Source organism: Heterodontus francisci, chromosome 4, assembly GCF_036365525.1.
Source record: "Heterodontus francisci isolate sHetFra1 chromosome 4, sHetFra1.hap1, whole genome shotgun sequence".
NCBI lineage: Eukaryota > Metazoa > Chordata > Chondrichthyes > Heterodontiformes > Heterodontidae > Heterodontus > Heterodontus francisci.
This window is the reverse complement of record NC_090374.1, coordinates 134279172-134766758: the sequence shown is the minus strand read 5'-3', so window position 1 is coordinate 134766758 and position 487587 is coordinate 134279172. Positions and strand designations below refer to the sequence as shown.

Genomic DNA, 487587 nt, shown 5'->3' with positions numbered 1-487587 from the left:
GAAAGTGTATCCTCCTCCTTCCTCTCTAAGCTGGCCTACTGCAGGGAGTCGGGTTTCACTGAGAGCAGCAACATTGCTGTTATATCTTACAAATTCCTGAGAAACTATGGCTATTCTCCTTTCAGGGCATTCATTGTTTTGATTGTCCATTAGGGTGTGCACATTCCAGGTGCAGAAATGTATGTTTTTTTGCTTGTGTGTATTTTCGACCGCAAGAATGGTGGTCCCACTGGGTGCCGTTCCCCGATCAGGACAGTTTGGGACAACCTATGTCTGAGGCACCTTTTCTAGCCCCTTCCTCAAGTGATGTGAGCAGAGGGGACTCTCAAAAGGTCTGCTCAGTCATGGATGCTGCTACTGGGGAGCTACTTCTGTCCTAAATCCAAAAGCTCAGGGAATATGAGGCATGGGCTCTGCCAAGTAATACCTTTCCACTGGTACTTTTAATTATACATACAATATAAATCTTTTAGAATCCAAATAAAAATATTCATCATTCAGGACTGAACAAAACACCTTAAATATCATGCCAAAAAAGAAGTACAATGTCTAACTACTGTTCGTTATCAAGTCTTCATGTGTCTTTTAGTTATCTTAATGTGATGTCCGTTGTTAAACAAAATTAAAGCGCACTGCGCAAGAACTTTAGAAGCATTAGCATTTATCAATGTTACCAGCATTTGACAAATATTTATTTGTATGGTTGGAAATTTCTGTACATAAGATAACATTATAGTAATATACAACAGATGAGGACTCAAGGCAGTTTGCGAAGATGCCTGTATTTATAACATCACTAATAATGTGTCCAGAATCATATTTTGGAATTTGGATGTACCAGGCGAGAAAATCAAGATTACATGCTTTTACAACTCGTCACAGTCATCTGTGAACAGACCAGCTTTTATAGAAAGTGGTGATCTTATTCAAATTATAAGAGAATAGAGAAAGCATACCTTCCAGGATGTGACAAGTGAGGAATTAACTTTATCTACACAGTATTTAAAATGCAATCAATGCATCATTTTCTGATCATGACATAGTACATAATCACATCCTGATATGAAGTGTTTGGTTATCCTTATTACCATTAACCTCTTCATCAGAATCGATTGTGTGTGCTGGGATGTATGGCGTTTTATATTCTAAGATCACAAACAGATAGCATTTTAGTGAATGTTTGAAACAATTCTTGTAAAATTCTTCATTAAGTCATACGAGTTTTAGATAATAGAATGCCACAGAGCTGGTTGCTCAGAAATTAAAACAGCATTGCAAATCAAAAATATAGGTTGTCATTCTGGACATATTGTGCCTCAAATTTACATAATATGTAAATTCACACCAGTCAGATTGCACTGAGCTTAATAACAGAGGTATATGAGTTGCAGAACACATTATTGACATCTGACAGTATACTGAAGGAATCTCTGACTGATTCAAAGCAAAATGTTACATTTAAACAATAGAATTCGATCAATAGATGCATAAAAAAGGCTATACCTTGTTTAAAATTAAATGACAGTCACAGAAAAAGGTGATAGGCTATACACAGAAGCAGCAGAGAGAAACTGTAATATGACAAACTAGCTGCACTTTAGACTGGAGGATGCAATGCTAGTTCATGTAAACATTATAACATAGGTCTATTAATCGGTTAGGAAGGTAATGGAATGACAAGATAATAAAACCTCATAGGTGGTTTTATCATGTAGAATGCAGGAGTAACAGGGCATCAGCACCACTTTTGCGAGTTGAATTAACAAACAACAGCTTAAAATGGTGCTTGGCAGCTTCATCTACATGTGAAATTTATGATATCAATATCCATCCATGGTTACTTTATAAAAAGTGCTTCACTTTTGAAAAAGATAAATCAAGTGCAGTTTTCATACTTCTAATTCATTTGCCTTGATACCTCTTAGAGCTCGATTATATTGCCCTTGGTGCAAATGAACAATAAAAACCAGATCCTAGTGTCTCACATAGATTGAGATTCCATCAGCTGTTCTGTGGGTTTGAAGATGATGTCTCATACTTCCTAAAACTTGATCTTTTAAAGGATTCCCTTCTGGTTGAAAAAAGTAAAAGTTATTGGGTTACTAATAATGCATGAGGGAACATTAAAACAGTAGTACCACATCTATTATTCTTATGGTTGAAATACTGCTCATTAGTCATTCAACAAAACGTTTTCCTTTTCTCTCTTGAATGCATTGGTTTAGCCTGAGATACATTTCTTTGGCTTTGGTACTTTATCCAAGTGACCATCAACACATGCAGACCCAGGGAGTGGGTGTCAATCAGATATTTTACGATCTTACCTTCCAGCAGGGGTCACTGGATAGCAATCAGGAACTGTTATTTTCCTCTCAACCCAAATCCAGAGACCAGAGGCTGGATTTTACCAGCCCTCCGCAGACAGGCTGGGATGCTGGAGAGGTCATAAAATGGGAGCAAAAGCATTGTGGGGTGGGGGGGTGCCCGCCATCTTCCTGCCACCATGGGATAGTATCAACAGTGGGAATGGTAGCGAAATGGCTGTCTGCTGGCTGAAGGCATGTGGCCAATTAAACCAATTAATAGGCCAATTAGTGGCCTCTTTCCAGACCAGCGAGCATTTTAAAGGCAGCGGGATGACTACCAGATAAACTGTGCAGGCCTCCCACAGGGTTCCCTGGGGGGGTTCGGGGAGGGAGCTTTCCATTAATGGCTGCACCATTCCCCCCCCTGCAGCTTCGTGCCTGTGTCCTTCGATTGCTGGGGCCTGCCTGCCTGGCCCCAGCACAGTGAAAAGAAAACTTACCTGGCCTTTGAAGGTGCCTCAAGATGGAGGTGTCCTCTTCTTCTTCCTGCAGCCTCAGCTGCTGACACCTCTATTAGTGGTGTTGCCGAGGCTGCCGAGTTGCCGCCCTTCTGATTGGGCTGGCAGCTCGGAGAGGAAGACCGCTGTCCTCAATTGGATGGCAACCTCTTAATTGGCTGCTGACAGTAAACCACCACCTAGGTTCCCACCGTCTGTCCGTGCCGGCTCAGGATCCGCTTTTGGTCCTGGTGGGTTGACAACCTGCTGTGGAACCCTTCCAGTCACCCTGGCTGAGAGCAGCTAAATCAGCAGAGTCTGGAATCAAAAGCAGGATGTTCATGGTCTGTATCGGTCAGAATCATACCATACAGTGAGCTTCCAAACTCAACCATCTGGGGTCCTCATTCAAAACAGAGGCACTGAGAGGTCTTCAAGAGTAACAGGTCAGATCTGAGAGATTCTGGGCCTGTTGTCACATAGTAGATACACTTTGAGATTTGGACAAAAAAAAATCCCTGGAGTTCGTAAAGGCTGCATGGACCCAGATGGCACCATGGGGACAATGGATGGCTTGCAGACTCTGGGAAGTCAAGCTGTTCTGTCGAATAATGTTATCCTCTCACACTGCTGCTGCAGTTCAATGGGGAAAGTGATTAACTTATTGGGCCTGCTGAATAATGCACCAATGGCCTCCCTGATACATTTGCGGTAGGCAAACAGGCTACCACTGCAGCTGTCCCCAGCACTAGTTGTGAGGGGGCCCACTGTATAAAAAAATTGAGGTTCACATTAACTTTGACGACTGGTAGTACTTTACAGCTGTTGCATGTTGTACAGCGAATTCTGAAAAAAAAAGTAGCAGATGGCAGAAATACCTAACTGGTCGCTCAGCTTCTGAAAGAAATCGATTGACTAACATTTTGTGTGTAACGCAAAATCCAAGGACTACATCTGAAATATTAAACTCTTTTATAAATTATAATCTCTCTTTTTACCCTTAACTACAATAGGGGTAATGTTGCATTTGTGCATCTTACTTGGTCTCCTGGTGGATTTTTATTACTGGTTTATACAGATCTGGGATCTTTCTTCCAAGCATTGGTCTCAGGTTCTCTTTTAACTTGTTGTAATTCTTTTTCAGTTCTTGCTGATATTCCTTTTGGTCAGAGGTGATCAGGTGTTTGTTTTTCTCCACAGCATCTCCACATCTGGAGAGGAAATACAACATTAGCAAAGACTCATTCAGTGAAGAGCAGTAAAGCATCAGTGGCACTAGAAGTATTACTTTAATTACTTCTACAATCAGGTCATTTACTATTTTGTATTCTCCAGGTTCACCCTGTATTTAGTATATTGATGTTGTCTAATATCCCTTTTCGATTTCAAGTGTAACATTGGTAGATATTTATTTTCCCCTCTCTTGCTCATGAAAAACTTTTGGGCTTGGAAGATGAGGAGATGAATTTCTCAATGCACCAATTCCATTTTATAATCATCCACTAGGTGGTGTGCAGAGAGACCTGGGGTGAATCTCTCTGACTTCCACTTGCTCTGTTCTCACCTTTGTAACATCTCCCACCATCAGACACTGGCACAGCTGCTATCAACAACACACCATATAGTGAACTGTGACCATGATGAAGCATCCTATTAACATTTTTTCAACTTATCCTCATTTGAAAAATGTGAATTATTTATTAATTAGATTAAAATTAAAACAAAAGTAACATCTGCATTTTTATTCTGATTTGTGGTCAGGGCAAGCAAATGATCAGATGTGCTTTGAAGATGAATCTAATCAGTAAGGCACTGCGGACCAAGCAGGCAGAGAATACAAAAGTTTACATTTCTATTTTTAATGCACTGCTAATGTATTCCTAATAAATTCATGCCTGTGCTATCTTAGTACTTTAGTTAACTCACTTAATGAGTAAAGTCTGCATTACAATAGGCAAAGAAAAATGCACAGACCAATGCACTAAAAATAACACAGAGGAAATGAAACCCGAAGTTGTGAACAAGACAATTCTCTCAGATATACCTGCAGGCTGTGTAGACAGGCTTTGATTTACAGCCACCAGAGCAACTCCATGTCAAAGAAAACACGCATATTTGTTTTGTGCCTTCATTTTATTCCTCTTTTTCTTGCCAATTTTCTCACTCCACTTCTTTTCCTGAAGGTGTGGACTTCTTGCAAGGATATAGTTTCAAGGGCACCACTTGCCCTCCACCCAAATGGACATTATTCAGGTGAGAGCTTTGGCAGTGTAGCAACTATTCTGCCCTGTCCTTGCCTGCTATGTGCACTTCTAGCAGGAGTCACTAGATAGCAATCATGCATTGTGACCCTGGCCAGTTTTCTCTCTGTAATCAGGCAGTGGGGTCAATTATGGCACTTCAGTCGCCTACCCAGTCAATGAACACAGTACAGACTGAAGATCATACATGGCATCTCTCTGATCTATTTGCTGTGCCATTGAAAGTCTGCACATTAAATTTGCAGATTCAACAAATAACTCATCTTCCATTTTATTTAACTCACCGCATGATAAATTCTTTGAAGCATAATCTCAATTTATTGTGATGTCTGAAGAGCTTTGAATTTTCTGGAATTTCAGCCAGAAACACTTGAGCTACTTCTAATGGACCCTGTAACAAGCAGAAAAAACTGGTATGAGATAGAGACATTCGGAAACAAGGATGGTACTTTGCTTAGTTTGTAAATATAGCTTACTAAGACTGCCTATTTCCATCTTCATAACATCATATGACTCCGCCCCTGCCACAGCTCATCTGCTCCTGAAACCCTCATCCATGCCTTTGTTGCCTCTAGACTTGACTATTCCAATGCAGTCCTGGCCAGTTTCCCACGTTCTACCCTCTGTAAACTTGACGTCATCCAAAGCCCGTATCCTTACCCATCACTCCTATGCTCGCTGACCTACATTGACTCCCGGTCAAGCAACACCTCAGTTTTAAAATTCTCATCCTTGTTTTCAAGTCCCTCCATGGCCTCACCCCTCCCTATCTCTAATCTCCACGAGCCGCCACCACCCTCTGAGACATGTAAAGCAAGTGGCAAAACTGTTGCCACATATCCCAAATAAATCAAACAGTTAATAATGTGGAAAATGGCAGCTCCATTAATTCTTTGCAATATTTGAGGAAGGCTTATGTAGAGCATTATTTCTTACTTTTCCAAAAAGGTATTATTTAGCTATCTAAATATGAACTGATAGCTCAATTCATTTTCACTGTTAACCTGATTTTTGCTCATTTCTGGAGTTCACTGTACACTGAGCAGCTTTCCTGTATGATTTGTAAAGCTTTATGAGTTGGGTATATTGCTAATAGAGTTCTTTTTTTTTTTTTGCAGAGTCCCTGACATCTTAATCAGAAGCAATAAAAAGTTTTTCTATGCAAATCTCATTCTGCATCATCTCCCACAAAAAAGGCACTTTCATATTCTGAATGTAGGAAGCACTAATCAAAGACTCGGCCACTAAATCATCAAGTCTTAGATCATTAAGCACAGAGTCACCATGCTGACATGTACAAATCAACAGTCAGCTAACTCTTTGGGGTGGTACCTGGTTTACAGTCGCTCCCACAGAGCCTTGTAGCACCATCTGAAGCAATTTGGGATCTGGAGGTTCCTGATGAGTTGCAATTGCTAGCTCGAGCGTTTTCTTCTGCATATCCTCAATAGCTACTTCAATAGGTGTCAGGATAAACTACAAAACGAACCAGATAAAATTACTTCTTTCCAGCCTGCTATAATTGAGAACAGATTTTAATTCTATTCTCAATAGAAGTACTCTTGTTCAATATTAATGACACTGGATGGCATCAGATAACAGCAGTCAAAACCCTAAATACACTGGGACTCGCCATTCACTGCTGTTTCTACTAGAACATTTTACACTATGAAAACCTTTCAGTTGTATCTTGTGAAATTATACCTGGTAAAGTCACACCCCATCTTAATTGTAACTCAGCCCCTGGGAATGAGCAACCAAGCTTTTGTGTGCATTTCAATAAGATATAGTGTTCAACAAGTGGTCTGTAACTTAAAATTAAATGTACCAAGACAAGATATCAGCTAAGGTCAAAAGAGAATAAATAGGGAGCTGTGAAAGAAAGGCATTTGGCAGAGCAATTTTGTAGTTGAACTGTCTTTTATTTATTAAATCGCCCCATGCTGCTTATCAGGTTTTATCTTCTTTCCTGTTGCAACCATATTTCTACATTACAAATGCCTTGGGGCAGCAGTCATTTAAATTCAACCAGAAAAGGATATTGGGTTACACATACATAATTTATTGACTAGTTACTATTTGCATTTCAAGGATGGTAGTTGTTATTCTGATTGATTTTTCTTTTATTTTTCAAAGTATTTCCCTATTTTCCATCACAAAATCTAACCTTTAGTTATTCCTTCTGCACAACAATTGAAAATGTTGTATCCAGCTTCTGACATACAAAAGAAAAGCAAACAAAGAAATTTTGATTAAAAAGCTCTCAGCCTCTTATTTTTCCCATTAAACTAGAATGCTTTCTGGTCCAACCAGTGGACCCAGTAAGTACCACATACTATTGCTACAGTTTTTGATGTTCATGATGTTTGTTGAAGTGACTTTCATGAAGTGAATCAGACAGGTTGCTCTTGCCCATTAAGTGTATTTTCTAGTAATTTCAATTTTCAAAATCTTTGTTTCTTTCAAATAGTTTTTAGACATTTTTTTCAAAAAAAGTATGTTTTTGTTACCTCTTCTTTCTGAATGACATTAATTCTAGTTTTAATGTAAGGAAAAGCATGTAGAGTTGTCAGGATGGTCTTTCTCTTGTACTGCTCTTTGAGGTCTCCTCGGGGGCGTCCATCCTTAGTAAATGGAGTGGTGTACATGAAACGCCGAAGGTTGAAATTCTTTTCAAAATAGGTTATTCTGTCTTTCATTTCATAATCATCAAAGAATGGCTCAACAAACGTTATTTGTATATATGCCTGAAAATACAACAAAGTTTAAAATGTAAAAACACAAAAGTAATTTTTATTTGATAATATGTACCTATTGTGAGGGCATGCTGCCTCTTTCCACTTAGTGGGATGTGCATTTTTGTGTCCAAAGTAGCAGGGTTGGAAATTGGATCCTAGCCAACTGCCAGTGTTACTCCCAAACAATTGCTAGGACCCATGCAAAAGCATTCCACTGGATACTGACCAATACACTTTTACTCCACCTTGCAGGATTTTACTCTGCCTTGCAGGAAGATAGTAAGCCTCCGTTCAGAGCCTGCTTGTTGAAGTGCTGCTGAGATTGTCTCTAATGCAGCGTTACTGTATTGCAGAATACAAAATCAGAAAAAAATATAGAGGGCCAATTTTTTTTTTGAAGATTATGAACCCAACATCAAAAGCACAATTGTAGAGAAAGGTGCAGCAACAGGGACACTCAAGTGCAAATGTAAATTTTTTATGAGGAACTGATCTACTATCAGTAATTTTCAACTGACCTTGTTGGGATCCAACTTGCTCTTTTCCACAGGACTAGAATCCTTAATAACCTCCACAGCACCCTCACCAAAACACTGTCCATAAAATGCCTATTTGAAAAATAATATAGGATCCATGGTTTTAATGGAGTTCTTTAAATACCATTAGTATTATCAAGATGAGCAGAGTTTGGTTCGTTACTAAGCAGATTTTAATAATTGACGAAGTTCCATTTTTGAAGAACATCGAAACCTTAGGTTGTAATGCTTTTCAGTGTCACCTGCAATTTGAATACTGGGTGAGGAATTACATACCAGAGCAATGCCTTTGGGAGAGAAGGGAGGAAAAACAGTGAAAAGAAATTGTCAAAAAAATGTGATGTAATAGAAAATATGGCAGAGCCCAAAATGGGGTTATTTTACATGTAACCATTTAGGATTATTAAAAACATTCCAAACAAATTGACAGAATTAATTACAAATGCAGAGAGATGGTAAGACTAAGTGGTTACAAGCCATGCATAAATATCAACCCAACATCAAAAGCACAATTGTAGAGAAAGGTGCAGCAACAGGGACACTCAAGTGCAAAAATCATTGCAGTCGAATGTTCATGCAAACTTGATCCACTCCAAAACAACAAGGGGCGTTAAACTCACCTGGCTACCACAATTCTATCCTTTGTATCAATGGAATAGAAAAATTAAGAGTCAAGCCTAGTACCCAGATTTCTCCCAGAAAAGGAAAAGGAAATTTCCCATGATTGGACACTGTGGAGGTCAGGCTGATTTGGCAGATTCATTTCTGAATAGACAATTTTGAGATACTTTTGTATCCCTTACTCAATGATAGATTCTGCTGTATTGAGGAACAGCAAAAATGCATTTACAGCAGTAGCTCAGTCAGAAGATCTTTCCTCAACATTTTTTAACCTTCCATTTTTGTTCATTATTTTTCTAGTCTTCCTTCATACATCATGCACCATTCCTGACCTAGAAGGCAGCCCAGTATCCTGCTCCTAGTTCTCCATAAAGGATGTTCCAAAACTAGATGCTAAGGGTGTGAGTGGCTCAGGATGAATTGCCCCCACAATTCTCTTCCCCTTTTCTGTGGTGGCCTGACTGAGATTGGGAATTCATTATCGCATAGAAATAACTTAATAGCAGAGGAATAACATGCTCAATGACATCCCTTTGCCAACTATTTTACTATACATTAATCTGTTTTCTTTAAATGGGTCAAAATTTCTGCCAAAATAGTAGGCGGAGGACAGTTCCTTGACTGTGTTAAATGATCCATCCTCTGATACTGGAAATTGTAATTTCTAGGATTCTCCTCTACTAATTGAGCATCTTTCATAATTCTTCTTCCCAATGGGTTATTCACTGTCTCAATTGGAATTGAACATTATATGCCAAGAAGATTTGAGGTTGATCCTACTCTGGACTGATTTAACTAACTTAGCTGGGGTAGCAATGGGAATGGGATAAAACAAGTTGCCTCAACATCTTCAGGATAAAGAAAAACAAAATCAACCAGGCTTTTCACTCTTGATTACTGCTGAGTGTTTCTTGATGGAACGTCCAAATTTGTCTGTCAGTTGAGGGCTAGAATGGACTCAATTATCATTTGTCATTTCTCTTTAGTTAACTACTGGCATTCTGGTCTAGAAATTGGATTGTGCTGCACCTGTTTTAATGTGAGGAATGTGTGCCTTGTGTTTTATAACCAAAATGGCACACATATCTGCCATGGAATGAGAACATTAGGCCATGTTGGTTAGGGCACTCTGAAGTTGTCCAGGGCCTGCCTGAAACAGGCCTTAGGCCCATTGCTTATGCAATATGGGGTCGTAATGCCATTTTTAGCCGCATTCCTGAAATTGGTTAGCACCTGACTGCAGCATGCACCATGCAGGTTATTGCCTGTATTTTTAGACATATAGCAGTAAAACCAGTGAGTTTGAAAAGGATAATTGCAGATGGCAACCAAAAGGGTAGGTACATATTTTACTTAGCTAAATGTTAAAACTGTAGGCCACTGCTGGTCACTGCTCAAGCCCCCGTGGATCTCTTCCTTCCCCCTGGACTCCCAGTTTACATCCCTGCAGGCCAATCTTCTTCATATTCGTGACCAGTGCACTGCTCTTGGGGTGCGACTGGCATGCAGGTCCTGTTCTGATGATGCAAGAGGACCAATTTTGCATGGCCCTTTTGTTCATCAGTTTTAGTGCGATGGTTCACATTTACTGCTGGATTTGTGCCTTAAGTCAGGCATGAACCAGTTTCTAGGCCTCATTATCTAAGCTCTCATATAAAGAATGGTCACTTCATTATAGGACAAGAAAATTAAATGCCTGCGAAACTTCACCCCAGAAAAGTGAAACAATTGGGAAAAAATAACTACTGAAGCCTTGGTAATGCAACTGCACAGCTTAGTAACAAAACGTGATCTGATCATCACATCTGAACCATATAGGAAGGAGACTTGCACTTATATCGTGCCTTTCACAACCTCAGGCATCCCAATGCACTTTACAGGCAATGAAGTACTTTTGAAGTGTAGTCACTTCTGTAATGTAGGAAGTGTGGCAGCCAATTTGCTCACAGCAAACTCCCACAAACAGCAATGTGATACTGACCAAATAATCTGTTTAATGATAAATATTGGCCAGGACACAGAGGTGAACACTCCTGCCCTGCTTCAAAATAGTGACATTGGATCTTTTATATTGACCTGAGATGGCCTTTGTTTAATGTTTAATCCAAAAGACAGCACCTCCAACAGTAAAACGCTCCCTCAGTGCTGCACTAGAACATCAGCCTAGATTATGTGCTCAACACAGATGCAAGTGTATGAGTTTGTGCTCCTAGTGAAAAATACCTCTGATGTGTATAATCTGGTTTCCAGATGCCAATTTCATTGCCATTAAAAACTGACTAATATCAACAACTATATGGACAAATGATAGCTTCTGTTTACCTCCAGTCGATAAGAAATTTCTGGCAGCTTGGTGATGGCAGGCTCCTTGTAGATATATTCATGTTCATCCAAATCACCAAATTTAGCTCCATAGAATGCAACACGGAAATATGTACCGAACATTCGTTTTAAACCCTTGCAAAAAAAAAAATAGCCATACCTTTAATTTAGATAATCACAGGTGGGCTGTAATAGCATAGCCACAGCTGGTATGATAGGATTAGTGCAACAACCCTTCACTGTGCTGTTCTATTTATTGTGGGATGGGGAGATGGTGGCCGATAGTAATGTCACTGAACTAGTAATCTAGAAGCCCAGGCTAATGCCCTGGGGACACAGGTTCAAATCCCACCATGGTAGCTGGTAGAATTTAAATTCAATTAGCTAATAAAGATCTGGAATTGAAAGTTAGTCTCAGTAATGGTGCCATGAAACTATCATTGATTGTCATAAAAACCTATCTGGTTCACTAATGTCCTTCAGGGGAGGAAATCTACCATCCTTACCTGGTCTGGCCGACATGTGACTGCAGACCCACAGCAATGTGGTTGACTCTTAATTAACTGCCCTCTATAATGGCCTAGCAAACCACTCAGTTCAAGGGCAATTAGGGATGGAAAACAAATGCTGGCCTTGCCAGTGACATCCCATGAAAGAACAAAAAAAAGAAATTGCTTTGTTGTATGAACTTATTCATCAGAAAATCATAAGAAGGTGCAATATATGAGAAAATGTTAGACCTGTGGCTGTGATGGTAAAAAGGACGACGTTTTGGACTGATTAAACTCAGTCAAGAACATGCTTCTCTTTTGTATAAAGCATAATTGTAGAAGAGGATGCTGTACAATGAGGAGACGGGAATATCTTTATTGACTGACCACTTTCCCTACCAACTATTGTTGTTCACATTTTAATGATGTGTATGTGGTGGTGGCGTATGTGGGGGGGGGGGGGGGGGGGGTGGGGAAGAGGGGGCTTTTTGTGCCATTAATATCAACAGATTGGTTCTGAGTCCCTGACCTGTCATGTGTCATTTATCCCAATCAGTTAGATGCAAATTAGCAAAATAAAAACAGTTAACAAAACCAAATGTTAGGTGTGCAACAATGCCCTCCTTGCTCACAGAAAACTGTGAAGCTACCATCATATATGCTGTAAATGGTTCTTTCCCTGTATGATAAATAATACTGAAGAAAATGCTACAACACTGAGAAAATCTTGCCTACTGAGATAAATTGAGTTACCTTTGCTGTTATGCTTTCAAATGCCTTTTTGAGCTTCTCGTGTATATAGGCCAATTTGTTGACATCTCTATGGGCTTCTTGGATTGGTATGACAACTTTGTAAACTTCATTCACACTTTCAAACATACAGGCCTGAAGGAAGGAAGAGTTTATTTTAACAACATAATCAATTGTGGCATAACAATTAACTGAGTTAACCACTTTCATCCCTTGACTCTAAAGTTAGATCTTTTCTCCTTTTTGTGAACTATAAAATATATTTACTTCCATGGACCAATTATTTAGAAAAGCAGATTGATTTTCATCTACTAATTTGCATATTTCTCAAAGTTTGCTCTCCTAATCTGATTAGGAACAATACAAATCCCACTGAATCAATACGCAATATTTTGGGATAAAAATTAATTGAAAAAATATCAGTTAAATTAAACTAAGTGCTCTTATATTGAAAAATGCCACTGGCTCCCAATGCCACTCTCTCGCAACAGTCCCACTGAAAGCATGATATGCTGTGGATGAGGTTCTTCTGAGGAAACATCCAAATATTTTGTTCAGTCAAGCGTTTGCATATGTCTCCATCCCTTTAAACTTCACATTTGCAGTTTTCAATTCCTACAACTAATATGCCATCTAGACCCATCTGCATCTGCACACCATGGAAAATTAAATGCAACTAGCAGAGTTGTCTAAAAGCTATCAAGAGCAATTCTGATGTAAACACTAAAAAACAGAGAATCCTTTATACTCTGTCTACATTTTGCAGCTATTTTGTATCGAGACAAGTTAGACCATTTTCTGTTGATGATCCCGACTTTTAACGGTGCCTGGAAGAAAGATACCAGTATCATGATATATAACAGATGAAAATATTGAATTTTTGTCAGAATCCCACAGCACAGAACTTAGCTGGAATTTAAAAAAAAAATCTCAATTGGGATGGTGATAAGGATGGCTAATGTGGGAAGTGGAAAAGGTCATGCTGATGCAGTAGAGGGATGCTGGTGATAAGGTAGAGTGTTGGAATAGAATAGAGAGCACTTTACTTTTAATCTGGACTGTGCTATACCTGATCGGAGAGTAGTTGAGATGGCAACGTATTCCATTCTCCAACACGGACAATGAGGACAAAAATGCATTTAAAAGAAAAATCACCAAAATTTCAGAGATTTAAACTTGTACATTTTGGACTGAATCATCAGGGATTAACAGAACATGGGACCATTTTCAATTTATTTCAATGGAGACTAAAACATTGGACTATATTTTAATGTGCAGATGCATTGGGAGCATGGGGGATAGATAGTGCATGAGAAACATGCAACTATGTCAACTGCATCAGTCAGTAGCTTTTTAATGCAGCCATTTCATTAGCATTTTACTTCCAAGTTCCCCACCCAATCAGCAGGAGTGGGCATGATGACGTCTCAGCTCCAGTACATATATAAACAATCCAAACATGCAAATTGATGGAGTTCGAGTTGACTGTCAGAGAATTGGAAGGGTTGCAATGGATTCCAGATGCACAATGGTTGCACATCAAAGGATTTGGTTGAGGTCGCTGCTCCACTGCTGACTCCTCAGAAAAGCTCAATCCCTCTGAAGGTGCAATGTCACAAGACTAATGTAGACAAAGCACCAGCTAAGATACTTGCACTTCAGTGGCTCCAGTAAAAGAGATAGTTGGGTTTTCATCTGGTCTTCTTCTTTGGCTTCCTTGTCTCGAAAGACAATGGATGAGCGCCTGGAGGTGGTCAATGGTTTGTGAAACAGCACCTAGAGTGGCTATAAAGGCCAATCCTAGAGTGACAGACTCTTCCACAGGCGCTGCAGATAAAATTGGTTGTTGGGGCTGTTACACAGTTGGCTCTCCCCTTGTGTTTCTGTTTCTTTTCCTGCCAATAGCTAAGTCTCTTCGACTCGCCACACTTTAGTCCCGCTTTTATGGCTGTCCGCCAGCTCTGGCGATCACTGGCAACTGACTCCCACGACTTGTGGTCAATGTCACAGGACTTCATGTTGCGTTTGCAGACATCTGTAAAGCGGAGACATGGATGGCTGGTGGGTCTGATACCAGTGATGAGCTCGCTGTACAATGTGTCTTTGGGGATCCTGCCATCTTCCATGCGGCACACATGGCCAAGCCATCTCAAGCACCGCTGGCTCAGTAGTGTGTATATGCTGGGGATGTTGGCCACCTCGAGGACTTCTGCGTTGGAGATACGGTCCTGCCACCTGATGCCAAGGATTCTCCGGAGGCAGCGAAGATGGAATGAATTGAGACGTCGCTCTTGGCTGACATACGTTGTCCAGGCCTCGCTGCCATAGAGCAAGGTACTGAGGACAGAGGCTTTTGTGTTCCGTGTCAGTGCGCCATTTTCCCACACCCTCTTCTCCAGTCTGGACATAGCCTTTCCCATGAGCTTGTTGATTTATGCATTGAGAGACAGGTTACTGGTGATAGTTGAGTCTAGATAGGTGAACTCTTGAACCACTTCCAGAGCGAGGTCGCCGATATTGATGGATGGAGCATTTCTGACGTCCTGTCCCATGATGTCCGCTTTCTTGAGACTGATGGTTAGGCCAAATTCGTTGCAGGCAGCCGCAATCCTGTCAATAAGTCTCTGCAGACACTCTTCTGTGTGGGATGTTAATGCATCATCGTCAGCAAAGAGGAGTTCCATGATGAGGACCTTCTGTACTTTGGTCTTCGCTCTTAGACAGGCAAGGTTGAACAACCTGCCATCTGACCTTGTGTGGAGTAAAATTCCTTCTTCTGAAGACTTGAACGTATGTGAAAGCAGCAGGGAGAAGATCCCGAACATTGTAGGTGCGAGAACACAGCCCTGTTTCACGCCACTCAGGATAGGAAAGGGGTCTGATGAAGCGTCGCTATGCTGAATTGTGCCTTTCATATTGTCATGGAATGAGGTGATGATACTTAGTAGCTTTGGTGGACACCCGATCTTTGCTAGTAGTCTGAAGAGACCACGTCTGCTGATGAAGTCAAAGGCTTTGGTGAGATCTATGAAAGTAACGTAGAGGGGCATCTGTTACTCACACTTTACCAGTGAGCAAGAGCAGATGGTAGCGTCAGGGACGGCAGTGGAGAGGCCGAATTGGAGGGCACAGGTATCTTCGAGCTCTGTTCAGCTGGACGTAGATGCTGTACCCAGGCGCCATTGATGAAAAAGATGCTTACTGAGCAGCAGAGATTGTGCAATGCACTGACAGACTTTCCAAGCACATTGCCCACAACTACAGAGAGATTGGAAGATTCCATCTCAATCATGAGTGGGTTGATGTTGCAGGCCATTACAATGATGTTTTCTTCTATGGATAGACTCTTGCAGACTTTGAATACCAGCTTAAATAGAAAGAACAATACCCTAGCCTTGGCTTTACAAGATTCCACTGATCTGCGGCAGAGTGGTAGCAGGAAAGTCACACAGTCATTTACGATACAGGAGGCGGCCTTTCGGCCCATCAAGTCTATGCTGGCTCGCCACAGAGCAATCCAGTCAGTACCACTCCCCAGTTCGATCCCTGTAGCCCGGTAAGTTTATTTCCATCAAGTGGCTATCCAATGTCCTTTTAAAATCATTGACTGTCTCCGCTTCCACTACCTTTGTGGGCAGTGAGTTCCAGGTTATTACCACCCGCTGTATAAAAAAGTTCTTTCTCACATTCCCCCTGCATCTCTTGCCCAAAGCCTTCAATCTGTGTCCCTTAGTTCTTGCACCATTTGTTAATGAAAACAGTGGGTTGAATTTCACCAGCTCTTCGATGCCGTGGGTCGTGGCGGGGGGGGCCCGTAAAATTCAGCAGGGAGAGGCCCGCCTTGACCCCCGATGTCGAAAAGGGCCTGCCGCATATTACTGTCGGTGGGGGGGGGGGGCTGTATCGAGGTCCCCTCCCACTTGGCAATGGGGCCTTCATCTAAATATTTAAATGAACAGTAATAAGATGTAAATTAACTTACCTGCAGGCGGCCGTCCCACGGCAATTGTACGGCCGCCGAACGCAACTCGTGCAGCATCGGAACTCCATATGGAGTTCTGAGGCGAGACATTGGTGGGGAGGGGAGGAATAAAATTTTTAGTGCGGGAGGGGTGGGGGAACAGGGAAATCACTTTTTATTGGCTGTGGGGATGGTGGGAAGGGGTTGAAGGGCAAAAGTTAGAAGGTTGTGGGGGGAGGAGTTCAGGTAGGGAATAAGGTAAGTTTTGTTAATAATGGGCAATGACATGACCATTGGGGAGGTTGGGGTAAGGCCTCCATCTCCTAATTATTTATCTTTTAAAAAATTACACATACTGTACCTTTAATAACTTAAATCTGTTGCACCAGACGCTGTTGGTGGAATGCGGCGGCTGCCCCCTCTACGTCATCGGGGCAGCCGCTCCGTCCGCCCTCCTGTTTAAATCAGCCCCTGCACAAAATATCGCAGGGGCTGTGCAGCGGCCCTTCCATGTCGGAGCACGGAGCGCAGATAAAATTCAGCCCAGCTTTTCCTTGTCTACCTTATCGAAGCCTGTCATACACTTCCATCAAATCTCCCCTCAATCTTTTCCAACCTAACCTTGTAACTAAAATCCCCCATCCCTGAAACTCTTCTGGTAAATCTCCTCTGCATCCTCACATCCTTCCTAAAGTATGGTGACCAGAACTGGACGCAATACTTCAGCATAACTTCCCTGGTTTTCTAATCAACGGGCTGGATTTTAAGAGCCTGCTACCAAGATCGGTGGTGAAGTCAAAAACTGGCGGCCCACACATGCCAGCTGCACGCCAAAGAACCTCTGCGATCTCCTGCACGGCGGCTCATTTAAATAGCCAGGGCGGCCTGTCCCCCTCAATCGCATGGAGGGGGAGGTCTGTCCGTCATTGGCATTGGCGTCAGCTGCCTGTGCACAGGCACTGGCGCCGTTTTTAAAGGGCAGCCAGCCCTGCCAGCATATTTAAATTTTTTTAAGTTATACCGCTCCGAAAGTTATGAAATAAATTTTTAATGCCCCTTTCCCATCCCCCAATAACAATTACATTAACTATCTGTCCTTGCACCCCCCCAACAAACCACATCTTTTAAATCTCACTGCACCCCCAAGACTGCACAAAGCTTAAAGTTCACACTTTCCCACCATCCCCTACACCCATTACGTTTATCCTGCCTGCTCACCATATCACTTGATTCCATGAAACACCAAAAATCTGTCTATCCCAGCATTAAATGTATTGGATGATGGAGAATCCACAACCCTCTGGGGTAAAGAATTCCAAAGATTAGCAATGCTTTGAGTGAAGTAATTTCTCCTCATCTTAGTCCTAAATGATCATCCCCTCCAGCACCTGGATCCCTGTCCCTGTAAAGACAGGGATCCCACCTTCAAGAGCTGCTGGCCAATCAGAGACAGCACAGTAGTATCAGCAGCAGCACCACCGGGAATGATGGCCACTGCCAGTACTACAGAAGGCCTTGGAACCATGTCCAGCACTGGAGACCCGGACCTCAGGTAAATGAAACGGGGTCGCTAGGGCAAGTCCGGCAGACCCCAGTGAGAGGGGGAGGGAGGGTGGACATTGGGTGTGGGGGAGTGGTGGAGGTGTTCAGTGAGGTGGGTTGTATACTGCCAGGGGCCCTCCATGGGCCATCTAAGGTCCACCCTAGCCCACAGGGCAGTCGATGCCGACCAACAACCACCCGTTTATACTTATCCTACATTAATCCCATATTCCCTACCACATCCCCACCATTCTCCTACCACCTACCTACACTAGGGGCAATTTACAATGGCCAATTTACCTATCAACCTGCAAGTCTTTGGTTTGCAAAGACACCAAAAGGAGTGTTCTAAACAGAATAATTCTTGGGCTGTGAGATTATGGTTTCTTGGCCAGTGAGATTATGATTTATTTAAGTCACAGCATTTTAACTCTCACGGGTTTTGTGTTCAGCTTCAATTGTAAGAATGCAAATCATAGATCACAGACTTTTTTTTGAGCATTTACACTTACATGTGGGAACATAAACTATACAGTAAATTTTTTTGTGACACATTCTACAGTAAGCAGCACATTAATTCTTTTTAGATGCAACAATAATTGCTCTGGAAAACTGGCACCCTCTTAATGGTGTTAAGTGCATTTCAAAAGAGCCTGTTGATACATTTTCAACTTGTTCACTTAGCTATATTTCTACTTCTGGTATAAACACAGCACACAGTTGGGAACAGCAACATTTCTAGTTTATTCCAGGCACATATAAGACCGTCCTAGCTGTCAATTGTGATAAATGTTGCTCCTATTATATATCCTCCATGCAGACTTCCCTGCTATGATATTTTGGAACAAAAATAACTAGTTGTTGCTTACAAATCCCAAATATGTGCAACATCAGCATAACGGTCAAAGGTGTATTATGGAGTCAATTTAATTCAGAGTGGGTTTCAGGCAGGGTTGTGGGGAGGTGGTGGTTGTGTGTGAATAATGTGAATTCACTGGCCTAAATGTCAAGCTCAGGATTATTTCAACAGCTTCAAGTCCACTTCCTGCCAGGAATGAGCATGACAAGAGTGCAGAGTGGTTGCAGGTAGATGAAAATCAGCAGCCCTTGGCTTCCAGGTAACTACTGGGGAGGGGATTCTGAGGAGGTCTCATCAGAGAAAGAGTGGCAGGAGGGGAATAGAGGGCAGGGGAGCCTGGATAGACAATTCCGTTAAAATATATTAGATCCTATTGACCCGATTTGAATAGATTTGGGAGGCTTCCATCTGCGTTTGGCAGGCATCATCACCTGCAAAACCGACAGGTTAAAAATGGAAATGGTCAGGATCTGAGCGACCATTGTTGTCTCTATCTGCTCACTGGCTCAATTTCCGCTGGGCAGATAGGGTTAAAATCGACCTGTACATTCCTGTTTTGAATTTAAAGTCATCCAATTGAAAACTACCGTTCTTTAAACAGTTGTGTTGTCCTGGCAGTAAATTTGTCCTCTAATGAACTGTGCTGTAAAGTACTAATCACTGATCCATGTCTTTTGTTCCTCACATGGTGAGGTTCTGATCTCTGCTTTGCCAAGTGTCTAGGCCACTCTTACATCTCCAAATGGCAAGCTGGAGAAGGACCCAGTAGAAGTCTGCAACATGTTGCCTATCTATGCTGGTAGCAATAGTATGTGAGGTAAGAGGACCTAAAAGAGGAAAGAAAAATAAACTAAGAGTACCAGAAGATAAAGGACACTTACTGTGTTGAAGAGTTCAGCAGCTTGTTCGAGCAAACCCACAAGACCATTTTCACTGAAATATCTTCCACTGCATATTCCATCTTCATCTGGCGACAAAATGTCATCTGAAACAGCGGATTCTTCTAGCACATTGGGTGATATATTCTGGAAACAATGACAAAAAAAAGGGTTTTAATAAAGTTCCTTGCGTATCGTGATACCCAAAGTGTTAAATGAATGTTTTCCAAACTGACATACCTGAAAGCTAACACTGCCCACAGGAAGGTACTTGTGATCTTCCAACATGCTGAGGTATTCTGCTACCAGTGCTGCAGCATGAACCAAACACAATGCAGCCTCTGTGTAACATTGGCGTTTTGCATGTTTCTCTGCCATATTTTGGAGCCAGGTCAAACGTAGATCAGGTGAAGTCTGATATCCTTTGGCTAATCTGAATTTAAAATTAAAAAATAGAAAGTAGTAAATAATATATAAAACTAAACAGTAATAGGAACAAGAGTAGGACACTTAGCCCCTCGAGCCTGTCCCGCCATTCAATGAGATCATGGCTGATCTGTGACCTAACTCCATATGCCCCATATCCCTCAATACCTTTGGTTAACAAAGGTATCAATATAAAGATTTAAAATTAACAATTGATCTAGTATCAATGACCATTTGGATAAGAGAGTTCCAAACTTCTCGAACCCTTTGTGTGTAGAAGTTTCCTAATTTCACTCCTGAAAGGCCTGACTCTAATTTTAGACTATGTCCCTAGATCTAGATTTCTCAACCAGCGAAAATAGTTCCTCTCTAACTACCCTATCTGTTCCCCTTTAATATTTTAAAAACTTTGATTAAATTACCCTGTAACCTTCTAGATTCCAAGTGTACAGTCCTAGTTTGTGTAATCTCACCCCTTAAATTAACCCTTGGAATCCAGGTAGCATTCTGGTAAACATATGCTGCACTTCCTCCAAGACCAATATATCCTTCCTAATATTTGGTGCCCAGAACTGCGCGTAGTACTCCAGGTGTGGTCTTTGAATATCTGCAGCATGACTTCTACCCCATTGCATCCTTATCCTCTAGATATAAAAGCCAGCATTCTGTCACGCCAACGTGCTTTGTTGAATGATAATTTTCTTTAATTCACTGACTGAAGACCTGAATTTATATTTTTTTCAAGAAATTTTAACAAGAACAGATAAAAATGACTTTGCTAGCAGCGTAAAATGGCCACCTAATTAGCAATACTGTATCCTACATTGCAAGATCTGAGAGGTGGAGATGAAATGTCTGTTCATTCCAGCAAGAACCGTGACCCAGGAAGTTTAAGGGAACTGCCTGTTCTCTTTAGCAAGAAGAAATACACTGCTAACTACCATGCTTGAATCACTGAGTGACTGTCATGTGACAAGCCCCCTCCCATCTGTGGTTTTAAGTTGGTGTTTCTCTGCAGCAGGTTGAGAAACATCTGGACTCTGACATGTGCAGACCCATTCTCTCTCCATTCCCGCTTGCAAGCTTCAAACCCTGCCTGCTGACTGACCACCTCTGCATACTCCAGCTACAGTCAGAAACCCCTTTGGAGGAAATCATCTGCCTCACTGTTTCCAAGAAACCCGAGTCAGTCATCTATCTCTTCAAACTAAAAGCCTCAGGACCACCAAATTCAGCTAGAAGCTAGATGAATCACCAATCTCCACAGACTGTATACCTTTTTCCTATGGACTCTAAATTGACTAATCTCCTCTCGCCCATCTGTAACTTATTTGTGCGCGCGCGTGTGTGTGTGTGCGTGTGCGCGTGTGCATGCGCGCGTATAAGTTGGGGTGTCGTTTTTTAAATATTTCTTAGCTCGGTTTAAGTGCAATAAAGTTCAGCTCTTTCTTTGTTTAACTCAAGAAAATCTGTCCAATTGATTACTTACTTGCTATAATCATAGCAAGAACCAAACACCTACTGAATTGGCCAGTACATCGACTTTAAAAAAATAATTAAACCTGTTGTGGTCAAACAAACAGGGAAAAGAGGGACACCCTTCGACCTCTCCTCACCTGACTGTAATAGTTCCATTAGCGTTTTTGATTAATTTTTGTTCCTGTTCATGACATTTTAATGATGTGCCTGGATGCCCAGGCTTCTTTGGACCTTCACTGTTTCTATCCCTTTTAGGTCCAAAGTGGATGACTTCACATTTGCCTACATTGAAATCTATTTGTCACGGTTTTGCCCATTCACTTAATTTATCAATGTCTCTTTGTAATTTTATGCTTCCATCTTTGTATCATTGGCAAACTTAGATATGTGGCTTTCTATTTCACCATCTAAGTAGTTAGTAAATATGGTGAATAGTTGAGACCCCAACACAGATCTTTGAGGGATGCCATTAGTCACATCCTTCCAATTACAGTATATATCTATTATCCTTACTCTCTGTACCTGATTTTAACTCTGCAAGTGGATGAGTTTTGAATGAATTAAAATCTCGCTCTTCTGCCTCCTGTCGTTCAGCTAATCACAGAATCACAGAATTGTTACAGTGCAGAAGGAGGCCAGACAGCCCATCGTATCTGCACCGACTCTCTGAACAAGCAATTCACTTAGTGCCATTCCCCTGCCTTCTCACCACAATCCTGCACATTCTTCCGTTTCATATAACAGTCTAATTCCCTTTTAAATGCTTCAATTGAATCTGCCTCCACCGCACTCACCAGGTTAATAAGTTGCCTTCAGTTCCAAGAGCTTCAACTTTAGCTAGCGGTTTCTTATGAGGGACTTTATCAAATGCCTTCTAGAAGTCCATATAAATAACATCCATAGACATTTCCCTGTCCACCATTTCTTCAAGAAATTTAATCAGGTTCATAAGGCAGAGTCTACTCTTTACAAATCCATGCTGGCTATTTCTGATAAGCTGATGACAATGTTCAGTCACCTTATCCTTACTCATAGACTCTAGCAATTTCCTGACAACAGATGTTAGGCAAACGGGTCTATAATTCCCAGGTTTTCCTCTCTCATCTTCCAAAAATAGTCTAGTGACATTTGCAATTTTCCAATCTAAAGGAATGGTTCCGAAAACAAGAGAATGTTAGAAGATGATAGTTGGGGCAGCTGTAATATTCTCACCTACTTCCTTTAAAACATTAATATTTAATATTCTTCTCCCAGTGTCCAGAACAAAATTGTCTCTTTGGCGATGCCCGAGGGGAAGCCTTGGCTATAATTGGTTCTTGTATATCATATTGATGGGAAATGATGAGGCAACTGAAGGTAGCCATCAATAATTTCAGAAAATACTGAACATACAGGTCACCAGCCACCTATCTAAACTACCTTTTCTCTTTTCAAATACCATTTAAATGTCTTCTGTATGTCTACATTTTCTGCTTTTGTTTCTGATTTACAGTATATTTACTTTTACAGCAACAATTTCATTTCAGTCATATATCTTCCCAGACCATTTTTAGGTTTGTTCAAATTCAAATGTATTTATAAAATAAAAACTCCACTTTGATGCCTTATCATTTCATTGAGAAATGCTTCCTTCATGGCTGGTGAAATGAAGAGATCACTAGGATGCTGAAGACTTGTTTGTGCCTTTAATATCAAAACACTTTTTTTTAAAAATCAAAGAATAGCTACCTAGGTGTTTTATGGCTTTTCCGAGAAGAATATTGTCCCAGTGAAACCAATGTAGTAATATTAACAGAAAAACTGCAACAATAGCCCCTCATAGAAAGCTAACAACTTTGATGCTGCCTTTGAAAAAGCTACGATGACCACTTTTCAGTGAAACTCTTTAATGGAAATTCCTGTAGCTGCACAGTCAAAGGGAAAAGAAGGAAATAGACAGTTCTTAACCAACAAATTATTTTTAGACAGGGGCTGGGTCCATTCTGAGACTCAGTGATCCAAAAGGTAGGGAACTTCACTGTATCATTAATTGCTTTGTTGCTCACTTTGATAATATCAATGAGAGTTGCAGCTTAAGCAAGCTAAAGACATTCAAATGAGTCACTGATGGGCTCAGCCGCACAGCTAGCATGCTACTCCAGACTGTCCTGGATTTCCAGCTCTAAATTTTTAACTGTAGAGGGCTGATTTTACACCCTTGAAGAAGTGGAGCTGGAAATGGCTAACTCGTGCAAAGCGAGACAAGAGTCTGACTCCCTGCAATTTTCCATGGTCAACTCATTTGAATAGTTAACATGAGCTCACAGTGCAGCTTTGGCTGATCCTGGGAGGTTGCCTAATGGAGGATATGGAAAATCTGGTGAAAGGGCTAATTCCATTTAAAGGTAAATAGCCATAGAAAGGGACAAATATTGTTTCTACCTTTCTGAATGCTCAAAATAAATCTTACATATTTGTCAAACTTTTCCGAGGCTGAAGGGGAGGGAAAATATCAGACATAAATATCAGACAGGAGACCCAATGTGTAGGTATGAGATGAAGATATGAAATGTGGACAAGTGACAGAACATTGTAGTACCCAACTTCCTGTTTGATGGTAGGTAAAGTGGATGTCAGGAGATTTGCTCTGTTTGATGCTAGGGCAATCTCCTCACAGGACAGCAGTGTACCATACCTGTCAGAATGAGGTGGCCAGTCTCAAATGTCTGTACAATACTTACAGGACTTGGCAGCAGACACTGGAGAGGATCGGACACTTTAAGAAATGTTACAAGCTAATTACCCAAAAGTATCCTTTCCCAGGCCTAGAGGCCTAAGATTGCACCATAAAATGTTGCCGAGCAACTTATTCCACATTTACTCTCACCATAAAACCTTACAGCTCTTCATTGCATCTCATGCATATCCATACTTCACCAAGGTATACATTCAAGATGTAACACAGCCTTGTTATAATGATAGCCTTGTGTTACGACCAGGTGAGAAAGGGTTCTAGGGGTTTCCTCTCAGCCTTTTCCAGGTTTGACCATAACAGGGGATTTAGTTTTTTTTTAAAAAAACACTTGTGTTTTAGCTTCCCCTCAGTGAATCCTTGTTCATTGCTCTCCAATTGTAATGGCAAAGAAATCAACCAGACAGGTTTTCTTAGATTTAAACGAGAAAGGTGTAAGGTTATTAACCTTAAAACTCTAATTCGGTTAAAACTACTAAAAATACGTGATGCGACCACGCTAGCATGCATACGCGATAAACACACATGCAGATAGAGATGGAAGAAGAGAAAGAATAAAGGGAAAAAGTCTGAAGCAATAGCTGGAGCTCATTTAATATCTTTTGAGTTCGATGCAGAGTCTTTGATTGCAGTTAAATCTTGCCGTTTTGTTGGGGCCCAGTGCATGCTTTCAAACTGTTTTTATGTAGGAGTCTTCTCTCTTGAGGTTTAAGGCTTCAGTGGATCTGGAAATTCGAGAGAGAGCCATGGAGAGACCTTCCTTCTCTTTTGTCTTCAAATTGCAGTCTCTGTCTTCAAACTGTTCTGTGAACACAATTCAAAAACCCTGGGCCGGCAGGTCAGTCATGTGAATAGGTTTTTTCAACAAACTCTCCTGCATTTATTGTGGATTCTCCATCTTAGCAGACACCCTCAGTTGGGGGGGGAAAGGGGTGGGGGAAGAGATGGAATGCTGGCTTGTTACACATTCAATGTCTGGTGATCAAAATCCATTTGGGTTAATTGGATCAGGAAGCAGTTCCATTGTCTCCTCCAGGCAACTGTCTCTTAGAATGTAAATGTTTCTAGCCACTGCTGTGATCTTTTTAAACAAGTTATCTTTTCAGTCCAGCAACAGTTTAAAATTAATATTTCATATGACAAAATTAATATGCCTCATTCGTGGCAGGTGGGGTCTTCATGACACTTGGCATACTCAAATATTCCAAGGGCTTCACACACAAAATCACTGCAGCATAACATAGCTGCATGATATATGATCACTTCCTGGCATACAGGTTGACCCACAGGTCGGGCACATATTTGTCACTATGCTTGTGCTCTTGCAACTTATATTTCAAGAATACCTTTCCATCTGTGATGACACAAATTTCAAGATTTCAACTGAATAAAGCCTAACAACTCACAGACCCATAACTCCCTTGGAACAGGCCACCATGGATGTGTGCCCTAAAACCATGGAGGCATTTGGGAAAGGCAAATTGTCAGATCTCCCCTAAGCTCAGATCAAGTACCATCCTGCTCTTAGTACATGTCGCCATCTCACTAAGTCCCACACATATACACAACCACTAAAACACCACCCACATTATTGTGCAATGCAAGCTCAGATTGAAGATGGTCAGAGAGCTAACAATCTAATATTTATCACTTTTCTGCCAATGTAAGCATAGTAGAGCAGCCTGGCAATGGCTTAGAGAGAGTCAATAACACACAGTATCCTGCATGCCTCTCACTGAAGCAGCACCACAGTAACACACATCCCGGAAGCAGCAGGAATGATAACTATGGATCAGTTGTTGGCTTTTACTAACCTGCCTAAAAGAGAAAGAGTAGCAGTGATGGGACACCTGGGAAACATAACCATGTGATTGTATTTTTGTGTGTGTTTATGTACCTGTACATCAGGTCCATGAGCATCTCGGGATCCTTCTGGAACTCTCTCATTTTTACTGTGTCAGACAAGATGCTGTTGAGGTTAAGCAGTAGTTCCTCCACCTGGAAAGAAATTAAAAGCACAGGCAATGCTTCAACTTGAATGACTGGTGTATATGGTCATGCAAAGGGTCATCAAATCAATTTAAATGTTATTTACATGGAATTTATTAACCACATTTTATACAATTGTGGCATCTTTTTTTTTTAAGAAAGACTTTTCTCCTCACCTGAAGCCGCTCACTCCTTGCTAACATATGGTTCCACGGGCATTCACCAGCACTTTGGCATACATGAATTATTACAATGAGTAACAGAAGACTATTAATCTCTGAGGGACATCACAGCTGAACCCAATACAATCCCCACCTGATATCCATACACAGGCATTTCCAGTAAGGCTGGAGATCAGAAATGAGAATTCTGGCTAATTTTCCCCTTTTTAACTTGAGGTGCTGATGTCAATCCCTGGCTGTAATCAACTCAGCAAAGACCAAGAATCAAACTGGGCTACTTCCTGGTCTGTATGGCAATGTTACTTACTGTATAAATTTGCTAATTATTGGTCAAATATTGACAGGGAATAGCAAGTCTGATTCACTGCCCTGCCACTGGTGAAATCCCGTTGCAGCTCTGACTGTGGCACCGCAGTAATTTTTGATTACATTCATTTGATGGGATGCCAGTTAATATAAATACAATGGGGAGGGTACAGCATGGATGTGCCTGTCTGGGATCTCTGCTGCTGATCCAGTCAAAGTTTATGCATGGGGGTTGGTGGTTCCCTTAATTAACATGTGGATTAATATATGTCACATGGGTCAGCTGTGTCCCTAACATGCTGAAAAGTTAAGCAAACGCTGCTGTGTCTGAAGGTGGTGTAGGATTTGTCCCCAGAAAGGATAAAGTGATGCCCTTTTGATCTACTTTGTAAGGGAACCATAATGTAAAATGAAAGACTTGCATTTATATAGTGCCTTTCATGACCACAGGATGTTGAAAAGTGCTTTACAGCCAAAAGTACTTTTGAAGTGTAGTCACTGTTATAATGTAGGAAACATGGCAGACAATTTGTGAACAGAAAGCTCCCACAACAGCAATATGACAATGAGCAGATGATATGCTTTTGTTATGTTGATTGAGAGATAAACATTAGCCAGGCCACCACGGATAACTCGCCTGTTCTTCGAAATAGTGCCATAGAATCATTTACGTCCACCTGAGAGGGCAGACAGGACCTTGGTTTAACATCTCATCCAAAAGACGGCACCCCCCGCAGTGCCGCAGTCCATCAGTACCACACTGGAGTGTCAGCCTTGATTTTTGTGCTCAAGTCCTTCTGACTCAGAGGTGAGAGTGCCAACAGCTGACCTAATGTAAAATAAATTTGATTCCTCTTTGGGAGTCCAGGCCATGATCCAAGGCTGAACTCTGTAATATCTGTGTTTCAGTGTAATAACTCTGGCAAGAGCGTACCAGAAAAGATATCGATTTTCAGCCTGCATATTAGTTTCCTATTGATAAGGACAGACTTAACCTTCTTTTGCATTGGGTTGAGTGGGGTGCTAGCTCTCGATGTGTGGGTGTGGCACAGCTGACTGAAATTCCAAAGTAAACATATTGGAAAGTCACTGAACCCCAGTATAAAAGTAGCTTAGAGAGGTTCCAAATCCAAAGAAATTTCCTGGAGATCATAGAAACATAGAAAATAGGCCATCTTATGTACAAACAGAACTACATTAAACCTCTGACAGAAATCTCTGGAAAGACAAGAGAGAACATTTGTATGACCCCTTTGTACTGTAGGTACTAATTTGGAGACCAGCACTTGTTTTAGAGCAGTTATACTTCAGCACCACTTTGTAATCAGGCTGAGCGGAACTTGGCACTCATGTACTTTATTCCAGTGGAAAGTGTACTATGTGCATATAGGATGAGGTCGGAATTGATCCAAATTGTGATGCCCCCTCCACCCCCCCTCCCACACCACATTGATTCCCTCCCCATGGTTGGATAAACCAGGAGTACTAGCCTCACACATGAAAAATAGCAGCTTGGGAAAGGTACTAGAAACCTGCCAGTGCATGTGGAACTGCCATCAAAATATACAAAATTTAATTATTTCAGTGTTACAATGGGGTACTACACTTAGTGCAAAATCACCCTACCTGAATTGGAAACATTGTCGGCTGCATGTCTTCATCGTCCTCTGCATAAGCTAGAACAGTTCGTAAAGATCGCCTCAAATATTCTTCATTAAAATCAGCTGATTTACCCACTAGTGATGCCAAAGACATGGTGACCTGCATTTTAACTCTGGCAAAATTCTGAAAGTGTAAAACACCAAATTCAAGCGGTAGCAACACTAACACACACTCATTTTACACCCTGTACCTCTGGTGATCGACCATGAAAAATACAGAATGTACAAGTGATATAATTCATGACTCCAAACAGTTGAGATGACTGATTGATTTATGTTTTGAACTGGTATGACTTTGGGCTTGATTTTACAATTACATTTAGACATTATAAGATTGGGATATTTATAATGATCTGCATACAGCAACTGTTGCAGAGGCTGCCAGTTTGGTAGCCAGAAGATGTCATACCCATGTGACAGCCTTGCTTGTGAAGTTAAATGTGGAAAACAGCTCTCCTGTAACGTGCCCAGGAAGGATTGTCTCGAGTCAGTAAACACACATCCTGGAGTAAGGATGAGTGTGTACATAAAAAATTGCTCAGGATGTGAATTCCTTTCAGGGTGCCAATTGTGGTAATCGATCAGGTAATGAAGATCACTTTATGAGGGTATAATAAATTACAATGCAAGCATCATTCTTCTGCACATCAGATGAAAATTCGATTAATCAGTGCTCATAAAGGATAATGGAGTCATACATTTTGTATAAAATCAATGGTTTCTCTTTAAAAAGAGTTACATTCCAATGCTTGTATAGTTTAGATTCCTGCGTTGCAATACTAAATCCAGATCCCTCATTCTGGTGGCCGAGTTACAGACCCAGAATGTTTACCTCCCCTTTGTCTGATGGAAGCATTGGTGCTTTGCTGATAGGTGCAAATCACAGCCATCTCACCACAATTTACACCATTGTGTTCATGTGAGGTATGTGAAGAAGAAAAAAATGCATTTTCCTGTTGCCAACAGCCTTCCATTGCTGCCAGCACTGTAAGGTAAATGTGGTGCTGCTACTATCTCGAGAGGTAATTTTCCCTGTCAATTTCAAAGGCGATGTGAAATGGTTATCCACTGATGGCACTGACCATCATTATTTATTTGTGATGCTTTCTACACAGAATAACAATGTGGTTTTCCCAAGCCTGCATGTAACTTGCTGTTACGACCAACTCTACAGCAGTTACTGCACTTTCTGGATAAAAGTAATGAAGGCTTACGCTGATTGTGCTAAAGCTGTGCCTCATGATGAGGTAGAGTGTGGCACACGCATGGGTACGGGTGCTGTCCATACTGCTGCTGCAATGGTGTAAGACTCTCTGACACATGTCAGAACACTGTTCTGCCTCCTCCTCAAACAGCAGGTCTGCATACTAATGAAACAAAAGAACAATATCAAAGTGTCAGCATTCCAAGGAAAGAACATTTCATGCCAATTAACAACAACTTGAATTTATATACTGCCTTGAATGTAAAACAAAATGTTCAAGGCCACTTCACAAATGTTGAATCAAATGAGGTAGACCTAAAATATCCAGTGTGTTTCATCATAGCACTGTGCAGTCTAGTTCACTCTGTTCATCACATGGACTGTCATTCAGGTGTTTAACAACTCTTATTATTCAAAAAATGCATAATAGGGCTGCTTAAGCAGTTCATGATGCCTGAAGAGCTTTTGCACATCAGATGCAATTGCTTAGGAATATCAGTTGCTGAGGCCTGGGGTCTGTTCAGTGTCCAATATGCATACTGTCCCATAGTGTGTGACTTAACTATAGGCAGTGCTCTACATCACTACACTGACCAATTTTATTTAAGTTGAGAAAACATGCCACAAGGTGATGAGTGCTTGACCAATCCTCTAGGTAACAGTGCTTCAGGGGAGACCAGGTAGAAAATAGAAGGTCTGCATTCCTGGTTAATGCTCTCCTCTGCATGTTGCAGAACTTTCTGCATTATGGTCTCCAATGTTCAACTGGTGAAACAGGTCTGTTTTCAGAGACAGATTTTCAATACAAAAATGTCACCTTTTTAAGGCCAGTCAGCATCCGTTTAATTACTGGTTCTTGATGCTCTGCCTGTGTGATCTTGGCATTCTCCCAAAATGTCCTTTAGTGTACACTGGGTAAGCTACCTCAATATTTACATTTGTTGGGAGCCCTACACCACCCAATGCATAACTTGGTTATATAAACTGTATCAAAATGAATTACTAGATCAGTTATGCATGAAATCAGCAAATCAAAGTGACATATGGTTCTTCCCTCTGCCCAAATAGCCCTAGGGTCAAGGCCCTAATTTCTCTTTCTCTTTCACATATATGCAACATAGAACAAAGCAAGTTGATCCCATTTTAAAAAAAATTATCTTACCTTCCTTAAATTCCACCTCCCTCTACAACCTCCGTGCCCCCCGCCCCACCAAACCCCCAACCACTGTGGATGTTCTGGAGGTTGGTATGTCTCATCTCATTTGCTGTGACAGCCTTCTGTCTTACACCACTTCCTTTATGGACCAGGAAAATGAGAACATCCAATGTACTGAGTCCTTACACCCTGACCCCCTCCCAGAACCGAGCTGCACCCCTTCTGGCATGGCTGGCCTTGTAAGGGGTGGACAGAGGCTCTACACTTACAAATCTAACGGGGATTTCCCAAATGAGGTTGGTACCTGGTGTATCTGTGTCTCCATGTGGAAATTCGTTTCACCCTGTTCTTAAGGCTGAAATTGATGGTGTGCTGGCAGCACGTACCAGGTGCCAAGGGTTTGAGGCTTACCTGAAATTGGACCTCGGGCCTCATCAGTATTTTGCTGGTGAGCTGTGGAAGGGAGCTTCAAATGGGCATTAGGTCCCCTGTTTGCATTTGCTGAGGACCTGTTTCATATGTTTCAGGCATGGGCCCTGGACGCCAATACTGGAACATTTACCAATATGGTGGCATACTTCTGGCACAGAATGTGCACACGCAAGGCACCCACTATGTTGGAAGCTTAGACTTTCATTTTGTCCCTCTAAAACAGGCATGCCATCAATGAATTGCAAATTTCCCATCTTTATTCCAAGTGTTTTCATCAGATTTCCACTGGAGTTACAGCCCAGTGGAACTACCAAGGAAATTCAGCACAAAAATGCTTTAGCATTAACCTTAGAGCTACTCTTATACATTTCCATTTCTGATACACCAGCCAACCCTGTGGACTCTGATATTGCCAATTGGTGTTGAATTAGTTTTGTGCAGACTGCCCTGTGCCAAGTGGGAACTTGTTTAAAACTGCCCAAATGTATTTCAAAGTAACCTTCAACTTCTTAGACTTGTTCATTTGAAATTAGAAACCATATATGAAAGTGCAGTGTTCCAACTCATAAAACAGTCAGCAAATCTTAAATTATTTGAAACGATTTTATTATCCAGCTCTTATTCTATACACTGTCCTTAAAGTAGATACACAATGTTTTGGTTTTACCTTGGCCATGAGGGCTCTCAATGTGCTGAAGCAATGTGTCATGAAGTAGGAGCTCTGATTACAGCCCAGGCTGTGAAGAAGAACCCTGAGAACACTTCCTAAGACACTGTCCTTACAATCGGACACTGAAATTACCTACAACAGGAAAGAATGAACATATTTGAAGGCATTTTAGATTACTTAATCCATAAGTCACCATACACAACATTTTATAATGCAAACATTGAACATTTCAATTGAGTGAATATCTGAAAAAGTTACTGGTTCAACAGTAATTTCCTGATGGTAATTCCTCAATGACATTTTCCATACTCACGATTAAAAAACCCCAAAAGATAACAGAAATAGATAGAAAAAAGTATGCTTCTTTTCAACTTCCTTTATAAAGGATGTTACAATCATTCTTGATTGCTATCTTGCGTCCTAGAAACATAGGAAATGTGTTACAAGTGTGCATATGTGTGGGTTCAGTTAAGAGTAACCTGCCAACACTCACCACTGAGGCTGAAACATAAATAATGGTGAGATTGGTCACATGGTGACTGACAACCATTGAGCAGTACCCCAGGAAAGGGGTCAACAACTTTGGAAGTGAAGGGGAAGAAAACCTGTGAAAGAAAAGCTCCTTACTATTAAGTCCACTAACACAATTAGCAGGTGCAATATGAAGTGGTTAAATTGATGATTTTTAGCATATCAGTCCTATAAAAGTTGCCAAATTCAAGCTTAGCCACAGCGCTCATGCAGTATAGAATAAAATGGGTGAAATTAGTATTTGGTAAAAGCCTCAAATCGGTGATAATCAATCAGCAGCCAATATTGTACTTAGCATCAGCCGGGCCTTGACATCAATGGGTTGGGCCAAGGTTTCAGACACAGATCGGCGGCCGTGATTCAAATTTTTCCCCTAATGCACTGGATGGAGCCAGTGATCCTCCCTTTAGCTACGATATCATTTGTAATTTTCAAAATATGAACAAAGTGGATAATAAATGTGCTTATAAGTCAGCTTAGAAATATTTCTGTTTTTTTACCCTCACTACTCCTTCATGTCAAAAATATTTCCACCTTTTTTTAATCCTCCTTAGCACAATCCTATCCCTCAGATGGCAGGGAAGTTCAGAAACACATTGCCAATCCTCCATCAATGTTGCTTTGTAGCCACCTAACAGGAAGTGGGAAAAAGACTCTCTCACCAACTATCTTTCCCTCGCTCCCCGAAAACATCTAGGTGTGTATTGAGTGTATGTACTGTAGCTGGTGACAAATGAAACTAAGAAGGCCTCTTCTTTGAAGCACTGGTGCCAAAACAGCCGTATAACTAGAGTGGCAAGTTCTATATATACATTGATGCTGCTTTGGCGCAGCACCAAAGCTAAACAATAACTACAGCAAAATAATTATTAAACCATGGTGATAAATATATCCAAGTTTGAGGCACTAATATATAATTGAAAAAAAAAACTGCCCAGCTAGGTGGATGACCTGATATTGTGGGGGGGGGGGGGTGGAATTTGTTGACAGCATATACAGGCGGGTGGTGGGACTTTCTCAATGATTTTATGAGGAAGAGCCAATTAAGGACCAGCAGGCGGGGAAGCTGGCAAATTAATGGTGGCGGGTGGATCATAGTGCCGGCACTTCATGTTAGGCACCATTTTTAAAGGCAAACCAACAGCATTCAGGGAGGCTGCAGACACAGGCTACAAAACACAGGGTTTAGAGTAGCTTCAACACGAGGGAGGGTTGCTCCAAGAATCATTGACGCCTCCATGGAGGTGCTCCTGCAGGCAGCAAGGCAAAGTAGAGGTGTCCTGTTCCCAGCAGACAGGAGGAGGCGGCCAGCAAGCCTAACAAAGAAGGCACGGCCGGAGGTGGCTGAGGAGCAGAACGTGGATCCAGTGCAGGAAGAGATTTAATGACGTGGTGGGGTCTGGAAAGGTGAGTGGCGTTTACAATGCCAAATTGGAAACACAGCATGAATTAAATGTGCGAGTGAACTATGAGGCCATGTGGTAGACCCATACATGGGGCAACATCAGGCACCAAAATCCACAATGAGGCACCCAGTTCACATACACCTGAAGCCTACGGTCAATGATGGGTGAACGCTACATTGAGGTGGCTGAATAGCCGCATCACAACACCATCCCAGTAGCATGGTGCTGCATATTTAGGGCTGAATTTTATGGAACCCCCCCAGGGATGGGAACTGAGGCGGGGGGCCCATAGAATAGTGTGGGGACTGGAGTGACTGTCAGTTTTCCGACACCATGGAATTTAGTCCAGGGAAGTTTAAGGATGGCCTTCCCACCTAGAGGCCAATTGAGGCTCTTAAGTGGCCAATTAATGGCAATTTGTGGCTTATGGAGGGCCCCTGGCAGCAAAGGCCAGCCCTCTGCTAACAACCCACACCCCCAACCCCCCACGCCCTCAAAGCCTATCCTAAAAAAGAGATGGGGACCCTGGCACCAGACAGTTAATTGCCTAAGCACCGTTAAGTAGAGCCAGCGGGGTGGGTTGTCTCCAAAGGGCCAAGGCAGGGTTCCCTCACCTTTTGGGTCTGGCGTCGGGACCCCCGCCGGCTCCATAAAATCTAGCCCTTACGGTCTGGCAGTGGCCAGATGTGGAATCAAAAATATGGAAAGTGTGAAAATGAGGGCCTCATGAGCATCTGTGCTAACGGAAGGCATTGGCATAAGGTGCTGACGGCTACAGAGATATGGTAAGGGCCTCTTAGGAGAGGTCAGCAAGGCTGCCTCAGCTCGCTCAGTGTCTTCCTCTGGCTCCACTGCTACTCCCCTCTAGACAGCCTGGTTGTGCAATGTGTAGCAGATGACAACGATGCAGGATACCGTTGAGGGCTCTCTCAGATCTATTGAGCCATCTAAACCTCATCAGAAGGCCAATGCTCGAAGTGGCCCTTGTAGTCATATGGCAGCAGTTGTATGTGTCCTTAGTCTGTGTGATGGGGTTGCATACAGGGGTCAGAAGCCCTGATGTCATTGAGTCATGAAGGCTTTTGGGAGGCCTGAACAGTTGAGGCTCTTGGGACTGTATAAGGATGGAGAAGTTGTGGCCGCTTCCTGGAAACCTCACACGCATCTGCAGTATCCACCTATGGTGGTTGCAGACAACTTGAAAATTCAGGGAGTGGAACCCCTTCCTGTTCACAAAGGCACCTGGTTTCTCTGAGGGTGCCTTGAGAGCCATGAGTACAAAGACCTCCTGCAGCCGGGGGAATCCAGCCATAGCTCTGAAGCAGACAGCCCTCTCGGCCTGACTGGCCTGATCGGTGGTGAACTTGATATATAGGCCAGCCGAATGATACACTGCATCTATGACCTGCTTTATGCAGCGATGGGCCATTGATGGACCACATAGATATCCACACCGTCCCTGGAAGGGTCACAGGTGATAAATGTTGGGTACCAACGTCACCCTTAACACTACAGGCATTGGGTGTCCACCACTTCCTAATGGCTTGAACTCCTGCTCTAGAATCCCACACAGCTCCATCACCACCTGCCTGGAGAGACGCAGATTTCATAGACATTGGTACTCAGACATCTCCATGAAGCTGAGCCTCAGATGGTACACCCTTTGAGCTGGGTAGCTCCTTCTGCAACCATGAGGCTGCTCGCTTACCTCCACCCACGTCGCATGGCTTCCTCAATCTGCTGGGGCTCCCCTGGCAACTGCACAGCTACCCCATTTTTCTTCCACTCTTTTCCTCACTGCAGGATTCAAACTCTGAAAGCATAGTCTGCAATGAGCCTCTCAAGAACCTTGTCCCACCTCCAGTGGCTGCTGTGGACTTGAAAGGAGCTCTTCCACTGACTACACTTAAGTTTGGACTCACCCTCTGCAGTGCCACCAAACTTGATAGCCCTCACACCTTCAACACCGGTGTCAGCTGAAAGCTGCAAACAATGTCTGCCACTTCGTTCCAACACTGAGCTGCTGCACAAATCTTGTCTCCTTTGAAGAGGCGAGAAGCTGAGCTTCTGTAAAACCCGTGCCCCCTTCACAAAATTGCAAAACGTTCGCAATATTCCAGACTTGCCTGCCGCTGATCTGTCTGCCATTGACCTGTTGCTCCACCTGCATCTCGTAAAATTGGTCAGTGACAGCATGATGCTGGGGAGCCATCCTGACAAGGTCCCGCGCCATTTTACCGGCACCCCTCCACACCTCCTACCGCCACCACGGGTCCAGTAAATTTCAAAGCAATGTCCTTGTACAAATGTTACCTGTATAATTATTTCCAGTGTATCTAAAATAATCAGATTAGCCTCTGTAACCAGATTTCCAGAGACCAGAGCTTCCTGATCCAGGTCTGCCTTGGTTCTGAAAAAAAAAGACAAAAGAAACATCAATGTCTACTGTATGATATATGTTATAAATGATGATTTTAACTCTAAATATATAACTTTGCTTTTAAAATTTGGCCACAAGAACAAGCACCAGACTATGTGATGCAGTGATGGGATGTTAAATCAATGTTGTTATGAACTACTACCAAAAAATAACTTCCATTTACATACTTAGGAACAGAGGAACATAGGAAATAGGAGCAGGAGCAGGCCATTCAAACAGATCATGGCTGATAATCTACCTCCACGTCATTTTTCCCACGCTATTCCCATATCCCGTGATGTCAATAGTATCCAGAAATCTATCGATTTCTGTCTTGAACATGCTCAATGATTGAGTTTCCACAGCCCTCTGGGGTAGAGAATTCCACAGATTCCCCACCCTCTCAGTAAAGAAATTCCTCCTCATCCCAGTCTTAAATGGCCTACCCCTTATTCTGAGACTGTGTCATCTGGTTCTAGACTCACCAGCCAGAGGAAACAGGTTATCCACATCTACCCTGTAATGTCCTGTAAGAATTTTGTAAGTTTCAATGAGATCACCTCTCATTCTTTGAAACTCTAGAGAATACAGTCCCAGTTTCTGCAATCGCGCCTTATAAGACAATCCCGCCATCCCAGGGATCAGTCTGGTGAACCTCCATTGCACTCCCTCTATGGCAAGTATATCCTTCCTTAGATAAGGAGACCAAAACTGAACACAATACTCTAGGTGTGGTCTCACCAAAGCTCTATACAATTGCAGCAAGACATCTTTACTCCTGTAGTCAAATCCCCTTGCAATGAAAGCCAACATACAATTTGCCTTCCTAATTGCTTGCTGCAACTAAATACTAACTTTTAGTGACCAATGAACAATGACACCCTGGTGCTTTTGGACATCAACACTTCCCAACCTCTCACCATTTAAGAAATACTCTGCCTTTCTGTTTCTTTCTACCAAAGTGGATCACTTCACATTTAATCACATTATATTCCAACTGCCTTTAATATAAAGAAAAATGTTCCAAGCCAGTTCAAGCCACTAATATATCCAAATTTGCTGATAATACAAAAGTAGGTGGGAGGGCATGTTGTGATGAGGACATAAGGAATCTGCAAGGGGATATAGATAGGTTGAGTGAGTGGGCAAAAACTTGGCAGATGGAGTTTAATGTAGGAAAGTGTGAGGTCATGCACTTTGGTAGGAAGAATCAAAAGGCAGACTATTATTTAAATTGAGAAAGACTCCAAAAAAGTGCAGCACAGAGGGATCTGGGTGTTCTTGTGCATGAAACACAAAAAGATAGCATGCAGGTGCAGCAAGTAATTAAGAAGGCAAATTGAATTTTGGCCTTTATTGCTAGGGGGTTGGAGTTTAAAAATAGGGAAGTCTTGTTACAACTGTACAGGGTGTTGCTGAGCTGCACATGGAGTACTGTGTACAGTTTTGGCCCCTGTATTTAAGAAAGGATATACTGGCATTGGAGGCAGTTCAAAAGAGATTCCTGGGATGAAGGGGTTGACTTATCAAGAACGGCTTAACAGTTTAGACCTTTATTCATTAGAGTTTAGAAGAATGAGGGGTGATCTTATTGAAACGTACAAGATTCTGAGGGGACTTGACAGGGTAGATGTTGAGAAGATGGTCCCACTAGTGGGGGAATCTCAAACTAGGGGACATAGTTACAGAATAAAGGGACACTCATTTAAAACTGAGATGTGAAGCAATTTCTTCTCTCAGAAGTTAATGAATGTCTGGAATTCTCTACCCCAGAGAGTTGTGGAGGCTAGATCACTGAAAGTATTTAAAGAGGCAGACAAATTTTTGAAATATCAGGGTGTTGAGGGCTATGAGGAGCTGGCACGAAAGAGGAGTTGAGGTCTAAGGCAGATCAGCCATGATTTTATTGAATTGCAGGGCATGCTTGAGGGGCTGAATGGCCTACTCCTGCTCCTATTTCTTACATTCTTAAGTTCACAGAGTAGACATGGAAAATGGATGAAGAAGCTGAGAAGAGTGATCAAAAGCATGGTTGATGAGTTGGATTTTGAGGAAAATTGTACTGGAAGAGAGATATGAAGAGACCACAGGGGTTTAGAGAAGGAATTCCACAGAGTAGGTTCCAGGCAGCTGAAGGCCCTGCCTTCTCCCAGGGAGCGGGAGATGCACGAGGTCAGAGTCAGAGGAACCAAGTGTTTGGGGAAGGGCTGGAAGTTGTTTCAGAGGTATAGTGGGAGTGAGGACATGAAAGAATTTGAAGATCAGCATTAATTTTAAATTAAGGCAGTGGAGAACAAGGGGCCAATGTAGGTCAGCAAGGACAGGAATGAATTTTCAAGCTAGGCTTATTGCAAGACAAGGTACATACAGACAAACTTTGCATGAATGGAGTTTATGGGAGACCAAGAAGGTAAGTGTTGGCACAGTCTAGTCTAGAGGTGATGAAAGCATGAATGAGGGTTTGAGTGGCAAAGAGGCTGAAGTGGAGGCAAACATGCAGAAGTGGAAGTAGCCAGTCTTAATAATTGAGAGGACCTGAAATTCAGCTCAGGACCAAACAAGATCCAAGGTTGGAAACCTTGGAAATCTAGTTAGGTTTGACATGATGGTTGGGGGAATGTGGGGTGGGTGGGGGTCACGTTGTAGGGGAGGGGGTGTGTTTTGGCAGTGGTGTAGAGTTTGTTGTGGAGGCCAAAGATGCTGGCTTTAGTCTGTCAAATGTCGAGTTGGTTGAAATTTTGACTCATCCATCCATGTTGGACAAGCAGTCTGACAGCACAGAGGCAGTTTAGAAGTCAAGAGAGGTGATGAAGAGGTAGAGTTTGGTTCCATTGGTACACATGTGGGATGATGCCAAGATCTTGCATCTACACTGATACTGGGCTCTCATTTCCCAAATGGATAAAACTTGGACTTTCTGGCAAGGGCAAAAGATGAAGGAAAATGAAATGCAGCAGCACATTAATGTTTGGAAGATTGTGGTTTAGACCAGTTAAAAAAATAAGCCAAAAACTTCCCCTGAGGTGTAGTGATTAGAGACACAGTACACAGTAGCAGTAAGTCAACCTGATTAGAAGGCCAGAGGTTTAATTCCTGCACTGTATTGTGTTTGCTGATCTCAACTAAGGTAGTAGTTGAGGAACTACAATTGTCGTAAGAATCTCTGGGCTAAGAAAAGGCAGCAAAAATCAGGCAAGATTTCCACTGAGCACTTTCTAGTGACTCCTGCTGGGAAGCACATGTGTATGGACATTGGATGAGGTCAGGATCCTTCATGGTCAAATGGCTGTTGGACACTCATTTTGGGTTCACATGCAAAAAGTGTGCAGTGCACCAGAAGCTGACTAGTTTTGTGGAATGGAGTGGAGAAAAGAGGTGCAAGTTGGAACCAGAAACTGCTTAGGGAAAAAAAAACAAAAATGAGTTTATTCATCAATACTGTGTACAATGAATCAAATTCCAAATATGCAAACTGGCTGGAAAATTGCACTCACCAGCTAGCTGGGGTGCTTTACTCATCAACTTGGAAGTCACATCAACAGGCATCTCCCTCTACTCCAATACTTCACTGCAACATGCCTGTGAAACGGAGCTCTTTTGTGCTGTTGTTGTCCTAGCCCAGTAACCAGCTCTTTCTTGTTTCTACCAATGGTCTAGATTTTCCTTTACAAAATTTATTTCATCTGATTAAAGCCTTACCCCCCCTAATTTCTTTTCTGTAATGATACAGTCTGGATAACGACTCTAGTTCCCATGTGGCATTTATTGTTGACCAGTTATATTTGCAGTTTGGTGATGCTGCACTTCTAAAGTTTTGATGGGACCAGGAAAGGCACAGATTCAATACATAGTCCAAATTGAGTTAGTTGATCTCAGCCAGGGTGGCAGTGGGGACACTACCATTGGCTTCAGTGCCCTTTGGTTAGAAACAGGGAACAAACTCAGCTTGGGATTCCAATGTTGCTGCTGGCCAATTATATCTGCTGGAAATCATAAGAACTGGGTGAAAAACAGCACAAATGCGATGTCCATCAAGATAAAATAGCCAATTGATGCTCAATATTGTGACTCTGTTGTGAAAAACAAAGTTGGCAAGGTACTAAAAAGCTGCCACTGACTATCGAATTGGAACCTAACATGAGTTACCATCTACAGAAAAGGAAGGCAGAATGGGGAGAAATCTGGATAATGCAAACAAATTGTTATGGGGCAGTGCATTATTGTGTGGATGCTGTGCCATGGAGTCATACAACATAGGATATGTCCCATTAGTTCCTCTCTGAATGAGTTTCAAATATAGTATAATGCAGCACCATCTAAACAAGAGGTAGGCTTTTTTTCCCCTCACAAAATGAACAAAAGTCAAGAAGCTATCCAACCCACATTATTCTTGTACACCTCACATCAGTTACTAAGCAAAATTAGCCAAGGTGTGATGAGGTTAGCTATCTGGGAATATATGACGTGGAGTATGTAACATTCATATCTAATTATTCTAACTATTTATTGAAGAGATAACATTAAATTCAATAAATCAGGAGATACCAATATTAAAGGGATCTGAATTGCATTGAATAAAAATCTGGTGTGCATAAATAATTAAATACTAAATAGGAGTAAGGTGAGACTAAATGAAAAACGTTTATAAGTAGATAGAATTTTAAGCAAAATGATGGGACAGCTGAGATCCATTGCCTGCAATTCCTATGCCATGTGGGAACTCCAGGATGCTTTGCGTGTTCTGAACGGCCACGTGTGCAGGAAGTATCTCCAACTGTTTCAACTTTAGCTCAGATTACTGAGCTGGATATATAAAAACATAAATAGCAAAAAGGTAGTCAATGGAAGGGTAGGGCTGATTAAGGACCAAAAAGGAGATACTCTTGTGGAGGCAGAGACATGGCTAAGGTTCTAAATGAATATGTTGCATCTGTCTTTACTGGAAAAAAAGAGGATGCTGTAAATGTCACATTAATTGGCTAGGATAAAAATAGACGAAGAGGAGGTATTTAAAAGGTTGGCAGTTCTCAAAGTAAAAAAGTCACCCAGTTCAGGTGGGTTGAATCCTAGGTTACCGAGGAAAGTAAGGACTTAAATTGCAGAGGTTCTGGCCACAATCGTCTAATCCTCCTTGGGTATGTAGGTGGTGCCAGAGGACTGGAGGACTGCAAATGTTACAATTATTTGAAAAAGGAGAGACAGCTAAACCCAGCAACTGCAGACCAGTCACCGTAACGTGGGTGCTGGGAAAACTTTGAGACAATAATACGGAACAAAATGAATCGGCATTTAGGAAAGTATGGGCTAATAAATGAAAATCAACATAAATTTGTTAAAGGTAAATTGTGTTTTACTACCTTCATTGACTTCTCTGATGATGTAATGAAAAGGGTTGATGAGGGTAATGTTTTAATGTTGCGTATATAGATTCTCAAAAGGCATTTGACAAAGTACCACATGATACACTTGTTGGCAAAACCAAAGCCCATGGATTAAAGGGTCTGTGGCAGCATAGATACAAAATTGGCTAACAGACAGAAAGTAGAGAGAAGTGATGAGCTTTTGAGAGTGGAGGAAGTGTAATGTGTTCAAGTTTGCTGATGATACAAAGCTAGGTGAGAAAGTAAGCTATGAAGAGGATGCAAAGAGGCTGCAAAGGGAGAGAAACAGGTTAAGTGCGTGCGCAGAAACATGGCAGATGGAATATAATGTGCAGAAATGTCAAGTTAACCACTTTGGTAGGAAAATTGGAAGGGTAAAATATTTTTTAAAAAGTGAGAGATTGGGAAATTGGTATTCAGAGGCACCTGGGTGTCCTTGCACAAGAATCACAGGAAAAGTCAACATGCAGGTATTTTTATTCATTCATGGGATGTGGGCATCGCTGGCTAGGCCAGCATTTATTGCCCATCCCTAACTGCCAATGAGAAGGTGGTGGTGAGCTGCCTTCTTGAACCGCTGCAGTCCATGTGGGGTAGGTACACCCACAGTGCTGTTAGGGAGTTCCAGGATTTTGACCCAGGGACAGTGAAGGAACGGCGATATAGTTCCAAGTCAGGATGATGTGTGACTTGGAGGGGAACTTGTAGATGGTGGTGTTCCCATGCATTTGCTGCCCCTGTCCTTCTAGGTAGTAGAGGTCACAGGTTTGGAAGGTGCTGTTTAAGGAGCCTTGGTCCGTTGCTACAGTGTATCTTGTGGATGATGCACACTGCTGCCACTGTGCATTGGTGGTGGAGGGAGTGAATGTTTGTAGATGGGGTGCCAATCAAGTGGGCTGCTTTGTTCTGGATGGTGTCGAGCTTTTTGAGTGTTGTTGGAGCTGCACCCATCCAGGCAAGTGGAGAGTATTCCATCACACTCCTGACTTGTGCCTTGTAGATGGCGGACAGGCTCTGGGGAGTCAGGAGGTGAGTTACTCACTGCAGGATTCCGAGCCTCTGACCTGCTCTTGTAGCCACGGTATTTATGTGGCTACTCCAGTTCAGTTTCTGGTCAATGGTAACCCCTAGGATGTTGATAGTGGGGGATTCAGCAAGTAGGTACAGCAAGCAATTAGGAAAGCAGATAGTGTGTTAGCCTTTATTACAAATGGATTGAAGTATGAGAGTCAAGAAGTCTCACTGTAATTATATAGGGCCTTGGTAAGAGCACACTCTGTACCTATGTTCCACTCCAAAAGTAGTGTACACAGTTTTGGTCTCCTACCCAAGGAAGGATATGCTTGCCTTAGAGGGAGTACAATAAAGGTTGATTCCTGGAATGAAGGGATAGTTTTAGGAGAAGAAATTGAGTAGACAAGGCCCTTAATTTCCTAGAATTTAGAAGAATGACTATGATCGTATTGAAATACATAACTTTCTTAAGGGGCTTGACAGGGTAGATGATGGGACGATGTTTCCCCTGACTGGGAAGTCTAGAACTAGTTTCAGACTAAGGAGTAAGTTATTTAGGATTGAGATAAGGAAACTTTTATAAAACGCTGGTTAGGCCTCAGCTGGAGTAATTTGTTCAATTCTGGACACCATAGTTTAGGAAAGATGTCAACGTGTAGTGAGGGTATAGAAGAGATTTCTTTGAATGGTATCGGGAATGTGGGCCTTCAGCTAATTTGAGAGACCGGAGAAGCCAGGGTTGTTCTCCTTAAAACAGAGAAGGTTGAAATGAGATTTGATAGAAGTATTTAAAAACATGAAGGGTTTTGATAAAGTAAATAAGGAGAAATTCTTTCCAGAGGCAGAAGGGTAGGTAACTAGAGGACAGAGATTTCAGGTGATTGGAAAAAGGAACCAGAGGCGACATGAGGAAACATTTTTTTACGCAGCAAGTTCTGATCTGGAATGCACTGCCTGCAAGGGTGGTGGAATCAGATTCAATTTAGAAGAGAATTGGATAAATACTTGAAGGGAAAAAATGCAGGGCTACGGAGAAAAAGCAGGGGAGTAGAACTGATTGGATAGTTCACCTAAGGACCAGCATAGGCATGATGGGCTGAATGGCTTCCTTCTGTGCTGTACCAATCTATGATTCTATATTGACAAAACTTTCAATGTCACATACTTTTCATGTCTCTCATTGCCTTGTCGCCACTGTGTTTGATCTTTTCTCCATCGCAGGTTTTCATTTAGTCCAAAGTTTCTTTCATTTCCTGCAACAAATATGAATAAATAACCAAAGACTTAGAAACAAGTCACTGCTAACTTTACTGAACGTGTGGTATGAAGCACAGAAACTGTGAAAAAAGTTAACTCAAATTGGGACTAAATTTTAGGCAGTAATTTAAGGGACGATTTTGTGGTCCTGTGTTGCTAATGGCAAGCTTCTCATGCATAGACGTTGGGCCAGAAACTCATTGTAGTTCAACCTTGACCTCTGCTCCCTGCTCAGGTCACAGAATCACTCCTTTAGTCTCAGGATTCAAATGACAGTTATAAGTTACTCAATATTCATTCTTCTGGTTTGTGTTGTCATCTGAATCTTGAAATTGGATGAATGCTTTCACATAAGGTGATGAAACTCCAGTGGTACTTCTGCCAGCAGCAGCCCTAACTTTGCAGTTCTGCCGCAAAGTAGATGCTGCCTTTAGAATCTCAGAGACCCACTGAGGAGGTGGTTTTCCCTGGAGCCTCCAGAAGCAGTAGTGTTGGACTATAAGTGTTGCCCCCAGCAGCATCAACCACAGTTTTCTTGGGCGTTGGTGAGCTTAGTGATCAAGCTGTTCATACAGGCCAGCAATGTGGACTTTCAATCATTGGTCTGTACTGACCTTCCCTCGCCAGGGAAAGTCTGGAAGATAGAAATTAAGGTAATAACTAAGATTTTGAAGCAAATGTTCTTGTGCAGGCTTACGCATATACCATTGCTTGCCCTTTGCCACAATATATATCAGGCTAACTGCACAGCTCCATAAGTTAAGACTGCTACAGAACTGCTTCTACCTAAAGGGTTCTGGAATATGCACATAACATCATTCTTACATGTGATACTGTTGATAAACAAGCAAAAGATATAGGACCAGTTACACAGTGGTAATTTCTTCATTAGGGCAAAAGACTGTATAAAGCATCACTTAAAAATAATGGCTGTTCAAAAAAGAATATTAAAAGGTATTTAATTATCATGCATGCAAACAATTTTCAATTGATGAACTAAATTCAAGTATTAAAGATGGAATTTGCAAAGAAATTATCTGTGCCACCTTTATTTCACTAAGATTGGCAGTATTTTGCTTCTAATTGTGTAAGTGATTGTCCTAAAGCAAAGGAATTTTTTTGACTTGGGAGCAACAAAAGGAGGTGAATGTCCTACCAGGGCCACGGCACCGCTTCATCATTTCTCCTCGGGCTCCTGCATTTCCCAGAAGCACTTCTTCTAGACGTGCCTTAGTATGTTTGCTTTTTTGGAGTGCTTGAGTACTGACTTTATCTGAAGTTACTTTGCCCTGAAATGCAGAATAGCAAAATTACTGGTTTCTTCTAAAACAATAGCTCAATGCTGTAGTTTCTCTCTGTGCCAAGATTTATAGTACTTTTTAACTTTTTCTGAAGTTGGAAGTGAACTTACATTGCAAATAGATAGGCTATACCATACTGGCGTGTGGTAACTGGCCGTCCAGTCATTAAAATAATCTGGGGAATTGTTAATGCAATTTCACCATAATGCCTGTAAATATTTTATGCGTGTGGTTCTTACTGGGAAGATAAATAATAAGGGGCTGAAAAGCCATGGATTCTCCAGCATACTTCCACCTTAATGTTGGTGGGAATATGTCAGATGGGTCAGATACTAAGTCTGGTTCTGGATATGCCGGGCTCTGGCCTAACAGTGACGTATCGGTGAAGGTGTCTTGAAGGCTTGGCCTCCACCCACCCCAAACATGGAAATTGATGTACAAGTTGGGAGTGGGTAATTCATGTGTCAGGGGTTCCCATAACTCTAGTCCTTAAGATACCCAGTCTCATGTCAGCACGAATATGCCTTGTTTATTAGGTGACTCAAGTGCAGATCTGAGCATTGGTGAAGACCCCTGAAATGGGTATGCAAGAGACTGGACACAGTGTAGGCAAGGTGTACATGTCAAGTCAGGGTAGATGTGTTTTCTGCAAGTAGTAGGTGACATGATGGATGTAGTTTATTTCTAAAAGTGTTGATATGGCATACTAACACTTATCTCAGTAGAGGTAAAAAGAAATAAATGCAAGAAATCTGAATTAATGATGGAAAATGCTGCAAATACACAGCAGGGCATTGGTAAAGGATCTCAACTGAAAACATTAATTTGTCTTTTCTCTATTTAGCTGCCGACAGAACTGCTGGATACTTCTGGATTTATTATTTTTTATTTATACATCCCAGTACACAGCTTTCTATTTTGAGCCCTCATTTAAACACAGGTGTATTGTTAAATGTATGATGGTACATTCTATAATTCACACAGCAAAGTAGCTGGCATCCTTACCCTGTACTCAAAGCAGGAAACACAGAGGTACAGCAGGTCTAAGATCTTGTTGAGCTGGGGCACAGGAAGATCTATAGCCCATTTTCTGATAACAGTTTGATCAGCATTCTTCAGGATCCACAAAAAAGAAATCAACAAATCCCGACTAGCATCAGCAGCCAGTGGACTGAACTGTTTGCTTGGCTGCAGGGAAGAGAAATGAAACATTCAATAATCATACAAAATCCTAACTCGAGTACTGAAGATGAATCTAGTGTAGACAGGTCCTCCTGATCTCCTACCATAACTTTGGTGGAAGAACAGCAGAAATCCAGAGAATTGGCAGAAATGGCCATTTTTACCCAATTACACCATTTCTCCTGCAGAAGAATGCCTGCAGAAATTCCAGGCGTAGAAGTCTGAACAAATACAGAAAATACACAACACAGTTTAATCGATACAGATCAATGTTTTGATTAGGTTACTGCATCAGAATCAATTGCTTAATTTATCTTTCAATTCCAGGAAGTGACTGATCTCTTGTATATTTCCATGCTTTACAATGTACTCCAGTTACCCATGTATTACTGCAGGGAAGATACATAACCTTTTAAGTACTAGGGTTGGGAAATCCAGATCCGTAGTGCCTGTTTTTTGGACACTATGATTGTCCTACGAGGTCCTAAATGGTGCTGGCGGCATGCGCATGTGCACACTTCTGGTGCGAGTCACGCTTGATGCTGTAACGGAGAGGGCATTAGCTCACACGCAATGAACGTTCACCAGAAGTGTGCAGAGTAGGCAGATCATGATGTCAATTAGTGTATAATGCTGATTTGATGTCAGTACTGCCATTTTTGTGTTCAACACTCCAGTTCACACTGTCTCTTATCATGCATGGCTGAAGATGCGTTTAGCACCAGAAATGATCCCCCCACCGACACTATTTAAAGGGATCATCAACTACATGCTGATTGATTTTTACCAGCCGTTGCAATGATTACACAAGTGTTGGTGCTTTCTAGAGTTCTTCGAAGTTGAAGTGTACAGTGAGTAGTGTGGCAGGTGCTGAAGGACTTTATCCTGACTGCAAGTCTTTTGTCTCAAACCAGCTGCTCCCAGACATGGGCAGGGTTTTATCCTGCCCTTGGAGACAGGAACAGAGGTGGGAGGGGCACAAAAAAATGGCACGGGGTGGGGTCACATGGCATGCCTGACATTGTCCTGGCCCCATGCTATTTTGTCCAGAGCAGTGAAGGCTGAGGACAGCCTTCCCTGCTCCAGGCCAATTGAGGTCCTTAAATGGAAGTAGGAGATACACCACCAAGTGAGACCTGGCCCTGGCAGCTTCCGAGCAGGCTGATTGGGGGGGTGGGGAGTGTGGTCACTTCTCTGGGGGCAATCTATGGCCCCAGGAGGCCTTGCATTCCGGTGGCAATGGCTGCCCATGCGGCCACACCCCCACACCTCACCACCCTCTCGCAGGGGCCTGCCTGACAGCCCCTGGCAACTCCAACCCCACAACTGTGCCCTGGGATCTCTGACATCTTGTCCACAGCAGGCCTCCTGCAATGCCAGCAGTGGTCACTGCTTCTGGTGACATTGTTGGTACTGCAGAGATGCCCGACCCTTCAATTAGCTGGCAACTCTGGAGGCAGCTCGTCTCTTAAAAAGTTAATTGGCTGCATGCCATGAAATTCCATAAGGGGTCCGACAGAGGGCTGAGGTGGGGTAGCCACCCACCCACTACCCCGCCTTTTGGCCCGCTGCTGGGACTCCAGTCGCAGGATAAAATTACGGCCATGGATGCAGTAGTAGGCATTTCCCTTGGAATGCAGCAAGGCTAGGAGAATGAGCAGAGCACATGCAGAGAAGGGAAAGTTGCTGGAAGACGGAGGAGGAAGAGGGGAAAAGAGCTCTCAGCAGGAGACCATATCCACCCAGGGTGCTTGGCAAGCAATTCTCCAACCTGAAACTTAGCAGGGAACAATTTGTCAGATGTCTGCTCTTCACTAAGGATGTTCTTATTGAAATCTGCCACCTGCTGCAGCTACAATTGCAACTTCAGAGCAAAGCAAAGACCGCATGCCAGTGGCTGTAAAGGTGGCCATGGCAATGAACTTTATGTGTCAGCCTCTTGCCAGGAGTTGAAGATATTTGCAACATCTTGCAGTTTTCTGTCCTCTGCTGCATAAGGGAGGTCACTGACACTATTCAAAGCACTGAGTACATTTCATTCTCTCTTACCAGAGAGAAGCAGGCGGAGCAAGCACGTGGCTTTGCTAGGGTTTCAGGCTTCTCCATGGTGCAAGATGCTGCTGACTGCACACATCACTTTGCGGGCAGCGCATGCCAATTCTGAGATGTACTGCAACCAAAGGGGATTCCACTCCCTCAATGTCCAGCTGGTGTGTGACCATATGCAGAGAACCATGCAGGTCAATGCCTGGTATCCAGATAGCAGTCATGATGCCTTCATTCTGCGGCAGTGCTCCCTACCATTTTGAGTCATTACAGCAAACCAGAAAATGGCTACTGGGCAACAAAGGCTATCCGCTGATGACATGGCCCGTGACTCTGGTGCGCAACCTACGTATATGTAGGCACCATGCATACAATGAAAGTCAAGCTGTCACACCAAATGTGATAGAGTAAACCATTTGCACGCTGAAATGAAGCTTCTGCTGTTTGGACTGCTCCAAAGCAGCCCTGCAATACATGGCAGAGCGGGTGTCAAGGTCTGTGGTGGTCTGCTGCATGCTGCATAACTTTGCCATCATGTAGGCACAGCCCTTGCCATCAGCTATACAGCAAGGAGCTGAGGAACAGGAGGAGGATGAAGAGGAAGGGAGGAGGCAATCTAGATAGCCGCTTGCTGGTCAGGCTGTGAACAACTCATCCAGCTGCGGTACCAGTAAAACGTAACCCCAATTCCCCATTCACCAACAGTGCCACACCTTCCCTTCCCTCTGTCACTGACCATCACAGCATGAGATCGACATGATGCAAAATTAAAAGCCAACACAAAATTTATAGATCAAATCGTGCCGTATTGCATATGAACATAAATTAATCATGCATCTGCATTCCCTTATTGGTCATCTTCCATGTGTCTTTGCGTGGCCTAGTGCTCCTGCCAGTGCTATCCCAGTGACAGCAGCATGGCTGGGGGAAGGCTCTGACTTTCAGTGGGGGCGACTGCAGATAGCCTTGGAGGATGACTCAAGCAGCTCTGGGCCAAGAGCCAGGCTTTAGACGACACCATTTTGGCACGTGCGGCAGCAGTCTGGGCTGGCTGGCTGGCAGGCAACAGCAAGGGCACTGGCAGTGGTGGGAGCACAAATACAGTCATCCTAAGAGAGAACAGCAACGTCATGCTCCATGAAGCCACTGTCATTCCTGTAGTGCGGCACCTTAGCAATCCTAGTAATCTGTTGGGGAACAGATTGCTGGACTGTTGTGACACTGTGCAAGCCCCTTTAAATATTGAAATCTGCAGCCATGATGACAGCAGTCGGAGCGTGCATGAGGGGAAGTGCGATATGAGAAGGTGGATTAGGTATGAGCATACCATCATCTTCTATTGTTTCAGTCCTACCGCTGGCAACGGACTGTGTGTTGGTCACTCAAATGACGGTGAGCACTGTTTCCTCCATGGGGTTAAGGATATGCAGGCATGCCTGTCCCCCGTCAGATAGCTCCTGCTGCCTCTGGTTGTGCGCCATCTTGTCCTACAAAAGAGAGGGAATGTGTCAGTGGGCATGATGCAATCTGTTTGGGTGATGTGGCTGTCATGGTTGAATAGCTGGGAAGTTATGCAAGCTGTGAGATGTGGGTTTGAGGTTTGCAGCAGTGCTAAGTGTATGAGGGTGAGATGCAGTTATGTATGTTAGGCAAGAGTCCTGATTGATAGAGATTGTTGGTAGGTGATTGAAGAGGGTGTAGTTCATTGAGCATAGTGGTGCAGTTGGGAAGATTAATTCACTTACCTTGACGACTTGTGCGAGGTCATTGAGCTTTTTGCGGCACTGTTTCCAGGTCCTCGAAGCTTGACTCCTGGCATTGACTGCCATAGCTATCTGGTCCCACTGCCTTCTGAGTGTTTGCCCGGACAGCCATCTGGCCCCCTATGGATACAGTGCTTTTCTCCTCCTCCACCACCAAGGATTCCAGTGCAGCACCCCAGAACCTTGGAGCATGCTCTCTCCCATGTTGTGCCATTATTCAGTTTTGTTCTACGTGACAGCAACTTGTGACTTCCACCATGCTCTACAGTCACAATGCACCTAACCTTTAGGAGCTACAGGCTAGCTTTAATTCATAAAAGCAAAATACTGCAGATGCTTGAAATCTGAAATAAAGACAGCAAATGCTGGAAATACATTTCCAGTACTTCCTAGCTTTAATCCATGTTAGCCTCTAATGATTTTGGGCCCCCTGCTCAGGCGTGCAGCCTCTCAACAGTGCAGTTAACTCTGGCTGCAAGCTACGATCATGATAATGAGCATGCAGCATTGCAGTTGACGTGCTACCTACATCACGTTGAATATGTATGGGGCAATCGTGCATTGCGAGATCTGGGCTCGTTTTCAGGGATTATCCTATTTAGACCCCAGATTTTCTTTGCAGTTTACACACTTGGCTGATATTCTGCTTTAATTTGTTATGAATATAGGGGAAATTCATACAACAGCTTAAAAGGAAAGACTTGCTGTACTATCTCTACTATGTTGTCAAGCTGCAAGTTTCATAACAGTTCTGTGATTTGTTGCTGAATAAAACTGTATTTGGAACTGAGGTACTCAATGAATTTCATACATTATCCCTGTACTAGGGCAGGGGCCATTAAACTAGTGGCTGGTGAATTCCAGAAAGAGATAAGAGGTTGTTCAAATTCCTCTGTATGCTATTTTTATCACACTATTTAAAATGCAACAAATTCTTGTGCGTGTTATTTTAATCCAGTTAATCAGTGCCTTAAAAATAGCGCACAGAGGAATGCCAATCTAATTGGGAGTACTAAAGAAACACAGTGCTTATCAGTTACTGTTAATAGATCTATAAATTAAGTTGAAAGGAAGGAAAGCACAATTGAATGGTAGGGTGAATGTTCTGCTGTGATTTTCCACATGGTTAATTAATGATCTCAGCCATGGTATCATTAGAAATTGCCAAGCAGAGATATGGCATGCCCCTCGGGAGAATCTCTGCATGTGGGCATTGCCAGCAAGGCCAACGTTTATTGTACGTCCTTATTTGACTTTGAGAAGGTGCTGGTGAGCTGCCTTCGTAAACCACTGCAGTCCATGTTGTGAAGGTACTTACACAGAGAGGTAGGACATTCCTCAATTTTGACCCAGTGACGATGAAGGAATGGCGATATATGTCCAAGTTAGGACGGTGTGTGAGTTGGAGAGGAACTTGGAGGCAATGATGTCCCCATTCACCTGCTGTTCTCGTCCTGCTAGGTGGTAGAGGTTGTGGTTTTGGGAGGTGCTGTTGAAGAAGCCTAGGCAGTTTGCTGCAGTGCATCCTATAGATAGTACACACTATAGCCACAGTGCACCAGTGGTGGAGGGAGTGGATGTTTAAGCTGGTGGATAGGCTGCTGATCAAGTGGACTACTTTGTATTGGATGGTGTTGAGCATCTTGAGTGTTGTTGCAGATGCAGGCAATTGGAGTGTGTTCCATTGCATACCTGACATATAGATGGTAGAGGCGCTTTGGAGAGTCAGCAGGTGAGCTGCTTGCAGAGAATTCCCAGCCTCTGACCTGCTCCTGTTGCCATGACATTTATCTGGCTGGTCCAGTTGAGTTTCTGGTTAATGGTGACTCCCAGGATGTTTATGGTGGGGGATTCAGCGATGATAATTCCATTCAATGTCAAAGGGAGATGTTTAGACTCTCTACTGTTGGCGATGGTCATTGCCTGGCACTTATGTGGACAAAATGTTACTTGCCACTTAGCAGCCCAAGCCTTGTTGCCCGTGGGCAGGAACTGCTTCATTATCTGAAGAATTGTGAATGGAGCTAAACACTGTGCCATCATCAATGAATAGTTCCACCTGCATGAAGGGAGAGTCAACCAGCCTGACAGCTGAGCAACTCATGAGTGTGTTCTAAGAGACACATTGGTAGAGGCTTATAGGGAGGTTAGCTCCCAACCAAAAGTGGTGCATTGCCTTGGAGAGAGGTGAGCGGTGGGGGTGGGGGGGGGGGGCGGGAAAGGAGGAAGCACGGAAGAGAAAAAAACCTGACAAAAATGTGCAACATTTTGGTTCACAACACATCAATACCCTCTTTCCTAACTGCTGTCAGATATTATAAGCACAACATAATACAGCACAGCAAGCAACTCACCAGGTTAGACAGTTACAGCCCAACAAAGGAAGAAGATTCTAAATACTATAATACATAATACAACTCAATGGACAGATCATCACACTTTGATGGGTACCGAATTTATCAAGTGTTTGACAAACCTTTAAGATGCAACTAGGTGAAATCAAATTACATGAAGTTGCACACAAACATTTTAACAGGTTTACATGAAACACATTTTGGTACTCAAAGATTACAGAGCACAATTTCATCCCATATATCACAATTTGCACCAAAATATGCCACTACAACACAAAAATGTCATTGTGTTGTTTGTGAACAACATGCTCATGATGAAACTAGCATATTTTCAACTACTTCCTTTCTCTAGCTTAAGAAAAGGGCTGGATTTTCAGATTCCGCCAACATTGGGAATGGAGGCGGACGAGACCCAAAAATAACGAGGCCTGCCAGTATGCTGGCTTTCTGAACCCATTCCTGACATTGGCCATTTTTGCCAATGCATATTCGGGGTCCGGGAAGGCCACCCACCCCCATGAGGTGGGCAAGCAATTAGGCTCATTAAGAGCCTTATTAAAAGGTAGGTAATGGAGGCCCACTGGGATTTTCCAGTCAGCCTCCAGTTTCCTAACATGATGGGGGGGGGAAACAGATCAACTGTCAGGAGGCGGACACACAATGACAGGCTGGGGTGCCAGCGCTGCTGGCAGGCCTACAGGCCCTCCCTGCTTGCCTGGGTCGGGGTAAGCCAAAGACCCCCCTGTAGAGGGGTTATTCCCGCTTCCCGACCATCTCTCCCCCCCCACCACCACCTCCAACACAGTGGTGGCTTGGCTGCTTTTTGTATTTTTTTATTAAAGTTTTTCAGAATTGGCTGAGAAGGCATCTTCTTGTTGAATTGCACTCCCAGTTACTTACCTTATACTGCAGCCAGGTGCTTTTCTGAAGCTAGAAGGCCTCTGATTGGCTCTCCAGCTTCGAGAACTGGCCCACTGCCCTTAATTTGACAGGGAACTTGCCTCTATGCCAATTATGATTAGATTAGAGATACAGCACTGAAACAGGCCCTTCAGCCCACCGAGTCTGTGCCGAACATCAACCACCCATTTATACTAATCCTACACTAATCCCATATTCCCAACAAACATCCCCACCTGTCCCTATATTTCCCTACCACCTACCTACCTATACTGGTGACAATTTATAATGGCCAATTTACCTGTCAACCTGCAAGTCTTTTGGCTTGTGGGAGGAAACCAGAGCACCCGGAGAAAACCCCACGCAGACACAGGGAGAACTTGCAAACTCCACACAGGCAGTACCCAGAATCGAACCCGGGTCCCTGGAGCTGTGAGGCTGCGGTGCTAACCACTGCGCCACCGTGCCGCCCTGACACCGGGCTCATCCACTTGAAAATCTTGATTTTAATCAGTCTCCTACCGGAGGCCGGTTCAGGACCAGAGAACAACTCCCGTTTCCTGTCTCCATGGGGAAAATGCAGCCCATGGTACCTATTAGAATTTCAATCAAAACAAAATCCTTCAGAGGAGGATCTCAGCATACCAGTGATGAAACAGCAATTGCAGTGCTCCTCAGCATTGTGTTTACAGGATTTCCAGCTATCATCAAGGCAACAGAATGATTGATGGGGCTGATATCTGTGTCACCATCTGAACTACCTGGACGAACCTTCCTAGCCCGGGCATCTGAAATAACAAACACACATTAAAAAAACCTTTGAAGGTGAAGTATAACCTGCAGGTACGACTGATGACGTTCAGTTCCCAAACTTAACCTACTGTTCGATGGTATTGCAAGACAAATGATGCTATGAAAGTGTAAACAGACAGTAATGATCTTTATTTGCAAATGAACAATTCCTTTCCTCAGACTGTTTCTGCATGGACCTGTCCTGGAACCAGGTTCCACTCTCTCTGGTGGAGGGATCTCAGCAAAAATGATGATTAACGCTCCAGTTGCATTACAGACCTTCTTCATTGGAAATGGTTTTGCACCATAACCTTGTTCGCTTGTTACTGACTCTGCCCCATTAATGAGATGCCGCAGATTCAGCAACAATTGATAACTGCGCGTGTGCAAGATTCACACTGGTGACCTAGCCAGTCTGGTTGGGCTCTTTTCCAATTTTACAGGAAGGTCTGAATAGGCTGGCAATGTGGATAACACTTGAAGACAGACTTGCATTTGGCTCTGATTATCTTCAATATCCACTGCAATCATTGTCAAGGCTCACACATGAAGGATAACTGCTTAGAAAAGACGGCATTTTTCTAGCACCTTTCACAACCACTTTACAGCCAATGAAGTACTTCTGAAGTCACTGCTGTAATGTAGGAAATATGGCTGCTAATTTGCACACAGCAAGCTCCCATAACAGCAATGTGATAATGACCAGATAATCTGTTCTTGTGATGTTGATTGAGGGATAACTATTGGCCAGGACACCAGGGATAACTCCCCTGCTCTCCTTCGAAATAGTGCCATGGAATCTTTTAGGTCCACCTGACAGGGCAGACAGGGCCTAAGTTTAATGTCTCAACTGAAAGACTTAGGTACTGGAGGGCTGTTAACATCCATGAAACCTTACCTCATTATCAATCACTGCCTTTTGGACAGAAATATTAAGGGGAGACACTGGAGGGAAACAATGTTGAAACAATCTCACGTATGGGACTCTTCTGTGTACCCTGCTCTTTATTTTGTATTTTCATAAGTGTTTTTTTGTTAACTCTCAGTAACACATACGTTGAAATGTAAGATTAAATTCATGAATTCCACACACCATTGGGAGGCCATGCTCAAAGGCACTATAGGTCATAGACAGGCTTACAATAAGGTAGCCTCACTTCCCCAATCCATGCCCCTTTGAGTGTACCTCCTGTTGGGAGCAAAGGGTCCATGAATTTCCTCTGATGAATAATTATCTAGTAGTAATTGCTAAATTTTATCATAGTTATGCCTGATACCAGTAGACTCTTGCTCTAACAGGTATGAAACATATGAAAAGCTTGTACCTGTGAAGTCGTAGAGCTGTGGCAATGTATCCATAATAATCCCTATCAAAGGGAGGTATAATGCAGCTATTTTTGTTTTAATCTCTGGTTTTGAATAGCGAGAGTCCAGATCGTGTGAACACAGTAGACTGAGTACAGCACTGACAGCCTTCTTCTGTACCTTTGCTATCCTGCAGGAGTAAGCAGATACCAGATGTTCAACCCTTTCTACAATTAACTCACCTACAAAGAACTATTAAAAATCTCCCTTCTTTGCGTTTTACTTGACTGGATAAATACTTCATCTGATATTAGATGTATTATAAACTTTTGACAGTGGTACATACTAAAATAAAAGAACATGAACAAAAGAAAATGTTCTGTCAAATTTTGGACAGAGAGGTATTCCTCTTCAGCCTTATGAGTACGAGGTCACCTCAATTCCATAAACCTATTACAAATTCATGAAAAGCTGCTAACAGGGTTTATAGATGATAGATAATAAATAGTCCTTTGGATAATAAATAGTCCTTTCAACTAACCATATCTTTAAGTATGTTGTCCATTGGCAGTCTAGTGCCCAGCCAAGAATGGACCAGTGGGATTGATATCATTAATAACTGATCATATCTGAAGATATCTAAGCCTGATTTGGTTAGGACCAGCTGTTCTTTTCAGGTTTATATTGGACTTTTCTGTCTAAATATAGTTCTTAATAAACACTCAAATATAAAAAAAACTACATGTATCTACACTCAAGGTGGTTTCTCCTTTGATGAGCCTTGCCTCAACTTAGACTCTTACAGTTGTTGTACCAGACTTGTCCACTGATCCCAAATACATTCTAACATGTATTCAACTGACATTTTGCTTCCTAAGCTAGATTTCTGTGACCATAACACTTTTCACTTCATATTCCAAGGAGGAAATCATTGGAATAAACTCAATAATGTTGTTCTTAGCAAATCACCCAACAGGCAAACAAGAGGTATAGCTATGATTAAACGATTGAGTACCTTAACACCTATATTGGCAGACTAGCAATTCTGATTCGTAATTAGTTATTGATAAGGGAAGGTTTTATGGCAATATATTTAAGAGCAATTTTATAGAAACTCAGCTGTGTATTTGACATTGTCAGGTGTTATTTGTCAAGAATAGCACCACATGGGTGCAACAATGAAAGGTAACTGGAGGAAAGAAACTTTGTAACGTTCACTGAAATCTAGTTCGATTGATTCACTGAAAAACATTACAGTACATCAAAGAGAATAAACGAAGAGTTGAAACTTTGCTCTAAATGTGATAGCTTCAGAACCTGTTCATCTCCCTTCATACAGATTGCTGGCCAGTGGCAAGCTTTGTTCAACTAATCTGCTCTATGAATCAGCTGTTTGAGAATTTTTAGTGAAACTGTGCTCTGACACCCAGCAATACTTGGTCATATAATTTTTCTGTCTCCTTCCCCCAACAATATAGTTTAAATAATCTTCTGCTTTCTTTAAGTCTCCCTTTGCCATTCATCGTTCACCACCTGCTCCCAGGTCTCTGTCAATGTCGATCTTCAGCTGATCACTTGGAAGGGTGCAAGACTGTCAGTATGACTCCCTCCATTCCCCTCCCCTGCTGCAGAGAAAAACCTAACCTTTAATTTGTACCCTGATTGAGGACTCATTGTAGGAATGAACTGGAGTTCTATCATTCCACGGCAATCTGTGGGTTGAATTTTGTTTTCCATGGTGGCCCACATGCATGGGCCGTGGGACACCACGATCTTGAGCGTGGCAGCTCATTAAAATACGCAGGGCCGCCCCACAATCACATGGCAAGGGCAGCCTCGGTCATGCCGCGAATGGAGTCAGCTGCCTCTGCGCAGATGCTGGTGCCATTTTTAAAGGGCTGCTAGACCTGCCCAGAGACTGCAGAGTAGCACCTTGTATCCGCAGCACCACCACCCCCCTCACCACTACACCGAAAATAACTGTTTTCCCCGTTCCCCCCGCCAATACACCAAAATCGTAGAGTTGACCCCTTCTCCCCTGAACTGCACAAAGTGCAGAGGTCACCCCTCTCGCCCCCACCACAACTGCACAAAGGGCATCGGTCACCCCTCTCCCCACCCACCTAGGCTAAAAGGACAGCATTGCCCACCCCCACCACTACACTAAAAATCCTGAGCTCCCCCCTTCCCCACCTTGGTGGCACTGGCTTTCCCTGGACAGGAAAGTGAAGGCGTGAGTGCCGCCCGTCGCACGGAAGATCCAGATCTGACAGTAAGATCGCAGTAATTCAATTTAAATGTATCCACGAAGTTTATTTAAATAGTTAAAGTTGGGTCCCATCGCTGAGCGGCAGAGGGGCCGCCATGGAGCCTTGCTGTCGCTGGGAAGACCAGGCCCAACAAGTCTGGCGTCAGGCTCTGTGGCGGGCCACTGCTGCTCCGATCTTCCAGTACCAACCCCTCCACCCACCCCACCCCACACCACGGAGCTCGACGTTGGGAGCTGAACGCCTGTGTTGGAGCACCAAGATCTTCTGCCCATCCCTCTTGGGTGTCATGTGAGTCTGTAATATAGAACTCATTTGTTTCACAGAAATGCAGCAATCCCCACTACAAAATGCAAATGGAGGTTACAACCCGTACCCTTCTACTTCAGCATCCAGGGCCGCTGCAAGTTCTGTGAAGAGAAGCCCAGTCAGGAAGTGCTGTTGACGGTAGTCAGCTGAAAGCTCAAACATGTTGGCAATTTTTTGGTCTTGAACGCTTGAGCACGAACTAGAATTCTGGTGAAATAAAAAAAAATCAAAGAAATTTACATACAAATTGTGAAAAACAATCTCATCTAAAATCTAGGTTTAGTTTACTTTCCCAGCCTGAAGCACAATGATTATCCATCGGTAAAAGACCACTAATGTCGTGTATAACAATCATACAAACAGTACACTATATAAAAATGACCTGCACAGCTTATATTTACAGCAGGATATACTAAGTTCAGTCAACTAGACAGAAGCATTTTAGCCACATTTCACATATTGTTCAGTTAATAAATGATAGGAAAACAAAACTGATACCACTATAAATTTATCAGGAAGTCAGTGAGGTGGATTTTATCTTTTGAATAGCTACCTGGCAGAATGTACCTGCAGACCACCGTTGCCTAGGGCAAAGGGGCCAGAACCATTTTGAGGCATAGGCATCACTTAAATGGAACAAGTGAGCTGCCAGTCCTAAGCAGGCATCTTGATGCAGCTCACAGGATTCAGGCCTGTGGAATATCAGACTGCCTGCAAGGTAAAACCTTGTGGGGGACGGGGGGGACGGGGGTCGCAGAATCACAGAATCTTTACAGTGCAGAAGGAGGCCATTCAGCCCATTGAGTCCATACTGGCTCTCTGAAAGAGCAATTCCCTCAGTTCCATGCCCCTGCCTTCTCCCCATAACGCTGCACATTCTTCCTTTTCATCTAACTGTCTAATTCGTTTTGAATGCTTCAATTGAACCTGCCTCCAGCACATTCTCAGGCAGCGTATTCCAGACCTTAACCACTCGCTGCATGAAGAAGTTTTTCCTCATCTCACTTTTGCTTCTCTTACCAAATACTTTAAAATCTGTGCCCTCTCGTTCTCAGTCCTTTCACGAGTGGGAATAGTTTTTCTCTATCTACTCTGTCCAGATCCCTCATGATTTTGAATACCTCTATCAAATCACCTCTTGGCCTTCTCTTCTTCAAAGAAAACAGTCTTAATTTCTCCAATCTATCTTCATAACTGAAATTGCTCATCCCTGGAACCATTCTCGTGAATCTTTTCTGCACTCTCTCCAATAAACATGGTGGGGATATTCTGGTGTTTGTAGCAGATTATTTTTTATGGGGCTATATCTGTATCCTCCTCCAGCCGTACAACTCATTGTAGAACTCTCTCTGTTCCTCTGACTTTGCCGTCTAGTGCATCTCCTCTGCATTCGCCCCTTCATTAGCAGATGTCCTTTCAGCCATGTTAGCCTCACCTTTTAAATTCCTTCACTAAACCCATCCAACTCCATCTCCTCCTTTAAGGTTCTCATTGAAAATTTCATCAAGCTTTTGATCTCACCTCTGAATATTTCTTCTTTAGTTTGGGATCCATTTTATCTGATTATGCCTCTGTGCAGCACCTTGGAATGTTTTTCTACATAAAAGGCACTATTTAGCCTTTATCGCAAGAGGATTTGAGTACAGGAGTAGCAAAGTCTTACTTCAATTGTATGGAACCTTGGTTAGACTGCACCTGGAGTACTGTGTGCAGTTTCTGTCCCCTTACTTTAGGAAGGATATTACTGCCATAGAGGGAGTGCAATGAAGATTCACCAGACTTGTTCCTGAGATGGTGGGACTGTCCTATGAAGAGAGATTGGGGAAATTGGGCTTGTATTCTCTAGAGTTTTGAAGAATGAGAGGTGATCTCATAGAAACCTACAATGAGGGGGGTAGACAGAGTAGATGCAGGTAAGATGTTTCCCCTGGTTGGGGAGTCTAGAACCAGGGGATTGAGATGAGGATAAATTTCTTGACTCAGAAGGTTGTGAATCGTTGGAATTATCTACCCCATAGGGCTCTGGAAGCTCAGTCATTGAGTATGTTTAAAGCAGAGATTTCTAAATACCAATGACATAAAGGGATTTGGGGATAGTGTTGGAAAAAGGCATTGAAGTGGATCACATTGATCGCATTGAATGGCGGAAGAGGCTCAACGAGCTGAATGGCCTATTCCCGCTCCTATGTCCAATATAAAAGCATGTTGGTGCTGGTGAAGTAGACCAGGATTCATGAACATTACCTGCTAGCGCTACTCTTAGCTTTTATCATGCTGACTAGACTCTTTTGACTTCTTTGCTAGTTAGGCAGCTCATTTAGCTGCTTGAGAAGTGTTAAACTAGAATTGTGATAAGTGCTTGCTTTCTGCCAGCTGGAGGAAACCCAATAGCAAAATATACCTCCAATATTGGCCATCAACCACACCCAAATTTTGGGTTTCTGTAAAAGAGAAAAATATCTACTTTGTCTCAAAGCTACATCTGATGTCTAAATGCACAAGATCAGAATTTTCCCATCTGTGCAAATGGAACATATTACGTGGAATTGCACAAGGCTCTTCCCATACACTATGCAGTCCAAGCAAAATGCACAATAAGGTTCGCAAAACAAAATAGTCTGAATTTGCTGCATGCTGGTCTTTACCTGTGATGATATTGAGAGACATGGAGAAGCTGGTGCAGACAGATTAGTGATGAAAAAAAGATTCAGGCTGAGATAGTGTTCATGGCTGCAGAGGATCCTCAGAAACTCCAGTCGCATAGAAATGAGGGTAGGCATTGATTGCAGTTTGACTGACAGCTACAGTGGAGTGGGTTCAAAAGAATGTTAATGAAACCAACATCATATTCTGTTAATACAGATGGTTAGTTGTATTAGTTATTCTTTCCAATTTTGTCTGCTTTCTTTCCTTTAGCAGCTGCCCAGTAATTCACCCAAGTGACCATTCATGTGTGAAACTAGACAGTGATGTTGTCATGCTATTCATCTATGGGGGAATCACAGTTAAGTCACACACATGAACATATTTGTCAGCATGAATTACTGGATAGTGAACAGCAGCTGGAATTCTGTCTGTGTCTCCATTCCAAGGATGATGTAGCTAATTGTTGAAACCCAAGAACACCATAGCAGAAATTAGCTAGCTCAATATTGATCAGAATTGGGCCAAAGGTTGAGGGGTGGACTCTCCTTGGTTCTCCTACCCAAAACAGGGCAGCATAGCAGCAGAAAATGAAGAGAATTAGGGTTGGGAGACCCACTGTGCACCCGCCATTGGAAGCGCAGCAAGGAATCTTCTTTCCCTTTCCTCAGCAGGGAAGTTGTCTGACTGCCTCATGATCATCTGCCACATATAAATGATGGGGGAGTTAGGGGGGAGATGGGGCCTGAAAACTTGATCGATTTCCCGCTGCAGTGCTGTCTCATTTTCTGAGAGCCCACCCTGCATAATTAATAAGCCCCAAACTTCAGAAAGTAAGATTGGGGTCATGCGGAAGTCAAAGCGGTGGTCAAAAGTCTTGGCCTGACCTTCATCTGGCAGTACAATTTGCCCCGGAGGTAATTTTAGCCCCAGAATTCACCAGCACATGTTATTTATATTGTGTTTTAATAGGCAGTGAATTGTGCTCTTAGGTTTTTTTTTAATGGAGTACAATGAGGTGGCAACCATGTCACAAAGTAAGAGGATGGGCGGTATTTAGTGGAGATGATGGGGGGGGCTCGGCCACCAGCTGAAGAGCCGATGAGAGCCCCGCGTCGCCTCTTTTCAGGAAGGCCCGCTGCATTACGTGCCAGTCAGGCACTTAATTGGGCACCAGTGGGCCTTTTCCAGGATTATGAAATCAGGAGACGGAAGTCCAGCCTGCCAAGAGCTGCTGGCCAATCAGAGACAGGCAGCTCTTTTACTGAGCAGCGCCACTGTGGAGGCTGTGACTGCTGCCGGTAATGCACCTACCCGAGGCCCAGGATCGTTGATGAACCCAGGCCACAGGTGAATGATGGTCCACGGGTTTCCCACCACAGATTTAATTGGGGTGGAAGAAGGTAGTGAGGCCCCACCCACCACCATCCCGCCTGATTAAACGCCCTCTCTGCCTTCAAACTCGCCACAGGAGAGAACATAAAATCCAGCCCAATGTGACTACACTGTCATAATCTATAAACAGCTAAAGTCCCAAACATCTCCAGGTCATCATGGAAAGGATCCCTGCAGAAATGGAAAGAAATCAGGCAATTCTGGTGCAACTCCTAAGAGTCAATTACAGAGCTAGTTTTGGCAGGGCCACTGGGAGTAGGTTATTTGTCTGCTCCCAGTTCGCCCATGAGAAACTAAAAGAAAACAAACCTTTTTTTTAATTGAATGATGGAGTAAAATATATGAAAAAGGCAAAAATCAATGGTAGAAATGACCAAGTCCCTGAAATTACACCACGCGATAATAATGGTCTGTCTAAAATTTCTCTCCTCACTGTTTTAGCAGAAGCATTAAAGTAGCAGAGACAATGTAATTTCAGATCAATGTGTTAGGCATATGTATATCAGTATTCCATTGGGTCAGTTCATGATACATGCAATTAAGGCATTTGATCATTTGTAACCCAGTTTCTCTAAATATTCACTGTAAAGAATATTACTAGGTGCTTGAATTACTGCAAAGTTGTTTTGGGAAGAATATATTTTATCTTCTCAGTTGTCTTAAGATTTATACACCAGAAATGCAGCAAGAAAACATTTTTTTTTTACCTGGCAGCAGTAATTTCTAATGAGATTAAATACAAAGCCACGGTCCATGAGGGAAAGGAGGTCATACAGGAAAAATGCCAAGCTTATGTTGATTTTTTCTGCTTGTTCTGCTTCCTAAGAGTAAGAAAATGTAAAATCAACATTTCACCACCTGACAAAATGCCTCCAAGGATATAAAATGTTTTGTAACATTTTTGATTTATTTCTAAAGCAATTCCTTCAAGCACTAACAACTCTATTAGTGGGGAGTCAAGGAGGGTATGGGGGAGCAGAGTAGTGGGCAAAGAACTGAGCATGGTTGGGGATGTGCAGGTCCTGCCCATCTCAATGGAAGGCCTCATTTGAATAATTTTGGGCAGACTCCTGGCTGACCAGATTGATTGCCTTGCTGGTCAGCAAAAAGATAAGTATCGGCAGGAGGCCGCAACTGCGGAATCGTGGCATTGGTCCCCAACAGTCAGCAGGAGGAGATGGCTCCAGGCTATGACTGGGTCTGGTGTCCTCCTATCAAGTGACATGATGTGGGTACACCAAATAAACCATGCTGTAAACGACGCAAACAAAATTCTAGGATTTCTGAAGAGAAATCTAACCAAATGCGACAAAACAGTCAAGACTGCTGCATACAAACTGGAGTATGCAGCAACGGTCTGGGACCCCTACCAAGCCTATCTTGTAAACAAACTGGAAGTGGTTCAAAGAAGTGCAGTGCGGTTCATCTTCAATGATTACGCTAGAACGCCCATTGCTACGTCAATGCTGAACTCCCTGGAGTGGCCTCCACTACAACAATGAAGACAGCTGAGTAGGCTTACACTGTTCTACAAAGCAGTTCACCATGAGGTTGCTATTGATATTCCACCAGATATTAAACAAGCAGTCCACTGCAGGAGGGAAAATACTGACAGATTTGTGCCTCGCCAATGCTGCTCGCAAGTGTAGCTGAACAGCTTCATACCAAATACCATAAGAGACTGGAATAACCTCCGCCCAGAAATAACTAACCAAATCACTTCACAGGCACTTAAAGTATACATGGAAAAGGGGAAACAAGAATAGATAGTGTAAGGCAAGCGTGCAGCATGGAAGACACACCATCTCTGGATGATGATGCCACACAGCAATGTCCAGATACTATTCTGAGAGATTCAGAGAAAGACATGAAGGCTCCTTGTGAGGCCTGGGGGAGCACTCTTGCTTTTCCTGGCCCACAAGGAGGTTAAAAGATGCTGAACTTCAGTACTTGCTTTAGGCAGTAAGCGCCTCCCACCTTGGATCTGCTGCCAGGAAGCTGACAGCTCAGGCCTCCCCCTCACTTACAGTTAACTTTAAGCCCCAATACTGATGATGTCATCGAGCCTCAACTTTTGAATGTCAATTAGGTGCAGAGGTGCTTTTTGCAGAAGCCTCGTTGATGGCCTGATTTGGGTTTGTAAACATTTAAACTGACAGGAATAGAGTCGGATTGCTAGATCCTGATATTCTATTCCGCACCCACCACCCTGCCACCGACCCGTTCCCGCACACCAGGGGGTGGGGGTGAAAATAGCAGATATAATTGACAATGCTAATTGTCTGACAAGATTTATCTTGGTGACAGTCTCTTTAAGCATTTCTACATAAAGTACAGATATTTTTAAGAAAAAAACTACCTTTTGCTGTTTCACAAGAATTGTGGCAATCTCCGCAGTAACAACATTGACAATAGTGGCGATGTCATCCTTAAAGCGATCTGAAAAGCGCAGTTTTCGGGAAGAGCCCTGCTTGTCCATCTGGCAAAAGTACTGGGCCATGCTTTTAACCTTTCATTCATAATAAAAATGTTTTCTAGAATCATTATAAGAACATTTGTGAAATCACAAATCACTAAAAGTGCCAAGAAAAACGGAAGAACTTGCATTTATATAATCCCTTTTACTGCCTCAGGATGTCCCAAAGCACTTTACAGTCCATTAAATATAGCAACTGATTTAATGTAGGAAACTTAGCAACCAATTTGTGGACAGTAAGATCCAACAAATAACAATGAGATAATGACCAGTTTTTCTTTTTAAGTGATGTTGCTTGAGGAATAAATATTGGCCAGTACACCGGAGATAACTCCCCTGCTCTTCTTCAAAATGGTGCAATGGGACCTTTTACATCCACCTGAGAGAGTAAATAGGGCTTTGCTTTAATGTCACATCTGTAGGATGGTCCCATCAACATTACAACATTCCCTCAGTAATTGGAGTTTTTTTTTTTAATTCCTTCATGGGGATGAGGCTAGCATTTATTGACCACCCCCAATTGCCCATGAGGAGGTGGTGGTGAGCCACCTTCTTGAACCACTGCAGTTTATGTAGTGTAGGTACACTCACAGTGCTGTTAGGGAGGGAGTTCCAGGATTTTGACTCAGTGACAATAAAGGGATGGCGATATATTTCCAAGTCAGGACTTGAAGGGGAACTTGCAGGTAGTGGTGGTTCCATGTGCCTGTTGTCCTTGTTCTTCTGGGCAGTAGAAGTCATGGATTTGGAAGGTGCTGTCAAATGAGCCTTGGCGAGTTGCTGCAGTGCATCTTATCGATGGTACAAACTGCAGCTATGGCGCTCCTGTGATGGAGGGAGTGAAGGTTTAAGGTGGTGGATTGGGTGTCAATCAATTGGGCTGCTTTGTCAACCTAAATTTTGTGTTCAAGTCTCTAGAGTGGAACTTGAACCCACAACCTTCTGCCTCAGGGACAAAAGTGCTACCCCTGAGCTATGACTGTACCCATAAGGCAGGTACAAGTATGACTTTATCAAATTTTCCTCTAACAAGTAGGCTGCTCTACATTATAGGAAAATATATTTTCTACATCTGCAGCCATGTGCTACTCGATATGTCAAACAATTCCCTGATAAAATTTAAGAAAAGGGCACACTTCATTTAGACGGATTCAGATGAAACAGAAAAACTACAGCAAACAGAATATGGGGATGGAACTTAAAGTACAAGTTGAATCCAATTAAAATTCAAAAAGAAAAGTTGGAAATTGACAAAGTGGAAAAGGATTATGGGAAGAAAAAGAGCAGGAAAGAAAAAAAAAAGAAAACAATTGGTGTAAACCAAAATGCAAGGGAAAGAGAATGCCTTGAGATCTGAGAGGGAAAACAAAAAAAGAGCTACAGGTTTGGAAGGAGGAAGTGGGTTTAACAAGACAGCCTGTGACATGGCCTAGCATTTTCAAAATAGGTCTGTGTGAAATAGTTTATAATGACACCAATTGGTTTCTGATAAAGTGCAAGCGGACCTACCAAAAGTTCAAAGAAGAACCAGGCATACTTGAAGACATTTTCTCTCACCATTCCCGTACTGACGACCATCTGCAGTGCTAACTCTTCATGAAATTGCTGGAAAATAATTAAAATCAAGATATTACAAAAGGTGCAGAAAAAGGGATGGCCTTTCTTAAAAATCTTTTCTAGATTTGTCATTTCCCAGCCCTTGCCCTGTACTTGAACATAGCAACGGCTGAACGTTGTGACAGCAGTGTAGGATTTTTCTAATTTTCCTGATTAAATACTACAATAGTTATGTAAAGTATCACCTGTTCAGAAAAAAAAGATTTGAACTATGTTTCTATCAGTGATTACCTAAATCCATTTTTTTAATTTAAATAAGACAGTAACTGACAAACAGTTTTGTGCATGCATAATACATTCTTTATATGATTGTGCCTCGAGCTCACAGTGAAGAATATTCATGCTATCCAATAAATCAGCATTTGCTTATATGTGAACAACGTGTAGACCTACAGCAATATTGAGAGTTATATGGGGCTGGATTTCTCTTATTGCAGTAGCACAAGGCATCCGTTCACCCCTTCAACCCATTTTTCTGGCTACAGGGTCATTATAGATGCAAGGCAGATTTCCAGTGAAAATCCCACCAGTAAGTGGGAGCCCTCCATGGCAAGGCCAAGAAATACTGGCGGTGTAGCTGGGGACTGCCATTGCATTATCTAGCTAGGCAGAGGTCAAGTTAAAAGGGGCCAAATGCTGGAAGTTGTTTTCTGGGCCTCGGCCCACTCCCTCTCCATTTGTGCACCTTAGGCCCACTACCACCTTGGGCTTACTGCTACTCGCTGCCAGGCAGTTCCAGAGGTAACAGGGGTGGGCAATCAGGTTTCTGGAACATATGAACTCAGAAAGAGGCCGATATTCTAGTTTGACGGACTGGCCAGAAAATCAATTCTGAACTCAGTAAGCCTCATCCAACAGTTAATCTTATGTCCAACTGCTGGTTCCACTGCTTCTTTGGAAGAGACAGCTGTGACCCAGCAACCACAGATAATACTGTCTGGTCTAAAATAATATACAAGCCCACCTTAGAACAGAAGTTATACATCCAATAAGAATTTTGATTAACTACCAAACTACTGTGACATTAACTTACCATAGAAGAAATGAGGGGACATGTCCAAACTGAAATGCAGGGGCTATTTGTTTTGACTGCTCTTTTGATAATAAAGACTTAGCATGACAGTAAATGCAGTACGACTGACAACTGGCCCTTTTCTTTTATATTACTGAAGAAAATGAGTTCAGCAAAGTGATTACAGTTATGAATCCTAGTCCTTAAGCAACATGAACCGACTGTTAAGATTCAACATGTGCCTTCAGCAAGGGATACACTTACAGAGAAGGAAAGAAAATTTATCTGTGGGGAAAGAGATTATTATTAGGGAAAGAGATTATTATTAAGGCAAAACAAAACCATTTGGAGTGTGTTCAAAAGGAAGACTGCCACACAAACAGCAAAGGAGTGTAAGCATCAGTCACTTGTGAATTAGTGTTTTTAATACATGTACACAGACAGGACTGCAGCATACTTGTTTGATCTCTCAATAGGGTGTAAAGGTGTTATCAGACAGCAAATATTAAAAATGTACTCTCTCATCTTCTGTTAGACTGTGAGTATAAGGAGCAATCAAATCTGTACCCGTTGAGTACTAATAGAGGAGCCCAATGGCAAATTAGTCAAATATCACTACATCATTATCAAAATAGAAAATTGGTTGATTGGGACTGAATCACAGAAATTTTCCTGAGCTGGTTTCAGGATGGAGCATGTTCAAGTGTCACAATAATCCTAAAACCAATGGGGAAACACATGTCATTCATTCCAAACCTCTAGTCATTTCATACAACAAGCCATCTCTCTCTCCTTTGTGGAGGCTGAACACCAACTCTGTGACACCTCCTCCTTCCTCCTCTGGACCATGACCCCACCACTGAACAACAAGCTATTATTTCCAAGACTACCAATGACTTCATATCCTCTGGACGTCTTCCCTCCATGGCCTTCAACCTCACAGTTCCCCAACCCTGAACAGCCCGCTTCTACCTTTTTCCCAAGATCCACACAGAGACCCCCATTGTTGCACACGTTCTAGCCCCACAGAACTGACTTCTTCCTATCACAACCCTATTTTTTTCTCCCTTTGTCCAGACTCTTCCCACCAACATCTGTGACTCTTCTGATGCGTTCCGTCACTTCAGCAGTTTCCAGTTTCTTGACTCCAACTGTCTCCTTTTTACCATGGATGTCCAATACTTCTACACCTCCATCCCCACTAGGATGGTCTGAGGGCTCTCCACTGGAGGCCTGCTTTAGGTCGGGAAAAAGAACCCGAACCGGCCCGAGTCCCTCCGATTTTGCCCCGAGCCCCACCTGACCCGAATCCGCCACAACTCGACCCGACCTGATCCCAACCATCCGTTTACTTACCTTCCTGACACCGAACCTGCAAGCTGCAGCAGCGCATGCGCGATGATGTCATAGTGACATCACTTGCTCACTGCGCAGACTCAGTCTCGTCCCGGACTCCCAGCTCAGGTAAGTTTTTTTAATTTCAATACTTACCGGCAAAGGACTTACCGTGTGTGTCCGGCCTGACCCGACCCGACTCGACCTGACCTGGACTTGGCCCGACCCGACCTGAGCCCGAAAGCCGGCCCCAGAAGATGGGCCCGACCTGAACCAAACCCGACACGTCTTCAGGTCCCATCGGGTTCGGGTCGGGATAGCAGGCCTCTACTCTCCACTCTTCCTTGAATGGAGGCCCAGCCAGTTTCCATCTATCACCGTGTTCATCCCCCTGGCTGAACTTGTTCTCACACTGAACAACTTCTCCTTTGACGCCTCCCTTCCTCCAAATAAAAGGTGTTGCTATGGGAACGCGTATGGGTCCTAATTATGGCTGCCTTTTCATGAGATATGTGGAACATTCTTTGTTCCAGTCCAACTCAGGTCCCCTCCCTCCATCTTCCTCCTGTACTTTGGTGACTGTATCAGAGCCATTCCCAGCTCTTGCCTCAAACTGGAAAGTTTCATCAACTTTGCTTCCAGTTTCTGCACTTCCCTTGCCTTCACATGGTCCATCTCTGACTCTTCCCTTCCCTTTCTCATTTCGCTGTCTCCATTTCTGGGGATAGGCTTTCAACCAATATCCTCTATAAGCTGATGAAAGGTCACTGACCTGAAACGTTAACTTTGCTTCTCTCTCCACAGATGCTGCCAGACCTGCTGAGTATTTCCAGCATTTCTTGTTTTTAATCCACTATAAGCCCCCTAACTTCAACTGCTACCTTGACAGCACTGCTTCACGCCCACTTCCTGAAAGGACTTCATTCCCTTCTCCCAGTTTATCCATCTCCGTCCCATCTGTTCTGACGTTACCACCTTCCATACCAGTGCTTCCGATACGTCTTCCTTTTTCCTCAGCTGACTTCCCCCCACTATGGTTGACAAGGCCCTCAATGGTGTCTGTTCTATTTCCCACACTTCTGCTCTCACTCTTGCCCCTTCATCCCAAAACCACCATAACATTCCCCGTCTTCTCACCTCCCATTCCAACATCCTCCACATTCAAGGGATCAACCTCTGCCATTCCGCTACCTCCAGTATGATCCCACCACCAAAGACATCTTCCCCTCCCCTCCCATCAGCATTCCGAAGGGACAGTTCTTTCTGGTCAACTCCTCAATCATCCCAGTACCTGCTCCACTTCTCACTGGACCTTCTCATGCAAGCACAGGAGATACAGCACGTGCCCTTTTATCTCCTCCCTTCCCACCGTCAAGGGCTCCAAACACTACTTCCAGGTGAAACAGTGATTTACTTGTACTTCTTTCAATTTAGTATACTGTATTCATTGCTCATACTGCAGTCTGCTCTACATTGGGGAGGCCAAACTCAGATTGGGTGACCGCTTTGCAGAACACCTATGTTCAGTTCACATAAGATTACTGAAATGAATATGTGGCTCAAAGACCAGTGTGGGAGAAGTCGGTTTCGGTTTGTGGGGCACTGGCACCAGTACTGAGGGAAGTGGGGGCTATACCGTTGGGACGGCCTGCACCGGAACTGTGCTGGGACCAGTCTTCTAGCAAACCGCATAACTAGGGAAGTAGAGAGGGCTTTAAACTAAACAAGGGGCCGGGGGGGGGGGGGTGAAGGATCAAACCTGGTTAGATGTAGCAAACCAAGGGGTGGAGTCAAGGCAGGAGAGCAGAATAGTAATATGGGAAATGAAGGTAAGAGAATGGCAGGAAGGGACAGAAAGAAAAAATCTAATGACACACCAACAGTCAAGACTAGATGTTACAAAGATAAAACTAAAGGCTTTGTATCTGAATGCATGTAGCATTCATAACAAAGTAGACAAACTGATAGCGCACATTGAAGTAAACAAATATGATCTGATAGCCATTACAGAGACGTGGCTGCAGGATGACAAGGATTGGGTCCTGAAGATTGAAGGGGTTATGATGTTCAAGAAGAATAGGAAGCGAGGAAAAGGTGGAGGGGTGGCACTGTTAATCAAGGATGGTATTGGTGCAATAGTTAGAGATGACCATGGTTCAGGAGATTAGGATGTAGAATTGGTTTGGGTGGAGATGAGGAATAGTAGGGGAAAGAAGTCACCAGTGGAAGTGATCTACAGGTCCCCTAATAGTAACCACAATGTAGGACGAAGTATACAAGAAGAAATATTGGGTGCTTGTGATAAAGGGATGGCAATAATCATGGGTGATTTTAATCTACATATAAACTGGAAAAATCAGATTGGCAATAGTGGCCTGGATGAGGAGTTCATAGAATGCTTTCAAGATAGTTTCTTGGAGCAGTACATTGTGGAACCAACCAGAGAGCAGGTTATATTAGACTTGGTGTTGTGTAATGTGACAGGATCAATTAATGACCTCAGAGTAAAGGCACTTCGAGGTAGCAGCAACCACAATATGATTGAATTTTACATCCAGTTTGAAAGAGAGAGGAGTGGGGCTAAGACTAGTACTTTAAACTTAAATAAGGGCAACTATGTGGGCATGAAAACTGAGATAGCTGAAGTGAACTGGGTTACTAGGCTAGGAGATAGATCAATAGAAAGGCAGTGGCAGACATTTAAGGGGATATTCCAGAATACTCAGAATAAGTATATTCCTAGTATAAAGAAAAATTTGAAGGGGAGGATCCATCATCTGCGGTTAATAAAGTTGTTAAGGAAAGCATCAAACTTAAGGAAAAAGCATAAAATTGTGCAAATATGAGAGGCAGGTCAGATGATTGGTCAGAATATCAAGAAAGGCAGAGAATGACCAAAAGGTTAATCAGGAGAAAGAAATTAGAGTATGAGAGGAAGTTAGCTACAAATGTAAAAATGGATAGCAAGAGTTTCTAAGGTATTTAAAAAGGAAAAAAGTAAAGTGAGTGTTGGTCCTCTAGAGAGCGAGAATGGGGAGTTAATAGTAGATAATAAGGAAATGGTGGATGAAATGAACAAATATTTTGCTTCTGTCGTCACTAAAGAGGATACAAAAAACATTCCAGTAATAGCCGTAAATCAGGAGGTGGAAGGAAGAGGGGAACTTGGTGAAATTACAATCACCAGGGAAGCGGTACTGAACAAACTGATGGAGCTGTGGGCTGACAAGTCCTAGGGACCTGATAGGCTTCATCCTAGGGTCTTAAAAGAGGTGGCTAATGAGGTAGTAGATGCGTTGGTGTCAATTTTTCAAAATTCACTAGATTCTGGAAAGGTTCCATCAGACTGGAAAGTAGCAAATATAACCCCTCTATTCAAGAAGGGGGGGGGGGGGTGGGGGAGGCAGAAAACAGGTAACTATAGGTCAGTTAGCTTGCCGTCTGTTGTGGGCATGGTGTTAGAATCGATTATTAAGGAGGCTACAGCTGGGCACTGAGAAAAACTCAAGGTAATTGGGAATAGTCAGCATGGTTTTAACCAATTTATTGGAATTCTTTGAAAGAGTAACATGTGCTGTGGATAAAGGGGAGCCCGTTGAGATACTGTACTTCGATTTCCAGAAGGCATTTGACAAGGTGATTGTGCAAAGTAGGAACTCATGGTCTAGGGGGTAACATATTAACATGGATAGCAGATTGGCTGGCTGGCAGAGAACAGAGAGTATGCATAAATGGATCATTTTCTGATTGGCAGAATGTGATGAGTGGGGTACTGCAGGGGTCTGTGCTGGGGCCTCAACTTTTTACAATTTATATCAATGACTTAGATGAGGGGAGCGATGGCATGGTAGCTAAATTTGCTGATGACACAAAGATAGGTAGGAAAGTATGTTGTGAAGAGGACATAGGAGCTTGCAGACTGATATAGATAGGTTGAGTGAGTGGGCAAAAATCTGGCAGATGGAGTATAATGTGGAAAAATGTGAAGTTGTTCACTTTGGCAGGAAGAATAAAAAAAGCAGAGTATTTTTTAAATCGGGGAACTACTGCAGAATTCCAAGATGCAGAGGGATCTAGGCGTTCTAGAACATGAGTCACAAAAAGTTAGCGTGCGGGTACAGCAAGTAATTAAGAAGGCTAATGGAATGCTTTTCCTTTATTACGAGAGGAATTGAAAACAAAAGTAAGGATGTTATGCTTCAGTTATACAGGGCATTGGAGAGAGCACATCTCGAATACTGTGTGCAGTTTTGGTCTCCTTATTTAAGGAAGGATGTGAATGCGTTGGAGGCAGTTCAGAGGAGATTTACTAGATTGATACATGGAATGAGCGGGTTGTCTTGAGGAAAGGTTGGACAGACTGGGCTTGTTTTCACTGGAGTTTAGAAGAGTGAGGGCAGACTTGATTGAAGTATATAAGATCCTGAAAGGTCTTGACAAGGTGGATGTGGAAAGGATGTTTCCTCTTTTGGGTGAGTCCAGAATTAGGGGGCATTGTTTTAAAATTAGGGGTCGCCCTTTTAGGACAGAGATGAGGAGAAATATTTTCTCAGAGGGTTGTGCGACTTTGGAATTCTCTGCCTCAGAAGGTGGTGGAGGCAGGGTCATTGAATATTTTTAAGGTGGAGGCAGATAGATTCTTGTTAGGCAAGGGAATCAAGGGGTATCGGGGGTAAATGGGAGTGTGGAATTAGAGACAGAAACAAATCAGCCATGATCTTATTGAATGGCAGAGCAGGCTCGACGGGCCAAATGGCTTACTTTTGCTCCTAACTCGTATGGTAGTATAGTCTGCAAATGTGACCCTGAGCTTCTGGTTGCCTGTCATTTTAATTCTCTGCTGCACTTCAACTCTGACCCCCCGTCCTCAGCCTTCTGTGTTATTTTAATAAAGCTCGATGTAAATTTGAGAAACAGCACTTCGTCTTTTGATCAGGCACTTTACAGGTTTCTGGACACAACACTGCGTTCAACAATTTTAGATCATAACTTCTGCCCCTATTTTTTCAGACAGCAGCCCTTGGTGATGATTCTGCTATTCCCACTTACACTTCCTCTAGACCCTTCTTTTGTTTCATTACTTGTCCTGGTACCATCTCTTTTGCCTTGCACCATAATCCCTTTGGTCAGTTAATCTCTCCTGCCTTCCCCTCTATCACAGACCTTCCCTTTTGTTCTTTCTCCCTCCCACTTTCCCTCACTTGGTACTTGCTTAAAACCTGCAATATCTCTAACTACTTCCAGTTCTGACAAAAGCTAATCAATCTGAAATGTTAACTCTGTTTCTCTCTCCACAGATGCTGCTATACCGGTTGAGTATTTCCAGCATTTTCAATTATTATATCAGCTATTTTCTATATTTGTCTCCCTTTAATAAATGTTGCTATACTTGGCATCAGTGAGAGTTTGTAACAAAAGGCGGCATTCAAGATGCACAAAATAGTGGTACAAATTTATAGGAAACCTTTTGTTATAGCTTGGCATTAGTGTGTGGGTGATAGAATCATGGCACCTATAGAATTGCTACAGCACAGAAGGAGACCAGTTGGCCTGCCATGTCCATGCTGGCTCTCTGCAAGAGCTAGTCCCACTCTTTTGCCTTTTCCCCATAGCCCTGCAAATCTTCAGATAATTATCCAATTCCATTTTGAAAGCCAAGTTTGATTATACACTCATGCAGTGGATTCCAGATCCTAACTACTTGCTGTGTAAAAAGGTTTTTCCTCATATCATAGAACCATAGAGAAGATATGGCACAGAAAGAGATCATCATGTCTGTGCTGGCTGAAAAAACTAGCCGCCCATTCTTACCCCACCTTCCAGCACCTGGTCACAGTACCTTTTAAATGAGTCGCCTCTGGTACTTTTGCCAATCACTTTAAATTAGTGTCCTCTGGCTCTTGATCCTTTGACCAATGAGAACAGTTTTTCCCTATCTACTCGGTTCAGTCCCCTCATGATTTTGAAAACCTCTATCAAATTTCCTCTCTGTCGTCTCTTCTTCAAGAACAGCCCCAGCTTCGCCGATTTATCCACATAGCTGAAGTCTCTCATCCGCAGAACCATTCTCGTAAATCTTTACTGTACCCTCTCTAATGCATTCACATCCTTCCTAAAGTGTGGTGCCCAAAATTGGACACAACACGCCAGTTAAGGTTGAACCAGTGTTTTATAAATGTTCATCATAACTGCCTTGCTTTTGTACTCTATGCCTCTATTTACAAAGATCAGCATCCCATATGCCATATTAACTACTTTCTCAACCTGCCCTGCCATCTTTAACGATTTGAGCACATATAAACCCCAGGTCCCTCTGCTCTTGCACTCTCTTTAGAATTGTATCCTTTATTTAAGATTGCCTCTCCTCATTCTTCCTACCAAATTGTATCACTACACACTTCTTTGCATTAAATTTCATCTGCCAAGTGTCCGCCCATTCCATTCCATAGTCAGCCTGTCTATGTCCTTTTGAAGTCCATCACTGTCGTCTTCACAGTTCACAATACTTCCTAGTTTTGTGTCATCTACAAATTTTGAAATTGTGCCCTGCACACTAATCTAGATCATTAATATAGATCAAGAAAAGCAGTGGTCTTAAGACCGCCCCTTTGGAGACCCCACTATATACTATCCTCCACTCTGGAAAAACAACCATTCACCACTACTCTCTGTTTCCAGCCAACTTCATATCCATGCTGCTACTGTCCCTTTTATTCCATGGGCTTCAACTTTGCTGACAAGCCTTTTGTGTGACATTTTATCAAATGCCTTTTGGAAGTCCATGTACACCACATCAACTGCATGACCCTCATCAATCCTCTCTGTTACTTCATCAAAAAAAAACTCAATCAAATTAGTGAAACACAATTTGCTTCAAACAAATCCATGCTGGCTTTCCTTAGTTAATCCCCATTTGTCCAAGTGACTATTAATATTGCCAAGATTATTGTTTCTAAAAACTTTCCCACCACCAAGGTTAAGCTGCAGTTGCTGGGCTTATCCTTACACCTTGTTTCGAACATGGGTGTAACATTTGCAATTCTCCAGTCCTCCAGCACCACCCCTGTATCAGAAGGAGTACTGGAAGATTATAGCTGTTGTCTGTGCAATTTCCACCCTTACTTTCCTCAGTATTCTCATGCATCTGATCCAGTCCTGATGATCTATCAACTTTAAGTACAGCCATTTTTCGCCCATCCAGCATCCCAGCTACCTCCTCTTTCACTACAACTTTGGCAACATCTTCTTCATTGGTAAAGACAGATGCAAAGTACTCATTTAGTACCTCAACCATGCCCTCTGCTTCCATTTAGGTCCCAATTGGCCCCACTTGTCTTTTTACCACTCTTTTACTATTTATATGCCTATAGAAGATAAGGATAGAATATTCAAAATACACTGGAATAAACTGGTGGGTACCTGCGATAATGCTTTTCATTTATTCTACCAATATCCTGAATTTAGGGATGTTTCATTGATCTATTTATCTTCATAATTCTACTTCTTTTCAGCCCTGTTAATTTAACAATTTGTGCAGATACTGAATGAACAGCATACAGCAATATGTCCTTCAGTGTAACTATTAGTACTCAAAGGGTAAGTAGCCTGACCTTTCAAAATTGTGAAAAAGTATGATGTAATTAGCATGGTTAAAAAGCAAAAGAAATCTAATTAGTGCACACAATATTCATTTTATTTGGAAAATAAAATCTATTATGCATCATGGGAAGTTTTTTGTACAAAAATAACATGAAAAAACAAAGTAACTTCCAAGTCTGTTATGTGTTGACTATTTTGTGAGAGAAGGTTCAATTAAGATCTGATGACGGGAAATAACTGAAGAATTGTACCTATACAGAGACTTTGTTAGTACGAAAACATAAACAAACTGTTATGGAAAGTATTACAAAGGATAGTATGTTGACTCTGCATGTTGAAGCACATGTGCAGTGGCACTTGAGTTAGTGCCTTCAATGCCCACAGTGCTGCATTGTCAATCTCAACCACATGGCAACGTGGAAGTGTCAAGTTCGGGCTGGGCACTTTCACATGGAATGGAAGGAAGTCAAGAGCAGGATTACTGCTTTGTTGCTCTTGTGCACCTCCAAGTGGCTGCCTCAGAACAGTATCCAAATTTTTCTATTTTATTGATGATAGTCCTGGGCCAAAATGAGGGAAGGGAAGAAAATAAAATTTGTGTTCTCACATATACTCAAATTAAAATGATAACTAATCGATCATGTACAGTTTTGTCCAATAATTTAAACAGATTATTCTGTAGAAATCAATTCCTAGAATAAAAGTGGCAGTCATATTCAAGAGTATTTTTATCATAAATCAGCTGAGTAATAAATATATAACTCTAACAGTGTTTACATTTTATGTTATTTGGAACTACCATGTGATGATTTCATTAAACATTTCTCTCATTCATTTTCTTTAGGGAATGAAACTGGTTTTGTTCAATTACGTACAATCAATAACTAAAAATGAATTGTTTTATATTGGTGGAAAATGTAACCTATTTGTGCATCAGTAATCTATGCTGACATGTATTTTGTGTCAAGAATCATAACTCAAAAAGCTATGAAAGGCCTAATCAAAAAAGATATAATGTTCAAAGATGCCTGAAAGTGTGGAATGAATTGACATTATACATTGCTCATTGAGTAACTAAAGCTGCAGTATGACATACATGGGATGACTATTTGCATTTGGTTTTAAAGTGCTGTGCTGCCAGCTGCAACAAACATCTCCTTCTGCTATGTGGCAGTCTACCTTTCTAGTTGATGATCGTCCAACAGAACCAGCGTTGTGGAAGTAGCTACTGACTTCACCGTAGGAAGACATCCGAGCTCCACTTCGTTCCATTCCCTGGAGTAAAGGGCCAAGGACAAAGTAATTGAACAGACAGGGAAAAGGTTATGTGGTGAATACACGGAGCTGTCATCAACCTATAGAATTCTTAATAATGTTAGAAGAGGTTAATAGCATACTAATCCCATGCCTGGAACTATTAACAACAGTTTGCATTTATATAGCACCTTTAACAGAGAAAAACATCCCAAGGCATTTTAGAGACATAAGAAAAAAAATAAAAGAAAGCTGTGGCAAAGGAGGAGATATTAGGAAGGGTTTTATGGAGGGCCTAAAGGAGAAGAGGAAAGTGGACAGGCAAAGGTTTAATAAAGGAATCCCAGAGCATGGGGCCTAGACAGCTGAAGGGAGAAACGCACAAGAGGGCAGACTCAATCGAAACAGAGGGTTCGGGGTGAGCCTGGATGGGTATGAACAAGTGAAGCCAAGGAGAAATATAAAACACAAGAATGAGAATTTTGAATTTGAGACATTGCAGACTGGGAGCCAATGTAGGTCAGCAAGGACAGAGATGTCCATCAAGCTGGGCTTGGTACATGATAGGATCTGGATATCAGAGTTTTGGATGATTTCAGGTTTATGGAGGGTGGAAGACATATTCTGTGTCTCTGTCCCCAGGGGCTGATACACTGTCTGTCCCGTGCTGCCTCTGTGTCCCTGGGCCTGCTTCATTCAGTTCTTCCACAAAGGGTTCAATAATTCATCACCAATGGCCCTCGTTTGCTCTGCCCTCTTGATCGGCAGCTCAGATCCACAATCTTGGCCAAACAACTGCCCCTCCTCATACATAATTGGAAGATTCACACTGCCAGTCAATTATCATCTTTTTAAAATGGGCAACAATAGCATCCCACTCGAACCACAATCGTCCTAGTGCCAGAAGCTGATCTGTCCACAAGAATCGATTGGAGCCCGAAATTCAGCGTGAGCAGGGGCATAAAAGCTGGTTGCATGCTTCAAAAAACAGTTTATAACTACATCCTTTATGTGCAGTTCAGTTCTGTTCTTATAACTTATGAAATATTAAGTGTGGCTGCAGTATAAGTTGTGACAAATTCATATCCCACTGCATTCCATAGTAATGATATCTTTATGTATGTAATGTGATTCAAAAACACTGATCAACATCCTCAGCTCGTATATAATATAAAAGGATTTTAACTTGGAAGATAGGCTATTCTTCATGATTGGTTTTTAGTTGCTTCTTTTTTTAAGTTGTCAGCTTTTTTGAAATTATTTGTCAGCTTTTCTGAGCTTTCTAAGTTGCCATCTCTGGAAGTGTGATTGTAGGATGAGCATGGGCTCAGGCCTCTGCAGTTAATGGCCACTGACACTCATTTTTGCGGCTCACACATGGAAAATAGGCAGGTCAGCAAAGTACCAGAAGGATGTCTGTCACCTCTGAAACCATAATCCAAGAAGGGAAGGGGGGAGATTTGCAGAAAAGGGAGAGCTCTGGCTCTGAATCAGACTAGCCGAGAGAAGGGAAACCACTTAAGCCATGTTTGTTATACAAATGTGCACAAAAGATTTCTACCAGCCAGAGGGAGTGATTCAGTAGACCTTTCTGTGCATATATCTGGAAAAGAAAGCCCAAAGGGAGTCAACCATGTTTTTATAGGCCATATCTATTTGTCTACATATTCTTTTTTTTACTCATTCATGGGATGCGGGCGTCGCTGGCCAGGCCAGCATTTATTGCACACCCCTAATTGCCCTTGAGAAGGTGCTGGTGAGCTGTCTTCTTGAACTGCTGCAGTCCACATGGGGTAGGTACACCCACAGTACTGTTAGGAAGCGAGTTCCAGGATTTTGACCCAGCGACAGCGAAGGAACAGCGATATAGTTCCAAGTCAGGATGGTGTGTGACTTGCAGGGGAACTTGCAGCTGGTGGTGTTCCCGTGCATTTGCTGCCTTGTCCTTCTGGTTGGTAGAGGTCGAGGGTTTGGAAGGTGCTGTTTAAGGAGCCTTGGTGTTGCTGCAGTGCATCTTGTAGATGGTACACACTGCTGCCACTGTGCGTCGCTGCTGGAGGGAGTGAATATTTGTAGATGAGGTGCCAATCAAGCGGGCTGCTTTGTCCTGGATGGTGTCCAGCTTCTTGAGTGTTGTTGGAGCTGCACCCATCCAGGCAAGTGGAGTGTATTCCATCACACTCCTGACTTGTGCCTTGTAGATGGTGGACAGGCTTTGGGGAGTCAGGAGGTGAGTTACTCACCATAGGATTCCTAGCCTCTCACCTGCTGTTGTAGCCATGGTATTTATATGGCTACTCCACTTCAGTTTCTGGTCAATGGTAGCCCCTTGGATGTTGATAGTGGGGGCTTCAGTGATGGTAATGCCATTGAATGTCAAGGGGAGATGGTTAGATTCTCTCTTGTTGGAGATGGTCATTGCCTGGCACTTGTGTGGCGCGAATGTTACTTGTTGCCACTTATCAGCCCAAGCCTAGATATTGTCCAAGTCTTGCTGCATTACTACACGGAATGCTTCAGTATCTGAGGGGTCACAAATGGTGCTGAACATTGTGCAATCATCAGCAAACATCCCCACTTCTGACCTTATGATTGAAGGAAAGTCATTGATGAAGCAGCTGAAGATGGCTGGGCCTAGGACACTACCCTGAGGAACTCCTGCAGTGATGTCCTGAAGCTCAGATGATTGACCTCCAACAACCACAATCCTTTGTGCTAGGTATGACTCCAACCATCGGAGGGTTTCCCCCCTGATTCCCATTGACCTTAGTTTTGCTAGGGCTCCTTGATGCCATACTCAGTCAAATGCTGCCTTGATGTCAAGGGCAGCCACTCTCACCTCGAGTTCAGCTCTTTTGTCCATGTTTGTACCAAGGCTGTAATGAGGCCAGCAGCTGAGTGGCCCTGGCTGAACCCAAACTGAGCGTCACTGAGCAGGTTACTGTTAAGCAAGTGCCATTTGATGGCACTGTTGATGACACCTTCCATCACTTTACTGATGATTGAGTGTAGGCTGATGGGGTGATAATTGGCCAGGTTGGACTTGTCCTGCTTTTTGTGTACAGGACATACCTGGGCAATTTTCCACATTGCAGGGTAGATGCCAGTGTTGTAGCTGTACTGGAACAGCTTGGCTAGGGGCACAGCAAGTTCTGAAGCACAGGTCTACAGTACTATTGCTGGAATATTGTCAGGGCCCATGGCCTTTGCAGTATCCAGTGCCTTCAGTTGTTTCTTGATATCACGCGGAGTGAATCGAATTGGCTGAAGTCTGGCATCTGCGATGCTGGGGACTTCAGGAGGAGACCGAGATGGATCATCTTGGCACTTCTGGCTGAAGATTGTTGCAAATGCTTCAGCCTTATCTTTCGCACTGATGTGCTGGGCTCCCCCATCATTGAGGATGGGGATATTTGTGGAGCCACCTCCTCCAGTTAGTTGTTTAATTGTCCACCACCATTTACGGCTGGAGGTGGCAGTACTGCAGAGCTTAGATATGATCCGTTGGTTATGGGATCGCTGAGCTCTGTCTATCGAATGTTGCTTACGCAGTTTGGCATGCAAGTAGTCCTGGGTTGTAGCTTCACCAGGTTGACACCTCATTTTGAGGTATGCCTGGTGCTGCTCCTGGCATGCTCTCTTGCACTCTTCATTGAACCAGGGTTGGTCTCCTGGTTTGATGGTAATGGTAGAGTGGGGGATATGCCGGGCCATGAGGTTACAGATTGTGGTTGAGTACAATTCTGCTGCTGCTGCTGCTGATGACCCACAGCGCCTCATGGATGCCCAGTTTTGCATTGCTCGATCTGTTCGAAATCTATTCCATTCAGCACGGTGATAGTGCCACACAACACGAAGGAGGGTATCCTCAATGTGAAGGCGGAACTTCGTCTCCACAACGACGGTGCGTTGGTCACTCCTACCAATACTGTCATGGACCGATGCATCTGCGGCAGGCAGACTGGTGAGGACAAGGTCAAGTATGTTTTCCCCTCGTGCTGGTTCCCCCACCACCTGCCGCATACCCAGTCTAGCAGATATGTCCTTTAGGACGCAGCCAGCTCGGTCAGTAGTGGTGCTACCAAGCTACTCTTGGTGATGGACATTGAAGTCCCCCACCCAGAGTACATTCTGTGCGTTTGCCACCGTCAGTGCTTCCTTCAAGTGGTGTTCAACATGGAGGAGTACTGACTCATCAGCTGAGGGAGGGCGGTAGGTGGTAATCAGCAGGAGGTTTCCTTGACCATGTTTGATCTGATGCCATGAGACTTCATGGGGTTCAGAGTCGATGTTGAGGATTCCCAGGGCAACTCCCTCCCGACTATATACCACTGTGCCACCACCTCTGTTGGGTCTGTCCTGCTGGTGGGACAGGACATACCCGGGGATGGTGATGGCAGAGTCTGGGAACTTGTCTGTAATGTATGATTCCGTGAGTATGACTATGTCAGGCTGTTGCTTGACTAGTCTGTGGGACAGCTCTCCCAACTTTGGCACAAGCCCCCAGATGTTTGGAGGACTTTGCAGGGTCGACAGGGCTGGGTTTGCCATTGTCACTTCTGGTGCCCGTCGATGCCGGGTGGTCCGTCCGGTTTCCTTCCTTTTTATTGACTTCGTAGTGGTTAGATACAACTGAGTGGCTTGCTAGGTCATTTCAGAGGGCATTTAAGAGTCAACCAAATTGCTGTGGGTCTGGAGTCACATGTAGGCCAGACCAGGTTTCCTTCCCTAAAGGACATTAGTGAACCAGATGGGTTTTTACAAATGGTTTCATGGCCATCATTAGACTAGCTTTTTAATTCCAGATTTATTAATTGAATTCAAATTCCACCTTTTGCTGTGGTGGGATTCGAACTTATGTCCCCAGAGCAATACCCTGGGTCTCTGGGTTACTAGTCCAATGACAATACCACTATGCCACCGCCTCCCCTATTCTGATATGATTGCTTTGCTCAGTTAGGCAGCTATCATTCTAGGGCACATGCCTTCTGAGACTCGATAAGTTATTTGCAGTTGTTTATTTTGTAATCTGAAGGTAATGTTGATATCACAAGACCGTAAGTCACAAGGGCAAGATCAGTGCTGTTTGTTATCAAAAGCAAAATCATAAACATGACCTTTCATGCATGTTTGTAATTCTGCTATAGATACTCCAAGGCAGTAATGTTCCGTGGATCTCTTAAGAGTCACAGGGCTTGATTTAAACTCTGTACAAGAGTGAATTTAAATCTGGCACACAGTGTTTACTTCAGTCGTGATTACTGAAAAAATGGAGGCAGTTATAAATGGTAACAGAAGTAAAAATATCAGGTGCTTCTTTTCACAGAATTGTTACAGTGCAGAAGGTGGTCGTTCGGCTCATTATGTCCACACCCGCTCTACGAATGAGCAATTCACCTTATGCCATTCCCCCGTCTTCTCCCCAGAACCCTGCACATTCTTCTTTTTCAGATAAGAGTCTAATTCCCTTTTGAAAGACTCGATTGAACCTGCCTCCATCACACTTTTAGGCAGTGCATTCCAGATCCTAACCACTCTCTGTGTGAAAATGTTTTTCCTCATGTTGCTTTTGCTTCTTTGCCAATAATTTTAAATCTATGCCCTCTTGTTCTCGATCCTTTCACAAGTAGGATCAGTTGTTCCCTATCCACTCTGTCCAGACCCCTCATGATTTTGAATACCTCTATCAAATCACCTCTCAGCCTTCTCTTCTCCAAGGAAAACAGTCCCAACTTCTCCAATCAATCTTCATAACTGAAGTTCCTCATCCTTGAAACCATTCTGATGAATCTTTTCTGTACTTTCTCCAATGCCTTCACATCCTTCCTAAAGTGCGGCGCCCAGAACTGGACGCAATATTCCAACTGAGGCCAAACCAGCATCTTATACAAGTTCAACATAACCTCCTTCCTCTTGTACTCTATTCCCCTATTAATAAATCCCAGGAAACTGTATGCTTTATTAACTGCTCTCTCAAACTGTCCTGCCACCTTCTTTGACTTATGCACATATACACCCAGGTTCCTCTGCTCCTGCATCCCCTTTAGAGTTGTACCCTTTATGTTATATTATCTCTGTGTTCTTCTTACCAAAATGAATCACTTGACATTTTACCACATTGAACTTGTTCACCCATTCCACCAACTTGTCTATGTCCTTTTGAAGTTCTACACTATCCTCCTCACAGTTCACAATTGTTCCAAGTTTCGTATCATCTGCAAATTTTGAAATTGTGTCCTGTACACCAAGGTCTAGGTCATTAATATACATCAACAGCAAGGGTCCCAACACTGACCCCTGGGGAACTCCACTACAAACCTTCCTCCAGCCAAAATAAAATCCATTAACCACTGTTTCCTCAGCCAATTTCCTATCCATGTTGCGACTGTGCCTTTTATTCCATGAGCCAGAAGTTTGCTCACATGTCTGTTGTGCAGATCTGTATCAAACGCCTTTTGGAAGTTCATGTACACCACATCAACAGCATTGCCCTCATCAACCTTCTCTGTTATCTCCTCAAAAAACTCCAGCAAGTTAGTTAAACATGATTTGCCCCTAAAAAATCCATGCTGGCTTTTGCTATTTAACCTACATTTGTTCATGTAGCTATTAATTTGGTCCAGAATTATTGTTTCTAGATGTTTTCCCATCACCGAAGTTAAACTGACTGGCCTGTAGTTGCTAGGCTTATCTTCACATCCTTTTTTGAACAAGGGTGTAATGCTTGCAATTCTCCAGTCCTCTGGCACCACCCCGAGTCTAAGAAAGACTGGAAAATTATGGCCAGTGCCTCCGCAATTTCCACCCTCACTTTCCACAGTATCCTTGGATGCATCTCATCCAGCCCTGGCGCTTTATCAAATTGAAGTATAAGAAAGGCTCTCTAATACCTCCTCCTTATCAATTATAAATCCTTCTAAGTGTATTAATTACCTCCTCTTTCACTATGGCCTGGGTAGCATCTTCTTGCTTGGTTAAGACAGCTGCAAAGTGTTCATTTAATACCTCAGCTATTCCCTCTGCCTTCATGTGTAATCTCCCTTTTGGTCCCTAATCCTCCCTACTTCACCTTCCACCACCCTTTTCCTATTTATATGCCTATAGAAGACTTTGGGATTCCCTTTAATGCTAACTGCCAGTCTCTCTTCATATTCTTTCTTTGCTTCTCTTATTTACTTTATCACTTCCCCTCTGAACTTTCTATATACAGCTTGATTCTCCATTGTATTATCTACCCAACATCTGTCATTGCACACTTTATCCTCTTCATCTTCATCTCTATCTCTTTTGTTATCCTGGAAGCTGCTGATTTGTTTTCCCCACCGTTCCCCTTGGAGGGAATAAACCCTGACTGCACCTGAACTCTCTCTCTCCTTTGAAGGGTCCCCATTGTTCAGCTACTGTTGTTCCTGCCAACCTTCAATTCCAATTTATTCGGCCCAGATCCATTTTTATCCCATTGAAGTTCGGCTTTCCCCCAGTTAATTATTCTTACTCTAGATTGTTCTCTGCCCTTTTCCATAACCAACCTAAACCTTATGCTACAATGATCAGTGTCCCCTAAATATTCTCCTACTGATATTTTATCCACTTGGCCCACCTCATTCGCACGAACCAGGTCCATCAGTGCCTCCTCTGTCATTGGACTGGAAACATACTGCCGTAGAAAATTTTCCTGAACACACTTTAGGAACTCTTGCCCCTCTCTGCCCTTTGTATAGTAAGTAATGTATATATATATCTCCTATGAATACCATAGTAGAGAAGTACCTTTACAGTTAACAAAATTGGTGAGTTATTAAGAATTTAGATGAGAAGGAGGTAAGTAAAGGACAATGTGAAAAAGGATGGAAGGCGAAAATGAGAATAGTGTCATAATGTAACCAAGCAAGACTGCACTGACAATAATTAAACTGCACTAAAGCAAGTTGTAGACAACTCTGGTGTGTGGCGCAGTGGTTAGCACCACAGCCTCATAGCTCCAGCTACCCGGGTTCAATTCTGGGTACTGCCTGTGTGGAGTTTGCAAGTTCTCCCTGTGACCGCGTGGGTTTTCACCGGGTGCTCCCGTTTCCTCCCACAGCCAAAGACTTGCAGGTTGATAGGTAAATTGGCCATTATAAATTGCTCCTAGTATAGGTAGGTGGTAGGGGAATATAGGGAAGGTGGGGATGTGGTAGGAATATGGGATTAGTGTAGGATTAGTATAAATGGGTGGTTGATGTTCGGCACAGACTCGGTGGGCCGAAGGGCCTGTTTCAGTGCTGTATCTCTAAATAAAAATAAAATACAAGGGATAGAGAAACTGAATTACTAAATTAGAGTCCATTTCCATGGGCTTGAAGTTGGCATTGCCTGATGGAATGAAGGTCCTTCACTCATGCCTATAAAGATCAAATAAAAAATTACGTTTTAGGTAATCACAATACAGTTTCTGGTGGACAAAGATCTAAAGAATAACATGTCAATTCAAAGGTCTTAAAGAAGGAAATGCTGACAGCTCTATTTTGGAGGTGCAGGTTAGAGGCAGCCATAGAGCACATATTTTGTGCAGAACTCACAGTGACATCAGGAAAGAGGACAATGGATTGTGGGAAGCTTTCTCTCTACTCATGATGTCACTAGGGCAGAATTTCACAATGTCAAACCACGACAAGTTCAGTACAAAAAGGGGTAAAAGTTAGTGTCGGCCAGTTATTGAGCAGCACACATCCAAGTAGAGAGGTGAGAAGCCATCCTGAAATTGGGCCTTGGGTCTCATCTACATCTTTGGGGTGAGCTGCCAGCGTCTGTCTAGCCTCCACAAGCAGCTTACCTCATGAGGTAAATGAATTTCGAACAACCTTCAGTAAAGTTCCCAGAGGGCAGAGAGTTCTGGGCAAAAGTTCTGGGCACCACATCTTAGGAATGAGATATTAGTCTCTGAGGGAATGCAGCATAAATTGACTAGAATGATACCTGGACTCCAAGGGCTAAATTACAAGGCGAGATTACACTAACGAGGATTGCATTCCCGAGAGTTTAGAAGAGAGTTTAGAACGGGTGATTTGATTGAAGTTTTCAAAATAGTAAGGGGACCAGATAGGGTAGAGGGGAATTATTTCCACTGGTTGGGGAGTCTAAGACTATAGGGCATAGTCTAAAAATTGGAGCCAGATTTTTCAGGAATGAAATTAGGAAACATTTCTACACACAATGGGGGGAATGTTATGCTCTTCCCCATGGTGTGTTTGGAGGTGGGGAGAGCATTTAATCGGGCAGGATGGTGGCGAGGTGGGGTGACCGCCTCCCACCCCAATTAAGTCCATGGCAGAAGGCCTGCGGACAGCCTTCCTGCCCCACTGCCAATTGAGGTACTTCAGTGGGCAATTAATGCCCAATTGAGGGCCTCATCCCACCTCTGCTGGTATTAGTCCAGCAGCAGGTGGATCTGTCACCACAAGGTGAGCATGGCAAGCAAACCTGTGGGGTTGCTTGCCAGCTCCAGGGTAGGATTGGTGGTCCTTCGTTAAAAGGCACTTAGTGCTTGATTGAGGCACCCAGCATTGGGAAGTGGGGGGTGGGGGGGGCAGGGGCGCCCACTGACAGACACCCCTCTGCCCGTGCTGCCGACCCCCCTACAACCCACTCCCCCGTGACCACCCCACCCTGACTCACCTGTAGCCTGGGATCCTCGCCTCTGGTGGGTCCATTACCATCTCCGCAGTGGTGCTGCTCAGTTAAAGAATGGCTTCTAATTGGCCAGCAGCTCTCAGCAGGTAGGACTTTCATGGCCGGGAGCCTTACTCCTAGGGAAGGCTTGCCACTGTCTACTTAAGTGCCTAATTGGCATGTAATGCAGTGGGCATTCCCCAGAGGAGGCCCCCGTCATCCATATGCAGTCCCCTCAATGGGTGGTCGATGTTTAGAACTCTCTTCCGCAAACGGCAATTGATTCTAGATTAATAGTTAATTTTGAATGTCTTTTTTTATAAAACAAAAGCTGATTCCTAAAAGTTAGTTAAAATGCAGTTTTCCTAATTTCAGCACCATACCTTTGAAGACATAATATTTTTAACTTCTTCATCTGCTAAAGCCTGGGTGCCTGCAATATCAGGATTGCTGCTGCTGATGGTGCGGGACTGCATCAATCTGGATCCCACATGGGCAGCGCTGGAACGCCCCACCGTATAATATCGACTCTCTGGGAAAATGGGAACTGCTGTTGGAACTAAAGAAAACAGCCTGTGTCAGCATAAACATCAAGTACACTTCAATCATACCTGGCTAAATAACAAAGAACAGAACCACGCTTAGGTTCCAAATACCCACATACAAAAAAATCATGTCTGAACCTGTGGGGATTGAAATATATAATAAGCACACCTTTGTTAAATATAATGGGCAGAATTTTTATAGAGTATTGTTATGGTGCCAAATTGGACAAATATTATATTTCTCTCAGTGCCAGTTGGCATTTTCACATACATACACTGCCAGTCAGAAGCAGAGCATTTTCACATTGCTCTGTTCACTCTGAGCTGCAGACAATGAAAACAAAAAACACTGGGGAAAGGACAGAATGCCAGCTACCAAATATCTGCTGACAAGTGTCATTTATACGCAGTGAAACAAAGATTAAAGTGAAAATCTATTGTTTTAAGTCTGTCAGCCTTTTCTTGCACTAGCGGTGCAGAATGGAATAAATTGATGATGCCTTCAATACAAGTCTTACATTGTTTCAAACAGATCAAGACAAAAGCAAAAGCATTTCAAAAAATTTGGCAGCCTCCATCACCGTTAATCTTTCCTCCAAACTGGCCCTGCTGAGTTTTCACCCTGCATCATTCGAGCTGCAGGTCAGTGCAGGTTGATGAACTTGAGCATCCCCTAATGGTGAAACGCAGCTATTCAGATTGTGCAGTTTAGAATTGCCATTTTCAGTAATTTTCCCATTACTATTTCAATAGAATGAAACTGTCAGTTGCTTCCATGACATGCAGTTGTCACACCAAAACTTCATTGTATCAGAAGACTACTAAGAGAGGGATAGTTTGATGCAGCACTGTTAAATGTATTGTTAACAAATAATGCTAATCTTTCCCTGACTTTCAATGAGGCAGATAAATTTAGGCACACTATTAAAAAGGGTTTTACACTATAATGTGAGCCCAGTAATTATTTACTGGTTACTTTTTGGCATTTGTATAATTTTGCACATGTGCCATTTAGATGTCACTGACTACAGCCGTTTGCTAACAAAATATTTCATTTTGCTCTAATTTCCCCTGCCTCATCACCCGAAAGATGCTAACTCTTGCAGAGGAAAGCTCCATGGGTGCCAGATGCCCTTTGTTACCTTATCCAAATGACTTCGTGACTGGGCCTAAACAATATATGGTTGTTGGAATTCAACCACAAGTGGTATTACAGTGGAGCCCATTTCCATTTGACCTGCAGACATAAGCACTTTCCAGTGGGAGCTGTTGGCTAGTAAAGAGGAGCAGGAAGTCTCAGGAGGAGAAATTCAACTCACGATATTTATAGCATAAAATCGGTATTGAACTTCTGAATTTCGCAATGTGACTTGACGCACCTAAACTGTGCTGAAAGTTGTCGCATTGGCTTGGGCGACATTAGCTCGCCCAGGATGCTCATCTGAACCAGGTTTTAGGTTCCTTAAATATGTAAATTAGGACTCAATGTGTAATTCATGTACAAATGGGTGGAGCTTGCACCAGGGATGCTCCGCCTAACTAGCTCTTCAGCAGCCTATCCAGCGGTCCTTAAAGGTACTGCTTCAGGCTGCTCAAAAAAAGGCCCAAGAAATTTTTAGCTTTTCATTTTTGAGAGTCCAGGAGAAGCAGGAGTGCTCTTTCAGGGCCAAGAAAAAGTTCAGGCCTGCTGTTGACACGTTTTGAGGTTTTGAGATTGGCTGCAAATGAACAATGCAGAGTGTTTGAATCAGTAAGATGTGGCACTTTTAAATGTCATCTCCTCCCTTGCTCCTGGCTTCCCCCACCCTTTGACCCAACCTGAATATAGGAGCTGGCTGATCTCCCATCCTTCTCGACTGGAAATTGCAGCAAGGAGCCCGTTTCAACCCTACAGTTCCACAGTGGCACTTAAATGTGGCCTAGTATTAAATTTGGCTTGGGCCTCAGGCCAGTTTGAACTGGTGCACAGAGCCATGGATCTGCCAACATTGTGTTTATTTTGTGAACAAATCAAATTTCTCAGGTTCAATGTTTATATCCTTCCTCACCCAGGAATGCCCAGGTCAATCTTAGAATGCATATTAACATTTAATGTTTCTGGTATTACTTGTTGATGGAAAATTAGCTGAAATATGTAATGTCTTAGAAAGTACTGATGAAATTAAAAGCACTCATGGCCTGAAAGGGTAGTAGAAGCAGAAAACCTTATCACATATAAAAAGCATTTGGATATGCATTTGAAGTGCCGTAACTTACAAGGCTATGGACCAAGAGTTGGAATTTAGGATTAGGCTGAATAGCTGTTCTTCAACCGACACAGACAAGATGGGCAGAATGGCCTTCTTTAGTGCCATATATTTCTATGATTCTATGTAATTCTCTGATGTGGCAACAGTGGGTAGATGTACCACAAACACTGCCTATGAGTCATTTCCGTTGTTTATATACAAGTTTGACCACCAGACAGTTTTTATAAACTGTTAACAAACTTTTACATAAATTAGGAATAAAATGGTAACTAATGGTACAAGTATGGATTGAGCTTGTAATCTTCTGATTCTAGAAAAAGAATTGGTTCATTTTTTACAAGAGACTGCATTAAAAAGAATTTAATTGTTGCATTGCAGTGGCAGGAGCCTGGGCTACCCATTTGAAAGCTCCTGCCAAAATGATGGTGATCCAGATGTCAGTGGTGGTAAGTGCTGCACCTCCATTTTCATCCCATTATCTTTCACTTCCCTTCCCAACAGGGGGTGAAAATCATCCCCAGATGTGTTGCATCAGGGAGTGTTATAATGTCTACTCGAATAGTTTTTAACCTTGGAATAATAAACCAACACTTACCTCCTTTTGCTAACTCCTTCTGAGTATCTGGCAGGCGAAACACGTAGTAGACATAAGACATCAGTAAGCAATTGCGTCCATGCTGATCCTTGCTGAGGTCAGGACTATTATGAAGGCTGTTGACTATTGACACAACTGACTCAAATGTGAATTGGGCGAGATTGGCTGCAAATGAACAATGCAGAGTGTTTGAATCAGTAAGATGTGGCACTTTTAAATGTCATAATTTCCCATTCCCTACAGAGAGAGACACAAAAGACAGATCTGCAGAATTGTGAAATGTTGGTACAATGGTGAAATCCAGGGAGTAGCGTACTTTCTTAGACTGAGGCACCAACTTGAAATTCCAGATAAGCCTCTTGGAAATGAGCACCAAAATGTGCTGTTACTTTCCACAATATGTTAAACCATTTAAATAATTATTAATTAAAAATTAACCTTTAATAAAAAAAATCCTGATTTATATCTTCCATGATTGTGACGCAAAAGAAAAACTGTTGCATTAGAAACCAAACAGCTTTAATATTGGGCCATAATTTGATGTAGCTGGTTTTCTAATGGCATCTGCCATTAGTTAGATTTGCCCTTGCATGTTTAGGTTTTTTTAGTACTTTGCGTGGCAAGTTGTTGAAAGTGGGACCTGATAACGTCACAGCGAGGGAAACGGGACATCTGGGAACTGAGTGAACAGGGCAAATAACTGTGTATTCCCTGAACCAATGTGATTGACTGCCAGCTCTTGGAGGTGGGATCCCCATCCTTAAAGGGACAGGGACCCTGGCGAAGAACACCGGAAAATGTAGCCAGGGTTCATGCATCTGCCTTTGCCTGAAGTTGCTGTAATATTTGCACATAAATAATGGTAAGCACCATTAGCTTCAACTTATTTTGACAGGAAAATCTGTGCCAATGCATTTCAGGATAGGATTATGACAAAAAATATTATCAACAATGGATAGAATTGGAAGTTAGAAGCAGGATCCTGGTAGAGTCCTGATGACATTGCTGGGTAAATCTTTGAGTAGCTGAACTGTTGGGTCATAGAAATCAAGGAGGACCAAGGTTCTGCGTGTGATTTGTGCTAAGTTAGCTGATCTCGCCAGGGACACTACAATTAGCCTCAGTGCCCAGGCATTATGAGAAAATGGAGATGACATCTTGACTCATGATATAAATAGTGATTGAGAATCTGAACAATCAATTCATGTCCTCTTTTTTAAAAAAAATTTCAAAGGATGATTTAAAAAAATAATAATTTTCAAATTGACAGCATAAATTACTTCCTTCAAGAGAGAAGAGAAAAGTGGAGAAAACTGGAAAGAACAGAACAGTTAAAAAATAATAGTGGGGAGCGATTTGAAATGATAGATTCTGATTCCCAATGAGACAGCTTGGAAAAGTTTTAGTGCAGACATTTTCTTCAATTAATAACTAAATAAAGTGGATATTGACTCTTGGGTAAGTTTAAAGGAAATACCACCTTGTGCATAAAATAAAAAGCATTATTTTAAATGAAAAGACTATCATCTTCACCTCTCTAATTTCTTCATTTTGTATTTAATTAGTCAGTCATGTTATTGGGTTAATGTCACTGAATTTGGTCCAATAAGGTTCTATCCCATTCTCCACACATAAAACATTCCTTTATAAAGCTATTCTTTATCCTATCTCCCCTGTACTAAATGTAGGAGGTTAGTTCATTCATCTGATAACCACTAGCAAACAACAATAACTTGCATTTAGATAGCACTGTTAACATGGTAAAACATCCAAGGCACTTTACAGGAACATTCTCAAACAAAATTTGACACTGAGCCACAGAAGGAGATATTAGGACGTGACCAAACGTTTGGTCAAAGAGGCAAGTTTTAAGGAGCTTCTTAAAGGAGGAGGGAGAAGTAGAGAGGCAGAGAGAATTAGGGAGGGAATTCCAGAGTTTAGGCCTAGGCAGCTGAAAGCACAGACACCACTGCTGAAGAAAGGTGGAAGGTGGGATTAGATTGGGCAGCTAGTTTTTTTTCAGCCAACAGACACTACAGGCTGAATGGCCTCCTTCTGTGCCATAATTTTTCTATGGTTTCTATGAAAATAAAAATAGGGGACGCGCAAGAGGTCAGAATTGGAGAAGTGCAGATGACCTCAGAGGATTGTAGGGCTGGAGAAGATTACAGAGGTAGGGAAGTGCAAGGCCATGGAGCAATTCGAAAACAAGGTTGAGGATTTTAAAATCGATGCAGCACTGGCAGAAAACAGAAGAATGTTTGCTTTCAAAGTGTTAACTATTCTTCCATTTTATTCCTCAGGGTCACTATAACACGAGGCGAGTATCAATCAATCAGATGAGAAATGATGATACTGTCAGCAGTGTTCGCTTTTAAGCTTACCTGTCTGGCCTGCGACGACAATAGGCTGTATCGTCAATTGGAAAAGCTTATCCATGACCTGGTGCAGAAACAGTACCAATGGTTCAAGCCGAGCTGAAGGCAGTGAGATTATACTCAACTTCAACTCATGCTCCAGGTCATTCTCCATTATCTTCTGATCTAGAATCCAAATTGGAAATGTCACCCGGCCTTCCAGAGTGTGGCACAAAGCGAAAAACTTGTCCAGGTGGTTGTCCTGTGCCAAAGAAATAGAAGTTCAACTGTTGTGATTAATCCATTTGCTCACTTTGCTTTACTGCTCATCTTTGTGAAATAAAACTGCTTAAATATAACTATTCATATCCAAGTCGTCCCTATTTGATTCTACTGTTCAAATTTGTGAAGAAAAATAAAAGCAAAAGGTGATTTATTTATGGGCAATAGTTTAAGATCAGGCAATATGGTGTCATTTATTGATTAGCTCGGGAAACTAATCTATGGGTTGATTGCTAAACAATCACTGACATTTTGTAAAACAAAGGGCTTGATATTCACTCCCCTCCCATTAATGAAAGGGTTCCGGGGGAGGCAAGGGGCATGGGGGAATGGTGGCGATTTAACTGTCAAATGCCCAAATCTTGACCCCAAACAGCTGCACATGCCCCGGTTGCCATTTTTATGCTGGTTGATATTGTGGCAGCTGCAAAGGAGGGCTGCAACACTTCAACAATGGATCTCAATTGGGCTGCCACAGTACAATTGGCAGCCTGATTTAAAATTCACTGCCATTGCACAGGCTTCCCAGGGGTTGGGAAACCAGGTAGTGAAAGGGAGACAGGAGCTGTCAAGTTTCACAAGCTAAGTGCCTTTACCAGAAGTCCTTATGGGCCACAAGGAGTAAGAATGCTCACCCCGGCCCCTCAAGATGCCTTTGGTCTCAACCTTGCTGATCGCATCTTCAGCTTTCATCCCCCCAATTGTTGAGCTCTCCTCCCCCAGCCCCAATATCCTCTCTCTCCAACCACCCCAATGTTCTCTCTCTCTCTCTCCACTGCTGCAAAGTCCAACCTTCCCCCTTCCAATTGCTGGGAACCACTGGTTGCTTTCCGGCTGGTTTCCTTTCCGGCTGTTGGCCAGCTTCTTTGTTTGGCTGGTTGCCGGCTGGGGAAGGGACCCAGAAAATGATAATGAGCTGCTGCTAAGTTGGGTAGGACATCTCTGTGCTTGGCCTTGCATGGTTCGTCAGCTGTTTTCTGCCTCCCTGGAAGTACTGGGGCCATGGCTGCTTAACATCAATGCCTGGAGTTTCAATGGGTATTCTCCAGTGAAGAACAGTGAAACCCCTGAAGAAATGATATGGTCAGCTAAAAATAGTCATTCACACCATTTCTGCCAATCTTCTGATAAAATTGTGATGCAGATATTGATTTGTGATATCAATTACAGTAAAATATGAAATTCTGTAAAGTATAATTGTTAGTGTACTGGTTATCATGCTCATGTGAAATTCTTACGGATGCCACTTTAACAAACTTGTTGATTTGTTTATGTTCAATTGATTCATGACTGTTAACATAGCACAGACAGAAAGTTACATGAGCCTGTTAACCAATGCACCAAGAAACGTGCTCAGTGGAATTTCACCCCCAGTTTTATAGACCCATAAATCTAAGATGTGCTCATCTGTGTGTATTTATTTCAGATCAATTGATCATATTTGTGTAATTTTTTTCATTAATTCAGTTCAGGTATGTGTGAAAAACACAAATGTTTTAATGACACACTGATGTCATTCTACCGTCATCCTACATTCTTCTCAGACACTTTATTGTTACACCATCACTCCTTTAGTAACAAACAACAGACAGAAAAAAGCACCATCAAAACAAATGTAATTCATAATTTAAAGTAACAGGCACATGCTAACAACATAATCAATGAAGGTAAAAATAAGTCAAACTTTCGATGTTTAACAGAACTGCACAGGCAAGAGCGAGTGAGTGACAGGTCATGACAAGGGCGGCACAGTGGTTAGCACCGCAGCCTCACAGCTCCAGCGACCTGGGTTCGATTCTGGGTACTGCCTGTGCGGAGTTTGCAAGTTCTCCCTGTGACCGCGTGGGTTTTCTCCGGGTGCTCCGGTTTCCTCCCACAGCCAAAAGCTTGCAGGTTGATAGGTAAATTGGCCATTGTAAATTGCCCCTAGTGTAGGTAGGTGGTAGGAGAATGGTAGGGAATTTGGGATTACTGTAGGGTGGTTGTTGGTCAGCACAGACTCGGTGGGCCGAAGGGCCTGTTTCAGTGCTGTATCACTATGATTAAGGGCTGTCATCTGAATCAATCACCAACATGTTATTCTCTGTCTGGGATCTGTGAAGTATCTTGCTGCTCTTATCTGATTTCTGTGTAGTTGATAAAACAACAGCAGAGTGACCTGAAGAAAGCTCTTGGCTCCACTTGTTTGTCCAGTGTTTACTGCACTTATCTCAATGACTTTACAGCAATAAACACAAATCTTTCACTTGATGTGCACAGAATGGGAATTCCCTCAACACTATCCTCCTGCACACTCAGCAAAAAACATTCCTGAAATGGAAGGTTAGATATAAACTCAAATTGAAGCTCTCAGGCTGACAATATCTTAATTGCTTCCTTAGATCTCCCTGGGCCACAGATGACTCCCAGGCCAATGTTGCTGTTAAGGTAGCACAAGGGGGTGCACTAGAGAAGTTCACCCTGCCCTGCAGAAAAATGAAATTAGTCAGACACTTACCTGGGTGTGCACAGAGGAAAATGCTTGTATCTCAACATTGAATACACCTTTGTGGCCATCTACCCATTTGATTGGTGGAGACTGGTTTGGAATCTTCTGCATTGAACAAAAAAAATGATTGTAAAGTGGGCATTAATTTTTTCATAGTAGAAAGTATTACAAGTGTATTGTCAGGCATTGTAGAGCATGATAAATGTTGCGTATGGGAGGAATGAAGTTTAAGTAAACTAGATTATAGCAAGGAAGCATTTCTCAGTTTGTTTGACTTTCTTTCACTCTTTGCAGATTTCCTGCTTTTAGCTGTGTGCAGCTGTTGGGCAGCTGAAAATGGCACTTTCTTCCCAGCTGTTTTTCAGCCTGTAATCTCACATATGCATGCTGCCTGTTAAATGCACAAATTGAGGGAAGAGTGTCTGGAAATGCCCATCTGGGAGTAACCAGAGTTTTACATTTATTCTGAATATACGGTCTTTGCCCTTGAGCATGATATTGTGTAGCTGTTTGCAGTTTCAACAACACAAAGAAACAGACTGGTGGAACAGGATAAAGGCAAGAAGACACAGGTGAAAGGAAATAATGATGATAGCAATGTAAGACCTGTAAGTACATGGAACCTCATGACTTTCATTACAGGAGCTGATACGAGGCAGTGATGTAACTGTTGGCTAAATATTTATTGATATAATTTAAACTTTGGCTGATTCAGTACCATTATGGCTTCAGATTACTGGTAAATTTCCTACAATGGAGGAATGAAAACTGTATATTATGAAGGTTTAAACCAATTCTGTGTTAGAATATAATCAAGGGACTATTGCCACAAAACAGGAAAAGCTGAAGGGATTTTAATTCTGGTATCTCATCATCTGCCTGCTTACTGTAAAGACTCAAATGGCTATTGGTTAACAGGGACTCCAACATCTTCTGGACAAAACTCCAAAAAGAGTTATGTATGTAGAATAGAACGAATTTGGTAATTACCGACAAGCTATTATACAAGTCAGCAGCTGCAAAAGCACTTTGCTTTCCTCCACTCTCCTTTATAACTTTTCAAATCTTGCCTTATATACCCAAACTCCCCTTTCCCTTCCCCAGAGCTGGGTGAACAGGTGCCCCTCGTGTCCGGTATTGCTATGGCACAAAGGACTGGAGGATGTAATTCTGTCATTTGCACAACATGTCCATCCGCAAATGGTGGAAGAATTGTCTGTTCACCTGTCACTTCTGGAAAATCCTGGATGTGGCAGAGTGCGTGGGGAGCCAGCAGAGTGGCTCCCAAAAATATTTCTGCTTCCACATGGGGGTCAGGAGGTTGTGGTGGCAGCAATGTAATTTGAGAAAAAAAATGTAGACCAGGTGGTCTAATGCTGAAAAATGTATTGACACCTTTATCTGTAGTTGCTGATACATTTTCACTGCACTCTCATCTGCTGATTTACAGCTTTTTGCAAGGAGCATCTGAACCATACAGACTGCAGCCTGTGCTGAGCCACCCAGTTATAGCCATACCAATGGTTGCAACTTTACTGCTGGCCTCAGTGTCCCTACAATACTAAGGCCTCCCACTCCTGATCACGATCAGTGACTTCTGCTGCAAGTACATGCAAGTGCTGTCATATGGGGATAGAATTAGCTCTGAATAGCCTCACACTCAATGACCTGTCAAAACTCACTGCCAAAGCTCACATAAAAGTAACTGGCACCTGTGGAGCTGAGTGAGGCCCATTAGAATGTCAATGCCTTTAGGAGGAGAAGGAGGGAAGGGAAGAAAGAACTCACTGAGGTAAAAACTAAAACAAAAAACCTGCTTCCTAAATTTATTTAGTTGGGGCATAAGAGACATTGTGCATATCTTCTTCTTGAAGTAATACACTGTGCAGAGTGGGGAGAATGTGGAACTCACTGCCACATGGAGTGGTTGAGGCGAACTGCATAGATGCATTTAAGGGCAAGCTGGATAAGTACATGTGAGTGAAAGGGACGGAAAGATATGTTAATCAGTTTCGATGAAGTAAGGTGGGAGGAGGTTTGAGTGGAGCATAAACATTGGCTGAATGGCCTGTTTCTGTGCTGTAAAATGCTATGTAATTTGTGTAAGTGTAATGTGTAATCCACATTCATTCAAGGCATGGATTATACCTGTGCTCTGTGAATTCTGTAACAGGGTTGGCCATGCAGTTAAGTACAATTGCATACCATCCAAATTGCTTTTCTGCCCATAACTTGGACCTGACAAAGTCAGATATATCACTATAAAATCAATGACAAGAATTCTGTATAAAATACTTACCTCTGGAGAGTGCATGGAGTACTTGTTGGGAAGCCGATCCAAAGCCACCGGCAGACAGTAATGACCCGTCTGAAGACGCTCATTCATAAGAATTGGTAACCACTGGAAAATAAAGATGGCAAAAATTCATTTATTTACTGAACACTGCTAGGGTTCAGCAACACTATTTCCACAAAATAAGTAGCAAGCAAATAGATGAGCACAACCAATTCAGGTGTAGCAATGAAAATCTGATATATTGGTTACAACTACTACTGTGGCTGTACTAGCTGAGAGTCCTTATTACAGACTGAGCTAAGGAGAAAAGGCTGGTGCTGACACAATTCCACATTTGGGACTCCCCTTCACTGATGCAGGACACCAAGTTTGGTGTGGACAGGGATTCTACTCTAAACAAGGCCCTGCAGAAATTTCTGGGAAAGACTGATATCTGCAGTATCTGGGTTTTGCCTTAACTGGCAGCCCTCAGCCACCCTCCACCTATACTTATGGCTGGAATCGACTGGAAAGGCCATTATGTCATAACCCTTATTTCTATTTGCAAATGGAACAAAGAAAGCAATGTGATATGAGAAAGGATTTTCAAAAATATTTCAAGCAATCAATTTCTTGTAATATTTTTGGAATGATTTCACTGTTCCCAATCATTGTATGGGATCAGGTTCAAACTTCAGTGTTCAGTTTATTACTTCGTATTGATCTCACATCCTAAATTTGCTATGTGTTCTCTTCAGTATCAAATGAAATGGCCAAAGAGAACAGGAAATTTCTGGCAAAAATAACTATTTAAATTATTTTTTCTCCTCCCATTTTCCTTCTTATACCTTTTCTTCTTCTTTCTTTCTTTCTTTGGCCTCCTTGTCTCGAGAGACAATGGGTAAGCGCCTAGAGGTGGTCAGTGGTGTCAGTCGCTGTGAGGCAACTATGGAGTGACCTCTCCATGGCGCATGCCTGGGCGAATGTATGGAGGTTGAGAGTTGCCCAAGCGTCAAAACCCCCCTCTCGGCCTTTCTGGTGGGGTCCAACTGAAGGTGGTAATTTAACTAAAGAACTGTTCCTTAAGCAGCAATAAGTCATTAGTGCCTTAATCCAGAGGCTATTCTTCGTGAGAGAGCCAGGAAAGCAAATGTCAGACATTATAGATGAGATTTTAACTCACTTAAAACACATTTACTTACACAGAGTTAAAATCAGGTCCTATGTCACCATAGGGGAGATCACAGCTGAGCCTGTTCTTGTTCCCACCTCATATCCACAAATACAAATTGTTCAGCAAGGATCACTGGCTAGTGATTAGGAGTTGCAACTTGGGCTGATTTTTTCCCCCTTTCTAGCCCAGGGGCACCAAGACCAAGTATAGTCCTTCAACTGCTTAACCTGACTGGGAGATCACGTTACATAGAACGAATGAGAGATTGAACCTGGAACCTTATCCATTGACTATCAGGGGAATCCTGCTATAATTAAAAATGTATAACACCTCCGAGACCTCCTGGCCATATCAGTCCATTGATGTTAACAGAAAGTGTTCTGCTTACTGAGTAGCCAATTAGAGTCTCTGGTGAGCCCGCTTGGTTCTGTTTCTGTTGGCAGCTGATGTGGTAGAATGTAAACAGCAAATGGTGTTTTTCTGTAATCTTGGCAGGAAGTTTAAGTTTTACTTCCTCATAAAAATCAGGAGACCTGTGGTACAAGAAAATATCAACAATCAATTGCCATTATATGTTGTTATTTAGATGGTTGCTATATAACCAAGTCACTACTTTCACAAGGCAAAGCCTTCAGATTCTGCTTACTGCAATAATATAGATGTTGATTGATTTCTGTTGCATTCTGTGGACCATATTTTTCAAGCAGATTCACGTGAACCTTACCTGCTGCACGAAGCATGTGTCTATTAGCAATGCTAAAAACAGAAATAATAATGGATGGGCCACAGTATATTGGTGAGCTAAAATATGTATAAAAATGTGAATAAATACATTATTTAATAATTCCAGGAAGCTTAGTTTTTTTTAAAAAAGGAAGTGCCTATTTTAATATAACAGCATTATTCACAGATTAAAAAGTAGAATTGTGATACATGAGAAAGCTCAGCATGCTCCTGCCTTTCTTATTATACTGTAGGAGTAGTATGCGTGGATTATATTTATCACATATGTGTGCAGAATTATATTCACATGCAAGGGCCCAGTAAATCCTAGCTGGTAATTTCCTCCAAGCTGCTCCTGCTCTGTAAGTTTGCTGCGGGTGCAGTGAAAACCTTGCTAACCTGCATAAATGGGATTTCTGCCGCATCTCCCGGCAAAGTTATAGCAGTGGAGTGGAAGGAGCTCCTAAAAGCTGTGTTCAATTTCCTAATCCACACTTCCCATAGTCTTTTCTTCACCATGATTTTTGAAATGTTCAAAATTTGCATTTAAAACTCTGCGATCCTTTGTGCTGGTTTGGTCGATTTCTGACAAATTACCCTGAGAAATCTAATGGAATATAGCAGAAACTGCTACCCATTTACTTCACTGTAAGTGTAAATTGGAAGTGAGGTACAATGAGAAAGTGAATCGATCACCCAAAGTTAAAATTACCTCTAATATATATTGTACTTTGAGCTTGTAAAGACCATATGAACATATAAAAAAGACAGGCAGGAAAAGACCGGCTTGTCGATCAAGCTTACCGCACACTATGATGACCGGGCCAACATGGCTAAACACTCCTTCCCTCCAAAATCACCACCACCTCCTCCCCCGCTCACCTCTTTTATACCCAGTTCTCCAGCCATGTAATCTCCCAGTAGAGGCAAAAGAAATTGAGTTATCGTGCAGGATGCTGGCCCCGCCCACACAACTAGCCACACCCGCAGATTGAATTAATTAGCATGGCAACTTCCACTAATGGTAGATGAATAGTTTGGAGGTTTGTGTGCTCCCTCCGACACCTTGACTTCGCCTCTGCATGTTCCTGAGGAAATCCCTCGAGGTCTATGGTGCCTTCCTGATTGAGCTTTCTCCATCTAGGATGGTCACATGCCAGGGACTCCCACGAGTCGATAAGGTTGTTTGATCTCTTCAGGGACGCCTTTGAGGACATCTCTAAAGTGTTTCTGCTGTCTTCCTGGGAGTCTCCTGCTGCGACCAAGTCCTGAATAGAACAGCTGCTTCAGGAGCCTGGTGTGAGGCATGTGGATGACATGTTCCACCCATCAGAGCTGGTTTTGGGTGATTAGCATCCTGATGCAGTTTGGCTTGGGAGAGGATGCTGCTGTTGGACCACCTCTCTTGCCACTTGATTTGGAGGACCTTGCGGAGGCAGCTCTGGTGGTACTTCTCCAGTGCTTTGAGGTGCCTGCTGTAGGTCGTCCAAGTCACCAAACAAATAGGAGCACAGCGATCACAGCTGCCCAGTAAGCCACGATCTCAGTCTCGGATTTCAGATCCTGATCCTCAAATACTCTTTTTCTCAGTCGGCTGAAGGCTGAGTTGGCACAATGGAGGTGATGATGAATCTTGTCATCTATATCTGCCTTTGCCGGGAGGATATGGAAAATGGTTCAAATTTTCCAGGATCTTGCCATTGATCTTGATTGACTAGGGGAGGTGTTGTGCTGAGGGAGCTGGTTGGAAGAGGACCTTCTCTTTCCAAATGTTTATGAAAGACCCATTTTCTCATATGCTTCGGAGTCAAGTGTCACCTGCATACTGAAGCTTGATGACCGAGGTTGGAAAGGAAGGAGTAGGGAAAGCAAACTCCAATGGAGTCCTCCTCCTGACGAAATGTCTAGAGCATGACCTTGTCATAACTACACCCTGTTCCACCAGCAAGACAAACATAAGACCTCATGGCAACACCCATAGTCCAAACACTGGCACCTACTCAACTACGTCATCATTCGAGCGAGAGACTGCAGAGATGTCCACATCACCCGCGCCGTGACAGGTACCGATGTCTGCTAGACCAACTACTGCCTCATCCCGATCTATCATCTCCATCAGCCTAGCCCCCAAGCAGCGGTACCAACAAAGGCAATGCCGCAAGAAAATTAGCATCGAAGGCCTCAAAGATACCACTAAAGCAGCCTTTCTCAGTCGCTTTCTGCCAAACTCTCAACCTCCAACCAACAGGAGCTGCTGTGTGCCATTAGTGCCTAGTTGATCCTAAAGACCACTATAATAAGCACCTGCAGAGAGGTCCTTGGTTTCTCCACCAGGAAACATCATGACTGGTTTGACGAGAACAACCAGGTATATACACACACACACTGAGCCATGAACACATCGCCAAACTAGAATCCAATCTTGTCCCTAAAACAGATTCATATTCATATAGAGATACAGCACTGAAACAGGCCCTTCGGCCCACCGAGTCTGTGCCGACCAACAACCACCCATTTATACTAACCCTACAGCAATCCCATATTCGCTGCTATTCTCCTAACACCTACAGACACTAGGGGCAATTTACAATACCTATCAACCTGCAAGTCTTTGGCTGTGGGAGGAAACTGGAGCACCCGGCGAAGACCCACACGGTCACAGGGAGAACTTGCAAACTCCGCACAGGCAGTACCCAGAATCGAACCTGGGTACCTGGAGCTGTGAGGCTGCGGTGCTAACCACTACGCCAGTGTTAACAATCCACTTTGTAACTGACTATTACACCAATATCATCAAAATTGCAGACACTAAAACTCATAATGAAAGCCTGATGAATATAACATACAGGCAGTTCAACATTCCTGAATTAAGGTTTCTGTGCTTAGAATATTTGTATTCTTCAGTATGTCGAGTCTATTTGGGAAATGTAAAAGCCAACCTGTAAGATTAGACTAAAACATAAGGACAGTTTGTCCTGTTTGCCTATATACTTACCATCAATGGCTTGGCTTTATTGGTTGATATGTTAAATTTAAGTGATGCCACATATACCTCCTGCTATTTTTGTCTTTCTAATGTGATGGTGTATAAACAGGCAAGATTATAGTGCAAATTGATTCTGTCTGCAAGTCTTTTTGGCATAAAAAATACAATTCACTAGCTGTAATGCAGCCTTTTAGGGCCAATCTTGACTTCCTGCTGTCTCCTAATTGCCTGTGGTAGCTATGCTTGTAGCCAGAGCACTGTAATGTTGTCCCTGAGTACTCTGTATCTGCCAGTTACCACCAGCAGCACAAGGTAAATGGATGTAGGTCTGTTGCTTTGTGTCCATAAGAAAATCCAGCCCACAGTATCTGTCATATGAGATCCTTTTGTTTATTTCTGACAGTTTCATTTCAGCTACTTTCTTTTAAAATTGTTTTCACTTTCCTATCTGCATGGCTCCCTTCTACACACTACATGCACACTTCCCATTCGAGAGATTGGGTCAGGCTGATGAATCACACTGAGCTTCATTTGTGCACACCCGAGAAGTGCTGAATTGAGTGCTGATTTAGGAACAGAGCATGTTACCTCGATATGACTAGTGAATAGGAAATTGCACAGAGAAGCACGACGAGGAGGACAAAAAATACATTTCAGAAGTTAGGCAAACATATATTTTGTGATTGTTATTTGCATTGAATACATTGTGAAATTTGTTGTTTCATGTTCTCAGTTATGCAATGCTTACTTGTTATGGTAAGTAATTGCAGTGTACGTTTCTGAAATAAACTCTGCACTGCTTGATTTTCCAAAGATAACCTGAAATATAAATAAAATAGTATTTAAAGTCAGGGCAGTTGGCATTCTGATAAAAACACTTGAAAACTTTTAATTGTTTCTTTACTCAAAAATAGTGGAAACAATAGAATCTAAATTGTTTAAACTTATTACATCATTGTCTGGTGCTGGTTGAAGGTTACCTTCTCATTAAGATGAAAGGTGTTCTGAAAATCTTTAATGCCCTTTTCTTCACATAAATTATCCCCTATTATTCCATCTTCAAGTCTGGAGGTGACATAGCCTTTGTTCATTACTGTTAAAATTAGCAGGGCTTAAGCTGGGAAATGAGTAAAAAAGATGAAGCCTACCTTTATGGCTCTACATGTTAGTGCTGAAACCCTCTGAACTATCAAGGTATCCTGAATGCAAGGAACTTTTGCTTTTATTTATTTTGAATGTTAGACAAAGCATTTTTAGATTCATGTTATATGAGAGTCAAAAGACACAGGGCCATTTCCCCAGCTCCTTCTGGTGAGATGCTGGACAAGCATCTGTGTCAGTCCACGAGCGGACTGGATTATTTCAATGGGCTGGTCATATCCCCAGAGCATGCCAGCTCCCTGGAGACGAAAGTGGGCTGGAGACCGCTGAAAAATTGTTACGTTTACACTGGGTTACTGGATTTAGTTTGATTTAACTGATTTAACTCAGAGCAATACACTAGAAAAAGGAGAAAGGGCACTTGCCTGAGCTGCTTGCCCTCTTCTAATCCTCCAATTGGGGAGTGGCCATATGTACGGCCTTTTTAAAAACAATACAGAATGACTGCATGGTTGTTCTACGGTGGGTATATGAGCCAGTTTTCTGATGTGCTGTCCCAGAAAGTGAGGGTCTGTGTCAGGAGCACATATTTGTAACTGCTTTCTGTTGGTGTTGACAGTTCCAAGGTTGCAACAGGCAGTACATTTCTCCAATACTTACAAATGAAAAGTGATTATCTTCACCATATTACCTGCATGGCATTGCTCAGATCCTCATCTGACATGAACTGGATTTTGATTGTTACGTTTCTAGCAGAAGCCAACCGGTTAGCAAAATTAAGCCTTTGTGGGTAGACATAGAGTAGATTCCTGCAAATAAATGTGAAAAAGCAAAATTGTTACCAGCAAAGCAAAACCAACCAAAATTTTAAAAAATCTACTAAGCTTTACATCAAAATTTAGAACCATATAGGGTGAACACTTTTCACCAAATTCAAAACTGCACAGAGGATGAAGCTCAGTGAGGAGTCAAAGGTGCATTTCAGTAAAGAAACTTGTTTTTAAATATTGTATTAAGTCAAATTATTTCAACTATTGCTCAATATTATTACTGAACTTCATTTTAGGGCATCATGATTTTGTAATTGCTGGAATAATTTAAATGTGTTTGGTTTTGATATTTTGCTGTAAATGTTGCAAATACAGAATAAAAATAGGGAGAAAAATCTGAAAAGTGAATTACTGCTGGCTGTATTATACGTGTAAAATGAACAGACTGTTCAAAACATGAACTGTCCTATCGGGAAAAAGAAACAATCTTGTTTCAATCCATAGCAATATTGAATTATTTTATCAAAGAATCCTTACTTCCAGCTATTGCCTACCAACACCAAATTAACGGCACTCTTGGCCTGTTTTGGAATGGATGCCTATCAATGAAGCCTATAAAGATGTTTCTGTCCAACCACAAATTTCACAAGGCTTGAACATTTTCATGAGGAGAGTATTCTGTCCTTTTCAGTAACCAATAAGGTGGGAAGTTTTCTTCTTGCCAAGGAGGTGAAAGCTCAAGGCTAGACAGAGCCAGAATTGGTTCAGTGATTCTCAAGGCACCGGCAGTATTGCGCTGTCATAGTTTTCATTTTCATTTTTAAGTGCGCAACACTTGCTTTCAGTATCACAGATAGTAATGAGTTAGCTCATTAAAATGTGGTAATAAATTGTTTGAAAGAGGAAACAAACATTTATTATTTCTCAAGTTTATATTTCACACTGGACATTAACTTTTATTGTGCTGACATCTAAAAAAAAGTTCCAATATCACCAAGAGGCATGGAATATGTACACCACAAATTACATTTATGAATACTGAGGTAAGTATTTAACCTTAGTTCACCCACCTTGGAGCTTTAACGCCAGAGAGGGATATAGCAAATAAAAGCAAAATACTGCAGATGCTGGAAATCTGAAATAAAAACAGAGTGCTGGAAATACACAGCACAGCATCTGTTCTGATGAAAGGACACAGACCTGAAATGTTAACTCTTTATTTCTCTCCAGGGATATAGGAAGACCTGGGACACGCTTCCTTTTTTCCCAATTTCCCATCCATCCATTATAATTGGCAGAAAATTGTGGGCAGCATACACTCATGAAAATCTGCCTCATTATAACCGAACCAAACACAGCTAAAAGTTTGCAAGTAGCACTCGTGATTATGGAGTGGGTAAGAGTACTGCCAGGTGTGATAAGGATCTATGCGGAGTAGGAAGATCGGAGAATCAATCATTAGTCTATGCTGAGTTAGCCAATATCACCGTTGTGGTCGGCATCCTTCCATCTACGAAAGATGATGGACACGCAGCAAACAATCCATTTAGGTGGGGTGTCTTCTCTTGGTGCACCTTTGCTGATGGCTGTGAAGGCCAATTTGAAAGGCATGATCTGCCACAAATGCTGCATGCGATTCCTCCAAGTGATGCTGTGAGTTGTTGTTTTTGATGTTGGCACCTGTTGCCAAGCTGCTGTAGCCACTGGTCGTCGTGGCAGTGCATGCCAGTCCACAGGATGTGTCGCCATTTCCCTTGTGCGCCAGCTAGTGACTCCCAAGATTGATAGTCGACATTTAGGGCCTTCATATCATTCTTGCAAGCATCCTTGAAGCTCAGTTTTGGATCCCCCACTGGTCGCCTGACCCCGGCTACCTCACCATAGAGAAGGTCCTTGGATTGCGACCGTCTTCCAACCTGCGGTCGTGTCCAATTCACCAAAGCCTCTTCTGTTTGATTAGTGTCAGCACGCTTGGGAGCTCTGCCTTTGAGAGGACTACCCGCATTTGTCATTTTGACCTGACAGGATACAACTATAATGCATCGCAGACAGCGAAGATGGAAATTATTGAGCTTCTTCTCCTGGTAGCTTTAAGTTGCCCATGTTTCACAGCCATACAGCAAGGTGCTGAGAGCAGAGGCCTTATAAACCATCAGCTTGGTTCTTAAGGGTCTGCTTGGTGTTATCCCATAGAACCATCGAAAAGGTATGGCACAGAAAGAAGCCATTCAGCCCATCGCGTCTGCGCCGGCTGAAAAAACTAGCCGCTCATTCTAATCTCACCTTCCAGCACCTGGTCCATAGCCTTGCAGGTTACAGCACTTCAAGTGCAGGTCCAGGTAACTTTTAAATGAGTTGAGGGTTTCTGCCTCCACCACTGATCCGGGCAGCAAATTTTAGACACCCACCACCCTCTGGGGAAAACGTTATTCCTCATGTCCCCTCTTTCTACCTTAAATCTGCACCCCTGGTAATTGACCGCTCCGCTAGGGGAAACAGGTCATAGAGTCAGAGAGATACAGCACTGAAACAGGCCCTTCGGCCCACCAAGTCTGTGCCGACCATCAATTATACTAATCCTACATTAATGCCATATTCCCTACCACATCCCCATCTTCCCTCATTCTCCTACCACCTACCTACCAACGGCCAATTTACCGATCAACCTGCAAGTCTTTGGCTGTGGGAGGAAACCAGAGCACCCGGCAGAAACCCACGCGGTCATAGGGAGAACTTGCAAACTCCGCACAGGCAGTACCCAGAACCGAACCAGGGTCGCTGGAGTTGAGAGGCTGTGGTGCTAGCCACTGCGCTGCCTACTGGTCCTCCCTGTCTCCTCTATCACGGCCCCTCATAATTTTGTACACCTCAATTAGGTCACCTTTCAGCCTTCTCTACTCTAATGAAAACAACCCTAGCCTATCCAATCTTTCCCCATAGCTGCAATTTTCAAGCCCTGGCAGCATTCTTGTAAATCTCCTCAGTACTCTCTCCAGAGCAATTATGTCCTTCGTGTAATGTGGTGACCAGAACTGTACACAATACACCAACTGTGGCCTAAGCAGCGATTTATGCAGTTCTAGCATTACATCCTGCTTTTGTGGTCTATACCTTGGCCAATAAAGGAAAGCATTCCATATGCCTTCTTCACCACTTTATCTACCTGTCCTGCCACCTTCAGAGACCTGTGGACATGCACTCCAAGGTCTCTCACTTCCTCCACCCCTCTCAATGTCCTCCTGTTTGTTGTGTATTCCCTTGCTTTGTTTTCCCTCCCCAAATGCATTACCTCACACTTGTCTGGATTGAATTCCATTTGCCACATTTCCGCCCACTCAACCAAACCATTGATATCATTCTGGAGTCTACAGCTATCCTCCTCACTATCAACTACATGGCCAATTTTTGTATTATCTGCAAATTTCCCAATCATGCCTCCCACATTTAAGTCCAAATCATTAATATATACGACAAACATCAAGGGACCCAACACTAAGCCACTGGAAACTGCTTTAATTCGCAAAAACATCCGTCGATTATTACCCTTCGTTTCACGTCACTGAGCCAACTTTGGATCCAACTCGCCACATTCCCCTGTATCCAATGGGCTTTTACTTTTCTGACCAGTCTGCCACGTGGGACCTTGTGAAATGCCTTACTAAAATCCACGCAGACAACATCCACTGACCCTCATCAATCCTCCTTGTTACCTCTTCATAAAATTCAATTAAGTTAGTAAGACACGACTTTCCATTCACAAATCCATGCTGACTATCCCTGATTAATCCGTACCTTTCTAAGTAACAGTTTATCCTATCTCTCAGAATTTATTCTAATAATTTGCCCACCACCAAGGTCAGACTGACTGGCCTATAATTATTTGGCCTATCCCTCGCACCCTTTTTTAAAACAATGGTACAACATAAATATTGGTCAGGACGCTGGGGATTTTTGTGATCAAGCCCTGGAAGGGGACTTGAACCTGAAACTTTGTGACTTAGAGGTGAGAGTGCAACAAATTGAACCACAGCTGACACATCCCATGCACATTTCGCGAGTCGGCCAAAGGTAGCAGCTGCTTTCCCTATGCACGTATCGAGGTCTGATCAAAGGACAGATTGTCTGTCACTGTGGACCCAAGGTAGCAGAATTTGCTAACCACTTCCAGTGGGGTGTTATATAGTGTGATCAGGGGCGGAGATGCAACACCTTGTCCCATGACCATAGTTTTCTTGACGCTTATAGTCAAGGAAAACAAGTTACAGGCATGGGAGACACAGTCCATCATCATTATCAGTATATGGCCAATAACACCTGGGATGATAATTGAAGAGCTACAATTGAGGCCAGTGCCTTTGTACAGTGGAAAAAAATCAGTTTGGGGTCATGCATCTAATTCATGTTGCTAATCGTTAAACAGTGGATTGTCTGGTAGAAATTGCACGTGTGAATGTTGAGTAAGACGGCAATCAACAGCTACGTTGCTCTTCGCCATGGTTACGTAGATTTCTTGCACTCACTATTTAGATCAACGTGTCAATCGTATAGCATGTGGGCTGTATGCTGCCCACAGAATATTCTCACCCTGCCTACAGACTCCCAAACTGGCTAGCTGTCCTCGCTCACACTGGAAACATTTGATTTCGGGTGGGAAGCGCCAATTTGGCTGCATTTCCCACACTGAGTTGGAAACCTGGCTATTTTAAGTTGGTCGCGATTTCTCCATCACCTGATGCTGCAATTTGAAATTCAGTGGGAAGTGCTGAAGCTCAGTTCTTTTAATGAAAGCAAAATACTGCGGATGCTGGAAATCTGAAATAAAAGCAAGAAATGGCAACATCTGTGGAGAGCGAAGCAGAGTTAATGTTTCAGGTCAGTGACCTTTCTTCAGAACTGGCAAATATTAGAAATGTGAAAGGTTATAAGCAAGTAAAGTAGGGGTGGGGCAAGAGATAACAAAGGAGGAGGTGCAGATAGGACGAGGTCACAGAATAGCTGACCAGAAGGTCATGGAGCAAAGGCGAACAATATGTTAATGGTGTGTTGAAAGACAAAGCATTAGTACAGATAGGGTGTTAACAGACTGCAAATTGAACAGCAGCAAGTACAAACATGAAAAAAAAACAGTGGGTAAGCAAACTGAACAAACTAAGACGAAATAAAATAAACACAAACAAAAAGAAGAAAAAATAACTAAAAATAAAAGTAAAATGGGCGGGGTGCCATCATGCTCTGAAATTATTGAACTCAATGTTCAATCCGGCAGGCTGTAGTGTGCCTAATCGGTAAATGAGATGCTGTTCCTCAAGCTTGCATTGATGTTCACTGGAACACTGCAGCAATCCCAGGACAGAGATGTGAGCATGAGAGCAGGGGGAGTGTTGAAATGGCAAGCAACCAGAAACTCAGGGTCCTGCTTTCGGACTGAGTTCTTTTAAGTTGGTAAATTTCCCTTTCAGCTGTAGCATGTGGTTAATGGTTCTCGGGCTTCTCCTCTGTTGCTGCCTAAGTTGTTTGGGTTTCAGATTAGTTTGTTTTGGAGAGGTCTTCATGGACTGGGAGGTTTTCGCTATAATAGTGTAAAAGAAAATAACTGTATATCGATGTTAAATTTGTACTGTTAATGCTTAATGAAGAAAAAGTACCAGTGTAGTTGTTTAACGTGACAGGATTATTGCCCCATAAATTTTCTTTTTTTTTTAATCACTCGGCATTTCCTAACATTGCTCCCTAGTTTGTCACTTCCGTCGTCACAAGTGGCCATCATGTCCACTTGAGAAAGAGAGAAAGGTAGAGCAAGAGTGCCTTGCGTTTCAAGGGAAATGGAGAATTCCACAATTCTTTGCAGACATGAATAGAAAGCCCATGTGTCTGATCGTGCCATGGAATGATACTGAGGAAGGAATTACAAATTGATTCCCTGACTTCAGGAATCATGATGGCGTGTTCATCATTTTTTGTCAATGTTCATATTTCCAAAGGAGCTCCAAATGAAAGTCAGTGAAGAGCAGTGCGACACTTTGCTCAATGCCACATTTTCTGATATTGTCGTTATCAGATTTTATCAATACATGGAATTTAATTATCCCAACCTGAATAAAGAATAATTCCTTGTGCTCAAGATAATCACAGCCCAGTCATTTGCTCCAGATGTTTATGCGATGGTTCAAGCAAGCGGTGCCTGTTGGTCAGTAGCAGTAAATGGAACTTTCATTTTATATATGGTGCCTTTCATAATCTCAGGACGGCCAGAGCAGTTTATAGGCAATGAAACACTTTTAAAATGGAATCATTGTTGCCATATAGGAAATAAAATTTTAATTGTGAACATATTTTTTCTTTATATCCATTTTAATAAATTTTGATGAATATGGCCCACTCCAAGTGCAAGGACATCGGATCAAGCCCTACATATAAAATGAGTTTGACACCCCTGATCTGGATTTAAGCATGAAAAATGGTTGCTTGGTTGAGGAACCAGATACACAGGCTTTGTCTAAGTAACTGAAAAATCCATTGAATGCTATCAGCTAAAATTAACCTTAAAAACATAAGCATGAACATGGAAATACCAATCAGCTCATATAACATGATCCTCATACAAACTATTTATAACCTACCCCAGCATGAACTCCATCTTACTTATATAATTGCTTCAGTGGTTATGCAAAATTGTCCCTGACCTTCAAAGATAGCTGAACTGTATGACTTGAAGAGTTTAAAACTTCACCTAAAATGAAGCTAAATCATTAGGGATGCTCATTTTATGAAGTAGGACAAAATTGTTCAGGGACAAATTTCCACAAATGTGGCTGACCCATGCGCTGACAGAGTTAGATAATCTGATTTTATTAACTCATTCCAAAAGACCTTCTGTGAAGTCTTTGAGTAAGGAGTATTCTTGGTTCAGCTAATACATTCTTGAAACATAGGCTTTAAGAATTTTTCTTATGTGACCATTTATCATGCGTCAAACCAAGGCAATGAATGTCAGCATGCTATTCAGGTGTCGGACCCACCACACAGAAACCTCAGCCTGTGCACCCCTGGTATACACACACAGAAACCTCAGCCTGTGCACCCCTGGTATACACACACATGAACTTTCCAGCAAGGAAAGCCTGATGAGCAGCTTGATCCTAGATAATCTTTCTTCTACTTGACCCAAGGGAACTGAGGCCAGTTGTAATGCAGTGCTCATGCTCTTGTTAGATCAAACACTATTTTCTGCTTCGGAATGTTACGCCTTGTATTTTGGCATTAATTAGGATATTACAGTCAGTTTTAGTGTCCCAGGGTTGGAAAGGGAAATATCAGCTATGCTGCCCCCTCTTGCGTATCTGGTCTGGATATCCAAAATACATGGATGTTGGGTGAAGAGAGAATCAGATTTGACTGTGATGCCCCATGTAATTGAATAGCATACAGATACTAACACAGAAATTTTACAGCACAGGAGGCCATTTGGCCCATCACGTCTGCACCAGTTCTCCAAGTGGGCAATTCACTTAGTGCCATTCCCTGACCTTCTCCCCATAACCCTGTACATTCTTCCTTTTCAGGTAACTATCTAATTCCCTTTTGAATGCCTCGATTAAACCTGCCTCCACCGCAATCTCTGGAAGCACATTCCAGATCCTAACCACTCGCTGCGAGAAAAAAGTTTTCCTGATGTCGCCATTGCTGAGTCATCTAGACTCATATGCAAATAATAAGCACCTGGGCTAACAGTCACTTGATGCAGAAAATGAAATCCTTCGAGAGAGGAATGGAAAAGAGAACTAAATACTAGTCCTGCAGTGTAGGGATAAATCATCTCCACATTTCCTTGAAGCTCCCTGCCAGAGTAGATCTACTCTACAAGATCAGCGGCAAACTATTTAACCTACGTCGCTTCCAGTCCGGAACCAAGGCCACTCCAACTTCTGTCATCGAGCTGCAATACGCTGATGATGCTTGCATATGCACACACTCAGAGGCCGAGCTTCAAACCCTCGTTAATGCATTCACAGAGGCGTATGAAAGAATGGGCCTTAAGCTAAACATCCGGAAGACAAAGGTCCTCTACCAGCCTGCTCCCGCAGTGCAACACTGCCTCCAACTATCAAGATCCACGGTGAACCACTGGACAATGTGGATCACTTCCAATATCTTGGGAGCCTCCTCTCAGCAAGGGCAGACATTGACAATGAAACTCAGCATCGCCTCCAGCGTGCCAGCGCAGCCTTCGGTCATCTGAGGAAAAGTGTGTTTGACGACAAAGACCTCAAACCTGGCACCAAGCTCATGATCTACAGGGCTGCAGTGTTACTTGCCCTCCTGTATGTGTCGGAAATATGGACTCTGTACAGCAGACACCTCAAAGCCCTGGAGTGATATCACCAGCGGTGCCTCCGCAAGATCCTGCAAATTCAGTGGCAGGACAGGCGCTCCAATATCATTCTCCCCTCTCAGGCCAACATCCCCAGTATCGAGACACTGGTCATGGCTAGTCGGTTACGTTGGGCGGGCCACATCGTCCACATACCTGACACAAGACTCCCAAAACAAGCTATCTACTCCGAGCACCGTCATGGCAAGAGGCTACCAGGAGGGCAGAGGAAAGTCTACAAGAATGTCTTTAAAGCCTCCCTGAAAAAATGTGCCATCTCCACAGATTTGTGGGAATCTCTTGCCCGAGACTGCCCAAAATGGAGAAGAATCATCTACGATGGCGCCAGCCAGTTCGAACAACGTCGACATGCCCAGGCAGCGACCAAGTGCAAACAGAAGAAGCGTTTGGAACTTCAAGCATCCTATTCATTCGCCTCACCAAACACCACTTGCTCCACCTGTGGCAAAGTGTGCAGATCCAGAATTGGACCAGTCACCTAAGGACTCTCACCCTGGGGTGGAAGAAAGTCATCCTCATTCCCGAGGGACTGCGAAGAGAAGAAATCCAGGGGATAATGTTTACTCACCTTAATGTCAGTCACTTAGTACACAGGTAAGTGCAGAAAATGCTGTGTACACACCTCAAGGGTTGATCCTTAAAGTAGGGTGAAGGCAGGGCATGGTTTAGACTTATCCTAAGTCTAAACTTAACAGTTCTAAGTTAATCTTCTAACCCCATTTCTCCCAGAAAATAAAAACTGCAGCTCTATTGAAGACTTGAAATGTTTCTGGATATTTATGGAATTCGTCCTTTTAGGCAAATACTTTAGATTCTGCTTGCTATGTTCTCTAAAACGCAGTCCAGTGGGAGTTTATTTTTAAAAATCTTTTTAAAAACACTTGCAGCAACTATTTTGAGACCAATACTTTTGATCATTGCATGTACTTGATCCTGTCTGGAACCCAGACACTAACAGATTTCAAGGCTACAATGCACTAAGTACATTTTCAAAAACATAATAATTTTCTATGTAAGGCTGGTTCATGAATCCAGAGGTTGTAAAGGAAGCAAGCATTCAACAAAAATAAACAATCAGGCACCTGGTATCTAGGTCAGAATGCTTGCCCAGCAACCTTTACACTGCAGAAATCAGCAAAAAGATATGAGAACTCATTCCTACATTGACTGGAAATTATATCACCTTCAGCATTTAAATCATCCAGGGCATCTGTGCTGGTGTGTTCATTGTCACCACATTGTTGTATTGTTTTAAAGGGTACACCAGTGTAGGATAAGTAACATGTTGCTGTGTATGCACCCTAGTACTAGCCCTGCACGATAGGAGCAAGTACAGTGGATGATGTGTACTCACCTCGATGTCAATCACTTAGTACACAGGTAAGTACAGGGAATGCTGTGTACACACCCCAAAAGTTGATCCATTAAAGTTGGGTGAAGGCAGGGAATGACTTACACATACCCTAAAGCCAGCATTCTGCTATTCTATTTCAAAAAGGAGGAAAGAACAATCCAAATAATCAGGCCTTATGCCTCACAATGGAATTGCTGAGGTGCTGTAGGGAAATCCTCCACAGCACCTTAAGGCTTACATACCTAAAATATATTTACTGGCAATGTTTGTTTTTCCTACCAGAGCAACATTTGCTGTTTTTGCGTACTGTTGTTATGATCCCTGTGGAGACCACCAACAAATGAAAAGAATCAAATCCAATTTAGGAAAACAAAACAAACAGACAAGATTCATTTTTATGAATTTTACTATAACACTCAAACCAAAACCAACGTAAATTAAACATGAACTAATAGTTAAATACCGGTAGATATAGAATCATAGAAAGTTTAAGACACAGAAAGAGATCACTTGGCCCATCGTGTCAATATGTATCTCAAAGATTACATGTTAATTAGCAGATGCAACAAGATAGTCGTTACAGGTCTTCAGAATAGACTTATCAGCAAGGTGGCACTGAAAAGTCCCAGGGTCCTTCAGGTCTTTGAACTTTTCAAGTAGATCTCCAGATCCCATCTCCCCAAGATACAAATGCCAGCTTCCACTTGATGGCAGTTTCTCTGCAATCTGGACCTCACCAAAACAGCACACCCTTCCAGAGCTTCCATGTTTTTTTCTCAACAGTCCAGGTGGTGTAGCTTCATGGATAACTCTTCAGTCACTGATGATAACAGTAGCACCTTGTATCTACCAAGTGTCAGCTACCAGAAAACAGGTTTCAATTCAAAGATCTTGTCCTTTTAAGCCCAACAGCTCTCAGCTTTTTTTTCCAGTTCAGCAGCCCTGGGAGACTCTTTTAAAACATCATCCAGCTTTTCAGCTTTTAAATAACCAACCTCACAGCTTTTTCAGTTAGCTTCTTGCAAAACTCACATAGCCTTTTTTCTGGCAATAACACATTGTGATGTTTTCTTGAAACTGAAACTAAAAACTTCCAGTCACATGCTTCTGGTAAAAAAAAAACTGCTGTTAGTTTGTTTTTCTTCAGTTACAGGACTGTTCGTTTGTCTAACCTGGATTAGACTTCCAACCTGGAAATCCCCAGCCCCAAATCAGGGACCGTCTCAAAAACACAAAATGTATAACATCACACTGTTAAGATATTACTACGCATAAAATGAACAATTATTCTAGTAACGTTATTATGTGGGCACTGGGTATGTCAACTGAACCTGATTGGGGGTGGGGGGAATCTTTCTACTACTGGCTCCATGGATCCTAAATCAGATTATTTATTTCTCTCTTCCATTCCTCTATCGAAGGATTTCATTTCCTACTACAAGTTACTGCTGGACCAGGTGATCATTATCATATAGGAGACTTGATGGTGAGTATCTGCATGCTATTGAACTGCATGGGGCATCGCCGTCAAATCCAATTCTGTCCTTACCCAACATCCAGCCTTACTGGATAGCAGTCAAGAGTGGGCAGCATGGCTGATTTTGCCCTTCTCAACCCAGGGGCACTAAAACCGACTGTAATACCATAATAATTGCCCTTATTAAAATCAGTTATCTCAAGCAAACTGGTGTTTGAAACTAGAATTAAATAGAGTTTAGAGCCCAGAAACAGGCTATTCAGCCCAACTGGTCCATGCTGATGTTTACACTCTACATAAACCAATCACTTCTTCCATCAGTTTACAGATAATTGAGAGGAGGCTGATAACAACTTTGTATTTATATGGTACTTTTACCGTAGAAAAAAAATCTCATGCCAGGGTAGTAGTTGACCCAGATAGATTTTTCTGAATAGGACATATTTGGGCAATATTCCATATAGTAAGGCCAGTGTCACAACTACACATGAAATAACTTGGCTCAGGGGCTGGCTAGTGTACAAGTCTACAGCACTGTAGTTAGGATTTTATCTGGATCCATAACCTTTCAGTATTTAGTTAACTAAACCGCATCTTAATGTCACATGGAATGAATGTTCTTACCATTAATTTGAATGTTGGTACAGAATATGATACAGAATGTGCTATATTTTCTTATTCTTGCTCATAGGAAAGAATATAGAATTTAAATAATTCTAAGTTAATGGGAAAGTAAGTGTTGACATTGAACCTTCAAACTGCATCCCTGCATTTTGCTCCAATATGCAGATCCATGCTCTGCCCTATATATTAGGCCAGTTGTTTGAAATATTGAAACTGGGCCATATCTTTTCAGTGTGGCTCAATCACTCATTGGATAAAGTCAATGAACTGCCTGAGTGCTCAATTGGACTGCTTCAACCCAACTCCTAGCTGGCATAAGTCTGCAGCACAAGATTGGGATGATAATGATAACTGCATTTAGTTGGGCCACAGGGATAAATGGTTTAGCATATGAGACTGTCACATATTGATGCTGTGGCAAGGGTTGAAGTCAATGACCAGCTTATCAGCAGAATTACAACTTCTCAGATGTACTTCTACTTTACTAAGAGAACACATCACTCATTTGCCACTGTATTTAGTGCCTGCACTAATGGTGGTGATGCCATGGTGCCATGAAATGACAGAAGCAGGCACACATATGGAAATCAATGGGGGCACAAAAACACAACCAAATAGAAGAAAATCCACAAACATTACCTAGACAAGGCACATTATAAACAACTAGGGCTCTTCCCAAAGTTTAACTGGTTGATGCAGTGAATTGCTGAGTCACCCTGTCATGCTAGGCCCCCACCTGCCAAGAATGAGGCACATTAATTTTGTGATGAACATTGATTTTAAACTATTACTGGAGTTAAGAAAGGACTTGTTAAACAGATCAGCCGTGGCTGGAAAAGACATTTGAATATTAACAGATGGTGCTTGTGTAGACAAATTACCATTTCCTGACACATTAAACCCACAATGGATGTTGAATACTGGACAGTGAGGGGGTGGGGAAGCGCATTCCAGGGCCTGCTGGGGTGATGCAATCCACAGGGGCCAGGACTGGTTGGACCAGTTGGTCACATGATTAACTGGCTGTTCCAGGGGTCTTTTGAACTAGCCACAGAGAGTTTGAACTCAGAAAGACTGTTTGCTCATGGACCGAGAAGATCTCTCCTGTCTGCTCCCACCTCTTTCTCACAAGCCTCTGAATCCACTGAAGACACATGAATCCCAAGAGAGAAAAGTCTCCTAAAATGAACAAGGTTTAAGAAGAATACTGGGCCCCAACGAAAAGCAAGATCTACCTACAATCAAGGGTGCCACAGTGAGCTTGAAGATCCATAACAAAAAACCCTCTTCATATATTGCCTCAAATTTCTCCACTTTATTTTCCTTCTGCTCTTTTCTGTCTCTATCGCATATGCATGCTAGCGTGGATGCGTTGTGTATCCGTAGGCATCAATCGAATTAGAGTTTAAGTTCAAGTTCAATAAATTTCAACTTTTCTTCTTTAAACCTAAGAAAACCTGTTTGTGCTGGTTTCTTTGCCCTTTAATTGGAAAGCGGTGAACAAGGATTCACTAAGGGTGAGCTAAAAACATGGTGTGCTTAAAATTAAACCCTGTTATGGTTAAGACCAGGTGAAGCTGAGAGGGACCCCTCGACACCTTTCTCACCTGGTCTTAACATACCCAAAGCAGGAAGGTTCTAGCTTCAATTCCAGTCTATGCTTAATTTAACAATCACAGTGGCGGTGGTGGCAGAAATTTATTTATTTATTTATTTAGAGATACAGCACTGAAACAGGCCCTTCGGCCCACCGAGTCTGTGCCGACCAACAACCACCCATTTATACTAACCCTACAGTAATCCCATATTCCCTATCACCTACCTACACTAGGGGCAATTTACAACGGCCAATTTACCCATCACCTGCAAGTCTTTGGATGTGGGAGGAAACCGGAGCACCCGGCGAAAACCCACGCAAACACTGGCTGCATTGTTCCCATGCTAAGGAGAAGAAAGTCCCCTAGTGTTGACCCTCCTAATCACTATCCAGTGATTTTTGCTGGAAGTGCATGTGTGTGCACACATCAGATGAGGACAGGATCAAAGTGACTCCCAGGGTCAAATAGCCTGCTGAGTCACTATCTAGTCTTACAAATAAACCATGAGATCTTGCATCTGTGTAACTGTTCCCCAACAAACAGTCAATGCTTTTGGACAAGGGAGATGGCAGCAGTGAAAAAAAACTAGAAGAAAGAAAAACATGAAATCTCATGGTGGGGCTTTTTTTTCCCAGATAATGAAAGGTTTGAGTTTGACTCTTAAGGTGATCTGTACCTCTGCTGGGATTCTCTTGTCACTCCTGAGTATCAACTATTCAGTGATGTAAAGCAGCTGAAGGGCAATGAGCAAGAAGGGTTAATACATACTCTGAGTTTTGGTTAGTGCTTGAAATACTGCATTTAAATATTGTGACTAAAGTGATAATTGCTGAGTGATTGATGTCACACATAACTGTTGATTGGCACAGTGATGTTTTAAGAATGAATACTTTTGCCGAATTTGGGATTTTTTCCAATTGGTTGCTATTTGCCTGAACCCTTAAGTGATCAGTTGGCTGTATTGATGTGATTTTGTTACCAAATTATGCCAACTCAACCAAGCATCACGCCAAATCTTTTTTTATATTAATTCATGGGATGTGGGCATCACTGGCAGGGCCAGAATTTATTGCCTATTCCTATTTGCCCTTGAGAGATTGGTGGTGAGCCGCCTTCTTCAATCACTGCAGTCTGTGTGGTGTAGGTACACCTCTAGTGCTGTTAGGTAGGAAGCTTCAGGATTTCGACTCAGTGATGAAGAAGAAACAGCTATATTAAGTCAGGATGGTGTACGACTTAGGGGAGAACTTGGAGGTGTGGTGTTCCCATGTGGCTGCATGTCCTAAGCCTGATGAAGGAGATGGTGCTGGCCATTACTGGGATGCCCTTGCTGAGGAATTGGCCAGCAGCAGGGCTGCAACAATTGAATATGACAGTATCCTCAGACCTAATCCTCCTTCTCACTGTCCCCTCATCACTGTCTTCTGATTTACAAGCTGCAGCTGGTATAAGAATGGACCTCTTACCCCACCGCCCACCTCCTCATACCACAACTCGAGCTCGTGTCCTTCTCCTTTCAGATGCCCAAGAGGTCCAACCTGGACAGGTAGTGGAAGAACACCAGAAGACTGGGATGTTGAAGATACAGCACTATCACTTGATTTTGCATTCATAGCCACCAGCTCAGTTACTGACACTGTGCATATGTTACAGGATAGATTAGTGACAGGATCTGCACGTGCGAGATACTAGGCAAACATGGGCTGCAGTCAGGGCAGTGATGAAACATGAAAGGAACTGGAGGAATTATGAAATAAAAGTCAACTGTTGAACTGAACTACAAATGGACACATTTATGCCACAAACAGAATGGATTAGAGGTCAGGTGACCCCACCTGTACTGTCAATAAACATATCTGTTGAAGATGAAATCCATTATCCACATCTGAATTAGCTTTGAGGAAAACACATTGAAATGTATAACAGCCCATTCCATGCAAACAATTCCTATCTTCAGGAATGGAGCTAACAAAGACTGTTGGTAGACAGACTGACTCCGCATCCATGATTAAAATAATAGACGTGAAGTAACACCTATTCATCAGAATAGACCACATTCAGATGACAACATGGAACAATGGTTCCCATATCCTGGAACATTGTTTGAATCACCCCAAGGGAGATGGTCCTTAGTCACCTGACCAACACCCCAAACTGACAAGTTTCCACATTAAAAGGTATTTCTCTGGACAGAGAGGGGCAGAACAGCCAGAGAAGGACTTTTCCAGCAGAACAGCTGTGAGACTGTTCCAGCTAAGCAGGTGCCATGCTGACTACATCTTTTAACTACTGCAGCAGAGAAATTGCAAGGTGACTTTGGAACTCCCCGTCTGTGAGAAAATGAACCAGTAGTTTCCCCATTGACTTTGGATACAGGCTTAACCATAAAGAACCTGCAACACTTCATCCGTTTCAAGACAACAAACATTCAGGCCTGCACCGATGAATGATTTCCTCCTGAATTGTGTCTAAAGGTTTTCTTAAAACAGCAAACTCTTTTATCACAATTGGACTCTAACTGCATGCTACCACTCTACTCTCTATCTTTTGGTGTCTGTGTGAGAATGTGTGAGTGGGAGAGGTTGTGAACATTTTTCAGTTATTTTGTAAGAATAAACATTTATCCTTTTTTTTAAGCTGTGGGAACCTGTGTCATTTGTCTATTTATTTGTCCCATAAAAACATTCAGGGACGAAAACATATTTTTAAAACATCTATCTGCAGTCAGTTGAGAGGTAAAAAGTGGAGGTCACCCACACCACTTCTCCCCCATCAGTAATACCATATGAAACATTAACGGCCTGCTCAAGTCTGCAAAAAAAAACTCGAACCGAGCCCAACAAAACCACATCCAATCTGAGCCCAACTCAGCCACAGTCCTTCCATTTTTGCCCGTGCCTGACCCAACCCGACCATCAGTTAACTTACCTTCTGTTTTTCACTTGGTTGTTGATCTGCACAAGCTTAAAATAAACTGTAATAAAACCACCTTTCTAGTACAAAAATTAAATTAACTGTGCAGCCACTTACCTGTGATAGAGCATGTCCCACCCGGCCCGACCCAAGCCCGGAAGTGCAACCCGACCGGACCCAAACCTGACACATGTCGTCGGGTCCCGTCGGCTTCAGGTTGGGTAGCAGGTCTTTATGAAACATTGATTGGGCCTCAACTGGAATATTGTGTCCAGTTCTGGGTATCACATTTTAGGAAGGATGTTAAGGCATTAGAGAGGGGGCAGAAAAAATTCACAACAATGGTCCCAGGGTTGAGAAACTTAAGTTGTTAGGTTGGAGAAACTGGGGTTGTTCTCCTTGGAGGAGAGAAGATTGAGGAGATTTGATAGAAATGTTCAAAATCATGAGAGGAATGGACAAAGTAGACAGGGAGAAACTGTTCCCAATTGCATAAGGATCCAGAACAGATTCAAGACGACTTGCAAAAGAAGCAACGACGACATGAAGAAAAACTTCTCTATTCAGTGAGTTGTTAGGATCTGGAATGCACGACCTGACAGTGTGGTGGAGGCAGATTCAACCAAGTCCTTCAAAAGAGAATTGGATAATTATATGAAGGGAAAAAAAATTTGCAGGGCTACAGGGAAAAGTGGGGTGGGGTCGTGAAACTAGGTGGAACAGAGAGCCGGCACAGACACAATGGGCCAAATGGCCTCCTTCTGTGCTGTAACCATTCTATGATGAAAATAAAAGTGAGAACAATCTTCAGCATGCAATTTTAGTCAGCTAAACATGCTCCAGGTTAAAAACATGAGAAAAATGTTCTGCTTTTATTGTTAATTTTTTTTTTGTTCATTCATGGGATGTGGGCAACGCTGGCCAGGCCAGCATTTATTGCCCATCCCCAATTGCCCTGGAGAAGGTGGTGGTGAGCTGCCTTCTTGAACCGCTGCAGTCCATTTGGGGTAGGTATACCCACAGTGCTTCTAGGAAAGGAGTTCCAGGATTTTGACCCAGCGACAGTGAAGGAACGGCAATATAGTTCCAAGTCAGGACGGTGTGTGACTTGCAGGGGAACTTGCAGGTGGTGGTGTTCCCATGTATTTGCTGCCCTTGTCCTTCTAGTTGGTAGAGGTCACGGGTTTGGAAGGTGCTGTCTAAGGAGCCTTGGTGCATTGCTGCAGTGTATTTTGTAGATGGTACACACTGCTGCCACTGTGCGTCGGTGGTGGAGGGAGTGAATGTTTGTAGATGGGGTGTCAATCAAGCAGGCTGCTTTGTCCTGGATGGTGTGAAGCTTCTTGAGTGTTGTTGGAGCTGCACCCATCCAAGCAAGTGGAGAGTATTCCATCACATTCCTGACTTATGCCTTGTAGATGGTGGACAGGCTTTGGGGAGTCAGGAGGTGAGTTACTCGCCTCAGTATTCCTAGCCTCTGACCTGCTCTTGTAGCCACGGTATTTATATGGCTACTCCAGTTCAGTTTCTGGTCAATGGTAGCCCCTAGGATGTTGACAGTGGGGGACTGAGCGATGGTAATGCTGTTGAATGTCAAGGGGAGATGGTTAGATTCTCTCTTGTTGGAGATGCTCATTACCTGGCACTGTGTGGCGCGAATGTTACTTGCCACTTATCAGCCCAAGCCTGGAGATTGTCCAGGTCTTGCTGCATTTCTACACGGACTGCTTCAGTATCTGAGGAGTCACGAATGGTGCTGAACACTGTGCAATCATCAGCGAACATCCCCACTTCTGACCTTATGATTGAAGGAGGGTCATTGATGAAGCAGCTGAAGATGGTTGGGCCGAGGACACTACCCTGAGGAATTCCTGCAGTGATGTCCTGGAGCTCAGATGATTGATCTCCAACAACCACAACCATCTTCCTTTGCGCTAGGTATGACTCCAGCCAGCGGAGGGTTTTCCCCTGATTCCCATTGACCTCAGTTTTGCTGGGGCTCCTTGATGCCATACTCGGTCAAATGCTGCCTTGATGTCAAGGGCAGTCCCTCTCACCTCACCTCGAGTTCAGCTCTTTTGTCCATGTTTGAACCAAGCCTGTAATTAGGTCAGGAGCTGAGTGGCCCTGGCGGAACCCAAACTAAGCATCACTGAGCAGGTTATTGCTAAGCAAGCGCCGCTTGATGGCACTGTTGATGACACCATCACTTTACTGATGATTGAGAGTAGGATGATGGGGTGATAATTGGCCGGGTTGGACTTGTCCTGCTTTTTGTGTACAGGACATACCTGGGCAATTTTCCACATTGCAGGGTAGATGCCAGTGTTGTAGCTGTACTGTAACAGCTTGGCTTGGGGCGCGGCAAGTTCTGGAGCACAGGTCTTCAGTACTATTGCCGGGATATTGTCAGGGCCCATAGCTTTTGCAGTATACAGTGCCTTCAGTTGTTTCTTGACATCACGTGGAGTGAATCGAATTGGCTGAAGTCTGGCACGTGTGATGCTGGGGACCTCAGGAGGAGGCTGAGATGGAACATCCACTCGGCACTTCTGGCTGAAGATTGTTGCAAATGCTTCAGCCTTTCTTTCGCACTGATGTGCTGGGCTCCCCCATTATTGAGGATGGGGATATTTGTGGAGCCACCTCCTCCAGTTAGTTGTTTAATTGTCCACCACCATTTACGGCTGGATGTGGCAGGACTGCAGAGCTTCGATCTGATCCGTTGGTTATGGGATCGTTTAGCTCTGTCTATCGCATGCTGCTTACGCAGTTTGGCATGCAGATAGTCCCGTGTTGTAGCTTCACCAAGCTGACACCTCATTTTGTGGTATGCCTGGTGCTGCTCCTGGCATGCCCTCCTGCACTCTTCATTGAACCAGGGTTGGTCTCCTGGCTTGATGGTAATGGTAGAGTGGGGGATATGCCGGGCCATGAGGTTACAGATTGTGGTTGAGCACAATTCTGCTGCTGCTGATAGCCCACAGCACCTCATGGATGCCCCGTTTTGCATTGCGAGATCAGTTCGAAATCTATCCCATTTAGCACGGTGATAGTGCCACACAACACGACGGACGGTATCCTCAATGTGAAGGCGGGACTTCGTCTCCACAAGGACTGTGCGGTGGTCACTCCTAGCAATACTGTCATGGACAGAAGCATCTGCGGCAGGCAGATGGTTGAGGACGAGGTCAAGTATGTTTTTCCCTCATTTTGGCTCCACCACCTGCCGCAGACCCAGTCTAGCAGCTATGTCCTTTAGGACTCGGCCAGCTCGGTCAGTAGTGGTGCTACCGAGCCACTCTTGGTGATGGACATTGAAGTCCCCCACCCAGAGTACATTTTGTGCCCATGCCACCCTCAGTGCTTCCTCCAAGTGGTGTTCAACATGGTGGAGTACTGAGTCATCAGCTGAGGGAGGGCGGTAGGTGGTAATCAGTAGGAGGTTACCTTGCCCATGTTTGACCTGATGCCATGAGACTTCATGGGGTCCGAAGTTGATGTTGAGGACTCCCAGGGAAACTCCCTTCTTACTGTATACCACTGTGCTGCCACTTCTGGTGGGTCTGTCCTGCCGGTGGGACAGGACATACCCGGGGATGGTGATGGCAGTGTCTGGGACATTGTCTGTAAGGTATGATTCTGTGATTATGACTATGTCAGGCTGTTGCTTGACTAGTCTGTGGGACAGCTATCCCAAGTTTGGCACAAGCCCCCAGATGTTAGTAAGGAGGACTTTGCAGGGTCGACAGTTAAACACAGACATATTTTGGAGACACTCCCTTAACAGCAGCCCCTGCATAGCTGTGGTTTTTACTCTGCCTCTCTGGTTCTCACTGGGTTGGAGTGCATGTCTGTAATGAACCCAACAAAATTTTCCTTCTGCTTAAATTTAAATAATGGAAGGAAACTGAAGTGCGTTCTTTTACTGGCACATGCTCCAACACACCTGGCTTTCTGACATTCACTGTACCCATGCGACCTAATGCATCTGAGTGCAGATCCAGGATAATCTCTACTTTTATAATCACAGTCCATCTATAGTATTTATTTTATAGTGTGCCTATGTTATTTATAACGCAAACTGACCATATTAATGATAGATATCTAAGTCTAGAAGTTTATTATTGGTGATGGTACGGGAAAATGCTGTACATTGATACAGTATTAATCCACTTTAAGAAAGCTGATTAAAGATTCTGCTAAAGTAACAGAAAAAGAAATGGCATGCGAGTCTGTTATGTGCTTGTTCACTGATAAGAACCAACAGTAGGGAATGGTTGCACAGTGGTTATGTTACTGTGGTAGTATTTACTGGACTAGTAACCCAGAGCCTCAGGCTATTGCTCTGGAGACATGGGTTCGAATCTCACCATGGCAGAAAGTGGAACTTGAATTCAATTAATAAATCTGGAATTAAAAAACCAATCCAGTGATGACTGTGAAACCACTGTCGATTGTTGTAAAAACCCAGATGGTTCAACTAATGTCCTTTAGAGAAGGAAATCTGCTGTCTTTACCTGGTCTGGCCTACATGTGACTCCAGACCCACAGCAATGTGGCTGAATTTTAAATGCCCTCTGAAATGGCCTAGCAAGCCACTCAGTTGTATCAATCTGCAACAACGCCTATGAAAAGGAATGAAATCGGACGGTCCACCCGGCACCGACCTAGGCACTGGAAACGACAACGGCAAACCCAGCTCTGTCGACCCTGCAATGTCCTCTTTACTAACATCTGGGTGCTTGTGCCACAATTAGGAGAGCTGTCCCACAGACTAGTCAAGCAACAGCCTGATACAGTCATACTCACGAAATCATACCTTGCAGACAATGTCCAAAACACCACCATTACCATCCCTGAGTATGTCCTACCCCACCAGCAGGACAGACTCACCAGACGTGGTGGCACAGTGGTATACAGTCGGGAGGGAGTTGCCCTGGGAATCCTCAGTATTGACTCTGGACCCCATGAAGTGTCATGACATCAGGTCAGACATGGGCAAGGAAACCTCCTGCTGATTACCACCCATCGCCTCCCCTCCCCCCGACTGATGAATCAGCGCTTCTCCATGTTAATCATCAACTAGAAGCAGCACTGAAGCTGCCAAGGGCACAAAATGTACTCTGGGTAGGGGACTTCAATGTCAGTCACCAAAAGTGGTTCAGTAGCACCACTACTGACTGAGCTGGCCAAGTCCTAAAGGACATAGCTGCGTCAGGTGGTGAGGTAACCAAGAGGGAAAAATCTACTTGACCTGGTCCTCACCAATCTACCGGTCACAGATGCATCTGTCTATGACAGTATTGGTAGGAGTGACCACTGCACAGTCCTTGTGGAGACGAAGTCCCGTCTTCACACTGAGGGTACCCACCATTGTGTTGTGTGGCATTTACCACTGTGCTAGAGGGGATAGATTTCAAACAGATCAAGCAACTCAAAACTTGACATCCATGAGGCGGTGTGGGCCATCAGCAGCAGCAGCAATATCCTCGAACACAATCTGTAACCTCATGACCTGGCATCTACCACACTCTACCATTACCATCAAGTGGGGGGACCAACCCTAGTTCAATGAAGAATGCAGGAGGACATGCCAGGAGCAGCACCAGACATACCTCAAAATGAGGCGTCAGCCTGGTGAAGCTACAACACAGGACTACTTGCATGCCAAACAGCAGAAGCAGCACGCAATAGACAGGGCTAAGTAAGCTCACAACCAATGGATCAGATCTAAGCTCTGCAGTCCTGCCACATCCAGTCACGAATGGTGGTGGACAATTAAACAACTGACAGGAGGCAGCGGCTCCACTACATCCCCATCTTCAATGATGGGGGAACCCAGCACATCCGTGCAAAAGACAAGGCTGAAGCATTTGCATCCATCTTCAGCCAGAAGTGCCAAGTGGATGTTCCATCTTAGCCTCCTCCTGAGGTCCCCAGCATCACAGATGCCAGTCTTCAGCCAGTCCGATTCACTCCACATGATATCAAGAAACAGCTGAAGGCACTAGATACTGTAAAGGCTATGGGCCCTGACAACATTCTGGCAATAGTATTGAAGAGTTGTACTCCAGAACCAGCCATGCCCCTAGCCAAGCTGTTACAGTACAGCTACAACACTGGCATCTACCTGGCAATGTGAATAATTGCCCAGGTATGTCATGTGCATAAAAAGTCGAACAAATCCAACTGGCCAATTATTGCCCTATCAGTCAACTCTCGATCATCAGCAAAGTGATGGAAGGAGTCGTCGGCAGTGCTATCAAATGGCACTTGCTTAGCAATAACCTGCTCACTGATGATCAGTTTGGGTTCTGCTAAGGCCACTCAGTCCCTGATCTCGTTACAGCCTTGGTCGAAACATGGACAAAAGAGCTGAACTCCAGAGGTGAGGTGAGGGTGGCTGCCCTTGACATCAAGGCAGCATTTGACCAAGTATGGCATCAAGGAGTCCTAGCAAAACTGGAGTCAATGGGAATCGGGGGATGGGGGGGGGGGGGGGGGGACTCTCTGCTTGTTGGAGTCATACCTTGTACAAAGGAAGATGGTTGCGGTTGTTGGAGATCAATCAACTCAGTCCCAGGACATCACTGCAGGAGTTCCTCAGGGTCATGCCCAAGGCCCAACCATCTTCAGCTGCTTCAACAATGGCCTTCCCTCCATCATCAGGTCAGAAGTGGGATGTTCGCTGCACAGTTTTCAACAACATTTGTGACTCCTCAGATGCTGAAGCAGCCCATGTCCATGTGCAGCAGGACCTGGACAACATCCAGGCCTGGCTGAAAAGTAGCAAGTAACATCCTCACCACACAATTGCCAGGCAATGACCATCTCAAACAAAAGAGAATCTAACTACTTCCCCTTGACGTTCAATGGCATTACCATAGCTGAATCCCCCACTGTCAACATCCTTGGGGTTACCATTGACCAGAAACTGAACTGGACCAGCCACATAAATGTTGTGGTTACAAGAGCAGGTCAGAGGCGAAGAATTCTGCGGCGAGTAACTCACTTCCTCTGTCTCCCCAATTCCTGTCCACCATTTACAAGGCACAAGTCAGGAGTTTGATGGAATACTCTGTTTGCCTGGATGGATACAGCTCAAGAAGACTGACACCATCCAGGACAAAGCAGCCCACTTGATTGACACCCCATCCATCACCAACGCACAGTGACAGCAGTGTGTCCCATCTACAAGATACACTGCAACAACTCACCAAGTCTCCTTCAACAGCACCTTCCAAACCCGCCACCTCTACCACTTAGAAGGACAAGGGCAGCAGATGAATGGGAACAGCACCACTTGCAAGTTCCCCTCCAAGCCACACACCATCCTGACTTGGAACTATATCGATGTTCCTTCACTATCACTGGGTCAAACTCCTAGAACTCCCTTCCTAATTGCACTGTTGGTGTACTTACACTCCAAGGACTGCAGCAGTTCAAGAAGGCAACTCACCACCACCTTGTCAAGGGCAATTAAGGATGGGCAATAAATGCTGGCTTAACCAATGATACCCACATCTGACGAACGAGTAAAAACAAGATAAGGAAGGAAATGGGAAAATTATGTCAGTTCAAAGGCCTATGCAGCTTTTTAACTGGCTGGGGACGGGAGAATAAACTTCCTATTCGTGAGTGGTGGTTGGTCAGCGAACACCAGCTCCCCTCGCTAACAGGCTCCAAAATACTCTTTGTGAATGTGGCGATGGTATGGGTGGAGTGGTGCAGAGGAAGATGGGTTCTACTTGCCCCCATTCCTGAACTAGAAATTCCACTTTGCTCGCTTTCCTTCTCACAAAGGCCCAAGTATTGCTTATTGTGGCTCTAGGGTTTGCTCCTGTATGGTCATGAAATACACCCAGTGATCGGGGGGTTGGTGCAGTGCTGAGAAGGGTGTTTGTAAAGAGCATAGTTGCAGGATTGCTTTCAGTGGAGTTTCTGAAGTGCAGTGTGGTTTTTCATTGTGGGAAAAGAAACACCATTTAAAACCCTCCCAATCACAATTCCAGTTATGTGGGATGCAGGTTAGATGATTGTATTACAGCCAGGATATGACACCTTTGACATGAAAACTCCGATAAACAACGGTGCCACTTACAGACATAACTTGTACTACAGACAATACAATGAAATTGTCTATTTAGGGAAGGTTGACATGAAATATCGGCCCCACGTACCAAATGTAATCTATAATTGATGGTGGATTCCATCACACTTAAGTGCCACAAATACATTGGCTTGACGCATCTGCTAACAGCGGGAGGAAGTGGCATAGTGGTAATGTCACTGGACAAGTAATTCAGAGACCCAGGCTAATGCTCTGGGGACATGGGTGTGAATCCCACCACAGAAGATGGTGAAATTTGAATTCAATTAATAAACATCTGGAATTAAAAGACTTGCAGGTTGATAGGTAAATTGGCCATTATAAATTGCCCCTGGTATAGGTAGGTGGTAGGGGAATATAGGGACAGGTGAGGATGTGGTAGGAATATGGGATTAGTGTAGGATTAGTATAAATGGGTGGTTAATGGTCGGCACAGACTCGGTGGGCCGAAGAGCCTGTTTCAGTGCTGTATCTCTAAATCTAAATCTAAAATCTAAATCTAATGGTGACCATGAAACCATTGTTAATTGCTGTAAAAACCCATCTGGTTCATTAATGTTCTTTAGTGAAGGAAATCTGCCATCCTTACCTGGTCTGGCCTACATGTGGCTCTTAAATGCCCTCTGAAATGGCCTAGCAAGCCACTCATTTCAAGGGTAATTAGGGATGGGCAATAAATGCTGGCGATGCCCACATCCCATGAACAAATGAAAAAAGACTGGGGCTGCAGTTGGTGAAAAAGAGCTGATCCAAAATTAAATATAGCTACTCTGTGAAGCTGCCTGGTGTGATTTGTGTGCAATAACCAGAGATCCATTATTCCGTCAGTTAACACACAATTTTCAACACTTTTCAACACAAATATTTGGAATAGAATGTTCCTTGGATCAGTTCCAAAGGAAATTATTTTATTTATCTACAGAGTAGTGGGTTTCATAAACAACACACTTAGCACTAACAGACATTACAGGAAACCATACAGGTTTTTGGCGGATTAAACAATCCATAGTAATTTATATTATTTTCCTGTCCAATGCCATTATCTGTGCTGTTCTAAATACTGTTATCTGTTTATGATTTATTTTCAATCGCCCATTTATACTAATCCTACCCTAATTCCATATTCCTACCACATCCCCACCTGTCCCTATATTTCCCTACCACCTACCTATACTAGGGGCAATTTATAATGGCCAATTAACCTGCAAGTCTTTGGCATGTGGGAGGAAACTGGAGCACCCGGAGGAAACCAATACAGACACAGGGAGAACTTGCAAACTCCACATAGGCAGTACCCAGAATTGAACCCAGGTCACTGGAGCTGTGAGGCTGCGGTGCTAACCACTGCGCCGCCCTGTATTAATTCAACATTAATTCAAGGTTCAGAAATAAAAATTAAAGGGCTGAATCACTGATTTCTGCTGAAAAGCTACATGAAGCCCAAAATAGCGTGTTAGCAGAACGATGAGCCGTCCTTGGTGGAAGCTGCAAAGCCAACTTCAGCCTTGCACAGAGAGTGCTCCTAAAAGGCTGCTGCTCAAATTTAAAGGGATGCTGCCAGTTTAAGATAAGTAGCTACAGAAGAAGACACTTTTTTTAAAAAGCAGAAAATAGAGTCTGTGAGCAAGTGGTAGGGCAGTTTGCTGATGTGGGAGAGATCAAAAGTGCCCTGTTTAGAACTCTAAGGCAGGCATTCCAGAGTATAGCAGTGGATTATACCTGGAAGGTGGAGGTGGCATTCAGGCTCACATTGTCTACTGTACTTAGACGACACAGGAACAGACGACAGCAGACTTTAAGGAATTTGGCAAGCTAAGACTACCCAATAATATCATGTATCAGGTGGATGGTCCTAGATTCTATGTCACAAAATGTCGCAATTTTTTATTCATTCAAGCGAAATGGGATTGCTGGCAAGGCCAGCATTTATTGTCCATCATGAATTACCCTTGAGAAGGTGGTGGTGAATTGCCTTCTCCAACCACTGAAGTCCGTGTGTTGTAGGTACACCCCCAGTGCTGTTCGGGAGCGAGTTTCAGGATTTTGGGCCTGGAAAGATGAAGGAATAGCAATACATTTCCAAGTCAGGATGGTGTATGATGTGGAGGGGAACTTGCTGGTAGTGCACCTACTGCCCTTGCCCTTCTAGGCTGTAGAGGTTTCTGGTTTGGGAAGTGTTGGCGTAAAAGCCTTGGCAAGCTGCTGCAGTGCATCTTGTGCATGGGTCACACTGTAACCAGTGTGTTAGTGGTACAGGGAGTGATTGATTTTCCAATCAAGCGGTCTGCTTTGTCCTGGATGCTGTCAAGCTTCATGTTATTGTTGTTGCATATCTATTGATTGACCATGTCAAGCCCTTGCACAACCTTACAGCTGTTTCTACATCTTGACAGTGTGCTCCATCATACCTCAAAAGATAGTCTATGTGGGCAAGGTAGACATAGTAAAGATGCAATGTACAATTGAAAGCCTTGTCACATACGCATCTTCCAAGGACACTGCACATCAAAGCACTGAAACACAATGGTCACTTCCTGACATCCTGGATGGGCTTTAGTTAGACATGTAGTCACTAGTGACCCTCTATACATATCGTAACCATTCCAAAAATCCATATACAGTATGTGGTAATTCACTGTTCTGACTAAATTCCCATCCATCAGCTCAGTATTGACATTGAGGAAGAATTAATTTATTTCACTGTTGTCAGTTCTGAACTAGCCTGGACACGTCAGCAATCTGTATCCTTTCTGTGACAAATCAGTCTTGGCATTGTCTATTCAGCATCTCCTTGTTCCATGTCCCTCTGTACGCAGGGCCATGAAATGTATTTGAGTTGTTTGCATTCTTGAAACGTTCCCAAACCATTGCAGTTGTTTTTGTTGGACAAAATGTCTTTTTCTTGTCCAGGCCATGTTTTCATTACATCATTCTTCATTCTTTGAGCGCTGGATACTCCCAATAGTTCTGTCAACCAACTCACTTCTGTTGTTACTATCTTTTTCTCATCAACTTTTCTCATGTTACAACATCAAATCAATATCTTTAGCTTTTTTATACCCTCCTTAATATTTCAAAATCAGCAGAAACAAGTCCAATCCTTGACGGTGGCAATTTAAGAGCTCCTTTATTCATGGAGCTACCCTGAGTCCATTCTGGAACAAAAAAAAAAAATCCAACTTCGTGCAAATGCCATAAGATAGTGGTAGTTGTTCATCGAAATATTTTTGTATCAAAGTTAGGGCCTTAAATGAGGCTGAGGCTTAAAAATGATGCAAGCCCTCCAGATCACTAAATTGGTGTAGGGCATAGGGACAGACTGCACCCCATAAAGGTGTGAGATTCTCATGGAAAAAGGGAGGGCATCGATCATACAGTGCTATGGATCCATTCACAGGGGTACACAGGATATCTCCTGATTCCCCATGTGTCCAATCTTCCCCTGGCAGGGCATGCTCTACCCATTCAGTGCACCTTCTGTGTTGATTGTGCACTTACTTCCCCAGCACATTGGACTGCCAAACATGCCTGGAAAGGTTTAACTTATTATATGTTTATGGAAAAGAGTCATAGAAAACATAGAAAAAATAGGAGCAGGAGTAGGCCATTCAGCCCTTCAAGCCTGCACCACCATTCAATACGATCATGGCTGATCATCCAAATTCAGTACCCTGTTCCCGCTTTCTCCCCGTACCCCTTGATCCCTTTAGCCCTAAGAACTATATCTAACTCTTTCTTGAATATATTTAATGATTTGGCCTCAACTGCTTTCTGTGATAGAGAATTCCACAGGTCAAAACAACAGAAGTGTTGTTAATTGAATTCAGGAATAAAAATTTGCTTCAACTCAATTTTCATTGGTTAATTTGAAAAAGCCTTGATAAGGGGTCTCAAGAGGAATATAAGGCACAGATACACCAAGATTGTGTGCAATTCCTTACAACGGGGTCATTCTATTATAAGGTAAGTTGCTAGTTGGACTTTTTTTTCTAGCTGCAGGAATATACTCTCTCTTCTGTTGGGGCAATAAATCAGCTTACTTCCCTGGTGGGCTACCAGCTTGCATAGGATTATCAATTACTTTGTGAATGAACTGTTTCCCCCATTGAGCACCCATCTTTAATTTGAATGAATCACACAGCCTCTCATTATATAATATTCTAGAGTCACATATTTTGCTTACTTCAATAAAATGCGTGCTACATAACATACATTATGTTCCATAACATAGCCTGCCGCTTTCCACTAACAAGTCTGAGTCCAAATATGTAGGGCCTGAAATTCCAGGAATCCTACTCCACTGGCCGTTGTGCAGCAGAGTGGTAGTGCTATCCACCCAGGGCCATCAGTGGATCAGCTCGGGTTGGGTAGGCCACTGCTAATGCACCCTTACAGGTACTGGAGGTCTGCACCCTGGCTATGTCTGGTATTTGGGATGGGGGCTTCAACCTTGTTGAAAGATACCCACCCTGCCAAGGTGCAGCAGAGTCTTCTGGAGACCCAAGTGCACGGAGAAATTCACACTTCCTTTCCCACTAGAGCCACTATGACGAGGGATGGTAATCAATGCCCTCCAGGATTGATAACTTTAATGTTTTGGGGCATTCAGAAAACCTGAAAGGGACTTTCCCTGGGTCTCTACTGGGAGGCCTTTTCAAGGGTGAAGTGGGGCCTAGAAATTTCTAAGCCATAATCTGAAAATGTTGCAAATACTATCAATAAACATTAGTATATTTTGTATAATTTATTGTTTCCATTGAAGTTATGAATACGCAGACACATTGGGTTGATTAAAAATATATACTAAAATGAAATTTTGAAAACATGACTATCTTCTGTCATGACAGAAACTCACCAGCACTTGGAGGAGGTTTAAGAATGAATGTTGGACCTGGTTACGTTATAGTTACTTAAACAAATTAATGTATCTTTTCAGCATGTAACCAAGTTTCAAAACCAACGTGTAGATGAAATTCTGGCATTGGTGAAGGCTCAGCAGCAACAGATTGATGAACAGAGCTAACAGATTCAACTGCTGAACAAGGTCTGTACACCATCCTCCCTCTGAGTGCATTCTTGTGCTCTTGATGACCAGTTGCTGAGAGCACTTTGCTTCGTACAACAGATGATTCTCACAAGAAACATTTGACAATGTCATAATTGTAAATATTTGTGGAAGGGAAAGAGAAAAAAACTTGAGATGTTGTTTACAGCACGTTGCCAAATGTTCAGTACAATTTGAGCAATAAATTCCAGGCTTATGTCTTTAGCATATTTCCAGCCATGCGGTCTAGTCATATGTAACATGGTTATGAATTATTTCAGGACTAGACCTCACACTTGTGTAAGTTTACAACAATAAGCTGTGTTTTGAGCTGATAAAATTGCTAAAACTGGTTACATATGAGCTGTCAGTAAAAACAATTTAGGCTGGATTTTTGGGCCCCGTAGCCGGCCTCCAGTTTCCCGATGCCACAGGAGGCGGTTCAACTGCCTGGAGGTGGGCACCCAGTAGTAGGCTGGGGTACCAGCACTCCAAGCAGGCCCACAGGCCCTCCTTGCCTGCCTGGGTGGGGGTGCAGCCAAAGGCCAGCCTGTAGAGGGATTTCCACCGCAGCCCCCTCCCCCCACCAGCCTGGCTGCTTTTTCTGTTTTTTAATTAAATTTTCAAAAATGTTTCTGAGAGGACACCTTCACATTGAAGCATCCTCTCCGTTATTTACTACTTATTGCACCTGGCTGCTTCTCTGAAGCTGGAAGGCCTCTGATTGACCCCCCAACTTCAAGATCCCACCCGCCGCCCTTAATTGGATGGGGAACCTATCTCCATGCCAATTAAGGGGATGCTCCAGTCAAAATAAAGTGTGATTGTTTCCTCCCCGGCTCCTGTTCTCCCCTTTGTACTCACTTTATGGTAACATTTTGCCATGACACAAACATTTTACTTAGCCTCCTGTCCTCCTATTTACCATGGTAGATTACGTTGCAGCGTACTGTTGAAGAGGGGTAGGTACTCAAAGAGATACTGACCTCATGGAAAAAAAAAAAATCGGTAAAACTTTTTGTGCTTGGGAAGAAATAGAGCAGTTTATCATTTTGATTCTAAAAATGTCATAGGCACAATGGTATATGGTGATGCAACATATGTTATTCCTTGGTAGGGACTTGCATTTTTATTGTCCATCACATAAGGGAATGTTTCAGATGCTTTACAAGGAAGAGAGAGAGACACAAAGGTAGTTTAGGTATAGAGCTTAAACCTTCCTCTTAAAGTACTGATAAAAGTAGAAAGGAAAGATAAAAGTTCCAGAATGAATTGTACACAATCTGCTATAAATAGTTCCAAGGAGAACTTGGTGCAGGTTGATCTCCTGTCCCTCTGTCTCTGTTCGCTACTTTGCAGCTATATCACCAAAATGACTGAGTGCTGTCTTTGTCTGAACATCTACACTATTATATGTTTGAACAGTTCCAAACAATGGGAAAATAGTGTGACCTGGACAGGTTAGCTTTAGTACTGGTGAGCAGAAATATGTCAACACATTACTTTCTACATCATCTGGTCCTAGTCCTTTATGATGACCCACACCCAACTTGTTTTCAAGCAATGAACTAGATTCTGCAATATGTAAAAATATTCCGATAATTAAACATTTTTTACATGCATAAAATGATCCAATTTCTACATGCAAAGATTGCCCTTGGAATAGCTGTTCCTACCCATCATGTAAGGAAGCGGGAACCTGTCACATAATGTGCCATTGCACATGGAACCTTATGGTTGGCATGGTGCAAGAGTGGAAATTTGACAGCAGCAATAGAAATGGTAACTTCACAAATAGTTGTGAACAAGAAGCAGGTTTCAATAGTCAAGCAATATAACTAAACCCTGGAAAATGAATGAGCTCCAATTTGTGAGCATCAAAGTTGGTCTTCACCTTGGATTAACCAGGTTCAAAATATGGATTTTTCTACAATATGTCAAAAACTGCCTTTTGTTATAACATTTGCAAAAATTACACATCATTGGATCCATTTGATTGTGTTGCAGTCTTGCAATATAGCCTGAGAGATCAATTATCATCTACATCATTTAATGAATGTGTAAAATATTAAAAAGTATACAATATTTCTCTACGAGCTAGGAGCAAAAATCTCAACATTGTGGACTTAATGTAATGTTGACACCTACAACTATATGACAAATGGCACAGAAACATGTTTCTGATATAGAAATTCAAAATAATGCAGCTTGATGATGCATCTTCGACACAAATATAATGCTTTGCTATGGTTTCAGATATGTTACAACAGTAATTTGATTTATTTTGGCACAAATGCAACAAAACAATGTCATCCTTCCATTCCAGAGATGTCACATTGATTTTGCTCCACCTCCTCTTTAGTGGCACGTTGTAAATTTAACTCCAAACATGATCTGTCCTTCCACCTTATAACTTACAACAAATTCAGATAGATTGCAAGATGTGGAAGATTATTGAGAAACAAATCCAGCTTTGCAAAAGAGGTATCCATTTGTCCTAGTATAAGCATTTATAAAATCTTGGATCTTAAAACATGTTCAGTGTCAAAATTATAAAAAATGTAAGCTCGTAATTTTCTGCCTTTTTTGCACTGGGGAGCAGCTGCGAATTTATAAGCAACAAACATTTAATTGATTTAAGAATATGATCAGCCCCTAATTGTCCTCAGCAATTGAACTTTATGATCTTAAAAAGGCAGGCCAGGTTGCACAATACCCACCTCAGCAGTAGAATAATACATTGCGCATAACACAGTATAATGCTGCTGTCTCTATCTGAGTAATCACAGTAGCTGAACTACCATGGCCAACTCAATGGAAGATCTACTGGTAGAACAATTCAATGGATAAGCTTATATAAAATTGAAGTTTGATTATATGAAGAAACAATATGGAAAGAGAATCACATTGCATTTTGATCACTATTGTACCTTGAATTAAATCTATACTTCACATTAGATTGATCTGATATTATGTAAAAAATTCCTAAATATACACAACCCATACAAGGCCAATTGGATGACAGAGCCAAAAGCGCATGAATTGGAATGAATTTCATCACGATTAAGAGGATTAACTGAAAGGTTAAAGAGATATTGCAGACTAAGACCCTGCAATAGTCTGTCAACCATTCATGGGAAACATTCCTCAGTAACTAATTCAAAGAAAATGACATGTATGAATATTTTGAGAAACCTAGAAATATATTTTGTAAGCTTAGAGTCATAAAGTCTAGGGCTGAATTTTCACTTCTGGGGTGGGAAAACAGTCAATTTTGATTTTGATCTGGGCACCCCTTAACTGGCATGTGATTAATGAAGACACGCAGGCTCTCGAAGCTGGAGGGCCAGAGAGCTTCCAGCTTGTCAGGAGCAGCAGACTGCAGTAAAGGGTAAGTAACTGAAAGGGCACTTCAACATGAAGGTGCCCGCTCAAACATTTTTTGAAAATATTCAAATAAAAAGAAAATGAAAAAGCAGCCTGGTCACCTCTGTGGTAGGGTAACGGTGTAGGGGTAGGGGGGGTGGAATTCCTCTACAGGGGGGCCTTTAACTGCACCTACACCCAGGCAGGCAGGGAGTGCCTCTAGGCCTGCCTGGAGCATTGGCTCCCCATGTCTCCAGGCAGTTAAACTGCACCGATGCGTCAGGAAACTGTAGGCCAACTGGAAAATCCAAGTCGGCCTCCTTTACCCTGGTTAACAAGACTCTTAATGAGCCTAATTGTCTGTCTGCCTGCCTTATGGGGATGGGCAGCCCTGCCAGGCCCCGAACCCGCCTCCCCTAAAAAGAACAGGATTGGGAAATTGGCACGCCGGCTGGGGTTGTTATTTTTGGGTCATTTCCACCTCTGCTCCCGACCTTGGCAGGACCCGAAATTTCTGCCCATAAAGTCATACAGCACCGATGGAGGCCATTCAGCCCAATTGTGTAACATTTTTAGGAATTTGGAATGGGTCATGTAAGTTGGGCCAGTATAGTGCTGTCCTTTCACTCCTTGTTTGTTTTGGGACAAGAATTCACAAAACAAACATGCATCATAATCAAAATGAACAAAACGTGGGTTATTTGATGTTCAGCCAATGCCCAAGCAACTTTTCTTAAATATTTTACGTACAGTAGTTCAAGAAGAAATCTGTTTAATTGGCCTGCACATATCTAAACCTCATCAGCTGTCAATTTAGCATCAGGGCTTTAAAAGAACGAAACCACCCATGCATTTAGGGTAGCATCAATGAGCTTTCCTTATAAAATAATGAGAACTTACAACATCTCTGAAACATGGACCCTGCTGCTGAAAAAATGCTTTTCGGCTGGGAAAGCTTGATTAAAGCACTTATTTTGTTCATTGAAAAGCGAATTTTAAAACGAAGAAGAAAAACATAAGTAAGGGATAAGGGAAGTCCACCAAACTTGCCCCTTCTGTAGATAAAGTAACATTTTGGTGCAGCACGGACTCAACTCAAATCTACTCAATCCCGAAGGAAGGCAACGAGCCAGTCACAGGTGAAGTCTACAAGTAGGCAATGCTCTTTGAAATGCCTCCCTGATACTTCAACGATGTCAGCAGGTGCTCTAAAACATCAATCAAATTTTACAACCTTTATTGCTTAATTCTCAGCAGGTACAGTCCAGATAACATGTGCATGATCTCAATAGCAAATGTTCTACCTGTATCTATGTTTTTTTTGTACAACCTTTAAACCTAATAACTGACTAGTTATTCAGTTCATGTTTTAAAGAAGTTAATTGGCATAGCATCAGTGGCTTTTGCTGGGAATCGATGCATGGTGACAAAGAAACCATTGCATAGAAAATGGAAAACTACAGATGGGTTTAACACTAATGGAATGATGACATTCTTTTCTGAGTATTGCAGGATGGAAAAAATCATTATGACAAGGCTGGTTCAAGGAAATATCTATAGCTCTTGGTAGGATATTTTTATGGACAGATGGGAAACGATGTGGGTGACTTAAAACTGACCGCAGATGGTTTTAAAGAAAAATAGTGTTTTAGTCTGAGTGTTTTAAGGGTCAAATAAACAGACAAACAAGCTTTCTCGTAGGTTTTAGATAACTATTTAGCAAAACAATACCTGAAAATGTTTGCAACCTCACCCACATAAAAGAAAAGATATAGAGTAGAGGGTAGCATGCAGTCAGAGTTTGATTGTTGCTAAGAGAGTTCACTTTGAAACCTTCTTGGTTTTCCGGGAGGAATTTTTAACAGCATTGCAGAACTGAATGTTCCTCGTCTTGGAGTTGATGAAGGGTCGCAGATGAAGGGTTTCAGCTATGAAGAGAGACTGAAAAGGTTGGGGTTGTTTTCCTTAGAACAAAGAAGGCTGAGGGGGACGTGATTGAGGTACACAAAATTATGAGGGGCATTGATAGATTAGATAGGAAGAAACTTTTTCCCTTAACAGAGGGGTCAATAGCCAGAGGGCACAGATAAGGGGCAGGAGGTTTAGAGGGGATTTGAGGAAATCTTTTTCTGGAACATACTGCCTGAAGAGGTGGTAGAGGCAGGAACCCTCACAACATTTAAGTAGTATTTAGATGAGCACTTGAAACGCCATAGCATTCAAGGCTACGGGCAAAGTGCTGGAAAATGGGATTAGAATCTGTAGGTGTTTGATGGCCGGAACAGACACGATGGGCTGAAGGGTCTGTTTCTGTGCTGTTTGACTATGACTCTGTTGGTTAAAAGTCAGTCTGAAGTTGGTGGTGAAAGTCCTGGTTCAAATTCTCAGATGGGGAGTTTTCAAGGTCACCTTGCACTCTCTCTCTCAGTAGTTTAAAGATGTTGCTGGCAGGGTTCCTTGCCTAGCTAGATCAATCTCACAGCTTCTCTGGTTAGAACAGCTTTTTGTCTCTCTCTCTGAGAAGTTACTTCTTTTAAGGTAAAAACTTACCAGGTTTTAGTTTTAGTCAGGTGACTTAAGACGTTCTCCCCTGGGGTGGTCATACAATATCCCAGGATGTGGGGATAATTTTTACATAATGGCGTCTAAATGTGGTCCATTTTGATAAATAGGTGTAATTCCACACCTATTATTTTGGCCTTGGTGTTGGAATCAGTCTATCTGCAAAAGCCTTTGCTAACCGAATTTTTGATGATGGGAGTCGTGAGCATGGAATGGGCTGTTTTATAGGTCAATGTGCCTCCTCAAGGTGATTCCTGACTTTAATAATGTTCCCGTCTTCAGCAGACAAACATGTTGGTTGGCAACATAGGAGGAAATCACCTGACCTCTCCCTCCATGGTGCCAGGTAGCAAAGTGTCCATTTTCCTGTAGCTTAGTTCAACAATTTACTTTTATTTCATAATTGCTCCAGTTCATTTCATATTTCATCACTGTTCCCTCCATGGCAATATACTGAACATGTTTTTGGAAGGCTGGGGGGGGTGGGGGGGGGGCGAGTGACATGACTGATGGCAACATTTTGTGTAGCAAACATTTTGTAATGGTGTTTATGTAGTATTGATAGTGGGTATATCATTATTTATACATCTTTGTTGTTAGTAGAGAATAAAAGACACATTCTGCATTTACACTTCAAAACTACAGCATAAAGCCAAAATGAGACTGGACATTTTAAGTGTACTTTTTCTTATATGACATCATGAAGTTCTGTTCCAGTTGTACCATGGGGATCGAGCCCATAATTTACCGGAGTAAAATTTGAAGGTAGGGATACATTATAGTGAGGTATGTCACAACATTAAGGGAATGGAATGTTTGTTACTATAGTACCACCATTAAATTTTAGAAGTCCTACTGCACCAACATCTGGCAGAGGTAAGAAATCAGGAATGAGAAAAGGCTGTTCACGCCATGTAGCTTTCTTTATCATCAGAACCCAGTTTCAGTGATGTTTTAATTCCCATGTTTACAGTCACTTGGGGTGACTAGGTACACTAGATAAGATAGCATCAGTCCCATCAAGTGCAAATGACTATAATGCTTAGGACTACACAACATCTCTGCATTAGTGTCCAGGGATCATGAGATGGGTTCCCAACAGATTCAGGTTTCTATTGCATTTGATAATCCAAATTGTTGACTTTGTCTTCACTGATATTTGAGCTCTTAATGATGATGCCCTCTGTTACCTCACCCTCAGGTTGGTGTAGGTGAAGCTGCAGTATAGACTGATATATGACAACACCATTTAACATACATAAGTTTGCCACTAAAGACAAATAATGGCATGAAAAATCTTCAAACGATTTGCTATAGTCTTTACTTAATTTGTCTTTGGGGAGTATTCTATTTCAACTAAAATGTGTTGATTGATTCAATGTGTTGAAAGCTGAGAAAATGCTGGTTAACAGATGTGACGATATCAATTGCAGTTTACTCCTTGTATCTTACAGCTGACTGTTATCAGATTTTCAAGAGGGGTGAAAAAACTAGGAGTTTATAGCATTCAACCGAAAGGATCTCAGCTATTTAAAGCATATTGCCAAATGACTGCAGGTCAGTTTAGAACAATTTTATTCCACATCTGTGAAGAAGCTCCTACACAAAAGCTCTCAGTAACTGTACTTGATTTCATCACGTGCTACAATTCTTAAATGCAACCGATTGAAGAAAAGAATGTCAATGTAATTAAGGAAATGACAACATCAATTGGGGATTCATTATGCCTCCAAAAGTAAAATACACAGAACATTTTATCAGTTTTTCCTAAAACCCACATTAATGAGCATTATCTTCAAAGAACTGCTGTGAACAATTATCCTGCCATCTCTTGTCCCTAATTAATCCAAGCCCTCTCTCACTCCTCTGCTCTCAAACAGAATCTGATTGGACTGTAATTCATCAGCGATTTAACGACTCTGTGGATTTCAATTGGTTGTGGTGAGATTATACAACTGGATTTGGGGACCTTCATGGTAAGAATCTGTCACAGGATATATTTGATAATGCTACCCCATCTGCACCATATTCAATTATCAACAATCAGGGGAGAAATAATATACTTTTTTTTTGATTTACTAAATTAAAATTGTTTAAGAAATGTTAATTGAGCCAAAATAAAGTGAATGCCAATTAATCAATGTATTTGCAATATTGTTCAATATTAATGTATATAATCTACAGTACAGTGGGCAGATTCCTGATACCCATAGAACCAAGCTCTAAAAAGTTTTCATTTATTTTATCTCAGTTTTATTAACGCACCAAGATCCAATAATGAAGACCACATTGAAAAAACTTGCACTGCAGTTAATATTGCATGCGTTTACTTTTCCAACCAGACTGATTTTATATTTGCGTTTTCGGAGTAATTTGTTTTTATTTGTCCAACACATACTTAAGGTAAATCTGTATAATATAAATGAAGTATGAGGCAAAGGCTTACTTTTCCTCCACCCTTCAAACTGACTGATCTCTTTTCTGTTCAGGTGAATTCTGGTAAGGTTTAGTAAGCTTCTATCAAATTGTTCATCAGGCCAAATATTTTTTGCGAATTGAGCTGGAGGATTGGAAGAATAAAACACGATACATTGAGCATACATTTAGGTTGGGCGGCAAGAACAACTATACCCTGCAAATCAGTCAGGTTTTGACTAGAGATCTCGTCAGCCATGAGTGACTGTAAAGCACTTCCTTTTTCCACCAGTGATCGAGACAATGATCTTCACACCATTATAAACTGTACAGGGCAACATTCAGGTATGGTGTTGTTAATTACAATCAGCAAATCTATTGTTTTATATGGTTCTGTCCCATATGACCAGAAGGTCTAAAGGTTCAATTCCCACTGCTTCCTATATTACAACAGCGAATACAGTTCAGAAGTACTTCAACGACTGCAAAGTGCTTTGGGACATTCTGATGTTGCAAAAAGTGCTATAAAAACACAAATCTTGCTTTCTATGGAAAGTACCTGGTGCCCCCGCAATTGTACCATCATAACAACAATGTATATTTATATAATGCCGATAAACATTAAAAAAAATCCCAAGGTGCTTCACAGAAACATTATAAAACAAAATAGAACACCGAGTCACATAAAAAGAGATATGCAAGATGACCAAAAGCTTAAAGCTTGGACAAAGAAGTAGGTTTTAAGGAGTGTCTTAAAGGAAGAATACAAGGTAGAGAGGCAGAGAGCTGTAGGGAGTGTATTCCAGAGCTTAGGGCCACCAATCGTGGAGTAATTAAAATCGGGGATGCTCATGAGGCCAGAATAGAGCAGCACAGATATCTGAGGGGTGTGGGGCTGAAGGAGATTACAGAGATAGAGAGGGGCAAAGCCATCGGGGGATTTGAAAACAAGGAGGAGAATTTTAAAATCAAGACGTTGCTTAATCAGGAGCCACTGTAGGTCAACGAACACAGGGTGATAGGTGAATGGTCTTGGTGTGACTTAAGACATGGACAGCAGAATTTTGGATGACCTCAAGTTTACAGAGTTTAGAATGTGGGAGACAGGCCAGGAATGCATTGAAAGAGTTAAGTCTAGAGGTAACGAAGGCATGAATGAGATTTTCAGCAGATGAGCTCAGACAGGGGAGACGTCAGGTAATTTTATGATGGTGGAAATCAGCAGTCCTAGTGATGGTGCGAATATAAGGTTGGAAGCTCATCTCAGGGTGAAATGCGACACCAAGCTTGCGAGCAGATTGGTTTAATCTCAGACTGTTTCCAGGGAGAGGGATGGGTCAGTAGCAAGGAATGGAGTTTGGAGCAGGGACCAAAAACAAAAGCTTCATTCTTCCCAATATTTAATTAGAGGAGATTTCTGCTCATTCAGTGCTGGATGTCGAATAAACAGTCTGATGATTTAGCAACAGTGGAGGAGTTGACAGAGGAGATGGTGAGATGAAGCTGGGTCTTGTCAGCATACATGTGAAAACCAGCACTGTGCTTTCGGATGATGTCGCCGACAGGCAGCATGTGGATGAGAAAACAGGAGTGGGCCAATGATAGAACATTGGCAACAGCAGAGGTAACGCTACAGGAGCGGGAAGAGAAGCTATTGCAAGTGATACTTGCAATGAGAAAAGGGGAAGAATATTTGAATAGAACCAAACAAAATCTACGTCCATGGTAATTAGTACTGGCAGAGCAAACCTGGCATGAAATCAGCAAATGGAAGCGGTTTCTTTTCTTCCTTTGCAGCATAGTTGACTCAGCAACTTTTAGTATTGTATCAAGTGTTAAATGGTTTATTAGATAAAATACATGGAGTAATTGGGACAAAACAAAAGTGATTTTTGTTACGGGTATTTCAAAGCCTCAAGTTATTTGTTGAATAATGCAATAAATATTAATGAATCTGAATTTTAGGTTTTGCACTCATTACTCTTCCTTGTTGTAATTGTGCTTTGACCAGATATCATCAACATAAGAAAATTCCATTCTTGTGTGTGATTGGCACGCAATTATACAAACACATGGCTTTACGGAGTAGTTAGGAAACCAAATAGATACAGATTTTCATCAGTAACTCAAAATATTTCAAACCTCAGTGAGCCAATTCATTTAATGAAATATGAATACTGTCCCATGAGGCTTTCATTTTGGGGACAGCACTTGCAGTAGCTAAATTTTAAAAAAGTTAACTAAGTTTGATCAGTTTTCAAGTTTGATGCTCTCAAGTATGTACTAGGAAATAATATAGACTACAACAATCCCAATTTTGAATGCTTTAATGACTCAAGTTATTACTGATTAAAGCAACTGGTTATGCAGTGGACTGAATTGATTATTCAGCGTTGAGAAGTGGTTCATAATTATCAAATTCCAGTCAATGTTTTCTCATGATCTTCTGATTCATACCAAGTTTCACAATTTCCAGAACATCTGCTACCACTTAGGGGGAAATTGTGTTAGCAACCCTTAATTAATTATGCTTTTTACACATGAACAGATAGTGAACTGTCATTACTCCTCACCCTCCTACTGCTGTTCTTATTTATACTCCTCTGGCTTGTTTAATTCATTTATTTTGTAATTAGTTACAAATTAAATCACTCTGGACACTGCTGCAACTCCAAGTTTGAGCAGCCCAGTAGCAAGTCTTTTCACTGCCCCCATCTGCCAGAGAATGAGAGGGAAGGAAATACATTTTGGAAATTCATTTTACTTATGTGAATTTTAATACTGCTCCTGCAGTGATATAATGTGGAGGAGTGATAAAGGGTTAAGGTTTCCTGACAATCTAGTGGACTGAGAGAAATTCATGAACATTTTCACAAACCTCAGTTGGCTAATTTTTATGTTTGGATGTCTGATTTGGGCGATAAGGACAACCATCCAACTCAAAAATACTTCAAACTTGTTCCTAAATATTTGGATAAACATATTTATGCTAATGTTACTTTTTTTTTTTAAAAAGAGATACAGCACTGAAACAGGCCCTTCGGCCCACCGAGTCTGTGCTGACCAACAACCACCCATCTATACTAAACCCACAGTAATCCCATATGCCCTACCACCTACCTACACTAGGGACAATTTATAACAGCCAATTTATCTATCACCTGCAAGTCTTTGGTGGTGGGAGGAAACCGGAGCACCCGGAGGAAACCCACGCAGACACGGAGAACTTGCAAACTCCACACAGACAGTACCCAGAATTGAACCCAGGTCGCTGGAGCTGTGAGGCTGCGGTGCTAACCACTGCGCTGCCCTTGACAAGAATTTTGTTGAAAACTGAAGTTAGAATGTGATCTTTCTCCTTGTAGGTGGCTGGTGGTTTAGTGCGTGTGGAGAAGCAAATTTGAATGGGAAATATCTTAGATCTATAATCAGTAGAAGGCCAGATTGGAAGAAAGGGAATTTCTGGAAGACTTGGAAAGGCAATTACTACTCTTTTAAATCCATAATACTAATAGTCAGGCCAATGAGGATTATGAACGAAGAAAACATCCTGAACTGCTGAGAACTTGAATGTGACTAGTACAAGCAGCTGTACTAAAGTTTACATTCCCAGAACTTTATTTTATTACAGCTATCAGCACAACTAATTTTGCATAATAATTCATTAGAACAGGAGTAGCAAAGTTTCACATCATATATTTTTGTGCCTTGTCTTTATTTATCATTGAAACCCTTAATGATTGTATAATACAGCATCCAATGCATTGGAATACCAAAGTTGCCACTTAGAGCCCCTGATGCCGAGGAGAAAATCTAAAGGACAGTTCCCATGACAATTACAAAGCGATTGCTCATAACTTTGGGGTGGCTTGTGGACACAACGATCCCATAGCATTTGAACCCCGAGATACCTGACATCATGCTGGGTAGTGATGGGGGTACTTCAATAGGCTTCATTGTCCTGGACTAGGTGGGGTGAAAAAGATTCAGCGATTGCTGATCTCATACGTGGGTGCTGAGTGAGGCATATTTTGGGTTAGTTGTTATTCCCCCATAGAAGAATAGCTGTCCAACATTTGTTGTCTTGGCTCACGCATGAAGAGGGAGTTCGACCCACATGGATTCATGGACAGAAGGGCAGAAAACTGGACGTGACAAAAAGTATATATATGTGGCCAGAAAAGTAGTCTTCATTGTCCTAACATAGGCAAAATAACAAGGAAAAATACTGCATACTGATATCTTTGCTTCTCTACTTCACTCAATCAATTGCAGATTACTTTGCATTTTCAGTGTTTTGCTATTTCATTCTTTGAAGATTTCAGAAGGTTAGATGCATTCTTTTCTGAAGTCATTATGCATTTTTATTGTATGCAGTAAGCGTAGTAGTCATTTTAGAGGTATGTATGCTGTACATTGTTGGGTTTTATTCTAAGGAATGTGGGGCATGGCCTGCCAAAAGACTTGCAGGTTGGTAGGTAAATTGACCATTATAAATTGTCACTAATATAGGTAGGTGGTAGGGAAATATAGGGACAGGTGGGGATGTTTGGTAGGAATATGGGATTAGTGTAGGATTAGTATAAATGGGTGGTTGATGGTCGGCACAGACTCGGTGAGCCGAAGGGCCTGTTTCAGTGCTGTATCTCTAATCTAATCTAATGGCTCCACCACCCATTGAAAAATTTCTCTGATGTATTTTCTAGCACATTTGAATGAGCTTTCTATAAATAGGTTATGTGTGTGTATACTACTTCAAATGGCTTCATAGTCCTGCACGAGGTGGTGGTGAAAAAGATTCAAAAGATTTCAATGAGAGAATATAACTTTAAAGGTGAGAAGGAAACACTAATGGTAAAACAGTAATGCTGTGCTCCTCTAGCAAAATATTAGTCTCTTGTTTTCACATAATATCATTTGGCAATCAATTTGGAGCAACATTATAATGTAAGTAACATACTTCAAAATATTTTCCATAATGCAGTTCCTTCTTATTTTCCAGCAGACGTGGCAATCATATCAAACATCCTTTTTTGAGCCCAGAAATGAGTTTTGCAGATAAAAGCGGACAAATGCTTCATACATTTGTATGTAATTGCTTTGCTATTCAATGCAGAAGTTAATTAATTTTAAACAAGTTCCCGCTTCTTTCAAAATGGCAGATAAAAGAATGGCATATAAACATATAAAGTGTACTTAGTATTGCCAGCGAACTCAAAAAGGATCACGGATACCAAAATAGTATAGTGTGAAAAACTGCTCAGCATTGCAGCAAGTGCCAACTTGCAGCTTTATCTTCAAGTAGTGTAAAACGGGGCAGCCGGTTTGCCCTACCAACCAAAACAAATTTCAACCCAATGTCTTGCCTGATTTCAGGCAGATTAACAACGTATGTCAGCCAAGAGCGACATCTCAATTCATTCCATCTTCAGAGAATCCTTGGCATCAGGTGGCAGGACCGCATCTCCAACACAGAAGTCCTCGAGGCGGCCAACATCACCACCTTATACACACTACTGAGTCAGCGGCGCTTGAGATGGCTTGGCCACGTGAGCTGCATGGAAGATGGCAGGATCCCCAAGGACACATTGTACAGCGAGCTCGCCACTGGTATCAGACCTACCAGCCGTCCACGTCTCTACTTTAAAGACGTCTGCAAACGCGACATGAAGTCCTGTAACACTGATCACAAGTCGTGGGAGTCAGTTGCCAGCGATCGCCAGAGCTGGCGGACAGCCATAAAGACAGGGCTAAAGTGTGGCGAGTCGAAGAGACTTAGCAGTTGGCAGGAAAAAAAGACAGAAGCGCAAGGGGAGAGCCAACTGTGTAACAGCCCCGACAACCAATTTTTTCTGCAGCACCTGTGGAAGAGTCTGTCACTCTAGAATTGGCCTTTATAGCCACTCCAGGCGCTGCTCCACAAACCACTGACCACCTCCAGGCGCTTACCCATTGTCTCCCGAGACAAGGAGGCCAAAGAAGAACTGTTGCTTCCCTCAAATTAGCAAACATGTGCCATTCACCTGCACTGCTTAGGTAGAGAACGTCTTTGTGGTGTCAGTGGTACTGAATGGTGGAACACCTACTGACACAAGAAAAGAGTTGGTTTGAAGCAACATTTTGTATTATAGTACATTTACTCACACTCAGAACACGGGAAAAGAATAATAGCAGGGAAATGTATAGCAGTAGCGTGCAAGTGGTTTGGATATTTTGAAGATCTGCTAGTAAAGATATAAAGGCATCTTGGCGCATATTATAAATAAGTCATATTATTTCCTACTACTTTTGCCTCACTGCATCGTGTTGTAGAGGGCGGCAGTCACAGCAACTGAATAACCTCTGTTAAGCAATGGCTGATATATTTGATATTGTAATTTTCAAGAACACTGCGTGTTGAGAATAAAACTTTACAGAACGATACAACTCAAAAAGCATGAATGTGTCACCTGCCATGTGTTTCAAGGGGGAAAATTTGTTTTTTTTAAAAAAACTAAACACAAGACTGTTGTGACTCTATAGAAGGGAATGCCTTATTGATTTTTAAAGATCTGCCTTCCTGGCAGCTGACCTCTTTATAATCCTGCTCTAGTGCTGAAATTGTTGCAAAAGAACACATCCAGCCACATCAGATATAGTGTCACAGTGTAAAACATAGGCTTTTATAATGGTGGTGATGAGCAGTGAGATTTTAACTGACTCAAAACCCATCCACTTGCACAGAGCTAAAATCAGGCCTAGTGACTCAATGGTAAAGCTCTTAAAATAGAAACAAGTGTTAACTTATTTAAAATGAAGTGTTGATGTCAACATCAAATAGCAAACAAATCAATAAACACATTTATAATAAACATGAATTGACTGCATTTAAGGCCTTATTTATGCCTCGACATGATACTCTTCCATAGAAACATAGAAAATTAGAGCAGGAGTAGGCCAGTTGGCCCTTGGAGCCTGCTCCGCCATTCAGTATGATCATGGCTGATCAGCCAACTCAGTAACCTGTTCCCGCTTTTGCCCCATATCCTTTAAACCCAAGAGCTATATCCAACTCCTTGAAAACATACAATATTTTGGCCTCAACTATTTTCTGTGGTAGCGAATTCCACAGGCTCACCATTCTCTGGGTGAAAACATTTCTCCTCATCTCAGTCCTGAATGGTTTACCCCGTATCCTCAGACTATGACCCCTGGTTCTGGACTCCCTCACCATCGGGAACATCCTTCCTGCAACTACCCTGTCAAGTCCTGTTAGAATTTTATAGGTTTCTAGGAGATCCCCCCCTCACTCTTCTGAACTCCAGCAAATATAATCCTATCCGACTCAATCTCTCCTCATACGTCAGTCCCATCGTCCCAGGAATCAGTCTGGTAAACCTTCGCTGCACTCCCTCTATAGCAATAACATCCTTCCTCAGATAAGGAGACCAAAACTGCACACAATATTCTAGGTGGGGCCTCACCAAGGCCCTGTATAATTGCAGCAAGACATCCCTGCTCCTATACTCTAATCCTCTCGCTATGAAGGCCAACATGCCTTTTTTACCACCTGTTGGACCTGCATGCTTACCTTCAGTGACTTATGTAGGAGAACACCCAGGTCTCGTTGCATATTCCCCTCTGTCAGTCTATAGCCGTTTGGATAATAATCGGCCTTCCTGTTTTTGCTACCAAAGTGGATGACCTCACATTTATCCACATTATACTGCATCTGCCATGCATTAGTCTACTCATTCAACTTGTCCAAATCACCCTGAAGCCTCTCTGCATCCTCCTCACAACTCACCCTCCCACCCAGTTGTATTAGTTTGTCTGAACAAGGTTGGGGAGGGCTATCTTCTTTGTCAAACTCATTCATAAGCAAAGGTGGATTGTGTCTGGGTTAATTATCTGAATCACTTTTCTTGTTCAATGCTTTCTCACGTTCTGCAAAGTAAACAGCCACTACTACAACATTGATGTTAAGCATCAATATTCCAAAAGCACAGTTGCAAAAAGAAAGCAAATACCCCCTCCTCAGGTCAAAATCTTTAGCATGGGCAGTAGGAATGGCAAAGAGAAAAAAAAACATGCTGCTGGAGCCAGAGTTGTTCAAACATTCATATTTAACCGTTCTTGGATTCTCATTAAAAGCACTGTGAGATACAGCAAAGCTCATAATCTATAAAACTATTAAAAGTTCTTGGACAACACTGCCCAGTGGTGATTGCATTAATTATTTAGAATCAGCCAAGCTATTATCACAGCAAAACTATCAAAATACCTTCAACCTCAGAAACTAAAAACAAATCAGTAAAATGAAAGGAATGACAGAAAATATGACGACATTTTTTTTTTTAAGAAGTAACTTCAAAATTACAAGCTTTATGTAAAAGCTCAGTAGATTTGCATTTTACACAGGCACTATTAGTTACTCACCTGTAAGATGTATGTGGAACATAGACTTCTCGAGATGGAAATTCTAGAATTTCTTTGATTGGTCGGCTACGGTTTTCAGAATATGGTTTTACTGGTAACAGTTCAGGTGTAATGCAGAATGTGGGATTCTCTGCAGCCGGTGAGATTTCGAGTTTTATTAAACCTGAAATATATCAGCAAATGTGAATTAAAAAGAACTTACAGCACCTTGTTACACCTTTCAAAAATGCCTCAAAGCACTTCACTATATGACTGCTGTTTTGTAGAGAAGTGCTGCTGCCATTTTGTAAACAGCAAGGTCCTATGAACAGAAATTAGGTCAGTCAGTTATTTCATTCTTGATGGTATTGGTTGAGGAAGAACTGTTGGCCAGAGCAGTGGGACAACTTCATGCTCTTCTCTGATGAATGCCAACTGGATCTTCAACATGCATTAGCTGAGGCCCTGTTGGCCTGTTCAGTGTTCCATCTGAAAGATAAACACTTCAAACAATGTAGCACTCTTTCAGTGCAGCACTGGAATTTCAGCCTACAGTGCTCAAGTCCTAGACTGGGGTTTGATTCCACAACCTTCAGAGATGATACTGTTTCAAACTGAACCAAGCTGATACTTGAAGCATGAAAAACAACAGATTGAACAACTCTCAACCTTTACAAGTCAAACAATAATACTTTCAGTAATGATGAATATCAATATTCTTTTGATAACACTAAATTGTTTCAGGCTATACAATTTTAATAGTTTTAATCAAGTTAATTAATGGATACTGCTGTAGACTGCAGGAAGATATCAATGGACTAGTCAGGTGGGCAAAACAGTGGCAAATGGAGTTCAATCTGGAGAAGTGTGAGGTTATGTATTTGGGGAAGGCTAACGAGGCAAGGGAATACACTATAAAAAAGTAGGATACTGAGAAGTGTTGAGGAACAGAGAGACCTTGGAGTGCATGTCCACAGATCCCTGAAGGTGGCTGGACAGGTAGATAAGGTGGTCAAGAAGGCATATGGGATACTTCCCGTCATTAGCTGAGGCATAGAATACAAGAGCCGAGAGGTTATGTTGGTGTTGTATTATCGCCTTAAGAGTGATGTCCCTTTAAGATCTCAGTATGTTAACGAGCTAAGTACCAGGATGTAGCCACTTGACAAGCCAGGGTCACACTGCAATTGTAACACCTAGAGGAACGTTCTGTAAAGAGTTTGTTTTGTACTGTACATACTAGTTTAGCTGTTAATAAACCTGTGAGATATTCAACAAACTGGACTCCATGCACCTCATTTATGTTGCACAAGACAACATAAAACAACTCATTACAGCTGGAATGCTATAACACGAGTTAGGCCACAGCTGGAGTACTGTGTGCAGTTCCGGTCATCACACTATGGGAAAGATGTGATTGCACTAGAGAGAGAGTACAGAAGAGACTTATGAGACTTTGCCTGGACTGGAGAATTTTAGTTATGAGGAAAGATTGAATAGGCTAGGGTTGTTTTCTTTGGAAGAGAGGCGGCTGAGGGGAGACGTATTTGAAGAGTTTAAAATTATGAAGGTCTTGATAGAGTGGATAAGAAGGCCTTATTCCCCTTAGTTGAATGGTCCATAACCAGGAGGCATAGATTTAGGATATGAGATAGGGGGGTTTAGAGGAGATTTGAGGGAAATTGTTTTCACCTGGAGGGTGTTGGGGATCTGGAACTCACTGCCTGAAAGATGGTAGAGGCAGAAACTCTCAAAACATTTTAAAAGTACTTGGATATGCACTTGAAGTACAGTAACCTACAAGGCTCCAGACCAACAGCTGAAAGGTAGAATTAGGCTGCATGGCTACTTGCAGAGCTCTGAGATGCAGAGGGATCTGGGTGTCCTGGTGTACGAATTGCAAAAGGTTAGTATGCAGGTTCATCGAGTAATTAGGAAAGCTAATAGAATGTTATTGTTTATTGTGAGGGAAATCAAATACAAAAGTAGGGAGATTATGCTACAGGTGTACAGGGCATTGGTGAGACCACATCTGGAGTACTGTGTACAGTATTGGTCTTATTTAAGGAAGGAGGTAAACGCATTGGAAGCAGTTCAGAGAAGGTTTACCAGACTAATACCTGGAATGGGCGGGTTGTCTTATGAGGAAAGGTTGGACAGGCAAGGCTTGTATCCTCTGGAGTTTAGAAGAGTGAGCGGTGACTTGATTGAAACATATAAGATCCTGAGGGGTCTTGAAAGGGTGGATGTGGAAAGCAAAGGGGTGAAAGGTTATCAGGGGTAGGCAGGAATGTGGAGTCAAGGTCAATCAGATCAGTCAATCTTATTGAATGGCGAAGCAAACTCGAGGGGCCGAGTGCCCTAATCCTGCTCCTAATTTGTAGGTTCGTATGTACTTGTCAGGTGGCATGGACATGATGGGCCGAATAGCCCCCTTCCTTCCATGCTATATATTTCTATGAAAACAGGGATTTACTTACAGATGTCAGACATTTGCTTACTCTTGACCACAGCACCCTGAGCAGTCACCTATGTTGCCCACCTTAAAGGCTGGCCCTCATTGGTAAGCACGCTCACTTTGTTTCCTGGACACCTGGAAAGTCTCTATGGATCCCCAGGGATCTGTGGACCCCAGTTTGAGAACCACTGTTCTATAGCTGCCACTGGGAGATGTTAGAATATGATGTGCAGTGAACTGCCGGGGGATGTTAGAATATGGTGATGTCTGATTTTCCCATCAGTACAGTGAGAGTACCAGTCCCACTTTGATGCATCCACTTGAGTGCATGGCTTAAACTGGTAGGGAGTAGGAATAAACATTTTCAAATTGGCAGGCTGTAACTAATGGAGTGCCACAAGGATCAGTGCTGGGGTCTCGGCTACTTAGAGTCTTTATTAATGACATGATGAAGAAACCGACGGTAACATATCGAGGATTGCTGACGATACAAAGCTAAGTGGGAACGCAAGTTGTGAGAAGGACACAAAGAGGCTGCAAAGGGATATAGAAGCGTTGGGGTGGATTTTGTGCAGGAAGTGGGGCGCCGGGCGGAAAAGATGGGGGAACCCCACCTCTGCCTTTTTGTGACCCCCGCCACCCTGGGAGCGATCCTCCAATATTTTTGAAAAAGTTCTAGGGAGGTGGGATCCCCATCCCTTTAAAGAGTTTAAAGAGATGGGTTTCCAACTCCAAGAGCTACCGTCCAATCAGAGGGCCAGAAGCTCAGCAGTATCAGAAGCTCCACCGGGAGCCGTGGCCATTGCCGGTACTGCAGAGGCCTCAGACCCAGGCCCAGTGGTAGAACCCTGGAACAGAGATAGGTATGGCAGGGTCGCCAGGGTCAGTCCAGAAGGCCCTGGCAAAGGGGGGGGGGGGGTTGGGGCAAGGGGGTGGGGCTGGTCGTGCAGTCCAGCAGGGGGGGGGGGGGTTGTCCCAGCGTTAGACTTGTTCCTGGTGGGGCTCCTTCATGGGCCACAAATTTCCCATGAAGGAGGGACCACCATCCCCCAAGCCCGCATGGAGGGTGTCTCATTTTACAAGGCATCCTCCCACTGTGGTGGAGGTCCCCCACCGCCACTGGCAAGATCTCAGTGGCAGCAAGAAGAGGCCCTTAATTGGCTGTTAATAGGCCATTTAAGGGACTCAATCGACCTCTGAGTGGGAAGGCAGTCATCGGCCTAACCCATCCCTGGGAACATCGCTGGGTGACAGGCCCTCCACCTCCGACCCCGCCTCACAAAAGCCTGGCTGTTAAGTCAGTGGGCAACAAGATGGTAGATGGTGTATAATGTGGGGAAGTGTGACATTATTCACTTTGCTATTAATAATAGAAAAGCAGAATATTTTTTATTTTAAAAGGTGTGAAACTTCTCTTGATGTTTACAATGACTTGGGTCATACAAGGAACACAGGAAGTTAGCAAGCAGGTACAGCAATAATTAGGAAGGAAAATGGCATGTTGGCCTTTATTGCAAGGGGACTGGAGTACAAGAACAAGGAAGTCTTCCTACAATTGTATAGGTAAAACCACATTTGGAGTGCTGTGTGCAGTTTTGGTCTCCATATCCAAGGAAGGATATACCTGAATTGGAGGCAGTACAGCAAAGGCTCATTAGCTTGGTTCCTGGAATGAGGGGGATTGTCCTATGATGACAGGCTGAGTAAATTGGGCCTATACTCTGTGGAGTTAAAAGAATGAGAGGTGATCTCATTAAAACATACAAGATTCTGAAGGGGCTTGACAGAGCAGACACAGAGGTTGTTTCCACTGGCTGGGGAATCTAGAATACAGGGGCATAGCCTCAGGATAAGGGGTCCATAATTTAGAACTTAGATGAGGAGAAATTTCTTCACTCAAAGGGTTGTGCATATTGGAAATCTCTACCCCAGAAGATTGTGGATGCTCCATTGCTGAGTATATTCAAAGAACAAAGAACAGTACAGCACAGGAACAGGCCATTCGGCCCTCCAAGCCATCGCCGATCTTGATGCCTGCCTAAACTAAAACCTTCTGCACTTCCGGGGACCATATCCCTCTATTCACATCCTATTCATGTATTTGTCAAGATGCCTCTTAATCATCATGATCGTACCTGCTTCCACCACCTCCCCTGGCAGCAAGTTCCAGGCACTCACCACCCTCTGTGTAAAGAACTTGCCTCGCACATCCCCTCTAAACTTTGCCCCTCTCACCTTAAACCTATGTCCCCTAGTAACTGACTCTTCCACCCTGGGAAAAAGCTTCTGACTATCCACTCTGTCCATGCTGCTCATAACTTTGTAAACCTCTATCATGTCGCCCCTCCACCTCCGTCGTTCCAGTGAAAACAATCCGAGCTTATCCAACCTCTCCTCATAGCTAATGCCCTCCAGACCAAGCAACATCCCTCTGTACCCTCTCCAAAGCCTCCACGTCCTTCTGGTAGTTTGGCGACCAGAATTGCACGCAATATTCTAAGTGTGGCCTAACTAAGGTTCTGTACAGCTGCAGCATGACTTGCCAATTTTTATACTCTATGCCCCGACCGATGAAGGCAAGCATGCCGTATGCCTGCTTGACTACCTTATCCACCTGCATTGCCACTTTCAGTGACCTGTGGACCTGTATGCCCAGATCTCTCTGCCTGTCAATACTCCGAAGGGTTCTGCCATTTACTGTATAAGGCTGAGATAGATTTTTGATCTCAGGGAATCAAGAGACAGGTGGGGAGCAGGTGGGCATAGTCAGAGAGTTATACAGCACAGAAACAGGTCCTTTGGCCCATCATGTCTGTTTATTCCAACCCAATTTTCCAGCACTTGGCCCGTAGCCTTGTATGCTATGGCGTTTCAAGTGCTCATCTAAATACTTCAATATTGTGAGGGTTCCTGCCTCTACCACCTCTTCAGGCTGTGCTTCCTAGGGTCCTACCATCCATTGTATATTCCCTTGCCTGGTTAGTCCTCCCAAAATGCAACACCTCACACTTCTCAGGATTAAATTCCATTTGCCACTGCTCCACCCATCTTACCAGCCCATCTATATCGTCCTGTAATCTAAGGCTTTCCTCCTCACTATTAATACACCACCAATTTTCGTGTCATCTGCGCACTGACTGATCATATCTCCTACATTCACATCTAAATCATTAATGTACACTACAAACAGCAAGGGTCCCGGCACCGATCCCTGCAGTACACCACTGGTCACAGGCTTCCACTCGCAAAAACAACCCTCGACCATCACCCTCTGCCTCCTGCCACTAAGCCAATTTTGGATCCAATTTACCAAATTGCCCTGGATCCCATGGGCTCTTACCTTCTTCACCAATCTCCCATGTGGATCCTTATCTGAAGTCTATGTAGACTACATCAACTGCCTCACCCTCATCTACACATCTAGTTACCTCCTCAAAAAATTCAAATCAAGTTTGTTAGACACGATCACCCCCTGACAAAGCCATGTTGACTATCCCAGATTAATCCCTGCCTTTCCAAGTGGAGATTGATCCTATCCCTCAGAATTTTTTCTAATAGTTTCCCTACCACTGATGTTAGACTCACTGGCCAGTAATTACATAGTTTATCCCTGCTATCCTTCTTGAATAATGGTACCACATTCGCTGTCCTCCAGTCCTCTGGTACCGCTCCTGTGGCCAGAGAGAATTTGAAAATTTGTGTCAGAGCCTGTTATCTCCTCCCTTGCCTCACATAACAGCCTGGGATACATCTCATCTAGGCCTGGGGATTTATCCACTTTTAAGTTTGCTAAAATAGCTAATACTTCCTCTCTTTCAATGCTAATTTGTTCAAGTATATCACACTCCCACTCCCTGATCTCTACACCTACATTGGCCTTCTCCATAGTGAACACAGATGAAAAGTAATCATTTAAAACCTCACCTATACCCTTCCAGCTCCATACACAGATTGCCACTTTGGTCCCTAATGGGCCCTACTCTTTCCCTGGTTATCCTCTTGCCCTTAATATAATTATAAAATGCCTTGGGACTTTGCTTGGTCTTGCCCGCCAGTGTTTTTCATGTCCCCTCTTCGCTCTAATTACTTTAAAGTACCCCCTCACACTTTCTATACTCCTTTAGGGCCTCTGCTGTTTTCAGCACTTTGAATCTGCCAGAAGCCTCCTTTTCTCCCCCTTATTCAATCTTCTATATCCCTTGACATCCAGGGATCCCTGGACTTGTTAGTCTTACCCTTCACCTTTACAGGAACATGTTAGCCCTGAACTCGCACTATTTCCTTTTTGAATGACTCCCAATGGTCTGATGTAGACTTTCCTACAAGTAGCTGCTCCCAGTCCACTTTAGCCAGATCCTGTTTTATCATATTGAAATCGGCCTTCCCCCAATTCAGTACTTTTATTTCCAGCCCCTCTTTGTCCTTTTCCAGAACTAGTTTAAATGTTAGAGTTATGGTCACTATCCCTGAAATGCTTCCCCACTGACAATTCTACCACTTGTATAGCTTCATTCTCTAGGATTAAGTCCGGTACCACCCCTTCTCTTGTAGGACTTTTGACGTGATCAAAAAACTCTCCTGTATGCATTTTAAGAACTCCGCCCCCTTTAAGCCTTTTGCACTAAGACTATCTCAGTTGATATTGGGGAAGTTGAAATCCCCTACTATTATTAGTGGAGTTGAGGTAGAAGATCAGCCACGATCTATTGAATGTCAGAACAGGTTCAAGGTACTATCTGGTCTACTCCTGCTCCTATTTCTTATGTTCTGATGTTAAACTATATGTGTCACAACAGTCTTGACGCTGCATTATATCACTTCGCACAGTAGTGTTTGGCAACTCCAGCTTGTGTCACTGACAATTAGGCTTGTTTACCTGACTCTACTAAATTCCTGATTTCAGTCACAATACTGTGAAGAAGCATCAGATGGAGGCTATGTAGCTGCCCTCATAGCACCAAAAATCAGAACGCCAATCACTACTTTACTCCCTTTCCTCTTGAAGGTCATTAACAGGTCATCATTTCCAGCTCCAATGTCATTTCTCCCAAAATTCCCTGTTCGAATCCTTCCAGTCTAGCTTTTGCTCATTTCACAGTACTGAAACTGCCCTAACCAAAATTACATATGACATCATCTGTGATCATCCTCATTGGTCTTTCCTTCATCCTCCTTGATCTCTCTGCAATGTTCAACACAGTAGACCAGGCCATTCTCTTCCAATGCCTCTCCACCAGGCTTCAACTCAGACTGCCCTTGAATGGTTCCATCCCAACATGTTTGAATTTTATGATATCCAGTCTTGGTGGAGTCACATCTTTTTCCAACTCACATGGGGAAGACCTATGCTATTATCTCTAGTCAGCAGGCAAATTCTGCCACCTTGCCAGTGACTCCTTCTTCCTCTTCGGTCACTGATTCCAGCAGAACAAAAGTGTTCCCAGTCTTGGCATCCTATTAACTCAGTTATGTTTCAGACCCCACATCCTCTCCATCACAAAAGCTACTAGCTTCCACTCTGCAACACCTCCTCCATGCCTATCTTAGTCTCTCCCAAGCGGATATCCTTTTACATTCCTTTGTCACCTCCAGACTCAACTATCACAAGGCTTTCCATGCTACTTCCCTCAGCCCAAATGGTCCTATTTGCTGAAACTCTCTCCCTAAACCTCGTGGCATTTCTAGCTTTCTCTTCAGTTTTAAATAAAAACTCAAATCCTATTTATGTGACTAAGCTTCCCTAATCTGCTCATCCTGGCTCACCATCTTATTCTCCTCAGGCCTCAAAGTATTATGTAAATGCAAGTAGTTGCTGCTTTTGCTGTCCATGCCTTCTAGCATTGGATAGATAACAGAACTGGCTGCACTCATGAGGTTGGTCAGGATTAGGTGGATACATCATCACCTCCACAAGATTACCCATCAGCATTACATTTCACTGGGCTACTGGAAACATACCATAAGACTGCATCCTGTGGCCACAAGATTCTGAAGGATTGAGCAGAGCGCTATCCACTATAAGGCTGTATATCTCTCCTTACAAATCGATTATTGAGGGCTCAACATATGGACACCTATCATGGGGCTCCACACCTCACAATCCCCTAAACCTCCAAGTATTGAGCAGTTAGATATCCCTCCCCACTAAGTAACTGAGGATAAAATTAAAGGGGTAAGTCTACGAGTCCATGTTGCCAGCAGGGAACCTCATCAGCAATGAAGACACAAACCAAATTAATAGAAACATTTTCCTCTATTGTGGTTCCAAACCACAGGACAGCTGCTTGGCAAATTATCAACACAGCAGCATGAAGTAGTAGAACTGATAACGTGCAGTGGGAGATTTTGTTCATTTGTGCATGGCTATCCCCTTGTTGCTTTTATAGAGACATGCATAGGCCTAAAATGACAGATTGGATCAAGTTTGGATGTACAGGAAATCAATTCGAATCAGTCCAACGACCTCAATTCAATTTGTCAGCTTGTTTTCTCTCTAATTTCTAAATATAAAAGTTGACTAAACCAGGCCTGATATAATCTAGAGTTTAAAATGAAGTAGAACAGATACCTGATATTGGCCGCAATCTTCTTAGTGACGCAGAAGATCTTTTCAGTTCAGCTAAAAACTTGAGCAAATCTTCGTCACTTAGCTTATCACCTTCCTGTAAACAACACAAAGAAAACTCAACACCTTTGGGCCCATCTGAGGATTATTGTACAGCACAATGAAAGGTTACTAGTCTTTAATTAATGAAGAAATGAACTGGTCTGTTTTATATGCTGACAAATCCATGTTTCCCATATTTCCTGTTATTATGTCTCCTGATTGTTTTCTGGTTCGCAGAAGTTAAAAATAATTACACTTTAAACTTTGAAAGGCTTGTGCTCTTTGTTTTAATCATTCAGCCACCATGCTCTCTGGTTTAGGACAGCCCCAGGCTTGTGTCCTGTTAGATGTCACATGACTCTCCAGTGCAGCCCTGAATGTGGCCCCTCCCAAGAACACTTACACATAACAATTAGTTCCTGGATAATTAGTTCTTTGCATTTTACAGATGGTATAACAATATATAACACTGTTAGTTTAATCTTTCCTCACTTGTTCACCCTGAATAAGATTCAGAGAAAGAACTGATTACTTTATTTTCAAATGGATTATACAAGGGAAGTAAATTTATCTTTGAAAGTAGTTCCCCTACAAAGCAATGTTTCTTTCTACATATTTTGTTATGACTAATTGTCCTGTTGGACTTAGATCCTGCTTTTACATGCTGTTGCTTAGCCTTGCTTGTAATGCCACATTGCAAAATGTTGTGATATAGACACGAGTCCAAGAAACCCTTATGACAGATGTGAATCTCTGAATGGCTAAATAGATGAATTACCAAAAGTTTCCTGGTGAATGTGTAACTGTAACCTTGCAAAAGTTGACGCTTTCAGCAAAGTAACATAGGACTTAGGAGCAGGAGTAGGTCATTTGGCCCTTCGAGCCTGCTCTGCCATTTAATATCATGGCTGATCTGATTGTGGTCTCAACTCCACTTTCCTGTTTGCCCCCCATAACCCTCGACTCTCTTGTCTATCAAAAAAATCTATGTAACTCAGCCCTGAATAAATTCAATAACCCAGCATCCATTGCTTTCTGGGGAACAGAATTCCACAGACGAACGACCCCTTGAGAAAAAAAAAAATTCTCCTCATCTCTATCTTAAAAGGGAGACCTCTTATTCTTAAACTGTATCCCCTAGTCCTAGTCTCCCCCACAGGCGGAAACATCTTCCTGGTATCCACTCTGTAAAGTCCCCTCAGGATCTTATATGTTTCAATAAAATTACCCCTCATTCTTTTAAACTCCAACGGGTATAAGGCCCAACCTGTTCAACCATTCTTCATAAGATAAGCCCTTAATCCCCAGACTTAGTCGAGTAAACCTTCTCTGAACTGTTTCTAATGCTTTTTGAAATGAGACCAAAACTGTACACAGTACTCCAGATGTGGTCTCACAAATGTCCTGTACAGTTGCAGTAAAACTTGCCTACTTTTATACTAAATTCCACTTGCAAGAAATGCCGACATTCCATTTGCCTTCCTCATCACCTGCTGTACCTGCATACTAACCTTTTGTGATTCATGTACCAGGACACCCAGATACCTCTGTACCGAGTTCTGCAGTCTCTCTCCATTTAAATAGTATACACCATGTCCCAAAGCAATTCTCCAAAGTTAGCTCCCTGACTCCCAATTACAGAAACCACCCTGTCAATATTACAGGTCAGTTTATTCATAGCTACATCAACTATTTTTGCTCATGTATATTTAAATACGTTTAAAAGGCAAGAAAGAGAACTTGTGATCAGAAGTATTTGTGTTCAATTTTGATTTGGTGGATGTCTGTTTGAATCCAGTCGTAATACATAAGAGGGTAAAATATCCGTTGGGGTTCCCCAGTGTGTCTCTATTACGTTGTGGGAAGATTGACAGAAAACACATAGAAACAGTATAAATAGCTCATAAAAACTATTTGCATAAGAGTTTAACATCTAGTTAAACCAGAATTTTGTCATCCCTGTAACAATACAATATTGTTTTTTATATCAATTGTAGAGGAATAATTCAAACACTGTGCGATTGGCTCGATTTGTATATGACTGTCAGTTCTTTTTCAAATTTGACCAGTCAGAATCAAGGCAGGTCCGGCAATTCTTTTCCAGGCTGAGGAAAAGAATCACTAGATTGTTTATAAAAGGTTAGCTTAGTTCAGGATAATTAGGTGGAAAAATAACTGCTATAAGTATGTAACGATATTACATGTTGTTATTTATGCACTTGAAAGGGGGATGTAAAGTAAGTTTGCTTAATATTTTAAACTTAAAACAAGATCTTTTGTGATATTCTACCACTTTCAAAAACGGTAGTGGAATCTTTCAGAGCCATAGAATAAGTCTAGGAACTAAATGCAACTAATTGATAGGATTTGCGATTCATTTCCCAGGCATATTGACAAAGGTTTCGCATGATACCAAGGCAAAGAGAGACACTCTGTGGGCAATCTGTGGCTCCTGAGTCTTGGAAATTCATTCCTCATAGCAAGGCAACTCAGTTTAATTTGTGCTTATTTTTATTCTTGCTAGCATGTCTTGGTTAAATTTTGTGGACCTGGAGGCTCTGTTAAAGCATTGATGCCTCACTGGTTGATACATTCTGAATCACAGCAGAACTTGATATATATGTAAACTAATGTATAACGAATTTCACTTTTGCATGTTGTCTGTACCTGTGTGGCTCAAAAAGATAAAAACTTCAACACCGCTGCTCTAAGTGTAATCTTGCGTGCTAACTACTACACTGAAGTGCAGAAATGCCCACTTTTTAAAATTCTTTCATGGGATGTGGGCATCGCTGGCAAGGCGAACATTTGTTACCTATCTCTAATTGCCCTTGACAACGGAGTGGCTTGCTAGGCCATTTCGAGGGCTTGTAAGAGTCAACCACATTGCTGTGGGTCAGGAGACATATGTAGGCCAGACCAGGTAAGGATGGCAGATTTCTTAACCTAAAGGACATTAGGGAACCAGATGGGTTTTTACAACAATCAATGATAGGTTCATGGCACTATTACTGAGACTAGCTTCCAGTTCCAGATTTTTATAAATTAATTGAATTTAAATTTCACAGCTACCATGATGGGATTTGAAGCCATATCTCCACAGCATTAGACTGGGCCTCTGGATTACTAATTCACTGACATTACCACTATGCCACAGTTTCCATTTACCACTTGACAAGACTGAAAAATACCTGTTTAAAGAAGTTACTGATGATAATCGTGGCTGTTTTGAAATTGGACAGACTACATTGATCCTCCGGAAGAGATGACCTCTCAGAAAGTCGTCGTTGTTGTGTGAAAACTTTCCTGTCTCCACTGTTTCCTTTACCTTATTAGAGTACAACAGAAAAATAAAAAGGTATGTTATAATTTGCAACACTCTTAGAAAAGAAAAATAAATGCAGTGAAAATACATTTTTACTATATTACCATTGATGCTTTCAACCTCCACTGAATCCCTGTCTGTTGCCGTGGAGACCACATTCATGATGTTTATGTTCGCCCAGGCAAATGGCATACGGTATTTTCCCAGGCGCTGACAAAAGGACTCTGCTTGAGATTTGAGTTTTTCAATTTTATCTTTATTCTGGGAAATAAAAATAAAAACTTAGTTCACATGCCTGAAACATACAAGGAGTATATTAATGACTTTGTAGAACACAAAAACAGTGAAAAAGTCACTAAAACTAGGATGCTTTGGTGGAGATTGTTCATTGCTTGCCACAGAGCTTACTTCTGCTCTCCAAACACCCATAGCCAGTGCTGGCTGGCTCTTTATATATACACCCTTGAATACAATTAACTAATTGACACCCAACACCTGTTCACCCTATTATCTTGAATTACCAGGTGTTTATCATCCATTAACAGAATTTCAGACCCTAACAAACTACACAGCCAATTTTTGTGTCATCTGCAAATTTTGCTGTTTGTGGTATATATTAATGATTTGGACTTAAATGTGGGAGGCATGATTGGGAAATTTACAGATGACACAAAAATTGGCTGTGTAGTTTGTTAGGGTCTGAAGTTCTGTTAATAGATGATAATCACCTGGTAGTTCAAGATAATAGGGTGAACAGGTGTTGGATGTCAATTAGTTAATTGTATTCAAGGGTGTATATATAAAGAGCCAGCCAGCACTGGCTATGGGTGTTGTTTGGAGAGCAGAAGTAAGCTGTGTGGCAAGCATTAAACAATCTGCACCAAAACATCTTAGTCTCAGTGACCTCTTCACTAACAGGCTTGGAAATTTCTTTAACATAGTTGATAGTGAAATGGATAGCTGTAGACTCCAGAATGATATCAACGGTTTGGTTGAGTGGGTGGAAAAGTGGCAAATGGAATTCAATCCTGAGAAGTGTGAGGTAATGCATTTGGGGAGTGTGAACAAAGAAAGGAAATACACAATAAAAGGGAGGATATTGAGAGGGGTAGAACAAGTGAGACCTTGCAGTGTTTGTCCACAGGTCCCTGAAGGTGGCAGGACAAGTAGATAGAGTGGTGAGGAAGGCATATGGAATGATTTCCTTTATTGGCTGAAGTATAGAATACAAAAGCAAGGATGTAATGCTGGAACTGTATAAAATGCTGATTAGGCCACAGGGAGTACTGTGTACAGTTCTGGTCACCACATTATAGGAAGGACATAATTGCTCTGGAGAGAGAGTACAGAGGCGATTTACAAAAATGTTGTCAGGGCTTGAAAGTTGCATCTTTGGTGGAAAGATTAGATAGGCTAGGGTTGTTTTCCTTAGAACAGAGGAAGCTGAGGGGTAACTTAATTGATGTGTACAAAATTATGTTGGGCCTAGGTAGAGGAAACAGGAAGGACCTGCGGAAGTCAATTGCCAAGGGCACAGATTTACGGTGATTGGTAGAAGGATTAGAGGGGACATGAGGAAGAACTTTTGCACCCAGAGGGTGGTGGGTGTCTGGAATTCACTGCAGAAACCCTCAACTCATTTAAAAAAGGTACCTGGACCTGCGCCTGAACTCCTGTAACCTGCAAAGCTACCAAGCAGGTGCTGGAAGATGGGATTAGATTGTGTGGCTAGTTTTTTCAGCCAGCGCAGACATGCTGGGTTGAATGGCTGCTTTCTGTGCTGTAACTTTTCTATCATTCTATCAAAGTTTGTTGATGGTACCAAATTTGAGGACATGGCAAAATGCAGGATAGCATAGAGATGTTAGCAAATGGGCAAACAGATCGAAAATACTGCTCAATGCAGAGAAATGGGAAGTAATTGATTTTGGACAAAAGAATATATACTCTAAATTACAGGGAGTAGAGATTCTGCTTGTTTATGCGAATAATACAAGTTCAATGTATGCGGAATCAGCTGAACCAGCATAAAAGATTGGGAAATTTTAAACGTAATTGAGATATGCTCAAATCCACTTCCATTCTTTTTTTCTGTGATCTTTTACACTGGTTTAAGTTTCAGTTCACCGAATCAGGCACTGCCTACAAAACAGGCCTCGACTCCAGGATGATATTGGAAGACTCTAGAAATTGCTTTCATTTTCTTAATCACGAAGGCACTAGTATGTATGTTTTAAAAGTTCTTTTAGATCAAAAAACTCAATTTACTGAGAAACTGATTAATGTACACCAATGAGACTATTAAATGGTTCAGTATAGGTTTTTTTTAAAGTCATCTTCAGTGATTTTTAATCTGGTTACTAACAGTTAAAGGACTGGACACTGTAATTAAAAAGGATTATTTTTGGTGATAAAACCATTTTCATCAGTATTAATAAAACTGCACCAGGTTACTACTCATATACATCGAGGAATACATATTAATGGAAAGAAAACAAAAAGCACAATTATGTTCTATTACACTGCCCAATTGCATTGGTTCATTGAAGGTATTACCTTTGTAAATCTATTTTAGCAGAAACTTAAACTTTAACCTAATCAGAGACAATTTCCTGACTATGCCGAAAGCAGGATTTTGGCTTTTAAATATCGTGGCATTGAATAGGAAAGCAAAGTAGCCATATTGAATTTGTACAGAACAGTGGATAGGCCACAGTTGGAGTATTGCATGCATTTTAGGGCAACTCATTATAGAAATAACAGAGCTACGGAAAGGATACAGCGAAGGTTCAGTCAAATACCATGATTGGGAGGTTAGAATAGTGAAGAGGGGTTTGACAATTGTTGCATTTTTCACTAAAATAAAAAAAGTTTAGAAGGGCCAATGTAATACATCTATCCACCTCACTCAGCTCATTCCCAAGCTCTCTTTTCCCTCGTCATCATTGTTGCAGACTTTTCCCCTCCTCCTGACATGGCGTTATGCCAAGATCAGGGTAAGAGAACAGCAGCATGTGTTTCTGGCTACCAGCATCATAGAGAGCACCAAACAGAAGACTCAAAGGATTGAAGATTGTGCTGGGAGGAGAGGAAAGAGAAATGATCTCCTCGTCTACTTCCACCTTTGACTTCGAAGGCACTCACCCATGCACATGGTTAAAAATTGCTGCAGCAGGACAGCAAACACCCCTTCCCATTTCCCCTGCATCCTTACATTTTTTCTATGTACTGGCCCTGCCTGCTGAAAGTTTCTCACATGCAATGAAGGGTTAAAATTTACATTAAAGCATTTGGGTGATAGTGGATTTATCCATACGTACTGTTAACAGTAAATCTGTGACTATCTGCCAAGGGAAAATTCTTAATGAAAATTGTACAGGATCAAGAAAACATTGGCAGTAAAAAAAAGTATCAGATACCTTTGTTGATTCAGATTCTTTCATTACAAGATATGGTTCAGCACATTCTGCAATATCTCCCTGCTGAAGGACTTTTTCAATCTAAAAACAACAGACATGTGATAAGTGAATCACGAGGGCACAGGAGTTTACTTATTCACAGGTGTACTCTGAAAATAACACACAAGACTCTCTTCAGACTATATCTTTATCCTACTATTCAATTCAAGTCATGACTATTCTCAATAGATTGTTCAAAAGGACAAAATCAAAATACTGAGTTCTGATGAAGGGTCATCGACCTGAAACATTACTTCTGTTTCTCTCTCCACAGAGGCTGCCTGACCTGCTGTTTTTAATCTTAATAGATAGTTTTTGTTTTAAACCTGACGTTGATATCCTTGCCCTCAATCTGATGGTGTCATGCTTTGCTTCACCCCCTCCTTGCCAATCAGCCCTTTGCACCATTTTATTACTTTTAAACTTAAAGTCTGACTAATGTCAAGCTTCTGCATCAATTGAGCCACTGGAATACTTGTGGTCACTGTAACAGCAGCACAGCACCAGTTTGCTTCTAACCATAAAATCTCATTGTTTCATAATAAATTTCAGAAAAGCCAATATACAATACATTTAAAATAAAACCATTTATAGTTGCATTCTAACAATAACACTTATCAGGGTGGGAAGTAGTAACATAATTCCCATTTTATGCAAAACTGTCCTGAAAATGATGGCAGATTCCTCGCAGACGAAGATCATGGGAAGGCTTGTCTCTGTCGTAGTTGGCATGATCGTTGTTGACTGAAGAGGCCAATTCTTGAGCAGTTGGGGCAAAACAATATCCAAAATGAAACCAACTCTTGACCATCATAAATCTTGACATGTCGCTTCTCTGTAAACAACCCTCCTTAGTTACCAAGGCTTTTGTTGTTTACTTAGCTGAAGACATGTGACTTCCAGCAAGTGTGTTTATAAACCAAGTCCTGCCAGTAAGCTTTTTTTTTTCAAAAAAAAGCAAAGTCCAGCTTCTATGTAATCACTTCAGTCCTCCAAAGGAATCTATTTTCACAATTTTAAAACATAAGTCCTTACAAAATATTAAAAAATGGAAGCACTTTCATAACAACGTTGTCATCATTGGAGATAATGCTAAACAGATAGGTAACTGTTCTAGTGCATTGAGGTTGCTCCTGTGAATGCTGATCTGTGGTGGATTGTATAATTTCCTTGGGGCTGTGGTTGGTAAAGCACTTCTGTTTGTTTAATTGACAATCCAGTGATGTGAGACCGCTTGGGGACGAGCGACCACAATATGATAGAATTCTTCATCAAGATCGAGAGTGATGTAGTTGATTCTGAGACAAAGGTCCTGAATCTTAGTAAAGGAAACTACGAAGGTATAAGGCGCAAGTTGGCCATGACGGATTGGGAAACGTTACTTAAAGGGATGATGGTGGATAGGCAACAGTAAACAGTTAAAGAACACATGGATGAATTGCAACAATTGTTTATCCCTGTCTGGCGCAAGAGTAAAATGGGAAAGGTAGCCAAACCATGGCTTACAAGGGAAATTAGAGATAGCATTAGATCCAAGGAAGAGGCATATAAATTTGCCAGAACAGACCTGAGGATTGGGAGCAGTTCATAATTCAGCAAAGGAGGACCAAGGGATTGATTAAGAAGGGGAAAATAGAGTATGAGAGCAAGCTTGCGGGGAACATAAAAACTGACTATTAAAGTTTCTATAGGTATGTGAAGAGAAAAAGATTAGTGAAGACAAATGTAGGTCCCTTACAGTCAGAAACAGGGGAATTTATTATGGTGAATAAAGAAATGGCTAACCAACTAAATACATACTTTGGTTCTGCCTTCACAAAGGAGGACACAAATATATCAGAAATGTTGGGGAACACAGGGCTTAGTGAGGGAGAGGAACTGAAAGAAATCAGTATTAGTAGAGAAATGGTGCTGGGGAAATTACTGGGATTGAAGACCGATAAATCCCCAGGGCCTGATGGTCTGCATCCCAGAGTACTTAAGGAAGTGGCCCTAGAAATAGTGTATGCATTGGTGGTCATCTTCCAAGATTCTATAGACTCTGGAACAGTTCCTACAGATTGGAGGGTAGCTAATGTAACCCCACTATTTAAAAAGGGAGGTAGAGAGAAAGCAGGGAATTTATATACCAGTCAGCCTGATGTCGGTAGTGGGGAAAATTCTAGAGTCCATTATCAAAGATTTTATAGCAGAGCACTTAGAGAACAGTGGTAGAATCAGACAGAGTCAGCATGGATTTACAAAAGGGAAATCATGCTCGACAAATCTACTCGCATTCTTCGAGGATGTAACTAGTAGAGTTGAAGAGGGGAAGCCAGTGGATGTGGGTTATTTGGACTTTCAGAAGGCTTTCGACAAAGTCCCATATAAGAGATTAGCATGTAAAATTAAAGCGCAGGGGATTGGGGGTAGTGTATTGCGACGGACAGAAAATTGGTTGGCAGACAGGAAACAAAGAGTAGGGATAAATGGGTCTTTTTCCGAATGGCTAGTGGGGTACCGCAGGGATTGGTGCTAGGACCCCAGCTATTCACAATATACATCAATGATTTAGATGAGGGAACTGAATGTAATATCTCCAAATTTGTAGATGACACAAAACTGGGTGGCAGGGTGAGTTGTGAGGAGGATGCAGAGGCGCTTCAGGGTGATTTGGACAAGTTGAGTGAGTGGGCTCATGCACGGCAGATGCAGTATAATGTGGATAAATGTGAGGTCAGCCACTTTGGTAGCAAAAACAGGAAGGCAGATTATCTGAACGACTATAAACTGAGAGAGGGGAAAATGCAGCGAGACCTGGGTGTTCCCATGCACAAGTCGCTGAAGGTAAGCATGCAGGTCCAACAGGCGGTAAAAAAGGCAAATGGTATGTTAGCCTTCATAGCAAGAGAATTCGAGTACAGGAGCAGGGATGTCTTGCTGCAGTTATACAGGGCCTTGGTGAGGCCACACCTGGAATATTGTGTGCAGTTTTGGTCTCCTTATCTGAGGAAGCATGTTCTTGCTACAGAGGGAGTGCAGCAAAGGTTTACCAGACTGATTCCTGGGATGGTGGGACTGACATATGAGGAGAGATTGAGTTGGTGAGGATTATATTCGCTGGAGTTCGGAGGAGTGAGGAGGGATCTCATAGAAACCTATAACATTCTAACAGGACTTGACAGGGTAGATGCAGGAAGGATGGTGGGGGAGTCCAGAACCAGGGGTCATAGTCTAAGGATATGGGGTAAACCTTTCAGGACTGCGAGCAGGAGAAATTTCTTCACCCAGAGAATGGTGAGCCTGTGGAATTCGCTACCACAGAAAGCAGTTGAGACAAAAACATTGTATGTTTTCAAGAAGGAGTCAGGTATAGCTCTTGGGTCTAAAGGGATCAAAGGGTATGGGGCAAAAGCAGGAATAGGCTATTGAGTTGGATGATCAGCCATGATCATAATGAATGGCGGAGCAGGCTCGAAGGGCTGAATGGCCTACTCCTGCTCCAATTTTCTATGTTTCTATATTTGCTTTAGGCTATAGTAAGGCCAAAAGTATTTGCTGCCTCAGAGAAATAGTTTACAATAAGCTGCATTGCCTCCTACATTTGTGCCAGAAGGGCACAATCATCATCAGGCAGAAGCTCCACAATAAGGTCCTCTGTGGTTTCGATATGTACCAATGGTCGTCACAGGTTGAAGAGACTGCTATCTGTTCAGAAGTGGATGTGCATGCCCTCTGTCAACCTGCCTTTGCCACTTGAAGCATTATACTGAAGAAAATAGAGCAAAAGGGTCAGTGCCAGAACACACCTTTGCTCAACACCACTGAAGATAGGGAAGCTATCTGAGGGGGCTCCATTCTGCTGGACCTTTCTGCAGTTGATGGAGAATGATGAGGAACCTTGGAACTCATCCCAATCTAGGTAGTATCTTCCGAAGTCCATCCTGGCAGACTGTATCAAATACCTTGGTGAGTTCTATAAAAGTCACGTGCAGGCCCATGTTTTGTTCTCTACACTTCTGGATCAGTCTCAGCACAAAAATCATGTTTGTAGTTCCCCTATTAGGTCTGAATCTGCACTGACTTTCAGGGAGGCTTTCTTCAGCTATTGTCCGAACAAGTCTATTTAGATTTTGTCTGCAATGGAGAGTAAGGTGGTGCTTCTGTTTTTGTATAGAGACAATCGCTGCATCTTGAAGGTCCTGAGGCACTGTCCCTTTCAGCATGCTGTAAACAGATCTGTAATCATATCAAGGATTACATCTCCTCCCTGTTTGTAGGCCTCATCTGGAATCCTATCTATTCTGGGAGCTTTGTGTGATTTTAATTGTGCTGTAGCAGCCTTGATCTCTTCACACGTTGGTGGTTCATTCAACTCAGACTTGACTTCCCTCTGGGAGATCTTTACAATGGATGTCTCCTACTGCACCTGCTGGTCACCAACTAAGCTCTCAAAGTACATATACAGATCTCAAGACTTCATAGAATGATCTCATATCTCCCAAATCTGCATACATTTGTCTTGAACTGTCTTAAAAATGGCAGTGTCCATAATGGCTATGGAAGGCCCCTGGAATTGATTACCTTGCCACAGACTAAAGTGGGCTTTTAAGTTTTAAATCTCTCCCCTTATAGCAATCTTAGATATCAGTAATGCTAAACATTCCTAACAGCCAGTGCTTCTAACAGTGCAAATGACAGGGGATGCACAATTTACATGCTGTGACAATATACACACCCAAATTTGGGTGGATGTATGGTACATCTCCCTTCACTTTTGATGGAAAATCTAGGAAGTGGCAGATACCAGTGGTGAGCTCGAGGAGTTGCTCACAAAGAAATTCCAGCCACATTCTGCTGGAGATATGCATAATTCCAGTGGGAAATCCTAGCCCTAATTTCCAGTGTAGTCAAGCAACCTCTTAACACAGGACACTCAGATTAACTGAAGCACTTTACCTTAATGACCAGGTAGATATCTGGAGAAGGGTAAGTAATAGAGAAGATGGCCGATCTACTCAGACTGGATGGTGCCATTTGATTTGTGTGTGGACGAAGAAAGGCCCTTATCTGGTCAGTGTTCAAATCACAGTAAAAATTTTCTGAAATCTGAAAGAAAAATTACATTCAGCTTTTAGTCAAGAAAACTACAAGTTCTTGCCACATAATGCAGAACAATATTAACCTTGTATCTGTTGGATTAAGGGTTTATGTTTAGTTTAGAGATACAGCACTGAAACAGGCCCTTCGGCCCACCGAGTCTGTGCCGCCCATCAACCACCCATTTATACTAATCCTACGCTAATCCCATATTCCTACCACATCCCCACCTGTCCCTATATTTTCCCTACCACCTACCTATCCTAGGGGCAATTTATAATGGCCAATTAACCTATCAACCTGCAAGTCTTTGGCATGTGGGAGGAAACCGGAGGAAACCCACGCAGACACAGGGAGAACTTGCAAACTCCACACAGGCAGTACCCAGAATTGAACCCGGGTCGCTGGAGTTGTGAGGCTGCGGTGCTAACCACTGCGCCACTGTGCCGTTTATGGAATCAAGGTGGGTAGATTACGATAAACTTGGATATAATTGAATGACAGAAGGTTCAAGGGGCTGGATGGCTGATTCTTGTTCCAATGTTCCAGGAAAAATATCACAATTTTTTCAGACTTGATGTGCAATCTAAGATGGTATTGAATCTTACTATCCCCTGCCCCAATTTTGTTCCTCTTTCCAGTCACACTGAGGAATGGTTCCACTGATATCAGCAGTCCTCTAACGCTTTAGCCAAGAGCCACTCCGCAGGTGGATTGAGAGCCTGGCCAGTGAGTATTTACAGGATATTCAACCATAAGTAAATGCCACAGCTGAGCTTCCGAAGTACATGTGTTAGCTTGTCTCAGTTGGTACTACTCTCACCTCTGAGCTAGAAGATTAAGCTGCACTCTGGTACTTGAGCATGTAATCTAGACTGGCCCTTCAATTCAACACTTTTTTATTTGTTCATAGGATATATAAACAGAGAAAATAGGAGCAGGAGTAGGCCATTTGGCCCTTCAAGCCTGCTCCTCCATTTATTATGATCATGGCTGATCATCCAACTGCCAATCCAATAGCCTGTTCCCGCTTTCACCATATGGGTGTTGTTAATAAGGCTGGCATTTAATGTCCATTCCTAATTGTCCTTGAGAAGGTGGTGGTGTGCCAACTTCTGGAACTGCTGTAGTCCATATAGTGAAGGTTATGCCACATACAGAGGGATATTAAGTGTCAACATGTTGCTGTGGGTCTAGAGTCACATATGGGTGGGATTGGGAAAGGACAGCAGATTTCCCTCCCACAAGGACATTAATGAACCAGATGACTTTTGTGACAATCCAGTAGTTGCATGGTCATGATTACAGATACTAGTTTTAAAAAAAAATTCTAGACTTATTTAATTAATTGAATTTAACTTCCCCAGCTGCCATGGTGAGATTTTAACTCATGTCTCCAGATCATTAGTCCAGACCTCCAGACTACCAGTCCAGTAACATAACCACAATGCCACTGTTCCCCTCTACTAGGGGAATGGTGCATCATTGCAGGTGCCATCTTTCACAGGAAATGTTAAATTGAGGCCAGCTCTGCTTGTTTGAAAGTGTAAAATTATTCAAACAAGAGTAGGTTGTTGTCCTGATCAACTTTCTTACCCTGCTGTAGGTGTACCTACACCACATGGACTGCAGGGGTTCTAGAAGGTGGCTCACCACCACATTCTCAGGGGCAATATATGCTGGCTTTGCGCACACATCCCATGAACAACAAGAACTTGAACAAAAAAACTGATAACTCATGGCATTTGCTGTTGGTGGGTGTAAAAACAAATTAGCTGATCTTGGGATGGAACAATAAGAGTGACTGCATTTCATAAGTAATTCATGAGCTCGAGTGTTTTTGGGATGTCCCAAGGACATGGAAATTCAAGTTCTCTAATTACACACTGGCAGTGATCAATGGATAGTTATCGAGCATGGGAGCCCTGGCTGGTATTTCCCCTCCCTAATCCAAGACAATTACAAGGCTTCAATTTCTACTTAATTGAAAAGAGCCACTGCTACTGAACCCTGAGGCTTTGCTGGTTCAGTTCCTCACTTAGTGATCATGGAAGCTTTAATTTTGAAATCTTGCCAAGGACAATGCTCGTATTTTTCACTCTCAATCAAAGCAACAACATTTTTCAAAGTTTTAGTTCTTATCATTTGCAAAATAGTTCTTTTTTAAATCATTTATGGGATGTTGGCATCACTGGCAAGGCCAATATTTGTTGCCCATCCCTAATTGCCCTTGAGAAGGTGGTGGTGAGCTGCCTTCTTGAAGGCAAATGGCATGTTGGCCTTTATTGCAAGGGGATTGGAGTACAGGAATAAAGAAGTCTTACTAAAATTGTACAGGGCTTTGGTGAGACTACACCTGGAATACTGTGTGCAGTTTTGGTCTCCACATTTAAGAAAGGATATACTTGCACTGGAGGCGGTGCAGCGAAGATTTATTAAATTGGTCCCTGGGCTGAGGGGGTTGTCCAATGATGAGAAGCTGAGTAAAGTGGGCTTATATTCTCTGGAGTTTAGAAAAATGAGAGGCGATCTAATTGAGACATACAAGATTCTGAAAGGGCCTGATAGGGTAGAAGCTGAGAGATTGTGCCCACTGGTCAGAGAATCTAGAACACGGTGACACAGTCTCAGGATAAGGGGTTAATCATTCAGAATGGAGATGAGGAGAAATTACTTCACTCAAAGGGTTGCGAATCTTTGGAATGCTCTACCCCAGAGGTTGTGGATTCTCCATTAAATACATTTAAGGCTGGGATAGATAGATTTTTGGTCTTGCAGGGAATCAAGGGATATGGGGAGCAGGCAGGAAAGTGGAATTGAAGACCAACATCAGCCATGATCGTATTGAATGGCAGAGCAGGCTCGATGGGCCATGTGGTCTATTTCTACTCCTGTTTCTTGTGTTGAACCGCTGCAGTCCATGTGGTATAGTACATCCACAGTGTTGTTAGGAAGGGAGTTTCAGGATTTTGACACAGCAAACTGCAAGTTGTTGAGATGGTATAAAGTAGGAAATTCCTCGGTCCACAGAAAATTCCATTGCGTCTGAGCACAATCTTTCACAAATACTTCCTTTATTGATTTTTTGTATGTAAGAAAAGAAAATATTAAATACAGCCATTGCTTGTTAATAAACGAGGTAAGACAATGTTCTTTGACAAGGACTTTTTAAATAAATGTTTACTAGTTCTGTGTTTTTCAATACTTCACATTCAGCTTCCACATTGGTTTCATTTCCTTTCTTAAAGAAATAGTTTTGTATATCAAAGCATTTTTTTAAAAACAGAAGGAATAAAAAATAAGCAATATTAAATTATCAGTCATGTGTTGGCAGTGGAGGGAAGTTGATAAAAAGACAGTAAAATTAACATTTTTAATTTTAAAAAGATCAGTTTATGCAACAGATTACAGGTGCACAGTATTTTTGTGCAGACATTTAAACATCCTTTTTTAAAATTATTTCTTACATGGATGTTGGCATCGCTGGCAAGGCCAGAATTTGTTGCCCATCCCAAACTGCCCTTGACAACTGAATGGCTTGCGAGGCCATTTCAGAGGATAGTTAAGAGTCAACCACATTGCTGTGGGTTTGAAGTCACATGTAGGCCAGACCAGGTAAGGATTGCAAATTTCCTTCCCTAAAGGACATTAAGTGAACCAGATGGGTTTTTACAACAATCGATGATAGTTTTATGGCACCATTTCTGGGACTAGCATTCAATTCCGGAATTTTACGAATTAATTCAGTTTAAATTCCGCCAGCTGCCATGGTAGTATGTGAACCCATGTCCCCAGGGTATCAGCCTGAGTCTCTGGATTTGACATTACCACTATGCCACCATCTCCCTTAAACACCCTTTACGTACAGCAAAACATAAACATCTTAGGAATTACCTTTTTCTTCTCTTTTACGTCATACAAGGCTAAAGTGGCAAACATTGGCTCTACTTCAATTTCAAACCTGTCAGGGAAAGGATAAGAACCTACATGAGAAATTTGACCACAGCAATTTAGAACAAACAAGTTGTCAAGATTTTCCATGCAACTATATTCAAGAAACATTCCTTCTACCTGTTAAGACAAAACCTGTCTGTAACAACTTGTATTAAACCAGTAGCACTACACCATGAAATTTTCAGATGCTCCTTTTAAGTGCACAGTTTATTTTTGAACAATTAAGGCACACTTTGTAGGTCACGAATCTCATGAAACAATCTTTCTCAAGTTAAAAAGCTTTAATATTTACTGCACAAGAATAAGCATAGTTTTTCTGAAAATGCAAATACTTCGAGATACTACATGAATACCACAATGAACCTGAAAAGAAAGTATCATAATGATCAAAGTTTTGATGGATAATCTTAATCACAAACATAGTAACATCAACAATGCCAAAGCTGCACAAAAAGAAGATTCTGAATCCATTTAAACACCCCAACATTCAAACTACCATGCAATTCATCGGTTATTAAATAAAAACAGAAAATGCTGGAAATACTCAGCAGGTTAGGCAGCATCTGTAAATAGAAAGAAAGAGTTAACATTTTAGGTCAATGCCCTTTCATTAGAACTAGAAATAATTAGAGATATAATAGGTTTTAAGCAATTATAGAGGCAGAGAAAGTGGGGATGGGGGGGATGATGGAAAGAACAAAAGGGAAGGTTTGTGATGGGGTGGAAATAATAAAGATTAAATGACAAAAGGGATGATGGTACAAGGCAAAGGAGCTGGTAATGGGAAAAGCAAAGAAACGAAAGATGGGTCTAGAGGAAGCGTAAATGGGAAAAGCAGACTCATCACTAACAGCTGCCATCTAAAAGATGGGGACCGAGGTTATGGTCTAAAATTGTTTAACTCAATGTTGAGTTCGCAAGGCTGTGACGTGCCTATTGACCTGCTGAGTATTTCTAACATTTCTATTTTTATTTCACCTTTCCAGCACCCACAGTATTTTACTTTTCTCATCAGTTATTGCCTTTTATTAATAACACTAGCACTTCGTACGCAAGATTAATTCTAAATAATTTGTGTGTTTTCTTGAATTAGAATATTGATTTTGACTCCTGTTTATAATACCACATTAAGATTTTACAGTCAACACATAAGGTAGATTTATGGCGAGTGCATTAAAAATATTTTATGTAAATGATGAAATGTAAAAATTACTTTAAGATTTGGCATTTTACAAGGATCCTGTGGCCCATGTGTTCTTTCGGACAGTCAGGAGCTGGACGAACCTCTACGGCATCCTCCTAGCAACAGGAAAGAAAATGTTGAAAGCAGGTTATATATTTTGTGATGGATTGCCATATGCTCTAAGACGTCAATGTTCCTAATCCAATTAAAAACACAGTATCTGTTAGCAATTTTTGTAGACTAGGATTAGAAATACTGTAATTGATTAAAGGGGTATTATTTTCTTGAAAGGGAATTATGAAATTTACAATTTTTTTTCTTTGTTTAAAACAGTGCATGCTTTTCAATTTGCAAAGTATTCAAATGAACTAAAACATAAACTAGCCTTTTACTATTGCTTAAATAATGTGTAAAATATTTATAACCTCATCAGTTGCTGGATAGAGAGCAAATAGTTCTGTTTGTCTGTTGGTTCTCCGTGTTTCTTCATTTTGTCTGTCAAGTTCCTCTGGAGTGATGGGCTGAAGTATATTTTCCAAGCAGGTATCTGGTTGCAGGCTTCGAAGGTCAAAATCACATGATGTCAATGTTGCCCTTCCAGATTCCTCATGTGGGACCGGATGAGGTCTTGAATCATCCTGTAGAAAAAGTCACTACTGATTATAAGGTCGGGTAATGGCATACACCATATGACTGGCATGTTTGAAAAATCAGTAGTTTTATTGTGGGATAGCACCACCATAAACCTTTTAACTGCATAAACAGCTCCCATGCTGCAGTGAAGGCTGACAGCAGTAAGGTGAGTAAGGTGCAAGGTAAGTGAAATGACTTCCCCCATAATTGCTTCTGTCCTTTGAATCAGGAAACTCATGCTTGAGTACAAGCCTTTCCCATAGGCATGGCTGTAGCTATTCAGTTTCACTATTTAAACGTTTTCTAGCAAGTCAGTTTCAATACTCTATGACTTCCCATCATGATCTGGCCTTGAGGACCTTGACGAGATTCACACAGCTCGAGAAACCTGTGCGCTGTTAAATCCAGCTTGCTAGGTTAAGTTGTGAATTCTCTGCAGCCAAAAAAAAAAGAGTCCAGAAGGTGGTGTTATCTGCCCAGTGCCAGGGTTCGGGACATCTGTTCTGGGCTGGGGAGGAACTTGCAGATGGAGGGGGCGAATCCAGTTGTCATGGTCCATGTGAGTACCAACAACATAGAAAGAACTAAGAAAGAGGTTCTGTATGGAGAACATGAGCAGCTAGGGGATAAATTAAAAAGTAGAAGCTTAAAAGGTAATAATCTCTGGATTATTACCTGAGCCACAAGCAAACTGGAGCAGGGTAAATAAGATTAGAGTGTTAAATGTGTAGCTCAAAGATTGGTGTGGGAGAAATGGATTTCGATTCATGGCGCACTGGCACCAGGACTGGGGAAAGTGGGAGCTGTACCATTTGGACAGTCATCACCAGAACTGTGCTGGGACAAGTGTTCTGGCGAGTCATAAAACTAGGGTGGTAGAGAGGGCTTTAAACTAAATAGTGGGGGCGAGGGATCAAGAGAGAGAAGAGGACAAGGCAAAAGAGAAAAGTAGCAATAAGGGAACTAATAATTAGAGTGTGGCAGGAAGGGACAGAATGTACAAAATTAAGGCCAAAATTTTACTTTCGTCAGATGAGAGCCCCCTCCACCTGGCCTGGGGATCCAGACTGCATTTTTACAGTCCCCAGGCCCTTCATTGGACTGAGTTGGGACTTCTACCTCATTGAGGCAATCAACGGGCCGACAGCTCTTAGTCCCAGCAGCGCCCTGGGAGCGGTAGCCACTGCTGGGACTGCAACCCAGCTGAAGACCAAGAGGAAGGACGGCCCTGGGAGGTGGTGTGTTTTTGGGGCCTCGCCGGGGGTGATCATTCGGGCCCCGGTTAGGCAAGGGTGGTCGATTGGGGGGACCGGGGTACGGGGGAGGGGGCGTGTTGGATGTTGGGGATGGATGGGGCATCAGGCTCGGCCCTCTTTCGGGCAGAGTGTGCCTAATCATGAGGACCCCCTCCAGGCTGTCAGAGAGCTGCCTGTTTTTGTCAGGCAGCATTTCTCAGGTCTGGGCTGCCTAACCAGCCAATGGTAAAATCCCTGTGATGGCAGGCAAAAGCCCTTAAGCGGCTGTTAACTGGCCACTTAAGGGCCTTGATTACCTTGGGGCAGGCGGGCCAGCTTTCACTGCCGCCACCTCGTGTACAATGGCAGCAGCTGCCACTCCATTTTACGCCTTCCCCCCCCCCCCACCCCCCCACCATCAACCCGCTCTTTGGGGGGGCAGTAGAATTCCAGCCTGAGTGTGCAAGCAGCTAAGGCCAGATGTTGCGTAAATAGTAAAAAGACAGAACTAAAGGCTCTGTAGTTGAATGCACGTAGCATTTGTAACAAAACAAATGAATTCATAGCTCAAATAAAAATAAATATATATGATCTGATAGCCATTACAGAGACATGGCTGCAAGATGACAAAGGCTGGAACCTGAATATTCAAGGGTACGTGACTTTTTTGTTTTTACTCGTTAATGGGATGTGGGGATCGCTGGCAAGGTCAGCATTTATTGCCCACCCCTAAATGCCCTTGAGAAGGTGGTGGTGAGCAGCCCTCTTGAACCGCTGCAGTCCTTGGGGTGCAGGTACACCAACAGTGCTGCTAGGAAGGGAGTTTGACCCAGCAACAGTGATGGAATGGCAATATAATTCCAAATCAGGATGGTGTGCGCCTTGGACGGGAAGGTGCTGTTGGTGGTGTTTCCATGCATCTGCTTTCGTTGTCCTTCTAGGTGGTAGAGGTCGCAAGTTTGGAAGGTGCTTTTGAAGGAGGTGTGGTGAGTTGCTGTAGTGCATCTTGCAGATGGTACACACTGCTGCCACTGTGCATCGGAGGTGGAAGGAGTGCCAATCAAAGGGGCTGCTTTGTCCTGGATGGTGTCGAGCTTCTTGAGTGTTGTTGGAGCTGCACCCATCCAGGCAAGTGGAGAGTATTCTATCACACTCCTGACTTGTGCCTTGTAGCTGGTAGACAGACACTGGGGAGTCAGGAGGTGAGTTACACATTGCAGAATTCCCAGCCTCTGACCAGCTCCTGTAGCTACATTATGTGTGTGTCTGGTCCAGTTCACTATCTGGTCAATGGTAATCCCCACTATATTGATAGTGGAGGATTCAGAGATGGTAATGCCATTGAACATCAAGGAGAGATGGTTAGATTCTCTCTTGTTTGAGATTTTGGAAGGACAGGAAACTGGGAAAAGGTGGAGGGGTAGCTCTGTTAATTTAATTTAATTTTTTTTAAATTTAGAGATACAGCACTGAAACAGGCCCTTCGGCCCACCGAGTCTGTGCCGACCATCAACCACCCATTTATACTAATCCTACACTAATCCCATATTCCTACCACATCCCCACCTGTCCCTATATTTCCCTACCTATACTCAGGGCAATTTATAATGGCCAATTTACCTATCAACCTGCAAGTCTTTTGACTGTGGGAAGAAACCGGAGCACCCGGTGAAAACCCACACAGACACAGGGAGAACTTGCAAACTCCACACAGGCAGTACCCAGAATTGAACCCGGGTCGCTGGAGCTGTGAGGCTGCGGTGCTAACCACTGCGCCATTAATGTACATTAGTACATTAGAGATAGGTGACCTTAGTTCTAAAAATCAAGATGTAGAATCAGTTTGGGTAGAGATAAGAAATAGTAATGGTTAGAAGTCACTAGTGGGAGTAGTTTATAGGCGCCCTAATAGTAACCACACTATAGGACGGGGTATACAGGAAGAAATAATGGGATTTTATGAAAAAGGTACGGCGATAATCATGGGTGATTTTAATAGATTAGACAAATCAGATTGGCAAAGGTAGCTGGAAGATGAGCTCATGGAGTGTTTTCGGGTCAGTTTCTTAGAACAGCACGTCCTAGAACCAACCAGTGAGCAGGCTATGCTAGATCTGGTAACGCGTAACAAGACAGGATTAATTAATGACCTCATAGTAAAGGCACCCCTAGGTAGCTGTGATCACAACATGATTGAATTTCACATTCAGTTTGAGGGTGAGAAGAGTGGATATAAACTTAAATAAGGGTTATTATGAGACTTTGAGGACAGACCTGGTTAAAGTAAACTGGGTAAACTTAGGTTAAGGGATAAACCAGCAGAAATGCAGTGGCAGATATTTAAGGAGATATTTCAGAACACTCAGCAAAGACACATTCCTGTGAGAAAGAAAGACTCTATGGGAAGGATGCACCATCTGTGGCTAATGAAGGAAGTTAAAGATGGTATCAAATTGAACGAAAAAGTGTACAATTCAGTGAAGAGTAGTGGCAGGTCAGAAGATTGTACAAAATATAAAAAACAGCAAAGAATGACTAAAAGAATAATGAGAGAGAAATTAGAGTGCGAGAGAAAGCTAGCTAGAAATATAAAAATAGATAGTAAGAGTTTAGTTTAGTTTAGAGATTTTAGTTTAGAGATACAGCACTGAAACAGGCCCTTCGGCCCACCGAGTCTGTGCCGCACATCAACCACCCATTTATACTAATCCTACACTAATCCCATATTCCCAACAAACATCCCCACCTATCCCTATATTTCCCTACCACCTACCTATACTAGGGGCAATTTATAATGGCCAATTTACCTATCAACTTGCAAGTCTTTTGGCTTGTGGGAGGAAACCGGAGCACCCGGAGAAAACCCACGCAGACACAGGGAGAACTTGCAAACTCCACACAGGCAGTACCCGGAATCGAACCCGGGTCCCTGGAGCTGTGAGGCTGCGGTGCTAACCACTGCGCCACTGTGCCGTCTACAGGTAATTAAAAAGGAAAAGTGTAAGTAGAGAGTGTTGGTCCTCTAGAGAGTGAGACATTGGTGAGACCACATCTGGAGTATTGTGTACAGTTTTGGTCTCCTTCCTCAAGAAAGGATTTAATTGCATTGGAAGCAGTTCAGAGAAGGTTCACTCAACTGATTCCTGGGATGAGAGGATTATGAGGAAAGGTTGGACAGGTTGGGTCTGTTTTCATTGCAGTTTAGAAGGATGAGAGGTGATCTTATTGAAATGTAAGGGATTCTAAGGGGACTTGACAGGGTGGAGGTTGAATGGATGTTTCCCATGTGGGTGAGACTAAAACTTGGGGGCACGGTTTAGCAATAAGAGGTCTTCCATTTAAGACAGAGATGAGGAGAAATTTTTTCTCTCAGAGGATTGAGAGTCTGTGGAACTCTCTTCCCTGGAGAGTGGCGGAGGCAGAGTTATTGTTTTTAAGGCAGAGGTAGACAGATTCTTGGCAAACAAGGGAGTCAATGGGTCTTGGGGGTAGGCAGGAAAGTGGGGCTGTGTCCACAAACAGATTAGCCATGATCTTATAGAATGTCAGAGCAGGCTTGAGGGGCCAAATAGCCTACTCCTGCTCCTAGTTCATATGTAATTGCTATTTCACATTTTTAAATATCTTACCCGACACCTTCAAGAGGGGCTTCCCACTTGCTTCCGAACGCGTCCCTATTAACTGCAGAAGTGAGCAGGAACATGTTGGGTTCCCCACTTGCTGTCATTTTTCGGTGTTTTAATCACCCACATGCACCTGAGCCTGCTCCCTGCCTTTGGCAGGTAAAATTCTGCCTAATGTAGTAAGAGCCAATTTTCACTATTATGTAAAACAGACAGCACATTCAATCCCGACGTATGATAAGGCATTGTGCATCAGTACAGAATTTTATTGAACAGTGTTTTATTTGCCACAAATGTAACGTATATCACATTAAGGTAGGGTGTCATTCTTTTTGTGCACTTGTTTCTGAACATAACAAGCTTTTTCAACTCACAGCAGGTCAAGCACCTTCGACATGAATGTTGCAATAATAATAGGACTTGCCAGGGAAAAAAAGTACCTGTCTGAACATTCCAGAAATGATTACCGTTCCATCCTAATAAATGGACAGCAACCACATTGACTGTTTATACCTACTAATGAACTACATTTGAAAGACTATTTTAGAGAAGGAAAAACAAGCCACTGGAGGCATAAGGAGGATCAAATGGAGTGAAAGTCACTTCAGCTGGGTGGATGCACTGCTTAGCAGTCAGTTCAGAGCACTAATCGTAGAGAACTGAGAGAAGGCTTTCTTCTCATGACATTTTTTTCCCCCTATACAATTCTGTCCATCTTTCTTGAAATCAGGGATTGACCTTTGGGTATGGTTACCCGAGTGGTGAGGTCCCACCACTACCTCGTTCAAGTGACCACTCTTGATGTGTGAATCTAGAGAGCGAGTGCTGACAGACTGTTCAGCAACAGTAGAGGAGGATGTGACATAGTGGTCTTTCTTTGATGGCCCTACACTTGCGCTTTCCAGCAGGGACCAATGAACAGTAATCAGGCTGATTTTTGTTTTTAATTCCCAGAGTTTTTGAGGCCAAAAAAAATATATATATTTTTGAAATTGTAACATTTCAAAACGTTAGTTGGCTTCATTGCTAAAATATAATTACCGGTGAGTTTTACATGGTTTACACTTTTCACTGGCAACAAAATTCTGTAATGAGGGAAAAGGAATACAAAAGAAAAGTAAGGAGAAAAGAGGACTGTGTAGTGAAATAAATGAACAGATACCTGAAACTCTTGATTGACTGTACCGCCACTGTCTTCTGATTCAAACAGCTGTTTTGGAAGAGTCTTGTACAGATCCCTCCTCAATTCGAGTCTGTTTGAACTTAAGGTTCCAGTTTCTCCTTGGTTCCTAAACACCAAGCATTAAAATTAACATAAGCTATTATAGGATTCTACAACATTTCAATGTTTCTGCTAAGAATCTATAACATTTTCCACTTAAGTCACAAAAATGTGTACATTATAAGCAGTTATTTAACAAGAGAGAAAAAAATGTAGCCCTTCCAGAATAATGCTGCTGTCATTTTGGTGGGAGTATGATGTTCGCTGTGGGAATCTGGATGGGCACATCTGGGCACTTATATCAGGATGTGATCCCCTCTCCCCACAGCCGAGGATATTTGGGGCTATTCAGCATTGACGGGCTCAGTAGCCTTTTCTTGTCATTCCTTTTGTACATTCCTACATCTTTTATACATAGTACAAAAAGCTAAATACATGCAGATACTGCAAATCTGAAATTAAAACAGAAGCAGCTGGAAAGGCTCAGCTCATTTTCAGATACATAGTATTGTCTGGTTCACAAAATAATACAATTTCAAAGCTCAATGTATATTAATATTTCCAAACATCAAAAAATTGTAACAATACCAAATGAGTTATGATTAACTTGACAATCTTCCCATCAAAGGGTTTTGCTTTATTTTACTACAGTCAAGTTAAAACTGTTAACTTACCTTCTGTTGACAATGAGCCAATCTTGAGTATAGGTCTGGACACAGTCTCGTACATGTGGATCTAAATTAACCCTAGAAATTAAAAAAAATATATAGTTAGTTCTGACAAACTATCCTGATTACTATGTAAACTTGAACAGTGTTAAGAAGTTAAATGAGTGAATTTTGCACAAAGTGCTACGGTACAAATGTTTCTTCTTGAATTTAATCACAAGGGAAAGCTTTCTTCTTTGTGCTATGTTGTAAGCATCAGCTTAGCTCAATGCTCTTTTCTCTAAATCAAAATGTTGTGGATTCAAGCCCTATTGCCTGCTTTGAGCATGTAATCTGGGCTCAAACTGTAGAGCAATCATGAGGGGGTGCAGCAAAGTCAGAGCCCAGAGAGCTCCCATGGACGGATCTCAGAAATTGGGCAAACATCAAGAAAATTCTCCTGTACCAATGTTTTAGTGTAAAACCAGCACAAATTAGTTGCTTGTGAAATTCCTCAGAAAAAGTAGGACCACATTGCTCTAATGCTGTAGTTGTGCTGGGTCACTTATATTTTTACCAATTGAGCCATTGGGAGAGCTGGTTACCCTTTCCAAATCGGAGTTTTATTTCTGGGTGATACAACCAATAGAAAAGAGTTATTACTTTCCCCACCACAGCTACTTCGCATTTGTGGCAGGAAGCTCATTATTTTAATGCTTTTATTGCTGGTGGTATAGTGGGTAAATTACTGGTGTCATTTACTGCCACTTCTCCCAATAGTTTCCCCTAAATCTCTTGATTGGAAATTTTCTTGGACTCCTTTTCTGTCCTGATAATTTTGAAGGAAGTTTTTGCTGCACTGCTTGTGAAGTAACAGCAGCTGAGTGGGAGCAGCTCTGCGGACATCCCTGGCCAAGTTCATTTTAAAATTTGAATAAATATTTAAAAATTAACTCAGATACCTGCCTTTGGTAAAATAACACATGGTTGTGTGGCTGATCTAGTTCCCTATTATTTTTTTGGGGTGACATGGTGAAGTAGTGTCTTGGTGTTGCCACACTAAGGGCAGCACTGGCAATGGACTGGAAGCAGCCCCCACGACTGCAGTTGACCTGTGGCTCAGGGAGCCCAGAGTGAAGAAAAATGCTCCTAATCTATCATTGTAAGCCTTTCCATTTCAAGCTTCTCTTCGGTTTAAAAAATGACAAGTGCGTGCCCATGTATATATTTATCATGACTACAACAATAATTGCCTAGAATCATGTAGCACAGAAAGAGGCCATTTGACCCATTGTCCTCTTCTGGCTCTTTGAAAGAAAGAGCTATCCAATTAGTCCCACTCTGTTGTTCTTTTGCCATAGCCTTGCATTTTTTTCCTTTTCAAGTATACATCCACTTCTTATTTGAAAGTACCAATTGAATCTGCGTCCATCAACCTTTCAGGCAGTGCATTCCAGATCATCATAACTTGCTGCAGAAAAAAAAATAATCTCCTCATCCTCCTTCTGGCTCTGTGTTCTGTGTTCTCTGGTAACTGATCTTCTCCTATTTACTCTATCAAAATACTTCATAATTTTGAACACCTCTATTGAATCCCCTTAATCTCAGCTCGAAGGAGAACAATCCCAGCTTTTGTAGTCTCTCCACATAACTGAAGTCCCTCCACCCTGGGACAACTCTAGTACCCCTTCTCTTTATTTTTAAAAATTTGTTCAGGGGATGTGGGCATTGTGGGCTAGGCCAGTATTTATTTCCCATTCCTAATTGCCCTCGAGAAGGTGGTGGTGAGCTGCCTTCTTGAACTGCTGCAGTCTTTGGGGTGTCGGTACGCCAACAGTGCTTTTAGGAAGGGAGTTCCAAGATCTTGACCCAGTGACAGTGAAGGAACGGCTATATAGTTCCAAGTCAGGACAGTGTGTGGCTTGGAGGGGAACTTGCAGGTGGTGTTGTTCCCATACATCTGCTGCCCTTGTCCTTCTAGGTGGTAGAGGTCGTTGGTTTGGAAGGTGCTGTCGAAGGACCCTTGGTGAGTTGCTGCAGTGCATCTTGTAGACGGTACACACTGCTGCCACTGTGCATCAGTGGTGGGGGGAGTGAATGTTGAAGTTCGTGGATGGGGTGCCAATCAAGCGGGCTGTTTTGTCCTGGATGGTGTCCAGCTTCTGGTGTGTTGTTGGAGCTGCAACCATCCAGACAAGTGGAGAGTATTCCATCAGACACCTGACTGTGCCTTGTAGATGGTGGACAGGCTTTGGGGAGTCAGGTGGTGAGTCCCCCCACCCCTGGCAGAATCCCCAGCCTCCGACCAGCTCTTGTAGCCACAGCATTTATGTGGCTGTTCCAGTTCAGTTTCTGGTCAATGGTGACCCCCAGGATGTTGATTGTGGGGATTCAGCAATGGTAATGCCCTTGAATGTCTGCACCCTCTCCAAGTCTCAGACATCCTAATACTGCTGAACAACCTTTAGGCATCAGAGAAGTCCCATGAAATAGTGTCATTTTGCTATTTCATGTTTGCTAGTGTATCAGAGAAACACAGAATTGTTACAGCACAGAAGGTGGCTGGTCAGCCCATTGTTTCTGTGCCAGCTCTCCAAAAAAGCAGTTTCCCTAGTGCCACTCCCGGCCTTTTCCCTGTAGCCCTGCACATTCTTCCTTTTCAGATAACAATCCAATTCCCTCTTGAATGCCTTAATTGAAACTGCCTCCAACACACTCTCAGGCAGTGCATTCCAGATCCTAACCACTCATTGCATGAAAACATTTTTCCTCATGTCACTATTGCTTCTTTCGCTAATTACCTTAAACCTGTGCCCTCCTGTTCTCGATCCCTCCAGCAATGAGAACAGTTTTTTCCCATCTACCCTGTCCAGACCACTCATGATTTTCGAATACCTCTATCAAATCTCCTCTCAATCTACTCTTGTCCAAAGAAAACAGTCCCAATTTCTCTAATCTATCCACATAATTGAAATTTCTCATCCCTGGAACCATTCTCCTGAAGGTTTTAAAATTAATTAATTTTAAAATTAGATCAAAACTGATAGATAGGTGTTATACCCTTCTTCTGGAACAGAAGGCTGCACGGTCCTGCGTTCTCTTGGAACAAATGTAATTTCTAGATCGTCATCAGGGAAGTCACCCAGGTCTTGCTGAAGGTCAGGATCTGTAATGTTGCAGTGCGACATCAAGAACTCCTCAAAGTCAACTGGCACCACAGGGTCATAAAATGGAGGCTGGATGGAAGCAGAAAAAAGCTGGGGGTTAACAGACAAATAAACATTATTCAGAATCCAATAGTTTACTGAAGTTAAACATAAAGCTTTACATAAATGAAATATAAGCTAAATTTACAAATTACACAGAAATATGGTGATTGCTGTGAGTATTTTTTTTTAAGCACCAATGAAAATGTTTATTTATTATATATTCATTGCTGTCCACCACAAAAATTTCTGTTCCATAGAAATGAAGATATTTATGGCACAGAAAGAGGTCATTTGACTCATTGGGCTTAATTTTAGTGTGAAGTGTAGATCAATGAGAAGGGTGTTCACTTCGGTCATCTGATGACATTGACAGAAAATCTGATGGATTTTAGTAGTCTGGCTTCATTTCAATAGAACAGGTGAAGCGCTCTCGAGCAATCTCTAGCCAGGGACAAGCTGATTCTCTTTGGTGACTTCAATGTCTGAATCAGGAAGGGCTCGAATCTCTAGAAGGGTGTGATTGGCAAGAAAGGAGTAGGGAAAGCAAACTCCAATGGAGTCCTTATCTTTGATGAAATGCTTAAAACATGCCCTTGTCATAACCAAAAACCTGTTTCGTCAGAGAGACAAGTTAAAGACCTCGTGGCAATGCCCATGATCCAAATACTGGCACCTATTTAACTACATCGTTGTCTGAGCAAGTGATTGCAGGGATATCCATATCACCCGTTGCCATGACAGGTGCCAACGACTGCTGAACCGATCATAGTCTTATCTGGCGTATTATCTCCATGAACCTGGTCCCTAAACAGCGGAGGTAACAAAAATGTTGCTGCAAAAAGATTAACATCGAAGGTCTCAAGGATCCGGCAAAGTCAGCTCTCCTCAGCCAGCACCTCACAAGCATCGCCTGGACTTCTAGCCAACATGAGCTGCAATGTATCCACAAGGCCTGAACCATCTAAAGTCAACCATAATCAGCATCAGCAAACAGGTTCTAGTCTTCTCTATTAGGAAACATAGGGTCTGGTTCGACAAGAATGAACAAGAGGTTCCAGAGCTAATCAAATGTAAGCGCAAAGTGTTTGTAGACTGGAAGCATAACTATATTTCACGAGAAAAGCTGTTGGCCTAAAGGCATCTGAAGGCAGCAGAACAAAAAAAAAAACCCCATGATATAAACAACAAATGGTGGGTGGAAAAAGCGTGGCACTTTCAACAGTTTGCAGACAATCACAAGACATATGGATTCTTCAGCGCTGTGAAGTCTGTCTATGGCTGAAATACTCAAGGGCCCACCCCACTGTGAGCCAACAACACAGGAGCGCTCAAGGACAGAGAGTCTGCTGGAGGGAGCATTTCAAAGAGATTCTCAATTGAGACTCTGTCTTTGACCCAAGCATCCTTGACTCCATTCTTCAGCACACTATGCAGCTCAACCTTGGCACTACCCCAGCCCTGAATGAAGTTGGAAAAGCCAATCAGCTGAAAAACAACAAGGTCTCTCGAGTAGATGGAATTCCTGTAGAAATCCTGAAACATGGTGGTGATGCAATCACGCTAGGAGTGGATCACCTCATAGCTCTTATCTGAGAAGAGCAGCACTTTTTTTTTTATTTGTTCGTGGGATGTGGGTTTTGCTAGCTAGGTCAGCATTTATTGCCCATCCCTAATTGCCCATGAAAAGGTGGTGGTGAGCTGCCTTCTTGAACCGCTGCAGTCCTTGGGGTGTAGGTACACCAACAATGCTTTTAGGAAGGGAGTTCCAGGATTTTGATCCAGAGACACTGAGGGAATGGCGATATAGTTCCACATCAGGACAGTGTGTGACTTGGAGGGGAACTTGCAGGTGGTATTCTCATGCATTTGCTGCCCTTATCCTTCTAGGTGGTAGATGTTGGTATGATTCCATGAGTATGACTATTTCAGGCTGTCGCTTGACTAGTCTGTGGGACAGCTCTCCCAATTTTGGCACAAGCCCCCAGATAGAGTCATAGAGTTATACAGCACAGAAACAGGCCCTTCGGCTCATCGTGTCCATGCTGGCCATCAAGCACCTAACTACTTTAATCCCATTTTCCAGCACTTGGCCTGTAGCCTTGTAAGCTATGGCGTTTCAAGTGCTCATCTAAATACTTCTTAAATGTTATGAGGGTTCCTGCCTCTACCACCCCATCAGGAAGTGCATTCCAGATTCCAACCACCCTCTGGGTGAAAATTTTTTTCCTCAAATCCCCTCTAAACCTCCTGCCCCTTAACTTAAATCTATGTCCGCTGGTTATTGACCCGTCCGCTCAGGGAAAAAGTTTCTTCCTAGCAAACCTATCAATGCCCCTCATAATTTTGTATACCTGAGTCATATTTCACCTCAGCCTTCTCTGCTCCAAGGAAAACAACCCTAGCCTTTCCAGTCTCTTTTCATAGCTGAAATACTCCAGCCCAGGCAACATCCTGGTGAATCTCCTTTGCACATTCTCCAGTGCAATCACATCCTTTCTATAGTGTGATGTTAGCAAGGAGGATTTTGCTGGGTCGACAGGACTGGGTTTGCTGTTGTCGTTTCCAGTGCCTAGGTCGCGTTGGGTGGTCCGTCCATTTTCATTCCTTTTCTTAGTTGCATCAAACCACTACAAAGTCTGAGTGGCTTGCTAGGCCATTTCAGAGGACACTTAAGAGTCAACCACATTGCTGTGGATCTGGAGTCACAGGTAGGCCAAGCCAGGTAAGGACAGCAGATTTCCTTCCCTCAAGCTCTCCTCAGGTTTGGTGGCACTGAGAAATTTGTTACTATCCTTCGCCGACTACATGACATGAAAACTGTAATTCTTAGCAACGGGACCACCACAGACCCTATTTCAGCGAAGAATGGCATCAAACAAGGCTATGTAATTGCACCAACACTCTTCTCTATCTTTCTCTCTGCAATTTTACACCTCACCTCTAGCGAGCTCCCCATAGGAGTGGAGATAACCTACAGGATGCATGGGAAATTATTCAACCCCCATCACCTCCACTCCAAGGCAAAGGTCACTCCAACTTCAGTCAATGAGCTTCAATAGGCTGACAACGCTTATGTATGTGCTCACTCAGAAACTGATCTCCAAGTCATTGTTGATACCTTCACTGGAGCATACAAGAGGATGGGCCTTACTTTAAACATCCAGAAAACTAAAGTCCACTTCCAACCCACTCCTGCAGCACATCATCCTCCTCCATCAATCAGGATCCATGGCGAGACCTTGGAAAAAGTGGACCATTTACCATATCTCGGGAGTCTCCTCTCAATGAAAGCAGACAGAGATGACAAAATCCACCACCACCTTCAGTGCGTCAGCTCTGCCTGCAGACGACTGAGGAAGAGCGTATTCAAGACCAGGACCTCAAACCTGGGACTAAGGTCATGGTGCACCAGGCAGCAGTGATCCCTGCGTTCCTATGTGCTTTGGAGAATTGGACAATCTATAGCAGGCACCTCAAAACTCTGGACAAATACCACCAACACTGTGCAAAATGTTTCACATTCACTGGCAAGATAGGTGGTCCAATGTCAGCATCCTCTCCCAAGCCAACATTCCCTGCATCAAAATGCTAATCACCCAAACTCACCTTTGCTGGTTGGGCCACATCACTTCTGTGCCTGACCCCAGGCTGCCGAAGCAACTGCTCTACTCTGAACTTTGCAATGGCTAAAGACTTCCAAGAGCATAAGGAAACACTTCAGGGACGTTCTCAAGGCATCCCTGAAGAAATCCAACACACCCGCCGACTCATGGGAGTCTCTGTCCCTTGACCCCTCAAAGTGGAGAAGGTGCATTTGGGAAGGTACTGAGCACCTTGTGAGATTTTCACGGGAGCACGTGGAGGCCATGTCCAGGCAGTGGAAGGAGCACACAGGCCCCCCCCAGTAACTCACCTATCCAACTCTTCAAACAAAACCTGCCGCACATGTGGTAGAGACTGCTGTTCACTCATCAGACTTGTTAGCCATGTTAGAACTCACTGAACTGGAGTGGACATCCTCGATCCTGAGGGACTGTAAGAAGATGTGGAACAGGTGAATGGTCAGCATTAATTGCACTGCTTATAGGGTGTTCACTGTTTGGGAGGATGGGACATCCAGTGGGTTTGTTACCGATGAAAGGCAACCAGCATCTCTTCAAAGGTGATGGGTACATTTCTGAAGCAAGTCAGGAGGTGGAAGGAGGCCCTATTTCCATCAGATGGGTACTGCTGAAAATTAGCCAACAGCAGTGAATAGTGGTGGGTAGACAGGTAATGCTAGCGTCGTAGCTTGACTGCAGTGCCGGAAGAAATTTAATGCCCTTACCAGGATTACCAAAGCAAGACTCCTAGTCACATTTCTCCTACTCTTATATATAGCCCTGCAACATCAGTCTTATGTCCCAGCACTTGCAATCCTTCTCTCCTCCAGTTCACAAACCTCTCCTCCAATTACAATGGGAAACTTCATGATACTTCCTCCCATTTGCATTCACACATTCAACAACTTCTACTGCCCTTAGTATGACTTTCCCTCTTGCCCATATTTGCTAGTTCTTCCTTTTGGCATTCACACTATGCAAAGCTGCCTCAGACATCTTCAGAGACCTTCAAAACAGCAGGCATTTACCCACTCTCTCACAATTGGAAGGAGACTACATGAATAGATACAAATCCTGTTATGTTGCAAATTTTGACTCCAATGGAGGAGCTGCATTATTGGGAAAAAGGGAAGCCTAACAGTATTGGAGATGGCAAGGCTGTCAGCCATGCACAGCAAGGTTTCTGAGCTTCTTCCATTCCTTTTCTCTTTCCATGTAACCTTCTTAGTAATTTGCACACATGCACATACAGTTTTCAGATGGCCGAGGCCATGTAGCTTCACAGATGGAGGGTAACTGGAGGGCTGGAGAGGAACTTACAGTGGGGGGCTGGGGGGGCACGAGTGGCGGGGGGATCCAGTCGTCGTGGCCCATGCAGGTACCACGACATAGGCAGGGCAAGGAAAGAGGTTCTATATAGTCAGTATGAGGAACTAGGCACCAAATTAAGCAGAATGTCAAAAAGGTAACAATCTCTGCAAATTGGCATACAGCAAATAAAATGAGAAATTAATGCGTGGCTCAAAGACTGGCACGATAAAAGTGGGTTCCGGTTCGTGGGGCACTGGCACCAGTAGGGAAAGTGGTGGCTATACTGTTGGGACATTCTACCTGAATCATGCTGGGACCGGTATTCTAGCGAGCTGCATAACTAGGGAAGTAGGGAGGATTTTCCACTGAATAGCAGGGGCAAGGGATCAAACTTGGGCAGATATAGTAAATCAAGGAGTAGAGACAAGGCAAGACAGAAAGGTATTAATATGGGAAATGATTAACTGACTGTGAAAGGATGGGACAGAGCATACAAATCTAATAGTAAATCAACAGATAAGGCTAGAGGTTACAAAAATAATAAAAGGACAAAACTAAAGGCTCTGTATCTGAATACATGTAGCATTCGAAACAAAACAGATGAACTGAGAGCACCAATAGAAATAAATATGATCTGATAGCCATTTCAGAGACATGGCTGCAGGACGACAAAGATTGGGACCTGAATACTGAAGGGTACATGGCATTTAGGACAGGAAGCTAGGAAAAGGTAGATGGGTGGCTCTGTTAATTAATGATGGTGTTAGCACAATAGAGAGGGATGACCTAGTAGAAGCAGTTTGGGTAGAGATGAAAAATCATCAAGGCAAGAAATCACTTGTGGGGGTGGTGTACAGGCCACCTAACATTAACTGCACTGTCGGATGGGGTATAAAGGACGAAATAATGGCAGCTTGTCAGAAAGGTACAGTGATAATTATGGAGGATTTTAACCTACATCTTCTTCGGCCTCCTTGTCTCGAGAGACAATGGGTAAGCGCCTGGAGGTGGTCAGTGGTTTGTGAAGCAGCGCCTGGAGTGGCTATAAAGGCCAATTCTAGAGTGACAGACTCTTCCACAGCTGCTGCAGATAAAATTGGTTGTCGGGGTTATTACACAGTTGGCTCTCCCCTTGCGCTTCTGTCTTTTTTCCTGCCAACGGCCAAGTCTCTTCGACTCGCCACACTTTAGCCCACTCTTTATGGCTGCCCGCCAGCTATGGCGATCACTGGCAACGGACTCCCACGACTTGTGATCAATGTCACAGGACTTCATGTCGCAGTTGCAACATCTTTAAAGCGGAGACATGGATGGCCGGTGGGTCTGACACCAGTGACGAGCTCACTGTACAATGTGTCCTTGGGGATCCTGCCATCTTCCATGCGGCTCACATGGCCAAGCCATCTCAAGCGCCGCTGGCTCAGTAGGGTGTATACGCTGAGGATGTAGGCCGCCTCGAGGACTTGTGTTGGAGATATGGTCCTGCCACCTGATGCCAAGGATTCTCCGGAGGCAGCGAAGATGGAATGAATTGAGACGTCGCTCTTAGCCGACATACGTTGTCCAGGCCTCGCTGCCGTAGAGCAAGGTACTGAGGACACAGGCTTGATACACTTGGACTTTTGTGTTCCGTGTCAGTGCGCCATTTTCCTACACTCTCTTGGCCAGTCTGGACATAGCAGTGGAAGCCTTTCCCATGTGCTTGTTGATTTCTGCATCGAGAGACAGGTTACTGGTGATAGTTGAGCCTAGGTAGGTAAACTCTTGAACCACTTCCAGAGCGTGGTTGCCGATATTGATGGATGGAGCATTTCTGACGTCCTGTCCCATGATGTTCGTTTTCTTGAGGCTGATGGTTAGGCCAAATTCGTTGCAGGCAGCCGCAATCCTGTCGATGAGTCTCTGCAGACACTGTTCCGTGTGGGATGTTAATGCAGCATCGTCAGCAAAGAGGAGTTCCCTGATGAGGACTTTCCATACTTTGGTCTTCGCTCGAAGACAGGCAAGGTTGAACAACCTGCCATCTGATCTTGTGTGGAGGAAAATACCTTCTTCTGAAGACTTGAACGCATGGGAGAGCAGCAGGGAGAAGAAGATCCCAAACAGTGTAGGTGAGAGAACACAGCCCTGTTTCACATCACTCAGGATAGTAAAGGGGTCTGGTGAGGCACCGCTATGCTGAATTGTGCCTTTCATATTGTCATGGAATGAGGTGATGATACTTCGTAGCTTTGGTGGACATCCAATCTTTTCTAGTAGTCTGAAGAGACCGCGTCCGCTGACGAGGTCAAAGGCTTTGGTGAGATCAATGAAAGCAATGTAGAGAGGCATCTGTTGTTCACGGCGTTTCTCCTGTAGCTGGCAAAGGGAGAACAGCATGTTAATGGTGGATCTCTCTGCTTGAAAGCCACACTGTGCCTCAGGGTAGACACGCTCAGCCAGCGTCTGGAGCCTGTTTAAAGTGACTCGAGCAAAGACATTCCCCACTATGCTGAGCAGGGAGATTTCACGGTGGTTGTTGCAGTCACCGCAGCCACCCTTGTTCATATGGAGGGTGATGATATTGGCATCGCGCATGTCCTGTGGTACTGCTCCCTCGTCCCAGCACAGGCAAAGCAGTTCGTACAGTGCTGAAAGTATAGCAGGCTTGGCACTCTTGATTATTTTGGGGGTAATGCCGTCCTTCCCAGGGGCTTTTCCACTGGCTAGAGAATCAATGACATCATTGAGTTCCGATTTTGTTGGCTGTACATCCAGCTCATCCATAACTGGCAGAGACTGGGCTGCATTGAGGGCGGTCTCAGTGACAACATTCTCCCTGGAGTACAGTTCTAGGTAGTGTTCCACTCAGCGGTCCATTTGCTTATGTTGGTCAGTGATTCCGTCCCCTGACTTAGATTTGAGGGGAGCGATCTTCCTGATGCACCAGGAATAGGCATGTGCAGAACCCCCAGAGTCAAGTCTGGAGGGTATGAGGGGGAGATATGGAAGATAATCGGAGGGATGCAAACTCCAACTAGGAGAAGCAAGTTTAGGAGTCCTGCTCTGAAGTAAGTGCAACAACTTGCACTTGTATAGTGCCATTAACATAGTAAAATGTCCCAAGGTGCTACAGAGGAGCATTATCAAACAAAATTAGACACTGAGCCACATAAGACACTCAGACACTTGGTCAAAAAGGTAGTGTGGAGGTGTGTCTTAAAGGAGGAAAGAGAGGTAGAGAGAATTAGGGAAAGAATTCCAGAGCTTGGGGCCTTGGCAGCTGATGTCATAGCCATCAATGATGGAGTAAATAAAATCGGGGATGCACAAGAGTCCAGAATCAGAAGGGCACAGATATCTCGGAGGGTTGTAGAGCTGGATGAGATCGGGAGGGGTGAGGCCATGAAGGAATTGAAAACAAGAATGGGTGGGTGAGACTTTGCGTGAGTTAGGACATGGGCAGCAGAGTTTTGGATGACCTCAAATTTACGAGGATAGAATGGGAGGCCGCAAGGAGTGCACTGGAATGGTCAAGACTAGAGGTAACAAGGGCATGGATGAGGCTTTCAGGAGCTGATGAACTGAGGCAGGGGCAGAGTTGGATGATGTTGGGTGGAAATAGGCAGTTTAGTTGTTGATGTAGATATATTGTCAGAAGCATATTTCGTGGTTAAATTCAACACCAAGTTTGCGAACAGTATGTGGTGTGCAGGAGCCTGATTACGTATTCTAGGAGTTTCCCCACAAATGACGTCAGACTAACTGGTCCATAGTTACGCAGTTTATCCTTCCTTCCCTAAAACAAAGGTGTCACACATAGGCTACTCTCCAGACTCTCAGCAAAATTTGCGCATTGAAGGTGGATTGAAATTTTGTGGCCGGAGCCTCATTTTCTCCTCTCTGATTTCTTTGCCAGTGATTAATGCACCTTGTGTTCTGCTTTTTCTTTAAATAGAACAAATTCATTTTATACAGTTATCTCTAGCAATTGTATACATCTTCCTCTAATACACTTATACTCTCGCTCCACCATTTGTTTTTAAAAAAGCAGTGCAAAATTTCTGACTTCTTTCTCCCCAGACCTTTATGATTAGATTAGATTAGATTAGATTAGAGATACAGCACTGAAACAGGCCCTTCGGCCCACTGAGTCTGTGCCGAACATCAACCACCCATTTATACTAATCCTACACTAAATCCCATATTCCTACCAAACAGCCCCACCTGTCCCTATATTTCCCTACCACCTACCTATACTAGTGACAATTTATAATGGCCAATTTACCTATCAACCTGCAAGTCTTTTGGCTTGTGGGAGGAAACCGGAGCACCCGGAGAAAACCCACGCAGACACAGGGAGAACTTGCAAACTCCACACAGGCAGTACCCGGAATCGAACCCGGGTCCCTGGAGCTGTGAGGCTGCGGTGCTAACCACCGCGCCACTGTGCCTTTATCTTGCATCTTTGAGCAGATCTCCCTCTCTCTAAATATTTTTAATTTGTACCTATTTATTTCATATTCTTTTAAAGTATAATAATTAGTTAATAATCCCAACAAAGAGTTAAAACTTCAGTTAACTTGCGCACTAGTGAATTCTTGTGTGTGTTGTTTTAGAAAGTTGTCAACCTAAAACTGGTCAACGACTTCATAAAAATATTGCATGTAGTAATATGATGCAAACCTGCTGACCAGTGCACAATAATAGCACATAGTGGAGTATGAACCCCTTGATTTCAATTGTCTTAACAGGATTAGGTAAAGGGAGGCTTTTTCTATTTAGCTTATCATGTGCCTTGAATTTTTCTAGGAGAAAGTATGGGCAACTTACTCCCAGGTCTCTGTCAATGTCTCGTTGAGTTACCTTCTAGTTACCTACCAACCCAGTAAATTAGAACTAAGTGACATCAATGTCAGAAAAGCAGGGACAGTCCCAAATAATGAACAATTGAAAAACAAATTACAACTCAAAGACAGCCGTTAGAACAGGCCTTTGACCAGGCCAGTGCTTTACAGTAACTGAGTTCCCTGATTTTAACTCAGGGTTGGAGTGTAGCATGTGGGGGTTAAGATAGGCAGAAAACACTGATGGTGCCAGTGTGAACTCTGGGCCTTTTAACTCTCAATTAAAGGATGGAATAATGAATCCCACCCAAACCCAGCAGGAATGGCAAGAAGGCTGAATGTGGGAATGGAATTTAGAGTTGTAGTAGCTACCACTGGAAACCTGAGGGAGGGAGTGGACACAGCATTAAGGAAAGTGGTAAGTGGGTTAGGGGGGTGGTGGGAGCGGTATAGGAGTCCAATGGGATTTGTGAATGGAGAAGGTGTGAAGCACAGGACAATGGAGGCGCAAGATTTCCTTTTGGCATGGTGTCTCTTCTGGCCACGATCCTGCCTATTGGCAGGTTGCACTGGCAAATTTGGCACTGGTTTTGCAGCCCAGATCCAGTAAAAATTAGTGTCGGTGTCCGATTTACGTCATTGCACCCTAACTTGGAAATATTGGTGAGGCTCCCACCTGCCTCTGTGGCCACCCTCCTGGAATCATTGGGGTTAAAATGGTAGCATGCAGAAATGCATCAGGAATGCTTTAGAAGCAAATGACCACTATTTTAACCATCCACTCACCCTGTTCTCATCAGGTGGGCAGGGTTAAAATTGGGGCTAACAAATTAATTACACTTTTCTTACATGGGATTCCAGGATTTCTGGCAATGTTTTGGGATCACATTCCACAATTTGATACATTTTCTGTGAAAAGTAAAATCCAATAGCCTTGTCCAGGACACAAACAAAACATTAACACTGAGTAGAGTGGCACCAGAGAATATGCTGACTTAAGTTGCAGGTATACCCAATATTTCATCCCTTGTATTGTAAGCAAAATCCAAAGTATATCAAAATGTTGGATTTAAAATTTTTTGATGGGGATATGAGCACTGAGCACTAAAAGATTCAGCTCCAGGAGATTTTGAGACATTGTTTAAGATTGTGAATGTAATGTACTTAATCCTCAAGTGAATCCAACAACAGAATATGATCTGAGAAAAGGGTCGTCCAAAATTTTTTCTGAAATATTCAGAACGCTCTAATACCACCCAATACATCATTGATGAAGATGTCACCCAATGTGATATAAACAAACAATATTCCCCCAAAGAGAACAACATGTACCTTTACCATAGCAAATGTCCAATGACACTTCATAATATAAAAAAGGGGGAAATATTGAGAAACACTCAGAAAAGAGTTGGGGAAAAGTGATCGAAGGTAAGGTTGAAGATGTAGGTTTTAAAGAGCCATTTGAAGGTGGAGATATAGGTTACAAGGAAAAGAGATTTCGGAATGGAATTCCAGAGTGCAAAGTCAAGACAGCTGAAGGATCACTCACTGTTAGTGGAGTGGGGGATCAGGAAGAGTGGAGAGTGCAAACCGAGATATGGAGCCAGAGAAGATTACAAAAATAACATGAGGCAAGCACAAGAAGGGATTGGAAAACAAGATAAGGATGTCAAAAGCAGTGCACTACATGATTGGAGCTTATCGTGGAATGATAAGAGAATGGGACTTTTACATTGAATATTTAGCACAGAAATAGGTCATTCAGCCCAACCAGTCTGTATGTGTTCCACTTGACCCTCTTCCCATCCTTCCTTATATCACAATCAGCATCACCCTTGTTATGGCCAAGTGAGGAGGGGTTGAAGGGGTTCTCTTTTTTCCCTCTCCTTGTTTGATCACAACAGATATAATTCTTTCTTAAGGTGGATGTACTGGCCAGTTCAGTCGGTGTTTGATTACTTACTTGCTATGATCAGAACAAGAACCAATAGGACAGGTTTTCTGGAGTTAACAAAGAAAGCGGTTAACTTTATTGTACCTAAAGCAAACTAATAAAATAATAAACAATGCACCAACTTTTAATCTCACACACACACACTAGAGGTTTACACACACACTAATAGGTTACAGAGTAGGGAAAGGTAGATTGGTTGAGTTAGAGTCCGTAAAAAGGTATACTGCCTGTGCAGTTTGGTGTTTCCACTGGTTTCTAGCTGAATTCAGGAGTCCTAAGGCATTTAGTTTGAAGAGGTAGATGACTGGTTCGGTAGGTTTCTTGGAGATAGCGATGCGGATGATTTCCTCCACCGGGGTTTCTGATTGTAGCCGGAGTATGCAAAGGTGGTCAGTCAACAGGCAAGATTTTAAAGCTTTCAAGCAGAGAGCGCGCGAGAGAGCGTGAGAGAGCGTGAGACACCCCCCTTAGGGTCTGCTCATGTCAGAGTCGAGTTGCTTCTCCTCTGCTGCAGAGAAAAACACCAGCTTAAAAACCACAGATGGGGAGGGGCTCGTCATAAGATAGTCACTCAGTGATTCACACATAGCAGTTATCATTATTTCTTAGCTTGGTGAAAATAACAGGTAGTTCCTTTAAACTTCCTGGGTCTTGTTTTTTGCTGGGAAATGCACAGACATTTTGCCCCACTCCTCACAGTCCTTTGCAACGTACGATACAGTATAGTAAATGAGGTGTTCATCTTGAGCTACCAGCAGTCATCCTGGTTTAAATGTTCTTCAGAAACTTCTTCAAAAAATATAATTTCAGATCGCCAGTCAGTGGACCAAAGAAAATCATTCAACAAAACACATTGGCATAACACCCTTTATTCCTTTCTCCCTGATATGCTTATCTACCCTCTCCTTCAATGCACCTAGACTATTCACAAAAACTACTCCTCGTGATAGCAAGTCCCACATTCTCCCCACGCTGTGTCAACACATTTCTTCTGAAATCCTTATTTGATTTATTGGTGACTATCTTATACTGATGGCCTCTAGTTCTGCTACTGGCTGGTTATCATCTTCCATAAACTGAGCATATCCAAAACTTTGCTGCCCATATCCTAACCTACAACCCTCCTACATCCTCCCTGTCCTTGCTGACGTACATTGGCTCTCAGTTCCTCATTGCCTCCAATTTAAAACTCTCATCCTCATGTTTAGATCCCTTCAATTCATTGTGCAAAATGGGTTATCAGGAATTTCAAACACGAAAAGCCTATTGTTGGAGGGTTCTAGGATCTGATACAAAATTTCTTCTTAATGTGTTTAAAATCCAAATTGCTGAAACTATCATGTTTCAGTGGCTGGATTTTACTGTTTTAGCTCAAACATGGAAAATGGCTACTTGAGGTAAATAACAGCCTGGCATTAGACAGCACCTTCAGGAGAAATAGGGAATGGGAAATCCTTCCAAAGAACAAGGACAGCCAGTATGCTAACCAAATACTCTGATTAACAGCAAACATTTCAGGCAACTCTGTGCTGACTGGGAATTGGGATGGAACCAGGATTCTGGTATAGTTCAAAACATTACAATGATTCATAATCTCTCAAACAAAATGAAAACTTGGAGACTGAAAATGTTAATTTAAGAGTTAATGTACTACAGTAATATAACATGTTGACCCACCAATACTGCAATTAAATTTCTACAAGTCCCAAATTAGCCAACCAAAATATGTTAAAATAAAAGGCAAATAAAATATTTTTTGTTGTGAAAAATAGAATAAAATATTCGGCCTTCAGCAAATGAAAATATTACAGCACACCTGGAATAAATGTAAAATTATTTATTCTCACACCTATTTAAGGAAAGGTTACTTTGTGCACTTTAATTTAAAAAAAATATACACTAACACAGTTGGTCAGTTTGCACGTCTGAAAAACCCAATACCGCAAGTGGCAAAACTCTGAAAACTTTCACTATTTTCTGTATGAATGATACATTCAAAAAATACTTTAAAAATGGTTAAAAAAAGGACATCCTTCGATAACCATAGGTGAGGAACAAACATCACTAGATTCTTCTATTTTTTTTTTAAAAACTAAAACTGAAAAAATAACGATATTTGGTGTGACAGAATGCAAGGTAGACCTTCAGAGATTGGCAATTGCATTGGAGGAGTTGAGCTTGTAGTTGAAAATGTGAATAAGGGTTTCAGCGTGATGGGAGTGAGGTCAGGCAGCGGGTGGGTGATGTTTTGTAGCTTGTCCTCAGAGTGTGCGATGGGTCCTTTATGGCACAACTCAATGCTCTTGCCTATTATATTATCGCTCACAACCGGCATGCTGAAAGACATCCTTTATACAGTACAAAGCAGTAAATCATACCTACCACCCAGATACAAAACTAAGGTTAGCTGAACTTGCTTCCACTCCACCTCTCCTTCAACTAAAGACAGAAATGTCTGATACTGCAGGAAACACTAGATCTCCAGGATGTGCAGCAACCTTATCCTCCCTGACTATAACCAAAGAAAGGGGTCACTGATGTCTAAATAGCAATCCTGTCCTACCTCAGGTAATAGCGATTACAGAGAGAGCTCTACAAAAGAATATTTATTTCTGTCTGTACATGTTATTCTAGACTCAACAACAAATACAAATGGATATGATCACTGCCACATCAAATGACATGTTAAATGGCATGCAGAGAGGGAAATTAGAGGCACCAAATAGATTACTGAAGCTCATGCTCCTCAAAGCTCATCCTCTGAGCATGCTGTGTCTCCCCTTGGGGCCAATAATCAAACTCAGCCATATAATTGCTCTATTTTAGATTAGTCACAAACAACCTGAAAAAGATTCTCTCAATTCAGTGCAAGTTTCCAGATCATTAGAAATTTTTAATGCTGTACAGTCAATGATATCTTGAAATATTTGTCCTGCAGCAACATCTTAGAAATAAATATATAAAATTGTAGTTAAATTATTTATTAAAAGTTAATTAGGTTATTGTGTTTCAATAACAAAGCACATGAATTTGGTGCTGATTTTGACAATGTAAAGAAAGAAACTTTCCCCTAATTTTTGCAATGGGTTTTTATCTGGCATTCTGCTGAACATTCATGTGAATTGTAACAACTTGACTATGATGACAAAAAGGTGCGACAGAAATAACTTGCCTAAGTCTTACAGGAAGTAAGCATGACACGCACAGGAAGTGCACAGTATATGCAAGATTTTGTGTCTAGTTGGTGGTCAGATGCTCAAAGCATGGTTTTCTGATTCATTCATCTCAATAGTTGACCAAGCCAAATAAAACTAAAAAAAAAAAATCAAACAGACAAAAGACTAAGATGCACATAGATTGAGTTTAAGACATTAGATTTCCTCAGAGTGCTGGGTAATAAAATTGCAAAGAACAGATTAATGATTTTGCTCCACAAAGCTCACAGAGGAAGTCATTCCTCTGAGAGAAGTTGGCAGAAAGACAGATACTTGGAGATGTCGAAAAGGTTGCTAAACATAGAAAGCAAGAGAACAAAGGAGCAGAGATTAAAATACTGAAGGGGGAAATTTCTGGTGTGCCAATTTCAAGTTGATACATAAACTTGAATTTTAAAATCATTCTCAATACAGCATCGGTGTTCTTTTAATCTTTCTTAACAATTTGATGTGAAGCCATTTCTTAATGCAAAAGGTACAAATTAAAAAATTTACACTTTATGGTAGCTTAACCCAGAGATGTAACAGTAACATCCCCTTGCGATCAGGACTGGATAGACTGTGCTAACACTAGATCCCACTTCACCCTACCATCTGACATAACTTCAACAAAGTTGACTAAGCCTTCACCCAAGAGCAGAATCCACTAGCCTAACCTAGCAATGAGTCCTGCTGAGTTTAAATGAAAAGGATTCATAGCAGCAATGTGTGTTAACAGTTGCTGGAATGTAAAACTATCTTTCATTGTCTTATTGGTTCAAATGCTGTATCTGAAGCCCAATGCATTCTTGGCAATATTACTCTCTTGTGAATTTAACCTCAGTAAAGCAAGATTTAGCTTAAAAGCACATTTTAAAATAATTCATAGTTAGGTACTTCCCATAGAAAAATCCACAAACAGGTGACACATTCACTCCCGGAGCTGGTTTTACCAAGCCTTCAACGTCGGGCTCTGTGGCGGAGATGGGGGTGGGGTTGCTGAAAGATGGGGCCGGCAGCTGTCCACCACAGAGGCCGATGCTGGGAGGGCCCGGCCCATCCTCCCGACAGCGGCGAGGCTCTGCAGCAGACGCCCACTGCTGGGTGACGGAACCTGGATTTCAACATTTAAAATTAGTGACATGCATAAATTTAAATGAACTTATCTTCAATATTCCGGGCCCGCAGCAATCATCGGTATGGTGTCTGGTACTCCTGCGCCCTTCAATTCCCCATCTGGGGAAAGCTGGCATGACACTGTTGGGGAGGGAGGAGGAGTTAAGATTTTCAGTGGGGGTGGGCGGGGAAAACGGGGTCAAATAAACATAATGTGGGTGTAGGGTGGAAACGGGTGAAACTTTAAACTTTGTGCAATCTGGAGTGGGAAGGTCAGATTTAAAAGTTAAGTGTTTTGCGGGGGATTTTTGGTGGGGGGGGGGGGGGGAAGTGGGAGGGGGTGCTATATCTCTAAAAATTCAAATTGACCGGTAGGACTGGCTGCCTTTTCAAAAAAGGCGCTAGCACCTGTGCACAGGCAACTGACGTCATTTTCGGACACAGACAACCCGCCCCTCCATGAGATTTGGGGGCAGGCCACCCTGGCTATTTAAATGTGCCGCCGCATGTGAGATCCCACAGGCCGAAATCAGCGGCGCGCCCTTAAAATCCAGCCACCTGTGTAAGTCTCCAAGCCGGGTAATTCTGCAGTGACAGGAATTTTCAAATAAACAGCAACACCTACTTGCATTTATATGGCACCTTTAATGTAGTAAATTGTCCAAAGGTGCTTCGGAAGAGTGTTATCAAATAAAATTTGACACTGAGTTAGAGAAGGAAATATTAGGCCAAGTGACCAAATGCTTGGTCAAAGCCATAGATTTTAAGAAGCGTCATAAGGGAGAGAGGTGGAGAGGACTAGGGAGGAAATCCTAGAGCTTAGGGCCTAGGCTGCTGAAGACACGGTCATGAATGATGGACTGATGAAAAAAAATCGACGATGCACAAGAGGCCAGAATTGGAGAAGTGCAGAGCTGGCAGAGGTTATAGAGATAGGAAGGAGCGAGGTCATGGAGAGATTTGAAAACAAGAATGATGATTTTAAAATCAAGGTGTCGCTTAACTGGGAGCCAATGTAGGTCAGTGAGTTGAGGGGTGATGAATGAATAGGACTTGATGCGAATTAAGATATGGGGATCAGAGGTTTGGATGAGCTCAAGTTTATGGAGGGTGCAAGATGGGAGGCCAGACAGGAGAGCATTTGAGTAGCTGAGACTAGAGCTAACAAAGGCATGGATAAGGGTTTCAACAGATGAGCAGAGGCAGGCACATAGACAGGCGATGCTACGGAGGTCAAAATAGGCAGGTGATCTTGCTGATGGAACAGACATGGGGTCAGAAGCTCAGCTCTGGGTCAAATAGTACGCCAAGGTTGCAAACAGTCTGGGTCAGCCCCAGACCGTGGCCACAGAGAATGATGGAGTTGGTGGCTAGGGAAGAGTCTGTGGTGGGGACCGAAGACAATGGGTGGAATTTTATCATTACAGACCAGCGTGCAGTGGATGGGGGCTGATGGGTTGGTAACCTGTTTGTTTCATCAGTGGCTCTTTAATTCTAAGCATCCCAGGAAACCTCACAACATTTAAGTAGTATTTAGATGAGCACTTGAAACATAGCCACAGCATACAAGGCTACAGGCCAGAGGCTGAAAAATGGGACTCGAATAGATAAGCTTGATGGCCAGTGTGGACACGATGGGCCTGTTTCTGTACTTTATAACTCTATGACTCTCACCCTATTGCCATTTCACACCCATCCCTCACAATCACCCTCCATAAATGTTCTTATTCCCTCTGCAACACACATTCTTGTTCACATACTCAACTTTCTGCTTTCTCTCATTGAAGAGGAGAGGTTCAGAACTGGGGGTGGAACTGCAGCCATAGCCACCCTGACAGCATTGGAGGAGAACACCCTGGAGATCAGCAGGGTCGCATACACATTAGTCACTGGTGTTGGACAGATCGAGGTGGCCCACAGACCACGTGACAGCATTCAATATTACACTGCCACTTGGCACTTAACAGTCACTCATGTTGAATTGATGTCATGGATAACTGAAACATCATGATATGCACAATGCTGAGTTTGTCCGCTTTCCCCATATCATTCTTCTCCCACATCTTCAATGGTGATGGAGGAGCTGCTGAGGGAGTAGGCCGAGGAGTCCTCAGAGGAGGACCAGCACTCTGAGGATGCACTATCACATGTCCCATGCACACCCTTTGGTAACGCAGATACACACACCTCAGTGGGTAGCCGAGTAGATATAGCAAGATTATCACATGATGAGGTGCACATCACATGTGAGCAAGAGCAGGTGTTGGAAATGGTAACAGCAGTGGAGCGTCCCCAGAGGGTTCGAGACATGCTAAGCTCTGCTCAGCTCGACGTATATGCTAAGCCTTGGGGATCATCCATGAAAAGGGAACTTGTGGAGGAGCAACAGGAAATGCTGCTGCTGTCAGCATTTCCAGAGGCAGTGCATACCATTGGAGAGAGATTGGAGAAGTCAATCTATAGAATGAGTGCCATAAAGTCTCAGGCATTTGCACTTATATCCACCTCCATGGAAAGAGTGGCCAACCTCAACTGCCTGCACATTCTGAGTCGACTTCGGAGGCGGGGACAGGGAACCCATAGAATTGCGACGGGAGTTGAGAAGGCAGAGGGCCCCTCGCCTTCCCGTCTCATCGGCATTTAGTTTAGTTTAGAGATACAGCACTGAAACAGGCCCTTCGGCCCACCGAGTCTGTGCCGAACATCAACCACCCATTTATACTAATCCTACACTAATCCCATATTCCTACCACATCCCCACCCTGTCCCTATATTTCCCTACCACCTACCTATACTAGGGGCAATTTATAATGGCCAATTTACCTATCAACCTGCAAGTCTTTGGCTTGTGGGAGGAAACCGGAGCACCCGGAGGAAACCCACGCAGACACAGGGAGAACTTGCAAACTCCACACCCAGAATTGAACCCGGGTCTCTGGAGCTGTTAGGCTACGGTGCTAACCACTGCGCCACTGTTGCGGGCAGGATAGACAGACGATGTCGTTCCCGACCGGAGGCCAATTAAGGATCTTAAGTGACTTTTACTGGCCGCTTAAGGGCCTCTTCTGCCGTTGCTAGAATTTAACCAGTAAGACAAGGTGACCTTCCCGAGACCTTGGGGTGGGGGGGCCCTCCTCCGTGGGCAATCTGTGGCCCACAGAGGGCCCCCGCCGGGAATAACTCCACATCTTTTAACGCCTTCCCCTGCACTAAACACACACCCTCCACACTGCCCCGCCTACCGGCGACCCCGCCACACAGACCTTGGGTCCGGGCTCCAGTGCTGGGCCTGGGTCCAAGGCCTCTTGCAGTACCGGCAGTGGCCACAGCTTCTGGTGGTGCTGCTGATACTACTGAGCTGCTGGCTATGTGATTTTTTTTTTATTTTCAAAATATACTTTATTCATAAAAATCTGTAAAAATTACATTCCCAAACAGTTTAAAACAGCATCAAGTCAAAAAATACAAACAGTGCAAAGGTGATCAGTTTCCTTCTATACAATTATGAGCTGCCTCACAACCCTTCCATTTCATTGTCATGCCATATACATTGTTACATTTACAGCACACAAAATTTTCCCGATACAGTTCGAGGGGTTTCTCAAAGATCCAGCCCCTCAGTTCAGCTTGGTGGGGGGGGGACCTTACACTGTGGTCTTTTCCCATTGAGCCTTTGCTGCGGCTGCCCCAAGATTTAGTGCGTCCCTCAGCACGTAGTCCTGGACCTTGGAATGTGCCAGTCTGCAACATTCGGTGGTGGACAACTCTTTGCGCTGGAAGACCAGCAAGTTTCGGGCAGACCAAAGGGCGTCTTTCACTGAATTGATAGTCCTGCAGCAGCAGTTGATGTTTGTCTCGGTGTGCGTCCCTGGGAACAGCCCGTAGAGCACAGACTCCTGTGTTACAGAGCTGCTTGGGATGAACCTCGACAAAAACCACTGCATCTCTTTCCACACCTGCTTTGCAAAGACACATTCCAGGAGGAGGTGGGCAACCGTCTCTTCCCCATCACAGCCACCGCGGGGGCATTGTGCAGAGGGGGCGAGACTTCGGGCGTGCATGAAGGATCTGAAGGGGAGGGCCCTTCTCACCACCAGCCAAGCTACATCTTGGTGCTTGTTTGAAAGTTCTGGTGATGAGGCATTCCGCCAAATGACTTTGGCGGTCTGCTCGGGGAACCATCCGACAGGATCCCCCATCTCCTTTTCCCGTAGGGCCTTGAGGACATTCCGTGCAGACCACTGCCTGATGGACTGGTGGTCAAAGGTGTTTTCCCGCAGAAACTGCTCCACGAAGGATAGGTGGTACGGCACGGTCCAACTGCATGGAGCATTCTGCGGCAATGTGACCAGGCCCATCCTTCGCAACACCGGGGACAGATAGAACCTCAGCACGCAGTGACACTTGGAGTTTGCGTACTGGAGATCTACACACAGCTTGATGCAGCTGCACACGAAGGTGGTCATCTGGATGAGGGCCACGTTGGGTACATTTTTCCCGCCCTTGTCCAGAGATTTGAACATCGTGTCCCTCCGGACCCGGTCCATTTTAGATCCCCAGATGAAGCGGAAAATGGCTCGGGTGACTGCCACAGCGCAGGAGTGGGGTATGGGCCAGACCTGCGCCACGTACAGCAACAACGTGAGCGCCTCGCACCTGATGAACAGGTTCTTACCCACAATGGAGAGAGATTGCTGCCCCCACATGCCCAACTTTTGTCGTACCTTGGCTACTCGCTCCTCCCAGGTTTTGGTGCACGCCCCGGCCCTTCCGAACCATATCCCCAGCACCTTCAGGTAATCTGACCTGACGGTGAAGGGGACAAAGGATCGGTCAGCCCAGTTCCGAAAGAACATGGCCTCGCTCTTGCCATGGTTAACTTTGGCCTTCTCCTGGTCCAGGCTGATGAGGCAGGTGTCCACCCTCCTGTCCCGTACATAGGCGATCATATCCCTGAGTAGCGCAAGACTATCAGAGATCTTCCTGCCGGGTACAGTATAGCTCTGATCGGGGTGAATCACCAACTCCAGAGCAGATTTGACTCGACTAGCTATGACTTTGGACAGAATCTTGTAGTCAACATTAAGCAGTGAGATGGGCCGCCAATTTCTGCCCTCTCCCCCTTCCGCTTGTAAATGAGGGTGATGATGCCTTTCCTCATGGATTCTGACATGCTGCCGGCCAGGAGCATACTCTCGTATACTTCCAGTAGGTCCAGGCCGACCCAGTCCCACAGGGCCGAGTACAACTCGACTGGTAAGCCGTCGCTTCTGGGAGTTTTACTCGTCTCGAAGGACTCGACGGCCTTTGTCAGCTCGTCCAGAGTTAGCGGCTTGTCCAGTCCCTCCCTCCTGCTGTCATGTAAGACCTTTGTGATAGATGACAGGAAGGACTGGGAAGCTCTGCTGTCTGTGGGCTTCGCGTCATACAGCCCAGCATAAAAGGATTTGCTGATCCTTAGTATGTCAGACTACGAAAATGTTACCGAGCCATCTTCTTCCTTCAGGCTGCTGATAACAGAGCTCTCTCCGTGTACCTTTTGGAAGAAGTAACGCGAGCACGTCTCATCCTGCTCAATGGAGCGGACTCTGGACCGGAAGATGATCTTAGAGGCCTCCTTGGCAAAGAGCGAGGCCTGCTGGCTCTTCACCTCTTGGAGGTCCTCCTTGACCTCAACCCCCATTGACTGCAACCGGAGCAGATTTTGCATACTTTTCTGGAGTCGGGACATTTCCCTCTGTCTCTCTCTCGCCCTCTGAACCCCTTTGCGGATAAAGAACCTCTTGATGTTCTCCTTGATCGCTTCCCACCAGTGAACTGGAGACTCAAAGAGGGGTTTCACGGTCCTCCAACCTTTGTAATCCCTTTTGAGTTCCTCAACGTTCTCTGGGGTCAGCAGTGCAGCATTGAGCTTCCACATCCCTCTGCCAACCCGCTGGTAATGTGATTGGCTAGCAACTCTTGGAGGTGGGATCCCCGTTTTTAAAGGGACAGAGGTCCCAGCAGTGGGCACTTAAGTGCCTGAGCTCCATTAGATCATGCCCGGGGGGGGGGGGGGGCTCCAAAAGTCCAAGGCGGGATTCCTCCCGCCTTCTCTGCCGGAACAAGAAAATTCAGCCTTCTGTCTGCCCCCTCCACAGCATGGAACAAAGCCTCCTCTTGGGGCCTCACTGACATCCTGCTCTTGGCTAGCAGGGAAATGTAGGTGGGCCATGAGAGGGAAGATGGAGAAAGGGTACAGGGCAGTGGAGATTCATCTCCAGGCACTCCCACTGCTCATCTCTTGCCCTGCCCCCAGAGCTACACAGGCTGCCTCCTGCCCTGATGACTGAGCATGCCACTGTACAGGTGCTGGTGGGGCACTTACAGGCTCCACAACCCAGAGGACATCTGCAACAGACATCTCATCTGTCAGAGCAGGGAACGAGCAGCCTGTCTCCAGCTTTGCTGAAGTCACAGGTGTTTCACCACTTGGTGTAATAGGGAGCAGATAAGAAAGATATAATAGTTGCACAAGGTGATTCACATAACAATGATTGTGGGGTTATGTTGACTTTTATTTCAATGAATGAAAGACTTTATTTGAACTCTTCATCCTGCTGACCTCTACTTTGCTGCATCTCCCATTCACCTGGACGGTTGGATGGTTGACTGTCGGAATGAATTCTGTTTGTGAGGAAGGTGGCACAGGTTTACTGTTGGCACTGTCAAATGCCCGCATGCACTCAGATTAAGTAAAGCGTGCCTGGATGAATCCATCGTGGGTTTCTCTGACAGCCAAGTGAGCAGCTGCAGGAACCATGGCCGCATCTGGCTGAGGAGGTGGAGGATGCCAATTCTTCTGCACATTCCTCTTGCTGCAGCTCCACTCCACCCTGCAGCACAATGTTGTGCAGGGCCCAGCAGATCACAGCCACCTGGAGACTCAATGGGGCATGCGGAAGGGAACCTCTAGATCAATCGGGGCATCTGAAGCGCATCTTAAGCAACTCAATGGCTTTTTCTATTATTGCCCCGGTGGTGATGTGACTCCTGTTATATCTCTCCTCTGGCTCACTGATGGGGTTCTTTATGGGTGTCATCAGCTAGGTCTTCCCAGGGTTGTTGATCTGAAACGTTAACTCTGTTTCTCTCTCCATAGATGTTGCCAGACCTGCTGGGTATTTCTGGAATTTTCTGTTTTTACATCCAAGAAGCCAGCCACTGAACCTACGTGGAGGAGCAAAAACCTATGAGAAATGTGACTGTCTCAGAATGAATGAATCATGACAGCTCCCTGGATATTGAGCACAGACTTGTATGATCACCTTCCAATGGTCACAAACAACGTGAACATTGAGGGAGCAGAATTTCTCACAATTGATGAAGACTCCAGGATGATCTGAGGGCGTCTTGATTTCCCCATGTGTGCAATCAATGACTGCCTCGGTCTGTGGGAATCCAGCCACTGCAGCGAAGCCAATAGCATATCTCTAAGTAAAAGCTTATAAAATATGTAAAGAATAGGCTCAAGTTCTATCCTGGCTATCTGGAATAGAAGATCGGGCTCTCAGAACCAATCCTGCCAGCACAAGCCATTCACCAGGGCCGGCCACAAGCTTTGTGATTTCACTCTTTAAAGACTTCCCAGCACGTCAGTTTCGAAGTTTAATGAATCCCCGTTGTGTCCTTGCCTGGTTGACCCTGGCGAGCCCACACAGCTCAGGAAACCTGAGCTTTGGCTGTTAAGGACAGAATTGCTGAGTTAAATTGAGTTAATTGCCTCTATGAATAACTCGCCTGAAAACCCGCCCAGGCTAAATCCCTAAAGTGAGCCTCATCATGCTGGGTTCCCTACTCAACACCACATTTCAGAGCTTTAAACCCCCACCCACACCTGAACCCACCTCCCCTTGGCAGTTAAAATTCTGCCCGGTGACTTTGGTCTTCCCAATACTTAACTGGAGGTAATTTCTGCTCATTGAATACCAGATGTCAGCATGAGAAATCAGAGACAGGGAGGGTTAGAGAGAGATGGTGGTGAGTTAGAGCTGGATATAGTCAGCATATACGTGGAAACAGATGCTGTGTTTTCAGATGATGTTATCTAGGGGCCAAGAATAGATCCTTAGGGACTCCAGAGGTAATGGTGTGAAAGCGGGTAGAAAAACCATTCCAGGTGATTCTCTGACTATGATTAGATAGATAAGAATGGGGCCAGGTCAGGGCTGTCCCACCCAACTGGACGATGGATGGGGATGATGTGGTCAACTTTTTTAAAAACTCATTTCATGGAATATGGGCATCGATAGTAAGGGCAACATCTGTTGCCCATCCCTAATTGCCCTCGAGAAGGTGGTGGTGAGCTGCTTTCTTGAACTGCTGCAGTTCATCTGGTGCGGGTACTCCCACAGTGCCATTAGGTAGGGAGTTCCAGGATATTGATCCAGCAACAGTGAAGGAACAGCGATATATTTTCAAGTCAGGATAGTGTGTGGCTTGGAGGGGAAATATGTCAAAGGCTGCAGGCAGGTCGAGAAGGATGAGGAGAGGAGGAGAGATAGTTTACAATGTCACAGACACATTGAATGCCATTTGTGACTTTGATAAGGGTCAATTTAGTGCTGTGGCAGGGGTGGAAACTGGCTTGTAGAGGTTCAAACAAGGAGTTGCAGGAAAGATGGGCACAGATTTGAGATAATACGTTCAAAAGGACATGAGGGAAAGAAATAAATCCAGTTATGCATTCACACCAGGGGACATTCTCCTTATTTCAAAAAGCAGTTGCAATGATTCTTGAAGGAAATAAACCTTCATATTCAATACCTGGGCCTGCTCTAGAAAGCTCCTTTGAGGAAATCCATAGTTATTAGAAGCTGCATTGCATCAGTTTATTTGTTATAAATGGTTTTGTAGATAAAGTCCACCCCTGCCACAGCACACCCATAATGATGGCTCTCAAAAACCATTGGCCCATCTTTTAACTTTTCTGTCTAAAGTTCTTGCCCAGCAATGGAAGAAATAACATTTGATCAATTGGTACCAACAAGCTTCAGTCCTGTCTTTCAACTAATCTGATGTAGACAACACCATAATGAGAAAGTACTTACTGGAGTGAGGAGGAGGGGTGAAAATTAAGGGTAAAGTATCTGGGATGGTACCAAATCTGAAACAGAATTTAATCTTATAAAATAAACCACATTTATTTTGCACATGCTTAAAATGTGTAAGAATTAAAAGCTAGTACCTGCCATAAGTCAAAGTGCAAAACAGTCAGATAATGACAAAACTTTTTGACCACAACTCTTTCCCAGTATATTATACTTCTTTCTCACAGCTACTCCTTGTATTGGGCCCTGTTTGCTACATCAGGGCACAGCTCACACTGAGTACTGCTTTTACAGTTCACTCTACACCAAGAAATCAAGTCTAAATTGGATGCTTCAGTCAGAATTAAATTGATTCCCCTCTATTATTTACACATACCTCTGGCCTGTGTCAAAACATGTACTAGATAACATTGAATTACATGTAGAAACAGACAACAGGGCACTCATCATGACTATGCCATCTAAACAAAAGCCATACACAGCCTTTACAGAAGCTGGATCTCAGAGATGTTAGATGGATTAATAACATTTACTCCAAAACAAGCATGTTTTAATCTACTCTTAAATACCAGCTTCTTTACCATAATAGGTCTGCAACTTACCCAATTTGAAATGCCTGCTAAAAATGACCTGCAAGAACTATGCAACAATAGAAAGTGAAATGTCACCTTGACCTCAGTGTTAGGACCAGGTGAGAAAGGTGTCTAGGGTTCCCTCCCAGCCTTCCCACAGTGACAGAGTTTAATTTTAAACACACTGTTTTTAGCTTTCCCTTGGTGAATCCTTATTCACCACTTTCCAATTATAAAGCAAAGAAACCAGCACAAACAGACTTTCTTAGGTTTAAAGCAGAAAAGTTGAAATTTATTAAACTTGAACTTAAACTCTAACTCAGTTAACGCCTATGGATACACATCGCACCCCACGCTAGCATGCTTACAGGATATACACACGCAAACAGAGACAGAAAAGAGCAGAAAAATAAAGTGGAAAGATTTTGAGGCAATACCTGAAGAGGTGTTGTTATGGTTCTTTGAGCTCACTGTAGACTCCTTGATTGCAGGTCGATCTTGCTTCTCGTTGGGGCCCAGTGTTCTTCTTAAACCTTGTTGGCTGTAGGATACTTTTCTCTCTTGGGGTTCATGTGTCTTCAGTGGATTCAGAGGCTTGTGAGAAAGAGATGGGAGCAGAACAGGAGAGATCTTCTCAATCCAGGAGCAAACAGCTTTCTGCCCAAACTGTTCGATTTCAAAAAAACACAGGTTGCCCAGCAGGTTAGTCATGTGACTAGCTGGTTTGACTATGTCCGCTTGTGGATTCAGCCATCATAGCGGTCAACCTGGAATGCGAGCTCCCTCACCTTCAACGTCTGGTGATCAAAAGTCCATTGTGGGTTGAATGTTAGGGAATGGCTGCTTTGTCCTTCCAAATACCATCTGCCAATATGCAAACGTCCCTTCCAGCCACGGCCAATCTGTTCAACAAATCCTCCCCTCACTCCAGTAACAGTTTAAAATCAATGTTCATGACAAAATTAATGTACCTCATTCTTGGCAGGTGGGGGCCAAGCATGACACTCAGTGAATACTGCACCTGCCTATGGCTTGTGCCAACATGTCAGGAGAACAAAAGACAGGTGATTCAAATTGGATAGTGCGAGCTGAATTTTCCTGGCCCATTGGTGATGGGCTGGGAGGAGAGGGGGCTGGCAAAATGGCAGGGGGAAGCATCAGGAAGGGAGTCCGACATCTTCCCGCCACCATGCCCTCTTGCCAGCGACTTGCCAGGAAACTTGGCAAACAATTGAGGCACTTAAGTGGCCAATCAAGGCCACTACCCACCTTCACGGGCATTTTGCCTGTCAGAAGGACCCGCTGTGGCGTAAACCCTGGCTGCCTCCCAGCAGATTCCAGGGGTGCGGGGCAGGGGGGCGCCTGCCTGATAGGCACTCCATGGCCCATAGAGGGCCCCCCCCCTCAGAGGCAATGGCCACCCTCGCGGCAATGACACTGTTGGTGCTCCACAACCCCCAACCCAATCGCTGGGGCCTGGTAGCCAGCCCTCAACCCAACTGCTGAAGAACAGTCACTGACCTGAAACTCTGCTTCTCTCTCCACAGATGCTGCCAGACCTGCTGAATTTTTCCAGCAACTTGCCAGTCTTTGAGGATGCCCTGCCATTGAGGAACCCTCTCTCTGGAGCCAGAAATCAGCACTGGCCACTGCTAGCAGTGGCACTGCAGATGCTGCCAAGCTGCTGGCCCTTTGATTGGGCCAGAAGCTTTTGGGTGCAGGCTGTTATCCTTAAATGTTCTTAATTGCCCACTGCTGGCAATATGCCAGCCCCATTCCCACTGCCTGCTGAAGCAGGGTCTCCTCCTGTTTTCATCCCCGCTGGTGTGACGTCCAAGTAAGTGGCAAAATTCAGCCCCTTATGCCTACTTCATTCAGCTCCATATCCAGTAAAGCCAATATGGAACTGGCATCAGGAGCGGATTTTTCTTACAATCCTAAAGTAAATCAATATACAGTCGTGGTTTTATTATTAGTTCACGGAATGTGGACATGGCTGGCAGGACCAGCATTTATCATCTATCTCCTTTTGCCCTTGAGAAGATGGTTAGTAAGCCACCTTCTAGAATACAGTGAGTGGCTTGCTAGGCCATTTCAGAGGGCAGTTAAGAGTCAATCACAGTGCTGTGGGTCTGCAGTCTCATGTAGGCCAGACCAGGGAAAAATAGCAGATTCCCTTCCCTAAAGGACATGAGTAAACCAGATGGGTTTCTACAATAATCAGATTGTTTCATGGTCACCATTACTCATACTAGCTTTTTACTCCAGATGTATTTAATTGGATTTAAATTCCCCAGTTACCTTGGTGGGATTTGAACTCATGTCTTTGATTATTAGTCCAGACCTCTGGATTACTAGTCAACTAACATAACCGCTATGTTACTATACCCCGTAACGTGGGATGGATTTTCCGTGGGTTTCAGGACCTTGGTGTCAGGCACAAATGGGGGTCAGAAGCTAACACTGTGGGGAACAGTAACTCACCAATTAATGGCCAGAGGGTGGGCTCGCCATCCAATTAAGGATGACGGATGGGTTCTCAAAGTTGGAGGGCCAATCTGAGGCCCTGAAGCTTGGAAGCAGCAGCAGGATGCCATGGTAGGTAAGTGAAGGAGAGGGCGCCCCAAGATGGAGACACTCTCTCTCCGACTTTTTAAAATTTAAAGTATAAAAGGGCCTTTGCAGGCGGGCCACCATTGCTGGGGGTGTGTGTGGGGGCTGGGGGGGATGGTGGTCGGGTGCAGGTGATGTCCCTCCAATGGGAGACCTGCAGCTGAAGCTGAACCCAGGCAGTCAGGGATGGCCTCCAAGCTGCCTGGAGTGCTGGCCCCTTTGGTCTGCCAGCAGGCCACGTCCCTGCAACTGTGCATCTCCCACTGCCCCACTGCTGCAGGGATCTGGAAGCCGACTGGTAAATCCCAGTCAGCCTCCACCAACAGGCCTCAATAGACCTGTAATTAGTTCAATTGGCTACCCAATGCTTCCAGGTGGGTCGCCCTGCTGCCCCCCACCCCCCCCCCTCCTCATCACTCTGCCTCTGGGAAAATGGTTAGGCGGTGGGGGGAGGGGGTGGGCAGGATGGAACAAGGGAACTGGCATGTCAGTCGGTGATGCTACTTTTTAAGCACCTGCCCACCTCGTTCTAGGCCCTGATAGGCGCTACAAATGCTGCCCTTGATAACACTTCACCTCAGTCACTTTCCACACCTGCAGGACATCAAGCTGATTTCATAGGAGTGTAAAGTTAGATATTTTAAAATGTTTCGATGACAATTCTACTGCATGTGCTTTGGAAGAATGCCAAGGTTGAATTGGAATGTTACGAGACATCAACAGCTGTCAGCTCTCCTAAAATGTATGTCATTTTTCAGGATAAAACAAGAGCATTTGATGCACTTGTTGAGCTTTGGAGGCCATGGATCCAGCAACTCCAATGACCCTACGTGGAGGATAGAGCCACCCAGCAGTGCAAACCAACTATTTTATTGAGCTCCTGCTCTGAAGTACCCACTGAAATTCGATTTGGAATGCTGCTCAGGTATTCTTGATGCATTATGATGCTTACCTGTAATCTACATAGAAACTGGGACCCCAAGGAACTGTAATCACTGGCTCTATGTGCTGTCAACACTTGGGACCCACACCAGAACATGCTGTACAAAGTCAGCGCTGAGTGGATTTTAGGACTTGGTGCATGATGATGCAAGACACCGTGCCCAATGCACTGCAGTGCCTGAGGGAATATGCACTATGTTCTTGGTTCTACTTTTTGTTTCAGTTAAAGACATAGTACATTTGGAACAACGACTTACTTCGGCACTGAAAATAATGCTTCAGGTGAGAAGAGGTTGGCCAGTGATACTGGTCATGTTTTACCATCTGTCCTTGTTTCAAAATCAGCACTTTGGATCATTGTCACATATACTAAGCTTGGGGCCCAGTGAGTATGGCACTATTCCAGCTTCTTCATTGCAATGCAACACACTTTAATATAATCCTAAAGATGGTAGATGGTACAACTACATCAGTAGAGTACTATGGTGTATTTCATCATGGCCTGTCTGATTCCTGTTTGTGCTGTATGGATAGAGCTGGCCTTCTGATTTTGAGGATCCCAGGGATGCTAATTGAGGATCACCCCTGCCCAATGAGTTTGTATACATTCCGAGTGAGAGTGCAGTCTGCTCCATACTGTGTGGTACTTCTAATGATGCCAGAGCAGCTGTCCTTTTGCTAAGAGTTCTGAGTCTGTGCAAATTTTAGTTTGTAGGCTTTGACACAGAGGTAAATTTTCTCAGTATACACCAATGATGTGGCACCTTGCCACTGGCCACACTTGGAAAAATTAAAGCTGTTTTCTTGCAACTTCAAACTTTACTGATTTCTCAAATCTGACACATCATTCACGGACTCTAGTCCCAAATTATTTTTTTTATTTTTTTTGAGTTTGATTCTGTGCTGACTGAATTTAATTGAGTAGCTTTTTTGAATTTCCCCTCAAACTACTGAGTGAGAAATCCATAAAACACTCTCCCACAAGTTAACCTTTAATAAGCACTGAATCACACATACTAACCATATGGGTGTACACTGTGATTAATATATAAATACAGATTAGTTCTTGCTAAATGTGAATTCTGATGAATACTTAACAATACTGTATACAAACTAGCTATGTAAATATACATAGGTACCTTAATACTCATAAGATGCAAGAACATAAATCAAAGGCATGACCTGTCAGCCTATTGAATGCTTGTGTCATAGTTATCGAACTGTAGCAATTAAGTACCGCAAGCAGTTAATCAATGCTTGATTGATGCCTGACAACATACAAATAAGTCAAAAAATTCATTGAATAGGCTTAATTACTTTATTGCAAATACAGCCAAATGCTCACGCTCCTTTATTGTCTAGCCCAGATAAGCAAACATCTTGCCTGAATGAAAAACATACAAATAAACCAGCCAGTGGTCAAGTTACACTGCAGTTAGTCTGTAATCACCTGTTGATAAAGGTGACTCAATTATTTTGGATTAGGCAATTCATTAATTTTATATTAACTTCTCATTTGTCCTAAATTTACACTTTATTTGCTCCCTTGAAAATTCTTCAACATTCCTCTTTCCATTGCCTGGTGACCTGCAGGCCCCAATGGTTCTGGCCTGTGCCCTGTAAATTCTCAGCTACATGATTTATGTGTCAGTTCTGGTCTAGGATTCATCCTTTGCACTGTGTCAAACTCAATACTTCCCATAATCTTCAGTGCTGCTTCTTCTCCAGGACCAGCTTCAGAATTTCTTGCCTCCCCTTCCACCAAAAACAACAGGCTTACCCCCACCACCACAGCTTGCATTCCCACTCCACTCCATGCACAGTAATGGATTTTGCAAATGCCTGAATCTGGCTCCAAGTGTGGATAACACCAAATAACACTGATTATGGTGATGTAGTGGAGAAGAAATGGGAAAGACTTGCATTTCTATAGCGGATTTCACAATCTCAGGAAATCCCAAGGCACTTTTCAGCCTATTATATACTTTCTGAAGTGTCGTTACTGCTGTAATGTAGGAAATGCAGTAGCCAATTAATGCACAGCAAGATCCTGAAAATAGTATTGAAATAAATGACCATAATCTGTTCGAGAGATGTTGGTTGAGAGATAAACATTGGTCAGGACACCTAGGAGAACTCACCTGCTCTTCTTTGAATCGGTCTGTGGGATCTTTTATGGCCGCCTGAGAGGACAGAAGAGCCTCAATTTAGCATCTCATCTGAAAGCTGATCCCTCCAACAGTGCAGCACACTCTCAGTGCTACACTCAAATATGACACACTGTAGTTGGTATGTGATTGATCCCAGTTAGTTTCATATATGATGCATGCATGTTCAGTTAATTCTTTTACAAGATAACCCCTAGTTTCTTTTCTCTATTGCAAACCAGCTTCTTAAACCCCTCTCCCCTCCACCTTCAGCTCCAACAATAAGCGCGAGGAGTTCATGGACTTTGTCACTAGGATCGAGACCATTCGATCAGTTGCCTCTGCTGTGTCCCTCCCTTCCACTAGCCCATCTGGATCAAACTTCCTCTAAGGCTCCCACACCCCACCCTAGTTCTGAACTCGCATCTTTCTCCAGTTTCTCTCCTATCTCCCCTCATGTCCTCTCAAGCTCATCTTGTCCATGAGAACCACCTCCTCTTTCCTTAACCCTATTCCCACTAAACTGCTGACCACCCAATTTCCCTCCTGGTCCCAGGTTAGCAGATATTGTTAACTGTTCTCTCTCTTCAATCTCTCTTTTAAATCTGCGGTTGTCATCCTTCTCCTCAAAAATCAACCCTTGTCCTTGCAAATGACTGTACCATCTTCAACCTCCCTTTTCTTTCCAAAGTCCTTGAGCATGTTGTCGCCTCCCAAATCCATGCTCATCTTTCCCCAAACTCTATGCGTGATCTGTCCAATCAGGTTTCTGCCCCTGGCACAGTACTGAAACAGTTCTGATCAATGTCATACATGGCATCCTATGTGACTGTGACAAAAGCAAACTTTCCCTCCTCGTCCTTCTTGACATGTCTACAGTCTTTGACACGGTTGACCACACCATCGTCCTCCAACGTCTCTCCACTGATGTCCATCTGGGTGGGACTGCTGTCACCTGGTTCCATTCTTATCTAATTGTTGCCAGGGGATCACTTGTAATGGCTTCTCTTCCTGCTCCCACACCATTACCTCTGGTGTCCCCCAAGGATCTATCCTTGGCCCCTCCTATTTCTCATCTACATGCTGCGCCTTGGTGACATCGTCCAAAATCACAGCGCTAGTTTTCACATGTACACTGACAACACTCAGCTTTACCTCACCATTACTTCTCTCGACTCCTCCAATGTTACTAAATTATCTCATCAGACTGCCTATCTGACATCCAGCTCTGGACAAGCAGAAACTTCTCCTAATTAAACATTGGGAAGACTGAAGCCATTGTTTTTGGTCCCACTCCAAACTCCACTCCCCAGCTACTGACTCCATCCATCTCCCTGGCAACAGTCCAACACTAAAGCAGTCTGTTTGCAACCTTGCTGTCATATTTGACCCCGAGAGGAGCTTCTGACCACATATTCGTGCTATTACTGAGACTGCCTATGCAACATGGCTTGACTTCGCCCTGTCTCAGCTCACCTGCTGCTGAAACCCTCATTCAAGCCTTTGATACCTCTAGATGTGACTATTCCAACACACTCCTGGCTGGTCTCCCACACTCTACCCTCCATAATGTTGAGGTCATTCAAAACTCTGCTGCCTGTGGCCTAACGCGCACCAAGTTCCGTTCCCCTATCACCCCTGAGCTCGCTTACCTACATTGGCTCCCAGCCAAGCAACATATGGTTTTTAAAATTCTCATACTTATTTTCAAATCCCTCCATGGCCTCACCATTCCCTATCTCTGTAATCTCTTCCAGCCCCTCAAAATATCTCCACTCATCTGATTCTGTGGCCTCTTGTAATCTTTTAATCACTCTTAGGAGGTGCCTCAGAATCAAGGACGACTTGCTTCCACTCTGGTTCAGTGGGTTCTGAGATGGTTGCCAAGTCCAATGCATGATCTGCAGACTCTGCCACGAGGGGCAGATGGTGCTTTCGGGGTCAAGTAGATAAATAGTTTAAAAGGTTTGTGCATTTGCTCTGACGTCTCGACTTTGCCTCCGCATGATCCTGACTAAGTCCCTCAAGGTGCATATAGCCTTCCCGAATGAACTTTCAACACCTCGGCCAGGGGTTCCCATGACCCGACAAGGATGCTTGATCTCTCAGGGATGCTTTTGAGTAAATCTCTAAAGCATTTCCGTTGGTCTCCTGTAAGTCTCTTGCCGCGACCAAGTTCCGAGTAGAACAACTGCTTCAGGAGTCTGGTGTCAGGCATGCGGATGACATGTCCCACCCAGCGGAGCTGGCTTTGGGTGATTCGCGGCACGATGCTGGGCAGGTTGGCTTGGGAGAGGACGCTGCTGTTGGACCACCTTTCTTGCCACCGGATTTGGAGGATCTTGTGGAGGCAGCTCTGGTGGTACTTCTCCAGTGCTTTGAGGTGCCTGCTGTAAGTTATCGAAGTCTCCGAAGCATACAGGTGCACAGGAATCACTGCTCCAACATTGGTGGTCGTGCCTTCAGCTGTCTGGGCCCTAAACTCTGAAATTCCCTCCCGAAACCTCTCCACCTCCCTGCTTTAAGAGACTTCTTAAAACCTACCTTTTGACCAAGTTTTTAGTCATCTGACCCAATATCTTCTTTTGTGGCTCGGTGTCATATTTTTTATTTTATTTTTTTTATTTAGAGATACGGCACTGAAACAGGCCCTTTGGCCCACCGAGTCTGTGCCGACCAACAACCACCCATTTATACTAACCCTACAATAATCCCATATTCCCTACCACCTACCTATACTAGGGGCAATTTATAATGGCCAATTTACCTATCAACCTGCAAGTCTTTGGCTGTGGGAGGAAACTGGAGCACCCGGCGGAAACCCACGCAGTAACGGAGAACTTGCAAACTCCACACAGGCAGTACCCAGAATCAAACCCGGGTCCCTGGAGCTGTGAGGCTGCGGTGCTAACCTCTGCGCCACTGTGCCGCCCAAACTGCCTTTTGTCTTGTAACGGTCCTGTGATGTGCCTTGGGACATTTTATTATGTTAAAGGTGCTAGCTAAATATAAGTTATTGTTGTACAGTTTAGTACCTTTCAGTATTACTTAATATACCACTGTAGTACTCAGTCTATGCAAACCATCTGTTGTGTTGTTCTATAGCATGCATCTTTGACGGCTTTACACTTTGCGGTTTATGCTTCTACTGAGATACCATCAGAACCCTTTTTTGTGTCAAATTGTACATGCAAACACTAATTCTGCTGCACAAAACACAGTCAATTCATTACTTGATCTGCCATTAATTTAAAGCAAAATACTGCAGATGCTGGAAATCTAAAATAAAAACAGAAAATGCTGGAAATACTCAGCAGGTCTGGCAGCATCTGTGGAGAGAGAAACAGACTTAACATTTCAGGCTGATGATCTTTCATCAGAACCTTTCTGCTAAATAAATGCTAAAAATGTGAGGTCACTCAGAAATGAGAAATGATCAGCAGGTACATGCCATTCCACCAGGAAAGAATGGAGTCTGAGTCTCCACCCCAGCTTGGCGCTGTCTGCTTAAATACTTTATCTCACTGGTGGAAGGAATCCAGGACATGAGTTTCCATTAGGATGTGCTGGATTTTTCAGCTCAATTTGCCCGAAATCTGACAAGCCTGCACAAAAAATTGTGGAATTGTAAGCGCAAATTACGTCCAGCGCAAATAGCTTAACATAGCTGTTGTCAACAGGAGCAATCGGTAATTACCACAGCTAGTCCCAAATCACACTAAACAACCACATGAATGATTACACCAGTTGCCTCTAGTGGGTGTTACAAATAAGGATCTACCCTAAATATCCTTTCAGGTTCAGTTGCATTAATGTCCTTCCCTCCATCATAAAGGAGTAAAATGGGGATGTTCGCTGATGACTGTGCAGTGTTCAGTCCCATTCGTAACTCCTCAGATAATGAAGCAGTTCGTGCCCGTATGTAGCAAGACCTAGACAACATTCAGGCTTGGACTGATAAGTGGCAAGTGACATTTGTGTCACAAAATTGGCAGGCAATGACCATCTCCAACAAGAGACAGCCTAACCATCTCCCCTTGACATTCAACAGCATTGCCGTCACTGATTCCTCCACCATCAACATCCTAGGGGTCACCACTGACCGGGAAACTCAGCTGGAACATCCATATAAATACTTGGACTCACCTCCTGACTCCCTAAGATCTGTCCTTCATCTATAAGGCACAAGTCAGGACTGTGATGGAATACATTTCACTGTCTGGATGAGTACAGCTGCAACAACACAAGCAACTCGACACCATCCAGAACAAAGCAACCCATCCACCTTTTACATTCCTTCCCTCCACCAATGACACACCAAGGCTGCAGTGTGTACCATTTATTAGACATTCCGCAGCAACTCGCCAAGGCTTCGTGACAGCACCTTCCAAATCCACGCAAACATGGGAACACCACCTCAAGTTCTCCTCCAAGTCATACATTATCCTGACTTGGAACTGTATTGCCCTTCCTTCATTGTCACTAGATCAAAATCCTAAAACTCCCTCTCTAACAGCACTGTGGGTGTACCTACACTACACGGACTGCAGCGGTTAAAAGTGACAGTTCATCACCACCTTCTTAAGGACAATTAGTGAGGGGCAGTAATGCCAGTGATGCTCACTACCCCCGAATAAATATAAAATAAATCACTTTCTCAGGAAGTCTGAAAGTCTTACTTCTATGGGAGTTGACTCAGGCTGCTCTTGACAACAGTACATCCCGTGGATGCAACAAAAGCACCCCCTTCCAATCTAGAATGAATTGTTCGTGTTTTGCGCACATGTATCTGCTCCATTTCTCCAAAGTTTAGTTTCAATTGCAAGCTTATTTATTCCACAGTAAGATGAAATGTAAAATACAAGCTATAATGGAGAGTCATTTAGTTCAATTGTTACAACTTATATTCGTGTAATAATACAAAAGAACATACACCATCTCCAATTCAGTGGGGAATTTAACTCAACTTAAACAGGATAATCTCTCTAGATCCTGTTCTATAACCCAGGGATGAGCCACTCTTTCTGCAGATCCCGTCTTTCACAGCTTTTTGCTATGTATCTGCCTGTGCATCCTTCTGTTTTCCAAATGCCTGACTGACCTTTTAGCATCTGTGTTTATTTTTTCTAATAGCCTGGCTCTAGTGTCAACTTTCAATCAAATTGATAACTGCCCCTTCCACCCCCTCCCAAGTAGTACAGACTACTAGTCTAAATTGGCAATGCCCCTACTGAGTTCAAATGAGAGATAAAAACTGAAGGGCAATTGAGCTCATGGGGGTTGGAAGTGGTCGACACCCAGTAGTGTAAAACAGGCTTGTAGTGAATCAGCTGCCAATTTTTCACCACGCCTGATCTTTCCACTGAAGTTCACAGAATGATAGTTCAAACTGGTTTTGGAGATTCATTTCGTAGTCTCACTGTTCTTGTTTGGTTTGGAGTCAAGAATCTTGGCAATGGAAAATCACGTCAATGGAAAATAAAAACTGATGTGGTGCAAAATTGGTTGGTTCAACAGTTGTGTTGGTAGAGCTCTAGCTCCATAAATAGGAAAAATACAACTTTCAAACTAAAATGAGGTGATAAAATGAGATAGACTCACATTAGTGAGGTTTATCTTTATGGACACTATTTTTTTCTCTCCTTTAGGAGCTCTCAGCCTATGCACACTTCCCTTGACCATGAACTAGCTCTGGTCCAATGACTTACAGGCCTCAAGCCAGATTAGCAACACAAATGCTGTTGTGATGTCACACACCAACAGCAACTGTTCTCAGCACCACTTTAATACTTGTTTGTAAAAATATTAAGCTTTGTTCTGTAAAATAAATGTAATCAGTATCATTCAGAATTGTTCTTAATATTTGAATCCAATTACCTACTTAGCAGCAAGTTATTTGAAGCTAGTGGAAACATTAATAATCTATTAATATTAGGCCTTTCATGACACATTAATTACATTTAGAAACACATACTGACACTATAAATTTCAAGCACATCCCAAAATGTTTTTATGGTCATTACCGCGGTACACTGATTGCATTTAACAGCAATTTTTAGAACAAATTAATAAAATTGCATGACACATGAGCCAATCTATTGATGTCCTCCAACGGCAGTTAACTATATTTCACAGAACAAAATGGTGAAGCACAGCAAAATGTGACTTATCTAAATAGTCAATATATAAGAATGATAAGAGATCATGTCTAATGTGAACATTTTGCAACACTGGTTTCACATTGCAAAGGAACACCAACACACTGGATAAAACCAGACTATCTCTTGGATATGAAATACATAGTTTGATTATTGCCCAGTATGGTACAAAGCATGGAACAATAACACTGAGAACATATGCTTATCAGATTCAAAGTCCTTACTAAAATCAGCTTTGCATTAACTGCCTAGAATTACCAAAATGTTTCTTACCTGATAAGAACGAGTGGCAAGATCTACCTTCTTAAGATGGCGTCTTCGAGCTAACAAAAAAAGAACACATCTACACAGTGAAGTCTCCAAGAGGAGAAGTGGTAGTTACAAAACCACTCTTCTTCCTGCCTCATGTAAAACCACACAATTCTGCAAATAAATTGACATGTATCTGAGACAGGCAGCTGCACTGTCCGGAAGTGATGTCACCACTAGTTTGACAAGAAGTAGGAAGCCAGTATTATTTTCACCTTAAATCTTTGTGTCCCACAAATTGTAATATAGTTTGAGGGCATATTTTTTTTATTGGATTGGAGAAACTATTGATTCAGTATCTAGATTATATAGTGAACATGCAGCAGCAGATATGCACTGGAGAAGCAGAGTACTCTACTACAAAGTGTTAAATTAGTCAATTTAAATCCATTTCTAGGCAGACAGTTCAGAACTGAGATTACATCTTATAAAGTTTTACATGTGATCATGCTATCTTGTGTTGAACCTCGTGACTTTAGTGTGCACGTCTCAAGAGTTTGCTAAGTTAAAGTTTTGCTTTCTGCAGTGCCTTGGATGTCATTTCCTCATACAGCCATCATTCATACTCTGTGTAAGCATACTTACTTACTGCAACATTTCCCAACCATTGCTGAAAGATTAGATTTTGCTGAGCTGCATGCACAAAACAAAATACAGGCCTGGTTTGGTTAATCCTCACAATTTGCTCACCTCCTTCATTTTACTCAATTAGTCTACAGTACTGCTGGCTGTCCTGTTCATTGGAATTAAATCAAAAGAACAGTAAGGAGAGATATGAAAGTGTGCTTTTTCAAACACTGTTGAAACAGATAAGCTTCCAGATAATTCCAGAAAGAATGCTTAAATACTGTGTTGGCTTGAAGAAAGGTTTTGTGACCTAGATAAAGAAAATTAGTCTATTGCTTCCCTATCTTCTTTAATAGCACTGGCATTAATTTTACCAGAAACCTAACTGTGTTCATGCCATGTTCGCAAACCACTTTGTAGCTCACCACTTTAAATCCCTCTCCCATGTACACTCCAGGCCTCCTTTCTCCAGCTCCAATATATTGCAACCAAACTCAATGCAAACTTCAGCAACACAATTTCACCTTGCTCTTGGCATTCTGCAGCCCTATGATTTGAAAATTGATTTTTGCTGACTGCTCTATGGGTTGAATTTTATGCAACCAGCAGGAGTCCTGACACTGGGCCATAAAGGCGAGGGGAACCCTGCCTCAGCTGCAATTTACAGTGCACAGGAAATTAACCACCTGGTGCCGGGGTTTCACCCCTTTAAGGGCAGGAGTCCCAAGCAGAGGGCCAGCAGCGCCACCTGGAGCAGTGGCCACTGCTGGTACTGCAGTATGCCCAGGACCAGGAGCTGTGCTAGAGGCTTGGAGTGAAGTTAAGTGGGGGAGGACTCAACAGTCAGGAAGGCCCTGATGAGGAGTTGGGAGTGAGTGGGTTATTGAGGAGGGTGGTGGTGTTGGCATAGAGACGATGTTTGCCGCCATGGGCCCTCTGTGGGCCATAGATTGCCCAAGCAGGAAGACTCTGCCCCAACCAGCCCACAGAGGCCACCTAGCGTTACTGGGTGGTATCCGCATGTGACGGAGGGCCACCTCAGTTACTGGTAAAATGTCTATGGTGGCAGGATGAGGCCCTTATGTGGCCATTGTTAATCAGCCACTTAAAGACCTCAATTGACCTCTGGGCCAGAAGGCCATCCTCAGCCTTCTCTAGCCCTGACTAAATTGAACACCGTCGGAAGGCAATGGGCACTCCACCCGCTGCCTTCCCTTGTGACTTTATGGGCCCCCATGCCATCTTGCCCATCCCTAAAGGGCTGATAAAATTCATCTCTACGTTTGCTTTCCCATTCACATTCTATTGTCCTGCTTTCCATTTTGGTGCTGTATTAAGCATCTTTTGTCTTGTTAATGCTGCTTAACATTCTGAATAAAATTTCTTCCATATTTCATCCAGTACTGTTTACCTTTATTCAGCTTTTTAAAAGTATGTCCACAGCTAAGAAACCCATTAATTATATTTTTGTAACAATGAGTATGAGTAACATTGTGTATTCTTGTAACTGTACTTCCTGTTCTCTCCTCTCCTTTATTTTGTTCAGACCTATAGATTTCCCACTTTGCTCATTGATTGTCAACTCAAAATATGAACAACTTTTCATTCTTCAGATACTGCCAGACCTGCTGTGCAATTGCACCACTTCCTGTTTATTTCAGATTTTCAGCATCCACATTTTTTTTTAAAATTTCTACTGCAACTTTATTCACTCTGGTATCAATTGAAACCAATGTGAGGAAAGCACAGGCCAATACAGGGAATCTGAGGAGTTGACACAGAGACCGAACAGAAAAGAGACAGTGCCTGCAGAGATACAGTTTGACCTCTGTGTTTTCTATCTTTAACTTTCATTCAATGAGAGAGAGCAGGATACAGAGACAGAGACAGGGCAAGGGAGAGTTGGAGAAACTGAGAGGGGGAGAAAGCGTGGCAGGGGGAGAAAGCGAGAGAGAGGAAGAGGGTCACAAGAACGGGGAGTAGGCCATTCAGCCCATCAAACTTGTTCCACCATTCAGTTAGATCAGGGCTGATCTGAGAGAGAAAGGGAGAAAATATGAGTGAATCCCTGACCACAGAGCAGGAATTAAAAGACTGACCATAGAACAAGGGCAGAAGAAAGTGTTAAAAGGAATTAATAGAATGACAGCTGGACATCGATGCCCTGAAATTTGGTACTGTTCCAGTGAACCCCTTGCTGGAAGTTCAGAATGTCAGAGTCCCTGCAACCATGCCTTCTTTGTGAGCCAATGGATGACTGAAGCAGTTATGTTCAGTGCAGGATACTGGCCAACCTAACAGGGATCCAGGATGGGACTGTGTTCTGAAACCTGAACATTTGCCCACAAAGTCTTTTTTTAAAAAAGAAAATTTCTGAAGCAGTCCCCTTTATTGGAAGATTTTCTTCTGGGTGTCTTGCAGACTTTCCACCCTTTATACTGAGGACTGGGGAAGCCCCAGATGCCATAGAGATCTGGGATGGACATATTTCAGTATTTAGGCCTTAGATCTTCAGGACTAGAGAGGGAGTTGCAAGTGTGATCATAGAGTGACAGGTGGAGAGCAGCAGTTAGAAGTCTTCCCACAGAGAGGCAACTTAATCTCTGTTTCCTGTAAAATCAAAAGGAGGCTTGTGCACCACAAGCATTTTACTGAAATGAAAATGCCATGCAAAAAAAAAGGTTTTGGTCTCATCTGTTTTACTATTTGATAGAATAGTAGCATCAAAATTAACATAATTCCATGAGTTCTATTGAAGGAAGAATAAATGAAGTTAAATTTAAAAATAATTTTCAAGGTGTATTTTTCTGTTCTTGGCAGTGTATGATCCTGTTTCTCTCATACAGCCAAGCAATCATTCGTAAATATTTGGGCTAAAAATTCAACAGACCCTGAAAATGGGTGTGAGGTAAAATTAACACACGACAACTGTTGTGTGACTGCACGCCTTAACAGAGGCCAAAGGTCGTAGGAGGTGAGCATCACTTAAAGCTAGCCTACACCTCTCAAAGGTGAGGTGCATTCTGGGCACAGCAGGTACTGGAAATTGTTGTAGAAGTTGATGCTCTCCAGACAAGTGCTTAGAAGGGAATGGGAGCAGAACGTCATGGAAGTCCATGTGGACAGTGTCGCCCAAGAACCTGGATGCAGCACAAGAAGTTTAATGACCTCACACGAATGATCAAGGTCAATGAATGTACCTTCAAATGCTATATATTTACAACTGATCCACTAGCCTTCCATTCTTTTCCATTCACCACACCCGCTTCACTCACCTACCAATATTCTCCAGCATGCACAACTCATACCTCACATTCATAGCTTCATCTCATCCACTTAGCACTGCTGCAAGCCTCACACCCACATCTCACACCTTTCACACACTTCCAACTATTCAACCACACCAGCCACATCACCTAAAACACTTTGCACCATGCTCACTGACACTTCCCTCTCTCTATTGCAGGACAAGGTGGCACATAACCAGAGGCAACAGCATCTAACCGGCAGGGGACAGGCATGGCTTCAAGACCTCATCTCCATGGAAGAGACAAAGGTCGCCATGATTGGAGTGGTCATTGCTGAGGCCATGACCAGCGGTTGGGCTTAGACCATAGGAGATTATGATATGTTCCTAATAAATCTACCTTCTCACATGACACTTCCCCCTCATCCCACAATCTCTTCTGATACACAAGCTGCAGATTGTGTCCGCATACACCTCTTAGTTTCCCCTCCCTGCACCCCCTCCACTCCACAATACCCTTGTGCCTTTCTCCTTTCAGGTAACCAAAAACTGCAACCTGGCCAGGCAGTTGTGTGGGAGCACGAAGGCTAAGAGGAGCTGGACACTGATGAAGAAGAAATGTCAGTCAATCTCACTCACAGCCACCAGCTCAGCTACTGGCACTATGCATACTTTGGATAGTAAAACAGAGGCTGCAGATATCTGTGCTTGAAGGGGCTTTCAGAGTCTCACAGCAGTCCAGCAATCTGTGCTCTAGCAGATTACTGGAACTGCTTAAGCGCTGGCCTAGGGGTGTGGCAGTGCCCCACAGAGCACGAACCTGCTGTTCTCTCGTGATGACAGTGTGTGGTCCCACCACCGCCACCGTGAATGCCCTTTCTGTTGCCTGCCAGCTAATGAGCCTGACTGCTGTTGCTTATCCCATGGTTGTGCAGTCCAAAGCCGGGCCTTTTAGACCCAGAGTTCCTCGAGACCGCCTGCAAAGTCATCTGCAGTCTCCCCCGCTGAAAGTCAGCAACCTTCCACCAGCCATGCTGCAGGCACTGAGGTAGCACTATGCAGGAGCACTTGGCCAAGCAAAGGCACCCAGAAGACAGGTGATTGTTTAGTTGAATTTTGTATGGAATATTGGATTTATTTTTGGATAAAGTGGATATGGAATGTTTATTGTGTGGCTTTTATTTTAGCATTGTGCCCAAGGGGACCTTGTGATGGTCTGTACCAGAGGAATGGTAGGATGTGGGACAGTTGGGGATTCGAGGTTGTGTTCACAGGAACCAGAGTAGATTGAGGTAATCACAGATAGCCCTGCCGGAACATGGATCTACTAGCTTCTCCCTCCTGCCCATCCTCTTCTTCTCCCTCCTCCTGAGGTGCTCACTGCATCCGTGCTTGCAAAGGCTATGCCCTCCTGCTTGCCAGGCTTTGGCGGGTACAGTAGAATACCACAAACCAGTACACATGCTCCAGTGAGTACTGGAGGGCTACTCCAGAGCATTGAGTGAGAGAACCATTACACCGACATCCCAATGGTTACTCCATGATGTTTCTCAAGACAGCATGACTCATTGCATGGCTGTGAAGTGGTTTGGGATGCCTGAGGTTGTGAAAGGTGATTTATAAATGAAAGTCTTCTTCCTCCCAATCATTTCTACTAATGTGATACAATGGTAGTTCACCTGCCATACAAGTGATTTTATTTTTTCTTTGAAAACTACTTTGTAGGGTTGGCATCAGTCGATTGAAAGTGGGTAATCTGCTTCCCTGGCAGTCTAATGGGTGGCTGTGATTTTGTGGCAAGCACCCATATCTGCACATTCTGACTATGACTGAAGGCTGGGGTGAGAGGTGTTGCTGGCAATGACAGCATTTATTGCTTAACCCTAATTTCCACTGAGAAGACAATTCGGAAATGCTTCAGTTTATTGCCATCACAGCATCCAATTATTCCTCAAACCTATTATTTTGGCACTTCAGTGCATATGAGATACCAATATCTATGCACCGATTCTTCCATTTACATTAATCGCTACTGCCTCCTTTATGTCTGTAGCAGAATCATAAGCTGAGATTTTAAGAGATCTGCAGTATTAATCAGGATGAGGAAAGGAGCTTATTTAGCTGCACTGATATATTGTGAAAGTACTTTAACATTATTCTTAAATAGTGGTAGTTTAAATAATAAAGAAAAAAATCCTGTAACGTGACCTAAACTTGCCTCACTTTAGTTTGAATTTAAGTTTCCCAATCCAAATGTCCAGGTTTATGTTGAAGGTCAAGCGAAAAGAAATCTGTGGTATTTGACAACTTTTCACATGGGAGCAGTAATCAAGAAAGCAAACAGAATGCTTAACCACATTTCTAAAATCAGTAAATTTACCTTGAAATAATTCTCCACTCATACCTTTTCTATACCATTGCTAACACATGCACATTTACATAAAGTTCCCTCTCAATCACCTCCTTTTGAAAGCAAAGAGCCATATTTTCTCATGTCTTTCCACATAATTCAATCTACTGCCAGTCTTCTGGCTGGTCTTGCACTGCCTACAGAGCCTGAATATCTCCCTCATTTCTTGATGGCCAAAATGTGACACATATTCAAAGTACAATCTGACTAGCAGACTCTACACAGCCTCAGCAAAAAAATCTAATAATTGATACTCTCAGAATGTTAAGTTGCTAGGATGCAAATGATAGAAAATACATCATATAACACCATAATAGTCCTGCACATATTTGAGAGATATATTATACACCCAGCATCATTTCCTGCAGAAAATCTTCAACGTGGTGGCAGATAGTCACGGTGATCGGGATCTCAAAATGTATTCCATCCAATTTTTCTACCCCAGCCACCCAGATTTACCAACATGATTGCTCAAGAAAATCATACCTATAATCTTTATTTCCACTGCTATGCTGTTCCACCCCACCCCCACAGCTGCGTTACAGAAATAACAGCAAACATTTTCACTATATACCTTCTCAGTCACCAAAATGGTTTCAATCCTAGTTATGAACCAGCTCGGAAAATCACACTATTAGCCTGCATGGCCAGGTTAGACTAACTGGCTTTCTGATCTACTGGGCTTTCAGAATATTTTGTAACCCGCATCACTTGGTTCTCTCGCTGATAAGCAACTAATTGCCTCACCTCATCTGCTGCTGAAACCCTCATCCATGCCTTTGTTACCTCTAGACTTGACTATTCCAACGCACTGTTGGACAGCCTCCCACATTCTACCCTCCATAAACTTGAGGCCATCCAAAAAAAAATCTCTGCTGCCCAAGACCTGACTCTCACCAAGTCCCATTCATCTATCAACCCTGTGCTTGGTGCCCTACTTTGGCTCCCGGTTAAGCAACACCTCAAGTTTAAAATTCTTATCTTTGTTTTCAAATCCCTCCATGGCTTTCCCCCCCCTCTCCATCACTGTAATTTCTTCCAGCCCTACAACCCTCCAAGATATCTGCATTCAACTAATTCTTGCTGCTTGAGCATCCATAATTGTAATTGTTTACCGTTAGTGGCTGTGCCTTCAGTTGCCTATGACCTAAGCTCTGGAATTCCCTCCCTAAAACCTCTCTTGCTTCTCCTTAATACCTACTTCTTTGACCAAGTTTTTGGCTATCTGCCCTAATATCTCCTTATGTGACTTGGTGTCATATTTTGCTTTATAATGCTCCTGTGAAGTGCCTTGGAACATTTTAATACATTAAAAGGTGCTATAGAAATATAGCGTTGTAAAATTCTTTTCTCCTGGTTATCTAGAATCCCAATTCGACTGCAACAAAACTGGGCAGTAATCCCTTCCATTTAATATTATAACCTATTAATTTTCAGAATTTGTAGATTCAGTCAAAGGCAGTCATGTGGATTCTTTCCCAGCACACTATTCAAATTAATGGCTGCCTAATGCAGTGTAAAATTGCACCAATCAGCAATCCATTGTGCATAGAATTCAGTTGATGCTCTCCCTGCTTACATTTTCCATTGGATGCCAATGTCTGTAACTCTGCCGAGGATTACTACAATAGAGACCCAGGGTGGGATTTCAAATCCGAGATTGAGACCCCGACATCATGTTCATTTCTGGGTCCTGACCCCGCACCACGTCAGCAATGTGCACGGTATAATACTACTTGTTCCTTTGGTATGTGAACTGTTGTTAGATTCACAGGACTACAAGTAATATCCAAAGAAAATGTACGGTTTTTTTTTATTATGAGAGAGAGAGACAGAGACACAGAGACACAGAGACACAGAGAGACAGAGAGACAGAGAGACAGAGAGACAGAGAGACAGAGAGAGAGAGAGAGAGACAGAGAGAGAGAGACAGAGAGAGAGAGACAGAGAGAGAGAGACAGAGAGAGAGATACACACACACACACACACTATAGATAGCTACTGCACAAGCATGTCTACACACATCTTATTCTGTCGGGTTACACCCACAACTCCCTGGTCATGTGTGATGTGACATCGTTCCTCAGGTGATCTTCACTTACAGCCTCTTAAGATCTCTTTTTAAGGTGGTACCACAACGCATACCTTGCTATTTTAATGGAAAATGAACTTAATTTGCCCAGAGCTGCATTCCCTGTCCAATTAGTGGTGACAGGCGCAGGAAGAAGACACGACATGGGAAGCAGTGGGCCCAATTTAAAGGGCAAGTGGCAGCCATTCGCCTCAAAGAATGGGAAGACCAAATGAAGTTCTTCAACTAACCTCATCCTTCTTTCCAAAATGTAGATTGCAGAGTTCACTTAAACAATATGCACTTATACAGTGCCAAGACACTTTACAGGAACAATTATCAAACAAAATTTGACACCAAGCCACATGAAAAGATATTAAGACAGGGACGAGGTAAGTTTTAAGGAGTGTCTTAAAAGGAGGAGAGGGGGAAGAGAGGAGGAGCGATTTAAAGGAGGAAATTCCAGAACAGGAATGCACAAGAGGCCAGAATTAGAGGAGTGCAGAAATCGCAGAGGCTTGCAAGATCTCATGTGGCTCGGTATCATATTTTGTTTTATAATGCTCCTGTGAAGCGCATTGGAATGTTTTATTACATTAAAAGGTGCTGCATAAATACAAGTTGCTGTTCTATGCAGGAAAAGGCTAGAGATATAGGAAGGTGGTCATGAATGGATTTAAAAACAAGGATGAGAATTTTAAAATTGAGGCGTTACTGGACTGGGTGCCTCTTGCACTTGCCAGATTTTAAATTACTCCACTATTGGTGGCTGTGCCTTCAGTTGCCTAGACCCCAAGATCTGGAATCCCCTCCATAATCCTCTCCCCCTATAAGAACCTCCTTAAAACCTACTTCTTTCACCAAGCTTTTGATGAACTTTTCTAAGATCTTAAGTGGCTCAGTGTCAAATTTTGTTTGATAAACATTCTTGTGACGTGCCTTAGGACATTTTACAACATTAAAGGTGCTATATAAATGCAAATTTTTGTTACTCAGATGTGCATATTTGGAGTGTAAAATAAATACCTGCGTAACAGACGGAGGAAATTTGGGCACTAGCAAGTTATGCAGTTAACTGTATGCCAGCACTCGCTCAAACTTTTATGCCTTTTTACCAATCTCCACCTCCAAACAGGTCACGGCTCATTATAATAATGCCACTGTAACCCCCTCTCAGCCACCCTCCACAGACTAAACAGCCGTATACATAAATTTCCTGCAATTACCCTGGTTCAGAATGGGTACAAAATGCCCAGAATTTTAGGTGCAGCAAAATAGTCATATTTTTGGTGTTTTAGTGATTTTTCAAACAATTTTTAAAAAATGTATCCTTAAATATCAGTAATGCTCGGTTTCTTTGAAAACTTGTAATATGGCATGAGTGAAATCAAAAATTGGAAAGTTTCCATGATTACATTTTCTCAAAAAGGCCATGACCAATGTGTATGAATGGTGGCTAGATAGCTTCCACCTTTAATTTTCATACTTAAAGACAATATATGGAGTGTGGGTTCTGCATTTTCTTCGGTCCCCAATTGTTGATGATTTCTGCTGTTTTTTGCCAATTCCGTTCCTGTGTATGCTAAGAAGATTGGCAGGAAATATTGGTGTAAACTGCTATCGGCAAAATGGTCTGAAGATAGATTTTGGTGTAGCTTGCCTATTACACCGCCCCAGGATATCGAGCTACAATTCTTCAGCATATGGCCAGCATATACCTAAATACAACACATTTTCCAAACAAATTTGAAAGATAGGATGTATGCTATGTTTTTGGACTTTGCAACAGTCCAGATGGGCGCAACTATCTTTTCCAGTTATGTAGAATCCCACTTCCTGGAGTTCAACAACAAAAAGCACATCAAATAACAGAGTCTAAAAATCTGCAAACACTGTGCATACCTTCGATGTTTTTGTCAGAGTGCAACAAAGGAGCCAGTCACTGAGCCAGGAACCAAATAAGTTGGTACTTAGCCCCTGTTTGTAGTTTCCACAGGGCCTGTTTAAGGCAGAATCTCCACCTGTCCCAAACATGGCTCCTGATGCTGGACAGGAGGCTTTTCTCATGCCAAATATTTCCTAATCGCTGTTCTGGATGACACCAAATAGCCATTATATCACGATTGATGAGCTCCAGCAGATGCGAGGCCCAGGCTTGGGCCCCTGATATATACCCTTGCATTGCCAAGAAACCTGCCTCCACATTAAGAGAATGGTTTGGCCCTTGAAAAAAAAACAAATTTTAAAGCTGCTTGTGACACTGGCATGCCCAATACAGCTACCCAGGGCTACATTACCTCTTACTTTGCTCTGCAAGTGTCCAAAGTGGGCACATGTCTACACCAAGGAGGAAACTTGCCACCTGCCCCTCACCCTCCATCCACCACCCCCCCCCCCCACACCCCACCCAACCTTCACACATTTTGGCCCGGTCAGGAGTGAATGCTCTTGGCATGTGCTCTCCAGCACTTATACTGGTGTAGCAATCCAATGTAATTTCAAGGTCATTCATTCTTGGATGCAAAGTGAAATATAAAACAAGAACTCAAACAAATATACTTGAAGGATATTTTATTCCAGATATGTTTCCATTTACAATTACAAAATGGTTCATCAATTTATTCCATTTACACATTTTGTTTTTGTACAATGCAGCAAGATCTGGACAATATCCAGTCTTGGGCTGATGTGTGGCGCAAATGTTATTTGCCACTTAAGTTCCAGGCAATGACCATCTCCAACAAGAGGGAATCTAACCATCTCCCCTTGACGTTCAATAGCATTACAATTGCTGAATCCCCCACTAACAACATCCTGGGGATTACCATTGACCAGAAACTGAACTGGAGTAGCCATATAAATACCGTGGCTACATGAGGTCAGAAGCTAAGAATCCTGCAGTGAGTAACTCACCTCCTGACTTCCCAAAGCCTGTCCACCATCTGCAAGATACAAGTCAGGAGTGTGATGGAATACTCTCCACTTGCCTGGATGGTGCAGCTCTAACACTCAAGAAGCTGGACATCATCCAGGACAAAGCAGCCCACTTGATTGTTTGTCGATGGAATGCCATTCACTCCCTCCACCACCAACGCATAGTGGCAGCAATGTATACCATGTACAAGATGCACTGCAGCAACTCACCCAAGCTCCTTTGACAGCACCCAGAAGGACAAGGGAAGCAGATGCATGGGAACACCACCACCTGCAAGTTCCCCTCCAAGTCACACACCATCCTGACTTGGAACTATAATCACCATTCCTTCACTGTCACTAGGTCAAAATCTTGGAATTCCCTTCCTAACAGCACTGTGGGTATACCTACCCCACATGGACTGCAGCGGTTCAAGGCGGCAGCTCACCACCACCTTCTCATGGACACGTAGGGATGGGCAATAAACGCTGGCCTAGCCAGCGATGCCCACATCCCATGAATGAATAAAAAAATAAATTTAGACGTTTGAAAACTATTAATAGGCACATTAGTTGGCCACACAATGGCAAGAAAAAAAAGTATTGGTGCAGTTGTTCTCAAACAAACAAACAATCTTAACTAGTAAATCATTCTCCACTTTTAATTTTTCCCAAATAATTAGGCTAAGAATAACTTTCACACGTCAAAAGGATAGTGGTTTGGGAAATTGAACTATTACACTGTTGCAGTAGCAGGTGCTCTTCTGAGACTGAGATTAAGGTATATTTTTGGGCAGAGGATAGTGAGTTTTACTTTACATCTTAGTATAGGACGCCTGACCTGGGACTGTTTGATGGTTGAGCTGAGTGACTGAAATGGCAAAATGTGCCATTCCTCAGCATTAATCTTAAAAGCTCCAAAATGAACTGAAAATAAAAAAGTAATCGTTTCTGTACAAATGGAGCATCCTTGATGCAACAATTATAGGTCTGCTGCTCCCTCCTCTCCTACTTCATTTACAATAGATTTTCTTTCCATCATCTGGTCATTGTACTTTTTCCTTCCTTGCAACACGAGTGAACCGCTTAGGAGCTTTTGGAAACATTCCTACTGATCCCTCAGCCCCAAGTGTAAGTTAAATCAAAGTCTTAGTATTAGGCTTCAAATTGAACAGAAAAGACCCATTTAATCATTTGCCTTGGACCCTCACAAATTATTTTGGAACCATATTTTGTACTTACTATCTGAAATGAGGTGTAGCCATAGGCGCTTGAAATGCGTTGGTGACTATTGGCTGCTGGATTTGTTTGTTGGAAACATTGCCGCCTAACTTCAGCTGAGGAATACCTACAATATAAAAGGGTCATCATATTAAAATTTAGATGTATACACACCAGAACTCTTATGAGCATTGTGTCATTAATTCTTTTAATGTTTCAGATCAATGGCAGATTCAGTGGAATTAATATAGACCAAGCACCTTGTCTCTCCCAACTCAAAAAACTCTAATTTCTCCTTAGGTTGTCTTTTTGAGTGTGTTGACAGGCAAGAAAAGCTCCACCAACTAATCCCATAATTCATAGCCAGCTTACATTGCTATGTAAAGGTTTCCAAGTACCTATTTTGGCCTCACTGGAACTCAGCTGTAAAAAGGAGTGATGTTGAAGAAAACATATGAATCCCAATTTTAACTTCAGGCAGGTAGATAGCAGAGTGAGTTACAAATTCACCCACACTTCCAGAAATAAGATGTTAACTCTAGGGTCCCAATCCTGCTTGGCATCTTCCCACTTGTCTCAACTGACAATGAAAAATTACACAGCCTGGAGGCTGCCAATAGATAAATAACCTAGGTAACTTTAACTGTCCACCTGTCCAGTTTTCACCAGGTAAATAGAGTTAAAATCTCCTCGATGGGGCCCTAGAGTAATGCATAAAAGTTCCACAGAACAGAAATATTACAGGCTTTATTCCTGGGCAAAACGGAGCGATGGGGTTAGAATGGTTAGATGCTTGATGGCCAGCAGATACGATGGGCCAAAGGGCCTGTTTCTGCGCTGTGTGACTCAATGACTCTAGTGAGTATTCTGTTATTGCCACCAGTGTGGAGGAAGGAGAGTTGCCCAGGGTTTTAGTTCCTGATCACTATCCAGTGGGTCATTCTGGAAATGATGCATGTGAGTTGAGGGTATCAAGCTCAGCTACAGTTAAATAGCTTGTCAACACTCGTTGAGATTCTCACAGAATGAAAGGCTACTTGAGTAAGGCACTTTGAGACCTTTATTCCCTGTGTCAGCAGTTCTCCACTGGGGTTGGGAGGGCCTTGAGTATGTATCAAGCAGCCCGCAATAGGATGGAGACTGGTGGAGGAGGGAGAGAACAAGTTGTCACCATCCCTGCACGGTTTACCAAAGCTCCACTCACTGGATTCAGACTGTCCTTTCCCCTGTGACAGTGACAACACTTTAGTGTGGGCTTCTATCTGCAGTGCACTGTGGAAGTTAAGTCACAGGACAGGGACAGCCTACTCTGAGGCTACTACCCTTAGCCATTCACTATTGGCCACCCATGCCCTCCCCAGCTGTTGTGTCAGGTGTTGGACGGGCAAGCATCTTCGCCGGGACATCACCAACAGCGCCCCTCCAACTGTTCTGATGAAAGGTCATCAACCTGAAACATTAACTGTTTCTCTCTCCACAGATACTGCCAAATATGCTGAGTGCTTCCAGCATTTTCTGTTTTTATTCCCTCCTGCTGTGTCTGGCAGTGGAGAGGATTAACATAAGAAATAGCAGCAGTAGATGACCATATGGCCCCTCAAGCCTGCTCTGATGGTTAACATGAGTAATCAACTCCACTTTCCTGTCTTCTGCCCATATCCATCGATTCCCTGAGAGACTAAAAATTTGTCTATCTCAGCCTTAAATATACTCAATGATGGAAGATCCACAACCCACTGGGGCAGACCATTCCAAAGATTCACAACCCATTGAGTGAAGAAGTTTCTCATCGTCTCAGTTCTAAATGATCGACCCCTTATCTGAGCCTGTGTCCCCATGTTCTAGATTCCCCAGCTGGGGAAACAACCTCTCAGTTTCTACCCTGTCAAAAAAAAGAAAAAACACACCAAAAACAGGCTTCGAGTGAAATTAAACTTTTGAAATTAAAATTACACTAAAGCGGTTTGAAATATAAAACACACCTGCTACAAAAAAAAACCCGAGTCCAAGTTGAAAATGGGAAGGGGTGAAAGGTCTGACCTTGCCTTTAATTGGACAATGTTAACATCACAAGGCACACCGTTCTGTTGTGATGCAGAGGCATGCTGGGAGCAATCAAGCACCTGTTAGGTGCTGTTGTTGTGTGGATGTCTGGGATATGTTAAACATTGGCCAGACTGGAAGTCCCAAGACCCTTCCTGTTCTGCCACGTGGGCAGGCCACCATGCCTCAAGCAGCTGTTTCTAATGAAACAGAAATCAGTGCTTTGCACTCAGTCATGATTGTAAGGATGTTCATTTTCCAGTGCTCAATTTTGAGCTGGTTGTGGACAGTTGTGCTGGATTTTCAAATACTGAAAGCGCTGGTCCCATTTAGTACAGCCCACTGATGCGAAGCTGGATTTTCAGCAATGATATTATTGAAAACAAAGTAGAGTCAGGATGAGCATTGACCATGACATGCGTGCGAGCGTTTCAAAGGTACCTCCACTCTTTTTGCAAAGGACTAACAAGTTTCATATAAAGTTATACAAACAAACAAGCTTATTTTTGTGTAACTGATTTTTTAAAATTTAAAAATGTTTTAATGGGAGTGTCTGGAATTTTTATAAAACTAGAGGGAGATGAGGGGGCTTTATAAGTAAAAGGTTGAGAACCCCTGCTCTAGGTAATACAGAGAAATAAATAAGTTTCAAGTATCGTGTCAATGAATCCCCTCCAGATAGTGGTACACTCCTTAGGACCCTAGCTCCCTACTTGTGATGATCAGTGTCAGCTATTCAAAGAAAAATATAGCGTTAACAATGTAGAAAATGCTTTTCTTAGTGTACAGTAACAGAAATAATGAGCAGAATCTTATCAGCTGTACAGAGGCAGCTTTGAAGCTAAGAGGGTGGGACATTTGTGAAAGTTGCACGCTGGATCATCTAGCAGACGTGCTCACGCCTCCTAGTGCAGGCGGGGTCAGACTGCTACCAGCTACCTGGCTGGCAGCAGCGGGTAGCCAATTAGGATCAATTAGGTGTCCATTTGGGGACAATTTGGTGACGCCACAGGAACGTCCCGACAGCAATGGGCACCACAATGAGGCTAAATCCCGGCAGGTGCCTGGAGGTGACCTCCTGGCAACTGACCAGCAGCCCATCAATCTTTCCTTTAAATTCCCCCATCCTGGTGCCCCAGGAATCAGAGGGCCACAGTTGCAGGCGCAGGCCATCCTGTGGAGAGGTTTCCCCTGCCCAATGATGGCTTGGAAGCTCTGGCCATAGTTTATTTTAATTTTTTTTGCAGTCTTCAGAGGGTGCCTCCATCTTAAGAGATGCCCTCGGGGTCCCCCACCTACATCAGTAACAACTACCTCTCCTGGTGGGGCTGCCCGCTGTCTCAGGGACTACACTTGCCCTTCGCACTTGCGCAGCCTGCCCACCGGAGGCAGTCTGTTAATTGGCCACCTCCGGGTAGATCTCCCGGGTGGGTAGCCCTCAGACACCATCAAGGTTGGGAGCCGGAAATGTTGCAGGCCTGCATTTTGTCAGAGAGATTCTGCCCGTGCGTTATTTAGTTTTTAAAAAAAAAACAGAAAAAAAATGGAGGAGCGATTTCCAAAGGCACTTTTCTCCAAGTTACGATATGCCTGGTCAGAGATAATCAGATATCTGTTATGCTCAGAAACCTCCTGGAATTCCAATGCAAGTTTGAAAACCTAGAATACAAATATAGACTAATGAATTGAAATGGTGATCCCAGATAGCACAATTTAAAATTAGCAAGGTTCAAGTAAAACAAGAGATTTGAAGATTTTTATATCACATGCGCAATATATGGAATAAACTCCCAAAAGTAATTAGATTAATACTATATGGTTAAAGCATACAGATCACACCATTGGCCAGCTAGAAGCTGGGTTCAGACTGAGGTTGGATAATTCAGCATATGAAACAAACTAGGAGAAAAGCAAATGAAGGTAGTGTGTGTGAAGCGAGCAGGTCATACTGGTGCAGCAGGGAGTTCTCCTTTGAGATTGGGCTTTAGCTTCATTGTTCAAAAAAAAAGGAAATAAAGCTCATATTTTTCAAATATTACTTTAATAGCCCATTAGGAAGATTACAAATAAGACAAGAGATTCTATTCATTGGTTTCCGTCAGCATGCTAAGCAGTTTAAGATCAGTCAACATCTTTAAGAAAACTGAAGTTTATTAATAAGTGGTGATGCAGGCAATAATATTTCCTCATACTCACATTTGATCAAACTGTACATTTTCTGTTGGAAAGTTTTAAATGGACAGAGTGTAAAGAGTCTTCCAAATCGAGCATAGCTCAAAAATGATCCTAGGAGATGACTGAAGTCGTGTGTCTAAATAGTTTCACACTAGCTCCTTTTAAAAAACAAGTGACAGGGTCAAACTCCGTTCCCATTTTACAGACAATAACTCAGAACATTTACAACATAAAAGCAGGTTAATGTCCATATTACAGTTATGGGTGTTGAGCCATATCTCTTTGCAACAGAGCACTTTCTTTCATGAGTCACTGAAGCGAAAAATTCTACATCATGTAATCAGCTTTGCATGATTTTAATCAAACTAAACATTTCCCCACTTATAGTGCTTAAATATTTCACTGCACATACAAAAATTACCTAATTAGACTCCAAACAACAGGAAAAAAAAAAGGTAACTTCAAAATGTTTCATTGCACTCAATCTCATCCTTCTAGGATTATTGCTTGGACATTTGACTCACCTTGATTAGCATGCATTACTTATTGCCCAGATCATTCTTTGAAAAAAAAGTATGTCTTTCCTTTAGCTCTTAAATGATTTAGTAGGTAAAAAGTACCATAATCTCAAGCAGTGATTTTTCAGATGACTGTTGGTTGCGAGCAGGACTTTGATACAGTTTGATATTGTAGGGCACTGCCTTGTCAAAAATGGGAACATTGTAAGTATTTTGCAGTCCCTCTTTCAAATACTTCATGTTAATGAAATTCTTCATTTGTTATTAGAACAGCCAAGTCTTCTGCTCTGCTCACAAGTATTTTCAGCCAATCACCTATCAGAAATCATGTGGAAACAGGCATTAACTGTTATAAAAGCAGCTGGTGTGAAGACTCGCCAAAAAAAGATGGGCAATTAAAGTTAAAACATACTTTAAATTGAAAAGAATTTACAGACTTCCCAACTGTTAAGCATGGGAAAAAAGACAGTGGGAGGTCCCTGAGCAAAGCTCTGTATGTATGAGTACAAGCCCAGCATAACTACAAAGCAAGCACCACAGAGACAGAACCAATACAACTTTCAGTAGAGTATAAATATGACATTAAACAGTTGTGCTTTTTCCCCCCTTTTTTTTTTTTAATATAAACTGGCTTGTCTTTTTCTTAACCTCCCCTCTTTTTTCTGTTATTGTTTCGACAGCCCATGGGAATGAAAACTTTTATCACTTTTCTCTGATGGCAGGGCTGATCTAGCATCCATAGCATTAGAGAAAGTCCAAAATTAAATTTATTGGTCCTTTTGGCCTGTTTACCCAAGTTGGATTACTTAACATAATATTTTTCTAATAGTGCATTCATCATTTTTTGTCAATAGTAAGTAGCTTAGAAACAGATCAATGGCGATTTGAACTATTAAGTAATTATTCGAAGGGAGGATCATAATGTACAACTGAAATATTTTGAGCAATGTTGAAAAACAATAGGTTATAGTGAAGCTGCTTTCCTTTCAGAAATATATGAAGTATTGAAAAAAGATATAAGCAGGGCAAAGTGAGAATATGAGAAAAGATTAACAGGCTACCTCAAAAGGGAACTCAAAAATCTTTTATAAACATATAAAAAGTAAAAAGGATATAAACAGTTAAAAGGAATGGTGGGGCCATTTAGGGAGAGAGGAGGAAATCTTTTTGTGGAGGCAGAGGGCATGACAAAAGTACTGAATGATTACTTTGCATGTCTTCACAAAAGGGAAGAAGATGAAATAATGTTGCAGGAGAGGAAGAGGGAACAGAGATATTGGTTAGAACAAAAATAGACAGAAAAGGAGGTGTTCAATAGGTTGGCATCAAAGTTAACATGTCACCCAGTCCAAATGGGACATGCCTAGGTTGCTGACAGAAACAAGGATGAAGCCCTGACAACGATCTTTCAATCATTGAGCAGAACACTGTGAATGCTGACCTTCTGACAAAGGAACAAAACCACAAAATGGTAACTATTTCTTTCTACATAGATGCTGCCTGACCTGTTGAGTACTTATGGCATTTTGTTTTGTTCCCTTCCAATCCTCTAGCAGTGCTCCCATATCCAAGGAGAATTGAAAGATTGGTGAATCACACCTCTATTTTTAAAAAAAAGATAAACCCACTAACGACAGACCAATCAGTATAACGTCAGTGTTGCGAAAATTACAGGAGATCATTGTCGAAGACAAAATTAATTTTCACTTGAAAAGGGATGGGTGAATAAAGGACAGCCAGCATGGATTTGTAAAAGGCAAATGGTGTCCGACTAACTGTTACTTCAAAGAAGTGAATCAAGAGAGAGTTGATGAAGGTTACACAATGGATGTTTATAAGGGGTTGAGTATTCGTCCCGGGGTCAGGAACCAAAGCCCAGAACATTTCTGGGTCCCAACCCTGTCTGCTATTTTAACATGAAAAGGGCCCAATTGGCCCAGGAGAGGTGCCGGGAGCAGCCTGGAGGAAGGACATGGAAACAGAGAATGATTTTAAAAGGTAAATAGCAGCCATGACTGGGTTTGCTGTTACCTGAAGGTATGACGTAGCAGGGAGCTTAGAGAGCCAACGCTGACATGGGCATGCATCCCAGGTGGCAGCACAATTTTCTGATGCCTCCCTTAAAGTGTAAACGAATGCAGTAGCTGACAGGAGACACATCCTTCTCCCTGCATCCTGAAGGAGAAATCCCCCCAGAGAGGCGGCTATGGAGGTCAACAGCTGGGGACTCAGCAGAAGGACATGGGTCCAGTGCAGGAAGAAATTCAATGACTTGATAAGATCTGATAAGGTGAGTTGCCAGTGGCACCCGGGAGATAGGTCACCAACTCTACAAACACCGGCATGCATACGAGTTGATCTCATAGAATGTTCATAGTTCTCCCCAATATTGTCAGATCAAGTGTCCAATTGCATCAATGAAACAGCAGCCGCTTTCACAAATGGGACACTATTCAGAAGGGGATATCATGGAGGGGCATGTCAGCTCAAGTCTGTGTCATGCTGGAGAGATGAGGGAGGCAGCCTACTCGTGAAACATTCTCCCCACATTCTGCAGGAGAAGAGAGCCCACAGCGCTCAGGAAATGACCAGAATGGCTGGTAGCGTGGCCCAACTCCATATTCTGATGCTGAAGGAGGCGGCGAGGCCGGAGATCGCCAGGGTTCCCATGAGTCAGTCGGTGGGTGATGGTGAGATGGGAGGCAGTGAACATCAGGACTACTTCATAGCTCAACTTTGAGGTGAAGGGCATGGAAGAGACTCCTGCCCAATGTGTGTTGTGGCTCTTTGACTGCTATTATCTGAATGAATGGTTGTGCTGGGACGATTGTTGAGTAGGACAAGTTTTCATTTCCACTTTCGTGTGTTTCTCACAGGGCCAGTTGCAGAAGAGGACCAGCATGCACAGCGCAATTGACACGGTGGGAGAAGACTCACCAGAATCAGCACGCTCACATCATACCTCAGCACCTTCCACTAGCTCAGATACGCACACCTCGGTTGGCCACCATTGTAGCGTAGAAAGGGGAGCGCTGGGTGAACTTCACATCATGCGTGAGCAGGAGGAGGGTGAGGTAGAATCTCTTGTGGGCAGTCCCCGCTAGAGGATGGAGGACAGACAGGAGATGATCTGCTGGGCGAAGATGTCACAGAGGCAGATAAGTACCCATTTGTCACAGTTCCCTGAAGCCTTGAGGAGCCATAAGCAGGCAAAGGAGGAGAGCTTGCAGCGCATGTGCTCTGTCACGACTCAGGGATTCAACTGCATGAACTCCTCCATTGAGAGATTGGGCAACTTCTTGGAGAGCCAAATGCAGCACCACTCTGAGTGGGTGCAGGAGCAGCACACTGATATGCACAGAAAAGAGTGAGACTGTCTGTAGCATTGACCGTTCAGTGTCGTTGATGTGCAGTGATGCTCAGGGTGGATGCCAGCTGCGTCCCAGTTGGTGGCCTCATCCAGTATCCAAGGGTACCAGGAAAGGGCACAGACGGTCAAAGTGGCAGATGAAGGGGTCACCCCTCAGGGGCTAATGGCATCAAGATGTGGCCCCTTGCCCCCTCCAACTTAGGAACTCTGCGTCAAGTCCTTGTGACAGAGGAAGCCCCTGCAACGACAGGTGTGGCAGCCCGTGGAGCAGCCCAAAGGGCAACTCCAAGATGAGGATGGAAGCCATGGACATCTCAGCCCGAGGCAGAAAGTAGGGAGCAGGCTGCCCCCACCTCATCCTCTGCCACAGGGAGAAGCACCCTGCAGAAGTGGTGGAGAAAGAAAGGCATCACACCATTAATTTCACTTAATGGGGCACCTGGGTGCTGTTCCACAACTTTGTATGCTCTTTTGCTTTCATTGCAATATCACTGGTTTATTTTATCGGACATGTGTGTTTCTGATGTTGCATGTCAAAGGGGTGGGGGGGATGGAGCCTTGTGGGGTGGGTGAGGAGCCACAAGGCCCTGGGATTGCTGTATTTCTGCTTTATGATGTTGGGAGTGTGTTAGCGGTAGAAACCTCATTCTCCATGCTCATGGCTGGCAAAGGGACTTCACAGATGTGGTTCTTCGAGGAGTGGTAGCTTTCCATGCTGGAAGGCAAGTTCACTTTTATTGGCCATAGGTAGGGCCCTAACAAATTCACAAGAGTCAAAAATGCATCACACTGTGTAATCGCAGGTCCTTCATGATCGGCCATTTTGCAAACTTCTTGTGTTATATTAATTGATACAAGGCTCACCTCGCTGATTGCGGGGCACGTTGCGAACATCGTGCATTTTATTGATTGATTGGTAGATGAGGGAGTTCTTGTGAGATTTGAGAAGCAGTCTCAAGTATTAGCAGACAAGTGAGAATGCCATAATGAGAAAATCAAAAATAACCACTGCAGCACATTGAAAGAAAGAATTTGGAAGCCTAATTCTGCATGCTGATGGTGGAATAATGTTTTGTACCAGCTACAATGCTTTGTTGGATCACACATGGCGGGCAATGGTTCAGCATCACTTACAGTCCGAAAGCCATCGCAGCAGAAAGAGAGCATCCAACACAGTGCTGCTGGAAAACAAACAAAAAAACAAGCAACGATTTCATTTCTTTTTAGGAAGTCAATAAGAGCTTAGAAAATCATCATAGAGAGAAAATACTGGAAATACTCAGCAGGTCTGGCAGCATCTTTGGAAAGAGAAGCACAGTTAATGTGTCAGGTCTGTGACCTTTCATCAGATCAATCGTCAGTCGGTTACAAATGGAACTTGTGGATGATTTTACAAGTGCCAACATACCATTGGGAAAACTTGATCACTCAAAGCTCTGAGCATTCACTCAAAGAAATGTGCAAAATGGTGGTTGCTTGCCAACTGCAAATAAACTATGACAAAACTGCCTACCGAAAGTTTTTGCTACACATAGTGAGATGAAGTCTTAGATTAACACATGAGTTTTTTGTAATTATTTGTGATGAGTCCACTGATGAGCAAAACAACTATGTGCTTCAGGTTTTGTTTGATTTCCAAAAGGGCCAAAATGTAGTCAGGAAAGCTAACCGTGTTCACAGATTGCATCCACTTTGAAGCTGTTAATTACACAACAATTTCCCAAGCAATAAAACCATTTCAAAATACGGTGCAGATTTCAACAGTGTCTGCTTTCTTTAGTGACAATGCAACTTACATGACAAAAGCTTTCAAATCTGTGCTCCAAGGTATAATACCTAATGCTGTCCATATTACATGTAATGCACATATAATTTCTCTTGGCAGTGAGCTGTGGAAAAGCGAGCTTGGTAAAGTCAACAAACTGGTCAGCTACATTAAAAAGATGTTCAAACACTGCCTTAGCCACGAGCTTCAATACAGGCAACACAATACAAATCCAGCTGAAATGGCTGGAAGTGGGAAACAAAACAATCGCCCTTCCTCCAGAGCCAGTAATTACACATTGGAATTCTTGGTTTCCGGCAGTACAGTATTATACACTTGAAATATTACTCAGACTTTATCTCAGAAGAGCTCACGCTGACACTGAAAACACAGGTTTTAACAGACATTGTAACCCTCATTACGGACAGGTGGTAAGGGGCTTGGGTGGTTCCCACTGGTCACCTCCCAACTGACCGCAACCAGTGTTTTATTTAAAGTGGTGATTTAGTTTTTTTGAGGGTCAAATAACTAGGTTTAACCAAACTACTTTTTTGCACAACTTCCGAAATGGTCGCAACCTCATCCACGAATGCATTCATATAAACACACAGACAAGAATAGAGCGCGCGAGAGCGCACAGTGTAGGATGTAGTTCCAAGTGAGGTAGATGTTCATGGTTCACAGTAAATCTGTTGAAACTTCTCAGGAGGACAATCCCTTTTTAAAAAAGGTGCAGGCCTGGGTGTCTGTAATCTTGACCTTGTTGAGGGGTTGCAGATTTCTGGCAGTTAGGACTCCAGACTGGAGCTGATGGTCACTTTCAGTCACTGCTGCAGCAAGTGGAAGTAGGATTAGCAGCAGGGTTGCTTCTTTATGCTTGTTGGATCGCACAACCTTTGACTGGGCTGTATTGTGATCTCTTAGCTTGATCACCCCTCTTCTCCAGAGGATTGCCTTTTAAAAGGTCAAAAACCAGAGTTTCTGTTAGTTGACACATGGCCTTCTCCTCTGGTGTGACCACACAATGGACCAGGATATGATAACCATGGCTATTGATTAATGTTAGAATGGGTACTATTCTGTTATGATGCTGCTACTTCATACCCATTCGTCCTGGGGGGGGGGGGGGGGGGAAAGAAGGGAGAGGAGGAGAAGTTAAGAGAACCATCTTCTTTCTCTCAGAAGACCCCATTCAATTCAGGAATGTCTCAATAGTTTCAGGACAGGTGTAGTTAACACCTGTGTCTGGAAAGTATTCTTTTGAGACATTGAGGCAGTTTTTGAATACACAAGCCAGGTCATCTGATCTTCAGTGGCCATCTTTACAGCATATTGAAATGCACTTTTCTTTTGTCCACTTTTTTTTTTAAAAAAGAGTTCACATTGAATAAAGTTTGTATCTTTAAAGTTAGGAATATGGTATGTCTTGACTGGGCAAAACACCCTTCTAAATGACACTCAACTTAAAGAGGTTCAATTTGTTGCTAAGGATGCTACACGACTAATGGATTTAATCACTTGATTTGAATCGCGACACATCATAATCCATAAATCTTACAATAAAGTCATGGATGTACTCTTCTTGGCTGAAGAATACTCAAACAAACACTCTGATGATGACGCTTGCGCTCAGCAGGTGTTTTCTTGCATGGCAAAGAAGCTCAAACAATATTACTGCTATGGGGAAAAAGAGTCAAGTGGTGAAGAAAAAGTAGCTCAAAAGGTTTTAACAACCTTCTGTGCTGTTCCTGAAAGCTGTGTGCATCTTTGACCCTGCACAAATGCACCTGTTGATGGTGGATTTAAATTCATTTCTGGCTTTGACGGGAACTATAGGCTGGAGATTCCTGTTGATAAAAGCATTGCAAAAGCAGCAGATTCTACCTTGCCAATGCTGCAGTTTTGGAACCCTGAAATACAGAAACCCCCACTTTGAAAGGCTAACACGGTGCTGCCTGACAATTCCAACCAAGTCTGTGGACACGGAGAGAGGTCTGTCTAAACACGGACAGGTGTTCCGAATGCAGAGACAAGGAAAGAAGAGAGAGACAGTTGCAGGTTGTTCCATGCTCACATTCGACCACGGACTTCAATGAGTAAAGAATGTGACTTGTTTATAGGTCAGCCTTTTACAATAGATGGAGTATACCATAAATGCTATTTGCAACCAGAAACCTCTCATCTTTTCAATTATTTTGAAAAGCTCATTTTCATGTTTTGTTGCAACATAGTGAAATTTACGATTTAAATACGTGAAATCATGAAATTCACAATCCTTGGTAAACTTTAACTGTGAATTTGGTAGGGCTGTAGTCACAAGGGCTCAGAGGCGATCAGGTGAAACACTGCTGAATCAACATGGCCCTTTTTAGATTAGATTAGAGATACAGCACTGAAACAGGCCCTTCAGCCCACCGCGTCTGTGCCGAACATCAACCACCCATTTTATACTAATCCTACACTAATTCCATATTCCCAACAAACATCCCCACCTGTCCCTATATTTCCCTACCACCTACCTATACTAGTGACAATTTATAATGGCCAATTTACCTATCAACCTGCAAGTCTTTTGGCTTGTGGGAGGAAACCGGAGCACCCGGAGAAAACCCACGCAGACACAGGGAGAACTTGCAAACTCCACACAGGCAGTACCCGGAATCGAACCTGGGTCCCTGGAGCTGTGAGGCTGTGGTGCTAACCACTGCGCCACCCTTGTTGCCATACCAGCCGGTAGTTCAGAGAGATCTGAGACAGCATCGTCAGGCATCCTTGCTCATCGACCATCTTGAGTGAATTCTACCTCCACCTCTTCATCCTCTTCCTCCACAGAGGTGGAACGGTGTTCCAGGTCCTCCTCATCCATCTCCAGGCCTCTTTGTATTGTCATGTTGTGCAGGGCACAGCAGATGACCACGATATGAGACACTCTTGCTGGCTCATATTGGAGGGCACCACCAAAGTCAAGGCAACACAAAGGCTTCAAGATGTCCATGGTCTGCTCAATGTGTGTCTGTGTTTGGAGATGTCTCTGGTTGTAGGGCATCTCTGCATCCATGCCTGGGTAGTGGACAGGTGTTGGGAGCTATCTCCTTTGGGAATAACCCTTATCCTCCAGCAGCCACCCACAGTGTCTGGATGTGTGTCTGAAGAGGTGCAACACCTGGGCCTCTTGCAGAATGAGGAAGTCAAGACAGCTGCCTGGGAACTGGGCGCACACACCTGCAAGATTTGCTTCTGTGGTCACAGACCTGCTGGACATTCAATGAGTGGTAGCACTTTCTGTTCAGAAATTTGGCTGGCTGGTTTGTTGGTGCCTTGATGGCTACATGGGTGAAATTGATGAGCCCAGACCTGAGGGAATCCATCAATCGCAGCAAAGCCCAGAGCACTCTGTGCCTGTGCTGTCCCATCTGTGTCAAAGTGGATGTAGTTCCCCCACTCTCCGGAATACGGCATGAATGAGTGATGAGCTGCTGAATGAGAGATGGCTCCCAGGTCTGCAGCTGATTGTTGGAAAGACCTGGTTGCATAAAAATTCAGGGCAATAATGACCTCGACAGCTACAAGCAAAGGACTGTCACAGGGGCCAAGAGGCCTCAGATCATTGTGGATCAGAGCTCAAATGCCCAAGACTATCTGCCTGGATAGGCAAAGTCTCCTATGGCACTGGGGCTGTCAATTTGTAGGGAGCTGGCTCTTGGGTGGTAGACCTAGCACCTTCTTCCCCCGGCAGTCTCCCACTGTTCTCCTCTGGCCTCCTCCTGTCAGGAGGTTGCATCTGCTAAAGCTCATCCTGGCTGCTCTGTTCAATGTCAAGAGTAGCCTGTTCCCATCTGACCTTACTCTGCTGGCGCATGCTCGCTCACGAGGCCTTTCCCTGCCAATCCTAGCTGCCCAAGTAATGCCAGTGGCCTCATATCCCTCTCCAGATTTCTACCACTCATCACTTTCAGCTCCAGCAATGGCTACTCTGTGGCACTTTTTAAGCTTTATTCTGCACTCCTAGAATATATTAAACAGCCCTTCCAATAGTCCTCATGGCTCCCCCCAGTGTTCATGACTTCAGCACTCTGCCATGTTCCAGACATGGTGTTTTTCTCGTGCACTCCTGTTGAAACACACAAACTGCTCCTGACAAGGCTTTCAATGACTTCAACTGTCAATTAACTGGAGGCACTCAGATTTCCCATCCCCACCCTCTCGGTGTCTCTTCATAAAATTGTTTCGCGTTCTGGAAGTGGCAGGAGCCAGTGCCAACCTCCAAGAACACAATTTTTTGAAGCACGCTTGCACCCAATGGGATTTCAAAACTCAGCCTATGGAGTTTCAAAAGACATTTGATAATGTACCAGATTTACTTGAAAAACAGAAGCTCATGGGATTAAAGGGATGGTGGTAACTTGCATACGTAATTGGCTCAGGGATTGGAAGCAGAAGGTAGAGCTGAATGGATGTTTTTCTGAGTGGAGAAAAGTGGGGCTCCCCCCAGGAATCAGAGTTAGGGCCGTAGCTTTTCTGGTCACACATAAATAACCTGGACTTGAGTATACAGAGTACCATTTCAAAGTTTGCAGATGATAAAATATGGCAATGTAATAAATAGTGAAGAGAAAAGTAGATTTCAGGAAGTCAGACAGACTGGTGAAATGAGCAGACACATGGAGGGTGCAATTTAATGCAGAAAAGTGTGAAGTGATGCACTTTGAGAGAAGCAACATGGAGAGGCAGTACAATCTAAAATGGTGCTATTTTGAGGTAAAGGCTTGCAACCCAACCCAAACCTGATGGGACCAGACGACATGTGTTGAGTTCGGGGCGGGTCAGACTTGCTGTATCACAGGTAAGTGGCTCCACTGTTAAGATTAGATTAGAGATACAGCACTGAAACAGGCCCTTCGGCCCACCGAGTCTGTGCCGAACATCAACCACCCATTTATACTAATCCTACACTAATCCCATATTCCTACCAAACATCCCCACCTGTCCCTATATTTCCCTACCACCTACCTATACTAGTGACAATTTATAATGGCCAATTTACCTATCAACCTGCAAGTCTTTTGGCTTGTGGGAGGAAACCGGAGCACCCGGAGAAAACCCACGCAGACACAGGGAGAACTTGCAAACTCCACACAGGCAGAACCCAGAATCGAACCCGGGTCCCGGGAGCTGTGAGGCTGCGGTGCTAACCACTGCGCCACTGTGCCGCCCTTAATTAATTTTTGGACTAGAAAGGTGGTTTTGTTAGTTATTTTAAGCTTGTGCAGATCAGCAACAAAGTGAAAAATGGAAAGTAAGTTGACTGATGAATCGGGTTGGGCTAGGGTGTGGGTCTGTCGGGCTCGGGTCGGGGTTTCTTTTGCAGACCCGAGCAGGCCTTTATTTTGAGCGGGTGCAAGTGCAGAGGGAACTGGAGGCACATATTCACTAATATTTGGGAACGGTAGGGCAAGTTGATAAAAGGTACACGAGACTTTGCATTGCAAATGAGGCTGGTGAACACAAAAACGACAATGTCAGACTAAACCTTCATAAATCACTGGTTAGGCCTCAGTAAGAGTATTGTGTTTAATGCTGGCAGCACACTTTAGGAAGTATATCAAGGCCTTGGGAGAGTACAGAGGAGGCTTATGATACAGACGATTCAGAGCCTACCTTGGACAAGGGAGAAGTGCATCGACAAGACTGGCCAACGGACTACCACAGGGCTCAGTGCTAGCCCCAACGCTGTTCAACATATATACAAAAGGACCTACCAACAATCATGTCTTGTAAATTCATCTATGCTGATGATATCTGTTGTGCCACCCAAGCTCCATCCTTCTGCAGCATCTGTGGAGACAGAAGTAAAGTTAATGTTTCAGGTCCGTGACCTTTCATCAGAATAGTACTGATGAAAAGTCACGGACCCGAAACATTAACTCTGCTTCCCTTTCCACGGATATTGCCTAGCCTGCTGAGTATTTCTGGTACTTGGCTTTTATTTCAGATTTCCAGCATCTGCTTTCATCCATCCTTCTGCACCCAGGACCAGATACTTAAAGACGTTACAAAGTTGACGGACTACTGAAACATATAGCGTCTCAGTGAATCCCTCTAAAAACCATATCCAGTGTATTCCACCTCCACAATGCCAGTGCCAAAAAAGAATTGCGTATCTACATTGATGGTCAGAGACTAAAGCATGATCCCAACCCAATGTACTTGGGAGTGACTCTGGATAGGACTTTGTCCTGCTGGGAGCTTCTGAAGAAAACAGTAGCAAAGGTCAACACAAAAATAACCTATTAACCAAACTTGCTGGATCGACATGGGGCACTGCTGCCACAACACTCCGGACCTCAGCACTTGCCCCATCATATTCAGCAGTACAGTATTGTGCACCTGTCTGGCATAGGTCATCACATACACACACACACTTATCTAGTTGATACTCAATTGAATGCAACAATGCACATTATAACTGGAACTCTCCGCTCTCAACACCCCGCCCCTAGTTTCCTGTCCTCGCAATCACTGCCCCACACATCCGCCAACTGATGAAAACACACAAGCTGGTTGAAACCATCCATGCTGCACCTCACTTAACACTCAATGACAATTTTCAATCCACCTACTGCCCATCTTCCATCTCAACATTCCATATGGAGGAGCCTTCCTGAGTTAGGTCTACCAGCAGACATCCTTTGGATCAAGGAATGGGAAACACGGGACGTCACGCACAAATTCCTTATGACAAACCCCATCTGTCAAATGGCAGGTTTTGGACTACTATGGTGAGAGTGGTCCTTGCTAAAAAAAAAAAAGGTTCAGGACAAGCCAGGAGCCCTGCGCAGCCAACCTCCACCGCTGGGGCTTCAGTACAAACCCCTACGCATTTGTGGCGAGACACGAACAATGCTGCACATTACCAAAGGAGTGTCCCCTCTACAGACTAAGTGATGGACAAATCACCTTAAACACAGCAAATAAGGAGGCTATTACTTGGCACCAGGGATTTGCATTCGCTAAATAAATAAAATCATGATAATACTAGGGATGAGGGACTTCATTATGTGGAGACACTGGAGAACCTGGGATTATTCTCCTTGCAGCAGAGAAGGAGAAGGGGAGAACTAATAGAGGTATTCAAAATTATGAAGAGTTTTGATAGAGCAAGTAGATAGAAATTTTTTCATTGAGCAAGTGGGTTGGTAACAAGAATTCATGGATTTAAAATAATTGGCAAAAGAAAGAGGAAAAATGAGAAGAAATTTTTTGATAGAGGGTTGTTAACATGTGGAATGCACTGAAAGGACGGTGGAATCAGATTCCAAAAGAAATTTCAAAAAGCAATTGTACATGTACTTGAAGAGGACAAATTTTCAGGATTATTTGGACAAAAGCAGGGATGTAGGACTAAATTAGACGGCTCTTTCAAAGAGTTGGCACAGGCATGACAGGCTATGATTCTATATATTCATGAATGACCAGGACTTTTTTTTTTTTTAATTCGCTCATGTAATGTGGGCATTACTGGCTAGGTCAGCATTTATTGCCCATCCATAATTGCCCTTGAGAAGGTGGTGGTGAGCTGCCTTCTTGAACCACTTCAGTCCATGTGGAGTAAGTACACCCACAATGCTGTTAGAAAGGGAGTTCCAGGATTTTGACCCAGCAACAGTGAAGGAATGGCGATATAGTTCCAAGTCAGGATGGTGTGCGACTTGGAGGGGAACTTGCAGGTGGTGGCGTTCCCATGCATTTGCTGCCCTTGTCCTTCCAGGTGGTAGAGGTCGAGGGTTTGGAAGGTGCTGTCTAAGGAACTTTGGTGCAGTGCATCTTGTAGATGGTCCACACTGCTGCCACTGTGCGTATGTGGTGCAGGGAGCAAATGTTTGTGGATGGTGTGTCAATCAAGGGGACTGCTTTGTCCTGGATGGTGTTGAGTTTTTTGTGTGTTGTTGGAGCTGTACCCATCCAGGCACGTGGAGAGTATTCCATCACACTCCTGACTTGTGCCTTGTAGATGGTGGACAGGCTTTGGGGAGTCAGGAGGTGAGTTACTCTCCACAGGATTCCTAGCCTCTCACCTGCTCTTGTAGGTACAGTATTTATACAGCTACTCCAGTTCAGTTTCTGGTCAATAGTAACCCCCAGGATGTTGATAGTGGGGGATTCAGAGATCATAATGCTATTGAATGTCAAGGGAAGATGGTTAGATTCTCTCTTGTTGGAGATGGTCATTGCCTAGCACGAATCTTACTTGCCACTTATCAGCCCAAGCCTGGATGTTGACCAGGTCTTGCTGCAATTTCTACATGGACTGCTTTAGTATTTGAAGAGTCACGAATGGTGCTGAACATTAGCGAACATCCCCACTTCTGACCTTGGGATTGGAGGAAGCAGCTGAAGATGGTTGGGCCTAGAACACTACCCCAAGGTACTCCTGCAGTGATGTCCTGGAACTGAGACGATTGACCTCCAACTGCCACAACCATCTTCCTTTGCGCTAGGTGCGACTCTAACCAGCATAGAGTTTTCCCCGATTCTTTGACTCGTTTGGCTAGGGCTCCTTGATGTCATACTCGGTCAAAAGTTGCCTTGATGTCAAGCGCAGTCACTCTCACCTCAAGTTCAGCTCGTTGTCCATGTTTGAACCAAGGCTGCAATGAGGTCAGGAGCCGAGTATCCTCCCTAAATTCTAGATATGCAAAGTAATATTAAGATCAAAATCTACAGTTCAGTTTACTTGCAAAAAGGTCTGGGGACTGTCTGCCTGTGCTTTAAGCCTTTTTTTTTTTAAACCATAACTAAGTTTGTTTGTGTTTATTTTTACAACTCTTGTAAGAGGTATCCAAATATATTCACAAACCAGTTTTGTATGAAGATCTAGGGTTAAATTTAATTTATCATGTGCGTATTGGTTAACAGCAGCAATACACCATACAATTTGAGCATCATGGTGCAAAAATATTAATTTTTAATGTGTAAATCTAGATACGTCTTCAACACATTGGAATAGTGTTTTAGGGAGATGTAGGTAATTACCTCACCCGAGACCTCCTGCTCACAATGCAAAATACAAAATTCAAACCATTGCAAAAGGCGATTGGAAATCTCTAAATACCCATAGGGGAAGAGATCTAAATTTTTTAAACTGTTATTTACTTTGAATAGTATTACTGTATTGTGCAAATGTAAATTTTGTCAACTGATATATTTTGATCAAAGAAAATACTGAAACTTTGGTGCAAATGAAAGCAATCTAGAAAGTCCAACCTTTTATTTAAATTTGGCTGTTATCACAATTATTCATTAACCAATAAAGATAATTTTTCACTTAGGAGTAGTTATTTACTGTAATGAAGACTGGCTTAACAAATTCTCCTCTCACCCCTATGACATGGATTTGAATTGAGCCTACTTTAGGGTGCTTGGATGAATGTCCATTCTTTCTTATGGCTGTAAAAAATGCCTTAAAATGAAATGAAATTAAATGTGTTAAGTAGTTAGCAAAAGTCCAAAGCACTGAAACTAGTGATAGCTTGGTCAATTTAGTCCTGATTTCTGCAATCTTACTCAAGAGGCCATAACAATAAACTGATGAGAAGTAGACAAATTACATTGGTGCATAGGAATGCTCTTCTGAAGTTAGGGAGAAAAGCACACTGTCCAGCAGAGCAAAGTGATAGCACTATCGACAACATCTTCCATCACTTTGTTGATGATTTAGAGTAGACTGATGGGCAGTAATTGGCTGGATTGAATTTGTCTTGCTTTTTATGGACAGTACATACCTGGGCAATTTTCCACATTGTCAGGTAAATGCAAGTGTTGTAGTTGTACTGTAACAGCTTGGCTAGGGACACAGCGAGTTCTCGAGCACAAGTCTTCAACACTACAGCCGGGATGTTGTCATGGGCAAAAGCCTTAGCTTTATACAGTGCTTTCAGCCATTTCTTCATATCACATGGAGTGAATCGAATTGGCTGAAGACTGGCATCTGTGATGCTGGGGACCTCACGAAAAGGCCGAGATGGATCATCCACTCAGCACTTTGGCTGAAGATGGTTGCAAATACTTCAGCCTTGTTTGCACGGACATCATTGAAGATGAGCATGTTTGTGGAGCCTCCTCCTGCTCCTCCAGTTAGTTGTTTAATTGTCCACCACCATTCATAACTGGATGTGGTGGGACTGCAGAGCTTGATCTGATCTGTTGGCTGTGCAAATGCTTAGTTCAGTCTACAACATGCCGCTTCTGCTGTTTAGCATTCATCTAGACCGGTGTTGTAGCTTCACCAAGTTGGTAGCTCATTTTCAGGTATGCCTGGTGCTGCTGCTGGCATTAAAGGCCTGCTACCCGACTCCAACGGGACCTGATGACATGTGCCTGGTTCAGGTCGGGTCTGGTCACACTTCTGGGTCAGGCATTCAGGCTTGGGTCAGACACGCTCTCACAGGTAGGTGGCTCCACAGTTAATTTAATTTTTGGACTAGAAAGGTGGTTTTAGTTATTTTAAGCTTGTGCAGATCAGCAACAAAATGAAAAACAGAAGGTAAGTTAAATAGTCGGGTCGGGCACGGGAAAAAGTGAAAGGACTCGGGCCAGGTTTTTCTTTTTGCAGACGGGAGCAGGCCTTTAGCTGGCATGCTCTCCTGCATTCCTCATTGAACTAGGGTTGATCTCTTGGGATGACAATAATTGTAGAGTGAGGATGTGCTGGGCCATGAGTTTACATATTGTGGTTGAATACAATTCTGTCACTGCTGATGACCCCCAGCACCTCACGGATGCCCAGTTGTGAGCTGCTATATCTATTCTGAATCTATCCCATTTAGGACAGTGGTAGGGCCACACAATACGATGGAGTGCATCTTCAAGTGTGAAGACAGAGCTTCATCTCCACAAGGACTCATCAAAATTAATGTAAGCAATATAACACTAATGATGAAAAGAATGGCAAAGAGTGACTCTTAAAAAATTCTTTCATGGGACGTGGGCATCGCTAGCATGGCCAGCATTTATTGTCCTTATGGTGGCGAGCTGCCTTCTTGAACTGCTGCAGGCACACCCACAGTGCTGTTGAGGCGGGAGTTCCAGGATTTTGATCCAGCGACAATGAAGGAACGGTGATCTATTCCAAGTCAGAATGGTGTCTGGCTTGGAGGGAACTTGCAGGTGGTGGTGTTCGCTGCGTCTGCTGCCCTTGTCCTTCTAGGTGGTAGAGGTCACGTGTTTGAAAAGGTGCTGTCGAAGGAGGCAATGCTAAGTTGCTGCAGTGAGTCTTGTAGATGGTACTCACTGCTGCCACGATGCATTGGTGGTGGAGGGAGTGAATGTTGAAGGTGGTGGATGGGATGCCAAACAAGCGGGTTGCTTTGTCCTGGATGGGGTTGAGCTTCTGGAGTGTTGTTGGAGTTGCACCCATCCAGGCAAGTGGAGAGTATTCCATCACATTCCTGACTTGTGCCTTGTAGATGGATAACATGCTTTGGGGAGTCAGGAAGTGAGTTACTTGCCACAGAATTTTGTTTAGGTGGGGGACAATAGCTCCCTGGTGTATTCTCCATGGCAAGAGTCAACTTGCCAACCAACCAATCAGCATCCTTTTCTCATGCAGTATATGTTGTTGCTCGCTTTGAAATTTGGCATTCTTGCATCTGTCCTGATGAGCTCTTTATTCAGCAATACTCAGTTGCTGAATTATTACTTGAGCCATGTTGCAATAGGCATTAAATGCATTACTCAAGGAGTGTTGTGGAAGGCAGCGGTTTTGCTTCATAGGCCTCTGGCACCAGTACAGGAGAAAGAGGAAGTTGTTTGTTTGTTTGGGACGGCCTCCACTTAAACTAGACTGGACCTGTGTTCTGGCGAATCGAATAACTAGGGAAGTAGACAGGGTTTTGAACTAATTAAGACTGGGTTTGGGGGGTGGCAGTAATTTTCAGGAAAAAAGGGAAAATTGAAAAGTGGCAGAGGAAATGTCAAGGCTGTAGAGCAGAGCAATGGTTTGAGTAAAAAGAGGAGCCGGTCAGAAAAAGACAGAGTAACAAAGTTAATAGGATATTAGTGACTAAGGTGACATTAGGGAAAATTAGAAAAAATTCAAAAGCTAAAAGGCACTGTATCTGAATGCATGAAGCACTCGCAACAAATTAAACGGATTAACAGCAAAGATAGCAATTAATAGATTTGGTCTAATGGTCATGAGATGTGGTTGCAAAGTGACCAAGGTTGGGAACTAAATATTCCAGAATACTTATTTTGTTTTAAAAAGGAAGTGGGCAAAAGGGAAGAGGAGGGTTGCCCTGATAATAAAAGGATGGGATTAAGACACTAGAGAGAAAGGATCTTAGTTCAGAAAATCAAGGAGTAGAATCAATTTGGGTGATGTTGAGAAACAACAAAGGGGCAGAAAACCTTGGTTGAAGTTGTTTATAGGCCCCTTGACAGTAGTTGTAGTGTAGGGCAGAGTATAAATCAGGAAATTTAGAGGTACATATAACAAGGGTAATACAGTAACCATGGGTGCCTTTAATCTTCATATAGTTTGGACAAACTAAATTTGCAGAAATAGTGTGGAGGACAAGTTCATGAAATAGATACAAGATAGTTGTTTAGATCAGTATGTTGAGGAACCAACCAAGGAACAAGCTATTTTGGATCTCGTATTGTGCAATGAGAAAGGGTTAATTAATATCCTTACAGTAAAAGGACATAGAGGGAAGAGTGAGTATAATGATTGAATTTCATATCGAGTTTGAAAGTGATTTAGTTAAGTCCGAAACTGGGGTCTTAAATCTAAACAAGGCAAACTGCAAGTTAGCCAAGGTAGATTGGGAAATTAAAAGATGATGCTAAAAAAGCAATAGCTAGCATTTTAACACAATTTATAACAAATATACATGCCTTTAAAGACTAAAAAACCCACAGGAAAAAAAAAAGTGGTCCAACCATGGCTTACAAGAAATTAAAGATAGTATGAGATCAAAGGAAGAGGCTTTTACTATTGTCAAAGAGTAGTAAGCCCAAGGATTGGGAGGATTTTAAGAATTCAAAAGGAGGATCAAGAAATTGAGAAAAAGAGAAAAAAGAGAATGTGAAAATACCAAGATATGTAAAAACAGATTGTAAACATTTCCATAGGCATGCAAGTAAAAAGAGATTAGTGAAAGTACACATGGGCCCATTAGAGACAGACAGGTGACTTTCTAATGGGGAAATAAGGAAATGACAGAGATATGAAACAAATACTTTGTATGCATGTTCACGGTAGATAACAAAAAAAATTCCAGAAATAATGGGGAACCAATGGTCTAGGGAGAATGAGGAGCTTAAGGACTTTAGTACAAGTAAATAAATAGTACTGGAGAAATTAATGGGACTTAGTGGTGACAAATCTTCTACACCTGACAACCTGCATCCTAGGGTTTCAAGAGGTAGCTGCACAGAGGGTGGATGCATTGGTTTTGATCTTGCAGAATTCAAGATTCTTGAACAGTTCCCAAGGCTTGGAAGGCAGCAAACATTACTCTGCTATTTAAGCGAAAAGAGGAGAAAATGGGAATCACATGCCAGTTAGGAACACAGGAACAGGAGTAGGCCATTCAGCCCATCGAACCTGCTCCACCATTCAATCATAGCTGATCATCCACTTCAATGTCTTTTCCCCCCACACTATCCTCATATCCCCTTATGTCATTTGCATTTAGAAATCTATCAGTTGCTGCTTTAAAACATACTCAATGACAGAGTTTCCACAGCCCTCTGGGGTGGAGAATTCCAAAGATTCACAACCCACTGATTAAAGAAATTTCTCATCTCTGTCCTAAGCATCTTCCCCTTTATTTTGAAATAGTGTTCCCTGGCTCTAGACTTCTCAACCAATACCTGCATACACCCTGTCCATCCCTTTAAGTATTTTGTAGGTTTCAATGAGATCACCCCCTCATTCTTCAAAACTCTAGAGAATACAGGCCCAGTTTCCCCAATCTCTCTTCATAGGACAGTTCCACCATCCTGGGAACAAGTCTGGAGAACCTTCGTTGCACTCCATCTTTGGCAATAATATCCTTCCAAAAGGTAAAAAGACCAAAACTGCACACAGTACTCCAGGTGTGGTCGAACCAAGGTTCTAGACAATTGAAGCAAGACTTCACTACTCCTGTACTCAAATCCTCTTGCGATAAAGGCCAACATACCACTAGCCTTTTTAATTGCTTGCTTAAACTGCACGTTAGCTTTCAGTGACTTATTAACAAGGACACCCAGGTCCCTTTTTACATAGACACTTTCTAACCTCTTACCATTTAAGAAATACTCTGCACATATATTCCTCCTACCAAAGTGGATAACAGTTAGCCTATCAGACAAGGGCAGCAAATGCATGGGAACACCACCACCTGCAAGTTCCCCTCCAAGTCACACACCATCTTGACTTGGAACTATATCGCCATTTCCTTGACTGTCGATGGGTCAAAATCCCAACAGCACTGTGGGTATACCTACCCCAAATGGACTGCAGCGGTTCAAGAAGGCAGCTCACCACCACCTTCTCAAGGGCAATTAGGGATGGGCAATAAATGCTGGCCTAGCCAGCGATGCCCACATCCCTGAATGAATTTTTTTTAAAAGTCGGAAGGAAAAGGTTAAAACCTATTCTGAGCAATCTGGGAACAGGGCACTCAAAATCATAATATAGTTAAGCAGAGTCAACATGGATTTATGATTGGAAAACAGTGTTTGACAAATCGGTTTAGAATTTTTTGGGGATGTAACTAGTAGGATGCATAAGGGGGAAACTTGTGGATGTTGTATATTTGATTTTCAAATAAACATTTGATAAGCTGCCACACGAGATTACAACACAAAATTAGGGTTCATGCAATTTGGGGGGTGTGGGGGGGGTGGGGGGGGTGACAATATACTAGCGGATTGAGCAAAAATCGGTGGGAGGGCATGTTGTCATAAAAGGACATAAGGAATCTGCAGGGGGATATAGATAGGTTGAGTGAGTGGGAAAAAAACTTGGCAGATGGAGTTTAATGTTGGAAAGTGTGAGGTTATGTGCTTTGGTAGGAAGAATCAAAAGGCAGCCTATTATTTAAATGGAAAGAGACTTCAAAAAAGTGCAGCAGAGGAATCTGGCTGTCCTTGTACATGAAACACAAAAGGTTAGCATGCAGGTGCAGCAAGTAATTAAGGTAGCAAATGGAATTTTGTCCTTTACTTCCAGGGGGTTGGAGTTAAAAATAGGGAAGTCTTATTACAACCGTACAGGGTGTTGGTGAGGCCTCCTGGGAGTACTGTCTAGCGTTTTGGTTCCCGTATTTAAGAAAGAGTATACTGGCATTGGAGGCAGTTCAAAATTCACTCGGCTGGTTCCTGGGATGAAGGGGTTGACTTATCAAGAACGGCTAAACAGGTTAGGCCTTTATTCATTAGAGTTTAGAAGAATGAGGGGTGACCTTATTGAAATGTACAAGATTCTGAGGGGACTTGACAGGGTAGATGTTGAGATGATGTTTCCACTAGCGGGGGAATCTCAAACTAGGGGACATAGTTACAGAATAAGGGGACACTCATTTAAAAATGAGATGTGAAGGAATTTATTCTCAGAGGGTAGTGAATGTCTGGAATTCTCTACCCCAGAGAGTTGTGGAGGCTAGATCACTGAAAGTATTTAAAGAGGAGGTAGATAGATTTTTGAAATATCGGAGTTGAGGGCTATCAGGAGCTGACACAAAAGAGGAGTTGAGGTCTGGGGCAGATCAGCCATGATCCTTTTGAATGGCAGGGCAGGCTTGAGGGGCCGAATAGCCTGCTCCTGTTTCTCATGTTCTTACGAGCACTGGTCAATGGACACCAAATAGAGAGGAGGAATAAATGGAATTCTTTCCAACTGGCAGGCTGTAACTCATGGGGCACTGAAGGATCAGCAAGTACTAGGGGGTCTGAGTGTAACATATCCAAGTTTGCTGATGATACTAAGTTGTGGGGGGGAAAAAGTGAAGAGAATGCAAAAAGGGTGCAGAGGGATACAGACAGGTTGAGTGAGTGGACAAGAACATGGCAGATGGAATATAATGTGACAAAGTATGTAATTAACCACTTTGGTAGGAAAAGTAAGCAGAATTTCTTTTGGAATGGTGAGAATGGGACCAGAGTCTCCTTGTACATAAATCACAAAAAGTTAACCTGCAGGTACAGCACGCAATTAGGAAGGCAAATGGAATGCAATTGTTACAAAAGGGATTGGAATATATGAGTAAGAAAATCTTACTCACTCAAATTGTACAGAGCATTGGTGAGGCCACACCTGGAGTACTATGTGCAGTTTTGGTCTCCTTGTCAAAGGAAGGAGATAGCCGCCCTAGAGGTAGTGCAACAAAGGTTTACTAGACTGCTTCCTGGGAAAAGATGATTGGTCTATGAGGAGAGATTGAGTAAACTAGGCCTATATTCCCTAGAGTTTAGAAGAATGAAACGCGATCCAATTGAAACACAAAATTCTTAAGGGCTTGACAGGATACATGCTGATAAAATGTTTCCCCTGACTGGGGAATCTAGAACATAAAGTCATAGTCTCAGATTAAAGGGTTGGCCATTTGGGATCAAGGAGAAATTTTTTTCAAGGTTGTGAATCTTTGGCATTCTCTACCCCAGAGAGCTACAGATGTTATGTCATTTAGTGCACTCAAGACAGAGGTCAATGCATTTTAGGGTGCTAGGAATTAAATGATATCAGGATAGTGCAGGAAGGGGGTAGTTGAGGTAGATCAGCCATGATATTACTGAATCGTGAAGCAGCCTTGAAGGGCCAAATGGCCTACTCCAGCTTCCATTTCTTAACCTTAGTGTGCTTTATAGTTAAAGCAAAAAAAGGAAACTGGGGTGAATTGTCCTCATCTGCTAATGCTAATTTAAAAAAACGTGGGAAGAGTGCAAAAACACACTTTACAACCACACGGACTTCCAAATAACATTAGCAAATATTAGGAAATATAACCACTTGAAGCTATTAATCATTGAAACTACCTGAATTTCAAGTGCTTTGCAACAGAGCCACTTATCTTAACTTGGCATCTTTATTACCAGTTTAAACTTTCCAGTTAGTCGAACACCTCCTTTATGACTGAAATAGTTACACTCAAGTAAAGGCCGGCTACCCAACCCGAAACTGAAAGGGCCCGATGACGTGTCGGGTTCAGGTCGTGTCGGGTTGCACTTCCGGGTCTGGCATTGGGGCTCGGGTCGGACACGCTCTGTCACCACCTCAGGTAAGTGGCTCCAATGTTAATATTTCTGGATTAGAACGGTGGTTTTGTTAGTTATTTTAAGCTTGTGCAGATCAGCAACAAAAAAAGTGAACGGAATGTAAATTAACTGATGGTCAGGTCAGGTGTGGGGGGGGGGGGGGGTGGAAAAAAAAAGGGAAGGACTCGGGCCGGGTCTGGCTCGGATGTGGTTCTGTTGGACTTGGGTCGGCTTTCGGTTGCAGACCGAGCCGGCCTTTATACTCAAGTAGTGAAATACATGGGCTATTTTAGATCATCCAGGCAAGATGGGCCCGATTTTAATTCTGTGCAAGTGAACTTTTTGAAGGAGTTAAAAAGTGGGCCAATATATCTCATCTAATTGTGAATGGATGATCATGACACATGATCGCTATGTACAATAACCATAGTATTTCCCTATAACAGCTATAAAATATTTAATAAACTTGCAGTAATTGCATCATAGTTGTTAATCCTGCAGTCTGAATGTCACCTCACACTCAGGTCAAACAAGCAATTGGGACCCACACTGAGAGCTACTGCAGATAAATTAACTTATATTGATTTCGCCACAACGTGAAATTAGATTACATCATAGAACATTGTACACGCCACAGTGACTTCAAGGCAGTAACCTATCCCAGGCATACGTTATTCTCCATATATGCAGGGGTCACCATGGTACTGCTCAGAAGAAATCGTGGGTTACACAAACACAAGGAATAGGAGCAGGAAGACCATATGGTCCCTCGAGCCTGCTCCACTATTCAATACAATGATGGTTGATCTTCTGCCTTAACTCCACTTTCCTGCCTGCTCCCCATATCCCTCGATTCCCTGAGAGATCAAAAATCTGTCTATCTCACTTTAAATATACACAATGGAGCATCCACAACACTCTGGGGTAGAGAATTCCAAAGATTCACAACCCTTTGAGTGAAGAAATCTCTCCTCAGCTCAGTCCTGAATGATCAACCTCTTATCTGGAGGCTGTGCCGCATGTTCTAGATTCCCCAGTCAGTGAAAACAACCTCTCAGTGACTACCCTGTTAAGCCCTTTCGTCATTTTGTATGTTTCAATGAGATACCTCTCATTCGACTAAACTCCAGAGAGTACAGGCCTAATTTACTCAGCCTCTCATCATAGCACCTCTCTCTCTCAGAAACCAATCTAGTGAACCTTGGTTGTACCATCTCCAATGCAAGTATATCCTGCCTTAAATATGAAGGCCAAAATTGCACAGAGTACTCCAGGTGTGGTCTTACCAAAGCCCTGTACAATTGTAACAAGATTTCTGTATTCTTGTACTCCAATTCCACTTGCATAAAGGCCAACATGCCTTTTGCCTTCCTAATTGCTTGCTGTACCTGCATGCTAACTTTCTATGCTCCTTGTTCAAAGACACTTGGGTGTACTTGTCCATCAACATTTAGAAGTTTCATGCCTTTTTAAAAAAAAAAATCTGCTTTTCTGTTCTTACTACCAAAGTGAATAACCTCCTACTTCCCCACTTTATACACCATCTGCCACCTTGCTGCCACTCACTTAACCTGTCTATATCTCTTTGCAGCCTCTCTGTGCCCTCCTCAAAGTTTACATTCCCACCTAGCTTTGTATCAGCAAACCTAGATACGTTATTCTCTGTCTCTTTGTAAATAGCTGAGGCCCCAGCACTGACCCTTGCAACACTCTCCTAGTTACAGCCTGCCAACTTAAAAATGACCCATTTATCCCTACTCTCTGCTTCCTGTTAACCAATCTTCTATCCATGCTAATATATTACCCCAAACTCTATATGCCCTCATCTTGCATAGTAGCCTTTTGTGTGGCACCTTATTGAATGCTTTTTGGAAATCTAAGTATGTTACAATTACTGGTTCCCCTTGATCTACCATATTAATTCTTTGGCCTCCTTATCGCGAGAGACAATGGATAAGCGCCTGGAGGTGGTCAGAGGTTTGTGAAGCAGCGCCTGGAGTGGCTATAAAGGCCAATTCTAGAGTGACAGGCTCTTCCACAGGTGCTGCAGATAAAATTGGTTGTCAGGGCTGTTGCACAGTTGGCTCTACCCTTGCGCCTCTGTCTTTTTTCCTGCCAACTACCAAGTCTCTTCGACTCGCCACATTTTAGCCCGTCTTTATGGCTGCCCGCCAGCTCTGGCGAATGCTGGCAACTGACTCCCACGACTTGTGGTCAATGTCACAGGATTTCATGTCACGTTTGCAGACGTCTTTAAAGCTGAGACATGGACGGCCGATGGGTCTGATACCAGTGGTGAGCTCGCTGTACAATGTGTCTTTGGGGATCCTGCCATCTTCCATGAGGCTCACATGGCCAAGCCATCTCAAGCGCCGCTGACTCAGTAGTGTGTATAAGCTGGGGATGTTGGCCGCCTCGAGGACATCCTCAAAAAACTCTAATAAATTTGTCAAACACTATTTCCCTTTCATAAAACCACGTCGACTTTGTCTGATCATACTAGGATTTAAGTGCATCTTTAAGACTTCCTGAATAGGTCCCAGCATTTTCCCCAACAGACGCCAGGCTAACTGGCCTGCAGTTCCCAGTTTACTCGCTTTCCTCCTCTCCTGAATAGCAGAGTTACATTTGCTCATAGGACTACATGCATGCTAAACAGCAGAAGCAGCATGAGATACAGCAAAGTGATCGCACGACGAACAGATCAGATCCAAGCTCTGAAGTCTCGCCACATCCAGTCATGAATGATGGTGGACAATTAAACAACTAACCAGAGGAAGAGGCTCCATGAAGATTCCCACCCTCAACGATGGGGGAGCCCAGCACGTAGTGTGAAAGACGAGGCAACCATAACCCAGAAGTGCTGACTGGGTGATCCATCTTGATCTCCTCTTGAGGTCCCTACCATTACAGATGCCAGTCTTCAGCCAATTTGATTCGCTCCACTTGATATCAAGAAGCAGCTAAAGGCATTAGATACAGGCCCAGACAACATCCTGGCTATCGTACTGAAACTGTGCCCCTTGCCAAAGTGTTCCAGTACAGCTACAACACTGGCATCTACCCAAAAATGCAGAAATTTGCCCAGGTATGTTTTGTCCACAAAAAGCAGGACAAATCCAATCTGGCCAATTACCACGGCATCAGCAAAGCGATGGAAGGAGTCATCAACAGTCCTATCAAGAGGCACCTACTCAGAAAAAACCTGCTCAATGATGTTCAGCTTGGGTCTTGCCAGGGCCCCTCTACTCCAAACCTCATTTCAGCTTTGAGCTGACAAAATAGTTGAACTCCACAGGTGAAATCAGAGTGACCGCCCTGACATCTAGGCAACATTTGACCAAGTGTGGTATCAAGGAGCCCTATCAAAATTGAAGTCAAGCCAAATGAGACTCAGAGGGAAGCTCTTCACTGGTAGGAGTCATACCTAATACAAAGGAAAATGGTTATTGGAGGTCAATCATTTCAGCCCCAGGACGTTGCTGCAGGAGTTCCTCAGGGTAGTGTCCGAGGCTCAACCATCTTCAGCTGCTTCAGTGACCTTTCCTCCATCATAAGGTCGAAAGTGGGATGCTTGCTAATGATTGCACAATGTTCAGTACCATTCACAACTCCTCAGACCCTGAAGTGGTTCGTGTCCACACAGACCACATTCAGGCTTGGGCTGATAAGGGGCAAGTAACATTCGTGCTGCACAAGTGGCGGGTAATGACAATTTCCAAGAGTTTAACCATCTCTCGTGACATTCAATAACAGGACCATTGCTGAATCCCCCAACATCAACATCATTCTGGGGGCTTAAAAATGATCAGAAAGTTATCTAGACAAGCCATATAAATACTGTAGCTACAAGAGCAGATTAGAGGCTGGGAATTCTGCAGCAAGTAACTCACCCCCTGGCTCCCCAAAGCCTCTGTCCCAGCTGGAAGGCACAAGTCAGGAGTGTAATGGAACACTCGCTATTTGCCTGGATGAGCGCAACTCCAACACTCAAGAAGCTCATCATCCAGGACAAAGCAGCCTGCTTGATCAGGGCCCCATCCACTACCTTAAACAGTCACTCCCATCACCACCGGGAGAGTGTGGCAGCAGTGTGTACCATCTACAAGATACACTGCAGCAACTCCAAGGCTCCTTTGACAGCACCTTCCAAACCTATGACCTCTTCCACCTAGAAGGACAATAGCAATAGATGCATGGGAACACCACCACCTGCATGTTCCCCTACAAGTCTCATTTCTCATTAGGGCGGCACAGTGGTTAGCATCGCAGCCTCACAGCTCCAGGGACCCGTGTTCGATTCTGGGTACTGCCTGTGCGGAGTTTGCAAGTTCTCCCTGTGTCTGCGTGGGTTTTCGCCAGGTGCTCCGGTTTCCTCCCACATCCAAAGACTTACAGGTGATAGGTAAATTGGCCGTTGTAAATTGCCCCTAGTGTAGGTAGGTGATAAGGAATATGGGATTACTGTAGGATTAGTATAAATGGGTGGTTGTTGGTCGGCACAGACTCGGTGGGCCGAAGGGCCTGTTTCAGTGCTGTATCTCTTAAAAAAAAAAAGTCACACCATCCTGACTTGGAACTAGACCGCTGTTCCTTCACTTTCGCTGGAACTCCTTTCCTAAAAGCACTGTGGGTGTACCTACACCACATGGACTACAGAAGTTCAAAGCAACGGTTCTCCACCACCTTCTCCAGGCCAATTAGAGATGGGCAACAAATGCTGGCCTTGCCAACGACGCCCACATCCCAGGCACAAATAAAAAACAACTTCCAATCCACTGGGCTGCTCTAGAATCTAGGAAATTTTGGAAAATCCTAACCAGCACACCCATTATGTCTGCAGCTACCTCTTTTCGAGCAGTTGGACGTTGGCCATCAGGTCCTGGGGATTTGTCAGCTTTTAGTCCCTTAAGTTTCTCCAATACTTCTTCCCTGCTGATATTAATTACCTTCAGTTTCTCTCTCTCTTTTTAGCCCCTAGATTACCCTCTATTTCTGATATGTAATTTGTGTCTCCTGTGATGAAGACAGACACAAAATATTTGTTCATGTCTCTGCCATTTCCTTGTTCCCTATGATAATTTCTCCCGTCTGTGCTAAAGGGACCAATGTTTAATTTAGCTATTCTTTTTATCTACTTGTAAAGCTCTTAAATCAGTCTTCATATTCTTGGCTAGTTTACTTTCATATTCTTTTACTTTGCTATTGGTGTCAATTTTTTGGTTGCCCTTTGCTGGTTTCTAAAATGCTCCCAATCCTCAGGCTAACTGTTGTAGTTGGAGTGGAAATAACTCACACGGAGACTCCAATTAAATCAGCCATGTTGACCCCTTCATTCATTCATCACACCTCAGAGAGAGGATAGTATTACAATATCAGTTCTTACCAGACTCTTCACTCCCTCCCCACTTAAAAGAAAATTACCTCAGTGTGGGCGGTACAGTGGTTAGCACCGCAGCCTCACAGCTCCAGGGACCCAGGTTCGATTCTGGGTACTGCCTGTGCGGAGTTTGTAAGTTCTCCCTGTGACCACGTGGGTTTTCGCCGGGTCCTCCGGTTTCCTCCCACCGCCAAAGACTTGCAGGTGATAGGTAAATTGGCCATTGTAAGTTGCCCCTAGTGTTGGTAAGTGGTAGGGAATATGGGATTACTGTAGGGATAGTATAAACGGGTGGTTGTTGGTCGGCACAGACTCGGTGGGCCGAAGGGCCTGTTTCAGTGCTGTATCACAAAAAAAAAAGTACAATACAACATGACTCAACCAATCTCAACAATACCTGCAATTTAACAGGTTGGATTTGTTTTTCCTGTAATCACAATACATATTACTTACTCAATAATACTCTCCTTCAGGAGGTAACAAGACACTGCTGCAGCTGCATCAATGATGAAAGCAAGTTAAGAATCTGCTTTCATTTCTGCTGTGGGCATTGGGATTATGTCTTCAGCCTTAATCCTCTTATCTTCCATGCGTTGTTTTTGTTGCCCTCTGCTGGAGTACAACTCTTCATCTGCCTGCTTGATATCAATTTCTGTTTCCATATCTATCATATGCACATGAGGACTTCCAGACTCCTGAACTGGCTTCTGATCCACCCTGGCCTTGACCTGGTGCTCGACATAAACTGACGCTTGGCATGTCATTTCCATGAGTGTAGCCTCATTGCAGGCCTCCCTCCACGTCTGCTTATTTCCTTTACTCAACAGCAGGCCTGGACTTTATTGTTCTTTAAGCCCCCTACAAATTGATCTCCAAGGTTTATCTCCAAATTCGCTCCATACCCACAGTGGCGGAAGCGTTTATTTAACTCAAGAATGTAATCTGCTGGAGACTCACTTGGCAACTTTCCTTTGAGAGAATACAACTCCCTCAGTGCGATTTCATTCTTTGTCCAGCCATAACAAAAGAATCCAGAATCTCACTTATTTCGGTATAGCTCATAGTACTGGGGTCAGCCAGCCAACACTGGTTGTACACTACATTAAAAGCATCTGGCCCCATCATGGTGAGGAAGATATTAACTCTATCCTCATTGCTTATTCAATTTGCTTCCATCTAAAGTTAAGCCTTTGTTCATATTTACTCCAGTCCTCATTATAAGGATTGAATTCCGCCACTGACTCCAAATAAACTTTGTGCCTTTTTCCTGCAACTACATATACCACTCAGTCTAAATTCACATCTGGTCACAGTTCATATGTCCTGTTGTGCCAAAAAAATGCAGCAGTCTCCAACCTATGTACCGTACACCGAGCCATGCTGGAACGCAACATGTGTGCACAGACCAATCTTTCTAAACCATTGAAATATCCTCAAAAATTTTACTTTGGAAAAATCAAGGACCAGAAACATTGTGACCCCTTTCGGAACACCCAATGAAACATTAAAAAAAATCCATCTCTTCCTCGTTGCCATCTTTCTGTGGTGTTTGGACTGGAAATAACTCCGAGACCTTCTTCAATTCTCCAGGTTGTCGTCTCCTTTTATTCATCAGTCCTCCCATCAGTATTGTAACATGATCAGCTCTGACCAAATACTACACTTACGGCACTCTTCTTTCCTTTAATCTAATGCTATCTAACCTTAACTTCCCTAGTTAGCCACGATGGATCGTCCTTGCTGAGTTTTGTTTTTTTAAAATGGAATGTGTTTTTGTTGAACATTTTGAATCGTTTCTTTAAATGTTTTCCACTGTTTATTTACTGCCATACATTTGAATTTATATACCCAATCAACTTTAGCCAGCTATCCCCTCATACCTATGTAATTGGCTTTTTTTTTTTAAAGTTCAAGATTTTTTTGGGACTGGAGTCACTTTCAAACTGAATATGGAATTCAATTATATTATGATCACTTTTTTCCAGATGATCTGTTACTATGAGGTTACTAATTAAACCTGCCTCAATGCACAATACTGGATCTAAAATAGCTTTGTTCCTAGTTGGTTCCATAACATTGTTCTAATAATATCACAAAAGCATTCGACAAACTCATTTTCCATACTACCTTTGCCAATTTGATTTGTGCAGTCTACATGCAGATTAAAGTCTCCCCACAATCATTACATTGCCTTTGTTACAACTCAAATTATTTCTTGCTTAATACAAACATATGAAGATACAAATTAGGAGAAGTAGGCCACTTGACCCCTCGGGCTTGCTCCGCCATTCAATATCATGGCTAATCTGTTTGTGTCTCGAATTCCACACTCCCATCTACCCCCGACAACCTTTGATTCACTTGACTAAGAATCTATCTACCTCCATCTTAAAAATATTCAATGACCCACCTCCACCACCTTCTCTGAGGCAGAGAGTTCCAAAGCCGCACAACCCTCAAAAAATATTTCTCATCTCGGTCCTAAAAGGGCGACCCCTAATTTTAAAACCTGATACTGGACTCACCCACAAGAGGAAACACCGTTTCCACATTCAAGACTGTTCAGGATCTTATATACTTCAATCAAATCTCCCCTCACTCTTCTAAACTCCAGTGAAAATAAGCCCAATCTGTCCAACCTTTCCTTACAAGACAACCCACTCACACCAGGTATCAATCTAGTAATCCTCCTCTGAACCGCCTCCAATGTATTTACGTCCTTCCTTAAATAAGGAGACCAAAACGGCACACAATATTCGAGATATGGTCTCACCAATGCCCTGTATAATGGAAGCAAAACATCCTTACTTTTATTTTCAATTCCTCTTGTAATAAAGGATAGCATTCCATCAGCCTTCTTTGTTACTTGCTGTGCTCCATCCAATGGTGTAACTATTGTTAGGGGGCCTGTAAAATTACTTCCATCAGCACTTTGACCCTTTTTATTCCTAATCTTCACCCATACTAATTCTACCTTCTGATTTTCAGAACAAAGATGTTTTATCACTGCTCTCCTTATGTCATCCTTTACTGTGAGGGAAACACCTCCTCCTTTGCCATCCTGTCCAACATATGCTGCTGTGGTGGTGGGGGGTTTGGGGTGGGAAGAGGGAGGAGAAAATGTGTTGTTTTGCAATTCATCATTGACGTTCATCTACCACTGGTTGTACAGTGCCTAAAAATGAGGTTGTGGCCCTCCAACTTCCATTAAGCTTCATTGGAACCACGTAGGAAACCAAGGACAAATAGATCAGAGTGGGAGTGGGATGAAAAATTAAAATGGCAAGCAACCAGAAACTCGGTCACAATGAACTGAGGTATTCAGCAAAGTGATCCCTAATCTGCATTTGGTGTCCCTAATGTAGAGGAGGCCACATCGTGAGCAGTGAGCATAGCATATTAACTTGAAAGAAGTACAAGTAAATTGCTGTTTCACCGAGAACGAGTGTTTAAAACCTGAAAAAGGTGGGAAAGGTGGCGGCGAAAGGGCAGGTTTTGCATCTCTTGTGCTTGCATGCCAAGGTCCTGTGGGAAAAGAGTGGGTGTTGGGGGTGACAGGGGAGAGGACCAGAAGGAATGGTCCATTTGGAATGTCAAAAAGGGGAGGAGAGGGGAATGGAGATATGGTGGTGGTGGCATCATGTTGGAGGAGATGGAAACTAGAATGTGGAGACTAGCTGGGCGGAAGACGAGGACATAAGGAACCTTATTGTGGTTTCGGGAGGGAGGGAAGAGGAAGGGAGAGGGCAGAAATGTGGGAAATGGGATAGACACAGCCAAGGCTTCTGTCAACTACCATGGAGGGGAACTCAAATTGGCGAAGGGCGCTGAGAGTTATGGATGTAGGTTTGAAGAGACTGGACAAGGGGGGAAAAATAATTAGACTTGGAACTGGTTTCTTCCCAGCTCATGAGGCAAGCATGGACAGAAATGATGGGGCTACTAGGGAAATCCTGTTTGTGGATCTTGGAAGGAGGTAGAAGCAGGCTGTGTAAGATTGAGTATTACTGCAGTACACCCCAGATCTGTCTAGACACTTGAAGCAGCTCTTCAGGACCCCAATGGCTCCTTCCATCACCTGCCTCTTGAAGGCATGTTCTTCTAGAAATTTCACTTCTGCCACAATGGGAGGTGCCTGAAATTGTGTAAATCAGCCCTGGCAGCTGGGGATAATCTTTGTCCCCAGTTGCACGACTATCAGGACGATCACCTTGCTTGAATATGCTGACTACGTCACAGTTCCTCACTCTGAAAGCAGCACAAGTTAATCCAGTGTGCTTGGCCCTCACATGCAGGATACTTATACAGGCATCACACACTACCTGAACATTAAAAGGAGTGGGATCCCTTCCTCTTTAAATAGTTCTGCAAGTCTTGCCAGGAGACATTCAATACAAGTGCCATCACTTGATTTAAACACCTTGGGGAAGCCAGCTATGCAGTAAAACTGAAGTAACCTCTACTGTTGCTCCACAAGTATCAATTCAAACTTAATAAAATCATTCATTCTGCAGTACAGGGAGTCAGTCAACTGCCGGATACTGGCCTTCAGTGCATCTTGGCTGATCTGGCATGGTTCCCTGATTGATGCCTGGAATGAGCCACAACCCAAATTATTTAAAGCTGTTCTGACCTTCACTTGTAATGTGATAGCTGTGATGATCAAGGCCTCAGGTCCTCACTCAGTAAATCAGAGAGCTGGCTGAAGCATAAATGGTGCAAATCACCAACATCTTTCAACCCTTGAGGGGCTGTACACTTGACTGGACTAACTGCAAGTAGGATGAAGTCTGCGTATTTTTGAGTCTATGGGCTTTGAGACTCTACAGCTCACTCTCTGCTTCCAGCATTATAAAGAGGAGAGGAATAGTGAGAAAAAGTGCGCCATTTTATCTACTCAAGGTCTGAATTAAGTTAAAAATGAAGTTTAAAATTAAAAAAAATCAAAGTAGAAACTGCAAGCACTATAATGAAGTTATAATGGATTTAATTAAAAGTAACCATTTATATGAGAGAAATAGTTAAACAAATCTATTCACTGCAGGCCTGCACCTTCATGAATGCTGGTCACTGCAGAAAGGCTGGAATCACACGACTGAGAGCCCATAAGCCAAAGCAGAGCACAATTTGATAACCCTCCTCAAATGGCCACAATCACCAGAACCTTTGCATTGTTGGTATTTCCAGTCTAGGCCAGGGCCAGTTCAGTGGGTGGGGCTAGCTTCAGCCACTGTCATTTATTTGAACAAACTTGAGTGTGTGAGTTAGTTTTGGGATAAACTTATTTACACTTAAAATAGCATGATTTTTCCAGTGGTTTGACCGACTTGCATTGATATAATTAAAAGTAAACTTTAGGCTCTTTGTTTTAAACAATGAACATGCTCTCAAAGAAAGCAATTGTTGATCTTTTGTTTTTGCTTTTCTGTTACTGTTTCAGGGAAATACCAAACTCAACTAGCTTGGAATATCCCTTCCCAGCCTTTGTCTCAATGTTGATTACTAGCAATGTTGCAGAACATATAGTAATATGAAAATATTACTGGAGCAGGACCTGCACAAAACACTAATACTGTGCAGGAGCACCAACGTAGAACATGGTACAGAACTGACACAATCTGTACAAGCTTAAAAATAGCCAGCAGCCTAACCTTGAACAGAAAGACAATAATATCTTACCTATCTGAAACTCTGACCCTGCATGTTTTGTATTACTTATTTTCCAAGTACTGTATTTCAAGTAGTGTATTAAAAACTCATATCAGCAATATAACGAGAACATTTTCTAGCCTTGAGTTAAGTGTTGTGGTCTTCAGCAAAAGTGGATGCCAACCAAAAACAGATTATGGAGTGAAATACAAAATAAATGATCATATTCCAGGCGAGGGGGCGAGAGAGGGAGAGAAAAAAATAGAAAAATAGTACAGCACAGAAGTAGGCCATCAAGTCTGTGCAAGCTCAAAGAGCAGTTTAGTTAGTCCCACTGCTACATTCCTTCCCCATATCCCTGTAGCCTTTTCATATCCCTGCAGCTTTTTCTCAAGCATTAATTCAGTTCCCTTCCAAAAGCTAACATTGAATCAGTTAATTATTGTTTATGAAAGAAATGCAATACTGTACTAATGTGCCTCCTGGTTTGCCATAGTCATGTGATCTTTACTGTTATGACCAGGTGAGAAAGGGGTCTAGGGTTTCCTCAGCCTTCACCTGATGTTACTGTAATAAGGTTTAATTTTAGAGTTTTTTTTAGCTCCCCCTTAGTGAATCCTTGTTCACTGCTTTCTAATTATAAGGCAAATAAACTAGCCAGACAGGTTTTGTTAGGTTAAAAGAAAAACTGTTGAACTTCATTAAACTTGAACTCTAATTTGGATACTTAACATGCCCATGCCAGATTTCATCCACGATACACACATGCAGATTGAGACAGAAAAGATAATAAAATGGAAAAGTTTGAGGCAATATCTGAAGATGGTTTTGGTTACTACTCTTCAAGTTCACTGTAAAGTCCTTGATGAAGGTGGATCTTGCTTTTCGTTGCGGCCCAGTATTCTTAAAACTTGTTTGATGTAGGAGACTTTTCTTTCGAAGTTCATGTGTCCTCATTGGGTCCAGAGGCTTGAGAGAAAGGGATGGGAGCAGACAGGACAGGTCTTCTCACTCCAGGAGAGAACAGAGTCTTTCACGGAGTTGAACCTCTATGGCTAGTCCAAAAAAAAACCCTGAACCAGCCAGTTAGTCATGTGACCAGCTGGTTTAACCAATCCTGGCTTTTGTGGATTGTGTAAACCGTGGCGTGGAGTCAACTCCCCCTTGGCCCCTTTATTCCCTTCACCCACTTGATCCTGGCCATCACGTGGGAGTAAGTCCTCTTAATTCAGGCTCAGGCTGGGTGTTTGGGATATCGGGGTTAAAGGGGGAGTTGGCTCCACGCCACGGTTTACATAATTGGCGTCCCTGGGTGGGCACAAGGATCAATCTCTCCGTTGAATCAGCGGGAGACTCGAGCCGAATTGAATTGGCAAAGTACAGAGAGAACAGGAACTTCGGAGTTAACTTGTAGCTAACATATGACGACAAATCAAAGGGAATCTCCAAGCCCTGGAGACTCGGAATGTTTTGATTGGAAGGGATTCCTCCAAAAATACGTAATAGGGAAGTGGCCGCAATACAGGGAGTATGCAGGTCACACTAACGACAAGGGAAAACCCATAGGAGAAGCTCTTTGGAAGATTGCACAAGCAAAGATGTCAGCTAGGAAATTTAAAAAAATACAGAAGTCAGTAGCTATTGGCTGTTTACTTGAGGAATGGATAGAATGCCAACAGCAGGCTAAAAAAAGAGCAGAACAGACTAGAGGATTAAAAAAACTCTGAGGAGGCAGCCCGCCTTAGTGAAAAAGTAACTGATTTGCAGGGACAGAGAAGTGCAGATTTGATGCATGTGAACCAATGAGTTACAGTGCAAAGAACTAGTTACGGAAAAAAGTAGGAGAGAGGGAGAAGCCCAAGCAGCTAAAGCAGAGGTGGAAGGATGGAAACAGCAATGTAGTGATTTAAAAACTGCCATGAATGTGATTTAGAGAGCAGCTCAGGAAAAGAGAAGTAATACAGCTGATCATACAAAGTATCAAAAATACATAGCGAGACTGCAAGAGCAGCTAGCCACGCAGAGAGGTATAATCTGTGCTTTTGCACCCGAAGGAAGTGAGGAGAACGGTGAAAGGGACATGGATTGGAATGAGTTAGCAGACGAAGCGGCTAGATACGGTCATGATGACGGAGACCCTCTACCCGAGGATTCTCCGCCAGCATATGAGCCAGAACCAAAGGAGCCATCAGCCCCCATGGCCCCCCTTGTGACCACTAGGGCAGGCAGACACACACACACACGCGCTTGGGTACTCAGGAGGATGGTTAGAGCATGGGAGAAGGAAACAACAAAATTCTCCAAGGCCCCTGGGGGAAAGGCAATGCCCGTCAAAGATCAGACAATAACCTGGAGAAATGAAGGGAGGGGAACTACACAGGGGGCACCCCACCCAGCCTTTCAGACAGGAGAAAGGGGTAGAGGCATCGGGAGAGGAACAGGGAGAACTCCGGGCGGGCCGACCCACTGCATTAACTGAGGCCAGGAGGGACATTTCAAAAGAGAATGCCCAAACCCGAGACGAGAATATGTAGGTCGGGGAGGAGGCCAGAACAAACACCAAAGCCTACCAGTGGAAGGACCAAATAGGTCAAATATACTAGAGACAGCACAGTCTTCGGGGTTGTACCCCGAACCACAATGACGGTCGCAGGCCTCTCCGTTATGGGTGTGTGATACACGGTGGGATAACTCAGGGAGACCCCTAGTGAATGGTAGGGTTGGAGGCCGCCCTGTCACGTTCCTTTGGGACACTAAAGAATCCCAAACCACCAATGTTAGTAAAGTAGATTGGAAAATTCAATGTAAACTTGTTTTAAGCGGATTTACAGGACATTCACAAGTGGGATATGTGAGCATACCGTTGGAAGTCAGTGTGGGGGACGTAGCAATAGAGCACTCAGTGGTTCTCATTAAGTTACCCAGAGAACAAGAACATATATTAGGGTGTGATTACATGGCTAAAGCGGGACCTCTCTTTTGACCCTGTTAATTGCACGATTTGGCAAATGCCCTTGGGCATGGGTAGTATAGATCACACATCCGTCCCGGTGGGAAAATACCAGGATAGGATATGTGGGGAAATGTGGACAAGACCAGAAGAAATGAGTAGCGATCGTGAAGTACAACAAGTTATCACACGGAATTCAGTAGTATTTGCTCGACATAAACATGATTGTGGGAAAATGACCGGGAGTGTGTGTATACAGGGTCCAGATCCCAAACCACAGAAGCAGTATGGTTTTCTGAAACAGGCAGAAAAGAGGAGGTGGGAAAGGTGATTGAGTTTGCTGCTACAAGGGATACTAAGACCGGTAGCCTCCACTAACAACTCGTCTATTTGGCCGGTGAGGAAACTGGACGGTAGCTGACGACTAACGATAGCCTATCGAGAATTAAATAAGGTAACCCCGTTAACGGCCCCCACTGTAGCAACTAGCCCAGAGATGGTAGTTAAACAAAATGAGGATGCACAGTTTTAGACATAAGTAACGGTTTTTGGTCTATTCCACTGGAGACAGAATGCCAATATAAATTTGCGTTTACCTTCTAAGGACAACAATATACATGGACAGTCCTGCCGCAGGGATTTCATAATTCCCCGTCTATATTTCACCAGCGTCTAAGGGAAGGGTTAAAAGGGTTCTCAAAGCCTGAATGCCTGGTGCAGTACGTAGATGACTTACTGCTACAAACTGAAACGGAACAGGATCATCAGTTACGAAGTGAATTACTACAATTGTTACACGAATTGGGACTAAAAGTAAACCCTAAAAAAGCACAGGTTATGAAACAGAAGGCTTCATTGGGAATGATCTTGACACCGGGAAAGAGAGAAATTGACCAACGAAGGGTAGTAGCGGTTGGCAGACTCCCTGTCCCGCGGGATGTAAAAGGGTTGAGATCCTTCCTAGGTTTGGTGGGATATTGCAGGGACCACATTGACGGATTCGCTACAAAAGCGGCCCCATTAATGGAGTTATTGAAAAAGAATGTGGCGTGGGAGTGGAAAACTGAACACACACAGGCCATTTCAGATTTAAAGCAGGCACTAACTGCTGCGCCTACTCTGAAAACCCCAAATCCAACTGAGCCGTTTTCATTGGAGGTAGCTACCACAGACATCACCCTCTCGGCAGTTCTGTTACAGGAGACACACGGGAAATTGAGACCAGTAGTGTATGCTTTCACCAGTAGAGGAGGGGTATACGACGTGCAAGAAACATTTGTTCGCAGTTTTTTGGGCAGTAGAGTAGTTTACTTACGTAGTGGGACTGAACCCACTTACAATACTGACAGAACATACCCCCATACAGTTATTATTAGATGGTAGGATCAAAGACGGGTCAGTAAGTCAGAACTGAATTGCTAGGTGGACACTATTGTTGCAAGGAAGAAACATAAGCATAAAAGGGGTAAAAACTACAATGATGTTGGCAGACAACCTAGTGTATCAAGGAGAGAAACATGAATGTCAAGTCATGATAGCAAATGATCCCAAGGGGCGATTTGTATCTAAACAAAAAAGGAGGGAGTAGGAGTGGACTGGAGAAAGCAACGGGGCCCAAAAGCAAGGATGCAAAGGAAAAAGAACCCCACTTAAAAATTTTTGTGGATGGTTCATCAGTACAGGATGGCGAGAGGAAAACTGGGTGCGGGATATATGTAGAAGACGAACACAGTTAGGAAAAATTTAGTGCAGCCTTAAAATTGCCTAAAACTATGAGCGCACAGGTGGCAGAATTAGCAGCCATCGCATATGTGGTTGGCCACCCAGAACACTTTCCGCCCGGATCAGTTATATATTCTGATAGCATGCATGTCTGTAATAGCCTCACGGAACATTTGCCCTTATGAGAGGCGAGAGGTTTTGTGTCAGCGGATGGGAAGCCCCTTCCATCAGCCCCATTATTAAGATTCATCTTTGAAGGAGCACAGGGGAAAGGATATGGGATCACGAAGGTAAAAGCTCATTCAAAACTTACTCCGGAAGGGAACAGGAAAGCGGATGAGCTAGCCAAACAAGGTGCTGTTAGTGGGCAGGAATGGCAGCCACCGATTGAGGACATTGGGGAACAGAAGGGGAAACAGGTTAAGGTAATGGATTGAACAGAGGAGCAGAAGATGGAGAATTGAAAAAACTGATAGGAGTAGAGTCAGACACAAAGAGTACAAGGGGGTCTATATTCAGGACGGAGTGGTTTTATGTGAAGGAAAATTTGTCGTGCTAGAGGGGGGACGAAACCAAATAATCCACTGGTACCATGATTTATGGGGACATAAAAGGGACAGAGAGTACCCTGGGAAGGATAAAGGTGGTGCGCTGGTGGCCTGGAATGAAAAGGTGACGAGGAACACTACATCAAGAACTGTTTGATCGGTGCACAGCACAACCCCGATAGGAATGTCAAGAAAGGGGCCCTCCGACAGACGACCAGTAGAAGGGCCTTGGACTAATTTACAGAGACTGTGTAGGACCCCTAACCCCCCACTCCGGGAGGGTTTAAGTACATTCTAGTAATGGTACATACGTTTACCAAATGGGTGGAAGCTTTCCCAATCAGAACAAATACAGCCAAAATCACCACGAAAATTCTGTTCGAAAGGGTATTCACTCGGTGGAGTTTACCCCGAAGCATAGAATCAGATCAGGGAACACATTTTATAGCCCAAGTAATGCAAAATGTAATGACCCTCTTTGGGGTCAAACAGAAATTCCACATACTCTATAGACCACAGTCTAGCGGAATTGTGGAAAGTATGAATTGGACATTGAAAAACATGATAGCTAAAATGGTACAGCAGCACAAGACAACCTGGTAGGTCATTCTGCCCTATGTGTTGACGGTAATTTGGAATACCGTAGCTTCATCAACAGGTTATACTCCCTATAAACTCATGACGGGAGGGACATGAGAGGAATGGAGGGGTTGGTAGGTTTGGACTTGTCCGAACCCAAGGTGGACAGTATTATAATCAGAAAAATGGATGCAACAACTAGTAGAAACAGTGAGAAGCAAATTATGTAGCAGCCCACCAACAAGGAAAGAGACAGCAAAGTAAGGGTTATTTCGATGCGAAAGCCAGCCAGATAGAGTTGGACAAAGGGTAATGATCAGAATATACCAGCCCACCTCATTCTGGAGTCCCTATGAGATAGTAGATAAAGCTAGTCCATCTGTATACAAAGTATTGACAGCACCAGATAAGAGTGGCTGGTATCACATTAATCAGTTAAAGTTAGGAGAAAAACAAGATAATCACAGTTGGCATGTGATGCTTGATGCTCCCGATGTTTCGACCGAAGGTCAGGGAAATCAAGAGCAGGATCAACTGTGGATCCAAGCGGAAGTGTTTGAACGATAACCTGATGTTGTACATCCATATACACAGAAATTGAGGAAAAAAAACTAAAGAAAAATACAAACGGGGGGAGTAAGTGGGCTAGAAGAAATGGACGGTTAGAATCAGAAACAAATTGGGAACAAGATATAGACAGTCTGGCTCAGTGTATGGAGAGACTGGACTTAAAATAGGATAAGAAAGAAACTGTAAATAAGAGCAGAAATTACACTTGTATATTACAGGTCCAGCCCACAACGAAGAGGGCGATACATTTTATTGCTGTTGGATTGACCATATTTGGGACTATAGGTGAACCCGTATCGGAACTGTCACGACGAATGAAGGTGCCTGAAGCAGTGTCGACGCGGGAAGACTATCCCGTGGCCAGAAACAACTTTGCTCTGCAGATCAAGATAGTTCGAACCAACAAAAGGACAGCGAGAAGATTTAAATTTGTATTATGTGGGTGTAGATGGGTTGGCGTGCGCGGGAAAAACATTGGGTATACCGGAGGGAACAGGAGTTTGACCTTAACTAACAGAGTGTTAGGTACCTGTGACTAGGATAGAGGAAGATATTATGTTGGGGCAGTGTTTCATATTCCCCGATACAGAAGCAATTTGACCTACCCTTTAAAGAGAGAGTCCATAACGTGGGCAAGTACCAGGAGGGTATTTGGATATCTTTAAGTAACCCACCATCTCATGCCATTGTAATGGATGGTGTTGAGTAAAGGGTAGATTTGTCAAAATGTCATCAAGGGGGAGAATCACTGGGCCTGTCCGGAAGAGACAATGAGGCAAAAAAACTTACAAATTGTGGACTCATTAGATTAGATTAGAGATACAGCACTGAAACAGACCCTTCGGCCCACCGAGTCTGTGCCGAACATCAACCACCCTACACTAATCCCATATTCCCAACAAACATCCCCACCTATCCCTATATTTCCCTACCACCTACCTATACTAGTGACAATTTATAATGGCCAATTTACCTATCAACCTGCAAGTCTTTTGGCTTGTGGGAGGAAACCGGAGCACCCGGAGAAAACCCACGCAGACACAGGGAGAACTTGCAAACTCCACACAGGCAGTACCCGGAATCGAACCCGGGTCCCTGGAGCTGTGAGGCTGCGGTGCTAACCACTGCGCCACCCTATGAAAATTGTTCATTGTCCATTTTGCCTGTTAATAACCAGACCTTTTTACAATATGCCCTTGTGGGGCAAACGTATTACATAGCCACAGCTGCTATGAACTACAACAAGGGATAGAAACAGTGCCCTCTGGAGGGACACAATGTAGCCATTCACAATGTAACCTCGGACTTGGTTGTTGGTGGACAAGTCTTGCCTAAGCCAATAACGAGGATAGCGATAAAGGAGAACCTCACGGTCCAACGTACTGATACAGATCACGAGGTATGGGAATATATTGCCACCGATCCTACACCTAACAGCAGATTGGGCACAAATAGCATAAGAGGCAAAAGAGATAATTCATCAATGGAATAAACACACTAAAACAATTAGAACTCATGCCGACAAGGCAAATGAACTGTTGCGTGACCCAGGGTGTTGGAGTAAGTTTTGGAATTGGGGATCTAATGATGTTCAAATACATCCATGGGTCAGAATTGTATCACATATTGCTGTCAGCGATTCTATGAGTACAACAATTATTAGTGCACAATGTATATCAGCTTAGAAGGTGGAAAAATGAAATTTTGCAAAGATTGGATGATGGGGCTATAATGAAACAGAAGGAATGGTCATCAATATAAACAAAAACTGTAAAAAAAAACCAAAAAACTGTATACTATGTTTTATAAACGTATCTTTTTGTAACGGTATTGCACACCCATTGGGGGACAATGATGTTCTCAGGAATGGTTCACAGAGAAGGGAAACTTGATGATCCTCAGGTAAGTATCTTTGGATCAAGACGGGGGGGGGGGGGGGGGGGGGGGGGGCGGGGTTGGGGGAGATGTTGGCCAGGGGCTGCAAGTAGTACAGAATCTGTTACAAACTGCTGAATTGTTTGTGAACTGAAGTAACCCGAGCTCTGACACTGGCCTGTGCGGGTAAAAGCCAGTTTGAACTAATTAATTTGTGTGACAAGACAAAGGAGAGATCAAAGGAATAGAGCCTTATTTGGAGACTGTGATACCAGGGTCTTTGGGCCTAGGCCAGTTAGGAGAAGACACGAACGAGGTGAGTAAGCCTAAACCAACCGGAAAGAGACAGCATAGTTTTGAAGAGATATGAAAGAATAAGTATAGGATATTTTCAGGCATAGAGCCAGCGAGAAACTCCGGAAACCAACCATCGCGGAAGTGGAAGACCCTGCGTCAGCAACGCGGTGACAACGTAAAAGAGAGAGAGAATGGAACGCCTGGCCAGCGTCAGCTCTCCCCTTTTTCGGGTATTATCCTTTGTTTTCTGTGACGAGGTCAGGGAAAGGTCAGAGGAACCTAGTGGGTGTGCTTATCGATTCTAGCTAGCTTTGTTATCAACTGTATAACCCAGTTTGAGTTGCATGCTTTTGTCTAACTAAGTGTATCAGCCTTATTCTTACATTGTACAACGTGAATAAAGTAAATTGATAGTTTAAAAAAAGGACGGAGTTTCCTCCTCTTTGTACTAAGCCATTAACTGTCGCCGATGGATTAGGTGGAGGGTGGCTCTGCTGTAACCCCGATATCCCAAACACCCAGCCTGAGCCTGAATTAAGAGGACTTAGTCCCACGTGACGGCCAGGATCAAGTGGGTGAAGGGAATAAAGGGACCAAGGGGGAGTTGGCTCCACGCCACGGTTTACAATTGTATTACCTTAGCAGTGTCTGGAATGCTCTTCCTTACACCTTCAATGTCTGATCAAAATCCATTGTGGGTTGAATGTGTCAGGGAATGGTCCTTTTGTCTCCACCAGCACTGTCTGTTAGTATGCAAATGTTTTTCAGCTAAGTGTGTCAGCCCTTGTGACAGACCTTCTCTTCTTCTCAGCAAGTTTAAAATCAATGTTCATATGACAAAATTAATATGCCACATTCTTGGCAGGTAGGGGCCTGCATGAGACTACCAGGAGGCACTCACTGTAGGCAATCAAGAGGCAGTTCAATAAAGACATAGTACAAGCAAGTCTGTTGTCCTGTGAGCATGTAACAATCATTCCATCAGGCAGTACATTCCGAGCCCTAACCACTGGTCGTGCAAAAAGGTTTTCCCTCATATTGCACTGGTTATCAACCCTTCAGCCACTGGAAACTTTTTGTTTTATTGTTGATCATCCAAACTCTTCATAATTTTAAAATTGACCAAGAAAGAACTGTGCATGACAGAGGAAGAGGAGTGAGCAGTCTCACTAATTGCTTAGGCTGCAATTGTTGAATTTTGTCCATGACATCATTCTTACAAGGGCCTCAAAGTTCCTGGGGACATGACTCTGCTGATGCAAGTGCAGCAGTGCAGAACTGTTGCCCAACCTAATCCAAAACCAGAAATGGGATCATTTACGTGGCTTGGACAAAATAAAGTGCAAAGCAGCTTCAGCAGCACTTGCTTTGATCTCCTAAAAGATCCCTTGATCTACCAAGAGAGCCGTGTACTACTGAAAATAATGTCACCAACCTCCTCCAGGAATTTGCCAGGGAACTTCCTCAAACATGCCCACTTATCAGAACAGAAAGTATGGGAAATACTCAACAGCTCTGACTGTGTGTGGAGAGAAACAGAGTTAATGTTTCAGGTCTGTGACCCTTCATCATAAACTGGAAAAAGTTAGAAAGGTAAGAGTCTTTGAGCAAGTGAAGGTGGGTGGGGGGGGTGGTAGAGGAGGGTATAGAAGAACAAGGAGGAAGGTCTGTGATAGGACGGGGCAGGTGGGGGGGGGGGGGGGGGTGGGGCAGGGAAAGAAATTAAATGACAGATGTCATGGAACAGAATGCAAATTGAGTGCTAATCAGGTATAGTGAAGACAAATAATGAGTCCAGAGAGAGTGGTAATGGCAGAATAATGAACAGCTCTATCCAAAAGCAAAAAACATGAAAAACAAGTTTAAGACTAACACATGGTTAAAAAATAAAAATGAGAAAATATATAAAAATATAAATAAAATCAATCCAGTGAAGCTCAACACAAGCTAGCTCGAGAAACAGGACCTCGTCTTCCGATTAAGCACTTTACAGCCTTCTGGACTCACCGAGTTCAAGAATTTCAGACCTTGAGCCCATTATTTTTATTTCTTTTATTTTATTTTATTTATTTTTTTAACCATTTGCTAATCTGTCATTTAATCTCTCCCCTCCATCCTATCACAGACCATCCCTCTTCTTCTTGCCCCCCTCCCCCACTTTCACTTGCTCAAAGACTGTTACATTTCTAACTTTTACCAGTTCTGAAGGGTCACAGACCTGAACACATCAGCACTGTTTCTCTGTACACAGATGCTGCCAGACCTGATTATTTCTGGCACCTTCTGTTCTCATTTCAGAGTTCCAGCATCCTCAGTATTTAGCTCTTTAGACCACTTAACGTGGCAGGGGAGGAGGGGAGGTCAGTTAGAGATTGGAGATCTGTCCAGGGCCCCGTCACCAGAAGTTAAAAATGGCTAGTCTATAGAGGTCAGAATCCAGTAGAATTGGGTTCCGTCCCAAATTTTTGTCCCTCCCTGCCTCCCCCCCACCCCGCCGTGGTTGGAAATTGATCCCAGGAATTTTGGAGTCATTGGCTGGAATTTTACACCCACCACCCCCCAAAAAAAAGTGGGAAGGTGGCCGGGGACTTTGGTGGGGGGGGGGGGGGGGGGGGCACGGTGGGAGGCAACCTGCTCCCGCCTCCTCTGCCACTTTACACAGGGCGACGGCAGCAACCGACTGCCTGCCCCAGGCTAATCAAGGCCCTGAAGTGGCCACTTAATGGCTTCCGCCTGCCGTCACAGGAATTTTATCCGTGGCTGGTCCGGCAGCCCAGACCCAAGAGAAGCCGGCAGACAAGAGCAGGCAGCTTTCTGATGGCCTGTGGCCATCGGGGGTTGGGGAGGCCCCCTGTGCCCAGAGGGCCGCCCCTGCTGTCCCAACCACCCCCAACACGATCCCCATCCCCCCCAGTCGATCACCTTTGCCTTGCCGGGGCCCGTCCGATGCACCCAAAAACGTACCTTCATTCCGGGGCTCCACGACATCATCTTCCCAAAGGCTGGGCTGCAGTCCCAGCAGTGGCCACCACTCCCAGTGGCGCTGCTGAAACTAAGCTGCCAGCCTGCTGATTGACTGACAGCTCAATTAGGCAGGACTTCCTACCTTAATGAGGTGGAAGTCCTGCCTCAGACCAATTAAAGGCCTGAGGACCGCAAAACGTGGTCTGGATCCCCAGGACAGACCAGCAGTTTCGCCACCCACTTTTCAGTTGGTGCACACCTCCCAGAGGGAAAAATTCCAGCCATGGTGTATAATTATTTAAGGTTCTCCATGCTTCCAAAACAGTTTACTTTTTGTAGATATTGTTCACGATGGCTGCAATATCTCTACTGCTAGGCTTGCTGCCATAATACTGTAATAATGTTTTTGCATTCAAAGTGACTCCTGACAACGCAGCAGCCCGCCAACATCATCACAGCACTCCAAGCTGCACACACGCGCAAATGGTCTCCTGTGCTGAGTGAGATGTTGTACACGCGCAGGAAAAAGTCATTAAGTACTAGCGTCCCTCTACTCAGCTACTCTCTCCCACCCCACTGCCACTCTCCCCCCTTGACCACTTTAACAGGCCTCAATGCTTTCTCCCCCTCTCCCCTGGCCGATTGTTCCCACTCCCGCCTCCCAGCACCACCCCCACCCCGCTCTCTGGGCACACGCTCCCCACTAGAGCATCGATACCCGACCCAAACCTGACTGGACCCGATGACGTGTTGGGTTCGGGTCAGGTCAAGTCGAGTCAGACACAGTGACAGCCAGGACTTCAAGGCGGGAAACACCCTGCACTAGTCTGCAGTGAGCGATTCCATCCAAAGCAGAGCACAACTTCTTAAATATAAATCAACTTTATTTCGGTGGTCGGGTTGGGTGCGGGAAAAAAGAGAGAAAAAAGGACTTGGGATAGGCCAGGCTCGGTCGGACGTGGTTCTGTCGGGCTTCATTTGGAGACCCGAGCAGGCCTTTACCCACCGCCACCCCGCTCTCCAGCCGCTTGCCTCTCTCGGTCACTCGGTCCTACGTTGCCATGTCATGGCCTGCCTTGCTTCTTTGGGCAGGGGGTGAGGGGGGGGGGGGAAAAGAGTAAATGCAAGGAGCAACATAGTACCAGAGAGTTCTTTCTTTCACAAAATAAACAGTTGAGCCAGAGACATCCGAAAAACAATACAAATGAAGTAATAGTAGGAGCTGTGTGGGGCTGTCGGGGGTGGGATGGAGGCAGCGATGGCAGCCTTTCAGTGGATTTGCAAGTTGAAGTTGTTTTTCTGTGATAAATTGAGCAGCACCATCATTAATCCAGGCAGCTGCCTGAATGTTGCAGCTAGTGACATTTAAGTGGAAGAGGCTGCATTTGCGCATGTGCTCGAACTGAATCACCTAGTAGTTGCATTGTCAGCCAGCAAATGCAAAAGGCTGCGTTTGCTTTCTGCAATTTATGTTTTTTGTAAATAAATGGATCTGTTATAAGTTACATCCTTTCATTTCCTGGTCGTCTCTTGCTGCTCACAACTGTGACTGAGGAGGTAGGTAGGTGACCTGCTGTCAGGACTGCAGCAATACCATTCTGAACTATCTAACAAGAGATGCCCATGAACAACCCAAGGAGGAGAACTCTTCCCATTAACTCTCCCTCTCCACTAGCTGGATTAAAGCTGTGGGTTAACTGGAGTGAGGACATCCTACTGTTCTGTGTGCCAATTTACTTCAGCAGCTTGCTGCTATACTGTTTAAGTCTAAACAAACATTTCTGCTAACACAAAAGCAAAATACTGCAGATGCTGAAAATCTGAAATAAAAACCAGGAAATGCTCCACATGTCTGGTAGCACTTATGGACAAAGAAACAGAATTAATGTTTCAGGCCAATGATTTTTCATCAGAATTGGGAAAAGTTGAGATGTAAAAAGGGGGAGGGTGTGGAAAAAAAAAAAAAAAGAGGTCTGACAGGGTGGAAGGCAGGAGAGATTAAATGACAAAAGGAGTTGATTTTGCAGGGCCAAAAGGGAATGGCAATGGGACAAGTAAAGGAACAAAAAGATGCGTCTAGAGGAGATGCTAGTGGCAGAATGAACAGCTGCAATTCAAAAGCAAAAAAAAAACAAAATGGGGGCAGAGGTTACGATCAGAAATTGTTGAACTCAATGTCGAGTCCAGATAGCAGTAAACTGCCTGAATCAAAAGATGCTGTTGCTTGAGCTTACATTGAGCTTCATTGAACACTGCAAGGGACTAAAAAGGAGAGAGGTCAGTGTGAGAGAAAAGGTGGAGAATTAAAATCACAGGTGACTGGAAGCTTGGGTCCTGCTTGTGGACTGAATGGAGGTGTTCTGCAAAGTGCTCAGCATTTGGTTCTCAGGAATAAGAATGTCCAAAAATTAGCAACTGGCAAGCATCAAGTGATAAAAGTAAGCTCACCATTAATTGTTAAGCACAAGAAAATCATGCCCATTTTAAAATTTCAATACAGCTAAGCTTGAAAGTCTAGACAATTCTTGCCATGTTTCAGGCATATTGGTCTGTGATGCAGAAAGCTTTCAAGTTATCTACCAGTATTACTGTGAGGCTGACTTCCTGTTAACTCATTCAACCTATATTTAGATTTTAAATTTACGAATGTCCAGATTGAGGCGACACTCATTTGTTATGTGCTTACACCGCTCGTCACTTCAGGTTCAAAATAAGGCACATCCCATCTGTGAGATAGTGTGTTTATACATAAACCTGGGCAAGTCGATAGAAAAATAACACTCTGATTTGGCTGAATTTCCTAACACTGAGGTCACTACAAAAATCAGCACTCACTACTGTATTCAAAGCTTATGCACTGTGTGCTGAAAATAGGCAAACTGATGGATGCCAGATCAAAGTTGATCAGTGCAGTCACTGATGGTGTGTTATTGAACAAAAAAAGATATGAAACCATTCTTCCTATCTTAACTGTCTAACGCTATTTTTGTATCCACTAAAAACATGTAGTTTGAAATAAGATTTGTGTCTTATTCCACACAAACATCAAAATGCTACCCACATCTTGTACAAAGTCAATCTTCGATTTTTGGTCTTTCAATTTTTAAATTTTGTTTTTCGTTCCATTTTTTCTCAGCTTTGTTTTGATCAAAACCTATTCCCACAAGGAGTGCTGGAGCTTTAATTTACAATTACCAAAACTATTGACTAAAGGGGCATTGACCTGAAATGTTGGGCAGAATTTTACTAGCCCTCAGACGTCAAGGGTCATGGTGAGGGGTGGGGGGGGGGGGGGGGGAAGAAATGGTTAAGATGGTGGGCCAGTTAATTCTTCTGGGAGAGATCCATCACAACCCCCGACACATGACACTGTTGGGGAGCAGGGAGGAGTGACATTATCAGGATGGGGTGGGGGGTGGGGCAGGGAAAAACTCTTGGCTGAGGAGATGGTGGGAAGGGGTTGAAAGGCCAAAAAAGGTAAAACGAGGTTGTGGGGGGTGGGGGCAGGAGGTGGGAAAGGGCCTCTAGGTTTTTTTTTAAATAAAACAAGACCATGAGAAATACTGTTCCTTTAAAAAAGTTCTAATTTCTTCTAAGGGCTTGAAGCCCTTGAAAAAAGGTCGCCAGCACCTGCACGGTGGTACAAGATGCCATTGTTGGGATGGAGTGGCTGCCCGCTCTACATAATCAGGGTGGCCGTTCCACCCCCTCCATGTGTAATATGGCATGGGCACATCGGCGGGCGGGCTGCCGTGATTGGTGGCGTGCTTGTAAAATTCAGGCCATTAACTGTTTTGCCCTCCATAGATACTGCCTGACCTGCTGCGTATTTCCAGCATTTTCAGGTTTTAGTTTAGCTTTCCAGCATCTGCAGTATTTCTCATTTGTTTTTGACTAAAAGGAGTCTGTCCAACGCTCACTCTTGGAAAACAGGTGGGATCTTAATACAAATGGAATTTATTGCAAAATGTCAATGAATTCGAGTTGGATACTACTTCAGTTTGACACCACATTGACCCCTCACCCACCACATAAATAGGTATGAGGAATCTCAACAGTTGAATTAAGGCATTGCATTTAGTATCCTAAATCTTCAGATTAGTCCACTGGAGTGATGGGGGGGAAAAAAAAGTTTATTTGCTTCAGATAATGCGCCTGAAGTGTTTGCATACAACACACACAGTTTTAGCCTGAGTACAGCAGCATAGTAGTTATGTTACTGGACGAATAATCCAAATGTGGAGAGTAATGAGCTGCAAACACAAGTTTAAATGCCATCATGTCAGTTGGGGAATTTAAATTCAGTTAATTATGTAAATCTGGAAGTAAAAGCTAGTATTAGTAATAGTGACTATGAAACTACTGGATGATTGTAAAAAAAAAAACCCATCTCGCTCAGTAATGTCCTATAGGAAAGGAAATCTGTTGTGTCCATGCGGGTGGAATTTTCCCACCTCAGTCCCTGCCAGAAAGAAAGATGGGACCATTTGCAAGTTAGGTCAGAGCGAGTTTTGCTGAGGCTCTTTAATGGAGCCATGGCATTAGCTTCCTGCTTCCCTGAGAAATCAGGGACAGCAGGACGGGGAAAATGATATGCTGGATTTGTCAAAGGAAGGATTTTCTAAATTTAAAAAAGGGACAATGACATGTGTTACAAGAGCTCACCAGCACTTGGATTTTTTTAGGCTGCAGCAACCAAAGGAATGGAGAGGACACCTGGGAACACTGACTACCATTTCAGGGTTAGACTTGAGAGAATGGAGTGGAGCAAGTTTCAAGGGAGCGAGGTTAGATTAAGCGAAGGGAGCAGAGAAATGGAGATGGTCGGTCATGCCAACAGTTCTCAATGAAAAGATCAAGAGTGGTTAAGAGGTCACAGGGAGGGGTCCAGGAGGAGGGAGAACACTGGAAGCTGGTGAATGGGTCAGCAGGTGGACTCTTGGCCAAAGAAGTGATCTCGGAGGCGAATGAAATGGAAGAAGAGCTCAACATCTTGCCGAGTGTGCAATTCATTGAGGTGGGGCCATAAGGGGATAAAAACTGAGTCCTTTACTAAATACAGCTTGCTCCGCATCAGAGAGGTGGTGGTCAGAGGATATTGTCAATACACAGCTAGGGGTGAAATTAGAAGGGTGGGGTCAGAGGAAAGGGAAGGGGAAGAAAAAGAGTTCTGATGAAAGGTGACAGAACTGCAAGGTTAACTTTCTCTCTACACAGTTGCTGTCAGACTGGCTGTATTTCTCATTTCAGTGTCATTTTGCTGTTAAAGGAGCTTGGAGGAGTCAGGCTCCAACTTGACTGCTTGCTCTCTCCGTTGCCTCTGCTCCATCTCGCTATAGTGCTGCGGACCCAGAGGCATAGCCACTACAGCCCCAATACCTGTTGCAGCCTTTTTGTGTGCACAGATCACCGACTCCTCCGCTATCCCTGCGAGAATGTGGCCACGCACTTTGGAAAATGCAGTAACGCGCCAAAGTACCTCAAACACTTGCAAAAAAAAAGTTTCAAAGAATTACCTTGCCTGCAAGTTGTGTGCCCGACCCCTATATAACACTACTGTATTGTCCATCTTGCAACTTCATGTTTTTTTCCGTAAGGAGTAAACAAAGCAGACACTGCCTGCACATTCGTTGCACAAATTTGGGATCTTGGCACATCAGCCACTAGAAAAAAAAACACTTTTTTCGCATCCTCGATGTTCTCAATCTTTCATATGTGGGTGGGGTGGGGGGGGGGGGGGCGCGCGCAGGGGGGATATTTTTCCTTTAGTTCTACTACTAAAGTTGAATCAACGACTATTATTTCCACTCATTGTAATAATCTTTTACTATTTATTCTCTCAAACACCTTTTTGTATTGATGATTTTCCCCCCCACTACCTCCATTCTGAACTCTCGTTCAAGCAAATTTTTTGTTCTACCCTTCTCACAGCTTTTAATAGCCATCCTATAATAGAGTGCATTACTCTTAAATGTCATATAACCTTTGTGCAAACATAGCATCACTTCTTACCTTTTATAATCAATGCCCTGATGCATGAACTGATTTGCCCTTTTCTACCCATGATCAATATGTATGGAGAGATAAACTCGCAGGAGTCAAAGCATATTAAATCAGGAAGAGGAGATACAGTTTTAAACTATTCATCTAAAAGAATGAACAGGAATAGATCGAATTAATAGAAAAAGGCAAAACAAACAAGGAATGAAATTTGGAAAAGGAAGGTGGGAATTCTTCATATTAGCCTAGACAGTGAATATTGGCAGGGGAGTATTCACGAGACCATTCTTGTTCATCGTTGCCCATTTTGCAGCAAAGGCCACTAGAAAATAATTAGGAACTTTTGGTAATCTTCATTCCCTCCCCCCACCCTGGAAGGCAGAAAGCTTAATTTGCACCTGGATAGGGGATGGGCAGATCTGGAATTTGGGAGAGAACGGTTATATTTGGATTTGGCTCCATTTTCTCTTGTCTTGGGTCTTGTGCCCATCACCCACTACCCCCCAATAGCAATTGGTAATTCTCAGGTTACTTCTGATACTGCAACCCCCTCGACCCCCACCACATCCCCGATGGCTTCAATTGAACTTGCACCAGCTGAAAGTTAGTAAGAATCCCTTTTGAGGCCTTCTGAAATCCCCCAAATCTACTAGACTAAGATATTCTATCCCACAGGGAATCAATTATCTTTTCTGGAAGACAAATGGCTAATTTTGATAGAAAAACTTCAATCTTTTCTTTGACCTTGTTAGACCCATTAAGACCTCTGGTAGTGTGTTACTCCACCTGACAAGGGCATATCAGGGCAAATACTGCTGGTGGACACTTGAAAGCACTTGTGGCCCATACCAGCCACGCAAGTGACCCCATTCCCACGTTTAAGAGTGGGGTCTCTGGCCTGAGAACGGGCAGATATTTGGTTCCGTTCCATTGCAATGCACCAGATGATTGACACCACCTCCCTTCCCACAAAACAACTTTTGGGGCAATTATCTCTTTCTTCTTTTAGCCAATTAACGCTTTGATTTTTTTGTTGCATTTCGCCTATTTCCTGGTATTATTTTGCTGAGATTCCACAAGGTACTATTGGCAAAAACAAATGCATCAACCCAAAATAAACACAACTGATTTCAGTTTGTGTAGCCCTACAACTATACCACCATGCATTTTGATGCATCTGGGTTTAGCAAACTGCAGTTGCTTGTCCTGGTCTACCTGCACTTTGACGCTATTCATAGGCAAAATATGGAGCAGCAGCACACACCGTAAACTCTGGCAATCGCAGTTCAGCTCAATCAGAAATCAAGCAGTTATTTCAGGAAAAAAGTATTTTTCATAGAAGGAGCACTGATAGACTAATTTAAAACATAAATTCAAAAAATACTTGATTTTTGTACTTGTTGCTATCCATGTCACTGATCGTTCTGAGGTTTCCACTTCATAAAAATGAGGAACGGTGTTGCTGGCTTTTTAAAAAAATTCATTCATAGCATATGGGGGTCAGTGGCCTGGCCAGCCTTTATTGCCCAAACATAATTGCCATTGAGAAGCTGGTGGCGAGCTGCCTTCTTGAATACAAACGGGTGGTTTAGGTCTGGCGTCACATAGGGTGGAATTTTCCCACAAAAGGGGAAGCAGGTTTGCGTGTGTGCGATGAGTTAAAGCTCCTAAAAGTAAAGTTGGGATCCAGACATCATCCCACCCCTCTTCTGGGTTCCACTGGGTTAGGATTAAAAGGCGAGCAGGGAACCTCATACAGCTGTCAGATAATTAAAATAAATCCAAAAAAAAAAGGCAATAGAATTTTAACCTGTAATTCTAGAATTAGCAGCCAAGGCACCCGTTTCCCAACTGCTCAGCATTTCGCCAGCGTCACCGAGGTGAGTGCACAGTGGGAGGGAAGAGCTTCTTCAGGTGAAGCTGGGAAGGCTTTGATCAGTGAAACCAGAAACTCCAGCCATGGCCAGGTGAGAAGCTAGCTGCTGTTAATAGTACTTCTTTTCTGAAAGAGTGCTATTGCTGCTCGGCAGGTGATTGTGAACTTCTTGGAAGGCACTTCACCTATCTAGTCCTTCACTCACCTTCAGCTGCACCTTCCTGCTGCCAGCCTTTAAACGCTGCACAGGAGCAACTTAGGCAGCTTCACCACATACCACCACCAGCAGCAACACAATTGCCTTCTCAGCCACATGCCCCTCCACAACGCAGAGAGGTTGCACAGAGATCCAGCTAGAAAGAGGCGAGATGTCCAACACAGACTCTACAGACAGATGATCAGCTCAGGCTCTCAGTAGGTCACTGCTAACATCTGCAGCTTCCTGTAACAAGGCCTCCTTCCCAGTGGAGCAGATGGGCATGCTTTGTCCATGGTTGACAATGTGCCAGTCATTGGAGAGAGTTTCCACCCCCCCCCTACCGGCCCCACTTACTGCTCTCTCTGCCTCTCGCCAAAAATAGTGTGCTCTCTTCCGCAGAGAGGAGTGTATTCACAATGACTACATTCCCACAATCCACAAGTAGGACTGTCCAGGTAGACCTATTATTTCAGACTGTTCTGCCCCACTGTACTCAATTCTTCCTATTTTAGTTTAGAGATACAGCACTGAAACAGGCCCTTCGGCCCACCGAGTCGGTGCCGACCATCAATCACCCATTTATACTAATCCTACACTAATCCCATATTCGTACCACTTCCCCACCTGTCCCTATATTTCCCTACCACCTACCTATATTAGGGGCAATTTATAATGGCCAATTTACCTACCAACCTGCAAGTCTTTTGGCTGTGGGAGGAATTTAAACACCCCAACCCCCCCAGGAGAAGGCTAGCGGCAGGGGTGGGGTGAAAAAGAGGGTGCCATTCCCGATGCCTTCTGACCCCACCCCTTGCAATTTTACCAGGGGCGGCAGCGAGACATGGCCTGCCCATTACAGGCCAAACAATGCCCTTAAATGGCCAATTAACTGCCACTTCAGGGCCTCCTCCTGCCACATGCTGGTATTTTACTAGTGGTGGATGGGCAGCTGGCTGAGGCCTCCCAGGAAACTGCTAAGGACTGCAGTGATTCAAGGCGGCAGCTCACCACCACCTTCTCCAGAAAGGATGGGTAATAAATGCAGGTCAAGCCACTGATGCCCAGATCCCACAAACGAATAATTAAAAAACAAACCTGGCACCTCCTTGTGGGCTGTGAGGTTGGGGGGGGGGGGGGGGGGGGGGGGGGGGGAGAAAAGAGGAGGAGATGGTTGCCCTCATGACCAGGCACCCTGTGCCTCATGGAGGGCACCCCACTAGACAACACACTCCTTGCTGGCTAACTTTGTGCTGTGTGTTGAGTATGATTAAGTCACCTGCGAAATTCCCATCTTCCTGTGAGGAATGATCTATGGTTGCCCTCGACTGTGCATCAGCTGACAATTTGAACTTACCTTGCACATCGTTTCATAGGCGTACCTCCCTAAATCAGTGTATACGTGGAGCCATTTTTGCTATTTCTTTTTCATCTAATATTGAAACCAACGGCTTGCATCTGTCTCAATCACATGTATGCCAATGAGGTGGTCTGAAAATTTTTTGCAAGCCCGTGACAGCTAGAGCTTTTTTCGATAACTGCAGATTGTGTCTCTGTATTTGACAATGCATAGAATATGGGTCTACAGATGCTCCTGAAAAAAGAAACACGGCCAAGCCTTCTGAAGAGCCATTTGCTGCTATTGTGGTACGTAGTGCTGGATTGTAGTGGGCCAATGCATCTGGGGAAATTAGCATCTCTAAATTTTCTGGAACACTTGTTCCTGGTGGGCAACCCAGGCTTGCTGTTTTGTTAACACTTAACTGAACTGCTAAGGCAACATTTAAATGGAGGTAAAAACTTTGCCAGTTGATTTACCATTCTGAGAAAATCGAGTTGCTGAACTGTTGTAGGGATGGACAATTCTTTAAATGGACCTGGTTTTCTGAGCATCTGCCATTATTCCTTCTCCGCTCACAATATGGCTCAAGAACGAATTGAAGCCTTGGAAAACTCACTTCTTGTTTAAAGTCAGCTCTGCTTCTTGAAGTCTCTGAAGAGCCTCTGACTTTGTGGTCATGTTCCTCTGTTGACTTGGTGTATCAAAATATCATCCATGTGGCATATCACTCCCAAGTCCTTCTAGGATATTGGACATCGATTATTAAAAAAATCTCTGGTACGGGAGGTTATTCCGAATGGTAACCTATTAAAAACAAAAAACACCCAAAAAGGTGTTATAAATGTAGTCAATGGCCTTGAGGTTTCATCTAGGGGTACCTGCCAAAACCCACTACTGGCATCATGTTTTGTAAACATGGTGCTCAGAGAGTTTCGATAAACAGTCATCCAGTTTAGGCATGAGCAATAAAATGCTGGCCTAGTCAGCAATGCCCACATCCCATGGATGAATTTAAAAAAAAAAAAAAAAACTATAGGCATTGGGTGAATCTCCACGCTACTGCTTTGCCAAGCTGCGTCAAGTCCACGTATATTCAGAGTTCCATTTGGCTTCGGGACAAGACCCGCGGCTGAACACCAGTTGACTGGTTGTGGTTTGGAAAGATGAAGCCCATTCATGTCATCTACAATTGTTCTTGGACTTTGGTCTGGCCCCTTCCTTCAGAGTGATCCTGTACTCCATCTTTAGTTTTCCAAGCCCTGTGAACAGCTTCGGGAATTCTGTTCGTAAGGAATTATTTGTCTGTGTGCACTTGGCCTACCTTTTTAAAAATCAACTGCCAGTTCCAAGCATGCATTCCTGTTCAGTAAAGAAAATTCTGTGTAGGACATTAAAAAAAAAAGGTCTCCACCAGTTGTCTGTCTCTATGCTGAAGAGTTGCTTGGCGTTTGCCTTTTACTTGCAGTTGTGTCCTGCCTGGACCATGCACTGTATATCTGTTGGTTGCAGGTAATGTCTCTTCACCCAAGGCTCTTGGTCAGACAATACCACAATGTTAACCAGTGTCAAACTTAAAAGTCATGAGGTGTTGATTCACATTGATGTCGGCTATCCAGAAATCTTGGTCTGGATTACTGATTTCTCCCAAGAACTCTTCTGGCTCTTTCTCTTGTGGATATTACTGTACTATTCACTGTTGCTTGCCTGAAAGTCTTTAAGCAAAGACATTTTTCTCTGGCACATCTTCCCATAGTGTCCAGTTTGTCCACATTTAAAACACTCAGCTTTAGTTGCTGGGCACTGCTCTCATCTGTGGGTCTTCTTGGCTCCAGAGCATTGGCAAGATTTTCCCATTTCCTGGGCCTTCTCTCCTGTATGTTTTTATGTTTCTGTTCCTCAAAGGGCTTCCCTGGCTTTGGCTTAACCAGTTGGACAGGCATTGGACTGCTTCTCATCCATGGTTTGTCTTCAGCTCGTAGAATATCCCTATTCTGTTGGTGAATTTCAGCCTCTCAACATTTGAATGGCCTTTTCCAGTGTAAGGTTTCCTTGTATTGCAACAGTTCTGACCAGGATTCATCTGCTTTGCCAACAACGATCCTGTCGGATTAGTTTAGCCTTTCATTTGCAGTATTCGCAACCTTCTGCCAGCCTATACAAGTCATTACTATAGGAGTCTACAGATCTGCCAATCATCTGCACCTAACTATTAAATTTGGCTCTTTCCAAGATTTTATTGGTACTGAGATTAAAATATTTATCAAAGGCTAGAGAGTACCTTTACGAATTTATTGGAAGCCTCATTGATCCCTTGTTGGACAATTACATCATCTGCAATCGCTCCTACTGAATACACTTGGGCATTCACTTGTTCCACTTAAGATTTTAGAGTTATGAAGCAATTCTAAACCCAGGAACCTTTTTCCCCATAATGCACTATTTTGAATCTGATTGGGTCCTGCTTGATTTTGGAAACTCTCCAGCATTCCCAATTTTGGATCCACATTGCTTTATTGAATAGACTTTTTAAAGAGTGTTCCTCTTTAAGAAACTGAGTCTAGTTTGCTTTAACGGAGGTGTCACAGCTGTTTGAGTGTTCTGTGCTGTTTTAATTGGCTTTAAGGGTTTTCCCCTCTGGGGAAATTCACCGATTTTTTTCAGGCTTGGTTGCCTTCATGGAGTTAACCTGCTGCGTTCAGGAATTTCCCGTGCTTTTTGGCAGTTCCCTGCTCTTCGCCCTCATTCAGCTCGAGTGAAGGATTGGGTTTTCCCCCCTTACAGCATGATGCTGTAAGAAAACACTTGAAAAGATTAAAGGCTTTTAACTCACCCGATTGCTGGATGCACTTTGCAGGTGACCACACTTCTGTTCTGTGATGCAGCCTGTATTTTTGTGCACAACAGCTGGGGGAGCTCCACACAACCTCTTCTGTGGAGAAGTAGTTTTATTATGGTCTCGGGCCAGTATATCTCTTTACATTTCTCTGTTGTTCCCTTGGTATTTCTTCTTAGAGTAAGGAGGTCTTCAAATTCTCCTGGTTGCTCTTACTGTTATTTTACTGTTGCCATCACGTTGCATTGTTTGGTCTATATTTGTAGCATTGTAGGGCATTCTGGAGAAAGTCTTAGACTCTGGTAAGGGTTAACTAAACAATTCATTATTTACAGTTACTATATACACTCTCCACAAGCCACCTAAGCTAGCATCCTTTGTGCTGCTGTACCTTAAGCCTATCTCATGTGACTATTACATTATCGCACGTACAGAGGGAGGGTATCTTAGTGTCTTTGGTATTAACCCTTTACATCCATATACTTTACATCTCACATTGAACAACTTCTCCTTGAATTCCACTCACTTCCTCCAAACAAAAAAAAAGTGTTGCTATTGTTATGACTGACCGCTCCAGTCAAAGCCCCCAATCAAAATAAAAGATTCTGATTGTGGTGGGAGAAACAGTTAATTCAATTCTGTCATTTGCAGTATCTCGTGCCTTCAGCCATTTATTACGTGGAATGAAATCAGATTGGCTGAAGACTGGCATCTGTGATGCTGACGGCCTCAGGAGCAGACCGAGATGGATCATCCACTCAGCACTTCTGGCTGAAAATGGATGCAAATACTTCAGCCTGGACTTCTGAAATGATGTGCTGGGCTCCCCCATTGTTGAGGATGGGGATGTATCTGTGGAGCCACTTCCCCCGTTAATTGTTTCACGGTCCGGCACCATTCACGACTGGATGTGGCAGGACTGCAGAGCTTAGATCTGATCCATTGGTTGTGGGATTGCTTAGCTCTATCTATTGCATGCTGCTTCCACTGTTTGGCATGCATGCAGTCCTGTTTTGTAGCTTCACCAGGCTGATACCTCATTTTGAGGTATGCCTGGTGCTGCCCCTGGCATGCCCTTCTGCACTCTTCATTGAACCAGGGTTGGTCCCCCAGCTTGATGGTAATGGTAGAGTGGGGGATATGCCAGGCCACGAGGTTACAAATTGTGGTTGAATACAATTCTGCTGCTGCTGATGGCCTAGTGACTCATGGATGCCTAGTTTTGAGTTGCTAGATGTGTGTGAAATCTATTCCATTTACCAGAGTGGTCAGGACATACCAGGAAAGATGGTGGTGTCTGAGATATTGTCTGTAAGGTATAATTCAGTGAGTATGACTGTCAGGCTATTGCTCGACTAGTCTGTGGGACAGCACTCCCAATTTTGGCACAAACCCACATAGGTTAGTAAAAGGGTCAGGGTCAACAGGGTTGGGTTTGCCGTCGTCGTTCCTGTGCTTAGGTCGATGTTGGGTGGTCTGTCCATTTTCATCCCTTTTCCTTACACTTTGTTAGGGTTTGATACAACCAAATGGCTTGCTTGGCCATTTCAGAGGACATTTAAGAGTTAAGGGTCTGGAGTTACATGTAGGCCAGACCAGGTAAGGATGGCAGATTTCCTTCCCTAAAAAAAAGGACATTGGTGAACCAGATGGGTTTTTACAACAAATCGACAATGGCTTCATGGTCATCATTAGACTAGCTTTTAATTCAAGATTTATTAATTGAATTCAAATTTCACCATCTGCCATGGTGGGATTCAAACTCCTGGCCCCAGAGCAATAGTCTGGGTCTCTAGATTACTGGTCATGACATTACCACGATGCTACCGCCTCCCGTGTCATGGAAACTCACTGATGTTCCTACCTTCTAGTTGCAGCTTCTGGGAAAAAGGAGCAGGATGGTGAATGATGGACCCACTTCTCTTTTGATCCAGTAAAGGCCATAACGCAAAGAGGTTTCTGTTCAAATTTTCTGAAACATTATTTTTCGAGGCACTTCTACCCGCTTTAATCCAGCCTCCTCCTCTGCTGAGTTTTTCTCCATATCAAGAGACTCCCTCTGTTTGGAGGAGATATGCCACCAGGAGCCTGCTCCCGCATTTCAGTTAAGGAAATTGGGTTGGGATCATGGTGCAAAAGTCCCATAGACTACTACCAGCATCAAACGAACCCTGGAAGGAAAGACAGTCCTCATCTACCTTCCAAATAATTGCTTAAAAGGGCTAAAAAAAAGAAAACCAAATGCTTTGGTTTAATAATATTTTCATATGCATTTTTAGAAACAAATTTCAGATGTTGTGTTTATTGGATTTTAATTGAATTTATATATTAGACTTCTTCAGAACCAGGAAGTATAGAAAAATAAATTATGGTAAATAGATTGCACTTGAAAACTAGTTTGGGTATTTTCTGCTGTGTGTGTTTAGGAAGTCAAGCTGTTAAGAGTTGTTTGCAACTCCCCTCCTTCCCTCCTGAAGGCACCGACTATGCAGGTGTATAGTTCCACATGCACCACTTATCAGTCAGATGTTGCCCACATGACCATTTTTCATCCACAAGACAGTAAAGCTCAGGAGTTTCTAATAGGCGATGATTAGGAAAATGTCATGGGGCAAGACTTCTACCCACCTGACCATAGTAGCACTAATTCTGCTGAAGTTTCCAAAATCAGCTTAAATTATAACATTGAGGGGGAACTTCAGGCATTGGAAATGCCTCACGTTGGGAGCTTGCCCATATGGAGCACGAAATAGCATGTTGCTGCTCCTTCAGAATTTAAACACCTACAGCAGTCTTAAAGTCTAAAAATACTGTAAACGGTCTTTGGGAGCAGATTTGTAAATGAAAAATGCCTATAAGATCTGCAGGACGACAGAGCCTCCAAGGTTCCCCAAGACGGTGGCTCCTCTGGCTGTTCCCCGACTTCATTTGGGTGTGTTCCTATTCTAGATCCTCTCATGGGCTCTGCGCTATGCAATGTTATAAAATAGTTCTAACAGTAGCTAGACAAATGTCGAGACTTTTTTTTTTTTAAAAAGAGGGACGTTGCTACTGTTTCCAGTAAGACTGCCTTTTTCCTTTGGTTTGAAAGTTCTGTAGGTACAGTATATGGACAATGACAGAAAGGGACAGATATGGGCTAACTGTTTGCACATGTTACAGCCATTAAGGGAGGAGTCATGCCAGGTCAGAACTAGTTAACATCTCAGACAGCTTCTATTTCGTACCCATGCAAGTAATATAATTAATATTGATTACCGAGCTGTTGGACCTGGACTTCACCACACAGCTGATATTGGCAACAAATGCCATAAAAGTTAGAATGTGCGCTTCCCAATCCTGCAGTGGCAATTTTCCTCCAAACTTTGCTGGAGAACTGATCAGACTACGTCGCCATATTGTAAGGCAATACCTTTAAGGAAAGCATCTGACTTTCACTTCCCTGATTATGTAGGCAATATTAGAAATGATCACCTGATATTAGGAACAGTGGGCCCCAACTGTGAACTATACCATACCATAGTCTAGCAAAGCAGCAAACTGCTGACATGACAATTTTATTTGAAATGAAATTCAGGTTCAAGTAATCTAAATTTCAGATCTTGATCTGTAGTTCCTCTCAACCATAAATTATATAATTTGTTTGCAGAGGGCGCATAACTCATTAAACCAAATTCTGATGATATCACAATGCTGCTTTAGTTTGCATATTGCAAATTTTTTTTGTTTTAAAAAAAAAGGTCAGTGCTCAATTTGCCAATATAGTTATCCAACCACAAATGCAAAATTCAGCAATCTGATATAAAATGTGCTAACCATAAAATAATTTGTAATTCAATAAAATGTAAAGTCAAAGCCAAAGCACAAGTTTCATGAGATTTCAAAAACAGAGGAAGCAGTGTATCTGACAGATTAACTTTATCAAGCTGAACTAAATCTACTCCATCTCCTGACCAGTACAGATAAGAATGTACTTTAGCTAAAGTGGGACACACCCTTCTGTGATGGACATGGGCACTGTGCTGTGTCATGTTATAAAATATTCCTAACTGTAACTCAACCAATGGCCTGAGGGTTTTTTTTTTTAAATTTTATAAAAGGGGGCCATTGCTACTGTTTTCAATAAGATTACCTTTGTCCTTTGGTTTGACAGCCCTGTAGGTACAGTATACAGGCAATGCTAGAAAGGAGCATATATGGGCTGTTTGTATATGCCCCACCCATTAAAAAGGAGTCAGACCAGGTCAGAACTAGTTATCATCTGAGCCAACTTCGACTTCATACCGATCCAAGTAAAATAAATTTTGATTTCTGAGCTGTTCGACTTGGAATTCACTGCACAGCCAATATTAGCAACAAATGCCTTAAGTTAGAAAGTGTACATCCTGACCCTTCAAACTTTCCTGGAGAACTGATTAGAACACGCCACCATAGAGGTGAATCAAAAGCAGCTTGCCAAATAAAACTGTTGGCAGCCTTGAACATGGTCCTCCAATGACTTTCACCCATCATGCAGCTGGGTGGGACTCTTTGCCTGGTTCTATTCTTATCTATCCAGTTGTAACCAGAGTATCACTTGGAATGGCTTCTCTTCCCACTCCCATACCCTCCCAAAGAGTCACTGACCCGAAACGTTAACTCTGCTTCTCTTTCCACAGATGCTGCCAGACCTGCTGAGTATCTCCAGCATTTCTTGTTTTTATTATACATTTTAATACTCTGTCTCTAAATCAGATTGCTTGTCTGACATCCAGTATTGAATAAGCAGACAATATTGAGAAGACCCGTTACAAACTCCATAATTGACTGTTCAATTGTTTTGGTGAGGTAAATGGTGCAGCAGTTTAAAAGTGTCAATATTTTGAAATGACTCAATTAATGGCAGAGGTTACTTACACCACAAGTTCGTTGGTGTTTCACTTGTGCTGTAGCCACACCATTTCAATGGTGTAAATCTCCACAAGATGCTGGGACCTTCTACTTGTTGCCCAACTAACATATAAATAATTGATCAACATTGACTACTGAGCTGTCAAGAAAGAATTTCTCAACAGCCTAGTAATTACATTATTTGGGATTTCCATTAGTCATTTGTCTATTGTGAAAAAGCCTGCTTTTAACTGGAGATAGGCCATTGGCTGCTTGAAATAGCTTTATCTACTTACCCTTAACATAATCAGTGTATAAACGGATGGTTTGACTATGAAGCTTCCTTTTGACATGAATTTGAGAGAGTACTGGAAGAAAATAATGATTAAAATGCCCTCATTTGTTCAACACCGAGTTATGGAATCAATAAACTGAAAAAAATATGACACTGTGGAAACCAACTGCAGTTTAATGGGGCTCTATACCCCTCAGACAGCCAAATCCTTTATTCTCAATTGAATTGCTTGATTTGCCAGGTTTTGTTTGAGGGAGGTGGTCTAAAATCTGTATGGAGGGTGGGGGGGGGGGTTCTAAATACAGGCTTCTTCGTGGAATGTTTAGCAGTGCACCCACTCAGAAGCATTGAGGCAAAGGTTAAGAATCTTTACTGTAAATTGTGTTGGTATGCACATTTTTTGCCAATACTCAGCAGATTCATTTATGAACAAGAGTCATGCACCTAGATGGTCTAAAGAAGTCTCCAAACAGCATAGGCACTTGTGCCAATTCTGAGTAAATTTTCTCCAAGAAAATGCCTGTTTTACAGTCAACAAGAGCCTGTATTTAAAAAAGGACATCCAAAAAGGCCTAAAACTAGAAAAAGGTATTCAACAAGGAAGCATGTAGCAGTGTCATTGATTACCCATAGTGAAACTTAAAAAGTATCCCTATTTAAATGATTAAAAAGGATGTTAAGAATTATGGTTCATTTCAACAGACTTTGTAATAAAAAGTAGCCATTATAAAACTTGCTCATTTAACTGGGTTTAATAGGGAAAATGAAAGTTAAAATCTTTCATTGGCATATCAGTATTACACTTAAATTAATCAGGAACTAGTTGGTGCCCCATTTTTTTTCTTTAAAAAGAATGTCTCCATTAACCATGTCCCGATTCAAAATAACTGTGGGTAGGTAGGTAGTATTAATTAGGTAGTTCTACAGAAGGGAGACTCTCAGTACTGGAGATGTTTTTCCAGTAATCATCCCCTCCCTCTTCCATTTTGATTCTAAGAGAAATTATTGACTTTTTCCAGCTCATTAATCCATGGAGTAGCTTCCAATACAAGTCATAGATATTGATTTCCAGGTTTTCCCATAGAACTATTTTCTCACTCTGCAGACATAGAAGGGCTCCCAAATACACAGGAACCTCAAAATAACAATTCCTTACAGGGAATGGGAACCAAATCAAAGGATCTCTCAAACACAGGCATATTTTTAAACTATTTAGATGGTTGAAGAGTATTGCAAATAGAAAAAAAAAAATAGTAAAAAGGTAAAGCTGCAACATAAGCTCATTTTAAAGCATGCCTACATTTAAAAGTTGCATGAAGCTGTTCTTGCAGTTGCTAATTCTACACTGTAGGCTGGGGGAAGGGATGAGGAAGAATCATATGTCAAAGGGAATTTGCTTAACAGTAGTTACCACCTAAAGTGACTACTCCCATTAAATGCATAGGTGAAGATAGAACATAGTACTTAATCTTCAATGACTGATTCCACTTAAATTATATCTGATAATGTACCGCAAGCATAAATCTACAGATGAAAACAAATACGTTTTTACTTAGTTTGATCATTCAATGCTTTATGCCTCTATATAAAACGGCTGTGTGCTATATAAAATGAATCACACTGCCATTAATCTGTGTTTTATATGGGTCAGTAATTACTTTGTACCAGTATGCAAAGCAATTTTACATGAACACTTTAACCATTGGCACTTCTAGAGGAAATTAAAGCTCTCTAGAGTACGTTGGTGATTTAATACAACAGAAATAATGCCCAATTCAGTGAACACCAACCAGGCCAAAGCAGCCAGCTTGATTGGCACCCCATTCACAAACATTCACTCCCTCCACCACCGATGCACAGTGGCAGCAGTGTGTACCATCTACAAGATGCACTGCAGCAACACACCAGGCTCTGTAGACAGCACCTTCCAAACCTGCAACCTCTACCAACTAGAAGGACAAGAGCAGCAAATGCCTGGGAACACAACCACCTGCAAGTTCCCCTCCAAGCCACATACCATCCTGACTTGGAACTATAATCGCTATTTCTTCATTGTAACGGGGTCAAAATCCTGGAACTGTAGATTTAACTAAAATCACAGACTGCAGTGGTTCAAGAAAGCATCTCACCATCACCTTCTCAAGGGCAATTAGGGATGGGCAATAAATGCTGGCTTAGCCAGCGATGCCCACATCCCATGAACGAATTTTTAAAAAATTGACTTGAGTTAGTTATAGAAGAAAAAAGTTGCTGTGCAATTTTGGATTTGGAATTTAAGTAATATTTTTGCCCTCTTACAAATATTTACTTCAGGGCTTGCTCAGAGTGATTAAAAAAAAAAGTCACTGACTTAGTTTTGAACTGAACAGCTGGGATGCATATAGGAAACAACTTAAAAGTGAAATATCCCTACAAACCCACACATTCTACAGTTAAGATAACTGTTTCCATCACTAAACTTCTGAACAAATTCTGCTTCATTGTTCCCCTTTGGACTACAGGTCAAATCTTACATCTTGGTTTACATGGGTACATAGTGGTCAAGAACATGAACATTTAATGTAAAAGTATAAAACCAAAATGAAATTAACTGAATGCATATTAAAATGAGCTTTGTAGACATCTATTTTAGCATGAACATTACTTGCTGCAAACAAACCCCTCCTGCTAGATCAAGATTCCTCTACGCACAAGTTATTTCTCATGCTAGGGGTTACAAATTGAAATATCAAACAGCTTTCCTTGCTGGATTTTTGTTCTGACAGGGGCATGACTAAAAACGCAGAGGCTTAATGTGAACCCAGTTCCTATTTGCAGAATTCTGTTGCAGTTGAGAGTGTACCTTTTAGAGCAACATCATTGGTGACGACATCAGCTACAAGAATCATCAACAGTGGTTTTCAGCTAGGCTCAGTGTCCTCAGAGTCTAAAAGTTTGTGGGTTTCAAGTCCAACTAAAATTGAACATATAATCTCGGGCTGATAACATTATTGTGGCACTTTCAGAAATACTGGACCCGATATTCCAATCAGCCTAGTAAGCCAAGGGAAATACAATAGAATAGGCTTTGAGTGTGTCCAAAAATATGCCAGTGTATAAAAATGCAGACCCTGCCTTAAATCCTTGCATTCATTTACATACCCAGGGTGGGCAGTCATCGCTTGCAATCATACACCAGTGGCATCTGATCTACTGGGGACCTGGAATATTGCAGTGGTACCCTGCTGCTCCAGTGTAGAAGCCTGGGTCCCTTATCAGCTGAAGCAGGTGTGAATTATTTTTCTGCCTCAAAAAAAAGGGAAGCAAAAAAGATCATCTATTCCTTGAAGTGATTGAAAGCTATTCCCAAGAGCAGATGTGGGTTCCACTGGACATACTGGCTAGAATTCCTGAAGCAACCAGGGAAATCCCCCTTGACATCCCTTTGTCATTTTGCAGGCAGACAGAAGATCCACACAGAATTCTGGAGCAACCTGTGGTTCTGCCCCATTTTCTGGCATCTGCAGTAATTACACTGTTGTTGCAGCCAATGTGAGTAGAATTAAACTTATTGTTTTTTGGATAAGGTTTTAAACCAAGATCCCAGATTTCTGTTTAGAGCAACATAAAAACATTCCACGGCAATATCTGAAGAAAGGCAGGGCCTTCTCCTGATGCCTTGGCCAAAATTCTTCTCTCAAATATCACCATTAAAAACAGAATATCTGTTCACTCCCTCATTTTGGTCCTGAATTTCCCCAGGGTCTGGAATCCAATGGAGTGGTGGAGGTCTGCCAATTGCAGAAAAATTCATCAGGCCTTAGAAACACTGGGTTGCTACCCAGAAAAATGGGCAAGCTGACTTTCTGCTGTGACCTGGGAACGGTACAAGTTCCATCTGCCTCATAGAAGGAGCAAGAAATCACAAATAAGTGAGGCAGGTTCCCATCACCGTTGTCACCACTGATCTGGATGATGGAAATAAATTGGCATTCAGGTCTGTAGAGGAGGTAAGTGAGGCTTTGGTCTTGGCCTGGACATGCCAGAAGACTACTAGAAGCATCATAGCATTTTTATAAGAAGGTTAATTTGCCAATTGCCAATGAGTAAAAAAATTTGGACATGGTGATGCCGGCTCATCTCCTAAATGTTTGGCAGGCACTGCATCTTCCACTCTCCACTGGTAAAAGGTGCCAGTCTTCTGCCCATACGGTTACAGTGCAGAGAACTTTACAATTGGCTGTGCTGTACTTGGTCTGTGGCCGTTTGATGTTGACGCTTACACTGGATACCTAAAATTAGAAGGGTTCCCTTCTACACGGTGAAAAAAAAAGCATCCCTCATTCCACCTGTGTAAGAGTGGTTATTGGGGTACTTTGTCCATCGGGTCCATATATTTACAGACTATGTGCATACACCACACAATTTTTATTATGCTGCAAATTCCCTATACATGCTGATGGTGGGTGAACTTCACACCAAAATGTGAATTTATAAAGGTACCCCCAAGTGCATGTTGGGCAGGGAAGATGAATCAGTGCTTCCATCCCAGTCAGTCAGCAAACTAGCCTGTACAATCAGGATCAAACTTCAGCTTCAGATACACAATGTGAAACAAGTATTCATTCCTTGTTGTTGAGATAGCCAGTATTTGAAACAATAAGAAACCAATCAGTAAGAAAGCATAGCTCAAGAAAATAATAAAAACACAAACATTTTTCTTTGGCATTTAATAAGACCCATCCTCTTTCAATGGGATTATGCCATCTTTGGCATTACTTACAAAAGTCAAGTTGGCGTAAATAATAGTACCCTCCAAGTTAAATAAAAGGTTGGTTTATATTAACAGAAAGTCAGCAAAGGGAGGGCAGCCAGCTTTTGCCAAGTCCAAACCAAATAAGCTGCAGGACAGACATGAAGCTGGGAAATCATTGCTTCAACAAAATGGTTACTGAGAATGAGACAACATGTTACAAAGCCTACAAATTTGGAATTTGCAACAATGCAGCAGTGGTGCTGTACCAAAGAAGATTTAGTTACTGGTGAGGTGCCAATAGATTGGAAACAGGCCAAAATGATTTCCATATTCTGAAAACAAAATAAAGACAGTTAACTAAAGATCTCAGTCTTACTTCCATTCAATGTAAAATAATGGAATCAATCAAGCGTAACAATCTAGTAAACAGCAATCAATTTGGATTCAGAAATGGAAAATCCTGTCTGACCAATCTCCTTGATATCAAGGAAACAAGAGATTTGCATTTATATGGCACTTTCATGACCACTAGATTTCTCAAAGCGCTTCATAGCTAATGAAGTATTTGAAGTGTAGTCGCTATTGTAATGTAGGAAATGTGGCGGCCAATTTGCACACAGCAAACTCCCAGAAACAATGTGATAATCAGATAATCTGCTTTTGTGATGTTGATTGAAGGATAAATATTGGCCAAGACACCAGGGATAACTCCCCTGCTCCTGTTCAAAAAAAAAAAAAAGAGTGCCATGGGACCTTTTACATAACCCCAAGCAGGCAGATGGGGAATCTATTTAGTGACTCATCCAAAAGATGGCACTTCCAATGGTGTAAAACTCCCTCAGTACCGCACTGGAGTGTCAGCCTTGATTTTTGTGCTCAAGCCCCAGAGTTGGACTTGAACTGGAACCTAGCGACTCAGAAGCAAGAGTGCAACCAACTGAGCTACAGCTGACCCAAATGAAACAAAGTGGACAGTGAAAAGCTCGACAAACCTGTCCCAAGGACATTTGACAGAATCCCACAAGAAAGACACAGAGCTTCATAGCCAAATCGTTTATAGTTCTATTCTTATTTATCCTGTCATAATAAGAGCATCTCCAGCAAAAGCCTCTCATCAACACCATCACCTCTGATGTCTCCAAGGGAAATATCCTTGGCCCCCTTCTCCTCTTCATCTATACACCACCCTGGTGAGACATCATTTACACATATAGGGCCAGCTCCCACATTGTTGACACTCAGCTCTCTCTTGATCCTACACAACCTCCATGCTTGTTTAACATCCAGTCTTGGAACAGCCACAATTTCCACCAGTTAAACACTGCTGTGACAGGAGCAATTATCTTCAGCTCTGGCAACATTTCCATATTTTCACCAGTGACTCTATTCCCTTCCCAAGCCATTGTCTCAGATTCAGTCAGATCGCTCACAGCCTCAGCAGCCCATTTGATTTACGAACATACTAATTAGGAGGATTAGGCCACTCGGCCCCTCAAGCCTGCTCCGCCATTCAATAAGTTCATGGCTGAACTGTTTACTCCACATTTCCATCTACCCCCGATAACCTTCCACCCCCTTGCTCATCAAGAATCTATCTACCCCTGCCTTAAAAATATTCAAAGACTCTGCTTCCATCACCTGTCGAGGAAGAGAATTCCAAAGACTCACGATCCTCAGAAAACATTTCTCCTCATCTCGGTCTTAAATGACTTATTTTTAAACAGCGACCCCTAGTTCCAGATTCTCCCACAAGGGGAAACATCCTTTCCACATCCACCCAGTCAAGACCCCTCAGACTCTTATGTTTCAATCAGGTCACCTCTTGCTCTTCTAAATTCCAGCAGATACAAGCCTAGCCCGTCCAATCTTTCCTCGCAAGACTCCCCCACCCCCCCCATTCCAGATATTAGTCTCGTAAATCATCTTGGTACTGCCTCCAACACATTTATATCCTTCCTTAAATAAGACCAATTCTGTACACAGTACTACAGATGTGATCTCACCAATGCTCTGTACAGCTGGAGCATAACCTCCCTACTTTTGTATTCAATTCCCCTCACGATAAATGACGACATTCTATTAGCTTTCCTAATTACGTGCGGTACCTGCATACTAACCATTTGCGATTTATGCACTAGGACACCCAGATCCCTGAATCATCTGAGAGCTCTGCAATCTTTCACCATGTAGATAAAATGCTTTTTTTTTTTTAAATTCTTCCAGCCAAAGTGGACATCATACCACACTGGCCCAATCTTTGCCCACTTTGTAGCACCCTTATGTCTTCTTCACAAGTTACTTTCCTACCTATCTTTTGTAGATCAGCAAATTTAGCAACCATACTATTCATCCAAGTAATTTATATAAATTGTAAAAAGTTAAGGCCCCAACATCGATCCCTGTGGCACACCACTCATTGCATCTTGTCAACCAAAAAATTACCCATTTATGCCTACTCGGTTTCCTGTTAGCTAGCCAGTCTTCTATCATGGCAATATGTTAGCCCTACATCATGAGCATTTATTTTCTACAATAACCTTTGATGTAGCACCTTATCAAATGCCTCCTGGAAATCCAAGTACAATGCATCCACCAGTTCCCTTTTATCCACAGCACATGCAACTCCCTCAAAGAACTCCAATAAATTGGTTAAACAGGATTTCCCTTTCACAAAACCATGTTGACTCTGCCGGATTACCTTGATTTTTTCTAAGTACCCTGCTATAACATCTTTAATAGCTTATAACACTTTTCCCAAGACAGATGTTACGTCAACTAGCCTGTAGATTCCTGCTTTGTTTTCATCCTTTTTTGAATAAAAGGAGTTACATTGGCTATTTTTCAATCTAACAGAAACTTCAGAGAATCTAGGGAATTTTGGAAAATTAAAACTACAGCATCAACTATTTCATTCGCCACTTCTTTTGACACCCTAGGATGAAGTCCATCAGGACCTGGGGACTTGTCAGCCCACAGCTCCAACAATTTGTTCAGTACCACTCCCCTAGTGATTGTAATTTTCTTGAGTTCCTCCCTCCCATCCATTTCCTGACGTACAGCTAACACTGGGATGTTACTTGTATCCTCAATAGTGAAGACCGATCCAAAATTTCTGTTCAATTCATCTGCCATCTCATTATCCATTATTAATTCCCCAGACTCACTTTCTATTGGACCAACGTTCACGTTGTTTACTCTTTTCATTTTTAACTATGTATAGAAACTCTTACTATCTGTCTTTATAGTTCTAGCTAGTTTTCTCTCATATTCTAATTTTACCTTCCTTTTAGTCAATCTTTGCTGTTTTTTATATTTTGTCCAATCTTCTGACCTGCCTCCCATCTTTGCGTAATTATAGGATTTTTCTTTATGTTTGATACTGTTTTAGTTAATCACGGATGGCGGGTCCCACCCTTGGAATTTTTCTCTCTTTGAAATGTATCTATTCTGAAATATCCCTTTAAATGTCTGCCACTACATCTCTATTGACCTATCCCTTAACCTGATTTGCCAGTTCACTTTAGCTAGTTGTGCTTTCATGCCCTCATAATTGCTCTTATTTAAGTTTAAAATACTAGTCTTGGACCCACTCTTCTCTCCCTCAAACTGAATGTAAAATTCAATCATATTATGATCGCTGCTATCTAGGGGCACCTAAACTACAAGGTCATTAATTAATCCTATCTCTTTGCACAATACCAGGTCGAGTATAGCCTGGCTCTAGAACATATTGTTCCAAGAAATTATCCCAAAAACATTCTATGTACTCCTCATCTAGGCTACTTCTGCCCATCTGATTTTTCCAGTCTATATGTAGGTGAAAATCCTCAATTATTACTGTACCTTTCTAACAAGCTGCCGTTATTTCTTCCTTTATACCCCATCCTGCAGTGTGGTTAATGTTAGGTAGCCTATACACCACTCCCACAAGTGACTTCTTGCCTTTAGGATTTCTCCTCTCTACCCAAACTGCTTCTACATCCTGGTCTCCTGAACTTGGGTCATCCCTCTCTATTGTGCTAATACCATTATTAATTAACAGAGCTACCCATCCACCTTTTCCTATCTTCCTGTCCTTCCGAAAAGCCATATATCCTTCAATATTCAGGTCCCAATCTATGTTGTCCTGCAGCCATGTCTCTGTAATGGCTATCAGATCATACTTATTTATTTCTATTTACACCCTCAGTTCATCTGTTTTGTTTTGAATGCTATGTGCATTCAGAAGCAGAGCCTTTCGTTTTGATTTTATTATTTTTCTAACATCTAGCCTTATCTGTTGATTTACTATTAGATTTGTCCCTTCCTGTCACAGTCTATCATTTTCCACATTAAATACCTTTCTCTACTCCTTGATTTATCATATCTTCCCAAATTTGATCCCTTACCCTTACTATTCAGTTTACAACGCTCTCTACTTCTCCAGTTATGCAGCTCACCGGAACACTGACCCTAGCACGGTTCAGGTGTAGCACGCCCCAACGGTACAGTTAGCACTTTGCCCAGTACTGGTGCCAGTGTCCCACGAACCAGAATCCACTTCTACCACACCAGTCTTTGATCTACGCATTAGATTCTCTAAATCTTATTTGCCCTATGCCAATTTTCACATGTCTCAGGTAATAATCCAGAGATTACCACCTTTGTAGTTCTGCTTCTCAATTTGGTGCCTAGTTCCCCATATTGACTATGCAAAACCTCTTTCCTTGTCCTGCCTATGTCATTGTACCTACATGGACCACGACGACTGGATCCTTCCCCTCCCACTATAGGTTCTTCTCCAGCCCTGAGCAGATGACCCAAACTCTGGCACCGGGCAGCTAACACAGCCATCTGGACTCTCGCTGTTTGCTGCAGAGAACAGCATCAATCACCTTAACTATACTGTCCCTTACTACCACTACATTCCTTTTTTCTCCCTCCACTTGAATGGCTTCTTGTACCATGGTGTCATGGTCAGGTTGCTCAACCACCCTGCAGCTCCCACTCTCATCCAAACAAGCTGAAAGAACCTTAAACCTGTTGGACAATTGCCAAGGTTGAGGCTCCTGTGGGTCTCCTTACCTGCCTCAACTGCAGTCACACTCTCCTGTCCTTGACCAAATCAGAAGACCATATTCTAAAGGGTGTGACCACCTTCTGGTACAAAATGTCCAGGTAACTTTCCCCCTCCCTGATGTGTCAATGTCTGCTGCTCGGACTCCAGTTCAACGACGCTGAGCCAAAGTTCTTCGAGCCGCAAACACTTACTGTAGAAGTGTTTGCCCTGGTTTACACTGGCATCCAGGAGCTCCCACATGCTGTAGCCATGGCACATCACCTGTCCTGCCATCCTTAATGTGTTTTAATTAACTACTTAACTATTTTATTCAATTATTTATTTTAATTTCCTTTTTTAAATATATATTTTATTAAGCTTACCACTAGTTCCTTTACTATTTTAAACGTTAGGATTAGAACAGACCTTAATCACTTACCAGATACTCACCAAACAGGTAGCTTCTTCCCAAACCAATCACCTACCTGCCTGCCTGTGATGTTTGATTTCAATTAAATTAAAAGCTTACCTGTACATTCACCCCCATGGCTCTTACTTCAAAGCAGAATCATAATCATAATCATCAAGGGCGGCACAGTGGCGCAGTGGTTAGCACCGCAGCCTCACAGCTCCAGTGACTCAGGTTCGATTCCGGGTACTGCCTGTGTGGAGTTTGCAAGTTCTCCCTGTGTCTGCGTGGGTTTTCTCCGGGTGCTCCGGTTTCCTCCCACAAGCCAAAAGACTTGCAGGTTGATAGGTAAATTGGCCATTATAAATTGTCTCTAGTATAGGTCGGTGGTAGGGAAATATAGGAACAGGTGGGGATGTTTGGTAGGAATATGGGATTTAGTGTAGGATTAGTATGAGTGGGTGGTTGATGTTCGGCACAGACTCGGTGGGCCGAAGGGCCTGTTTCAGTGCTGTATCTCTAATCTAATCTAATCAAAAAAAAATTCCTAGATCAGATGAGCAGTGTACCCAGCAAACTCCAAACACTCTGCATTCAAGGATAAGTACAATTTCCAGTATCCAGTACTTGAAAAAATAATTAATCTGTTTCATGGGATGCAGCCATCACTGGCAAGAGAACATTTGTTGCCCATCCCTAAGTGCCCTTGTGAAGGTGGTAGTGGTGAGCTGCCTTCTTGAACAGCTGCAGTCCAGGTACACCCACAGTGTTGTTAGGAAGGGAGTTCCAGGATTTTAATCCTGCGACAGTGAAGGAACTGTTTCCTGTCTTATATGGGATTGTATAGGGCTAGAATTATTTTTCTTCCCTCCAGTGGCTGGTTACTCACTAAAAGCCTTTGTGATTAGATATCTGTAGAAATATTAATATAATCCAAAACAGACATCCAGATGAATTCATTAAGACTTGAATTTAGTCCAATTCAGATCTCGAGTTGCCAGTACCTTGTAAAGATGTCAAGACATCTGTAGGATTGGGTGATAGGATAGTATGCTGACTTACTTTTTCACGGCTTGGACCTGGATTTGAATGGAATTCTGCCAGATGGAATGAAAGATTCTTTCAGATGCACTCATCACTCGTGATAGTGCACTCATAATTAGCCATGTATTTTTCCCCATCATTGCCATCTCTCTCCCCCCTTTATTTCATCTCACTTGTTGTCCCACTTCCTTCTCCCCTTCATGATGTTTCTGATTAGCATTTATAATTTTCTTGGGTCACAGACTTTGTCAATCACTGGGAATGTTGTCAAAATTATCTAGTACAAGGGATGGGTGTGGGGGTGGGGGGGGGTGGTGGAAGGAAAGACTAATTTCAGTGACTGTAATCTTATTCATGAGCCTGGAATTACCTTATATTCTGTCCCCAAATTTTTCTATTTCTGGCCAACGTGCACTAAAGTATTTGTAGCTGTATATGCACATATATACTTCTTTACAAATGCATGCATGCGTGCACACACATGGAAATACCCTTGTACATTCACTATTTCCTTGCAATTGACTTAGCAGTGCACCATCGTAACTAATTTGGACTGCACAATGCAGCCTTGGTTTCCCTCGTCATAGCACAATGTTAATTTCTGGTGCATAACGATGAGGGAGCCCTGTTACACTGGCCTTTGTCCCAGTAGCACTCAAGGTGTATTTGTGACCAAATCACAGACAGGGGTGGCTGTAAAGTGCAAATTTAATTTATTTAAATAAATAAAGTACAAATAACATTTAAACGTCCTCTGTGTAACTTGCTTCCTCCTTCAATGGTCGACAGCTGCTAGAAATAAAATACTGTTGAGGTGAGTTAAGCACTGTGTGTTGGTCACCTCTTCCTCTCTGATCCTTTTAAGGCACAGACAGAGGATGCCGTGCAGCATGCCTACATGTTATTTTTAAATCAAATATGTGAGTGGAGTGCTAGTCTCTCTAAAATGCGTGATGCCATCGATTCAGAAAATCTTGTTAGTTATAAAAGATAACTATCAACAGGAGTAGGCCATTCAGCTCCTCAAGCATGTTCTACCAGTTAAATCATGGCTGATCTGTACGCCAATTCTATTTACCCATCTTTTATCCACATCCCTTGATACCCACACCTAATAAACAGCTAAATCCAATCAAATGCTTTACATCAAACCCTTTGAGAAACCCTTTTGGATAAGCTAAAGATTTTCTGAGTGTTAATATATAAAACTTAGAATGGTCATGGATTTTCTATAAATCTTGATTATCTGTAGATGCCTTGATGAATTGGACACTTGATACCTCAAACTGTTACTAGCTCATTTTTTCCCCCGGCACACCTGAAATAGTCAGCCTTTGAAGATTTCCCTACAGTTTGACGCTTCAATTAGAACCAACATGCCTCTAAATACTGTGCCAGCAATGATGTGGTTTGAGGAAAATAATGATTTAATCTAATCAGTACTTTTTGTCAGCAGATGGAAACTATGAGATAGACATGTTAATAATCCTTGCCAGATCAGTTCAAATATTAAAGGCTCAATACTATTCAAGATTCACTATGGTCTCAAAGCTCTCAAATCATTCCCAGTTTTTTTTTTCAATTAGTGAACTACATTTTATGATCCACTCCCAAAATGAAGCTTAGTTTAAGATTTGACAAAATATTTAAGGTTATCATATTTTCCAATACTGTTTTGGTGACCTTACACATCTGAGGGCAATGCAATTCATGTGATTATGCTGTCTAACCCCACTTATTTGTTTCAACTGCAATCTCAAATTCCTTACTGAAATGTGGTGCACACATTTGTAGAACAGCAGTTCAATTTACAGCTCTAGGGCTACATTTGATGTTTAAATCCCATTTACGTCTGTGCTTGTACTACTTCTGTTTGAATTATTTGGGGGTGGAGGATGTCTCATTGGAGTTGAAGATCTGTTTGTATTAAATTGAGCTATGAAAATTGATGGCAACATTGATTCAAACCTTAGGTGTGCCCCAAGCACCAACGATTTATGGCATGTATCTATTTGGCCCATGAAAACAAAATCTTGGACATCCTTTCTGTGGGGATTGTGGTGATCAGTTCAGTTTGTGAACGACAACTTGGATTTATATGAATACCTTTAATACAGTAAAACATCCCAGGGCACTCCACAGGAGAGTTATCAAAGTCTGGCAACAATCCACTTGAGAGATTAGCACGTTGACCAAAAGTTTAGTCCAAGAGGAAAACTTGGAGTGTCTTAAAAATGGGGAAAAATATACAGAAGCAATAAAGTGCAAAGAAACGACACCCCAGTATCAAAGATCAAGTTGCATATAGAATCATGGAAACTTACAGCACAGAAGGAGGCCATTCAGCCCTTCGTACCTGTGCCGGTTCTTTGAAAAAGCAGTCCAATTAAGTCCCACATTCTAGATTTTCCCATAACCCTGCAAATTAGTCCTCTTCAAATGCATGTCCAATTACCTTTTGAAAGTTTCTATGGAAGCTGATTCCATCACCTTTTCAGGTAGTGCATTCCAGATCTTCACAATGAGTGGGGGAAAAAAATTCTGTTCATTTCCCCTTTGCCATTTTTGCTAATTATTTTAAATCTGTGACCTCTGGATACTGACACTTGCCATGAGACATTCTCCTTACTTGTTCTATCGAAACTCCTCATAATTTTGAGTACATCTATTAGTCTTGTTTTCAACCTGCTCTGCTTTAAAAGAATAAATAATGAGCAATCCCAGCTTGTCACTCTGCATAAATGAAATTCCTCATCCCATGAAAAGAGAGCAAGAGCGAGAATAAATAAATAGTTACAGGGTGGTAAAAAAGGAGTGGGACCAATTAGGGACGAGAAAGGGGATTTACACATGGAGGCAGACAGCATAGCTGAGATATTAATGAATACTTAGCAGCTGTCTTTACCAAGGAAGATGATGCAACCCAGGCAATGTTGAAAAGTAATTCAGAAACTAGAGGGGTTTAAAATTGATTAAGAGGATCTAATAGATTGGCTGTCTGTACTTGAAGTGGATAAAACACCAGGACCAGATAAAATATATCCAAGGATACGGAGGGAAGTGAGGATGGAAATCAGAGGCACTGGCCATGATTTTTCAGTCTTCTTGAGACTCAGAGGTGGTGCCAGAGGACTGGAGAATTGCAAACATTATATCCTTGTTCAAAACAGGGTGTAAAGATAAGCCCAGCAACTACAGGCCAGTCGGTTTAAACTTAGGTGGTGGGAAAAGATCTAGAAAAAAATAATTCAGGACACATTCAATAGTCACATGGACAAATGCAAGTTAAAGAATGTCAGCATGGATTTATTAAGGGAAAATCATGTTTAACTAACTTGGAGTTTTTTGAGGAGATAACAGAGAGGGTTGATGAGGTATACATAGACTTTTAAAAGGCATTTGATACAGTGCCACACAACAGACCTGTGAGCAAACTTGTAGCTCATGGAATAAAAAGGATGGTAGCAACATGGATACAGAATTGGCTGAGTGACAGGACACAAAAGAATAGTGGTTAATGGATATTTCTCGGGCTGGAAGAAGGTTTCGTAGTGGAGTTCCCCAGTGGTCAGTGTTGGGACCCTTGCTTTTCCTGATATATATTAATGACCTAGACCTTGGTGTACAGGGCACAGTCAAAGTTTGCAGATGATACCAAACTTGGAAGTATTGTGAACTGTGAGGAGAATGGTGTAGAACTTCAAAAGGACATAGGCAAGTTGGTGGAATGGGCAGACAGGTGGCAGATGAAATTCAATGCAGAGAAATATGAAGTGATTCATTTTGGTAGGAACAACATGGATAGACAATGTAAAATAAAGGAACAATTCTAAAAGGGTTGCAGGAGCAGAAGGAAGGTGTATATATGCATAAGTCATTGAAGGTGGCAGGACAGGTTGAGAGTGGTTAATAAAGCATACAGTATCCCTGGGCTTTATTAATCAGGGCATAGAGTACAAAAGCAAGGAAATTATGTTGAACTTGTATAAGACACTAGTTCAGCCTCAGCTGGAGTATTGCATCGAGTTCTGGGCGCCACATTAGAGGAAAGATGGGAGGTCATTGGAGAGAGAGTACAGAAGAGATTCACAAGAATGGTTCCAGGGATGAGGAATTTCAGTTATGAAGATAGATTGGAGAAGTTAGGACTGTTTTCCTTGGAGAAGGGAAGGCTGAGAAAGATTTTATAGATATTCAAAATCATGAGGGGTCTGGACAGAGCAGGTAGAAAGAAACTGTTCCCAGCTATGAAAAGGATCAACAAGAGGGCATAGATTTAAAGTACTTGGTAAGAGAAGCAAAAGTGATATGAGGAAAAACCTTTTCACGCAGCAAATGGTCCAGGTCTGGAATGCATTGCCTGAGAATGTGGTGGAGGCAGGTTCAATTGAAGCATTCAAAAGAGAATTAGACAGTTAGATGAAAAGAATGTGCAGGTTATGGGGAGAAGGCAGGGGAATGGAACTGAGGGAATTGCTCTTTCAGAGAGAAAGTGCAGGCACGAATGGCCTCTTTCTGCACTAACTATTGTGTGATTCCTTTGTATCCTACCAAGGCCTTGACATCCTTCCTAACATATGGTGTTCAAGATTGTACACAATCCAGCTAAGGTCGAACCAGTAATTTGTAAAGGTTTAGCATGATAGGAGCATTGAATGCTAAAACAAGGCTATCCAACAGGGCCAAGCATTCCAAACACTTTCTTAAAATAAAAGCTGAGAAAACTCCACGACCTGATGGCCTATATCCGTGTTCTAAAAAAGTGGTAGCTGCAGAGATAGTGGATGAACTGGTTATGATTTTCCAAAATTCCCTAGATTCGAGAAAAGTCCCAGCAGATGGGAAGTTGTCAAATGTAACACTGCTATTCAAGAAAGAAGAAAGCAGGGAGAGAGAAAACAGGGAAGTACAGGCCAGTTAGCCTGAGTCATTGAGAAAATCCTGGAATCTATTAAGCAAGCCTTAACAATACACCTAGAAAATCATATGATCAAACAGAACAAACATGGTTTTATGAAAGGGAAAGCATGTTTGACAAATTTATTAGAGTTTTTTGAGGTTGCAACTAGTACAGTAGATAAAGGGGAACCAGTGGTTGTAGCATACTTGATTTCCAAAAGGCATGCAATAAGATGCCATACAAGAGGTTAATAGGCAAGGTAAGGGCTCAATGAATTGGGGTAGTAGCATAGATGGAGGATTTGTTAATGGACAAGCAGAAAGGATAAATGGACATTTTCAAGTTGGCAGGCTGTGACTAGTGGAGTACCACAAAGATCAGTGCTGGGGCCTCATATTTACAATCTTTATTAATCACTTCGACAAAGAGACTGAGAGTAATGTATTCAAGTTTGCGATACAAAGCGAGGTGAAAAGTAAACTGTGAGGAGGGCATAAAGAGACTGCAAAGAGATACAGACAGGCTAAGCGAGTGGGTGACAAGATGGCAAATATAAGGTTATTCACATTTGTTAAAAGGTGTGAAACTTCTAAATGTTTATGTTCAGAGAGATTTGGGTGTACTTATACAAGGAATACAGAAAGTAATTATGCAAGTACAACAAACAATGAGGAAGGCAATTTGCACATTGGCTTTTTATTGCAAATGGATTGCAGTACAAGAACAAACAAATTTTGCAGCAATTCCACAGAGCTTTGGTGAGACCATACCTGGAATACTGCATGCAGTTTTGGTTTTGTCAGGCAAATCCCCCACCTGCCAAGACTGAGGCACACATGATTTCTCCACATGAATATTAAAACTTAAAATTGCAAGACCCGGACTGGAAAGATATTTGCATAGTAACCAAGAGTGTTGGAATAATGGGGACCCACACGTTGCTTCCCCAACACACACAAGTGGTCAGACCAGTTTTGGTCATATGTCCAAATTTGAGCTTCCAACAGAGGATTTGAACTGAGAAAGCCATGTGTTCCTGGTTGCAACAGAACCTCCTCTCCAGTTCTGCCTGCCTCCATCTCTTTCCCACAGAACTGAATCTTGTGAAAACATGTGAACCTCAAACAGAGAAAAAAAGGTCTCCTACGTAAATAAGGTTTAAGAACAAACACTGGGCTCCAAACAGCAAGACTACCTACAATCAAGTGAGCTCGAAACACAGTAAAACAAGAAATTCTTCTTGATATTGCCTCAAACCTCTACTATATTTTCCTCTCCTCTTTTCTGTCCCTATTTGCATGCGTATATCATGTGTGCAGGCTAGCATGGATGTGTCAAACTCTAATACGGTTGCCTACGGATAGAAGTCTAAGTTTTAATAAATTGCACTTTCCTCCTTTAAACTTGAGAAAACCTGGTGTTGGTTTGCTTGCCTTATAATTAGAAAGCTGTGAACAAGGATTCACAAAAGGGGAGCTCAAAACACTGTTTAAAATTAAACCCTGTTACAATAAGACCAGGTGAAGATAGTAACAGACCCCTAGACACCTTTCGCACCTGGTCATAACAGTTTACATTTCAAAAGGAAAGAAATACTTGCATTGGAGGTGGTACAGTGAAAGTTCACTAGATTGGTTTATGGAATGAGAGGCTATGTAAATTGGGCCTATACTCTCTGGACTTCAGAAGAATGAGAGGTGATCTCATTGATATTTACAAGATTCTGAAGGGGCTTGACAGGGTAGACACTGAGAGGTAGCTTCCCCTAGCTGGGGAATCTAGAACACAGGAGAGAGTCTCAGTTTGGATAGAAAACTGGCTACAAAACAATTTGGACTCTGGAACTGGAAGTACAATTTCAAAATTTGTATTTGCCACCAAATTGGGGGTATTGTTAATACAGGGGAGGTCTGTGACAAAATATAGGAAGACAAATAAATTTGCAGAATGGGCATGTAACTGACAAATGAACTTCATATAAGTGAGGTAGTGCATGTTGGTAGGGAAGCCACATACTCCTTGGAAATTAAGTGTCATAAAAGTGTCCAAATGGAGTAAAGGATCACAGGGATAGATATACAGGTATACAAATCACTAAAAGTAGTGACACAGGTTATGAGGTCATTTGAAAAAAAAGCATTCATGTCCATTTCTAGAGGGATAGAATTTAAAAGCAGAAGGAGTTATGTTATACTAGAACCTTGGTTCAACCACACTTGGAGTTCAGGTCTCCATATTATAAAAAAAGGATATAGAGGCACTGCAAAAGGTGCAAAAAAAAAAACTTAGCATGATATCAGAACTGAAAAGTTACATCCATCATGAAAGATCGGGCTTGGGCACTTATCTCTAGGAAAAAAGAATGAGGGGTCACCTGTTGGAGGCCTCTAAAATTTATGAAAGGGTTTGATAGGGGAAACATAAAAATGTTTCTGCTTGCAAGACCGTAACTAGGGGTCATAAATATAAGAGAGTCACCTATAAATCCAATGGGGAATTCAGAAGAAACTTCTTTACCGACAGAATGAGGAACTCGCTACCACAAGGAACAGTTGGGACAACAAGTATAGTTACATTTAAGGGGAAGCTAGATAAACTCATGAGGGAGAAAGGAATAGAAGGATAGATTGATGGGATAAGATGAAGAGGAGCAAGAGGAGGCTCTTTTGCAGTTTAAGATCAGTTTGGATTTATTTCTGTGCTGTAAATTACATAGTGCAACAAGAAAAGCAATAGTTCTAATATTCACCCCTGGGGTATCAGGCTGCATACTTCTCTCCAGTCAGAAAAACAACTGTTCATCACTATTCTCTACCTCCAACCCATTAGCCAACATTGTTCTCAAGTTACTACAGCCGCTTTAATACCATGTGCTTCTATTTTCAGAATAATTTATGTAGTACTTTATCAAATGCCTTTTGAAAGTCTACAAATACACATCTACTGCACCACATTCATAAACTCTGTTATTTCAAAGAACTCAGTCAGGTTAGTCAGACATAATTCGTCTTTAAAAAAAAAATCCATACTGGTAGTTTTATTAACCGATGTTTCTCCAAGTGAGAACTAATTTTGCCCTTGACAATAGTCTCAGTCTTCCCACTACTGAACTTGAACTGATTAGCCTGTAGTTACCAGGTTTGTCCCTCTCCCTTTTTTTTTTGAACAGGGTTGTAACATTTGCAGTCCTCTGGCAGTACTTGTATATCTAAAGAAGGATTGAATCATTGTTGTCAGAGCTTCTGCTATCTCCACCCTAACCATACATGGTATCATGCAATAATCACAAGGCTGACTCCGATTCCAACACTTCAATGGCAAACTAAATGCACTGTAGATGAGAATTATGACATTATATGGTTCAACCAAAGGGAAGTGAGCATCGAAAACAAATCCCAGACAGCTGAACAGTATGATATCAATTGTTACTACTTCAGTGTTCAGCAAGGGCAATTAAATTCTCAAGGTTGCTTCATGCCACTGAATCTGTCCACAAAGTGTTATTAGTAACACACAAGCAGAAGTCTGATTGTGAAGTATCTCACCATTTTATTAGATTTAGTTGGCTGATTCTAAGGAAATGTTGTGAAATAAACGGTCACGACTGAACCACACTTCTATTTTGAAAACCGTAGACTTTCACTGGTTCATACTGCAGTACTGAATGTACCAAGGCTCGCTTCATCACAAATTTATACACCAAGTCTCACACCAATGAGACCATGAGTGTTTAGAGGCAAATTATATTACTGATAAGCAAAAAAATATATATACACACTACCTTATCACATTCTCAGGATATCTCAAAGCACTTGACTTCCACATAGGCAAACACAATAACAATTTGCACATACAAATGGCAATTAATGGCCAGATAATTTATTTTTGGTGGAGTTAAAGTGAAAAAAAAAATCTTTGTTCTACTTGGTCTTGGGATCTTGTACTCCAGTTGATAAGGCAGACAACCTTTTGTTCAATGCCTTGTCCAAGTTAGGGAAAACTCTGATAATGCAGCACTTCCTCAATACTGCACTGAAGTCTCAACTTACTGTGCTGAGGTCAGTAGTGAGACTGAACTCAGAAACTTTTAACTCTGAAGCAAGGACACTACCAACTGAGCCAAGCTGCACTCTAACTCCATGAACACTCAGACCTGCATAAAGTGTCAATCATTCCCTATTAAAAAAAACTCGTGTAGATTTATTTCTATCTTAAAAATAATCAGGGCTCCATTCATTTAATTAAGTTGAGTGTCTGTGTCACTCGTTATTTAACGTATTTCACCCCCTACCATTTTCTAATGTTGACAACTGTGGACTCGTTGTTGAATCAATAGTCTGTGCTTCGAGTGATGGAAAGTATTATTAGTTAAGTACAAACTAATTAGTTGAAACACATGACTATCATTGAGCTCACATGGTTTCTAACAACTTCTCCACATTAAGAATGGGCTTTGAAAGCATGTTTTTTCTTTTAAAAAATGAAACCGTGGTATATTTATATAGGGAAAAATAACCTCTGTTACAGGATAAGATAAAAACAGCAACACACAGTGCAAACACAACTGCAGCATAAAAGTCGCTGGTGTTTGCGTGTGCCATCCTGCCTTTCAGCAAATAGTTCTGCATTTCCACAGGGACGTTGTCTTTACCAACTTCGTCAGAAAAGAAAGCAAATTCATTGTTAGACAGGAATAACTCACATAAACAGTATCTCACCTGTTGATTTTCTGAGCAAAAGCTCTCCGCTCTGAATTTAAAGTGGCCATAGATCCTGTGTTTATATCCAGGGAATGCCGTCGAGAAAAGATGTTAAAGTTGCGATCTAATAATCAAAATACCAAAGCGGGGTGGAAACTTCCGCATTTTCACCTTTCTCTCCAACCCGAGAGCCAATTACATATGCGGGGACTTCCTTCTGTATTGGCCAAACCAGCAGGTCGAGATTAAAGGTCGACTCACTTCACAGGGAATATATTCATTCACATTCTGTTTGGTGATATTCAAATTTGCTTCCTGGCACTTTCAGAGAGTTTCACACACAGGCTGATATTAACAGTATGTGTGCTTCGATAGCCGGTAATAAACTGATAGTTGCTGGAGCTCCAGTCTGGGAAACTTGTCATCAATTTACGTTTAAGTGGAAACTGCGTTTAAAAAAAGAGATAAAATTACAGTTTTTGATGGGGATGAAAACGTAATGCATTTGTATTCGTAATAATGGCGAAACGTACCTATTACTAACATTTACAATAGAGGATATATTCAATATAATATATATTCAATATAATGGATATATTCAGACTAGCTCCGTGCCTGTACAGATAATAAATATGCATGTATTAAACATGAACAGTCAAACTCCGATTCGATTGGGCTTGAATTAGTATGGGATGCGCACAAGAAATTTATTAAAACGATAAAGTATTGTATTAAATTTTAAAAAACGCTTACTTTTCTGCTTCCTAGTGTGTGGATAGTTTAATGAAAGCTGCCAGCTTGCTTATGACAAAGGCACACCCTGCCCAGTCAGTCACACCGACATCCAGAGTCTTGTGCCAAAATTGGGAGTCAGGCCCACAGACAATTCCAGCAACATCCCGGCTGAAGTACTGGAGACTTGTGCTCCAGAACTAGGCGTTCTTAGAACGAAGCTGTTCCAGTACAGCTACAACACTAGCTTCTACCCGACAAAGTGGAAAATTGCCCAGGTATGTCCTGTGCACAAAAAGTAGGAAAAATCCAATCTGGCCAATTACCGTTCCATCAGCCTACTCTCAATCATCAACAAAGTGATGGGCGGGGTCGTCGACAGTACTATTTAGTCACCAATAACCCGCTCACTAATGCTCAGTTTGGGTTCTGCCAGGACAACTCAGCTCCAGACCGCATTACAGCCTCGGTCCAAACTTGAACAAAAGAGCTGAATTCCAGAGGTGAGGGAGATGACTCCCCTTTGCATAAAGGTGGCATTTGACTGAGTGTGGCATCAAGGAGCCCTAGTAAAATTGAAGTAAATGGGAATTGGAGAAAATTGTCCACCAGCTGTATTAAACTCAAGATTTTGGAAAACAAAGGAAGATGGTTGTGTTTGTTGGGGGCAAGCATATTAGGCTGAGGTCAACGCTGCAGGAATTCCTTAGGGTAGTGTCCTAGGCCCAACCATTTTTAGCTGCTTCATCAATGACCTTCTTCCAAAATAAGTTCAGAAGTAGGGATGTTCGCTGATGATTGCACGGTGTTCAATTCCATTCACAACTCCTTACATAATGAAGCAGTCCATGCCTGCATGCAGCAAGACCTGGACAATGTTCAGGCTTAGGCTGATAAGTGGCAAGTAACTTTAGCATCACACAAATACCAGGTAATGACCATCTCTAACAAAAGAGAGTATAACCACATCTCCTTGAAATCCAATGGTATTATCTGTGTTGAACCCCCAACATCAACATCCTGGGATTTACCATTGACCAGAAACTTAACTGGGCCAGCCACATAAATGCTGTGGCTACAAGAGAAGGTCAGTGGTTGGATGTTCTCTGGCGAGTGACTCACCTCCTGACTCCCCAAAGTCCTTCTAGTATCTGTAAGACACAAGTCAGGAGTGTGATGGAATACTTTCCACTTGCCTGGATGAGTGTGGCTTCAACAACACTCAAGAAGCCAGATACCATCCAGGACAAAGTAGCCCACTTGATCTGAACCCCATCCACCATATTAAACATTTATTCCCTCCACCAGCAGCGTATAATGGCTGCAGTGTGCGCAATCTACAAGATGCACTGCAGCAACACGCCAAGCCTCCTTTGACAGCACCTTCCAAACATGCAACCTCTACCTAGAAGGATAAGGACAGCAAGTGCATGGGAACACCACCACCTGCAAGTTCCTCTCCAAGTCCTTAACTATCACTTGGTCAAAATCTTGGCACTCCCTATCTGACATCAATGTGAGTGTACCTTCACTGCATGGATTGCAGCAGTTCAAGAAAGTCACTCACCACTTTCTCAAGGGCAATTAGGATTTGAATACTGCCCTTACAATGATGCCCACATCCCGTGAATTAATAACAAAAATGAACTTATATCAACTGATCTCCATGACGTTTCGCACAGCATGTTTGTTAATGGGTTGTTTTGTAGTTGCATGATAGCTAAATCACACTAGGCACATTTACCATTCTACTGGAAAAGTGAGATGCGTGTCCCTTTAAGGCTTCCAGGAATAACTGCTCTGCATTCTTGACATAAATGCTCTGGTCAATGACAGGCTTAACATCACTCAGTTTAATTGATTGGAGAGGGAATTCTAGCAACAGGAATATGATTGCCAGTTTCAGTATGTAGTACAATCTCTTAAGGTGGCTTTGCTTTTCTAGCAAACTTGAACATCTCGAAAGATTACTGGTGGATTTTCTGTACACTGCTCAAGGAGAGTTAGAGGAGCCCTTCTCTTATTTGTCTTGTTCTCAGCCTGCTGTTGCTTCTCTCTATCTTATCTTCTATTTTTCTCAGTCTATTCTTCTAGTTCTTCTCTCTATTTCTCTTCTATTCACTTTTTGAATCGGCTACTCTATTATTTCATGTTGTGCTGCTTTCTCTCTGCTTCTCTTTTCTGGTTTTTTTTTGTTTTCCTGTTCCTTTGCCGTCTTTTCTATTTCTTCTGTGTTCCCTTCCCCTTATTTATTTCTATTTCTGCCAGTGTGGGTGACAGCTTCCCCGCCCAGGTGCCGGGAGAAATCCAGTCAGAGCCTTAAGCCGGCATGATGTTCATGGTGGGAGAGGGTTCCAGTCAGTATACAAGGCTGATGAGATGTAGTTGCTTGCCAGTGGGGGGAGGGATCCAATCAGGGCAAAAAACCAGAGAACATTCTGGGTTTTTGACGGGAGAGAGATCTGGCCAGGTTAGTAGGTCAGTCTGATATATTGCCGGGATTTTACTGAGGTCCCGCATCGGGATCTGTGGCAGGGTTTGGGGGCGGGGAGCGGGGTGGTAGTTGTGGCCAGAAGATTGTACCGGCAGTGGCTCGCCACGGAGTCCGACGCTGGGAGGGCTGGGCCCAATCTTCCCGGTGACGGCGAGGCTCTATGGTGGCTCCCCTGTTGCTGGGCAACGGGACCCGGCTTTGAATATTTAAATAATTAAATGAATCCATTTGAATAAAATTAACAGCTATCTTACCTTCTGCCCGGGATCTTCCAAATGGTGGCCAGCACTCACATGCCTTCACTTTCCTGTCCAGGGAAAGCAGGCACCAGTGAGGTGGAAAAGGGGGGAACTTATGATATTTAGTGCAGTGGAGGGAGGTGGGGGTGGAGAACGGGTTCCAATCGTCATTAATAGTGTAGGGGAAGGGTTGAAGGGGTGACTTCTGTACTTTGATCAGTTTGGCGGGTGGGGCAGTCAGGTCTTGAAGGTAAGTGTTTTGGAAGGGGGGAGAGGGCAATATTACATTTAATTGTTATTAATCGGGGGGGAAGGGGCAATAGTTTATATTGTGGTGCATTGGTGGGGGGGTGTTAGGCCTTTAAAAATTTAAATGAATCGGCAGGGCGGGCTGACCTTTAAAAATGGCGCCAGCGCCTGCTCACAGGCAGCTGAAGTTGTTGACGGTGTTGCAGAGCCCGTCTTCTCCATGTGATTGGGACGGGGGGCAGCCCAACCGGCGCATATCTTGGGCTGCTGCGAGGTAGATAGCGGTGGCATGGCAGCATGCAGCGTACGCATCAGGGCTGGCATATTTTTTGCCCACCGCTGCTCCCGGCAGCGGGACAAAAAAATTCAGCCCATTAGGTGGAACAAAGGAACAGCAGTAGGCCATTCAGCCCCTTGGTTCTGCCATGGCTGATCTGCAGCTTAATCACCTTTGTCCTTTATATTTTCACCAAACAAAAATCTGTCAATTTCAGTCTTCCTGCTTCACCTGGAATTGCCCACAGATGCCATGCTGGAAACATCCTGGAATAGAAGAAATTTGTTGGATTTTAACCTTGATGACCGGATAGTAGTTGATTGGCTTGTTTTACACACCTCTGACCTGCCTGATTGTTTTTTCAGACTTTGTTAAGTGCTTATGTAAGTGAGTTAGGGTTACCAACTACAGTTGCGGCCTGACATCATTTCTGATTATCAAAGTAAGGGCATGACCTAATTTGGGGCTGAACTGGAAATGCATTGATGATGGGTTTTATCTTGTTTTTAAAATGTTTGACATAAAAAGATACGGCATTAATTTTTTATTGAGTCAGTATCTCCAAAATGTAAAATTTCATGGTTGACTCCATATTGTTCGAGTATGTCCAAGCTATAAATTATTTCAATGTCTTCTGTGGGTCCTCTCATGACTGAGGAGTCTGATGAGGGATCGGAATGGATGTCCACAGAACTGGCAGCTCACAGTGCTGTTGTTGGTGCTTGGGGAACCTCTGCAGTTATGCCACATCTGGCCTTCCTCTGGGCATGTTGGATGTTGTGAGTTTGGTGTAAATGGTCCTCAAAACATGCTGAACCAAATTTCAGTGCAATGTAAAATTTAAATCACCAATGTCATACATAGTGCATCTTCATGGTACCTGATCCTAAAGCATTCATAGCAATGGTGTGAAAATTCACAAGATAATCCCACTAAGTTTAGGGCTATGCTCATGTTGGGGAATGGGAGGATGGCGCTTGTCACAGATGCCACTGGAATTGCCAAATGCTTCATAGTAGATTGAAATCCAGAAAAATCTGCCCGCACAACTGCATAGTTAGGGCTTCTGGACTCCTCTGCATTTTTAGCCAGGCTTTGTTGGATCTTAGGCAGATGTAAGTGACTCATATAGAGTTTGCTCAGTTAGATAGCAATTTCCTTTTATCAGCAGTTCTTGTTAGGTCTGAATCCCCAAATACGGCAGCTGAGGAAGGAAGTGAACTGGTTCTCTGAGATCAAAGTTCCTGTTCCATCATTGCTGCCATCATTTATTTGTCCTTCTGTGTGCACTGTGACTCACTTGGTGCTACTTCTTCAAGCTCACTGAAATGGGTGGAGCTGTGCTGGAGTTTGTAACCAGCATGGTAACAATGCGGCGTGATGTGAGTTGCTGCCTGTTCTGTGCCACTGGTCATGTTAAATGTTGGCTGTAAGACATCCCAAGTAAATAGTTTGCAATATCCAGTGTATGAAAGTTTTGTGCTTGAGTAGTCTACATCAATTAGAAAGATATGACACACTGGGAGGTGGAAACACTTTCAGATTATGAAGAAAACATCAGCAAACAGGATGTGCCTTTCCAATGCCAACATCCATGGATATAAAGAAATGCAAATTAAATTTAAAAAGCCAAAAATAATTTTGACATGAATTAATAACCTGGTGAAAGGGTTCTTGACAATCTGAACTTGTGAGACACTGAGTTGAATCTTGCCCTTCTTATGCGTTGGTTCAATGTTTGAGGTAATTGAGCACAGGCCTGATGTTTGCATGTTTCACATTGTTACTTACAAGGGAAATTGACTACTGGTTAATATTTCTGGTGGACGGTGTGGGGTCATTTTAACCTAACTCATCCAGCGGGAAACTAACATAATCAGATTGGGAAGCTTGTTTTACTTGCAGCCTGATTTTACTTTCCAGTAAAGTCTACGTCGGGCCATCTTTGGGGCAGATAGTAGTTCGACCTGACTGAGGATCCTTGCTTCCTTGCTTTCACTGGCAAGTTCCAGGAAGCCGAGGAAACCCGTGGACCCACAAATAAATTCCAAAATCGATAGTAATATCACTGTAATTAAGCGATTAATATATTGAAATTGATAACCCTCCTGTCCCGAGTGGGTTGCTTCCAGGCCGCCTAATGCACTGCAGTTAAATGCAGAAGCCAGCAGCTTGGAGTGGGCTTTCCGATGCGCTATCAATCTCCCCTCCACCTGCCCTTCACCCACTCCCAAATCCATGCACACCAAAGTGTTGGCAGGCTATTAAACCATGGTTAATGTCACAGCAGGTACAATCTTGTACTTACCTAATGTCCACACACCCAGGTATTTTACCAGCCCTTTGGAGATAGGGAAGTGCGAGGGATGGTAAAATGGCAGTGGAAGGCATCGAGAGGGAAGCCCAAAGTGTTCCTGCCTCAAGGGGATATTACAAGTGGTGGGTACAGCAGCGGCTTAGCTGCCCACTGACCGGAGGTGGAACAGCCAATGAAGGAAATTAATTGGCATATTGATGCCCATTTTACCCAGGACACTTGTCATTTTGCCGGCGTTGGAATGGCCCCCTACCATGTGGGGAGACTACCAAGTACACCAAGATGGCCTCCCAGCAGCTTCCTGGAGGTAGGGGGCCTTCCTTTCCAGAGGCTTCATGTCCCACGGACGGGCTCTCAAGTGGCAATGGCTGCCTCCATGCTGCCGCCCATGAGGTAATTTATTTATATATTATGCTAATGACATAATAATGCGATGATGTAATAACGTGATGACATAATGGCGTAAAAAGCACTTCCTTAAATTGGTCATGCTTGGCATCCATTTTCTCTGCCAGTGTGAACCTGAATATATTACAGAAAATGGTGAAGAGAATGAGATGAAAGGCTGTCAATACAGGCAGCAAACAGCAGCAGGAACTGCAGTGAACAAGATCAATCAGCACCCAGTGACACACCTGCTCGGATGGCAATGATCTTGGCTGATCGTGCAAAGCCTGAGCCTCAAACTGTCTCCTCGGTTGAATGGGATGCCTCTGGGTCCTAATGTGCATCGGATTGAAAGTGCTCATTCGGGTAAGAGAATATTTTCGATCACTGGCTAGACTGGTTTAGGTATCACTGTTATGGAAAGCCACAGAAATGCTTTGACTGGCTCCTGTGAATTTGGAAATGGGGCAATATGACTGCACCTACAGGATACATCGGAACGCTAGGAACATATGATAGGGATGAGAAACATTCAGTTTGTGTATTGAAAGAATGGACATGTTTTTCAGAGCAAATAACATTTTGGAACTTGAAGGTGAAAGTGAAGAGGTCAAGACTCAGAATAAGGTCATTCTTGAGTGCAAGAAAGCAATTTTGCAAACGGAAATTGGCCCGGAAGTGTACGGTACGCTAACAAACCTTCATGCTCCCAACAAGGCAAAAGATGTGCCATTCAAAATAATAATCACTAAGTTGGAGGAACATTTCAGCCCTAAGCCACTAGAAATAGCATAAATATATAAATTTAGAAGCAGAAATCAGAAAAATGGCGAAACAGTTGGTGAGTACATTGCAGCACTAAATAATTTATCACTACATTGCAACTTTGACTACAAACAGCTACAACACTGGCATTTACCTAACAATGTGGAGAATTGCCCAGGTATGTCCTATCCATAAAAAGCAGGACAAATCCAATCCGGCCAATTACTCAATCGTCAGCAAAGTGATGGAAGGTGTCATCAACAGTGCTATCAAATGGCACTTACACAGCAATAACCTGCTCACCGATGCTCAGTTTAGCTTCCGCCAGGGCCACTTGGCTCCAGACCCCATTACAGTTTTGTGCAAACATAGCCAAAGGAGCTGAATCAAGAGGTGAGGTGACAGTGAGTGCCTTTGACATCAAGGCAACATTTGACTGAGTGTGGCATCAAGGAGCCTTCACAAAATTGAAGTCAATAGGAATCAGGGGGAAAATCTCCACTGGTTGGAGTCATACCTAGCACAAAGGAAGATGGTTGTGATTGTTGGAGGCCAAACATCTGAGCCCCAGGACATCGCTACAGGAATTCCTCAGGGTAGTGTACTTGGTCCAACCATTTTCAGCTGCTTCATCAATGACCTTCCATCCATCAAAAGGTCAGAAGTAGGGATGTTCGCTGATGATTGCACAGTGTTCAATACCATTTACGACTCCTCAGATACTGAAGCAGTCCATGTCCACGTGCAGCAAGATATGGACAATATTCAGGCTTGGGCTGATGTGTGGCAAGTAACATTCACGCCATACAAGTGCCAGGCAATGACCGTCTCCAACGAGAGTGAATCTAACCATCTCTCATTCACATTCAATGGCATTACCGTCACTGAATCCCCCACTATCAACATCCTAGGGGTTTCCATTGACCAGAAACTTAACTGGACCAGCCATATAAATACGGTGGCTACAAGAGCAGGTCAGAGGCTGACAATTCTGCCCAAACGCTGTCCACGATTTACAAGGCACAAGTCAGGAATGTGCTGCAATACTCTCCACTTGCCTGGATGACTGCAGCTCCATCAGCACTCAAGAAGCTCGACACCATCCAGGACAAAGCAGCCCACTTGATCGGCAACCCATCCACTACCTTAAACATTTACTCCCTCCACCACTGATGCACAGTGGCAGCGGTGTGTACCATGTACAAGATGCACTGCAGTAACTCACCCAAGCTCTTTTGACAGCACCTTCCGTGAACTCTGCCACCTAGAAGGACAAGGGCTGCAGATGCATGGAAACACCACCACCTGAAAATTCCCCTTCGAGCCACAGACCATCCTGACTTGGAACTATATCGCCATTCCTTCACTGTTGCTGGGTCAAAAACCCAGAACTCCCTTCCTAACAGCACTGTTGGTGTACCTACACCACTTGGACTCACCACCACCTTCTCAAGGGCAATTAGGAATGGGCAACAAATGCTGGCCTTGCCAGCAACGCTCACATTCCATGGAAGAATAAAAAGAAGTTCTTAGACCGTGCATTATGAGATAGATTTGTGTGTGGATTCATGGACAAAAGAATCCAATTGAAGTTACTAAACACACAAAATCTGACATTTGAGCTAATGTGTAAGATTGCTCTTTCTATGGAGATAGCATCAAAGAGTACTCGGGAATTGCGTCCTGTGCCAGTGACTAGTACAGCTTCCGTCCAGTGTCAGAAAGCTCACGTCAAGCTGAAAGTGGAGAGACCTAGTCAGAAGAGTGCAAGTGACAGCAGTTTAGTGTCTTGTTATTGCCATATGGGAAAAAGCATGTCAGTTCAGAAATGCCAAGTGCTTTAATTGCCAAAAGAAAGGCCATATTGCTACTGCTTGCTGAGCGAAGGCCAAAGCAGGAAAGGAAAGTCATTCCAGTAGTCATGGAAAACACTGAAGTCACAATCTTGAAATGAATCCAGAGTGCCTAAGCGAAGAGGAGCTAAGGCTGTACAGCATTTATGCCACCAGCAATCTCTCAAATGACAGAGACTATTGTACAAAGGTGTTGGTAAATCAGCAGTACATCAACATGTGAATCAGTACAGCTGCAGATTGCTCCATTATGAGTAGAGATACATATGAGAGCAACTTCAGTGATGTACCTCTAACTGAGAGCACAGTTCAGTTAAAAATCTAAACTGGTGAGGTGATAGAAATGTGTGGACAAATGGAGTACAATATCCGATAAAAGGGCAAGTCCCTCAAGTTACCCATTGTTGTCTCGAGATATGTCATCAAACCAACGTTAATGGGTATAGACTGGCTTCACAAGCTGAAGTTAGACTGGAAGCATATTTTCCAAGTTGTGATGACCAAGAAGCTTGATTAGCTATTGAATGGCTACAGCAACATTTTTGAGGACAGTTTTAAAAGAATAATTGTTGTGAAAGCGTACATCCAAATCAGGCCTGATGCAAAACCAGTATATTGCAAGGCTAGGCCTATTCCTTATGCTTTCAAAATCAAGGTTGAGGAGGAGTGAAAGAAGCTAGAGAGAAATGGTGTGCTAGTAAAAACTGGTCACAGTGATTGGACAACTCCGATTGTAGTAGTGCCCAAGTCAGACAAAACTGTGGGGACTGCAACGTCACAATCAACCAGGCAGTGGATGATGAGCAGTGCCAATTTTCAACCTCTCAAGATTTGTATGTGGAGTTAGTGGGATCCAAGCTATTGGATTTGTCCCATGCTTATGCACAACGCAATGTAGATTGAGACAGTCAGCAGTATCTCATGATAAACACACACACATGGGGCTATAGTCCTACACAAAGCTGCACTGTAGTATGAAGTCAGGTGGCAGGACCGTATCTCCAACACAGAAGTCCTCGAGGCGGCCAACATCCCCAGCATATACACCCTACTAAGCCAGCGGCGCTTGAGATGGCTTGGCCATGTGAGCCTCATGGAAGACGGCAGGATCCCCAAAGACACATTGTACAGCGAGCTCGCCACTGGTATCAGACCCACCGGCCGTCCATGTCTCCGCTTTAAAGATGTCTGCAAACGCGACATGAAATCCTGTGACATTGATCACAAGTCGTGGGAGTCAGTTGCCAGCGTTCACCAGAGCTGGCGGGCAGCCATAAAGATGGGGCTAAAATGTGGCGAGTCGAAGAGACTTAGTAGTTGGCAGGAAAAAAGACAGAGGCGCAAGGGGAGAGCCAACTGTGCAACAGCCGCGACAAACAAATTTCTCTGCAGCACCTGTGGAAGAGCCTGTCACTCTAGAATTGGCCTTTATAGCCACTCCAGGTGCAGCTTCACAAACCACTGACCACCTCCAGGCACGTATCCATTGTCTCTCGAGATAAGGAGGCCAAAGAAGATGACACAAATCGTGACCCGAAGGAAGCATGTGACGCTTCAAACCATGGGGTTGGAGCAGAGGTCAGTCATGTCATGGATGATGGTCAAGAGAAGCCCATAGCATTTGTGTTGTGTAGCCTGACTAAGATTGAATGCAACTATGTGCAGATAGAAAAGGAAGTGCTTAGAATCATATTTGGAATCAAAATGTTTCACCAGCTTTTGTTGGGTAGAAACTTCACGCTAGTAACAGATCATAAACCTCTAATAGTTATTCTGGTACCAAAGTCTGCAATACCAATGATGGCAGCAGCCTGGATGCAGCAGTGGGCTGTACTTTTCTCACAATAGGACTACAACATTGAATATCGCAGTTCGAAAGAGAATGCTATCGCTGACGCACTGTCACGGTTGCTGCATGGGGACTCAGTAGTAGGCTGTAAAGGTGCAATCTTCACAATAGGAGACGTAGATGATGACTTTCCAATCACTCCAATTGAAATTGTGGCTGAAACTCAGAAAGACTCAATGATGAAAACAGTCAACAAACAGACATTGAATGGATAGACAGAATTTGACCAGTGTACAGACGGGGAACTAAATTGTTCCACAACCATCGCAATGAGTTGTCATGTGAACAGGGTTGCATTAAGTGGGGTCATAGAGTGGTAGTATCTATTTCTTTGAGAGGTAGGATTCTGGCAGAACTCCATACTGAACACACAGGAATAGTCAGTATGAAATTCATAGCAAGAGGTTTTCTTTATTGGCCTGGTCTAGACCGTGACCTAGAATCATTGGCTAGCAAATGTTGCCTCTGCCAAAACTATAGAAATAAGCCACCTGGAACTCGTTTGCAATCATGTCCACGGTCCAGTCCACCATTTCAAAGATTTCATGTAAACTTTTGTGAGAAGGAAAATGACAACATTTTAGTATTCATTGACAACCAGTTGAAGTGGATCGAAGTCAAGTACATGGGTCAAAACACGAATGCTGAATGAACAATAGACGCGTTACAGTCTATTTTTGCTTGTCATGGTTTATCACAAGAGCTTGACTCAGATAATGGTCCTCAATTTCATTCAGCTCTGTTCCAAAATTTCATGAAGCAAAATGGTATCAAACATACCCTCACTCCTCCTTACCATTCAGTATCAAATGGAGCAGCTGAAAGTTCCAATAGGATAGTTAATGAAGCACTCAAGAAGCAAGTGCTGATGAGTGTTCAAATTTTCGTATGAAACAGTGGTTGGCTAATTTCTTGCTGATGTATGGAACAACCCTACCCTTCACTAGAGGGTATATACCTGCTGAGCTTGGAAGAACATGAGAACATAATAGGAGCAGGAGTAGGCCATTCAGCCCTTTGAGCTCGCTCCACCATTCAGTGAGATCATGACTGATCTTCTACTTCAACACCATTTTTCTTCACTATCCCTGTATCACATCATTTTTTTAATATGAAGAAATCCATCGATCTCAGTCCTGAACATACTCAATGACTGAGCCTCCACACCCATCTGGGGCAGAGAATTCCAAAGATTCCCCATCCTCTGAGTAAAGAAATTCCTCCTCATCTCAGTCCTAAATGGCCTGTCATTTATTCTGAGAGTGTGTCCTCTGGTTCTAGACTCCCCAGTCAGGGGAAACATCCTTCCTGCATCTACCCTGTTGAGCCCTGTCAGAATTTTGTATGTTTGAATGAGATCACTTCTCATTTTTCTAAACTCCAGAGAATAAAGGAATGATGCAGAGAAGGTTAAGGACACATCTGAGTCTGGTCCTACCAAACTTGATTGCTAAAGTTGAACACAATAGTTCAGTCAAAAACGTCAATATGACACAAACGAGAGAGAATGCAGTTTCAGGAAAAATGAGCACGTTCAGGTTTTGAGTACCCCTCACAAGTCACACAAGTGGGATTTGAGAAATGTCATAAAAGTGTGTGGAACCAAAAGATACTTGGTTGAAATTGATGGAAAGGTAAGAAATGCCCATGTAGATCACATGATCCCTGCAAGGGATGGACCAAAACACGAGCTAATGCCAGAATTTGAACCAGTTCAGAGTGTCTGAAGTACCAATTTCTGAGAAAGAAACAAGATCTTCTTTAAGTACTGAACCAAAACCAAGCAGTCCAAAACCTGACTCTACACAAAAACCTGTAATGAGATCAGAAAGACTTCATAAACCGGTTATCAAATTTAATTTGTATATATAGTTCATTGAAGAGAAACAAAAAGAAAAATACTTTTCTTTTGAAAGAGGAAGCAGTTAATATATTTGTATTTTACGTTAATGACTTGAGGTAAATAAACACATCCTTGAACTGGCCATGCTTGGTGTCCGTTTTCTCTGCTCATGTGAACCCTGATATATTGTACAGATTAATCAATTTACGGAAATTTTCCTGGTTTAACATGCGATTATGCCTTTCATTTTTATATTTGTAGTGATCGAATTATGGTTATCAACAGATGGCGCTATAACATTATGGCCAGAATCTCTTCATATTTTTCATCAGAAAAGTTTATGAGCTGAGTTGTGCAAGTTTTCTGAGGATATTTGCATGCAACTTACTTAACAGAACCTTACTATGTGTAAATTTCCTCTTTTATTTGCACCTCTCCCAAATTACATCCAATGAAATACAACTGAGTATATGAACATAGCTGCCACATGCAAAAGACCAGAAAACACAAATTTCTTGCATTTATACCATTTCTGAACGGGCACAAATATACACCGAAATATTTAGGTGCAGTGTGTCCCCCCCCCCATCTAACCTGATATCAGTGTAGAGGCTCGTGTGGAACATAAACCAATTGGGTCTGTTGCTATGCTGTAAATTCTATGTAAAAACAACTTATATTTATACAGTACCTAAAAAAAATGTCCCAAGGTGTTTCACAGAAACATTATAAAACAAAGTATGACACTGAGCCACAAAAGAGCTATTAGGTCAGATGATCAAAAGCTTGGTCAAAGTGGTAAATTTTAAGGAGTGTCTTAAAGGTGAAAAGTGAGGTGGAGAGGCAGAGAGGTATAGGGAAGGTATTCCAGAGCTTGGAGCCGAGGCAACTGAAGGTGCAGGCATTGATGGTGGAGTGAGTGAAATCAGGGATGCACATGAGGCCAGAATTAGAGGAGCACAGATATCTAGGAGGGTTGTGAGGCTGGAGGAGATTAGAGAGATGGGGAGGGGTGAGGCCATGGAGGGATTTGAAAACAAGGATGACAATTTTAACTGAGGAGTTTCAGTGTTGGAGCAAGACCCAAACTTCTGGTGTTTGATTGTGATTTAAAACAAAATTATGGAATGATGAAATCAATGAATTGAGTTCAACGGATTGGACCGAACGAGATCGTCAGTGCATTTTGTGAGAACTGGAGGCGAGCTGGCAGGACTGCATTTGGGAGACAAACGCAACTAAAATCCGGCTGCGGCATCTGACGGCAACAAGGTGCTGAGGAATGGAACGTTGGAATCAGCGCCGCCGGCACCGGGTTCTGGGCCTCGCGACCGTCGCGCGAATGGAACGTTCGGCGGAGTGCGCCCGCCGCACGAGCTGGATCCATGTGACACCGGAAACTGCAGCAGCTACAGAGTCAGAGAGAGAGGGAGCAAGCAAGCAAGCACTGGGTGACAATCTCAGCAAAACACATTGCACCGGGATGGTGAGGAGTTTTAGCAGGGCCTACTTCGTGCCTGTGTTTGTTCTTAAAAATAAAATGCAGAGGTTTTGTTTAAGTTTACGGGGCAGTTATAGGAAAACTAGAATGATGGCTGGAGTTGTATGGGGACTAGTTCGGATTTAGTTCCATTGAAGTTATTGCACATTCCTTTCTAACAATAAGTCCGTTATTAATGTAAACTTTACCGTGCTGATTTAAAAAAAATGATAGGCGAATATAATGCATCAAAAAATCCGAGATTCTAAGTGTCTATCGGTGACAGAAAACTTGGCGCTGTATTGGCAAGTGCTCTTGCGATTTTAAAAAAGCCAGCAGAGAAGTCCATTTATTTACTGTAATTGTGCTTGGATTATGTGTGTGTATGTGGGGTGAGGTTCCGGATGTCACCTTACTGTACTTATAAATTGTTACTCACTGCAATGCTGTACGTTGCTCTGTTATTTATAATGTACTGTTAAAGCACTAATACATTTCTGAGAATGAATATTAAGAATTCAGGGGAGTGGCCGCATGCAGTTTAGAGAGATTACTTAGTTTAAATAGCAGACTCATTAATACTTTGCCTAAAAACTTGTTTAATCTGAAGCGCAGCATTTGATCCACAGGCCTCCTTAGGAAATGTATACAAAGTGGATAGGGATATTTAGTAATTTGATCAGGAATTCTGTGCCAAGTTACTCCCAATTCTTGGATGTTCATTAGTTGCTCCACACAGGACAATGCAGAGGGCATCTGTTTGTTCTAAGTATGTAACACTGGGCATTGGTGTGTTTAGATTCCTGGCTTGGGGTGTTCTGTAACAGTTAGCCAAATTTTGACCCCAAAGATTCTGTAGCAGCAGAGACAAATGCTGTACTGTTTGAGTTGTAAGTTACCATTGCTTCATGTACAGAATGGCAGTCCAGAAATTGGTTCATCTCACCACCTTCATTTCTGTGGATGCAGCTAATTGGTCAGCATGGACCATGTTTTTAAAAAAAATATATTCACCATAGAAAAGCAGGCTCACTGAGGACTCTTGTCCAAATTGATTTGGGAGGACCAGTCAGCAGGTCATACCTCTGTTATGTATATACTGGTAACATATTAGCAACCTTAAATTCACCATGAATGACCTATGCTATTCATTCACACCACTCTTTACACGTTGAAATGTGTTTTGTTATGCTGGTGCACGTGCCAAGTATTCATCTGACCATTGGCAGTGTGGTGCTCTTCTGTTCTGCCTTGTTCACTATTATGAGTACATAAACACATTTTGGTCTTACATTGTCATTACATATACTGTGACTGCACAAAATTCATATAACATGGTGCAAATCAATGAGTATATGATTAATATGGTACAAACCAGTTGGGCTGCATGGCTATCTAATCTCCTCCGTCCAGGTGGCCTTGAAATTTTCCCTTTCAACTAAATTGTCTTTTAATATTCTGACAGGTTTCTTCTGGGAGTGTTCACCATCTCTTTCACTCTTTCAGTATATTCACACCTAATCTGTACTAATGCTTTGTCTTTCAACACACCATTAACATATTGTTTGCCTTTGCTCCGTGACCTTTTGGTCAGCTATGTGGCCTGGTCCAATCTGCACCTTCTCCTTTGTTATCTCTTGCCCAACCCCCACCTCACTTGTTTATAATCTGTGACTTTTCTAATATTTGTCAGTTCCGAAGAAGGGTCGCTGACCCGAAACGTTAACTCTGCTTCTCTTTCCACAGATGCTGCCAGACCTGCTGAGTGATTCCAGCATTTCTTGTTTTTGTTTCAGATTTCCAGCATCCGCAGTATTTTGCTTTTATTTTAAGGCAAATAGTATGTTGGCCTTCATTGCAATGGGGTTTGAGTACAGGAGTAAAGATGTATTGTTTCAGTTGGATAAAGTCTTGGTGAGACTGCACCTGAAGTATTGTGTACAGTTTTGGTCTCTTTTATCTAAGGAAGGATATACTTGCCATAGAGGGAGTGCAACGGAGGTTCATCAGTCTAATCCCTGTAATGGCAGGATTGTTTTATGAGGAGAGATTGCAGAAACTGGGCCTGTATTCTCTATGTCCTGTCCCACTGGCAGGACAGACCCAGCAGAGGTTGCGGAACAGTGGTATACAGTCAGGATGGAGTTGCCTTGGGAGTCCTCATCATCGACTCCGGACTCCATGAAGTCTCATGGCATCAGGTTAAACATGGGCAAGGAAACCTCCTGCTGATTAGTACCGACTGCGCCCCCTCAGCTGATGAATCAGTGCTTCTCCATGTTGAACACCAATTGGAAGAAGCACTGAGGGTGGCAAGGGCACAAAATGTACTCTGGGTCGGGGACTTCACTGTCCACCAAGAGTGGCTCGGTAGCACCACTACTGACCAAGCTGGCTGAGTCCTAAAGGACATAGCTGCTAGACTGGGTATGCGGCAGGTGGTGAGGGAACCAACAAGAGGGAAAATACGAATTGACCTCGTCCTCACCAATCTGCCTGCTGCAGATGCATCTGTCCATGACAGTATTAGTAGGAGTGACCACCGCACAGTCATTGTGGAGACGAAGCCCTGTCTTCACACTGAGGGCATCCATCATCGTGTTGTGTGGCACTACCACCGTGCTAAATGGGATAGATTTCAAACAGATCTAGCAACTCAAAACTGGGCATCCATGAGGCGCTGTGGGCCATCAGCAGCAGCAGAATTGTATTCAACCACAATCTGTAACCTCATGGCCTGGCATATCCCCCACTACCATTACCATCAAGCCAGGGGACCAACCCTGGTTCAATGAAGAGTGCAGGAGGGCATGTCAGGAGCAGCACCAGGCATACCTCAAAATGAGGTGTCAACCTGGTGATGCTACAACACCAGGACTACTTGCATGCCAAACAGCAGAAGCAGCATGCGATAGACAGAGCTAAGTGATCCCACAATCAATGGATTGAATCTAAGCTCTGCAGTTCTGCCACATCCTGGCGTGAATGGTGGTGGACAATGAAACAACTAACAGGAGGAGGTGGCTCCAAAAATGTCCCCATCCTCAACAATGGGGGAGCCCAGCACATCAGTGCAAAAGACAAGGCTGAAGCATTTGCATCCATCTTCAGCCAGGAATGCCGAGTGGATGATCCATCTCCTCCTGAAGTCCCCAGAATCACAAATGCCGGTCTTCAGCCAATCCGATTCATTCCATGTGATATCAAGAAATGCCTGAAGGCACTGATACTGCAAAGGCTATGGGCCCTGACAACATTCCGGCAATAGTACTGAAGACTTGTGCTCTAGAACTGCCGCGCCTCTAGCAAAGCTGTTCCAGTACAGCTACAACACTGGCATCTACCCCGCAATGTAGAAAATTGCCCAGGTATGTCCTGTACACAAAAAGCAGGACAAATACAACCAAGCCAATTATCCCCCTGTCAGTCAACTCTCAATCATCAGCAAAGTGATGGAAGGGATTCTGAACAGTGCTATCAAGCGGCACTTGCTCACTGACGCTCAGTTTGGGTTGCACCAGGGCTGCTCAGCTCCTGACCTCATTACAGCCTTGGTCCAAACATGGACAGAAGAGCTGAACTCCAGAGGTGAGGTGAGAGTCACTGCCCTTGACATCAAGGCAGCATTTGACTGAGTATGGCATCAAAGAACCATTGCAAAACTGGAGTCAATGGAAATTGGAGAAAACTTACCGCTGGTTGGAGTCGTACCTAGTGCAGAGGAAGATGGTTGTGGTTGTTGGAGATTAATCATCTCAGTCCCAGGACATCATTGCAGGAGTTCCTCAGGATAGTGTCCAAGGCCCAACCATCTTCAGTTGCTTCATGATTGACCTTCCCTCCATCATAAGCTCAGAAGACGGGATGTTCGCTGATGATTACGCAATGTTCACCATTCGTGACTCCTCAGATACTAAAGCAGCCCATGTCCATATGCAGCAAGACCTGGACAACATCCAGGCTTGGGCTGATATGTGGTAAGTAACATTTGTGCCACACAAGTGCCAGGTAATGACAATCTCAAACAAGAGAGACTCTAACCATCTTCCATTGACGTTCAAAGGCATTACCATCGCTGAATCCTCCACTATCAATGTCCTGGGGGTTACCATTGACTAGAAACTGACCTGGACCAGCCACATAAATGCTGTGGCTCCAAGAGCAGGTCAGAGGCTAGGAATTCTGCGGTGAGTAACTCACTTCTTGTCTCTCCAATTCCTGTCCACCATCTACAAGGCACAAATCAGGAGTGTGATGGAATACGCTTAACTTGCCTGGATGGGTGTAGATCCAACAACACTCAAGAAGCTCGACACCATCCTGGACATAGTAGCCTGCTTGATTGGCACCCCATCCACCACCTTCAACATACACTCCCTGCACCACAGACACACAATTGCCGCAGTGTGTACCATCTACAAGATGAACTGCAGCAACTCATCAAGGCTCCTTTGACAGCACCTTCCAAACCCGTGACCTTTACCAACTAGAAGGACAAGGGCAGCAAATGCATGGGAACACCACCACCTACAAGCTTCCCCCCGCCAAGCCCCACACCGTCCTGACTTGGAACTATTTTGCTGTTCCTTCACCTTCGCAAGATCCTGGAACTCCCTTCCTAACAGCTCTGTGGTGTGCCTACACCCCAAGGACAGCAGTGGTTCAAGAAGGCAGCTCACCACCACCTTCTAAAGGGCGTTTAGGGATGGACAAGAAATGCTGGCCTAGCCAGCGACGCCCACATCCCCCATGAATTAAAAAAAGACTTTTATAGAATTTGATACAGATGAAGATATGTTTTTTGACCGTTAGTATCATTCAATGAAATTTGAGCAGATTTTTGAAAATGTGAGAGGTGTTGTTTGTAGAGGAATTTAAAAATCGTGTACCAGCAGGTCATAGGACACACATCGAAGACCATAAAGTTTCTAATATGAGAATCTGCTGTTTTAGCTGATAGTTCTGATTTGTCTCATAAGCAGCTAGAGGGCAGTAGATCTTTGCTTGCAGATCCACACAGGAGTTGGAGAGAGAGACAATGAGATTGAACAAATTTCTGAGTACAAAGAAGGAGATGGGCAGACTTGAGAAGACATATGTTTTCCAAAATGGTAAGAAAGATTGCATGGAGGATAGGAGCGAGTCAAAAAGACCAACGTGTTTTCATTGTCATAAGGCCAGACATGTAAAAGAGTGTTAGAAGTAAAAACCGAAAGCTGTAGCTTTAGTGAGCGTGGGTAGTGTTTCTCCACCGGACATTGCACCAAAGTGTGAGGCTGATGAAAAACCAGTACCATCTAATATATTTACAGTGGGTGCAAATAGGGGTATTAAAGATAATGAGGCTTTTATATTTGAAGGGGAAGTCACTCCACGTTTGTCTAAGAAAGATCCAAAAAGATTGTTATCTTGAGAGATACTGTTTCAGCTCAGCTTAACGTTAGGGAAAGATTTAGACTTCAGAATTCACTGAATAAAAATGTATTGATAAGGCCTATGGATGGGGATTGTGTGCCCATCCCATTGTATAGAGTGAATTTAAACTGTGATTTGGTAAAGGGATTGGCTATTATTGGTGTTGTGTCTGAATTACCTGTTAATCAGGTTGACTTTATATTGGAAATTATCTCGTGGGAATATGGTTTTTCTGTTTCTGGAATGATGGGCAAGGGTACATGACCTGTTCCAGTGGATAAAGATCCCTCATCTATTTGTAATCCTCTTGGGCCAGGAAGTAAATTAATTTAAGATACAAATGTATCCACCCTATTAATGGACTTTGCGGAGGCAGCAAAAGCACCTAAAGAATTTCAAGTTAGAAGTTCTCCCCAAGAAGGACTGAAACCTCAGACTAACCCTGAAGGGTTAATGAGACCTGACAACAAATCAAAGGTGCCGTTACAGCACAAGGTACAGCAGCAGGAATCCAAGCAAATGGACAGGTTACAAAGGACTGTTCGAAATCCCGAAGTAAATGTAAATATTACAACCTGTGTAAAAACAAAACCAAGCAGGAATATCAAGCATTCTTATTTAAATATCAGGACAATTTGAACAACCTTCTTAAAGTGGGGAAAGAAAATTTTGACCAACAAAATAATGAGTTGTTAACACAGAAAGAAGCAATTTTAAACATGCTGTCTCAAAAAGAGAATTCAAAATGTTTAAGTCTGCAGAATTTAAAAAAATAAAGATATGCCTGCAGTTAAGCAGAGTGAAGACCGTTTAACTGTGTAATTAATTGGGACGTTCTTTTCAAACTTAAACAATGAAGAACCTGGAAACATGGAAGAAAATAAAGTTCAGAAGGTGAAAACTCATGTGGATAACAATGAGGAATCTCCACTTACAGAATTAACATCTGCTTTGCAAATGCCAGAGGGACTGTCAGAATCATTACTTACCCAATGACATGGTTAAAAATTTGGAATTCATACACCGAGGAAGATCACTTTCAGAAAACACCACAAAAAGAAATATTAAGTCTTAATTGGATCATGGTTTCTGCTTATGGATTCAGCAAAGGAATATTGTCAAGATAGACTATCAGGTGGACAGTGGGGAGACTGTTATGGATATTACATGTGATAAGGTAGTTGTTTCAGTGTCTAGCATTATAAGTTACTTTGTTCTTGGTGTAAATGAAAACACATCACTATGGTGATGAATATTCTTTTTCTTTTCACCTGATTCATGGTTTGTATTTTTAGAGCTAACTTTTAATGTAGGAATTTAATTTTTTTAATGCAAGACAAATGAGAACGCCTGGTTTGAGAAGCTGGCAAACAAGCCTAGGGTGGTTACAAATCTAAGGGCAGCCCATGTTTATCTATTAAGGGCATATTGGGAAGTGTAAAGACCCTACACAATGGGAACTCAGCATTAACTTGTTGTTGGAGATGGCATGTCTGCAACTACTGCAATCCTGGATATAAATTATTCATATGATGTCCGAGAACAAAAAGAAGATTTGGAGTTGGAAATAATTGGTTTAAATTGCTATCTGGGACATCCCACAGGTACCACTTTGCTGTGGAGATAGATGATGCAGGGGGTGTCTTGGTTTTTTTGATCTGTGTGCTTGCTGACCCAGTCAGTCATTTGGTTACAGACAAGCTGTTGGCTTTTGTAAGTCCACTGGACTCGAGCAAAATGGCCATCGGGAACCAGGGTGTTTCTGTTTTGAGGCAGACCTGTGCTCAAGCTGGAAGTCCAGTTCCGGGAGGTGATCTCGTACCTCGGAAGACAGCTGAGAAATTAAGGAAATCCAAGTGAATTTGTAAGAGCTGTGGTACACTTTGAATTGGTCCCAGGAGAAGTGAACAGACCCTCAAGATCCTGTAACGTATAGGGAAACTTTTGTGATGGAAGTGAAAGTCAAACAGAAGTGTTCTGTAAGATTTTAAGTGTAAAATATGGACTTCCAAATTGTAGTAGTGTTAGTTGTGGATTGCTTTGTTTAACTCTTGTATGGTAAAGGTTTATGTTAAAAATGTGAAATCTTGTGGTGTAATTATTTCAGTAATAACTGGGAATTCGACTTTCTCTTTTTAAATGTTAACGGTTCCTAATGGGATTGTAACATATGTAGTTTGCATAAACCTGTTTTCACTTGCAATAACTTTGTTTCTGCGTCCTTATTAATAACTGTCTGTCAGTAGTTTTGTTTAGGTATATATGGAATGTAAAAAAAAATGTAGACACAAATGTTCTGTGCTGGTGCATTACACTAATGTTTTTGCTTTTTTTTTTAAGCAGCTTGAATTTTCCAAATTTCTTGCCTGATCTTTTGAGTGCTGAACACAGTGTCGACAACTCAGCTGCATATTTTCCACAGATCACGACGTCTGCTGTGAGACGAGGTGAGAAGGCTAAACCTTGCTTCAAAATTGTTGTCATAATTTTCTGTAATGCCCACAAATGTAGCCAGAGTTCCAATCATAAATCCTGCTGTCCAAAATATATTGTTGTTAAAACATTATTTAAATATATTTTCTAACCAGCAGCTGGATTCATAAGATTGTAAAATTTCTATTGGTTAGGTGGGTTGGTAGCATCTGGAGTGTTTAAAAGTTTTGTCCTAGTGTGTCACGTAGCCGTTTACCTATCTCATGAATTTTTTAATTTTTCATAACTTTACTAGAATTATTTAACTGTAATTTGACTTTTACATTATATCATAAAATATGGATTGTATTAACAATATTGATCCTTTCTAAGCTAAGGATGACTGCTTTCCTATTTTCATTAAATGTTTAAATATCTTCTGGCACTTTTATTTACTGCAGTTATTTTGTATTGGAATGATTTTAAGGCATGAATATATATTTTTTGCTGTTTCCATGCAGCAAAATCTTAAGTTTCTTCTGAGTCATGATGTGTTAGAACCTTCAGCTGTACCAAGCTTATTTGAATAAAAATACCAACTTTAAAGTTTATTAGAGTGCTGAAATTTAATTGGCTGCTATGAAGGTCTGATGTAAATTAATTATGTAAATTTGCATTCTTTAGGAAAGAATATTACAGAATCGACTGTTATAAATTATTCTATTTCTCTGTCATCTTTCCACTAGTGATTTTGGTTAGAAGTCTTTCATTTATTTCATTCCAAAATGTGTTCTGCTTTCTTGTGTCCTAACTCACTTGAGTAAATCATAGATTTACATTTTCATATACATATCGCTGCTTCCAATCCTATCAAGATTGTTTCTAAACTTTGCACACCATAAAACTGATGTACTGCTTTGCTGTTGTTGCAGCCTTAAATAATGCCTCAGAGTTCAAGCTGCACTTGATGCTCCCCTACCTATTCCTCGCTGTCCCTGGTTCTCCAGTGTTCAGACTGTCACCATTCTCCTCGATGTTCACCTCACTCTCCTCCTTTCTGCTTACTTTGTCTGACGTACTGACATACGGTCAGTGTTCTACCTGAGTGCTGCTTTGCTCTTTCAGAAGTTCCAAGTTCACTGCTCCCAATCTCTCCAGTATTTTATATGCCCTATGTTTGCCTTTTTGAATTTTGCTGGCCTGAAAGTTTCAGCTGATCGGTCATTAATGGATTTAGAATTTATTCATCAGTTCAGGAGCATCACTAAGAAAAGGAATAAAAATAGAAAATGCTGGAAATATTCAGGTCTGGAAAGAGAAACTGAGATAACATTATAGGTTGATGATCTTTCAACAGAACTGGAAAAAGATGTAACCGGTTTTAAGCAAGTACAGAAGCAAGGAAAAGGGAGAGGGGAAAATAACAAACAGTATGTTATAGTGGAAGGCAGGAGAGATTAAATGACAAATGGGATGATTGTGCAAGGTAAAAGGGGGTGGTAATGGGACAAATAAAGAAATAAAAGATGGGTCTAGAGCAGGTGTAAATGTGAAAAGCAGAAACATCACCAACAGCTGCTGTCCAAAAATATTTTAAAAAACAAGAAAAAATGGGAGAAAAGATTTTGATCTGAAATTGTTGAACTTGTTGTTGTGTCTGGTAGACTGTAAAGTGCCGAATCGAATGATGAGATGTTGTTCCTCCAGCTTCATTGGAACAATGTAGGAGGCCGAGGACAGAGTGCTCAGAGTGGAGTGGCGAATTAAATTAATTCCTTGCCCTCCTACTCTTCCAATGAAGCTCAGCTTAAGCTCAAGGACCAACACCTTTATCTTTCCATTAGGCACTTGACAACCTTCTGGACTTGATGGTGAGTTCAGTAATTTCCAGTCATAGCCACCGTCCTCATTTTTTTTTCTTTTTCTTTTTTTCTGTGTTTGAGTTTTTGGATGGCAGCTGTTGGTAATGATTTTGCGTTTCACATTGCACCTCCTCGAGACCCATGTTTTGTTTACCTCTCCACCCTCTTCTCCCTTGCATAATCATCCCTTTTGTCATTGAATCTCTTCTGCCTTCCACCCAATCACAGACCTTCCCTTTTGTTCTTTTCCCCTCCTCTCTTTCCCTGCCTCTGTACTTGCTTAAAATCTGTTACACCTCCGTTTCTGGTTCTGATGAAAGGTCATTGACCCAAAACGTTAACTTGTTCCTCTCTCTACCGATGCTGCCAGACCTGCTGAGTATTTCCAGCATCTGCAGTATTTTTCTTTTGTGTCGTGAACGTAAGGCCTCTTCAATGCTACTTAGCTCGGAAAATTAATAAATGGTGAACCCAGTGGCATGCTAAGTATAAGTTTGAATAGAAAATAGATCACAGGCTGCATAGCCAGATTGTACTAGTTGTAGTTTGGATGTGTCAGTATTAGGGGAATGCAATTAAAGTACATCATGATTGATTAACTGTTTTTCCATTTGCACTGACAAATTTATAACGGACAAAATGATGCATAGTAAGTTTGCACACACTATATTGTGGATGTGGGTTATTTTAGGAAAAACCTGCCAGAAATTTTAAAAAGCAAGAAACTGTAGCCATTATTATATCTCTTCATTGTAGATTCCTTCAAATGTTCTGGTCCATTCCATTGGCTTCCCAGCAGTATTGTGGATGGAGCTGGCATTGTGCCTGTGTTTCTTCTGATATGTTCTAAATGAATGCTAAGTGTCGGGGCCACCTGTTAAACCCCAGTGTCCAGCACTTAAATGACTTGACAATTTTTTATTTATTTATTTTATTTATTTATTTAGAGATACAGCACTGAAACAGTGTCTTGCCTGAAGTGTGGTGACCAGAACTGGACACAATTCTCCAGTTGGGGCCTAACCAGAGCTTTATAAAGGTTCAGTATAACTTCCCTGCTTTTGTACTCAATGCCTCTATTAATGAAGCTTAAGATTCCCTATGCTTTACTAACCACTTTCTCAATATGTCCTGCCAACTTCAGAGATCAATGCACATGCACCCCCAGGTCCCCATTCCTGTACACTTGCTAGAACTGTGCCATAAGTATATATTGCCTCTTCCTATTCCTTCTGAAAAAATGCATCACCTCACACTTGTCAGTATTAAATTCCATTTGCCACCTGTCCGCCCATTCTGCTAGCCTATCTATGTCCTGTTGCAGGCAGTTCGTATCATCCTCACTGTTTGAAACACCTCCAAGTTTGGTGTCATCGGCAAATTTTGAGATTCTACTCTGTATTCCAAGATCCAAGTCATTTATATAATCGCAAAGCAGTGGTCCTAGCACTGACCCTTGGGGAACACCACTGTCTACCATCCTTCAGTCTGAAATGCAATCATTTACCATGACTTGAATGAAATGAAATGGGAAATGCACAGCCCCCCCCAGTAAAATGATGCAAAGGTCATCAGTCACCCTTGCAGCAAGTCCCAGAAGCCTACTGTGGTGTAGTTCCTCATTATCAACCGCCTCGCCTGTGCAAATTACCCTGGTGCTACAAGCATGGTCAGAACCGATGGGTTTTGGGAGGGGGGGTGGTGCGTGTGGTGAAATCAGGACTGGGAGCAGAAGGGAGTCGGTTTGGTTGAGTTATTTCCACGGCTGTGCTGGAGAGCCAACCACAAATCGGAAAATCAGCCATATCTACTTTTCAAATAGTAGTTTTCCCATCCAAAATGTCAGTCGTCCACTTTCTCTGCTGATATTGTATCCAATAGATTAAAAGCACGATAATATTGCAGAACAATTCTGCTCCGAAAGTTCTAATGTCGTCAGTAGACTAAGTCTGGTACGTGTCAATACATTACTATGGATCTAGTCACACGAATTACCAAATGTTAATGTAAGTGCAAAATGACATTAAAAACACACCAAGGGAAATATTTTTGGATAGCCTTATCCTGAATATGTTGCAAACGGCATGTAGCACTTGCCGGAAGAGAATCTTTTGGTTGCTTTGCTATGTTACAACTGTGATCAAAGTACACAGTTTAAAAAAAACAATTTATGTGAATAAAATATTATACTATAAAACTAAGTTCTCAATTTTCAATACTCTTGGTGCTCTGATTGGTTGAATCTGATGTCTAAGAGTGATAAAGCTGCTGGTTAGTCAAGAATGCTGTCATTTTCCACTTAATGTTTGTAATCTTTCTTGCTGAGACGTGATTTCATTTATTGGTTTATTTTCTTTCTGCCAAAGTACGTACTTTTTTGTAACTGGAGTGAAGATTGGTCCTGTTTGCATTTTTGAGACAAGCAGCTTTGAGATCATTATTGATTTAGTTGGCCGTTGCGCTGTAGAGAACAGATTCAGTACTTGGTCAATGCTGAGTTTACTTATCTCGAACAAGCTGATGGTGTGGGGGCTAAAGCTGGTTTGAGTGTCTCTGGGCTAGGAGGGGATAATCAGCAAGAGTTCTGCTCTTGTATCAGGTAACAGCGAAGATTGATCAGGGTAATGCTGTTGATGTGGTGTACATGGACTTCCAAAAAGCATTTGATAAAGTGCCACACAGCAGACTTGTGAGCAAAGTTATAGCTCATGGAATAAAAAGGACAGTAGCAACATGTATATGAAATTGGCTGAATGGCAGGAAACAGAGAGTAGTCGTTAATGGATGTTTTTTGGAATGGAGGAAGGTTTTAGTGGAGTTTAGTTTAGTTTAGAGATACAGCACTGAAACAGGCCCTTCGGCCCACCGAGTCTGTGCCGACCATCAACCACCCATTTATACTAATCCTACACTAATCCCATACTCCTACCACATCCCCACCTGTCCCTAAATTTCCCTACCACCTACCTATACTAGGGGCAATTTATAATGGCCAAATTACCTACCAACCTGCAAGTCTTTTGGCTTGTGGGAGGAAACCGGAGCACCCGGAGAAAACCCACGCAGACACAGGGAGAACTTGCAAACTCCACACAGGAAGTACCCAGAATTGAACCCGGGTCGCTGGAGCTGTGAGGCTGCAATGCTAACCACTGTGCCGCCCAACAATAATCCACAATTATGTTGTGCAGCTGGGGTAACAGGCAGACTATACAAGTGCCTCAGAACCCTGTGAAGTTAGGGTGAGAACAGTGAAATCAAGACTATATATTTTCTCTAGCTTCTCCACAAAATACTGTTCTCACTATCCCAGCAATACCCTTCATTCAAGGTTTCCCATTATTAAGCTACTTCAGCTCAGCTAGGGGGAAGCTACATAATCTGGGCTATGTCTTCCCCATGCTTCCGGTAAGATCTCAGAGCACCAGAGCCGAGAGATGTCCAATGACCAGTTCCAGCAATCAAGTTTGAACGTCAGTTAAGATTTACATTTTATTGTGGCTTTGCTAAATTCCAGCATGTATTTTACCTGCCTTGAACTGACTAGTTGACAGTTTATTATGCACACTATATCAATGGGGAAAACTGCCCAAAAAAGTGCAATTCAGCATAATTCAGCGACATCGCCTGATTCCGAGTTCCCCAAGGGTTGGTGTTAGGACTCTTATTTTTCCTGATGTACATCAATAACCTAGACTTTGGTGTACGGGGCACAATTTCAAATTTTGAAGATAATACAAAACTTGGAAACGTTGTGAACTGTGAAGAGGATAGTGTAGAACTTCAAAAGGACATAGACAGGTTGGTGGAATGGCCAAACAAGTGGCAGATGAAATTTAATGCAGAGAAGTGTGAAGCGATTCATTTTGGTGGAAGAACGTGGAGAGACAATATAAAAAGAAGGATGCAATTCTAAAGGGGGTGCAAGAGCAGAGGGACCTGGTTGTATATGTGCTTATATCATTGAAGGTGGCAGTACAGGTTGAGACCAGTTAGTAGAGCATACAGTATCCTAGGCTTCATTAATAGGGCATAGAGTACAAAAGCAAGGAAGTTATGTTAAACTTGTATAGAACACTGGTTCGGCCTCAGCTGGAGTATTGCGTCCACTTCTGGGCACCACACTTAAGGAATGATGTGAAGGCATTGGAGACTGTGCAGAAAAGATACATAAGAATGGTTCCAGGGATGGGGAACTTCAGTTATGTGGATAGGTTGGAGAAGTTGGGACTGTTTTCCTTGAAGAGAGGTTGAGAGGACATTTAGTTCAAAAATTGTGAGGGGTTTGGACATAATAGATAGGGAAAAACTGTTCCCATTGGTGGATGGATCGTGAACAAGAGGGCACAGATTTAAAGTAATTGGCAAAAGAAGCAATGGCAACATGAGGAAAAACTTTTTCATGCAGCGAGTGATTAGGATCTGAATGCACTAGCTGACAGTAAAGCCTGGCGACCCGACTAAACCTGACTACATGTGTCTGGTTCGGGTTGGGTCTATATTTCGACTCCAGCATTCAGGGTTGGGTTGGGCTGGACAGTCATGGAATCAGGCTTACCCATGATTCCCCACAACTCCATCTGCAGTAATAGCCTGCTGCTGAAGGATATTCGTGTTGGGTTGGGTTAGGCGCGAAAAAAATTAAGCGACTTGGGCCTGGTTCGGGTTGGCTGTGGTCGGGTCTGGCCTGGGTCGGGTTTCAATTTTATATCCGAGCAGGCCATTAGCTGAGAGTGTTGTGGAGGAAGGTTCAATCGAGGCATTCAAGAGGAAGCTGAATTGTTACCTGAAAAGGAAGAATATGCAGGGCTAAAGGGAGAAGGCAGGAGAGTGGCATTAGGTATATTGCTCTTTCGGACAGCCAACGTAGTCACGACAGGCTGTATGGCCTCCTTCTGTGCTGTAACTATTCTGTGATTCTGTGAACTGCTAACTGGTGATTCCTACTACAAAGTGGGAATGCTTGGCTCCTTTGATTTGGTTAGCTATGAACTTGACACAAGTTTTCTGCCTGAATAGGGTTAGTTTCCATAACACCCAACTAGCTAACACCCAACTCTGCCTCATTGCCACCTCCTTGATTTTGTGAGTGCTGCAGTGCTGTCAACTGTGTGATACCCATTGAAAACTGGATGTGTCATAACTTTCTTTAGCTTGACATTGGCAAGACCAAAGCTATTCAGTTCAACTCCCACCAGAAACTTCACATTTTGGGCTCTTAATTCCGAGTCTCTCCCTAATTAATTTGTTGAAAGGTGCTGAACAGCACACAACCCAAGACTTCCTCTAATCTGAGCTGCGTTACAAACGTTAGATTATCAAGATGCTCACATTCATAGCAACATCTACCTACCTTTTTCCCTGTGATCCTTGCTTTCAGCACTTGGGTGCTCTTTTTGCAATGCTGATCTCTCTAGCCTCACCTTGCACAAATTTTAACTCTACACCTGTTAGCCCATCTCATACCTATTACCCTTGTCCTCGATTACTTCTACTCATTCCCGGTCCCTCAGAAAGGCAACTTCAAAATTATCGAATCTCACCATAGCCTCACTGCAGTCTTCCTCTGCAGTCTGCTCCAACCTTGTGACTCAGAACACTCCCTGTACTCTTCCAAATATAGTCTACTGTGTAATTGTATGCCCTACGTGGCTGCACCATTGGTGGCAGAACCTTCAGTCACCACTTGTCCTTGAGTCCTTGCACTCTGATCTTTTTGTTCTTGAACCTGTTAACCCTGCCATCTCTACCCTCCTTCAAAAACCTCCTCAAAATTTGCCTCTTCAAGCATACCTTAAGCATTTCCCTGTCATCTGTCCTACCAATTAATGTCTGCTACTTTTCATTTAAAGCAGCTTAGGACATTTGTTGCATCAAAAGTTCTATGTAATATGCCCTGTGAGGTCAGCATGGTTGAAACTTATGTCAACACTCACTATCTGGGCTCGCAGTTGATAAATGACCATTTGGGCAAGGTATTTGCAGGGTGTCCAGCACCTGTGACACAGCAGAATTAGTACATTGAAAAAGGGGTAGGAAAAGGCAAAAAACTAGCTGTGTTTTCTTGAATTTTGAAAACATGAAGGCAAACCTAGAATACGTGGATTTCAACTTTCTTAGCTTGTCACTATCAAAAATCTGAATTGTATTATCTTTTATATTTCACAATTGTGCTGAAATACCTCAGGGTAAACGTTTTAATTTTTTTTACTAACTGTAGAAGACATGGCAGATGTACTTTTTGAAGAAGAAGAAGAATGCCCCAATCTGGTTCCAATTGATGCAAATCCTAATACGGGGAGTGCACGGATCCCGGTAACAATCATAACAGGATACTTAGGCAAGTATTGTTTAGGTAAATGAGTAGATTATACTCCATTGCCAAAACTCATTAGAGTATGAGGTAATTAAAAGAAATTGTAAGTATCAAATAACATAGGAAGGAAACAGTAATACTAATCATGAAGGTGAACATTATATTGGAATCTTTCTTTGATGGGATGTAGGGTGTACTCAGTGGGACTGAACAGACAACAAAAAAAAACACAACAGCATTAGACCAGGCTATTGCCATTGTCGAGAATGCATTTTTAGAATGATATAGATAAAGGCTGCAGTCCTGTCTATGTGCTAGTAATCAGTTTGAAACAGTGTCCAACACTTGGAGGTTTATTAAGGGTTAAGTGAACAGATATACTCACAGCCAACCCCAAGACTATATAAAATCTTGCCGCACAAGAATAACACACTGCTCGACTGTCTCTTTTTTTTCTGATGTCTTCCAACTTAATAGCTACGATCTCACCTCATTTATGCTATTTCTTGCTGCAGTAATCCATAGACCTCTGAATTACAAAACCCTTCACGCACACATTTTAGTTTAGTTTTAGAGATACAGCACTGAAATAGGCCCTTCGGCCCACCGAGTCTGTGCCGACCATCAACCACCCATTTATACTAATCCTACATTAATCCCATACTCCTACCACATCCCCACCTGTCCCTATATTTCCCTACCACCTACCTATACTAGGGGCAATTTATAATGGCCAATTTACCTACCAACCTGCAAGTCTTTTGGCTTGTGGGAGGAAACCGGAGCACCCGGAGAAAACCCACGCAGACACAGGGAGAACTTGCAAATTCCACACAGGCAGTACCCAGAATTGAACCCAGGTCGCTGGAGCTGTGAGGCTGCGGTGCTAGCCACTGTGCCGCCCATTCTCATTACTAAGTTTTTAACAAGATGTTCCTGCTAAAAAGTTACCTCTGTTCTCTATTCTGATATCTTATGGCCCTGAAAGTGCATAGAAAACATCAGTATTTAAGGTTAGCAAGGGAGAACTGAGTCTCCAGCTTAAAGTGATAAACCAAATCTAAATGTTAACAGGCTGTAGCTAACCTCTATACAGATATTGTCAGCCTCTTTTGTTTTTAAGTTTTTAACTATAGAACTAAACTAAAATGGAATATAGTACAAATGATTCTCTTTGTGTAAAATTTATTCCTTTAGTGTTTCTCAATCTTTAATGTTTAATACCATAACAAAACTGATGCCCCTTATCTTCTTTGGCCTCCTTGTCTCGAGAGACAATGGGTAAGCGCCTGGAGGTGGTCAGTGGATTGTGAAGCAGCGCCTGGAGTGGCTATAAAGGCCAATTCTATAGTGACAGACTCTTCCACAGTGCTGCAGATAAAATTGGTTGTCGGGGCTGTTACACAGTTGGCTCTCTCCTTGCGCTTCTGTCTTTTTCTTCCTGACAGCAGCTGAGTCTCTTCGACTCACCACTCTTTAGCCCCACCTTTATGGCTGTCCGCCAGCTCTGGCGATTGCTGGCAACTGACTCCAACGACTTGTGATCGGTGTCACAGGACTTCATGTCGCGTTTGCAGACGTTTTTAAAGCGGAGACGTGGACAGCCGGTGGGTCTGAAACCAGTGACGAGCTCGCTGTACAATGTGTCCTTGGGGATCCTGCCATCTTCCATGCGGCTCACGTGGCCAAGCCATCTCAAGCGCTGCTGGCTCAGTTGGGCATATATGCTGGGGATGTTGGCCGCCTCGAGGACTTCTGTATTGGCGATACGGTCCTGCCACCTGATGCCAAGGATTCTCTGGAGGCAGCGAAGATGGAATGAATTGAGACGTCACTCTTGGCTGACATATGTTGTCCAGGCCTCTCTGCCAAGAGTGTCAGCCAAGAGTGCCCCTTATACTATTAAGTGATTGTGACACATTGGGTACTCTTTGACCTGAATGTTTCAAAACATCTACTCTCTATTGGTAAGAATTTCAGAGCAATTAATAATGGGAATAAAAAAGTAAACTACATTGGGTCTACATGAGGCTAAGTAGAAATCGTAAACCTGGAATGTATCGCTATGCAAAATTGTCCTTTAGTTTTCAGAATTCATTATCAATATAATGTGGAACAGCATATGAATTGCTAGATGTGCTATATGTGGCCAAGATACAGGGATTTATGGAAGTACAAAACTTTCCGATTGAAACATTTTTGTTCTTTTAAGAACGAATATCTTTAATATTTATTTATATTTTGGCAGGTGCCGGTAAAACAACTCTTCTGAATTACATTCTAACAGAACAACACAATAAGAGAATTGCAGTAATCCTTAATGAATTTGGTGAAGGTAAGAGATGTTATAGAGTCATAGAGAGATACAGCACTGAAACAGGCCTTTCGGCCCACCGAGTCTGTGCTGACCAATAACCACCCATTTATACTAATCCTACATTAATCCCATATTCCCTACCACATCCCCAGCATTCTCCTACCACCTACCGACACTAGGGGCAATTTACAATGGCCAATTTACCTATCAACCTGCAAGTCTTTGGCTGTGGGAGGAAACCGGAACACCCGGTGGAAACCGGGTCGCAGGGAGAACCTGCAAACTCCGCACAGGCGGTACCCAGAACCAAACCCGGGTCACTGGAGCTGTGAGGCTGCGGTGCTAGCCATTGTGCCACCCCTGAATGTTCTGAATTAATGAACAAGATGGCATCTGAGGGAACTATTGTATAATTTCAGATTTGTGCAAAAAAGGTAGAGAGGACATTTGCACCAGCTAATATCATGTTATCCTACATTAGGCCTTCCGTTCTTAAGGAATATTGATAGTCCAGCTGAAAATGATAACTAATGTGCCTTTTGACATAACCTTAGTCAGGAAGTAGATGAATAGAGTTAAAGGAGAATATGTTGGGAGGAGGAAGACAAAGTCAGTGGGCTTTGAAAAATCTCTTGATTGTCAGTATGTGTCCCAACACTCTCAATGCCTGAGCAGGATAATGGCAAAGAGTAAAAGATTATTGGTTTTTGTCATTTAATCATTTTGTGATTTTTTTTTAACAACTTGTATTGCCTTTGCAGCTTGTCTAATCATAGTGCACTTTGTTACACTGAACAAACAAGAGAATTCTTAATTTTATGTTGTAGGGAGTGCGCTAGAAAAATCACTGGCTGTGAGCCATGCAGGGGAACTTTATGAGGAATGGTTGGAGCTACGGAATGGATGCCTTTGCTGTTCAGTGAAGTAAGATTTATTTACTTTCTTAGACCTACAGGGTGCACCTTTTAATCTTTACAGAAAAACAGACATGTTCACATGATATTCATGATGCCCTAACTTTTTATTCGTTCTTGGGATGTGAGCCTGCTGGCTAGACCAGCATTAATTGCCAATCCCTAATTGTCCTTGAGAAGGTGGTGGTGAGCTTCTGCCTTGAACTGCTGCGTTCCATGTGGTCCACCCACAGTGCTGTAAGGGAGGGAGTTGCAGGATTTTGATCCAATGACAGTAAAGGAACCATGATACAGATCCAAGTCAGGATGGTGTGTAACTTTTACTTTATTTATTCATGGGATGTGGGCATTGGTGGCTAGGCCACCATTTATTGCCCATCCCTAATTGCCCTTGAGAAGGTGGTGGTGAGCTGCCTTCTTGAACCGCTGCAGTCCATTTGGGGTAGGTACACCCACAGTACTGTTAGGAAGGGAGTTCCAGGATTTTGACCCAGTGACAGTGAAGGAACGGCGATATAGTTCCAAGTCAGGATGGTGTATGACTTGGAGGGGAACTTGCAGGTGGTGGTGTTCCCATGCATTTTCTGCCCTTGTCCTTCTAGTTGGTAGAGTTTGCGGGTTTGGAAGGTGCTGTCGAAGGAGCCTTGGAGCGTTGCTGCAGTGCATCTTGTAGATGGTACACACTGCTGCCACTGTGCGTCGGTGGTGGAGGGAGTGAATGTTTGTGGATGGGGTGCCAATCAAGCTGGCTGCTTTGTCCTGGATGGTGTCGAGCTTCTTGAGTATTGTTGGAGCTGCACCCATCCAGGCAAGTGGAGAGTATTCCATCACACTCCTGACTGTGCCTGGTAGATGGTGGACAGGCTTTGGGGAGTCAGGAGGTGAGTTACTCGCCACAGGATTCCTAGCTTCTGATCTGCTCTTGTAGCCACAGTATTTATATGGCTACTCCAGTTCAGTTTCTGGTCAATGGTAACCCCTAGGATGTTGATAGTGGGGGATTCAGCAATGGTCATGCCATTGAATGTCAAGGGGAGATGGTTAGATTCTGTCTTTTGTTGGAGATGGTCATTGCCCGGCACTTGTGTGGTGCAAATGTTACTTGCCACTTATCAGCCCAAGCCTGGCTATTGTCCAGGTCTTGCTGCATTTCTACACGGACTGCTTCAGTATCTGAGGAGTCGCGAATGGTGCTGAACATTGTGCAATTATCAGCGGCGAACATCCCCACTTCTGACCTTATGATTGAAGGAAGGTCATTGCTGAAGATGTTTGGACCTAGGACACTACCTTGAGGAACTCTTGCAGTGATGTCCTGGAGCTCAGAAGATTGACATCCAACAACCACAACCATTTTCCTTTGTGATAGGTAAGACTCCAACCAGCGAAGAGTTTTCCCCCGATTCCCATTGACTTCAGTTTTGCTGGGGCTCCTTGATGCCATACTTGGTCAAATGCTGCCTTGATGTCACCTCACAACTCTTTTGTCCATGTTTGGAACAAGGTTGTAATGAGGTCAGGAGCTGAGTGGCCCTGGCGGAACCCAAACTGAGTGTTACTGAGCATGTTATTGCTAAGCAAGTGTTGCTTGATGGCACTGTTGATGATATCTTCCATCACTTTACTGATGATTGAGAGTAGACTGATGTGGCGGTAACTTGGGTTGGACTTGTCCTGCTTTTTGTGTACAGGACATACCTGGGCAATTTTCCACAATCCCAGTGTTGTAGCTGTACTGGAACAGCTTGGCTAAGGGCGTGGCAACTTCTGGAGCACAGGCCTACAGTACTATTGCCGGAATATTGTCAGGGCCCATAGCCTTTGCAGTATCCAGTGCCTTCAGTCGTTTCTTGATATCACGCGGAGTGAATCGAATTGGCTGAAGTCTGGCATCTGTGATGCTGGGGACTTCAGGAAGAGGCTGAGATGGATCATCAACTCGGCACTTCTGGCTAAAGATTGTTGCAAATGCTTCAGCCTTATCTTTCGCACTGATGTGCTGGGCTCTCCCATCATTGAGGATGGGGATATTTGTGGAGCCACCTCCTCCAGTTAGTTGTTTAATTGTCCACCACCATTCACGGCTGGATGTGGCAGGACTGCAGAGCTTAGATCTGATCCATTGGTTATGGGAACGCTTAGCTCTGTCTATCGCATGCTGCTTACGCAGTTTGGCATGCAAGTAGTCCTCTGTTGTAGCTTCACCAGGTTGACACCTCATTTTGAGGTATGCTTGGTGCTGCTCCTGCCATGCCCTCCGGCACTCTTCACTGAACCAGGGTTGGTCTCCTGGCTTGATGGTAGTTGTAGAGTGGGGGAGATGACAGGCCATGAAGTCACAGATTATGGTTGAGTACAATTCTGCTGCTGCTGATGGCCCACAGTACCTCATGGATGCCAGTTTTGCATTGCTAGATCTGTTCGAAATCTATCCTATTTTGCACGGTGATAGTGCCACACAACACGATGGATGGTATCCTCAATGTGAAGGCAGGACTTTGTCTGAACGAGGACTGTGGTTAGTCCTACCAATACTGTCATGGACAGATGCATCTGCGGCAGGCAGGTTGGTGAGGACGAGGTCAAGTATGTTTTTCCCTCGTGTTGATTCCCTCATTACCTGCCGCAGACACAGTCTAGCGGCTATGCCGTTTAGGACTTGGCCAGCTCGGTCAGTAGTGGTGCTACCGAGCCACTCTTGGTGATGGACATTGAAGTCCCCCACCCAGAGTACATTCTGCGCCCTTGCCACCCTCAGTGCTTCCTCCAAGTGGTGTTCAGCATGGAGGAGTACTGACTCATCAGCTGAGGGAGGGCGGCAGGTGGTAATCAGCAGGAGATTTCCTTGTCCATGTTTGACCTGATGCCATGAGACTTCATGGGGTCCAGAGTCAATGTTGAGGACTCCCAAGGCAACTCCCTCCCTACTGTAAACCATTATTCCACCACCTCTGCTGGGTCTGTCCTGCCGGTGGGACAGGACATACCCGGGGATGGTGATGGCAGTGTCTGGGACATTGTAAGGTATGATTCCGTGAGTATGACTATGTCAGGCTGTTGCTTGAATAGTCTGTGGGCCAGCTGTCCCAACTTTGGCACAAGCCCCCAGATGTTAGTAAGGAGGACTTTGCAGGGTCGACAGGGCCGGGTTTGCCGTTGTCATTTCCGGTGCCGAGGTCGGGTGGTCCATCCGGTTTCATTCCTTTGTATTGACTTCGTTGCGGGGGACTTGGAGGGGAACCTTCAGGTAGTGGTGTTCCCATTTATCTGCTACCCTTGGCCTTCTAGGTGGTGGAGGTTGTGGGTTTGGAACGTACTGTCAAAGGAGCCTTGGCAAATTGCTGCAGTGCATCTTGTAGATGGTACACGCTGCTGCCACTGTATGCCGGTGTTGGAGGGAATGAATGTTTACGGTGGTAGATGGGTGCCATTCTTCGATGGTGTTGAACTTCTTGAGTGTTGTTGGAGTTGCACCTATCCAGGCAAGTGGAGAGTATTCCATTACACACCTGACTTGCATAATGTAGATGGTGGACAGGCTTTGGGGAGTCAGGAGGTGAGTTACTCACTGCAGAATTCCCAGCCCCTGACGTGCACTTGTAACCACTGCATTTATGTGGCTGGTCCACTTAAGTTTCTGGTGAGTGGTAACCCCCATGATGATGACAGTGAGGGATTCAGCGATTGTAAGGCCACTGAATGTTGAGGGACAATGGTTGGATTCTCTCTTGTTGGAGATGGGCATTGTCCGTCACTTGAGTGGCACGAATTTACTTGCAACCTATGAGCCCAAGCCTGATAGAATAATAAAAGAACACAAGATATAGGAGCAGGAGTAGGCCATATGGCCCATTAAGACTGCTCCACCTGTCTATACGATCATGGCTGATCTTAGGCTTCAACTCCATTTCCTGCCTGCATGCCATAATCCCTTGATTCCCTGAGAGACAAATAGGGTCAAATAAGCAGAAAAATTACAGTTTTTTTTAATAAGTATTTTTGCACAATTCTCGAAATGGTCGTAACCTCACCCCCGCACACACAAGATAGCGAAATAGGATAGGTAGTTTTAAGTCCAAAGTTTGGTAATTGTTCGTGAGTTACAGTAACTTTGTTGAATCTTCTCAGGGGTACAGTCTGTTTTAAAGGTTCAGGCCTGGATGTTTTTAGTCTTGAACTTGTTCAGGTGTTGTAGAGTTCTAGCAGTTATAACTCAGCACAAAGCTGGTTGTGGATGTTGTTAGCTTCACAGATGGAGAGTCTTAAAATCACTTTATGATGTCCCTGCTGTTTTTGTTCAGTAGGCTGCTTCTTGCTTGGCAGGATCTCTTGCACAGTCTCTGACTGGACTGTTTACTGAAGGTGTTGGCTTGATCTCCCCTCTCTCTCCAGAGGGCTATCTTTTTAAAGTAAAATTCCATCACATTAGGGCTTTTGTTAGACACAGGCCCTCTCCCCTGGTGTAACCACACAATGGACCATGATGTGCAGACCATGGCTATCACTTAATATCTGAAGGGGGACCATTCTGTTAACACAGTGCTATTTCACACCTATTCAATTTTGCTTTGGGCTGTGAGTCTGTCTGTTTCCAGAATCTTTTCTTAGTTCATTCATGTCAATAAGAGTCATTAATATGTAATCGTGCTCATTTCAATTTCAAAGGAGTTCTCCCCAGAGTTATTTTAGATGAATAACGAGTTCCATCTTTTCAGACAGGTTTGTTGATTTCCAGTATATGAGGGGTCACGTGACTGCTACTCATTTTGACAGTGGTACAAGTGTCCATGTTCTTGTGGTTTTGTTTAAATGTTGACTTTTTAATTCATTATTCTTTCATTTCTTTGTTTATTTCATCACGGCTGCTTCCGTGCATGACACACACAACCACCATTTTGCACATTACTTTGAATGAATACCCGCAGCTTTGGGTGATCAAGTTTTTCTAATCGTAGGTTGGTGCTTGCAAAAGCATCCACATGTTCCATTGCAGCCAACTGACGATTTTCTAAGCTCTTTGTTGACTTCTTAAAAAGAGATGAAATCGTTGCTTGTTTTTTTTTTGCGTGTTTGCTTTCCAGCAGTGTGGTGTCGGAACCTCTTTTTCTGCTGCGATGGCTTTCGGACTCTAAGTGGCACAGAACTGTTGCCTGCTGTGCGTGATCCAGCGAAACCCTGCAGCTCGTGCAAAACAGAATTCCACCATCGGCATGTCATTGATAGATAAATTCTAAATACCCCAATGAGAGAGCAGCACAGACTGTCATACCTACAAAGTAAAAATGATGTGCCTGAGGCATGTAAAATATAATCAGCCAATGCCTAAGAGAATGGGAGCAATGAGGCTGAATGGTGTGAAGAGTGACATTACATTGAGCTGACTCTGGACAGTGAATCTAAAGAGCGGGGTGAGAATGGGAATGTTGAGCCTGAGCATTGGGGAAACTGCATTAATTAGGTGCATAATAAGGTGGGAAGGGGCAACAAATCTGGGTGAGTCATGCCGTTGTTTTAGAGGATCAAGAGTTTAGATAATGCTATTTTTTACCAGACCTGGGCTGCCTGCCGAGATCCAGTTGGATCAGGGCACGAATTCCATGTCTGGGATCTTTCAAAATGTCATGGGTAATCTGGGCATAACCCAACTAAAATCCTCAGCCTACCAGTCACAATCACAATGGGCTTTGGAACGGTGCCACCATATCCTAAAGACAGTGTTCAGGACATACTGCTATGAGTATCCCCTGACTGTCACAAAGGGCTGGGATTTCTCCTGTTTGCCACCAGGGACTCACCCAATGAGTTGACTGGCTTTAGTCCCTTCGAATTAGTTTATGGATATGGGGTGAGAGGTCCTCTTAAACTAATCAAAGAGAGATTTTTGGGACATGGGGTTGAGTCTTCCATGTTAAACTACATCACCACATTCCGGAGGTTCACGAAAGCCTGTGCAGTGGCTCAGGAACACCTAAACATCTCCCAGATAAATATGCCAAGGCCAGAACATGTATTAGTGCTACTACCAATTCAGGGTGAGCCCCTGAAAGCCCAGTTTCAGTGACCCAGACTGAGTGGCAAAAAGGATTAACCAGGTAAATTATTTAATTGACACCCCAGACTGAAGGAAATAAACAAAGGCTGTGCCACATTAACATGTTAAAACAGTATCACAGCCGGGAAGGGAACAGACAAGTCCAGGTGTCAGACAGTCAGGAAGGAAGGAGACAAAAGGGACAGTGAGCATGAGTTAGAGGAAGGTCTGGGGGATTCCCAAATTGAACCCCTTACTGCCTGGTTAGCCAACACCGAAGTGTTGGGTAACTTAGCCATCACACTCTCGTATTTGAATGTGGAACAGAGAAGCCATAGCAAGGCTGCTCACAACATTTAAAGAAATCTGCAAGGGCACACCAGGGTGCACAACCTTAACCCTACATGATGTGGATGTAGGAGAGATCCCCTCCCATAAAACAATGACTATCGCCTCGGTCCCAACAAACTGGCTGAGGTTCAGGAACAAATACATTATATGCTAGAAAGCAAACTGAGCCCAGCCAGAGCAGCTGGAGTTCCCCAGTTGTGCTAGTGCCCAACCCCAATGGCTCAACAAGGCTCTGCATTGATTACAGGAAGGTTAATGAAGTGACCAGAGCTGATTCCTACCCAATTTCCCACATAGGAGACTGTAGAGATAAGAGTAGGGAATGCCACCTACGTAACCAAAGTAGTCTTGCTGAAAGGATATTGGCAGGTTCCCTTAACACTCCGAGCAAAAGAAATCTCAGCATGGCCCATTCCAGTGCCGAGTGCTGTCTTTTGGATTAAGGAATGCCCCACCCACCTACCAAAGGCTAATGAACCAGGTAGTGGCTGGCCTATCCAACTATGTAGTGTACCTGGATGATTTACTAGTGTACAGTGAGACCTGAGGGGACCACCTAGCCCAATTAGACACGCTCTTTCAAAGGTTACTGTCAGCTAAGCTCGTAGTAAACCTTGCAAAAAGCGAGTTTGTTAAAGCTCAAGTGACCTACTTAGGGCATGTTGTTGGTCAGGGGTGAGTGCTGCCTATGGCAGCAAAAGTACAGGCACTGTTGGATTTTCCCATCCCTATGACAAAAAGGGAAAAGATGCATTTTCTGGGGATGTGTGGGTTTTACCGCAAGTTTGTTCCAAACTTCAGCGCTATTGCTGCCCCACTGACTGACTTAGTGCAGAAAAGGGGCAAGGTAGCATGGTCAGAGAGGTGCCAAACGGCTTTCAAGAGGTTAAAAGCTAAATTAATAAACAAACTGGTTCTGGCAGCTCCCAACTTTAATAAACCCTTTAAAATGACAGTTGATGCTAGTGACCTTGGAGTAGGTGCTGTCCTGCTTCAAGACAATGAGACAGGTATTGAGAGGGTCGTTCTCCAGAAAGTTAAACCGACATCAAAAGAGATAGTCTACTGTGGAAAAAGAAACGCTGGGAATGTTGCTAGCTCTCCAGCACTTTGAAATCTGTGTTCAAAATAGATATAGGGAGATGGTGGTTTATACAGACCATAATCCGTTAATTTTGGAGAAATTCAAAAATCAAAATGCAAGACTATTTCGATGGAGTCTGCTCTTACAACTCTACCATTTTAAAAATTACCCACATTGCAAGAAAAAAACAACGTAGTTGCTGATGCATTGTCCAGGGTCTAACCCAACGCAGAACCTTCCCAGGCAAAACTCCAAAAAAATTAAACCAGAATAGCTGTTGTCAACAATGCCAGCTTCAGCAATTCTAAGATTAATGTGTGAATTTGAGAAGTGAGTGTCTGAGAATGAATGTGTATGTTCTTTTTTTTAACAGCCTTGTACAAAATGTTCCTCCTGTCACGTTTCATTCCATGTGGTGCGGAGGTGTGTCAAATGAGCAATTTTAATTCATCATTTGGAAACTTACATTAAACTTAAAAGAAGGAGGAAAGCTGGAATATTACAGACAACTTTTACAAAGACATTGCCAAAAATGTCCACTTCTATTTGCATTCAAAAATCTTGAACATTCCAAGGCATCAAAAGTGGAGATACATGTCTGATTAGCCTGTACCCAAAACAATGGCTTGCATTATTGATTGAGCTATCTGAGATTGCTTTCATTAGCAAGTCATTCAAAACCATCCTGGGACATTAACATTGAAAGGGGAAACCCCTCCAGGGGAAAACATTAACACCATGAGGACTGAGAGATGGAAATTCCTAAACTTGAATCTCACTAGAAGGTACCAGAGAATACACTGAGACAGTCATGTGACTGTCTGTCCATTACTGTGAAAGCTGGGAGTTTCCCTTGGACAAGCAGACAAGCCAGAGACTCATTCTGTGCAAAAACCAGAAGGGCTGTCTGTGTCTCTCTTTCTCTCTCCAGAAGGCCTGGTGGGGCGTGCAAAGCCTTGCTGCCGACTGCTAGATCCAAGACAAAGACACCAAGAAGGAAGCCCTCTGCTCAACTGTCTCCAAGAACAATTATCAACGCAGAACTTCAGGACCACAAATTCAACCAGAAGACCACTAAAGCTACCAGACCACAGATTGTGTATTATTTTCATTTGTTCTGGACTCTAAACCAGCACAAACCTCATCGCTCTGTATTCTATTTGTGTGTGTGTGTGATTGTCATGTGTGTGGGTGCGTGAAAGTGTAGTGTAATTTTATTATCTTTTATTTAGATCATGTTTAGGCTCTTAAGTACAATAATCTCACCTCTTTCTTGTTTAAATGCAAGAAAACCTGTCCAATTGCTTCTTTTATGATCGCAGCAAAAGTAAAAGGTAAACCACTCACTAAAGTGGTAAGCACATCCACTGCTTAAAAAGGAATAATCCCTGTTGCGGCCAAATAAGAGCAAGGACTAGAAGGGAGCCTTGTAAGCCGTCCTCACCTGATCGTAACGGGTGTGATGGGATACTCACCACTTGCCTGGATGAGTACAGCACCAAAAACACTCGAGAAGCTCGACACCGTCCAGGACAAAGCCGATTTGATTGGCTTCCCATACACCACTGTAAATATTCAATCCCTCCACCACCAGCACTGGAGCAACTCGCCAAGCTCTGCAACACCACCTTCCAAACCCGTGAACTCTACCGCTTTGAAGAACAAGGTCAGCATGCACACGGCATTGCCAGTACCTCCACAAGTTCCCTTTCAAGTCATACAGCATCCTGATTTGGAACTATATCACTGTTCCTTCATTGTTGCTGGGTCAAACTCCTGGAACTCCCTCCTAAACAGCACTGTGGGTGTACCTGCATCACATGGACTGCAGCAGTTGAAGAAGGCGGCTCACCACCACCTCCTTGAGGGCAGTTAGGGATAGTCAATAAATGTTGGCTTTGCCATCAAGCTCAGATCCCATGAATGAATAAAAGAAACTTTTATGAAACCCTGGTTAGGTCGCGGCTGGAGTATTGTGTTCAGTTCTGGACACCGCATTTCAGGAAGGATGTCAGCGCCTTGGAGATAGGACAGAAGAGATTTAGTAGAATGTTACTAGGGATGAGGTATTTCATTAATCTGGAGAGGCTGGGGTTGTTCTCCGTAGAGCAGAGAACATTAAGAGGATAATTGATAGTGGTGTTCAGAATCATTAAGGATTTTGATAGAGTAAATAAGGAGAAACTGTTTCCAGTGGCACAAGGTTCAGTAACCAGAGGACACAAATTCAAGGTGATTGGCAAAAGAGCCAGAGGCAACATAAACATTTTCATTTATGCAACGAGTTGTTGTGATCTGGAGTGCACCGTCTGAAAGGGTGATGGAAGCAGATTCAATAATAACGTTCAAAAGGGAATTAGATAGAGAACGGAAAGAATTTACAAGGCTATGAGCAAAGAGCAGATGCGTGGAACTAATTGGATAGTTCTACCAAAGAACTGGCAGATAAAGCCGGGCTTAGATATAAAATTAAAACCTGACCCGACAACAGCCAACCCAAACCCCACCTGGGCCCAAGTCCTTTAATATTTTTAAATGCCTGACTCGACCCGAAAATATCGAACGTTTCATTGAAACATTAAAAAAAACGTAGATTAAAACGAAAACAATACGAAACGAAACAAAACAGTACAGTCCAGCCTGACCTGACCTGAGCCCAAATGCTGGATGCAGAATACAGACCTGACCCGACCCAAACCAGTCACATATAGTCGGGTTTGGTCAGGTTCGGGTTGGGTAGCCAGGCTTTACCGGCAGAGGCATGATGGCCCGAATGGCCGCCTCCTGTGCTGTATCTTTCTATGATATTAATGGGGAGCTGGGGATGGACCGAGGTACCTGGCCAGGCTGGGGACGTGGAGTCTGGTAGGGCCTCATTCAATATTGTTGGCCTCCCACGTGGAATCATCTGACCAGATCTGCATATTTAAAATGGGACCCTGCGTCCTTCCTGTGGGTGTTCTGCTTGCCTGCTCAAAAGAGCAAGTTAATATGTGGACACATTGGGAAGCAAGCAGGATCAGTGGGGGTAACGGACACCCATTAGTTTATGTGCCCACCCCTCTGGTTTCCATCAGGTCGGGGGAAGTTAAAGTTGGAGCCACGGTTTCAGATAAACCAGTCTGAGGAATAAAGCAACATTCCATGATAGTAGATGAACATCAGCTGTTTTTTTGTGGCTTTATCAGTAAATATTAATGGAAAATAATTCAGTTTCACCTCTTCTGGTGTATGCAAGTGTTTGAAGTGCATTGATCAGCCATAGATGCTAAGATTGGTTTTTAATATTTTGTTCCACACAGAGACAATGGTTTAAAGGCCATTGAAAACCTCATGCAGAAAAAGGGCAAGTTTGACTATATTCTACTGGAAACTACTGGATTGGCTGATCCAGGTAATGGACATTAGAACAAGGATATAGAAGACAACGGCTGATTCAGTTATCACGTCTTCTGTTGGAACCATGACCACTGATTTATTCCCATATTTGCACAGTTGGGTAAAATTGCTTTGCCACGGGACTGTGGTATTTTTAAGTGCCTTCAACATTTATGGTCCATTTCCCTAATTGTTAAAAATTTCACTTTTTGGTCACACCCATTCAGGAGTAGTATCAGCAGAAAAAAAGAACTGCACAGTGTTGTCATAAATTCAGGCTACAGGAAAGGTATTTGTTGCCAAACTTATGAATGTAATTGGAATGCATGAGTTTGGCAGTTATGCTGTTGTGGCACCATTATAGTACTGAAAAAAGATGGAGGAAAATCACATTTCATGCATGACGCTGCTAATGCGCCGTTATTGTGCTGAACACAAATTTCCTGAATCTTTTTAACAATGCTCATCTTAGCTTGTCAAAATCCCTCATTTGCATACCTGTACTTTTGAAGTATACTAAAGTTTCCTGTGTTTACATTGCTCCTGCAACCTTACAGCCAAATCATCCTAACAGCTCTCCCTAATCGAGGGGTTGGTCAGTTGACGAAGCCACCAACTTTACTTATTGATTACAGGCTTCCAAAGATACTTTTTTTTTTTAAACCCTTTTTTTTCTATCACTGACACCTGCATTTCATTTTGCTGGAGTGCCTTCCTCCCTTCCCTGAAAAATAATTTGTGACCCCTTTCCCAACCCCAGAGTCACACTTAGATAGACTTTGGATACGAGGTGACTTTCCCCATGGGCAGACATCTCTATGCCATCATAGTAGAGTAGTAGCTATGGCACTGCGTCACGGTCAGAACAATCAGGCAGCATGGCCCGCCAGGTGCGACACCCACCCACTCTCTGAGGAGCTCTGCATTCGATGACTGCGAATCTCCAATTTGCACGATTTGCATACATGCCCCACTGCCACAATAATTCTGTCCATGGCAATTAAAGTGACAATAACTTTTGATTTTTATGATTTTGGAGCTGTCAGTCATTTGAGGTGTTGGTGAGGGTATCTCTTTCATGGAGCAGCCAAATTCGTTCACTCTGACACAACAAACACAAACAGAGACAGGGACTTAAGATAACTGGATTCCCAGGGGTGCCACAGCATGCACATGGAACTGATGATGCCAACCGAGCAACTGTTGACATGTTAGTAGGAATGGGGTGCCATTCACAAGATATCCAGCCTGTCTATGATACAGGCCAGGCCATGCTCTCACTCGAGGTATCAGAATATAGATTCTGCAGTATTTCCTCATCAACTGCAGCAGCAGCACCTCAGCTTTACCACCTTCTGCTCACCCTCCCAAATGACACCAGAACAGACCCCTTTCACCCAATCAGACTTTGCCATGCAGCATCACTTAAGCGAAGACATCCACCCCGGGTGACTGCTTCCTTTTCAGAAAGATTATTATACCAAAAGTTTAAAAAAAAAGACAAGATGATGTATTCTAAACAAAACATTTTGTATTTGCAGGAAAAAAACCGTACTTTTTCTTATCACCATGCTTCTTCCTCATGCCTAACTGCGCCCATCATTCTCCTATCCTAGCATTGCAACTAGGTGCTCCCTGTAACGAGAGAGGTAGTTGGCGCCACAAGCTGTACAAAGGAGTCTTGAGACTTGAGCCCTTAACTCGTGATGGCTTAGACCTGATAAATTTCAGAAAGCATGTTATGGAAAGATAATGCTGGAATTTATATTTACTCAGTTTCGCATTTATTGTGCAGAGTAGAAGGATTACAAACATGTAGCTCCTCACTCAAAACCTCTCCCAGTCCCAGTGAGTGTCTGCTTATAAGCGCTCAACTAAAACCCCAATTAACACCCTTCACCTGCATATAATCAAACCATTGACACACAATTAACACCTGAGAGGGAATCGCTGCTGGCAGCTTCTTGGAGAGTGCTCCTGGTCAACTTGTTCTCACCCGCCACCATACATAGACACAGTACTCCGAGAGGGACTGCTGGAGTCATGCAGTCCTGGCACGTGCTGCTGCCTGAGAGACAGCAGTATTGGGCAGAATGAGTCCAACCATTACAAATCAACTGAGCCTTGGATCTGCAGCCCCATTGGATGGCTGGTCTAATAGCAGCTGTCAGGTTGGTCAGTGGCCATGGTCTGGAAGTCATAATCAATACTGCGTTCCAATCTGCAGTTCCTAATGGGCAGTCCCATTTTGGCATTGCTCTAATTAGGAACAGAGAGAATCAAGCTTTGAGGTTCTTAATCTTTATGTTAATGCTCCAACCCACAATACCACCAACCTCAGTAAGAGCTTATAGTGGCTACAAACTTGAAACTTGCACCTTTTACTCTGGGAAAAGGGAGAGGGAGTAAAAATTGGGTGAGTCTGATCTATAAATCTATGAAATCACTAGAGCAAGCTATTTTTAATGCACCTTTATGGTTGGGGGGGGGGGGGTGGGGGGGGATTTATTTTTGCAAAACAAGAGCCAGGTTTGTTTTTAAAGTAAAAATATATATTTTGAGATTTTATTGCCATCTTGCTTATTCCTCAAGGAGAACCTGACAAGTGGAAGTTCAGTAAGTAATTGTCATGCTATGGTAAGTTTCCTTAAAATAAAGCACATTGATTTGGATCCCATAGCTTGCAAGTCCCATTTCACAAAATAAGAAAACTATTAAGCTTTTGGAAAAAAATCAATACAGATCATGCAGTCATTAGAGTCTTCGGGCTGTGTTCTATCTCGGATGAGCAAGCATTGTAAAGAGCTGACAGATCTTTCATTGCTGACAGGGAATGACGTGCCAGGTCAGTATCTTGTCAGTTCAGGTAGAAAGGTTTGGACATAAACAAAATGAGTTCAGTTATCAGTGGTGTATTTCCCCCAAGTATTTCATTTTGTCAGCCGGACATATCATTATTCTTCGAAAAATAAAAATACTTTTCATTTATTGTTTGCGGTTTACCAGTAGCTGTCACCTCAGGACATGTCAGAAAATTATGATTCTGAATGTCAATTTTTCTTTGAAAGCTATGCAATTCATTTGGTCTTCATATACTCCATCTAATTTTATAATCCAAAACATTTTATGTTCTTCACTTTTTCCTATACATTGTATGATTTATTCATTTCAGTTGGGAGAAAAAAAACATTTTTTTTTCACAAATGTACATTGTCCTTGAATTCTTTGGATTATTGTCCAGCTGTTTCATGTGAACAAACACTCACCCATACTTCATCTCCTAATCTTCGAAACTCCTTCACTAGTTTCAATATCAACATGAAAATTAGATATTTCAAATAGAACCATGCAGACCAGTGTGAAACACATCATCAATGAGTTTAAAGAGCTATCAAAATGAATGTTTAATTAAATTGCTAATACTGAGTATTAGAGAATACTTGAGTATAGAGAACACTCTACACCTGTTCAGAAATGCTGCCCATCTGCAGAATTTATTTGGAATTCCCATTTTTGTGGAGTGAACATTTTGTTAGAGTCAAAGCTGCTCCATTTGACTGCTGTGACCCAGTCATAAAGGTGACTGACATTTCAAAGTCTGTGAAATAAAATGATCAGTTTCATTAGTTCTCATCTAGGTTGCTAGATGAAGCATCCATCATGTGGGGGTTAAGAGTTAGGATAGCGTTGAGTGTCAGAGATCGTGTCAGCTGTAGCACGGAGCAGATATGTCAGTGAAAACTATAGAGCTGACATTTGTATGTGGACTGTGTGCAGGAATAAAATGTTATAAAGTGTTCATAAAACATTTGTTAAACTGTGTGGAGGATAATCACATTTCTTTCGCTGGTTTTATTTTTACGTCTGGGAAATTTCCAGTTAAATTCAGGGAAAAATCAGTAAAAAGTAACGAGTGGTTAATTTATGATGGATAAAATTCTGTCTGATTGAATAAACAATCATTAAAGCACATGGCAGAGTGATGCAGATTAAACAATCATCTTTCCTAATGTTTGGCTGGCAGAGTACAAAAGCATGCCAAGTGCCATTAGACCTTTGCCTAATTGTCTGCCCGATCTCCAATAATGAGCTTCTAGGAGGATCTCTGGAGGTAGGGGTTACTTGAGAGTTCCTGGCCCAGGCAGAAAATATATTCAATAACTCCTTCCAATGTGAAGATAGCAGTGAAGGGTCTAAGTGTAGACTAAACCTCATGTATAAATTTGTACATGATCTTAAGAAATAGGGGCAGGAGTAGGCCATTCAGTCCCTCGAGCCTATTCAGTAACATCATGGCTGATTTGATTATGGCCTTAATTCCACTTTCCTGCCAGCCCCCATAACCTTTGACTGACTCCCTTTGTAGATCAAAATTTTGAGTATGGATGTTGGTTCAGCCTCAGTAGTGTTATAAGAACTAGAGAGAATTGCATTCTATATTATTTTTGTATCCAAGGAGGTGCAAATTAAATGTTTGAGAGAATTGTTTCAATAAAAGATGATTCTTGGTTTATTCAAATGCTAAGAAAATGTGCGAGGACTTGAGTCACATCCAGTGAACAAATTATAGTAACAAGGATGGTCTGTTTGACCCTGGACTGCATCATGTTACCAGATTTTGTGCATCATTCGGATATACTTTGGCTTGTATGGAATGCAGACTCACTTATGAGATTCGTCCTTGGTGCTGGCACAAGCACAAAAATCATAACGTTTTCTGGGTGAAATAGGAGAAAGATTCAAGTGTTACAAGATAGCCCAGTTAAAAGCATTGTACACTTATTTATTTAACCTTTGCATTGATTATAAAGCAGTCGCTGATGTTTATCTGTGTGAAACTGGTTGTATGATCTGGAAGTCGGCAGGAGATCTGAAATCTCATTAAAAACATTGAAGCCGAGGGATAATTTTATATTACTTTTTGCACCAAGTGCAGTTTAATTCCAGCTTGGTGCCAAACCATGTTTCAAAAAAAAATGCCCAGGTGGCCCATGGAACTTTTCACAGTAAATTTTCAATGCTTTATTGTTGACAGAACCTTTGCTACAGTGCACGTTCTGTCAACACTAAGATCTAACTGAATTGTGAACAAAACTCTCTGCTTTAATAAAAACTGAAAGTGCTGGAAATGCTCAGCAGATCTGGCAGCATATGTGGAGAGAGAAAAACAGAGTTAACGTTTGCAGAATAAAATTCTCTCTATGCTTGCTTCCACACGTGCATGTAGCTCCTTTGTCATCAGCGGGCTGCAATGTAGATGCCAGCAGTGCAGCATGGGTCTATTAGCGGTGTGTGGTGCTGTCTGGGTATCTGCCATTTAATGATACCCCATTACACTCTCTTACTGACCACATCAAGGCATAGAGAAACTCTATATTACAACGTATGAAGCATTTTCTGCAACATTAAGTTTCTGAAAGTAAGTCACTATGTTGTGAAAGTGAACTTAAGCACTGAAAGAATTAGTCAAGATGTGGGACTCGCAAGCTAAATAGTAGGACTGAATGGTTTATATAAAGATAAACCACTGTCAAGTTTGGGGGAGGGTGGTGGGGGGGGGGCTGCATAATTCACTTATCCTTCCAGCTTGTTAATTATGCTTGTCTCATCATTTGATGGTTTACTTGTGGGTAAAGCACTGACACCTACTTATTTATGTGGCTCTTTAATTTTCTCTTTTTTTTCTCCCAAAGATAAATACCTCTTTGTATACATTAGGGAATATTTTCAGGGTTATGCTGCCAGTGCAGAGGATTTCAATGTTGGAAAGTGAACAGTTGACTGTTTGGTAGAAAAGCCCATAAAATTATCAACGTGGTGCCTCGCTAATAGCTAGCATTGGGATCAGAGAGTCTGGGTTTATCTGTTAGTCCCTGTTTCCATCCTGTGCTCAAGTTAATCAGACCCTCTGTGGGGCAGCAGACCTTCGTAAAATGATCCCTAATGTTTAAAGGAATGAGGAGAAAAGGAGAAATTTAAAGAGCCACGTAAATTGTGCCCCTCTTGTGTGCCTCGAGAACTACATTGTTTGAGACAAGTGAACAATGTTATGAAAGTGGTTCTGTTTTTTATTAAAACTATTTTGTGAGGAACTTATAGTCAAACTGAAGAAATGTTGGACCAGTTTTTTTTCCAAGGCGGTCATCAAGAAGACACTGAAAGAACTTGTTTGGTAACAACATTTATTGGTTGTCACATGACTCAAGTTAAAAACCGAACAGAAACCCTGGTAATTTGGGAAGATGTGTGCAGAGAAGTGACACATCAGAAGGTGGACTTTCTGTTTCTGGTTGCACTTTTGAAGTTTTTGGAGTTGGGAATGAACCGTTTAAAAGGGGTTCGAGTTGTCAGGTTTAAAGAAATAAAACTGAAGGACAGAACCCTAAGCTCAGTCCAGCCTGTTCCATCTCTCTTTAAAAAGTCTGCAGAATAAGGAGAGAATTCCCAAGGAAGGAGAGAAGACCACATCCCAGTTCAGCTTTTCAGCATTTCTTTACAGGACCCTGAGAAGTTCACTGTGTCAACTCATCTCATCTGTCTTTGAAGAAAAGCCTGCTAAATTAATTCTCAATGTCACCTGAAAGAAACAGTTCTAAAAGATCCCAGTGACCATCTACGTGTACTCGGAGGCCAGACTGTATGTCGGTTTTGGAACACTACATATCCCATCTGCTGTTTCTTCAAGAATAAGCAAGTATTCAGCACAAGTGTTTTTTTTTCTGTGATAGAACTCTAAACAAAAATCTCTTATTTTTTCGGTTAACCGGTGTATGTGTGTGTGAAGGGCTAAGGTAAAAAGGGAACTTGAAAATTCCAATCTGTGTGTTTATGCTTTACTTCATTACTGTTTAAGACTTGTTTTATAATCTGATAATTTTGTTGCTCATTAAAGAAACCTGATTGGTGTTTTATTCTGGGAAAAATAGAGTATATGATTGACTCGGTAAGTGGGAAAATTTAAATATATGTTGTGATCTGTGAAGAAGTGGGACTAGAATAAACAATGCGCTCCTCCCACCTTGGTCACAACAATAGAAATAGGAAAAAGTAATAATGTTCAAAGTGAGACAGGAGATGGAAAAATATAAAATAATCATTGACCTAATGTAGAAACATTTTGTTACAGTGCAACTGCATTTTATAATTGAAGAAGTAATAATGTTCTGTTGTAACTTAATTCCTTCTTTTCTTCCCACAGGTGCCGTTTCCACCATGTTTTGGGTTGATGCAGAATTAGGGAGTGATGTTTACCTTGATGGTAGGATTTTAAATCATTTCTGCATTTGTTTATTGTGAATAAAATTGAAATAATTTAAGTTTTAGCATGAAGGCTGCAAAAATTTCTCAATAACTTAGTGGTTAAACCTCTGTGTAAGTTGAGTGAGCCCATTCCAAATGGTTTCTTCTTTTCATTGCCATTCTGTTATTCATCATTATCCTGCTGAGACATTGAAAAAAAATTCTAAAGCTCTTAGCATTATCACTGAATTTGCCTATCTTAAAAATATATATTTGTAGTGTAATGAATAGTATGTTGTAGTACTCTGCAGCTAATTCTGGTCTTGCTATGCTGACATTTACATGGCCACTACCAGCGGCCCATCACCTGAAGGCATTGGTAATGGGATTAGCATCAGACAGTTGTTCAGCCTCAGGAGCTTACCAAGCAGAGGGATGGAGTTGTTAGCTAGGGAATGAAGTTTTATTGGGGACTGAAGGCAGTGGTTTCAGTCTTCCCAATATTTAATTGGAGAACATTTCTTCTCATCCAGTACTGGATGTCGGACAAGCAGATTGAAAATTTCGCGATAGTGGAGGAGTCGAAAAAGGTAGTGGTACGGTAGAGCTGGCAAGTCACAAATCAGGGGTGCAATAGAATATTCTCCACTTGCCTGGATAGGTGCAGCTGTGACAGCACTGAGAAAACTCGTCACCATCCAGGAACAGAGAAGTCCGCTTGATCAGTAGCCCGTCCATCATCTTAAACATTCACTATCAACATGCACGATTGCAGTGTGTACTATCTGTAGAATGCACTGCAGCAACTCGCAAAGTCGTCTTCGACAGTATCTCAGACTCTCACCTCCAACATCTAGGGCGGTAGGTATATAGGAACACCATCACCTCCGAGTCTCTCACCATCGCACACCAAATGCAGCTTTTGCTCAAACAACAATGAGATAAATGAGCAGATAATCTGTTTTAGTGGAATTGATTGAGGGATAAATGTTGGACAGGACACCTGGAGTAGGCTGCTGCCATTCTTCGATTAGTGCACTGGGATCTTTTACTTCCGCTTGAGAGGACTTTGGTTTAATGTCTCATTCGGAAGATGGAACCTCCTGCAATGCAACACTCCCTTAGCACTGCAGTGTAGTGTCAGCTGAGACTGTGTGCTCAAGTCTCTGGAGTAGGGCTTGAACCCACAACCTTCAAAGTTGAGGGAAATGACTGAGATTAATGTTTTGATATTTAAATCAACTCTGCTTTATAGTCAAATTTCTGGTCTTTACAGACAAAACACTTTGTTGAAAATTGCATTGCAACAGCAAATATTGTTCTTTTTCCCATTGGGATGTATAGGGACCAGAAAATCGCATTATTCTAAAGAGTTTAGAGTTTATTCTAGTACGATTTTCCTGTGTAAAGCACTTACATGCTTTGCAATGGATTGCATTTTTCCCATTAAATAGACATCAAATACTGACGTGAAAATAATTAAAATATTTATTCCCTATCCTACAGGTATTATTTCTGTTGTTGATGCGAAGTATGGAATGCAGGTAATATTTATTTTTAAATTATTTGAGATTTCTGGGTCATGGGGAATTCAGAAATGTGTGTCTGTTTTGCTACCAATCATTGTTTTTTTATGAAGATTGCAGACTTATAAGTATACAACTCAATGCTTCCAAAATATTGTTACGATGCCTGTGGTAAAATCCAGTTTACTGCTCGCAACAACAGGTGCTTCTCTGAACTTAAGTGAGTTGTTGAACCATAGAGAACAGAAAGGTCTGATGTTCGATTACCAGTCTACGCTGAGTTAGCTGATCTCGGCCAGAGTAATGTTTGCGATGCTACAATTGGCCTCAGTGTCTTTGGGTAAACAAGGCCCTCAAAAACTTTTCAAGTTGAGTGCCAGTTCTATTATCCTTTCTGGCTGTGTGACCTTGGACCCCATGTTGAGCTTTAAACTCTATCTGTAATATGTTACCAATATCACATACTTACACAGCTATAACATGGGCCACTTGTGTCACTATCTCATACATGTCTTCTTCATCTCAAGGCTTTACTTTTTCAACACACCTCCTGCTGGCTTTCTGGCACCACCATATATAAACTTCCATAACATCTAAAACTCCTTTTGCTCCCATCCATCGGGCCTTTGGCTTTAACTGTTTACATTCATATGCAAATTCTTACAGGCATAACAGCAGCCGAATGTGCGGCCCTCAGCACATACCCACTGCTTTTCTGACTCTGCTGTACTCTTTAGGCCCACCCTGCTGCTCCAGTATCCATAGCAGTCTTCAGTTACCACATCCTTGCACTCTGGAGCTCTCGTTCCTAAACTCCTCCACCTTGCCACAACTTGCCCACCATCAAAATCTACCTCTTTGACTGCACTGTCTGTCACCTCACCATTACTTCTCTCCCACTTACTACTTGGCATCATCTGGTCTTATGTAAAGTGGCTTGCGCTGCTTGATGTGTGAAAGGCATGATATAAATACAAGTTTTTGCTTCTCGAGAGGAAAATCTTCTGTGGTTCGAATTCATGATCTCTATCCAGTGAAACCTGATCGTTTGTGTGTGTGTGTATGTGCGTGCGCACACAACTGTATACACGTCAAGTGAAGATAAGACCACATTCAGCTGTTGATACCCCCTAGTTTGGCTGACATGAATTATGCTTATTCGTGCTTGTGGAAATGTGTCCCAACGAACGCTCCATGCCTTCCATGGAGGAGGTCAGAGAAAAACATGGATGAAAGATCCTTGCCTTTGTGCCATTTTTAACATTATATAAATGCGAAAATTGATATGACCTGTTTACCTTTGTTATGGAATTTCACTCTAAACTGAAGCCCTACACTGTTATACTTGTAGTTGCCAGTGATGCCTAGACATGGTAGTTTCTGCTTAGCACATTATCCCTTTGTCACTCTAATTCCCTGTCAAAATGCAAAGTTTGCATTGCATGCAGTTTCATACTGTAGCCACTGGGTGGCTCTGTATCAGTTTTACCTCCTCGAAATCCTTTGTGGCGGACATCTCGATAAAAATGAGTTTTGATTCTTTTTCTGGTACTGTAATTCTTTTTTGAATCTGAATGCCATCATATTCCCAATGCCCGACCTGTAGTAAGCTTCCCAAAGCCGAACGCCCTTCTGGGGGTGCAGACTGCACTGCTAGCTGCTTCCAGCATGGTTCATGCAGTACACCAGCTTGAGAAGGGCCCTCGCAAGGGCTTCCTCTGCAAGCACTGGAACCAACAGAACTGGCGAGATCATGAAGTTACACAGCTATACTGGCTGATGTGATGTGATGCCCATTTTCCACTTTTTGGCTACGCAGGTCCATTCAATAAATTTGCATATCACTCAACATAAATCAAGCATTCAGCTGCAAGATGAGCCCTTCACCAGTGCTGTTTAAAGGGCCAGTCAACAAGTTGCAGGTGAGTTGCCTTTTGGTTTACTTGCTAAGGCTATGTTTGTGGAAGAACCTTGCTTTGTGTTTGGAGTTGTTTTTTGAGAGCTGTTGCATACAGTCAGAGGACGAAGGAATATCTGATCCATGGTGGCAGTGCTGTTTGTCTGCAACATGATCAGGAAATGGGTTGAGGATGCAGAGAGGGGAAGCTCCGTGAGGAGAGGGGAGGAGAAGGATGGTTCTGCAAAGAATGCCCTACGCACCAAGGGCTTTTTGAGAGCATTTCTCATAACTATACCTTACCCAGGAGTAATGCCTGAGGCGAATCAGGTTCTAAAAGGAGGTGGTCACTGAACTGTGCCACCTCCTGGAGCCTCACAGCAGTGGCCTCAAGGTCACCATCACCTTCAATTTTTATACCTCCCAGTCCTTCCAGATGGGAGTGGAATTTGTCAGCAACATTTCCCAGTATTCCTTCCATCACAGCATCCGGGAGTTTACAGAGGTCATCCACTCCAGACAAGGACAGTTCATTGTCTTTTCGCTGAGGAGGGACAAAGAGCACATGGCTTTGCCAGGATAGCAGGATTCCCGAAGGTGCAGGGTGTCATCGACTGCACGTGTATGGCTCTGTGAGCTGTTCTTGTCAATGGGGAGAGGTTTAGGAACCGCAAAAGCTTCTATTCCATAAACGTGAAGTTGGTATTCAACTTAGGGGGAAGGAGGAGGAGAAGGAACAAGAAGAGGCAGGAATGAGGCATCCTGGATTCCTTGTAACTTGACGGGCTGTGAGAGCGTGGATTATCAGGCTCCAATTTAAGTGAAACAGCTTTCCTACACCTTTGGTATCCACCATTGCCCACCGTACATCCATCTGAGATCCCCCATCGCAGCGTCCCCTTGGCCAACATCCAACCATGAAAGCCAACAGCAAAAATCTTTCCATAACATGTTTATCCAACAACACACCCAAACATGCAAATAGAAATTAAGTATTCACCTTTGTGAATTCTGTTGGTGCCTGTTTTGCGGGTGTCCTAGCCTGTCCTAGCACTATGTGCAGTTCTACTCCAGTGACTGCAGCATGACTGATGGAAGGCTGCTGACTTTCACTGGGGCTTTCATGGGGAAGACGGTGGCGTAGTGGTCATGTCACGGAACTAGTAATCCAGAGGCCCAGGCCAATGCCTTATGGACATGGATCCAAGGTAGCCAGTGCAATTGAAATTCAAAGTCTAGAATTGAAAGCTCTTCTCCGTAAAGGTGCCAAGAAACGATCATCGATTGTCGTAAAAACCCATCGAGTTCACTGATGTCCTTTTAGGGAAGGAAATCTGCCTTCCTTACCTGGTCTGGCCTACATGTGACTCCAGACCCACAGCAATGTGGTTGACTCTTAACTGCCCTCTGAAATGGCCTAACAAGCCACTCAGTTGTGAAGGGTAATTAGGGATGGGCAGCAAATACTGGCCTTGCCAGTGCCGCCTACATTCCATGAAAGAATTTTTTTTTAAACTGCAAATGGCCTTGTAGGACATGCTCAAGCAGCTTTGGACCTTTGTGGGTCCGACTTCGGACAGCACCACCTTCGTATGGGCAGCAGTCTGGGTTGGCTGGCTGACAGACAACAGCAAGGACACTGGCAGAATGGCGGTGGTGGGAGCATGAATGCTGTCATTCTGAGAGGACAGGATATTTCTTTTCCATGAAGTCACTACCACTCCACTGGGGCAGCACCTCAGCAATCCTGGAAATCTTCTGGAGCACAGATTGCTGGAGTGCTGTGAGAGCCTGCATACCCCTTTGAGCAACGTGATCTGCAGCCTGGGTGGCAGCAGTCTTAGCCTGCATTGCAACAAACAGCGATCTCATGACCTCCCTCTGCATTTCCACTGTGGCACTGAGATATTGGGTGGCTTCCACCTGTGCTCCAATGGAAACTGAGACAGTGGCCACCAGATTCCCATCACAATTGGGTCTACGAGTGCTGTCACGGAGTTGGCCACCGCTTCTACGCTGGAAAGGATGTGCTCCAAGCTCTATGGAAAACCTTGTGCCATATTGGACCCAGACTCCTTGACAGTGACAGGAGGCTGTGTGGCAGGTCTGCCGATGCACCCTGCATCTCCGTGTGCACGCTCATCAACCTTCTTTTGTATGCCACCCCGTCGAATCCTCATCTCAGTCCCCTGCAGCAGAACTCATTTGTGACCTCGCCCTCCAGTGAGCTGGCACACAAACTATCCTTTCCCCCTGGCCTGGCTGCAGCCCACTCGTGCTTGGTGACCGACCACGTGCAGATCCTGATTCTATACTGCCTTGGGGTTGCTCTCTCTCTTCCTCCCGAGTATGCTGTGGCTGGTCAGACGGGAGATTTTGGGTATCTGAAAGCATAAAATCAGAAGGGAAAGGTTGTGTTTGGGCAGGTGGGTAGGGAGGAAAGCAGGAGGTCCATGGTCATGCCATCTGAAGCTACCACTTCATATTAGATTTCAGGATGAAGGTGAGGAGGGAGTTAAGGGTCATAATTCTTGATTGTCTCAGTGCTGCTAGATGCCACGAGCTCTTTGCAGCCGGCTCCATGATTTGGGGAAGCATCTCCTCTGTCGGGCTGAGTGGATGGAGTCATGGCACTCCACCCGCCCCGCTTCTCTGGTTATCCCTGTGGTTATGGACCACCTTGTCCTGAAAGATAGAGGGCAGAATGTCAGTGTGCAGCATTTTGTTTGGGTGATGTACCTGCCTGGAACCCTCTCTTTGGGCTGGTGCTTCATTTTTCTTTTTGTTCAGTCTTCAACTATGTCTTTCTTGCAGCATTCACTTCTTCAGTGCAACTTTCCTTTAAGAGGGACAGACTGCCTTTAAGATGTGGAAAGTAGCTGGAAAACATGCTAGCCTCACATACTGTTAACCGCCTCCCGTCTACAACACCCCTGCCCCCCCATTGTACATGCAGCGAGACAGCAGCATCTCTCACTGAATGGGAAATAGGGCCACCAGTACTTTCCCTGATAAAAGCCCCGTGGCTGCACAAGGTGATCTTTTGTGTAAGTGGTGGGAGAGATCCCCAGCATGATGCCTCCGCCTGACCTGTGACCCTGCCCCCTGGCTTGTCTGACTGGGCATCATGCTGTATTCCATACTGGTGGCCCTGTTACAAGGTGTTTCCATGAAGGGAATGCAAAACTTTGTCTTGGAAACTTGGACTCTGTTTAAAGTGTTATTTTAACTTTTAAGGAAAGTGTACATCATTGTATCATGCCACTGCCAGGATAGTAGAAGACTAACTAGATGGAACTTGGTCTTTTTTTTCTATCAGTTTCTGTGTTCCAATATTGTTTTTTGCAAGTGCACATTTCTTTGCAGATGTCTGCTGTGGATAGATTATGCAGCTAAGACCATTCCCACACACCACCATAGCAGCTTAGTAAACTGTCTGTCCTTTCACTGTCCTTGCTGCAGTTGTTCCACCTTTCTCCATTGGGTTATTTTCCCAGGCGCTTAAAACCCTTACTGCTGAAGTTTTCTTTTCCTCTTGTTGCCCAGTTACCCGCCTCTTGCCCCCTCGTCTCCACATCTCTATCAACACCGTCTTCTTTCCCTCCTTCACCCTCCATTGCACTAAGCCACGTGTGAACTATAAGATGATTGTCAGTTTCCTGTGTGGCCTGTTTGCTGATCTCATGGCAGGGAGGTGTGGGGAGGGAAAATACTCCATGGTTCCTATTTTTGATTACGCAAAATGGGTGTGTATAGGCAGCAAGTGATGAGAGGTGAAGAATGGCCAGTTGGGTGGTCGAGCTGCCAGTACTTGTGGAATAGTACTTGTAAGAGTGAATGCATAGAGGAAGGTAAGAACGGGGGTGGGTGGGGGAGGGATGTTAGGGGGAAGAAGCAAGAAATTAAAATATCTGACAGTGCGCACCTGTTGCTGTGCAAGTTTCACTTACTGTTCCATTTGAAAGTTGCCTTATTAGGCTCCTGGTTAAATGCTACATTGTGAAAATAGCTATTTCCTAGTTATCTGATTCTACTAAAAGGGTGTGTAGGCTTGTTTTGTTTGGTAACAACATAATCACAGTCTTTTTATAGAAGAAATATTTGCAAAGGCGCATTGACAGTTCCTTTATTTATTTGAAAAGCAATTGTTAACTTCATCCAATCTACATATGTATTTATTTCATACAATGCATAGACCAGGTTGAAAAAGTGACACATTGACAGATTTACAGAAAGCTGCTGCATTTCAATTATGGCTTGAAATATCTGAGCTTTTTGTTTTCTTCTTATTTGGGGATGAAAATTTGGCAACTTGTCCACTTGTGTAACTCCTGATGCTTGACCTCTGCCAGTTACCTACCATTTAAATAGTTTTGATGTCACTACAAGTGATGACATATCGGTAATAGGTAGCAATTGGAATGTGTCATGCTTCACGGACTGGGCCCATCACAGCTGAAGTTGGGAGAGCTGCTGTGTGGTCAGCCAGTTAAATTGAAACTGAAGTGGTAATTGAAATCAGGGCCTATCACGGAAATGGGATTGTCACCTAGTGATCTAAAATATTAATTTCCTAATCATGGACAAATGATTGGACAAGTGCAAATGACAGCTTTTGACTCCAAGGGCCTGACATTTAGGCCAGAGGCACAGTTCTTTTGTGATTTGGCTTTAAAAACTTGGCAACATTCAATTGAAAGGAATTAATGAACAGGGAATTACATAAAGGAGGTCAGGGAAAGCTGTTTTTTTATTTTCTGTATTGATATTGCACAAGTTGCTTTTGATTATTTACAGTGGAAAAAGGCATGAATTGAATTACCACTTGAATTGCTACATAATAGAAAGTCAATGAGGTTATATTCAAGGGTCAAATGGCTGAGAAAAGGTTCTGTCCCTTATAGTTTGCTGATCTTAACCAGCAAGCATTCATCAACACTATGTTAGACTAATATAATCAATGTATAAGTTTCTTCTTTTTTCATTAGATAATTTAAAAACAAAATAGGTAACCTGATTCTACACATTTTTACTGCTTCTGTTGGATCCTCCATCATGATTTTTTTTTGTTTAGTTGCCAAATACATATCTCCACCCTACAATAATCCTGCTGCTATACAACACCTTTGACATGGATGCTACATCACAATTATTGGTACCCCTGTTGCTGTTTTATCTTGCAAAAGTAATGTTTTGAATCTGAAGTGGCTTGTTCATCTTTGTACTGTCATTACCAAGTTACAAGAATTGACTGTCCCAGCAACTCCCATTCAGTGAAACTCTTGTCACTGTGTTTGTGTTTGAGCACTGTTCTTCTGCCTCACTAACCCACGCCACACCGGTGGAAGCTGTACCACTGGCATGGACATGTTGGCCGAAAGGTCTGTTTCTGTGCTGTAAATTGTAATGTAACCTCAGTGTCTTGCATGAATGATCTGTGTTTTGTGTCTACAGTTATTTTATGTAAGTGGGAGATAAATTAACAGTATATTCTGGAAATTCACCAGTGATGAAGTTGTGAATGAGTTATGGTTGTCTTCTTCATAGATTCCACTGTTGCATATTGTGTATTCCTTTTATACAAATGTCTAATTTTCTTCTAAATGAGAAGGAAAGAATTGAGGTTTTCCCAACTTCTACCTTCCCTTTGTCTTTCTTTAGGGACTTATTATCCCAAGTGCCATCTTTGATCAGAAATTCAAATGACATATGGCATTTGTGGATGTGACTTTGAAATTCGCTGTGAAGAGATGAGGGGGAATGGACCCTAATAACACAGTTTTCTGTTGTTTCCTCCATTTTTGTTGAATAAGTGCTGGCCTCTACTTGCCAATTCAACACAGCGGCACTGTTTTTTTGTTAACTCAAGGTACGGAGGATTATAGGTCCTCCACTATAGCAGAGCATGTTACTGTTCCAAAAATAGTGATCTGTCTTTGTGCTTACTCTTTTATTAATTTTACTTGGGTGGGAATCATGAGAAGGGGTAAGACTGACTTCATGTTCCATATTGTACTGAAAACTGATTGGCGCTTGCCTGGAAAGTCCTCCAAGTAGAGATTAAATAATTTTTTATTAGCTTATATAATTTTCCTATTCCTTTCTTTCAAATTGAATTATGTTATTATAGTGGTCTGGACAAAAGGAAAGGTAAGAATTGTTCAGGCCTATGCTTGCTTTATCACTTGCAGCTAAGAATGTTTGTAAGTATCTGGTGGTGATTCACCACAATTTTTTTTTCACTCTCCTTTTGGGAAAGCATATGGTTTCTGCTTGTGCCTCCTTGTAGCTGGATGATCAAAATCAGAAACTGAGCAGTGGAGATAATTAAGGGGAAAAATCTCTGAATCCTGGGTGGGGGAGTAACATAAAATCATAGAAATAGACAGCAGGTTAGTCGGCATCTGAAAGAGAAAGATACGTTAATGTTTTTGGATGTGACTCTTCATCAGAACTGCTGTGGTCAGAGACTCTTCCCCTGACCTTACAAGTTATGATGAAGGATCTCACCCAAAACATTTACCTGTGTTGCTCTTTTCAGATTGACTTGCGGTACATAGAAATTCAGAATGTGAAGAATTGAGTGTGTGAGCTTGTTTCCTATCATTCTGTAGAGGGTTAAAGTCTTCACCCCTCCAATATGTTTGTTTCATAACATCCTGTACTGCTGCCCAGCTAAGAATGCAGTTAGGTAGCCTGTTTCCAGCCCTCAGTCAGAAGCACCAGGAGGGAAATGAAGTGGCCCAGCGTGACTCATTCTGCTGGTTTATAGGAAAGCTTACTGCAGATACATGGTTTTTGATGGAAAAGAAAATTGAGTTATGTTAGCTCTAATTGATGATACCACCTATAACGCATAAGAACTAGTCAGTGCTGTCTCTATATTGAGTTAATAAGTTACTTTGTGTTTCCTACAGCATCTGACAGAAGAGAAACCTGGAGACCTGGTTAACGAAGCAGCCAGGTATTTTCTTTACTCGTTTAAATAACAGCTTTTTAGAGACTTATGCCAAAATTCTTAAAAAGATTACAGCTATCCCTGTTGCAAAACAGTTTTAAGAAGCCATGGTATGCTGGGAGTATTTTTGATCTTAATTTGGTAAAAGATTGCCTGTGAATGTTTGCTTTTATTTATCTTCATGTTTAAAATATTTTATTTAACAATTGCAGCTTATTTTTCTTCCATCTCCCATTCCAAATATGAAATCTGTCAGCGAAATATCCTGGAAATCTGTTTAGAATAGTGGATTTCATAGGTGATAATTTCCTGATGCATTTTGGGGTTGATTTTAATCTACATTGTTTTATTGTATTTAGGCAGATTGCCCTTGGCGATCTCATTATCATTAACAAAATTGATCTTGTTCAACATGAGGAGCTGGAAAATTTAAAAACTGCTGTAAGGTAAGGAAAGATATTCTATTACTATGTTCAATAACAGGTTTTGACATTTTAATAATGTTTTGGGCCATGAAAAAAACAGAAAAACATAAATCTGAAAGGAAGTATGATTTCAACAAAATTCTTTTTACAACCAAATTTGTTCAAATATGTGAAAGTGATGTAAGATGCCATTCAGTGTACACCAGTATTTTTTCCCCCTGCTTAGCAATTTCACCTTCATCTGATTGATGAGCTACATCCCTTATCTGGCTAATGAGAATGAACCACAACAGTTTCAGCCTCATTCTTGGCTAAGTTGTATTTGTCACACATTGTTTTTTGAGACTACCATTCCATCTGCATTGATATGTATGCCCCATGTTGTGTACCACATTCATGTATGTACAGTGGTGACCCAAGTTTCAGAGCAAACTAGAACCTCTGTTTTGTGATGAGACATGGTCACGCGCTTTACACCTACTTTACTAGAATGAGTGTCCTGGATGAAGGAATCAAATTTAGCCAGGAGGTAAATATGGAACAGTTTTAGTGTCCCTTATGTTATCCTGATAATTACTGGATCCTGGAACATGCCTTATGATGTCTTGATATATGTTGGATTCTTGGGTATTATATTGCCTCTTGCTGTTGGGATTGCAGCTGATGTGGGGTCTCTTCATTGCACACCAATGTCTTGAGATTGTTGTTGCTGCATTCTGTGATGAATCCCATGATATGCCTGGTTTCAATTCATAAATTCTGTATTTTTCTATGAATTTGTAGTTGGTTAAATTGCTTAATAGGTGTCAGCCATGGCTCAGTTGGCAGCACTCTTGCCTCTGATCCAGAAGGTTGTGGGTTCAAGTCCCACTTCAGGGCTTGAGTACAAAAATATAGGCTAACATTCCAATGCAATACTGAGGGAGTGCTGCACTGTCAGAGGGTGAAACATTGAACCAAGGCCATGTTGGAACTCGTAAGTGGACGTAAAAGATCCCATGGTGCTATTTTGACGAAGAGCAGGGGAGTTATCCCCAGTTTCCTGGCCAATATCTATCCCTCAATCAACATCACAAAAATGGATTATCTGGCCACTATCACATCGCTGTTTGCGGGGGTTTGCAGTGCGCCAATTGGCTGCCACATTTCCTACGTTAGAGGAGTAACTACACTTCAAAAATTGGCTGTAGAACGATTTGGGGCATCCGGTGGTCATGAATTATGCTATATAAATCCAAGTCTCCTTTTTATATAAGTTTGAAACTGAGCTTTTAGTGGCATTTCTGTGTGGGTGTGTGTCTGTGTGTTTGTGAAGGGAGAAGCAAGCAATACATAACCCCTGTCTAGAGTGTCCACTTCAAAGGGAGAGATGACTATCTTCTGTTTAAAATAATTGCTTGTAATGGTCCTCTGACAGGAAAATATGTTTTGATTATTTCCTCGGATAATGTATGAGAGTTTGCTAGTGCTAGAGAGAGAGCTGTTATTTGTAAACGAGCTGTCCCACTGCTGGCATTACATGAGTGAGACTCTTTCCTCTTGAGACAGGTTTGATTTGTCCTGTCAAGTAAAAATCTCGAAGTCAGTAATTTAGTGGCAGCCCTTATGTATTTGAAGTCTGGTTTGATTACCACATTTGTCTCCAAGTGCAATCTGAGAATAAATGTGACAGATTCTGGCAGTTGGTTTCGTTTAGGTGGTTTATTCGTTTAGCTGTGTGTTGCACCGGTGATGCCTAGAAACCCATGGATGGAATATAACCACAATCAAAGAATGCTAGTAAGAGACTTTCAGGATTCAAGGAAAACATCTGTTTACCTCAGTAAATAGTGTTAAAGTTTCAGTGAAAGTTAAGCACTGTGTTGATATTTTTATTTGCTGATCTACCTTCCTTCCTCGAGAAGATTTGGCTTCTGAATGAACATTACTTAGCCCGAGTGACGTGATCTATGTGATGTTTTTGGGTAGTTTGGAGAGATTTGGAGGGCACAGTGGATAGGCCATATACTTGCCAGTGCTTACACTTAATGCTATAATGATTCATTATTTGTTCACTGGAACCCTATGATTTACACTGCAAGTAGAAGGCTATGTTTCAGTTCATGGGAAGTGTGACCTTGCCTGTGGAACCTGAAATTTTTTTAAATTGTAAAAACAATCGGGAAAACCCTGAATTGTTACCCGAGTTGCAGCCAGTTACTGTTTCTACCATTTTCAAGCCAAATGTTTACAACAGTGGATGTAAATTTAACAGGAAGATTTTAGCAAATCAGTGACTTAAACCATTTTCAGTTCAGTGTGGAAAACCAAATAGTTAGAATATCTATGTAGAATCCGTGGATTATCCTTCATTACAACAGTGACTAGACTAGATTAAAAAATGTGAAGTGCGTGAGAATGTCCTGAGATTGTGGGAAGCCCTATATAAATGCAAATCTTTCTTTATCACCAGTTTTCTTTGTTAATGGGCTGCAAAATGAGTGATTGCGGATCGGCAGCCCATTATGTACCCTGTCCAGGTTTTCCTTTGCACATATTTTAAATTTTCAAAGAATTTGGGGGGTTTTTTTGTACTTGAGAATCAGGTACCCATATCCCAGAATTTAATAGCATTCTGCCGTGCAGTACTAGATGCACTGTTTTGCAATATGTGAAAGAAAGAACTTGTATTTTATATTTTGCCTTTCATGATCTCAGGACATCCCAAAGCGCTTTACAGCCAGTGGAATACTTTTGATCAGTGATCACTCTGTATGTAGGAAAGGTGAACAAGTGCATAGAGCGGTTGTGCATATTTATTAGAAACTAATTTGCCTATAAATATACAAGAAACTGAGTCACTAATTTGATGTTTTAGAACCACAGAAAAGTTACGGCGCAGAGAGAGGCCATTCAGCTCATTGGGTCTGCGCCGGCTGAAAATTCTAGTCACCTTCCAGCACCTGGTCTGTAGCACAATTAACACCTAAATTAATTCACCCCTCAGCCTCCTCTGTTCTAAGGAAAACAACCCTAGCCTATCCAATCTTTCCTTATAGCTGCAATTCAAGCCCTGGCAACATTCTTGTAAATTTCCTCTGTACTCTCTCCAGAACAATTATGTCCTTCCTGGAATATGGTGACCAGAACTGTACGCAATGCTCCAGCTGTGGCTTAACCAGCATTTTATGCAGTGCCAGCATTACATCCCTGCTTTTATATTCTGTACCTCAGGCATTCTATATGCCTTCTTCACCACTTTACCTACCTGCCCTGCCACCTTCAGGGACCTGTCTCCAAGGTCTCTCACTTCTTCGACCCCTGTCAATACCCTCCCGTTTAGTGTCTATTCCCTTGCTTTGTTTGCCCTCCCCAAATGCATTACCTCACACGTTTCTGGATTGAATTCCATTTGCAATTTTTCCACCCACTCAACCAAACCATTGATATCATTCTGGAGTCTATAGCTATCCTTTTCGCTGTTAACTACAGGGCCAATTTTTGTGTCATCTGCAAATTTCCCAATCATGCTTCACACATTTAAGTCCAAGTCATTAATATATACCACAAACAGCATGGGACCCAACACCGAGCCCTGTGGAACGCCACTGGTAACTGCTTTCCATTCGCAAAAACATCCATCAAACATTACCTTGTTTCCTGTCACTCAGCTAATTTTGGATCCAACTCACCACATTCCCCTGTATTCCATGGGCTTTCCTTTTCTGACCAGTCATCCATTTGGGACCTTGTCAAATGCCTTACTAAAATCCGTGTAGACAACATCCACTGCAGTACCCTCATCAATCCTCCTTGTTACTTCCTCAGAAAATTCAACGAAGTTAGTAAGACGCGACCTTCCCTTAACAAATCCATGCTGACTATCCTTGATTAATCTGTGCCTTTCTAAGTGACAGTTTATCCTGTCTCTCAGAATTTATTCTGATAATTTGCCCACTACTGAGGTCAGACTGACCAGCCTATAATTATTTGGCCTATCCCTCGCACCCTTTTTTAAGCAATGGTACAATGTTCGCGTACTTCGCCTGTATCTAGTGAGGATTTGAAAATGATTCTCAGAGCATCTGCTATTTCCTCCCTGGCTTCCTTTCACAGTCTGGGATACAATCCATCTGGCCCTGGTTATTTATCCACTTTCAAGGATGTCAGACCATCTAGTACTTCCTCTCTGTGCTTATCATTTCTAATATTTCACACTCCTCTTTAACTACAATGTCTGCATCATCACTCTCCTTTGTGAAGACAGAGACAAAGTACTCCTTAAGTACCCTGCCCACATTCTCTGCATCCACGCATAAGTTACCTTGTACATCTCTGATAGGCCCCACCCTTTCCAATATTTTGTCATGTCCTCTCTTTGCTTTCCTAATTTCCTTTTTGACTTTGCCCCTGCACTTTCTATACTCCTCTAAGGCTTTCTAAAGTATTAGTTTTTTGTGACTGTCATAAGCTTTCTTTTTCTGCTTTATCTTACCCTGTATGCTTCTCGATAGCCAGGGGCTCTAAATTTGGCAGTACCATCCTTTCCTTTGTGGGGACATGCCTACACTGTGCCTGTAGAATCTCTCTTTTGAATGCCTCCCACTTGTTTGCCACTGTATCTGTATGCCTTCAAGTAGCTGTATCTAGTCCACTTTCGCCAGGTCACCTCTCAGCTTCGTAAAATTTGTCTTCCCCCAATTTGGAACTTTTACTCATGTTCTATCTTTGTCCTTTTCCATAATAATGCTAAATCTAACTGTATTATGGTCACTATCTCTAAAATGGTCACCCACTGTTACTTCATCCACTTGCCCAGCTTCATTTCCTAAGACTAAATCTAGAATTGTGCCCCCTCTCATTGGGCTTGTTACATGCTGGCTAAAAAAGTTCTCTTGAATGCAATTCAAGACTTTTGTGCCCTCTATGCCCTTCACACTGTTTGTATCCCAGTTGATATTAGGGTAGTTGAAATCCCCAACTATTGTTGCCGTATTGTTTTTGCACTCAGACATTTGCCTACATATTTGTTCTTCTATCTCCCTGTCACTATTTGGGGGTCTATAGTACACTCCTAGTAGTGTGGCTGCCCTTTTTATTAATTCTGAGCTCAACCCATATGGTCTCATTTGATAACTCATTTAGCATATCATCCCTCCTCACAGCTGTAATTGATTCATTAACCAATAATGCTACACCCCCTCCTTTTTTAGCCCCCTCTCTATCCTGCCTGAAAACACTATTTCCAGGGATGTTGAGCTGCCATTTTTGACCCTTTATAAGCCAAGTTTCCGTTATAGCAATGATATCATGCTGCTATGTGTCTATCTGTGCCCTAAGCTTATCAGCTTTATTTGCTATACTCCTTATATTTAAATAAATACCTTTTACTGTCAAATTCCTGTGCTGTACACTTTTTAACCTTTGTTTCTTCTGTCTTTCAGAGTCACTTGCTAATTTTCTACCTCTCGTTCCCTGCTCTGAATTTGTCCTATCTGAAACTGCCCTGAGGTTCACATCCCCCTGCCAAGCTAATTTAAACCGTCCCCATTTTCTTGGTGATTAAACCAAATTTAGTACCAGTTTTGTTTTCTTCATACCTTTATTCAACAAAATTGAAGTCCAAATTCAGGCATAGCACCAAATGTAAAATGGCAGCTAAATCATCCCTTCTGCTTAGCAGACCTTTCTGAAGGATGAATCATGGGCTGATTTAGATGGAATCCGAATCTAGATTTCTTACACTGGGAGTAATTGAAGGGTGAAAACTATTGTCTGGATTTTATTCTGGCAATGGGGTTCCTGATGGTGGGCTGGGAGGTGGGGGAGGGGGGAGAGAACCTGCAACGGCTCCCTTGTTGCTATTTAAGGGCAGGAAGGCAATTTATTGCCTGCTATCAGGGACGCTGTCCCTTTAAGCGAACGAGCTCCCACTTCCAGAGCTGCCAGCCAATCTGAGGGGAATAGTGCCCCCTGCCATTTTGTTTCCCCTTCTTGCCCACCTCCAAGGATGGAACAAAATTCTACCCTATATTTCTCTGTTCATGGAGGCTACAAAGTTTAACATTTAACCTTTTTTTTTCTCATCCAAGCACTTCCAAATCAGGTAGAGTATGGATCGGTGCAGAGTGAAGTCCTTATTGTGTAATTATGCAACTGCAGTTATTCACTCCAACACTTTCATGTTCCATTCCTTTCTTATGCAGTTTGCAAGATTTTGTATAGTGGCTGTGCTACTTGGAAAAAAAAAGTTATGAGCTTTCACGATAGAGGGTTAAAGTTTGATAGTTTGCATTTGGTTTAATTAGGCCCACTAATTAGTTTTCATTGACATAAACCAGTCTTATCATCACATCGGCCAACGTGTTCACCAGGGTCAAGTAGAAAAATGGAGTATGACGCACAAGTTAGTGCAGATGGAAACTGCACCAGAAAAAAAAATGTAAAATTATTTATTCTTGCTGAAAATAGAATTTATACCATTGCAACAGGGAAAAAGCCTCAGAATTTTCCTCGTTAGTGTGCCATTTTAGTATTTGCATTTCCAACAACAGTCATGCATTGACCCCTGAAAGTAATATCACTTGTTTGGTATCCAGTTAAGAGCAACTTGGAATAATGGCTTTATCTTGACTGGAAGGTAGGTTGATACTGCCCAAACTCATTTCACTTACGACCCCATTTTCCCACTGTCTCCAAAGTAACAATAACAAATCAGCAGGTCTTCAAATTTATATTTTCCCTGCTTAATATCTTCAGCAGTGTTTGCCAGAGTGTGACAATCTGTGTATTTATATTTCAGGTCAATCAATGGACTTGCTAAATTAATTGAAACACAGAGATCAAGGTGAGCAAATTCTGTCCTATTTTCCCACATGGAAGTCAAATATTTGCATTTTTTCCCTCAGTCCTTGACAAAATAAAGTTTCATTTTGATTTAATTTTGTTGCATTTTAAACTAAAATGTGTAAAATCAGGTTTCAATATTTCTGGCTTGTGCTACGTAATAATCTTGGTATGATTTCTATTAAAATGGTGCGTTTTAAGTTTAATTCTACAAGCAACTGTGCTGTGAGATGTGGTTTAGGAATCAGTCACAGCATCTACCCAGAATGGTGCCCCTTGTATTTCTCTCTGACTTGAGACAACAGGACTCAAAATAACATCACAGCAAACATTCACATAATAGGGATTAGAATGATCCATCCATTTGAGCTCAGCAGTGATTAGTTTCAAGGAACCTATCTCTGGGGGAATAGTGATTGACTTATTTGGTAAACTTGCTAAACCCTGGACAGGGAGAAGGTCAAAGGTCAAGCTGCTAACCTATCCATCTAGGAAACAGAAAAGCATGTAACATATGGTCCAGAAGAATTGAAAAGATCATCTGGGGGAGACATGAAATGGACAGATAAGATAAAGCCAGCCAGATCCAGCAACAGCAACCTGTATTTATATAGTGGCATCAACATAGTAAAACATCCCAAGATGCTTCACAGGAGAACTAGAAAACAAAATGTGACACCGAGCCACATAATGAGATATTAGGGCAGATGGCCAATAGCTTGGTCAATGAGCTGAGTTTAGAGGAGCATCTTACAGAAGGAAAGAAAGGCGGAGAGGTTTAGGGAGGGAATTCTAGAGCTTGGGCCTTGGCAGATAAAGGCATGGCCGTCAATGGTGGAGTGATCAAAATCGGCGATGCCCAATAGCCCCGAATTAAAGAGGGGCAGGTATTTCATTGTGGGGCTGAAGGAGATTACAGTGGTAGGGAGGAGCAAAGCCATGGGGAAGTTTGGAAACTAGGATGAGAATTTTAAAATTGAGGCATTGCTTAACTGGGAGCCGCTGTATGTCAACAAGCACAGGTGTAATGGATAAATGGGACTTGGTGCGAGTTAGGACATGGGCAGCAAAGTTTTGGATGGCTTCAAGTTTACAGAGGGGAGAAAATCGGAGGTCGGTTAGGAGTGTGTTGAAATATTTAAGTTTCAAGGTGACAAAGACATATGGATGAGGGTTTCAGCAGCAAATGAGCTGAGGCGAAGCGGAGTTGGATGATTTTACGGAGATGCAAGTAGGCAATCCAAGTGATGGCACAGATATGTGGTTGGAAGCTCATCTCTGGGTCAAATATGACACCAAAGTTGCAAACAGTCTGGTTCAGCCTCAGCCGGTTGCCGCGAAGAGGAATGGATAAGGAGTGGGGTTTGTGTGAAGAAGAAACTTTTGGCCCAAAAGTTACATGTGGCATGTTGCCTTATTTTCTGCACTATGAGGAGGTTTACGGAATTACGTTGAAGTAAGCTGAGATTTACCAGAAAGGTTGCTGTGTATTTATATTTGTAAAATAAACTGTTTTGTTAATTTGTATTGTATAAATGCAATGTAATTCCAGGCATGTGTGAACTATGCAGGGATATCCACCTAAAGCTGCAGGAAGGGAAAGGAGTCTGTCCATTGTAGTTCACATATGTTGCAAGGACGCAGGGAAAGCAAAGTTCAGTGGGGAGAAATTTTATGCTGGCCGTGGGGGTCGCGGCATTGGGGGAAATGTGTCTTCCCACCCTGGACTAAATTTCAGCGGAGGCACGATGGTGGCAGCAACCCCTCCCGCTACCATCCTACCTGATATTTACCTCCAAATCCACTGCAGGGAAGAGCATAAAATTCCGCCCAGTGTGCCAGGGTGTATAGTTTGGACAGTCAAATGCAAAACTCGTAATATGATACTTGCTTTGTACAAAGCAAGGTCTGGCTGCGTCTGGAATAAAATATGCTTTTGGTACTATCTGAAGAAGAGCAGGAACTCCTGGTGGCCTGGCCAACATTCATCCCTCAGCCAACTTCAACAAGACCAATGAACTGGTCACTCACCTTATTCCTGTTGTGTGACGTTGCTGTTCACAAATTGGCTGCCACCTTTGCTTGCAAAACAACTGAGAAACCTCTGTTGAGACCATGAAACACTTCGACATGTCTAGTAAACATGAAAGACACAGATATAATTTTAAGTTTGTTCTTTAAAAATTACACAGTTGTCCATTTTATAATTGTTATACAACTTTGCTGCTCACCATTCCAAAGACCAAGAATATGGGATAATGTGAATACCAGACTACCTTCAGCTGGTGCTAATGCTGACAAAGAGTTCACTCAGGTTGCTAACTCTCCCGTATTGTCCTGGACTCTCCAGGAATTAAAGATTAATCTACTGGATACTGCCACAAGCAACCCAGGAGAGAAATCATGACATGAAAAAAATGTTTTCTTCATTTTTGTTGAACACTTATTCGTTACAAAAATATTGGAGATGTAGAAAAAGTCAGTTTCACTGGCTTTCATGTGATGAAACCTCCAAAAGTACTTACAACCAGAATTGACAACCCTAGTTGCACACACTACTTGAAAAAGCAGGTTGCCAGTTTTCTGTCCTGTTTGTGGCATCCTGCTCCATCTAGAGGCACTATATAGAAATAGTAAAACTGTTCACAGTAGTTACAGACATATCTGGCGTTATGACCCATGATTGTATTGTTGGGATGATTATGTTACTGATCATATCTTTTTTTATTTGGAGAAGGGAAGAGGAGGTCAGTGTTTAAAGCATTTTCACTGCACTGCAGTACTTAAGACTCTAAAATGCAGCTGTACACAGTAGTAGAAATCAGTTGTTTCCTTTCTCGATGCAAAGATCTAAATCGGCACTTCTCCCTAAACTGAGAAAAGTACCTTTGGTAATGCACCAATAATAGTTGCAGTAATACACACTTTCTGCCATATTTGTATTCACATAGAATGTGCTGCACTCTTTACATGCTACGTGCAAAAGGTTTCTTGTGAAAGCTTTTCATAAATCACCAAGTTGTGTGTATCTGTTTGTGCGTCTCTGCCGGCATGGACTCGATGGCTGGATGGCCTCCTTCTTTGCCGTAAATGACTCTGAGTCATAGTCATCACAGTGCAGGAGGCCATTTGGCCCATCTAGTCCATGCCAGCTCTTTAGAGCAATCCAATCAGTCCCATTCCCCTGCTATATTCCCATAGTCCTGTAAGTTTATTTCCCTCAAGTGCCCATCCAATTTCCTTTTGAAATTATTCATCATCTCCGCTTCTACCGCTCTCATAGGCAGTGAGTTCCAGGTCATTACCACTCGGCTGGGTAATATAGTTCTTCCTCACACATCCACCACCCCCCTCCCCAGAACCTTAAATTTGTGTCCCCACGTTATTGTACCATGAACTTATGGGAGCAGCTTTTCTTTGTCTACCTTTTCTAAATCTGTCATAATCTTGTACACCTCCATCAAATCTGCCCTGAATCATCTTTGCCCCAAGGAGAACAACTCCAGCTTCTCCAGCCTAACCTTGTAGCTAAAATCCCTCATCCTTGGAACCATTCTGGTAAATCTCCTCTGCACCCTGTCGAAAACCCCCACGTCCTTCCTAAAGTATGGTGACTAGAGCTGGGCGCAATACTGTAGTTGTGGCCTGACCAGAGCTTTATAAAGGTTCAGCATAAATTCCCTGCTTTTGTACTCCTATTTGTGAAGCCCAGGATCCCATATGCTTTGCTAACTTCTCTTCCCCCAATACGTCCTCCCACCTTCAAAGTTCCAGCACATGAACCTCAGGTCCCTCTGTCCCTGTACAGTCTTTAGAACTGTGCCATCTTGTCTGTATTGCCTCTCCCTTACCTTCTGGCAAAATGCATCACCTCACACTTCTCTGTTTTAAATTCCATCTGCCACTTGTCTGCCCATTTTGCTAGCCTATCTATGTCCTGTTGCAGTCAATTGGTGTCATCCTCACTGTCTGCCACACCTCCCAAGTTTGGTATCATTGGCAATATTTTGAAATTTTACTTTGTTTTCCAATATTATCTTCGGCCTCCTTATCTCGAGAGACAATGGGTAAACGCCTGGAGGTGGTCAGTGGTGTGTAGGGCAGCACCTGGAGTGGCTATAAAGACAAATTCTAGAGTGACAGGCTCTTCCACAGGTGCTGCAGAAAAATTTGTTTGTTGGGGCTGTTACACAGTTGGCTCTCCCCTTGCGCTTCTGTCTTTTTTCCTGCCACCTGCTAAGTATCTTCGACTCGCCACACTTTAGCCCCGCCTTTATGGCTGCCCGCCAGCTCTGGCGAACGCTGGCAACTGACTCCCACAACTTGTGATCAATGTCACAGGACTTCATGTCGCGTTTGCAGACGTCTTTGAAGCGGAGACATGGACGGCCGGTGGGTCTGATACCAGTGGCGAGCTCGCTGTACAATGTGTCTTTGGGGATCCTGCCATCTTCCATGCGGCTCACATGGCCAAGCCATCTCAAGCGCCGTTGACTCAGTAGTGTGTATAAGCTGGAGGTGTTGGCCGCCTCGAGGACTTCTGTGTTGGAGATACGGTCCTGCCACCTGATGCCAAGGATTCTCCGGAGGCAACGAAGATGGAATGAATTGAGACGTCGCTCTTGGCTGACATACGTTGTCGAGGCCTCGCTGCCATAGAGCAAGGTACTGAGGACACAGGCTTGATACACTCGGACTTTTGTGTTCCGTGTCAGTGCGCCATTTTCCCACACTCTCTTGGCCAGTCTGGACATAGCAGTGGAAGCCTTTCCCATGAGCTTGTTGATTTCTGCATCTAGAGACAGGTTACTCCAATATCCAAGTCATTTATATATCAAACAAAGCAGTAGTCCTAGCACAGAACTTAGGGTAGCACCACTGTCTACTATCCTCCAGTCTGAAAAACAACCATTTACCACCACTCACTGTTTTCTGTCCTCAAGCCAATTTTTTATCCAAGTTGACACTGATCCACTGATCCTCCTATTACATGAGCCTCAATTTTGTTCACCAGGCTTCTGCATGGTACTTTGTCAAAAGCTTTCTTAAAATCCATTTAGACATTGGGGCGGCGCAGTGGTTAGCACCGCAGCCTCACAGCTCCAGCGACCCGGGTTCAATTCTGGGTACTGCCTGTGTGGAGTTTGCAAGTTCTCCCTGTGTCTGCGTGGGTTTCCTCCGGGTGCTCCGGTTTCCTCCCACATGCCAAAGACTTGCAGGTTGATAGGTAAATTGGCCATTATAAATTGCCCCTAGTGTAGGTAGGTGGTAGGGAAATATAGGGGCAGGTGGGGATGTGGTAGGAATATGGAATTAGTGTAGGATTAGTATAAATGGGTGGTTGATGGTCGGCACAGACTCGGTGGGCCGAAGGGCCTGTTTCAGTGCTGTATCTCTAAACTAAACTAAACAACATCCACCACATTCCCTTCATCAACCTTCTCTGTTACTTCATCAAAAAATTCAATTTGATTAGTCCAGCATGATCTGCCTTTTCCAAATCCGTGCTGTCTCTCCGTAATTAACTCAAACCTCTCCAAGTGTCTGGTCATTTTTTCCCTGATTGTTTCTAAAATCCTACCCACCACTGATGTAAAACTGACCTGCCTCAAGTTTCTAGAAATGTCATTACATCTTTTCTTGAATAAGGGTGTCATATTTGCCACTGTCCAATCCTCTGACACTTCCCCCGTATCAAGGGAAGATTGGAAGATTATAGCAAGCCCTTTTGCTATCTCCACTCACACTTCCTTTAGCAACCTGGGAGGCAAGCCATCCAGACCAGGCAACTTATCCACTATAAGCATAGCCAGCCTTTCCAGTACATCCTGCCTATCCATTTTCATGCCATTCATTACCTCTACCATTTCTGCTTCTACCAATATTTTGTCAACATCTTTAGTAAACACTGCTACTAAGTACTCATTATGTATTCTAGCCTTGCCTGCAACTCTAAGCATGCAATCACCCTCTTTGTCCCAGTAGGCCCCACCCCACCTCTTAGTATCTGCTTACTGTGTACACGCTGGTAGAAAATTTGTGGGTTCCTTTTATGTTGACTGCCATTCTATTTTCATATTCTTTCTTTGCCAGTCTTAGTTTCCTCTTCACTTCCTCTCTCAACTTATTGTATTTGGCCTAGTTCTCACTTGAAGAATTCACCTGATATGCATCATATGCCCTCTTTTTTTTGTTTCATGATATTCTATATCTCCCTCTTCATCCAAAAAGCCCTGGCATTGGTCCCCCTAACTTTCACCCTTGTTGGAATATATCTAGCCTGTACCTGAAACAACATCTCCTGAAACGTAAGAACATAAGAATTAGGAGCAGGAGTAGGCCATTCGGCCCCTCAAGGCTGCTTCGCCATTCAATAAGATCGTGGCTGATCTGATTGTGGCCTTTACTCCACTTTCCTGCCAGCCCCTGTAACCCTTGACTCCCTTGTCAATCAAAAATCTGTCTAACCTGATCTGACTAATCTGATTACCCATTGTTCTGTTACCATTTTTCCTGTCATTTTTGGTTCCATTTTACATTTAGATCCTCTGTCATCCCATTGAAGTTAGCCCTCTTCCAATTTAGAAGTTCTACTTTCAGATTGTTCCTTGCTCTCCCTCACTACTAATATAAATCTTATGATACAATGATCATTCTTACTCAAATGTTCCCCCACAGGCATTTAGTCCACCTCATTCCCCAGCACCAGATCCAGTTGACCAACAACATACTGGTTAAGGAAGTTCTCCTGAACACATTTCAGAAATTCCTCTCCCTCCTTATCCTTTACTGTAACATTATCCCAATCAATATTTGGGTAAATTTCCCCAGCATGAAGGCCTGCTACCTGACCCAAACCCGACTGGTCCCGACACCATGTGTCGGGGTCGGGTTGGGTTGCACTTCCGGATCCGGCATTTTGGGTCGGGTCGGACACGCTCTATCACAGGTAAGTGGCTCCACTGTTAATGTAATTTTTTGACTAGAAAAGTGGTTTTGTTACAGTTATTTTAAGCTTGTGCGGATCAGCAACAAAGTGAAAAACGGAAGGTAAGTTAACTGATGGTCGGGTCAGGCGCGGGAAAAAATGGAAGGACTCTGGCCGAGTCGGGCTTGGGTCGGGTGTTTATTTTTTGCAGACCCAAGCAGGCCTTTACCCCAGCATCACCACTCTATAGTTCTTGCACATCTGTGTGATTTCCCTGTAGAGTTGCTTCTATATCTCTCTCTCCCACTAACGTTATCATACCTTTTTTGCTTCTCAACTCTAACCAAAAAGATTCTGTCTGTCCCCTCAAGGACATCCTCCTTTTCCAACAATACAGTATCTTCTCTAATAAGTACTGCCACCCCAACTCCCTTTTTACCTGTCCTATCTTTTCAGAACACTTTATAGCCTTGAATATTAAGTACCCAGTCCTCACCATTTTTAAACCACTTTTCAGTTATTGCCACTATTTCATATTCCCACATGGCTATTTGTACTTGTAGCTCACCAACCTTATTCACTACACTTTGGCCGGGATTTTGTTGACCAGCCAGAAGATCATACTGGCAGCAACCCGCCACAGAGCTTGTCACCGGGATTGCCGGGCTCCATCTTCCCAGGGGCAGTGAGTCCCCATGGCAGCCCCCCTGCTGCTCGGTGATGAAACCCAACTTTAAATATTGAAATAAAGGACATGAATAAATTAACATACTATTCCCCATAATCTTACCGGCTATCTGCGATCTTCTGTGTGACAGCTGGCACTCACACTTAGGATTTTTAGTGTTTTGGGGTGGTGGAGATGGTCAACTCTGCATTTCTGGTTTTGGGTGGAGGAGAAGGGGTGACCTCTGTACTTTATGCAGTTGGGAGGGCGAGACGTTAACTATTCAATTTAAGTGTTTTGGTGGGCGGTGGTGGGGGAGAGGAACGGGGCTACTATTTATTTGCTGTGTATTTGGTGCGGGGAGGGGGGGGGTGGTGGAAACGGGTCGCACATTTACGTACAGTGTTGGGGAGTGGGGGTTGGTTCCGGGGTTGAACTTTGTATTCTCTGTGCAGGTCTGGGAAACCTTTAAAAATGGCGCTAGTGCCTGCGCAGAGGCAGCTGGCGCCATTGTCGGAGTCGCAGAGCCCACTCCCGCCACGTGATGGGGGGGTGTGGACCACCCGCACTGCGTATGGAAATTAACCACAGCGCACTAGATCGCAGCAACATGGCAGTGTGCAGTTCGCCATTTTATTTGCCTGCCGCCACTCCCGGAGAATAAAATTCAGCACTTTGTGCGTTTACATACATGCATTCTAAATCCGTCTTTGTATTCCCTGTATTCCTCCTTTGTCTATTTCTACATAAAATGGTACTACTTCCCTCTCTAGTGCTGTCCAACACTCTCACTCCTTTATGTACCTTATTCCTCTTTTATACTTTTATATGCTACGCCCACCCCCCTGCCAATTTAGTTTAAACCCTCCCAAACCACATTAGTGAACCTGCCCACGAGGACAGTTGTCCCAATTCTGTTGAGGTGCAGCCTGTCCCTTTTGAAAAGGTGCCTGCTGCTCCAGAACTGGTCCCAATGTTCCAAGAATCTGAAGCCGTCCCTCCTGCAACATGCCTCAAGCCACGCATTGATCCTCCCTATCTTTGGATTTCTGCTCTTGCAAGCACGTTGCACTGGGAGTGATCCAGAGATTACCTTGTGAGGTTCTGCTTTTTAACTTCCTCCCTAGCTCCTGAAACTCTGACCAAAGCACCTCAATACTTGCTCCGTCTATGGCGAATATTCTGCACCCACTACCTGCTGTCTTCTTACTTTTTTAGAAATACACCAATCGGGTCTTCAGGTTGTGCTGTTCCCCAGCGTGCTGTATTTTATTCTTTGCCACTGCTGTTGGTGTCTCCGATGAGGTCCATGAAGTCCTTTACCCTGGCGCCAGGGAGGCAACGCACCATGTGGGACTCATGATGGTTACAGAAATGTCTTTCTGTCCCCCTCACTAGAATCTCCTATAATAACTCAATTTCTACACTTTGCTGTTCCCGCCTGTGCAGTCCCTTGCCCATTGCTGACATGGTCTGGACTGTATTCCTTCAAGGTGGCATCACTCCCAGCAGTCTCCAGTGCTGAGTACCGGTTTGAGAGTGGCACACACCCCAAAGACTCCTGCACTTCCTGCCTTTTCCTACTGTTCCAGATGGCCAATTTGTGTTGTACAATTTCAGTTGATCACTATATCATGGGGTTGTGGCTTACATTTCGTCTGAACTCTCTCTGCCTGCGGGGTGACCATCTCCTGGAGCATATGATCCTGGAAACTCTCATCCTGTCTGTTGCTCCACAGTGACTCCAGCTGCCCCTCAAGCTTGGAAATCCTGAGCTCAAGCTCAGGCAGCTGAAGACCCTTCCTACAGAAGTGGTTAGCCCAAGACACATGAAGTGTCCTGAAGTTTCCACATGGTGCAGGAATTGCAAGTAACTGATCTTGGGTGCCCATCCATGATCAAAGAAAAAAAATCACTATTCCCCTTTTTGGAATCTAGTTAAACCTTGTATAAACTATTACATTTAATTCATGCCTGTAGACCTCCTCTGTGCTAATACTCTTGATACTAATTCCCTTACTGTTATACTTACCTTGATTGAAATGTTATTAATTAGTTTAACTAGTTAAGCTATAAAATTAATTCAGCACTTTATAGTTTCCCAGTCCTAGCTTAAACCACTGGCCTAGTGTTAAAAACCTAGTACCTACCCTAATACGCACTGTTCCCCCATGCGCACTCTCTCTCTTTTATCCTCTGCGGACGCTTCTTGTGTCTTCGATCAGGTCTGCATCTTTAGATGCATCTTTGCTTGCATGACAACAGCCCCTACACTTCAAAAGTAATTTATTATGTGAAGAAGTTTTGAGGTCTTTCAACATAAGATACCACAAACATGTATGCATATTTTTACAAATTACTGACCTGTTGTTTTATAGTAATGGGTCTGTACTGTTTATGCTTGCATAACATTCTGCTTATATATTCATTACAGGATAAGAATAAGTTGAAACGAATGGTAATCTGGATGCTCCAAACAAAGCTTTTATGTGTGGACTAGCCTTTATGGAATCAAAAATGTATCTACACAATCTAACATCAGGAAAAGTGTTTGATGGAAAAAAATTCTCAAAAAATGTTAATCTTGTTAAAGGTTGACTGATTTAAAATACTTGATATTCCTCAAACATTCTGCTCGTTGCTGGAAGCCTCCAGTTCCTTGGAATGAAGGCACTCCTCACTTTCTCCCAGGCAGTTTTTGTCATATCAATTTTTATGGATTACTGTCAGGTTTATTTTCCTTTGTTCATGTAACAGAAGTTATCTGAAGAATATCCTTCATTATTAGTCTTTAAATCTACCTCAAATGAAAGAGGCACATCACAGTGTGGAGACTTGATGAAAAGATTTACAAGAATGTTGCCAGGGCTGGAAAATTGCAGCTATGAGGAAAGATTGGATCGGCTAGGGTTGTTTTCCTTAGAATAGGGGAGGCTGAGGAGTGACTTAATTGAGGTATACAAAATTATGAGGGGCCCAGATAGAGTGGACAGGAAGGATCTGTTTCCCCTGGTGGAGAGGTCAATTACCAGGGGGTGCAGATTTAAGGTGATTGGTAGAAGGATTAGAGGGGACATGAGGAAACCTTTTTCACCCATGTCAGGAATTTGCTGCCCAGATCGGTAGTGGAGGCAGAAACCCTCAACTCATTTAAAAGGAACCTTCACCTGCACCTGATGTGCTGTATTCTGCAAGGCTACAGACCAGGTGCTGGAAGGTGGGATTGGAATGGGCGGCTAGTTTTTTCAGCTGGCACAGACACGCTGGGCTGACTGGCCTCTTTCTGTGCTGTAACTTTTCTATGGTTCTATATCTTTTTAAAAACTGACAATCTAATATTTAGATGTTGTATTTGAGAAATACATAATTTTTTTTTCTTATACTGCCAAGCATATTCAATGTAATGGTTATTCGACCATTTTCATCCCATTTGAAAATGTTCTTAATCTCTGCATTCCAATGTGCAAATTGTGTTGTATGATTTCAGTTGATCACTATATCATGGGGTTGTGGCTCACATTTCGTCTGAAGCCACCTTAATAATTTTTCAGTTTTCTCACTGCCTCTCAAGTTGTTGACTCGTGCTAGATTCCACAACTCCTGGAAACCCTCCATTACCATGCCCAAGTGCCATTCCACCTATGCAAACGTACATGATGCTGACCGTTGTTTGTTTTCTAGATTCTACCAATACTGCTGCAAGTTGGTTAATAAGTACATGATGACTTTGCTTACAAATTCCTTCCACTTAGCTACTGACTTCAATAATTCAGTGCTGTGGGGATCACAGGGAGGAATCCACATCGCAACACACTTTGTCATCAGATCAATAGTTTTCTTTTTAAGAAAGAGATAAATGTGCGAAAACAGATCCACCTAAAAGGATATGCAGTAGCTTAGTAGGTAAAAGCACTGCACTATGTAGTGTGTTTTAGAACCATAGATGCTAGGGGCTGGATCCTGTTCTCCTGATGTCGGGTGTCGTAGTGGGGTGGGGGGGTAGGAGGGTCCAGAGAATTGGAGCGGCCCCCACGGAACCAGACGCCTGGATTGCCGGTTCCGATCTTCCCGGGGGTGGCAAAGCTCCGTGGTGGCACCTCCTCCGCTCTGCGACAAGACCCTGCTTTAAATGTGGTAAGTACCTCCTTGCATCCATTTGAATGTAATTTACTGTGATCTTACTATCCGTTCCCAATCTTGAGCTTGACGTTCGGCACTCGCACGCCTTCACTTTTCCGTCCACGAGAAGCCGGTGCCACTGAGGCGGAGAAGGGGTCAACTCTGCATTGTGTGTATGGATAAGTGGGGGGAAGGGGGTAACTCTGCATTTGGATACACTGTGTGCAGGGCTGGCAACCTGTTAAAGATGGCACCAGCACCTACTCCTGCATTGGGTGACGCCATTCACGGCATCGCCAATGCTGCCACCGCCAGGTGATTTGTGGGGCAGGGGTGGCCGCCGTCATCATGATAAGTGGCCACCTGCCGCGTAATCGTGGCCACGTGAGTCACATGCAGGTGGCCGCCATGTTCCACGCCTGCCACCACTCCCAGCGGCGGGACTACAAAATCCAGACCTAGGAAGGGACCGGTTTTGATCCCTGATCTGTAAAGAATTAACTGATCTCAGCTGGGGCAGTTGTTGCAACCACTTCAGTTGGTATCAGTGACATTGAGCTAGGCAAAAGGAAAAAAAATTAGCTATGGTCCCTACTGCTAATCATTATCTAATAGCTCTTGTCAGAAGGTGTGGACATATGGATGTTGGGACAGGATCACAAGATCAGTTTGATTACAATTTTTTCCACAGTGCAGGCGACTGGTGACTTATTGTCTAGACGTACAATGGAAGAGTAGCCACTTGCTGAGATTCCACAGGGCTGATAACTTCCATAAAACTAGCACTAGTAGGTGAGAAAACCTTGACCGAAGAAAAAGGTGCCTTACAAGGATGAGGATTGCCTTCAGCTTCCCTCTTAGTAAACTTATCACATCATCTCTGGTATAGAAGCAAAATACTGCCGATGCTGGAAATCTAAAATAAAAACAAGAAATGCTGGAACCACTCAGCTGGCAGCATCTGTGAAAAGAGAAGCAGAGTTAACGTTTCGGGTCAGTGACCCTTCTTCGGAACTGACAAATATTAGAAAAGTCACAGGTTATAAGCAAGTGAGGTGGGGGTGGGGCAAGCGATAACAAAGGAGGTCTAGATTGAACCAGGCCACACAGCTGACCAAAAGGTCACGGAGCAAAGGCAAACAATATGTTAATGGTGTGTTGAAAGACAAAGCATTAGTACAGATTAGGTGTTAATACACTGAATATTGAACAGCAGCAAGTGCAAACCTGAAAAAAAACAGTGGGTAAGCAAACTGAACAAACTAAGATGAAATGAAATAAATACAAAAAAAAAGATTGTAAAAAATGTAAAAAAGAATGTAAAAAACAAGGAAGAAAAAATAACTAAAAATGAAAGTAAAATGGGGGGCTATCATGCTCTGAAATTATTGAACTCAATGTTCAGTCCGGCAGGCTGTAGTGTGCCTAATCGGGAGATGAGATGCTGTTCCTCGAGCTTGCATTGATGTTCACTGGAACACTGCAGCAATCCCAGGACAGAGATGTGAGCATGAGAGCAGGGGGGAGTGTTGAAATGGCAAGCAACCGGAAGCTCAGGGTCCTGCTCGCGGACTGAGCGGAGATGTTCCGCAAAGCGGTCACCCAGTCTGCGCTTGGTCTCCCCAATGTAGAGGAGACCACACTGTGAGCAGCGAATACAGTACACTACATTGAAAGAAGTACAAGTAAATCGCTGCTTCACCTGAAAGGAGTGTTTGGGGCCTGGGATAGTGAGGAGAGAGGAGGTAAATGGGCAGGTATTACACCTCCTGCAATTGCAGGGGAAGGTGCCATGGGATGGGGACGAGGTGGTGGGGGAAATGGAAGAGTGGACCAGGCTGTTGCGGAGGGAACGATCCCTTCGGAATGCTGACGGGAAGGGAGGGGAAGATGCGACTGGTAGTGGCATCACGCTGGAGGTGGCGGAAATGTCGGAGGATGATCCTTTGGATATGGAGGCTGGTGGGGTGAAAAGTGAGGACAAGGGGAACCCTGTCACGGTTCTGGGAGGGAGGGGAAGGGGTGAGGGTAGAGGTGCGGGGAATGGGCCGGACACGGTTGAGGGCCCTGTCAACCACAGTGGGGGGAAATCCTCGGTTGAGGAAAAAGAAGGTCATATCAGAAGCACCGTCATGGAAGGTAGCATCATCAGAGCAGATGCGTCGGAGACGGAGAAACTGGGAGAATGGAATGGCGTCCTTACAGGAGATAGGGTGTGAAGAAGTGTAGTCGAGGTAGCTGTGGGAGTCGGTGGGCTTATAATGGATATTAGTAGACAACCTATCCCCAGAGATGGAGACAGAGAAGTCAAGGAAGGGAAGGGAAGTGTCAGAGATGGACCATGTAAAAGTGAGAGAAGGGTGGAAATTGGAAGCAAAGTTGATAAAGTTTTCCAGTTCGGGGCGGGAGCAGGAAGCGGCACCGATACAGTCATCAATATACCGGAAAAAGAGTTGGTCTTGTCTACGGCATGCTAATGTTTCCATGGTACTCAAACGCCTAGTTAAATCTATTTGCAACCACATTAACCATGTGTCTCAGCATTTTAGACATTAATCACAGACTTCTTGCAGACAAGCTTTGTTCTGTAAGTCTCTATTTTATAGAACTCTTAGTACCAGAGCCATCCTTGTTGTTCTGTGAACTGTCCAAGGTATTGATGTCCTTTTGGAAATTAATGTACTCAAAATTGCACAGAGTTAAAAATATGTATTGATAGTGAAATCTGCAGTCAAAATAATGAGATACATTCTACTTGATTAGCCATGTAACTGATTAGGTACTTTCCATGAATGATCCATAAGTCAGTGTTGCTAATGGAAGCTCATTCATAGTGGGTCCATGTGACATCTTTGTGCCCATTTACCTTGTGTTTATCCACAGTAAGTTAACCTGCTATTTCTTAACTCATCATACCCTCAATCTCCCTTATAATAAATGCTACTGGACCTATGCAGATCTTCACTAGTTAGCTATATCCCAAATAGACATTTTTCATTTAACATCCCCATTTGTTTTTTTACTGGTGAGCCAATTCACCATTCAGCTGGCTTATTTGCCATTAATTCTATGAGCCTTAATCTTTACTAGTCCCTTTGTGGAACTATTGATGTCTTCTGAAATTAAGTAAATTATATCTATTAGATTGGCTCATTTACATGGCCCCTTAAAGAGGTCCAGCAGGTTTCTGAGGCATGATTTCTTGTTTCTAGTCATTTTGTTCTTCTGATAAACATTAATAGCATATCATAAAACAATTGTACAGAATAGATTCTTCATGGCAGACAACATATATAATCAATGTGTTTTAATATGTTGTAAGAAAGAACTTGCATTTATATAGCATTTACTACATCTTAAGGGTATTTGAAAACACTTCATAACCAATGAATTACTTTTGAACTGCAATCACTATTTACATAAGCACATATAGCAACCATTTGTGCAGAGCAGTGTTCCAGAAATGGAAAATGAGATAAATAACCAGTTACTCTGTCTTTTTGGCTGTATAGGTTGAGAGCAATGCTGTCCATCACACCTGTTCCTCTTTGAATAATGACATGGGATCCATTTATATAGACTGGTATGCGTGCATCTCCTATAACTACTGTAGTCATAGAGATAGCTTTGTATATGCAATTGATATGCATGCATCTCTTGTAACTGCAGTTTCATCTCTTGTATCTTATAATTATATAGGGAGCTATGTGTGTAACTGATGCGTATACATCTGTTTTAGTTATATAGTTAGCTGTATTTGGGTAAGCTCTGGCAATTTACATGTGTACCCATACATGCAGCAGCAACAAATATTGTGACAAGTAGAATTGATTGTACCAATAATCACAAATCGAAAGAGTTGGATTTTCAGCTATGAATTCACACTTTACTTTTGCTTACTGTGATGTTAATATGATGGGATTTCTCAGATGCTCAGGGATGGTGGCTGCTGAGCCTTTTCAGAAAAAATGCTTAAACAAAGAAAGGAAACTATTGCATATTTTGAAAGTTCAGAAAGTGGGGATGTGGAACAGGTAGCTGCCTGAATTGTGACTAATATACAAGAGTGCAGATTTGTTTTTTAAAAATGCCCATTCTGTTGTACAAGTATTATCAGATAAAGCAAGCCTCATTCTGTTGCTTTATATATCAGACAAAGTATTATCTTGTTGTTTTGCCATTCGATAGATTTTTGTTGCAACCAGTTATTGTGAATTTAAACAGTTCAGGCACACTAGACACTTGGCAGGGTTGAGAAGGAATTATTTTCAGACTTTAGGATTTCTGATTTAAAGCCAGTCTTTTTCCTGTTATTTTTGTACTGAATCTGATTATCAGTAATATTTAGGTTTTGGAATAGTTTTTGGAATTATCTTGTTCAATGTTACATAAATGTTATCATCTTTTTGAACTGAGAGTTTCATTGGGTTTATTGCAACACAATATCACTTACAAGATCATCCCATTTTCAATCTAAGTGCTCACTAAATATGAATTTTGTTAGCCCCGTGGGGAACATTTAATCCGGGCTCAGCCAGAACAAAGCTACAGTGGTGCTAATACTTATATACTTATGCACTGTACTACTAGACTTTCATCTCATGAAAGGGTTCATAACTGCAGGGATGGTGCAGGAGGGAGGGTTTTGGTTTCCTGGATAATTGGGGCTCTTTCTGGGGTAGGTGGGACCTCTACAAATAGGATGGTCTTCACCTGAACCAGAGGGGTACCAATATCCTTGGGGGGGAGATTTGCTAGTGCTCTTCGGGGGGGTTTAAACGAATTCAACAGGGGAATGGGAACCTAAATTGTAGTGCCAGTGTACAGGATGTTGAGAGTAGTGAGGTCAGGGATAAGGTTACAAGGACGCAAGAGGGCACTGGCAAGCAAGAACCTGGTTTAAAGTGTGTCTACTTCAACGCCAGGAGCATCCGGAATAAGGTGGGTAAGCTTGCAGCATGGGTTGGTACCTGGGATCTCGATGTAGTGGCCATTTCGGAGACATGGGTAGAGCAGGGGCAGGAATGGATGTTGCAGGTTCCGGGATTTAGATGTTTCAGTAAGAACAGAGAAGATGGTAAAAGAGGGGGGGGGTGTGGCATTGTTAATCAAGGAGAGTATTACAGCGACAGAAAGGACATTTGAGGACTCGTCTACTGAGGTAGTATGGGCCGAGGTTAGAAACAGGAGAGGTGAGGTCACCCTGTTGGGAGTCTTTTATAGACCTCCGAATAGTTCCAGAGATGTAGAGGAAAGGATAGCGAAGATGATTCTCGACAGGGGCGAGAGTAACAGGGTAGTTGTTATGGGGGACTTTAACTTTCCAAATATTGACTGGAAATACTATAGTTCGAATACTTTAGATGGGTCAGTTTTTGTCCAGTGTGTGCAGGAGGGTTTTCTGACACAGTATGTAGACAGGCCAACCAGAGGCGATGCCACATTGGATTTGGTACTGGGTAATGAACCCGGCCAGGTGTTAGATTTAGATGTAGGTGAGCACTTTGGTGATAGTGATCACAATTCGGTTAGGTTTACCTTAGCGATGGGCAGGGACAGGTATATACCGCAAGGCAAGAATTATAGCTGGGGGAAAGGAAATTATGATGTGATTAGGCAAGATTTAGGATGCGTAGGCTGGGGAAGGAAACTGCAGGGGATGGGAACAATCGAAATGTGGAGCTTATTCAAGGAGCAGCTACTGCGTGTCCTTGATAAGTATGTACCTGTCAGGCAGGGAGGAAGTTATCGAACGAGGGAGCCGTGGTTTACTGAAGAAGTTGAAGCGCTTGTCAAGAGGAAGAAGAAGGCTTATGTTAGGATGAGACGTGAAGGCTCAGTTCAGGCGCTTGAGAGTTACAAGCTAGCCAGGAAGGATCTAAAGGGAGAGCTAAGAAGAGCAAGGAGAGGACACGAGAAGTCATTGGCGGATAGGATCAAGGAAAACCTTAAGGCTTTCTATAGGTATATCAGGAATAAAAGAATGACTAGAGTTAGATTAGGGCCAATCAAGGATAGTAGTGGGAAGTTGTGTGTGGAATCAGAGGAGATAGGGGAAGCGTTTAATGAATATTTTGCGTCAGTATTTACAGTAGAGAAAGAAAATGTTGTTGAGGAGAATACTGAGATTCAGGCTACTAGGCGAGATGGGATTGAGGTTCACAAGGAGGAGGTGTTAGCAATTTTGGAAAGTGTGAAAATAGATAAGTCCCCTGGGCCAGATGGGATTTATCCTAGGATTCTCTGGGAAGCTAGGGAGGAGATTGCAGAGCCTTTGTCCTTGATCTTTATGTCATCATTGTCGACAGGAATAGTGCCGGAAGACTGGAGGATAGCAAATGTTGTCCCCTTGTTCAAGAAGGGGAGTAGAGACAGCCCTGGTAATTATAGACCTGTGAGCCTTACTTCGGTTGTGGGTAAAATGTTGGAAAAGGTTATAAGAGACAGGATTTATAATCATCTGGAAAAGAATAAGTTCATTAGCGATAGTCAGCACGGTTTTGTGAAGGGTAGGTCGTGCCTCACAAACCTTATTGAGTTTTTCGAGAAGTTGACCAAACAGTTGGATGAGGGTAAAGCAGTGGATGTGGTGTATATGGATTTCAGTAAGGCGTTTGATAAGGTTCCCCACGGTAGGCTATTGCAGAAAATACGGAAGTATGGGGTTGAAGGTGATTTAGAGCTTTGGATCAGAAATTGGCTAGCTGAAAGAAGACAGAGGGTGGTGGTTGATGGCAAATGTTCATCCTGGAGTTTATTTACTAGTGGTGTACCGCAAGGATCTGTCTTGGGGCCACTGCTGTTTGTCATTTTTATAAATGACCTGGAAGAGGGTGTAGAAGGGTGGGTTAGTAAATTTGCGGATGACACGTGGTCGGTGGAGTTGTGGATAGTGCCGAAGGATGTTGTCGTGTACAGAGGGACATAGATAGGCTGCAGAGCTGGGCTGAGAGATGGAAAATGGAGTTTAATGCGGAAAAGTGTGAGGTGATTCACTTTGGAAGGAGTAACAGGAATGCAGAGTACTGGGCTAATGGGAAGATTCTTGGTAGTGTAGATGAACAGAGAGATCTTGGTGTCCAGGTACATAAATCCCTGAAAGTTGCTACCCAGGTTAATAGGGTTGTTAAGAAGGCATATGGTGTGTTAGCTTTTATTAGTAGGGGGATCGAGTTTCGGAGCCACAAGGTCATGCTGCAGCTGTACAAAACTCTGGTGAGACTGCACCTGGAGTATTGCGTGCAGTTCTGGTCACCGCATTATAGGAAGGATGTGGAAGCTTTGGAAAGGGTGCAGAGGAGATTTACTGGGATGTTGCCTGGTATGGAGGGAAGGTCTTACGAGGAAAGGCTGAGGGACTTGAGGTTGTTTTCGTTGGAGAGAAGGAGGAGGAGAGGTGACTTAATAGAGATATATAAGATAATCAGAGGGTTAGATAGGGTGGATAGTTGAGAGTCTTTTTCCTCGGCTGGTGATGGCAAACACGAGGGGACATAGCTTTAAGTTGAGGGGTGATAGATATAGGACAGATGTCAGAGGTAGTTTCTTTACTCAGGGAGTAGTAGGGGCGTGGAACGCCCTGCCTGCTACAGTAGTAGACTCGCCAACTTTAAGGGCATTTAAGTGGTCATTGGATAGACATATGGATGAAAATGGAATAGTGTAGGTCAGATGGTTTCACAGGTCGGCGCAACATCGAGGGCCGAAGGGCCTGTACTGCGCTGTAATATTCTAATTCTAATTCTAACACTGCAGTCAATGTAATATTTTTATCATGGAGAGGCTTGTACCTTAGCAGCAATTCTGGATTCTGTCAGACTCATTTAGTTTGCCTGGCGACCGTGAGTTTCAAATAAAAAAAAAGTCGCCCTGTCTTCTGTTTCTGGTGAAGCTGGAGGTCATGTGAGCCTCAGGTTTAAAGGTAACATGAAACATGGGCTGTTTTCTTAGCATGAACAAGTATTCAAAACTTCTTATTCTCCTGTTTTCTTCTTTTACTTCATTACTTGAGATTCTTGCCAGTTCAACATGACTGCCCCCCTCAAAAATTTGATGGCACTGTTAAAGTTTGATTAGATAAATAATGTAATGATCTTGCATCTAAATAATTGCCACTTAATACTCTGTTTAGCATTTGAATGAACATTGGATTTGACCAAATTTGTGTATGAATCTGACAAGTCCTGCTGACTTGCTAAATCACCCGGCAAAGACTAGGTGGGCCGAAGGGCCTGTTTCAGTGCTGTATATCTCTATTTAAATAACAGTTTTACAACAAAGTAGGTTTCTGAGCAATCAATTGCTTCCTCCTTTACACTTGTACTCCTTGTGTCATGAAGGACTGAATGAAGAAATTTGATCACAAAAATATTTTTAAAAAGTAGGGTGGAAAATTCAATGCTTGTGCAAAGACTGTTCGTGAGTATTCAAGTATGAAGTGGCTTTTTAATGGATTTCTTCAGTTGTTTCCTGGGCAGTAGCTGTGGACAGTGGAGGGAAAACCACTGTGCAGAAGGCACACAGCGGTGGTCACTTAGATCCAGGAATTAATCCTCTGCACACCATTGTAAACTTAAAAAATTTTGTTCTTAGTTGACTGAACTAGGGTGGAACAATACAATTGCTCATAGTGGGGGAGTGGTAAAATCTGTCACAATTTCCACTCAATTATCATCCACTGACCTTTGATGAATAGCATACATGTGTAGTTATCGAGTGAGGGCAGAATCAAGCTTGGCTGCAATGTTTCCCATGTCGAAATAACCTGCCACCACATCATGTCTAGACTACATACACTTACGTGTGCAAGGTCCTGGAGAGCACTTAATGCCTTCTCTTTGGCCTCCTTGTCTCGGGAGACAATGGGTAAGCGCCTGGAGATGGTCAGTGGTTTGTGGAGCTACGCCTGGAGTGGCTATAAAGGCCAATTCTAGAGTGACAGACTCTTCCACTGGTGCTGCAGAAAAATTTGATTGTCGGGGCTGATACACAGTTGGCTCTCCCCTTTCGCTTTTGTCTTTTTAGCTGCCAACTGATAAGTCTCTTCGACTCGCCGCACTTTAGCCCCGCCTTTATGGCTGCCCACCAGCTCTGGCGATCGCTGGCAACTGACTCCCACGACTTGTGATCAATGTCACAGGACTTCATGTTGCGTTTGCAGACGTCTTTGAAGCGGAGACATGGACGGCCGGTGGGTCTGATACCAGTGACGAGCTCGCTGTACAATGCGTCCTTGGGGATCCTGCCATCTTCCACGCGGCTCACATGGCCAAGCCATCTCAAGCGCTGCTGACTCAGTAGTGTGTATAAGCTGGGGATGTTGGCCGCCTCGAGGACTTCTGTGTTGGAGATACGGTCCTGCCACCTGATGCCAAGTATTCTCTGGAGGCAGCGAAGCTGGAATGAATTGAGACGTCGCTCTTGACTGACATACGTTGTCCAGGCCTCGCTGCCATAGAGCAAGGTACTGAGGACACAGGCTTGATACACTCGGACCTTTTTGTTCCGTGTCAGTGCGCCATTTTCCCACACTCTCTTGGCCAGTCTGGACATAGCAGTGGAAGCGAAATAACCTGCCACCGCATCATGTCTCGACTACATACACCTACGTGTGCAAGGTCCTGGAGAGCACTTAATGCCTGGTAGAGCTGTATCGCATGCTTGAGCTTCAGGAAAGGAGAAAATTAGGGAAAAGATGTTAAACATGTTATGACACTCAAGTATACAAGAGGACTATTTTTTGTGAATACGTGACAAGTCTGCGATATAATCCTTAACAACACCCTTATTGTTGCATCCTGCTGTATAGGTAACAGTTAAACTCCCACTTGTTTATATTACATATTTTAGTACAGTGCTGAAAAATATTTAGGATGTGCATCAGTAATGACATTGAAGCCGAATATGTGTCAATATGGGGCTGAATCTCAACTCCCAACAATGGGTGAGTTGGGGTCACATCAGAGGTTAAAATGCAAAACATCTGTAACAGGCACCAAGGAGCCCTAAGCACACCCATTTCCAGTTTTAACCAAGTTGGGTCAAGGGGTGTGCAACCAATCCGTTCACTGGGAGCGGGTTGATCTTTTTAAATTATGAGGTTGCCTGTCTTCATTTTAACAGTGAGTTTATTTTTAAACTCATTTTGGCCACAGGAATCCCGACAGCCGCAAGGAGGGGAGAAAGTTTGAATCCATGAGTTAAGTGCCTTTACAGTATTGCTTGTGGGCCAAGAGATGCAGGAGTGTTTCTTCCAGACCCAACAAGCTACTCAGTAAACCCTCACCCTTTGCAATCTGTCTGCTTCTCACTGCCCCCCTCCTCCCCCCATGACTGCCATTGGACCCCTGTGACCATCATCTACTCCAGTCATGACCACCATCAGGATACCCCCCCACCGCCCCCAATCTCACTCTCTTAATACACCTACCTGCTTTCGTCGAACCTCAATCAGGCTGCCTGTGGGCGGGATCCTGACAGAAAAACATTTAAAGGAGCCCTGCAGTTAAAAATTGCAGGAGATTTGCAAAACCTTTTCTTTAGGGTTTCCCGAACTCTCAACAGCACCCCTGCACAGAACTCTACTCCATGCTAAAATCCAGAACATAGATTTTGGAAGAATACTTTCTTCCTGATTTGAACTAAATGCCACTTTATATTAACATTTCGCCAAACTGTCTCTCTGGTGTGAAGTAAACATATTGACAGTTATGAGACATGCAAATGTGGCTAAGAAATTTGAAAGTGAGAGTTATTTTAGAATAATACATGACAAGGTAAAGTCCTGTGGTTAACCTTTCTGTGTGGGTGTTCATTATTGATTTATAGTCAATAAGTAATGACTTAGACTTTTTTTTTAAGCAAAGCTATTGAATTGTCAGTGAACAAGGTCTTAAGAATTTAAGCATGTCATGGAGTTTTAATATTAACTGATCAATATATCAGCCTGATTTTCAGCAGTATGGCTATTAAGGTGCTTTAATAGACATTAAAACAACTACTGGTCTGACTAATTTGTATTTTTTTTTAGAAATTCAGAACTGGAAATGTAGAATGTTGACGCTTGATTTCATTAACTCAGTAGATTAACTCATGTTCTCCATTTTTTGGCATCTGTGATAAATGCACAGGGTTGTAGTACTTTTGTTATTTGAGAAGGGTCGTACTGCATTTTCAAGTCACTTTGTTGAGATTAAAGCCAGAAAATTGCAGTCTGTCTTAATTTGAGATAGATTTGAGCTGAATAGGCATAAGTGCAGCCATTTTGGTCAACTCTTGCATAGATGTGCTCTCCAACCTGTGATGTTAGCAAGCAGGTGCTGGAAAGTGTAAACTTAGCTATTTCGGGTAAGGACATCAGGCTCCATGGTGATGTCTTCCATGGTAAAGTAACTGACTCTGTCTGTTCCGGCTCGAGCACAAAAATTTGTCTCTTGAAAGAATACTAGATGGCACCCATGGCATCATATCCCAGCACTGAGTCAGTAACTTAAAGAGAAATCTGAAAATGTGTGGAAAAGCAGAATTTTTAAAAAACTAATACATATTATAGAGTTATACAGCACAGAAACAGGCCCTTAGGCTCATTGTGTCTGTGCCGGCCATCAAGCACCTATCTATTCTAATCCCATTTTCCAGCACTTGGCCCGTAACCTTGCATACTATGGCATTTCAAGTGCACATCTAAATACTTCTTAAATGTTGTGAGGGTTCCTGCCTCTACCACCTCTTCAGGTAGTGTGTTCCAGATTCCAACCGCCCGCTGGGTGAAAATTTTTTTCCTCAAATCCCCTCTAAACCTCCTGCCCCTTAGCTTAAATCTATGCCCCCTGGTTATTGATCCCTCCGCTAAGGGAAAAAGTTTCTTTCTATCTATCCTATCAATGCCCCTCATAATTTTGTATACCTTAATCTGATCCCCCCTCAGCCTTCTCTGCTCTAAGGAAAACAACCCTAGCCTATCCAGTCTCTCTTCATAGCTGAAATGTTCCAGCCCGGTCAACATTCTGGGTGAATCTCCCCTGCACCCTCTCCAGTGCAATCACATCCTTCCTGTAGTGTGCTGACCAGAACTGTACACAGTACTCCAGCTGTGGCCTGACTAGCATTTTATACAGCTATATATTACAGGTTTTTCTTTCAAAAATTTATACAAACATTTTATAACATTGAATTGTGAAGTAATGTCAGTTGTGGTATTTATTGATAACACTACCAGTTGAGTTTCTTTGTATCTACAGCTGAGATAAGTATGCATCTCAGGCTAAGTTCTATGTTTAGCAGTTAATTTTTGAATATTGTAGGTATATATATAGAAAATATGATTTCCCTGGTGCTGCAGTAAATAAAATTCGTCATCGCTACATTTCTGTCAAGTGTTGCAATAGCACTTCAGATAAAATCAAAAGGTGTGTTGATGTCCGAGTCCTGAAGTAAAATGTCTGATGCTGGCTCAAAAAAAAAGCCAAAAACTAAATACCTGTACCTATTTTAAAAATTGAAGTGTGACTTGCTCTTGTACATTATGTTATCCAAGCTACTTTTTTTTACATGTATACTATAGACTGCATATTATCCTGTATTTAGCCTCAAACTCCTTATTTTGTTTGTTGTCTTTCAGGGTCGAACTTACAGAAGTTCTTGATTTGCATGCTTTTGATAGCCAAGCCAGTGAAAGGTACATTTTGAGTCTACTGGTATAATGTGGTCTGTATTTGTCATTTTTTCTTTATTGCTAATTTATATAATGAAAAGTTCCTTTTCAGAAGGGAAATATAGATTGGTGAGATAAATAATGCAGCTTGATGCTTGGAAATTTGTTATTGCGCGAAAGAGTTGTATAGTTTTTATGTCCATCGACAATGAGTAGTTGCAAAAATGTAGCTGATATTTACTTGTAGTTTCTTGTGTTCATGTTGACCATTATCTAATGTAGTTTATGTCCATTCACAAAAGCTTAAGCATTTCCCAATAGTTAATATGAAGCTTGAAATGAGAAATAGCCATTTGGTCCATTATACCTCATTCCTTCTACAAGATAGTATAATATACCCTGTTGAATGGAGGATATAGAAAAATGCCCCTTCTGATGCAGGGGAGCAGAAATAAGCAGGAGAAGAGGAGAAGCCTAGTTCTGAGGTGGGGTGTGGGGCGGGGGTTGGTTGTTCTCTGCAAAGAGCCTCACAGATGTGTCATAGTTGAGACACGGCAGTTCTGGTGTGACACCTATATTCTCTGTATCACAGCATCAATATTGTCTATGTCCTGTATAAACAACAGAAGAACAATGCAGCTATTTTGTGAGGACAGTTACAATTATTTATTATTTACTTAAAGCATTGTATTTTTCCTTCCAAAGTTTTTTTGATGATTAAACCCAAGGTTCTCTGATTCATTTTTAAAAGAAAATGGACCAAATTTTTGCTTGCAAATGGTTTCATCTTGAATTCACGAAAACATAAAACTCAAAAATCAGAAGCCTAATTATGTAGAAGCATCACAATGTGGAGATGTTTATGAACAAGACTTGGTTGCTTAAAAAACACTTCGAAGTAATGATACAACATGGTAAATTTTCAACTTGCCCCACCTAGGCCTCTAGATTTGATTATTCCGATGCTCGATGCTCTGCTGGCTCGCCTCCAGCGTTTTGCCGTCCACAAACTTGAGCTCATCCAAATCTCTGCTGCCCATGTTCTAACTTGCACCGAGTTCAGTTCACCCATCAGCCCCTCTTGGCCTGCATTGGCTTCCGGTCTGGCAACACCTCAATGTTAAAATTCTCATCCTTGTTTTCAAAACCCTTTGCCCTCCCTATCTCTGTAATCTCATCCCAGCCCTACAGCCCTCTGACATCTCTGCAGTCCTCCAGTTCTGGACTCTTGCGTTTCTCCTGTTTTAATCGCTCCGCCATTGGTGGCCATTCTTTCAGCTGCCTGGGCCCTAACCTCTGGAATACGTACCTAAACCTCTCCGCCTATCTACCTCCCTTTCCTCCTTTAAGATGCTCCTTAAAACCTGCCTCTTTGACCAAGCGTTTGATTATCTGTCCTGATAACTCCTTATGTGGCTTGGTGTCAGAAGCATTATCAAATAAAATTTGTTTAGTGCCCAGAGACGTTTTGCTACATTAAAGGTACTAAATAAATGCAAGTTGTTGTTGGCATAAAATTGGTGTTGTGGATCAGCCGCCCAATATAGACAGCACCGGGTTTTCATTATTATCAAACTGAAGATCTACCCCAACATATTAAATAGGTGTCACCTACTCTTTTATAACTGCACTTTGAAAATCTCAACTAGCTAGCCTTTGGCCCTTTGCTCACCACAACATTTCTACAGCTACTGATTTGCTCAACCACACCCTCACCTCCACCTTTGATGCCCCAGTCCCCAATAAAAAGAGCAATCTCTCTCACCCTGGCACAGCCCTCATCTCTGCTCCCTTAAGTCCAAGGGGCGCAGACTTGAAAGAATATGGCAGATAACTGGTTTAGCCATCCACCGCCAGACCTGGCTGGACCACATAAAGCACCTGTGGTCCTGCTCTCGTCTGCTGAAACTGTTCACTTTTCCAGCATCATCTTGGAATGCAAAGATACCCCCAGCTTCTTTTCCGTACTGCAAACCATCGTCTTAAACCCCTCTCCCCTGTCCCCTCCACCCTCACCTCCAACAATAAGTGCGAGGAGCTCATGGGCATCTTTGTCACTAAGATTGAGACCATCTGATCAGCTGCCTCTGCCATGCCCCTTCCTTCCATTAGCCCACCTGGCCAATCTTCATATAAATTTCCCCCCGCCCTAGCCCTTAACTCTCATCTTTCTCTAGTTGCTCTCCTATCTCCCCTCATGGCCTCTCTGAGTTCATCTTGTCCACGAGATCCATCTGCTATTCCCTTGATCCTATTCCCACTAAACTGAACACCCAGCTTCCCCTCCTGGTCCCATGTTAGCCGATATTGTAAATGGTTCTTTCTCTTCTCGTGTTGTCCCTCTAATCCTCTAAGTCTGACAACATCATCCCTCCCCTCAAAAAGAAACCCTTGACCCCACCGCCCTTGCAATCCGCCATCCCATCTCCAACCTTCCTATCCTCCCCAAAGTCCTTGAACGTGTTGTTGCCTTCAAAATTCGTTACCATCTTTCCCGGAACTCCATGTTTGAATCCCTCCCATCAGATATCCGCTACTGCCGTAGTCCCAAAACAGTTCTTATCAAAGTCACTGTAATTATGTCAAAGGTTAACTTTCCCTCCTTGTCCTTCTTGACCTCTCTGCAGCCTTTGACATGGTTGACCACACCATCCTCCTCCAACGCCTCTCTATTGCCATCCAGCTGGATGGGACTGCTCTCAACTGGTTTCAATCTTATCTATCTAATACATAGCCAGAGAATCACAATGGCTTCTCTTGCTGCTCCTGCACCATTAACTCTCGTGTCCCTCAAGGATCTATCCTTGGCCCCCTCCTATTGCTCATCTATATGCTGTCCATTGGCGACATCATCCAAAACCACAGCTTTAGTTTTCACATGTATGTTGATGATGCTCAGCTCTACTTCATCACCACTTTTCTCAACTCCTCCACTGTTGCTAAATTATTAGACTGCTTATCCAACATCCAGTACTGAATGAGCAGAAATTTCTTTCAATTAAATTTTGGGAAGACTGAAGCCATTGTTTTCGGTCCCCGCTCCAAACTCCATTCCCTAGCTACAGACTCCACCCTTCTCCCTGGCAACAGTGAGATTAAGCCAGCCTGTTCGCAACCTTGGTGTCGCATCTGATCCCAAGATGAGCTTCCAACCTCATATTCGTGCCATCACAAAGACCACCAATTTCCATATCCATAACATCGCCCAACTTCACCCTTGTCTCAGCTCATCTGCTGAAATCCTCAGTTATGTCTTTGTTACCTCTAGGTTTGACTATTCCAATGCACTCCTGGTTGGTCTCCTACATTCTACTCTCTCTAAGCTTGAGTTCATCCAAAACTCTGCTGCCTGTGTCTTAACTCGGCACCAAGTCAGTACCCCTATCACCCCTGTGTTCGCTGACCTGCATTAGCTCCCGGTCAAGCAATGTCTTGATTTTAAAATTCTCATCCTTGTTTTCAGATCCCTCCATGGCCTTGCCCCTCCCTATCTCTGTAATGTCCTCCATCTCCACAAGCCTCCAAGATATCTGCTGCTCTAATTCTGGCCTCTTGTGCATCCCTGATTGTGATTGCTGCACCATTGCACTTTAAGCTGCCTAGGCCCCAAGATCTGGAATACCTTCCCTACGCCTGTCCATCTCTTTTCCTCCTTTAAAACACTTCTTAAAACCTACCTCTTCGACCAAGCTTTTGGTCATCTGACCTAATATCTCCTTTTGTTGCTCTGTCATATTTTGTTTTATAATGCTCCTTTGGAGCTCCTTGGGATGGTTTATTGTGCTTGAGGCACTATATAAATCTAAGTTGTTTTATTTTAGTTCCTTCAGGATGTGGACTTGCAGTGCAAAAAGGCAGAGTGAAACTGTCTGAAAGCCTGTTCTCAACAAATGGATAATTAAGAAAGGATTTAAAAAAAAAATTTCATCAGCTTTAACTCCTGCAAGGAATTGACTTCCCCTACTGAGTCCCATTCAGCTCAGCTCCCCTCCACAGCTTGTCTATACATACACCTACCTTCCCTGCCTCCAAGCCCAGGGTCATCAATTTCCCCCTTCAGAGTACTTGGAAACTACTGGGACACCTTGAAGTCACTCTCACGGTGTCTGTCCATACCTCACCATTGCAAGTGGTGTAATCTTTCCAAAAATTTTACTTGCATGGTATAACACAGCAGACCAGAACAATGCTGCCAACTGTGCAAAGGGCATTTTTTCTGAAGTATGTTTTACTTTTCTTCCAGCATTGTAGGTGGTGGTTAATTCCGTGACTAGGAGTCGGATATGGGAATTCCACTTGATTTCACAGTTCTTTTAAAGGTGTTATTTCTAAACAGTTGCCCAGTTCACCCTAAATGCATTGTTCTGGGTTAATACTGCCTACCTTTTCATGGGTATTAATACCTGTACCTTTATACAAAAGGACTATCATTACATAGTAGCCTAAGGGGTCATCAGTTTTTCAGATTGACTTAGGGTTGGATCATTCTATTTGAAGGATGCAGCTTCTAATTTCAATTTAAAACAACTGTGTGTCTGCATTTGGTAGTGTCCTGCGGAAAAGCCTGGGGGTGTTGGTCCAGGCCACTGACCACAAAACCACATTTTTTGGTTTGTAGAGGGAAGGTGAAAATGCTTCCATTGCCTAACTGGCGGATGCCCAGAAAACATGCCTCTGTCTTTGATGACAAGCCTGCTTTGTGTTTATTTTGCTGTTGATGGGAGCAAGAACCAACCCTTTTGATAGTTTGCATTGCTCCTGATGTCAGCAGCCTCACTTCATTTGTGCTGCTGCTTTGCAACTGGTGGGGAAATTGTTGTCCGCAACAAAGAAGTCACATAAATGCAACTGTGCAGTAAATTCACTTTTGGTGCTTAATATTGATGCTATGTCATCATATGTGATATCTGTGGGATAGATGTTTATGAATATGCTGGAGATTGGCTCATTTGAGAGAATCCTGTTTCCCAAAGATAGAATAATAGAAGCTACAAAATGTTTGGTCACCATTTTGTGCTTCTGCAAACTGTGATGCCTAACAAGTATAAACTGCAATTGTGTAGTAATGACCGTGTCATGCTCAGCCCCCACCTGCCAAGAATGAGGCAGATTAATTTTGTCATGAGCATTGATTTTAAATTGTTGCTGGAGCGAGGAAATGACTTGTTAAACAGATCAGCCGTGGCTGGAAAAGACATTTGCATATTAACCGACAGTGCTTGGAAGGACAAAGGACCATTCCCTGACAGTCAACCCACAATGCACCTTGATCACCAGCTATTGTGTGTAAGAGGAGTATTCCAGAGACTAGCTAAGGTGATACAATCCAGGACTGGTTAGACCTGCTTGTCACGTGACTAACTGGCTATTCCAGAGTCTTTTGAACTAGCCAGAGAGAGTTTGAACTCAGAAAGACTGTTTTCCTCCTGGACTGAGAAGGCAGGGGAGTCCAGGAACAGGAGTCACATTCTAAGGATAAGGGGTAAGCCATTTAGGACGGAGATGAGGAGAGATTTCTTCACCCAGAGAGTGGTGAACCTGTGGAATTCTCTGCCACGGAAAGCAGTAGAGGCCAAATCATTAACTATATTCAAGAAAGTGTTAGATATAGTTCTTAAGGCTAATGGGATCAAGGGATACGGGGAGATAGCGGGAACAGGTTACTGAGTTTGGATGATCAGCCATGATCGTATTGAATGACGGAGCAGGCTTGAAGGGCCGAATGACCGACTCCTACTCCTATTTTTCTATGTTTCTGTCTCTTCTGTCTGCTTCCATCGCTTTCTCACAAACCCCTGAATCCACTGAAGACACATGAACTCCCCCGAGAGAAAAGTGTCCTACAGAGAACAAGGTTTAAGAAGACTACTGGTCCCCAACGAAAAGCAAGATTTACCCACAATCAAGGACTCTACAGTGAGCTCGAAGGACCGTAACAAAAACCCTTCAGATATTGCCTCAAACTTTTCCACCTTATTTTTCTTCTCTTTTCTGTCTCTTATTTGCATGTGTATATCGTGTATGCATGCTAGTGTGGGCACGTCGTGTATCCGTAGGTGTCAATCAAATTAAAGTTCAAGTTTAACAGATTTCAACTTGTCTTCTTTAAACCTAAGAAAACCAGTTTGTGCTGGTTTCTTTGCCTTAAAATTGGAAAGCAGTGAACAAGGATTCACAAAGGGGGAGCTGAAAATACAGTGTGTTTAAAATTAAACCCTGTTACGGGTAAGACCAGGTGAAGGCTGAGAGGGACCCGGAGACACCTTTCACACCTGGTCATGACAGAAATTTGGGTGCTACCATCCGGGACTGATCCACAGACAAATGGGAAATTGGAAGTGGGAAGCAAAATTGCTCCCAATCAAAAAAGAGCAAGATTTCAATACAGATTTTCTTGTGGTTGTGTGTGCTTGAATACTAACATGTCCGCAACTGAAGCTAGTAGCTTCCCAAGCCAGGGTGAAGTAACTTGGGATGTTAAAAGCACTGTCTGTGGAGGAGTTGAGGAAAATGGCTGAGCATTGTGGGATCACTGTACATGGCCAGGCTAGGAAGTCTGAACTCCTAAGGCCAACCATTTTTCCCTTGAATCTGAAGAATCAGAAGCAGGGTTAGAAGCAGATCTCAACAGGGCACTGCTAGCAAAGATACAATTGGAACAGAGGAAACTTGAATTAGAGGAGAGAGAGAAAGAAAGAGCCTTCCAGAAGGAACACGAAGAAAAAGAGTTGAAGTGGTTTGAGCAGCTAGGGGGCAACAGTGTAACCCCAGTGAAAGCATGGCCAAGATGGAGGAGCGTAATTCAGGGCTGGGTACAGAATTGGTAAAACTAGCTCAACTAATTCCAAAATTCAATGAGGAAGATGTAGAAGAATTTTTGTGTCCTTTGATAAACTGGCAAGTCAGCTAAAATGGCCATCTGAGACCTGGCCTCTTTTACTACAAAGCAAGCTAACTGGAAAAGCCCATGAGGTTTATTCCCTGGTGCCAGATGAGAGTTCATCAAATTATGAACTGACCAAAAATGCTATCCTTGGGGCATATGAATTAGTACCCGAAGCCTATCGCCAAAAGTTTAGAACCCTCAAGAAGCAAGCTAATCAAACTATTTGGAGTTTGAAAGAAGTAAGCAGCTGGCTTTTGACCAGTTGCTGAGGGCTGTTCAAGTACAGCTCAGCATCTGCATCTTCCTCATTGAATTTTGGAATTCGTTGAGTTAGTTTTACCAATTCTGTACCCAGCCCTGAATTACGCTCCTCCATCTTGGCCATGCTTTCACTGGGGTTACTCTGTTGCCACCTAGTTACTCAAGCCGCTTTCACTCTCTTTCTTCGCATTTCTTCCGGAATATTCCTTTTCTCTCTCATTCCTTCTCCCGTCTTTCTCTCTATCTCTCTCTCTCTCTCTTTTTCTTCGCGTTCCTTCTGGAAGGCTCTTTCTCTCTCTCTCTCTCTCCTCTAATTCAAGTTTCTCTGTTCCAATTGTATCTTTGCTAGCAGTACCCTGTTGGGATCTGCTTCTAACCCTGTTTCTGCTTCAGATTCAAGGGAAAAATGGTTGGCCACTAGTCTTAGGAGTTCAGACTTCCTAGCCTTGCCATGTACAGTGATCCCACAATGCTCAGCCATTTTCCTCAACTCCTCCATAGACAGCACTTTTAACTTATCCCAAGTTGCTTCATCCTGGCTTGGGCAGCTACTAGCTTCAGTTGCGGACATGTAAGTATTCAAGCGCACACGATTACAAGAAAAACTGTATTGAAATCATGCTCTTCTTTGGGAGCTATTTTGCTTCCAACTTCCAATTTCTTGTTTGTCTGTGGGTCAGTCCCAGATGGTAGCACCCAAATCTCTGTTAAGACCAGGTGAGAAAGGTGGCCAGGGGTCCCTCTCCGTCTTCACCTGGTCTTACACATAACAGGGTTTAATTTTAAACACACCATGTTTTAGCTCCCCCTTGGTGAATCCTTGTTCACTGCTTTCCAATTTTAAGGCAAAGAAACTAGCACAAACAGGTTTTCTTAGGTTTAAAGAAGACAAGTTGAAATTTGTTAAACTTGAACTTAAACTTTAATTCGGTTGATGCCAACGGATACACGACGTGCCCACGCTAGCATGCATATGCGATATACACATAGAGACAGAAAAGAGCAGAAGAAAAATAAGGAGGAAAAGTTTGAGGCAATATCTGAAGAGCTTTTGTTACGGTTCTTTGAGCTCACTGTAGAGTCCTTGATTGTGGGTAGATCTTGCTTTCCGTTGGGGCCCAGTATTATTCTTAAATCTTGTTTGCTGTAGGAGACTTCTGTCTCGGTGGGGGTTCATGTGTCTTCAGTGAATTCAGAGGCTTGTGAGAAAGAGATGGGAGCAGACAGGAGAGATCTTCTCAGTCCAGAAGCAAACAGTCTTTCTGAGTTCGAACTCTCCCTGGCTAGTTCAAAAGACTCTGGAACAGCCAGTTAGTATTGTGACCAACTGGTCTAACCAGTCCTGGATTGTATCACCTTAGCAGTCTCTGGAATTCTCCTCTTACACACAATACCTGGTGATCAAGGTCCATTGTGGGTTGAATGTGTCAGGGAATGGTCCTTTGTCCTTCCAAGCATTGTCGGTTAATATGCAAATATCTTTTCCAGCCACGGCTGATCTGTTTAACAAGTCATTTCCTCACTCCAGCAACAATTTAAAATCAATGTTCATGACAAAATTAACGTGCTTCATTCTTAGCAGGTGGGCGCCTAGCGTGACAGCAGCTATGCCATTGCTGGATAAGTAACAGTACCTGGAGTCATCGATAACTCTACAGTTGTCTTAAAGTTTTAGATGAATTTGGGTGACATATTTTCATATGTTGAATATTAAAGTTCAAGAAAAAAGTCACTGGCATCATTCAGTTTCTGTAACACCCTGTTTATAAATTCGCCATCTACAATTAGTCTTGAGGAAGAATTCCTTAAGTGTTTGAGTGGATTTCACTCCAAACATTCCCATTGTGATCAACTGACTCATTTGGTATAATTTAATAAAGATGTCAAAATTATATCTCTAAGAAAAAATAATCTTAAAACATCTATTTAACACAATCTGATGATAAATGTACTCATTTTGATCATTGATCAGCTACCATCAGACACTTTGGTACTTCTTGCAACTGAACGTCTTTTAGTCAGAGTCATAGAGAGATGCAGCACTGAAACAGGCCCTTCGGCCCACCGAGTCTGTGCCGACCAACAACCACCCATTTATACTAATTCTAGATTAATCCCATATTTCCTACCACCTACCTACACTAGGGGCAATTTACAATAGCCAATTTACCTATCAACCTGCAAGTCTTTGGCTGTGGGAGGAAACCGGAGCACCCGGCAGAAACTTTTAAAAGCTTATTTTAGAAGTGCAATCCAGACCATATGTTGCACTGTGCTTCACTATTATTTCTATCAGTGTGGGATAGAATCATGTTTTTATGTCTTATTTAGTATGGCAAATGGATGTTGGATTCTCTGGAGGTTGCATGTGAATTTAAAGTCCAATTTCTTGGCTTTAGAATACTGTTGTCTTTACACCAGGCCATTTTATGTAACAGTCACGTAGCAGAAAGGAAGGTCACCACCTGCCTTTTCTATTCCTTTCCTCCTACACTTACAATAATGTACCCTTGTCTGCTTATTGCATCCTTGAAAGAAAAAAAAACTAAATTTTTACTAGATATTTTGTTTAGTTTGCAGGAAAAGTTATGCCTTGTGCAGACAGCCCAACCTCACCTTGATCAGGTAACTAGATTTTGTGAAGTGCAGATTGTGCTTTTGATCTGTTGCTACCAAGTCTAATTGATTTAAATGGTTTTTTTTTAAATCCACAATTACAATGATTGGATTTGGCTTTAAGGTGTTACCTGTTTCAATTGTAGATTTTTATAGAAACTGTAGTAGGAAAAAACTAGTAGAAACAAAATATTTTAAAAACCTTTTGAAGGTCTCAATTTTTCAGACTTTGTATATTGTGCATCAATCCATTGTGTGTATCAGTACAAAAGAACCACAGTAAATCTTTCTCTCTGCACAACTTGGTGATCATGCCCAGTTTTCTTTGTAATGACATCGTAAGTGTTGACATTGTATTGTACAGATTGCTGTGGAACCTATTGCTGTTCTCAGCATTTTGAGTTTCAAGTTTTAAAAACAGATAGTTTCAAAGAATTACTTAAGTCTCTGCTGAAACTGTCAATTTTGGAATTCTGCCATTATAATTACTGTAACAATTTTATACTGACTGCAACTACTGCTTTTGCCCAAGTGGATGTTCAGTAGGCGTGCCCATTTATATCAGCCACTTGTACTACTGGGAGCAGTGTTCTCATAACACTGCCCATGCATGCTTCAATGCACACATGCAGTGCACACATGACATACAATATCGAGCCCTTGATTGTTGTGACATGTGAAATGTGGAATAAAGAAGGATTGTGAGACGTCTAACATCTACACAGCCCAAGAAATTATATTTTATTGCAATTTTGCTGATCCGTTCAGAGGTTCTTGGCTAATTTATAGAGTGCAATTGGGAGGATCTGCAGAAACAATGCAGTGATATTGAACTGAATGATGTCTGCAGTGACATTTTAGAGCTGACTTCATAAATTGAGGAAAGAATATTCAGACATGCCACTAAAAGTATTTTTTTTCCTGAAGATTATGGGTGCTCTAGTAATGTAGAGGTATTAGCCTCAGTTACATTCCAGTGTATACAAAGAAAAGTCAGAGCAAGGTTTGAAAATGATTTCATTTATTTTATTATATTTCAGGTCAGGGTGGTATCATGGACACTATACTGTACTTTGTAGCTTACTTGGTGAAAACATTGTTGTGGCATTGTCCCCTGGTATACAAAAGAGTAATATTACCCCTGAAATAATCAAGAGTGCCAAGCCTGCTATACTCTCAGCACTACATGAACTGCTATGCCTGTGCTGGGACGAGGGAGCAGTACCCCAGGACATGCGCGATGCCAACATCATCACCCTCTATAAAAACAAAGGTGACCGCGGTGACTGCAACAACTACCGTGGAATCTCCCTGCTCAGCATAGTGGGGAAAGTCTTTGCTCGAGTCGCTCTGAACAGGCTCCAGAAGCTGGCCGAGCGCGTCTACCCTGAGGCACAGTGTGGCTTTCGTGCAGAGAGATCGACTATTGACATGCTGTTCTCCCTTCGTCAGATACAGGAGAAATGCCGTGAACAACAGATGCCCCTCTACATTGCTTTCATTGATCTCACCAAAGCCTTTGACCTCGTCAGCAGACGTGGTCTCTTCAGACTACTAGAAAAGATCGGATGTCCACCAAAGCTACTAAGTATCATCACCTCATTCCATGACAATATGAAAGGCACAATTCAACATGGTGGCTCCTCATCAGAGCCCTTTCCTATCCTGAGTGGTGTGAAACAGGGCTGATACTTTTTGGGATTTTCTTCTCCCTGCTGCTTTCACATGCGTTCAAATCCTCTGAAGAAGGAATTTTCCTCCACACAAGATCAGGGGGCAGGTTGTTCAACCTTGCCCGTCTAAGAGCGAAGTCCAAAGTACGGAAAGTCCTCATCAGAGAACTCCTCTTTGCTGACGATGCTGCTTTAACATCTCACACTGAAGAATGCCTGCAGAGTCTCATCGACAGGTTTGCGTCTGCCTGCAATGAATTTGGCCTAACCATCAGCCTCAAGAAAACGAACATCATGGGGCAGGATGTCAGAAATGCTCCATCCATCAATATTGGCGACCACGCTCTGGAAGTGGTTCAAGAGTTCACCTACCTAGGCTCAACTATCACCAGTAACCTGTCTCTAGATGCAGAAATCAGCAAGCGCATGGGTAAGGCTTCCACTGCTATGTCCAGACTGGCCAAGAGAGTGTGGGAAAATGGCGCACTGACACGGAACACAAAAGTCCGAGTGTATCAGGCCTGTGTCCTCAGTACCTTGCTCTACGGCAGCGAGGCCTGGACAACGTATGCCAGCCAAGAGCGACGTCTCAATTCATTCCATCTTCGCTGCCTTCGGAGAATACTTGGCATCAGGTGGCAGGACTATATCTCCAACACAGAAGTCCTTGAAGCGGCCAACACCCCCAGCTTATACACACTACTGAGTCAGCGGCGCTTGAGATGGCTTGGCCATGTGAGCCACATGGAAGATGGCAGGATCCCCAAAGACACATTGTACAGCGAGCTCGCCACTGGTATCAGACCCACCGGCCGTCCATGTCTCCGTTATAAAGACGTCTGCAAACGTGACATGAAATCGTGTGACACTGATCACAAGTCGTGGGAGTCAGTTGCCAGCATTCGCCAGAGCTGGCGGGCAGCCATAAAGACAGGGCTAAATTGTGGCGAGTCGAAGAGACTTAGTAGTTGGCAGGAAAAAAGACAGAGGCGCAAGGGGAGAGCCAACTGTGCAACAGCCCCAACAAACAAATTTCTCTGCAGCACCTGTGGAAGAGCCTGTCACTCCAGAATTGGCCTTTATAGCCACTCCAGGCGCTGCTTCACAAACCACTGACCACCTCCAGGCGCGTATCCATTGTCTCTCGAGATAAGGAGGCCCAAAAGAAAAGAAAGAATATAACTGGGAGAGGTTCAATTAATTATATATATATATATCATGCACAACTGATCTAAATCAGTGTGGAGATGAAACTACTTCCCAAGGAGGTTTACATTTAGCACAACAATGATTTACTGAAAAGTATTGCAAATCGAAAATCAGATTTCAGCTATTTGTCTGACTAATACGCCACATGTTAACCATAATGTGAAGCTCTTACGGGTTTAATGCAAGTTTATTTTCATTTATTACAGAGTATCATTACGGTTACATTTGAAATTCCCGGCACCATTCTTGAAGAAGACTTAAACATATACCTTCAGGTGTGCTTTTTAAATATTTTCTTTTAAACCTATTTCTCTTTTTTAAAAAAACATAAACTTCTTTATAGAAAAACACTTGGGGCTAACTGTAAATCACTTACATTATCAACACATGGCTTTTTATGTTTAGCTTTTTAATTCCATTCTTGTGTTTTGCTCATCGTGGGCTATGGCGTACAGAGCAGTCAGCATTGTGAACATTTTAGAGTGAATTTTAAAGTCAAAAGGATAACAGACTAAAAAGACCGATAAACCAAAATTAATTCATTTCATTCTAGGTGTGAGTGTTGTCGGGTTTGGATATGATGGTGCCTCTGACATTGTTTTTGGATCTTGGATGGAGTGCATTATGTGGGTGATTTAGGTGTGAATCTATATTGCATCAGTCCATTGCATAGGATGTGTTTCACTGTAACACATTGCACCATGCTTAGCTACTCACAATGTCCTTCCTAAAATTTTAATTGTACTAAAATGAGAAGAAACATGGTGCTTGCACGTCAGTATATTACCGTCACCCCCCGTGAGCGTCAATGTGAGAAAACATCTAGAAGTGTTACAAAAAGCATAAGTTGTGAAATATACCCAAAACTCTCAGTAGCTCCGGCAATCACTCTAAATTGCAGCAATAGACGCATATTTGCTTGTCAGATTGGAGCATTGCCCTTCTGCCGGGGCAGGGTCAGGGAAACTGTTTGACTCCTTTACTACAAAATTGTCATTTTGTGTTTCTTCAGTAACTTCAGATGTTTTCAATCTATTTAGTCCATGTGGGTTTTGATAATTAGCCTTTGACTAGGCCATTGCTAACACCTCTTTAAAACCAACAATTTGAAATTTGCAGAACTGACCCAGAGATGAAACTTCTGATTTTCTTAGTGAGCAATCATATGGCTTCTCTTCTGTGAACTTAGTTCTTTGTAGAAAGTGGAGAAATGGCTAGGTGTCTTCCAAGTCAGTTGGCCACATTCTCATTTGAATTATAATGTTGTGGGTTCAAACCTCCTTTCAAGACCTTAGCACATAATTGAAGCTAAAGACTCTATGCGCTCCATTCTCAGAAGTACTAACCTTGAGATTAGGTGTTAAACCAAAGCCCTCTGTACCTCCTTTGATGGTCTGGGTTGACATTAGAGATCACATTGGCGCTATTCAAAAAAGAACAATGAGTTTCCAATGTCTGTCCTCAAACGGCACTACTAAGAATAGATTAGCTGGTTACTTATCCCTTTGCTGTTTGTTGCTTCTTGATGTGTGGAAAATGGTTGTTGTGTTTACCTGCATAACAACAGTAATTACACCTCAAAAATAATACACTTTATTTGCAACACTTCGGAATGTGATGAGACATGATATGAATGCAAGCTTTTCTTTCTTTTAGAATTTGTTATGGGAAAAAAATTTAAAGAATAAGTCAGGCAATCCAATGGATATAATACGATTAAAGGTAATTATTGATTTACTGTTTGGCTACAATGTCTAATGCGAGGAACGGCCGTGCTTGGGAATTATACATTTTGGTATAATTTTGTCATGTTGTTTTCAATCGTGGCATTAATAAGGGAATCTGAGCACCCGCACTGCTTTTAAAAATCAAACATCATTCACTTTTTAGAAAAAAATTCATGGGAAAATACAAATTAAGTGAAATGATAGAGCAAAAACAAGTTAAACATTTTGCTTTTTATTGAAAATTAGTTCTGGTGGGACTTTCTGATGAGCTTTGTAAGTAATTGCACCACCAGGTTTGGTACAAAGCCATATGAACCAGGATGCTTCCAATTTGATCTCTGGACTGTGCTTAATTAGCTGATCTCTGCTGGGATGCTACAGTTAGCATTGGGCCACCTGAGCTAGAATGCTGATTAAAATAGTCAGGATTCCTGGTCCCCTGCTCTTACTATCAAGTGACTGTTGTTGGAAAGCATATGTTAGGAAATAGTACAGGCTACGGTTTGGTTGTAATGTCTCCTTGGTTGCGCATGCTACTTGCACTCACTCTCTAAACTTATATGCAAAAATGTGTCCTTGTGGGTGAGGTACTAGAGGATCCTGATGGTAAGTAATGTAGAGGTTCTCTACCACTCGTCCCACACCAAGGGCTGAATTTTATTCTCCCAGAGGGCAGCTTGTGCACTGCCACGCCGTTGTGATCTAGCGCGCGGTGGCTCATTTAAATACGCAGGTCAGGCCCCCCCGCCAATCACATGGTGGGGGCAGACCTCAGCGAAGTCGTGAATGGCGTCAGCTGCCTCTGCACGGTGGCTGGAGCCATTTTGAAAGGGCTGCCTGACCTGCACAGTTGCACCCCCCCACCCCTCCCCCCCTCCCCCCCCCCACTACACTTTAAATACATTTCTAACCCTTCACCCCCCCCCGCTACCCCAACACTAGAAATGCAGAGTTGAACCTGTTTCCCCCCTCCCCTCCCCCAACTACATTAAAAATCCTAAGTTCCCCTTTTCCCCACGTTAGTGGCGCCAGCTTTCTCTGGGCAGGAAAGTGAAGGTACGTGAGTGCCGCCATTTTGGAAGATCCCAGAAATCACGGGGAATTGCAGGTAAATTTATTTTTTATTTGAAACAGGCCCTTCGGCCCACCGAGTCTGTGCCGACCAACAACCACCCATTTATACTAACCCTACACTAACCCCATATTCTCTACCACATCCCCACTATTCTCCTACCACCTACCTACACTAGGGGCAATTTACAATGGCCAATTTACCTATCAACCTGCAAGTCTTTTGGAGGTGGGAGGAAACCGGAGCACCCAGAGGAAACCCACGCAATCACGGGGAGAACTTGCAAACTCCACACAGGCAGTACCCAGAATCGAACCCGGGTCGCTGGAGCTGTGAGGCTGCGATGCTAACCACTGCGCCACTGTGCCGCCCATTTTCAATGTATACATCAGGTTTATTTAAATATTTAAAGTCGGGTCCTCTCACAGTGTTGGGCTCCATCGCGAGCCGCTGCTGCTGCGATCCTCCGGCCCTCCCGCCATGGAACCCGACGTTGGAAGCTCAACAAAATTCAGCCCCAAGATTGAACTTTGTCATGCAGGCCCCCACCGGCCAAGAATGAGGAATATTAATTTTGCCGCATGAACATTAATTTTAAACTGTTACTGGAGTGAAAAAACAACTGGTTTAAAAAAAACCCACAATGGATCCTTGGCTGGAGACAATTTTGCATATTAACAGACAGTACTTGGAAAGGACAAAGGGGCTACACCCTGCTCCAATTTAATCCACAATGGACTTTTGATTACGAGACATTGAGGATGGAGGAGCCGCATTCCAGGTTAACTGCTAAGATGGCCGAATATATAATCAGACGTGGTCACACCAGCTAGTCATATGACTAACCTGCAGTGCCACCTGAATATTTTTTAAATTTGAACTTGCAACAGAATTTTGAACGGCAGAAAGCTCCTGGATTGAGAACATCTCTCTCCTGTCTGCTCTCATCGCTTTCTCACCAGCTTTGGAATCCATTGAAGACACAGGGACCTCAAGAGAGGAAAGTCTCTGACAGTGATCAAGGTTTAAGAAGAATACTGGGCCCCAACGAAAAGCAAGAATTACCTACAAGCAAGAAATACCTACAAAAGGACTCTACAGTGAGCTCGAAGCACAGTAACAAGAAACTCTTCAGATATTGCCTCAAACCTCTCCACTTTATTTTTACTTCTCTTTTCTGTCTCTATTTGCGTGTGTGTATCGCGTATGCATACCATCGTGGGGCACGGCTTGTATCTGTAGACCAGTCAACTGAATTAGAGTTTAAGTTTTAGTAAATTTCACTTTTCTTCTTTAAACCTAAGGACACCTGTTTGTGCTCATTTCTTTGCCTTATAATTGGAAAACGGTGAACAAGAATTCACCAAGTGGGAGCTCAAAACAGTGTGTTTAAAATTAAAACCCTGTTACAGTAAGACCAGGTGAAGGCTGAAAGGGACCCCGGGCCACCTTTCTCACCTGATTGTAACAGAGGTTTGGGTGCTAGAATCTGGAATTGACCCACAGACAAATGAGAGAAATTGGAAATGGGAGGCCAAATTGTTCTAAATCAAAAAAGAGCAAGTTTGCATTACTGGTTTCTTTGTGGTTGTGTGTGATTGAATACTAACATGTCTGTAACTGATGCGAGCAGCTCTCCAAACCAGGGTGAAGTAATTTGGGGCAAGTTGAAAGCACTGTCTATGGAGGAGTTGAGGAAAATGGCTGGACAGTGTGGGATTACTGTACGTGGCAAGGCTAGGAAGTTTGAACTCCTAAGACTAGTGGCCAACCATTTTTCCCTTGAATCTGAAGAAGCAGAAGCAGTGTTAGAAGTAGATTCTGACAGGGTATTGTGAGCAAAGATACAATTGGAACAGAGGAAACCTGAATTAGAGGAAAGAGAAAAAGAAAATGAAAGACAGGAGAAAGAAAGGTAGGAGAGAGAGAGATTGAAGCTTCCAGAAAAAATGCGAAGAGAATTGAAGCGACTTTAGTTAAATAGGGGGCGACAGAGTAACCCCAATGAAAGCCTGGTCAATATGGAGGAGCAGAATTCAGGGCTGGGTACAAAATTGCTTAAACTCGCTCAGCTAATTCCAAAATTCTATGAGGAAGATGTGGAAGCGTTTTTAGTGTCTGTTTTTAGCAGCAAAATGGCCAGCTGAGACCTGGTCTCTCTTACTACAAAGCAAGTTAACTGGAAAAGCCCATGAGGTTTATGAACTGACCAAATATGCTATCTTTGGGGCACATGAATTAGTACCCGAAGCCTATCGGCAAAAGTTTAGAACCCTCAAACAGCAAGCTAATCAAATTTATCTGGAGTTTGAAAGAAGTAAGCGGCTGGCTTTTGACCAATGGCTGAGGGCTCTTAAAATACAGCTCAGCTATGAGAATCTCAGGGAAGTAGTTCTGTTAGAGGAATTTAAAAACTTTTTCCCACTCTCAATCAAGACCCATGTAGAGGAGCAGCGGGTCCAGAGAGGCCAGCATGCGGCTGTTCTGGCTGATTAGTTTGCTTTAATTTATAAGTCTGTTTCCCAGGGGAGAACCTTTTCTACTCACCCCCACAAATCCGAAAAGGACAAAAGGTGGGAAGGTGATCTCCGCCCAGGCAGTCCTGGGAGAGAAAGGAATGCAGGAGACACATGGGGGCCTCCTCCAGCCAAAAACGAAGGTGCTGTGAGCAAGAATTAGACCCGCAGACCTGTGTGCTTCCATTGTAATGAAGCAGGGCATTTAACAGCCGACTGCTGGATACTAAAGGGAAAACCGGTAAGAGTTAATCAGGGCACACCCACTCAGGGAACATGAAGGGACTCTGATGGAATGCACAGCAGAACACACTGGCTTTAACTGCAGTAAGAGTGCAACCTAGGAAACTTATTACGGCCAGCGCAGGAAAAGCTAATAGGATTCCTGAAGGTTATCAGGGTTTGTGTTTGAAGGGAAAGTAACCCCATACCCCTCTAGTGGGGCCAGCAAGCCCATTGTGATTCTCAGGGACACGGGCCACTTTTACTGAGAAAAGGCCTGACCTTTCCCTCAGAGAGTGCAGTGAACACCAAAATGGTGGCGAATGGTATTAGAGGGCAGTGTATGCCTGTACCTGTACAGCAGGTGCATCTGGAGTGTGACTTAGTTTCAGGACCAGTGACCACAGGGATAGTTTGCCTAGTTTGGACAGGGTTGACCTGCTCCAAGGTAATGATGTGGTGGGGGTGAAGGTGGTAGCCGCCCCAGTAGAGAAAGAAAGACCACAGGAGGTCAGAGAGACAGGGCAGTGGCAGGAGACGGTCCCCTGCAGTTACCCTGAATGTATAGGAGATGAGGCCATGATCAAACCAGCTCCCCCATGGGTACTGCAGGCAAATGACCATGAGGTCTGCCTTTCCGAGACTTTCTTTGGAAAGTTAGGAGACCCAAGGAATGAATTAAATGGATTTTCCCAAGCTGAGGCTCAGCCAGCCGACCCAGTATTACGAGAGTGAGCACAGGCTGCCCAGTCTGAAAATGAAGCAGAAGGAGTCCTTGATTGCTACTATTTAAAGAGTGGGGTATTTATGAGGAAATAGAGTTCTCCTCGCAGACCTGAGTGTAAGGAGTAGGCAACAGTCCACCAGTTAGTGGTGCCGCAGAGGTACTGGGGAGAAATATTGAGAAGGGCCCACGAGACTACAGTGGCAGTACATTCCAGTATACGAAAGACCAAAGCCCGCATAAGACAGCAGTTTGAATGGCCAAAACTCCACAAAGATGTGGTGGAGTACTGCAGAAGTTGCCACATGTGCCAAGTTGAGGGAAAACCACAACTTACAGTGAAACCTGCACCCCTACGTCCTGTACCGGTGTTAGGAGGACCCTCCAGCAGAGGCTGGTGAACTGTAAGGGACCCCCGCTGAGAATAAAAGGGGACAGGCAGGCACAAGGCTGGCAAAGGTTTAGAAAGAGATGGGGAAAAAAGTGACCGAGGGCAGGTTAAAGCAAGTCCGGGAGGAATCCCGGATGAAAACCCCTACTGTCCAGTCAGCCAACCCCAAAAAATGTGAAATGTTAGACCTCATATCATCCTACGTAAATGCAGATTCTAGAAGCACCCCACCCGAGTTGCTAACAGCATTTACAGGAACCTGCAGAGACAAAGAGAGACCTCTAGGGGGCACAGAAACAGTGAGGGTGATGCGTCAACCAATTTGAAGTGCCACAGGAGAGTGCAGTTAAGTCTGCCCAAAAACCTACAGTGGGAGTGTCCCAGAGAACAAAGGGGAGATTAACAAACAATCCTTGCCCACAGTCAGAGAAAAAGGGAACCACCCATCCCCTGAAGTCAAAAGCCTTTGCATGACTCAGCAAAGCATTGAAAGAGAGTTCATGATAGACCTGCCCATGACTAACCCTCCTGAAAAAAAAATTACCTCAGCAGGAACCCGAACCCTCGGCAGTCACGGCAATGGGAAAACTTCCCCAAAGAACCACATGGTTACTGGGATGCCAAAAAGAGGAAATTAATGCAGAAAAGACAATTTTAATGAACTTTAAGATTTATGAATGAATGGAAGTGAATGAAAGAAATGCATGGTTTTTCTTTCTGTATCCTGTATTTCTGTCAAACCTTTTAATGAAATGAGCCTTTTTTCAAATCGCATTTCATTCCCCTGGGTGTGGAGGTTCATGCAGGCCCCCACCGTCCAAGAATGAGGAATATTAATTTTGCCACATGAACATTAATTTTAAACTGTTACTTGAGTGAAGAAAGAACTGGTTAAAAAAAAAACAATATGGATCCTTGGCTGGAGAGACATTTTTGTATATTAACAGTCAGTACTTGGAAAGGTCAAAGGGGCTACTGCCTGCCCAATTTAATCCAAAATGGACTTTTGATTACCAGACGTTGAGGATGGAGGAGCTCGTATTCCAGGTTAACTGCTAAGATGGCCGAATATACAAATGAACATGGTTACACCAGCTAGTAACATGACTAACCTGCTGGGCCACCTGAGTTTTTTTTAAATTTTAAAGTTTTAAACTGGCAGAAAGCTCCTAGATTGAGAATATCTCTCTCCTGTCTGCTCTCATCTCTTTCTCACCAGCTTTGGAATCTAATGAAGACATAGGAACCCCAAGAGAGATACGTCTTCTACAGTGATCAAGGTTTAAGAAGAATACTGGGCCCCAACAAAAAGCAAGATTGACCCACAAGCAAGAACTACCTGCAGAAGGACTCTACAGTGAGCTCGAAGCACAGTAACAAGAAACTCTTCAGATATTGCCTCAAACCTCTCCACTTTATTTTTTCTTCTCTTTTCTGTCTCTATTGGCATCTGTGTATCGCATATGCACGCTCATGTGGGGCGCGGTGTGTATCCGTAGGTGTTAACCGAATTAGAGTTTAAGTTTGAATAAATTTCACTTTTCTTCTTTAAACCTAAGAACGCCTGTTTGTGCTAATTTCTTTGCTATACAGTTGGAAAATGGTGAACCAAGTGGGAGCTCAAAACACTGTGTTTAAAATTAAAACCCTGTTACAGTAAGACCAGATGAAGTCTGAAAGGGACCCCTCAACACCTTTCTCACCTGGTTGTAGCAACTTTAAACTGCAGTTAAAGAAATGCAGGTGAAGTGTGCTGATCATGTTATTTAAATTTTGTTTTGATAGCTTTTTGCTGGAAATTATGTGGCCTTCTAGCGTCCTCAGTATTTTGATTCAGTTGAAGATGGTTTGTCTATTACTGTGCTTAGAAGCAACTGGAATGCTGATTTCCATGTAAATAGTGCATTCCGGAAAACTAGTTCTTACTGACAGACATATTGGGCAGTCAGTACTTGCAGGAAACCTTTCCCTCCTTCCAATGTCCCTTACATGGACTTTGCATAATCGTACTTACTAAAACCTCCTTTTGACAGATTGTGGAGAAATCAGTAAGTTTTGCTTATGGGTTCAGCTGTTTGAAACAGAGATCTTCTGAGCTGTGGAGGTTACATGAGCCCTGGGTTGGATTATAGCAGTTTGTTACAATGAGGTTTAAATGTGATGTGTTTACTAGTTTGTGTGGTCTCAGAACTGCCAGTTGTCTCTAGATTATTGACATTTATTATAGGGATGGGGAACAAATACTGGCCTTGCCAGCGATGCTCACATTCCATGAAAGAATTTTTAAAAAATAATTTATAAGAACATGAAATACTAGGGCCATGAATTCTCAGACCCGTTGTACCACTGTGAGTGTAATAGAGTGGGAATTCCGCTATTCCTGCTACTTTGACTTCCACTGTTGACATCAGCAGAGCATCCGGGGTCAGGGCAGGGCCAACTAAACCCACTTGCCCACAACTTGAGTGTCTGTTTGGGGGCAAGATGTGGCATTATAAGAAGGCTGATTTCCCTGATTCTCTTGGCAGTCTTCCAGGCTGTTCGGGCTTGTGCACCTCAGTTGCCTCCTCTGCTACCTCCCCATCTCCTTGCAGAACTCCATGTAGCTGGATATTAGTTTCTGGTATGCAGATTGCTGGGTACTGAGGAGGTGGGAGCCACAGATATGCTGGTTGGGGAACTTCATCTTGCCAAACCTGCATCCATTTGACATCATGGCTTTCTGTGGGACAGACAGAACTCCTGCCTACCCTGACAGGTATTTCCCATGACCTCTTCTCTGAGCAGGGACCTGAAGTTTCCAAGTCAAACTGGTTTTCTGCCCCTGCCAAACCCCTTTGTCCCCTTTATCCTGCCTTCTGCTCTGGGTCCCGAGAAAATTTGGGGCCAATTCATTTTAATCAGTTTCTATAATAGCTTTTTAAAAAATGGATTGCAAAAGAACCAATTCTGATGTTGTAAAACAACTAAAAATTCCAGTTTGCTCCTAGTTTATTGCTTCTATCCATCTAACTTATTTGTAGATTTGATAAACATTTTTTTTTGGTCTGACAATAGAATGTAATTCTACAAAGTGTTGTAGTTTTTGACACTGAGCTTCAGGTAAACATGCTTATTGTTGCCACATTTATTATTTGGCAGGCCGTTGTGTCAATAAAGGGAAAACCACAGCAGGTGATTGTCCAAGGGGTTTACGAGCTGTATGAGCTAGAAGAAACTTCTGTAAACTGGAATGCAGACAGTGAAAGGATCAACAGATTTGTGTTCATAGGTAACTAACATCCTACATGCCTTTTGTTTTCCTTTTGGCGTTTTGGGTAGCTTTAACTTCTGTTAGATGTAGCAATGTACTATGCGTTACAAGGATCACCCAGATCTTTCAGTTCAAAAAAGCTAATTTTTCTAATTGGTTTTATAAAGGACACAATTTTACTTAGTAACCAAAGTAAACCTAGCTTCCTTCCAAGCTAAACTATGTGTTTGATTTTAAACTCTTCTGTCCTTATTCTGTACCAAGACGCACTCAGCCATCACCACTGTCCTTGCTGACTGTATTTATTTAGAGATACAGCACTGAAACAGGCCCTTCGGCCTACTGAGTCTGTGCCGACCAAGAACCACCCATTTATACTAACCCTACAGTAAGCCCATATTCCCTACCACCTTCCTACACTAGGGGCAATTTACAATGGCCAATTTACCTATCACCTGCAAGTCTTTGGTGGTGAGAGGAAACCGGAGCACCTGGCTAAAAGCCACACGGTCACAGGGAGAACTTGCAAACTCCGCACAGGCAGTACCCAGAATTGAACCCGGGTCCCTGGACCTGTGAGGCTGCGGTGCTAACCACTGCGCCACTGTACCGCCCAAAAATAAAAAGAAATTATTGTTGGTTCCTAATCCCCAAATGCCTCAAATTTAAAATTCTCATCTTTGGGTTTAAACCTCCATGGCTTCACTCCTTTCAAACTCCTTAACCTTCTTCATTGCTACAACCTAACCCGTCCGGAACTCTGCTCTTTTTACTGTAGCCTTTTGTGTAATAGCCTATTTAGGCTCCACCATTGGCAGCCATGCTTTCAGCTGCTTAGGCCTCAAGCACTGGAACTTCTGATCTCAACACCTCTGGTATCCACTTCCTTTTCCTCCTTAAAACCAAGCTCTTTGATCAATCTTTTGGTCACTCCTAATTTCTTCTTTATGTCAGCATCCAGTTTTATCTGATTATGCAAGGGGACTTTTTTATGCTAACGGTGCTATGTAAATGCAAGTTGTTATTAGTCAGTTACCTGCTTAGTCCATTGCACAGTTTAATGTCACCCGACAAAAGCTAACGTGTGTCATGCATATGAAGTAAACGTTAATGGATATTTGGTAGGTCAGTGGATGCAACAACAGCAACTTGTATTTATATCGAACCTTTAACATAGGAAAAGATTCCAAGACGTTTCACAGGAGCATTATCAAACAAAATTTGACACTGAACCGTATTAGGATAGGTTAAAGAGGTAGGTTTTAAGGAGCGTCTTAAAGAGAGAGAGGTAGCGAAGCAGAGAGGCTTAGAGAGAGAATTCCAGAGCTTGGGGCCTAGGCAGCCGAAGGCATGGCCGCCAGAGCTGATGTAATGAAAATCAAGTATGCCCAAGACGCCAGAATGCAGTCAATTGTCTCACTGCAAATAGGGCAGCCACTCCCTTCTGCATAGTTGCTTACAGTTTTAATAACTCACTGCCTATCATGTATTATTCTGTATGTGTTCCTGTAATTTTAAATTTCAAATTCTGCATTATGTAAACAACATAATATATTAATTACATACGATCTTGAGCTTGCTATAAATTTGTACCCTCTCAGTATTGCCTCCTGTTATTGAACTTTGTTTTTGCTTTAACTGATATATGGTTAATATATAACAATTAATATATTATGATTTATATTCTGGATTTTTTTTTCCCACAGGCAGAAACTTGGATAAAGAAATTCTGGAAGAACTGTTTTCTACAACTGTAATGAAGCGAGGAGAATCCAGCTGAAATTTTAATAGAAATCCTAAAGACAGAAATGTAGTTAAGTTGAAGCCCTCTGTTTACGTACTGGATGATTTTTTTCCCCCTTTTCTTTGCACTCTCTCCTTGCAGTCTGTTCATTAGCGTATGTCCTTCTCCAGCTGTTGGGGAAGAATGATCTGGTTCAAATTTACCACCCGCACCACCGTTAATATCACCTCACTGAACCTCCAGCAGAAGGAGTGAATTGCACACTTAAGCTTTTCTCAGCTTCCTTATTGAAAAAGAACACATGCCATTGTATTGGTTTGTCTGCATGTAAGCTGATGATACCTGAGAAACAAGCAGACCTGAGTGCTATGAAACCCCTGGTCTATGATCTGCTGATGGAGTTGTATAAATTGAATTCTTAAGGCAATTATACTCGTGGAATTTTTTCGTGACTTTTTTGCGAATTTTGTTCTCACCAATATGAAGGATGTTACTGATGGGGAATGGAACTGTTTTTTTTGTTTTGAGCACCCATTGTCAGCATTAAGCACTCCCAGGTCAGGTGTGATACAGGCAGAATAAAGTTCCTTCTGCTTTAGCAAGAATTTAGACAGTTTTCCGTTCCTGAACCAAGAGGCACTGGGCTCAATTTTAGCACCTCATCAAAGAGCCCAAGATCTGGATTCTAGCCCCAGGGTCCAGAACCCCAGCAATTTGCATTAGCCCAAATTGAGAGCACCCTATACTGCACTATTGTGACTTTTTTTTCCCATTTCCAACATCAGCCATCCTGTGGTCTGTGACTGAAATTGTAAATATAGTGTTGAACCTGGATAGTTTTATTTTGCTTTGGGGCTGTTTGAACTTGTTTTACGTAAGGCTTTTACAGCCAACAGACAGAAGAGATTTTCATACAATCAATCTGGGCCGGTCTGTCTATTTTTTGCTCACTTTTTCCCCTCCCACAGCTCCGAAAGATGTTCACTGACTTGCTGAAGTACAGTTCCAAGGATGCTGATGACCTTTTCTACCTCCCTGTGGGTCGTCATCATTCATTTACAAGCCCTGATGCTGAGTTAGCAGGCTATTTGACCACAAAAAGCATTACAGGGGAGCTTTGTCCTGTCCTCATCCAACATCCACAGCTAATTTAGTTGCGACAGGGATTACTAGACAAAGATCAGGAGCAGAAACTCAGCAATTTTTCTCCTTCTGAGCCCAGGAATGCTGAGGCCTATCATAGCACCCCAACAGGTAGTCCTGGGAGCTGCATTTATACTCAGATTCGAGAGTTGAAAGGCTGGTGTCTAACCCATTATATTAAATCAAGCGTACTAATAAGAGATACATATTGCTTTATTGGAGACCTTAGCTAAATGCCAACAATTTAACAAATAATTATTTTGTACATAATGTATTAATTATATGATACCTGTTTGAAAATGAGTATGGGAACTGCTGAAATGTTATAAACTTTAGTAGTTTACTAATACAAACTGCTGATTCAAGTATTTAACTTCCCATAGAAACTTAACGCAAGATGCACCTTCTTGGGTATTTATGCAGTGCTTCACATCTACATAGGTAATTTACTGTGCTGTTTGGCCAAGCGCCTGTTGAGTGTAGTTCTGCAGGGCTGGATGGAATTTGATTTAGTAATCAAGTGACAGATTCTGTTCTCAGTACATTCTTCATCATCATACATCAATAGTGTTGTGAGAATCACGGATGTATGGCACAATTTAATTCGATGTTTTCTGCACAGTTTGACTACAGCATAGGTGAGAATGTGTGCAGTTCTTCAAGATTTTGCCTTTTGTGCTGGATAATTATCTTGGAGATTTTATTTTGTCAAAAGTTGAAATTGGACTGCTCAGCTAAATCATGAAGAAAAAATAGTTAATTAAAAATGATTAAAGGGGAAATGTTCTGCTTTGGTACTCCCAGCACCTGTTTGTGACATGTATTGGGAATGCCAAGGTGGAAAATCTCTCCTTAATCTCCTACTGTACTGGTACTTAAGACAGGTTGGATACTTGACTTGCAACCACTAAGTTGAGACTGAGAATCTGGAGCACTACCCATCACTTGGATTTCAATTTTTGGGAATCTATCATTTCTCAACAAAGGGCAGCACAGTGGCGCAGTGGTTAGCACCGCAACCTCACAGCTCCAGTGACCTGGGTTCAAATCCGGGTACTGCCTGAGCAGAGTTTGCAAGTTCTCCCTGTGTCTGCGTGGGTTTCCTCCGGGTGCTCCGGTTTCCTCCCACATGCCAAAGACTTGCAGGTTGATAGGTGAATTGGCCATTATAAATTGTCACTAGTATAGGTAGGTGGTAGGGAAATATAGGGACAGGTGGGGATGTGGTAGGAATATGGAATTAGTGTAGGATTAGTACAAATGGGTGGTTGATGGTCGGCACAGACTCGGTGGGCCGAAGGGCCTGTTTCAGTGCTGTATCTCTAAACTGAAAGTTGTTAGCTATAAGCACTATATAAAAGCAAGCTTTTTTGGGAGGGTGCTTGAGAATGGAATTGATAAAGGTTATTCCATTTTCTTGAGTTCCATTTTCTGGTTTCTATTCCATAACCATTCTTCCACTAGATTACGCACTCTCAGGGCTCTTATCAATGCACCTCCCTTACCAGTTACATGAATTACACAGAAGCAGTCAGGAGTCACAGACTCTGATTCTCTCTGGGAAGAAGCATGTGACTAATGCTCCAGACACTGGCAAAATTATAAGCTCAATGCTTGGTACATTTTTGTGCCTGGAAGTCTTCTGTAGGGAGGCCTTAGGTTACCTTGCTCTTTTCACTGGAGAAAAATACCACTGGACAGCGGCTTGTAAAACAAAAGATGATCAACAGAGACAAGAATTAAATTTATTTCAAATTATATTGGAGGATTACTCAATGTAAATGATAGCAACTGTTATTTATTCATGTCCTTTCTGCCAGTGTTCTCAAAAATGTCTATTAAAATCAGAATTGAGATTTTATGTCTTTATTGAATGTAAGAGTAATTCCTGCAGTATTTCAACTGAAGTAATGACCTTTCACCTTTCTTCAGACAGGTTGGGTACTTGACTTCCAACCAGAAAGTTGAGACTACGAGTCTGGAACACTGCGTGTCACTTAGATCTCTTTTTACAAGCCACTATCCATTTTACCAACGAGATCTCTGAAAATTAACTTGTATTCGAACTGTAATCCACTTGTGAAGTTGCATCTAAACTACTAATTGAGTAACACCTTTAAAACACATGACAATCTCTTACCAACTCAAGCTAAAAGAATATTCTACGACATTTTCACAATAGGTTTCTTATGTACTGTAAATCTGTAATGTTACCATTGAATGACATCTGCCTTGTAAGGATGGGTGAAGTGAAAGGGAAAGATTGGCACTGTGGACACTTCTGGTTGGATGTAGCTTTGCTAGTTACAGGTCTGTTCGGAACAGAGCACATACCAAGCTCCCCAATAACATAATGGGTAAATACACAGTGTGCTGTGGCACTTGTACACACCAGAAGTTGCTAGGTTGAATTGCTGGTTGACATAATTTTGAAATAACGTTCTAAAATGCCTTTGTGCTATTTTATCTTTGCCCTCCATACCATTTTTTGTCACTGCCTACATAATGAAAATGCATGATGGCAAACTCCAGAGCATTTAAGTCAGCCTTAGAATGTGAAGCTGATCTATAATCATTTAGGCTTCATTGCAGGAAGTACATTATGCTGAATGCTTCATTTGTTAGAAAGATTGGAAAAGAATTACATAGTGCAATCAAAAAGTTTAATACCATCAAATAGTTTGTATGTCACTTCAAAAATGAGCTTCAGTTCTCTCAAATCTGTATATTAATAGAACTTTAGTGGAAGTAGCAAATTATTGGTGACTTAAAAGGAATGAAGAGCTGCCCCCAGATAACTGAGGACTAATGTTAGTGATTATGTAACAAACTTTGATTATGAACCCAAGGTTATGGATAGTAGAGAAGTAGAGATGTGTACCTCTTTTTTAATTCCCCTGAAAATAGCTGAGAATTTTGAGACAAATTCCGTTAATACATTTTAAAATCATCCATTAGACAATCCAATCACACCTTTAATAATAAACCTTTGAGCTAAGTTTTAAGATGAATTACATGACTTTGTAGTGCAAAAATAGTGCACTTGATATGAAATATTATGATTGGTTTCTAACATGTCTGTGGGAAGTGATCTGAGTGTAATAATACAGAAATAATTTGTTCCCTTTAATAAAAGTTGATCTTGTGGTTTTTCTGTCATGCACACAGATCATTTATTAGGCTACATTCTCCACATTGTAAGAACTTGGTCAGATGGAAGCTCCTAATGCAAAACTGGGCACAAGCTGTTTATTATTTTTTGTCCTTACATTTTTGTTGGATGGAAAATAGCAGCTGGTACCAGATTTTTTGATTAGATCCTCTATCTGTCAAGTTTGTACCTTTTCCCTTTCTGTTATCCACCCCCACACCCACCCTCCCTGGTAATTGATCAGGAAACTCTAGGCCATACTAATTTTATAAATGCGAGACTTGCAGTTCCCTGAGTAGCTGGCAATGCAACTTTGGCTCACTACCAAGCTACATACATTCCAGTTGTTGAGCTGGTAATTGAAAGGTAAGTAGCATAAGTATCTATGTCTTCCCATCATTGATGGATGATACCTTGATTAGTTCCCACAGGAAATTCACTAATAGAGCTTATGATACAGACTAGAAAAGTTCAGTGTGATATTAGCAGTATACATGTCCTATTCTGGAAGCCTGAGTAGTCTGAACTCCTTGTGTCATATGACTTCTAAATACCATTGAAGGTACTATACAGTTACTACATCAACTGGATTGAAGTCTGTTGGCCATAATAAACTGCAACTAATTGCTAGGCTTATTTTTTCTTAATTTTGAGTAATTGCACAATATGAATGCGAACGTCTGTATTAAAGCTTGCAATTTGAACAGGTACAAGGCATGCTTAGATAATAAGTTGAGTTTTACTTGTTACCTCTTAATATTTTAAAGTCAGGGTAGTTTACAACCAAATCTCTAATTACAATAATTGTTTTAGACTGTTGGCAACATTGGTGTCCAATAAGACCACAACTTGAACTTCTAACCCAGATCTTGTTCATCACCAAGACCACCTACTTTCCCCACCTATTGAGACCCCACCTTCTACTTCTAAGTCCCATCTTCTCAACTTCCTTCTTTTTAAGAACCTCAAAACTCACATCTTCGACCAAGCTATTGATCACCATTCCTAATATCTCCTCTGACCCATGTTTTTTTTTTGCCTTATTATCTCTGTGAAGCACTCTGGGATTCTTTTTATGTTAAAGGTGCTATATAAATGCCAGTTGTTCTCAGTTTTTATTTACCAACCACACTGTCAGTCTCAGTCACACTGATAACTCTCCCGCCATGAAGATCACCAATCGTAGATTCACAAGCTGTACATATAGGAACAACATGACCCCATAAACATTTATGGAGTCTAGAGTGCAATGATTAATGTAAAAGGCTCCAAATATTTTTGATAAAAATATTAACAGTAAAATGGTTGTCAGAGAAGTGTTGGGTTTTTTTTAGGGGCAGTTGCTGCCACGTGGTGAGATGTGGGTGGTTCCCACTGTTCTCAACACCCCACCTGACTGCAGCAAGTGTGTTTTGTTATTAGGGATTAACCCCTTTGGTGTTTTATTTGTAAAATAAACCGACAGCGACAGGTTTTCTTGTAGGTTTAAAAAACAAAATCAATTGTCTATTGATTTAATATGCCTTATCACCAAATTGTCACAACTGCTATTCATGCATTCGCTCGCACATGCACACACACAAAAAAGAGACACTTAAAGAGGTAAAGGGGGAAAGTGATTTTTGTAGTGGTGGCAGCGGGTGGCGATCACAATAAACCTGTTGGATTCTCTTGGAAATCGAGTTCTCATTGGGTGCAGGCCTGAGATGATTGTAGTTTTCTCTTTTGATTGAAAGTTTAGTTGAAGATAGTGGATCGCTTCTAGTTCACTGCTGTCTTGTGTAGATGTAGGTTTCTGCAACAGGGCATGTGCCTTCTGGTTGCTGGAAAATAAATGCTGAATGTTGCTTTTTCTTCTCGCTCTTTCTCTGGAGTCTCTCTAGGCAGTCTGTTTTCAGGTAAAGCTGTGTTACTGCTCACCTGGTAAGAGATGCTCTGGTCTCTTCCCCATGGTGATCGCACAATGGCCTAGGATGTGACTACTTCACACCTTCTTTGTTTCAGAAGAAGACATTCAATTCTGGAATGTTTTAGGATGGGTGTAGGGTGGGTCCAATTGACACCTTTTGGCTTCGAAGCTTTGTCCTTGTCAGACAATTTGAATACACAAAGGCCGTGCTTTTTTTTTAGGTGGCTATTTTGGAGAATTGTTCACTTTTCAAAAGACAAAGTCAGTTTTTATAACTCTTCAGATTTTGTTCATGATTGTCGCTTTTCTTGTGTGCGTGACGGGGACCAAAATGGAGAACCAGTGGTGGTGGCAGAAGGCATTGCAGAGGTACTAAATAAGTTTTTTGCATTGATGTTTACCAAAGAATAGCAATTTGCCAAAGCTATGATACACAAGATGTTGGGATACTGGATGAGAAAAAATAAAATAAAGAGGAGGCACCCGAACGGCTGGTGGTACTTAAAGTGGACATGCTCTTCAGTCTGGACGGGTTGCATCCTGGGTTGCTGAGCGAAGTAACTGCAGAAATTGTGCAAGTGCTGCCTGCTATCTTCCGATTCTCCTTAAATACAGGGGTGGTGCTGAAGGATCGCAAGTGTTACACCCTTGTTCAAAAAAGGGGAGAAGGATAAGCCTGGTAATTGCAGGCCAGTCAGTTTAACATTGGTGGTGGGGAAGCTTTTAGAAACAATAATCCAGAACAGAATTTACAGCCACTTGGACAAGAATGGAGTAATAAAGGAGAGCCAACAGATTTATAAAGGGAAAGCTACCTTTGACTACTTGAGTATTTTGGCGGGATAACAAAAAGGGTGGATGAGGACAGTCCAGATGACGTGTCTGCGGGCCTTCAAAAAGTATTTGATAAAGTACTGTAAACTAGGCTTGGTAGCAAAATTGAAGCCTATGGAATTAAAGGGACAGTAGCAGCAAGGATACAAAAGCTAAGAGATAGAAAACGGAGTTGTGGTGAATAGCTGTTTTCCAACTGGAGGGAGGTATACAATGGCTTTCCCAAGGTTCGGTAGTCGGATGACTGCTATTTTTGATATATAGTAATCACTTGGACTTGAGAGACCAATTTCAAAATCGGCAATTGATATGAAACTTGAACCTATAGTAGACTGAGGAAAATAGTAATAGAGTTCAAGTGGACATGAACAGGCTGGTAAAATGGGCAGATACATGGCAGATGAAATTTACTGCAGAAAAGTTTGAGGTGATATATTTTGGTAGGAGTGCAAGAAAAGAGAAACTTAGCGTTGATAGTGCACAAATCTTTGAAGGTGGCAGGATAAGTTAACAGCAGTTAATAAAGCCCAGGATCCCATATGCTTTATAAATAGAGACATAGGGTACAAAAGCCAGGATTTACGCTAAACTGCTATGAAACACTAGTTCAGCTCTAATTGGAGTATGGTGTCCAATTCTAGGCACTATGCTTTAGGAAGGACATTAAGCTTTGGAAAAAGTACAGAAAAGATTTACTCACATGGCTTTCGGAAAGAGGGATTGCATTTATGTGGATAAACTGAAGAAGCTGAAGAGTCGGGCAAGTAGCAGAATGGATAGCTAGCTGGCTGCAGGCCAGAAATCTAAGTGGGGGTAAATGGTAGCTCTTCAGAATGGCAGAAGCTGAAAAGTGGGGTCTCACAAGAATCACTGTTGTCCACAATTTATATTATTGACATTTTAAACTTTTGAATCAACAACACAATTTCTAAATTTGCAGATGACAACTGGTTAGGAGGATAGACAATACTGATGAAGAGACTAACAGATTATAAGAAGACATTAAAACTAGCAGAATGGGCATATCATGAATTTCAACACAAATAAGAACAAGGTATTAAATTTTTTGAGAGAAGACTGTCTTTCAAGACTCCACCTGCCACAAATGAGGCACACATTATTTTGCCACATGAACATTAAAACTTAAAATTGTTACTGGGAAGGAATTGCCAGGCGCCTCACTGGAAAGACCTTTGTTCCAACACTGCTAGTATGCAAAAAAGAAGCCAGTCACAGCTTCCCCAATACACACAAGACCTGATCAGACCTGTTTAGTTACATGACTAACTGGCGGTTGGAGTTTTTTGAATTTGAACTTGCCACAGAGTTTTAAAAATTCAGAAAAGCTGTTGGCTCCTGGACTGAAAAGACCTCTCTCTTGTTTGCTCTCATCTCGCTCTCACCAGCTTCGGACCCATTGAAGGCATATGAACCCCAAGAGAGAAAAGTCTCCGACAGTGGATAAGGTTTAAGAAGAATACTGGGCCCCAATGAAAAGCAAGAATTACCTACAAAAGGATTACAGTGAGCTCGAAGCACAGTAGCAAGAAACTCTTCTGATATTACCTCAAACCTCTCCATTTTATTTTTCTCTTTTCTGTCTCTATTTGCATGTTAGCGTGGGGTGCGGCATGTATCTATAGCCTTTAACCAAATTAGAATTTAAGTTTTAATAAATTTCACTTTTCTTCTTTAAACCTAAGAAAGCCCGTTTATGTTCATTTCTTTACCTAATAATCGGAAAGCGGTGAACAAGGATTCATCAAAGGGGAGCTCAAAACACAGTGTATTTAAAAATTAAACCCTGTTACAATAAGACCAGGTGAAGGCTAAAAGGGACCCCTAGACACCTTTCTCACCTGTTTGTAACAAAACTAAGGAGATCGCGTTATTTGGAAAATAAGAATCTAAATGGGTAGAAGAGCTAAGGAATCTGGGAGTACAAATGCACAAATCACTAAAGTAGCGATGTAGGCTAAAAAGGCCTTTAAAAATAAAAATAAAGCTAACCAAGCACTCGGGTTTATTTCTGGAGGAACAGAATGAAAAAGTAGAGACATTATACTGACCTTGTATCAAACCTTGATTAGACCACACTTGGATATTATGCACATTTCTGTTTGCCATATTATAAAAAGGATATCGAGGCACTGGAGAGGGTGCAAACGTTTTCACCAGAAGGATACTAGAAATGTCAGGTTATAAGTGGCGCAGTGGTTAGCACTGCAGCCTCACAGCTCCAGGGACCCGGGTTCGATTCCGGGTACTGCCTGTGTGGAGTTTGCAAGTTCTCCCTGTGTCTGCGTGGGTTTTCTCCGGGTGCTCCGGTTTCCTCCCACAAGCCAAAAGACTTGCAGGTTGATAGGTAAATTGGCCATTATAAATTGTCACTAGTATAGGTAGGTGGTAGGGAAATATAGGGACAGGTGGGGATGTTTGGTAGGAATATGGGATTAGTGTAGGATTAGTATAAATGGGTGGTTGATGTTCGGCACAGACTCGGTGGGCCGAAGGGCCTGTTTCAGTGCTGTATCTCTAATCTAATCTAATCTAATCTAATCTATCTATCAGGAAAGGATGCACAATCTGGGTCTTTTTTCTTTGTCCACACTTGGACAAGTGTGGATTAATTAAGGAAAGCCAACATGGATTTGTTAAAGGCAAATAATGTTTAACTAACTTAATTGAATTGTTACAGCCAGGTGAGGAGGGGTCACAAGGCTCCCCTCTTGCCCTTCCTCTTATTTGACCACAACAGAGTTAATGCCTTATTAAACAGTGGATGTGCTTACCACTTCAGTCAGTGTTTTAACTTTCACCTTTGTGGTGATCGTAAAAGAACCAATCGGACAGGTTTTCTTGAATTTAAACAAGAAAGGGGTGAGTATTATTAACAATCTAAACCCAACCTAAATAAAATAAAATATGCAACACATTCACACACACACACTCACGAGAATCACACACACACAAATAGATTGCAGAATGCTGAGGGGTAAATTTGTGGTTGAATTAGAGTCCAGAACAAATAAAAATTGATACACAGTCTGTGGGGTTGGATGATTCCGTTGTCTTCAGGCTGAAGATGTTTTCTTGGAGTCTTTGGCTGATAAATGTGCAGTTTGTGGCTGGCCCACCTGGTTCAGGCTTTTCTTGCAGGCAGAATCATAGGTGGTTTTCTTCCCCTGGTGTCTTTGTCTTGGATCCAGAAACCAGCAGCTAGGCTGCACACGAGGTCTTCTGACGAGAGAGAGTGTGAAAGACAGATATCCCCCTTCTGGCTTTTGCACAGAATAGTCACTGGCTTGTCTGTCCAAGGGAAACTCCCAGCTTTCACAGCGATGGACAGCCAGTCACATGACTGCCTCAGTGTATTCTCTGGAACTTTCTAATGAGATTCAAGGTTAGGAGTTTCCATCTTCTCAGGCCTCAGGATGTCAATATTTACATTTGGAGGGGTTTGCTGTTTCAAAATCATTGTGTCAGGATGGCCTTGAATGTTCTGCCAATGAAAGAAATCTTGGATAATTCAATCACTAGAGCAAGCCGTTGTTTTGGGTACTGGCTCATCAAACATGTGTCTCCTGTTGGAGGCCTTGGAATGTGTAAGGTGTTGAAATGCAAATTGCAGTGGCCATCTTGGCTGCCAGCTTTTTTTTTTAAGTAAACTGTAGGATTTTTTCCCATTAAAAGTTCAATTTAGGTTTCCAACCGATGAATTAAAATTCCTCATTTGGCATATTGTGTTTTCTTGACAGAGTTTTATGATGAAGTAGCAGAGAGGATTGATGAGGGTAATGTGGTTGATGTGGTGTACATGAACTTCCAAAGGCATTTGCTAAAGTGCCACATAATAGGCTTACCAGCAAAATTGAAGTTCATGAAATAAAAAGGACAGTGGCAGCATGGATATGAAGTTGGCTGAATGACAGGAAACAAACTAATGTTGAATGGTTGTTTTTCAGACTGGGGGCAAGTGGCCTTTCCCGGGGTCAGTACGAGGACCACTGTTTTTCTTGATATATAGTAATGTCCTAGACTTAGGTGTACGGGGCACAATTTCAAAATTTGAAGATGACACAAAACGTGAAAGTATTATGAATTGTGAGGAGGAGAGTGATAGACTTCAAGAGGACGTAGGCTAGTGGAATGGGTGGACACATGGCAGATGAAATTTAACGCAGAGAATCACAGATTTGGAATGAGGCCATTTGGCCCACTGAGTCTGCACCAGCTCTCTGAAAGAGAAATTCCTCAGTTCCATTCCCCCACCTTCTCCCCGTAACCCTGCACATTCTTCCTTTTCATATTACAGTCTAATTCCCTTTTGAATGCTTCAACTGAACCTACCTGCACCACATTCTCAAGTAGCACATTCCAGACCCTAACCACTCGCTGTGAGAGAAGCTTTTCCTCATGTCACTTTTGCTTCTCTTACCAAATACTTTAAATCTGTGCCCTCTCATTGTCAATCCTTTCACAAGTGGAAACAGTTTCTCTCTATCTAGTCGTCCAGACCCCTCATGATTTTGAATACCTTTATCAAGTCACCCCTCAGCCTTCTCTTCTCCAAGGAAAACAGTCCAAACTTCTCCAATCTATCTTCATAATGGAAATTCCTCACCCCTGGAACCATTCATGTGAACTTTTTCTGCACTCGCTCCAATGCCATCATGTCTTTCCTAAAGTGTGGTGCCCAGAACTGGATGCAATACTCCAGCTGAGGTTGAACTAGTGTCTTATACAAGTTCAACATAACTTCCTTGCTCTTGTACTCTATGTCCCTATTCATAAATCCCAGGTTGTTGTATGCTTTATGAACCACTTTCTCAACCTGCCCTGCCACCTTCAATGACTTATGCACATATACACCTAGGTCCCTCTGCTCCTGCACCCCCTTTGGAATTGTACCTTTTATTTTTATATTGTCTCTCCATGTTCTTCCTACCAAAATGAATCACTTCACATTTCTCTGCATTAAACTTCAGCTTCCACCTGTCTGCCAATTCCACCAACTTGTCTATGTCCTTTTGAAGTTCTACACTATCCTCCTCACAGTTCACAATGCTTCCAAGTTTCCCATAATATATATCAGAAAAAGCAAGGGTCCCAACACTGATCCCTTGGGGAACTCCACTACAAACCTTCCTCCAGCCCGAAAAACATCTATTAACCACTACTCTTTGTTTCCTGTCACTCAGACAATTTCCTATCCATGTTGCTATCGTCCTTTTTATTGCTTGAGCTACAAGTTTGCTCACAAATCTGTTGTGTGACACTGTATCAAATGCCTTTTGAAAGTGTAAAGTAATACATTTTGTTAGGAAGAACGAGCAGCAGCAATATAAAATAAAGGATGCTGTTCTAAAGGGGGTGCAGGAACAGGGAGACCTGGAGATATACTTGCACAACTCATTGAAGGTGGCAAGGCAGGTTGAGAAAGCAGTTAATAAGGCATATGGGATCCTGGGCTTTATAAATAGAGGCACAGAGTACAAAAGCAAGGAAATTATGATGAACCTTTATAAAACACTGGTTCGGCCTCAACTTGAGTATTGTGTCCAATTCTGAGTACCACACTTTAGGAAAGATGTGAGGGCTTTAGACAGGGTGTAGAAAAGATTGATGAGAATGATTCCAGGGATGAAAGACTTCAGTTGAATGGATAGATTGGAGAAGCTGGGGCTGTTCTCCTTAAAGAAAAGGTTGAGAGAAGATTTGATAGAGGTGGTCAAAATCACAAGTGGTTAAGATTTAGAATGCACTGCCTGATTGGGTGGCAGATAGACTCAATAGTAGTTTTCAAAACAGAATTGGATAAATAGTTGGAAAAAGAAACAATTGCAGGGATATGGGGAAAGAGCCGGGGAGGCCGACTAACTCGATTGTCCTTTCAAAGTGCAGACGCAGACTCCAAGGGCCGAATGGCCTCCTTCTGTTCTATACTGTTCTCTGACTCCATGATCTCAGCAGTTTACTTAATCTTGTTATAAAAATTGCAAGAAATAACGGGTTGCTGTCCCCTGCTTAAAATAGCGAAGGTCTTCAGATTACCTGAGTAGGCATTGGTGAAAAAGAATTTTAACCGCTATGTTGTTGCAGTTTGCACATCTCCTTTCTCCACTCGGAAAGTAATTGGATTAAATAAGATTAACTAATGAGAATCTACGAGGTGTTCGAACAATAATGCTCTTGACACGGATGGTGTGTGTTCACTATTAATCTTATCCATTTTAACGTGGCTATATAACTGTAACGTCATAGACTTTCTGTCCGTGTTTTCCGCACGCACAAAGCCTTTCGTTTTCGTGCAGCTTTACTTGCTGTGACTAATGGCCATGCTCTTGGGTACGGATTGACTGGGGGTGCATCTTAGAGAATACATCCGATATTGAAAACAAACCTGACTACAGAATACTGACTTCTTTACAGATCTTGCAAAATAAATACTTGCAAATCAGAGCTGAAGCTAATTATTTGGCGTTCCCTCTTCAGCAGTTCGTCATCCCATATAAGCCTCTTTGATAAGAATCGCTTCGATTCGGCTGGTTTGAATGCATATATCCGTAAGTTTGCGCAGTTTTTAAACCTTCCTCTCTTAAAGGTGGGAGCTGTTTATTTGTGACAATGCAATTTCATTAGGTTGATCTGATTCTTTCTATTTACAATATTTAATCTTTAAAGACGATTTTCGTTTGTTTTGTGGAAAAGTTCCAGGGGTAATTATGGTAAGCACCGTTTGCATATTAGTAGTGTCATTTATTTTAAAAGATGCAGAACAGTAAACCTCGCTCAATGTAATTGTATTATCTTTACATGTATCATTGCGTTCGACATACTACCTATCTTTATCAATAAATTACCAAGCCCCTAGAATTCTTGGCAGGATGTTTGAATAATATTTTCGCTGCAAATGCTTGAATCAAATCAAGCATTTCTGTGCAAAATTTATTTTGCTATCACATGATTATAGTTATTAAAGACTTCAGGACCTCCCAAAACGCTTTACTAAGCCAATAAAGTATATTTTTGAAGTGCAGTCTGTTTTAATGTTGGAAACGCGGCAGCCAATTTGCGCAAAGCATACTAACATCCCACAACAGTAATTTGATAACAAATTTTTAGTGATGTTGGTTGGGAGGTAAATATTGGTCAGGACACAGGGAGAACTCTCCTGATCTCCTTCCAGTAGTGGCAGAGGATTGTTTACTTGCAGTTGAGAGGGTAAGTTGGTTTAACATTCCATCCTAAAGATGGTCCAGCACAGACAGCCTCAGTATTGGCGAGACACCCTAAATGTGCTCAAGGCTTTGAAGTGCAACTTGAATCCACGACCTTCTGACTCAAAAGTGAGAGTGTTACAGACTGAGCCCAAGCTTACATCTTCATACAGAAATAATATATTCCTTTATTATATAAATATTTATATTATAAAAATTATATTATAAATTTATATTACAAATAGATAAAATCCCATGGGATCCAGTGAAATGCAGCAAGGTGAATACAAAATTGGCTCAGTGGCAGGAAACAAAGGGTAATTGTTGACCGGTGGTTTAGCAAGCGGAGGGCTGTTTCCAGTGGCTTTCCGCAGGGCTCAGTACTGTGTCCCCTGCTTTTTGTGATATATATTAGCGATTTGCACCTAAATGTAGGGAACATAATCAAGCAGTTTGCAGACGACACAAAGATTGGCCGTGTGATAGATAGCGAGGAGGATAGTTGTAGGCTGCAGGAAGATATTGATAGCCTGGTCAGATGGGCAGAAAAGTGGCAAATAGAATTCAACCTGGAGAAGTGAGAGGTGATGCATTTGGAGAGGCCAAATAAGACAAATGAATATGCACTTCAAGTGTGGTAATCTGCAGGGAGACGGACCAAATGTTGGAAGGTGGGATTAGAATAGGTGGTTCGTTTTTCGGCAGGCACAGACATGATGGGCCAAGTGACCTCTTTCTGTGCCTTAAACTTTCTATGATTCTATTTTAGAGGAACAAGGATACAATATAGAATGAATAGTTTAAATTGGGTTATTTTTACAAACGTGCTACCAAGGTCAAATCAACTGATACTACAACATCAAACATATTTTATTGGATTTGTCACGGTTAAAATTGCAATAAAAACCCAAGCGATTTCAGAAAGGTTGTCACCAACCTAGAAACTCAGAATTACATGAAACTGGAACACAATTCTTTTCACCTATCGCACAGAAATACTTTGCTTCTGCAATCGATTGCTAACAACCAGAAGTTTGTCAAATACAAGAGTTGGGATTTTAAAAAATAAATAGTTCACCATAAAGCACACTTTATTTACATGTCAATTCACAATAGTCCAACGTGCACACGAGCTAACCTTTCGCACTGAGGGAAGGATGTTACACCACAAAGGCGACTTTGTCTCTGTCAGTAGGTCGGTGAGAAGACCTGGCCAAGATCTTCGCTTGAAATTGCAACCCCTTGGTAGCTCGTAACTTCAATTAAAATACTGTTGAAACGTACTTTCAGCACCTCAATATAGAACGAGAACCAAACCCAACCCCGCAGAGCCATTGCGAGGGACATGTGCATTATTGTCGAATCGTGCACGTATAGTTTAAATACATACATATAAGTCTATGCCTTAATTATAACCATTACTTATTGTAAACGCACACCATTGAGTTCTGGCCCCCATTATCAATCAATAAATTATGAAATGAAGACAGAAAATGTTAGAAGTACTTCAGGTCAGGAAGAAAATCTGTTAAAATTTCAGGTCGGTAATCTTTCGTTGGAAACGTTAATTATTTCTGTCTCCACAGATTTTGCCTGGCCTGGCCGAGCAAGCCTCCCAGTTCTCAAGGGCAATTCGGGATGGGGGACAAATGCTGGCCCTGACAGCGACGTCCACATCCCATGAAAGAATAAAAAATGTATTTCCAGCAGTATCTGTATTTATTTCAGATTTCCAACATCCACAGTATTTTGCCAATGAATTCTGAATCCTCTCAAGCTCAGTGTGTACCTTTCCATCTCTGCCGCTACTATGTGCACCGTTCGGCGCAAATGCAAAAGAACCAACAAATTCGTTGTTATTGTAAAAGGAAATCTACAACTCTGGAAATTACAGATTGAATCGGAAATCGAGTTGCACCGCCAGTCATGCAATGACTCCAGAGCAGCTTTAAGTTAATGTTCTGGGCAGTCCGGGATTCGGGCAGTATTGAAACAATGTCCCGCAGGAGAAGCTGCAAGAGAGAAAGAAGGCCGGCAGCGGGACAGTACAACATTTTTTTTAAGGGAGGTAGCAGAGAGGGAGCTGTTGCCTGCTCGAGAGTGTTCCTATCAGAGGATTGTTCCCGGCGCTATAGACAGTTCTTGTGGACATGTTTAAAACCGTAGAGAGCAGGCAAGGGGCCGATTGGAGAAGGCTGCAATAATCAGACTGGATCTGAGAGTTTGAATAGGGAGGAAACGTCCCCGACGGAGCATTTGAACTTCCAATGATGTTTTCGATGCTGAATGAAGTCCGGTTGAAGGCAGCGGCGGCGGGCTTTGAACCGATGGCTTGAAGGTGTATCTGCAGAGCTGTGCTGCTGGGCTGCGAGGCGGGAATCTTTATGTTGAGGCGCTGGTAGGGGAGGGTGTGAGGGGGGCTGGAGGTGCCAGCACCATCGGGGATGGGGATAGGCATGTACCTGAAGGGCGCCTGTTGAATGAATGTGTGAGGGTGGAGGAGGTAGGGGTGGCTGTAACAGCTGAAGTTGTGATAGAGCATGAGGCCACCACGATCTTTCAGTAGCTCAGCCTCTTGTTGCTGGTGCCTCTTGAATCGCTTTCTCCTTCGAAGGAAGCTGCCGTTGTCGAACATGTCCTCGGAGGCCGGATCCAAGGTCCAGTAGTTGCCCTTTCCTGGGTTTCCAGGCTCCCGGGGGATCTTGATGAAACAATCATTGAGGGACAGGTTGTGTCTGATGGAGTTCTGCCAGGCAGGAAATTTCTCTCTGTAATAAGGGAAGCGGCTGCTGATAAACTCACAGATGCCGCTGAGGGTCAGTTTCTTCTGAGGGCTCTGGAGGATGGCCATGGTGATCAGAGCGATATAGGAATAGGGAGGTTTCACCACGTTCACCTTGGGCTTCGCGCTGATGTTGGCACACAGCTCGCTGCTCTCTGAGTCTATGGAGCAGTCTGTCTCGGATTGCTCCGCTTCTCCTGTTGTCAGCGTTTCTCCATACCCTGTCGCACTGAGGAAGTAGAGCCGCTGCCTTTGGGTGGCCTCCTCCTCTTCCTCCTGCCCATCTTCACTCCCAACAATGTCGAGCTCTGCTTCCTCGGGCCCCACCATCTCCTGGTGGCTCCCAAAGATCGGATCTCTAGTATGAGCAGGCCAAATTCTTGCGGGATTCTTCAGGGTAAAATCCACCAGTACTTGTCCCCCAGCCTCGCCTGATCCTTTGGGGGTAGAAGTGAAGAGAAAAGGCAGCCTGATCTTCTGCTGTCTGCTCCTAAGGATTCACTGGCAGCAGCAGACCTTCACTTGGTCCTGAGCTGTCTTCTGGCTGACATGTAGGTATTCTTCTCCTTTTAGTTAAAGTGCATTTGCGGATTCTTAACTCTTACTGGCAAAGGGCAGAGTTTAGGCAAAGATTTATAGGGATGGCTTGGCGCATGCGCCTTTGCTGAGGAAGTGGCTCTCCAGGTATCTGGAATAAGGGCTCGGATCTGAAGAAAGCATTGGAACGAATATGGAATAAGGAATTTAAGAGTTTGGGAGAATGGCATAGGATGAAGGAGCTGGCGAGTGAGGATGTTTATGGAGGAAGAGGGAACTCGTTATAAAATCAACAGGCAATTCATAATCAATAATATTAATTAATAGGACCGGAACTTTGCGATTAAATGTAATTGGTGTGTTTTGTTAATCATTTGTTTATATTAAAATAAATACAATAACGCTTACAGGCGTTCACCTACTGCCGCTAACACAAAACATTTTGAACAGTGCCGCAAAGCAATGATCATTGTAAGACTGTGATAGTGAGAAATCCCAGGGTCTGCTGGCGCGTTTCACCATTCTTGGTGGTGCCGTTTAGACACTTTGCTGAATGTTTTACCTACTACCGATTAAAATCGGCATCTTTTTGTAACTGCAGAACAATACGGACCAGTGAAACCTCTCATCCTGTGAAACAAATTCAACTCCGAGCGACGAAAACCTCAGAGCAATAGAAAAAGGACCAAGACATTCTGCAAAACATTAGTTTTCATCTTCAATGCAGCCAACACGCGGACAGAACTGGAAACGTTTGTTTAGAGAATGTTTAGCGGGGAAACGGACCGAACAATAAAATAAAATTACAAAGTTCCTTTAGCATAAACGGGTGCGGGATATCTGAGCAATAAATGCAAACACTATGGGTCCTCCGTGCATTTTAAACGGGCATATTTTATGATAAAGATTAATACCAACAGCCCGATAATCACAGAATTGTTACAGCACAGAAGGAGGCCGTTCGGCCCGTCATGCCTCCGAAAGAGCAATTTACCTAGCGCCATTCCCCTGCTTTTTCCTCCTAACCCTGCACAGTCTAACTTTTCTGATAACTATCCAATTCCCTCTTGAATGCCTCCATTGACTCTACCTCCACCACTCTCTCAGGCAGTGCATTCCAGATCCTAAACACTCGCTGCGTGAAGAAGTGTTTCCTCATGTCATCGTTGCTTCTTTTGCCAATTACCTTAAATCTGTGCTCTCTGGTTCTCCATCCTTCCATTAATGGGGACAGTTTTTTTCCTATCTACCCTGTCCAGACCCCTCATGATTTTGAACACCTCTATCAAAACTACTTTTAATTACTTTTAGCAGTCGCAAATTAGAGAATGTAAAGTATCTATTCTTGGATATAAATGCTGAAATGTCGGACACAGTTATTTGACAATCTGACATTGGTGTTTGTCGGTGTTTTGCCATGAGCGGACACAAGGAGTAATTTACCTAGCGCCATTCCCCTGCTTTTTCCTCGTAACCCTGCAGTCTAACTTTTCTGATAACTATCCAATTCCCTCTTGAATGCCTCCATTGACTCTACCTCCACCACACTCTCAGGCAGTGCATTTTACAAGGTCACGACTTGTAAAATGTGAGGACTCTGAAAAAACTTGGCTTGGCACACTTAACGAACGAAAAGCCTAATGCAGTGTGGATACATAACTGGAGGAGCTTCGTCCAGTCGATGTTAAAAGTCATTGTTAAAAGGTGTTTCCCTGAGCCGCCCCCAACTGTTGGCAGTTTAGTCCGGAGACTGCCTCACAGGGACTCCCCGCCTGGGCAAGCAGAGGTGTTAAAGCAGACCCTAATCCCACCATTCCGCATATGAATCGCATATAGGAAATGGCACAGTAGCAATCGCCTCAAACAATGTAGTTGCAATCATTTGGAAAATGAGAAGATAATGAAAATCATTCAACAGCCCGGTGGCTTTATTGAAACACCGTTATACTTCGATCTCCAGGAGAAACGAGCCTATGATGATGGAAGTTCCCATATATCATGATGTTTGTGAGAATGAGAACATCCGAATGTAAGCGTACCAAGTTTGAAATACTTACCTTCATTTACTCAAATAAGCACTGTTTACAAATCTGTACTTGAAATATGTTCCCTTTTTAATAGTATCGATGTATGATCTACAGTTATATATACACACATCGTTCCCGAATAAAGTAAACTGTTGGCCTTGCACATAAATTCCATTCTAAGGAAAGCTGCAGACTTGTATTGTCACACCAGTTATTGTTTCAGACATTTGGAAAATAACCATCGTCAAACTGCCCACGGTTATTAACCTAACGGAAAACGGTTACAGATGGTGCTGAACATCTTATGACTGCAACACAATACGTGAAACAGCTATCACGCAATGTCCCGTGCAGATGAAACTCTGGGTTACTCTAATAATGTGACAGAAAGACAATTTTTCGGCGCATGTACAAGTAATGGCATAAGCATTCCTTCAAGTTAAGACTTTTCTGGAATTTTTCGAAATATTACAAAATGCAACCGGATAATTCCCAATAATTCGATGCAATTAAACTTCATTTAAAATGCGCCTTCACACATTCTTTTGAGTCTCTGAGATATAGTTAGGAAAAAAGGAATAAAATGACGCTGAGAGCGGTAAAAATTACATACCTATTGACAACACCTATCAGAAGACAAGATGCACTGAAATGACACCGTGACAGTTGATGTTTGTAACGGAGGCGTCTTAACTCGTTTATGTTAAACGCGTAAGCTTCTCCGCTAGAATAACACCACTGTACTTAAATTCTTTCTATTCAGCACTCGCAATTCTCCAGTTTTAATGTTTGACTTTAATAACTACAGGCCTTAACTATAGCTCCCACTTTTTTGTCAGGCAGTGTCAATGATATGAAAGAAAGAAAGAGCTTGTATTTACATAGTGCCTTTCAGGACCTCAGAACGCCCCCATGGTGGTTTAGGGTCAATGGGGTACTTTTTGAAGTGCCCTCACTGTTGTAATGTGGAATAGCTTTTGAGGGAGGGGTGGACAAGACTTGTTGGTGCTTGTGAAGCTGGCGATCCTCTGTCAGTATACCATCCTGCTGGGCCAGTCTCCACCCTTGGTGTTCACTTTTTTTTCTTATTCCAAGGCTGGTGGAGCCTGCTTTTTTGCCACATTTTTCTATTTACATTTTTTACTTGTCTTATTCCCCACTTCCTACATTTTTCCTACAAAAGACTGGAGGATAGCAAATGTTGTCCCCTTGTTCAAGAAGGGGAGTAGAGACAGCCCTGGTAATTATAGACCTGTGAGCCTTACTTTGGTTGTGGGTAAAATGTTGGAAAAGGTTATGAGACAGGATTTATAATCATCTTGAAAAGAATAAGTTCATTAGAGATAGTCAGCACGGTTTTGTGAAGGGTAGGTCGTACCTGACAAACCTTATTGAGTTTTTCGAGAAGGTGACCAAACAGGTGGATGAGGGTAAAGCAGTTTGATAAGATTCCCCACGGTAGGCTATTGCAGAAAATACGGAAGTATGGGGTTGAAGGTGATTTAGAGCTTTGGATCAGAAATTGGCTAGCTGAAAGAAGACAGAGGGTGGTGGTTGATGGCAAATGTTCATCCTGGAGTTTAGTTACTAGTGGTGTACCGCAAGGATCTGTTTTGGGGCCACTGCTGTTTGTCATTTTTATAAATGACCTGGAAGAGGGTGTAGAAGGGTGGGTTAGTAAATTTGCGGATGACACGAAGGTCGGTGGAGTTGTGGATAGTGCCGAAGGATGTTGTAGGGTACAGAGGGACATAGATAGACTGCAGAGCTGGGCTGAGAGATGGCAAATGGAGTTTAATGTGGAAAAGTGTGAGGTGATTCACTTTGGAAGGAGTAACAGGAATGCAGAGTACTGGGCTAATGGGAAGATTCTTGGTAGTGTAGATGAACAGAGAGATCTTGGTGTCCAGGTACATAAATCCCTGAAAGTTGCTACCCAGGTTAATAGGGCTGTTAAGAAGGCATATGGTGTGTTAGCTTTTATTAGTCGGGGGATCGAGTTTCGGAGCCACGATGTCATGCTGCAGCTGTACAAAACTCTGGTGAGACCGCACCTGGAGTATTGTGTGCAGTTCTGGTCACCGCATTATAGGAAGGATGTGGAAGCTTTGGAAAGGGTGCAGAGGAGATTTACTGGGATGTTGCCTGGTATGGAGGGAAGGTCTTACGAGGAAAGGCTGAGGGACTTGAGGTTGTTTTCGTTGGAGAGAAGGAGGAGGAGAGGTGACTTAATAGAGACATATAAGATAATCAGAGGGTTAGATAGGGTGGATAGTGAGAGTCTTTTTCCTCGGATGGTGATGGCAAACACGAGGGGATATAGCTTTAAGTTGAAGGGTGATAGATATAGGACAGATGTCAGAGGTAGTTTCTTTACTCAGAGAGTAGTAGGGGCGTGGAACGCCCTGCCTGCAACAATAGTAGACTCGCCAACTTTAAGGGCATTTAAGTGGTCATTGGATAGACATATGGATGAAAATGGAATAGTGTAGGTCAGATGGTTTCACAGGTTGGCGCAACATCGAGGGCCGAAGGGCCTGTACTGCGCTGTGATGTTCTAAAAATTCTAAATACATTAACTGTGTTCAGGCATGTCTTTAATTTAAAAACAAAATACTGCGGATGCTGGAAATCTAAAATAAAAACTAGAAATGCTGGAAATACTCAGCAGGTCTGGCAGCATCTGTAGGGAGAGAAGCAGAGTTAACGTTTCAGGTCAGTGACCCTTCTTCAGAACTAGCAGATATTAGAAATGTGGAAGGTTTTAAGCACATAAAGCAGGGGTGGGGCAAGAGATAACAAAGGAGAAGGTATAGATAGGACAAGGTCACAGAAGATAACCGACCAGAAAGTCATGGAGCAAAGGCAAACAATATGTTAATGGTGTGTTCAAAGACAAAGCTTTAGTATAGATAGAGTGCTAACGGACTGAAAACTGAACAGCCACAAGTACAAACATGAAAAAAACAGTGGGTAGGTAAACTGAGCAAACTAAGATAAAATAAAATAAACACAAAAAAAAGAAAAAAGTGAAAAGAAAACATAACTAAAAATAAAAGTAAATTGGGGGATCCGTCATGCTCTGAAATTATTGAACTCAATGTTCAGTCCGGCAGGCTGTAGTGTGCCGAATTGATAAATGAGATGCTGTTCCTCGAGCTTGCAAACAGCATCTCATTTATCTAGTTCTGAAGAAGTTTTTCTTTTTTTATGTTTTTTTTGTGTTTATTTTATTTTATCTTAGTTTGTTCAGTTTACCTACCCACTGTTTTTTTTTATGTTTGTACTTGTGGCTGTTCAATTTTCAGTCCGTTAACACCCTATCTGTACTAATGCTTTGTCTCTAAACACACCATTAACATATCGTTTGCCTTTGTTCCATGACTTTCTGGTCAGGAATCTTCTGTGACCTTGTCCTATCTACACCTTCTCCTTTGTTATCTCTTGTCCTACCCCTGCTTTACTTGCTTAAAAGCTTTCACATTTCTAATATCTGCTAGTTCTGAAGAAGAGTCACTGACCTAAAATGTTAACTCTGCTTCTCTCTCCACAGATGCTGCCAGACCTGCTGAGCATTTCCAGCATTTCTTGTTTTTATGTCTTTAATTTATTTCATTATGCCTCCTATTGTTTCATACTTGTACTCACTCCTGCCATTTAAGCATCTTCTATTTTCCACTCAACCACTTTACAAGTCATTCTATTCCTTCTGGTGCATGACTATGTGTGTGTATATGGATTGGCGCATGTATTGTGCTTTCCTCCCTTTTCTCTCATTTGGGTCCTTTTAAAATGCTGACCATCTGTAATATTATCTAGTTCTGATGAAGGGTGCACACCGAAATGTCAAATTGTCTGTTCTCTTTGCAGAAAGTACCTGACTTACTGAGTGTTTCCAGTAGTCTTTGTATCAGTTGTCTCATAATTTGCAATTATTTAAAAATGTTTTAAATCTAATGATTGTGAAACAAGTTTACTAATGAAATATAAACTGATCTTCTCAATGCTCATCCTGTCTTTCTAGTTTTAAGATCATCACACCTTCTCTAGTACTTACAATATAAATCCATATAAGTACTGTGGCTACAAGAGCAGGTTAGAGGTTGGGAATTCTGCAGTGAGTAACTCACTTCCTGTCTCCCCAAAGCTTGTCCACTATCTACAAGGCACAAGTCAGGAGTGTGATGGAATACTCCCACTTGCCTAGATGAGTGCATCTCCAACAACATTCAAAAAGCTCAACACCATCCAGGACAAAGCAACCGCTTATTCAGCACCCCATACACATTCACTCCCTCCAGCACCGGTGCACAGTGGTAGCAGTGTGCATAATCTATAAAATGCACTGCAGAAACTTGCTAAGCCTCCTTAGACAGCACCTTGCAAACCCACGACCTCTACCACCTAGAAGGAAAAGAGCAGCAGATGCATGGGAACAACACCACCTGCAAGTTCCCCTCCAAGCCACACACCATCCTGACTTGGAACTATATTGCCGTTCCTTCATTGTCGCTGGGTCAAAATCCTGGGACTCCCTTCCTAACGGCACTGTTGGTGTCCCTACACCCCAAGGACTGCAACGGTTCAAGAAGACAGCTCACCACCACTTCTCAAGGGCAATTAGAGATGAGCAACAAATACTGGCCTTGCCATCAATGCTCTCACCCTATGAAAAAAACCACAGATGAAACGTTTCTCATCATATGTTATCGGCTATGTGCAATTCTGCAATACGTTTTATTTCATAGAGGAAAAGCATCATGATAACTCAGTCACAATATATCATTCCTGCCTATCTTAACAAGTAGAATTATAGAATGATACAGCGCAGGAGGCCATTCAGCCCATTGTGCTTGTGTCAGCTCTTCGGTAGAAATATCCAGTTAGTTCCACTCCCCTGCTCATTCCGCTAGCCCTGCAAATGTTTACCATTCAAGTATTTACCCATTTGAAAATTACTATTGAATCTGCATCCACCAGCTTTACAGGCAGTGCATTCCAGAGCATGAGTCACTGTGTAAAAACAATGTTTCCCCAAGTTGTCTCTGATTCTTTTGCCAATCTGCTTAAATCTGGGTCCTCTGGTTACTGACACTTATGCCATTGGAAATAATTTATCCTTATTTACTTTATCAATATTATGATCTTGAACACCTCTATTGAATTTCTTCAACTTTTTCTGCACTAAGGGGACCAACCCCAGCTTCTCTAGGCTCTCCACATAATTGAAGTCCCTCAACCCTTGTACCATTCTAGTAAATCTCTGCTGTATCCTTTCTCTGTCTTTGACATACTTCCTAAAGTGAGGTGCCCAGAACTGAACATGATACTCCAGTTAAGGCCTAACAAGTGTTTCATAAATGACTTGACAAAACATCACCAAACTGAAACATTAACCCTGTTTCTCTCTCCACAGATGCTGCCAGAACTTCTGAGCATTTCCAGCATTTCCGTTTTTATTCCAAGATCCCTATGCTTTTTCAACTTGTCTTGCCACGGTCACCATTTTGTTGCCTAGACGTCCAGGGCTCTCTGTTCTTACACCCACTTTAAAATTGTACCATTTAGTTTATATTGTTCATTCTTCTTTCCAAAATGTACTACTTTACACGTCTCTGCTTTAAATTTCATCTGCCATGTCACTGCCTATTTCAGCAGTCTATCTAAGTCCTCCTGAAGTCTGTTACCATCCTCCTCAATATTTACTACATTTCCAAGTTTCATGTCATCTGCAAATTTTGAAATGATGCCAAGTACAGGTCATTAATAAATTTCAAAACGTGCAGTGATCCCAATACTTACCCTGGGGAATACCACTGTATACCTCTCTCCAGTCTGAAAAACAGCCATCCATCTCTATTCTCCGCTTTAGGTCCCCATATCCACACTGCCACTGTCTCTTTAATCACCTGGGCTTTAGTTTGTGAACAAGTCTATTGTGGGACTTCGTCAAACACCTTGAAATACAAAGTTCAGGCTTTGCATCTTCTATACTTTATTATCATATTTTTTATATCTACCATTAAAGAAGCTAAGGCCATTTGAAAGGTAACTATGATCTTCAAGTTGCTGCTCATCCCTCCACCCCCTGAACATGTATCTACAAAATATCTAGGCATTGCAAGATTTGTCCAAAAGAACAGGAAGAAGCTATGCTCAACTGAGCCATCCAGTGGAGTAACTTTCAGGAACTCTCATCCACCAAATAATATAATGGAATGGTACCAAATATTTAAAGGCACTGTGACCCTTAAATGGAATTGTTACTGGCAATTCTTGCCAACAGCAATCTTAGAATATATATTGACATGGCTTGTTATTATAGGATAAAATACAGGAACCTCTTTTTCATCATACACTTTTTCAGTTATGCTTGATTCAGTTAAACTGTCTTTTGGTGATGATAGATGCAATGGGGAGACGGTGATGTATTGGTAATGTCACTGGACTAGTAATCCAGAGGCCTGGACTAATGCCCTGGGGTTCAAATCCCACCTCGGCAGCTGGTGGAATGTAAATCTAATTAATAAAAATCTGGAATTGAAAGCTCATCTCAATAATGGTGCCACAAAGCTACCATTGATCATCATAACAACCCAACTGGTTCACTAATGTCCAATAGGGAAGAAAATCTGCTGTCCTTACCTGGTCAGGCCTACATGGGATCCCAGACCCACAGCAATGCGGTTGACTCTTAACTGCCATCTGAAATGGCCTAGCAAGCCACTCAGTTCAGCAGGAGGTGGGTCACATGGACAGATATGCCAACTCTTCTGACTTTGTCACGGGCAACATAATTTCTCAGTAAAGTTAAGCTTCTCTCTTGAGATCTCGCGATCAAGCTCTGAAGTCTTGGGGGTTTTGTATAGGCTGCTCAGCCCTTGGGGAACACCATGTACAAATGTGGATAATTGCTTTTGGGTAGGAGAGTTCTTAGAAAATATTTATTTAACGTCTGAAGGAACCATTTTAAATTGAAAGACATTTTTGGCATTTTCCTTTCGATTTCTGCTTGTCCTGCAGGGTCAGGCTCGGGTTGCTGACTCTCTGTCTGCTGATTGGTAACTTGGTTACAGAGAGCAGCTCTGCATGGCCCTGAAGCTGCCACTGGATATTTTTATATTGTGCTCAGCTCCCAACCCCTTCCGACAAAATAACATTCATCACTTTTAAAGAGATAAGTATCCACTATTGTTAAATGCACAGCACACACTCATTGTATAAACAACTGCAGCATTAAAATTACTGAATAGTCTATTAATTTTCCTACACCTAAATTTTGCACAAAGGACCTCACGGCAACTGTGCATGGATAGATACAGACTCCAGATCTGGATACTGCTCATCATATTATCATTCTGTCAGGTGATAAGAGTATAGTGTCTGGATCTCAGGACAGGCGGCCCTATCCCCTCACTTGGAAGAGATTTGAGTGCTGGGGGTAGGTGCTCTGCTCTAATGGAGTCAAAGTCGGTTACTATTGCTGGGAGTTCGAGATCGCAAGGGCTCATAGCAAATGGGCGATTGCGGTCACTTATGGCAGCATAAAACGAAAGGGTAGGAATAAAGAGGGCTGGATTTTCCCAGCTCCATGGAGATGAGATTGGAGGCCATTCAGCCCATTGCGCTTGTGTCAGCTCTTTGGTACAGATATATGGTTAGTTCCACTCCCCGGGGGAGCTGTGTCAGGATAGCTCCTTGATGCATTCCCACCTTCAGGGCACTTTCCCAGGGTATGGGCCAGGAACCAGGTTGGTTGCCTGCTTCATGGAAGCAGCAGCAAATTAGTCCAATTAAGGCCCCCTTAGGGGCCATTTTGTGCTGACTTCAGTATTTTAGTGTTGTCGGAGTGGCCCACCCCTGCCATGTGCGGAGGCCATTGGATCAACCAAGGCAGCTTCCCGCCAGCTTCATGTCCCAATGACAGGGTTGCAGGGATGACAGGCCACAGACCGGTCTGTGAATAGGTCTGTGGAGGGGTTTTCCCTCCAACCCAATGGCTGTACCGGCATTGGGCCTCTTTAATTTAAAGCTTCTGTGAAGGCAGCTGAGGGCACCTCTATGTTGAAGCGTTCTCGCGCCCACCTGCCTGCCTTGGCAGTACCCACCAGTCCCTGTGGGGCTGACAATCTGACATTGCTGCGGGCCCTGTAATTGGGCCTGCAGCATCGGGAGTCTGCCCCTGTCCTATTGTGGAATGGCCAATTAAGAGGCTGCCTCCTGGAAGGTTGTGCTGATGACATGGGCCTGACATCGGGGGCCTGACACCGGGGGCCTGACGCCTGCTGGAAAATCCAGCCCCGAGTGTTTTGTGCGAAAGAACAGTGATGGAGTGTGTGCTCAAAGAGTACCAATAATTTGTGGAGTTATTTATCAGGGTCACGCTCAGTTTTAGCTCAGCACAGTGGTAATATTACAAATCTAACTGTTTGACTATCCTCTAAAGTGGGAATGTTTGTGGATTTTACAGTAGCAAACAAATTATATCTGCTTATATGGCTTTCTGTTACTAGGATAGTTTATATGGGGTGGGGATGGAGCACCAGACATGGCATTTTCATATAAGTCGCCCATTGTCTGGAGACCCAAAAGCACTGGAGACTTAGTTTGTCCTGAGTCTTTATGCTGTCATCAGGAATCCACTTACATCTTGTGATAGGAGAGTGACATCTGTACCTTGGCTTCCTGGCTTTACATTGTAAAGTCTATTACTGTATCCCAATAATAGAATCTTGGGTCTACGAAAATCTGAGCTACAAATCATCTGACAGGATAAGGGAGACAGTTTTAGCAATGTTAAAACATAGGCAGCCAATGCACAAAGTTCACTCTCCAATGACCAAAATTGCAGAGCTAACAAAAACAAAAGCATGTAACTCAATTTCCTTCCTTTTAGGAATGTTAATCAGCCTTAATTTGGAATAAAACTTAGGAATAAAATTGAATGGGGAGAGGGATATGTAGAGATCAAGGATTTTTGAACACCACACTCTGTGCCTTATTTTATAACTATAGTAAACTGTGGGACAAAGTATAGCTTCATATCACCTGTTAGAAATTAAATAAGCCACAAATGAGGTTTATAAAACAACTAAAATAAAAGCAAAATACTGCGGATGCTGGAAATATGAAATAAAAACAAGAAATGCTGGAAATACTCAGCAGGTCTGGCAGCATCTGTAGAAAGAGAAGCAGAGTTAACGTTTCGGGTCAGTTCCAAAGAAGGGTCACTGACCCGAAACGTTAACTCTGCTTCTCTTTCCACAGGTGCTGCCAGACCTGCTGAGTATTTCCAGCATTTCTTGTTTTTATTTAGAAAACAACTGTCAATCTATATTTATTCATGTTTGAAGAAAATAACAACTCATGATTTTCATACCAAATCACTTGCTTTTTAAGAGTTTGTCTCCTGATTTATGACATGATAGGTTTGGCATTGGGTCGGCATCCTTCCATCTATGGAAGATGATGGACATGCAGCAAACAATCCATTTAGCTGGGGTGTCGTCTCTTGGTGCACCTTTGTTGATGACTGTGAAGGCCAATCCTTGAAAGGCAGGTTCTGCCACAAGTGCTGCATGTGAAGCTGCCAAGTGACACTGTAAGTTGTTGTTTTTGACATTGGCACCTGTTGACAAGCTGCTGTAGCAACTGGTCATCATAGTAGTGCACACCAGTCCACTGGATGTGTTGCCATTTCCTTATTTTGCCAGCTAGTGACTCCCAGGTGCAATAGTCAACATTTAGGGCCCTCATGTCATGCTTGCAAGCATCTTTGAACCGGATCTTTGGGTGCCCCATTGGCCCCAGCTACCTCACTATACAGAAGGTCCTTGGGTATGCGACTGTCTTCCAACCTGCAGATGTGTCTAATGCTCCGAAGCTACCTGGTAAAGATCTAGACAAGACTTGGAAAGGGGTTGGCATTACTGCATGGACAACATGATCACAGAGAAGGCATGAGGGAGATAGGAGAGAAATGCAGGAAATATAATATTCATTCTTCATTCATGCAAAAGTAACATTTATTTTACAGATTATAAAATCTAGCTATTTGCAATGTTACTGCTAACATCTCGCACCCACACTTTTTGGGATTTTCTTCTCCCTGCTGCTTTCACATGCGTTCAAATCCTCTGAAGAAGGAATTTTCCTCCACACAAGATCAGGGGGCAGGTTGTTCAACCTTGCCTGTCTTCGAGCGAAGTCCAAAGTACGGAAAGTCCTCATCAGAGAACTCCTCTTTGCTGACGATGCTGCTTTAACATCTCACACTGAAGAGTGCCTGCAGAGTCTCATCGACAGGTTTGCGGCTGCCTGCAATGAATTTGGCCTAACCATCAGCCTCAAGAAAACGAACATCATGGGGCAGGACGTCAGAAATGCTCCATCCATCAATATTGGCGACCACGCTCTGGAAGTGGTTCAAGAGTTCACCTACCTAGGCTCAACTATCACCAGTAACCTGTCTCTAGATGCAGAAATCAACAAGCGCATGGGTAAGGCTTCCACTGCTATGTCCAGACTGGCCAAGAGAGTGTGGGAAAATGGCGCACTGACACGGAACACAAAAGTCCGAGTGTATCAGGCCTGTGTCCTCAGTACCTTGCTCTATGGCAGTGAGGCCTGGACAACGTATGCCAGCCAAGAGCGACGTCTCAATTCATTCCATCTTCGCTGCCTTCGGAGAATACTTGGCATCAGGTGGCAGGACTATATCTCCAACACAGAAGTCCTTGAAGCGGCCAACACCCCCAGCTTATACACACGACTGAGTCAGCGGCGCTTGAGATGGCTTGGCCATGTGAGCCGCATGGAAGATGGCAGGATCCCCAAAGACACATTGTACAGCGAGCTCGCCACTGGTATCAGACCCACCGGCCGTCCATGTCTCCGCTATAAAGACGTCTGCAAACGCGACATGAAATCGTGTGACATTGATCACAAGTCGTGGGAGTCAGTTGCCAGCATTCGCCAGAGCTGGCGGGCAGCCATAAAGACAGGGCTAAATTGTGGCGAGTCGAAGAGACTTAGTAGTTGGCAGGAAAAAAGACAGAGGCGCAAGGGGAGAGCCAACTGTGCAACAGCCCCGACAAACAAATTTCTCTGCAGCACCTGTGGAAGAGCCTGTCACTCCAGAATTGGCCTTTATAGCCACTCCAGGCGCTGCTTCACACACCACTGACCACCTCCAGGCGCGTATCCATTGTCTCTCGAGATAAGGAGGCCCAAAAGAACTGCTAACAATACAATTTAAAACTACGATCTTTAAATTTAGTGTCTGCAGTAATATTACAGATAAACAATCTCTCAGTGTTAGGGATCTTAAGTTATGAGGAAAGACTGAAGGACTTGGGCTCATCTGCCTGTAAAGGAGGCATCTGATCTTATGAAGGTATTTAAAATTGTTAATGATATTGAAAAATTTAATGTGGAATATTGTTTTGAAATGCCAATGTAGAGCTACAGGACACAGGTTCAAACTAATAAAATGTAATTTGGGGACTGTCAGGGAATTCTTCTTCAGACAAAGTGAACTCAATATATCGAATAAGCTTCCAGATAGAGTAGAGCAGACAAAAACCTTGCAATAATTTAAAAAACAATAGGTGCAACATTGGGGAAGAAAAAGTGGTGTGTGGGGGTGGGGGCGGGGAGATGCTTATGATCTATTTGGACCTCTGGATTAAGATGGTCTGAATGAGCTTTCTGCTCTGTAATTTGCCATACCAATGCATTGTTGTGAAGGCATCAATATAATAAACATGATAGTTTGTAAATTAGGTCGTTGTTAACACTACAAATTCTTGAGATTCCAGGTGTTCTTAAAAGAATGATTCCGAACAGAAAATGAACAAATAGTTTATTTTATTCAAAACAACACAGTAAAAATGCACAAAATAACAATCAGTGTCATTTAAATACCAATAGTTCAGTCATTACCGTTCTGAACATCCTGGCCACAAATATTTACTCATTGTGGTTCTCCATTCAAAGCTATTTGCTTTTTAAAAAAATGTAACTTCCTAGGACTTTTTTTCTCTAACAATAATGACTTTTTCCAACAGAAGTGATCTACATATCTATTCACCTTTCTTCATTTAAGTTTAAAGGTGTTATCAACCATTCACCCATCCTGGGGCATCCATTAACATCTCCATCAACAATTACCTTAATGCTAAACTTCCCAACTCAAGGACTTCCAGGACTTCCTGAATAAGAATGCAAACCCATTCAAATCCATCTGCTCATTTTAACATCAACAAGTCGGCAGCATATTGCATTTTAATGCATGATGTTTTAACAAAATAAACTTGGGACCACTTGCAGGTCTGGATGTGACGGGACACAACAAGGTTCTAAATGTTAGAGTTTTTAAACTACAGCTACAAATGAGGCAAATACATTGACTAAATGTTAAAATGGCATCGTTTTAGCTATAATTAGCTAGCTATAGTTTAATAGGGAGTCGGTATAAGACAACAGCATTAGCATTTTACGGAATATTAGGATAGACTCTGTACTATCCTGATATTGTCCTAATGCTTCATCCTTTTGAGTCAACTTCAGAATATGCAAAAAGCCACCCTAATGAGAAAGGAGTTTCCCCAAACATTGAATTTTAAGTAAATGTGTTGAACCGAGCCGACAAACTATAATATTTTTCTTGATACCATTTGATGATAAAATTTGAAACCCAGCTCCTAGATCAGATGTTCAACCATATGCCAAAATCATGTTGCAATCTGACCATTTCTGACGCACCATGATATTTTCTTTTTATACATATTTCTGTTAAATCCATGTATGTGTTTGTTTACCGGGGACTGGATGATAAACCATCAGGTAATTGGGATATTAAACCAAATGGCTAGGGCACACCCGATGACTGGACCTTTTACGTTTTTCAATATTCAAATATATAAACATTCACTAATCAGCACCCTCTTAAATAATGTCGATGTAACAACCTGCAAAGTGTACAAATTGTTTTATTGTACAAATGGCAGCAAGATTGAAATTAACATTATAAAAATATAAATGTTGGCAATCTGAAATCAGAACTAAATGCACAAGCTCAATAAAGGGGGAGAAAAGGTCAACGTTTAGGGAGTTGACACTTTTGAAAACCTGCTGAGATATTTCCAGCATTTTTATTTTTAATTCATGTTACACAAAATAAGGTACTGTGTTTGAATACTAATTGATAAGTGTTAGTAGAATGCAAGGGTAGAAGTTTACGTTGATCGGGTTAAATTAAGTATAGAATCATAGAGTTATACAGCACAGAAACAAGCCCTTCCATGCTGGCCATCAAGCACCGATCTATTCTAATCCCAATTTCCAGCACATGTATGCTGTGGCGTTTCAAGTGCTCATCTGGATACTTCATAAATGTTGTGAGGGTTCCAGCCTCTACCATCCCTTCAGGCAATGTATTCCAGATTCCAACCAACCTCTGGGTGAAATCTTTTTCCTCATTCCCCTCTAAACCTCCTGCCCCTTAGCTTAAATTTACCCTTGGTAAAATGGGAGGAGTCTTGTGTGAAGCATGAACACCATCATGGACCGGTTGGGCTGAATGGCCTATTGCTGTGCTGTAAATTCTATCTAATTAGTTATGTATATTACAGTAGCCTCATGGTATTATTACTGGACTAATAATCCAGAGAACTGGACAAATGCTCCAGCGACATGGACTGGAATTTTATGCCCCCCTGCAGGAGTGGGCTGGAGGCTGGCAGGGGATGGGGGTCGTAAAATTGAGTGGGAGACGGGGGTGCCATTCCCATCACTTTCCCCCCCACCCCCGCTGCAATCTTACAAGGGGCGGCAGTGGCGAGAAATGGCCTGCCCGCCCCAGGCCAATTAAGTCCCTTAAGTGGCCAATTAACAGCCACTTAAGGGCCTTCTCCTGCCACTGCTGGTTTATTACCAGCGGTTGGCGGGTGGCTCAGGACCCCAGGAGGCTGCCCAGCAAAACCTGGCGGCCTCCTTGCAAGCTGGGTGGGAGCCTTTCTGATCGGGCTCCCTGTGCCCCATGCAGGGCTCCCCCACTGCCCAAATGCTCCACTGCCCCACTGAACTACATTCTCCCCCTGCCCCCGTACCTTTTTCTGGAGCTGGCATCCCTCTTGCTTTTCTCCCTAGCTGCAGTCCGAGTAGCTGATTGACCAGTAGCTCTTGGAGGCAGGACTTCCAGCCTCAGAGGGGTGGAAGTTCTGCCCGAGGCCAATTAAGGGCTTGGGTCATGTAAAATCATAGCGTGGCTCCCTGGCCCGGTGGAAGTGGGCTTACCCCCGACTTTTTAGCTGGTGGGCAGGTCCTCCCGTCCAAGGTGAAAGTCTGGCCATGAGTTCACAATCCCACCACGGCAGCTGGAGGAGTTTAAATTCAATTAATTGATAAATCTGGAATAAAATTCTAGTTTCATTAATAATGATCATGAAATTACTGGGTTGTTGTAAAAAAAAAATATGATGCAAGAATATCCTTTAGGGAAGGAAATCAGCCATCCTTACCCAGTCTGGCCGACATGTGACTCCAAACTCACACTGATGTGGTTCAGTCTTAACTGCCCTCTTAATTGGCTTAGCAAGTCACTCAGTTGTAGGTGGCTCACCACCACCTGCTCAAGGGCAATTAGGGATGGGCAATAAATGCTGGCCTTGCCAGTGATGCCCACATCCCAAGAACAAATAAAAAAAATTATGAACAAAATGTTTGAAAATTCAAAACAGACGGACATCTAAAAACACCCTACTTGAAGGGAAACAGGAAGGGGTATAAGTTAGCATGTAACAGGCATCTAAATTGGATAGCTCCCAAAAACAGGTGCTGTGATCGCAATGCACGATTAATTTGTGCTTGCCCAATGTAACACAGGTGGCATGCCAACATCGGATTGCCTGCCAATTTGAATGACTGCTACTAGCCCAAGCATTGATGGTAAAATCATAACTTCCTAGAACTAGTTAAAGCTAGCCTGCACCTCTTAAAGAGGAGGTACATTGTGGCTGCAGCAGCTGCTGGCAGACATGGGAAACAGTGAAGAATGGCACAACATGGGAGAGAGTGGGTTCCAAAGTTTTTGGACACTGCAATGGATATACTGGTGGAAGAGTTAGGAAGCAGGAGTGATGTCCTGCATCCACAGACACACACTCAAAAGGCAGTGGGATCAGATAGCCATAGAGGCCAATGCCAGGAGTCAAGCTCTGAGGATCCTGACGCATACCGCCAGCAGTTCAGTGACCTCACACAGTGATCAAGGTCGATGAATGTATCTTAAAATGCCAGAATCTACCAACTGCACCACAAACCTTTATAAGATCATCAGAAATAGGAGCAGGAATAGGCCATTCTGGCCCTCAAGCTTGCTCCGCCATGCAATAAGATCATGGCTGATCTGATTGTGGCTTTAACTACAATTTCCCCCAATAACACTTGACTCCCTTGTAGATCAAAAATCTGTCTAACTCAGTCTTGAATATATTCAGTGACCCAGCTTCCATTGCTCTTGGGGAAGAGAATTCCAGAGATTCACAATGTGCTGAGAGAAAAAATTCCTCTTAATTTCCTTCTTAAAAAGGAGACCCCTTATTTTTAAACTGTGTCCATTACTTCTAGATTCCCCCACGAGGGGAAATATCTTCTCAGCATCTACCCTGTCAAACCCGCTCAGAATCTTATATGTTTCGATAAGATCACCTCTCATTCTTCTAAACTCCAATGAGTATAGACCCAACCTGCTCAACCTTTCCTCAAAGACAACACCTTCATCCCAGGAATCAACCTAGTGAATCTGAACATTTTCTTTCCAAAAATATACTTTATTCATAAAATTTGTAAAAAAAAAATACATTACATAACAGTTCAAGTTTGACATTACATAAACTGCCATACAGATCAGTTCCTTTCAATACAATACATGAGGTGCCTCACTACACTTGCCATTACTGGTTATATTTACCCTGTACATTTACATTCCATGTCAAACATTCTCTTGTGCATACAGCCCGAGGGATTTTACACGGTTTCCAGCCTCTCGGTATCCTATGGCGGGAGGGCCTTACACTGTGGTCTTTCCCCATTGAACCTTTGCAGCGGCTGCCCCAGGCTTTAGTGCATCCCTCAGTACGTAATCCTGGTCCTTGGAATGTACAAGTCTGCAGCACTTGGTCATCGACAGCTCTTTGCACTGGAAGACCAGAAAGTCTTGGGCAGACCAAAGTTCATCTTTCATCAAGCTGATGGTCCTCCAGCAGCAGTTGATGTTTATCTTGGTGTGCGTCACTGCTAACAGCCCATAGAGAACTGAATCTTGCATTACGGAGCTGCTCAGGGTGAACCTCGACAAAAATCACTGCATCTCTTTCCTGACCTGCTTTGCAAAGACACATTCCAGAAGGAGGTGGGTGATGGTCTCTTCCCCTCTGCAACCAGTGTGGAGGTGGTCAGACTCCGGGCATGCAGGAAGGATCTGATAGGGAGGGCCCTTCTCACCACCAGCCAGTTTACGTCTTGGTGCTTTTTTGAAAGTTCTGGCGATGAGAAATTCTGCCAAATGAGTTTGACAGTCTGCTCAGGAACCATCCGACAGGATCCACCATCTCCTTTTCCTGCAAGCCTCAAGGAAGTTGCATGTGGACCACTGCCTGATGGACTTGTGGTCAAAGGTATTTTTCTGTACAAACTTTTCCAAGAGGGACAGATGGTCCGGCACAGTCCAATTGAATGGAACATTCCATGGCAACATGGTCAGACCCATCCTTCGCAATGCCAGGGACAGATGGAACCTCAGCACGTAGTAACACTTGGGGTGGAATTTTATGCTCTCCGGTGGGTCGAGTTTGGAGATGAGAGCCTTCCTGCCCTGCCACCAATTGAAGCCTTTAACTGGGTAATTAAGCCCCAATTAAGGGCCTCTTCCTGCCACAGCCACTATTAGTCATGTGGCAGGCGTCTCTGCTGCTGCACAGGAAGCATGGCATGAAAAACCATGCAGGCTGCTTCCCAGCTCCGGGGTGGGTGGGTTCTTCCCTCGTTCAAAGGCACTTAATGCCTGAAAGCGGGACCCGGCATCGGGAAATGGGGGGGTCCCACTGAGGGCCACCCCCACCACCCTTGCTGTTGACCCCCCCTTCCACCCTCCCCTACGACGTCCACCCCGTGAGACCCCTGACCTACCTTAAGCTGAGTTCCAGTGCGGCTCCTCAGTGTCCAGTCATTGCAGCTACAGCAGCAGCCACCACCTCCAGGGTGGTGCTGCAGCTGCCAGCCTCTGATTGGCCGGCAGCTCTGCGAGGCTGGGACCTCCGGCGCCAAGTCAATGCACAGCTTGATGCATCCATACACAAAGGTGACCATCAGGAAAAGGATGACATTGGGTACAGTTTTCCCCCCTTTATCGACAGGTTCGAACAGTGTGTCCTTGCAGACACGGCCCATTTTCCATCTCCAGCTAAATCGGAAGATGGCTCAGGTGACCACTACAGCACAGGAGCGGTGTATGGACCAGACCTGTGCCATGTAAAGCAACACTGAGAGCGCTTAGCTCTTGCTCTTGCTGTGATTTACTTTGGCTCCTGAACCTTTTCTGAACTGTTTCTAATGTTAGTATACATTAAGTAAGTAAGGAGACCAAAACTGTACACAGTATTCCAGGTGCGGACTCACCAATGCCCTGTACAGTTGTAGTAAGACTTCCCTACTTTTGCACTCCAACCCCCTTGCAATAAAGGCCAACGATCCATTTGTCTTCCTACCTGCATGTTGACTTTTTGTGATTCATGTACAAGGACACCCAGATCCCTCTGTACTGTAGCATTCTGCAGTCTCCCTCCACTTAAATAATATTCTGCTTTTCTATTCTTCCTGCTAAAATTGAAAAGCTCACATTTTCCCACATTATACTCCAGCTGATAAATTTTTGCCCACTCACTTAACTTATCTCTATCCCTTTGCAGAGTCCTTGTGTCAAAGAACAGAGAACAAAGAACAGTACAGCACAGGAACAGGCCATTCGGCCCTCCAAGCCTGCGCCGATCTTGATGCCTGCCTAAACTAAAACCTTCTGCACTTCCGGGGTCTGTATCCCTCTATTCCCATCCTATTCATGTATTTGTCAAGATGTCTCTTAAACGTCTCTATGGTACCTGCTTCTACCAGCTCCCCCGGCAACAAGTTCCAGGCACTCACCACCCTCTGTGTAAAGAACTTGCCTCGCACATCCCCTCTAAACTTTGCCCCTCTCACCTAGTAACTGACTCTTCCACCCTGGGAAAAAACTTCTGACTATCCACTCTGTCCATGCCCTTATAACTTTGTAAACCTCTATCATGTCGCCCCTCCACCTCCGTCGTTCCAGTGCAAACAATCCGAGTTTATCCAACCTCTCCTCATAGCTAATGCCCTCCAGACCAAGCAACATCCTGGTAAACCTCTTCTGTACCCTCTCCAAAGCCTCCACGTCCTTCTGGTAGTGTGGCGACCAGAATTTCACACAATATTCTAAGTGTGGCCTAACTAAAGTTCTGTACAGCTGCAGCATGACTTGCCTATTTTTATACTCTATGCCCCGACCGATGAAGGCAAGCATGCTGTATGCCTTCTTGACTGCCTTATCCACCTGCGTTGCCACTTTCAGTGACCTGTGGACCTGTACGCCCAGATCTCTCTGCCTGTCAATACTCCTAAGGGTTCTGCCATTTACTGTATACTTCCCACCTGCATTAGATCTTCCAAAATGCATTACCTCACATTTGTCCGGATTAAACTCCATCTGCCATTTCTCCGCCCAAGTCTCCAACCGATCTATATCCTGCTGTATCCTTTGACAATCCTCATCACTGTCCGCAACTCCACCAACCTTTGTGTCGTCCGCAAACTTACTAATCAGACCAGCTACATTTTCCTCCAAATCATTTATATATACTACAAAGAGCAAAGGTCCCAGCACTGATCCCTGCGGAACACCACTAGTCACATCCCTCCATTCAGAAAAGCACCCTTCCACTGCTACCCTCTGTCTTCTATGACAGAGCCAGTTCTGTATCCATCTTGCCAGCTCTCCTCTGATCCCATGTGACTTCACCTTTTGTATCAGTCTGCCATGAGGGACCTTGTCAAAGGCATTAATGAAGTCCATATAGATAACATCCACTGCCCTTCCTTCATCAATCATCTTTGTCACTTTCTCAAAAAACTCAATCAAATTAGTGAGATACGACCTCCCCTTCACAAAACCATGCTGCCTCTCGCTAATAAGTCCATTTGTTTCCAAATGGGAGTAAATCCTGTCCCGAAGAATCCTCTCTAATAATTTCCCTACCACTGACGTGAGGCTCACCGGCCTATAATTTCCTGGATTATCCTTGCTACCCTTCTTAAACAAAGGAACAACATTGGCTATTCTCCAGTCCTCTGGGACCTCACCTGTAGCCAATGAGGATGCAAAGATTTCTGTCAAGGCCCCAGCAATTTCTTCCCTTGCCTCCCTCAGTATTCTGGGGTAGATCCTATCAGGCCCTGGGGATTTATCTACCTTAATGCTTTGCAAGACACCCAACACCTCCTCCTTTTTGATAATGAGATGACTGAGATTATCTACACTCCCTTCCCTAGGCTCATCATCCACCAAGTCCTTCTCTTTGGTGAATACTGATGCAAAGTACTCATTTAGTACCTTGCCCATTTCCTCTGGCTCCACACATAGATTCCCTTCTCTGTCCTTGAGTGGGCCAACCCTTTCCCTGGTTACCCTCTTGCTCTTTATATACGTATAAAAAGCCTTGGGATTTTCCTTAATCCTGTTTGCCAATGACTTTTCATGACCCCTTTTAGCCCTCCTGACTCCTTGCTTAAGTTCCTTCCTACTGTCTTTATATTCCACAAGGGATTCGTCTGTTCCTAGCCTTCCAGCCCTTACGAATGCTTCCTTTTTCTTTTTGACTCGGCTCACAATATCCCGCGTTATCCAAGGTTCCCGAAACGTGCCAAACTTATTCTTCTTCCTCACAGGAACATGCTGGTCCTGGATTCTAATCTACTAACGTTTGAAAGACTCCCACATGTCAGATGTTGATTTACCCTCAAACAGGCGTCCCCAATCTAAATTCTTCAGTTCCTGCCTAATATTGTTATAATTAGCCTTCCCCCAATTTAACACCTTCACCCGAGGACTACTCTTATCCTTATCCACAAGTACCTTAAAACTTATGGAATTATGGTCTCTGTTCCCGAAATGCTCCCCTACTGAAACTTCGACCACCTGGCCAGGCTCATTCCCCAATACCAGGTCCAGTACGGCCCCATCCCTAGTTGGACTATCTACATATTGTTTCAAGAAGCCCTCCTGGATGCTCCTTACAAATACTGCCCCATCCAAGCCTCTAGCACTAAGTGAGTCCCAGTCAATATAGGGGAAGTTAAAATCACCCACCACTACAACCCTGTTACCTTTACATCTTTCCAAACCCTGCTCCTCTACCTCCCGCTGGCTGTTGGGAGGCCTGTAGTAAACCCCCAACATCGTGACTGCACCCTTCCTATTCCTGAGCTCCACCCATATTGCCTCGCTGCATGACCCCTCCGAGGTGTCCTCCCGCAGTACAGCTGTGATATTCTCCTTAACCAGTAATGCAACTCCCTCACCCCTTTTACATCCCCCTCTATCCCGCCTGAAGCTTTTAAATCCTGGAACATTTAGCTGCCAATCCTGTCCTTCCCTCAACCAAGTCTCTGTAATAGCAACAACATCATAGTTCCAAATACTAATCCAAGCTCTAAGTTCATCTGCCTTACCTGTTATACTTCTTGCATTGAAACAAATGCACTTCAGACCACCAGTTCCGCTGTTCTCCGCAACATCTCCCTGCCTGCTCTTCCTCTTAGTCTTACTGGTCTTATTTACTAGTTCCCCTTGACTTATTTCACTTGCTGTCCTACTGCTCTGGTTCCCACCCCCCTGCCAAACTAGTTTAAACCCTCCCGAGTGACGCTAGCAAACCTCGCAGCCAGGATATTTGTGCCCCTCCAGTTTAGATGCAACCCATCCTTCTTGTATAGGTCCCATCTGTCCCTGAAGATATCCCAATGGTCCAGATACCTGAAACTCTCCCTTCTACACCAGCTGGTCAGCCACGTGTTTAGCTGCACTATCTTCCTATTTCTAGCCTCACTTGCACGTGGCACAGGGAGTAATCCTGAGATTACAACCTTTGAGGTCCTGTTTTTTAACTTTCTACCTAACTCCCTAAACTCCCCCTGCAGGACCTCATCACTCTTCCTGCCTATGTCGTTGGTACCGATGTTTACCACAACCTTTCGCTGTTCACCCTCCCCCTTCAGAATGCCCCCTGTCCGTTCATAATCATCCTGGACCCTGGCACCAGGGAGGCAACATACCATCCTGGAGTCTCTTTCACGTCCACAGAAGCGCCTATCTGTGCCCCTGACTACAGAGTCCCCTATAACTATTGCTCTTCTGCGCTTTGTCCCTCCCTGCTGAAACACAGTGCCAGCCGTGGTGCCACTGCTCTGGCTGCTGCTGTTTGACCCTGATAGGCCATCCCCCCCAACAGTATCCAAAACGGTATACTTGTAGAGAGGGGAATAGCCACAGGGGATTCCTGCACTGACTGCCTGCCCCTTCTAGCAGTCACCCATCTATCTGCCTGCACCTTGGGTGTAACCACTTCTCTAAAACTCCTGTCTATGACATTTTCTGCCACTTGCATGCTCCTAAGTGCATCCAGTTGCCGCTCCAACCGATCCATGCGGTCTGTGAGGAGTTGCAACTGGGTTCACTTCCTGCAGATGTAGTCGTCCGGAATGCTGGAAGTGTCACGGACTTCCCACATCTCACAGGTGAAGCACTTCACCACTCTAACTGTCATTTCTAGCACTAATTCATAAGATCATAAGAAGTAGGAGCAGGAGTAGGCCGTCCGGCCCCTCGAGCCCGCTCCGCCATTCAACAAGATCATGGCTGATCTTTTTGTGGACTCAGATCCACTTACCCGCGTTCTCACCGTATCCCTTAATTCCTTTATTATTCAAAAAGATATCTACCTTAGCTTTAGTTAATTAGTTAATTAATATAAAATAAATAAATACTTATTAAATCCTTACTAAATTGTTACAGTAAACTATATGGTCCCTAGTGCTAGATTTCTACTATAAATATTAAATGCTAATTAGGGTTTTCATCAATTTTTACCAATGTTTTATTTTCAAATTCAGTACAAATTCCCTACCAGCCAATCAGGTCACAGCTTTCCTGTGGCATCACTTTTCAGTTTTTTTTTTACCAGAGGTAAGTTTTTTATACTTACCGGTCTGAAACTCTGCCCTCCGAGTCTTCTCCGTGAATGTAGGCCGCGAATCCCCGAGGTAAGTTTTTTATACTTACTGGTCTAGAACTCCGCCCTCCGTGTCTTCTCTGTGAATGTAGGCCGTGAATCCCCGAGGTAAGTTTTTTATACTTACCAGTCTGGAACTCCGCCCTCCGTGCCTTCTCCGTGAATGTAGGCCGCGAATCCCCGAGGTAAGTGTTTTTTACTTACCGGTCTGGAACTCCGCCCTCCGAGTCTGCTCTGAGAATGTCCTCCTTACAACTTGTTTTCCTATCTAATGTGGCATTGTTAGCAAATTTGGTTACAATACACTCAGTCCCTTCATCCAAATCATTAATATAGATTGTAAATAGTTGAGGAACCAGCACTAATCCCTGTGGCATTCCACTAGTTAAAGTTTGCTAACTTGAAAATGCCCCATTTATCCTGACTCTCTGTTGCCTGTTGGTTAAGAACATAACAACATAAGAAATAGGAGCAGGAGTAGGCCAATCGGCCCCTCAAGCATACCCCGCCATTCAATAAGATCATGGCTGATCTGCTCCAGGCCTCAACTCCTCTTTCGTGCCAGCTCCTCATAGCCCTCAACTCCCTGATATTTCAAAAATCTATCTACCTCCTCTTTAAATACTTTCAGTGACCTAGCCTCCACAACTCTCTGGGGTAGAGAATTCCAGACATTCACTACCCTCTGAGAGAAGAAATTCCTTCGCATCTCAGTTTTAAATGAGTGTCCCTTTATTCTGTAACTATGTCCCCTAGTTCGAGATTCCCCCACTAGTGGAAACATCTTCTCAACATCTACCCTGTCAAGTCCCCTCAGAATCTTGTATGTTTCAATAAGATCACCCCTCATTCTTCTCATCTCTTATGAATAAAGGCCTAATCTGCTTAGCTGTTCTTGATAAGTCAACCCCTTCATCCCAGGAATCAGCCTAGTGAATCTCTTTTGAACTGCCTCCAATGCCAGTATATCCCTTCTTAAATACGGGACCAAAACTGTACACAGTGCTCCAGGTGCGGCCTCACCAACACCCTGTACAGTTGTAACAAGACTTCCCTATTTTTAAACGCTAACTCCCCTAGCAATAAAGGCCAAAATTCCATTTACCTTCTTAATTACTTACTGCACCTGCATGCTAACTTTTTGTGTTTCATGTACAACAACCAGATCCCTCTGTGCTGCACATATTTGAAGTCTCTCTCTATTTAAATAATAGTCTGCCTTTTGATTCTTCCTACCTAAGTGCATGACCTCACACTTTCCTACATTAAACTCCCTCTGCCAAGTTTTTGCCCACTCACTCAACCTATCTATATCCTCTTGCAGATTCTTTATGTCCTCATCACAATATGCCCTCCCACCTATTTTTGTATCGTCAGAAAATTTGGATATATTACACTCTGCCCCCTCCTCCAAGTCATTAAAATAGATAGTAAATAATTGAGGCCCTCGGACTGATCCTTGTGGCACTCCGCTAGTTATGTCTTTCCAACCTGAAAAAGACCCATTATTCCTGACTGACTGTCTCCTGTGAGTTAACCAATCCTCAATCCATGCCAATACATTACCTCCAATACCGTGATCTCCTATCTTGTGCAATAATCTTTTATGTGGCACCTTATCGAATGCCTTCTGGAAATCTAAATACACTACATCTACCAGTTCCCTTTATCAACTCTGCTTGTTATATCCTCAAAGAACGCAAGCAAATTTGTCAAACATGATTTCCCTTTCACAAA

At 42.9% G+C, this 487587-nt stretch overlaps 3 protein-coding genes across 14 annotated transcripts; 1 reads left to right on the top strand and 2 right to left on the bottom strand.

Annotated features, from left to right (window-relative positions):
* Positions 1–654: 654 nt before the first annotated feature.
* On the bottom strand, positions 655–326064 carry dock8 (dedicator of cytokinesis 8). Of its 6 annotated transcripts, XM_068030192.1 has the most exons (49): positions 325807–326064; positions 242142–242278; positions 237924–238029; positions 187492–187667; positions 184459–184530; positions 183725–183851; positions 177497–177709; positions 177102–177187; positions 175829–175895; positions 171794–171943; positions 166817–166897; positions 163502–163658; positions 163264–163400; positions 160034–160127; positions 151029–151191; positions 104674–104791; positions 103630–103700; positions 99561–99705; positions 98023–98124; positions 95733–95828; positions 92981–93215; positions 90597–90761; positions 87591–87766; positions 77482–77577; positions 66249–66344; positions 64623–64772; positions 62971–63084; positions 60871–61026; positions 58293–58432; positions 55670–55839; positions 54198–54340; positions 46313–46495; positions 45163–45295; positions 43915–44002; positions 36249–36345; positions 31996–32130; positions 29751–29903; positions 28502–28660; positions 26296–26396; positions 20003–20195; positions 19766–19909; positions 12526–12657; positions 11282–11416; positions 8321–8410; positions 7575–7811; positions 6397–6540; positions 5349–5455; positions 3844–4014; positions 655–2071 (listed from the first exon to the last, which is right to left on the bottom strand). In XM_068030192.1, coding segments are annotated over exons 2-49 (6276 nt in total). In that variant the 5' UTR covers positions 242144–242278; positions 325807–326064; the 3' UTR covers positions 655–2001. The 6 variants fall into 6 exon arrangements, with proteins under 6 accessions (XP_067886293.1, XP_067886292.1, XP_067886295.1 ...); XM_068030191.1 differs by lacking the exon at positions 242142–242278; XM_068030194.1 differs by lacking the exons at positions 242142–242278; positions 325807–326064 and adding an exon at positions 225438–225487 and having other exon boundaries at positions 237924–237942.
* A 14016-nt stretch (positions 326065–340080) lies between these two features.
* On the top strand, positions 340081–448174 carry cbwd (COBW domain containing). 7 transcript variants are annotated; one of them, XM_068030186.1, is made up of 19 exons: positions 340081–340279; positions 348032–348135; positions 350910–351001; positions 356183–356302; positions 358527–358613; positions 359423–359519; positions 370278–370369; positions 377552–377611; positions 379099–379136; positions 387933–387979; positions 388333–388419; positions 395180–395224; positions 419557–419613; positions 429310–429361; positions 432441–432509; positions 433891–433956; positions 442028–442157; positions 443846–443949; positions 446963–448174. In XM_068030186.1, exons 4-18 carry the CDS (start codon positions 356188–356190, stop codon positions 443917–443919), a joined length of 1116 nt encoding a protein of 371 aa, XP_067886287.1. In that variant the 5' UTR covers positions 340081–340279; positions 348032–348135; positions 350910–351001; positions 356183–356187; the 3' UTR covers positions 443920–443949; positions 446963–448174. The 7 variants fall into 7 exon arrangements, with proteins under 7 accessions (XP_067886287.1, XP_067886288.1, XP_067886283.1 ...); XM_068030182.1 differs by having other exon boundaries at positions 340082–340279; positions 446959–448174; XM_068030184.1 differs by having other exon boundaries at positions 340082–340279; positions 443846–443952.
* A 12025-nt stretch (positions 448175–460199) lies between these two features.
* On the bottom strand, positions 460200–461252 carry LOC137368821 (forkhead box protein D5-B-like). Its single transcript, XM_068029025.1, has one exon. It carries the CDS (start codon positions 461250–461252, stop codon positions 460200–460202), a length of 1053 nt encoding a protein of 350 aa, XP_067885126.1.
* Between the last annotated feature and the right edge of the window lie 26335 nt (positions 461253–487587).

Coding starts and splice junctions, on each gene's coding strand:
- cbwd (XM_068030187.1), top strand. CDS start 356,188: ATGGCAGATGTACTTTTTGAAGAAGAAGAAGAATGCCCCAATCTGGTT. Junction 370,370..377,551: donor TACTGGATTGGCTGATCCAG/GTAATGGACATT, acceptor TTCTTCCCACAG/GTGCCGTTTCCACCATGTTT. Junction 395,225..419,556: donor ATTGAAACACAGAGATCAAG/GTGAGCAAATTC, acceptor GTTGTCTTTCAG/GGTCGAACTTACAGAAGTTC.
- dock8 (XM_068030191.1), bottom strand. CDS start 325,856: ATGGCCACTTTAAATTCAGAGCGGAGAGCTTTTGCTCAGAAAATCAAC. Junction 61,027..62,970: donor TTAGAAATTACTGCTGCCAG/GTAAAAAAAAAA, acceptor ACTCCACTGTAG/CTGTCAGTCAAACTGCAATC. Junction 19,910..20,002: donor TGGGCAGTGTTAGCTTTCAG/GTATGTCAGTTT, acceptor CATTGTTTCCAG/AATATATCACCCAATGTGCT.
- LOC137368821 (XM_068029025.1), bottom strand. CDS start 461,252: ATGGTGGGGCCCGAGGAAGCAGAGCTCGACATTGTTGGGAGTGAAGAT.